We start from the raw sequence: 573,075 nt of genomic DNA, 5'->3' as shown, positions 1-573,075 counted from the left end.
TGCTGCTGTAGTTATTATGAACTAAAATCTTTGCCTCCACAAATACCTTTCTTTGTTCTTTGAGAAGCCTAAATGAAAAGCTTTGCTTTTTTTGAAGCCTGAATTAGTTGGGAACCAGCCAGCCAGTACCAAGGCAGTGAAGTCCCATCATATCTGTTAAAGCTGATGCATCTACTCAATTGCTCAGTAAAACAATCTGGTAATTTTTGTCTGGTACTAGACATTCTTTCTGGACCCAACTTCTGCTACCTGCACAAAAGAGTCTCATTTTTTGAAGAGAACTGTCAGAAAGAAAAGAAAAAGCATATTTTCTGTGCCACTCACCATCTCATCTCTGAGCAGGAAAATAAAATAAAACCTCACTAAAATCCCATTAATTACTTCTTCTTTCAAATTGTGAAAGTTTTTGGTTTTCCATCTGTCAGTGACAAGGACTCAGTTTTGCAAAACTCTTGGGGAAAAAAAAAACAAAACACAAACACCAAACAACTAGAATTGGGAGATTTTTGCCAATCTGAACATGGAAAGCGTTAGTGAGTCTGCAAACTTGGATGAAATTCAGTTACATTTTGCACTGTGAACTTGAAAACCTCAGTTTGTCTGAGAAAATATGTTAGAAAAAGCAGATTCTGCTTTCCAGGTCTGTCATTCACTTCTTACATGTATTGCTCAATAACCACTGAACTGCAGCTTTCTCAGGTGTTAGAACATCAGGGATTTGACATGTCTCTTAACTCAGATCACTGGGAATTCTGAATTGATTTGCCAGGTTTCACAGAACAGGTAACTGGGCTGAATTTAATCCTCTTAGCTGAATGTTCATGTTTCACCAGCTTTAACTTGTAGATGTGAACTGGCAGGAAGCATCTCTTCTGTGTGCACAGGGAAAGACCATGTTTTGCAGGAACATACCACAGAACAGACTGAAGAGCCAAGATGTGTTTGCACATTTGTCTGTGGTAATGCAGGGGGGGGACTTGGTGGGCAATTAAAGAACTGGCACTCACCAGTGGTTGCCTGTCCCAGCTCTGCTTGTGAGCCAAACAAAAGCTCTGTCTAAGTTTGACCCACAGGAATGTGTCTCTTACACACATGGTGTGGTCTAACACTAGGAATGAGGTTTCTTCAAAGCTCATTTTACTGCAGTTGTTCACAGAATCACACAATGTTTGGGATTGGAAGGGACGTCTGGAGATCATCTAGTCCAATCCCCCTCCTAGAGCAGGATCCCCTAGAGCAGATCATACAGGAACACATCCAGATGGATTTGAATGTCTCCAGGGATGGAGACTGCACAGCCTCCCTGGGCAGCCTGTCCCAGGGCTGTTTCCCTCAGAGTAAAGAAGGATTTTCTTATCTTTAGGATAAATCTCCTGTGTACCAGTTTGTGACCATTGCCCCTTGTCCTGTCACTGGACACCACTAGAAGAGTCTGGCCCCATCTTCCTGACACCCCCTGTAGATATTGATCAGCACCGATGAGATCCCTCTCAACCTCCTTCTCTCTCAGCTGAACAGCCCCAGCTCTCCCAGCCTTTCCTCCTATGGTCGATGCTCCAGCCCCTAATCATCTCAGCAGCCTGTGCTGGATTCCCTCCAGTAGTTCCTTGTTCTTCCTGAGCTAGGGAGCCCAGAACTGCACACAGGTCTCCAGGTGAGGCCTCCCCAGTGCAGAGTAGAGAAGGAGCAGAACCTCCCTCAACCTGCTGGCCACACTCTTCTCAATGCACCCCAGAATGATATTGGCCCTCTTGGCTGCAAAGGGTACATTGTTGGCTCATGGTCACACTGTTGACCACTGTGATCCTCAGGCCTTTTTCCCCAGAGCTGCTTTCCAGGTTACTTGTCACAGAACTTCAGGGCTATTGCAGCAAACACTAGCCTGGAATGTAGAAAGATTTTGGTCACCTCTCCCTTCTCCTCCTCACTTTTCACCTCAAAATATTCCCAACACTGTCACAGCTCCCTCAAAGGTAGGCAGGAATGTTGTGCAAAATCAGGGTTAGGCTTTAAAAACAAGTAATTCACTGGTCACTGATTGTGTCTTAATTAGTATCATTTGGTCCCCACTTTAAGAAAAATAGTCCCAGATGGCTTCAGTCTGAGAAAAAAATGCAGTTTTTGTTCTGGCAATCCTGTTTGTTTTCTGCCACCACCCCTCCAGCTACCCTCTAATTGAACAAAGTGGACTTAATTTGAATTAAACTGTCAAAAATCTTCCACTTAAATTGATTTATCAGCCTTCCCAGCTGAAATGGATTCATTTCTGCACAATATATATGAAGTGTGTGTTGATGGATTGCATTTCATGGAATGGTAACATTTTTTATGCATCTTCATTAGATTCAGCTCAGGTATGCAAAGGAAAGGAGGGGGGAAGAAGGGAGGAGAGAGGAAGAGGGAAGAGTAAGTGTGCAAGAGCACATGAGGGAGGAAAAATGAGACAGAAAACTCCAGTTTGAGAGTAAGAAAAATCATCTTTCATTGACTTTGTGTGTTCAGAGCAATGTTTGTGTTACCTCCAGACACCCAAAGGGGTCCCTGGTGACACTTCCAACAGACAGCAAGCAGAATCCTTCTGCAAAGCCCAGGTCCCTTCATCAGAGAGGGTCCTTTCTCTATACACTACTAGATCTCCTTCCCAGCACCTCTCTGCTTTCATGTGTATATGACTAGAAATCTCTCTCGACCCATATGTGATTCCATCCAAACACACTGACGTGGCTTTTAGAGCTGCAGCTGTGCCATGGGATGGGTTATTGCTTTATAGCAGCTACTGTCCACCCAAGGGGACACACTGGACCCTGCAGCTGAGGTGACTTAATTAAAGAGTTAAAGAGAAGATTCCTGCTCAACTGAAAAGCTATAGAGACACTCCCATGGAGCTGTCTGGTCTGAAGCACCTCCCACAGGGTCCATGGCCAGCAACGTAGGGTAGGTTGGAAAGTAATTGTCTGTTTGGCATGGTTCTGTTTGGAGAATCATGTACTTCTACCCTTGGAAAGAGAGTGCCTCTGGCCAGGCCTGTCAGGATTGTGCTGGGCTGGGTGTGATGCAGTGGGCCAGGAGAACGTTGTGGCTGGAAGTCTGAGTGCCACCTGGGACAATGAATTCAAACCATTCTTCAGTGAGACGACTTTCAATGGAGGCTTCTATGGAAGGGATATTAAGAGAGAGAAAAGTCAAAAGCTCCAGCCAGCTCCACTATAAGCCTTTCAGTTATAAAAAAAATTGTTATTGTCTTTATTTCTGCTCTTTTCCTGACCACGAGTGTGTTTAATGCAGTGGGAACCATTTGACAAACTCAATTAATTTCCACTTTGAATAAGGTATTTAATGTGAAGAGCTTTAGATGAACTGGGGCAGGTGCAGCTTGACTCTCTGATTGATTGAATTAAACTTCTATTCATTTCCAGCCATGCCAGAGCCAGAAATTGTTCAACAGTTTCTATCTTCTGTTCCTTCTACCTGGCCTGGTTTTTTTCCCTCCTTCTGGACATAAGAGTGGTGGGTGGGATTCCAAGGGGGCATTGGTTTCTGGAAATGGGGGAAGTAAATGTTCCAGGCAGGGAATACCAGAGGGAAGATGCTCAATGTGGATAAGGCAAAGGAATTGCACAACTTATGGGCAAGGAAGGCAGGGAGAGGGAGGCTGTTTCTTGAAGGCTGTCTGAACAGACTTGGTGATCAGGGAGGTGAGGAACACCCAGCCAGCTCATTGAAGCTGGAAGGGATGGATTTTCCTGAATGATTTAGCATGTGGAGAGCTGAGCACCTGATCCTGTTGTAGGTAGCAAACCCCCTGAAAACAAAACAGGTAGTTTCACTGAAAATCCTTCTCCACTGGCCTCATGCAAAGCTGATAGAAGTAATCAGGAATGTTTCAGTGGGCTTTGGAAAGGTCCTGAGTCAGCAAGTGTACAATTTCTTGTTGTGAAACCTGCCTGCAGAAAAGCAGAGATCTCTGCCACCAATGACTGCAGCAGTGACATTCAGTCCCACATCCAGAACCTGCATCTTTCTCACCAAGGTTGCTACAAGGAGATGCCAAAAGTCTTCTCCCTTTACACCCCCTCTCTCATGCTCTTTCACCAGGAAGAATATGAATCAAGTCCTGAAGAGAGCTGTCAGTGAGGGATGATTTTCCTGTGATTATTGCCTGGGTGAGAGATGATGCCTTGTTTTTTTGCAAACTGCCTTATTTGCAGAGCAGAACGCATTGGGCTCATGTCCAATTGATGCATTCCTCTCCAAACAGCAGATCCAACTACAGAGTGAGATGCAAATTTAATTATTCCACATGTAGGAAACAGAAACAGAATCTCATTGTTAAATTTGTTCTCCTACATTGGAGAAATAAAAAAACAAAAAACCAAAAAAAGATGCTGAACTAGCCTGTGTGAGCTGAATACATTTCACTCCCCAGAGTTGGAGAGAAATGAACTCTGTTCCTGCTGCAGAAGCTTCCCTGGATAGAGTTATTTTTCATTTTTTTTCTTTTCCACACTCAGCATTACCAGGAGCTGCTGAAACTTCTTCCTCATACACACACAGCTGTGCAATTCCCACCCCATTTCCAGGGAGGGCTTTGGGACTTCACTTCCCTCTGAAAGCAGCCTCCTGGGATGAGAACCAAGCTAGTTGGACCTTAGGTAGTGGGATGTCTAGATCAGAGTTGAGACAAATGGTTTACCTTAAGGGATTTGTTCCACTTGACTTAGCTGAGTTAAAGCTGCTTAGGGGATCACTGTGTAGACTGTTTCCTGATGTTATTTAAAATGGGGTGGGAGACCTCTCCCATGGTCCCATTTCTCTAGTGGTGTCTACAGGTTCTGAGAGGGAAAGGGACCTATCTGGATGCTGCTCTAGCAGGGGAGTTGGACTAGATGATCTTCAGAGGTCCCTTCCAACCCTGATGACTCAGAATCTTTGTTTCTTTCCCTCTCTATCCACTCATTGCTGCAGCTTTCTTCATGCCCTGGTTAGATGGTTCTTGTTGCACTGGAGCACAGACTATGGGCGTTACAAATGAGAGGAGGTTTATGATAGGGAGCACTGTCCTCCTTGGAAATGAGTGACTTGTTCATCTTGAGTTCCTGGGTTAATTTGTGTAGAAGTGACTCCAAGGACAAGTTGATCTTTCATCCACTCATCTCAATAGGATATGGCTCCAGGAACTGGTGCTCCATAAAGAGGAGAACCCAGAAAGTTCCTGGAATCATCTGCTGCAATAACCAACATGATTCAAAGGCAGCCCGAGCACAGAGCTTGGAAGGGCAGTCATGTGCAAGTCTGTGCTTCAGGTCTGTCCCCTTCAGCTTCCAATTCAGGGACTGCAGCTTTTGTCTCTAGAACAATTTGCCTTATCTTCTTTGAGTGATATTGAGAACCCCATTCATAAGCTGAACGTAACTGATGAGGTCTGTCCTACCAGGCAGTTACTGACCCCAGAGCCACTCCAGCCCACCTGCAGGAGCCTGACTGCTGCCCAGAGCCAGTGGCACACCCCATCCACTGATGAATCAGCCATGCTAGACCTATCCATCATAGCTCCTACCTTACAATAGCAGGAATGGATCCTGTACAATGTCGACCAGAGGAAAGCTCCATCTTTTATCTCCCGATGCATCCTTCAGAGCCATGAGCTACTGAGTAACATCACTCCCTATTCAGATGGGGAAAATACCCACAAAAGCCTGTGTAGCAGATAGCAGATCACCCCACAGAGCAGAGGCACTCCTGGGGCCCTCCTCTCCTGCTGTTCATTTGGAGACACCTGCAAGATCCCATTTTTCCATGAGCTGCCTGTAACTTCCTTCTGGAGTTGTGCTCCTTTTCTGCAAACAAACACATGCAGAAGATGTGAGCAAATTTCCCCATCAGGAGCAGAACCAGGGGTGAGCAGAACTCTGGACAAGGGTAGAGTGTGGTGGTGTTTAGATCCCTGCTGTGTATTGGTAGTGTTCTTTTTAAATAGGATACCTTGCCCCAGATGATGAAACAGGGTATGACTGACAGGCTCTGGGTGTTTTTTTTTTAAACCTGGGTCATTTCTGTGATGTGTTTTGCAGCATAACCCCCAGATAAATGCACAGATGAGGGGGTGAAGAGCTGAAACTCAAGGGCAGCCAGAAGCAAGGATTTTGTAATTAGTTTTTACATTGGAAAAAGTGTTTGTGTGGCCACACTTTTAGCTCAGGGGAGTCCTTAACCCAGCCTTGCATAGCCTGAGCCTGCTTACTGCAAAAAGGAGAAGGAGTTAGTCAAACAGGAGAAACAAATATTGAGGCATAGCTAAAAGAACATCATTTTCTACCAAACTCTTTCTGTGTTTACCATATTAAATGATCAACACATTTGCACTGTATCAAACTGTGTGGATATAGCATTAAAAGGTCAGCTGTTAACCTGCAGAAACAGAGACTCCACATCTCTCTCTTAAAGATGCTGCTCCATTCAGAATGGGTCCCCATGGCACTCCTGCCACAGCATTAATGCTCTGAGTGGCCATAGAGCAGCTTTCATTTGGAACCTTTTCATTAGGACCCACACTCCCACGGTGAAGATGGGAACTGGCTTTTTTTATGGCCCTTGAACAACCAGGGAAACTGAGACAAGAGGAGATGAAATCTTTTCAACAAACAAAACAATCTCTAATTTCTTGTTGTCAGCCTCTCCTTCCAATCGTCAGGCAGTTTTCCATATGGTAAAGCTTATGGGATCAAATACTCAAAAAAACATGGACTTGGGAAACTCTAAAGATTGTGGAACTCTTCCAGAGAAATCGTTCATCTGTGTGGTCAATAATTCTAAGACAAAATGAGAATGTCTTTTGATGCAGTGATGCTTGAAACTATAGGGAAATCAGAGGGACTGCAAAGGTGTTTCACATGTCTCTTATTCACCTAACACAGGCTGGCCTGCCTACCCTTGGGAGCAGAGTATAAAATAAGATCTGTATTAGTACTTAGTCCATTTGGGACAGATAAGAACTAATCTCCCTTGAACCTCTTGGTCAGACCTGATCCTTAGAACCAGGCAGGACCATGTATTTGTTTACATTCTAGTTCAGGAAAGGATTTAAGGCCCTGTTTATCTTTAAGGCTCCTAGTAGATGCACAAAATTCCAGGTATTTTTTTCACTGAAGAACTAGCTCTTCTGTGAATCAAAGCCTTGTTATGTCTCAGTAGCAGATGGGGGAGGTGAAAGCCTGGTCCCCCCTGCCCAGCTTGCTAATGGAGCAGCTGAGCTGGAATACAGATGTTGTCACACTTACCTCTGTGTCACAGAGGAAGGCCCGAGAAGAAGGAGATTTGAGATTTAGAGCACATCTGTACTCACAAGACTATGTAAATTACTTCTTCCTCTGGCTCCTAGCCTGTGCCTGGAGGTATAATATAGGTTAATTAATGACACAAGAGAGCATGGGGAAGGTGCACAGATTGGACAAAGCAATCCTGGTGTGGCAAAGGCAGAGGGAAGAATCCCAAGTCCATTCCTGGAGAGAAAATTGACACCACAAACTACCTTTGCTTTTTTCTTCAGAGAGGAAATGCATGGGATCAAAGCACCAAGCAGAGCTGGTCTGCAAGTGGAATGGTCACTGCTGGTGCTGGTTATCCCCACAATTTCAGTGATGTGGGGAAAATGGGAAAGATTTCATGTGTGTTTTCTCAAAACTCATGTCTATCTACCCAGCCATGTACAGTCTGTTAAGGAGTTCTACAGGGCAAAGAGTCTCATTCTCCACAAGTGATGTAGCAGTTTTCCAGTCTTTTGACATATTGGAATCATGAAGACATGGGGTGGGTTTCTGGAAGCCAAGCTTCAGTCCTCCACTTTCTCTTCCTAGGGTCAGGACAGTGACAATGACTGGAAGTTTGGGAATGTGTAGAAAGGAAGGAGTCAGGCCAATAAATGTCCATGTCTTGGATACATTAGTGGGTTTGTATGCCAGGACTATTTTACCTCTCTTATGCATCCGGCAGGGACACAGCAAAGAAATTGGTATGAGATTGTGTTCCTGCTATTCCTACAAGCACTAAATCTTGCTTTGTTTTTCCTATTTTCTTTTCATCATTTTTTTTTAATAGCCATCCAGGCTTCTTTACTGAAGCCATAAAAAATACAAGTTATGAAAACCAAAAGAAAAAGGCTATTTCTAGGCAGAGGAACGTGCCTCCATGTATGTGTGTGGACTGAGCAGCACAAGAGGGGACCTGCTCCTCAATATGCTTGTAGGATGCATCACACAACAGAGACCTGAATTGAACCCTCCAGGCACAACTGTAATGTAAATATTAATTAACATTAATGGTCTGTGGCCTTGCCTATCAGCTGGAAGCCTGCAAGATTGTGCACGGCCAAGTGGTATTAATTTGTTGTTGGAGCCCTGCAAGCAGAGAGTCTGGTGGTTTGATGAGCACAGCAGCTTCCCTCCCACGTGCCCACCCTGCTCTGCTTCTGGATCATTCACAGGGAGGGAAATCACAGCTGGGAGGAGGCACTGGGGCTGTTTCAAAGGGCACTGGGGACACAGGTGGGAGACAGGCTCATTGCTGAGCCCTGGACCCTGCTGTGGGCTCCTCTTCTTGCAGACGCTAGGCATGGTGCCATGCATTTGGCATGCTGGGAACACTGCACATCGTAGGATGGTTTGAGTTGGAAGGGACCTTCCAAATCATCTAGTTCCAACCCCCCTTGAGTGGGCAAGGACATCTCCCGCTAGATTAGGTTTTTCAGACCCCCATCCTTGAACACTTCCAGGGATGGGTCTTCCACAGTTTCCCTCATCAATTACCAGCAGTGGAAATACATTTCAAAACACAGAGTGGGAGATCTTCAGCTCAGCTCCCAGGCAGTGGGATGGAGCTTCCACAACTTCCCTGGGCAACCTGTCCCAGTGTCTCACCACCCTCACACTAAAGAATTTCTTCCTAATATCTCACCTAAATCTCCTCTCTTCCAGTTTTAATCCATTCCCTGCCGGCGGCGAGGGAAGCAAGCAGTCCAGAATCAATGTGATTGATAAAGCAAGCTTCGATTTATTGAATACACAGTGTTACTTTTATACCCTTTTCCAAACCTACATGTAGTGAATTCATTGGATAGTAACCACGCATAGTGAATTCATTGGATAGTAACCACGCATAGTGAGTTCATTGGATAGTAACTACTTGTAGTGATTTCACTGGACAGCAACTACTTGCAGTGATTTTACTGGATAATAACACACATCTGAGTTCCAGGGTTCTTCCTTGTTTTCTATCATTCTACTTCTCTACCTTGTCCTTGAGTTAGTTTAAGCTAACAGAGATTGTTTATACTTGTGTTAGGCTAAAAAAAGATTGCTTGTACAGCTGCTGTTTGTGCCACACTCTCAAGGCCTCTCGAGGAGATAGCAGAGGCCCATGGCCCTGCTGCTCAAGCCATTCTGCAACAATTCCCCCTCACCCTCTCACTACAAGCCCTTGTGAAAGTCCCCCTCCAGCTTTCCTGTAGCTCCTTCAGATACTGGAAGGCTGTTATCAGGTCTTCCTGGGGCCTTCTCCCTAGGCTGAACAACCCCAATTCTCTCAGTCTAGCTTTATGGGAGAGGTGGTGGGTGACACTTCCAAAAGCTTCTCTCATTCTCCTGGGCAGGTCTCTGCTAGCTACACACTGTTCTTCTTGCAGCCAGGCACACAGCAATCATTTTGAAGGCTCCAACTAGAACATCTCAGGTTCCCACTTACTTCCATACTCTGGACCCAGTTCCCAGCAACAGCATATTGCCTGCATTCCCTCCCTCCTTCTCTCTGCAAACACCTCCAATTAATTGCAGCTCATCCAATTAAAGGGCTCCTGCTTATTAATAATTTATGGCTGCTGCTCAGAGCCGTTGGCTGGCAGGCCAGGCAGCACTAGGGTTGGGGCGTCAGTGATCTGAGAGGAGTGCAATAAAGAAAGGAAGAAATCAATAGTGTAGCACAGGCTGTACACATCCAGAAGACTCTTTATTATATCTGAAAATTGCTTTCTGTGATTGCCACCATCATTACTTCTGTATTTATTTTTTAACGACTCGTCCATCACGAGGCCCGTCTACCTAACGAAAAAGGCCAGTCACACTAAACCAGTTGAGTTCTTTTAACACCTGGCACTGGGTGAAAGTAGTAATGAGTTCATTTTGTCTCTGCTCCCTCTTATGGTGAAACTGTCCTCATCCAGAAGCCAGTTTCATTGCTATCCCTGTAAGTTAGAACAGATCTATTGCTTTTCCCTCTGAAAATGGACCCATCAATGATGTTCATGGGAGTAACTTGAAGCATAGCAGCTCTGACATTAGTATATAAAGGCAGTTCCCAGGACATGAGAATATCAGAATATTCAGAGGAAGCATGAGTGTGGGTGCTGTTGCAGAACCAACCTTTCATCGGGGCAAGGAAGAAAGGAAATAGGACTGGAAATGTCTCCCAAGGTTTGAGATGCGTTGGCATTAGGGAAAAGGTTGATATGATAGTTTGGGATGAGGGCCATGGAAGCTGTGCACATTAGAGGGGTTATGGTCTCCTACAGGGCAGATCTGAAATGTGAAGAAAGTAAAGCAACAGGAAAGATGGGGAAGGCATTTTTACAAGGGTTTGTAATGAGACCACAAGGGGGAATGGATTAAAACTGGAAGAGGGGAGATTTAGGTTAGACTTTAGGAAGAAATTCTTTGCTATGAGGGTGGTGAGACACTGGAACAGGTTCCCCAGGGAATTTGAGGAGATTCCGTCCTTGGAAGTGTTCAAGGGTAGGCTGGATGGGGCTTGGAGCAACCTGGTCTAGTGGGAGGTGTCCCTGCCCATGCAAGGGAGTTGGACCTAGATCATCTTTAAAGTCTCTTTCAGCTCAAACCGTTCTATGATTCTACGAAGTTGTAGATTTTGGTATCGACATATACCAAATATACCATATACCATGGTGAAAGCATAGTCAGGGGCAGCAAATCCAGGCTTGGTAAATGGCCAACCTCCTTGTTGCCTTAGAAAAAGGTACACAAAGAATGAAGGGTTAGAAGAGAAAGTCGGGGAAAGTCAAAGTAGAAATCATAGAATCATCGGAGACCCTCTCCAGCTTTTCTGTAGCTGCTTCAGTCACTGCAAGGTTGCTATAAGGTCTCCTCAGAGCCTTCTCTTCACCAGGCTGAACAGCCCCAACTCTCCTAGCCTGTCTTTGTAGGAGAAGTGCTCCAGCCCTTTTATTATCTTTGTGGTCCTCCTCTGGACTTGCCCCAAGAGCTCTAGATCCTTCCTGTGTTGAGAGCTCCAGAACTGGACACAGTCCTCCAAGTGGGGTCTCACGAGTGCAGAGTAGAGGGGCAGAATCACCTCCCTTGACCATGTCTCTTTGAAGTAGTCCAAGACACAGTTGGCTTCCTGGGCTGCAAGTCCACGTTGCTGGTTTATGTTGAGCTTTTCACTGACCAACACCCCCAGGTCCTTCTCCTCAAGGCTGTTCTCAATCCATTCTCCACCCACTTTTTTGCCAGTGCTGGCAGCTCACTGAAAGAAAATACTCAATAAGGCTTTCAACAAGGGTATGAGTAGGTGGAAATCACACCAGGAATGAAAACCTCATGAAAGGTTAGTCTCCAACCCTGGGGGATGGTTTACTGCCAATAAATAAGCCAGTAAAATGGTGTGGACTGTGCTGAGCAGGAAGTCAGCTTAAATCAAACAGCCATGTCCTCAGAAGGCTTTTGTCTCTGGAATGGTCTCTCTTTAATAGGGGTCATACCCTCCTTTTACAAGCCTGGGGACTATGAAGAGGAGGTCAAACACGTGCTGGGAGCTGGGAATCTCTTTTTGTAGCTTTGCACGTTGTGGACATTTTGCTTTAAACCACGTTAGAGGGAAACCATAACAAAACCCATTGCTAGTGTGCTGTACAGCTGGTAGTGCACATGGGCTGGGAGCTGATTGGGAAAGAAATCATGGCTTTGTACAACATCTACTTCAGTGAGACTTCTCACCACCCTGCAAATGCATAACATTGATGAAACACTGCTCCTGCATGGGAGTGTGATGTGACTGAATCACAGGTTTTAAAATATGTAAGACCTTGGGGAGAACAGCTATTCTCTTTTTTAATGCAAGTGGTTTTAGTACTGATTTGAGAACCCTAAGGAGAACGTGGAGTTCAGTCTTCATGGCCCATTCATTCTTGGGTCTCTCAGCTGTAATTTCCAATTAGTGCTAATTTGCTTGTGATTTCTGTGGTGTGGATCATCATGACCTTCTATACTCAGCTGATCTGGCACTGCAATTTAGTGGATCTTTCCCAATGGATAGTAGATAATTTTGAGACTCTGCCACCACCACATTGCCCCTATTTAAACCTTTTGCTCAGAGCCAGCTCCTGGTTAGCCTGAAGTTCTGAAGGTGTTCACTTAACATCCATTCCCTCAACATTTCTGTTTCCAGACCCCAAAGCCAAATCTTAATTCCTGGCTTTGTATAATAAATGTGCACTATATGTGTCTGGTGCCACAGAATTAATACCACAAAAGGAAGCAGGAGAGTGAGCAGAAAGGTCAAACCTCTTGAAATAGTAAGGAGAGCTGTGACTTGGGAATGGCATGGCACAGCACGTGGCTGAGGACTTACCCACTGGTCCAACTCATTGCATCAATGGCTCACAAAGGAGCTGCTGAACACGCTTAAGGGAAACAACAATCACTGGGACATTATTTTAAGATCTTAGAAGGCTTCTTGGTGATCGTGTAAGCATCTCACCACCCATGCATGAGCAGACAAGGTGGAGAGATGAGGCTTCAGCCATGACCTCCCAGCCTCCTGACATGGCTGTTGCAGGAGCTGTCCCACCTTGCACGGAATCCAGCTCTGGAGTGGAGGCTCAGGGATGGGTGAGACAAGGACATTGTCACCCTGGCAGATGTCACACAACTTTCCTAAGCCACAGCCTAGGGGAATTGTGGAGGGAACTACAGACACTTTTTCCAGGTTTTTCCAAGATCTCAATTTGTCTGCTGTGTAGGCACAGATCAATTCTTGAGAATGAAACCAACATGAACTTGTAACATTGCTGGGCTTTTAAACAACAAGTACGAAATCAACAAAAAGTCTTTCCAGAAACCCAGATTTATGAGGGATTTTTATTATTATTATTATTATTATTTTAATTGACATTTTCATGAGGGAAGCATTTATAGTACCCTAGCTCTGGCAGTCAGCTCTTTGAAAAACCTCCCTTTTAGCTTCAAATAAAAAGTGAAGAGATGGGCACAGGTGATGCCCCCACTCCCAAACACCTCTCTGGAAGCAAATCCAGTTCTCTTCCAGCATAGCTTCCTACAATATGATTTTCCACTTGATTCTCACTCTGCTCTTTGCTTTATGTGTTTGTTAATACATAAGCTTGTTCTTTTTTTTAATCTTGCTTGTATTTTCAGCTTTATTTCCCCCCCCTTCCCCTGCTTAGTACTAAACTGCAGCACAGACATTGTGCTTTCAGCTGCCTGTGATCTGTCAGTGGGCCCAGGAGCTTAGCCTTAACAGGCTAGGTAAATATTGTCTCAAAATTACAAATATTCAGAGTGGCAGTAATATATGGGGCTGTTGTTAAAGCATCTTGTTTTATGGGTTTAACTACAGGCTGGGAAGCATGGAGATGTTGAAGCATTATTTGTACAAGGGACACACACTGCTGTGTAAACAGTGCTGTACAAATAGCAGTTCAGGCCATAAATATCATGGCAAAATTGCTCCCACATCAAAACAACCCCCAAAAGAGATATGATCAAAATGAAGCCAGACTGCATTACTTTTGGGGCACACACCTTTCTTTTTTCTGTTATCCTCTGAAAGTGGGTGGAAAAGAGAACTCCCGTGCTGAGAAACCTGTTCTGGATCAACACATTTAGAAACAAAATGTACCTCTGTATCTAAAAATCTGAGTGCCATGAATATTTAACATGGGGAGGAAAGAATGATTTTGTCAGTGTGTAAAGCAGTCCCAGAGAGGCTTGAATTCTGTCTGGTTTCTATTAGCTTTCCTTCTCTGTAAACAGACTGAGTCATTTGCTGTAGGAGAGGTGTGTGAGCACGGGAAGGGAAAGACACACTGGTGAAAAGAAAAAAAACCCACTGCCACGCAAAGGGGTGGAAATGGATTTGCTCTGTAAAGTGCTGCCTCTCTCCTCCTTTCTCATGATGTGTTGCTGGGTCTGTACAGCCCAGTTTAGCTGCAGCTTTCAGCCCAACAATGTCATGAATTCGAAAGGTCTCCTCTACTGGTACAAAAGCATATGAAGGGTGCCTGCATGTCCTGACTAACCTCCTGTACAGCAAAACAGAGACTCAGAGCCAGCCCGAGGGACATCACATATTGGTGAAACTGTGAATGGAAAAAGCTTTCCTATTAGCTCATCCCTAGTTGGTTGAAACCAAACCAGTTCCCTGCTGCAAGACTTTGTGGTTATTGGGGAGCGATGGGCTCCCGCTGGACCTCATGAGCTACATGTGAACCATGAAGTCTCCAAGCTACAAACTTAACGAGAGGGAGGAGAATGACTCTGATCCAGCATAGCAGGGGTAGTTCAAGGGATTCAATTTTGTGATCCTGGTACAGGGAAGCCTCTGCACTCAGGCAATCATCAGCATGTGTTCAGGTCAAAGGTAGCGAGCTTTTAAGTTAAGCACATCTCAGGAGCTTGTCTGTGTACCAGGGCACCAGCAGCTGCTGCTCTCCACTGCATTTCCCTCTCTAGTGGCTGAGATCCCTCTACATTTCATATACTTTAGTCCAGGCTCTGGGCTGCAGTAGGGCTGACGGAGGTGCAAAATTAAAGTTGTCTGTGCCTCCTGAGCTGTGAGAGGGATAACTTCTGGAGGTACCTGGAAAGGGAGATTAAACTGGGGAGAGCAGGGGCTGCAGCCTTCCCTTCTCCACTCTGCAGGAGCTCATCCCCGTGCTGGGCAGGGGACAGCATGGGGTTTGCAGACAGTCTGTTTAAAAACATTTTGCCCCTTCCATCTTTCAGTTTCTCCCATTTTCATATGAGAAGTGGTATAGTGCTCATACAGTCTAGCTGGACCAGTCCTGCTGTTCTGAAAATGGAACTAGTTTGGAATTAGCAAGCAGTTGAGATTTTTATCTTTTCCTTCCTATGTTGCTTTTTTCCCTCCTGCCTTTACCAGGCAGGTGCTTGGTGCAGCCATGAGTCAGAGCCTTTGAGATGGGCTGCTGGTACCAGGCTGCCATCCAGAGGGGAAAGATAGGGTGCTGGGAGTACCAGAGACCTACAGGATAAGGAAAACATACAAAAGAAATAGCTCTGGTTAGGAAATAAGAGCGGGGTTTCACACCTAGGGCAGGTTTTGAAAGGGGTCAGATTTTTAAAGTCATTTTCAAGAAGATCCTGACAGCTTGAACCAAACCCTTGCTCCAGAATTCTTTCTGATGAAATCCCAGATCATAAGGAGCAGCAAAATTTGCAAATGAAAAGAAATGAGAATAATTTCTGTACATGACACTTGTCACTGGAAGATTTAAAACACCTCACCCTCTCCATTTTACAGCTCTGCTTTCCCTGCTTCTGGGCTAATAACTCAGTTCCTGGCCACAAACTTGAGCCTTTCCATGTGTAGGACTCCAGACCTCACCCCAAGTTGTGTCACTCAAGCCTTTCTGGGGCAGAGATGGCCAAGGCTACAAACTGGCCAATAAAGCAGCTGCTACCTGTAGTCTGAGGCAGGGCCTGTCTGGTGTCAGCAGGTACACTTGATCCCCAAACTCTCAGGCCATGTCACTCCATTGCCAACAGTGAATAAGACAAATACACTCTGACAGGACAGACACACTTATATAATCAATACCTATTGGCTTTTCCCACCCGTGGGTTGTGTGTGTGTATGTATGCATAGATAGAGCTAGACACACCCGTGCACACATTCAGGACCTTTTCAGTGACTACATATAAATAAATTAGAGTTTATCTCTTCTATACAAACATAGAGGCAGTGTGCTGCTCTCTGTGTACATTTTTGCTAGGTCTTCATTTTGCACTGTGATCAATAACAGTTCTAGTGCAGGAGGTGAGCAAAGTGCCTTGTGAAACTAATAATTGCACAGGAACCAAATCCTTTCTAATGAAATCTTTTAAAACCTTTATAAAATTTCCACTCCAAGGCCAGTTTTCCTGGGAGACCTATAATTATTGAGAGTGGAAAGAAAGGAGCATAACTGGCCTCTGTTACCAGCTGCCCAATAGACACTAAAATGGGGCTGCACCAAGAAGGTAGACCCTGTGGAGTCTTTTGATTGAGACACAAACCTGTAGGCTTGCAGTGTCCATCTCCTGGCAGGGTTTATAATTGAAGCTGTATAGCTGTTTATATTCCAGCAGCACCTGTAAGACCCACTGCACAAGGTGCTGTGTAAACAGAGAGCCAGCAGACTTGCTGCAAAGGATTTAAAACTTTAATAGATAAATTGTGCTGGGGGGTGGTTGTAGAGGAGGTGATATGGTGGAAGGACAGCTTTTCAAGGTTGTGTGTTAACAGAAAGCAGAGGCCAGGGGCCTGACTGCCAAGCAGCTGCCACTCTCCCAGGCTCTACAGCCTCTCAAATTTAGCCTCCAAGAAACACTCATACTGCTTGATCTTGGCACATCCATGTTGTATTTGTGCATGTTGTCACAATATGGGGCAGATGTGATGTCTCTTAGCATTACATGAGGTTTTTTGGAATCCTATCAGGTCCCATCTGACTGCAGGAATCCCCTAGGTGATGCCTGGGGACAGACCCTGCTTCAGAAAACCCGGGCACCCCAAGTGCAGCTGCACAGCAGGTCTGCTTGTGGAGTGCTGGGGCTGGGACAAGCTCCTGCTCTGCAGGGCCACTGTGGGCCACCGAGGGCTTGCTCCTGGCCAGCAAGCCTCAAGCAGATCTGGGGGATCTGCCTCTGCAGCTCTTGCAAGTGAAGGACAGCACCAGGGGATGCTGAAGCAGACTGGGAGCTCTGGAGAGGAGGAACCCAGTGACTGCACCTTGTACTGCAAATCCCAGGGCAGCTGGTGCAGGGAGGATCCCTCCCAGCCAGAGCAGCCAGGAAAGCTGTGTCAGTGCCTGGTTCCCTGGAGCTTCCTGCCTGCACTTTGTGGGAAAAGGGACAAGGTCTTCTCTGGAGAAGCCATTGCTTCTTTTCATTAAGTTCAGTGCCATCCATCCTAGGTATTAGTGACATGGGGAAGAAAGGCAGGAAACAAGAAAGTTATTAAGTCGTGGGCTGTGTTTGGTTAAACAGTGTCTTCAGGCTTCAAAACTAATGCATATGGAAGGGGGTGTTATGTAGGGACACTCAGTTTCCTTCCTCCAAGTTAATTAACCTCCTTCACCTCCATGCTGCTATAGACACAAGCAGTTCTACTGCATATGTCAAGGGCATAATTAGCACAGACTGAGCAAACCACACACACACAGAGGATAGAAGCATGTCTGCAGGATGGCCAAAAGTGAAAGCCAAACATTGGCAGGGACAGTGAGCCATGGCACAGGTGACCAAGGATGGCAGGAGCAAATCTGAGCTGCTGGAGGGAAAGATAAGGGCTGCCCCTTCCCAAGGACGGGAGGATGCACCCACCAAAGGAGAGCAGAGTCACTCTCTGGGCAGATGACAAGGGGTAGGAGCGGCTTGGTCTGGGAGGAGAGTCCTTTTATTCCTTGCACCCAGCGGACTCAGACCTTCTGCACTTCCAGCTTTTTGGTGCTCAGAAGACACAACTTTCCTCTCTCATTCAGTTAGCATGAGGACAGCTCCTTGGGTCACCCTTCTCCATCCTATAGGGTAAAGTCTCTACCTTCCCTGCTAACTCTGCAGCTCTGCCCAGCCCTGCTCTCCCAACATCTCTGCAACCAACAGTCCACACCATATCCTCCCAGTAACCCAGGATCCCTATTCCCATCTCTAAGCATGGTGACATTTCTGGTGTCTTGAAAATTAACCCCTTGACAGGGTAGACTGAGGTGGAGCCCAGCAGTGTTTCACTGCCAGAGGGAACTGAGTTGCCTGAGAGCAGGTCTGCAGGGATCCAAGGCATCCACTATTGTTTGCACAGCTCATCTCACGGGACTGTGGTCCTTCACTCAGTCTCCATGGATCCTTCCATGCCTGTTGATCAACTCCATCCACACCAGCTCTTCTTTTTCCTTTCCACTTCATCTGTTAGGTTCTCCTGTTCCATCTCACCTGTCCTAGATACTACAAGCAGCCTGGGCAGCCCTACTCCTACAGATCCCCAGGGCTACTGTCACCTTGGTCTCTGAGAACAGAGGGTCTGAGATGAGCAAACCAGAGAAGGCTGATGATTCCCTGTGGGGCCTCACCTCTGCTGCAGCTCCCAGCTTCAGACATTGACTCCTCCTTTCTCCCCAGAATCCCAAAACACACATGCAAAACATTCCCAGGTTTTAAATGCTGCTGTTTTAGAGAAACATGGTGCTTGTTCCAGCTGCAGACACTAAATCATCCCTCTCCCCTGGAGGTGTGCTGAGGAAGGGAGGCTGGTGATGAATGGGGCTGTCCATATTTACATTGGGAGCAGAACAGCTGGGTGAATCTCGCTGTGCAATGAGCACTCTCTGCAAACTCGGCATCCCCCTTCCTTCCTCCCACACTGCCTGGTGACAGTGACTGATTGTCCACTTTTCAGAGCACTGCCCAGCCACGTTCCTGACTCCCAGCACATCTTGGAAGTGAGGAGGGGGGTACCCAACCTAAGGCACGAGAGTTGCTGCAGTTCTTTGGCAAGTCTCGTTTCCTGTGGTGACTTTGCAAACAAGTAGGACGTAGAAATAAAATAAAAGCTCTGGTGAATTGGAAGTGAGGGGGGAGGAGAAAAGGTTGCTGTTTCTTGCAAAGAACTGTTTCCAAGATGTTGAGTTTCTGTAGCATTTCTCATCCTGCAGGCAAATGATGGAGGTAAATATTGATGCTCTGTGTAACCAGACTGCAGTTCTCTGCATAGACCTCTTGGACCACGGGGTTTAAGAAGAGCTTAAAATATTGACACATTTCAGCAATATATGGACAACCAATACAGGCTTCCTACCCTTTCCCCCACTGTTTGATCCCTGCCTTGACCTGTTGGTTGCTACCTTTGCTTGGTGGTCCAATCTTCACCTGAGGCAGAAGGAAATGGGCTCTCCATTATTCTCCTTAGCAAGGTACAAGCAACAGTATTATGGAGAAAGGAATAAGGATTGTCTACATCCCACATACCTGGAGGTGAAGCAAGAGCTTAAAGAAGGAAAGATGCTTAGATATGACCCTCATAGTTTCATCCAGGACTTTACATGAAGAAAAACAAACAACAAACAAAAAGCTTAAATTGTAACACTAGGGTGGGTGGCTCCACTGCACAGAGAAGAGGGGTCCTGAGAAAGTGTCTGAAGAAAGGCACTTGTCACTGTGGTTTGGAGAGATGACACTGTGTGAGGCTCTTACCTGCTATAAGCAGACCCAGGCAAAGAGAAGAAAAATAATTGCTTGCTCCATTTGTGTCACCTGCTCCTGTAGCAGAGCAGAGTAAGGGTCACCTTGAGATCCCAAACTTGGCTTGGGTTCCCTTGAGGCAGGATTCAGCCCACAGCTACCACCCACACCTGGAGCCAGGCTGGTCTGTCCCAACACAAGCTGGAGATGCACTAAGGCTCAGGGTTCTGCCTTCTGAAGCACATCTCCCACCATCACAGCCTGGGTTAACCATTGAAGGGGGAAAAGAACTACAAATGGCAAATGGCATTTTCAATCTGCTGGAATGTCTGGGGAGGGAGAACAAAACTAGACTCAAGGAAGGGCAGTGAGAAGAATGGCAGGGAGCTGGGAACAGCTCCTTGCCTTATTCCTATGCTGCTCCACTCCACACTCAGATAAAGTGGTCCCTTCTCTCCAGCCTTCTCCTTTCTAGTCACACACTCAGTTGGTTAATTCTCTCCTCGTCGAGATCAGAGATTAGATAGAGCCTGGATTTATAGCTAGTGAAAATAAAAAGAGCTGCTCCTATCAAGGATTCAAATGATTAAATATCCCACCATAGAAATACTTTTAACTTCACTTACAGTACAATTTCACTTACACGCTGACGCAGTTGACAGGGCTAACAAAAGCTGCTTGAGTAATATGGGGCCTGAAGAGAGAGAGAAGGAAGCTGGAGGAGAGAATAGGAACAAGGGATAGAGACAGGAATGGAGAGAGAAAGAGAGAAATGGGATTAGATAGTGAGATGCAAAGAGAGGAAAGGGAAGGCAGGGAAAGGGAAGGGGAGGAGGGGGTTGGCTCTGCCTGCAGCATTAAAAGTACAAGAGCTAAACCAATTAAACAATGAAAGGAAAGCAAAGGATTAAATGAAGGGCTATGTAGAACAGCTCCTCTAATCCAGCTCATTTACTGCTCTTTATTCTCCATTTCCCTCTCATGTTGATCCTCAGATTCAACAAGGCCAGAGCCGTAGTGCCTCATGCCTTTCACATGCAGGGTTCTGCTGGCAGTGCCCCATTCCCATCCAAAAGGCCAAGAGGACTCTTCAGGGCAGTTTCTGCTCCTGCCTGCTCTGTGGCTCCTTTTCCCCCTCATTACCATCCTCTTCACAGCTGTACAGATACAGGAGCCCTGAGGTGTGGGGTGAGCACAGTCCCAGTGTGCACAGGGGGCTGCATCTCCCATTGCTATCCAACAGGGGATGGGAAGGAGCAGTTCCCAGCTCTATGTCCCACCTCCTCCATGGCCTGCCAGTGCTGGGATGCACCACAGCTCCCCAAACCTCTGGGAGGCTGGGCAGTCCTGCAGAAGCTGTGGCACTTGCAGGGAACATCAAGAAACGCACAGGAGATGCCTGGGGACAGACATCATTTACCCACCTTCTCCTTTCCCCCTCTTTCTCCATTCGCCTGCTGTCCAAAAAAATTGATTGTTTCTTTCCTGGTTACTTCTTATAGTTTTGATCTCAGCCTGAGGGAAGAGCAGAGGGATGGCAGAACAAGGCAAGGGCTTGAGCACTGGGGGGAAGTGAGGTTCCCTGAAGGAGGTTATCTGTGCCTGGACACTGTCTGCAGGGATGTTCTGCTCTTTGGAAATGACTTTTTTTTTTGCCTTTAGCACTCCAGAGCTACAGATCATTTGAATTCACCCTCTCCTTCCCTTTCAGGAGACAGAAAGGCCCCAGCCGTACTTGAAATGAGACAGATGCTTATGGAATTGTGGTTTTAAAAGCATTTTTCAGTTGAGTTCTTTCCTTTTCTACACAGAGCAGTCCAATGTGAGTTGACTAATAAATGCATTATCTTTTTTTTCCCCTCTCCTAGGAGGGTTTGATATGGCAGCTCCATAGATCAGCCTGGTCTCCAGGGATATTTCTGCCCTAAACAAAATGGAAATTGTCTGCCCCCTCACAAGCCTTCAGTGACTCATAGGATAAAGAGAACCCATAAATATTTGGGTAATTACAGGCCATTCACCTAAATTCTATAAGAGGCAGAGCACTTTCTCACTTCTTGTCCTTAAACAGCTGGTTTTTGCTGCTTGTGCCTTGGCAAAAGCACCTGATCCATCCTTAGTGGTCAGCTCCCAGGTAGGGCCCACACAACTCTTCCTGAGTACAGGGGCCTTCAGGAAAGCTGGGGAGGGACTTTTTACAAGGGCTTGTAGTGAGAGGACAAGGAGTAATGGATGAAAACTGAAGGAGGTGAGATTTAGGTGAGACATTAGGAAGAAATTCTTTAGTGTGAGGGTGATGAGACCCTGGCCCAGGTTGCCCAGGGAAGCTGTGGCTGCCCCATCCCTGGCAGTGTTGAAGGGCAGGTTAGATGGGGCTTGGAGCAGCCTGGGCTGGTGGGAGGTGTCCCTGCCCATGCAGAGGGGTTGGAACTAGATAATTTTTAAGGTCCCTTCCTCCCCAGACCATTCCATGATAAGCAGTTAGCAATACTCAGGATTGATTCACAACAAAACCATGAAAAGTAGTGCAATGAATAGTAAAGCAGCTGCTTATTGACTTATAGAGGCTGAGCCTTTTGCCTGATGTCCCGAGGGTCACCAAGACCACCCTGAAGCCACCTCCTGGACCCCTGCATCTGGAGCAGGCATTTGCTGGGCTCTGCTGTAGTCAGGCTCTCCAGCACAGTGACAGTCCTGGAGCTCAATGTATTTTATAATCTTATTATTACTGTGTTATTATTAATATTTTACTGCTTGTTGTCACCGCTGGGTGAGACTGATCCAGTTATGCCTATATCTGATCTGGGTGGTCTGTGCTCCTTTGGACATTCCCTGGGGTGGTTACACCAGGCTCATATTACAGCTGTTTGATGCTGCATAAAACTAGCTGAAAGACAAAAGTGGAGAACACATATTTTTAAAAGATCGAACCCGTGACGGTTTGGGCTGTTACTTCCTCCCCTCCCTCCCTGCCTCACCAGCTCAGGGTGAATCACAGGGTGGACAAGAACACATTTTTTAAACCCTCCTTGAAGTGTGCATGTCTGGAGCAGCATGGCTGCACACTCCAGCAGTCAGCCTTTCCTCCCTGGCTCAGCTCTGCTCTTTGACAACCTCTTGCAGTGCAGCTGATGGCCACAGTGACAGGAGGGCCACAGGTTTCCTTTTTCCCAACCCCAGGCAGTCAAATAGACATGGAGTGGATTTGCATAACGTGTCTTTCTTGACTTTCCAACAGTCCTCCAAGGAGCACGGTCCTGTGAGAAAGCAGGGCACCCCAGCTAGCTCGGGCCACAGGAGGCAGAGAAACTGCACTGCTCCTGCCAGAGGGAGGGGTGGACAAGTCTACAGAAATCTGTTTGGTCTGGTCTACAGAGGGGAGGTCTCCAGGGAGGGACTGGCACCTGCAGCATGGAAATGAGAAGTTGTAGAGCTAGAGGAACCCACCAAGGACAGCCTCCTGCCTTCAGAGCTAACCAGACTCAGCTACCTCCAGAGAAGGCTTCAGCAGCCCTAGAGCCTGATATCCACCCTTGTCAGTCACTACATTTTTTATTACAACATGCTGCTTTATCGAATTTTATCTGTTTCATCATTTTATCTATTTTTCATCCCTCCCTCCCTTTTCCTCCTGTTTCTTCCCTTGCTATGGGTGACGGGGCTTCTAATCAGCACTTTCCTTGTCTAATTGCCTCATTGCAAGCTTCTCCCTGAACCTGTCAGACACAAACTCACACTTCTTCTCTTAGTTGTCAGAAGAAAAATTGTTCTCTTAAACGTGTCTGGGAGAGGCACAAGGACACTGAACACTCCAGGGAGGGAGAAGGATGGAGGACTAACTGACTGCAGTTACTCATTACATGGTGTTTCTAAAAGGTGTCTCCAACTTACCTGGATATTGAAACTCAGGAAAAAGAAAAATCTTGGTCTCAGAGACAGCACAGTGCAAAATACCTTGACACTTTGAAAGTCCCTGCTGTGATTATAGCAGAGGATGAGTGGATTACTCAGTGAAACAAACCATCCGTGGCAGGAGGGATTATTTTGCATGTTAGAGGAAGATTTAGGGACTTTAAATACTAATACTCCATTGATGATTCGTGTATCTACTGCATAGGAACTTCTTTGCTGACCTGTTTGCTCCCTGTCTCCATCACATCAGATCTGCTAGTAAAGAGCAAGTTTGCCTGTTTTTGCTGTACCAGGGCTGCCTTTGGATGAGAAATTTCAGTCCTGTTTGTAACTGAGCAGAGCTCTGAGCTTTACCTCCCACATCCAAGTCCTCTGTTATCCACCTAAATTAGATTATTTGTGAAGCACATCGATGTTCACCCTTGGTGATAGCAGAGGAGTCTTTCAAGCCAAGGTATTTGTGGTTGTCATCTTATCTCCTGATAAGAAGATAACAGTGTTCTTCCACTGACACATCAACTTTAGTGCTGCTGGATTTGCCTATCAAAGGCTGGCAGGAAGGTAGAGCAGGGTTAGATGTTTGTGCAGCTCAGCTTAGATATTTCTTGGTAAGATAAATTATGACCTTGGTCTTCCCTCCACCTGCTTTGTGTTGGACAACTCGATGTCACAGCTCCAGGTCTTGCCTGAAGTCATTTGGAGGGCTCTGACTTCGTGGCATTTTTATTAGTCACATCTTGGTCTTATCCTTCCTATTTTGCCCACAAGAGCAGATTTGCTCTGTGGTGCAGGACAAGCCCCTTCAGAGCAGGGTCCCTCTTACCTCCTCAATTTTCAGCCAGGCAGCAAAGTTTTATTCACAGGAAATAATATCTTTGCCCTTCTGTGCCTTGCCCACAAGTGAACAGATCACAACTCCTTTGCCTTAGTGTTTTGGAGGTTTCTTTGGGGATGGGGCTCAGAGAGGACCCTGTGGCAGTGGTATTTGCAGAGACCATTGAGATCATTAGCAGGAGAAAGTGTCCAGGAGTTGGCAGTGGCTTTTGCCTGCCATTGTTCTGTCTGTGCTGCCTCTCTCGTGGGTCACCTTTGAAGAAGTTTCCCCATGACCTTCTCTTCCTACCCAGGTAGTTTCATTACTTGGGATGGGCTGCAGGGCTGGCAGTGCTGGATTCTGCAGGTGAGGAGCAGCTATGGCCTCCTGGTGAGCAGAAAGCACACAGGTATTAACAGGGTAGGGGGAAGGGGAGCAGGGATTGACTGTGGGCCACAGTTCAGTATTTTAGCTGTCAAAAAATGACTTTAACTTCCACATTTAAACTGTAAAAATGTTTCCTCAATCAAGGAAAGATCTGCTATTCACAAGGACAAAGCTAAGGCAGAGTCGTCTCCTTGCCTGAAAAAAATTAATTTAAAATAAAAAACGTGGAGAATTCAATAGCAGGAGAGAAGGAGAGAAGGAAAGAAAGAGAGAGAAAATTGTCTGTGTATGGTCTTTAGCCCCTGCTTCTCTTTCCCCTGCACTGCAACAGGGATATGGGATACTTCTTTTTTTCATGGAGCCCAATTAAAAGCTTCCAAAGCTGATGGCATTCTCAAAAGAGATTTTACCTTTAAATCACCCTCTGTATTGATCCACTGCCCCCTCCCCAGGAAGGTACCCAAGGGTGTCCATCTCCCTGTGCCTGAGAAGCCCCATCCTCAACCTCAGGCACCCCCTGAGAACCCAACTTCACCCTGGGGACTGGACTCAACCCTCATCCCTCCAGGCCACCTCGGAGGCTGAGATCTTTGCCCAGCTCCTGCAGCTCCCCCAGATTTATGCAAAGTAAAACAGAACTGATTTTGGCCCTTTGTCTTATTAGGCCAATAATTCTTTTCCTATACTTTTCAAATCCTTTGTCTTCAGAACATAGGATACAAATGACTCAACCTATGAGTTTCATGTCATTTGTGAATCATTAGACCTCACTTAAGAGGGTTTGCATCACTCCATGCTCATCTTTACAATCCTACCCTAATTCTGGGCTTTGGCCAAATAGCTTTCAGGCTTCACTTCTTTTCCTTTGCTTTCAGTTCTTTATGTGTTTTTGAGTTGTTTAGGCACTTTCCACGGGGATGAATTGGAAACACACAATGGAAAACACAGTTTCTCAAAGGAAATATTTACATTTGACAAAGTTTGTTTGTTTATTTTAAAATTCAATATGCAATATATACTTTTGGCCAGCATAAGCCTGATTAGAAATAGAAACATGGCTCTAATGTTTCCATTTTCTACATGTTTTGCTTGAAAACAATGGGAAAAAAATACTAAACATATTTTACTTATGACACACTAAGACTACCTCAAAAAATTGTAAGCTGGACACCTATTCTCCTTTAACAGCTGAGCTCTCTGGAGAAAAATTCCTCTTACACTTCTCATTACAGGACTCAAGGATATTTTTGGAAATGTTCTCTGGAATTCTGTTATCCCTATTTTTTGCAGCAAGCTGGCACTACTACAACTCCAGCAAAAAACATCTCACTAAAGACAAGTAGGTGTTTAATACTTAACTGATCTGACAAAAAGAAGGGAAATTCAGTAAATCCAGCCAAAATATTTGGATTCATTGGAGTTGTTTGGTTGTTTGTTTTTGGTTTTTTTTTTTCCCAAATTGGCATTAATTGCAATGGAAGTATCCAAAATAAAATATTCTTTCACTTGGAGCTTTTTCTGGGGGGAGTTTGCTCATTCATAGTAAGTGTCTAAAATTTTCCTTATAAGCTGGGATAAAAACCTGGAGCAGAAAACTGGAATTTAACTTTGTGCTAGCTCTTAGAAAATGAAGAGCCAGCAAGAATGGGAATTAGGTTGAGACTTTCTTCCTCTCTTCCCAGGCATTGACCACAGTAGGCTCACACTAGCCATGTTTAGAGCAATTTTGAGGAGGTACAAATTAGGAATCATCACCACTTAGTCTGAGAATGAAAGAAGCTTGAAGCCATTTCTGACCAGTGAAAACCAGCATGAAACTGTGCCCAGGTTCTACCTCTGTCTTTGCAGAGCTTTTAGCATCTCCATCAGAACTCCCTGCTGGTAGGAGGAAAAGGCTGACTCCCTTTGGTGATCCCAATGAGCTACAGGGCAGCTGTATTTTGGAGACATGCCTACCAAGATTCTCATCTTCTTCACAACACTTGGTGACTCCAAGAAAACCCTGGACCCATCTTCATAGATCTTGTCACCTGGTTTCTTATGTGTCACCCCAGGCACATACCCATCTACCCACCCTGGGTACTGTGATAAAGACAAAAAAGCTTCCCTATTCAGTGCTTTTCTGGGCATTTCTCTCTCCATATGTAGGATACGTATTGATTTTGGACCAGTCATGTTGTCTGAACTCTGGCACGGTCTGTGGACAACACTTCAATCTTTCCAGCACTCCAAGAGTGTCCTCTTTTTTATTTTTAAGGCATGTAATAAAGCACAAAATTAATTCCATGCCTGATTTATGACCAAAGCCACCATTCTGTGTTTTTCCAGCTGAGATTTGATTGAATTTCATTAGATTCTTTCCCACAGAGGCACGTAATTTTCTTTAGGTTTAAGTTTGAGTGTTTCTGAGTTTGTCTGGGGTTTGGGGTTGTTGTTTTGTTATTGTTGTTAAAGAGTTGAAAAAAATGCATTCTTATATATGTCTGTTTGGAGCTACACAAACAGAAATGAAGAAAATGTGGTTTTAAAGACAAAAGAACAAGTTTTGCAAAGATTAAGGGATTCTGTAGTGCTTTTCCTTTTTCTGTCTATTTACTGACTATCCTGCCATTAAAAGGCATCGCCATGAGATGTTTTGGCATCATTGTAGCAGTATTAGCAAATTATTTACCTATCTAGATTTTTCCAGGCCTGCATTTAGTAACAATTCCAGTTCAGCAGCTATCATTTTATTAAAAAACATAAACTAGACATGCCTAGATGGGCTGGCAAATACCTCCCCTACCTGACGCTTCCAGCAGGAAATAGAATATCCCCCCCCTGCTCTGTTGATCCTCCCTTTGAGAACAGAAGGACTGAAGGATATGACTGGGAGTTAGCAAGCCCAGGTTGTACAAAGCCAGATAATAAGTGCTGGAGTAACATGACGTTGTCAAAGCAAGAGCCTGTATTAAACATGCCTGGTCTGACTCTTACTGCCTCAGTCTTGGAGTAAGTTCTCACTGCTCCTGGTCATTTACCCCAGCTTAAAAGGAGTCTGAGTGTGGCCCTGCTGAGGTGTAACACAAGAAAAGGGAGGCCAAAGGAAAAAGAAAAAAAAAACCCAACACACACACAGGAAAAAAAACCAACACACCACATGAGGACAAGCTGGGGAAACAACCAGAGGAGAAATAAGGTGGTGGGGAAAAGCAGCACAAGGTGATAACGGGGCTGAATTTAACTCAGGCTTGAATGCTTTCCTGCATAACTAGACTAAACTGTCCTTGATGTTCATATGGGCTCCAGCATCTAGACAGAAGTGCCTGAAACATTTTTTAACATGCTGCAGTTCTTTAAGGAGCCAAAAGTAGATTGTGCCCCAGCTGGGTCCGTCCTAAGCAGCAAGTTGCTGCAGCCCAGCCTGTGTGGTGAGCTCTTCCACCCTGCCCCACGTGAGAAGGAAGTTCCCAGGAATCCACAATTTCTTTAAGGTCTGAGATCACAGCTTGCAGCTAATTATAGAAATAAATAACTAGTGACTGGAGCCATCTGTTCTTTATTTGGCAATGCCTTCCTTCCTCATGGAAGGAGCACACCTGCAACCTCCGTGTCTTCCCCAGGATGGGTCACTCTGCCCTCCAAACTGCAGATGAATCACTGGAGAACAGGCAAACCTCTGGAGATGCTGCTGCTTATCCTCCTTTTCCTCACCCCCAGGGGAAAATAATTAATATGCTTAATTGAGTTTCATTAGTTATTCAGGCTGAGAAAAAGAGGCAACTAGGAGGTACAGTAGTGAAGAGTTATTTATCACCAGGGTTTGAAGCTCGTTACGGGTGTGTAGGGTGAAGGGGTTGACTCCGTGGTGCTGCCTTCTTGCTGGTGGATCTGGAGCTTCTCCAGGGCTTTGCATGAGGGACATGGGACACACATGCAACCAGGAGCAGCCTCTGTGATGGGGACCCAAGGGGGAAGCAGGGTGGCAGGGGGTTACCCCGATATTCCCCCTTGCTGCTGCAGCTTCCTGCAGTGCTCCTCCCTCCCCACCAGGGTTTCTCCTCTCCCATCAGAAGGGTGTGGGATGGACCTGACCCAAATCCAGGTAATTAAATGAGCATTTTCCCATGTCCTCAGTGGGGTTAAAATCTGGGTTTAATATGAGAAAATCCATTTTTCTCCCTCTTTTTCTTCCCCGCTCGCACATTTCCCTTGCTTTAATCTTTCACATTGAGGTGTTCTGTACAACAATGATCATGGGAATGAATTTTAAAAGGATTATTAATTTTACTCTTTTTTTTTTTTTTTTTTTTGAGTTTGACTTTTAGCTTAAGTCAAAAATATTTCAGGTCTTTAGAGCCATAATTAGATATATTGTCCTTAACCAAATGCCAGATAATTTGCCCACACTTGAGGTAAATCTTTTGCTGGAAAGGTAGGCAAATATTGAAATATGGGATGAAAATGAAAGGAGGCATGAATTAAAAAAATAACCCACACAACTATTTTAAATCTTTTAAATTACTTTCTCCTTTCTTTCTCATTAGTAAATATTTTAGTTATTCTTGCATGGAACAAATCCTCTTTTCAGGGCCTCTGTGTGTCTTTCTCTCTCATTAACCTTCTCTCTATTTTTTTATTTTAGCAAGTCATAAAGACTTAGTTATATTTACAATTCACATCTATACAAGATCCAGATACAGGGACCTGAGAGAGTGAGAACTAGCAGTGTGCTAATTCATTCTGGGCAGGGAGGTGGTTGTTGGGTTTTTTTTTTTCTTCCTACCTTTAGATGAGACAGAGTTTTCTTTTTGGCTGAAAACATTCCAAGTAAGTGCAGCACTTGGGGAAATAGCACATAAAGGGACTTTTGCAGGAGGGAGAAATGAAAAAGGATGGAAAAGTTGAGCAGTGACAGAGGCAATCAGAGAATACAGAAATTATTTTTTTTCTGACAATGTAGACAGCTTTAGGAGGCTGCCTTCTCTTTTAAGATGAAGTCACTTGTCATTCTGTTAGAAAAAGACAAGGGATGTGTCAGGAGTTATTTGAAATGTAAAGTATTGTTTTTAGCTTCTTTTTCTCCCATTATTGTAGTAGCAAAGTACTCTGTGCTGATGGAGAGGCTGCAATTGCAGCAGGTCGGGAGGGATGCAGGAACAAGGGGGCTCAGAAATTCCTCGGGCTAGGAGAGAGCACTGAGAAAAGAGGAATTTGGGGACCCACAGTATTGCAGATCTGAGGGAAAGCAGTAGATTTATACCAGGAATGAGGGGAAAGGGGAACAATCAATAGACTTCTAATGCTGATTAACTCATCAGGGTTGCCCTCAAGATATGGGGGCTGCACAGATAAGGGACCGTCAGGAGATGCTCAAATAGAAGGGTATCAGTGCATCAAGTATTTGCCTATCACAAGACCCCAGATACTTCCCTTCTGCCTGACTCCCCCTTCCTCCTCCAGGCCTCCAAGGCTGGGTTTCTTTAGTGCTCTTCCTGCTGTTCTTCCAGAAAACTCCTGGGTGAAGTTTCTGCTCTCCTCACCAGTGTTGCCTGGAAGTATCACACGGCTGCAAACTGCAGCACAGCCACAGAACCCCAGCATTGCTCCTCAGAGCTGGGTTTTCTTTCCATGTGCCCTAATCATTGCAGAGTAAACCTACTATCTGAACAAAAATCCCCAAATTCTTTCTCAGGGCACCTCAGCTTCTCCACTTGTCTTCTCTGTCCCAGCCTGGTCCTCCCTGCTCTCAGTGCAAAGTAAGTCTGAAACCAGGATCCTGCTGGGTGGTGAGATACTGGAACAGGCTGCCCAGGGAGGTTGTGGAAGCCCCATCCCTGGAAGTGCTTAAGACCAGGTTGGATGGGGCTCTGAGCAACTAGATCTAGTGGGAGGTGTTCCTGCCCATGCAAGGGGGTTGTAACTAGATGATTCCTTCCAACCCAAACCATTCTATGATACCATGACACCCAGTGAAACCAAGTCCAGGGAGTGCCCTGTTTGATGGAGCAGCCAAACACTGGGAAAGGCTGACCACATGTTGAGATGCCCACGAGGACCAGAGGCTGGCACAGTGGGGCAAACTTTTCAATGATTCCATGCAGATGAAGTCCAGCTGCTGCAGGGACCTGCTGCTGACAGACTTTGAAGCCCAAAGACACGAGAAACTTCAGGCCCTGGAAAAGCTGGTTTCCAGCCTCCCCTGGGAAACACACTCCCTGCTATTCTGTGGATGGCAACAAAGGTTATCCAGGCAGGCAGTGCTTTGATGTTCACAGCTATCCCAGCTTTCCTTTAGCCTCTCCCTGTAATGGCTGCAGTTAGCAAAATAACAGCGGTGGCAGATAAGCATCTGGTAACCCATGGCAACCAAGTTCCTTTAGAAAATGGTCTTCCGGTAATTTCCTAAATGAACAGGCTTGGGGGGTTGATTTTTTGTATTTGTGTGGGTTTGGATTTTGTTTTCTTTTTTTCTTTTTCTTTTTGGTTGGAAATGGAGAAATTGAGGACAAGGGAACAGAGAAAGGCAGCAGGTGTGTGTCCATGTGTTTGTGGCACCAGCTGAGTGGCCTTCAGCCTCAGCTCAGACAACATGGCTTTGAGTACCTGTGACTGCTTCTCTCTTTCCACCCCATCACTCCACCCAGGCTCCAGGGGCTTGGATACCTGACCAGCAACTTCTTCCAAATCTCACCAGAGCAAGAGCTGGCAACTGCTAACAACCCAGTTACAAGATCAGGCCGACAGATGAGATCAGATAGATGTGCAGACAGGCAGGCAGACAATGAGACAGATATTTGTGCAAGTTGCTGTTACAAGATGAGGCTGATTATATTCCATTCTGGATTTGATTAGACTGCATAAGCAGACAGACCAGCAGAAATGAGCTGCCTGGTAGAGCAGGACATTTAACTAAAGGTCAGACAAAATTGCCCTGGAAACTGGTAGATACAGCAAAGTGTAGAGGTGGAGCTCTGAGGGCTGGTTTCTGTTAGAGAGACAGGAGGAGAGTTTAATTGCTGGAAGTTTTGAAAGCTGTGTACATGCCTTGCCTCAGAAGTGCCCTACACAAGCACACCCATACGTGTCTATGGCAGTGCTCACCTTCCAGCACCCCAAATCCTCCCTGCACTGCCCCAAACACCCCAAACGCTCCCTGCATGGCCACGAGAAGTCCCTGCTGACCATCTCTTGCTGTGTCCAGCTGACCTGAGCCACGGAGCAGGGAAAACACCAACTTCCACTCCTGCCCTCCACTGTGGGGATGGCAAATCCAGCCAACCACCTGGGAACAGTGAAATGCTCTCCCTGGTGGTAAATGAAAGCAATCAACAAAGGCAGAACTGCAGGGGAGCTGACACTCATGGGCTGTGTTGACAGCATCTGTATTATTTTTCACATATACCTTTTCCTCCTCTAAATTAACTTTTCCGTTTAATACATTTTTTCCAGCAGGCCAAATAATTGGATTTTTTTTTTTTTGTTAAAAGAAGGGAACATAAATTACTCCTGTTGGGTGCAGATTAGGTTACGGGATTTCTTTTCTTCTGTCACCATCAATGCCCCAGTGTCAGAGAGCTTTAATATTTAATGCATTCCTAATTAGTCTCCATTGGCCCAGGGCACTTAACAAAACCTGACACCAACCATCAAGTCAAGTTCATTTAAAGAGCACAATTACCCAACCATCATTTCCATACAGCAGCTGGATTACCCATGAAATTCCCTTTCCAACCCCCATCCTTGCTCCCACCTTCCCACAGTCGCAAGTTAATTACCAAAAAAAAATAAAAAAATAAAGGAGAGGATTTGATTCCAGTGACAGAAGATACAAATTATCTCATTTGGTCAGGGCAGTGACATTTCCAAGACTCCTTTAATCGCTGGGAGGCTTTGCTGCTTTGAGCGGCATTTACTGAAGGATATTGCTGCTTGTGTCACTCTGCTGCCTTGATGCCTTGTTGCTTTGCATGCTCCAAAGATCTGAAGTTCACACTTCCCCAAAGCACAGGCTGATCATCTTGGAAAGGAAGAAGGAGAAGAAGAAGGGGAGAAAAAAAACCAAACCCAACAACAACAAACAAAACCTCCGGAAAGGAAAATAAAATCTAACTTTAAATAGCAATTATTTGCCCAGGAGACTTAGTCTTCCAGCAACAGGCATGATAGGGCAGGTGCAGGGATTAGCTGGTGGTGATGGATGGTGAAGACAGAGACAGCAGTAATGATCAGGAGAACTAATTTTGCAAAGAAACCAGGGGATAAATGGAGAGCTCAGCTTCATGGCACTGGAAGCTGAGCCAAAGCAGAGGGTACCCCCAGTCTTCAGATTTTGGGACCTAACCCTGGTGTTACCTGGGTGATAAATCCAAGAGAAACAAGCTCTGAAGCACTGTCTGGAAGCTCCAGCTCTTCACTGTCAACTCTAGGGACACCAGCAATGCAAAGCTCAACTTCATGAAATCCCAGCAAGAGAAAGACTTTGGCTCTTTGCCTCAAAGACTCCGGGTATAACTAAGCCAGGCAAAAAAAAAAAAAAAATCAACAAAAGAAAGAAGAAATACCCTGGGACTTCAGTGTTCTGGAGTGCAACCACTCAAACTCCACCAACCAAACACTAACCTACTCTGATTGCCACCACAAATGTCTGTGAGAGGCAGATTGGGGTTAAAAATCATCATTTAAGTACCAAAAATGCTATAAACTGAACCTTTTTTGGATGTTAATAACACTGAAACCAAACTGCTTTGTGGGGATGCATTGACTTGACCTTCATTTTCAAAGAATAACCACAGGAGCCTTTTCACAGATAATATCAACAATTGAAGAAAAGATAATATCTGCAAAATCTGTCACACCAGGACTAATTTCAAGGACAACAACAAATGCAAAATGTACATTGCATGCTGAAAAATAATATAATTTGAAGCCTTAAAAAATTGGTCAGTCAAAAAAAAAAATTAATGATGTGAATTAATTAAAAATGGACACCAGTTTCTTCCTCATGCTTTCCACACTGCTCATTGATGAAAACTAACTTTGCTAAATAAGCAGTTACAGCTTTTGTGATGCCCAATTTCAAATGGCACAGTCAATTGCAACATTTGCCACTGAACCTGTACTGAAAAATCACACAGTGTTGCTGCTCTTCCCATCTGGGTTGCCTGAAATTGCAGTTGGTGCAATTTGAAATGTTGGATCCAAGCTCCTTGACTTCAATGGAAATTTCTTCTCACCGGGGTCATGCAAATGTTTTTCTTTTCTTTTACCCAAGATGAATCACCCAGCCCTGCTCTCTATCCATGTCTGTTCAATATTCAGGAAGTAAATCTCTCCACAGCTTCTAAAACTTCTTCAAGTGAGCACTAAGAAAAGCCCAATCCTTGAAATACTGACATCTCTCTTCCCTGAGTGAGAAATAACCACTTGTTGATCCTGTACCTACATCTTCACCCTCCTCATGCAAAGAGGCAGCAACTGAAGGGTTAACCTGGAATATTAACTTGTTAGACTGTTGATCTGCCCTGGGGCCATGAGGAGCTTAAATAGCCAACAGTTAATTAAAAATAAACTGACACTTTACTTTAAGGATAGTTTTAATAACCATTTATAAATGTTACATTAAAAATTCATGCACTGTTATCAACTCCTGCTAAGGATTTACAGCACAATGGAGGTGTTATGAATGTTTTATAGCTTCTGTGGAAAACCTCTTCCTGAACAGATATTTTCAGAGGTCTATGCATCTTTCCAAGCTGCATCATACTTATCCAAGACAACAGCAACACAGCAAACACAAGCAGCTTTCCAGGATGTTAGAGCTTAAGTTTAGATTTGCTCTGCAATGTATGTGACCAACATCTCAGAGACCTCACATAGCTCAAGGAAGTGTTTTAAAAAAATACAAACAACACCCACCTGATTTCCACTTGGGAGCAGCCCCTTCAGCCAGGGCTGTAGGAACAGATACACCTGCCGTGCTCAGGTCAGATCAGGGATTCCAGTGGGTACATCATAATCCCCAGGAGGGTCAGGATAAACAGTTGGGGACCTCCAAAAGAGCAGCAAATGTGATTACAATCTAGAGCAGAGAAAACAACCTAATGCTGCAGAGTAACCCTCATCAGCCTCTCCAAATGCTTGCACACAGAACCAAACATGCTCACAAACACATCCACCCCAGCACAAACACGGACTCACTCTGCATGTATAAAAGCTTATCACAGGTAAATTTGTTACTCCTGTTTGCAGCTCAGGAGAGGCAGTAAAACTGTTGTGTTTTGAATAAGCAGGCTTTGACTTGGAAAGCATTGGGAAGCTCTAAGCCATGCTGTTGAGTCAGGACTCCCGGGTGTTCTCTTCCTGCCTGGCTGTGGTGGCAACGTCTGATCTTACCTTCCCTCCCCACCTGCCAGCAGGGATGATAATCCTTCCCATTTACACTGGGCTTGTATGGATAAGCCCACTAATGTGTGGGAGGTGGCAAGATACTGCAATGAGAACTGCTACCAAGAAGATGATAGATAAATTGAAATTCTCATTGTCATGATTAGCCCTTTTGAAATGAGCTTCCTTTGACAATGTTGCTGCCCCTTTTGTTTTTACTCTCTCCAAACACTGGTGTGATTGAAGCTGGCTGTCTACAGGCTTTTGGAAAACAAATCTAAGCTTATGTTCACTTGCCTCTCTGTGCTACTCCTGGCTCGTGCTGCATATCACACTGAAAGCAGCATGAAGGGGGTGAGGAAGGAGGGGACTCGGGCTGCCAAGGCCCTGCATGGCACCCCGGCACAGAAGTGATTAAATCCACAAGCTGAAGGCCTGACCACATCCTTTGTACTTAATATTGTCCACACAAGCACAGCTCCTCACTGTGCATGCACTGATGGAGAACAACCTTCAGACTGCCACCAGCCACCTATCAAACTGGCATTAACCTTGCTTGCTTTTTCCTTTTTTTTTTTCCCCTTCTGCTTTGCTGGGGTTTAGAAGGAAGATTCTGTGACCGTTGGCTGTAAGGTTTGGCAAGAAAATGGTTAAAAAGGAATGAAAAATACTTGGTGTCAGGCAAGTGCCAACCTCTAATTAGGGTAATTGATAATACAATGTTCTCAGGTAGCAGAAGCCCTCAGGCTGCCATGCAAACACCCCTGAAGAGGAGATGAAGATGAAATAGGCATTTGCCCAGCTTCCTTTCATCGAATTTGCACCCTTAAGAACAGCCAAACCAGTGCTGGATTTTCTCCTCCCATGTACAGCTGAAGTATATTCCTGGCAAGTTCTCCCAAGCATCCCCTTCTCCACTCACTCCCTTTCCAGCAAGGGCAAGGTGGAAGGCAACATCCTCAGAAGTCAAAGCTACAGAAATGGAAAACGCCTCTGAGCTGCAGGAAAAGCTTGGCCCTAGGATGTGTCACTTGGAGAGGTACAGGACAGGGTTAGGGCATGGCTTCTTAGTCCAGCCCAGCCTGCACCCAGCTCCTTCAGCCCCCAGGGACACACAGGCTTTGGGGGGACTCTCCCAGATCCAACACCTCCAAGGAGACGAGAAAACTTGGGCTTATCTTGATGGGTGTGGTAACAGGCACAGAGATCCCTTCAAGCATTGTCCTCTCCGTCCTCCATTCCCACTTGCTCTCTCTCTGTGCTGCTCTCTGAATTATTTTCATTCAGGGCAACTTTTCTTTTCCCTCCAGTGACAACAGTTTTGTTCTGATGAAGTCGTGAGGTTCAATAAATTTAGTGAAGGGCTGTTTCTGCAAGGACTTCAAAAGCTCATTTCATTTGCTTGGTTCCTTTCATCCTTTGTTGTCCCTGGTTGTGTTGGACTCCCAACTGCTACCCAGCCTTATCTGCTCAAATTTCTGCTGAGGACTTAGAGGCAACACAGTCAAAATCCACATGTCATAACCAAACTGAAAGCTGCTACTCCCCAGCTCACACAAATGAACAGAAGCTCAAAGGAACTTCACATGGACATGTAAATATCAGAAAAAAAAACTTCTTTCCTGTGAGAGTGACAGAGCCCTGGGCCAGGCTGCCCAGAGAGGCTGTGGAGTCTCCTTCTCTGGAAACGTTCAAACCCACCTGGACACATTCCTGTGTGATGTGCTCTGGGTGATCCTGCCTGGCAGGGGGGTTGGACTGGATGATCTTTTGAGGTCCCTTCCAACCCCTAAGATTCTGTGATATACACACACGCACACATGCAGCTGCCTGTGGATGCCACTGTCACACACCCTCAAAGAGTGTCATCTGAAGATCCAGGAGGACAAGGGTGTGCACAGACGTGCAGAGGGCTCACATCCCACATGCCTGCCCTCAGGGGCTTCCAGCTGCTTGTGGCCACAACATTCAGAGAAGGCTCTTTCGGGCACTAACAACCATCCCTGCCCCCCACAAATGGAGAGAGCACTTGGACATGCTGCAAAGCACCTTCTCTCTGCAGGTCCGGGTTCCAGGCTGCTCTTAGCACAGCCCGTCGGCCCTTGCAGCACAACCACTCACTGCCACGTGGCACAGTGCCAAGCTGTACAGCACCCCTGAACCCAATGCTGTGCCAGTCTCTCCCACACACAACCTTCCACTGCTTTAGGAGCTCAGGATACATTAAAAAAAAGCAACAACCAACAAAAACCGACAACAACCTTACATAGCTTTGGACTGAGCCAGGACATCCCATCCCTCCCCAGGATTATTCCCACACTTGTTATATCTCTTGACAGTTTTATTGCAGGAATGTGCCCCTTCACAGCACCTTGTTCTTGCTCCAACTATGCTAGAGCTGCTGCAAACCAGGAAAAAACGGATGTTTTACAGATCCAATTTGTAGTTTTACACTAGACCCTGAGAAACCTGGTGCCTTGCGCCCACCATCAAACCCAGGCTTGTGGTGAGCCTGTGTACATGCAAGTGATGATGAAGAGGCTTTTTCCTACAGGAAAACACACGTTCCCCAGCATTCACAGCCCCTACCTGGGCCAATTTCTCCTTGTATTATTGTCACAGGAGGATTGTTGCCATGTGTTCACTCATCCAGATCTCCCTGCAGCATTTTTAATCTAATCTTCTCTGTAACTGCAAGGTGAGGGTCATTTATAGCTATTTTTCATAAAAAACAATATTTCAACCCAAATAATAATGATGCAGAAGAGGAGGGGGGAGGAAAAAAAAAGAAAAAAAGAAAAAAGAACAAAAAAAAGAACCTGAGAACTTGTTGGAGAGGAGAAAACACGCATGGATGAAGCTCAGAGTCTTGTCTCCCTCTACTGGCCCCTACACAAGGCAGACAAGAGACAAACTCCTTTGTAAGGAGCAAAAGAGAGCACCAAACCCAGCTGCCTTCCCTTCTGGCTTTTGCACTGTCTCTCTGGTCATTCACACAGCTCGGAGAGAAGCAGGGACAATCCGAAGCGTTTTTTAGAACAAGCTCCCCCTGTTCACAAAGGACTGATTATTGCACATGAACCAGCACCAGAGCATACCCAGCTCCTTTTTGCCATTTCTTTTTTTTTTCCCAAGGTAAGATTGTTCACTCCTGCATATTTCTTAGTGATGCTCCTGATTTAATTTTCAAAGTCCCCTCTGCAGTTTTCCCTCTAAGCTAATTAATCTGGAACTTGCCCCATAACTTTCCTGCAGACTGACTTCCAACCCAGCTTGCAGCATCACAGCTCAGTTCCCTTCCAAAGCCCTAATCTAGTTTCCAGGCTCCCAGGAAGAGGCATTTCAGCTGACCAGGAGCAGCAGGGAAGGCTCTGCTGAGCTTTCATGGAGGTGGTTTTGGCATGAGGCAGAGGAAAAAAGAGGCAAAGAGCAGTCACATATGTGGATCTGATTTCAGGATGAAGCCTTAGAAGCACAGACACCACCTCCTTCTGTAATAGCTCATTCCCAAAGGAATCCTATACCTTGTACCTTAAACATCTGTGCGTGGGGTGAGGGAAGAGTTGGAATTTATTAACTAAAAAACGTTCATGAGAGCATTTTAAATCTCTAGATTTACCACAGTCTGCATCAGGCTCTGAGACAATCTGCAGTTATTATTGCCTGTCCTCACAATTTCTGAGAAATTAAGGTTGCATTATCCTGTTAATATTTATATCTATAGAGCCACCATGGGCTTGGGGTTTTTTGGTACTAATCTTGGCTGAACTGCTTAGATCTTCAATGGTTTCTAAGTATCTGTGATGGTTTCTTTCTGCTTGATAATCTGCCTCTTGAAATCGGTCAGAAGGGGCATCTATAATGAAATGAAATCTGTAAGAATGTTCCCTAAGTCCTGTGATCATCTGTATTGCAAACAATTAGGGTCTTTCAGTGACTTGGCTCTCCAGAAATTACTCTTCCTTTTTTTGGTTGAAATGTTAAAGGAAATCAATGCTGTTAAGAAAAAGACATCATAATTTGCAGGGGGAAGGGCAAACACGGTCATTTTTAGCTGTCATAAAACCAAAAATTGCTATCCCCAGCTTAAGTATTATTGTGATGAAGTTGTTTTTCCAATCACAGCCCCATTTGTGCTGGATACTTTTCAAGTACACTGGTTTATCCACAGAAAAGATCTCAGTGGTATTTCTACTAATATGCCTGGTGGGAAAGCAGTATAAAGTCCTTATATTATCTCTAATTCTGCAGGGGAAAAAAAAAGCAGCTAAGAAATTTGCCATTTATGCCACTTTTGCTTTTTGTACGCTGTCCCATTCATATGCTATCCACAAGGAGCAGAAACCACCCCACAAAGTGTTCAGCCATGACATGGAAATGTGGCCACCTCTGGAAAGAGCCAGAGGACCTTGTGGGCAGCTCTGTTACCTGGTCCTACAGCACAGAGCAGGGGAAAGGAAAGCCAAAGCCCTCTGGAATTGGGAAGGAGAGACTAGGGAGAAGACAGTAAGCTGTTAAAATGGAAAATAAAGGAACAACACCTAATTTCTTAATAAGGAGGTGGCTGAGAATGGATGACCATGTCTCGATAGCCAGTGAACGTTACATTTTAGATTAGAATTTTTCAGCCAGGATCAGAGAAGCTGGGACATCCATAGGCTGCTTCTGAGAGGTCTGAGCAAGACAAGAGAGGAAAGCAAGCCAACTGCAAGGGTTTATTTTAGACTTCCACCTCCAACAGGCAAAGCATTAGGGGGCTTCAAGTCAAAACTGGATGGAAACCAAGTTTTGTTCCCAAACAGGTCGGCCAGACCCTATCAACACCACAAGGTGGGGTTAGTCCAGCATAGATCGGCTGCCAACAAACACCAGGTAGTGAATAATAATTGCAGCCCCACTTCCTGCAGCAGTTTCTCTGTAGAGGTTTCTCAATGACCCAGTGCAGTTTAGCTTGTGAGATGTGATGAAATCATAGCCAGAGGGTTTATGGCAGTGGCTGCAGGCTATGAAAGCTCAGATGCTATCCTTAACTTGTGCTGTGGGGCTCTTCTTTATTCCTGACCTGACAGGCAGAGGATGAGGTGTCAGGCATAACACTAACATTTTTTGGCACCCGTTGGTTTGCATTGCTCACAAAACTTTGCCTTATTTAGCAGACGATTTGTGTATTTATAATTAATATGGATTAGATATTATTATCTATGCAATATGGCAGGCAAGCAGTTTAGAGAGGCTAACAGCTGTTCAATAATGCAAATGATGCACACATAAATTACAGTTTAGTAATGGGATATTATTACCAACACACACAAAAGTTCAGAGCCCAGGGGTGGCAAATATAAATAACCATGGCATGGAAACTTTCCCAGGCTTTCCCTAGACATGCAGCTGAGGTGCAGGGAAGGGACCCAGGCACTGGTTCCTCCTACATCCAACAGCTCTAACTGTGCCCAGCAGTGATGTGTGAATGGAAAAATGGCACAGCTGGCCTCAAAACAATCAGCCAAGCTTCCTGTGCTTGCTCCCAGCCAAAAAAACTCCCAATGCTTTTGTTGGCACCTGGAGTTTTTGAAGAAAGGCATCAGATTTGACAAACATGTAGTTGGGAAGGTTGTTTCATTCTGAAAATAATCCCCAGGGAAGGATGTGGCTGTATGGCCTGGTCTCCAATTATTTGCTCAATGGAGGAGATGCTGTAGTCCCAATGGAGATGGGGGTCAGTTGGAAACCACTGAGTTCACCAGACCCTCCCAGAGATCTGGATTGAAGTGCTCACCCCTCTGCAGGTGCAGTAAATCCGAGACACTCCAGACAGGCTGCACTGCCTCTCTATGAACTGCACAGAGCACAGCACATATTTCTTTCTAGGAAATCCTGGATTAAATTTCTGGCTCTATCTTTCACTCCAGTCACAAAGACTTCTGCTTTTAGACCCTGAGTTCTGACAACAAGATGCCCTAGAGTAAGGTTTCTCCCCAGATTTGAGGCTCAGCGATGCCTTCAAAGCCCATTGCATCTATGTCAAGCCTTGCTCAGTGACTCCTCATTAGAAGTCCCAAAAGCTTCAACTGGAGTTTCTGCCTTATTAGACAAAAGACAAACAGTCTCCAAGAACCAGGACTCAGTGGTTCTTGTGTTTTCAGTACTCCTTATCCTACAGACACTGGGACCCTGTTCAGGAAAATGTGCCCCTCTTCTGCAAGAGCTCTGCAGGGGAGTGTGTCCTAATCCACCAGCACCCACCCAAGCTGCATCTCTGCAGGGATGAAAGCAGCAGGGAACCACCTTCCTGAAGCCCAGCTCAACAGAAGCAGAGAACATGGAGGACTTGCTCACCTGCTAATGACAGCAACACATTCACCTCCTCTCTAGCATCCTGCAAGAGATGAGGAAAAGATGATTGTCAGCCCTGAAACTGGGAAGTCTTAAGAGAAGTAAAAGTGAGACAGAGGAAGCACCACATCTCTGGCATAGTCTTCACCATATGGGTGATGAACGTAGTAGGGTTTGGCACCAGCACTCACACAGCTCTTCTTATGCTTGTTAAGCCTGCCTAACTATATAAGATACACTGACAGGAGCCCTGTTAACAGAGCAAATCCAAATCAGCTCCTCTGCCAATATCCCAGTAAAGGAGTGAGAGAGAAGTGGGACACCACAGAAAGGTTCTGATTTTGCACTTCCCAGTCAGCTCTCACCCAGAAAGGGTTAACTGGAGACATTTCAATGGAGTGACAGAAAAGAGGGAACAAGAGAGATGCAAAAGCAGAGAAAAGTGAACTGTGTTTGTCTGCAACTCTAAATCTGCACAGGACACATATAGATCTCCAGCCCTTGCCCAACCCTTCACTGACCCCTACTGCAAGGTGAGTTGTCTGAGCTGTGGTGTCCAGTAACTCCTATTCTGGACAACAGCCAAAATCCACAGGTCTCTTTTCCATCCCAATGTGTAATTCAGTCTGCACTGACAAAGCACAGCAGAGGGAAGAGCACAGCATCTCCTCAGTGTCGTAAATAAGGCTGAGATTACTGACAGCACAGAGCAGGACTGACTACTGCAATATTTAATTTGCTGGGTGGACAATTCATTAAAACAGATATCTAGGGCTTTAATCACTCTGCCAGGCTTCCATCTGCTTCCCTCATGCTCTCTTCTGGCTCAGGCCAGGTCTCGATGTAGGAGGGGACAGCTTGAGAGGCACTTTGGGGTCTGTGTCAGAATTCATTGTGTGTGCCCAACAGAGCTCACTGTTTGGTGCTAGCAGTCCTACCACACACATGCAACCACAATGATCCTGCTTATGCACTCAGAAGGGGGCTAGAAGAACATGGGAGGTTCCAAGGTTTGGTTTGGCCTCTGGACTTAGGATGGGAATAGCCGTGATCTGGGGAGTTGGATCCCCTAACCTCACTGCCACAGCAGCAAGGTTTAGGGAAAGCATCTGGCAGTATTTCCAGATATGTTATTCAGAGCTATGAGATCAATTAATCTCATCAGCTTTCTTGCTGTGATTCTCAGTGGCCAGAGTGTTCTCCAAAACCTGACTCGTTCTGTTCTGTGTACAACCTTAGAAACAGCATTCCCGCCTTCCAGGTGGCTTCTGCCAACAGCTGAAAAGCAGGACTTCAGAATGCTCCTAACAGGGGTCTACACTCAGTCTGATAGTGACCTTGTCTTTTTCACATCACCCATCTGGACCTCTGTGCCCTGCCTGGTAGGACCAAGATGTGGCTTGACTATGAGGCCTCCTGTTAGTGCAAACCCTTCTCGCCCTCAGGGCACACCCAGCCAGCAAGCCAAAAAGGGAAGGTCCACTATGGGCTTCTTGCTCACCTGGCAAGGTACTCAGCAGGAGAGTACTGTGCTAGTGGGAGGAGAAGGTCCCTCTGACTCAGAGATCTGAATTCAGAGGTTAGCAAATTTTCCACACTCAAATAAGTTACATCACTGGCTGTGGTCCAGTCTGTGAAGATTCTTTCTCATACACCAGAAGTGCCCCTATCCTTGAAGGTGTAGATTAACTGGAAGAGTTGCTTCAAAGCAGCTTGCAGTAATGCTGCCTGTTTTGGCCATTCTTGTAGCCCAGTGACATCCATTCCCCAAAGTGTGGACCTTAAGAACCATTGAGTAGTTGTGGCAGCTGTTCATCATGATCACCATCTGCCTTGATCTCCCTTCTTGTTTCACCCAGATCCACAAAAAGGTACACAGGTCCTGCAGAACACCACAGGGACTTAGAGAGGACTGGGAGGTTATATTGAGGATGTGGATTTCATCCCTCAGTCCCTTCTCCTGCAAGATGCCACCATGAACCTGTCTTATCTACTTACTAACACACCCAGGGTCTGGGCTCTCCTTGTTATGAAGTGACCCACTACCACCTGAGCAGGAAATGTTTGTAAATATAAAAGAAGATTAGTAACTCCACCTTTTCATCCCCTAAACACATATTAACAGAAACAACAACCAAAATGAAGCAGTACTCACTGAACCCTTTTTTCCCAAATCCAACACGAGGGTTTCAGATCCCTCCAAAACAAAGGAGTTGGAGGAAATAATGAACATGATAAAAAGCTATTTTTAAAAGAATCTTCAAAATATTTGAGTGTGGGATTTTTTCATTCTTTGTGTAATACCTTACACAGCAGGATCCTGATCTAATACAAGGAGTCTTAGTTGTGATCATGACCTTATGTCACTGCCACCATCTGTGTCAAATCCAGGGAGGACAGAGGACTCAGGAGTCTCACAGCTTGCAGTCCCTTCAGCCAGGCAATACAAAGGCTGCTTAACCATCCTGGAGTGAGCCAGAAGGTCATGATCTGAACAGCCACTCTCCAGCTCTGCTAGCTTGCAGGTGCTCCCAGCTTTGTGGAGTTCACTAAAATGAAGCCAAGAAGTCGGTTTTTCTAACATATTTGATGCAATACAAGGGTTTGCACTATAGTTTGGGTGAGGTTCCTTCACCTCTCAACCACAAACTGAGAGTTACATCTCTGCACAGCCACAGAGCATCTCCTGGATATAGCAGTGCTGTGCTGTTTTATCAAAGTGGTGGGAATTAAAGACAAGTAATATCTCAAACATCCACACTGAGGAAAATCTTTCCTCTTTTTTTAATCTTTCAACCTTCATCTCCTCTTGACACATGTCCTTCCCATATCCCCCTCCTAGTATATGACTATGCTAGGCTACCTTTACCAAAACTAAATGCTCACTTATTTCTCCAGCAGACATGGGGCTGTCCAGCCACCATTTCACTGGTAGGCAAGGGGAAGGTTGAGCTGCACTAAATGGTTTAATGTCTTCACTGCTTCTCCCCACTGGTACTGTCCTAGGTGAATGCTGAGTCCCCAAGAGCTGGGAGAGGTGTCCCAGAAGACAGGCAGTACCTCCTAGACTTAACACTGGAACTCAGACACAGACCACAATAAGAAGTGTCCAATAAATTCAGATTTCCCTTGAAAGACTCAAGAAGGCTCACAGAACCATATGGCAGCAGGATGGAAAACATAAATATTTCATCATGAGATAGGCACTTGAGTCTCAGGAAGATTAAGAGAGAAATGCTGACAAAAGAATGATGGTGGTGGGGCAGAGGAAGCATTTCTCTGTTGTTTATGCAAGAAGGACTAAAAGATCCCATGGGTGACGAATTAAACATGTTATTATTCCTGGGCAGAATGCTGTCGTTTTTGTTTGCTAAGGCTGCCACTTCTCCACCCACATTTTCCAATAGCTGGCCTACATGGGGAGCAATTAATGGCTGGGTTGAACTCTGAGAGGAAAGGAACCTTGGGTGGCTTTATGGCACCCAAGAGAATTTGGGCAGGGAAATTTGGCAGGGAATTTGAGTAGACTTGACTGAAAATAGGCAGATGGTTTTGGAGTCCTGTGCAGCCAAGTAGAGGAATGAATTAGAGCCCTCTTCTTCCCTCAAAGAATGAGACAAAGCTGTTTTTATGAAGATGAGCAGAAATCATGGGAAGAGATGGGGGGCACATCTCTTGAAGCATCACTGGATGGAGGTCTCATCTCGTGGTGAAAAAAGGTAGTGCAATAATGGGCTCAAGCACAGGATTCTGCCTTTACTTGAAGAAATTGGTTAATACTAGTTAAAAATACTGATATGGCTTTTAGTTACATGACAGCTGGTACCCACCTGGTGCCAGAGAGCAGGGGCAGCTGGGGAGCAGCCCATGGTGTGTTGCCCTCCTGCTCCCAGGTCCCTTCCTTGCAGCCAACTCATCTACCCAACCTCCCTGAAAAAACTCCACAGACACAAAGTTGAAGGAAACACTTAGGCAGGCAGGCAGGAGCCCTGTCCCAGTGAGAAGTCTATCTTAACCAGTAGGGGTTCAAAACTAATTTGTCCATTTGATTTCCAAGAAGTTGTTGCCTTCAGTGCAGTAAATGAGTCTCGTAAGTGGAGGTCACAGCAGGGCCTGTTGTTTGCTTTTGCTCCAGTCAGGAGTCAAGCATAAAGGCTTTTGCATGCCACTCTGCATTCAAACCAGTAATAGCAGCCTGGGAGCCTTTAAGTAGGCCCTAATTAGCACTGATAGATTTCAGGGTGCTCTGAGGCCAGGTTGAGCAGCTTTTGCAGAGCTGGGAGGCAGTCTCCTTCATTGCTTGAATGACAAAAAGGTTCACTGGGACTTGGTTTTGAAACAGTTCAATAAAAGTGGTTATGACATGGCCACAGGCCTGGAATTAACAACTGATCCAACAAAGAGAAGAGGTGAAGCAGCAACCAATTAATGTTTCTTCTTGTGCCACCTCCAAAAGACGACCTTCCAGAGAGCTGCAGGCCTGGATTTAAGCTGCTTACCTGCATTTTCTCCAGTCCTTTGGTTCTGCAAAGTTGGGGGCAATTCATATTTAAAAATGTGCCAAGTCATAAATTCCTGGTACTTTTTAACTCCTCTGAGTTCCTTTGATGTTTATGAACTGTTACAGAATTATTATGAATAGGACAAGACTCAGTAGCTTCTGCTTGCACTGAAGTGCCTTAACTTGGCAGGGCTCCAGTTGTGACTAGTATGTGTGGGTCAGAAGGATGTGACCTTTTACTCCTAGGACTATAACTCAGCATGACTTCTATTCCAGTGGGAAGAAAAAAAATCCCAAGAAAGTCAAAAGAAGAGACTAATTGTTCCATAAGAACCAATAAATCCCAGTTTCCATGTAGTTGAGTCACTGTTTCACTCGAGTATTTTCCCCATAGAGACACCTTGCCAGAGGCATTTATGATCCTAATCACTCACTCTGCATTACCTCTGGCATTGCCCCACCCACACCAACTCTTTTCTTGGAGCTAGATGCTTTTACTGGAAGCTGGGATGTGTTCTGTTGCAGCTGCAGCTGCCAGGACTGGCTGGCCTGTGCATGCATGCCTGATGACCACTCAAAGGGTTCCTCACTAGAATTCCACTAGGGTGGATCAGATTGGGTCTTGCTCAGAGGATTACACTCCTCTTACTCTGTGCTGTGTGCAGAGAGGAGTGTATCCTTGACCTTAGTGCAGCAGAGGGGCAGGCTATGGGGTAGCAAATGGAAGCACACTGGAAGTACCTTAGCTTTTCTCTGTCCCCTTCATATACCCTCTAGATGCAACCACTGCAGCTCAGGAAACATGGGAAAACCCATCTGAAAACATTTGGGTGGAGCCATGAGTTGTCTGTCATTCGTGAGTCTGGGTGCAAAACTGCTCTTGCACTTGGAGAAATCCCTCCTGCAGAGGAACAAGGCTATGCTAGTTTTGTTTGCTTCCTTGCAGACTGTGCACTCTGTGTCTGTAGGTCACCCAAAGCCATGAGACCCAGACTCATCTGTTGACCAATGCTGGTCTGATGCTGACTCAGCAACAGCCCAGTCTCCAGCTGGAGAACCTCTGTTGCACACAGCGAATGTACTGGTGTCTGAGCAAGTTCAAAGAGAATGCACTGACTTGCAGGTGGGAAATCACCTGGGATCCTGTGTTCCTGTCTCATCACTGCAGTGGTATTAAACAAAACCAACAACAGCAAAAACAAAGTGTTGTGTTTGGGAAGTTAATGCAGAAGGGCAAAGGGCTTTATCTACAAATGAAAGTATGCAGGAATGGAGGAGAGGAAAAGCCCAAAACCTTACACAGCTTAGGGGGAAAAAAAGGGCAGTCAAGAAGGGATTTAATTGATAATGGTTTAGATAATGTCAAGTGAAGTTTCTATTCTCAGCCCAAGTGCAGATGATGAGGCAAAAGGACTAAATGTAGAAATTAAAGAAATACCCATTCAAAGCTAAACTGAGAAACCTTTTGTCACATAGAGAATCATAAGCATGTGAGAAGTCCCAGCAGGAGAGGTTCTCAAGGCAAAATAACACTGGGGGCATTCAGGAAATAATTAGCTGGCTTCCTGAAGGGAGCAAGTAGATGTCTGTGAGGAAAGGAGGAGTGTGTGAGAGGAGGGGGAGGACTGGAACGAGATAAGATTCTAATAGAAATAATGAAAGACTGGAAGAAGAATGAGGGGCCTTTAACTCATTCCACACGGGGGGAAAAAAAGTAGGCAAGTAAGTAAAGGAAGATCTGTTCTGTTCAATTTAATGAGCTCCTCTGGAGTGGCAGTCTAGATCAGATGTGGGAAATGAGGCTCCTGGCTCAGTCGGAGATGAACTGTCCCCAACTCACAGCATCATCTCTGCGGGTGGCTGCTTGTTGCAGAACAAAGTGACCAATGGGCTGCTCCTGATGCCTGCAGATGGTGCACATCTGTTGGTGGGTGTGCCTTTCCCACTTCATGGTTCTGTCTTTCAAACTGTCTCCAGCTAAAGCCCTTGGTTTGGCTTTGCAACATTTGTTAAGTAGGACCCACATTACCCTTGCATTGATCCCCGGGCAAATCAGAGGTAGCCCCATTTGGGGAAAGTATTCTCACTACCACTAGAGATGTGTCATGAATCAAAGCATTTCTGTAGGAACAGCCCTTCCAGCTCTCATGGCAGGAACTACCCATCCCATCTATCTCAGACACCACATGCTGATATGGAGAGTTGCCCTCTCAACATACCTGTCTCTCTCAGTTTACTCCAACTGGAGGTCAAACAACCATCATCCTCTCAATGCCTGACTTTTAGGGGCTTCAAACTGTGAGAGGCAAATCACACACCAAACTAAAAACTCTAGTTTTTACAGTAGGGTCCTGGCTTTTTTTAATTTATTTTTTTATTGCCTGGAATTTCTTTGAGCACTTTGATGTCATTACCCTTTTGCAAGTGCCTTCTGATAATTCTTGTGCAGGAAGTTTCTGCCACAATTGCTCTAATCTCAGTAGTTTCTCATTTTTTACTATAAAAGTGATAAATGATGATGCTTTTAAAATTAATTTCCGTTCTAGCAGCTCGTGACAGCCCCTTTGTCTGTGTTACTTGGGATAAAGTAAAAATATTAAGAAAAGGATTTCATGTGTTTTATCCTCAGTGTTAACTCAAGAAAACCTAAAACAGTGAGGAAAAACTAAGCACAGCCAAAAGGTGCAAGAGCCACAGAAAGACACATTAAAGACACTCCTCTGTATCAAATGTGTCCTCTGATTTTCTCCCTGCACTATCATACCCAAACCATAGGATGCTTCTTTTTAAGAGAACATGTGGAAGTTTTCTGGGCTCTAACCTTTAAATTCCTACACATCCTCCAAGCAGGTAGCAAACATCTTACTCCAGCTGCCTGCCGACCCTTAATTGGAGCACTCACCTTTAAGGAAATGAGTTCAATCTTTGGGCCTGTTCAACCGCTAACGAGGACACCAATTAGCACAAAATGTACTAGTGGCTTTTGCTATAGAAGTGGAGGTCCACTAGGAACCAAGCTGAGACTGTCTCAGGATCTGATCCCACCATTTAGCTCAGGCCACTGAGCAGCTGCCAGAGGCTAATCACTGCATCCTGTTCCAGCTTCTGCTGGATCTCAGCTGTTGGCTGCCACTTCTAGGTTCAGTCCTGCCCCCATGACAGGCTTGCCCCCTGTCATTAGCTGTTTCTCCTTCCACAGTCTCCCTCCAATCTTTATCTGAAAGGGACAATCTGTGCCATTTTCTGCCCTTGGTTTGATGCAATGTCCTGTTAAGGACATATCCCTAGAAAAGTGGTTTGTAGGCTGCAAGTAACAGCTTGCCTTGAGTGTTTCAGATCTGCCAGCTACCGGGTATGGATGGGATGGAGTCCAAACACATGGGTCAAGCCACTGAGAAGGGTCCGGAAGAGCCTTATCTAACAACAAAACAGGATATTATTCAAGGACAGAGCTCAGATACCACTACTAGAAACCTCCCTCCAGTCTGCCTCTGAACAGCAAATGGTCCAGCTCAACATACATACAATCCTCTTGGGTATTTTCTAGCAGAGCCTAAATCATCAGCTGACAACAACATCAGGCTCAGGTCTGACTCCAGGCAGTGGTGCTCCCCAGTATTGAGAGGTGGAGAAATCTCAAGGACATTTCACAAAAAGCAATCCCTTCTCCCCCACATGGCTGTGGGTATCTGCTGGAGGACTTGAGGCAGTCTTTTCCCTACACACTTCCCTCAAAGTAGGAGCCCTCCCAAATCATTCCATCAGGAAATCACTGTGACCAATTAGAGAACCAGTTTCCTCCTTTGCTGCTCCTCTGCAGCCTGTTTCTACTCCTTTCCACCAGTACAAACAGAAAAAGCATCATCCAGCACCAGTCACAGCTAGGAAAAGATCACCGAAACCTAAATGACACTCTCAGAATATCTCCAAGGAGGTGAAGGGGAACAGGGCACTGTGGCTGCAGGCTACAGTTCAAATGGGAAAGAAAGACAGGAGAAAAGCTTGCATCTTCCCTTGAGGCCCCTGACAAGGGGTAAATTAATGAGGAGATACAAAGCCTGGAGATTAGCATTTGGGCTTTTTGAAGGAGAAGAGATTGTAGGAGGTCTGGAAGGGGACAACAGAGAGTGTATAAACCCTTTAATCTGGCAGATAGCTGCTGTCGGGGATACATGTTCCAACCTCCTCCATGACACTGTAGATCATGTTAGCCTTTATGCTGGTTTAATTGGAGCTTTGCAGTTGCCCTTGGTCACTGCTAATTGCCTTAATTGAAATGGCGGCATCTGCGCAAGTGGGAGTACGCGCCTGTGTGGGCTGCAGAGGAAAACACATCCTCAGCCTTCCCAGCCCTTGTCTGATGAGTTGGGCCTGAGTTATGTGATTGCATCAGCTGCCTGCTGTGCTTTAGAAAAGTGGGTTAGATTCATTGCAAGGTTGTAAAGCCCCAGCTTTAGGCTGCATTGGTCGGACTTGGTTACTTAAGGAAAGGGGCAAATGGACAGAGAAAGGAGCAGTTGTCTGGTTTTGTAAGGTTCTGTCTGCTGGGGTGGGATCTGTATCTGCATCCCCTCTCCCTTCTCTAACTAAGGTTTGTACATCCAGCAAACTGGATTAGACCAGGAAGCCTCATTTTATGCATGGATTTTCTCCAGGCTGAAGGCAATGAAACAGGGTAGTACTGGGAGCCTCAGAAATATCACAAGATACATTTGAGTGGAGGAGGAGACGGAAACTCATCTGTCTTCCCTACCTCTAAGCACACGTGATCTCATCAAGAAATTGAACACATAACTCAGTGCACCTCTGTATCCAAACTGTAATTGCAAAATATGGTAATAGGCCTTAGCATAGTGACAGATGTCTCTAATGGTGTGAATCGCCCCAGAAAGCAGAGCCCATCACTGCACCACTTTGCTGGAGGCTTTCACCTCTAAGCAGTCACATGGAAGTTGTGACTGGAGTCAAGAGAGTCCCATACTTTGCAGTGGGAACCCCAAGCAAGGGGCAAGACTTCAGAATCATCTCTGTACATGTCGTTCCCATACTGGCAGCTGACTGCTTAGGGTTTTGTAAGGTCTTTTGTTCTTCTGCATTTCACTGGGAGAAATGAACTCAGGTGCTGAACTCAGGGCCATGGACTTTGTTTGTGCCAGTAACCTAGGAGCTGGGCTGCTGCAACACCTGGGCAAAATCCTTTACTTATATCTGGGCCTCAGACTCTCCATCACTACAAGGAACTAGAAGCTTGCATGAATTTTGGCATGAGGGTGTTTTGGCATCCCACAAAGATGCATGACTTCGAGTTAATTTATAAGATCTTGGACAAGGAGAGAGTTCATTTAATTGAAAGATGTAATTATCAGGTGTTGGAGGCAAAGGGGCTCATTAATTTCTGAGACATGCTGTTGACTGACCTGTTCTCATTTTCATTTTTCACTCTATATCAAAGCTGAACCCATGTGGTGGGAAGAGTAGAAGACACCAGATCACTGTGAGTCTTCTGCTTGTTTTATTTCCTACAGGGCAGAGGTTTTTCTTTAGCCCAACAGTAACCATAGAGTGTGTGGTCCTGTCCTTCATAGTATGATAAGAGCTCCCATGGGGATCTTGGTGTGATTTCATTATGGTCTGGACCCAAAGGACTCAGAAACATTCTGGTAACAGGGTAGACTGGGCTGAGGTGGAAGGTGAGGGATCACACAGCCACGCCCAGTGATGGAAGGGAAGCTATGAACACCCTTCACACATCTCCTCACTTCCTTCAGCTTTCAAACTTATATTCAGCCCTGAAACAAAGAGGACCATGGTGTTTGGAGGATACAAGGGCTCCTACAGGAAGGAATCCCATGGGGGACCACCGAGAGCAGTGACTGTAGCCCAGCTGTATCCTTGGCAATAAAAGAATCCAGCTCACAGACCTCTCCATCTGGATTTTTACACCCATCCCACTATTATTCTCTCCTCACCTCTGCCCCTAACAGAAACTGAAGCTACCCTCCTGTCACCCTCTTCCCATTGGTATTCCCTCCAGCTTGCCAGTCTGCACTTAGATTTATGATTTATTTAGAACTGGATTACCCTGAGGCTCAAGGCCAGCACTGCCTAATCTGTCACCGTCCCCACCACGGTCATACACAAACATTTGTTTTAGCTGCATCAGCATCTCTGGCTCCTGAAGAAGGACCCCCATTGTTAATTGCTATAGCAACTACAATTCAGGGTTTGGGTGTTTTTTCTTTTTTTCTGGTATTTATTTCTTTTTCTTAATACTCCTTTCCCTGTCTAAAAGCACTGGCGTTGTCAAGTGATAGGTATTAATGACTTCATCTAACAGTGGCATGTCTAAGTTATGCTGTTGAAATGTACCACAGCCAGAGTTGTTCTGTTGTTTGGTTTCGTGCTGAATAGCAGCAAGAGTTTTAAGTTATTGTCCTTGCACACCCACAAAAAGGGAAAAGAAGGGATGTATAATTGTTGCTCATATTTATAGCAAGTAGATGCAGAGTGGTAGGGTGCAAGCAAGCCTGCTTTCAGCAATGTCACCCAAAATGACACCAGGGACCATGTTCCCTTCAAATATGCTGATCATGAATGTCTATTTGAATTGGAAAATGAAAGTTTTGGGTTTGGATGAAAGAACTGATTATGGCAGGGATATTTTTAGCCTTAGCTGGCTAAAGTTGGATGAGCTAAGATGAGAGCACGCTCAAAAAATGTGGAAACAACAAAAAAATAATGAGTAAGCCCTTTAAAATTACCCAGCACAAGTGCAAACCAGGAAACAATCCATCTTTAATGCACCATGACACACATGCAAAGAGTTTTCACTCAGCCTTTCCTTCCTATTTTCTAGGCAAGGCTTCTCCAAAAACCTTCTGGGGAGGAACCATGCCCTGATCACACACCTACTGAGGAACCTGGTCTAGTGGGAGGTGTCCCTGGCCATGCAGGGGAATTGGAACTAGATGATCTTTAAGGCCCCTTCCAACCCAAACCATTCTATGATTCTATGGCCTGTTGAGACAACTCAGAGAGGACAGGGCAGGAAATCACCAGGCTGTGGTTTCTCCTCACAGACTCTGCAGCTGATAAAAGTTTACACCAAATCTGTAAGTGTGTACATGTAACATGAATATCAGGTAATCTGCTGGGAAAAATACTTGTGCTGGGATGAGGCCTCTTTGTTTCTCTCTCAACACTGCCTGAAGCATGAGGCCTCTCACTGCACATCCTTAGGGGTAACCTCAGGAAGACTATGCTCACCTCCTCCTCCAGGGTGCAACTTTCCTCGTGCTTATAGACCACTTTTTACTGCCCAGCTTCCTTAATGTAGTCTTCCCCAGTCTGTTGTGGTTTGGGATAGTTTTTGGCAGATCAAGTCACCATCCTGACACTGAAGGGGAAAGCTCCTCAGCCCAGATGTTCTCACGTGAGGCACCTCACGCTGCTTCCCTACATCTGCTGGGTGGACAAGGGACTGTGTAAGAAACAGCTCATGGAGCTGGGGTGGAACGAGATGGGGAGAGGCAGGGCACTTTCTTAAACAGCTTTAAAGCTCATCAGTGATTTGATTTGCTTTCTGAGACTGGTTTAGTTCAACAAACAATTGCAAGCTACACAGTCACAAGGTAAAATGAAAAGCCCATGGGCATTAATTATATATATAGATATTAAAAAAGAAGCTACTGCTTAATTATTGTTTGCAAATCTTGGTATTTAAATTGACTTATTTGCAAATGTCTGTTTAGAAATTGACTTTGTAATTATAAAGTCAGTGCAGGCATATCACAGGCCCTGGAGGGGTCTCTAACGAGGAATGATAATGTACCAAGCAAAGTGAACTATCCTGAGCTGCATTCTAATAACCAAAAGGTGTTGGAAGAGGGAGCAGGGGGGTCTGCAAGAAATCCCAAAGCCAACAAAAGAAGAAGCAAGAGACAGAGGATAGAGAGAACTGGCTCCACAAAGCAAAGGGCTAACATCTTTGAGGAGGGGCTTCAGGGGAACCAGCAGTGCTTCCTGCAGCCCTGCAGTCGGAGGGAGTTGGCAGCAAACCTGGTTCAGCTCTGGAATGAGAATGAGCCAGGCTGCTGGCAGCAAAGTGCTGGCTGCTGCAGAGCTGTATCTCCTGACCAGGGGGAAAGACATTGCCCAGCACAGACCCAGCCCTCCCTCCTCAGCCAGCAGTCCCTGCAGCAGGCAGTACCCACTTGTGTTGGCTACTCAGGAGCCCCTCCATAGGCACATTTACACAGAGAGCTGAGGGCCCCTTCCCCAAGATATTAGCAAGGTGGTTCCCAAACCTAACACACCTTTCCTACACTTGAACCTGTGTTAACCAAACTCAGGTTGAGGATGGTCTACCAGAGGGAGTGGAGATTGCCTCTGTGTGCCCATGGTTGTGCTGTCATAGGTGACCTCTAAAGAGATACAAGATTTTCTGGGTGAAGAGTGGTATATTTTACCAGGCCACAAATTCTTCTTAGTCCCACAGCACGTGCAGTAACTCTTAAGATTTAACTTCAGCACGTGTCCAAGAGGGATAAGTACACCCAGGATAGAACAAAACTGTTCTATCACCCTTTTCTCTCCATCATCTCTGACAACAGCATTGCTAGGTCTCCAGATCTATTGGTCTAGGGTATTTCTTCTTTATGGACCATCACAGTTAGCTTTAAAACCAACCACTGGCCGGTGATTTCTTGCATAGTTCATTAACCAAGAGGGAACAAAGCTTGGCTGCTAAGTGGCACATTAGCAAGATCAACAGCTGGCAGGGTGCAAAAATAATAACAAAAAAAATAATTATCATAAGCAAAAGCTCTGGGTTTTTGCCTCATCTGCTATGCATAGTCATGTTGTCCCTTATTCGTGAGCATTCAGATGGTGCCAGTATATTCATGAAAATGTGGCAGCTTAAGACAAGGTCTGAAAGTTAAATAGGATCCAGCATCCTACTAGAGCAGAATAATATTACTCTTTCAAGTGAAATTATGAGTGAAAGTGTGGTGCCTGTGAAATCAAAGGCCAACAGCCAAACACATTTTTTTTACACCACTGTGAAGGCGAAGGAACTATGTGAATTAAAAACCAGCTGTCTCCCTGACCAACATAGCTGTGCCAGTGTAAAAGCACAGCCCTGATGGACTCAACACCCTCCCTATCTGTCTCTCTAAATGTTAAGCTCTGCTCAGTGTTTGCTGTCTGTTCCACTGTGCAGCTTGTGCCTATTAAGTACAGAACAAATTCTGCTTGGAACAGCAGGATATGCCTTGTTTGAGAGAGATAAGAAACCCCACCCGTTAAAACCAGTGACATGGAAGACCCAAACTTCTTTATGTCTGCTTGAGCTGGCCAGAAATAAGATATCTCCCATCTGGAGGTGTATTAGGACAGGGCAGTAAATATGAAATTGTCAGGGAGAGATCTGTTCAGAGACATGTGGCCTTGGACAGTTTATCCAGCCTGGACAGTCAAATCAGTCTGGTCAATGAGACTTAGATTTTCTGCATGACCTGCTAACTAGTCTGATGCATTCGGGTTTTAATTATGTCAGTGAAGCACAGGAAGAAGGGAGGAAGGAAAAGAGAGAGGGGAGGGGAGAGGAAAAGGGAAAGAGAGAGAGAGGAAAAGGGAAAGAGAGAGAGAGGAAAAGGGAAAGAGAGAGAGAGGAAAAGGGAAAGAGAGAGAGAAGAAAAGGGAAAGAGAGAGAGAAGAAAAGGGAAAGAGAGAGAGAAGAAAAGGGAAAGAGAGAGAGAAGAAAAGGGAAAGAGAGAGAGAAGAAAAGGGAAAGAGAGAGAGAAGAAAAGGGAAAGAGAGAGAGAAGAAAAGGGAGAGAAGAGAAAGAGAGAAAGGAGAAGAAACAAAAAAAAAGCAGCAGTTTGCATTGAATTAAAAATGGAAAAAAACCCCTCCAAGCATCTCAATTAGATTTGAAATGGAAGTGTAAGCTACTTGTCTCATTATTTTGAGAAATGTGTCCTGCATCTTAGCATCAACTTGTCCGACAGAGAAACCACCCGTTGTCCTGGTAGGAGAGCAGGGGTTCCTGGGCAGGCCGTGCTGCTCCCCAGGGGTGTGTGCAATCCCAGTCCTGCTCAGGGCTCTGGAGCACCCCATTCACTTTTATTTTTCCCCACAGTCCTTTAGTTCAATGGTTGTGCTAGGACAATAATTGCTCAAACAAGAAGCGTATCACATCTCATATTCATCCATTAATTAAAACCACGAAAATCTCACAAAGTTTGTCACTGATTCAGAGGGAATGGGACCTGCAGATAATTAATGACTCCCAGTGACAGTTCTTGAAAAATTGCTTTCTGGCAGCAATCAGCATATGCTGGATAGGTTTCTATTCTATAAGCCTGGTCTGTTCTTAAAGACACAAGAAGTAGGGAAAGCAGGCTGTTCTTTTCAATATTAATTAGACCATTATTTACTTGGAAAAGAGAGATTTTTGGTTTAGATATTTACATGTCAGCTGCTGAGAATTCCACCCTAAGTCACTTAATAGCCCATTAAGAAATTGTTGTGATGACTAATTATTTATTACAAATGCAGAATCTGTTTACTAGATAGCTTTAGTTCTGTTAATGAAGAAGATTACCTCTCCAGTCCCAAGCCCATGGTGTCTATTCTGGCATTGTTTTGAAATACAACACACATGAATTATGTTGTGCATTCTCCTATTAAGGAGTTTTAAGTTCTTCCAAAGGAATATGACTGTTCTGTGCTTCGCTGTGGACATCTCATTAAGCCTGATTACAACTAACAGCTACTAATAACAAACAGTAATGAAAGGCTTGATTTTACCTTTAGGAGCAATGGAGCTGCAGATCCTCTGCTTTTGCACATCTCTGGGCTACCAGCCAAAACAAATGGTGACAAGTCATGATTCAGTGTGGCTAACCTGAGCTGGCCAACTGCTGACACGAAGGCAACCAGGGTCTTAGCTCAGGTGATCTCCTGGAGTTAAGCTTTATCAAGAGAAGTGTGGCCAGCAGGTTAAGGGAGGTGATTCTCCCCCTTTACTCGGCTCTTGTGAGACCCAACCTGGAGTAGTATGTTCAGTTGTGGAGCCCCCAACATAAGAAGGACATGGAGCTCCTGGAGAGAGTCCAGAGGAGGCCACAAAGATGATCCAAGGGCTGGAGCAGCTCTGCTCTGCAGACAGGCTGAGAGTTGGGGGTGTTCAGCCTGGAGAAGAGCAGGCTCTGTGGAGATTTTAGAGCACCTTCCAGTGCCTGAAGGGGCTCCAGGAAAGCTGGGGAGGGACTTTTGACAAGGGCTTGTAGTGAGAGGACAAGGGTGAATGGATTAAAACTGGAAGAGGGAAGATCTAGATTAGACATTAGGAGGAAATTCTTTAGTGTGAAGGTGGTGAGACATTGGAACGGGTTGTCCAGGGAAGTTGTGGTTTTCCCATCCCTGGAAGTGTTCAAGACCAGGTTGGATGGGGCTTGAAGCAACCTGATCTAGTGGGAGGTGTCCCTGCCCATGCAGGGGAGTTGGACCTAGATCATCTTTAAGGTCCCTTCCAACCCAAACCATTCTGTGAGTCTATGATAATAGACCTGAATTAAAGTTGAACCAGGGGCTCTATTCCTCTTTTCCTGATTAAAAGACGACTTTCTTTTTCCTTGAAATTTGATCACAAGTTCAGATCCCAATCCTTCTTCCTCCACACAGTCATTTCCAACTCATTCAAAGGCTCATCTGAACTGTCATACCTACAGCAGGTCCTACAGTGCCATGCCCAGATGCCCAAGCTCCACTGGAACCTGCCACTGCAGCACTGAGACCAGCAAGATCTCTGCCCAAAGAAACCCACAGTCTACCCAGTGCTCACCAACGTCAGTGGGCTGACCTTGAGGAGAGCACCTTGGACTCTCCCCATGTGGAAACAGCACCACGTCTAATGAAAATCTATACCAAGAGGGTAGGCAAAGATCAGACTCAATTAATTCTTTCCAGAGGTGCCTCCACAATGTCAACATTGATCTGCCTCCTCGTCGCATGGTTTTCTCTCAGCTGACAACCATATGCCAGTCAGAGCTCTGCTGTATTGTACATTTTAACAGATATGGAAATAGGATCATTAAAATACCCTGAGAATACACAGCAAGTCATTGTTTTGCTGCTTTTGCTGAGAAAAATCTCACAGTAGCACTGAAGAAATAAACACTACAGGCCAATGTCATAGCAAAGAAGTTAATCCTACAATGAAATGGGATGAAATGCCTGAGGACAGGGATCAGTCTGTGGGTGTCTCGTGCCATTTATGCTAAAAAGTTGCTGCTTTTTAAAGCAGGCTTATAGGACAATTGCAGAAATACACATCTCTTTTATTTCTAGCCATATCCATGGGAAAACACAAACAGTGGTCACAGAGCTCCTCCACTTCAGACTGCCCTCGGGTATTTTTCACTAGAGACAGTTTAGGAATAAATCATTTCATCTTACCAGAAGGAGGAGAGCTCAACCACCATCTGACTTCCACACACGCAACAGGACCTTTTGGATTCAGGCTGCATTTCTACAGCTCTGGAATCATGTAGACACAGGCTTCTGATGCAGACCTGTAACATGGGACAGAGCAGCCGTGCAGACTGACTGCTGATGGGCTAAGCTCCAACCTGGGGTAGGGGTTTAGTCCCATCTCCAGTCAGCTGCTAATTGCTTAATTGAGTTTTGCTGCAGCCAATCTTTGCTAACGGGCAGGGCATCATCTCATTATAAATACAGACCTGGGAAGACTGTGCTCTAAGCATTTCTAGATAGCATCTCCAAGGAATGATGATCTGTTTTAACACTGATTGTTGTTATTAATAAAATCCACAACTCAAGACTATGTAATTTTTATGTCCTTTTTCAGGCCAGTTTCACCATTACTCAGAGATCTACCTTTTCTTTGTTGTTGATCTTTTTGTTTTGTTGAAATTTAAGTCAAATTAAACTACAAAATGAAAAAGAAAAGAAAAGAAAAAAAAGTAGAAGCTTCCTAATACAAAAACCAAATAAATAGAGAGGAAATAGAAAAATTCTTTTTCCTGGGACCTGAACTTTGGAATTGAAGCTATTTTATCCTTGCAAATAATCACCACCTGACAAAGACAACACATGCACTGAAGATCAAGGGCCCTGCTGTCCTAAAGGTCACAAGTATACATGAAAGATCTCCTTGCCAAGGTAAGTGGTGCCCAAGAGAAATGCATTGAGGATTGCTCACCTTTCAAAGAAGTTGTAGACAAATGAGTACGGCCTTTCAAAGGGGTGGCACAACTGCAACCTGATGCCTTCCTTAAAATGCCTCTAAAGGTAACAGGAACAAGAAATCAAATTAAACCATCAATTCAGCAGCATCTTTGCTGCTCATCACATAGGAATTTCTAGAGAAACAAAGGTTGAAAACAACCCTGAAAGACACATGGGTGCAGAACTCAGAGTCCTTTCCATACACTATTTAATCTATTCCAGCCACTTCTCGTGGGTCCCCTGCATGGTGCCACTGCCCAGTTCCCAACTGGGAACAACATGTGCAAGAAGCTGAACCTTCTGCTCCCACACCAACTGTTCTGACTGCCACAAACACCCCAGCCAAGAAGACATCACAAAAGTATCTAACCTCATCTTGAGAGTGGGAGAGGAGGAATTACGAGAACAAGTTTAAAGGAAGAGAGAGAGAGACAAAGAGATTTTATTGCTGGAGGGGAAAAAAAAGGGATTATAATTGAACTGCAGAAAATTCTTCACATCATGGGTAATGGTGCCTGGGTTACCTCTCTTTATCTGTGCAATAGAGATTAGCAAACGGGGTCATAAAGGGAAATTAAAGTCAAATAAATTCTGGGCCAGCACTTGGTAAGTACTGATTTCCTACCGTTTAGAAAAAGGAACATCAGGGCAAATGAAGTGGCACAGCATAAGGCAGCAGCCACTGGAAAGAGCCACCCTGCTGTAAAGATGGGAGTGGGGACAGACCTCTCCCTTGCCACACACTGAAGGTTTGGAGGCTGTTACTCTAAGAGTTCCCAACCTGAGACACTTCAAAAACATAATTTGCCGAAAGTGCTGGGAAAAAAAAAATATCTCTGGAAATTAAATTTCTGAAGGTATCTCAGACACAGAATAAACAGACACATGGGGAAAAAAAACCAAAACAACCCAGGCCCAAAGCAGGCATTACTACAGATCACTTTGGATCTGTTGAAAACTCCTTTCTGCTCTTTTTAGACATGACTGTTGCTTGTTACAAATGTTTTTCCTTGGCTTTCTTAAGTAACTTTTACTGACCTTCACAAAAATATTACAGCATTGCTGGCCAGTAAAATATTCAGGACACTTTCTGAAGGAAAGAGGATGTCTGTGTCTAGGTATATTTATTCTTTTCCTTGAGTGTCAAATTAAATCAGCGTTCACCTTCCTCCCCCTGCCTGGATGGGCAGTACAGGATGAAGAGGAAGAGGGTTTGGCTGTCAGAAGCTGTCAGCAGGCAAGAGAGCTGGACAGTTCACCACAACCTGTCCACTGACCACGACTTTGATGGTGAACTGGACCTTATATCTCCCTGGCAAGTCCTGTGCTTAAATGCTTGGTGGGCATTTAAGCACAAAAGTGGCTCGGCAGCTGATAGCAACATAAAGCTTTACAGCTTCATCCTTATTCCTTCAGAATTAAGGCAGTCAAACATCAATGCTATTAGACTGCCTTTGCAGTGCAAAAAGTCTTGTTAGGTTCAAGAGGGGCAAGGAAATTGGTCTTGCAAGAAAGAACTGGAACAACTGGAGGCATAAAGCTGGCGTGTGGATAGCAAAGATGGACAGACACTGGAGATGGAAATAAGCTTGTCTGTACTCTTCTCAACTCACCCCTTTCAAGGGAGTATGTTCCCAGCTATTCCTTCCTTCTCTCCTTCCCTCTTCCCCTGCCACATATTCTCTCTTGACTTATTTGATGCTGTTTGAAATCAAGCACTTGGTTTACCCTTCTCAAGTGGAGCTGATCTCTCCCAGCATGACTCTGACTGCAGCGGGAGGCACAGCGGGATGCTGGATATGGAAACCTGGCATTAGTATCACTTTCAGATGACAGGAGATCAGAGAGCTGGACCTGAGAGTGAATTAATATAGGGCTAGGATTCACTCGGAGGGTTTGCTGCTGTCATACTCCTCTCAAGATGTGAGAGAGAATTAATGCGAGGGGCTGGGATTCGCTCTGAGGGCTGTGACAGTTGCTTGTCATCCACAGGGAGCAGCAGGAACCTGGGAACACATGAACACAGGGGATGGGTTCATTTCTGCAGGTATCCCAGGGACCAGAGGTGATGGTCACAGCTCCTGGTGGCCTCCAAGGCTATGGGTTAACTGTCTGGTCTAAAAGCCCCCAGTGGAGATGATTGAGGGTTGGTGATAGGACGAGAGGGAATGGTTTTAAACTGAAAGAGGGGAGATTTAGGTTAGACGTTAGGAAGAAATTCTTCACTGTGAGTGTGGTGAGACACTTGCCTAGATTACCTACAGAAGCTGTGGAAGGCTCATCCCTGGAAGTGTTCAAGGCGAGGTTGGATGGGGCTTGGACCAACCCGATCTAGTGGTAGATGTCTCTGTCTGTGCAGTGGGGTTGGAACTAGATGATCTTTAGGGTTCTTTCTAACCCAAACCGTTCTATGATTCTGTGAAATAGACAACCACTCAGTGTCTTCTTGCTTCAGTGTGATCCTGAGGGATTCACACTTTTCACTGAAGACTGAACCCAATAGGCCCCTCATCAGTGACTCTCTAAGGTCAGGGACAGAGCATGTTTCTTTAGGGAAGGAGAACAGCAGCAGATTTACCTACAGCTGGGTAACAGAAACTGGCTGCTGGTTATCCAATAGCAGGGCCTTTTCTGCATCCTCTCATTCCTGAAAAAAACAAACAAGCAACCAGCCCTAGATGTCCTTAAACAATTTCTCTTACCTTTTGAATCACACAGTCCCAATGAACAGCTTTTTGCCAACACATGATCTGCCAGGAGAAGCTATAGACCTCCATCCTCTCCCACTCCAGTGCAGCTCACAAGGACTTTGAGAGCAACCTGAAGATTTTCTGATGGCCACAAGGGGCCTGGTGTTGTTTTCTGTGGTCCCCAAAGCACCTCCACCCTGATGGTGAACTTGTTTGTCCAACAGCAGTGTGCATTCACAAGGACTTGTGTACGGGAGAGTTTGTAACAAGCACCAACATAGAAAAAAGTGCAGAAAAAAACCAAAGAGACAGATCAAATCCTGCAATAAAAAGTGACCCACATTTTTGGGAGGTTAATGGTTCTATAGAAGAACACATCCTTGGGCCAGTGGTTGTGCAGGGCAGGAGGCACAGGGAGGATTTGCTCCCTCTTTACAAAGGGAGAGAGAGTTTTGGAGCCTGGAGCATAAACACAGCTGAGGATTCTGAAAATAAACAATATCCTTCAAATGCAGCCCAGGGATGCGATCCGAACTGTTGTACACACACAATTCCTTGAGAAGAGAAAACAAAACAAAGCAGAAAAGGGAGGAAGTAGGCCCTGGGAAGCAAAATAAAGACAGAAGAATGGCAAACGGAGCACTGGAGGAGACAGCTTCAAATAATTACCTTGTGCAAGAACCCTTCTGGGAAGCAGCAGATGCTGGAGGAGCTCTCACCAGGGACACAAGATCAGCAGGAGGGAGAGAGGCCAGGCAAACCCTCAGCTTCAAAGCAGCACACACCAGGCCAGGCTCAGAGCAGCTCCAGCTCCAGTGAGCCCAGGATAACGATGCCAGAGATGAAAATATCCCTGTGCTTAAAACAAAATCCCTTCCTTCCATTGCCAATAGCACCTGGTAATAAGCAGCAGGCAAGGAATCAATATTATAACAGATATTTGGTCACGGGCTGTCATTTAGTATGGGCAAGACAGGTGTACATCACTTGGGGTCCCTGCTAAGACTAGGGAGGTGGATCTGCTCTGTGAAGACACTTGGGGAGCTGAGAAATGGCATTTAATAGTTTATCCGAGCTCAGGGGCCTGGTCTTGGTACATGCTGAGCAGAGGAAGGTCTGCTGCTGGGTTTCGAGGGATCAACATCACTGTATATAAGTTGCAATTTCCCAACAGAGGAAATTTCTCAAATAGATGAAAAGTTAGAATCCAATGCCTTGTAAGAGAGTTGAAAAGAGTTTGAGTCAGAAAATTTGTGTTGCTGGGGCTGTGCTGGCAGGGCATTTGGTTTGGAAAGCAAGGCTGAACCAAGCTGATGTTCTAGTTGTGGCCAGGTTTGTGTTGCTGTTTGGAAAAGCCTGACAAATGTTTCTGACAGCCCTGTACAGATCATATTTAAATGTTTGCTTTTAAAAATGTTTTCAATGTTTTGGGTCTTTAATTTGAACATCTTGGTCTTGTTCTCTAAAGATAAGAGTGTTTTTAGAGAAAAAGAAATTCCAGCTTCTGTCCTGAAAATATTCCACTTGCATTTCTGGGCCTTTGTTGGGGGGAAGCAGTTTATAGGAAGCAACTTTGGGCTCTGTAGCTGGGGGATCATCACTATAAAGCCCACCTGGACATGCTTTTGAGAGGCAAGATCCTGAGAGGTTTAGGAGCTGCTCAAGAAATCCCTCCTTTTCACCTCTCCATGAAGAGCCTGCCACAGGAAAGTGATGTGCCCATAAATCTGTAGTGCAGTGGTTTTCAGTTGTGAGTTTGTGACTCCTTGGAGGCCATCCATTATTTTCCTAACAGATCCAGGAGTGGTAACTACAGAGATCAAGTCTGTTGTGACAGAGCTGACATCTGCCAGGCAGGGTCTATGCCTCCCTTGGGGGAAAATGTAGGGAGTCAACAAATCACAAGATGTGAAAACCATCTCTGCAGATGGGCATGGTGTCTTCACTCTTCTTGTAATAAAAACACAATGAATCTACATGTGCACAGATGCACCTTAAATATCCATGTTTACTAACCAAACACAAACAAGTCCAACCTATAAGTTTATCTGCTCTGGCTGCCTGTGGCAGCTTTCAAACTCAGAGAAAAGAGCAAACCCCACCAAAAGCCTTGCAGACTGCTCAGAGAAATGCTCCAGCAGCAGCAAAAATGTCCACCCCAGCACCTTAGTGATACATGGGGTAGCTTGTTAAGTTTGGATGATTTTTAAAGTTCTCTGAGATGCCAAATGTCTTAGCAGGGATCTCTTCCCAGCCTCCATCTCTCCCTGCCTCCCCACACCCCAGCTCATCCTTCCTGTCCATGAAATGAGAAAAATGTCATTTATAGGGAACGTTCTTCAGTGCTTCTGCCATCGATCCCTGGCAGTTTCATTTCAATATCGACCAGCTCTGTGATGATAATTGATGAGAGATGCAAGTGATGGAAGAGTGAAGAGAGCAGTGCTGAGCAGATCTTCCAGCTCAGATGGTAGGAAGTCCCTTGCTGTGCATCATCCCCATCCCATTTGATATTTTAAAAGGGGAAAAGAAAAAAAAAGTTTTGGTGGTTTGTTTTTTTCTTTCTTAATATTTTTTTAGTAAAAGGACCCAGCAATTTTCAAGATTCCAGTTTGTATGAATGGCCTGAGCCAATCAGCATATTTGAGTGTTTGAGTTGAAAAAGCCTTTCCCTGGGAGAGAAGAAAGAAAAACAATGAAGGAGGGAACAAGGGGGCTGAACGTGCCATGAAAGATAAAAAACCTGAGCAGCTGATCTTAATGCTTGGAGGGATTTTGTCCATTTTTTAACTATAAATCTCTCCCCTAGCCATCCTACTGGTGAGGGTAGTCTGGAAAGAGAGAGAAGGTTAAGAGTTAAACTCCCCAGCTCAGAAAGTAACAGGGTAGAGAAGCAGAGGTTGCACTGAGACTAGCAGGGGGACTGAGTGTCCCTGAAAAGCCATCTTCATTGAGTGCTTTGTCAAACAGGGATTGCTGCAACATAGTCACCACTTGTGCCCATCCAGGCTTCCAAACCCAAGTTACTCTCACTTTTAATGCCCCAGCCAGCAATGGGCATGTTGTTTTATATCCCTAATGCTGCTCCTCTCTAGCTGCTCCGTGATGGACTTTTAATCTCATTGTTCTATGACAGCATAAGAGCTACAGCTCCCCCGGTGCAGCAGGCACAGGACCAAGGTGGGAGCTACCAGCAACCACAACAGAGCAAAACACATGCATACTAATGCAGGCCATGACATGAAGGTCACTGGATGTACCAGGTTTCTCATGCCTGCCTCTGCTGTGCAATTAAGCTCAGAAACAAGGGAGAAAATCCATATATAAAAGAAGGTGAAGGAGGGAGAAAAGAAATCAAAGAAAACCTAATTATCTTGTCAGGGACAACAGTGAGCTGCTCTACATCTCTTGGTTGTATAAATGGTCCATGGGTAGAGAGCTGTCAGGTTCTACCCCAGAAGTGGCTCTTTTGCAATGAGTTGATGTGTCTGTGCCTCCTCTTTGGGGAAGGCTTCATAAAGTTGAACTGCACTAACAACACACTGATGTCAAAAGCAATGGTTTAAAACCTCTTCTCATGTTGTCCAGGAACTCCTGCCTCTGTCCTGACTGTGCACATCCCTTTGCTAAGCTCTGGAGCTAACTAGGTGATTAAATGAGCCAGTTCAGCCTTCTAACCCAGCTAAAGACTAATCCATCCCCTCAAAAATGTGTTAATCTCATGGAATCATAAAATCACAGACTGGTCTGGGTTGGAAAGAACCCTAAAGATCACCTAGTTCTAACCCCCCTGCATGGGCAGGGACACCTCCCACCAGCCCAGGTTGCTCCAAGCCCCATCCAACCTGCCCTTCAACACTGCCAGGGATGGGGCTTCCACAACTTCTCTGGGCAACCTGTGCCAGTGTCTCCCCCCCCTCAGACTAAAGAATTTCTTCCTAATTTACCTCTTTTAATATGATATCACTCACAATTTTTATAATTTAAAAGGTTTCTCATGCAACAACCTCCTCCTTACTTCTCTTGCTCCCTTATAGACCGCGTGTCCCATTTCACCTTGACTTTTTTTGTGTTGTCACCCACACTGTGGAAAACAGCTAAGCCACTGGATAGCATTTCACAGTTGGTTGGCAGCAGCAAGAATGACATTCACGGGAGTCCCCAGATAGTGCTGCTGCAGAGTGTTACAAGCTCTTTTCCTTAGGCCTGAAGGATCTCAGAACCCAACCTCTGATGTGGACTCCCTTCAAAGTTAAAAATCCCTCTGGGAGTTGGGTAACAAGCAAATTGTGAGATTTTATCTAGTTAGCTTTACACACACACATACACCTTGAGCTCCTAGTGGCTGCTCTCACAAATTGCTCTGAAATGTCCCAGAAATAGCAGCAAAGTGACTACAATGTATATTCTAATAACTGCAGCTATAATAACACTCCCTCCTCCCCATTTTCCTCTTTAGGGGTGATCTGCCAAAATGAGAAACAAAATTACTGTGTTTGTTCTGCAAATTCTTACTGACAAAATCTTCAGGAGTTGACAAGAGTAATATACTGAAAATAAGTTTAGAAGTGTTTCAAGTTTAAAAAAATCAATCAAAATCAAATTAAGTTCTGAAGATGCTGTCTGTAGAGTTTAAAGAAAATAGAGATCAGCTGCAGCAGCATGGGATCATGGGCTCAGCTTCTGAGCAGGAGGGTTATGTCTGCTCTGCCACCTCTTCTGGCTTAGGGTAGAGAGCTACATCTGATCAAGAGGGTTTGCTGATACTCTGGGTCATGTGGTGATCTGGGGCACCACTAAGAAGAAACCCAGTCTAAGGAATCCACAAAAGGGTCCTCAACGTGGTGATTCCACCATCCTGAGGCTATGGCTTAACCAGTGGTTCATAGCTGGGGGGTTAGAGAGAAAAAAAGGTTTCCTCTGCTGCTTTCTGATAATTTCTCTCAAGATTTGTTCATTCCAATGCCAGATAGAATAAAATATAAATTTGAAGCTTCTAAAGATCCTCATCAAGGAGGAAAATCAATTTTTAAACTAGTTCTATTACATGTTATAAACCAAAGCAGGAACAGAGGCAAAGTCCATTCAGTATTGCTCGTGGACTCTATTTCCTTCTTGTTTGTGTCATCTTAGATAATCCAAGCTTATACTGGCCCAAGTGCCTCTGAAGAAGCCTGGGTCTTGTTGAGGATATGCAGAAAATTGCATGAGAGTTTGTCATGTTTCTGAGTGATCTGAGCCATTCCGGGCAGGCAGAGCACACAACTTGCTCGGATTCGCTGTCTTCTTTGCCCTTCATCCATATGGTCCCCTGACCCCATCTTGGCCCAGCAGATCCAAGAGCTACTGACCTACAAATCCTCAGCCATCTGCTTTGCAATTCAACCTCAGCCCATCTATTCTGGCTTGCTGTTTCAGCTCTGAGTGGACGGGGTTTCTTGTGGTTTCAAATTATGTCTTTCTTAATTATATTCCTCCTTCGGGTCCTAGAGGCCCTGGAAATTTTCCCCCTCTCTGTCTTTTCCCAAAACTGTGAGTCAACAGTTCTATTATAGTCTCTTTATATAGGCATGGGAATTTGTTTCTTGGGCAAAGTTCCTTGATAAGATGATATGCTACATAAATGTCTCTAACAAAACACATTTCACAGTGAATTTATCTCTGCACAACTTCTCCGCCTTATAGCACCTTATCATTCCAAGACGTCTCAAGGCACTTTCCAAAAGGTGTGCAATAATAATACTTCACAGTTATACACAGCCTTTCATGGGAATATCTCAGAGTGCTGTACGGAGAGAAGCACTCAGCTCCATCAAACAGCTGGGAGTGCTGAGGCAAGGGATGTGCAAGAGCCTTGCCCAAAATGAATTAGGAAAATGCTGGGCTTGTGATGGAGTTCAGGACCCCACAGAAGCCCCCTCCTTCTGTGCTTCTTCTTCAAGGCTTTCAGTACAGTTGCTCACAGCCTCCTCCTGGAGACACTGAGTCGTTATGGCCTTGACAAGTGGTCTGTGTGGTGGGTGGGGAACTGGCTGACAGACCGTACCCAGAGGGTGATAGTAGATTCTCCTCAAACTGGCAACCGATCACAAGTGGAGTCCCCCAGGGATTGATACTGGGCCCGATGCTGTTTAACATCTTCACAAGTGACCTGGGTGTTGGGATCAAGAGCACTCTGATTAAGTTTGCTGATGATACTGAGATGTGTGAGATCCCTTCCAAACTGACATTCTATGATTCCGTGACTCTCACAAGTTCATTGTCCACCACACAAGTCTTGGGAGTTGGTTCCATGTCTATCCTGTTTACCCTACACCAAACACCTGAGTATTATGCCAGGACTAAACCGTTCCAAACCAGCAAGTGGTGAAAGGCTTGTAACATGCCTTGTGTTTGCTCCTGAAATGTAGATGTCTGTGCTCAGCTGAGCGTCTTGGCCTGGAGCAGAGCTGAGTAAAGACCCTGTTTCCTACGTGGGACAGAGATCTGAATGCTGCTCTGGTCTCTGTAGGAATGGGACTTTCCAGGGCAACTAGCCAGAAGTGCATAGCAGTTAAGTCCCTTTGTCTCTTCAGACACACTTTCATATATACTTTTAATTCTTTAGCAATTGCCCTAGATCTTGGACCACAAATGTTCTTTAAACTTTATTTGTTCCTGCCTTAGCTCTTGCACTTCACTGGGGAACCATTCCACCTTCTTCCTTCTCCCTGCTATAAGTGTTTCCTTCCTCTGGTGCTTATCCTTGTTTATTTGAAATTGAGCTAAAATTAGAAACCAGCTACATGTAAGAAATCCATCTTCTGAGGGACATTATGGATCTGGATTTCTGATGGACTGCTGGATCTCATGTGGAGCCACAATGTCTAAAGCTGCTGCCTTTCACCACTCAGCCTGCCATGGTCGTAGACACAGATGCTGCCACACATATTCAGGCACCCTCAAAAGCATCTTCTGTTCCCAAAGTCTGGGGTTGAAGTGATGTTAGAGCTGTCCCTTCTCTTCAAAGGAGCACCTACTCCAGTCTCCAATAGGATATGAACACTACTGCTGCCCTCCTTCACTCCTTTGAGCAAGTGCCCATAGACCAAGTGTTTTGGTTCACCCCTGGCTGGATGACAAGTGCCTGAAAAGCAGGAGAGCCATGAATAACAATGATCATTTCCCTCCTCAGGGGTGAACTTGCAGCCAATAATCAGTCCTCTTCCAATATATGACGGGAAACAGGCCAACAGCAACACACCTGGGTCTGGGATATTTTGAAGGGTGTCTGATGATTACTCAGCAAGGTCCAAAATCACTAACCTTTCAGAGGCTCAGCAGCTTGGGTGCCTATCTCCTATTTAAGTGGATCTGCCTATCCAGATCCACTTCCTGGCATTGATCATTCCCTTCCCAGACACACATCTCTCCCAACACCCACCTTGGACTGAGCTGCCATGTCTCCCATCAGCCAGTGTCCTTGGCTCCAGCCCTGCCTGTCACCTTCCTCTGCATTTTATCATGTTCAGCAACCTCTCCTCTCCCTCCTCCCTCCCAGCCCAGCTTATATCATCAAAAAATCACTTTGGCACATTCACTGTCAGCAAGCAGCTGTTTATCTGCTATATCATTGGAAAGATCTCTAAAGCCAGGCTTGGAAAACAGCCCTCCTTTTTATTTGATGCAGGATCATCTGAAAGGAGGATGAGAAGCGGCAAGAATATGTTTTCCTTGTACAGATCAATATCACTTTAACCTTCCTCCACAGCAGGGCCTGCCTGCTCACCTCCTTGGTTCACATATTTCTTCTTTCCTCCCTCTTTGTTTACCCTTCCTGTGTGTTGATGTTTGCAGCACTTTGGACTTGAGAACCTCTGGGTCCTGCGTGCACCAGGGCAGAATTTCTGCTTTGCTGGAATGGATCCATTTGGTACAGGGTAAGGTTTTTGGATCAGTCAACTCACAGACACAGTCACCCCACAGATTTCAAATCCTTTTTATCTCCTCCTCACTCCACTCTCTTTTACCACTCCCGTGTTTGGTACAGAACCCTGCTTCCAGCTGTTGGGAGTCACGGATTAAATTTTCCATGTCTTCCTTTTCTTCTCCCCTCCTGGGGCAGAAACAATTGTGTCCTTCTCTCATGCACCCTTCACCTCCACCAGTGGCAGATTTACTCCTGCTTGGCTTCCTGGCAGCTGCTGCAGCTGCAACCCTGAATGGGGGCTCCAGGATCTTTCGGATCCGCTCTCACTGTGCTGCTTCCCAGTGGGATCAGAAACAGAGCAGCTGCTCGGGTCCTACAGTGCAGCTCTGAAGACCCAAGGTCAGTTTAAGAACAGCAAGCTTCACTTCTGAGCAACCTGGATAATAGACCAATATTATCATTTTATACACAGGGAAACTGAGGAATCAGTTGGTGGAAGGGCCCAAACATCTTGGCATGAGAAGTGAGCAGGAGGTCCCTTCATCCTGTCTCATACATTGAAAATATCTTTGCCAAAGAGGGTGAAAGGCTGGGACAGGGTGAGCAGGCAGTTCACAAGGACAGTCACACTTAACAGGTACCTATGGAGAGCAACCACCACTCCCCAGAGTTTAGCCTGCCATTGGCAACCAGTGCCAAAAACATTTTTAAAGAAAAAGGGGAAAGACTGAGTCTTTCCTCAGGTCACAATCCAGCAGCAAATGCCATCCTGTTATTCAAACCCAGAGACCGAGAAGCACTTCTTTCTTCTCAGATGGAGACAGGAAGGGGGAGACAGGTTGTTACTATAATAGCAGTAAAGATGCCCACCACCGTGCTTAATGATATATGTATGTTTGTAATGGGAGACTGTTCTTGTTCCCAGAGCACTGACAGCCTGAAGGGGAAACACAAGCACCTTCTCCAAGGTCACTGAGCAGCAGGGATGGGCATCCTGTTTTCAGGCAGTGCAGGGGAAGGATTCTCCCTCTGTCCCTTTCCACCTCCTTCCTTCAGATGTGATGTGCTTAGCTGGCCTCCCGAGCCCCTCAGTTAGCTCATTCAGACTCAGAGGGCTGACATTTATTCAGACAGACAGACAGGGATTGTGACCACTGCATATGCAATCTGGGCCTTCCATGCATGGTCCTCTTCCCATTAGGAAGGAGCTGCAAGGACATTGCTGCAAAGTTAAAAATGGAGTAAGAGGGATCCCAAGAGCTGAAAGGCAGTTCAAAATCTCACATTAAAAAAAGCAATTAAAGATACAAAAAATAGAGCTGATGTGTTCTGTCCACGTCCAGCCAAACATCAGGTGCTGCCAGAGATTAGACGCTTTTGCAGATAAAAGCAGGTAATAGGGCCTTACTAGATAAGGAAATAAGAGGAGAATAAAAGGAGGGGGGGAAAAAGCCAGAGGTGAAAAAGAGGTGAAAGGACAGACAACAAAAGGGATAGCAGCAGATCAAACTGACAGATCCATCACTGGGTTTGTGGGGAACCAGGCTTTGGAGGCACTTGGTGCCCTGCCGGGACATGCCCTGGCCTCCAGAGCTGCTGGCACTGGGTGCTTGGGCATCTGTGCTCCCTCACATCTCTGCTCCAGTGTGGGATGCACAAGGCAACCCCAGCAAACTCAGGATTGTTGCTGTCCTGTTAAGTAATGTGAGCAAGTATCTCTGTTCCTGGGTGGTCATCCTTTCCAGACAGTCCAGTATGATGGCTGCCCTGGGACTGCTGTAAGCAAAGGATGCTGAAAGCAGCCAGAGGGAGAGAAGTGCCTGGGCTGCAGCTGTCTGGCTGGGGGATATTCATCTCCACCCCTGGGAAACAGCTATCACTCAAGGGTGTCACTCTGCCCTGTCTGCAGCAGAGTTTCATCAGAGATGACTCTGGCCTTACAAGAGCCATCTGAAGAGTTCCCCACTCTCCTCCAACTCCCCTTCTGCTCCCGCCTGTTTCCTTCCTCTCAGCAGCCCCAGCTCACTCTGCACACTGAGCACAGCTCGCGTGTGCTGTCAGGCTTCACACGGCAGAGCAGCTTTGGGCCTCAGGAGCTGCGATCAGTGCCTCAGGGCAGCTGGAATGCCTGAGGGAATCTGCTGTGTGGCGGGAACACGGGCAGTGGGATGCCTCAGGATTGCTGCCCCTCACAGAAGCTTGCATCCCCTCAGAGGGGCCTGCATCTGCCATGTGTGAGATGCTCCCTCTAAAGCCCTAACAGCATTTTTGACACATCTCCTGCTGTTCCCTGGGCTGTCTGTGGTGATGTACCACCCCCTCTGCCCCCTTCTACACCAGCTGGGCCTCTGCAGGAACAGCATGATCTTTTGTTTTCCCCTGTAGAGGGGATTCCAATACACTTACTTTTTTAAAACCCCACAACTATGACTAAGGCTTGGAAAAGAGGTGTCAACCTGTCACTGGTTTGCAAGACCTGCCTTTACATGTGACGAAAGGACAAGGACACTCAGGTGCCCCCAGGGAGCACCACGATCTTGGCAGCATCCAAGTGTGCTGGATTCCAATCACTCGCCTGCCCAAGGGCCAGGACCCCCCTGAGAACTTCTCTGAATAAAAATGGGCAAGCAGGAAAGAAAGTAAAAGCAAACCTGCAACATCATCCTCTCTCTCCTTGCCTCCCACCTCCAAAGTTTCCCTCATGTGCCAACACCACGGAGCAATTGGGACCTGCGGACACCCACATTAGGGGGGGCCCCGACCTGTAACAAATGGGCTTTCAGCCTCCTCGCTGCGTGTGATGCATCAGCACAGTGGCTTGTTTAACTGCCATTAATTATACTTTGGGAGAGAAAGGGGCATGTGCAGGTTGGCTGTTTTTCTCTCTATTTTAAATGCCTGTCATGGGATACAGAAACTTGGCTGGATTCTGCAAGCTGGGTAACAAACCCCAGGCTTTAGGCACAGCAAAGGAATGGTGCCACGGGGAAGGCAAGGGTTACTCCTTGATTACCCCAACTGCTGCTTCCTCTTCCTTGGCATATATCAATTAATTCACCTCATTTTTCATAGAATCACAGGCTGGCTTGAGTTGGAAGGGACCTCAAAGATCATCTAGTTTCAGCCAGCCTGCTATGGGCAGGGACAACTCCCACTAGACCAGGTTGATCCAAGCCCCATCCAACCTGTTGAACGCTTCCAGGGAGGGAGCAACAACACTTCCAGGGAGGGAGTAACAACACTTCCTTCTACAACAGGCTCCTTTGAGCTCCCGTTGAAGGTTTCAACAGGGAGATTCAACTATTTGTGACTAGCCTGAAAAATTTCACAGTGATGCAGAGAGAGACCTTTTATCCCATGCACCTGGTGGGAGCTGAGACAACCCTGCTCCTGGTGCTGCTCCCCCCACAAGAAGCAGGATCAGGCTGCAAGTCCTGACACAGCATTAAACCCCTCATCCCCCCCTGGATGCAGCCACTGCTGCTGTGTAGTGTGGTCTGTCCCTAATAGAGAAATATCCACCTCTTTCTATGAGTTATCTTCTGTTTGAGTAGCCTGATAATTCCCAAATCTAGTATTTCTCCTCATAAATGTGAAGTCCTCCTCACTTACCAGGCTCCTTGTTGACAACTTAATATGAGGGACTCTGAAGAAGATATTGAAAACCTGGAAAGATCTTGAAAACCTGGAGTCTGGCAGCAAGCTGAACACTGTGCCAGCAGCCACAGTGAAAACTGCTTTCAGAGGAGGTTTAAAACCCAGATTTGCAGATTCATGGCTATTAAATACCCCCTTGCAATTTTTTTAAGAAGCTGTTGCTTATGTCGGTGCCTCTGGTAAGTTTCTACCTTTCTTTACTGCCTTTGTGGTGGCAAGAAGGGCCAAGAAATTTGAATTTGAAGGGTGCTTTGCACAAAATGTCCTTTGCTTGATGCTTAGCTCCCACCATGATCTACAAGTGGCCACTCTAGTACTTAACTGTTATCCCTCTCATGAGCTAGTGCATAATACAGAATGGATAAATATCCCTGTATGTGTCCCAGAGGACTTAGGGATTTTTCCTTTACTGGGGAAGGAGATGGGGAAGGAGAAGGGGTGTCACTGGCCAATGGGGGAGTAAAGGAGAAAAACTATAGGTCTACAAACCCAGCGAATGCTATAGCTACAAATGTGACATGTTAATGGACTCCTTGGCACAGCCCAAGCCCTGCAGTGAGAGGGGGAGAGTAGGGATATTGGTAGCAAGTGTGGCCCCAAACCAAATCCTGAGCAAACCTGCTTTTGTCACTCCCTCAAGCAATCACACCTCAGCACTCTGGAGCTGGCTTGGTACAGAGGCAAAGTCTCCTCTTTTCTCCCCACCATCTGTCATGCACAGGAAAAACCCAAACCTCAGGGTTTCATAGCTGGAGTCATAAGCAAATTGAGAGGGAGAGAAAAAAAGACTTTCAGGATTTTCATAAACCATCCCAAATCTACTGAGAGTTAACACCATCCCAATTCCATCTGGGCCACATCCACAGCTGGGTCCAGATGTTAAAAGATTTCCCCTTTTCTGTGTTCACATCCGGGCTTCTCTCTAGCTGGGAGAGACCATCAGCACGTGCAGCATTTGACAGGAGACCCAGGTTATTGATTCACAACTCTACTTCCCTGAACTTTTCTGGAGGAAAACGGGGCTGCTTTGCATAAGGCAGGCATATGTTGCAGCTTTGGCACAAGGAGAGCTGGTTGGCATTTCCTTGCCAGACTTTTCCCACCCTCCTCTGATACCATCTGCCTCCGTGAAATGCTGAAACTCCCATCTGTCAATTTTGCTGTAAACACACAATTATCCAGGTTGCTGGGGAAAAAAAAAGCAGTGTGGCCAAACCTCGGCCATTCTTGGAAAGGACTAAGTTGGGATGTGTGGCCCTCTCTCTCTCCCACCAGGTAGCTTGGTGGAGGAAGCCATGCCTTCTCACTGCCAGCACTGCATCTGCAGTGGTGGATCTCTCCTCCCAGTGAGGGATGAGCTGTTGATGCCACCAACCCATGCCCTGGGCCTCCAAGAGCAGGATGTAAACCTGAAGATCAACTGGAGGCTGGTGGGGAGCTCCAGCCATTTGCACCACGCAAGTCATCGCAAGCCAAGTCATGATGTTTCCACTTTTCTCCTTTCCTACCATGTGACAGCAGGGAGGACAGCGCAGGCACAAGCCACCTGTGATCCCTGCCCAGATCTGTGCCATACACAGTATCAGCCATGTCACATCCCAGTGACAACATCCACCCTGAAACCAAGGTCAACACTGAAAAAAAATCCTTCTCATGCCAGTTTATGCCAGCTGAATATTTACAAACAACTCTGCTTGTCCCTCACCTCTGGGTTCCATCACAGAAATGCTCAGATGCTGCCAGCTCAGATGCCAGTGTGTTTGCTGCTTTGTCCCTGGAAATCTTTCTCTTTCTGGCCTGAGGCAGATTTCTCTGACCACAGCAGAGAGCAAAGAGGTGACAGCAGCTTGTGGCATGAGCTAAGCCCTGCCAGCCCAGCCATCAGCAGTCAAAAGATCTCCTCACTGGTGTTCTGGGTTACCCTCAACCTTTCCAGGGGGAGTGAAGCCAAAAGGTCTGAGCTGAGCTGGTCTGTGGGATGAGTGGGTGAAGAGTGGAGAGCGAGAGGGAGAGAGGAGGCTGTGGATAACCATGGGCTGGGAACTGATCAGGGGGAGTGGGAGGCAGCTATGTTTTGTTTTATTAAATATTGGTCCCTGGGTGGTGTCTCCAGCACAGAAAACAGCTCCACCACCTGTTTGGTTTAGCTGGGAAGAGGGAGAGGGCCATTGGGTGATGGGGGAGCTGGCAGATGGCATGTGTTCCCAGAGATAACATGGTGCTAGTTCAGAGGTTACTAATTGGGTTTCTGCTTGCCTTTCATATTCAATGAGAATTAAAATGAGAACATGTGGTTCAACAGAGAGATACATGTCATCCTCCTTCCCTGAGGATGCTCCCCTCCACCTTGTTCCCCCACCTGCTCCCCCCATGTCCTCAACCAAAGGGCCTGTATCACGGAGGTGTTCACCATTCCTTCACAAGCCAAAGCAAACAGGAGAGAGGGGGAAATAGCAAGGAGGTTAGTGAAGAATCAATTAGCACATTTCTTACTGAGGGTGAAACCTCAGGCCTGCAACCAGCCCTTCTGCACACAAGGCTTTAGGAAACTGCTGCTTCAGGCAATCAGCATGGGAACACCACACCATGGGCAACTGGGGTGGCCACCTTGCAGTAAAGAGTACCTCGTATGCAGAAAGCCAAACTGGTGGGTGCTGCATTCAGACAGCCCCTATAGGTTCCTCTCAGTGCCCCACACCAGGTGCCACACATCTCCCTTTGGTGGGTGCCCCAAGGTGTTCATCTTCTTGGGTCCTCTTCCCATCATGGCCTGAAGGACATGATGGCAGATCTGCAAAAGGGACGTGTTTGGCCAAAGCACATACACCTGTCATCACCAGTGTCCATCCTCAACCTACAGAGTCACCCTTGTTGAATTGGTTTGGGGAAAATAATCTCAAAACCTTTAAAGGTAACATGCTTCAACATGTCTCAACCCTGAGCTAGGGAGAAAGGCTCACAGCCAGTTGAGGTCAGCTGTTCCCCTCATAGGGTTATGAGCAACACATCTCCTTTGGGGAAATTCCCTTTTCCTGCAGCCCCCTCAGTCCATGGGGTCTCTCATGTAAGTTTTGTGCTGAGATGAAAGCTCACAGGCAAAGGCAGAGAGAGAGAATTAGGAATAGAAAGCAGGATGTACACACAGATTCTTGGAAGGGGGAGGAGTATGGAAGTTAACAGATTAAAACCAGAACACTGTTCAGAAAGGAAAAGGGAAAAAAACCAAACCCACAACTCTTTTTCAAAGCTTTTTGCAAATATTGCTTTTTCTCCTCTCCCTCATTTTCTGACAAGCTGCAATCAGCACTCAATATTGTCACTCAGTGCCCAATTTCACAGGGGATAGGTATCCACAGAGCTCTTTAAATGAAATAAATAAATACATCTGGCCACGTACAGCAGGGGTTTAGCTGGGAGCTGAGCTCTTCTGCAAATCTGGTCAATCACGGTGACATTGATTTCAGGACAATTACTCCTGATTTACACTGGTGTAAATGAATGGCATGGCATTAAACTGCTGACTGGGGAGTCCATGTGCAGGCAGAGCTCATCAGAAAGCCAAGTTCCCGTTCCATGAAAGATTGAGATCAGCTTCCCCATCCAAATCAGGACAAAAATTGTCTATTTTTCTTCAAATGGAACAGAAAGAGGGTGAAAAAAGCCACGTGGGTTCAACAAAAACTTTGGTTTTGAATGCCTGGCATTTATCATTTTGACTCTTCAAAATGCTATTTGTATATATAATAAAAGTAGGGAAGCCAACTTTTCCTAGTGTTATAATGAAACTATTGGTTTTGAGTGGGTTATTTTTTGCCCAACTAAAGTCTAATTTGGGCTAGGGAGGACATTGATTTTTACCAAATTGTCATACCTGCCACCACCTCTTTTTTCATCCTGCATTTTCTACCATCAAGCTGTGTCAGTGAAGTTTCTGAGCCCATTTGTACACCAGCTGGGCTTTGGAAGCCCTTTGCAAGCCCTTTGCAAGCACAGTCCTGCACCATCACCCTGGCACGGGCAGGTGGCTTTGAAAGATGCACCTTTAGCAGCACAAGGTCGAGTGTGAGGGTGACAGAGCACTGAACAGGCTGCCCAGAGAGGTTGTGGAGTCTGCTTCTCTGGAGACATTCAAAACCTGTCTGGATGCATTCCTAGGTGACCCTGTTCTGGCAGGGGGGTTGGACTGGATGATCTTTTGAGGTCCCTTCCAACCCCTAAGATTCTGTGATTCTGGGTGGAGAGATGGAGATGCAGGCTGAGGGGAAAATAAATGGCAGGAACCTTTAAAAGCCATGTTTTAAGGGATAAAGGTTGTTCTCAGATGAAGAAACTGCCTGTTACAGCATTGGGGTGGTGAGGAGAGCCACAAAGAGGAGGGAAGGCCCACGCTGTGTCAACCCTGCATAGTTTTAACCGTGCTTAGTTTATGGGGAAGGAGAGGAGGGGAAGAGGCTAAAGCTCTTTGAGAGCCTCTCGCCTAGTTTTTAAAATACTTTTTTACCTGGATGTATGCCCCGGAGATAAATCACTGTTGCTCAGGATAAATGGAAGCCCGTAAGTGCCACGAGCACTAATGACAACATTCATCAAACACTGAGCCACTCCATATTGCACCAGTCTCCAGGATGCCTGTGGACATATGGACCCAGCTCGCTCCAGCAGCCCCCACTCCCCCCCTGTGCCCCTTGGCTCCCAGCAGCGAGTCTCAGCTGCACAGGCTGCCAGGAACCTCCCCCCCTCAAAAAACAGATCCCTGCTGCTCACCATCCTATTGCCCCTGAGCCACTTGTGCTCCAGATTCTCCAAATACAGGTCTCCACCACATCAAAATAAAGTCAGCCCTCCATCAAAAGTCAGCACCGTGGGGCATATTGTCTGAAGCAATGGAGTTACAGAGCCTCCATCAGATGCTGGTGATCCTCCTCTCTTGCAAAGTAAAATGCATTAGATTAATTGCCAAGGAAAGCTGGGCAAAGCCTTGGGAAGGTGGTCTGAGCAAACAAGAGCTGCTCTAGACTGGGTTACTGCAGCTCAGGTGGTGCTGGGAATTGAGCCCTGTATTTATCCCTCTCAGCATTGAAGTGCCTCCCATGGGACAGGCCAGTTTAGGAAAATAAAGTTTTCATAATTCTATATCAGCACTGGGGCTCTGAGGGGGCATTTAGAGTCCTACAGAGGCAATTCAGGACACAAACCCAATCCCAGCAGTCACCATTTTACAAAAAGAAAGGGAAACGAGAGACTGTCTCTGAAGGCAGAGCTGAGGGAGATTCTTGCATGTGAAACACATTTGCTGGTGCTTGCAGAGCAGGTCTGAAGGGAAAAGCCAAGATCACAGGTCCAACATTTCACAGCACAGCCTGACTCATCAAATAGGTCAGTCTTTAATTACTTATATTTATTGAGAAATGTATGAAACTGGGATTTTTCTGCAGATGTGTTTCAGGTTCAAGAGTAAATGTTCTCAAGTGGGAATTACTGCTCAAAATTCAGAAGAAGGCCCAGGAACTTTAAGGAATAAGGGAAGCTAGGTAATATCCACTGCGTGATTCACAGCAGGAATCTAAAACTGGGTCTCTCTCACACTCCCAACTGAGCTGATTTCTTGCTAGACCAAACTCTTTTCCTCTGAAAAATCTGAAATAACAACTTATTGCAGCTCTGGATATATAAATAAATACATAAATAAATAAATAAATAAGCAGTGTAGCTTTCTCATTTCCTGGCTTTGAGCTTTAAGAACAAGGTGTGCGAGTGTTTTCCTTCATTTCCTAATTTAGTTAAGTAAATTGCAAAACTTGGGTTCAATTTAAAGACAGAAGGTACAGCACATCCACAAATGACATGGTTTCCACTAGAAAAGAGGGGAGAAAGCACAGCTCAAATAATGTCCTAAAGAAAGAGCTAAGGATTTTACTTGCTTGTTAACTTGTTGGTTTTTTTTAAACCTAACAGAAAGTTAATTTTGTGTTTGAGCTAAAGCAATTGTATCTGAAGATGCTTATTATAGTCATCTTGCTGCTTTCCCATGGGCACAGAGGGAGGGATGTAAGTGTAGGCTGAGAGAGAATGTGGCTTTACCCTAGTGAAAATAAGCATTAGTTTCGGACAGTGCTCTGAATCTCTCAAAACGTTCATGAACAGGAACATTCACTCAACTGGAAATAAATTAAAGTTTATTGAAATATGAAACTGCAAATAGAAATGGCTGTTTTAGGCCCTTTGCAGCAATTATGGAGGAGACATTCATTTCCTAGCTTTTATATGCAACTAAAAAGATGCTTTAATGTAATTTTATAATTTATTTACTCAGGGAAATCCCAGCTTAGATGCAGCATCTGTTTTCTTTTCCCTCCTCTCTGCAAACCCCAGTGCAGAAGACTCTTCTTGGTTTTTTTTACCCAGTATTTAGTGATGAGCTAGGAGAAAGGCAGGCAATGCTCCTAAGATGAGGGTGGCAGCCAAAATCACCAATCAACCTACAAGACCCCATTGCCATGGTCACTTCAATGTCATCTCTTCATATTCTACTGCCTTTAGAGATGTCAGAGCCAGGAAGGGATAAGGACAGGGATGGTGTGTGGTGACCAGAGGCCACATTTAAGGAAGGCAGGACAGGGTGGTGTATCCCACCAGGAGCCAGTGGGGTCAGGATCTTTTGGAGATGCAGGAAGGAGGAAAAAAAGGTGGCCTGCATGGACAAGATTAGGGGTTAAGAACCACATTTTGCCAAGTGTTGTGCAGGGATCACATCTGCCCAGGGGAGATTACAGTTTAAACAGGCAGCAAGAGGAAGCAAAGGCATGAGGAAATGCTAAAGGCTGGTCCAGGATGATGCACATCACTAGTAAAGCTTGAAAAGTGGCCCAGAAATCCTAATGCAGCAGCAACTACAGCTTCTTCTGGATACCTCCAGGGGAGGAGCTGTACCAGCCATGTATTGCCTGGAGACCAGACACCAAAAATCAATCTTCAGAGAACAGTCAGTGGGGAACTCTGAGTCCTGCTCTCAGGCACTTATGTCTGGGCCATGCTGCTTTTCCAGGCCAGATATTCGGGTTTATAAAAAAGAAGTTACTGTGATACATGTCCCCTTTCATCAGAGTGGCTGCTTGGGGAGGACTTAGAGAAGTGAGAGATGCAACATAAGGGTTCTCCAGGTTTGAGCCCAGCTGCACAGCCCAGATAATTTTAAAATACATATATATATAGGTACCTCCTGTGAACCTTCATCTTACTAGACTGAGCCAAGTCAAGCTGAGTTCTCAAGAGAGTTAATTTCATAATTCCCTCATTTCATGGATGAATTTCATGCGCAGAAAAGCAAAGAATTAGTGGTATGAGTGTGCTTTGCAGGTATAAGACCAAATGAGATCTGGATGGAAGACATCTTCTTCCATGAAAATGTCAAGTTATTTTTATATTTTTAAGGGGGGAAAAAAACCCACCTTCATTCCTTCATCTTGGAAGGTTAAATATTTTATTAAAAAGTCATGAAAATAAGTTCTTAGAAGACTAATGCATTAATGTTTCGATTTCAGGAAAAATTTAATAACTTTTTAGCCACACTGAGTCATCTCTTCAGTGTCCCCAGGCCACTGTCTGCAGAGGGGCCATCCCTCCAAAGGGCTCTGGGCTTGCTACTTGCTTAGTGACCCTGTCCCACCACACATACCTAAGGTGACTTTGCAGGTGTTTAGGAGGAGTGAACATTGCAAAGGTTAAGGTACAGATGCTTGCAAGCTCTTGTCCTCAGTGTAGGAATCCTGCCCCCATGTCACTCAGCTCCTTCTGCACCCTTTTTTATCTGTTTGTGGCAATCGACGTGTGAAATGGCTTATGGGCTGCAAAAGAACCCCCAGCTATCTATGTTGAGTGCAAAATTTCAAGAAGCAGCCTCTCAAGCCCGATAATATTTTAGGGGCCATTAATCACACACAGCTCACTGCTACAGCAGGTGACTACAGGTTAATAAAAAGGGGTTTGAAATCAAACCCCAAAGTGAAGGGTGAGGAGAAGCAAACCCTCCTTCTCCTCACCAGGCAGCAGGAATTGAGCAGTTTTGTCTGGGCAGAACAAGAGAGCTTTATCCTTGAAGCACGTGATCTTCTGACCACCAAAGTATCTGACCTTCCAACCCCTCCTGCCAAGCTGGATGGGACTTTCACTGTGTCCTGAGCACCCTGCACTCCTCTCTCTGTTCTCCATCCTCTCTGCATCAGAAGGAGGTATCTTCCCAGCACTGAGGCTTCCTCTGCTAGTTTTGTAGGTGTTCCACATGACCATGTTTTATGTTTTATTGCCTTACCAGGGTCATATCTCTCCATCCAGAAGATCTATTTCCAGTGCTCACAGTCCTCAAGCCCCACAGACTACATCTGGCTGACCAGGGCTGCCCACTTCTCCCTGCCTCTTCCTCCAGCCACAAACCCAGCTCCATGTATTTGCCTATTTATTCCATTTCAAGGAGCAATTTGTCTTATTTTCCATTTATACAGAAAGAATACACCAGGGGACAGTCCAAAATTGTCCAAGGGGAGCATGACCCAAGCAGGAGCTGTCCCTGTCCCCTGACCAGCGCTTTCTGGCTGGGCAGCTTGGAGAGCAAGCAGGGGCAAGACAACACACGAGGACAGGGGAGATGACACCACATGTGTGTGTCAGCTCACATTTGTTTCATTGAGAACTGAGGAAGAGAGGAATTGAGAGGAAGGGAAAAAACACATCAGTAGGAGAGAAAATAACCCTGATAATAGAAAAATAAGTGCAAGTGACTGAGGGAGCACACCCAGGAGAGACGGCACTTCTGAGCAGCGTGGACTCTAATCTCATTGCTGACTTCAGTTCAGGAGGCTGATATACCCTTGAGGACAGGTTGACATTTTGTTGCTCCTAGTTAGGGAAAACATGAACTGGGGGAAGCTGCATTAACAAGGAAAGAAATGTATGGTCGGCTGGCACCAAAATTAATCTCTCTGTTTGGTGGTGGTGTTTCTTCAGTGATACATCTTGGTGACGTATCAACAGGGTGATGATCCAACCCTTCTCCACCTTGGAGCCAGTGCTTGGTGGCAAGGGAGAGGGAAGGTCATGGGATTTCCAGTGTTGCAACCATGCCAGAGGATGGGACTGAAGAAAACCATCTGAAGGTGAAAATTCAAGCCAGAGACAGGGTGTTCTGCAAAGTGGATGGCTGCTGACCCAGCACCCAGGCCAGCCTGAGCTGGGTGTCATGTACCCAGCCAGGGAAGTGTCATCATCCCTGAAACAAGTAATCTCTGATTTACAATAAAAGTCAAAGTGCCTGTGGTTTCACCAGACTTGCCTCACTCACAGAGGAATAAAAATTAAATTATCCCAGCATCTAAGCAAGACTGATGCTTAGAGGAGCATCCCAGGAGGCACGTGCCAGGGGTTCCTGGTAGAGCTTGGGGAAGTCACTCGGGCTCAACTTGCTGTCAGTTTTCAGTCTCAGGAACCCCACAGAGGGCTGAGAGGGTCTTGGGTGCTTTGAGATCCCTCAGGGGAGAGGCATCTCCAGGGTAAGAGCATCTTTCTGAGAGGGGAAGCAGTGGTCGGGAGGGAGCACAGCACTGATTTGTAAATTCCTGTTTTATCTGCTGAGGTGAGGCGGCTCCCACCCGAAAATACAAGTTCAGAGAGTGTCATATCTGCACATATTGGGTAGGGGAAAAAAACCAACCCAAAACAACCCAAAACAAACCAACCCAAAACCAAAAAGCTGTGAAACCTGGACTTTCTCCACTCCCCCTCCAGCAAAAGAAACCTTTTGCTCTAAAAGCTTCCTCCAAGGCACCTTGTGCAGAACAAGGGTGTCAATCACAGGGTTTTATCTTGCTCTTTTAGGATCCAGATCAAAACTCACGAAAGACAAAATTCTTTTCACAGACATTTGTGCCTTTTTAAAATTTTTGTTGTTGTTGTTGCACTTTTATTTTCCATTTAGGAATATGATTGAATTACACTTTCCAACCTCTCCACAAGGGAGACAGAGAGGGACAGAACTGTCTCCTGCATGCGTCAGGGAGAGAGACCAGCAGCAATTTAGCACTATCCATTAGTAGAGAGAAAAGGGACTCTGGGGTCTGATCCTCTTCCCACTTGCATTGATGCCAATCGGGTGTAATTCCACAGATGTGCCTGCAGCCCCATGGGCTCAGGGGAGAGTCAGGCCACTCTAGCTTTTCTACCTTCATAGGCATTGCTAAATACCCTCTGTTTTCCAACCAAACTGAAGTAGGAATTCATAGAAATAATAATAATGATTAATCATGATTTGTGAACCTCGAGAATTTTTCTTCTTGGGCACTCAAAGCTCTTTTGAAATTGAAATTAATTATGATTCATAACCCCCTCTTGAGGTAGGTCAAGGACAGCTAGGGGCCATTTCCACCTCCCACCAATGCAAAGACAATGTGTGAGCAGCTCAGAGCTGCCCATCCCTCCAGGGGCTGAGATGAGGGATGTAGCACCAAGCAGAGACCACGAGAGCTTCTGGGGAACAGCAAAGCATCATAAGCTGAGGCTGGGATGACCCTGAACTTCCCAATCTTATTCCAGCCAAAGGAGCCTTGGACTATAGTTGGAAGTGAGTAAGTTATCTTGTGGGAGATGCATAAAGTAATATTATTAATAATAATATTTATTTATTTCCAGTGTGGAATATGATGAGACCTTTTTAATTTTCTTGTAACAATTAAGGGTGAGTTATCTATACTACTGATCCAGTGATAAAGAGGCCGAGTTGTGTAAGATTCAGATTCATTTCCCCTCCTTTTCTAACCAAGACCAAGGATTTGAAGCCTCTTACATACTAGGTGAACATCTCCCTCCAGAGCTTCCCAGCATTCTGTTCCCTCTCCTTCGCTTGTCCTTCAACAGAAATTTGTCCCCAGATACGAGAAACCTTTCCCAATAAAAAGTCTTGGAATCAGGCAATCCCCAACAAGCTTTGGACCTTTTAGCCTGTGTTCACACCAGCACGGAAACCCTAAGCCTTCCTCAGCCATTCCTTCTAATCAGGCACCAAGTTACTTAACCCGGAGCAGCTGAAAATACAGTACAAGACAGTAGCTTATTTCACAAGGGCTCAATTAATTCCCAGGCAGCCTAAAACCAGCAGAAACCTCCAATTTCACCAGTTCTATTGGCTGTGAAGGAGCTTAAGAAAAAGCACAGTGATGTGAAACCAAGGCACACAAGCAAAAAAGTTATCAGTAGCTGAGTCACTGCAGGAAGTCTTCTTTGTGCCACAGGAGCTCAGCAAACCCCAACCTCTCTTCTCAGCCCACATTGTATCTCCTCCCTCCTCATCCTGACTTCTTGTTTGCAGCTTGCAACAAATGAATCCTTGGCAGTTTTATTCAATTTGAGTTCGTTTTCTCCACTCTCTGGAAACTCAGAGAATGGGCAAGGTGCTGAATTCCCTGTTTCTCAATATCAAAGCCCTGGTGAGTTCAGCTGGGTCACAGTCTTTTTGAGCATGAGAAGTACAGGAGAGAGAGCAGAGAAATGAGGAGAGAGAAGGGAGTTGCAGTCCCAGAGAAGTCCCTGTGCAGTTGGTGGCATTGCTGCTGGTGGTGGCACTGAGGCTCCATGAACCTTCCCTGGGGAATCAGCCAGAAGCAACAGCCTCCCTATGAGTTACTGTAAGAATTTAAAAACTGAGATGTAAAATGGGTAAATAAAGCAAGATGCATCTGAGCCTGCACAAACTCAGTTCAACTAAGGATGCACCAAACCTACAGCACAGGGAAAGCTGCTTTCCCACTGGGGTAGCATGGACATGCAGAACCAAATCCCAAAATTGCTGCACAAGTAGGAGCATGCTGGTACACATGTGAGCAGCAGAAACAAATCCCCCTTTGCACATGCACATGTGCATGCAGGTCCTCGATTGATCTCTCCACAAGCACATGATGATAGTGAGAGCTGAGATTACACTGGGTGTCCATCCACCAAGATGGCTTGACAGAGCCTGGGCTGAAGATGAGTCCACCCAGGGCAGCTGCTTTACCCCATGCATTTGCATCCTGCAGGGAGTGCTTATTACTGTCCTCAGGCACAAGAAACTTCCTCTATAAAATTAGGCTTCTGAGTATTAGAGGACAGGCCTTCATTTGGTTAATTTTCAAGGTTCTTCGTATCTCTTGTTGGCAGCTCCAGTGTCTCAAAACTCCTTCAAAGAGCTGCTCCTTGGGCAGGCTCAGGCAGCCCCTGTCCAGCCTTATCTGCACGGCTCAGACCAACTTATTTGCCTAATGGCATTGCTGTCTGCCACGAGACACACCGTGTACCTGGGGGCAGCAACCAGTGCTGAGGGAGGGCTCCCACTTTACACAGCAAACCCTCAAAGTGTCCCTGCAGACTCCTGGTGCCCCTCAGAGCACTCTTTCAGTCCCCGGGCGCCCCTCCGAGCACCCTTGCAGTCCCCTGGTGCCCCTCAGAGCACCCTTGCAGTCCCCTAGTGCCCCTCCGAGCACCCTTGCAGTCCCCTGGTGCCCCTCAGAGCACCCTTGCAGTCCCCTAGTGCCCCTCCGAGCACCCTTGCAGTCCCCTGGTGCCCCTCAGAGCACCCTTGCAGACCCCTGGTGCCCCTCAGAGCACCCTTGCAGTCCCCTAGTGCCCCTCCGAGCACCCTTGCAGTCCCCTGGTGCCCCTCAGAGCACCCTTGCAGACCCCTGGTGCCCCTCCAAGCACCCTTGCAGTCCCCTGATGCCCCTCAGAGCACCCTTGCAGTCCTCTAGCACCCCTTTCTGTCTCCCACTTCTCCACTTCATCCAGCATAGCCATCTTCCAGGGAGAAGGGCTGAACTGAATGACCCCAAGGAGGAGCTGACCAGCAGAATATCCCACAGACTCCAGGGCTGTTAAATTGTCATCAAGCAACCAAAAAAGTTAACATATAAATTAACCTATAAATACATGCATGTCTACATGCAAGTATTTATATAGAAATATGCCACAGTTTATTAGTAATTTTATAAATTACAAATCATCCTGACCTGAAAATTACATATGCCTGCTGCTCTTTCCATCAGAAATGACAATCTGAGCACAGCAGGGTCAAAAAGTGACTCCACAGAGGATTTTTCAGGTACTGGATGCTGTTCAGTGAATGCAAAGTGACTTGGGGAAATACGGCAACTGCACCTACACTTTATTGTTTCGATACAGTTCTACTTTGCCATTTATTTTGGCTTTCTTTTCTGGACTCTTACCACATTATCACTCGTAAAAGACTTCAAAAGTCAAGATGGAAGTGTCAGAGTGAGCTTATCAACAACCAGAGCCACAGCAGCTCAGTGCTGATGATAATAACTCTAAATGCAAATATTTCTCTCCAGATTATTCTGTTTTCATAGAGAGAGGGGAGGAATAAAAAAAAAAAATAAAAGTTTTATCCTACTTTGGAGTTAAATAAGCCCTGGGAATTTCACAGGACATAAAATCTGAGCTCAGCTCTATTCTACTTGCTAACTCCCTGCACGTTGATGAAAACTTCCCCTAGACATTTCCAAACACCAGCCCCAAGTGCCATCCTCATCTATTCCTGGGAATATTCTGCTCCTCACAGAGCCAGTGCTGTGAGCAAAGCACTGAGGCTTCTGCCAAAAATGCACCCAAGCCTGTATTTCATCCAAAATTTCATTTCTATGTTTAGCTGTAGTGCAATTCCTACTGCAGTGGTTCTGGCAAAGTCCCTGCAGCTTTTCTGAAGCTGAGAATTGAACAGGGTTTGAAAGGAATAGAAAAACAACCAAAAAGGAAAAAAAATAACAAACCAAAAAGGAGATGAAGGTGCTGCATGAGGCCCACCCAGTAAGGGGGTGAAACGGGGTGCCTGCCAACTTCATCATCACTTCAGGCGTTTAGTGGTTAGTTTTGTTTTGGGGTTTTTTTGTGTGTGTTTTGTTTTGTTGTTTTGGGTTTTTGTTTGGTTTGGGGTTTTTTTTTATTTGTTTGTTTGTTCGGGGTTTTTTGTTGTTTGTTGTCTTTTTTGGAGGGTGGTTATTTGGTGTTTTTTGGTTGATTAGTTTGGTTGGTTTGTTTTGGTAGGGGTTTTTTTTGTTGTTTTTTTTGTTTGTTTGGTTGGTTTTTTGTGCGGTTTTTTGTTTGTTTGGGTTTTTTTTTTGTGTTTGTTTGCTTGTTTGTTTGTTGTTGGGTTTTTTTTTTTGTGTGTGTTGTTGTTTTGGGTTTTTTTTATGGTTTAGAAGTAGGATGCCTTCCCAATCGAGCAGTGGAGATTCCCCAGAACACAGATGTGGCTGCAATAACCCCCAGCAGCTCCCCCTGCCCGAAGGGCTCAGACAATCCCGCACCCGCAGCTGCACAAACCCCGCGGGGCCGCGCTCCTCACCCAGCCCAGCCTTTCCAGAAGGGCAAACCGGGGGCAGAACAAGAACCCCCCGGGGCTGCAGGGAAGCGATGCAGGCCCCGCTCCCGCGGAGAGCAGCCCCGCGCTGCGCGCCCCCGAGCCGCGCGGCCCCGCGTCCCCCCGCACCTCCCGCCTCGGGCTCCCGTGGAGCTGCGACGCCACCTGCCGCGTGCGGGAAACCGGCCGGAGGCCCCTGCCGGCACAGCCCCAATCGCCACCTACAGCCCCAAGCCCTGAGCAGCAGCCCCAGACCCCTTCCAGCAGCTCTCAAACCCCTTCCAGCAGCTCTCAAACCCCTTCCAGCTGCCCCCAGACCCCTTCCAGCAGCCCCCAGACCCCTTCCAGCAGCTCTCAAACTCCTTCCAGCATCGCCCAGACCCCTTCCAGCAGCTCCAAACCCCTTCCAGCAGCTCCAAACCCCTTTCAGCAGCCCCAGACCCCTTCCAGCAGCTCCAAACCCCTTCCAGCAGCCCCCAAACCCCTTCCAGAAGCCCCCAGAGCCTTTCCAGCAGCCCCCAAGCCCTGAGCAGCAGCCCCCAAACCCCTTCCAGCAGCTCCCAAACCCCTTCCAGCAGCCCCCAAACCCCTTCCAGCAGCTCCAGCCCCCTTCCACCAGTCCCCAAACCGCTTCCAGCAGCTCCCAAACCCCTTCCAGCAGCCCCAGACCCCTTCCACCAGCCCCCAGACCCCTTCCAGCAGCTCCAAACCCCTTCCAGCAGCCCCCAAACCCCTTCCAGCAGCCCCCAGACCCCTTCCAACAGCCTCCAACCCCTTCCAGCAGCCCCCAAGCCCTGAGCAGCAGCCCCCAAACCCCTTCCAGCAGCCCCCAGACCCCTTCCAACAGCCCCCAACCCCTTCCAGCAGCTCCCAGACCCCTTCCACAAGTCCTCAAACCCCTTCCAGCAGCTCCCAAACCCCTTCCAGCAGCTCCAGACCCCTTCCACCAGCCCCCAGACCCTTTCCAGCAGCTCTCAAACCCCTTCCAGCAGCTCCTAACCCCTTCCAGCAGCTCCAAACTCTTTCCACCTGCCCCCAGACCCCTTCCAGCAGCTCCCAGACCTCTTCCAGCAGCCCCCAAGCCCTGACCAGCAGCCCCAGGCCCCTTCCAACAGCCCCTAAACCCCAGCCTGCAGCCTCCAAACCCCTTCCAGCAGCCCCCAAATGCCAGCCTGCAGCCTCCTAACCCCTTCTAGCAACCCCTAAACACCAGCCTGCAGGTCCCAGACCCCTTCCCGCAGCCCCCAAGCCCTGACCAGTGGCCCCTTGGGCCCCCTCCCCAGCTCCTCTTCCATGGTGTTGTGAAGCTGCAGAGGTGAGGATTCTCCTGCCTGCTGCTTGGGCAATCAGAAATCATCACAGACTTCAATTTAGTAATTACATACCTGCCTATAGACTTTTTTTTTTTTTTTTTTTTTTAGTGGATCCAAAGGATTGCCTCAAAATCCTCAAGGAAATCTGCCGTGGGAAGAGCATACGGAGACAGGAGAAGCTGGTCTCTAACACAACGGGCAATGTTGAGTCTTCACTGAAGTGTGGGAAAACTCATTTTGATCAGTTCTTTCTCACTCTGCCAAGCACGGTAAAGGCAACCAGGGGCTCCCACTGGGGCAGCCCGAGTTCCCTTCATCCCCCCACACACTAGACCTGGGCAGCAGGGCTGCAGGACAGTGGAGGGAAGAGCTTTTGTAGCAAGGTCCCAGGAACAGCCAGGGATGGAGGCAGGAGCCCGGCAGGCAGGGAGCAGGGAGCTGCTGAGCCCAGTGAGCTCTGTGTGCAGGGTCAGGCTGCAGCAGCCAGAGTTAAAAATACAGAGAGGGCAAGTTTTAAACAAGCTTTTCTGAGCTTTAGCCACAAAGAACAAGGGCCTCTTTGAAAGGCCCTGATTGAAATGGTTTGAGGTCAGGCTGTTTGAGTGGCACTGCAGCTCAGGGAAGACTTGCTGTTCTGTGGTGCCTCTCACTGCAGAGAGGGCTGGCAGGGAGCAGCAAAACCCAGAAAGTTTGCATTTGGCCAGGGCTGGTGGTAGGCAATATGGTCCTGGTCATAGATACCAGGAAATTACATGGTGGTGGTTGAAGAAGAGGGAATCTTCATCACACTTCGCAGGATCAGGCTCACACACAGTTCCTAGGCACACTGGCAATACTGGAGAAGCACGACACAAAGCTGGGACATATGGACTATCTGGGCAACAGGGATCTGTTCACTGCATGGGTTTTTTTTTTTTTTTAAGGTTGTTTAGTTCTTATTCTTGCCACAGAATTGATTTGGTCTGTGAGAGGCCTCTGCGTGCAGAGAACCTCTTCTCTTGGGATACTGCTGCTTTCAAGAGAGTTAGAAGAGTTGGCTTAATTTGCATGGAAAATTTCTGCAGAGATTCATTCTACAGAGGCAGAAGATTCATTTCAATCCCAAAGTTTGTTTGCAATTTCTTTAGGAAACCAAAGGGAAAAAAAGCCACCCGTGTTCCAAGAAAAAACTCTCAGAAAATATTTCTTGTCTTAAGAGAGGCCATTTTGTGCTTCGTTATTAGTTTTGAAGAGGAAAACAACCCTAACCCAACCCACACAACAACCTGCCCTGCTTTCTGCACAACCTCTGTAAAACGGGATAATAAACACTCCTTGATCCAGCAGGCAGGTTAGTGAGGCTTCATTAACTCCAAGGCTCAATTAAAGCCTCTAAAAGGCTTTGAGCTGCTTGACCGAAAAGCTCTATGAAAATTAATTTAGTGCTTTTGTATCTGCTCAGCACCAGGACCTCGGTGAGATGCTGTGTCCCCTCGAGTGGGTAGGAGGAGGTTGATGGCAGGGCAGGGGATGCAACAGGTGGCTTATCTGAGGGCATAGGGTGGCCGGCAGGCAGGGGCTGACAGTAGCCAGGAGGGGAGAGTTCTGGTTTTTAAACACTGCTTTTCCTCGGGTAGCTGGCTTGCAGCTGCAGGCTGAAACCAGCATGCTCATCTCTCCACAGATGGAACGTCTGCCCAGCTTGGGAGCTTGATGAGACAGTTTGAAGTAGGAAGGGGGGGTTAATTGCACATTTTATGGTTGCTAAGAGTCCCCCTGAGCCAAACCGACTGCCTGCTGCACGGACAGAGAGTCACGTCCAGGCTGAGCAAAGCACAGAGAATCCCCAGCCACACAGAGGGACACTCAGATAAATGCTACCCCAGTGCTTTGGTGGCAGATTTACCAGGCTGTTTAGATCTCCTGTGTAAATCCAGTGACTTAGAGATAAACTCAGTCCATCGCAAGGAATTGTTTCAACAAAGCAGGGCCTGGCAGGAGCAGGGTTATGTTGACAGAGTGGCAGTCCCTGCTGTGCCAGCTCTTGGCATCCCCCAGCTGAAGCCCTTATTTACACAGCTCTCTGCACAGCTCTCCGTTCATCCCAGCTTGTGTTGCTCCTACCCAGAGGTGAGGAGACAGCAGGAGATGTGGGGAGAAGCAGCAGCATCCTCTCAGACTGCTCCAGATAGCCAGGAGGAGCAGAAACATGCTTGGAGCTGGGAAAATCCAAGTCCTCAGAGTGTATTCATTTCCTCAGTTTCCCCATCTACAGTTAACCCTCAAGGTCCATCCAGAAAGAAGAGAGTCTGGTATCTCTGTGTGCAAGCAGAGAGTTTACAAGGAACAAATGAAAAGTGGAGGGAAATGAGGGAAAGGGAAAGCATAGCTGGAAATAAAAAGATGGGCACTGGTGAGACACTCCACTCTGAATTTAAATAAAGCTCCATCTCTTTTCTCCTGCTCCCTGACAGTTCTGTCTGGAGGTTTGCGTTCAGCATAGTCTCCTCAGTAAACAAATGCAAGAGTTTTATGCAACAGAATAATTGTTTAGTATTAAATAATTCTCTCCATTTGTACACTTCAAGCCTCAGACACCTAGCAGAGCCGACACTCTCCGCTCAGTCAAGAAAGGAAAAACAACATTCAGATTTGAGGAGAGCTGAGCTAAATCCCTGCAGATCTCACAGCAGGGTCCAGGCTTTTGCTTTCTCTCCAATCCCCATATAATCAAGTCAAGTAACCATCGAGACTGGCAGGCACTTCTGCACCATCACCCCATCCAGCTGATTCTAGAGCATGGCCAGGCTGCCCCAGGTTCTCCATCCAGACATTTCTCACCAGGCCTGGGCAGAGTGGCAGGACTTCCTCCCTTGGCCTGCTGGCCACGCTCTGCCCAGTGTTGCCAGGTGCCTGTGGCTTTTGCCATGTTGGTGGCTCATGGTCAACCTGGTGCCCAGCAGGACTGCCATGTCCTTCTCTGCAAAACTGCTCTCCAGCATGTGCTGGTGCCTGAGGTCGTTCCTCCTCCCCTATTTAACTTTATGGAATTCCTGCTGGCTCTTTTCTCCAGCTCATCAAGGTACCTCCAAATGGTGCCACAATCATCTTATCTGTCAACCATTCCTCACAGCTTTGTGCCCTCTGATCCTGGCTGAGGTGCTCCCTCTGCTATCATCCTGGTCTTTAATGAAGATGTGAAACAAAGCCAGCCCCAGTATGGACCTTAGAGGTGCACCCCCAATGACTGGGTGGGTTCATAGTGCCCACCCCTGGGCATCTCACACAGTTGGGTTAATGGTTGAACTCAATGATCTTACAGGTCTTTTCCAAGCAGAATGATTCTGTGATTCTATCCCCATGCATCACCTGCTCCAATTGTTGGAGACCCTCCAGAGGCAGGTGGGTTTTATCCCCATGATAAAGATGGGAGAGACTGAAACAAAAACTTTCCAAAGCAGTCGCTCCTAGCAAATAAGCAGGGAAGTTCCCAGTGATTTTGGAGTTACTGTCTCACAGAACCAGGAATGGACAGTGCTCGACACTAAACAACCCTCCTGGAAGAAATTTCTCATGCATTTTCCCAAAGGCCAGCAGAGTATTAGTTGCAGAGCCAAGAAGTCTCTGCTTGTAGCTCACAGCTCAAAGCAGCAGACAGACCCAGCAGCTCTAGAGACTTCAGCACTGCCTAAATAGAAGACACTGCAGTAAGGGAAATATTATATTAAATCTCTATATTTATATGTGTAACAAAAGTGGTATCAGCAAAAGCCTACAGCATCAAAGCAAATCACTTACCTATTTATAGCTGTGTGATTTAGTCACACACTGAGGAAATAAGGTCAGGTTCTTTGCAATGTATCCCTCTCTCCCTGTCTCTCGCTCTTTTTTCCTGTCCTTATTAAAATTCCCCACCCTGCAGCAGAGCTTTATGACACAGAGACGTTCTGAGATCCTCACCATCTGCAGGGTCAAGCTGTAGCACTGTCCCAGCAGGAGACTGTCCTGCTGCCAAGGTGTCTGGATCAGAGGTAACAAAGGCAGAGCCAGAATTAGCATCCCAGGGTCTCCACCAGCCAATGCTGCTAGAGGGTCTCCAGGCCTGTCTCTGGTCCCGTGGTGGTAAAAGGGATTCACTGGCAAATGCCACCACTGATGCCACCAGGGCTGGCCCAGGAGTGCCCAGCTGTGACAGTGCTGCCCTCCTTCAGCCTGCAGCTAGTAAGAAATCACTCCGTGCCTCAGTTTCCCCAGTTTCTGTGTCATGCTTTTGGTCTCTCATTCAGTAACAAAATGGGGAGTTACAAGGCTTAATGAGAGAAGATTAAGTTTCGGCTCCTTTTGAGTGTCATTGGAACAGCAAGTCCAGAAAAAGAGCAGGGAAATTTACCTATTTCTTTGCATATTTAGTTTCCCAAGACCTTTTTCTATAAATTTTTTTCTGGCAGACAGTTTTCTAATTTATAAATAAATAAATAAATAAATGAAATCCCTTTTCTATTTAAAAGATGAACTAACTGGCAAAAGTCCCATAAAGAAAGCACAGTATTTTCTACCCATCTGTACAGCACCTCAGTGTTATTAGCAGGGACAAACTAGGAACAAACCAGTAAGGGAAGTGAATTTAAGACATCAAAATTACTCTTGTTACCTTTTCAGTGAGACTTTGTTCTGTTTTCACTTTAGCTGCTACAAAAAAGCCTAGTCTGGGAAGCAACAACACTTTCATCTCATGATGCTGCTGAACCTTGAACTTCTTGGTCCAGCACACAATAACCTTATTACTGCTTCTTTTTGCAGATTGATAATCCCCTATTATTTATAACTGGAACATTAACTGCTGTCTAATGTATTTTGATGTTTTACCTGTTGAGCAGTGCCCATGATTTATAGCCTTACTATCCTATGACTACAGCTCCTGACCCCTGACAATTCCTTTTTGCTTTGCAAGTTGCAGCAATACTCATGGAAAAGCTAAAATTGGCTCAAACTTGATTTCTGGACCATTTTCTAATAAAGAGGCCGACAAAAAACCCTCAATAAGATTAGTTTTTTAGTCAGTCTGAAGTCGATATTTTCTTTGTTTGAATAATCTAAAATTCAGAATAATCAAAAATAACTTTGAATTGAGAAATGTTTTCAAACATAAACCTTTTTTTTTTTTAATTCTGAGAATCTCAAATAGAGGACCTTGACCCTACAAGACAATTTATTTCATTTCCTCTAAACAAAATTGTGCCAAGGTTGCAAAGATAATAGCATCAATTAAAGAAATAATAATAAATAAAATACATCCACTGGAAATCTGAATTTTATCAACAGTCTCTGGGGAAAATAAATGCCTCAAATATTGTTTCCAATTTTATATGTGGGATATAGTCTTTAGCCCTTGAAACAAGCTCTTTTACAGCTATGTATTGATATTTGCTCAAAACTGTGGATGCTGTTTGCTGTGCTCATTACTTACCACTTGGAGAATGTATTTTGTTTGCATAAATTATGTTGTTTTGGGTGCTGGGGCAGAGTTAAGGTTATTGTGGAAATTTGAATCAATACCTTTGATGCTTTTTGGCCCCTGTGTTTTTTGACCTGCTGATTCTATATTTGTTCTAAATCTTGCCATTGAATAACAACAAAAGAAATCCTACTATTTTCATGAATAACTGCAAGGTACTAATTATATTCCTGTAAATTAATGGTCTATTTACTGCCTTAACCTATCTTAAAGATTTTGTTTGGGGATATATTACTAATGAAAAAGCCTTGACATCTTAACACTCCTCTGGGTAAATTGTTAGAATAGATTTCAAATGCAATTAAAGAAAGCTTTTTTTTTTCTTTTTTTTTTCTCCTTAACCACTGTATTAGGAGATAAATGGGCACATTCTCCCCTCTGAATGGTTGTTTGTAAATTCACAGAATTTCCATTAACTCCAGGCTCCTTGCCTTCTGCTGCAGGTAGACTAGGAGAAATAGTTGGGACAGGAGGAGGTTTTTGGTTTGCTTTTATTTTTTGCACGTGAAGTGAAAAAATGAAATTACTGCAATCCTCAAAGGTGGCAGCAGAGGAGGAAACACTGGGGGAAACTGGAAGCAGAAATACTGAGCTGAGTGGGAGATGTTCCAAGGAGGAGCCTCTTTGCACAGACATCAGCAGGGCTTTCTCCAAGCATCAGGTGTCCACAGGTCTGAAACTTTTCCCCACTCAAATTACCAAAACATCTTTTCCAAGACTATTTTGGATACTCTTGTGATTAGTGGGGGAAAGGGGGATTTCCTGGCAGTTTCTAACCACTCACACCGTGCCATTTGGAATCTGCAAGAGCAGTGTTAGAACGCCAACCCTAATACTACAACAGTTTGAGAGAAGCCATTGTTTATTATTTAATCAATCTTAAACATTTTCTGACAGAGACATGGCCTCACAAGCACCTGACCCTTGAATTTGCAATGAAGGGAAATAGTTGTTTTTTTCTTTTGAGGTGTCCAGATCCTTTCTTGACAGTTTTCATATCTGCAGCTCTCGAACATTTGACTTTTCCTTTCATTGCATTTATGGAGATTGGAACTATTTTGAGTGTGGAGGGGGAAAAAGTGAGGGGAACGGATGGATATATTCCATAACCCTGCTGAGGTACACAAGAGCTGTTACACATGTCCACACAGATAGGGGAGAGGATCCTGCACAGAGAAGCTCCTGCACATCCCCACAGCCTGAACCACCAAGAAGCTTCTTAGCCTGCAGGGGAAGGCCCTGGGCTGTCAGGGCCAAGCAGGCCAGCTCTCCCCTTCTCAGGGCAAACACACTGAAGCTGCTTCTTCTCTTGCTCTTTGTGCCCCTGTGGGAAACGGGGTTTCTTTTGTTAGCAGGAGCCATGGCCAATGCTTGGCCAAAGAAAGAACATCCAAAACCTTTCAAGCAGGGGCAGGGAGAAGGCAGTTGCTGCCTCTCTGCTGCAGACTGGCATTTGGGCAGCTGAATTAACCCATAGTTTCATGCCTGCTGGTCCCTCTGATTGGGCTTTTATAATTAGAACAATCTTGTCCCCAAGTGTTTATGAAAGGACTCCAGGGCAAGTTCCCACCTTTTTGTTACAGCTGAATTTAAGGGCATTTATTTAGCTTATTGCTACCACTCCCCCATCCTTATTTGTTATCAGGGGCTTTGTTCCATGCTGGGGATTTAAGAGGGACACAGGATTACTGCAGCCCTGCTACCCCTCCTCCCTCCGTGTCCCAGATCTGTCTCTCTGGTGCGTGCTGGCTCCACTGGATTACAGCACTGTGCCATGCTGCAGCTCTCTTTTTATAAAGTGGATTGATTTACCCCTCTCAGCCCGCTCGCTTTTCTCCCCACCTTCCTCCCAAAGAACAAACAGCATCGGATATGCCAGAGCTGCTCATGTCACCGTTAAGATTTACTGCGCTTCACAAAACAAAAGCACGTAACTTGTGGCCGGAAAGGAAGAGTGACAGGCAGGAGGTTAAAACTCTGAGGAAGAAAGAAGGGAAAAGGAGCTACAAGGGGAAGGCTTTGTGCCAGAGCTTTGAAACAAAGCAGGGCAACCCTCAGCACACCCTGTTGTCACTTACAGGACTGGGAAAGATGGGACACTTTCTCCTGCAAGTGTGTTTGAAGGGTTGATGCCCACTCTCCATGCCCACAGGACCATCTCCTAGTTGTTTAGTCTCCTCAGGTCTCCTGAGCTGTAGCTTTCCTGTGTTAGTGGTCCTTAAACCACACAAAGCTACTGCCAAATCCTGCACCAGACACAGACTGCCTAACTATGTTTTTGTGCTAATACCTGCAGTTTCAACCCTCTGTGGGATTTGGGTGGGAAAGGAAGGTTGTTTTTTCTTTAAAAGGTGAGTTTCAGCCTTGAAGAAGGCATTAGAAATCGCCATGTTCAGTTGCTCACTTTCTTCTCAGTTTGGTTTTGTTTTTGTAGATTTATTCCCCCCCTGGTGATTTTCCTGCAATTTAAATACCTGCCAGCAGTTTACAAGCCTTTCTCAGTGCTGCCGTAGGCAGTATTGTATGTTTTCACCTTCTCTGCCTTCAAGATTTAGCTCAAGGGTCCAGTCCCCGTGATAAAATACTTGGCCCTAAAAATTCCAGCCTGCTGCCATCGATTGCGACAAATCGTCTTGGGCTTACCAGTCAAACTGAACAAAACCGAGTCTTTCAGACACGAAATGCCAAGCCCGTAAATAGAGGGGCTCAGAGGACTGAGGGACAGGGAAGGAGGGAAGGAGGGGGGTAAGAAGTGGAGGGCAGAGCCGTGGCCCCACGCAGGGCTCCGTGGAGGGGCCGCGGGCTGGGGCAGGCTGGCACCAGCCCCCCCAGCCTTGCACACTGTGCTCACCCCACACAATAGATGCAGTGAGCTACTGCCAGCAGGTAGGTCATAAATCCCCCATTTATTGCCTTTTATTATGTTGTTTCAACAGCTCTTAAAGCTGGAACAGCGACCGATTGATAGCTGCTTTAAATCTCTTTCATTTTCTGCCCATATTTCTTTATTTTTCAGGGAGGGGGGCATGTGCCTTTTTTTTTTTTTTTCAGCTCTCCACCATCTCTTTCTCTTCATGAGTCAAATCCCATCTCCTTCCCTTTACGAGTCAAGCTTTATAGATCCCCCTCCACAGTGGAAGGTGGCAGAGGCACAGAAATGTGGCTGGTGTTTGGGAAAGAGCAGCCAGGGAGCACATGGAAGGGACACGGGGTTTGTACTTGGCGGGGAAAGGCACAGAGATTGAATTCAGACCAGGAGGGACAAAGCACGGAGAGGAGAAGAGGCAGTCAGCTCAATGAGGAGTGACTGATTGCAGTGGAATTGGGAAGGAGAGACCCACAATTAAAATACTATAAGATTATTATAGACTGGATCAATTTTCATGTGTTCGTTTGCAGTTGTTTTCCCTCCCCTTGAAGGGAGAGGACAGCAAACGCATCTTTAAGGACACTGTCTAAGGACACCAGCAGATCTTTACAGAGGTGCCAGAGGAAAGTTTTGGATTAAATCTCAGTATCTCAAGCAGCCCCTGTGCAGCCCCTGGCATGAACTTCAAGCTTAAGAGTCACCTCAGAGTCACACCAACAGCAGCAGTGGTGCAGGGGCTTCCTCAGGCAGTGAGCCTGGAGGCAGGGAGGTGACTGGTGGCAGGGCAAGGGAAACTCAAACATCATAAAATCTCAGCATGGTTTGGGTTGGAAGAAACCTCAAAGATCACCCAGTTCCAATCCCCCTGCATGGCAGGGACATCTCCTACTAGACCAGGTTTCTCTGAGCCCCATCCAACCTGCCCTTCAACACTTCCAGGGATGGGGAAGCCACGACTCCCCTGGGCAACCTGGGCCAGTGTCTCACCACCGTCACAGGGAAGAATTTCCTCCTAATATGCAATCTACATCTCCCCTCTTTCAGCTTAAAACCATCCCCTCTCATCCTATCACTGTGCCCTTACAAAAAGTTCCTCCCCAGCTTTCCTGTAACCCCTTCAGGTACTTGAAGGTTGTTACAAAACTCCTGAACAGCCCCAGCTCTCTCAGCCTGTCACCAGGCCTCTGAGCATCTTTGAGGCAGTCCTCTGGACCCACTCCAACAGGTCCTTCTTATGTTCACCCTTCCAAAGCCTGTATTTTTCCAAGAGCTGAACAAAACCTTATCATTTTGGTCAGGGTAGCTATCTACTAGCAAAATAGAGTTTTCCCCTTAAAACACTCCATAAGAATATATCCACAGCACTGAAATTCATGTGTGTGGGGGGGGAGAGAAACCAAGTGAATTATTTCAACAGTGTTTGCTCCAGTTCTCATTTTGATTACCTTCATTTTGACACGTATTTTAATATATTCATATTTTCATGCTTTGACCTTATCAGAACGAAACGCTTCATTCCATCTAAATGAAGGGATTACAAATGGGCTGGATGAAACTCTTGGCTGTTCTGAATCTGAAAATGCGACAACTTCTGTTCTGGAGAAAAGTTCCAAATTTCAGCATCTCATGCACATTCAAAGCAAACTCCCCAAAGAGTGAAAAGGTCTTGAATGAATACCAATTAAAAGTCCAGGACCACTCACCAAATAGTAGCCTTTTTAGACAGGTTTCCAGCCTTCATTAAGGTTTCTAAACTAACAGCTAATTTTCCTGCTGGATTCAGATGGTCACTTCTGAGAACTTGCTTTAATGGTGGTTTTTAAACACCTGGAAAACCGGTCCCAGTTTCTCCAAGCACATCTGATCCCATAGCCCTCAGCACATCTTTCAAAACTCCTTTTCTGGCTGGAGGTGAGGCTTTTAGCAGACCATTAGCTGTAAGCAGCTTCTTTGTAGGGGGTTAAGAAAAACCCTGCATACAAAAAAAAACCCGGTACTTAAAAAACAAAATAATAAAGTCCCAGCAATTAGCATCCTTTCCAGCAAGAGTCTCTTAGGGCTGTGACTAGATGCCGTGGAAGAAGCCAGGCAGCCAGCGGGGTAACTCACACCACCTGGGAGGCCAGAAAAACATACCTTCAGGCTTCAAGGGTTATGTATTTCCACACCGTGCTAAGGGATTTATACCAGTAATTCCCAAAGGCCAAGTATGAAATAACTGAATCGTGCTCATGCCAAATACAGGCAGGCAGGGGAATCTCCAGTCTCTTCAATCCACTGAACAGATTTCTTCTCATCCAAAATGAGAACTAACTGCCTTGTTTTCTTTGTAAATTAACTGGAGGGGCCAGAAACCAGACAGTTTCAGCATGTAACTCCTAGTTTTACACTAACTGCAGCCAGATCCCCTGTCTTCACTGGCTCCACCTTTTCTGATTTATGTGACAATTTGTTCTACTGGGAACTGTGACAAAACCTTGGCATCTCTGATGGATGGGATGTCAGCAGTGAGAAAATTCTTACCCGGGAATTTTTGAAGCAAGGAGCACACCTATTGTCTAATACCTTCATTTCAACATTCCATTATTGCATTTTGAAAGCACTCCCAGATAAAGGCCAAGTGTACACTTAAAAGTTTGGCCAGCATGAGCTACATCAGTTAAAAGGGTGGATGACTTTTTTAATTTATTTTTTTTTATTATTACTTAGATGTGCCAATAAAACTCTTGGCCACTTCTCCACAATTTGCTTGCTGAGCTGAGAGCAAATTAAACTGGGAAAGCATTTTTTTTTTTTTTTTTCCCAGGGGCAGAAGTTGGTAGAGGAGCTGCTTTCTAGGACAGCTGTCCAGGCAAGCCTTTGAATTTCATCCAGAGGTAGAGCTGGGATTTATAATACTGCTTATCTTGCCTTCAGAGAGACATCAACTAAGTTTCTTTCTTTCACACAACATAAAGAAAAAGATATCCCTTTCTGAAAAGTCTTATTCGGAGGAATTTAACAGATGATCTAAACTAATAAGCACAGAAATTTAAACACAGAAATTTAAACACAGAAATTTAAGCACAGAAATAAGCACAATTAAGGAAAGGTGGGAGCTAGTCTGAGATGAATCTGCATGTAAAGAAGAAGAAGGGTGGCACAGGAGAAGCAGGAAGTTCAGGGCTAAAACTGCCCAGCAGGATATAGGTGAAAATTCAGCACAAAAGGCAGATTCCACCCTGCCTTCCCATCAGACCCAGTTATTATAAAATTATTGCACTCAGCTCTGGAAACCTCACTGGGCACTGCTTTTGCTGAGCTGTACAAGGATGCCTCTAATCATGGTTAGCTCAGCATGATTTTTTTTGTTTAAGGAGCACGAAATCAAGTCCTCCCCATCTAATTCCTGCTTGCACTCTCATTTACGCTGAACAACAAAGGTTGCACCGACCAGAGGGTGTGCAAGGTCAGAGCTGGCACTGCCAGCCCGTGTGCCCAGGCAGCCAACCCCTTGCTGGGGGCACCTACACCACAAACTCCCCAGACCTCCTCTCCAGCATAGCATATCCCAGCCAGGGCACTCACAAATAAGCAATCCTAAGCTTTTGGGGCTATTTTTTTTCTTGCTTTTTTCTTGCCTTTTTTTTTTTGCCCCCCCTTTTTTTCTTTTTTTCTCTTTTTTCTTTTTTTTTTTTCTTTTTTCTTTTTTTTCTTTTTTTCTTTTTTCTTTTCAGGACCAGCAGGAATAAGACACTGGAAAGCCATTTTTTAAATTGTCCAAGGTAAAAAAGAGAAATAAAATGAGACTCTTTCCGGTATGAAACCCATCTCAGGCAAGGGACAATCTCACCAGTGCACCCACAGTTCGACTTGCCGGAGGTGATGCTGACACCACCGACTGCCTGAGCAACCTTCCACCGACCAGTCTGAAGCCCAGTGCTTTTGTTTCCTCCCTTGCAGGTGGGAGGCGGCAACATTCCTGTTTTGCACAAACCTCTCTGCCTTTGGGAGGTGACACAGAGGCAGCAGTTACTGAAAACCCTGCAAAACTCAGCCCGTCAGATCCAGGAATCCTGCTCTGTCCCATTAGCAGAGGATTTATTAATAACCACTGTCAAGGCAATCAAATATTGTCCACAGCAGCTTCTGCGGTTCTCCACAATGACAATCCCTCACAAAACCTCACTCTCAACCCAAGTGCCAGACTGCCTGCACTGGTGACTCCATTTCTTACTGTTTCTGCCTTTAATAGCTGCACACTGATTAGATTGCTTGGAGTAGCCCATGTTCAGAGGTTTAATGGGTACCAGCCCAGACAGACTAATGGATCTGGAGACCAGGAAAGAGCAGGAAGGTGAGGAGAGTGGAGAATATTGAGGCTTTTAAGGCAGAAAAGTAGCAGCTAGACATGGAGTAGCTGACTCACAGAGCCTCGGTGGAGACAGATATCCTCACTGCTAGTCCTCAGCCATTCATCACCCTGCGCCATGCCCATGAAAACTGCTCATTTCTAGAAACACTTCTCAAAATGCAAAGGACAGCTGGAAAGGCTCCTGAGGCTCAGAGCCAGACGTGCAGCCAGGTGAGCTATTGGAGAGTCTGAGCTTACAGGATTTCCCCTCTCCTAAAGCAGGACATTTCCACTCCTGACGCCTCCTATCCCCACCTAAGAGATGTCAGCACCTCAGATAAACCAAATGTCCTTGTTTCATCCAACATCTTTCTGACTCTGAGAGGTTCAGAGAAGAGATGCCTGCTCCTCCTTCTCCTGACTACCAGACCCTAATGAACAAGATCTGCTGGGGAGAGAGGTCTTGGATTCAACCCGTGGAGGGACACGCCCACAGTTTACTTCTTCTGGCTTGTTATGACTGGTCAGTCCAGTAATGTCTGGGCTCTGGGAAAGAACCAAAAGAAAAAATACATACACTTAAAAAACAACTTTTTGAGGCATCTGCCATAGAAGAAAGAGAGTAAATAAGGATTTGCTAAGAACTGTTCTCATGCTCTTTCAGTGTAACCCTTAGGGTCTCTCCTTTGCTTTTTAGTAATAAAATCCTTAATATATAGGAGGGGAAGAAGATAAAAATCAGAAGCATGGCGTGTCTTTTTTGCAAAAATATTAATAGAATATTATTTTTCCATTTGGCCTCTCAGGTGTTAAATACGCTGAACAATGAAGAAGGGTTTGCACCAGCAGGAGCACAAGCAGAGAACATTTAGAAACTGTTTGAGTAAAACATCAGTAGCTCCTGGACTTTTCACTGATAGGATGCAAGGGGAGGACAGGAGGGGCAAGAGACTGGAGAGAACATGAGTGATCCCATAATTAAACAAAAGGCTTTCCCTAAAATCTCCCGTGATGGATGTCCTCCTGCAGGCTAGGGATCAGCTTGTGTCATTTGGTTTTGTTCCACCAGCCATAAATAACAGTTCTCCTGGGATTCGTGAGGAGGGTAAAAATGGCATTTGGTAGAAAAATTGCAACAAGGACAAGGATGCAATGGAGACCTGGAGTAAAGGATGCAGAAGGCAAGGCAGAGACAAATTGCCAATTTATCCTGACCTTCCCTTGGGACATCCCTCCCTCTTTTCCAAATCTACAAAATGAGCAAGGCAGAAATCAATAGCTCTGCACAGGGGCAGAAATGATGGGGGAAGCAGATGGACAGGAGGGTAGATCAGGAGACAAAACTGTGGAGGGAAACAAGCTTCCAGGGGAGAGAAGAAAGTGACATCAGATGTCACATGGGATCTTTGTGATGATGCCTGGACAGTTTTAAACCAGAAGATTTCTGTGCACATTGTGGGGGGTGGCAAATCGTCCTCTTGCTGCAGAAAACAAAGAGGTGGGGAAGGGGAGACTTGTCTGAGTCAGAAAGAAAAGTCTTGGGAGGACTTAGTAATACTTAACTTCCTCTCTAATGCTGCTGGCTGTGCCAATTTTAGGAGCCCTGCATCAGTCTTGGCCCTGCAGGGCACAGGGCAAGGGATTTAATTAGTCCTTAGAGCCCTGGAAATCCCCTGGCCTCACTGGCAGGGATGGAGATTTGCTGCTCCCCAAGGTTGGAGGAGGACAGACCAGGTCTGTGGGGACATTTGTGAGGCCTGAGCTGCCCAACATCACAGGTTGCTGGGAAGATGTTGGCCAGGGTCCTCAGAGTCTAAATATTAGGTTCATGACTGCAAATGTGGCTTGCTGATTGGATCAGTCTGCATTTCTGGGTGGTGTTTTTGGGACAGAGAAGTGCCCCTTCTCCCACGGACCTGAACCTCAGCAGCTAATCCTCTACAATAATGTTGTGCACCTTTTCACTCTAGTTACTTAAACTAAATTGCATCACATGCCTGGCAAATTTAAAAGGTACTCGGCAAACACTCCGAGGAAGAGCCATGATAGAATTCAATTTGTGTTGACTGCAACCTGGCAAGGATTTACAGCCCTGCTCTATCTGACACAAAGCACTTTATACTTTTTATAGTGCAGCCTGAATGCAATAGTGTAACAGTCACATTTGAGGGAGCCAAGCAGAAGCTAAAGAATAGGAGGGGATTTTATAGGTACAATAAGATTTATGGAGAGAGACGTTTCTCTGGAGCGGGGAGAGAGGGAATTTCCAAAAGCAGCAAAATCCTTTTGCTCTTCCCCTGATGCCTTTAACAGTGAGAGGAGTCTATTATATCCTAGAGGTTTTTTTATAAAATAGAAAGGAGCACAAAGTGGCATTGTGTTCCAGTGGCTCAATGCACTGGAGGTGTCCAGGGGTCCAGGAACCTTCATGCACCCTAATTCTCCCCACTACACACTGCTTTCATGTGATTGAACTGCCTGATAACTTCAGGGGTGATGAGCAGAAGGACTTTAGGTCTAGGAAAATATGGTGGGAAACCATCTTCATGGCTGAATTTAGGAGACCATGCAATGCAAAAGATGCTGCTCCAGTTAATGGTCCCATCAGAAGATAGTGCCTGGAGGCTGTGGGAAGACGAGCTACCAGTGAGTGGTCACAGAGCCTGTTTGTCATCTTGGCTAGTAAAATGAGGTAGCAGAAGAGGAAAATGTCAGCTGAGCATGCCCTGTCTTGCAGGGCATCACAACCCAGCAAAGAATGATTTCAGTTGTCAGCACATAAACCACTGTTTTGACTAACTGCAGTTCCATCTTGGCTGGACTGCAGACAAAGCCTGTGCAAAGTCTGGGATGTCAGGACACTTCTTGTATGTCACTCACCTTCCTCTAAAGTCAAGATGCTGGTATTTTCCTGTGAAATCCATGAAGTGTTTGGAGACTCTCAGATGCAAAGACACGTGGGGTAACGGATCTCTGCCAACAGCTGTATGGGAGAGCTGCTCTCCCCCTCCAAAAGGCAGAGCAGCCTTGTAAGACCCCATCATGGTGGGTCAGCAGGGTATCCACAAAGCTACATTCCAAGCCCTTTTCTGAAAGCATAGGGAACTCCTGGGTAACAACACATCTTCCCAGGTTCCTTAAATACTTTTGAGGGCCCCAGCCTCATCATGTGCCCATCTGAGCCGGCACAGACCCCTCGGGGTGTCTCAGTGGCAGAAGACATTACACTCCTGTTAATTCCTTGCTGCCATCCTCCTTCCCCAGCCTCCTGTGCTGCAGCTCCACCAGCTCCAGCCGCGATTAATTGGAAGATCTCCCACTGATTCCTGATTAGCTGCTTTTGATTAGGGTTTAATGACTTCACTCGGTCCCTAATTCACAGGGATGAGCTTCAAAATGTCTGTGAACTGCTCAAACAGAATTACATTTTCTCCCACCCCGGAGCCACCACTTAAGCTCTGTCAACACAAACCCTGTTCCTGCAGATCCTGCACAACTTCCCACCCCAGCCCTGCTCTCTGCAGCGTCCAGCCAGCTGGCAGCCAGGGATGCCAAACTGGGAGTCCTGGTGGCTGGGGAAGGGGCTGGAGTGAAGCACAAACACAGGGATGGGTATTTCAAAACTGCCTTGGGACACACATCATCTGTAAAATTCAGTCTTTTGCATGTAGCCTGGCCACAGAGCTAAAGCATGCTTGGAAAACAGCCTGGAGTCAAGATCACAGACCCTTCCTTGGATGACTGTCTTAGTGCATAATGGGATGGTCAGGGATGGCCAAGACAGACCTATATCTGACTTCAGATCTTCAAGGAGTTCAAGAACTGGTGTGATCTGCCCTTCAGTGGAGAACAGCAGGGGCACTGCACACTGGGAGCTGGGCATCTTTTAGCTGGTCTGTCCAGATCTGGGATTTAGGGCTGAGAAAAAGTCTCAGTATCTTCTCAATATCTCAATATCTTCTCAATATCTGAATCCTGGAAAGTTTTGGCTTGCTGTCTTCCCCCTACTCTATCTTCTGTCTTTTTTTCCTTCTCCATCCCCAAATGCCTAAAGAAAGAGAGTGGGCAGAGGTGAAGGGATTTGCCCTGGCAGAGAAGAGAGCTAACCCCAAACACCAAAAGGCTGACTGGTCCAGCCATGCTGCTGGGAGCCCCACTCTGCTCCTGAGGACCAGGATTTGCATCTCAGCTTGACCTTGGAGGCTGAGCCGAAGGTCATGTCACACTGCCTGCCTGCCTTGTCACCAGCCAAAGAGGTTGTAAACACTACTTTCAGAGGCTGCTTTGCCTTTTGAAGATCTGAAAGTGCATTTATCTACCCAAGACACATTAATCTATCAACTACTGGTGAAGATAAGGAGATGAAAAGAGGCTTGGGGGGGAGGGCAAAATAAGTAAAATAAAATGAAATAATAAAAATCGAACCAAATGAAAATGAACCAATATAGAAAAAAATAAAGGAGCCACTTTCATCAGTAAGAAGAGGTTCATGGGCTCTTTCACTGTCAGTGCCTTAGGCACAAAGTCCCATCACACAGCTGCCTTATCACAGCTCTCCTCTGCACCAGCCTCACCCCTACAGTGTGAGGTGACAGCTCACAAAGTGTCTGGGTCTCCTTGCTGTGTCCCAGGTCCCACATTTGATCTCTTTAATCACCACATCTTGGTGACAAGGCAAAAAAACTCAATAAACAACCCAACTCCCAGCAAGACAAATCCAAAGCAAGTTGTTTATTTTCTCTGCAGGCAGTTTTGACTCTGTGCCTGGGAAGAACTGGGCAGAGCCAGAGGCTGGAGCTTTGCAGAAAGTGGTGCTCTGTAGCTGGACCTCAGGTCCTGCTGTGGGAGGCAAAGGTATTTAATAGAAACCACACCTGGGTCATAAAACACTAAGCAGATCACCTCCTTGCTCCAAGCCTCAGTTTCCCCAGCTGGGAGAGAAGAGGATGGAGATCATCCTTCCACATAATGAAGGTTGGAAATGAAGGACCTCTGTGGTTTGGTTTTGAATTATTCTCTGCAGTTATTCTCTGCAATTCTCCTCTGCTGGCCTCCCTCCCCTGTTGGGTTGCCTGCCCTCATGGCAGAAGCCTTGTGGGTCAGGCTCTGAAGGGTTGCTAACAAAGAGGAAAAAAAGGTCACAAAAGTGACAAATGATAGCAGGGGTTAGGGACCCCTCTGTCCTTGGGGGAGACAGCCCCCCAAACCATGTGAAGGGAGGAGACAGGAGAGCTCCTCCACCATGGATAGTAGTGGTGATTTCATCAGGAACACGACCTGGGCAGAGCAGGGTTTGAGCCACCTTTTCCCCTGGCTATATCACACCGGGCTCAGGGTGGTGCCACCACTACTGAGGACACTGCAGCAGCATGGCCAGGCATCTCCAGCCAAACCTGGCCCTGAGCTGCTGTGTTCCTTGTCTCTGCCACAGCTGAAGATGAAGGAAAAATTAGGGAAAGGGAGGGTGGGAGGAAAACGCCACAGAACTAATAAACAGCTTTGAAGGAAACGGGGAATGGAGTCAGGTCCACATTAAAGGGCAAGTAAATTAATGCTGAGATGAAGGTGCTTGAATTTTGAATGTATCAAGCTGATAACTAAATAAAGTTAAAAGAATTACGTACAATTACATTTAAAAGAGAAAAATGGGGAGAGCTGGGGGGGAAACAAACCCAGACTCACCTGAGCATTGCACTTGCCCTGCAGGGCCATCTTCTTGCCCACCAGGCTGAGCTCAGATCAGGCAACAGCAATGGCAGGGCTGAGGGTCCCAGGAAGATCAAATGAACATGGTTTTAATGCCTCAGTTAAGGTTCATTCTGCTCAGCTTTAAAAAAAGTTAAAAAAAAAAAGAAAAAGTGATGTGACAGGCCAGAGGCAGGGATAGATGGCAAGTCTCATCTGAAAGCCAAACACTTATGTTCCCATCATTAACAGTCCCTTCCCATTAATAAGAGTAATAGTGTGGGCTTATAATGTTTCTCTCATTTAACAACTGGAGAAAAATGAAAAGCTTTCCTCCAAATTTGGTCTGGTGCCAGGAGCCGCCTGTAAAATCCAGATAAGACTTCTCAGCACAAACTTCTGATAAGGGAATTAACAGGTAAAGTTTAAACTTTGGTGGAGGAGGCGTGGGGAAGCATTTGTGATCTCTTCTCTGGAGTCAGCTTGTCAGGCTGAATCTCAGCAGCCCCAGCTGCCATGTTCCCTGGATCCTCATCCCTATTAACTGGGAAATTACCTTTTTCTGTAGCTTAGGCTAAGGCCTTATCTCCTTAAGAATCCTCTTTTTTCCTCTCCTTTCTATTTTCTTCCCCCCTAAGAGACCACCCTCTGTACCATTCCTAGCATAGCTCCTCTGTTAACCAAAGCCCAATGTCCCATCAAATCTTTTGGGGTTCTTTCCTCCCATTTTTTAAAAATCACTTCACCTACATCATCCACAAATTCAACCAGGGCTGAAAATGAATGTCTTGACTACAGATACAGCTCCCACCTGCAGGTGCTATGAAGAAGAGCACCCTGTCATGCTCAGGATGAAACATTTGGATGAAGCTCCCTCGGGGGAAAGTCTTTCACCCTGCATGTCCACTTTACCAGGGCTCAAGTTCATGAAAAGCTAAAGCTGATCCACCAGATTGAGGAAATTCTGGGACTTGTGAAACTTGGAAGCAGAGGATAACAAAGAAATGAGTCAGTTCCTATTAGCAGTTCAGGCTACCCAGCCAGAGAATACTTGATTTAGGAGTGATAACTTTCACTCATCTTTAGCCACCATTTGGCTGGACAAGTTATCTTTAGGGATTTTTATTCCAACTCTCTTCTACAAATAAATACTCATTCCACTCCTGGAGAACCTATGCCCAAGGGAGATTACATGAACAGCTCATGATCACAGAGCAAATTAAGGTCAGAAGAGCAGAGATTAGAGCATCAAGACATCTCTCTCTCTAGCACTGAGTCCTTGGCATGGCTCCCAGTCAAGTCACCCTGTGCTTAAGACTTTTAAAAATAAAGTGGTGATACAATCAGCTGGTAGGGAAGAAAATCTCCATGATCCTTCTAACACTAAACATATGATTGTGTCTATACATTCTCATTACCCTCTGCTGTTGGGAAGATAAGTGAGGTGCAGAAGCAGAATGACTCCTCACAGAAGCACCAAGGTTCAGCAAACTGCTCCTTCTTCCTTTCTAACACTGACATTTCCCTTCAGGAGCTGGTGCCTGAGCCAAGCAAATCACCTTTCGGAAAGCAAAGGTGAAATCCAGGCTGCTCAAACAGAAGTACCTGAGTTTTTCAGAGACTAAAAGGAATTGTATTAGTTTGCCCAACCTTGCTGTTTCTGGTGTTTTCTGGCTTGAGAGGGAACACTACAAGAACTTGGCCATTTGCAACAAATTCCCTCCTTGTACCACAACAGGCAAGCTGGGAATCCCACAGCTGTATGGCCAGCAGCACTCACATGCTGATTTCTCCATTTTCAGACTAACTGAGACCTCCAAGTCCTTAAAATTTAGGAAAAGCTGAAATCCTCACCCTTGGATATGGCTCCTTAAGGCTTAAATTCTTCTTTTTGAACCTCAGCCTAATACTGCCCCACAGCTTCTGTCCTCTGCACTGCCTGTCACCATCCATGCCTGTCCCAAGAAACTCTCTGTTTCTGGAACAGCAAGAGCTGGGCAGGAATATCCTGTTAAAACATCTATTTCAGTTGGGAAAAGGCTGATGCATTTCAATTGAAATGCTTCACAGAAGGAGTCAGTTTGATGAATTTCTTCTGTTGGGAAAAAAATAAAATACGGAGACTAAGACAACCTATTTTAACTTTGTATTCAAAGTCACTTTGTTTTGAAATTTAAGCTGATTATAATAAAAAACATTTTTTCTAGAATGAAAAAGAGGTCGCACATGAAACACTTTGATATCATCAAAATGAGGTATCAGAGGCTGCTTTCTTCTTTTTTTTCCAGCTCACTAAATTTTTAGTGATTTTGACTTTTCACCCAGGACAAGGAATTTTAAGCCTCTGTGCTTCTTTTTGGGATGAGAAATCATTTATTGCTCATTTCTGATAGAAAAACAGAACCAGCCTTTCAGTTCCCAGCTCTGCTTTGAACTGAGACTGAGTTAAATTGAGTGACCCAAAGTTGTTAAAAGAATAAAGTAAAATAAAATAAAATAAAATCTTTCATATTTTACATTTTAATCATTCTCTTCTCCCAGTGGCCAAAGAAAATGCCATGAGCCTTGAAGGTACTTTCTGTAAATAGAGAGAAGGGGAAAAAAAGAAGAAGAAGAAAGGAGAGCTGAGAGAACAGGCTTTATCCTTTATTTTTCTCATGTCTATAAACTCTTTTCTCAAAGGAGTGAAAGTCTCTCACTTCAGCCCGCAGAGTCAAGGGAGCCTGAGCTTACCAGTTGCATTTCGAAAGGCACTGGTGGCTCCAAAGCCCCTCCCAGCCCCAGTTTGGTAACTCGGGGGGCCGTGGGGCTGGTGTCACGGCGGGGCTCCCTGCTGAGGTCCCCCCAGAGCTCCTCAGGCTCGCGTGAGAGGCTGAGGGCAAAGAGCCCAACTCTGCGTGGCGGCAAATCTCAGACACCATGTGCACATCGATACCCGGAAGGAGGGGACATATCCTTGCTTATCAGACCTCCCGGGCTTTCAGTTTCTTTCTACCTAACCATTTATTTGAAAGAATTGCGGAGGGGGAGTTGTTCCAGGGAGGTGGGTAGATCCCAGGGCCACCACTGCTGTCCTTCACCGAGGGGATCAGGGATGTGAAGGAGCTCAGAGGTGACTTTTGCTTTTAAAAAAAAGGAAGCTGCTGCTGCTATTTTTACTTCTAGCTTTGCTGTCAGAGCACAGTGACAGAACTGGGAGCTCCACAGAAGCTGCTGTCGTGTGGAGGCTTCTTTGGAAAGAGGCAATTTTGAGAGGTGGTTCTTCAAATCGAAGTCATGTGAGGAGTTCTCACTTGGGTCTCAATTTCTGGTGCACGGATGATTGAGTGCATCTAGAAAAAGCCACCCTTTCACTTGGCACTTTCCTACCTCTCTGCCCTGAGGTGGCTCCAGTTATGGTTTCTTTCTTTAAGACTGTTCCTTGTTGCACTGGGGCTCCCTTTGCCTCCACACTGTACCTGCCAAACCCAGAGGACATAAACAACAAAAAAAAAAAACCCAAACCAGCAATAAAATTGGTTGAGCCAGCAGCCAGGCCAGACTGCTAGCAAGTGCCTCTTATTTCAAGGTATGTTCCTCCCCAGAGGAGCAGTCTCAGAGCAGCGTGGCAGGGCTGGGACTCCAGGTGCCCCAAAGGTGCCACTTCCAACACCACGACTCCCACCCCACCTCCCTGCTGCTCCCTTTGAGAAAACTCTCAAACTCCAACCTGCTCCACGAGGCTGCTTGGACACTTGGAGTGACCATGTCTGAGATTTCTTCAGGACTGAGATCCTGATGAATTTCTGACAGCAACACATACGTTTAAAATCAGTTTTAAATTTCTGCCAATCATGCTACCCATTTGAATGTCCATCTGGGAAGTGTCTTCCCCTTGGGGGAGTGTATCCTCCATGGATGTTCTCCTAAACCATCTGCTGCCTGATGTCTGCCTTGATATGTAGTGAAATGCAATTCCAGGAGGGATGGGAGCACATTTGGGACCTAAGGCATCCTCAGTCTGGGGAGGACATTGCTGACAAGTGACACAGAAATGGTTGCACCTTGAAGATTTCTGACAAAGCTTTTGCATTGTTCCCTTGGAAAGACTCCTGTCTGCACAAACCAGACTATGTGCCTCCATGCTGAGCACACTGGGCTGCAGACAGAAAAAGAACAAGAAAAGAAGGGAAGAAAAGAAAAGAAAAGAAAAGAAAAGAAAAGAAAAGAAAAGAAAAGAAAAGAAAAGAAAAGAAAAGAAAAGAAAGAAAGAAAGAAAGAAAGAAAGAAAGAAAGAAAGAAAAGAAAGAAAGAAAGAAGAAAGAAAGAAAGAAAGAAAGAAAGAAGAAAGAAAGAAAGAAAGAAAGAAAGAAAGAAAGAAAGAAAGAAAGAAAGAAAGAAAGAAAGAAAGAAAGAAAGAAAGAAAGAAAGAAAGAAAGAAAGAAAGAAAGAAAGAAAGAAAGAAAGAAAGAAAGAAAAGGAAGGGAAGGGAAGGGAAGGAGAGGGAAAAGGTGGAATATAAAATAAAAAATATAAATAAAATAAAATAACGGGAGAAAGGAACAGAAAATAAAAAAACAGAAAATAAAATAACAGAAAGTAAAAACAGAAAAAAGAAAACAATAAGGAAAAAAAAAAGGAAAAAATAAATAAAAGAAATAAAGGAAAATAAAAGGAAAAAAAAAAAAAGAAAAAAAGAAAATAAAATCTTCTGGTAAGGTTTTCTTCAAATAAGATTTGTTTCCCAGGCTGCAAGACAAAAAGCAAGGCCTCTGATTCTTACTGTTTTCCTCTGTTGACTCTAATTAAATGCTCCACAGTTTATTAAGAGGATCCTGTACCAAGTGCCTCTGAAGGTCCTGGCAGACAAGTCTGTCCCATGTCACACCTCTGGTACAGCTCTGCCTGGGGCCCCTCTCCTTTAAAGTGCCCTCAGGTAGCAGGAATTTGGGAACAAGCGGGTGCTCCGCGGGGATGTGAGGGCTGTGTGAGACCTGCAGGAGGGATGCTGAGCTGCCAGCCCTGGAGGAGCCCTGCTCTGCCTGTTAGGAGAAGGTCACAGCCACCCCAGCCTGCCAAGATGCTCAGGGGGCAAGGGAGGGTGCAGGGATCTGCCCGCTGTGTTGGAGGAGTTCTGTGGAACAGCAAGAGAAACATAACAAGATCGTTTGAATGCTCCAAAGAAATGGCTCCCAGAGAGAGGCATCTGCTGCTGGCTCTCCCTGCTGAGCTCCTGAAAATGCTGGCGACACACTATGCGGATTTGAAACCACTGGAAGTTTTGCAACCAAGTGGAGTGCAGTCTGGGGTTTGACCCTTTCTCAGAAACAATCTGCAATCGCTGCTGCAGCAGTGAGGAGAGCACAGGAGGAGGGGACCACAGCAGACACTTGCCCAGTGGGGAGGGCAGCTGGTTAATGGCCCTGCCTGGGGGCCATTCAGTGAGCTGGAAACCCTGCACTGGCACTGCCACCAGAATCCATCTGGGGTGGAAGATGCTACACAACTGTGCTTGCTTAGAGGTCTTTTCCAACCTTAACGATTCTAAGATTCTGTAATTCCCCTTCAAAAGGAAATATGCAGAATAAACATCTCAGGAAGGGTACAGCGATACTGTATTTATTGGCAGAAAAGAGACAATTATAAGCTTATTATTATTGCCATTATGGCAAAAGTGTCCACTGACAATTAGGCTAGACTCAGTGGTGGATGCTCTTCACATCACACACAAGACATTCTAGACTTCCAAAGACTGATCTGCAAGCCTTGATACTAGAGCTGCTGCAAAGCACTGATGAGGGGCCCTGGGGGACCTGCCAAGCCCCCCTGATCAATTCAGAGAGCTGCTCAGGAGCCAGGCAGCTCAGGGGGCAGCTCCCACACTGCAGTGCTGGGGGCACATTTCTCCAGATATTTACAGTTGCACTCCAATGGGAGCCTAATAGTCCCATCTGGAAACATCAGAGCTGAGAGGGGGCTAGAAGTGCTTGTGGCAATTGCAAGCAGCAGGAGATGGATGCGTAGGGCTTCATAAAAGCCATGGCAAGGATGTGGCTCAGGCAGCCCTCCCCTCCCCTTGCATCAGAGGGTGGGAGAGGACACTGGGTCCTGAGAGGGCACCCAAGCACTGGGGGCAGAGAGCTCCCCTGCACACGTGTCTGTGTTCACGAGTGTGTGCAGAACACCCTGGCAGTGCAGCTCAACCCAGTCCTCCCAAGTCCCTCCAAGGCTCCTAGATGGAAATGGCCTGGGGGGGGGGGGTCTGCTTTCTGCAGGGTGTGTGCAGCTTTAGGGAAGGGGCTGACAAATCCCTAGGGAGGCAGTGGACTAGAGGCATGGAGGGCTTGCCTGCCTGCTGCTGCTGCCAGGGAAGGTAGAGGGGGGGGTGCTCTGGGCTCCCCGAGGGCTTTGGGCTGTGCTGCTAGCCTTTGGGAGGGACACAGGAATGGGATGGCAATACCCCAACCACTCCTGCTCTCCTTTCTAAGGTCACATTGCTCCCAGCATTGCTTAGGCTCAGGGTGACACATCCCAGCCAAGCAAAAAGTTCTCTGTCAGCAGCCTCCCTCATGATCTCCTAGAGGACTTGCATAAACATGCAGCTTTCCAGCACAAGGGGATATCTCTAGGCACATTTAAAGGATCATCTGGACTGTTTAACTCCACCAGCTCCCTTTCACCGAGAGCCACAGCCCAATCCTTCACCACATCATCACCCCACATCTGGAGCTCATCATGGTCACGGGAAAGCCCCTGTGCAGCCCAGAGCACAGAAATGGCTCTGTCCACATAACCAGCCAGATCTCCCTTTGCAGGTGACGTGCCAGACCAGGTCAAGCTTCCAGTCATCCCCTGAGGTATCAGGATGAATTTCATGCACTGTTTGCAAGGTTTTGCTGGGTTGGGTGGAAAAAAGGGAAAGCAAAGACCTTGCATAATGGCAGGTATCTTAAGACGAAGGTTTTATCATCTCTACTGGAGGGTGTCTAGTCCTCACCATTGTGCAGAAAACGGTCAAAGTTGTGACTGTAGTGGCTTTGTTAGTGCTCTCTTGCTCAAAGGAACACAGCCACTTGTAAAGTGGAACTGTTCCCCTGGGCTGGTCATGGTCATTCACAGCTCCCAGGCTCAGGTTTTCCATGTTTTAGGAGTGCCACAAGACAGGTTTGTGCTGAAAATTTCTACCACCCTTTTATGGTTTTATTTTGTTTTACAGTCAGTCAGATCGAGAGACAAATTATGACTAGTAAAAGGAAAGGAGATGAAGGTGGTCTTTGTTTTTCAGCAAAGTATGTGATAGGGAGCACCCTGGTGTGCCTGCTTAGGGGAAAGAAGCAGCTGTGCTTCCCAGGGAGAAAATTCCAAGTGTTCATTCAGGATAAGACAGCCAAGCAAAGCACTGCCTAAAGAGACTCCAAGTGGTCTTTCCTCCACCACATTCCCCCAGAAGCCTGCTCTTTCTGCTTTCAGGAGGCACAGGAGCTAGGACCACAGACAGGCTAGAGGAACCGGGCTCTGTCCTCCATCCCTTCTGTGGTGCCTCAGTTTCCCCATCCTGTTGTTACCGGCCAAGGATATTGTGAAGATGAGAACAACTTCTGGAGCCCTCAGCACAGGAAGGACATGGAGCTCTTGGAGAGAGTCCAGAGAAGGCCACAAAAAGATGATCTGAGGGCTGGAGCAGCTCTGCTCTGGAGCCAGGCTGGGAGAGTCGGGGTGTTCAGCCTGGAGAAGAGAAGGCTCCAGGGAGACCTTAGAGCACCTTCCAGTGCCTGAAGGGGCTCCAGGAAAGCTGGGGAGGGGCTTCTTATAGGGGCGTGGAGTGACAACAAGAGGAGGAATGGCTTTAAGCTGAAAGAGGGGAGATTTAGGTTAGACATTAGGAAGAAATTCTTCACAGTGAGGGTGGTGGGACACTGACCCAGGTTGCCCAGGGAAGTTGTGGCTTCCCCATCCCTGGAAGGGTCCAAGGGCAGGTTAGATGGGAGCAACCTGGTCTGGTGGGAGGTGTTCCCTGCCTGTGCAGAGGTTTGCAATGGGATAATCTTTAAGGTCCCTTCCCACCCAAACCATTCTATGGTTCCGTAGTTCTATGAAATGCAGGACACATCACCTCTTTTCTGTGGCTTGCACTGTTGCAAGCAGTAAAAGTCTTTCCTCCCAGCTGCCAGTGCCTTCCACTTCTTGCCTTCCCCTGTTCCCAAAGTCCACCCGCTCCAGTCTCCTCCAGAGCTGCCAGAACACCCAGTCCTTGCCCTTCTTGCAGAGCACCTACCCTGCTATGAAGCAGCTCAGCTTTTGTGTTTGGACAGTGAACTTGAAACACTTGGAACCTGATTCCTCTTTCTGTCATCTCAAAGAAAGGGGTGTGGAGTTGGTGACAGCTAAGAACACACTGTGAGGAGCCAAGTGGCTGTTATCAGGACATAGTTTGCTCCCTTCCCACACCAGCTTTCTTCACCAGGCTTTCCCAGAAGCAAACAGGAGCAATCCCACAAGGAAACCCACAGCCCCACAATCCTGTCTGTTAGGCTGAAAAACCCTTGGAACTTGTGGATTGTGCTGCTTCTGGATGCAAAATAAAATGGGAAATAAATAAATAAATAGATAGAAAAGCAAAAGCATCAGCAAATTGGAGGGGCTCCAGGAAAGGGAGATAAAGATGATTAAGGGTTTAGAAGGATTGACCTATGAGGAAAGATTAAAGCAACTAATTATGTACAGCTCAGATAAAGGATGAGTAAAGTGGTGATTTAATAAGAGCCTGCAAATACTCAGGAAGATGTCAACAGTCAGAAAGGGGGAGGAATTATTTAGAGTCCTTCACTGAGGAACAACACGTATGATGGAATGAAAGGGAAAGGTGACCAGGGACATTGGCACAGTGTGGACAAACCCAGAGACCTCTTTAGAGAGCAGTGAGCTGGGAGCACCAACCCTCTGAAAACACTCTGGCCTTCCATTCCTAAGTGGCTGAAGAATGAATTTGCAGAGGTGTTCAGGTGCTTAGAGGTGCAGGAAAGTACTTTAATAGGATTTTCAGATGCAACTAAGGAGGTTAGGCAACGGATTTAATTGGAAGTTGGGCACTTAAATAGTTTCATCTGTTCTGTCAGTTGGTTACTTACATCTTTGAACAAAACAACTTTAAGGTCTGGCTCTAGGACTCATCAGAAATCCCCCAGTAGAAGAAGATTAGAACTGAATGCTGAGCTTCTGGAGCAGTGTAAAAGTGGTCTGGCTGATGTGCAGGAGGACATTTTGTAGGAAACCATCTTGCCTTGTCAGGGCATTATGCATTGATCTGCACAGTCAATTTGAAAGTCAATGAGATTTAAACTCCCAGGCCCATTAAAATAAAAATTTAAAAATGCCTTTGGCACTTAAGCACCTTGGTCAGTTAGGTAGGTCTCTGCTGCAGAGCTGCTGTGGGTGTTCATTGCCCAAGGTGAACCCAAGTCACTGTGACAAAGCCCACCAAAAGCAGCATGTTCTCCCTTGTGCTTCACCTGAGTGTGGCACCAGGTCTCCAGGGACATGTGACCCATATTTCTCTGTGCTGCAATTAAGTCACCCACTGTTTTCCTGGGGACAGGGGACACCCATCCCCAGTAAGTGGTAGGAGTAATCAACTGGATGGAGGAGGGGTGGGAAGACACTGAAGGAGAAGCAGCATTCACAATGTCAATTGAAAGTCAAGTCAGTTGGCTGCCAGGATGAGAGCCCCACCAGTGTTCCCAGCTAAAAGCACTATGAAACTATAGGGAAGAAATGGCAAGTGTGGACTTGAAGGGGATTACTGATTTGAAAGCTTCTTCCCACTGCCCCATGCAGATGTTACCCAAGGCTTCAAGACCAACACAGTCTTCAAGGATCTCAGCCAACAATGCCTATGTGGTGGGGCATTTGTGGAGATCCACCATTGTGCCACCCTCCTGGCTTCCTGCACTACTGACTTACTTGCTCTCCTGAACAGCAAGGTGTCAGAGGAGGTCAGAGGAGTCCTACCAAACACTCTCCAGCTTGTTAGTGGGAACTGTAACCACGCACTGCAGATCACAGAACCATAGAATCATAGAATACCAGGTTGGAAGGAACCTCAAGGTTCATCTGGTTCAGCCTTTCTAAGATAAACTCATATCTCTGCCCCAAACCCAGAAGCATGAAAGGTTGTGAAGTGCATCAGCTTTCTCACTGTTCCTGAATCACATGCAAATATTTAAAAAGAAAGAAAAAAGAAAGAAAAAGAAGAAAAAGAAGGCCAGAATGGCCAAAGTGTGAGCTTACCCAGAGCCCACCCATTTGCCTGTCCCAGCTATCTCAGCTGCAAGTTTAGATTCTGTGTGAGCATGTTGAACACAGTAATAATAGAAAGCAAGGTGAGAAAAAGAGGTTGTGACTCTTCCTTGTTATCACCCTGAAGGCTTTTTCAGGGCAAATATTCTAGAGACAGTTTTCATTAAACCACAAACTTGTCAATTTAGCTTAAATATATATATATATGTATTTCCAAGTAGTTGCTTAAAAACAGGGATATTTGACAGACTGGTTTAACCCTTTCACAGCACTTGAGTCCACTTGAAATGATGTGAAAGAGGAAAGTTAAGTACAAAGATAAATGCATAAATGGCTGGAGTTGCTATGGAAATGTAAGAGGATGGAAACTGAAAGTTATCAATAGAGGACTAACTTGCTGTTCAGTTTTAAAAATAGTCTTTCTCTACAGAAATGGAACATCTTTCAAATCTCTGTTGGTCTGTATGATACAAAATGGGAAGTGGTTTTGTGGCTGGGTACATCTATTTAATGCTGCATGCTGGATCTGCAAACTAGGTGGTCAATGGCAAATACTAAGCAGGACCTTTTTCTCAGGTTAATGCTAATCTCCATCACAACCACAGAGCCCTGGTGATAAATGCCAGCCATGAAAAACACAGGGATGTGGGTCAAACTCTGTGGGATATAATCACAAATAATTTGTATGGATTTCAAGTCAGGTCTGTTGATTTTTTTTAACACGGTTTGCCAAGGAAACAAGGCTTATCTGGTTGGGCTGGTTCAGAGGCACTGCTCCACAGCTTTCTAAACCTGCTGGCCTGCAGTCAGATTTGATGGAAGAAGAATAATTAAGTTCTAACAAACTTCATAAGGGAAGATATACTCAAATTAGCACTTCTTCCAATAGCCCTTCCACTTTCCATCCCACTCCCAGGACATGAGACAAGCTCAGCCACTCTATCAGACACCAGAGAACCCACATGGGAGGCAACTGAAGGAAACCAGGCTTCCCACATTCCACTGCTCACAAAGCACCATGTTTTATGAAGATAAATGTAACACACTCCTCTGGTTCCATTCAGGGAGGGAGAACAAGTGATGTTTGAAGAGCGTAGCTCTCCCGCCATGAGCAGCATATCAAGTGGGACGTGGGACTTGTCTCCAAACCACCCACCCTGCTGCTCCCTGCCCTTCTTCCCAGATGCTGCTGGGGCTTGTTGGTAGAGTTACTCATCTACAAAACGGCCAGTGGCATTTTTGGCACTGGCAGCTCAAAATTCACAGCTGGTTGTGCCCCCCCATCCCAAAGGCACAACTTAACCCATTTGCTGTGGCTTTCCCCACCCCACTGCCCCAGGCAACCCACCCAACACACAGCCCTGACTGGGAGAGCAGAGCATCACTGGGACACACTCCTGCCGATGTTTCCCATGAGATGGACCCCTGAGTCCCTCTCATGGACATGTATTCAGAGCACTTGAGTCTCACACAGCAAGTTGCCCCCAGCTGGAGGCATCTTGTTGACTTAAGTACAGCAAACTCCCCCAAAAATGCACAGATGCAGATGATGCTGAAATCTGGCTTTGCCATGAGAAGAGCTGGCACAGGCTTCGGACTTGGCAAAATAATTCTGCCACTTCCTTATTTCTGAGCCACATTCCCCAAGCCAAGCTCCACCCCCTTCAGTGAGGGCTTTGAAAGAAACCCATGGCACCAGCAGGATTCTCACCAGCCCCAACTCCCAGCCTGTTAGAAAAAGGCCTTTAAAAATAGTTCTGTGCTGCTAGGTGGGATTTTCTTCTGCAAGTGCTGTGCAATATAGAGGGAGATGAGATGCTAATCATAGCTCCTTCACAGAGGGAAGGGTTCAGGGTTTAGCTGTGTGGCAGCAGCCTCGTTTTCTCAGCCGTATCATTATATTCTTTGGGTGCCAGGGGGACTGATATTGTTGTCATTTCCCTGTGCTGTGTTTGGGAGCAGATGCAAAGAGCAGCAGTGAAGCACACAGCTGTCACCACGCCGTTGCTCCAAGGCAGGGGACAGCAGCCCCCGTGGGGGTTCCTGGGCCTGGTGGGTGCTGTCCCCTCCAGTTAGAGGGATGAGAGAGAGGGTTCCCCATCTGAAGTGTGGGAGCTGTCTTTGCCCATGCTGAGGGGTTGGAACTAGATGATCTTAAAGGTCCCTTCCAACCCAAACCAGTCTGGGATTCTGGGATAAGAGAGACTGAGCAGAGAAACAGGAGCTCGGGGCTGCACTTGCCCAAAACACACACACCCCCACTCTCTGACATGGCTTTGCCTTCACCACTGAAGGTTCACTTCCCCACCACAGTGCCATGCTGGCTCATGAAAAATTCTCCACACCATAAGACAAATAGTTTTCCCCCAAATGAGTCAAACCCACTGAATTTATCTTAACAGCAAGTTGCCACCACCCTGCTCAAGGTGTACAACCTGCTTGGCATGTGAGTGCTCATTTTCTCTCGCTGGCTCTCACCAGGGTGCCAGCAGACACTCCTGCTGAATGGGCTGTGCACCTCCTGCCAGGTTCCTTCACAAAAGAGCTGTCAGTCCGCAGGAGAAGGTCCCCACCAGAGTCTCAGCATCTGGATCTCTTCAATGGAGCAGCTTGGAAGTCTCAGAACATGGGGGGATTTCTGACAGGTTCTCCCAGCCCAGTCCAGCAAACATGTCTACCATCTGCTAAGGTTCCCATGACTGAAATGCAGGTGGGAATTGCATCACCACCACTCATAGCACCTTCTTTTATTTGCCTCTTTGTTTGGCCCCATCTCTGCTGAGCTATGCCCACTGCCTTCTGCCAGCTCACACAACTGGGGCTCTGGTACCTCTTCAGCAGTTCTGTCTTCCCCATTTCTCTAGTGTTATGTGTTTAGAAGTTTGAGTCCAGCCACTTACAGTGTCCTGGAGTGGGACAAGTCATCACCAGGTTATCCACAGTTAAAGAATCTTTTCTAACTGGAGGTTCAAGCCAAAAGGTTGCTTCAGGGGCTCTCACCATCATGAACAAATCCTGGGAAAGCTTGAGAAGGGATGCACTTTGGCCCAGCGTTCATGTCCATTGGTTGTTCTGTTGTTCCTTCCTCTCCAACGTGCAGCTCCTTCCTAAGCCCCAGATTTTATGAAGATGTTTCATTTTTACCCTTTGCTGCAATATTAAAGCAATTAGTTTATGTTTTGCTTTAGGGACACAGAACCAGCCTGGGTGCACTCAATCCAACAACTTGGCATGGCTTAGGGAAAGATGTGATCTTTTTACAATGCCTGGACCCATTCCAGCTCCACCCTAAGCTGGTTAGTTGGGTACCCAACCTGGAGCATCTCTCCAGCCAGTACCTGACCTGGGGGCCTGGCAAATCATGGAATAGTTTGAGTTGGAAGGCACCTTAAAAATCACCTAGTTCCAAACCCCTGCATGGGCAGGGACACCTCCCACTGGATCAGGTTGCTCCAAGCTCCATCCAACCTGCCCTTCAACACTTTCAGGGATGGGGCTTCCACAGCTTCCCTGGGCAACCTGTTCCAGTGTCTCACCATCCTCACACTAAAGAATTTATTCCTAATATCTAACCTGTATCTCCTATCCTCCAGTTTTAATCCATTCCCCCTTGTCCTCTCACTACAAGCCCTGCAGGGTCCTGCAGAAGAAAGTCTGATGCAATCATGGTGAGAGAAGTGACATTTGTCACCTGGATTTGAGCAGCCACGACCTCATTCTTGAGAGGATGTTCTCAGAAACAGAGATTACAGCTACATAACTCTGCCTTTTTGTCACCCACACCATGCACACAGGCAGAGATGACTGCAAAGTCACCCCATCATGACCCCTCAGCTTCCCAATGTCACATACCCAGCGGTTTCATCATATGGGCAGCCAAACCCTGTCTCAGAGCTCTTGTGTGGCTACCAGCAGCACAACTATGAAGCCCCCTTTGCAGCCCCACATGACTTCACTTCATGCATTTAATCCTGACAGCCCCAGTACGTTCTTTCTGAAAAGAACACCTTTGTTTCCCCTCCCCTGAGCTACCACTTCTTGCTAAATGTCATTAAAAGCAGAACCCACAACAACAGCAGTGCTTGATGAAGGTTGAAACCACCTTGGCTGTAATCCTGGTGTGGCACTGGATGGGGAAAATAAATAAATAAATAAATAAATAAATAAATAAAACCACGAGATACTTCCTTCCACTTCTCTGTCAGCTCCACTTTGCATCAAGATCTCCTCTGTATGCCACACAGTTATTAAAGTTGTGGATTGTGGCCCAGAGGGTGTGTGTGAAGGTGTGTGTGTTTGAACGTGTGTGTGTGTCTGGGAAATTGGGTGGCCCAGAGAGTGCTCCCTGAAAACTGCCCTGGCAAATCCAGGCTGGCAAGACTCAAAGATACCCCTAATAATGGTTTTCTGCTTCCCATCATGCTTTGAAAGGAGCAAATAATACTACTTTCTGCTGTGTTTTGTATCTTTTATTCAGCAGCTTCCTGAGGTAAATAACCTCCAGCAGGCAAACCTAAGGGGATGCTCCTATCTTGCTGTCTGCTCACACTGAAGTCATGATACACTTTGCTTTCAGGAAGCTTTTATAAAACAGTCCTTTCCCCCCCCAAAAAAAAAAGGCACAGCTATCAAGCAGGATAAGCAACTCCCCCAATTTGTCTCAGGTTCCACTCTCAGCATCTTGTTGTTCTTCTGTCACCCTCACAGGCCCAGGGATGCTGGAGGGCACCTCCCCAGCATGCAGGAGCCCTCCATGGGCAGCACCCTGCTCAGAGCAGAGGGCTGGGCACCTTTCAGCAGGCAGGCAGCCTTGGATTGTTATCAGTACTCTGAATAAAACAGCTCAGGAAGTTTCTGTCTGAGGCTGAGGGGCAAATCTTGCCACCCACCTGCCCTCAACAGGGAGGAACCAGCAGAGCAGAGCACGGGGCTGGCCCAGCTCAGCACAAAGCCAGGACAGGGCAGCTGCTGGAGGCAGTGAGGGGCAGGGAACTGAAACTTGCTGACTGTGCACATCTGAAAGTCGTGGGCCACAGCCTCAGCAGGAGCAGAGAGGGGGAAGACCGTGGGTTTTCTTATCAGCAGCTTATTTTAATACTTACAGCATCAGTGAAAGGATGGCAGAAGCACCTCAGCAGAGAGGGCTTTACTGCTAAGGTAGAATTGCAAAGAGGGTCCTGGGGCCAAATGCTGCTTTTTATTGTGCTTCTGTCAGTACATTTATTTCTCTTAAAGAAAGAAGGACTTGGCTGCAAGCAGGACTGGTGACAGGGAAGGATCTGGCTTCAGATGCACTTTTGCTGGTGTGGGGGACAGTTGAAAAGGATTTCAAGACTCCAAGATGTGGGAATTGGAGCTAAGGAATAGAAAGTGCAGCTTTCCCAGGTTCTGATCCAGACTCCACATACCTCTTAGTGCTTCACTCCAGTAAATCCCAGTGTGCAGGTTGTCAGCCCCATCTTACCAACTGAGAAAGCAAGGCAGGGCAAAGACAACAAGCAGCATTTCTCCTCCAAGGGGGCTCAGCAGCTTCCAAAGCCAGGCAGGGATGGTAGTGTGCCCTTCCCAGCAGACTACAGTGCTTGGAAAAGCAAACAGAGGGATTGCAGTCTGGGAGCAGGAGAGGAGGCACAGGCTCCCACCAGATCCATGAGAGAGGGAAGGAGCAACTTTCAGGCATCTACTTGGGAATTTCACAGCGTGGGATTTAAACCACCCAAGAGATCCCACCACATTGGCCAAGTTTGGAGTTGTTTGGGGATACTAAAGAGAAGAGCTCATCCAGGGGCCTCTGGTGGCCACGTTCAGCTGGAGCAGGGACACAGGATAACAGTGTCCTCAAGCCAGCTCCGTGTCCTCTGGCTAATGTATTCAGCAGTGAGTTTAGGGGATCTCAGGAGAATGAACTGTCAGTGCATCAGCAGCAAGGGATGGCAGGGGAATTACTGCTAATCCTTCTTGTGGGACACAACACTCCAAAGGATTTAAAGACTGTTTAAAAAATGTTAAAAAAAAAGAAAAAAAGGACACCTCTCCATTCTTTAATACATTTTGGGCTGGTCACAGGCTGCTGGCTGGGAGCTGAAAGAGAAATTTAAGGAGAGGGAAAGGATGAGAGAGGGAGAGAAGGAAAAGGAAAGACTGGAGATGAGACCTGGAGCAAAGCCTAGTTACCCTCTCTGGGCGTGTAGGCTGCAATTACATCTCTTTTGCCTAACAATACTCCTTTGTTTTTGCCTAGTACTCAAGATGTGGCAATAAGAGAGGACTGAGCTGCAGGCAGGGGAGGCTGCAATTGCTCTCTTACCTCTGGGATGCCCATTTCCATCCCTGCTGCACAGACCCAGGTCTCAAACTAATACCAACCTTGGGGCTTGGGCCACGGAGCTACTTCAGGGACAGAAGAGACACTAAAAACATTGCTAAAGCAATCCAGATATGTAATCTGGGCAGCTGGTAGATGCAGACATGCTTTCAGGTGCAGATATTTCCTTTGCTAAAGGGGGAGGCTGCAGGGGAAGGCAATGCAAGGGAATGTTCAGGGAAGTGCTGTTGTGCTTCTCTGATAGCACAACCAGTGACAGTCACAGCTAAAATCAAACTTGCTGCAGCCTGAGGGCATAGAGAGCACTGCAGTGGGTTTAAGGCTGCCCTAATGAACACATGAACGCACGTACATAAGAGACTTCAAGGCCAGAGTTTAATCTGTATTTAAATATATTTAAATTGTGACTCAATCCCTCTACTCCAAATGAGTAGGAACAGGATTAATGCAGGTAGGGAATGCCAGCCCAGCCTGAGCAGCTTCTGGGGAACTGCCTCTGCTGGGAAGACATAGACAAGAGCAGGCAAAGCACCATTTTCTTTCAGGATGCCTCAGGATGATGTTTCAAAAGGGTGAACAAGGTTCTCCCAGATAGGAAACACCAAGGTGAGAACCTCACAGGTGCCAAATCTGGGCTTTCCCCAGCAGGGTATGCTGAACAGAGAAGAATCTCCTCCCTCTTCTCAGGAGTGATGGAAAACACACCACTGCTGCCTTTGTTTGAGTAGGCACCAGTATGCAAAAACCTGATGCAAAAGCAGCTTCTCAGAGGCACTGATTGCAAAATATTTTCTTACCACCATTATGCAAAAAAAGGCATCACTGACAGACTCATCACAAAACTTCTACCTTCTCAGTGCTTTGAGTTGTTAGTGCAGGACACCCTGGGACCAAGCCACCTCCAGCAGCTGAGATGTCCCCAGCTGCTAAATCGTGGCCACTTGCCCTGAGATCCTTTCCTATTCCCTTTTCTTGATTTTCAAGGCTTTTGACCATTCTCTCTCTTTGATGGTTGGACTCAGTGATCCCAAGGGTCTTCTCCAACCTGAATGGTTGTATGGTTCTATGATTCAATTACACAATGTTCCTCTCTCCGTGCACAGAGCAGGTCAGGGCTGTCCAGGCTGGGGGAGTATTGACTTTGCCCTCTCCATGACCTTGGGGCTGAGGAAGGCTGGTACTCCTGGCAGATGGGCTCCTCTTCTGCAGATCAGGCTTTGTTGTCATTTGTCTCAATTCTGAGCCGGAGCTGCGATGGCAAAGAACAGCTTGTTAAGGAATTGTTTCTTTCCTTCCATGTTCAATTGCTCTCAGTCTCACTCAGTTCATATCGATTGACTGCACCTACTCGAGCTGTTTTGCAAAAGACAGTCAGTGAAATTCATTCTGGGGATTCAACAGTGGCTTTTTTACTGCTCAAACCACATGTGTGATACAGGCAGGTGAAGGTTTAACAGTCAGAGGGTGGGGTAAGGGCTGGCATGGAAGGGGAATTCCCATTTTGTCAGAAGTTCTGCCTGTCAGCCTGGTACAAAAATTAAACATTTTGAGTGTTTTCCACAAAACAAAATTTGCATTTTTAAAATTTGGGTAGGTGGAAACATTTTTACAGTTTGGTTTGGGAGGCCAGTCAGGTTATGTAAATGGCAAGAAATTAAAAATCAAAAGGTACTCTGAGAAACAACAGCATAAGCCTAAACAGACATTTTTTTTTTAAATGATGTTGTGAAGCAATTTAACTTTTATTTGAAATGCCTTTTTCCAGCCACACCAAAACATTGTAAAAACCAGTGTCCTGGTTTGAGCCAGGATTAAGCCAATTTTTCTTTTCCAAGCTTACAACCCCATGTAATCCCAAACCAGAAACCCTGGCCTGACAATCTCTGTTCCACAGATTCACTACCTCAATTAATTACATGAACCACCTACAAAATAGCCTTTCCCAAAGGACAGACCCTGTTCCAGAAAAGTTTTGACCTGTTGATGTCAAGTATCAGTTGATGCAGAGAAACCAGCTGTTTTTTCTTGATTTGTTGGTCTTTTAACTGCCACTGGAAGTCCACGCTAATACGGGGGGAGCTCAGGCTGTTCCTGCAGCCAGGCAGATCCAGGCAGGCAGTAATTGCTCTGGAATTTTATGAAATGTCTCTGCTCCAGTGTGGAGATCACAAATGCAATCACACTACTGAGGGATTTCTTCTTTCAGAGCCCTCACTGCAAACCACATCTTGGTGATGATGCTGGCACATCCTGATGGCCTCTGAGACATCACCCTTTGCAAAGCAAGGAAGACAGGAGCTTCATCCATACTGGCACTTTGCATGGCTCAAATTAAGCACATGGTGAAATCAGGACACATCCTCATCATAAATGAAATTAAATAGTTTGGATGCAACAGCCCTTGGAGCTGCATCTCCATCTGTTTTTATGATCTGGGAAAAATAAATGCTTTAATAACTGGAACATGTTCAGCTATTTACAGAAGATGAATGGAGACCTGCATGGATGTTTGTTTGGCTGCTCATTGATTCACCCAAATGAGTAAATAATATGAGAGCTACCTGCTGCACAGAGAACATTTCCAAACAACAATGCATGCCAACACATTTGGAGACATGAGAACTTTCAGATTTTTGCTTTGGAAGTTTGCTTCCAATAACAAAGGCAAATAGGTGTGTGCATTTCTGTTTGAACCACAATATTTTCCCCATGTTTAGTATGTAGGAAAGTTGTTTTGAGTCTTCCAAAAACAAATTTACTTTTTCTCTGCTGGGCAAGGGATGAAAATATAACTGTTGACACAATCTTTTAGCTCCAGACTCGTAAATGACAAAGTATGGAAGACAGACCCTGCCAGGACAGGTTGATGACCCCTCAGGGAGGGTTGGGACCTGCTCACCCAGCAGAGCCCATGGCTGCATGGATGGGACATTTACAGCACCTGGCTGTGCCTGGCCCCCAGGTCCCACCACGTGGTGTTCAAGTCACCAGCCAGCCTGACGCAGCAAAAAAGCCCCAAAAATCCTAGTTGTGTTGCTGAAGGTCTCAGGAATAAAAGGAATCAACTTCTGTCTTCAAAGCACCAACTATTGCTGAGACCAAGTGAGATCTCTAAACGCAAGGAGGGAAGTGGAGTGATGGTGACTGTGGGGCCTTCAGAGGATGAACCTCTTCTAAAAACCTTGTCTTCTGAGTGCCCCAGCCTTCAGTCTCACTGCACCATACAGGCTGTGGCAACTCCTGTATCCGTCTCTGCTGCAGAGACTCAAAGCAAAAAACAGCAAAAGAAGAACAAGTGACTGTTTTCTTTTTTAATTGTACAGGTAGGAGCCTCCTCTCAGCATCAGCACAGCTCTCTTCCTAAAGTTGCTTTGATATTCAACAAACACTCACTTTTTTTAAAGAATACTGTCCTAAATCATTCTTATAATCCTCTTGCAGGCTTTCTGAAACTCATTGTTACAATTACAATCAAGAATCATAGGACTCTTCTTTGAGTGAGAAACACAGATACACTGAATTGTTTGTAGAGGAGCCACAGAGAGACAGAGTGAAGGAGAAATGCTGCTCAAGTGCTGCTCAATTCAGGATCAGAAACTCCCACTCCATTTATTTTTCTTCTTTTGTTTCCCAGTTTAACTTGTAGCTGCTGAAATCCAGGCTAATATTTGCTTTGTCCTCTGTGCTCTTGCTTAGCCTCAATCCAGGGAACCTCGAGCTGTGTCCTGGTTCCCTGCCCCTCCACCTCTGCCCCCAGGTGAGGAGGAAGGTCTGCTGGAGAGGTGCTGGGGCCCCACCACAACACTGGTAGGGAGATCCACACTTTGGAAACTGCTGCAAGATTCCTTAGCAGCTGCAAAACAAACTCACTCAGCAAGCGAACACAGTATTGAGCTTAATTTTGTTAAAGCTTCATCCCACGGGTCACAAAAGATGTTAGAGAGGGCTGTGGATTTTTCGGAAGTGTTATCCTGATATCTTAGTGACACAGCACATCGAGAGGGAACCGTGTTTCAGTGTTGCCAGCAGAAGCCCTGGAAGCAGCTCTCCCTCTAGTGCAAATAGTGCCTGGTGTCGATCTCACTTCACGCTGCCGTCCACGGCGATGTCGCTGCCTGGTGCTTAGAACAGTGAGATGGATCAGGCCCTTTCTTCTGAATAAATATCAGATCTGATTCACCACTCCATCGCTTCTGTGTTCTCTCTGTAGAATGTCATTGATTATAGAAGGATTTGCAAGTTTAAAACTAGACTAATTCAGTGATTAATCCCAACCAAAGCCTTCTGTAAGCAGAGAGCAATGCTCCAGCTGCGCTCGGTGCTCCTCACGTCCATGGAGGGCTCTGTGATATGATTTGATGGCATTTAGACTTCCCTGCCCTTATTCAGGGCAGCACTGGGACACATTCAGTTTAGTTAACCCAGACTTTTCTCCTTTTCTCCCTGCAAAATGTCAGGCATGTGATTCTCTCCCTTTACTTGGCTCTCATGAGACCCCACCTGCAGTACTGTGTCCAGTTCTGGAGCCCCCAGCATAAGAAGGACATGGAGCTCTTGGAGAGAGTGCAGAGGAGGCCACAAAGATGATCTGAGGGTTGGAGCATCTCTGCTATGAGGACAGGCTGGAGAAGAGAAGGCTCCGGGGAGACCTTAGAGCACCTTCCAGTGCCTGAAGGGGCTCCAGGAAAGCTGGGGAAGGGCTTCTGACCTTACAGCACTTGTAGTGAGAGGACAAGGGATACTGGATTAAAACTGGAAGAGGGAAGATTTAGGTGACACATTAGGAAGAAATGTGTCACCTAGGGGGAGACCCTGGCCCAGGTTGCCCAGGGAAGCTGTGGCTACCCCATCCCTGGCAGTGTTCAAGGCCAGGTTGGATGGGGCTTGGAGCAGCCTGGGCTGGTGGGAGGTGTCCCTGCCCATGCAGAGGGATTAGAAGTAGATTATCTTTAAGGTCCCTTCCAACCCAAACCATTCTATTATTCTTTGATAGTCAATGAAACCATGTACAGGGACTACTCTGTTCAATGGAGCAACCAAACCATGGGAAAGTCTGACCATGTGTTGAGATGCCCACCAGGACCAGAGGCTGCCACAGTGGGATGGGGGGAAGGAAGAGGGACTCAACCTCATTGCTATGGCCAAATGGCCTTAAGATGTCCAGACCTAGCAATGAAGCTGAAGGCACCTACAACACCTTCCAACAACAAACTAAGGCTGGTCCAGAGAATGGAGAAGCTTGTTCTCTGTCTGACTGTAAACATTAAAACACTGTGCTCAGGCACAATCTTGCTCATCTAGGACAATCCCACACAGTACATCCAGAAACATTCATTGAGGAAGAGTTGGAGCAAAGAAATATCTTGATTTTAAAGCTATCAAGCATTTCTGCAGTTTCTTCTGCTCCTACGGATCTTTTGATACCACAGAAAATCTTCACACCACTCTCCTAAAAGCTGTATGATCTGGATATAAAAAAGAGTTTCATGTGATTTAAATATTTGGGGGTTTCAAGATTGTGTCTTGGGTCCAAAGAAAACTGAAATACACATGTTGGGGAAATTTCCCACCAACAACAACCTCCCCCCACACTGATGACAGAACTGCTCAGCTTCACTGAGCAGCTGCCAGGTGCTCTGGGGCTGCAGGGCACCCCATTTCCTACTGTAGGGTTTCCCCACTGAGTCATGGTGCCTAAGGAGGAAGACCTTCAGGATCCAATTCTTCTCTTTCTCACAATTTTTGGAGCCAAGGATCCTGTACTTTTGCTCTCCCTTGGAGATCCTGTGGTCTTCTAAAAGCAAAAGACCCTGAAGTTCCACTGGGTAAATGGCCCCAGGACTCAAATCTCAGAGGCAGGCAAACGATGGTAAGAGCAGCTCATCTATTCACCAACCCACCAGAGCTGTGTAAACTGCTGAACCAGCTTTGGTTGACAGCTACAAACGTGGAGTTCAGACATGTGCAGCTCTTCTACCTGTTGTCACTCCTTAGCTCACAAGTTCCCTTGAGAAAGGGTGACCAGCAAGGCAGGTATTTCTGTAGTGCTTTTACAGTGCCTTCATCCCCTTCCTCCAACTCTGAACAGCCACAGAAGAACCCACCTCTGAGCACCAGCCAACAGCCAAAGCCAGGATAGGAGACAGGCCAGAAGAGACCTCTCTCTCTCTCACATGAACTTTACATTCTCGTGATTCCATTTTTTGCCTTCCAGTAAGACTCCTGTCAGCTGCCTCAAGAAGATGTGCCTGCTTATTTCCTTGTTTTTCCACTCCAGATAGGTGTTCCTCCTCAGGTATCGGGACAGCCCCAGCCTCTGCCTCAGCAAGGCCTTATTCACTTCTTCTAGTACAATCATGATGATTCCAGCCTTGCCTTCAACCAACTGCCAGGACTGGGCAATGTCAAACTCAAAGCTACACCACTTGCTCTCCAGAAAGTCAGTAGAGATGACTGCAATGACGTTTCTGCTACTCAGAAAACCTTCTTGGATGATATTGGTGACAATGGGTATCCCTGGTAGGAAATCCCTGTAGTAAAGACAAAGCTGGAAGGGAGGTGTTCCTCCTTCTAAGGGTTCCACCAGCTCTTTCATCACCCATTCTTGGTCTTTGCTGGAGTGGATAACAAATGCATCATAGGTGTCACCCCTTTCTGCAGAGTGTTTACACCCACTGAGCAGCACCAATGAATAGTATAGCTGGAAGTAGTACTTGTAGATCAGGAAGAAGAACACTGCTGCAGCCAGCAACATGGTCACTGAGAATGCCACTGTGGTGGCACTGAGTTGGCAGGAGGACAGATCAAAGCTTGCCAGGCTCACGTTTTTCAGGTATGTAGGTGTGTGGCATATCATCAACTCCTTGTTCTGCAGCAGCTCCTGCTTTTCCTTGACCCATTTCAGAAAGTTCAGGTGCACACAAGAGCACTCAAACAGGTTTTGAGAGATGTCTAACAGGACCAGACTATGAGGCAGGATTTCCAGGGTTGAATCCAACAGAACACTCAGCTGGTTGCTGCTGAAATCCAGACTTGTGAGGGCTTGGAGAGGTTTGTAGACTAGAGGATCAAAGCTCAGTAGCTTATTGTTGCTGATGTTTAGCTCTTTTAGTTCCGAGAGGGCATCAAATGTACTTTGATCCACCTGTACTAATTTGCAATTTGAAATATCCAAGGTGTGGAGGTGAGTTAGGTTTTTGAAGTTGTTGGCCAGTTTATTGTCTTCAAAGGAGTTGCCTGCCATCTTGAGCACTCGCAAAGAGTTCAAGCCACAAAACGTACACTGGGATTTCACATGAGTACTGGTATAGGAAATATCGAGGTAAATGAGTTTCTGAAGGGATAGGAAGACAGGGTAGGAGCCAGGACCAAATAACTTTGTGTGCTGAAGGTCCAAATACAGCAAATTCTTCACATTAGTGAATTCTCCAGTCAGCCTGATGTTAACATTGAAGCTTAGGTTCAAGTGTTTCAAATTTGGACACTGGTGAAACTGAGGGGAACAGCAGCTGCTGAAGGAGAGGCGATTCTCACTCAAATCCATGACCTCCAGGTTACTCAGACTCTCAAATCTCTGCTGGAAGCCAGTGAGGTGTTTGCTCTTGGTGATACGAAGCACTCTCAGCTCCTTGAAAAGAGAGAGCTTCATGGCAGGCACCTTCTCAAACTGGCACCTCTTGCATTCCAGCTGTTTCACTTGAGAGAACATAGGAACCTCTGACACCTCTTCAAGATGGAGGTCCACCAACCGAATACTGGAGACATTGCCTATGCAGTTAAAAAGAGTGTCTGTGTCATTCTTAAAGTCCCTGAAACAGATTAAGACAAACTCTTGCATTTGTACCTGACACAGTCCACTCAAGAGTCCATTCTGGAAGTCTTCCAGTCTCTGACTGTTGCTGAATTCTCCGACTATTAGTCTGTTGACCTGTAAACCAGCCAGGCCTTGAAGAGAAGTGTGCATTGCATTGAAGTTCTCAAAAGAGGACCTTAGAACCAGCTCACCAAGGTGAATCTTTGCAAAGGACCCTGGCTCTATGTGTTTTATATCATTCAAGGAAAGCACCAGTGTGAGGTTGAGTCTGTTCACTTCCCTCAGGGGATCAAGGTCTCCTTTGGAGATATATGTGATCTTATTGGAGAAAAAGCTCAGGTGCCTGAGAGAGGTCAGGTTGGTGAAAAACTTGGGAAGCTTCAATGAAGCAATGTTGTTGTGGCCCAAATTCAGTTCCTGCAGGGCATGCAAGTGTCCGATGGGTAGGTCAGTCAGAGAGGTTATGCTGGTTTCCACCAAGACCAGTTTTTTCAGAGATGTTAGGCCATAGAAGGCTGCTGGTCCCAGGAACCCGAGGGAATTTGCAGTTAAAATTAAGGTGGAAAGTTTATTAAGATCCTTAAAAGAGTTATCTTCTATTGTATGGAGGTGACACCTGTAGGGCAGGTAAAGAGAAAAAATGTGCATGAAACAGTGTCCCTTTCATGACATGTTCACTAACCCTACTGCACTCTGTGCTGGTGCAACACCCTCAGGCTCAACCTCACGCTGGGGCCTGGTTTGGCTTTGCTGTGCTGGGCAGAGCCAGCACTCCTGAATGTGCCAAGGGAACCCTCCCCCAGAGGAGACCATGTCTCAGCTTCTCCTTCGTCTCTAAATCTGAGCTTCAATTGCAAAGCCAGAGACCTTGAGCCACAGCAAATGAAAAAAAATCAGGCAGGCAGCAGGAAAGAAGCATTTTAGCTTCCTGTTTAGGCCAAAGTAACATGGTAATGACCATCATTGGTGGCAAAGCCCAGCAGACACTGCACTCCCTCACACCTTGCGCCCTCAAAGACTTCAGAACTTTGCTTCAGCCACATCTGGGCCATGCCCCTGGCACCTGCATGTTGCAGCAGTGGCAAAGCTCACAACTCTGTCAGCAGGTTTGCTGTTGATAACTGAGAGGGAACAGACTCCAGGCCATGATGGCTCTAAAGGAGAAAAGGGAGAGGGAAAGAGGGTGGCCACCTAGAGTACTGAGTGCAGTTCTGGGCTCTGCAGTTCAAGAAGAAGTAGGAACTACTGGAGATAGTCCAGCAAAGGTCACTGAGATAATTAGGGGACTGGAGCATCTACCATAGGAGGAACGGCTGGGAGATCTGGGGCTGTTCAGCTTGAGAAAAGGAGGCTGAGAGGGGATCTCATCAGTGCTGAGCAATATCTACAGGGGGTGTCAGAAAGATGGGGCCAGACTCTTCTCAGTGGTGTCCAGTGACAGGACAAGGGACAAACTGCTACACAGGAGGTTTAACTTAAATATAAGAATATACTTCTTTATTCTGAGGGTAACAGCACTGGAACAACGGCCCAAGGAGGTTGTGGAGTCTCCATTCCAAACCCACCTGGATGTGTTCTGCTCTGTGGGATCTGCTCTGGGGATCCTGCTCTAGGAAGGGGGTTGGACTAGGTGATCTCCAGAGGTCCCTTCCAACCCCAACCATTCTGTAATTTTGTGATTCTATAAAGATGATTTCACATGGCAAGATCCAAAATTTGAGACCCAAATCCATTCTTCAATGAATTCAAGCCAAATTAGCTTTATAATCCAGCCAGTGTCTTACATCAACCCTGCTCTGCCACCAGCCACTTTGGGGTTGTAATTGTGATGGGATGAGTGACATTTTTTAGTGAAACAATTTACCCAGAGAAACTGCTGTCTCAAGTCAATGGAAATTATACATCAATTCAAATTTGCTAATAAGCCTCCCCCATCTCCTCCCCCAGATATATGAGGAGAAGGGAAAAGAGAGTGTGTTGGTATTTTAAAACAGCCTTTTAGAAAATGAATGTCTTTTCGTTTTCTTTCTTTTCTTTTCTTTTCTTTTTTAACTCTGATTAGAAAAACAGCTCACCCAAGATGTTCCACTTCAGAGTTTTTGTAATGGTGAAAAATCTGACATTTTTCTTGCTCAGAGAGAAGTAAAACATCTTCCTCCTCCTTTTCACATCCCAGCCTACAAGCTCAGAGTGACAGACCCAGCCTGGTGCAGAGGGTGTGCACTCAGTAACTGGACTAAAAGCTGCTCATCACTTGACCATGGGGATGTGCAGAGAGACAGACATGGGAACAAAGTCAGTAGCAAAAGAAACTCAAGAGAGCCAAAAATGAGCAACCATGGAGGCCCAGCTGGTGAAGCAAGATTAACCACTCTCCACATAGCAGAGCTCATTACCTTGTAAGATCCAGAAGTTGCAGTTCAGGGACTGATGAAAAATAATTTGACCCCAGTGATTTCAGGTTACTGAAACTGAGATCCAGGTGCTGGGTGGTGTTTGGGATTTCAGCAGGAACTCCAGAGATGTTCAGTCCCGTGCATGAGAAAGTTTTGTTAGGGATGACCTGGAACAGTGGCAGATCCAGTTAGGGTCAACATCTGCTCTTCATGCAATGCCATAAAATTACACTATCAGGGAAGCAGGAGCAGAATGACTAACCTTGTGGTTAAGTTCTAAATGAGATGCCCTGAGTTTTAGGAAATAATCTTACATATCCTAAACGTCCTTCCCACTTCTAATAGAACCAGTCCTACTCCCTACATTTCTTGCTGATTGAAGCAAGTGCAAAATTAAAGGACAGTAACAGGACAGTTCCTTGAGGCTGTGGATGAACATGCAGCAGCTTTTGAGAGACCCAGCAAAACAAACTGACCCAACAGGGATGCATTGTGAGTCCAGGAGCAGCTCCCAGCTTTGTTCCTCTGCAGACAAGCAGGCTGTTCTAACCACAGTTCTTCTGTAAGTCATAATTGTCAGAAAAAGTTTGCACAAGGCAGTTGATGAGTGCCAGGCACTTGGGGTACTGGTGAAATCACTCTACAGTACAAATTAGGTGAAAATACTCTATTTTGCAGAAAACACAGACAAGGCTTGGATCTCTTCCTGAAGGGAAACATAATCTATTAGATTAATTGTACTGCAGTAACCTCAGAGGTGCAGAAAGACAACAAGAAACGGATCATGCTGCTGGTTCTGGTTCCCCCATGTTTTTGGAGACCAGCATTTACTTCAAATACTTCAATTGCCTTGGTAACAGCCTTGGAAGGATGATGGGCTTTCATAAGACAACTAACCCACAGCAGACTTGATGCACAGACCTCCCGAACAAAGGGAAAAGCTGCACCAGAGAAACAGAAGGATTTTATGCTCGTGTAGAGATCACGTACCTCCAAACAGGGATTGAGGAGGCAGCCTGCCAGCTGCAATGGAACAAGTGCCAGCTGCAGCAGCACCCCGAGTGTCCACAGAAGAAGATCTCCTCTCCTGGGCATCTTCAGGAGGCCGAGTGTGCAGGAGAAAGCAGCATGGGTATCACCCAAGGACCTGGAGTGAGAAACCTCCTGAAATGCTAAGTGTTGTGTTTCACCACTCCTGCTTCTCACTGCATGTCACTGGGTGTTGCACATAACCAAGAGGGAAGTGAAACTGGTTTCTAGACATGCTCTGAGTGAAGTGCTCTTCTTGCAATTGTGTTTTTAAAAATAAATAAATAAATAAAAGCATGAAAAAAGGAAGCAATGATGGGTGTAGTTTGGACTAGAAATTAAAGATGATTATGAGTTGCATCAGTGTGTCACTGGCTTGATTGCCTCAGATTTGCTCAGGTCCAACTGGAAAAAAAAAATAAAAAAAATAAAAATAAAAATAAATTTAAAAAAAAAGGGAAACTTTTGTGAAATTCTGAGTCCAATTTCTGGAAGTTCACAGCCTGTAATTCAAATGCACTGGATAGAGTGAATGACCCTCTGCCTTTGCACCCCTGCCATGCACCCAGCTCCACCACACTGGCAAGCAGTGAGGAGTGCTCTGCTGTGGCAGATGTTTTGCTGAGCCAGGTAACAACAGGTTATGGCCAAGCTCTTCTGAACATGCATCCAGGTTTTATCCATCTGGCTGGACCTCACTATTGCAATTATCACAGGAACAAGCTGCACATGTCCAAGCACCAGGAGTAAATACTGGAGATTTATAGATCTGTCAGAGCCCAGGACCTGACACCCCTCCTCACCCTTTCCTTGGGTAGGGGGGTGGTACTGGGGGCAGCAAAGTGAGAGAGGCACAAACACCCCAGCTGGGCTTAGAGCTGCTATCTGCCCTGGTCACGTCTGAATCTGTGTTTGATTCCTTGCTACAAAAGTGAGTACATCTCAATTCCATCCTTAATTTAGAGTGCAGGCACAGCTATTGTTTCTGAAAGAAGCTTTGTAAAACCTCACAGTTGGCTATATTAATTTAAATCAACTGTGAGCCTTCTAATACAGCTCCTTGCCTTCATTTACTCTGATAAATGGTAGTGCATTCATGTATCTATTCCTGGCTTTCTGTAGATAAGTTAGAAGTGTTACTGGGGATCCAGTCACAGAGCTGCTGGGTGTTATTAACACCATATAGACAGAGAAGCTACAAAAATGTGAGACAAGGATGGGATACTAGCCTAGAAGTGGATGGAATAGGGAATGACTGCTCATGAAAGTCTTTGAAAATTAATACTAAATATAAGCTGCAACTTACTCCAATGAGTAACCCACTTATAAAGAAAAGTTTAAAATACATCACGGGCAATTGGAGTCCTTTGGCAGGTCGGTAGAGAACCATTCAGAGATGGTGAAATCCTAAAATAACAGATGATCTCTGCGATGAAAAACACAGGCAGCACAATGGGAGCTAAACCCAACACCCTGATGTGCAGTCAGATAGTGCCCATTAAGCCAGCAGACAAAAAGTTTGTTGAAATTGGGCAAGTTCTACAAAATCCCTGTTCTGAAAAGCCTCTGGTGATTGCAGGTATTTCCTTTTACAGCTGGAATGACAAGTGAATGGAAACAATTGCTGACTGCTTCTGTGCCTGGATTAAGGAAATTGGCAGAGCATCATGTGTCTGCAGAGAGGACAAACCAGTGCATCTTTCAGTATTCAATATGCAGAATGAAGCAATCCACATTTAACTTTTATCTAAAGCTGAGATGAGCCTGAAGTGTGCTCTAGAAATTACCATTTCAATGGAAGCTCACTGAAGATATTGGAGAGTTTGGGAGCATCACAAAATCCCATCCAACAGCCATGCTCAGAGGTCAAGTGGAAAGTACAGCTTGAAGGATGTTCAAAGAATGTGCTGCTTCTATCACAAGGGATAGTTCCACAACACACATTGTCATTTGTTCAAGGACAAATGATATAGAAAATGCAAGGGATGGGGCACAAGCAGAAAACATGTGAGTTAGCAAATCAAACCCAGCCACCAGTTTATAAAGTCAATGCTGGTTAACTTTATATTCTCCAGTTTGCATCCAACAATGTGCAATGAGTGTACAAAGCCACAATGTCTGCCTAATTGTCTCTTTTGGTTCACAAGAAACAAAAGTATTCTTTGGAATCCTTTAAAGTGACAAGAATAATATCTCAACTGAAACAAGATTCACTGTGCTGGCAATTTACTGGTGGGATCATCAAAGATCTCTTAGAAAGGAGGCATTACAGAAAATCTGTGTTTCTAAAAACACAAGCCCAAAGAATCTTTGTTCTCCTGAACATTATTATAATATAAGTAACTCAAAAGCAGACAGTGGATACTCAGTCTCTGTGATCTCAGACAAGCTATTACAGAGTATGAGACGGCCACAATGTAGCTGGGCTGACAAAACATCTTGTACTTCTTTATAGTGAAAGAAAATATTTTGTCAACTTCAGACAGAAAGAAAAGTTAGCTAAACTCCTGGACAAGACCACTGGTGGTAGCCATGAAAACAGATAGGACTGTCTGTGGCTACGGTGATGTCAAGGTCACAGCTAACCCAGTATCACATGTAGATCAACAGCTATTACCCAGAAGAGACAGTATCTTTACCTCACTAGTGATCCTAAGCAGTTCCCCAAGTCTATCTGCAAATGGAGGCTGTGGAACATGGCAAGACCTATTTCAAGATTAAACAAACCAGATTTTATATTAAGTGAAAGGACCACCTATAACAACTATTTGTTTGTGAGTTGAAGATCAGATGGGAGAGAGCATTCCTGAGATGCTGGTACCTCCACAATGCAGTATGTGTGGAGCTAGAGATGGGGAGTACAAGAAGAACTTCTAGAAGTATTTAGAAGGTCAGGCACATAATCAGGCTACACCAGCTGATCCAGCTGGTTGCAGCACTGGGCATATGTGTCTTCCTAACTAGCAGAGTATCAGATCATACAACTTATCTTAGCAGTCATCTATGGTGAATTAAACTTCAATCAAGTTACATTGTAGCTGGGTCTAGGCTCAGGGTGTGGAGACAGTTTCCAGGTCCTTGAGGCTCAGCTGACACATGGCCAGTTCTTACCCTCAGAGAGTCAGTCACCTGTCCAAGTCTGAATGGTTGTTGGAGTAGATAAGCAAAAGGAAATATCTCCAGAATTTAACAGTATGTTGAATTTTTCCAGGCATTCTACTGGGGAAAAAAAAAAAAAAAGTAAATTATAAATAGCAAGGAAAAATGGGGAGAAAAAAACCAAAATAAATCAGAAAATGGCTTTAAGAATCTTTTGCTGCAAAGTCCATGAATACATTGTTTTCTGGAACTGGTGAATCACCACCCCAGACAGCAACCCCTGGGTGACCTGGCAAACACTGGGTGCTGAACCACATGTACCCTGCACTGAGGCTGCTGAAGAGCTGAGAAACTGCTGTCGTCAGACCCTTGCTAGGGTGCCTTGCTCCCTGTAACTCTCACTTGTGATGCTTCTCCTTGTGAAGTGGGTGTAATAATCTCAGATCAGCCTGGGAGACCTATTGCCTTTGGTTCTGGATCTTGTAGCTTTGAAGACGAGAACAAGGTTCAGACTGAGAGAGAAGCTACGTTTAGTTTGGGGTGTTAGCTTTGCTGCTTCTGTCTGAGCAATGATTGACTCCAGTTTCAGATCATTTAACTGCTAGTTTCAAAGCAAGGAGCATCAGTAATGCAGATGGCTTGTCATGCCTGTGACTATGACAGGTAAGGACACAGGGGTGGAAACACAGTCAGTCTCACAGTCAGTCTCTACATGTTGTATAGCACAGACCAAACCCCAGCCCATTGTGGATGGTGCCACCTAAGCCAAAGAGAATCCAGCACAGCTAAGGTGTTCCCACTGCAGAAAAGACTGGTGCATACAGGGGAAAAAAAAAAAAAAAGAAAAAAAACCCCAAAAGCTAGTGTCCAGCTTAGTTTGATGAAAAGCAGCCAAGCCTACATTGAAGTAAGTAATGTGTGCCACCAGATGGGATATTCCCCAAAGCCAAGGTCATACAAATACCCCAGAACTACTCAAAAGCTATTAGGGAAGAACTGTGTCAAGTAACCAGGGACAAATACACAACTAGAAGAAAAGATTAATCAGTGTCAGGATAGTCACTATCTGTGGCAGCTACTCCATATGGACTATGTCAGGTCAGTTAGGAGCCCCACGTTTTCCTGAAGTCAATGTGAAATCTAAATGGCTGGAAGGATTTCACACAGATGGTGGAGGCAGCCAGACTGGCTTGCCAAGAATTCATGGACAGGCAGTGAGTGACAGTGGGGCTCCCTTGACCCCTGGAGAGAGGCAGGCTGGCACCAAACGGCCCAGCAGCTCCCCTCTCCCTCTGCTTTGGATAAACCATGGTCACCCTTCAGCTGGCCATGGAGCCAAGGATTCAGTGTTGCCATCGATGTGAGGAGGTTTGCAGGGCCTTGGCATGAAACCTGCTGTGCTTTGGACTCTAATTGCCTTTCTGCAGCCCTGACAAAGGCGGATCTGCCACCTCAGACTGCTGCAGCTTTTGCTACTGAAGCAACAATAGGACTAATTTTCTTTTTCTTTCCCCCTTCATTACATCCTTATTATGGTATCTCGTAGCCTAATTTACATCTGTTTTATATTGCTGTGGCTTTGCCTTATCCTACTTATTCCACCTCCTTTCCCCCAGTTCTCTTGATAATAATGAGTCTGCTGTAGGGCAAGGATTTGTTCAGACTATCAAACACGGAAGGTGTGGAGGACATGGAGGACTGCAGAGATCAGATTTTTAAAACTGGACAGAAGAAAGGTTGATTTGGGGATTCACTGCCACCACCAAAGCATGGGAAAGTGCTAAGCTCTTACCACATTGTTCTGACACTCTGGAAACATTTGAAATAAGAGGTAGCTCTGGTGAATCACGGTTGTCTGGAGAGATTACAGAACCCTGTTTTGAGGGAAAATCAGCCAGCTTTTAAACATAAAAGCAAAAAGCTGCATAGCAGACCTGCTTGCTGCAAGCACTGAGGGCTCTGCCACAGGCAGCGACCAATGCTAAGACTCCTGAGCTTCATGTTTAGAGTTTCACTACCAAGACTTGACAGCAGGCAACAGGAAAATGTTGCAACAACTGTGGCAGAAAGTGCCGACACAGCTCCTGCAAGCTGTGGCAAAGCACTTGTATACACATTACGTAGAGAAAAAATGTAAACCACCTCCTGGGGTTAGCTCACAGCATGCTTTATACAGCAGCTTTGAGACATGAAGATTCTTATGCCATTTTACTCTACAAGGAGAAGAACCCAGAATATTAATTGCCCACAGAGCTGAGAGCACACTTCCATTACTTACACAGCAACAAATCCCAAAGAGTGGTTGAGCCAGAACACTGCGTTTTTGGAATCTGCAGAACCTGCATGGATACTCTGTTACTGAGAGATGTCCTGGTCTTCAGGTGACTTTTCCCCAGCTGAGCTGAACCAGAGGCTCCAGTTTTTCCACCAGTCTCCCAGGGCAAGGCAGCTTTGGGGGAGTTTTTCAGCATTTCTTAGGCCACAAATTGCACGACATCAACAAGGAATAAAACCTTTCAGCTGTGATGGTGGAGGAGCCGGGCTGGGCAAAGGGAACAGCAATGGCAGCAAGATCAAGACTATTAATACTTTGGAGATCATGAGAGAGAGGGCGTTATAGAAAGCTTTTAGAAGGCAGGGCTGAGATACCAGAAGAGAAGTGACCCAGGAAGAGGGGTGACATGAATAGCACAGGATGTGCCCTGGCAGCCTGACCACAGCAACGGGGAGGGCAGAAGGAAACGGGAGGAAAGCAGAAGTTTAAACTCCTGTGGAAATAGTTGGCAGTTATATAGGTTATACTAATGCACGCCCTGATTGCTGCTGCTGTGAGACACGTGCAGCCTGATGTAAGTTAAAGCCAAACTCTTAGAGTTTGTCCTCAAATAGTTGTGCAGGAAAACCTTCTTCCCAGTGAGCACCTGGCTGAAGAGGCTTCAGCAAAGTGATCGTACCAACATAACCATCAGCTTGTAGGTTCATCACTGCAGGTACCTTCTGCTGGTAGAGGCAACATTTTGATGAGGCAGCAACTGAAGTGAACCTATAATAGTAACAGGCCAGGAAGAAAGTATCAACAGGAGAAGTTAAAAGGGGAAATACTGGATCTTGGAATGAAGCAGTAGAGGATGAGAAGAGGTGGATATGATCCAGACACAGAGAAGTGGGGATATGAGAGTTCTCAAGGGGAGGTTCTTCAGCACACAAAATAGACTTGGCAGAGTAGCTCCATGCTTGGAATGAGCTGGAAGAGACATGGAATCCTCTGGATAGGATGGTGGGGGGAGGGGGGACCAGTGTGTGGGAAAAAGAGGGGGTTGTATGTGGTCATAAAGCCATGAGAAGAGGAGGAACTAAGGTAATTTTCACCTGTCCTGATCAGAAATCCCTCCCACAAGCCAGTGACAACTCCTTGAAACTAGAGGGTATCTATTTTCAAACAGAACAATAAAATAAACATTTCTTGTTTCCTGCAGACATCAATGTTTCCTAACAACTAGCAAGACACTGAAATATCTGAGTGTTCAATCTGACCTTTTTCCAAAGTGATGGGTATGATTCTCTCTCATTCCAATCTGCTTAGGAAGGGGTCTGAGATCCCATGGCACGTATTGCACCTTCAACCTCTCCCTTTCTCAGGGGCTGAGGACCAGCTCAGCACCTCAGATTAGTGCTTTTCACAAATAACTGATAAGCACAGGATGGCTGCTTACAAATGAGGAGAGGAGGACCCAAGGCAGATGGGTTGTCACCCTCCACCACAGCAGGCAGCCATGGAAACCAGAGGCCAGCAGGGGAAAGGGCAAGTTCTCTGAATCTCAGGGATTCATCTCTGATCCCACATGCAACAGGACATACTGTGATATGCTCAAATAAGCTGGAACAAGTGCAAAGCCCAGCTGGGATCACCACTGGTATCTGCAGAAGACAGAAAGCAGCACAGCCTCTTTCAATAGTTCTGGGCCTTGAAGGAGGGGCTGGCTATGTCACCAGTCATGCACCCCTCAATAATTTTCAGCTACCAGCTCCTCTCTGTGCTGGCAAAGTTATAGATTATTCCTTAGACTGCCCAAAATGCACTGGATTCTGCTCTATTCCTCTTCACCTGCAGCCCCTTGCAGGACTTCACTGCACAGGACCCTTGTCAGGAAGTGAGGACAGATGATGGGCACCCTGTGAAGGTGCCAGCATCTCTCTGAGAACAAAGCATGACCCAACACATTCCCATGGCATATCCCAGCAGGAATTTCCATGGGTAACATCAGCAATAGCTAGCAGACGTCTAAGCTTCTTGGCCCCCAGCTTTGTCTGGCAGGTTCTCCTATGGAGGACATCTTAGTTTGTAGGGGAGGCATTTTCTACCTTTTTTTTGTGTATGAGTGACCGTATTGTAAGAATGTCTTGGCACAGTATTGTCATGGTTGCCAGGGTAACCAGAGCCTGCAATATTGACCTCTTGGCACAGATGAAGGGCTAAGTTCAAAGCAATGATTCCCGTAGTGGCATATCTCTGGGAAAGGAAAAGAGAGAACATCTATTTAGGATTTCAAACTCATAATTTTTCAATACTGACACCAGCAACACCTTTGCAGCTGGGACCAGTAGCTTCTTCCACACTCAATATAGCAAAAAAATACATAAATAAACCAGGACAGATGCCTGGACAGCACTCCCAGAAATCAAACAAGGAACATCTTATGAAACGGTGCAGCAGAAGACAAGGGCTCAGGCACATGCAGCCTCTGGGGTGATAAAACATAAAGCTCCATGGAAATCAAAAAGCTTCAAATAGATGGAATTAGCACACTTTTTAACAAATTCTCATCCATGAAGGAGCCTATACAGGGTCTCTGCATCTCCGTTTTTTCAATGTGTCTCTTTGTGTGTATCCCCTGTTGGCAGCCCTCGTGTGATACCTCACTTTTAATCCATGCATTAAATTCCTGTCCCTGGCCTGTGTGCTACAAGAGTGCCTTCTGCTCCCACAGAGCTAACGTGGCCATGTGCAAAATCAAACACTGCCTTAAAAGCCTCGTGGCTTCTGAGCAGCTGAACACGCTTCTCTGGTCCCCCAAGCCTAACCAAGCACTTTGCACTCCTCACCTGGGTTGTCCCACTTTGCACTTTCCAAACATTTTAGCAGGGAAATACACTTTTTTTTACAGCAGTGCTTCAGCAATCAGGGACTTGGCATCTAATCTTTGCCTTAGCCAAGAGTCAGTGCATGACCTTGAATAAGGTTATTTTACCACACCAGGCCTTCAAGCTTCTGCTGCATTTGCTGGATATTATAAACAGCCTAGTAGTGCCTGGCAGGCTTAAAGTTAATTAAAGATTGCACAGCAGCATCACGAAGATAGTCAGGACCAAAGACGAGGTATCATTAGTTTCATTAATGAAATAATTCTCCATCATGCAGTGAAGGGAAAATCTGGGCTCCAGAAGCAGTGGGCATAACAGCCTGCCTCAGGCCAGAGATCTGTGAGAACAGAGTTTCAAGGAATGCCAAGAATAATTCCTCCCATTTTACACTAGCTAATTATCAGTAATGGTCTTCAGACAGGGAAAGCACAGGAACATGTATGAAAGGGCTTGTACAACACAGCTGCTCATCACTAGAGAACCAGGTTTTCTCAACTCTAGAACTATGGACAGAAACACAACTCTAAGAAGGGATTTAAAAGCAAAATGGCAAAGGGTGACAGGGCAGAGTGGGATGAGAACAGCACTGCAGTGCTGGGACAGGTGGGGAAAAGGCTTCCTTTCCTGGGTACATCTAGGTACAAGTGGTACAAATTCTGGCTCCTGCAGTGCCTGTGCTTGGCCATGAACTGCAGGAAAGTTACTTGATTACCTGAGCTGATGGATCCTAGATATTATGTCTGCCAGGCAAGAAAGTCACATGCTAATTATCACTCTTCAGTCTCTACTTAATCAAAGGCTTTAGTGAGGATTCAGTACCTTACGATAATGTGGTGAGAGTCAATACTTTTCCCAAAGCACTGGCCATGGTTGGAGCAGCCATTGCCAACCACAATGCTCCTTTGGCACTATAAGCTGGTGAAAGAATAGATTGCAAGAGATCAACTCCTCTGACAAGTATCTTCAGCAGGTTAAATCATCTTTCCCTGAGGGTCTTTTTGATGTTCCCAGGTAACTCCAGGCATGGCATCAGAGGAGCCAAGCTCTGACTAGTAGGACTCTGGCTGTATCCTGGACAGATGGGTCTTATCTTAGTGGCCAGAGGGCATTACAGTGCCACCAACATACCAGGAAAACTGTGAGGGATTTCTAGTCAACCAGAGGACAACAGACACCAAAGAAATGGAGAGAACTTCAAGTGTGGATACCTAGAAGCCCAATAGGAGAATGAACCTCTACTTGAGGTATGCAATGTATCAGGGAGAGGAAGACTGATGGGCCATAGAATAATTCCTCTAATGAATTAAGGGGGAAAAAGAAGGATATAAATGAAGGTGTTTGCTGACAGTTGCCACAGTCTACTTTTCTTTCTGCCCTCCCTGAATGCTGGCAAGCAGAACTGAGGGAGGCACCCAACTTTCCAAGCCCTGGACTGTAGCACTTAGAATGGAGTTAGAGCAAGAGAAAAGAGATGGAAAGGAGCAACACCGAGAACAAAGAACAGAGTATGACAGAAGTTAAAGGGAGGGAGCTGGGATCTAGAAGCTTAAGTTCATCAGTACAAGAGCTGCTTGAAAGGGCATGCTTAAAAGTCAGAGAAAGAGAAACCTACTGAGAGAAGAGATGAACAGTGACAGGAGTGAGAGGCAGAAAGGGCTGTGAAGTTGAGCACTAAGAGGGAGAACTTCGAGTAGCTGCAGAAACCAGGCCTCTCAACCCAACCTTCACTTCCCTCACATGCCTGCTTCCCCTGCCCCCATCTCCAGCCCAGCCTTCGTACCAGGCAAAAGATTCAGGGAGCTCCTGCTGTGGAAGAAGCTGCAATGTGGTAAATACAGAGAGAACTGGAAAGCAAGAAGTTTGAGAGTCATCTTCAGGGAATAAGCATGTCCCCACCACTGACAATAGGCCAGCTCTCCTTTTTCTTCTGCTCTAAGGAGCTTCATCATTTCTCTAAAGGTTTCATTCTTTCGTAACATGCCAGGACTCTTTACATGGGAGAGCCTGTTCAAACACCACTCTTGCCACATTCATCTCCTCAACCCACCCAAAACTGATGTATTTTTCCTACATAAAATGTATGCACCTTATGACCAGCACTACCAGCAACTGGTAGTAGTAGACTCTGTAGTACCTCAGACTGAAAAAGGCAAAAAGCACTGACCCACACTGTATCTTTTCTCTTTGACATTTGGGAACTTCCACAATGGCTCCTGTTTCATCCACAAGAGCATTGCTCTCAGCTTTCCCCCTTCTACCCCTTTTGGCATAGCTGGAGTCTGGAGGTAAAGCACTTCCTCCTTCCTCCATCATCACCATCATGAACCTGTTCTCCAAAGCATTCAGTCAGCCCAGATGTCCAGCTGTATTTCCATCTCCCCTGCAGCACCCAGGGCTGCCCCATAAGGGGGAGGCTCTCCAGCTCTACCGTGTCCACCCAAGACAAGACAATGCTGAGGGAACAGCATCACAACACCCGAGCTCTGCAGCCCAAAAAGCAGTTTGCAGAACCACAGAACTTTTTCAGGCTTTCTTCTAAAAGATTTGTCCATGAGCAAGGACAAGAATTTGTGGTCAGGAAAGTGGGATTCAAACTTACCAAGAGAGATCCAGCAAGGCAGTTGTTTAGGGAGGAGTGGAGCAGTCACAGCAGTACCAAAAACAAGGACCAGGGCAGCTGAAGCAGACTGCATAATGAAGAACTTTGGAAAGCTACTGAGCTATCCTGAAGTACTTCCCAGAAATGACCCACATCTTTTATATACAGTCCTTAGTGCTTTTTCTAATTCACCTTCTCAGCAGCAAAATTTCATTTTTCTCCAGTTCTGGCCCTAGAGTCCCTCTCCCTTTTCAGTCATTCCACTTTCTGTATGTATTTGGGAAACACTCATTCATCCTTTCATTGTTTATCCACAAGAGCAGAGGGGGGCAGAATTTCAGTTACATTTCCAATTTAATTTATTCATTCACTTCATTATAAAGCTCATGACACCCATGACAAAGCCTCTGATCAGTTCAGCAGCACATCTTTTCCTCTCTGATTGTCCTTCAGAGGACATTGTACGTGCACATCTCTATTGCATCATTCTGCTGGCCTGCTGACTCCCTTGTAATGGTGTCAAAATGTCATTGTGCAACAGTTAGCTGATCTTACCTCTGTTTCCCTTCCTGTCTATCTGCACATAAACCCCAGGCTGCCAGTTTCCACCCATCAGCAGCCATGAAACACTGATTCATCTCTCAGCAAAACTCCCCCCAAAATGAGACACAGCTAACTAACATTCCAGGAAAAGGCTTTCTCCACACAAAGGGTCTCTGGTAAGCACCCACATGCTTCCTGTGAAAGAAGCAAGGTTCATTTCCTAGTAGCCCTTCCTAAAGACTCCCAGTCTGTGGCTTGATAACTCATGATAGCTCAGGAGATCTCTTGAAGAGATGTACAAAAGTAAAGTTTTCAGTTTCTGACCATGTCCTGTTTCCCAGCTCCTGACCACTTCTGTCCCGTGAACAGCACCCCCATTCCCCAGGAGCACATACATGGCTCCTTAACACAAAGGAACTTAGCTGGAAACAGATTTCTGGAGATCTAATGCCAAAGTTAGGTCAAGCTGTTCAGGACCTTGAACACATTGAGTTTTAGAAAATCACTGGCCTCAGGTAAGCCTCATTTGTTCCTCCTGATAGAGACAGAAGCACTGTGGGATGTCCACAAGGCACTCTGGGAGTGACCATCAGCACCAGGGGATGCCTGCTGCACTCCAGCTAAGGCATCTCCAGGCTCATCAATGCTGCTTCATCCTGTCACTTTTCTATCTGCCCTGTCCTGAAGTCGCTGCCAGGCAGATCACAGTCCTCCAAGTCCCCAAGGATTCACATTATTGGCTGAGCTGTTTCTCACCCAGGCTTTACCCTGGGAGGATGCTTGTCTCTTCTTTCCACAATAATTAACTGTCCCCCACCACCAGCCCAGACCACAGCAGTGCTGCGGTCAGAAAAGGGAAGAAGAAAAGGTAACTTTACTCAATGTGACTTTCATGTGAGCACGTCACAGGACAGCACAGGCTCCGCATCACAGACCTGCACTGGGGAGGCTGGCATGGCCAGCAGCCACACGGCCCAGCACTACAGAGAGGAGCACCCTACGGCACAGCCCTCGGGACCTCTCCCCCCTGACAGCCTCTCCCGGGCTCCTGCAGCCCTCAGACCTGCAGCCGAGCAGACCCTGTCTCTGAGTTTGGAGCCTCCAAGTGGCTGAATTTGAGTGAGCCCCTTGCTAGACAAAATCAAACGAGGCCTTCTGGTGATGAGCCTTAGTAAATGCAGCATCCTTTTCCCCAGCTGCTAAGAACCCTCCCTGGCTAGCTCAAACTTCCCAGTGCTGCAGAAATCACTCCCATCGATCTGTAAAGTTACAGGGCCCCACCGCAGCGAGGGGAAGGGACTGACCACAACGCTCCCTGAGCCAGTGAAGCCCTTGGCATGCTCCCCATGGGGCTGGCCTGGCCCCCAAGCCAGGCTTCCCTTCCCTGCACCCACAGCCCTCCTGGCTGTGCCCACTGCTGGGGTGAGCTATGGGTTCCCACACCCACAGCATGGCCTCATTCACTCCCTTCTCCCCTCAGCTGTCAGCTGGCTGCTCCTTGGGATGTGACAGGGGACTATGCAGGCCTTCAAACAGCTCCTGTTGCACAAAGTGATCCGTTACCCTACAGACAGGCACAGGATGCAGCTAAAACTCACACCATGGTGCTTGGGTACTTGCCTAGAGGAAAAAAGCCTTTGCTGAGGACAGCAAAGGCTGGCAGCAGTAAAAATGCACATGCAGGAGAAATCCTCCAGTCCTGACCAGGGCCACTTCCCAGGCTGAAGTGTAGAAGTTCATGCCAGAGAAAAGATTAGCCAAAAGTAATTCAGTAACACAGAAAATAGCTTGCCTGAGCAGCTCTTCACCTTGAGCAAGGCACTCTGCTGGTTCAGAGCATGAGCTCAGCTGATCCTGGGTGCCCTGTTCCACATGGGTGGATTTGGGACTGTGGATGCAGAAGGGAAAAAGTCCTCCATCATTTGCAACCGTCAAATGAAAATGACAATGGCCACATCTTGGTCATTCAGCAGCAATGATTTTTTTCTGTGACAAACAACCAGCCTTTCAGTAATGGTTTGAAATCAGAATTAGTTTTCTTGGTCTTGGAGTGAGATCACAAGCAGTTACAGACACTTTTACAGCCACTGTGTCAGTGGGTGTCTCCAGGACCTCCTACACACACAGCAGAGAAGGTTTCATCAGCTGATTACTTCTGGGCTGCTACACACATACACACAACACAGGTAAACACCCACCTCTCGACCTTAATCCTGCAAAAGATCACAGCAGCATTTATCAGAAGGTGACTGGCAGACCTCCCACACACCCAGAGGAATTTAATTTGTGTATCATAGAAGCACATTAACCCTGCTGCAACCTCCCCCAGCCCTGTGCACACATATCACTCAGGCTTCAGGCCTTGCACAGCTGTTGGCAAATATTAACACTTTTGAAAGAAGTTACTTCTCCTTTGCCCTTGCTGCAGAGGCAGCATAATGGGCAGGCATAGGGGAGAATTCACTTTACAATTGTGCAAAACAACAAAAAGTTTTTTACACTTAGGGAAAAAAGTCATCTTTTAGATGCTTTTCTATTCTCTACACCCCCAAAGACAGCCAAGATGACTTGATCTACTAAAAATACACCCAAAACAGGCAACTTAAAGCCTCTCTGGAGAAGTGCAGCTTTGATAGTGACAAACATGGGTGCAAAGCCTGTGCACAGAAGAGCTGCATATGTCAAGGGTGTTTTCAGGAGGAGGGAGGGTGTCAGTATTTGGGAAATACAACTGCTGGGGCAATCACTGTGACTAAGGCCTGTGCTCCCAGTGCTGATGCCCATGTGTTGGAAGGACATGGAATCACTCCCATCTCAGTCTGTAGGGACACATAAGGCTCCATGTATCTGATTTATGGAAACTCATCTCCTTCCTCCACTCTTGTCACTTCCCATTTTAGGGGTCTCTCCAGTGAAGACTTCAGCAGCCAGGAGGGCCCCCTCCTTCTGTAAAGCCCCAGTCATACCCTGAACCAGAAATGGTGACCAGGATCGAGTAGGTCTTTCCATCACCTGCACAGGGTCCATGGTCACATACCTAGCAAGCACTGGAGGCAAATAACTCCTTTCCCAGGGGTGCTTCCTTCTCACAGCACCACAATTTGTTCCTCCAAAAGGGGAAAGAGAGTCTGCAAAGTGCTGCTTTGACTGCCGAGCAGTAAAGTCCTGTGATCAGTCCTCATAAGCCATGGAGTTTGTAGTGTTCAGGTGTCTGGGTTTGACTGACAGCTTTAATTACATAGAGAGAGTGTCACAACTCAAAGAGACGATTGCTGGTTCAGGCTGGTGAAAAACAGGAATAATATTCTCTTCTCTTAGAGGAATGGTGCAGAAAGTGAAAGCTCAGTTTACCCATCTGATGGTGATCATCTAATTATCCTCAATGAGCTAGATAGAAATCCCAGCTCAGAGGGGGAAAGTTCTTTTTGGTGCTCTCAATTCATCTCCTTTGCCCTGTACCCTGGCCTGGAAAATGACCTTTGCAGGGCTGATTAACCCACCCAAGCAGATCTTCCTGCTCACTGCCACCAAGTAGGAGCATCAGTGCCCTCTGAAACCCAAAGCTGGCAGCTGCTGCTGCCCCTGGCTGTGCCAAGGGGTTCCAGTCATCCCCCAGCTGTGGGTAGCACCTGTAGTGTAGCAAGGATGACCTGAAATGAGAAGTCCTGGTAGCCTGGGTTGTTTTGGGGAAGGCAGGGTGTTTTCCTGGGTGGATGGATGTAATTTAGAGGAAAGGTATTTGGAGTTTTTCCCAGAAAGATCTTAAGACAGGGGTGTAGAAAGTTCTAGCTCCTCTCTTCTGCCTTCAGACCATACTGTGGGCTTGGAAGTGGGTTGAGTGGGTGCCCTTCACAGGCTGCTTCCTTTGCTTAAAAACACAAGGAAGGAACGAGTTCTCTTGCCACTTTTCCTGCAGGCAAACCTTGCAGGCTCCCTCTGCACTCTCCCTCATAAATGGGGTCTCCCTTTCTCCTGCTCTGTCAAACTTTGTAGTCAAAAGTAAATACAATGCTTCCAGTCTCTAACTAGACTTAGGGAAAAAATGTTCAGGTCTGAGCAGCAATTGTATACTTGCAACTTCCCATCCCTCTCATCTGTCCCTTGAGTTAAGATCAACCTGACACATGTAGGAGTTTCTTGCTTTTTTCTGCTGCTATACTTTCTCGAGGGGGAAGCTAAAGCCAAGGGAGGGAAGGCAGGTAGAAGGAGTCCCATAATCAAATACAGCAACCACAAAGTTGGTTAATTTAACATCTTGCTCTTAAGTAAAGAGGCAAGGTCAAGGCAGGTAGAAGATCCAATTTCCTTCTTATTCTCAAGACATGATCATCTGAAATCAAGCTATTTCACCTGTCCTGCACACAGATGGAGCAGGAGGACAACTTTTGAGGAAAAGGTCTCTTGTTGCTTGGCAGAAATGTAACTGGGTTTCTTCATGCAGCTGGGGCTTTCACTGGCACCTTCCTCCTTGCATTAAACAAAATAGCCCCAAAAGCCTGCATGCATATATGTACTCATTCGTGCAAAATGCATCCTGGCTGCCAACGGGGTTCATTTGCCCATTTTTACTTCTCTCAAGCCTTTCAGGCTCCTTTTCTCAGAGGCTTTTTCTTTTTCCGAGTATTTTGTTGTTGTTGTTGTTTTTTCCCTTCAATTTTAATTAAAGTATTTTTCTCCACAGCAGAAAATGTAAACTGTGCAGCAGACAATCTTGATATATATTTGAGAAGAGGAAAAATTATTGAGCAAAGCTGTTATTTTCAGATATGCACAGAAGCAATCACTAACCCTGTTTGCAGAAGCCAGGAAAATCAAAGAGAAAAGATTAAAGAAGGATGTTACTCCTTAAAAACCAGAAAAAAAAGTCATGAACAAGTTTTTAATTCTGTGCCTAGAAAGGAAGGGTCAGATTTCTGGCAAAAAGAATCCCAAACAACAAACCACCCCTCTGTGTTCCTTACCAAAAGCAGGAGCTTTTCTCATGGAAACTGATTACTACCTGATCTCTTCTGAAAATCTGCTGTTCAGTGCTAGCACTGAGGAAGGGCTGGCTGCTCAGCATGAGTGAAAACCTCATTTTGTCTTAGTTTAATTAGGAGCTGAGAGCTGCTGAAGATGTGATCTGGGCTGTGTGTGGCTGTAGCCTGGGTTTGGAAATCAGCCCTTAGTGCTCCTGGCTGCACATGTGATCTGAAGCAGAAGGAGCCAATTTACTATCCCATGCCTCAGTTTCCCCACTTGCAGAATGAAGATTATAACAGCTCAGGCTGCAAACCTAAAATTATTGGCATAGAGCAGCTACAGTGAGAGTCACTGCAGTAGACCAAGAATAACACAAAAATACCTAAAGAGATGAAGCACTCTCCATTCTTCAGAGAGCAATTGATTAGTTGAGCTATACTGTGATTTTTTGTCTGTCAGAGATTGCAAAGTTAAAAAAAAAAAAAAAGGCTTAGAAAATGAGAGTGCATTCTTGCTGATTGTCTTTCCCTCTTCCCACACTACTCCCAGCCTCTGTTTCTCCTTCTCCAGGAAAAAAAAAATAATAATAAAAAAACCCTATTAAATTAAATTAAAAATATTATTTAAATATTGTTTCTCTCACATTAACCCAGCAGGAGAGGCAGAAATCAGATTATAAAGACTGAAATAACCATCAGTGCTTATTGCTGGGAGTGTGGGTGGAGACAATGGAACATTTTGCTTTATGTTTAAAAAAAAAATATAAAAAAATCCATCTTTCTTAAAATAAACAAGTGCAAAAGAAGAAACAGAAAGAAAATCAATCAGCTGCATTTACAACTGGGAGATATCAAGCAAAGAGTGCTCCATCCAGAGAGACAGATGAGAGCTGCAGGACCCAGACCCTCTCTCTCCTCCTCTCCTGGAAGAGATTTTTTTTCCCCTCTTCTCCAGTTTCTGTGCTTTCTCTCCTGGACATGTCTTCTTGCTTACGGAAAAATCCTAGAAGAACCTTTTTCTACAGGGATCACAGGAGGAAAAGCAGAGCCATCCACCTTGTGTCCACCAGATAATTCAAGACAACCTCTATGAAGGGGATCACGCTGTTTTTGATACCTACAGGAACTGGCAACTTGCTGAGTTTATACCTCTTCAATTCTTTATACATAAGGACATATAAAGACCAAGATTGTCACCTCCAGATATCTTTACAGAGTTTATCTCCTGCAGGGATTATTTCAGGAAAAAGCATGTGCTGTATGAAATGCTGTTGCAGCCTTTTTGTTTCTACAGCTCTTCCTGTTTTTTGGCTAGAGGATCAGTAACTTCAGGAACCAGCAAGTTAACAGATTTGCTTGCTCTCTCCCAAAAGCCAGCTGTCAATCAGCAAGATATTATCATGCAAGACCTGCATCAGGGCTTGATTCTGACCAGTGTGTTTTTGAAGACCACCTCTCTGCTTATGTTAGCTCAGGAGGTGAAGCCAGACAACCTGACAGCAGCGGGGTCTGAATGAGCCTAAGGCATGGGCAGGTTTCCTCAGTGCACCAAGGCAGATGCATTTGGGTCACATTGGCTTGCAGGTGCTCGTGCCCAAATTAGCCCTAGACCTACCTGTCTTGCTGCCTGGCCAAGCACAGCTTTGGAGAAGGTTTGTTTGGGCCTATGCAGAGAGTGGAACAGTCTCAGGCATGCCAAGACCAGGGAACTCACCACGTACAGCTGTGAGGAACCACTGCACAAAGCCTCCACCGTGCACTTTGGAAGATGCCAGCTCACAAACACATGCTCAGGCCCACGTTGCAGCACTACATGTGCTTTTGTCTCCTCTGGTTCTAAGAAGGAGCCATCCCGCAGTGGCAGTCAGCAGCTCGGATTCAAGGCTTTGCTCTAGTAGGGACAGCAGAGCACTGGGCATCGACATCCCCTAAACCTCTGTTCACACTTTGTCCCTTAAAAGCCACGGTACCTGCAGCAGCTTCACCTCCACTGAGGGGTTAAAAATCCAATTTTGTTGCAGAGGAGACTGAGGCGGTTTTGTGCTCCTGCAGTGCCATCATGTGCTTTAGGTACGCACTGCAGAGACACTCCAGGCTGACAAAACTTGCAGGGGCCAAGGAGGCAGAAGAACTGTTGTGCAAAACCTCAGTGTCTCTGGGTGTTTCTGGAGGTGACATGTCCCTGCTCCCGGCACTGACCACCCAGCAGTGGGGGGTCCTGCAGCCACCACCACATGCTCAGCGAGAGGTGGTCGCAGGGCAGCCCTGCACCATGATGCTCTCTGGGAAACCCAGTGCTTCAGCAATCTTCACATCCTTCAGCACAGAACTGAAATCAGCCCCATATCCTGCAGGGCTGTGAAAGGCTAAGCAGATCTCAGAGGGAAGCAGAAGAAGATCCCCCAGCAAAGGAGTCATGGAGTGGAAAATGAGGATTTTGCCCTCTTTTTCTCCTAAAATCCTGGAGATTTCCCAGCAGGTCCTTCTTGCTGCTTACTAAACCCTGCTCCAGCTGTGGCTAGTCCTCAGCTCCTGGCAGTAGGTGCTGTGCCACATTGTTAAGTGAATCCATGGGAGAAAGCACTCATTAACAACACTGGCAAATGACATTGCTGTGTCTTGACAGCACCTATGGTGACAGATGCAAAATGCCCTGATCAGTGATGGCAGCAGCCACTGGCACGTGCAACATGGTCTCCTGCCACCTCCGGGGACCTGGGAAGGGGACATCCAGCAGCAGAGCTGGGGACAGAGGAGCCCTGCACTGTGCACAATGGGGAGAGGGCAAGGCAGGTGGCTGGCAGCACTCAGGGCCTGCTGGTGTCACTGCATTCCCTCTGGGAATGGGAAATGGCACCTTGGGATGCTGCAGCCAGGCCGCTCAGGAGCCAGACCTGTTTGCTTCTCCTCTGTGGTCAGCGTGGATCCTGCCTCTCCACAGAGCTAGCACTGTTGTTGCACAGCACTAAGCCCCTGGGAGAACAGACCAGGAGGAAAACAATGGAGAGCAACGAGGGGAAAAGCCTTTCGGAGCTCATTCTGCTGCAGTCAGGCCCAGCCTTGCACGCTCAGGGCGGAAAAGCAGACACTGTGACCAGCGCTGCTGAGGGGACAGACTCGGTGGCAGCACGGGGCACTTCTGCATTCATAGCGGTTTCTGGCTCTCGCACTCACAAAAAAAACCACAAACAAAACGACACCACAAACCCAAAAAAACTCACAACGAAAGTAAAAAGTTTAAAAAAAGCACCAGAGGGGAGGAAAGTGCGGCGTTCTGATGGCAGCCGAGGGGCTCAATGCGGGGCACGCTGCCAGCTTGCTGTGCCAGGGCTCTGGGTTGTCAACCAACAGCTAAAATAGCCATGGCCTGAAATAGCTTTTCAGGGGTGAAAAGGAGTAAAATAAGGCTTGGTGTCAGGCGAGGGCTGCTCGCAGTGTGCAGAGCTCTTGCTTCAGGGCCTCGTTTTTTCCTCCCAGGCAGGCTGGTGGAAGGGCAGCGCTGCCAAAGCCCACACGGCAGAGGCCTCTCCTGGCCTGCCGGCTCCGCTCTCTGTCTCTCTGCCTTCACCTTCCATGCTCAGCAGCCTCTGTGGCTGCTCCCAGGGAAGGGTTTGCATCCGATTTCCCCCCGGCAGCAGCTACAACAATTCAGGCGTAGATCCAGGTGGCCTTAGTCACGGTGGCTTTTGGTGACGGACTCCCCAAGCCTGTCACAGTTATGAGGCACCAAGCAGCCATTTTTAGCCCCATGCCGTGCAGGCTCATCCCCATCTCCCTGCCCTCATCAGGCATTGAAGACCCTGGGAAGGCACGTTCTGGGCTGGGGGATGAAATCCTTGGAGCTGATGGAACTGGATGGTGTTTTTCTGAGAAGCTGCTTTTTCTGGCTGTGTAGCTGGCACAGCCTCAGCCTCCTGGAAAAGGGAGGGTGAAGGGGTGAATCCCTCCCTGCCACAACACCCAGTGGAGAAACAGAGAGGTGAGGTGGCAGGAGGTGGTTTTCCTGTGGAGAAACTCAGCCAAAACCCTTCCTCTGTCAAAGCTTTTTTTCACAGAAATTTTGACTTGTAGATCAAATTAACAAGGAACTGAACTATTAAGGCTGAAAGGGTCATAATTAGCTATGGTGATGCTCCCACCTTAGCACCTCATGGATTCGTGGTTCCCTCTCTCCAGCTCTCTAGCTGGGCTGCCTTCACTGCAATACATGGCTTTGTCTGGCCATGCTCAGTTATTGCTTTTTAATGAAAAAGAAAAAGATAGTTGGGAGAAAGAAGGTCCTTTGCAATCATATGCTAAAATAAAGGATCTACTCCGACTAGATTCTGACAAAAAATTCTACTCAGAGGAAATTTATGCCAGTGTAAATGGATAAAAAAGTTATTAGAGTGGAATAATAACATTTTACATGCATTTTATAGCAGTCTAAATGACAGCAAAAAACATAAGCAAAATTAGGGGCATTCATATGTTTTCATTTTTTTCCTCTTGGCATTTCCTTACCTTTCCTAGCCTCCTCCATCTGGAGGAAGGTTTCCAGCCAGGCACGCCTGGCAAGAAGTCAAGGGCAGAGGGATGCCCTCAGACCAGTGTCCTGCCCTGATTTTGGGTAACAAGAGAGAAAGAAAAGCAAGATCCAGTTAACCTCATGCTCATTGTTAAAGCTTTACAGACAAGCAGTGTGGCAGAGAGGACTCTGATACTGTCCATCCCACAGACACCCTCAACATGTGCCTTCTACCACAGCAAGCCAAAAACTTCCTACATCCAGCTATTTGCTCAGTCTCTTTCCTACTTCAGCATGTGTTTACTTTGAAATCACGTTGACAACAGCCGGATGCAAGCAGTTTTGCTTAGATGCTCTCCTGATGTGGGTGTCAGCCCTGTCCCTTTGCCTTCCCCCACTTTGAGTCACACTTCCAATTTTATTTTTTGTTTGCTGGTGGTGGTGTCTATTTTAATGGATGGGGAAGAGATGCATTTTCAGACTTACTGTGCTACAATCTGTAACCACCTAGCTAGGAGCAGCTGGATTGCTGCTTTCTAATTACCCCTTGAATACCCAAAAAACCTGCAGCCTGTGGCACAGTGGGAACAGGGTGGTTTTCAGGTTCTCCCTGTGCCTGGAAAGGCAGCAGGCAGCTTTGTGTCTGCTCAGCATCTACTACTCCAGCAAGGGGCAACCCTGTTGCAGTGTTTTGGCCCAGAGGCAGAGAAAATCCTGCTTTGATTAGAGATAAACAAGGTGGTTTTAATTCAAAATTTCCAAAGAAGTACTGGACAGGATTAATGGAGCAAACTTCTCTTTAAATACAATTGTCAGAAGACAGAGATCCAGAGTTAACAGGAAAACAAGCTTTCTGATATGGAAGTACTGTCCTTTGATTTCATCTTATCCCTGTGCCAAAGCGACCAGCTCTTAGGAGCCCAATCCCCTCTTGAAAGCAGGTTAAGCCCTCCCTGTACAAGTGGGAGCTTTTGTTTACACATATTTACACAGGATGTCTACAGGAAGGCTAAAACAAATCACCACAGCAGACAGAGCTTGAGGACTCTGCCAGATATCTCCTAGTAAATTGAGCTAAGATGACCCTCACTGTCTGCTGGGCACTGCCATCCCACTACAACCTTGGAATCCCACCAGGGATGTCTGCTGGATCCTTTGCTCCCCACACTCTGCCAGGAGAGGCAGAGGAGGAAGCACGAAGGCACCGCATACGAGCTGCCAGCCACCCACTTGCATCTGCCAACCTTCCCAGCACGCTCCCCCAGCCCAGATGAAGAGTGTAGGTTTGGTCATGTCACCGAGGAGCGTCACCGCTTCGAATCATGAGACCGACTTAAAAATAATACGTGATGGTAAGTGAAAAATGCTCTCTTCCTCTTCGTTTGCCTAGGGCTTAGGAGGGTTTTGCAAGCCGTTTGAGCTCCAGTTTTTGGGTTTGTCATGTGATGGCTAAAAGTTTGTGTTTGCTTTAGTGAAACGTTAGGACTGTCTTCTAATTAAAAGGTCCCAAGAACAGGATTTAGAAGTTAGTCAAACAGGCACCAGAAGAGGCTGCCCAGGAAGGTGGTAGAGTCACCATCCCTGGAGGTATTCAAGAGACGTGTAGATGTGGCACTTCAGGACATGCTCTAGTGGGCATGGTGGGGTTTTTGGGGTTGTGTTGTTGGTTTTATGGGGTCTGTGGTTGTGGTTTTGCAGGTTTCCTTTCTCCCCATTTCCCTTCCCTAGGTGGACAATTGGGCTTGGAGATCTTAGAGGTCTTTCCTACAGTGATGATTGTGTGATTCTGTGTAAAACCCAAGTGTCACTGTATTTGCAACAAAGCCCACCAGAACAGACTACAGTAAAAGGAGGTCTTTGGTCAGGCAGTTTGCTTGCTTGTGTATTTACAAGGTTTGCCAAGGTGCAAGAGGAAAGGCTCTAACTTGTTATGGGGACAGGGATGTGTTTTTTAAATTCTGTAAATAATTCATGCAACTTCAGCAGAGGGTTCTGCTTTCTGTGCCACCCCTTTTCAACTGCAGCTGCATCAGCTGCATTGGTGACTGCCACCAGCATCACCTCATGCATTTGCAAACAGACTGTAATACAGGTGAGGGCTCTGGCTCCCCTCCAAGCTCACAGCTGTAGGTACCAGAGGCAGAAGGTATCTGTGGGCACACACAAGCTGACATGCCCTGTAAAATCAAACTGTCCACTGCAGATTTACCAATTCTGCTCTCCATTAGCCCAGGCATCTCTATTCTGCTCCCTGTTTTGTGAGCCAAACATGTCCAAGGAATGGGAGGTGAAGAGAGAATGATTTTTCACTGTCTTTTTAATGCAAAAGCTGGGAACATTGAGTTAAATTAGTAGGTGATATGCTGAAAATAAAATCAGTTAAACAGCTTCACATAGGAGAACCATGGGACTGTTTGACTGAAGATTTTGGGGATGCTCAAAGTTTGCATAACTTTAAAAAATGACTAGGCAAGCTTGTGGAAGAAAATTCCAGTCGGAGCTAGGAACTACAAAAATCTCCCTGGGCTGCAGATTGCTGGAGGCTGCTGGAGAAATAGCACTGTATGATTAACCTTTTCCTATACATTCCCCAAAGCACACACTGTTGGTCACTGCTGGAGACAGATTACCTGGCTGGATGCACTTGTGCTCTGGCCTAGCCTGGTCATGCTTTTATCCTGTTTATACCAGTGTATCAGCACTTGAGGGAGGGAAGATCTGTGCCAGAGAAAATGTTTTCCTGTTTACTGAAAAAAATTCCTCTTCTGAAGGCTGGGTCTCATCAGGAATCAGTGGTGGGACCCTAAGATGTCAAGTCAAGGGTCTGATCAATGTCTGAGCAGAAACATTCCCAAAACAACTAGCAGGGATTTAATAATAGACAGCACAGTCAGGTAGCTTGGACAGAAAAACATATTCCTGCTATCAGCTCCAAAGGCTCAGCCTGGCAAAGAGTGGGACTGCAGATTGTGAGTGTCTGTTTCCTTTTCTTTGTTTCCTTGTTGTCTTTTTAAAACAATCTGCCAATTCATCATTAAGAAATTAAATATTTTATAGCTGCTGTGATGCTGATGACAGGTGCCAGATTGATTGGTTCTGGCAGAGGAAATTTGCTGCTCATTTCTTCCCTTTGCAGCTAGAAGTTATGTGTACAGGGGTAGAAAGAGGGAAGAGCTGAAGTCTCCAAGCTGTCCAGATCTGACCCAGTAAAGAGATTAAAAATAGGTACAATCTGGAAACATTTTGGTGCCAACAACAACAAAAGCCCAGCTAGAGTGACTGCATTTGCTAGTCCTTTATACAGTGGGTGGAAGGGGTGAGTCCTTGGCACAGCTAGCCGAGATGTCAAGGTTGCCCTGACTTACAGGACTGCCAGGACAGTTCTATTTCAAACCAGCCACAGTGCTCCAGAAGGAATAATCATGTAATTAAGCCACTAGCCCTAAAGCCAAAGGGCTTCATCTCTGTTCTGGCCTCTGCCACTGACTTCTCATATGGCCCTGAGTGACTCACTTCATCTCTGTCCTGGTGAAGTTCGTACATCTCTTGTTTTGAACCTGGCTTATTTCAGACAGTGTCTGCCTAGGAATGAGCTGATCTGTACAGCATCTGGCACAGCAGGGAGGCATCAACAGGTGTGGCCCAGCAGACCTTCCCTTCCCAGGTGCAGCCTTCCCTTAGCCCCATCCTGAATGAACCCCATCTCATGTCCTGGGAGCAAGGGGAGTGGCTAAATCTGTGCCCATCTTTGATCGCCTCTGCCTCCTGCTGCTCCACTGCCTTTCTCATAAGCCAAGTTCCCCTGGGGCATCCTGGTTTATGCAGCACTCGGCTGAGGAGACAGACGAGACACGTTCCCAGAGATGACACTAACAAGATTTACTACGTGACTAAGGCTTGCAATCGGTGGTGATAACTAGAGAATTACCCTGATAAATATTTGATATGATTTGGAGAGTAATAATAGATTTTTCTTGCCCACGATTTCCATCAGGAAGAAGCAAAGGAAAAGAGCTGCTGAAAAGGGGAATGTAATTGTGGCATCCGTCTTTCTGGCTGAGGTTACCTGTCTGTTGCAATAGATTAGTGGGGAGTAGGACAGGGGGGACATGGAGGGGCAGAAGGTGACAGGGCATCTCTCAGCCCCACTGCACTCAAAGTCTCCTGGCAGGTCTGTGGCTCTGGGAGGACTGAGTGTGTGAATCCATGTGTGTTTGTGTGTATGTGACAAGTAAAAGGGAAAGATGGAAGGGAAAAAGAAAGGGAGGCCAGAGGAAGTAAAGAATGGAAAGATTCAGGGCAGCAATGGAAAAAGGGCTGGGCTGGTGATGGGGAGAGAGGGCTGGGCTGCAAAGGGAGATTTCTCAGTGCTGTTGGATGTGTAAGGACACAAGGGCTGGCTGCTGCTGCAAAGGCAGAACATCCTTCTGTAAACCATCTCAGGGCACATGTCCACAGGCAGGTGTAAGCAGTCTGCCTGTACCTCCCCTATATCCCTGACCAGCCCTGTACCAGCCACGGCCAGGATGGAGGAAGGATTTGTTCCTGTGTCAGTCAGTCCTGTTCCCAGGCTGCAGAGGAGCCTCACCTCCTGTAAGCTCTATCTTTTCTGTAATGGGAGGACCCCAATACCACCAAATCCCAGAGGATTCAGTTCATCAAAGCTAAGGTGTTTTGTTAACACAAAGCTCAGAGCTGCAAACATCTCCATCAGAGAAGGTCAGAGCACCTAGTGACACACAACACAGCCTGCCTTGAAGAGTCTGAAAGCAAATGTTCCCCTTCTCCTACTGGCATGGGACAGTCCCAGGGATCCCACAGTTCTTCCTGTGGTTTGGTATGAGGAACAGCAGGACTGCAGTGCCATCCCAGTGTCTCAGGTTTCCCAGCACACCTTAGCAAAAGCCAATAACTGGCACGTCAGGGTTCACACGGTTCTGACACAACATGCACAGAACAGGACTGCCTGAGTTAACTGTCCCGTTTGAGCCAGAGGTTTGACAGTGCTTAGCACAGTGATGCCTGGATCTTCAGTTTCCAACTGGTTATAACTCACTTGTTGGGATTTCCAGAGAAGCTGCCACTGGTAGAAGCAGCAGAAGCTTTCTGCCTATGAAACAGTGGGCCTCCTTTCACTTTGATGCCCAATTTGAGGCCTCTGACAGTAAGTGTTCACCTCATTCTTTATTCCTGTCCTTATTTTGCACTCAAGTCATTACTCAGGCTACATTTAGTGACATCGGCTAAAGGAGGTTTTAAGCTAATGCAGAGAAAGCAAGTGAGAACAAAGATCACAGCAAGGAAAGTGGTACTTTGGCATGTTCACATAACAGCTACTCCATCAGGTGGAACATGACAGTTATTGTAGGAATGTCTTCATAAACCCTAATACACACTCAATTATATACTCTTAAGATTCCCTTTTTGTTCCGTGTCATTCATCTAAAGAAGTGTCAGATGGAGAAAGGCAATAATCCACAGAGACCCCAATTCATTTTATCCACATACTCAGGGATAGATATTAATAGCAGAGCTGCTGGTTAATTGCACGTGTCCTGTTACAGAAGATCAATCACATATGGAAGAGCTTGAAAACAACTCGGTGTCATTTTACACAGAATTGTTTAGTCAGGGCTACACTCGTGTCCTTGCTGGACTCGTACAACCTTTTGTGAGGGTTAAGATTTGCCATGGTTGAACTGTCCTAGAAACATTACTTCCCTCCCTGAGTTTACAGCTTGTCTGCACAAGCTGCTGTTACACTTTTGGGTTGTAGTATAGGCACAATCTGAGGGGCCAGGGCTTGCAATATATACACAATATATACAATATATACACAGCCCTGATGTCTTCCCTATTAAAAAATAACAGGAGGAAAAAGCCAAAGGGCTTTTCCTCTGCAAAGGGCTGTAGACAACATGGTTGTGTCTTCTGCAAGCCATCAGCAGGAGGAGGAAGGGAAATATGCAGCACATAACAAACAAAATGAACCACCCTGCTATTTCTAAATCACCCATCTTTTATTTAGGCTCACATAAAGTTCCTAGGCAGGAACAGGGATCTTGTTTCATGAGATGCTGCACACACATACAAATAAGACCTCAGGCTTGCCTAAATATATTTTTTATAATAATAACCCCACAATAAAATCAGATGTGAAAAAGTGGATGAGAGGAACTTCATCAAAGACAAATTCCATTTCCACCTCTCATCTATGTCAAGAAATCCTAGTCCAGTTTGCATCATTTCCAGCTCCCAAAAATCTTTACAGGCTCTTGAAAGGAACAACAACAACTTCCATCATCACATCGTAAAAGTTAATCTCCTCTTCAAGCAATCATTTTCATAAGAATGATGAGTTTAATTTTAAGGGATAGGACCTAGACAATAAAGCTACAACTTTCACTTCTAGGCTGAACAGATTCAGACAAAAAAGGCTCTGTCTCTAATGATGGATTAATTCAAATCCAGAGAGCTGTAGTCGGAAGAAAAATTCGATAAAGCCTTCTTGATTTTTCCTCTTCTGCCCATTAAGTTGTCACCAGATGCCTTAATTAGATATTGTTATTAACAAGAACGTAACACACAAATTAAACCTACTCCATGCTTCATCTCATTTGGCCAATAGGGTAATTTTAGCCAACTGTGTTCTCTAGAGGCCATGAGATCTGCCTTATCTATTCTCATCTCTGAAACAGCTCCAGATCTGGGCCCCAATTGTGCTGTGCATTTGAGCGTGAACCTTGCTCTAAATAGGAGGGGTGGTGAGACTGGTGTTTCACAGAGTTCAGTCAGTTAGCAAAGACTTTTGTGTCTCATCCTGAAACCAAGACATCCAAAATCACATGGAAAATGTGACTGCTAGGACCCTGGACTAAATAATTTTCTTTTTTCTAAGCCATACATCTGCAACCTGTATTTGTGATACTAATACAAGGGGAAGGTCATTCTTATCCTGACACAGACTGAGATGTATAAAGGCCCTGAAATGCAAATACAGTTTAGCTTCTGTCTTTATTTCATAGAAATATGTTAGCAAATCATCTTTCTGAGGGGGGCAGCACTGTGCATCAGCTGCCAATTCAGTTCTGACCTCCCTTCCTACTCCCCAGCAGTGGTCCCAGCCATAGCACTGAGCAACAGGCAAACAGGAGCTCATCCCTTCTGCTTTGCAGCCCTCTGGCTGGGTTGTATTGTGTGCAGGGTGGCTAATAAGACTGGATGGCCCAGGTGAAGCAGTCAGACAAGGTTTTATTTCCTGCTCCTTATGTGTAAATGTAAACGGCTCTCTAAGCACCAGAAAGAGGAACACCAGACACTTGGAGTGTGATGAGAAAATGGGTCGAGTGGTCTTGCAGTCTGCAGAGGAACTAGAGGAGCACTGTGCAGATGGGAGGAGAGGATTGGCTGGATGCTGGTTCAAGCACTCTAGCACACTGAAGTCACTGGCTGTAAAGCAGTTCAGAGCAACTGAGGAGCTCGCCATAAATGTCCATATGTTTGGGAGACTTGTATTTTCTGCCACTAAAACACAGCCCTAGAAAGGCTGCCAGCTGCCCTCCTGCCCTGGCCTTTCTCCACAGAGCCACTTCCATCTGTCTGTACTTTGAAAAGGTCATGGTGCCACGATCCTGAAGTGCTGGGCATTGACCTTTTCTGGAGGGAACAAACACTGACACTCAGAGATTTGCCATCAACCTGCCAACATGGTGATGCTGCAGGAAGGGGAGGAGGGTTTCCTAATCTGGTAGCTCAACACAGACAGGGACATAAAACCTGACGCTCTAAAGATGTGTCTGAGAGAGAACTCAGGCCTTAGCAGAACTGTCTTTCCCATATAGTCCTGCTCTAGAGAGAGCTTCCGAGCTGCCAGGGCAAGGAGAAGGGCAGGGCAGGAGTGAGTGACACAAAAGCCACTGGGGACATACCTGTGATCTGGGCTGAGACACTTCTGATGGAGTGGGGGAAGGATGCTCCTGTCATTCAAACACAGAGGTCAGATAACCCAAATCTCATGTCATGTTGGATGAAGCACCAAATGCTAAAAACTCCTGAATACTTTGTAAGCTTACAGTCAAGCTGTAAACCTTGACTTTGAACCACTTTCACTCCCTGTGCCTCAGTTTCCTGCTCTGACAAATACATATTATGGCATCTTTAGGAGGTAGGGCAAGAGTGGATCCAGGAGAGTGTGTGAGCCACTCTGTGGACACAGAACATCACCATCTGAGGCAACTGGCCAGGCATGAGAACATAGTGCAGGAGCGAAGGTGCCACTTGCTGCCCTAACTGCTTGTCTCCATCCCCTCTGAAGACAAATCTTGCCCACCAGCATCTCTCCTGTGTTGTCTATGAGAAGAATTTGGATTAAAAAGAGCCAGGAGCTGCAGACAGGAAAAATAACAGGGACAATTATGATGTAGCAGAGCTCCTAGCACATAGGGGAGCATGTACATCACAAGGACAAGCTGCCCTGTGTGTGTGTTACAGAGATGGGGCAGACAGACAGAGAGAGCCCATGTCCAAGGCATGCTGTAGTCCTCCACCCCCCTGCATAGAGAAGGGTTAGCATTTTTTAAGATGCAATGAGTCACTAACAATCCCTAACCTACAGCTTCTTCCTTCCTCGTGGCCTGACAGGTTCCTGAATGCCTGGTACCTGCTAATGTGCTCATCACAGCAGGGGAAAAAAACATTGTAAAAATTTCCTTAGAACAACTTTCTCCCCACCATGCCAGCATCTGCATGTAATTATAACATGTGTGCTGCTGGTCCAAAGCTGAGAAGAAAACCTGCAGTCTCACCAAAGCCTCCCCCTCTCTCCCTCACAGCCCCTTCCAGGGACATATCACCTTGATTGCTCAAATCTGACTGTTTCCCAATCTTCCTTCATCTCACATTGACCTCCCAGCATGGCAGGCAGCAATAATCAAAGCTGTGATACATGTGATAGCTCTGTGCCAGACAAGGCATTAACAGTTCCTTTAGATTTAAGCTCAATTCATAACCACCCAGTAAATAGTCTTCCCAGTGAGCTCCTCAAATCCGCAGTTGGTTCATCAGAAAGCACTTGTCCCAGTTTCACAAAAGGCCTGAAAATGAGGCAAATATAAAGCAAAAGCAAAAAAAAAAAAAAAAGCATATGCTCGTTAAAATGACTCTAATGCAGGAGCAACAAACAGGAGGGAAAACATCCACTGCACAAATTGTATCAGCACGACTGATTGCAAATGCCAGCTTAACCTCTTTGGGCATCTTTAGTCAGCAAAATGCAGAGTTGATTGTCTCACATCTTGATGTAAGGTAGGAAGAAAGTGGCAAGAAATGCTAACCCAAAGCAGTAAAAGTGCAATAGCACGGGATAGCAAGCAGATCAGGGGGACCCTGGACAGAGAGCTTGCTTTCTCACACCATGCTAACTCTTCTGCTGATCTGTTTTCCCTGATTTTTCTTCCTGTTTTGGCTACATTAGACTTGAGATTTTCCTGGGTGTGCTGCAATCATCACTTCAGTTTCCTACACAGATGTAGGCAGGAGCCCGAAGGGATTCTCAGGAGAATCAGGAATGAGAGTACTGTCCAAAATACTAGGAAAGACTCCAGGGATAAGTGCCCTGCCTGGAAGCACGTGAATGTCAGGGACCTCCTTGGTTAGCAAAGCCAGTCCTTGTTTTTGCAGCTGTAAAAGGAAAAGCTCAGACCTCAAAACCTCCTGTTTTGCCCCTGTATCTTCTGCCAGCAGGCAGGGAGCCTTTTTTCTGAACTCTGGTCTGGCCATGTTCATGCCCTAGCTGCTTCAGGAGCTGTATCCTGTCAGCTTTGGGAGTTGTTCTACTCCTCTGGAACTTCTCTGAGATCAGGCTGTGTTTTACCAAATTAAACATGCCATTCCTGCCTCTTCTGCTTTCCTCTCTGTGATCTGTTTTCCATCTTCTACATCATCTTCCAGCCTTCCTCTGCATTCATGCAAAATTATGCTTATCCATCTTGACCTTAAGAAACCAGATACAGTCAATGACACCATTTTTGGTCTATATTTGCTGAAATATCCCTCTGGATACATCCAAGAATAGCATTTGCCTTCTTTGCTTGACATCTCAGTCAGTCTGTAGTCACTTATACCACACAGTCCTTGATAATTTCCAGTTCATAATTTCCGATATTATATCTGATGAAGGGCCACAAGTCCTCAGACTATTTACCTGTCATCTCAAACATTTTGTTTTCCATCTAATTTCAATTATTCTTATTCTCAAGGTCACTTAGTTCTGTCAGATTTATACTCTCATTCCCCTCTGCATTGCCAAAACTTCCAGTTCTGTGTCGCTGGGTGATGTTAGCCTCAGGATCCTACTTTCTCTGCCAAGATCATCCACAAGAAGAAAAGATCAGTTCCAAAACTGTTCTGTGAGAAACTCTTTCGGTAAGCTCCCTCCAGAGAGTTGCACCTCACCTTACAGTTCACTAATCCTTTTTTCCTGCAGCTTCACTTATAATTTCCCACATGGCACCTATCAGATACCTCACTGAAGTCCAGATAAAGGAGATCAACAGCATTACCTTCCTCTAGACGATCAGGTATCTTATCAAAACAAAGCTATCATGTTTGTCTGACACAATCTACATTTTGTAAACCCATGTTGCATCTTATCTCATTTCCCCTTTATCTCTGGGTATTTAATTGTTCTTTCTTTCAAAATTCACTTTGAAATCTCAAGTCAAGGTTAGACTAAGAGGCTTGCAGTTAACTGGCTAACATTTTCTCCACGCCTTACTACTTCCACTGTTCACTGCTCATATGACATGACCCCTACAAGACATCATAAATCACCTTTTCTGCAGTGCCTACACTTCAATGTGCTGATTCTTTCTGACCTCCAGCTCCATGGAGCTCAGTTGACTTAGGTGCAGTCCAGTGTTAAAGCCTGGTTGGGGCTATATTGCAGAAAGGAGTTGCCTAGGGAAACCCAGGGGCATGGTGGGGTATGATGGACAGAAACAGATCTGTAGGAGAAGTATTTTAGGACCTGGACTCTTCTGAGATTCGTCATAAGAGTGAGTAGTAAGGAGGCTGGATCTGCTGCTCTTGTAAACTGGGTATTAACGAGGTGTGACTGGACTGGTTTGTTTGTGAGCAGCTTTAAAAATGTTAGACTTATTAGCGATGGTTGTCAAAGTGCTGCTTGCAAGGTTCCCCACTGGTGCAAACACTGCCAGAGCTTTAATGTTAATTGGACAGATTGTCTCTGGTTTTGAAGAGAAATTTGAAGATTAATGAAACAACTGTTAACGAGGCTTGAGGAAATCAGACCCTTCACCTTCCTTTTTTTAAGAGGAGGTAAACAACAACTGGCTTTGTCTGCCTTTAAGCAGTAGCTGATTGAGGGCCCTTCTTATGAGCAAAGCCAAAACCAAGCTGTAGAGATGAATTCAAGGAACTGAGAGGCATGAAGGTAGAGGCAGGACATTCACAGTCTCTTCTGTAATTTAATTTCTGGACAAATCTTCCTAGGTTTATCTGAGATTCAGAACTAAACAGAAAACACAATCCTGGACCTTAGGTATCTTTGGGCCTAGGCAGGTTCTCAACAGTCTTTTGCACTCCATGACTTTGAGCTGGTCTAACATGGACACAGTTTGCTCTCCTAATTCAGAAGTGGCTTTTTTGCTTTTACAGGCTGTTGAGTTCCCTATTTACACTGACACCACTGGCCAGAGGAATATGCATAGTTCCTCTGTGGATATAAAAGCTAAAGGGGATGAATGTTTTTCTTAATCTTTCTTTACCACTGACTTTGCCTATCCATGGACCCTTGATCTCTGCCTGCCACCCTCCCTGAATTTCAGATCTGCTTCCTACAGATTTCTGAAGATGTCCATCACAGCACACAGAGCTTAAAAGAGACAGAACCTTCATGCTCCATTATACACCCTTCCCTCTCATCTAGGAACTCAGTCCCTTAACACACACAGGCTAAAACATTTCCCATTCGTTTCAGAGGGAAAGCACATGATTGTGCACAGGAGTATCCAGCTGTCTTTAGACTTTTGTTTCCAACTTAGCCTCTGTTGAAGGAGAAGATTGAAGCATTTGGTGCCTGAGCCCTCGCAGAGTCTTCATGGGAGCATCTCTATGGAGCCATCCAGACCCATTATCAGCACTTAGGTCTTAATCTTCCTCTCCCTGTAGTCAGCAACAAAACTCCAGGCTGACTTCAAGAGGACAAAGATGAGGCCTCAAATGTCTGCTTCGAGCAGTGAACTAAGAGTTCTCCCTCCTTTCTCATGATGTGTTCGCACTCTGAGGTCTCCGGTCATTACTCTCCTTGCTGCCTCATTACCAGAATGTGCCATTAAAGTTTCGCTCACTTGAAAATGATCTCTTATTATCTCTCCATGGAAATTGCCCCGGCAACAAGCTTCCTTCAATATCTATCAAGCCAAAGAAAGCCATTAGAGAAATTAGAGTGAGCTGCATGGGTGCTCACGCCCCTTCCCTGGCAGGTAGTGTCCCCCGGCACATGATGACACATCCACATGCTGCTCGGGCTCCATCATGAGGCCAGTGGAAAAGCAGCCAAGTGTCTCTCTCAAGGTCCCTGTGAGGATGAGCTGGAGGAGACCTGGAGCCGAAGCCAAAAATGATACCATTTGAGGCAAGACTGCTCCCCACAGAAAAGGTGATATGCTGCCAGCCTAGTCCTCTGTGCCCAGCAGCACAAGTGTTGTTTAATAGCTGAAGAAGAGGGGAATGGCCCAGACCATCTGTACAAAGATGGTGAGAAGTTCCCAAATAATCCTTTTGTGTTGCTTTCATTTTGGAGAGTCTCCTCTCTTCGTTCTGGATGTCCATAGTGCTGTTTGTCTGCCATCATTGCAGTAGGCTGCCTTTCCAGTCCATGGATGCAGAAGACATGTCAAAGGCATGATTCATTTCACCTACTTGAGACATCAGCACAAGATGAATTGCACCCCAGAGGTATCTGTTTCTCTCCCCTGTCTACAAAAGAAGACGAAATAGCTCACTACTGTAGATATCCGTGTTGCCAGATGAAGCAAATTCTCAGTGTATTTCCAGAGGTTCAAAAGCATTTGGATTAGGGACCTTGAACAAATCAGCAACACCAAGTGATTACCCATTTCTGAAATATTGCCCAAATCTGTGCAAAGGAAAAACTTTTTCTCATGATAGCTGTGTGTCTGACAGGGCAAGTATAAGGCTTCATCAGGTTTGAGGCTGTATTTAATATTTAAAATGCTACAAAGTCCTCTGATTTCTCCTGGGGTGGCAGCAGACCACGTCCCAGGTCCTTCTTTATTCTATATGCCCTCTCGTGACTCCAAATCACAGTGAAGGCACATGGTTATTATTTTTATTTGTATTTGTCTCCCTCAACAGAGTAATAGCACTGGCTTGTCTGCCACCTTTGACAGCAGTGTACATATAAAACACTCAAGGCATTTTCAATGAAACAAACTAGAAACAAACTGTGGGAGCAGGGCCCTGCTCTGCCCTTTCTATCACCAAACTCTGCAGGTTGCATTTCCACACTTCAGAAAAGGTTTGATTTGCTGCTTGCAGCCCTGAAAGTGGTGAAAGGAAAAAGAATAGTCTTCATTGCCAGTCAGAAGTCTGTCTGCAGTAGGATTCTGTATTAGGAGCTACATTATAGCAGGTCCTTGCCAAGCTCTGGATGGCAAAGTGCAGTGTGTCTCCACTGCCAGGATTGCATCTTGCCTTTAGTTAAGACATACTAGAAGGGAGGATGACAAGGGGCTATCTTCCCTGCTAGTGACAGGAGCACTGAGTTTGAGTGATCACTGTACTAGAAGCATAAACTGATCTCCAAGGGGTATCTGCTTTCCTTTGGTCCGTCCTGTATTTCCTCCCTGTGCTACACAGCCCTTGGCCGAGCGTGTGTTCTCCTACATCTCTGCACGTCTGCCATGAAGGCTTGTGCTTCTCCTGAAATTACTAGACCTTCTTTGTCCCTTTTGCCACCACTTTTTGCAAAGATAGGCAGCTGGGCTCCGCACGAAGCAAGGGCTGACACATATTTGTGGGAGCTGCTGGCTTCAGGGAGCTCTTCTGTGTCCTGCTGTTTTTCTGGATCTTATCCTGACTTTATTGTCACCGTGTTGGACATTCACTCTGGTATCCACAGCCTCTCCCTGAACTGGAGCAGCTGCTCTGCTCAGTGATGGATCCCAGCATTCAACCCAGGTCCCCAAGAGCTGTAATTATGCCACTAAATACAGCTTAAATTCCATGACCTCACCTTGTTCCATTTGTAGAGCTCCAGTTGCCAAATGGCCAGGACAAAGGGGAGTTGGGGCTTAGCCCAGGAGAGGGAGAAAAAGGGAGATTGAAAGAACAACAAAAAATTAATGAAATCATGGTGATGCTGACACTGAAGAACAATTGGGAAATACGGGCAAAGAGAAGCAAACCATGGGCATATGTTATATTCTTGGTCATGTCTGTTAGGAGACAGTGGGTTTGTTGGTAGAGCTTTTAGAACCTGCCTGGTCTGTAGGTCTCAGGGAGCCTAACTTCTGGTGCTGGAGCTGATTGTACTGAAGTAGAAGGTGTATGCAGGGGGACTGCTGAGAAAACATGCTTGCACTTACCCTCACAGACTTGCAGCCCAAACAAACCTCATCTTGGTGGTTTCCTTTGTCAGTGACACTGAGATGAGTTCATAGGGAAAAAGAAAAAGAAAAAGAAAAAAAAAAAAAAAAAAAAAAAAAAAAGCAAATCTCCTGCAAGAAGGGACAGGTTTTGCTAAGCACAAACCAGAGTGTCTCTGGAGGCTCAAAGAGTGTTTATAGGACTTAGCTTGGACCTCACTGCCTGCTCAGCTGCAGGAAAGTGATGTGGCCTGAGATTTTTGTGGGCTTACTTGATCATAAAACAGTCAATTAAGTCTGAAACTCCCATGAGAGGATTTCATTTCTTTCAGCTGGCCCCCATATGTGCTCTCTTTTTCCAGCTGGCCAGCAGCCAGGTCTGCTAGAGCAGCCTTGGTGTTTCCTGTACCTGCAGAGGCTTGTGAACACTCAGTTGGTTTCCACTTAAACACTCTGTGATGGAACTGGGAGTCAGGACTCCTGGGTTCCTTTCCTGCCTCTATCTCAGCCTTGACATATGACTTCAAATAACTCATTTCCCTTTGCTGTGCTTGCCATCTGTGAAACATAGCTAATGATACTCTCCTACCTTTCAAGATTGCTCTGAGATTCTCTATAATTGCAGGGTAGTATTATTGTCCTGGTTGTTCTGGACTTTCCTAGTTCAAAAATGGTTTTCTGGGATCCAATTTTGTTGAAGGCTGGTGTTTGCTGGTCTGAGTCACAGCAGTGGTCAGAGGGTAAAAGATCAAGAGATAGGAGGTGAGAGGTCTGGGATCTGGAAAGATTATGGCACCCAAGGAAAGGCATGATGAACAAAAGGAAAGATCCAATTCAGTTAATATCATGTGACAAACAGTCCTTCCAATGTGTTGTTCATCACCAAGGGGATGGGGGAATTTTCTCATTCTTGAAGCCAGTTGGGAGTTCTGGTTTGGATACTCCAAAGTGGTCTTGATTTGTAAATAGTCTGGCCATATATTCAACTCAAAGTAAATTCAAATCAAAGTAAATCACATTAGATCACCAAAATTATGATAGCAAAGGGCCTTTCAAATGTTTCTCTAGGCATGAGTATACTGAGTAGACAGTCACAGTACAGCTCTACTGCTTCAGGGAACAGAAAGAAATCTGATCTTTGGGAATTGGAATTTTCTGTGTTAGGTAAAGAGCCACTGCCCATGTCTCCCAGCTGCTGAAGAAAAGATTTGGCCAAATTTAGCCTGGATATACTTAGATTCTAGCACAGTATGTTCTGGGTCATTTCACACTGGGGAAAATGTCAATGTTTAATTGAGATTGAAAAACTGAAGGGAAACAAAGGCAACTGAAAGCCTAAATGGGGCTTGTCTATGACTACCTCATGTGGCCAGAATTCTCAGAAAGTATTTAGCCTGGGGAGGAATGTTAATGGCAGGAGTATTTTAGAATTATAGGAGTTATAGAGAAAAGGGATTTATTGCTCTTCTTGTCTTATCTCATAATATGAAAAGTATGGTCTTATTCCATTAGATTAATGGTTAGGCCAATTTAACACAGGTTAAAAGAAAAAAAAAAAACACCAACCCACCACACCTGATGTACTGTGTAGTCAGTTCATGTAATTCCCTACTGCAGGAGGTCAGAGAGTGATCTGCTGTAGCTGGAGTTAAAAAAGAGCTCTGTAATTTTACAGCCATTAAGAGCATGTCATTATACCTGTGAGTGGGGGAGTGGAAATCTCCAACTTCAGAATGCAGAGAAAGAATAGCCTTGGGAAAGAAATTTCTCCATCTTCTCCCATCACCTTTCACACTACTGGGGAGTTGTATTAGATTGTGTTATTGCCATTACCCTCAGAATTGCCTGCTGCCAGCCCCATAATGTATGCAGGTGTTCACCAGAGCAGTGAGGCACATCAATGAACATGGTCTCATTCAGTTTACTGAACAGGACAGTGTTTCCTTGCTTCCTCTGAGAGCCCACTTGCTTATTGGTTTAAGGAAATACTACTGGCTGCACCCTGAAATGCAACAGCCACACCATTTCACTAGCTCCAGTGGGTTTGGCCAGCAGCAGGCAAGAAGAAAGGCAGCACAATTTTGGTGACACTTGATGCCTTTCAACTGATAGTCTCACTTCCTGTACAAGCTCTTTTGTAGTTGACATCTCAAATACTGGCCTCAGGGTTTGAGAGGAAAATGGTGGGTATTAAGTATGGCACTTTCCCCATGGGGACTCAGCTCTACAAAAGGCAGAAAGGTCAAGAAAAATGTCATGGATGGGATGTGGGAAACACACTTTGAGAAAATGGGCCACTTTTTTGAGTGATGTATCTCCATCTCCCTAAGTTCACGGTTCATCTGCACCTTCAGGTTCCAAGCTGCACCTCCCTCCCCAGCACCTCCATGGAGATAGTTTGGTTTGTCACATTCCTAAGAATTAGCCACACGTGAGAACTCACTGCCTTCTCCACCTGCCTTTACCTCCAAAAATGGAATTAATCTGGATTTAAATTGGCATTGCTTTCTGTGTTGTGTGAGGAGCTGGGGAATAAATTAATGTTTTAGTCAGGTTCTAATGTGATGAAGAATTAAAGCCTCATAAATAAAACACAGTGTTTATTCAGCATGTTTGATGAAGATATCCTTCCCATATCTCCAATACAATCCCCCAATCCTTTTTCTTTTTACAAGCAGAACACAGTGAAATGCAGAGTATTTTGTATACCATCAGCACACAAAACTCATGGCCCAAGTGCTTGGCTGGTGCAAACCAGTGCAATGCAAATGCATCCACAGATACTGCACGAGGGAGCGTCAGAGCTGACCTTGCTTTGCTCTCACACGTTTCTCTACGTTGTTCCCAACTTGTGCAATCACACTTGTATCTCCCTACAGCTTCCCTGTCTCCACATGGAAGCTTTTGCCTGCATGCTGGATGTGGGGAAAGGGGTTACAGCACTGCAGTGGTACAGTGTGAGTTATTTTGTCCGCTTTGTGTCTGTAACGTTGCTGTGCCACCCTACTGCCTCTCTTCATGGGAAGAACAGTTGGATGCTAAGTAATGGAAATATGCTGGAGCTTATGTGAAAGATCAGCCTTCAAGCCACCAAAAAGGCTTTAGGCAGGAGCAGCCAGCTCATGACCTGAAGTAAATTGTGCTTTATCCAGCCCCATGGCTCGAACTTTCCATTTTTACTTCCCTGACATGCCAAGAGGGACACACACACACCTCTGCTCCATTCACCCCTGCTGCCAGCTCTTGGACTCTTCCGCCAGCCTCGCCAGCATCCCAGGGTCCAAATGGCCTTTCTCCAGCTCAACTAATCTGTCACTGCTGAATCTGTCAGCTGGCAGATAATGTATGTGCATGGGCTCTGAGGTGGGCAGGGAGGAATGGCATGGGCCCAGGATTTACAGTGCACATGGCCAGGGAAGGGAGGGTAAAAGCTGCAAATGTGGTGCTTTTCTCTACCCATTTATAGCAGGCTCCCCAGCCCAGCACAGGGGAGTAGCCCACAGGAGGCTGGTGGTTTTGTAGAAGCTTTTACTGATACTGAATTAATCCCAAATTCTTGCTGTCTCCCTGCAAAGTTTCCCTGCCCCCTGAGCACCCTGCAAGGCCAACACCTGCCAGAAAATTAAAAGCAAGGAGTTTGGGGCAAAGCCAGCTTTTCAGGAGTGTACCTTGTGCTCTCCCAGGTTGGTTTGGATAACGCTCCCTCCCCGCTCTCAGCGCCTGCCACAGTGGATGAGCAGCTCTGCAGTCACGGGGTCCCTTGTCACGTTGATCCGGTGTTGTAAATCCACAAGCTGTGTGTGTGCACCCTGGAGTCCCAGCTAAACCTCATCTGAACAGCGCAGAGGAGCTGCAAGACTGAACCCTGTATGGCAGGAGCCCAAGCTGGCACTGCTTCAACTGGAAACCAAGCACCAGCGACAGGCTGGGCTAAGGCTGTGTTTCACAGCTTGTGAATCCCTGGCAGTGCCTGGGTGTCTCTGGACTCTATGTGGCAAACAACACCCCACTCAGACCTCCAGGCCCCCTGTGAAATGAAGCTCCTTGTAATTTACCATCTCCAGAAGTCCTGCCCCTTCACCTGCAGGCCACCATCCCCTCCCTGCAGAGCAAGTTGTCCGTGTCAAAAGACATGGGTCAAACACTAGGCAGAAATGCTTCAAAGAAACATATTCAAAACATGCTATGGCAAGTAATTATTATGCCCTGAGCCTCAGAGATCAGTGACCAGACTCATAAAGCCCTACGGCTAGTCTCATTGTATCAGTGGTAGGATGAATCTGAACTCTTGCATCCATGTCCAGTTACCTGGGCCATGTTCTATACCAAGATGCATGGACCCACACATGCTCCTAGAAAGCCCAGAAGCTTTGCTGGCTGTGTGCTGGGGCAAGCACTGCCTGGTGCACAGGACAGGAGAGCTGCAAGGCTTGACATTGAGCTTATGAACCAAACAACATGCAGCATCACTGCAAGCACCATGTCACCCAGGAAGGCAGAACATGCCTTTGTAAGGCACACTCTAATTTCATGGAGCTATGACAGCTCTTGTGGAACCATTTGAATTACTATGTCAGCTGGACACCTATCACCAAGAAAACAATAAGCACTTAGGAACAGTGTACATCAATGCTGTGGATGTCCTTCAAAACGTTCTCAGTTCTCCCACCAAAGGAGCAGGTGTTTCTGCTTGATGCTCTTCATGTGAAGCCAGAGGGGCAGAATCCCACTGCATGTTTCTGGTGACACAGAAAGCAAACAGTAATTTACCACCCACTCTGCTCTCAAGTCATTGCTAAAGCATTGGAACCCGACATTACCTCTCTGAGACTGATAGAAATCAAGAATGATTTGATGGCAGTTTGGTTGCTGTAAAGCTGGCCTGAGGACTTCTTGTCTTCTGTGGTGGCCCCAAAAGCTGTCAGCCATTGCGTCTGCATTGGAGGCAAAGGGTTTTTGCTAATCTACACCCACATATTTATTAAGGATTTAAGATAGTAATTACAGACAAACAATTTTTTCCTGTCCTTTACCCTGAGCTTTCCCAAGTACCTGCTCTCTCCCTCCAGCTCCCACTCTTTGGAGCAGGTTGTCTGTGCATCTTCTGCAGGATTACCTCTATCCAGAGTCAGATCCTCAGTCTGTGTAGGAGGAACTGACTCATCTGCTTCGCATGGTGATGCTCCCTCACAGGAGACTCAGTGGGATCCCTGTCCCCTAACTTCAACTGGCCAGAAATCAAACAGTTAGTATAAACCACTTGTCTGGTCTTCTTCTATAGTGACTGGAGAAAGATTGGTATGTCCCAGGACAAATTATTGCCATCATACAGTGCCTGTCTAGGGAAGGAAAGGTTGAATTACCACCTAATTGGGGCTATGCTAAACAGCAAGAACATGAAATTCACTTGATTTGGCTAAAAAACCTGATCTGCCCCTGGGGTAAGTTAGCAAAGCTCTGCTAAACCATGCCAACAGCACATTTGGATTGATCAATAGCCCTGGCTCAGCTACCCTTGATACACAGCAATGCTCATCTACAGCAATTACCTAAAAGCCTGGGAAGGGGAGGAGATCAAGTAATTTAGCAAGGGGACAGGGCCTTTGCATTGATTAAAAAATGTAGTGGGATCTTTCAGATGGCTTCAAATTTGCCCCTGAGGTGCTTCATCATCTTGAGACGAAAGTCACAGCACTGTTGGGGCTTTGTTCTGTTCTCCAGCCCAGCAAACCAAATGTAGTGAGGGGACCTCTTCTAGGTGAAGCCAGTGCTTCTCTGTGAGGGGTTGTCTGGACAGCCCAGTTACAGCAGCAGTGGATCAGAGACTGGAAGAGAGAGATGTACCAGAGATTAGAGAGCATCAGGACAGAAAGAGGGGCAGGGTCAGCATGTTTAAATCAATGGAACAATCAGCTGGAGACTAAAGCAATTTGGAGATTAGGCCTCCTTTATGGAAAGCAGTGATCTCTTTTTGATGAAAAAGCCATCCCAGACTATTGTAATCTTACCTCTGCTCATCCAGTTTCCCTGTCTCGTGGCTGACTCACTTCCTTCAGCTCCTTTGCTTGTTTCCTTCAAGTGCAGTTTTAGCTCCAAACCACATAAACACCTTGTTTAAATTGCTTTAATCTCCAAGTGCTCTTTCTATTGATTTGAAACAGTTAAGCTGTCAATCAGCACTTTCTCTACACACTGTGGACACCAGGGAGGAAGATTAAAATAACAAACAAACAAGAGGTGGATGGGCAGGGATGTTAGTCTGAATATCACAGTGGATGCTAGCTCTTACAAGCCTGGAAACAGGTGGCAATGAGGTCTTAGGAGCTTGGAAACAGGTGACAATGAGGTCTTAGGAGCTTGGAAACAAGTGACAATGAGGTCCTTCCTTATGCTGAACTCTGTAGAAAGGCCAAATCCATTCTGGATACACACACACATCAGTGTGTGATGCCCTGCAGTGCCCTGTGCTTTCAGCTAATGCAGACAGTCACCCCGCTGATGTACGACCTGGATATCTCTTCATGCTAAGTGATGTGCAAATACTTCTAAGAGACAACCTCAGTCTTACAAAGTTTGCAGTTCACAATGATAAGACACACATCCTCATAAGACAGGTAAACAGATGCAGAGAGAGACAGAGTCGTTTTTCCAAAGGCAATGCATGAATCCGAAGAAAGATTGTCTCCTGATGAGGATCTAGCACCTCATTAAAAAAAACCTCAATAAACACATTCAGGGTGACTTTTTTGTGCAGTATTGTGGAAGGGAATGGACCTGCACTCCTATACATGGACTCTGAAAGCCAGCCTGCCTGCAGCCCTGCCACCAAAGGCAGTGCAGAGATACCACTGAGGAAGGACATTTGAGCTGGACCACTGAAACTGTCGATACATCCCCTGGCACTTTCCCTCACTTGGATAGCTTACCAGGCCATCTGCACTCAGGACAATCCTGATGGCAAGCTTGGAGCAGCAAGCTGTTATTTCATCATTACAGCAAGGATAATGACAGGGACAGAGAGGCTGATTGCTGCTGGAGAGGTCAGTGGTCAAGGAACTGAGAAGGAGAATAAAGATGAGGCATGGCACATGTGGCTCTGCAAGAGGTGTGCAGCTGGCTTAGCTTTGCTCTAGTCAGAGTATTGATCACCAAGGTGAGGCTGAGAGTCTCTAGTTAGAGTCTTCAAAGCGGAAATGCACTGAAGTCCAGTCCAATGCTAGTCACACACACTGAAAATCCATCAATTAATCACATTATGCAAAGCCAATATTGGACACAGCAGCACTCAGATGCTGTAAGGGCTTACTCTGCTCTGCATGGGCTGAGGAGAAGCCTATCTGGTGGCACATTTGTTTCTGCCCCTCCCCATAAATGTTTTTTTTGGCAGCCCCATGAGTTTGATAAAGACTCACTCTCTACTCAGCTCATGAGCGAGAAGCCCAATTTCCCAGGACTCTTCCCTTTGCACCCAGTGCAGAGGGCTTTTTAGGGAAACACTTCTCCTACACTGGGTGCTGAAACCCTCTGAACATTGTGGCCTGGGAAGGACAGTGGATCAAAGAGATGACAAACCCAGAGGGGCTGGACAGATCCAAGGGTGAGAAGCAGGGTTTGGTGCTCTGCTTTCTCCAGAGCAGAGCTGCCAGTCCCATGGTTGGAGCGCACAGGGATTCCTGGGAAGGGTTCCCAGAACAGAGAGGCCTGAAATTGATTGGGTCATTCATTTGAATGCTTAAAATAATAAGAATAAAAAAAAAAACCTCTTTGAATAGGTTTCTTTTCCTTCAAGCAATTCAAGCAGCTGCTCAATTTCCATTTGGCCTTCAGATCCTTTTATTGATATACTATAAAAATTTGCATGTGGTGGAAAGGTTGCTGAAGAGCTTGTGGTCAGAGGGTTGCACCTCTCCAGCCTCAGGGGCTGAGGGAATTTCACTTTCTTCTTCTGACTTTTGGGAGCAGAATTGGGAATAAAATTGGGGCTAAGGGGTCACAGAGGAACCAACACAGCTAAAAAGATAAAAGATCACTGTCTGCACAAAATAAAGTGAATGTCTTACAGACAACAGCCTCCTACGTTGCATCTCACTAGTCCACCCTCAAAAGGGGCCAGTGTTAGATAAAGAATAAGGCAAAGGTCTTGGGGGAAAATAGCAGGGGATGATAAGAATAAAGATGGCATAAAGAATTTAAAGAAAGGGTAGATTTAAGGTTAGGTGAACAACTGGCCTTTCATTTCTGGCTATACAAATGCTTTCTTTTAAAACCCTTTGGGCAAATGGGAGAAGAAGGGGAAGGAAAGCATCAAAGGGATGAATGTAAGTATTGGTGTGGTAGGCAAGGCTGGGGTGGGGGGAACTGCTTCTGCACAGGGGAGCTTCAGAAAATCCTGATACCTCAGAGAAAACCTTCTGGAGGCTGGTAAAAGACTACACAAAGGAGCAGTGTAATAGGAAGGAAGAATATATGGCAGTATTGCCTTTCTGATAGAACAAAGGGGCATTCCAGGAAAACAAACACATTTCAAGGAGAGAAAAGCAGCTATAAAACAAACAGGGTGGGTTTTAATTTATTGATGTTGTTTTGGTTTTTGGCTGGTTTGTTTTGTTTTTTAGTTGTTTGTTGGTTTGTTTTAATACACAAAACACAGAGCCTAGGTTGATTTCATGCTTTTAGAGGACTTCAATCATATGAATAAAGATGGCTTTGCCCAGCTCCCCTCTCCCAGTTTTCCACAGCTGGCTGACAGTTGTTGGACATAGCAGCAAGGGCCAGAGCAGATAATAGAGCAGCCAGCACTGATGTTGGTGGATGAAGACTATGAGAACAGGACAGAAAGAGGGCTGGGGAGAGTTCTCAACTAAAATAGAAAGGGACAGCATCAGGGCCACAGCACAATGACTTAATTTATGAGTCTGTTCTGCTCTGTAGGAGTGGCTGATGTGGCACCCACGCACTAAGCAACAGCTGGCAACATCTGCCACAGCTCCTCCTCTTCTTCTTTAGCTTTCAAACACTTGCTGTCCTCATCAGTTCTTCTTGCTTCTCCTCCCCTTGCACTTCCTGACTGCTGCAGTTTGCTTTTTTTTAATGAAGTCCCATATTGGGGCTTCAAAGGGGAGTTGCACAGAAGTCAGGAAGAGGAGGGAGTGGTACCTTCCCATCTTTCAGGTTAAAATTGCAAACACACACATATGCATACACATTGGAAAAGCAATGCAAGGAGGGAAATCAATAGCCCTGGTCAACACTAGTTTTCAAATCTGCATGAAGCTTGTAATTAGCAGAGCCTCACAGAAGCCACCATTTCCAGTCTTGGTCTGATCCTTAAATGTTTGCCTTTGCAGAATCATAGAAAATTAAGGGTTAGCAGGACTTCCCGATGTCACCTAACCCATTCCCTTATCACACAGCCCCACATGAATGAGATTCACCCAGCAATGGGAAATTCCAGCTCCTTTTTATGGTTTGGTGCTGTGCTTGGACCCGAAAATTGCAGTTAGCAGAATCTGCTTTCTCTACTGGATTGACCTCACCCCTGAAGGCCAGTGTGTCCCATGCTCTCCAGCATGACCACACACTCAGACCCTACTCATCTCCAGGTTTGCCAATGGGCTTTATCATCGCCCCCACTGGACTCAAAAGGACTGGGAAGAGTCAGGAGGGATGTTCGTGTACGAGGAGGAGTAAATTCACTCAAGTCCAATCTTCTCTCCAAAATTGCAGTGATTTTTAAATTTTTTTTTTAACTTATATTTCATCAAATGACACCTTACCCCCACAGTAAGGGCTAATGGGGTGGGAGGGTGGAGGACCAGCCATGGGGAGATGGGAGATGAGAATGTGAGGGAGAGGGAATAAGGAAAATAAGTTCTGACCACCTGAGTTCATTTCTGAAGGTGGACAGAACTGGTGATTAGCAAAGTCCTACTTAACTGTGATTATCTCCTCCCTAGCTTGCAATGTAAATGTCAGCTTCCTGCAACAGGGAGAGGACCACTGGCTGCAGCAAAGCAAGGAAATGCAAGGAACTTCCAAATGAGCTTGACATTTTCTTAACCTGAAACAAACAGAGGCTGTGAAAGACCAAGGAAGGAACCCATTGGAGTGACTTAGAGGGCTGTAGATGAAGAGCAAGACCTTGCTTAAACTCAGCCATTTGTAATGGGCTGTCGAGCTGTGACAGAGGGTGAGTTGTGGGAGTTTGCACTGGGAGAGGGTGCCAAGAGGGTGGGTGGAGGAGCAGATGTGTTCACACTCCCTCTTGGCAAGGAGGATAATAACATTTGCCTTCTTTAAAGAGAATACTGATGAATAGTTAGTAAGCCTGGGTTGGGCTGCTTTCCATAGGCTCACTATCTTCTCTGAGGGCTTTTCATATGGGAGAATTTGAGAAGTAGGACCTCTAAGCTAAATTTAAGAATGCTACACAGCAGGAATTATTCTCTTTCTTTCAAAACTCATAATTCAAAGAAATTTTTCATGCTCCTCAGAGCAAAAATGATCTCAAAATGTTATGGGCTGAACTGAAAGGGGAAGTACAATGAACAGGTTCCCTCAGATGAGGCAATATATTGATGATCAGCACAGTCACCTAGGACATGGCAAATGCAGATTCACGTTTTTCCCTCAGCCTGTGTCAGAGAAAGCTAATGTAAATCATAGCTCGATCACTCTTTGGGTGACAGTCCTGGGGACTTCACCACCATGACTCAGTTCTTCATCTCTCTGCCCATTAGACTTGTCCCAGTTAGGAATTCCTGTAGCCTGGTTCATTTCCCTGAGAAAGAACCGATGTCAACCCATCAGCATTTTCCAATTGAAATATATTTCAGGGAACTAAGGACATAATAAAGGATCTGTGATGCTGTACCAGACCAAAGGTTCCTCAATCCGTGCCTCAAAGAGTAGACTGCAAAGCTTCGGAGAGGTTCTAAGATCAGGACCCATAAAGAATGACCCTTTTCATTGGCCAGTTACCAGAAGTTAAGTCTCTCATTGAATGTGGTTTGTGCCACTGGAAGGATACTTGAGTTTGAGGTGCACCTCAACCTACTAAGTCTCCTGGAACACCAAAGTACTAGAACTTTCCTTGAACCAACACACAGTCATGACATTCGTTTTGCTGCACATAGGTACATTCATAGTTTTGAAAAAAGCTGCTTGTTACAGTTCCATGGAGAACAATAGACAATATTTCATCACAGATCTGCTTGTAAGGTTCATTATTGATTTTAATGTTCCTGTGCCAAGAGGCAGAGATGGGCACAGTTTTTTAAAGAGAAGGAAGGAAGATTAAATATACACAATCCTTGTCACCTTAGCAAACATTTCTCCATCCCATTGTGTGTGATGAGAAGTCTCTATTCCAAAGAAGGAATTAAATTTTAATAGGACAGAAACATGTTTGTAAGGCTGTCACAGCCCAGGATTGGAACAGACTGCAGCACTGCAGGGAAACCCCAGAGGCTGCTGACAGAAAAAATCCAGAAAGTGATGACTTATGCCTGAATGACTGATAAGGGGAGAAGTAGGTGATGCAGGGCAGGACTGACGTGGAGTGTCCTACCCACTGATGGTAGAGAAATTCCCTTCTCAGAAGGAGGCAGAGCAACCCCCTGCATTGCCCTGGCTGTAGCTACTGCTCACAAACGTGATGGTCAAGTTACAATGAAAGCCAGAAAATCTCAGTACAGACTTAGGATGTTCCTCAGTGGTGTGTACTCACTGCCACAGCCTCCTCCAGCAGCACGAATCAGACTGCAGGGCTATATTTACAAGTAAGCTTCTTTGCAGATGGCCTTTACTCCAGTTGGAGAATGTTTAATCCTTCCAGATACTGCCAGCCAAGCTCAGTGCTAATGAGAAGGTTAATAACCTCCTTGCTTGGATGGAGAAAGGCCAGCATGGCAGGAGAAACCTCCACTGGGCTCTTCAGATTACAGCCCAGGATCTTCAAGACCAGAGTGAAGTGGATGATATGATGTGCCCAAATGAACTGGACCAGTGGAGGTGGGAAAATGGTTTGGGCATCTCACACCTACTCTACCATGATGGGCACCACAGAGTGGGCACAGCAGAGCTGCTGCTCCCCCACTGTCCCAGTGTACCCCGAGGTTCACTCCATGCTCCAACAAAGAACTTACTTTACCTCCTGCCCTTCAGTGGCCTCCACAGCTTCTTACTTCCAGTCATTACCAGCCATGATCTGGATTTAATGAGGCCAGAGTTCACTGGATGAAATAAATGCAGGTCCCCAAACCATCTGAAGCAAAGCTAATGAAAAATATATGCTCCCTCACTCCTGCTCTCATTTTCACATCCTGCAAATTATCTGTGCTAATGCACGCAACTCTCTGCTCCTCTGTGGCTTCAGATGCTGAACTCTGAGTCTTTGTCACATCAGCCAGCACCAAGTAATTCCGTACAGAAGTCTGACATTTTCAGTTGAAAAAAATAAATTGATTAAAATTCAACAGGCATGTAGTGTTCAGCTTTTAAAGGTCGACAAATCTAAGGAACTATCAACTGGAACATAATTCAGCGTTTAGCAGAGGAGGGTTGCTGGGGGTGTCCTGGGAAGAGGAAAGGAGCGTGGAATGTTAGGATCATTTACTGCCTGTGTTTCACTGTCAAGAACATAATTACAGGTAATTTAATTATTGTATAATCAAAAGAGCTGATCTTCCTGAACAACACAGGCAGATCTGGCTTTGCCTCCCTGGGCCCTGCGCAGTGCAAACGTGGGGAGGGGACTCTGATAGAGACCAGGTATTCCTATGGGTGATTGTCTGCAGAAGGACCTTGAGGATGAAGATGGGGAATGTTGCTTCTGCTGCTTTTCATATTGTAGACTGGATCAGGCTCATCTGAAGGAGGCTTCCAGTGGTTCAGTAGAAGGAAGAAGGATCTGGCTGTTTAATGCAATAGTGGCACAAAATCCCTACTGAGAACTGTTTTGATGGGCGGAGCATGAATTTACTCAGGCATAGGTCCTCTTTCTGGCACTCTGCTGTCTATATGATCCTGTGTGTCTCCTGTGACTTCTCTGTTACTAGGAGGCTCCACTGAATCTGGAAGCTAAGGTGGACAAGCACAGCCCCATAAGTGAGCTGCAGAATTGAGTCCTAATCCCAAAGGAATCCTAGTCAGGATTTCCAGAGCAACATCCTGTATGTTTAAGTTCCTTCACTTCTGCCATCTGGATTTTGCTTTTCAAGGTCTGCACTGCACAGTTTTGAGCAAGATCAAGTTAAACAAACAGGAGGCAGATCCCCATTGCACCAGCCTCGATGGACCAAACACATTTACATGAACAAGAAACCTGGACACAGAAGCCTTCAGCCTGAGCCTTCTTTGACAGGTAGCAAGTTACTGATTAGGACACTCTCTCTCCCCTTCATTGCACTGTGCATGTATGAATCAGATTATCTAAAGTATGGCTTCTCTTCTTTCTCCCTTAACCCATGCTTCTGGCAAAATCTTTGTTCTTCACACACTTGTGTATGAACTTGAGACCAGCTCAGCAATATGTTTGGTTTCACTGTTCTGAAATACCTCCCATGGAAAACGTCTCCTAGAGTTTAGTGGCAGAGAGAGCAGATGAGGGGTTGGAGCCCACCTGAGAGGTGTCTGAGGCAGTGGGCACTTGGCCTCCCGCTGGCTTTTAGCAGGAGGTGGACAGTGCTGCTCCTGTTGCCTTTCCCAAGAATGGATCATTGCCTGTTGTGCAACCCAACTGTGACCCCTACAGGTCTCTGAAAGGAGAATACTGTTCTCAGGCAGGCACAGGGAGAGAAAGAGAGGATGAGCAAGGGAGCTCCTCCATCTTTATCACTCAGTACTCCTGAATATCAGGGCACACTTGATAAGCATGTGATTCATTACTCCCTGTGATATCAAATTCTCCCCTCACTCACACAGATGCCATGCCATGAGTTTAGTGGGGACAGGATCACTGTGACTGAAGGGGAAAATACAGTCCATGAAGTTGTTGGTGAATCATGCTCTCCAGGCCAGAGATCAGCCCAGACGGAGTCAGCCCCAGGAAGCAGAAATACATATCAAAAGAGAGCAGGACGACTTCTAACACAAGGTTGCTATAGGAAGCTTCTCCAGGGGAAATCATGACTCAGCAATAGACCAAACCAATCCTGGAAAACTGAAAAAAGGGGAAAAGAAAGAGAAAGGCCAGCAGGCACATTGCTGCTGCTCCATCCATTGCCCAAATGCTTCTGTATGTCAGTACAAAGGAGAGACAAAGGAAAGGAAACACTCTGTCTTCTTCATTTAGCATGTTCCCAGCCTAATCTGTGCTAGCTCAGCTGCATCCCTGGACCTCTGTCTTGCTTTATCTCAACAGGAATCCACTACAGTGCACCACCACAAGTTCCTGCTAGGCTTCTGACCTCTCTGGTACTCACATAGCTGGAAAAGTCTCCTTGCCGTTGCCCCTGCCTAGGGAGTCCCTTTTGCAAGCAGTGGGACAGCCACATCCCCACACTATCTCCACCCAGTCTTCCACGAGGCCTGGGCCTCCCTTCTCCAAGACCACAAACAGCCAGCCATGGTGTTCAACACACTATCTACTTGCTCTGGATCATCAAGCCCATCACAAGTATCATCACACCACCAGGCTGCGTGGGCATCTTCCCACATGGTCAAGACTCTCCAGATCCTTCCCGTTCTGGCAGGAAACACTATGGCCTGAAACCTGTGTTGGGGAAAGAGGAGAAACCCCTTCAGCTTCTCATCCCATCACTGAGGAGCTTGCAAAGCCTGGAGCTGGGGAAGGTGGGCATCACACTTCCCTGCTCAACAGGGCTTGCTGATGGCAATACCCAGGGCTCACTTGTGCATCGACAGCAACCAGGCTAAGCTGCTCTGCCTCCTTCCCCCTCCCACTGCTACACAGCAGCCAAAAAGCACCATGTTGATTATTCAAGAGTGGACTCTTAACAGCTCTAATCAGTTGATAATCCAATAACACACTCAGCTGAGCTGCACTCTCAGCTCCCGGGTCCTCGCTGCTGAAAGAACATTTACAGCTGCCTGGAGTTGATAATAACCACCCAGCAGGCAGGAGGCACAGCCATGGCTCCCTGCTCTCTGCAGCCTTGGGCCTCTCAGCCAGGTGGGAGGCAGGCAGACCTGTCTTCCCCTTCTCATTCTGCCTTCCCTGGCCCCTCTGTCCTGAGCAGGCTGCTGCAGGTGGCTGCTGAGGTTCCTGTCTCTTCCCTTGCATGCAGATGTATGACAGCCCAGCTCTGGGATCCTTGGGAAAAGAAGTTGCCTGTTCTCTTGAGCTACCCCCCTGGCAAAACTGCTTTAAATGTAATAAATAAAAGGGGAAGCATCATATCCATCATTTTAAGGGCATTTGAAATGCAAGATGCCAGGGACCAGCCAGCACAGCCTCAAGCCCTTTCCATTCTCCAACACTTCAACACAAACTGTGAGTGCTCAGCCTGGGTGGCCTGGAGCCAGCACACAGGGAGAGACATTAAATGCAGAAATATCTTTCCTTCTTCACCACCTCAGCTTTCCATCCCCAACCCCATCCTGAGGCAGGCAGAAAACCATTCACACCTGTTTCTCACTGTTATCACAGCCCAGTTGCTCAGATAGAGAGGCTGGCTGAGTCTCCTGGCAAAATCCTTTCTCTTTGCCTCACCTTCCAGTCATCCATTTTGTGTCACTCCTCTTGTCCATCCAGGCTTCTCTCTGGGATGTTGCCACTACCAGAGTCTTTGATCAGTCCCCTTCTGCCCCACTAAAGGTGCCCTGCCTAATTCATCAATACTCATTAGCCATGTTTACAGATGACTGCTTATTCCCTCTAGGTTTATCATAAAGGCTGCACTAGCAAAAACACGTGGAAAGCCACTCCTGGACCTAAATACAGATTTTCCATTAAGAGATTAAAACAGTTTTCCCATTCATTGAAATGAGTAATTGCATCCGTGTATGCATGTGTTTGTGCTTGCATGTGTGCAGGAGTTTGTTTGGCCAGAGCATTTTAGTTAGATTTACTAGACAGACAAAAGGACGTGAAGAAAGCTGTAGTGCTACTGTAACCCTTTATTGGGTACCTGAAAACAAAAAATAAAATTAAATAACTCAAAGCAGAGTCTTTCTTCATCACCAGCTCTGAAGGTGCCTGAACACCTCCAAATAGTTATTTTTCATGGGCAGCCCCATGTAGCAGGGAAATGCATTGCTCCTGGGAACATTAAGATGTTTGGATCTAACAAAAACTAAAATAAGGTTGTTGTTCACTGGGGTGTGTGACTGGGACACGCACATCCAGATGGAATAAAAATGCAGGGACCAAAAGAAAAGCCCATTAAAATCCAGAGCCCAAACCTCCTTGCCTGCACAGGATGTGCAGCGAAGTTAGTTCAGTGTTTTTCCTTGTGCTGCTTATTTTGGGCAGAGCGCCGATCCCAGTAGACTGCCAGAGCTGTGCTGAGCCTCCTCTGCTCTATTGTGTGTGTAATCCCCGCTCTAAAACACAGTCTTGCCTGATTATATGCTTAGGCAAGAGGCTAGAAAAACCCCAGGGATGCTGAGATTCGGTACAGAAGAATCCAGGAAGACCTGGAGGTTTGGAACTGAAAACAAAGCGAAGAAGTGCCGCTGGCTTCGCTTCTTCTCCACTTTGCAGCAATCCTCACAGCAATAACGATGCATGCAGGGGGGCTGGGGTGGCTGCAGGTCTGTCTGGGAGACATCCTGGCTGGTGGAGTGAGGGGTCAGCAGGGGTGAGGAGAGGAACTTGTATAGCACATCTCCAGAGGAGGACTTTCCTGGTGGAGGTTTCTCAGGGCTGCAAAACACAGCTGGCAGCAGCGCAGCACCAAGTCTGCATGAGTGAGCTCAGGCCAGATGTGATCACCCCACCGATGGTTTCGAAGTCCTGCCTGTTCACTCCTCTCCAGTCCCTTCCAATTTCTCATTAACTGGGACAATGCATAGCAATTTAGCATGATCCCACTGGGTATGGAAGGTCCACATAGGTCCTGACCAGCCTTTTTTCATGATCCAGGCACAGGAAAAACCCACAGGGATACAAACTACCTTCACCTCCTCTCTCCCAGGGCAAACCTTTCTGATACTTCTGGGGTCCATAGGACCAGGACCTGAGGGAGGGGAAGAGACCCATCCATGCATCAAGATCAGCTCCTTCCCAGGTGCTTCACTGTACCAGAGCCCTTGAGCCCCTTTTCTGGGGCTTAGGAGGTTTTTTAGGCAGAATATAAGGGGTGAGGGTGGGCAGAGAGATTGACAGCATGAGAGCTGAGTATGTAGACTGATGGGCTGGAAGAAACCATGCATAATGGCACTTAAGCACTTCCAGGGCTTCCTCTGCCCCTTCTTCACATTTGGTCCTAGATCTTTTTGGTACATTCACTCTGCAGCCTTGACAAAGAGGGGCCCAATTAGCAGAAACAGCTTGACAGTGGAAACCACCGGGCTGAGACTCCCAGCTCATTTCACATATCGCTGGGCCCTGCAAAGCCATCAGTTGGTAATGGCTTTCTCACAGCACTTGGACAGGAACTGGGAGCCCTGAGCCAAAGGCTGTGGGGTCTGTTATGGTCCTCTGTACTGTCTGCCCCATTCCAAATACCAGCCCTCTGTGCCCTGGGCATTCCTGATGGGACATGGTGACAGTGCACAGCATGTTCACTTGGGGCTTTGTAGTGATCCTCCTGGCTCAGAGCTCCCAGCAAGGAGTCACTGACTCATTTTCCAGCACTCTGAGGAATACAGCCCATCTCATCATGGTGGTCATTTTGGCTGAGCATTCTGTGAGATGTATTTGATTTGAGCCATGATAATCAGGTGTACCCCCCGTCCTTGGCAGGCAGCAACATTTCATCAGGAGAGCTTCTGTTAAGAATAGTAGAAGGTGTGTGGGCATCTCCCCTGAGATGCCTCCAGCCACTGTGCATTGCTTGGCAGAGCAGGGACTGGGAAGGGCAGCACTGGCATGGGACTGCTGGCCAGTTTGGGGCAGGAAGCATGGAAAAGCAGAGCAGCAGCAGGCAGAGATCAGGCAGCAGTGTGGAGATTTTGGGATAGTACCTCAAACATTTGGGCAGTACCTGACACAGTGGGGACCTGACCATCCTCTGGGAGCCTTAAGTCCTGTGACAACCATGTCCCTGCTGCCACCTCCCTCACTGGCTGCAACAAGGAGCCCTGCAAGGACTCCCTGGCTGTCACCTGCCAGGATCAAGCCCTGGTCTGGGCTGGGGTTTGGCATGACCTGACCTGCTGGCACGTCTGTGGTTGCTCCATCACCACACATCCAGGGCTCCCAAACTGAGCTCGGCATCACAACCCCTCTCTGCTGCTCTGCCCCCTCCTTCCTGTCATTCGGTGACATAATGGAATCAAATTAAAGCCCCATTTACTAGTTTTATTGCCTATTATTTATTATACTCCAGCTCCAAAGTGCTGTTTTATAGAGTGCTTAAGCTGCCATTGCTGGATAGAGTTTGCCATAAATGTCTCCACATGCACAGAACATAATGTCCTCGCGACGTGCAGGAAAAAGGAAGAGATTATTCTCAATTATTTCATATAGTCTGTTTTATTGTCTTATTGTAATAAACTGTCATACCCTACAACACTTTAAAATCAATAGTTTGCATTAAAAGTAATGAAAAGTAGTTATTAATCCCGCTTAGTGCTTCCGCTCTTCCGCTCACCGCGAGGCCCTGGAACAGGGAGCGCGTGATAATTACTCATTTCCGATCAATAAGAACATTTCCCAGTGCTCCTGTGTGTATCACTGGCTCTGGGAGTTAATGATCATGGAGGGCAGGGCTGGGGGCTGGGGCTTGGCCCTGCCTCAGTCTCCCCCCATCACCTTAAGGCAGAAGGGTTTTGCTTGAGCAGCAGGCCTGGGTTTAAATGCAAACAGGCAGGGGGTTTATTCAGTTTTGGTTTGTCTCCCTGAGAGCTGCCAGGTTTATGGCACGTGAAGGAGTGTTTTAAACACAGAAATCAGATGTATGGTATTGGCTTGTGCCAGATTTTTGCTTATCAATGGACTAACCCAGCTGACATCAGGCTCTTCTCCTTTCCCAAGCTGTGTGTCCGGGACACTCAACCAGCAGTGACTGAGTCGTTGCTGGGCATTGCTGAACTGCCCATCAGTGCTGTCCCACAGGCCCCACTTTGAAGGGATATACACAGTTCCCTGGAGCCCCCAAATGGACCCCAGTGACCCAGGCTGTGCCATGATGTCTGCTCATTTACTGCACATAGTATAACATCTGGGTGTGTTGGGACGTGAAAAGAACCAGTGATTAGGGCTCTGCATGCAGCACCTTCACATATGATGGCAAAGATCTTGGAAAGATTTAGGAGACTGGACCGTGGATGTGTAGGAAGCACCAGCCTGAAGCAGACTCATCTTCCCTCCAGCCTAGAGAAGCATCCAAACAGCCACCACCAGCTGTTTCCAAGCTTATGCTTTAGGTGTCCCCTGCACTTCAGCCCCCAGTAATCCCCAAAATCTTTGGTTTATGCACAGCTCTGAGGCATAGGCCTCATCTTCTGCAGGAACAATTCCCATCCTTCAGCCATGGTGCATGCTTCCACCTCCATGATCCTAAAACAACATGCCTCTTGCATTTCTCTAGGAGATGTAGCAGCCAGGGAAGGCAGAGCTGAGCAGACACATGATTTTGCTGGTACTCACGGGCAGAGCATGATGAATGTAAAGAAAAAATTGAGCTGGATTCTAGGTTTCTTTGGGATCCTGCAGTGTTATATGCAAATCTCATACTATCTGGGCAAGATGAACCAAATTTGACCTTATCCACATCACTCTTGTTTGTTTCATGACTCTTCATACTATTTGGGACATGTATATTCTGATTCAATGTGGCTGTAATGAAAAGAGTCTACTAGCACATTAATTGTCATGATTAACATAAAAGTCCCCCACCCACATACACACAGCTCCAAGGCAGGCCCATTGTGTCAGGATCAGAGCAGTGACTGTCTGCAATAACTGAGAAAGAAAGCAAAAAACTAGTAAAACCCAAAAGGGGTAATCAGTGCCTGATCAGATCTCAAGAGATTTGTTTGATTTTTAATCAAGTCCATCTTCCCCCTTGTTTGTCAGAAACACTTTGCTTTAAATGTTGTATGAGCAGAAGCAGGAATCACCTGTGTCTGCATTCACTTGGAGAAGAAGACATAACCAGACACTTCAGTCCTTCCATACAAAGATGTCAAAGCAGTTAAGAGCATCCTTACTCCAGCCAAATGGCTCCATTTTTGCAGGCCCCAAAGCATGGATCTGCAAAGTTAAGGAGCCACAGTCAGCAGGAGCACAAGTCAGAGCAGGCTCCTGGAGCTCAGCAGAGCTGACTGACCCCTTATGTGCAAGGGAGAGGCCAAGAATAACATTAAACCATCACAGCAGTGACTTCCAAGGAAGGTACATCATCTTCTGTGCACTCTGCTTCTCATTGGCTGTCAAGCACTGATACAGGTACCTAATTTAAGGGTCTTTTTTTGTTTGATCATAGAATCATAGAGTCATAGAATATCTTGGGTTGGAAGTGACCTCTAAAGGTCATCCAGTCCAACCCTCCTATAATAAGCAGGGACATGTCACACTAGAACAGATTGCTCAGAGCCCCATAAAGCCTGTCCTTGAGTGTCTCCAGGGATGGGCCCCCCATCACCTCTCTAGGCAACCTGTTCCAGAGATCTTTTTCCTAATGTCCAACCTAAATCTACCTTTCTATAGCTAGAAACCATTACCCCTTGTCCTATCTTTACATACCCTAGTGAACAGGTCTTCCCCAGCCTTTCCCCAGGCTCCTTTGAGGAGTGTTCCTAATTTCTCTGTGTCTCTGGCAGAGCCAAGAATAAACCCCCAAAGTCAATAACCCTTTCTGACTCTGTAGGCACCCCTGGACTGGGAGACAGCCAGGCACAACAGGGAGCTCTACCAGTGCTGTTTCCACCTTGTTCCTTAATGGCTGATCCAGTCATCCACACCTCTCCCTGCTTCTCTCACACTGTCCTGCACAGGCAGCTCATTTCCCAAGTGTCCATGAATGTCAGTACATCTGTGCCTCCCAGGTCCCTTTCTTTGTCCCTGGATAAGCACCCTGGCACCATTTAAGCATCCTGGTGTCACGCATGGAGGATTGGGGGGCTCTGTTGCCCAGGGACAAAATCTGGGAAGAAGATGGGGAAGGGGAACAAACCTTCCACACAGGAGCCTTAGTAGCATGCCAAGACCCCGGTGTGTTTGAAGGAAGAGGAGGAGGGATGTCAGTCACCATCCTGGCAGCTCACTCAGGTGGGTGGGAAAGATGGACCTTTTTTCCTACATAGATGATAGGGCTTTAATCTGCCTTTGACATTATCTGAAATTAAAATCAAACCTGACACACGGACAGTGGCAGAAATGAATTACACCTCTCCTGACAGTAGATAATCCCCTTCTAATTCCCCCAGTTTATTCAGATGGGAGATGGCTTAAGGAAAGGGGAGGCAAGAAATATTTTCCTTCTTCCCCTTGGCAAATGGTAGCTCTTCCAAAGTCTCTTCCTGACACACAGCCCTCCTGGGGTGCATCTGCCAGGGCCACACCATGTCCCATCACCCAGAAAACTTCTCCTTGTCACCACTGTGCACTGACACAGCCAATCTCCAGGTCAAAGCAGAGGGAACTGAGAGTGCCCTGTGGACAGGGGAAATGCCTCCCTGCAAAAGGGAACAAAGGAACAAAAACCTGGATACCTGAACAAAGAATCATGGGATGAGGACACACAACAGCTTTACGTCTTACCTACCTTTCCACATCCCTCAGCTGTAGATCTCTCTTGCACAGCAGCACCTCATAATTTTTTCATCTTCTAAATTGCTGTGGCTGTGCTGCAGAGGTCTGTTTGTCTGCCTCATCCTTCCCTTCCCCATAACTTCTGAACCCTTCTGCCCATTTCAGCCAATTTCAGCCAATGTTCTTCCTCATTAGAAACTATTCCTACAATCCCTTCTCCATGTCTCTGTGAAGCTGTTGCCTTGGAGAGAGTACATAGAGGTTGGTGTTAGCCCTCTTCTCTTCCCATTTCCTCCGTGCCCTTGTTCTCCCTCACCAGAATCCCCTGAGTCACTCATGCCCAGGTGTCCCCATATCCTACAGCCACTCTCCTTCCCACCACTACCCATCCTCCAAGCAGCCTCAGGCAGAAGCTGTAAAAGCCTCATGTCCCAAAAGAGCAAAGCTGAAAGTCCTGGGAGTGTAGTCAGAGGGAAGCACAATGTCGACGGGGATGCTCTTACCTTTTGGCCCATCACTACAGCTCCAGAAGGACATCGGGGCATGGAATTGAGGAGAGATGAGACTGATGAGCTGTTTGCTCCTTGGTCACAGGTTCAAACCTATCTCAAAGCAGTATTGACTGAAAGTAGGGAAAAGTTAGTGCTTCTAATGGCTGTACAGCATCTCTCCCTTCCTCGGCAAGTCTGTGGTGGACAAATCCACACTGAACTCCTTCACCACAAATGACCATTTCAGCAGAGGAGATATGATTAAGGGCAGCAAGATGTCCTCACTGTCCCCACAGCTGAATAGATGCTAGTGGTGAATGCATCAAGTCAGTTTGGCTCAATGAGATGAAGAGCAATTTCTCATGTGGGTTCTTTGTCTGCCTAATGAAAGCTTCTGAGCAGGAAGAAATTATTTCCAGAGCCCCTCCTCCCCAGCTGGACCCCCTCCTCCAGCCACATTTCCCTCTTCCACAGGTCTAATGCAATCCCTGACCGTGAGTGAGTGTGGGGAAAATCAGCTGGGAATCTGCAGCACAATTCAATTTCAGAGCTATTCCAGCCAATAATGGCTCTAAACAAAATATAATATGTAATTCACACAGTAATATCACCTTAATTACATTTTTTGTAACAGTCTCTTCTCTCTTGGTCTCTCCACCCTCCAGCCTTAATAAGAATATCTAAAACTAGAGCAAGAAAGTCATCCATCTCTTAAACATCATAAGGGATGGGAGGGAAATTGCAGGAGGAATAAATTAAAATTGCAGGGAATTTCACCCTTTCTGTGGAGCAGTGTCCTCAGCATCACCTTTGCATGCTGGATAATTGATTTTCCATGGAACTCTAAGAGGCTTTTTTTTTAATTTTTTCTTTCCAATTTAGTTGTTTAACTTTAAATGAATTTCACGCCAGTCAGCTGGACCTGCAGGTTGAAATCTCTTGTGTTGTCCTCAGAATAAGCATAGAAAAGAGACAGCAGGGCTGAGTCCTAACCCACCTACAGCCTGAATTCCACACTGTGCAGAGTAACTGTTGATGCTTATTCATGATCCAGTCTGCAATGCTTAGGCCATGCTGCCCTACCAAGCTCTTTGATATGTTCTTCTCATGGAAACATAGATCCCGAGGCCAAAAGGGACAAGGGATTTTTCTACATCCATACATCTTTGCAGTGGAAGCTTGGGAAAAAAAATAATCCAGCCTCGAAAATCAAGGACAAGGGTTGGGAAAATCAAGGACAAGGGTTGGGAAAATCAAGGACTGGAGAGCATTAAGTCTCCTGCAGCATGGAATGGAGTAAAACTTTGCAACAGGTATCTAGTGTGGCTTTGCAATGCCATCTCTCTCAGCAGCACTCGGGGAGTGTGGGCAGAGTCCCGTTCAGCCCTTCACAGCAGTCTGCTGGGTATTTCATCCCCTCTAGCAGGGTAGGAAATCCGAAGACAAAGCTGCGGCCCTGGTGGGACTCTAGGGTATTGCCAGACCTCTGCATTGGGAGTCTGAAACATCTGAGCTCGGAGATGCAGCTCCCTCAGAAAAGCTGTCAGGGGCTCAGCAGCAGTTCCGTGTGACCCAGCCGGCACAGCGAGGGGATAGGAATTACAAGTGCACCTTCTGTTGGAACAGCTGATCCCATCCATGGTGGCAGGAAAACGGCTCCTAACACCTGTTGAGCGAGTGCTGGAAGGAGCAGGATTTGGCAGCAGCTGCTACACATGGGCTATTTTCATAACATGACACAAGTCAGAATCTTGAGTGAGATTCCCAGCAAGAGGCTAACTGGGAGGCTGTAGCTAACAATGCACACAGCTGTGCCTTACCAAGTAAGAGCTGAGCCAAGAGCAAGAAGCCATTAGAAGGTAATAGTGTGAAAACACTAATGGCCTTGAGCCAGATTTGAATTAACAGTCCAGGAGAGAAAAAGCCTATCAACACTTCTTAGCTCCCCCTTTGCAGTCCTACGACTGCAGTGCTGTCAGAAAGCTGGGAGGAAAAGGTGACTTATACTGTCAAAGATCCTGCCCCAACACTGCAGTGCATTAGCCTCTGCTTGGAGGATCCTCTGCTTGCTGGTCTTCCAGGCTGGGAGGCTGATGAAGAGAGGCTCTGGACAGTGGACCTGAAAATTAAAGACCGTTAGAGCTTCCCATATGAATTTACAGACAAATTTAAAGTGTCTCCTTTTTCCCTTCCACCTCCTACACACCTTTCATCAAACTTTACCCTCTTCTCCTAGACCCCAAAGCCTTCTCCTCCTGCTTTCCACAGTGGCAGCCCATTCCATGTAGCAGCAGGAGAGGCAGGGTGTTGGAGACCCCAGATCAAGAGCCCTCAAGGTGTAGTTGTAGAAGCAGAACACAGGCAGCACACCTCGTCCTTTCCAAATCCTGACACCAACAACCTGTCCGTGCTGTCCCTTCCCAGCCTGAGCCATGGGCTTTCCACAGCTGCTCTCAGCATCCTTGTCACAGTCCCACAGGTGCCAGATATATGCCAGGTGTTTTCTAGCTCAGCCCCCTCTGGATGGGTCTCTCCAAGGCCACGTTCTGGCCTGGTTCCCCTCCACAGATGGTTTCTCCCCATCCTCTCCTTCCCTCCCCACAATATATACAAGGCTTCTCTGTCATTCTGCATTCTGGTGTGACCAACAGCACTGGGGTGAGACCACTTAGCACAGATGGCAAATTATCCTTCCCAGCTGCTCCTGTGTGACATAGACCTTTTCTAGCTTCATCACTCTTCAGCCCTGGGCTCCTCTTCCTCTGTGCTGCCAGTGGACTTCAGTGCCTGGATGAAACTGGGTTCCAGTTCTCCTGAGTCTCAGTAACTCCCAGTGATGTCAGTAGGGGTGTACATTCAGGCTGAAAGGACAGGTCCCACCACAAGCTCTCTTTTGGCAGGAGGAGAGGGAGTTTCCTTTCTCTAGTCTATGCTTTCATCTTTTAGTTTCTCTTTCTTTTCAGAAGTTCTTTCTTCAGTTGAGGGAGTTCATAGAGGTTGTCAGGAAGGACAGCAATCTTGTAAATACTCATGTGACATTTTATAGCTCTTCTTCAAAAAATCTTATTTTTTCCATGAAAACTAGTCAGTAAATCACAGAAACCATCTTCTAGAGATGTCCCCAGGGCCCCCTTATTCTTTGTACTCTGAGTGTTTCATCTCTTGCTGATGCTTTGTCTGTCTTTCTCTGGTCTCCATCTACAGTCAGTAGTTCCACAGCTACCATCCCACCAGAACAGCAGTTTCTGAGAAGATACAAGATGGCCTCAAATGGTTTTACTTATAATGAAAACAGCCCTTCTCTTTCCACTCCAGCAATGGTCCTCCTACCATCATTCTGGTTGGAAAGGCTAATTAGATCTCAAACTGGAGAACTGATAAGAGGACAGATACTGTCCTTCATAAAGAGATCCATGTGCTGCCTCTGCTATAGTTAGGCAAGAAAGCCCAACATTTCAAAGTCCTCCAGGAAGAAGAACTCCTGGTAAAGGTGCAGAGCATAGAGGTAGACCAAAAGTGAGGTTCATTCACATCAGCTGAGGAGCTGGCCCTGAGACCCTACCCTGGAGATGCAACCTGGTGACTGGCCCGTATCTATGAAGTGATGCTCTGAGTCACTGCTTTCTTCTCTGTGATTCCCAGGGCCCAGGGGCAGGGTGTCAACATGCCAAAGACTGTCATCCACATTCAGCTTTTATCTGTCTTTCCTTTCCCAGTGCTGGATGCATGCTAGAGCCCAGGTTTGTGCTGACCATTTGCTCCTCCTCATGAACCCACATCTAACCCTCTGCAGCACACAGGACTGATGGCTCCCTGGTGCATGTTTGTGCCAAGCATGAAACAGGGCCCCCTTTGCCCTCCTTTCCAGCTTCCCAGGTAATCCCTTAAGAGCTCAAATAACCTTGCAAGACACAAAGTATGTGCCTTTCCTCCAGAGAGACTCCACCTCCTATCCCCTATGTATTGTGGGTCAACACCCAGTCTACATTTGCTCAGATAAATGCAAACCTTGGGAAAACAATCAAGAAATGCCATTCATTATTGAGGGGAAACTGGGGAATAGGTGGAAATTACTGGCTAAATGACTTGAAAGCCCTCCCGTTTTCTGAACATTTCTCTGGTTTCTTGCAGATTTAAAAGGTCGCTGGGAGCTAATGAACCTCAGATAGCAAAGCTGTCTCTTGTTTGTTTGTCATTTTGAGTTTTTCTGCTTGATTAAGATCCATGCTGGCAGTAAGATATAAAATAACAAGTTTCTGTGTGTATAGTGGGGTCATGTTTCCTTCCCTGAAAAACTGCTGAATTTACTGGGAAAACCCATTAGTCCCAAGAACGAACAAGCCAGCTCTCAGCAGAGGACACTTCTGTGTGGTTCTGTTACCCATATTTGCTCTCTTAGTTCCTGGTTCCATAGGGTTTCAACAGCATCCACCAATACAGTGGGATGCCAGATCATCTGCCCCCCAGGATGGGCTTATTCTAGGGCTGCCGTGCGTTTGGGAATGGTAACTTGTGTTTTCTTTCTCCACCCAAGAACTTGATCTGGGGTGAATTTGAGGACTTTCTTTGGTTTTCTGTCTGGTCACTCATTTGGAGTAGTGACAACAGAAGTCCAGATGCACTGATCATCTCCACAGCACAGGTGCAGTGAGTCCTGCCCATCTGGACACGTCACCCCTTTCACATCTGTGCTGTCTAGCTGTCTGCCACAGTGCAGTGTGTCCACTGCTTCCACATATTGATATCTCTGCTGGAAGTGCCTGTTCACACCAAGCCAAGAAATGATGGAACCTGCAAAGATGCCCATTGTTCATGAAACAATTAGATCTGCAAACCAGTCCTGCCTTGTGAACCCAGTGTATACAGGATCCACTGATCTGCACATACTCTGCAGATGAACAAGAAATATGCCTCAGCAGAGCTACTGAGTTCTATGAACTAGTAATGCACTGGAGCACAGGAGGCTTGAGGACTCCTGCACTTGTCAGATTCATTCTAGTTTACATTCATGCTTGCAAATCCTACCCAAAAATATGTTAGCATTCCTATTCACTACCATGACTCATGTTAGACCTGGCCCACTGGAGAGTCCTGGAAGGATGATTATCTTGCTTTTGTCAGTAGTATCGTGTCTTTCCTCTTACAGCTCCAGATCTGGACCTAAGTGACTATGGTAAAAATAACAAGCCATCTCCCCCCAGAAAAAAACACAACCAAACACCATATTAAAAAAAAAACACCACAAATTCCATTTTCCTACTCCCAATGTATTTAGAGCTAAAGAACAAACACATTGTTGTTCTCCTTCCTTTCTCCTCTGTGCTTAGGAGATCTCAGAGTTCACAGCACAGCACTGAGCAACACTGTGTTTTTGCTGCAAGTGCTGAAGCTGAAGGTGCTTCAGCATTTGCTGAACATCAGACCCCTCTCAAGAGCTGTTGACTGAAGTGGGAACTTGCTGTTTCCACTCACACCAGAAGAGAAATAACCCTGGGGAAATAAATATTTCTTGATGGAAGCTTTTCTCTCTGTTTTTGTACCAACTGCACCAGTTTTGCAGGCACTTCAGCCAAACCTTCAGACATACCAGAGCGTTCTCATTGCTTTGTCCCTGTGCTCTCTGCAGAGCTAAGAGAAGCCTAAAGCAAGTAAAAAGTGACCTTACAGATCCGGCTGAAAATGTTTTAAGGGTTAAGAGAATCATAGAATCATAGAATCATAGAATCATAGAATCATAGGGGTTGAAAGGGACCTCGAAAGATCATCTAGTCCAACCAAGAGCCCTGTTTCCACCAAACAACTCAGCCTACTCAGCCTTAGATCTAGACATGGTCCACACCTACCTCCTTCTTTTTGGTGGGGAATAGTTTTGGACCCCTATCACACCTATCTGTGGTCTTTTCTCACCAGTGTCACCCTGAATGGAGAGCACACCTTTGAGTGCACCTACAATACAGGTGTCCAATTGCAATCCACCCACAGTGTTCCAGAGCTCACCACTGAAGCACAGGAAAGGCTTGGATCAGAGCACAGCCAACATCTGGGCCAGCAAACCATGACCAGCTTGGATAGATCTACATGACACTGCAAAGTACTGACTTTCATGAGCAGGGATGGGTATTTTGAAGAGAAACAAGGAGGAGCCAAATGTTGGGCACACAAAACCTGGTGCTTCATTTGAAACTCTTGCCTAGCCCAACACAAAACTGGCTTGAACTTCCAAAGCACTGAGTGCCATGGAAAAGCAAATCCTTCTCCACCTACTCCATTGACTATGGCCTCAGGACTCTTGTCTTTCCCTGCTGTGAGCAGGCCTCTGTCAAGTGGCATTACCTCACCCACTCTGACCATTCCATTGAAATGCATCCCTGGTTCCTCAGGGAACAGGGAGCAGATGTTTAGTCACACATCACAGCACCACAAAGTGGTGCAGACCAGAATGGAGGCAGATTCCACACTCCAGTGAAGCTGCAGGATGGATTTTCGTAGACAGAATGCAATTATCCAAATCATAATTGACTCAAGACATCAATCTTTTGAAATAATATCAACATTTAGCACATATAAAGGATGATACATGTTCAAAGCACAAATGGTAATGTTTATGCCAAAAATGCTTGAACTTCCAATAATTAATAACAAGCAAGGAAATAGCATAGCTGCAAGGATGAGGTTTTTTTTCAAGCTTTAATTCACAGGAGCAACATTATTTTTTTTCCAGCACAACTTTTCTCAGACTTCTCCTTGTTTTCTGCAAATCCCAGCTTTCCTCCCAATGGTATGCCAAGAAACAATCATAAAAATAATAATAATAATACAATAAAATAGTCCCCATCCCATTAAAAAAGGCTGCTGAATCTTAGAAAAACAAAGAAATTGAACTGAAGATCTTTGTCTCTAAGTGGATCACTTCTTAAAAACTAAGTGCATATAAACATAACAGACTTATATACCCACTTATCCATACATTTTACATATGTATGAAAACATATATATGTCTAAAACTCACAAAAGCTCAGACTTTGGATAAGAACCTTTGGCCTAATGCAGCTCCATCCAGCTCAGAGAATGGTCCCCAGCTCATGGTGATGTTTCCTATTTCCCCAGATCTAAAAAGGAGCAGGCTGCATCTCAATGTAACTTAAAAAACACATGGAGATAGGTATAATATTTATGAGTTGGTAAGCTTCCCCTTCTGCTTCCTGCCACCACCTCTGCTTTCAGAAAAGCCTCAGTGTCATTTGAGAAACAAATACAGGATCAAACCTTGTACTTGTGGGGAGTGGAAGAGCCCCAGCCTCTGTCAGCTGGTCAAAATGGACACACTCCTTGGGATACCTCGAGATTTAACCTGCCTGTGCACAGCTTGTCTGCAAATCCACACCCTTCAGATGCAAACTTTAGTAAAGGGAATTTGCTTACAAAAGCATCTGCTCCATGGCCAAATGCACGCAATGAGTCTTAGTTTTCTGAGCCTGACTGGGATCAGGCTGAGCAGCCAGCTCTTGCTGGAGCAGCTGGGGGACCCTAGGATGTTTTTTCATGAGAACAGTAGGCATTGTGTCGAAAAAAAAACTAATGCAGCCATGTCTCTGCACAACTCTTGGAGCCAAAATTTGTTTCTCTCACTCTGTTCTCCTGGAGCATCAACAATGGCCAACATTTTGAGCACTAGTGGCAGGTTGGCGAACTCACTCAAGCTCCAGGGCCTGTTTCTCATTTCTAGATTTACATAAATATCCATATGGCATGGAAAAACCATAAATAGAGGTGGGAACATAATTTTGTGATTTTCCATCTATTTGATTTTTTTCCCCTGCAAGCGGCCAAATAATCTGCTGGATTCAGTGCAAGGGCCCCAGCCTCAGCTTTAATTTAAGCACGTGCTTAAGTGTCAGGGTTGAGTGCTGAGCACTCTGTGCTCTCTGGGAGGCAACTCAGGATGACAGCAAGAGCACAGGTTGGATACATCATCTTATGGGTGCTACAGGGATAAGAAGCTTGGAAACAGGCTGGGGAAGAGAGGAACTGCTAGAGGAACAGACCATGGTGCAGAAGCAGGTAGATGTCTCATTGAAATGCAGCCCGTGCCTGGGTGCTGGATGTGCATAGCAAGAAGGCTGCAGCCCTGCCTTGCTCTGGCAAAGTGTCTGCACAAACCCCACCTACACCCACAGGCTGGTTCCCTGGGTTGTTCTTGTCCCTCATCCTCTTTTTTATTGGCAGAGGAGCTTGATGGAAAACTTGCAGTATCTCAAACCCACCTTTGGGAAATGGATTGGTCCTCAACCTGCCCCAGGTGGGGATGCAGAAGAAGGAAAGTCAACAGGTGACCTTCTGGATGTGAGGAGAAAAGACACAGGAAGAGCCCTGAAATCTATTATTGAAATAAATAAATCAATAAATAATCCAGAGAAACAAACAGAAATGCCACCCAACCTAGGCACTGCTATCAAAGCAGCATTTTCAGTTTAAATACCTTTTCTAAGCACAATTAAACTGAGCAGGCTGCTTGAACTTTCCCTGCAGCAGGATCCCAGTGGGGTTAAGGCCTTCTGAACTCACCCAACTTTCCCCCCTCTCCTGCTCAGAGCTGGAGGGGAGACTGACTCATTTGGTTAAAAATAAAAACACTGCTATCTAAACTTTAATGGCTTTGTTTCTCATTGCTGCAGGCAGTGGTTCATATGCATTCCAAACAGCACTTTGACTGCAAATGTACCATTTTGGAAGCTATTCCACCTGAAAAACAATATCTTTCATCTCTCTGCCTTGCACTGCTGGGGGCTGGGAGCACACCCGTGGAGGGCACCAAGAAGGTGTGGGGTGGAAAAGCTGGCTCTGCTGCAAGGATGGCCCTGGAAGGCTGGGTCTGACCTGGCTGGAGAGCCAGGAGGCAGCCTGCAGACAGGCTGGGGGTCGAGAGCTCTGTGCTGATGTGGTGGAAGTGCTGCAAGTTGGGCTTCAACCTGTGCTCCAAGAGAAAGTATTTGAAATGTTGGACTGATGCCAAATTCTGCTGCAACCAGGACTTACTGAGGGCCCAGCCCAGCTCTATCAGAAACACTGTGCCCTGGGCACATCTCCCACCCATGGTCTTGCACTGCTCAGAGGCTCCTGCCCAAATGCTACAGCTTCCTGGTGCTGCAGAGATGGAGCAGGCTTAAAAACACACACCTGAGCCAACCCTCCAGGCTCAGAGGTCTCCTCAAATACGTATCTATTCCCCTTGCCCACACAAATCCCACACAGACCATGGGTTTGTCTGAGTTTATGCAAGGAGAAGGCTAGAGTAAGGTTTGGGATAGGCAGCTTGTACAATGTCCTCACTCCAGCCCCATGCTCTGAAGAGCAGTGTGGTTCTGCTGGTGGCCCCACTTCTGAGGTTGAGTTGCTCAATTTGTTAGAGTCTTTTTGTCTGTGAATAGCAGCTCTCTGGTCTCTGCTCCCACAGAAATTAGTGACCATCCTCTCACCATTTTTTACATTGTGGGGATCTGGTTTAGAAGGAACAGAGAAAGGAAGCTGAGTTGGGGGTCACAAAGGGCTGGTCAAATAACCAGTCCTCCAAGGGGCTTATGTCTTCATCTCATGCATATAATGACTCTGTGGTGTTACCCTAGCAACTAAAGCTCAGAAATGATGCAATCAAATTTGGGAACGATGTGATTAGAAATGACAGGCAAGGGGAAACAAAGGGAAGCAAAGTTGCTGTGGCAGCTGGGACGCAGCGCTCAGCGCCTCATACGCGTGTCGGGGCTGCGAGACACTCTTCTGAGCAATGACACTAAATATGATATTCTATTTGCCAGCTAATTACAGAATATCATTCAATGCCTGCCGTCCAGCCCGTCCCTGCTCTCCCCACTTTGGGGAAGCCGGGGGATGGGACTCGTATTAACCTGGCTCTGTTTGATCTGCTCATGCATTTTCACTTGGCACCTGCCCAGTACAAACCGCTCTTTGCTTTTTGCTTTTCCCCTCCTCTCTGCATATTCCTTTCCCCACATCACAGCCCCTCCTCCCCACCTCATCCAGGGACCTGCTGCTCTCCCTTGGCAGTTAATATCCCTGTCTGTATCTTCCCAAGAAACCCTCCAAGGCAGAAGCGATCCTGATGAGCATCTTAAAGGGGAGTGCTTTGCTTTGGGCTGTATGTGCTGGCTGAAAGTGCTCAGCCAGTCTCTAGCCCCCTGTGCAACAGCCTCACTTATTGTCTGTGCCACCTGAGCTCTAATAACACCGACACAAAAAGCTTAAGTATCATTTAAGCCTGCAGTGCTTGAGCACAGCTGCCCAGATGTTCTGCTGGCTTCACACCCCCACCTGATTTCACACAGAGTGCATTGCTAAGCCAGGAGCATGCAGCTCCACTGCACAGTGTGGGCGACACCCTGCCCACCCCCAAGAAATACCCTGTTTGCTGTCACCCCCCTTGTTTGGATGGGGAGCCTGGGGTGCAAGATGCCCATGAACTCTCTCAGACCCACACTTCGGGCTTGGCTTGTTTATCTGCTGCAAGGATGCACTCAGGGCTCTGCCCCTCTGCTCCTGGAAATAACTGCCCTGGAAAAGAGAGAAAAACAAGTGGAACTATAGGGAAAAGGGACTGGCACTGTAAATATTACTGATGATTCATAATCTCTTTTTTCTCAGAATTTCAGGTTTCTTAACTATTATCCCTCTCACTGGAAGCCCCAGCTGCTCTTTTGACAGGTTTATGTGGCCCAGCAGGCACTTTTCATTCATTTTCACTGTAAAAACAACAGGCTCAATTCTCTATTGCTCGGTACCTGGTGGTGCCATTAGCCTAGTGCTGAGGATGAGGAGGGGGAATGGGAAAAAAGAAGCATTGCTGCTGCTCTGCTGTGACACCTCCTCACCACCATCCATGCTGTCCCCAGCCATCATATATGACAGCAACCAAGAGTCACCTCAAGGATGTAGAAACCAAATGTCTCCAGAGCAGCACTAAGGACACAAAACTGATGTAATTTCTCTCACAGGCCCTCCAGCCTGGTCTCCACTGTCAGAAAAATAAAAGGGGAATTGAAATATGCGTTGCCTGACAGGTTTTAAGGTCCTTGTTATGAAAGGATACCTTTGTAGATGGCCAGGATGAACCCTGATGTTGTCCCTTAGGAGCAAATGTGTGCAGAATAGATCAGGCTGTTCCTAAACTGGGATTTTAACATGTGAGTTAGTCACTTGTTAAAAGCATTTTCCCATCCTCTTCATAGCCATTGTCTCTCTGTTGTTGGCATTCCAAAAAGATCCCTTCCTCTCTTCCCTATTAATTTTCCTCCAGGCAGAAGCTGAAGACAGAGAGAAGGGAGGGAGGTTCTGACTCACCTTATTTCTCATATTTGTAGTATCTCTAGAAAGCTAAAGAAAAGGCTCCACCTCCCATCACCCTGAAGGCACCAGGACCCCATGCTGGCCAGGAGAATGGCTAGACCTTGCCACAGCCCACCGTGTTCCCAAAAACCTCCAGCTTCCCTTTCCTTCTGTCTTAATCCAGGTGATAAGGGAGGCTTAGACTGGATATTAGGAAAAATGTCTTCACCAAAAGGGTTGTCAGCCTGCCCAGGGAGGTGCTTGTGTCACCATCCCTGGAGGAATTTAAGCCATTCAGATGTGGTGCTGAGGGACATGGTTTAGTGGTGGCCTTGGCAGAGCTGGGTTAACGTTGGGATACAATCATCTTAAAGGTCTTTTCCAACCAAAACAATTCTATGATTCTATGATAACATCAATGAGATGTCAGAGCGTACAGTGAGGGTGGGGTAGAAGGTCTGGGCTTCAGCTCCTGTCTCAGGGACACTTCTCCAGTCCACCACCCACAGTCTCTTTGCTATGCCCAAGCAGGCGCCCAGCCCGGCTCTCTTGGGCTGATGCTGCAGGTACCACTTCCACACCACACACTGGCAGGGAACTGCAGCACCACAGCTGTGGGCTGCAAAGCAGTGTTTTAATACCAAGCTCCTTCCCCTGCGAGTCCCCATCTTGCATCCAAGAGGAGATTGTTTGAAATGACTGGGGCTGGATGTGATGAGCCCTGGCTGGAGTCCATGGAGCACCATGGACCTGCAAAATTCAGACAGATCAAACCACTGTAGGATGCCAGAGAGGGAGAACAGCTGAGAAGGCAGCAAACAGAAACTGGGGAGCTGCTATTGCCAGATGGGGCACGGGAAGCAGAACTTCATTTGAATTGCTTGCAGGCTTAGCAGCCAGGCAGAAAGAAATCATCCCAAATCCATCTAATGCAAACTAATGCTGGTCATTAGAAAGCAGGTGAGAACAGCACTGCCTGCATCGGGGGCAAGACATTAAGAAGAAAGTTTCTGAGCAGGTTTCTGAGCCAAAAGAGATCATCTCTGAACAATTTACTCTTCATTTACTCTTGTTCTCTAACCTGGGGAAGGGAGAGTTGGTATTTATTTTTTTTTTCCCTACAAAGCACCCCAGGATGATCTTGCTTGTACCATGGCCAGCTTTTTAGCAGTGTTGAGCAGAAGACAAATCTTGTGGCTGTCAGCAAAAGACCCAGTCACTCCACATCACTTAAAAGCAGAGTAGCTCTTCCCACCATGCGTGCATCAAGGGTAATGTCTGTAATTTGGTTCATGCAGTTCTGGAATGGAAAGCAGAACAGCTCTGTCCAAGACTGGTACTGACCACAGCCCCCTTCCCCACAAACACACCTGCCACAGTGGGGATTTAACAAGAACAAAATGCTTTTTGATGACCATTTGTAAAAAATAAACAAATCAATAATTCCCTCTCAGCTGCAGACCTTGGATGAATTCTCCTAACCCTCCTGGCTGCTAATGGAAGGCAGCAGCACAGCTGAAAGGACACCATGCCATTAAAAAGTTATCTTTCAGAAATAACCTGTCTGCCCCCAAAAAACAGCCCCTTTGATTATTCAAAATGTCTTCACCATTAAGGCTGTTTCCAAACATTTTTCCACATTTGCTGTCTCTTACTTCCTTTCACTACACTGGACAATTTCCTAGCACTTAGTATTGGGCAGCAGTCACCATATAACTTGTCTTGCCAAAGACTGACAAGGAAAAGAAACTGAGCCATAGGACATGCCAGCTCCCACCCTAACCCCTAGTCATGGTGGGGTCAGGAATGGCTGGGAAGGCTGGACACCCACCCTGCAGTCTGGTATCACAAGGTGGCTGGGAACCTTGAGGGAACAAACATTAAAATCACTGGAAAATGCTGATGGAATTTTGTAAAACTTGTGCCAAAACAGAGATCATCCTTTGATGGAAACTGCCAGATTCCTTCAGCACTCACCTCCGGGACCTCCAGCCTCCAGAGACAACTTCACAGGGGTAGGCATCCTCAATTCAGATAATTGAAATCCTCCTGTGGGTCCCAGGGGACAGGAGCCCCAGCTCAAGGGCACTCCAGTCAACTTAGACATTGTACTAGTTTTTTGAGAAAGAAAAACAAAAATAGCAACTCTTTCCTGGCTGAAATTACTCAGTGTGTATTTTTTGCTTTCATGAATCAGAATGAAAACTTCCTGTAAGTCTCAAGTATCAGCCCATTGTAGGAGCCTGCAAGTGACGTGTGAAGAGCTTCTCTTCCCTCCTCATGCTTCAGCTGTGCACATCTAATGAGCCAGCCAATGTTTCCTTCCAGAAGCTGAACTGAAATGGCTTTTGGGGAAATGAACTCTTGTTTTGAGGTCTCTTCCAGGGGAGGAAGGCTCAGGGAAAAGAGGCTACAGGATGGGAGGTCAAGAGCCCTTGGGAAGAGGCTGCAATTCCCTTTGGGACTGTGAGAAAATCGCCCCCTGCTGTTGCTGTTTGTGGGCTTTGGAATGAGATTTCAATAAACTTAATTTTCCACAAAGCCCCATCAACTGCATTCACATTAAATACTGCAGCTCCAGGGAGTGATGCCCTGGACTGTTGCCAAAAAAAAGAAACTCAGCAAGTGAGACTTTCCACTACAGCTGGTTCATAAACCACCAGGTTGGACAAGACCTTCTCTTCCCCTGCCCAGCCCCTCCTATACTCCGAGCCTAAGATACCCTGCTCTTTTCTGTGCCAGGGCTGACCTGACATCCCACCAGGTTTGCACAGCTCTATCTGACCGGTACCAGAAGGTCCTTCTTTAAACTGGGTGAGTATTTCTTCACTAGTGACTCAGCAGAAGAGGCACTCTTGCCAACCCACCTCCCAAGGAAAAAAGAATCTGTGTGATGCTGATAGACCTTCCTTTTCTACGTTAAATCCCAATATCTTCATGAAGCAACAGGCACACAGCAATTGGTGCCTGCCTGGCATTCTGCATCCAGAGCCAAGAGCAGCCAGCTAGCTACAGACTGACCATGGAGAAGCCCTCTCAGAGTCATCAGCCCAGCACTGGTCTGCACAGCAGGCCATGAGGAGGACACAGATGTTCCCAACCATATGAGCTGCTTCTATACCATCCAGTTTGGGCATTGGTGCAGCTGTAGCAGAAGGAGTTTCAGCAGGGGCTGTGGAAGCCAGTCAGGAAGACGATGAGGAACATGAAGCCAGGACAAGAGAAGACTGTGGGAAAACTTCATAGTGGCCTTCCAGTATCTGAAGGGGGCCTACAGGAAATCTGGGGAGGGACTTTTGACAAGGGCTTGTAGTGAGAAGACAAGGAGGAATGGATTAAAACTGGAAGAGGGAAGATTTATGTGAGACATTAACATTAAGAAGAAATTCTTCACTATGAGGGTGGTGAGACCTGGAACAAGTTGCCCAGGGCAGTTGTAGAAGCCCCATGCTGGAAGTGTTCAAGGCCAGGTCGGGTGGGGCTTGGAGCAGCCTGGTCTAGTGGGATGTGTCCCTGCCCACGTAGGGGAACTGGATTTATATGATCTTTGAGGTCCCTTCCAACTCAAACCATTCTATGGTTCTATGACTCTATGACTTAACATTGCTGAGGGCTGGAGTGCCCTAAGGCCCTGCTTACACTGCCCATGTTAAGAAATATAAAGTCTTTGTGACATTGGGGTATAAAAAGAGTGTCTGCCCAGAATGGGTGAGACCCCAAAGTTGTCACCTTGCCATGGCTCCAGGATTCTGTACCCTATGTACGTGTGGCTAATAGTTAAGCTGCATTTTCAGATTAAGCCTTTGCTGTATTTTAAAGGCAACCAATTTTCCCTGTGTTCTGTTTTTTCTTCCATTTGCACTTCTAGTTCTTCCTGTCTTCTCTCTAACTATCTATAGCCTGTCTCATGATAATTTAGAAATTACAGGAGCTGGAGAGGGCAGAAGCATCACCTTTTGCTGCTTTTCAGTACAAAATATCAGGAGTCCACCTAAGCTGCTGCAGCACCAGCCACACGCATAGTAGTAAATCTTGACCTGCACACCAGGACAACCTGTCCAGGTTCTGTGTGGAAAAGGAGTTAATATGTTTCTTTTGCACAAGGGAGATTGAATCCAGACTGGGCTCAGCTGGAGTGAACCACTTTATCAGGAGAGGTTATGAGAAAAAGAAACTCCTAAAAGACTGTCTGGCAGAACATAGAGCTGGTGGGGAGTTGTGTTGTTTGCACCTGGGAGCAGGTGCTTGTGACAGGTTCCAGTGCTTGGTGGTCACTGTTAAAGAGAGGTTTTTGAAGGCAGGGACAGTGACAGGGAACTTTGCAGCCATGCAAATCTTTTGATGTCTTGTGACAGGGAACAGATGAAAATCTCAGTGTTCTTCACACAACAATATTTTTTTTTTAAAGTGAATTAATGTAAAGATTTTTTCAAGGAGTGAATTAAATGCTTGTGTTTTGGGTCAATCTGCAGGTTTAGTTTCAAATCAACAGGGAAAAATAAAAGGAAACATCTGGGATCATCTAAATACTGTTTGACTTTCGTTTCTTTAACTTTTCCTTTATTTCTGGTCTCACATGAGTGGGCAGTTTTTTTCTTGTGTGATTTAGAAAAATTCAAAGTTCATATCTAGGTGATAAAAATAACTTCCTTGAGTTAAGAAAAAGAGTCAGACTGAGTGAGCCCAAGGCTGAGGGCAGAGTGCAGCCCAGGTTACCATCCCATTCTGTACCTCCAGATGAAAAACCCCATTTCTTCATGGAGGACCCCAAGACAGGCTGGCATTGCCCAGGGCAAGAACTGCTCCATGAACTTTCTGCTGGGAAACCCACAATCCCACTTGCAGCCCAGGGTCTCTGAGAGTCTCCTTGCCCACAGCCTCTCCTTGCAGCTTCTTTTTAGTCCCCCCAGAACGATCCTATCTTAACTCTTGACACCTACCATGGTGGTCCCAGCACTTGGAGGCTGTCACCAATCACCATCTTCCAACCTCACCCTTTACTGTGTAGGTTCAGGCTCCTACACACCAGCCTTTTGGCTCTTTTATGATTGAATTTCATTAACCTGTTCCACGCCCATTTTGCCACAACTTCTCCCCTCCCCTCCTCCTTTTTCCCTGACACACCAAAAAAAGAACCGACCGAACACAACAAAAAAAATAAAAGAGGAGCTTAAACATATTTTGTGGTTAAACCACTTTTTTTTTTTTTTTCTTTCCATGTCGGCTGGTTCCCACTGGGCTGAAAAGCAATAAAAAGTCAGGAAGAAGTATGGGCTCCCCTCTCAGCTTTGTCATCTGGATGAATAGCACAGTAAAAAGCGCTGAATGCTATCGGTTAAAACGAACTCGCTGCTCTTGCAAGTACATTCTGCAGAGCTCTGATGCAAAAGGGTGGGGGATCGGAGGGTGAAAAAGCTCTCCCAGAGATGGATCTTTTGTCGGGCTAAAGATTTTTGCATTAAAAAGAAATTCTGGTTATAATCACTCTCCCCGCAGCAACATTTCCAGTCCTTCCCTCCCTCTGCCCTCACCACCCCCCCCGCCTCACTTTTCTGTGGCACTGAAATAAATCTGAAGGTAATGTAACTTGCAGCAAGGCTATCTTTGAGCATCTTGGAGGCTCTGTCAATAAGAGGCCAGGCAAGTAGTAGTGGAGTGCAAAGATCTTCTTATTATCTCACTTTGCAGCCCTTCCTGGGCATTTCTCTCCCTTGTGTTCCTCAGCAGGTCCCTGATCATACTGATAAGGAGGGGGGGGAGAAGAAAACAGGGCCAGAGTTGCAGGGGGGAATAGTAAAACTTGATGACAAGACCTTGTACTATTTCCCATTTTCCTCTGGAAAATACTCTGGTTTGAAATGTTAATATCTAATTGCAGATAAGACTAGATGAGCAATTGCTGGAGAATTTCCCATTAAGATACTCAGATACTTAGAAATCACTTCTTACTTGGGTTTTGATCTCCTATTGTCAAGCAAGCTGAAAGCAGTTCAAGTCAGAAGAAAGCAGGCTCCTTTGTGTAAGAACCCTTTCCAGCAGCCACAGACTGGAGCTTTCAATAACATGGGGTTTTGTTTCTCTCTCACTTTCTTCCCCTTCCTCTCCCTTTTTATTAATTTATTTATCTACCTTTATTTATTTATTTATTTATTTATTTATTTATTTAATTATTATTAAAGTCAACTTCTTAAAAAACAAACCTTCCTGGAGAACATCTCCACCCTGATAAGGTGGTTTAGCCTGGCCAAGAGGGATATGTGGTTAAGCCCTCTTACAAGGGGAAGGAGGTCTCAGAAGAGCAGCAGATTATCCAGGACTATCAGCATCTGGTGCTCAAACCACCCTGATAACATGGATGATGTGAAGGCCCAGTTGCTCTCAGGTTGATCAAGAGCAGGGGTTTTAATCTTGGTCCCCCACAAACTCTCAAAGACCTCAACAACCAAGTGCTCCAGAGAGTGTGAGCTTATCTGTGATCTCAGGTTTAAACTATAAAAATTGAATTTTTAACCAGCTTTAGAGATTGGAGAAGCCATTTTCTGCCTAAACCAACCCAGATATTCCCCCTTCTTTTATCCTTCATTTCCTAGAGACAAAGCCTACATGACCACCTGTTTCTAAGACAAAAAGTGTCTCAGACAAGGGTAAAAGCAGTTGCTTCATAGACAGACCACCAGAGCTGTGAAAAGGGTCAGGATACAGACATAATCCTGTCTGCACAAAGGCTTTGACAGCTATGGCCAACCTCAACCTACAGTAGGAGAGAGCAGTGTGTCCTTTGGAGACAACAGGTGGGCCTCAGTGAAGAATCTGGCACTTCTCCTTCCAAGTTTTTCTCTCTTATCTAAACAGATTTTCACTGGTGAGAGATTAAGTGTTAAGTCTGGCTGGTTTTCTTTATTGTATTCCATCCTGGTTGCATGCAGTTACGCTTCTCTGGGGAAATGTTGAGGAAAACATAAGAATTAAAATTTATCCCTTGGTATCCCCATGGGATATTTCTGTGCCTATCCCATTTAATTTATCGTTACAATGGACAGCCAGAAAGAGGGGGTTCCTGGGAGGACTGGGGGCTTCTGAACATCACTGTGCCCTGGCAGTGGATGCCATGGATGACAGCCAGTATAGGAGGAGGTGAAAGGAGCTGACCCTCCTCTTGGCAGCCCTAGAAGAGGAGGCACCAAAGAGGAAGGGAGGTAGTGGGGACCACTTCTGAAGGAACTGCTGCATTGCAAAACCACAGGCTGAAGGAACCTTTGAAAGGTCCAGGTCCTGCTCAGAGCAGGTCTGACTTTGATCAGTCTGCTCAGGGCTGATCCAATTGAGCTGTGAGCACTTCCAGGCTTGGAGCTTCTCCCAAGCTCTATCAAACCACTCTTGTTATTAAAGTTTTTCCTCATATCGAGTTGAAATTTCCCTTGATGCTTTTTGTGATGGTGCCACTCGTCCTTTGGTGTGAGATGGGTCTGGCTCTGACTATGCTGAAATTTGGGCAGGAGGAAGTGTCTGACTGAGGAACTCAGTGCTACAAAACAACCACAGAGGGCAAGGGCTCCAGAGGATTCAGAGAGAGATAGACAGATAATGGACATCCATAGATAAGCAGATAAAATGCTTCCAAGGGATATAATCCCTTCTGTTCCTGGTGATAAGCCAGCTGCTGACTGGCAGAGGCAAGGAAGAAAACCCTCTGGGAAGATTATTCCAAACCTGGGGAATTTAAGCCATGGATACTTGTGGAACCGGTTGTGGTAATCTCGGAGTTAGTAGTAGTTATCTCTGGAAGCACCAGAAGATTAGAAAGGGACAAAAATATTCTGATTTTTAAAAGTACTGGGAACTTGGGCAGAAGTGGGGAACTATAAACCCACCAGTTTAACTTCAGTCCATGAAAAAGCCTGATAGAAATATATGAATACACTCTGTACAGGTATCTGGGAAGAGTCTCAGTGACCATGGATTTGTCAAGGACACCCTTCTTCAAACACCTTTGTGACAAGCAGGAGAAATGGGCTGGGAAAAAAAAAAAAAAAAAAAAAAAAAAAAAAAAAAAAAAAAAAAAAAAAAAAAGAAGAAAGAAGAGCTTGAGATTCAGCTGGGGCAGCCAGAAAGTGATATGCCCAGGGATGATGGACTGCACAGGTGAGCTGGGCTTCAGTTCAGCAGAAAAAGATCCAGGGTTTACTTTGTTCCACTAAATGAACATGAGTCAGTGATATCAAGCTGGTACAAAAATGGCAAACACCATCCCAGGTTGTGTAAGAAGGCAGATGCTGCAGGAGAGGTGTGTTAATCCTAGAGACTGGTGACACCACAGCAGAGAGGGGTGGTGTCCCACTGACATGGGAAAAAAAGAGGGGGGAGAATGGGACAGAGATCAAGGGGAAGCAACAGGAATGATGAGAGCTGGATGAAATTATTCCCAAGGAAATAATAAAGAAAAGAAGGGAAGTGGAACAACTTAGGTTCCATTAGGTGATGGAAGGCTTGCCTGGAGAGCCAGTTTTGGAGGGAGAAATTACTGGCAATTTCTTTTATGTCTGGGTCTTGGATTGGAGTGGAAGCTTTAGTCAAAGTCAATGCCTGGGAAGAGCAGCTCAGAGGAGACCTGAGAGAAGGTATTTCCAGACTTCTCTGAGGATTGGTGGGTGGGTGTAAATAAAGCTTAGGATATACCCAGGCTCTGCATCACTGGGAACTGCCCTGTGTGGCCCCCAGCATCTGCTGCTGTGCTGCAACAGGATAGCAAGCAGGCCAGGAAAATGTTTAATTTAACAGTTTTCCTTTTGTTAATTGGCTCCTGCTGCCTGTGCAGGCCTGATAGAGGAAGGTGGGGAGTGCCAGAGCCATGGCCACCTGGGAGGTGACACAGTGGCAGTCTGCTGGGGTGGCATAACTGAGTCCTCCCCCTTGTCAGCATCCCAGCTGCTTCTGGCTTCTCAGCAGCACTGGACAAGGAGGCTTGAGCACAGAAAAATGAACCCTTGCCCTTAGGTTCCTTTGCTGCTTCTTGGAGTCTTGTTTGTTATTTTTAAGGAAAGAGAACCTCCAGCACCACTCATGACTGCTGAATTTCCCTGGGTTTCTGGCCCGGGAGCTGAAGAGGCACAAAAGAAGGCATTCAACAGTCTGGCAGCAAGCCCAAAAGCAGCATCTCCACCAGAGAGTGGCAGATAGCAGGGAAAAGTCCTGTTGGACGATCCCAAACGAACCCCCAAAATCTGAAGAGAGAAGCCTTTGGCTGCAAGCAGTCTGTGTAGAGCTGATCCAGCCTGGAGACCCTCTTTGATGAGTGTCTGAGATAGAGAGGTAGAGACTGATAGAGAAATAGGAGCATACAGTGGCTGCTGGGAGATGGGTAGAAGCCTGGGAGAAGAGCAGAGAGGGCCCCAGCTCCTGAGTCCCCTGGCAGGACCAATGCCAGACAGCCCCATGCTGCTTCCAAGAGCCAAGCAGCAGAAAATGATTCATGTCAAGCGAGCACAAAATGGTGTGTGGCCAGTCAGCTCCTGTTGTCTGTGTCCCTGGATGGCTGCCAAGCCCTGGTGCCTTGGCAAAGGCAAGGGGAGGGAGCCCAGGTTGGTTGACATCTGCTCTACTCAAGCTATGGCAGAGAAGGCTACAGGGCAACGTGTTGTTCTCCTTCCTTCCCATCCGTCATTGTGACGGGGATGTCAGCAAGCTCCTCTGTTCATTCTGAGAAGCTCTGGCCTCCTGGTGGCAATCATCTCTGGGCAACTGGCAGATTGCACAATGTTCAAGTCTTGACCCCAGCAGCGTGAAATGCAGAAAGGAAAGGCTTTATGACTTGTAGGGACCTTCTCCTCTCATGTCCCTAGGCTAGCAGGTTTGATCTCACCTGGCAGTACAGTGGGAACCAGGAGAAACCTCTGGCAAGACTCAGAGCCCCTGTAGGAGAGAGACAAGCGTGGGGGTTTCTACGTTAATTAAGGAGAAAATATCCATACTGACAAAAAAAAATTGTCTTACAGCCCTGTTAATGTGCTATGCTAACATATGCTAAGTCATCAAAAACATGCCAGTTTAAAAATATCCAGCATTCTTGCAGTGATCACCAGCACATGTGATATACACGCTTCACCAAAGGAGACTTTCAGTCGCATTTAAGGAAATCCAGGAAAGATTCTGCTTTCTGTCACCCAAGGGCAAGCCTCAGTATCAAAAGAGATAACATCCGTGGCTAGAAAACTCTGAGGATATTTAACCAGACTCTAAAGGCTATTTTTATAACTTGAGTCTTGGTTTACTTTTCAATACTCTTTTTTTTTTTTGCCATGTTTTCGAAAATATGTAAGGATTGGTTATTGGAACATGCAGCTTTGTGCAAAATATTTAATTGAAGCCCTTAATTGCAAGCTGGAAGTGTAGTACTGGCGACAGATTGTAAAGCCAGAAACCATTTGGTCAACACACAACAGCTAAAAGAGTGTTTCAGAAAAGAGGAGGGGGGAGTAAGTCTATAGGACAGCACTTTAACACAGACAAGAGTTTTATTGCAAGAAAATAAACCTTTCAGAAAATTAAGGAAAAAGAAGAATGTAGGAATGTGTTATCAGATCCATAAGGCATATGATAAAAATCAGGCTTCTTTTAATGTAGGAAAAAAAGATCTACTTGAAATCAGCCAAAAGAAGTGATATATTATTCTTACTGAAAGTAATTTTCTCTTTTAAACACTTTCAAGACTTCAATCAAAAACAAACCCAAGACTGGAAAACAGGCTCTGAAAGATGTTAGTCACTCCTGTTCAACTCGTGTTTCCTCTTGTTGCTGCAAAGCTTGGTTGATTCCTTAAATGTCTCAACTGACAAGCTTCTCCTGAGAGGTGCAGTTGCAAGTATTGTGCATCTGTGTGCAGACATTCACAAAAGAACTTCCCTGCTGCATTTGCTACATGACTGGTGAGATGCTTTATGTACAACACGGCAAGGTCAGACGATGCTGCAGTTGGTTACTGCTACAACAGCAGCTGAAGCATGGAGTATTTATATTAATTGAGGAATTAGTTACCTGTCCAGAGGCATCTCAGTAAATGTTGCTAAGAAAAAAGGTCAGTAACTTCTTTAATGACTGCTCAATTTTACAATCGGTCTGTAAGAATTAAGAAGACTGTTTTGAGAGCTGCAAGACTTTTATACATAAAAGTAACCTTATTCAGACTTATCTGAAGCAGAATTTCAGTTACTATTAAACCCTGACAAAACTAGAGATGTGACATGACACATAAAATTGACCAAATAAAATAAAAACTCTTAAGATGTTCTGAGAGCTTCTCACAGCAAGAACAAAGGCAATTAGAAGTGCACTGCACAGGCATTCAGCAGGTTACATATTCATGAGCTGAAGACATCACCAGGTCCTTCCCCCAGTGCCAGGGAGGGGATGACAGCAGCCAATTTTATATCCAATGTCATGTTATCCTTTCCACAAAAAAACCTCTGAACTGAGCTGAAAGCCACATATTTCTCCTGTCCTTTGCTCTGGTGATGAAGCCCATGAAGGAGCAGCCACAGAGGGTTCTCTACCCAGCCATATTTTCACAAAGGAGACAAAGCCATAAAATGCCACCACAAATTTTTATTTGCATTTTTGAGCTGATTTAAAGGGATATCAAAGTACTCTTATAATTCACAATACCAAGAGGTTTCCCAGAAAACACCAAATCGTTTAGAAGTGTTTTCTTGCAATTGAGAGACCTGATAAATTTGTGTCATGGGGCAGGATAGTGTGATTTTATTCAGCTGTAAGAATGTTGATATTCTTTGATATGCCTTTCTTAAGGCAGATCTTGCTATGGTTTCTTTTGAATAAGTGACTTTAATATTAGCACTGGCTTCACAGGGTTTACTTAAGATTGTTCATGTTTCTTATTACTAGCTTTTTAGATTATCCCTGATATACCAAAATAGGATTTACAAGACTATCCCTATATATATAGACAAGCCATGTCTATGCCTTGTTTTTTATCTACCATTAAAACAAGATTAGAACTCATTTTAGGAAAAAGGCACTTAGATCCTCTCTAAGGGTAAATCCACCCTTGCCATATATAATCTCTGTTACAAAGTCTCCTTAGAGAAAAGTACAGAGGAGACTGTAACTGGAGTAATCATCATTTATTGCTTATGATTGCCTTTAGTTCAGAGTTTGCTTTTGCTTTATTTGGCAATAAAAAATCCACAAGTCATTGACGGAAATTGTTGTATGTGTTCTTTATTGAGACAACTTTTGGGGTGAAGAATGGTATCTCATCTTTAAACTGCCATGAAAGGCAATTTTAAAGATGGGGCCCTCCTTCTGCATCTTGCTTTTTGCTTTCAGCAGCTCCTGAGGCAAAGCCCAGCAACTGGAGATACCATCTCTAGTCTGGACCAGTCTATAAAGACCCCTTCCTCCTGCACCTGGGAGAAGGGGATATTGAGCACCTTCTTCACCTTAAAAACCTTCCCTGGTTGTTGAGGTGAATGCCAAGGAGTGACATCGCTTGTCATGTTGGTGGGAAGCCTGGGTTCAGAGGACAATGCTACCTAGAGCCCGGGCCCTGTGCAGATCCACAGTGAGCACTTCCAAAGCCTGGTTGTGCCCCATTAGGGATGAGATCAATCCCTGGGAACAATCAGTCTCCCTCTTTACTACAGACTGAATTGTGGACATCACCTGAGAAGCAGCTGCACGTGGTGCCAGGGCCGCTGAGCTAACGAGCCTTAACGGCCTGACCAGCCCCACCTGCCCTGGCACCACAGGCTCTATTTAACCCCAGGCCCAGGAACTGGGCCTCTCTTGGGCTGTGTGTGGGATTGTCTCTGGATCTCCTCTGTCCTTGCTGCTGCTCTGTGTCTTGACACACTGCCTGACCTCCTGGATGGATGCTGGACCTGCTTTGTCCCTGCAAAGCTCCTGCAGTAGCTGGCCCCACTGCCCTGCTCAGGTATGGTGAGATGGGCCAGGAACCACAGGGCTGAGGGGATAGCAGCCCTCACGGCTCCTGGATGTGAGGTCAGAAGTGCCACCTGCCTTGCTGATCATTAACCAGACCATCTCAGAGGGCTGGGGTGAGCAGGGAGGCAGCAGGCAAGGGAAGCCCAGCAGTTCTGCAGGCCATGAGATAGGGCTGGGGCAGGGCAGGGATCCCCAGGTGTGTCGTTGTTTGCAGGCCATTGCTGTGTGGTAGAGCTTAGCCCATCAGAATACCTCTTCAAGCACAGGTTTTCACCATAGAGGAATGTGTTGCTGTGACCTCCAGAAGCATGGGAAGGCTTATTCCAGTGTCATGAATATTCTCTGTAAATTGAGGGCCTGACCCTTTAGCTGTGCTCGTTCTCCTTAGGCCATGAGGTCTACCAGGAGGCATCAGCTCACCTTGCCTGCTGAGGTGCATGGAGCAGGAGAGCAGCTTTGCAACCTGTTGGCCTGTGACAGCAGCTGGGAAAGGTGATTGCTGTACCTTTTGGGGTTTTTTTACATATGTGGTTGAAGGGGTTTGGAGGAGAAAAACATTGTCTACAAACACCGTGCTTACACTTGCTGCAAGACCCTGCTTGCACTTCACTGCCTTCTTCTTCCTTCATGCTCCCTTTGCTTGTCTGTGACTCAGGTGCCCCTCCTGGAGCTGCTGACAGAGCTGATCCCTTCAGAAAGCTGCTGCTCTAGCACCACAGGGCCTCTGCCCTTGTGTCCACTGAGGAGGATCATATGTACCTGGCAAAGTGAGCCATGAGCATCTCCTGCCAGCTCCCAGCCAGGACAGAACAAGGTAGGAAGCCTCTGCAGCTTCTCACTCTGTGCTGTTTCCATCACTGTGCTGCAAAGGGTGTGCAAATAATTCCTTTGGTGTGGTGGGCATTTCTGGTGACTGGGCAAAAGTGGGTGCTCTGGGACAGGGGCTGCTGTTTACTTCATGTTTGTGGATTGGAGCTGACATTACAGGCTGTTCCACACGGGGCAGAATAAACAGTGGGTGAAATGCATAGATCTGAGCTACCAGCCTGTACATCTAATATTTCTAAGAGATGCCAACAGAGGGCATCCACTGCCAGACACAGCCTGCAAATTCCCTGCTGCAGCCCCTGGGCCTGGCTCTAGATGAAGAGCATCGCAGGTTTTTTTAACCCTCTCCCACTTTATTCTCAGGTTAAGCTTTACCAGAGGTTTTAAGCAGATGAGCTTCTTCAGTGAGTGTTTTTGCTTCCCTTTGGAGAAAGGACAAGGAGGGGGGGAATGAATAATCCACAGCTGCAATCTTGTGGTTGAATCAGGACTTTCATAATTAGTGTCTAAGGGCTTTGCAGAGCCTGGCAGAGCAACAGCCAGGTTCAAAGTGAAGGTGGATGCTCTATTGTCCTGTGCAACTGTTTACAGAATGAGAAGCACTGCTGTGTTGGGATTCACAGAGCAGTGAGATTCACTCACAGGCAGAGCAGGAGATTTCATGACAAATGTCCTGGCTTTGGTGCATTTAAATAGTCAGTTTTATTTATAGGTATTTATTCCTGGTGTTTAATCTCCTTGTTTTATGTCTCTTGTGGACATTCAAAAAGAAATTGAACTTCTAAAGCCTGCTGCTCCCTCTGGTAAATATATATTGATGTTTGGCCTGTGGAGTAGGCTCACTCTGAGCACATTGTCATTCTTCCTTTGTTAAGACCTCACACCAAAACCTCCAAGATATCCAAAGGCCAGTCAGCTTGTCTGATGGCAAGCTTGTTAATCCAGTTTTGGCTGGGGCAGCAAAGGTCCTGAGGCAAGGGCTGGTGTTAGGCAGGGCTTGTGTAAGGGTCAGGGATGGAAGAAGTCTTATCAGAGGCTTCCTCCCTGCACATAAAACCAGAAGAAGGTTAACAGGGGCAGGAGCTGAGGAACTGTGCCTGTAAACAGGCTAGGAACAAGAGACAGTCTGAGCTGGGTTAGGGCTTAAGTGTAAAAGAATGATTTCAAGTGATAGTTTGGATTTTTTATTCCAAGAGATAGATTGTACTCAGTGATTTTTAAGGTCTTTTCCAACTAAAGTAATTCTGTGATCTTTAATGGAAATAAAGAAAGGGCACAAAACAGGTATTCTCCCCTTAGTCATGTATTTCTTTTGTATCAGCCTGGATGGAGTGTGACTTCTTTGAAATCCAGCTGAACCTCAGCAGTGATGGGTCTGGTGATTGCTGGGCTCCCAGAAGTATCTTTTGGTTTAGGGTTTCGAGCTGCTTTGCACACAAAATGGGGCAAACACCTAAAAAATCAGGGTGACTGGTGGACCTGGCTGGGACAGTCATCTCTTCTTAGGAAAGAGCTGTATCTGCCTCATGAAGCTAAAGCTGATCCAAGCTGTGCCATGTCTAGCCTGTTCCAGAAGTATCTGCTCTGTGTCTGGTTTAACTCTTGGTGCAGGAACAAACACCTTTTATCTTCCAGAAAGTGTGTACATTTTCAGTGGTGTGTCTTGAAATGTGTGTTTTCTTATTAAAGGTGTTTGCCTTTTTTATTTAACCAAGGCTTTAACCAACTGGCCAACAAAAAACAAAAAATCTGCTCTGTACATATAGGTCATCTGTTCTTCATATTATGCTTTGGATAAGTGCCAGAAACATACAACCAATTTTGATTTATGGGCTGCCATGGAGATTTAAGAAATGTATGATTTGATTAATCCACCCCATATATCTTTTTCTTTATTGCTGGTAATTCATGCTATATATCATCACCTTCTGAGCAGTAATTTGGCTGCCTGATACATGCCAATGCTTCCTAAGGGTTAAATTCTATGGTGCAAAACTAGACAATAAACTGTTGTGATCTGCTGGTTAAATATGTATTCAACAGTACTAGAGTCTGACTTACCCAGTAGATTTGTTTTCTGTTTACCAAGTGAGTATGTATTTAGGACACACAGGATGTGCAGAGGAATGTTACTGATGGGGTGGCTGGGAAAAATCTTTGCAAAACACTGTGTCAGGATGACCAGAAATGTGTACTGAGCTTATGGGCAGGATGACTAGCTGTTCTTATGCAAGAGGACTGGCTGGTGACAGTCCTTACTAGCAGGGTGAGGAGCCTTGTTTGCAGGCAGCCTTTGTTTTTGCTCAGAGGGAGGTGGGAGTTTGGCATAGAGTATGAAAAACAAATCAACTAATTAACTCAATGAGGGAATAAAAAAATACCATACCTCAGACTGAATGAGGATGTGACTTGAAACTGTAGATGCTTCTATTGCTGGTAAAGATGTTTCTAATTTTTTGTGTAACACTATTGACATTTTAAAATTATCAGAATATTTCAGAGAGCATTTAATGAGACAGAATTACTGGATTTCAATACTGTCAGCTCCACAAAGCAGAAGGCAGGTCCTAAATTACTTTCAAAATTGTAACTGTTTAAAGAGTTGAATACTTTTCCTTGCCTTCTGTTTTTCCAGCTCCTCTAGGTCACCCAGCTTGTCTCCTCCCCTGGGAGCAGGGCTTTGAAAAGGAGGAGGGAAGGGGTGATTCTTGTTGTGCTGGGGGAAGCAGCGAGCACACACCTGAGAGCCCTGGAGCACATTCCCTTGCAGGATCCAGGTGTGTGAGCTGCTCCTGCCTGGCCCTGCTGAGGCTGCCTGGGGGCTGGGGCACCCCTCTCCCAGCCCCTGCAGTCCTGGCTCTCTGCTGGTGGAGAGGGGAATGCCAATAAGCTGGAGCCCCTGCTTCATATTGCAATGAGGGCTCCTGACTGTCAGGGACGGGTGAGAATTGAGCTTGGTTTCACCCAGCAGCCCTTAATGCCTCAGCTCTGTTTAGCTGCCCAAATTTTCAGCCAGCCACCTCTTTCTGAAAAGCCCTGCATCTTCATTACTTTCCCCTCAAGCCATCTGGTCCCCCAACCTGACCTTTTGAAAAAAAGATTGGTTAAAAAAACTGGAGCAGTCCCTGAACAGAAGACCTTGTGTCTCGTGTTTGAGCCCAGAGCAAATTTTTATGTCCAAGCTGTAAAACCTGGAAAATAAAGATTTATAATTGAGATTCTGTCTGAAGCAGAGTGAACAGAGATGGACTAATTAAGTGTTGTGGTGGGTATAATTAACCCATTTATTCATTTACTAGCCTTTATACAGCTAATGCAGGCTACACTATCACCACCATTTGTTTATGCAGAACCTGTTACCTGGCTGCTTGGCTGGGGCTGCACAGCAGCCAGGTCTGTCGTGATACTCTGGAGGGGCTGGTGATTCTGTGCAAGCAGCTCTGAGCTGTTGGGTGCTTTTTCAGCAGCCAGCCCAGCTCTTGAGTGAATCTGCTCAAGAGGAGCAGGGTGGAAAGGAAAGGCTCTGGGTTCTGCTTTGGACTCCTGGGCAGAGCTGATGGATGCCTTTGGTGCAGTGTGGTGGCTGGGGAGAAAAGGGTTTTGAGGGTTTTCTAGAGCAGGGTGGCTCTCTGGCGTTGTACACAGCTGGTACCATGGTACTGAATTCTCACTTTGCACTGTCAAGGGCTGCTGTAATATCCACAGTGACATATGTGGATTTCTGCTTTCTCTGCCTCATAGTTCAGTGAGGAAATGGCACTTGCAAACCCGTAACATTGATAACTACTCACACATCCTTTGGGAAAGTCTCATCTGACTAAAAGCCTGGCTGGCTTTTCCAGAACAGAGCTGTTCCTCTTCACCAAAGACTCATTTTGCTTCTTTCTTGCAGCCATCACAAGATAAAAAAACAATGAATCAACCAGAGATTATTTTTCATGAAAGTTTAATCAGGCGCTGTCCCCTTCCTGTGCCTGTGTGAGCAAGCCCTGGTAAACATGTAGGGCTTGAACATGGAGTTAAAAACCATCTGCTTAAGAGGCAAGAAGTGCAGGAAAATCCTTGGCTTACTGGCATCTCTCTGTCTGGGCAGACTGTCCTGCTGCAGATGCACAGTCTGCAGTGCAGCCTCTGGGTCTCTTAGCCCATCCATCTCTTCACTCAGCAGTGAAAGCCAATACCTCTCCTCCCCACTCTCCCCTCTCTTTCCCCTCCCTTCACTGCTCCTTAATATTTCATGCATCAAAGAAGTTTCACTTGTAATGCAAAAACTGATTAATTAAGTAGAGTGCAAGAGTTACATGCATTTAAAGTTTCTTTCATCTTGGGAAAGAGAGGAGCCACGCTGGAGGCTGTTATTGCTTAGGAAAGGGTGTTGAAGGGCAGACTGGAATGGAGTGGCTACGTGGTACTGGCAAAAGGACAGCCTCATTCTTGGATTTTGGCTTAAGAAATGGGCTGCTTTCCAGTTTTTCCTGGGTTCTCCCCTCCTTCCTAAGCCTACTTGCTGCCCAGGCTGTCCCATGCCTCCCTTCAGGCAATGGGTCGTTTGGGGAGGGGACTTGCCTCAAGGCACCTGCCTGGCTCCAGGTGCTTAGGGAAGGGCTTCCCTGAGGATGTGCAAGGTCCTTTTGCAGTGTGACTTGGGTTCTGAGCATGCCCAATGCCCTGCTGATCCCAGACACAAGTAACATCTGGATAAACCCTGGGTGTGCTCCAGGATCAGCTAGTGCAGGATGATAACATTCTGGGGAAGAAAACTAGAAAATGCCCTGATGTGACAGTGATGGGCACCTGACCCCACCCTTCCTACCAGGGTAAGTCAGGGCTCTTATTTGTAATGTAACCATTTGGTCTGTACCTCAAAATGTTTCACAGCCTTTCCTAGCTGTACAAATTATGCAGCCCTGTCACCGCTCCAGGCCCTTCTGACCTGAGCCAGGGGCTGTTTCCCAGCGCACAGCAGCGTGCCATGGCTGCCCGGTGAAAGGTAGGAATCAAGTACTTGCATTTGAGAAGGGAGGAAGAAATTCAGTCCATCTGGGCTGCTAGCTTTAGCTTCTCTGCTTGTGCAGAGTGTCCCCTCAGGGTGCTTCTTTGGAAGCGGTCTGGAAGCTCCTAGTTTGATGCCATGTCAGAGAGACAACATCTCCTGCAGCTCCGTGCGCGGCGGGGGGGCTGTTGGCTCGCTATCAACCTAGAAGCAAGAACGTCACCTCCTGAATTGCAAAGGGCACTTTCTGCATCCCCCTTGCTCACTCTCCCAGGAGGCATTCTCTGAATTGCTGACCCAGCCTCTCTCTTGCTTTGCCTGTGAGAGCTGACAAAAGCACAGCTTGAGCAATGTGGCCATGGACCACAGTCAGATACCATATGGCTGCAGACCAGCCTTTGAACACCACAGCTTAGAAACAAAATTAATTTGGTGGTGTTTCTTTCAGAAATACAATAATAAAAAAACCCTTCTCACTTCTTTAGTGGAGCTATTGATGCTGATGTGACTCTTGCAGGGTGAAATATAAGCCTCTGATTACATCATAGCTGTATGACTTACTTTTTCCTCCACTTGCTAGCAGTAGGATTTGCAATATGAGTTACAGACAGAAATTGTTCTCTATACTGTAAATACACAGTGCATTTTAATGATTGCTGCTGTAGGTACCTATCTTTGGTAATAGGGCCAATTGAAAACCACTTCAGAAAGCTGCTATTGATATCTTTGCAAGAACCTTCTCTTCTGTGCCAGCCAATAAAAGATGCATTAGTTCTGGGTGTCCAGAAATCCAGCTCACAGGATTGAAAGTCGAAGAATGCTTCATCTGTGACCCTTTAAATGAGAATGACTTTTCCCTCCCCCCATCCTTTTTAAACTTAGTATAGATATTTCAAGCATTTTCCAGCAAGACTTCTCACAAAGTTCTCCAGAGCCAAAAAATCATGAGTTTGCCTAAGTCCCATCTGGGGTATTGTCATGACCCTGGGGCTGAGCTGCTCTGCTAGGGAATAAGAAATAAATTGAGGACTGTCTCAAAGTTCCTGCTAAAAACCAATTCCACACAGGTGAAAATTGGGAATGAATATAGGCAGATACAGACATAAAGTAGGGCATAGTTCAGTGTAGCCAAGGTTCCCAGTTCACCTGACATACAACATATGCTCTGCCTACTTATAGAGGCTGCTGCATCTGATCCCAGCCCACTACTGCTACTCAATACTGGAGAAACTCCCAGCTCATGCTGGGAAAGTCCGTGCTTTTTGTACTGAAAACCACACACTTGGGACTCTTACTGATAAGATTTCTACAGCCCTCAGTAGCTCTTTTTATCTATTATGGTAGCAACTAATTATTTTCTAGGGTTTTCTGTATGTAGGAGAGGATCCAAACCCCAAGGGTGGGAAATAAAAGGGATTTGCCCTCAAACTGTACAGTCAGCAGCCGAGGGGAAAATGTAGCTGGTGTCTCCTGACAACCCATCAGATCCCCCCATCACACTCTACCCAGCTGGATCTTGTCACTGTGATGTGTCTTCACTTGTAAGATGATTTCTGTTTCCATCCCAGATGCTAGTAATGGCAGTTTCTGCTGGTGTTTTGGCCCCAGTGCTATTGAAATTGATGGTCAAGCAGTCACCAGCTTCCCTGAGGAAAGGCTGGATCTGTGATGCATAAGGGCATAATTTAGAAATCTGGCTTATGGACTATACAACTGGCTTGAAAACCCACAGGTATTGTATGGACTTAAAAGATCCCAAAATTAACAATTCAGGCAAAATTCTGTAAGTGCTCCTAGAATATTTTATTAGGAAGTGAAACTGTCTCAGCACAGTTTTTCACCTTGTCTGTACTGTTTAGTTTGCTGTTGAATGTTGCTCAGGGGGTAACAGGAACCCATCACCCCAGCTGTAAACAGGGACTAACAGATTTCCACTGTTATTGGTGTTTTTCAAACAGTGAAGTTTTATGTTCAGCTCAATTCTTAAGAACTAAAAGAAGCTGGTGGAATCCTTTTCTCCTCAAAACGAGAACAGATATTTGCATTCACACTGGAGTGTCTAGACTAAGTTGAAGATGGATGTGCCCATTTCAAGGCAGTGGTCTACAGAATGTTTTGTACAGGAGGACTTGCAGAAATCTCAGCGTGCTTCCCAGAAGACAGTTGTTAGCAGTACTGCATTAATACAGGCAGTGAGGCAAAGTAGGATTAAATCCTTGGTTTGAGTTGGAAGAAACCTTAAAAATCATCTAAATCCAGCTCTCCTGCATGGTCAGGGACACCTCCCACTAGACCAGGTTTCTCAGAGGCCCATGCAACCTGCCCTTGAACATTTCCAGGGGTGGGGAAGCCACAGCTTCCCTGGGCAAGCTGTTCCACTGTCTCTCCACTCTCACAGCAAATAATTTCCTCTTCATGTCTAACCTAAATCTCCCCTTTCTCAGTTTTAGTCCATTACCCCTTGTCCTCTCTCTACAAGCCCTTGTCAAAAGTCCCTCTCCAGCTTTCCAGTACCACTTCAGGTACTAGAAGGCTGCCATGAGATCCCCCTGGTGCCTTCTCTTCTTCAGGCTGAACGACCTCAGATCTCCCAGCCTGTCTTCATAGAAAAGGTACTCCAGCCCTCAAATCATCTCTCCAAGAGGTCCAGGTCCTTCTTATGTTAAGGGCTCCAGAACTGGACACAATTCTCCAGGTGGGGTCTCACAAGAGCAGAGTAAAGGGGGAGAATCACCTCCCTTGACCTGCTGGCCACACATTTTTTCATGCAGTCCGGGACATGGTTGGTTTCTGGGCTCCAGCACACTGTGCAAGCTCATGTTGAGCTTCTCATCACCATTACTCCCAAGTCCTCCTCTGGACTTTTTTCGATCAATTCTGCACTCAGCCTGTATTTGTGCTTGGGATTGCCTTGACCCAGGTACATGAACTTGCACTTCACTTTGTTGAGCTTCATGCGGTTTGCACGAGCCCACCTCTCAAGCTTATCAAGGTCCCTCTGGAGGGCATCCCTTCACTCCAGCATGTCAAACCACACCACACTTTGGTGTCATTGGCAAACTCAATGCCACTGTCCATGTTGTCAATGAAGATGTTAAATAGCACTGGTCCAAGTATCAACCCTTGGGGAACGCTACTTGTCGCAGGTCTCCATCTGCACATTGAACTGTTGATCACCACTCTTGGAGTGCAACCATCCAGCCAGTTCCTTACCCAATGAGTGGTCCATCCATTGAATCCATATTGTTCCAGTTCCAGTACCCACTGTCATGTGAGACAGTGTTGAAGGCTTTTCACAGGTTCCTCTTCCTTTGTCTGCCGATGCCATGACCCCATTGTAGAAGGCTACCATGTTTTCCACATGTCTGAGCAGAGCCTTCAGAAGGATCTGCTCAATGATCTTGCCAGGCACAGAGGTGAGACTGACTTGGCCTGTAGTTTCCTGGATCTTCCTTCTTTCCCTTCTTGAAAATGGGAGTTATGTTTCCCCTTTTCCAGCCAGTGAGGATTTCTTTAGGCTGTCAAGACTTTTTGTGTATGATGGACAGAGACTTTGCCAGTTCCTTCAGGAGCAGGGGCTGCAGCTTGTTCTGGCTGTGAGCTGGAGCTGCAGCCACTCCTGGTGCAGGGACTGGCCCCCGGGAGTGGGGCTTGACCTGTTTGTTTGCTGGATTTCACGTTCTCTGCCATTCTGCCCTTGTTGTGGTTTTAACGTTTGATGACCTGGAATCTCAGAAAGCTGTTTTGCCTCAGTAGGCATGTGATGAATTGATCTTAATTAGCTTGTGGAAATAATATAAGCCTGAGCATTAAAAGTGCTTTGTTAGGGTTTTGACATCTTCTTTTATATGTACATCTACAAATAAAATCAGGTAGATTAGCAATCACTAGGAAATTGTTGTTGTGAGTCACTGCCTTCTAATTCCTGGAGGCTTTATCTCCTTGTCTTGTTAGTCATAGCTGACCGTGGGCAGGAATCCGTGCAGCTCTGGGGTTAACTGTGTCCATTTGTCCCTGGGGACGGGGTTTGCCTCCAGGCTAAACCCCAGCGTTCCATCTTCCCAGCTGGAAGAGCCAGTTGGCTTCGTCGCAGCTCAAGGCAGAGCATGAGCCAGAACCACGGCAGTGGAGCTCACCTGGTTTGTCTTCAAGCACAAACTCCAGCCCTCAGCTGGCACCGGGACATCCGAGCGATGGATGAACACCGGAGTCTGTGACCAGACCTCAGCATCGTGATTCCCCCGGCTCTGCCGGCTGTGATAAACCGGGTCGAAAGCCTTCGCTAGGAGCCGGCAGTTTGACTCTTCCAGGCTTGTCACTGCAAGCCAGCTCCGTGTGCCCTGGGCGCTGGAGGTGCCTGTTCACTTCTGGGAGGGCGGTAATTAGTAAAAGCTCCCGGGAACCAGGTTTCTGAGGTCTTGCATCCCGGCGCTTGTCTGCGAAGAGGGGGGGTAGGTGTGAGGGGCAAGGAGCTGTCCAGGGCGAAGAGGCGGCAGCGGAGGCTGATTTGGAGCACGAGGTGATGTGCGCGGGGCAGGAGCGGTGCGACAGCAGAGGGAGGGAGGGGGCCGGGGGACCCGAGGCAGGGGCAGAGGGCGAAGGGGCCGGCAGGGCCGGTGGGCCGGGGCCGAGCCCACCCGGGGCGGAGAGCAGCGGATGCGGCGGCACGGGGAGCTCATGCCGTTCAAGTGCCGGGGCAAGAGCCGTGCCCGCGCAGACCGGGCACTGCCCGGCCCCTCTGTCCCCCTCCCCGAGCAGCGGGCAGGGCCCGTGGCCGCCGGGGAGCGGCAGAGGGTCCCCGGCGCGGCGGCTGCGAGGGGGGGCGGTGCGGGGCGGGCCGGGAGGCGGGGCCGGGCGGCGGCGGCGGCGGCGGGGCTGGGGCGGCTCAGTGCGCCCGGCTCCGCTCGGCTCTCCGCGGCTCTCCCGCGCCTGGCTCCGGCCCGGCATGGCCGCTCCGCCGCGCCGCCGCCTCCCCGCGCCGCCCCCGCCGCTGCTGCTGCTGCTGCCGGTGCTGCTGGGCGGCGGGCCCGGCGCGGCGGTGGCGGCGGCGGCGGCGGCAGCGTCGTCGCGGGAGCCCCCCGGTCCTTGCCGCGTGAAGACGGTGACGGTGTCCACGCTGCCGGTGCTCCGGGAGAACGATATCAGCTGGAGCGGAGCCCCGCCGCCCGCCGCCGCCGCCGCTGCTGCCGCCGCTGCCGCCGACTCCCGCTTGCTGCTTTTCGTCCGCAGCGAGCTGCCCGGCCGCGTCGCCGTGCAGGACGACCTGGACAACACCGAGCTGCCCTTCTTTACCCTCGGTAAGCGCCTGCACCGCTCCCTTCTCCTCGGCCCGTCCCGTCCTGCCGCTCTCCCCGTCCCCCACCTCCTTTGGTCGCGGAGCATCCCGGTGCGGGCAGCCGGCTCCGGGCTGTCACCCCGCTGCGCCGGGCTTTTCGTGGCGTTCCCCCCTTCCCGTATCATGGACAGCCTGCTTGTATTTTGGAGCTCCTGAGCGCTGCCCTTGCTGCACCCTGCTTTTTTGTTGTTGTTGTTGTTTTCCTGCTGGGGAGGGATTTTTTAGCAGGCCCTGAGGGCTGCTGCCTTTTAAAAGCCCTGGGAGTAAAGCGTCTCTGCTCACGCTATAAAGTGATGGGTGCTGCCTCTTGTGCTCCAACTTGAACGCTCAGCCCTGAAGGAGGTACCAGCGAGCCTGGAGAACGGAAGAGACTGTTTTTCTAGCCAGAACCTAATTTTATAAATGCTTCATCTTAATTGCCGAAGCTCGCTCTTGCTTCACGCACAACTCCAGCGCCTGGGTCTGTGGCAAACGCCTGCAGACTTTCCTTCTATCTCAGCTTTCTTGGGAAGGGGGATGGGAGTGGAAATAATTCTGTTGTCGTACTTTCATCTTGATGCTGTCTCAGCTGGGATGCCCGAGCTGCCTCTTGTCACTTTTATCCTTTTCGGTGCCTTAATCAGCCTGGGGATCCTCCAAGGGAACTGTTGAGAATGCCGTGAGGGTAGTGCTGTGTTTACTCTGCCAGGTCACCCAAGGTTTTTTGTTGATCTCTTTTTTATGCATTGGTTTTCTTGCTTTTTGTTGTCTGAAGCTGGGATAATTCAAATACCTGCTTAACTCTGGGTCTGAGATACTGCTTGACAGTGCAGGGTTGTGACTTCCAGTAGGTTGCCCTGTGTGCATCAGGCGTGTCAAGGTGCTCCTGGGTGCAGGCTGACTTGGTGGGCACCTCCCCAAAATTCCCTTCCCATACCTTGTTGAAGTGGCTGCTTTTCTCTGGATGCAATATGCCAGGGTGGGAAAAAGTCTGTCTGTGTCTCCTGGCTCCTGTCATTTCACTGTCTGTGAAGCTTCCTTGTAGCCTGCAATAAATAAGTTGATGATAGTTCTTGAGCCTCTTGGGTTCTGCAGTGTGACTTCCTTAGACATGGTTGGTCAACTGCAAAAATGCCAAACAAACAAGATACTCTTATTTCAGGTAATAAAAGTGAAAAAAAATCAAAGGTTTGGTGCAGTAGGAATGACATTTACCTTACAGTGATTAAAAGTAACAAGAAGTTTCATGGTTCACTGAGTTGAATTTTCAGATTATAGTACAGTTTCTTCAGGGACTGGGTGCGAATTGTGCACTAATCTGAATATATCAGAAGGCAAAGAAAGCCCTCTGTGTGTAGCTTAGGTAATAGCTCAAGTTGGAGGAGAGAAATTTGGCTTTATAGATCACAGACATGATCTTGTACAGCAAATTCCATTTCTGTGAGTGAGTGCCAGACCGTGTCTTGGGTCTAAAAAATTTTCTTTTGCTTGCTTGGGATATTGATTTTGCATGTACTCTTGGATATGGGACATGCCTCGTGCAAAACTGTGTTATTTTTGCTGCCCCTCCATGGACAAGAGACCCCAAAACATTCCCTTCTGTCCTCCTGTTCCCCTGAAACCACAGGCGCCAGGTGGATCAGAAGATAAATGGAAGCTTTGCCCATGTTGGGATGGCTTCATCACCGTCCTGAAATTAATCAGCATGTTGCCTCCAGAGAAGGTAAAACACTTGTCCTTCCCCAAGGTCTAGCTCATGAATTGCTGTGGATGCTCTGATATTTCAAATTTGTTGCATTTCTTTCTGTCTCCTGGTGTGGCAACTGAGTCTCCCTTGCAGTTAACCCTTTTCTGGGTGAGTGCTTTAGAGGATTTCTGCTGGCTTGTATTTCTAGTTCAGGAAGTAAATCTGGAGGGTTTTTTATAGTGTTTTTCTTCCCCGCTGCATCATCTTTGAAGTTCATTGGTGGTTGGGAATTGGAGAGCTACTGCTGCCTGGTAATGGGCTCTTGAGGTGAAAATGACAGTACAAGTGGGAGGTCAGCAGAATGGCTTTGGGGTGACTTGGGGTCAGAGATTGCTTTAAACAGTGGCTTCTCTTTGCCAAAATCTAAAAAAAATCCCTTATTGTTAGCTGATTTCTGATGCTTATGTGTATTGATGCATGTTGCTGGACGTGTTTAGTGGCTATCTGGGCCTGAGCTCAGGAAGACACACAAGAGCTGGCATTCTGCTGATTGCAAATGTGTTGAAGGCTCCTAAATGTCTCTGAGTCTTGGTTGTTGTTGCTGGCAGACAGCTTTCTGGCCTCATCAGGATAAGGATGTGATAGGAAGCACAGAGCTTCGGACAACCACCCTGACTGGCATCCTGGAAAGATTCTGGGGAGAGAATAAAAACAAACAACAAAACCAAACCAAACAAAAAACCAACACAAACTCCAAACCATGAAGCAGGCAGAGCTGAGATCTGGTGCTGGTACTACAGACTCTGAAGTAAGATGAGAATACATTGAATCAACCCGGTTCTGCAGGACTCAGAAACCTTCCCAGGCCAGGAAGCACCAAATAAAACATGGCCTTGCTTGTTGGGAAAGGATTTGTGTTCACACGGGCAGTCTGTAGTCCTGAGCCTGCTCAGCATCTTCACACAGGCAGTTTGTAAGTCCTGAGCCTGCTCAGCGTCTCCCAGTTCACAAAATCTCCTGATGCTGGAGTGGTTCCTGTACCTCTCATCACTTCTTTGCACTGAAGGAGGGTGGGGGATCTGTAGCTGAAGGCTGGCAGGTGCCAGAGCTTTGGCTGCAGCAGTGTAAAACTTAGAGCCATAGAGTCATTTTAAATTAGAAAAGACCCTTTAGGATAGTTGAGCCTAACCATAAACCTAACACTGCTGAGTCCAGCTGTAAACCTAACGTTGCCAAGTCTGCAACTAAACCATGTCCCTAAGTGCTACATCTTCTGCTGGTTCTTTTTAAGGGCAGACCAAGTTAAAATAGGCTGAGGAGATCGATGCTCTGAGTTGGTGGCTGGTACAAAACACATGCAGTGTTCTGTGTCCCTTTTCCTTAAAGGATTTTGCCTTCTGGTGAGGAAGCAACCTTTTCTGTTTCCTGACAAGGGGAGATTTTATTCCCTTAAGGGCATAAAGTGACAGCTTCCAGAGCTGTTTCCCTGCCTGCCGGGAAGCCGGGTCTACAGGAATCTGCTGGGTGACTGAGAGGAAAAGAGAGAGCAGGGTGAGGAAACCCTCACACAGCCGACCCTCGGCAGCAGGAGCGGCAGCAGGAGCAGCAGCAGGAGCAGCAGCAGGAGCAGCCTCTTGCTCGCCCGGGTGAGCCGTGGCTCGCGGGAAACGCGCCGGAGCCCGCTAGAGGGTGGTGGGTGCCTGGAGATGCGGGTGCAGCAGCACCTGCTCTGCCCAAGCCCCCTCTGCCAGCGGTACAACCTGCACACAGCCTCCTGCCAGCCGTGGGAAGGCCGGGAGGGAAAGGTTCTGTCCTCTCCCAAGAGGTGCTGGAAACTTTGTTCCCTTGTTGCATCCTTCTCGGGGGGTATGTTGTCTCCCTCCTCGGCGGGGGAGCTGCTGCCAAAACGCGGCTTTAGTTTGCTCCGTGTCCCTTCTCCAGCAGAGTGTCTGGTTCTGTATTTCCTGTGCCTCGGTTTGTTTTTTTTCTCTCTTGCTTTAGAGATGAGAAGGATGTTTCTCCCCCTACCCCTCACTTGCATGGCTTTAAAATTACCCCTTAAAGCACAATGGTGGCAGGAAGTGACAAATGCAACTTTGCCACCAGTGCATTATGAAGTGCTGTGCAGCCCCTTTCTTGAAAAAGCATCCTGCCCTTCCTTAACCTTGGATACAACTGGTGCTCTGCGGTATTTCAAACCCCCCCCCCCCCAGTTCTTCTAGTGTTACTGGCAAGTGGTGCAGCCTATCATCATTGACTTTATTCTTGTACAATGAGGTCTCTCTAAGGTATGTATCTTGATTTAGTCAGCAGCCATGTGTTCTGTACAATAGCTGCTCCACAAGCAGCATAGGCTGCTCTAAGTGCAATTCAGGGAATGAAGCAGTTAGCTTCTGAGCTAATTTAGATGAGCTCTATGTGTGAGCAGATATGTAGAGAGGAGAGAGAAGGAAAGAGGCAGACAAATTTTCACCACTAATCTTACTGAGTAGTGACTTACATAAGAACAGTTTACTACACACTTCTCGTAAGTGGCTTTAATGGATGCTGTTTGATGTGTGCCTGCAGGGCTACAAGGTGCTTTGTTTTGGTGGTTGTCAGAAAAGGTTCTCGTGCATCTACATTAGTGGTGTCCCACCGTGGTCCCCGTGTGTGACTGGTGATTATCCCCCACTCTGTGCAGCTCCTCCGCCTCCCTTGCAGTTCAGTGCCACTTCTTTTGTCTTCTTTCTTAACTTTTCCTGAAACCATCTTGTAACTCGCACTTCTCCTCTTCAGGGTAAGAATGTATCAAAATGAGGGAAAGCAGTTAGTTCCCTGAGGATTGTTTGAATTTACTGCTTTTTCTGAAAATACCTGAGCAGGGTTTTGCCACCCTTGCATTTACCAATGCTCTCATATTTGCAGAGTGGGGTAGAGAGGCTGGGGGCTTGCCTGGGAAGTGTGTGTGCCACTGGAGCTTCTTTATGACACTGTTCAGAAGTGCTGTTATCTGCTTTGAGTTGGCCAGTGGGACCTAGAGCATCATTGTGTGCCTGGCCTGACATCACACTCATCAGGGTATGGCATCTAAAAACAGGTGGTCTCTGCAGAGAGAAGCTGTTGAGCAAAGTTTTGTTTCAACACCTCCATTTTCTGATAACTGCCTTCTGCTAGACTTGATAAGCTGTACTGCATCTGGCCAGAGGTTTGGTTAATCAAGCATTGCATTGTTTTTCTGGCTGTTCTCAGGGTGGCCCATGGAGTAAAGAGTCAGATCTTCCACCAGGAAAGTGGAGGCAGCCAAAATGCCTCAGTTAGGTGGTGCAGTGGAGATGAAACATGTCTGTGGGTTCCCTGGGACAAGAACTGGGGGGATGCAGAGCTGAGAGCAGGGGCTCCTTCCCTCCCTCTTCATGCCTATCCACAGCTCCGTGTGTGGCTATGGGGTGTCGGCCAGGTCCTGGTGGTGGGAGCTGCCTGGAGATGTTGTAGGAAAGAACAAAAACTTTCTGGCAACAATTTCTCCCCCCCCCCCCCCCCTTGTATGAAACCATGTGATTACTTAAGTTTTCCAGGCCATTGGGTTCTTGTAGTTAGAAAGGGATGGAAAGGGAAGGATGGAGAGCCTGGCTTGGGTGGGATTGTACTGGTGATGTGAGTCCTGAGCTGGAGATCTGCCTGCTGTGGTTGCAGAAGCAAGCTCTATAACACCCAGAAAGCAGACATAAAATGCCCATGAAAGTGGGTCAAGTCCTGAGATGACCACTTCCCTCCCTAAAAGAAAGGCTAAATGTGGCTCACCTGGCATAGTGGGGTGTGGACTTGCAAGGATTTTGCTCCATCTCGGGTATTTTCTAGGGTGAAAAGCCCAGTTAAACTGGGAATCTGTAACAGAGTGGCAGGCTGTGCTCGGGGAGTTGCTGCTTTCCAAGAGTACCCTCATTGACCAGCTAGTGGCAACAGAAGATTAACTATAGAGAGAGGAGCCGGTTTTCTGCAGCTGAACCGTCAGGCTGGAGTAGCAGGAGGAGGCTGATGCTGGGGATCTCCTCTGCTCCCCCTTTCCTCCCCTGTGATGGCAGCAGGTTTTCCATGATGTCACTGTGCCAAAGGACTTTGTGCTTTTCTTCAGAATGAGGTGGGAAGCTTGCATTTCTCTCTGGGGACTGGGTAGGCACACTCCTTGTGCCACCATGCAGATAGACCCCCAAAATGTGCCACCTTTTCCTTTCTAAGCCCTAAAAGTGTGAACCTCAACTGTGTGATGGACAAGCCTTTGTGCTGCCTTAGTGATACAGTGTTGGCTGGCTGTGAAACCAGGTTGAGCCCTTGGGCTTTCCTGGTGTAACAGGAGTTGAGGATGGGACAGGAGGAGAATAGATTGATGCCACTTGTGGGAACAATCTTGTGCTACCTCAACATAAAAGTTAGCAGTTGCAGGTGGCTTGAGAAACACCTACCATCGCACCAAAGCGCCTTGTCGAGTGTGGGAGCAGACTGGGGATGGAGACTGAAAGGAGAAGTGAAGAAAATAGAAATGTCGTGATTGAAGGCTTTCATCATCTGCAATGCCCACAGCACAGCTCGTGTCGTGAGTGTCCTCCTCCAGTTGCAACCATCTGAAGTGGGGAATGATGAGCCTCGGCCAGTCTTTCCTTGCTGCTCCTCAGTCCTGCTCCTGTCAGTCAGTACCTGTGAGGTCAGTGACAGCATCGAGCAGAGATGATTCTTGTGCATAACCAGCTTAAGAAATGGTGCCACTTAAAAGAATTGAATGCTTGTGCTGCTGCTCGGGTCTCAGCTAATGCAGTTAAGGTTTCCAGTGTCCAGACAGTATGGAGACACTTAATGGTATTGAAGAAACAGAATGGCATGCAGAGGGGACGAGCAGTGATCTTGGCTGCCTGCATCTGCACTGGCTTTCTGGTTGTCTCCTGGGAAGGAGACAGGCAGGTGGAGAAAAATAACACAGAGTAAATGATTTTGGCCCTTTGGGTGTCTTCCCTTTATGCTGTGCAAGAAGCACTGCTCTTGAATGCATTCAGCATGCTTGTTTGGCCGTGGTCCTGGAAGGAAGGAGAGGTTTCTTGAGGGAGGATGTTGGGTTGCAACTGCTTGCGAGAAGATGGGGCAGATAAGATTTGGAGCCAGGGCTCTGCCTGTGGGCAGAGGTGGTTGGTGGGCAGGAAGACAGAGTTGCCCTCTGTTTCTCATTATCTGTTCCTCACCAGTCTTGCACCCCTCCCTCTGTGCTTCCACCTCTCCTGTCTCAGTGCAACACAAAGTCTGTCTGAAACCACAACTGGCTTTGAAAGCAGCAGTGAAAGGGGAGAAATTTTCTGTTAGCAGCATCAGCAGTAAAAGAGAATTTTTTTTTCCTAGTCACCTGGTAACTGCTGTATTTAGGAAGATTACTGAGCTGGTGGTGTTGCTCGGAGGCATATGCATGGGACTGATTCTGTTATGAGGGGGAGCAAGGGCCAGTGTGCATGGTTGCACGCTCAGAGGTGACCTGGAGAAGGTTGGCTGTGCCTCTCTGCAGAGAGAGGAGAGCTGCTGGGCCCAGCACCTTGCCTGCACAGTCATCTGCTCCTCAGCGCTCAAGAATGACACAGAAATTGCATCGGCAGCTGCATGGAGGAGCTGCAGTGGAGGGGAGTGGAGTCCTCAGGGCTGGGCTCCTGCCTGTCTCCAGTGGCAGAAGGAACGTCAGGATCCAGCCTGCTTTTGGGGACACGCTGGGTATTTTGGTACCTGATGCCTTTCTTTCTCTGAGTCTGACAAGATACAACTACAGAGGGGTGCTGCCCTGGCTGCGAGGACCCTGTGGACTATCTGGGGATGTGAACCCGCTCTCCCAAAAGCCCCCACCCCCAGGACCACACAACTGGGATGCTGGGTCTGGAGACCTGAGCCCTGCTCTGTCTGTGGGCACACTCACAAGAGCTCTGCTGTGCTGATACCTTTGAGTCTTTAGTTCTTTTTGGTCTTTTCTCTCCCTTATCTCCTTCTGTGGGGCAGCAGGGTGACCTGACCTATGTCTTGAGCCCTGTCTGGGCTTTGTGGGAGCCTCAGGGGCTGCTGCATGCCAGGGCACTCTCCTAACAGGAGCTGGCATGTCAGCTTGTGCCTGTGGCTGCTGCAGTGGCTGTATCTGTCCCACGGCTGTTCGCAGCCCGTATCCTTCTCTTCCTGCTCCTTCTGGTTCTCCAGGGAGTGCAGTGCATCCCTAAAATATGGGATCAAGTGACAGACAACAGGAGCTCACAACAGCACAGGATATATATATGTTTTGTTTTGTTTTGTTTTCCTTTTCTTTTTTTTGCCTCCAGCAAACTGCTCAGTAACATCAGCTTCTGGAGGCACCGCTCTGGTATCAGCAGCGTGCTGGGATGGCAAAGGTGGGGCAATTCCTGGGCAAGAGGAGGGCCTGAGTGCAGCAGGTTTGCTGCAGCCCAGGACCAGGAGCTGGGCACCTCAGAGTGTCCCAGGGGTTGCCAGCACTGGGTACCACTTGATGAAGGTAGACTCAAACCATGGGAGTGTTCTGGGCCTTCTGGGTGATGGCAATTGGGACAAGAGGCTGTGCAGTAGGTCCAGCTGAAGAGGAGGGATGCTGTAGAGGAGCCAATCACAGCACCGGCATTTTGGGCACCTGATAGGTATGTTTGGGAAGCACCTCCAGCAGCAATGATGTTGACCATATCTCTGCAGGTAGGTCCTTGCCTGCTGTTGCTGGAAGGGCACTGGCTGCTCCAACTGCCATGTTCATATCGGGGGCTTCAGCAGTTTCCATCCCCATGGAGCAGAGGGAGGGCTGGGGGATGCATCTGTCACCTGGGAGAGCCCCTGGGCTTCAGCTGACCTTTGTGTTCTAGCAATAAAACTGTGCTAGCAAACGTGCGTTGTAACAAAGCCCATGGATATAATACATCCGTATCATACTGTACCTTTCATCTTGAAGGATTCCCAAGGAGCTTTACAAACTCCGTGTGCTGCAGCCTGCCAGGGTGAGTGAATGCCATCAGTGAAGGCTGCAGTCTCATCTCTGCGGTAGCGCATCCCCCTCTGCTCCCCCTCGCAGGGGAGACTTCACAAAGTCTGATCTCGGACTAGCACCACGCCAGGTGCTTTCCTCTAAGCCTGAGTTTCTCAGGAGAAAAAGGAAAACCATGTAGCTGTTTGTTATGCAAAACCAGTGAAGAAATATACTTCCTGGGGCAGTAGGAGTGGGTGGGAATTACTTTCATGCAGCTTCAACAGCTTTGGATCTTGGCAGAAAACGCCTTTGCAGGGGGAGGTGCCCTCTGTGCAGCCCTGAGGAAGGGGATGATAAAGTTTGAGCACTGGAGAAATCACTGCTGGGTGTAAGCAGGGTGGCAGAGTTCAGCTAGGGGGCACAGAAGCTGCTGCTGAAGCAGCTCTTGGAAGGGAGACTGTAAATACCTGCTTGAAATACTTGATGTGCAAGTCTTCTGTCACCCAGTGTCCCCTTCTCTCCCCACAGAGACAGTCCCTGAGCCAGCTGCTTGCTGATGTCCACATCCTGCAGCCTCTGGCAACATCTGGGCTGCTGCTGGCTCTGAATGCACCCAGGGTGGGAGCAGGGAAGGGCCATGCAGCTGATCTCTGGCTCCGGTTGGTTTTATACTCATTTCCTCTTGGCTTACCTGAAGCTGTGGGAGGCATCGGAAGCTGCTGTCCATGGTGGCAGAGAGAAAAATCAAAACTGGAAGTGGGTTAAGGGGCACTAAATGAAGCTGTTGTCAGAGCCATATGCTCGAGAAGAGGAGTTTAGCTAGCTTCTATTTTTGTTTGGAGTGGTGCACACTTAGCCTGTTCTGTTTAGCAGTTTGTTTATGGGATGTATTTTCCCATCCTGTGTAGCTCCCCGAATGTGTGCTGTAAACAAAATAAAACGAGAAGCTGCCGTTACGTGTTCCCATTAAACACATCCTGGTGCACAGAAGGTGCTGACAGGGCAGAGGTGCCTGCCAGCCTGACACTCTCCATCAAGGAGGAGATAACACATCGGTGAGGGAGGTTATTTTGCTATGTTTGAGTATGGGACCTGTTTTGGGCAGCCTGGGATGGAGCAGGGACACCTCAAAAACATGCCAGCCTTTTTGTCCATTTGCTCTTGCATCTCCAAGCCTTCTGATCATTCCTGAGGAGTGCAGGTATTGTCACCTGCAGCTCCTTTAGCGTTGCCTCCTTCCCTAGACCCCTCATTGAGATGGTTCCTCAGGCCACCAGAAGTAGTGGTGATGCCAGTGTAGTTCATGGATCCTGACTGTTGAAGACTTTGGGTATGGGTTGAATTTCAAAAAGGAAGTAGAGGTTTGTGATAATTCTTACTGTAGTCCTTGTAGTTGCAGGCCTTGGACTGGATCAACAGCCTTGTGTTGATTTTTCTGAGCACAATCAAAGGAGCTACAAGTGTATTTAATGACACAGCAACAGCCTTGCCTTTTGACACAATTCAAGAAACCAGAGCTGCTTGAAGACACAAACTCCATTACATTCATTGTTTTGTATTTTATCACATCCCAGCACTTGCTGTTTCCTCATCTTCTGTTCTTTGCTCTCCCCAGACAAGAGGCACAGTTGTCCTTACTGAGTTCCTGGCTTCTGCTGTGTGGGAGTTGGAAATCCATTACCCAGTGGTGTGGCAGCTGGGAGGGAGGTCGGGGACGCTGCCTGTAGGGGCTGCTCAGAGCCAGCTTGGGGTCTTGCCGGAGCACAACAAACATGCTGCTCCTCCTTGTACTCAATTTTATTCTGCTTTTGTAGCAGCTGCCTTTGTTGCTTAGCTGACAAGCTGTGCCGTGGCCCAGTGGTGTGCAGGAATGGGGACAAGAGCTGGGATTTGGGCAGGATGGAGGTGGGGGGGGTTTCTGCTGGCCTCTGGGTGTGTGTGCACTGCCTAAAATCATATGTGCTGCCCAAGACTCTGTGTGTGCCCGGGGGAGTTTTTCTCTGTTGCCTGGGCTCTCTTTAAAGACTGTTATAAAACCTTTTGCCTCCTTGCCCATGAAAGGTTTTACAGCATGTTGCAACCAGCCACTTAAAAGCAGAACAGGAGGAAAAAAAACACAACTATTTGCAGCCCTCCTCCCAGCTGAGCCTGTGTGGCAGCCCAGGACCTGCACTGGGGTGAGATATGGGGTGTTTGTAGGAGATGCTGAAGAGAAGTTGAGCCTTGTCATAGCCTTCTCTTTGCAGAGCAACCCATTGGTGTTTCTTCTGTGGCATCTCCCGTCTGCATTGCTGCCCCAAAACCATGCTCCCCATTGCTCAGCAGGCTTCTCTGCCCATTTGGCATGTGCCCCAAGCCATGTCAACCCAATATTTTAGAAGACCTTGGTCTCCAAAGCCTCTCCTCATCAGGAACGGTGCAAATTTGTCCATGGATACCTGGCCAAAAGGTGAAGCATGCAGAAAGGGTGTCCCAAATTGTCTCACAGCATCTCTCTGCAGGGAGCTGGTGTTGGACAGGAGCTCCCTGTCCATGCTAGCAAAGGGAGTTTGGGCTGGAAAAGAAGGTGATGATTTTGGTGTGGCTGAAAAGAAGGGTTATTATATTGAGGTGGGGCTGTGTTTTTTAAACAGGGCTTGTTTGGATCCTCTCTCTACAAAACTGCTCTGAAGGCACCTAAGGGCTCACCAGCAGGTGTTAATATTCTCCTTCTTTTGCTGCTCCTGAGTGGGGGAAGAATTAAGATTGAAGAAAAGCTGTTGTTTGTAATGGTGCTTCTGGCCTTGGCTGTGGCAGCTGGAGGGTAGGTGAGACCTGGGCAGGAGGAGAGGGGCTCAGGACCTGGCTGGGGAACAAGCTGCAGCTTTAATTTGGCTAGTAATTGCTGTGCAGTGTTTCCCCAGTCTTCTCCATGCTCTCGTTCTTCCAACTCTATGCAAATATTTGCAGCAGTTAGGGAGCTGCTCAGGGAGATTTTTATTCCTGGCATGAACTGAATTAGAGAGAAAGTTTGGGCCAGGAAAACAGTCATACAAGGCACCAAGATCCACCCTATCATGCAGCCTCTGCTGTGGTGGCCAGCAGAAGGTGAGGAACAGGCCACAGATATCTGGAGCATCCTGTGGAGGCTTGCTCCTCTGCTCCCATGGGATGCTTGGTTGCAATTAGCAGCGATAATCATCTGTGCAATTCTGACCGAGCTGAAAGGGTCCCACAGCAGCTCCCAAGGGGCTCCTACATCTCCATAGTGTTGGCCTCTCTGGGAAGTCCCTCTGATGCTGGGGATGCTGCTTTGTGCCCTGCACAGATGGGCTGTGCTGAGGGAAGGGGAAGGTTTTTCTTTGAGGTCTCCCGGACACACCAAGTGCTGACCAGGGGCCAGTGCAGAGGGAGGGATCCTTCTGTTAATTATCTCTAGATGAAAGGAAAACTTGTCTTTATTCAAAGAGCAGCTTGTTCCAGTTTTATCATAGCCCCTCAGTTCTGAGCTTTTAAAGTTCGATGTACGTGTGAACAGTAAGTTTGGAAAGATGTTTTGAAGTTGAACTCGCAGCATTGTTATGAAAATGCTGAAGGGGAGTTGTGACACTGTTTTGAAGATGAAAGTATTTTTGCAATCTTAAACTGACACATTTAAAATAAAAAAAGAAAAAAAAAAAGAAAAAGAAAGTTTGCATGAAAGACAGCCTTTTGCATGAAAGACAAGACTTTCCCTGGCCAGAATTAAGTGTGACCATCCCTGAAGATTGGTAAAGGAACTTTGAGGTACTACTGACTTTGACTGCCAAGTAGGTGACTCTGTGTCCAGTGTGGCAAAGTGAATGGTTCCTGTTGGTGTTACTGGTATGTGCTGGGCAGGTCAAGCTCCTGCAGTGGGTGTCTCTGGCCTTGCTGGCTGCCTGCTTTCTTCCAGGCAGATGATGGGGCAGCAGAAGAAGGGCATGAGATGAGATGCTGATGGAGCAGGGACACATGTCCATCCCATCCTTGCTGCCGGAGAGATGCCCTCGACACTTCTGAGCCCAGCAGCGCTCGCTGCAGTTGGTGTTGGTCTGTGGAAATGAATTGTTCACAGCTGTTTAGCAAGGATCTGTGTCACAGATTAACCAAGCAGCACAATCTCCATGAGAAGTGGAGGGGGAGGCTGGGGCTGCCCACTCCTGGTGTCAACAAAGTCATCTCCGGGCTGCTCATAAGTTCAGGCTGTTTCAGCTCACCCGTGGGCACCAGGGAGTCTGGACCAAAGGTCAGAGTTTGTCTGTGAAGCACGAGTATTGGGAGTGTGAGTGGCCTGGTGGATCTGGGCACTTCCAGTGCCTTGGGCTCTGTCACAGTCTCTTCTGGTGATCTACTCTCTCATCTCAACGTTGCATCTCACTGGGTTAAGCTGCCATCCCTTGGCCCAGCCCAGCTGCCAGTCCTGCCCAGAGCAGCCTCTTGCACCCCACCAACACGTAGCATGCAAGAAGGTGTCTGGGTGCCTAACAGGGTTGTGCTAAGTGACCTCCCCTTTGCTGACTGCCTGCAGCTCCTCTTGGCCAGGTTGGCAAACAGTGTTGTTGGTCACTCACTGACCAACTTTTCTTGGGGTTTCCTTTTCCATGACCACCTAGATGCACCAGCTTGTGGTGATGAGTTTTTTAATTCCCATTAAGCTCTAGTTTCCATTACACTGTCTCAGATACTCAGAGGCCTCTGAGCGGGTGCCCTGTAATTAAAAGCAATCTATTGCCATGTCTGAGGGGGCTGTGTGAGTTACAGGGCCACGAGCCTTGGCCTGCTGCAGAGGAGCTGTCAGGCAGTTCCTTTGTTAGAAAATAGACACCAAAAATTCCTCTTCCACCCCCAACTTTGTCTTCCTGCCAGCCCTGGATTCCAAATTTATTTAAGGGTCTTTTCTTTTGGGCTCGAGTAGGTGTGGAGCATGTATTTTTTGCCATGTGAGTCTGACAAGCCCTTGGGAAGGATGAGTGGGTGTCTTGAAGTGTTAGGGAGAAACTTGGCAAGTGCTTCAACTCCAGGAATCTCTCTGCATTTTTTGGTTGCATCTGCTTTTTTATCGCTCTGCTGCTTTTAAATTTTTCTGAACCAGCAAAGTCACACCCCAGTAGTGTTGCCATCCAGGAATAACACTGCTCCTGTTGCTTGAAGGCCTGGCTGCAGAGACTAAGTGGTTTTTGTGCTTTCTCCCAAGGGTATCAGCTGATGGATGGAGCTAGATGGGTCAGTCCTGGGGTCCCTCTGGCCCTCACTCCTGAATCTGGGTCTTAATTATAGACAGAGATGCTCTTGCCTTCTCTGCATTATGGAGGAGGGTCCTCTGCTCTTGGAGCTGGGAGGACATGGGCTGGATGGTGTTCAGAGCTGGCTGCATGAAGGAGCAATCCTATGTGTGACGTGCATGCTGTGCTTGGGTGTTGCCCAAAAGAAGGAGAGGCTCTCCTGAGCCTCTTCAAGGTGGTGTGTTTCTTCTTATGTCTTCTGTGCTTACAGCTTGGTTCCTAGCCTCTTATATGGGGTTTGGGATTCAGTTGCAGGAGGTGAAAACAATCTCACAGCCGTGTTGGAGGTTAGGGGGAAGAGCTTCCCTCCATGATCTTTAAAGATCTTTACCTGCAGTACAGTAAAGGAAGCCCACGTGAGTTTGTGGTTTCATCTGGTGGAAAGTACTGGACTTTTTGAGTCATTCTGGGATTCTTCTCTTTGTTGATGACCCTTGAAGTGACCTTAACCAAGTGAGCTCATCTCTTTAAACCTCTTCCTTACCTACATTTTGCAAGGGCCTGGGGGGGGGGTGGTGGTGGTGTTCCTGTTTGCATTACTGATGGGGTGTAAAATTCCTGTGTTGGAGGAAGGAGGGACCCTCTTGGCTCCTTACCAGCTACCCTGCCTGCAGGCTGGTGGTGAAGAGAGGACTGAGGAAAGGAAGCAAGTAGAAGAAATGGGTGGGTGGAGGAGTGGTAGGAGACCAGATCCACGGCTTCTCCGAGCTGGGGTAGCTGCTGCCCCATGCACGTCTCTAGCCAAGAGCAATCCCCAGGGCTCACCAAGTGGCTTAGCAGTGGGACAGCAGGATGCTGCTACCCCGTCTGGTGCCTGTAACACTCTGTCCCTTTAGGAGCTGGGGTTTTCTCTCTGCTTTAGTGTGCTAAAAATGATCTGCATGGATGAAAGTTCCCATCTTGTCCCCCATGTGCACACACGTCTCTGATCTCTGCAAGAGAGTGACAGCTTTTCTAATTAGGCAGCTGAGGAGGTAACCTTAGCAACTCCACGCTGGTGCTGGGGACCATCTCCAGCTACCCTTGGAGATGGCGTGTCTGGTGTTCAAATGGCCTCTCATGAGGACAGGAGAGCTTGGGCTGCCTGCATGCCTGTCCTCCCTTGTGGACACTGTTTCACGTGGCTGGTGGTGTGTGCTTGCAAAGCAAGAGCTGGTGGGAGGAGGTACCTACAGCCCAAGACTACTTGCTCTGCTCTTGCTGTTACCAGCTACAGCTCTGAGGAAAAGTGCTCAGAGAAACTGGAAAGGAACTGTGCAGAAGGAGGTGCTGAGTCTGCTGCTGCATCAGTGGTGCCTGCTTTGCTGTGAGGCAGGCTTGATACTGCATCAGGGGAAGATCTGGAGACCCAGGAGAGCAGGAACCTCTCCTCCAGGAGCATGTTGTGAAGCTTGATCTTGGCTTGTCCCCTCTCCTTAGCTTGGAGGTGATGGGAGCTGATAGCCTTGCAGGAGAGCAGCCCTAGCTAGGGCTTGGAGGGTGCTTGTGAGTGCAATAGAGCCCATGTTTCCTGCAGAAGGACCACTGGGGTTGTGTGCCCTGGGAGCTGAGAGCCTGCCTGTGCCACAACATCCTCTCCATCCTCCTCATCCCTCCGTCTTCCCTGCCTGGCTGACACAGCAGCTGCACTGAGACTCCCTTAAATCTGAGTGTGTCTCCTGCCCCGTGGGCTGGAAGGGGCCTTGGCTACTCAAAACAGTGCTAGGAAATACTTTTTTTATAGCAGCTGGGAGCAAGCCAGGGCGAAAATGAGCTGAGGCCGCTGAAGGGAGATAAGCTGAGACGTAAACTGTGATTTTCTGCCCTGTGAGCCCTATGCATGGATTTCATCTTTTAATGGAAGTGCAGTAAATAAAAGCCATTTCCACAATAAGCTGAGCAACAGGTCATAAGCGTCTGAGCCACTGAAATTGATAGAAGTGAGCTAAGCGTAACAAATCTCCCAAAATTGCACCAGACTCCACTTGTATCTAGTCCCTTCCTGCATCTCACCAATTATGGCAAGCGGCAATTATTTCTGAGCCAGAGCTTCCTCTGAATAAAACCTCAGTCAAACTGCAGATGCTTTATCTTCTTTTCAAATAGATTTGTACCAGATGAAAAACCCCCAGTGGGGAGAAATCCCATTCGGAGGGGCTTTCCCTAGCAATGTTTGCAGAGAGAGAAGGTACTGGACGTGCATGGAAGAGTGAATTTGACCAATTCAGAGTTTGCTGGCACTGGCTGAGAGGGGGATTCAGGAAGATGTCAAGCATGTTCCCTTTGCAATGTCACTTTTGTCTTTGTTAGGATGGAGCATGGGCTTGGGATGTTCTGGTGCCAGCCATTCCAGTGTGACCAACTTGCTGCTGGGATGCTCCTGTTGTTGGGGTCTTTGTGGACCATTAACTTTTTCTCCCTCTTCCAGTTAGATCCAGTAAGTGACTGTCTCTTCATAATCCTCATTGTAGAGCTCTGTGCTGGTACCCAGTGATGCTTCTGGGGTTTAAAGCAGACTCTCAAGTCCACACTCAGATAAATGTTAGTGCTTTTGTCCCATGTAACCTCTATGCTTTTTTTTCAAAAACCATGTCTGCTGCAGAGCTGTGAGGATGAACCTGCTGCAAGGATAGTGTGTGTGAGGTGAGATTGCCTCATCTCTGCCCCAGTTTGCCCAGTTTGAGAGAGTTACCTGGGAATTTATTTGAATTTATTTGCAAGAGCTTCTAAAGAGGCATTAATTTTAAATGTGGAGATGTGACACTCCTGGTTTCACCTGGTTGGTTTCCAAAGTCAAACAGCCTGGTCTTCACTGTTGCTTCTGGTGTTTGAGGAAGATGTCCCCAGGGCTGTACAGCCCACAGGGCTCATGAAGAAGGGTTGGTTGTGCAGGTGGCAGGTGGGGTGGGGATGGTCTCTCCTTGGCTGAATGGCTCTGCCAAGACACGAGGCGTCTCAGCCCTGATGTTTTTCCTGTATGTAGGAACGACTGCTTGGGAGCTGCTGGAAGTATGCTCCTGCTGTTGGATGCTGCTAGGTTGCTGAGAAGGAAGTGCCACAAGATAGCGGGTGTATGAAGCTCAAGTGGCTTTCTGATTGATGTCATTAGTGCTCCCTACTGAAAAATCCCTGGGAAGCTGGACATTTTGTGTCTCTGGGTTTCTCCAGAAGTTTCAGCTGAACAGCTTCTCATTAGGTGCGTCAAGGCTGTTAATGTGGCACCCTCCTGGGCCCCTGAAAAAAATGTCCAGGCCTCCAATTGCCCAAGGACCTATTTGTCTCTTGTGTTGTTAGTGAAGTGCATCACTCTGAGTATTTTGCAATGCTGGGAATCTCATGGGGTGGGATGGGGAGGCTGCAACACCTGCCACAGCCCTGGGGCCACCACTCAGGAAGACTTTTCTAGCACGGGTGAGATGAGAAATCGCCAGTGAGGAGCAATGAGTGTTGCTCAATGATGCGTCCTCCCCTGTCAGGGGGGAGCAGAGTTTGATGGATTTACTCTGTAGCTTCTCACGAAGAACACTGTTGGTTGTTTTTTTGTATCTTTTTACTCTAGACTTGGAAATTAGTTTTTTTTTGGAGGGCTGTTAATGAAAAGCACTGAACCAGCTTCTCTTCAATTTAATTTATGTGCATGAGCTGGCAGCAACCCTCCTCCCCACCCCCCCCCCCCCAAACACCTCCCCAAAATATATGTCAAATATTTGTTGAGAGACTTCCAGGACTGCCTCCAAATAGGCTGCATACACGATTTTGCCTGCAGATGTTCTCCAAAAAGTTTGCAACTTGGTGCTTGCAGGCAAATACGTGTGTGTGGCTGGCATGTGTGTCCACCTGGCAAAAGGAGCATGTGTGATGTCCTCATGGGCATGTCCCAGGGTAGGTTTCTGTGGAAAGCAGCCCTGGGAATAGGTGTGAGCCCTATCTCGCTGCTGAGTCTCCTCTACCAGCAATATTGAAAGCAAATCAACTAAAATGTAGGATCAGCATGGCTATTCAGCTCATCCACCTTCCTCTGGTGAGTGGTTCTGTCTGCAGAACCCGCTCATTTACTCATCTAAACAGAATCTCATTGTCCACCTCCCGTGGTGTGTAATGGATCCAGCTGGGGATGTTTGACCCCTGCAGCCACAGCAAACTGAAGCTCCTCAAGATCCTCCACAACCCTGTGCCTCTCTCACCGTTTGACAGGACAGCCTTGCTCGCTGCTTCTTGCAGTGTTTCATAACACATTTACCCCCCACGAATCTCTTTTCAATTTGGGAAGCACTGCCTTTGTTTCCTTTTACCTAGCCAGCTGTAATCCCTGCCTGGCTGTGCCCCTTACTGGGCAGCCATTTATTTTCCTTAATCTTTTATGAAACACTTTTATCATAAGCTGTCTGAAAATCCGCTGAAATTAGACCCTCTAAATCACCTTCATCTATTTTAAAGGCTTTTTTTTTTTTTTCTTTTTCTTTTTTCCCCAGATAATACTGCCAGGTTGCTTAGCATGCCTCTTTTCCACCATCCCTTAAGGAAGTTTCATTGCCTTGACCTGTTCAGATTATACTTTGCTGATTTCTATATTGGCTTACTCTTAATTAGACTCTGAGTGAAGTTCCTGCTCTCCTGCAGTTTGGTATTGAGCTCTGCAGTCTTGGAGCTGTGGTCTTCTGCTTTTTTTTAAAATAAAATAAAAATAAAAAATAGCACAACTGTTTTACTGTTTGCACAGATTTTTAGGAGAAGCACACAGGGCTTGGTAAATATTGTGGGAGCTATATTAGTGTTTGGTACAACTCTGTCCCTGAGCTAAGGTCCTTTTGAGATCTGAAAGACTGAAAAGATCTTGGCAGCCAGGATGCACAAGTTTCATTAAGTAGAGAAACCTCACCCAGCACCTCTGATGAAGCTTTGCTGGTAGTTCACAACTTGTCTGACTTGTGTGTGTGTTTTTCTGGAGATGTTGACCTCTGTAAGATGGGGAGAGCCGTGGATGAGCCAGCTGCCCACAGACAGTGATCATAGGTCTGTGCACAGGGAGGAGGGAGGCTGGTGCACAGCCCAGTGCTGCACTTAGCAATTATTATTTCCTTTCTGTATGGCAAAAGAAGCCCGTTCACGGGGCGTGTGGCTGTGGCCTTCACCTGGTGAGAAAGCTTGGGGGGAAAATAGCATTGGTTGGTCAGCTCTCTGTATTTGGGAAAATAAGGCTATTCAGAGCAAAGCCTCCCACCTTGCAGGCCCAGGCATAACTGTATCCAGCAGCTGGAAGCTGCAATTAAATACATTCAGGCTGAAAATGAAGCACAAATCCCCAGATGAAGTTAGCTGGCCACTGTCAGGCAGGAGATCACGCTGTGTGATTGCTGTGGCCTCTCCTACCTGCCTGTGTTTTTGGAAGCAGCCAGTTTTGGGAAGAGCTGCTCCCCTGGCAGCTCTCTCCTATACTCCAACTGCCTGAAGGCTACAACAGACCATAATATTGCTCTTTTTTTCTTCTTCCTACAAATAAAGCAAGCTTCTTCCCAGACTTCTCAGGGAGGGTAGGACACAGGAGGGATGTCTTTGAATAGAAACATCCATCCTCCCCTGTATCCCTCCTCCCTCTTCCCCATCCTCTCACTCCTTTCCACAAGGTTAAATGCTGCAGCAGAGAAGGAAATTGAGTTTTGGTGTCTCTACTCCCAAAGGCTGCTCTCAGCTGGGGAAATGCATCATCCCACCAGCCTCCTGTGCTAATCCCTTCTGGGATTGCTTGCTGGTTGGGAAGCAGTGACACAGATTAAAGGGTTAGAGCCCATGCTCCTGGTGTCCTCGGGTCAATGGGATGCTGGTCACATCATGCACTTACAATGGAGAGGATATCTCTAAAAGCAAGGATTTATTCACTATGTCTGGCCTGGCAGGGGTAATTTGGGACTGCAAGGAGTAAGTAACCAGATCTCCATTTTCTGAAAGCAGTGCCAAGTGAAAATGTATCAGTTTCTTTCTTTTTTTTGTTTCTTTTTTTTTTTTTTTTAATTATGGTTATTGTTTAGCAGAAGAGAATCCTTGCACCTGCACAACAGGCTGGGCTAAATATTCAAAGCTGAAGTTAAAGCCCAGGAGCAGAGCTACAGAACCCTCGTGAGAAAGAGTTCAGGACATTTTCCTCAGTGATCTTTGGGTGGAAGAGCTGTTGACCCCAGCTTGTAGAGAAGGGAAAACTGTGTTGTCCCTCATCCTCTCATCCACAGACTCCTTTCCTGTGGGACTCAGTGAATTCCCCTCTGGTGGTGCAGGTTGCCATCAGCTAATGGGAGACTTCATCTTCTGCATCCTCTTGGTGGGGAGTGGATCAGGCTGTCCAGGAGTTAACCTGCTGCTGAAGTGTTACAGCTCCTTCTGTGCTAATGAATAAAATTCATCAAAAGTCTCAGATTTTTTAGAGAGGGGAAATTGAGCCCATGTTGCCCATCAACACATATATATATACACGTGTATGTGTATAGAAAAAAACCTATTTAGACACGTTGGCTGATACGTTAAAAATAAGTTTGTTATTGGTTCCACAAATTACTAACAATATTGCTGTGGCTGCATCACAGCCTGAATTTTCATTTGATTGCTACCACATAATTTTTAGCAAATAACCAAAGCATTCTAACTTAAATATTGTCACAGTATCCTTTTAATAGGCAAATGAGGTAATTATAATCTCCTTAGATAACAGGATAGCTTCTGCCTACTGATGTGCACATAATGTATTTTGCTGATTTCAAGCAGGCTTCAGAGATCTAAATTTTGTTTATTCATAGCTCTGCAAAGCTTGAAAAAACCTTCAGTTAGGTCAACAGGGAGGTCTGCAAGTGGGCAGGAGAACATGTGTGTCCTGGTGCCATCCTTCCTGCTGAAGGGTTGCTTTTGTTTGAGAAGAATCTGTCCATGGGCAGGGGATAACTCTGAAATAATGTGCAGACTTCAGTCCTGCTCTGAGCATGCTGGAGGTTTGGCTTTGGGATTAGGAGCTGACTGGAGCTTGTGGCAAAGCAAATGTTTCTGCCATGGTGCCAGCTTTTAAAAATCAACTCTGATCTCTCTCAGCCCCCAAAACTGAGATCTTCTCGGGGTTACTTTCCAGCTCTGCAAGTTCTTGTGCGTGAGTGGCAGCCAACAGCTCCAAGCTGCTGGTGCTGCAGGGTCCTGCAGGCTGCAGGCAGCTGCTGCTGGGCACGGGAAGGGTTGGCATTACAGTTGTCTTTGGTGTCCACAGCTCTGCAGTATCTGCTTCATCTCCTTCCCCTCCAAATGCCCACCATGAGTATTCTTGCTCCCCATGAACAGTGGGATGTGTAGGGAAAGGCAGGAACTGGAGGTGGTTTTGTTCCTAGTTTGTTTGCATTGAAGTTGTCTTGGCCTGGTCTGAGGTTTGCAGTGAGGTGCTTGAGGTGACTGTCAGTGGTTTGAATCTTGAGTTGGTGGGGGGAAAGCTGGCAGCTCTGCCTTGGGTCTCGTTTCAGGATAAAGGGATGGGTGCTGGGCTTGGCTGCGGGAGCTGTTGCTGTTGGGCTGCACATGGGAAGGGGAGGCTGGGCTAAAATTTTGCCTGAATTAACTGCAGCCAAGAAAGGGAGTTGAGATGTGGAAGGTGCCTGGGTTGGAGGCACTGCCTCTGTGTGGGACATATGGCTACCTTCTTGCTGACATTGGATGGTCACAGCCCCAGGGGACATGGCACATGTGGGTGAGCTTAGGGTTACAAAATGTGCATCAGAAATTCAACCCTGCAGGACCTTTTACTCCTTCAGTCTTGGAGGCCCATGCCTTGGTGGGTCTCAGGGTTGTTCTACATTCACCAGAGCAGTGTTTCACAAGCCAGGGGTTCCTCTGTCCCCCCTGTGCTCTCCCCCTCCAGCAACAGATGCTGATGGGTGAGCAAATCACAGCTGCAGGGTCGTGCTGCTGTACCTTGCCATCACCTAAGCTGTACTTTCTTTCTGCTCCCTCACACCCTGCAGCCGCTGATTGTAGTGGGAAAAGTGCCTTGATTGCTGACAGCTTCTCAGGAGTTGTGGCACAATTGAATCAGTTCCCTTTCAGTGCATAGAAGCCCTTCAAATTGTAATCACAGGCCTTTCTCCATCTCTGCATTGTGTTCAGCTGGCAGCTGCGAGCCAGTGCTGTCCTCCTCTTCCTCCTCCTCCATCCTCAAGCCCCATGGGCCGTGCTGGAACTGATCCCCTTGCTCTCCCGCTCCAGCCCTGCCCCTCAGGGGGTATTTGCATGTTCCTGCAAATAAGACTTGTGCTCAAGTGGGTGGCAAAGCCAGCAGGAGCAGGTGAAGTGGCTTCTGGGGACAGCCAGCACCAGCTGGGTCGCAGGCTCCCTGTGAAGGATGCTGGGGTATCTGTATCCCTGTCCCAGGGGGAGGAGTAGAAAGTCTCAGGTTGAAGGCAGAATGAAGGTGCTGCCAGACTCCTGTCCCGCCTGCCTTGCAGCTCAAGGCAGACAGACGCAGTGCTTGGAGCTGTAATGCTGGCTTCAGGGTGGGTCTTCTGGGATCAATTGACTTCCTAAAACTCCTCTTTTTTGGGAGGGGAAACCCCAATAATGTGCTGGAGGTAACCACCTTCCTCTGTGCAACCTCTCTGGCTGAGTATAAATGAGAACAGAAAGCAGAAATGTGCCTCTGCAGTCACGGGAACAAAACCATCCACATTTTCCCCTGCATCTTTTGTGGGTGCCCTGGGGAGTGTGGAAGTGTGACCAGGAGCCAGGCAGGGTTGGACTGGTGATATCTGGAGCTGGGCGAGCTTCCTTGGGCCAAGGAAATGACAGCCCTGCAGGTGCCTCATGCTGGTGCCATGTGGCTGTTTTATCACCATGTGTCAGAGTCACGTTTCCTACCCCATCAGCCACATTCCTGCTGCTTTGAATCTCTCTCTTCCCCTGATCCTTCCCTTTCTTTGTGCTGCATCTTTTTTTTTTTCCCTTCTTTTTTTTTTCCACTTCCCTTGCCTTTCCTTTTGTTCACCATCCCCCTCTCTGTGTCTTTCTGCTCCCTTCATAAACTTCCTACCTTCCTTCTGCTGCAGGGCCATGTCCATGCAGGTGCTGGCAGAACAAGGAGGATGCTTCTCCTGCCCCTCAAGTCCTGTTTCATGCTGCCAGCCCACAGCCAGCAAATGCAGCAGGGGGTCAAAGTATCAAGGGAAAATTGAGTGTGGAGAGAATTAGGGCAGCAAGGCATAATAATAAAACCTATTGCTGTTGAAACCAAGCCAGGGGAAGCTATAGAAGAAGGGCTGGGTGCCAACTCTAGGGGGAAAAGTGTGATTCAACCTGGCCCATAGCTCGCTTATCTGATGGGTAGGACAGGGCTGGGATGAGGTTTTGGGCACAGGGACAGCAGGAAGCTGATGCTGGCCATGGCAGAGCCCTGTAACTGCTTCCCTCTGAGCTCAGTCTGGCTGCCGTAGGACTCATTGTGTTCCTTCCCTTTGGATCTGGGGAGGTAAGTTCAAAAATAAAATAAGTATTCAATGGGAAATAAGAACTTGAAAATGGTTCTGTGCTTTGGGGAGGGGGCAATTTTTGTCATTGTGATTGTGCTCACATCATGCCTTTTGCAAGGGGAACACCTAGAACTTGTTATGCTTGAAAGGCCTGAAGTCCCCAGCGTGCAGCGTGGCCAGGGGTAACCACGGTCATGTCCTGTAAGCACAGGACAAGTATCCATGAGGATTTGTTCTGGCAGCATGGGTCCCAATTCAGCAACGCAGCTCAGACACGTGCTTTGCGTTGAGCACCTGCCTTGAGAAGGCTTCGAGCCAACGCTGTGCTGAAGAGGATCTGATAGGCTCAAGATGCTCTTGGCTTTTTGGTGATATTTTCTTTTTCCTTGTTAGGAAGAGGAGCTATCTGAAGGTGGCAGTCAATTAAAACACCACAACTCAAAACCTAGCTGCTGTGATCTGTTGTTCTCTCCCCTGCTAAGCCCTATTGGCTCCTTCTAAATGCAGGAGTGATGTTAACAATGCTGACAAGTTGTTATCACAGACGGTGTCTTTAAGGCAGCCTGGTCTGTCTCCAAGGCTTTCAAACTTTCTTTTGTCCCAAGAAGTCAAAGTAAATTGTAGGCAGCCAGCTAGAACATGCGTTCCTGAGGGATTTGCTTTCCTTGCCAGATAAGCAGGGTGTTTTGTTACGCATTGAGCCCTCTGACTGTACAAATGTCCCTATTATGTGCTGCATAGCAGCTCAATGGGGTGTACTGGGAAACCAGGTCAATGGCTGGGGAAGCACAGGCATCCCTGGAGCATCCTGGAGCATCCTTGCTTGGCATTGCATGGCATGTGGTGGGGCATCTCAAAACTTTGTTGCCTAATAGGAGTAGCTGAGCTGGAAACATAGGGAGAGGGAACCTTTGCCATAGAACAGCTTGACTTGTAGCTTCACACATGTCTTCATGCTGGCAGGAGCCTGGGTTTCCCTTGGAGGATGTTCAGGCCTCTTGGTTAGCCCAGTCCTGGAGCTGGGAAGAGGAAGGACCCAACCCTCTTACCATGCCAAAGCTGGGAAACATATGGCCCTGGTTTCAGCTTAAAGATTGCATCCTCCCATCGGCTGGGGCAGAGCAGCTCGTATATTCTTGTTTCCCTAAATGAAGGATGCACTCAAGCAATTGAAAACAACTTCTGGGACAATCTCGTTCCATTATGTCTAATGGCACCGGGTGTACGTGGCGCGTCGTGTGTGCTGATATCTTGGAGAAACAAAGAGGGATTTTCCCATTATTCAGAGAATGGATGAGACGTGAAATGAACTCCTCAGAGGCGTTTCAGCTTGTCACAATAGAGCATAGTGAGTCACGTTTGGAGGATTCGGGAACATTGTGTGTGTGATTTCTTGTAGTCCCCTGTTTGTGTGCTCCCTCCCTCTCCATCCCCCTGTTCCCTTTCCTGTTACAATTTGGCAGCAGAAATCCAAACTCAAGGTGCACTTGCTTATACTCTTGGAGTCATCAGTGGAGGTTAGACTGATGGAGTCATCAGTGGAGGTTAGAGGAGCCCCTGCTCCTCCCTGGATGGCGCTGCAGGAGAGGACATTGTTGGCTCAGACATCAGTGGATGCTTCTGAAATGGGGTTATGGCTGTGAGCCTGAAGGAGGTATTTGCTTATATCTTAAAAGCTGGCAATGACTGTGAGGAGTAGCTAACCCAGTAAGCCAAGGCAAGAGCATCTTGACTCTTTCAAATGAGGCAGCTGGAGCATTAAGAAATAACCAAATATCCTGTGAACTGGAATAATTAATCTCAAATTGATAAGTAAGCTAATGGATTCAATGGACTATGGGATGTTGTGTTTGCAGCCCTGGGGCTGCTTGATGCTTCCCAGCCAGAGAGGAGCATCCAAAACTTTTCTCACAGTTATCCCATCAGGAAATATAATTTCACTGAAGGCAGGGGAGAGGGAGCAAGGGGGCAACACTTAATTTACACCCTCCAGTTGGCTTAATTAGAATTAAAACTGCCTTTTGACTTTGAATTATTACTTTTCATGGCTGAATGGCAGGAGGTTTAGGATTCTGCTGGGCAGGAGTCCTGTTTCCAGCTCTGAACCATTACAAATGAGGGATGGGGGAGGATGGTTTGCCTTCTTTTTTGGCATAAACCCAGTGAAAGTGTGCAGCATTGGCTTAGCAGCCCTGCCTTTTCAAACACCTTTGCTTTGGTGGCACAAAATGGGGCCACCCAGAAGGTGTATCCCAGCTCAGGAGGGGTTAACTGCAACCTTAAACATGTGAGGAGCACCACAGAGCTGTGTCCTCCTGTAATGGAGACCTTGTGCTAACCCAAGCAGTGCTGCCAGAGGCAGTGACCAGCAATACCTGCATCAGCACTTGCTGGATACCACCCCCCCCCAGTTTTTGGTTCTTTATGGTTTTGAAGTGGAGGTTTATTTCCCAAGGCAAGGACCCGATGTAGGGAGGGTGATGCTGAGGGGAGTGTGGGCAGCAGCTTTCCTTGAATAAAGCATGCAGATTTTGGAAGGGGTGTAGAGTCTTTCTTTTGTGGCCAGCACGAAATACTGCAGTTTGTTTCTCCTTAAGCAGCATCATTTATTTTTCTTCTGCAAAAATGCCATTCAAAAATAAACCACAGGAGAAACTTAATTAGAAAGCCTTGGCTATAAATCTCCTGCAAGGCTCTTTGAGCCATCCAGATCCCATCCTGGCCATGGGGATCCCCCACTGGGTGAGGGGGAAGAACCCTGCTTTCAAAACCTTTCCTGGAGTGGTTCCTGCCTCTTGTTGAGCTCCTCTTTGCTGCACCTGGGTTGTTGATTAAGAATTGCCTTGAAAGGCATCTTCAAACTCTTAGAGGACTGTTTCCGTACTTAACAAATCAATACATTAAGATCTATAAATATTTAATCACAGTTTGCCCTCCAGAGAGGCTGGCCCTGTGCCTCTTCCCCTCTCTGCTCCTCACTGCCAGGAAGAGCCTTCCCTGCAATGCCCAGATAATCCCTTTGCCAATGACCACTGCACAACCATGCTTCTTCTGCTCTGATAGCACAAGGTTCATAGAAGAAACAGCCTCCAAAGAACTTGAGAAACTCTGGCTGGCTCTCCTGCTACAAGCAAGACAGCAAGTGCAATGGCAGGTTGAACTATACAGCTTGTAAGGATATGGCATTTGTATTTTAAAATGTTGTTCCATGTCAGTGAAGTGTCTGCCAATGATCTGTCTTGTGTGTGAGGGTTTGAAACTGCTCCATCACTGTACCCAGGGTGAGAGGAGGGGGGTGTGTGTGGCACTGGGAGGCGAGGGTCCAGCAGGACACTGAGAAGGTGAGATATTTGCCCCATGGCTGGTTGTGATGGCAGACACATCCCATGCTGTACTGTCAGGGTGCTCCTGGGCTGCCCGTTTCTGTGCACTCTGAGGCCCTGAATTGCAAAATACAAGCCAACCCTCAAGCAAACTCTGAAATCCTCTAGATGAGACACAAATAATGTGGCTTATGAAAAGGGTTCTTCATCACTGTGAACATTTTTTAATTTCTTTTTTTTCCCCCCACTGCAATTAAATTCAAGGTCTTGTATCATCTGCTGTCATCATTCCCAGGGAGAAGCCATGGATGTGACAGCAGGAACGTGTTTGTGGGAGGGAGCCAGGCAGCACTCTGAGCTGAGGAGAGGTGGGGGGCAGCTGGCCCTGAGTGCTGTGCTCAGACCCCTCTGGGGAAGGCTGCTGGGAGGGCCTCTGGAATGAACTGGTACATCCTGGGCTACGTACAGGAGTCTGTGGTGCTGTCTTGGTGCTCTGTGGGTGTGGGGAGCCCTGTTTCCCAGCAGGACTGGTGAGACCAACACTTCCAGTGTCCACACTAGCTGTGATTTTGCTGCGTGAAACTCTTTGTGGGAGAGTTAACAGGGCAAATTTAATGGGGAAAAAAGCATTTAGGCAAAAGCTGATGGCAAGTTTTGCAGGAGAGAAGGAGCAAAACCTCCTGACCTGAGCTGCAGGCTGTTGCTTGCAAGAACTTCCCTTCTCCTCTCCCCTGCTCACAAGCTCGATGGCTTCTTGCTGCTCTGTTGTGTGCCTGCTGCGTTTGTGTTTTCCCTCATACTTGTTTGGAAGATTTCTGGGGCTGTTGGCTGGAGTTGTGGAAACAGGCAGGTGTTGGAGCAACTGTGTTGGTGGTGATACCAGGGCTTGGCCAAGCCAGGCACAGGCTGCTGCTTTCCTCTGCTTGCTGGTTCTGCTTCCTCGGGGATCTCATTCTCCTGTCTCTCAGCAATCCAGTAGCCTTTGCCCAGTCTCACAGCTTGGCTGTCTTTGCCTGCTTTCCTGAAAAAGTGACATTTGAGGGGCTTGAAGGTGTCAAAATGAACCCTTAAACTGAGCGGGAATGGGGAGATGGGTGCTGGTCCTTCTCCAGGCTGCCCTCAAAAGATGGTTCACCAGACCAGCAGCCCTGTGCACAGGGGTTTGGGCAGGGAGGGCTCAGCCCTACCTCACGGTACCAGAACTGGATGTTGCTGGCTCTCTCCTTGTGTACTGGAATTTTGAGAAGTCCCAGCAATGTGGATGGGCTTTCCTCTGTTTTTGTGGGGAGATGCAGGCCCTGAGATGCCGTGCTGGATGGCTGTTAGTGCTGGTCCTCACTGGTGGGTGCAGGAAGAGGCTGGATGATGGTTTCACCTGTAGGAACCTCAATGCTGCTTTATTTTTATTTCTGAAAATGAAAATGGAAGAGAACCAAATGTGTGGGGCTAGATGGGTCCATTTTGGGGGCTTTTGCAGAGTCCTCCTGCTGGGAACCTATGGGGAACCCAGGGAAGCTGGAGGCAGCAGTAAGAGCCATTCAATTTTGAAAACAATGAAATGCAAAATCTCTTGATTTCCTCATGTAATGGGAAGGAATTCCAAAAAATCTCATCTTGACAACTCTGACATTTCTGTTCCCATTTGCTCCAAATTTACCTTTCAAATACAGTTCAGTTTTCTCCAGCAGAACATCTGTCAGAGAGAGACTCTTCCAGGACAGCTGAGGAAGAAAGAAAATCTTGAATCTGTCCCCACTACCTGTAAGGGAACTAAACATGGCACATTTCAGCTCTGGGTGCCTGTGCTTGTGCTCTCTTCCCCTGCAGCTTGGATCCCAAAGGGAGGCAATGTTCTGAGTGTTATAATTTGATGATAATAATTCAGCATTTACAGAATCTTCTATCTCTGAATAACAAAGCATGTCAGGAAAAAATGTTATCCCCAGTGACAGGTGGGGGGGATGAAAGGTGAAGTCAAGTGAGTTGAGCTGAAAAATCTGGGTGTGAAACTTGGGGTTTCTGACTTCTGAGTTGGAGGGTTTTATTTTCCTGGTGCTCTCTCTGTACCCTGGATGCCTTACAGGGGGTATCACCCAGAGGATGCTGATGGGATGGGATGGATGTGGAGGTATTGGTGAGTTTGCAGCCCTGTGTGCAGTTTGCTGCTATGTCATCTCTGCAGTGGGCTCTGCTGGAAGGTGAGATGCCAGCAGTGAGGGGGGTGTCCCAGAACTTTGGAAACAATGCACAGAAAATTATTTGTTTTAAAAAAATAAACAAACAAAGCTTCCAAAAAGTATCCTGATGCTGTTCCTGATGACATAAGAAATGGCAAAGCTTCGGAGAGGAGGCTGGATTTGCAGTCCTGCCCTTGAAGCACTGTCCAGACATCTGTATGAAAGTGATGTCCGTATTATCGTTATACTTAATTGTTCAAGCTCCTTCTTATCTGCATGACTTCACTCCTGAAATGACCGAGTGAGAGGACGGGGGAGCAAAGGGAGGGGGGCCTGCTGTAGTGAGTCAAAACCAGGGATTCAAACAGAAATTGTCTTATAATTAAAGTTATGGAGCTGCTGCTGCAGGAGTGTAATTAGGGACGGGGATCAGTGAAGTGCAGATGAGGAAACCTAAAGATACCTGCTTCTGGTGAGCATCTGAGCAGGGGTGAGGGGCAAAATGATGCTGTCTGAGAGGGCATTTAGGATGAATTCAGGAGATAAGCACCATGAAAGGAGGAGGATAAGGGAGTGACTCTGTGCTGCCACAGCCCCCAGGGGTATTTGAAGCTGGATGTGTGGTATGATGATGCTCTTTGACCAGGTCTGCACGCACACTATCAGTATAGGGGAGCACCTTGCTGTCCCTCCTGCCTGAGGGGCCGTGGGCATGTGCATGTGTTTCACTCCAAAGCAGCCAACCTGTTGTTTGTGTGAAGGGAACCTTTGATTTGGTGAGTGTCAGCCTCTGCTGCTTCATTTCATCTTGGTCCTCAGAGCTCAAGGGCTGTTTCTTTCCAAGACCGTTCCCAAATGCTCTGGAGTTAATGGAGCTGGGTCAGTAGCGTTGGGAAGGAGACAGAGAGGAGGTGGTTCCAGGTCCAATACTTGTGTCTGTTTTCTTGCATTCCTCTGCCCCTTCCATTTACATGCTGCTTGGGTTTTATTTATTAATTTTGGCAAAGTGTTGGTTATTGGGAGGGTTCTCAGGGCTGACATAATTAGAGCTGTGCATCCATGAGCACTCAGAAATGAGCAGTTATCAGTGTCTGCTCCTGGCAGAGGCTGTGAAGCCACTGACCAGTGGAATGAGCTTCAGTGACCCCATCTTGGCTCTCAGGCTCATAAGGAGTTGTTTATATTTTCTCCCCCTGTACAACCAATATCATCTCTTCTCAGCTGGATGCTCTTCCCACTGGTCTCTCTGCCCAGTTGCTGCCTGGAGGATGGAGCACAGTTGGGTGTGGTGATGGTACCAAAAGGTATCGAAAGCCTCAGCATCCTCCACTCAAAGCAGAAGCATGGGATCTGCTTCTCCACTAGCAGAAGTGAAACTGCTGAGAGCAATGACTGTTCCTGGGTTGTACTGGGAGGGTTAAGGTGGAGAAGTTGTTCCTGCTGGTGTGTCCTCTGCACCCAGTGGGGACCAAATCAGGCTGGGACAAGGGAAGTGCCAGGCTGTGGCACCTTGTGCTAACACACTTCCCTGCAATATGCAAAATGCTTGCAGGAGCGATGGGAATTTCTGCCTGACCTCAGCTGGTGTGATCAACTGATGCCCTGAAGCATGAAAATAAATAGCTCTGACTCATAAGAACAAGTGGTGCAATTACTTTAGCTAGGATAAAATATTTGTAAGTATCTAATCCTTCTCTGCACTGTGTGCAGCAGCTAGTACTTATCTCTCTGCTGCTCCCTCTTCCCTGCAGCAGCAGAACTCCATGCAAACAAGGAGCCTCTTAAGCCTCTCGTGTCTGGGTACATCTGGTACCACAGCCTTTGCTCCAAGTGGGGGCAGTGGGAGGGAGGAACAGCCAGGGGGCTGCTGCGAGTGGAAGTCATATCTCTTAGTTTGGGGCTATTTTGTAGCTTTGCCTTAATAAAAAAGCAGGGAAGGAGAGAGTGCCTGGAGGTCTGCTAGCAAAAGGCGAGCTCAGAAGCAGCAGGAGGCAGTGAGGTGAAGCCTGAGGAGGGTCCTCTGGCTCTTGGCTGGCTCTACAGGCTGGTGAACATAGCCACCAGCAGCTTTGGGGTTTCTCCTGCAGTCACTGGTGTGAAGAGAAGGGGAGAAGGGGCTCATTGTGGCTCAACATGGGGAGCTTGTCCCACCTGAGGAGCTGGCTGAAGTGGTAAGGGCTGCCTGCTGAGCCAGCTTGCCTTGCCTCTGCACCCCACGAGCAGTGAAGAGGAGATGGGGCTTCCCTGACAGTGCAAGGTTGTAGAAGTGGAAGCAGTGAACCCTGCTAAATGATACATAGGAGGTGGATTCAGGTGTAAACTGAACATTTTATTTTTTCCATCTGATGTTGTCTGCCAGCTGTGTCTCTTCCCTGGATTTGCCCAGCACAAATTTGCTGTTTTGTGCTTTAATTTCACTTGCAAATCACTGCAGCTGATCTCCTACTTAGCAGAGGGACCCCCTGAACTGGCATGGACCTCCTCCTGACCCACAGGGGACTGGAGCCTTGTACTCATGTTAAATAATCAAGTCCTTGGATGCATTGACTCAGAAAATAGCTTCATAGGCAGGATGCTGGAGTCACGACCAGGATGCTGTGGGTGGTGGATGCTGGTCATTAACATCTGGCTTTGCCCAGATGTTGATGTGCAGATGGGGCCTGATCGCTGCTGACACACAGCAGAGCAAGGTGGGAGTTGTGCTCTGGAAGGAGCGAGGGAAGCACCTTCCATCCACCAGCCAAGCTGAGTGGGTTTCCCTCTTTCTCTCCTTTTTGGTGCACAGGGACATTCCCAGGGACAAGGCTGATTCTGATGCAGAACCAGCATTTTTCTGACTCAGGCATATTTTTCTATTTTTAAATAGGTTTGTCCCAACAGTGATTTAATGATCCTTTCAAAAAAATTAGGGTTTTTTTGCTTTGTTTAAAGCATTTACTATTTCAGAACTAATTGTCAAATGAAACATTATGTTCACAGCAAAACATGTTGAGGATTTTTTCCTTAATGCTTTCAGCAAACAGAAAAATGACTTACTCTCATAGCTGTGCCCTGCTGTCCAATCTGCTTCTGGTAGTGCTACATCTGGACAAATGTACCTGGCAATACATTGCTGCTTTTTCTTCTTCTCCACTGATTTCACTGTCAGCAGGAAAACAGCCCTGACTTCAGCTGTATTCTGACAGGATTAGCATCTTGCAAGGACCTGACCCAAGCAGCTGGAGGTGTGCAGGTCACTGCTGCAGCCTGCCCAGGTACTGACTAGTGGCTGCATCTAAGTGTGTTTCATGGTTTTCATGGTTTTCAAGGTTTCCTGCATGACCAGGGAAAGGAACTTGCTGTTGAATGAAGGATCTGTAGCACTGGATGGCTGTGTCCAAACCATGCCAAGGCAGTCTGAGGCTGGCTTGGAGTGGAGCTCCAACTGTGCTTAAGGATGCTGTGGTCCAGCACTCCCCTCAGTGGTGCCCCAGACCCTCTGAGCCCTGGTGCTGTTGAGGGGCTGAAGGTTTCCCTTCTTCTCCATGTCTCCAGGCTATTGTGAGCCTTAAGAGATGGTGGTGATACCTTAGTCCAGGTGAGCTCTGTCTGTGGGGGACATCTCCTGGGACTGGGAAAAGTGGGATGAAGCACTCTCAGAATTACAGGATCTGCTGTGTTTTCAGGAGACTAAAATAAGCTGGTTCTCATGGCTGCTTCTCTCTGTTAGGTGCTCGCCCATGGGGCAAAAACCCAAAACAAACCACTCCAGGGAACAGTGATTCTTAGATAGCAGATAATTGGTGAGACAAGGCCAGTTCTTTGGTAGCTTGAGGCCAGTTTCAGCACCCACCATCAGGTCTGGAGCTCTGCATAGCTTTTGCTGCCCAGCAGCTTGAGTATTTCTGCCAGGTTCCCTGAGCAGGGCTTGAAACCAAAACTGCCTCCAATGCGCACAAACTAATTACTGTTGCCTGCCCCTGGAGAGCACATGTGATTTGAGCTGCAAGTCCTGTATCTTGATCATTCCCTGGGAAAGAAACAAAAACAGGCTTGTAACCATGGCCCCAGGGGACCTGGGAAGATGTGTGACTCAGGTTTGATTGTGTTACTCTGTCTGCCACCGTGATATTAAAAACAATTAATAAATACATTTGGAGCAGATTGACATGCCTGCATTAGGCTTGCCTTGGGAGCTGAGGGCTGAAGTTCACCAGGAATGTTGTTTCTCACTGTGGTCCCAGCATCACTGGTCCTGATCCTGAGCTGGGCTAACACTGAGAGCCACTAGTTTCCTAGAATCATGTGGTTTGGGTTTGAAGAGACCTTAAAGATCATCTCTGCATGGGCAGGGACACCTCCCACTTGATCAGGTTGTTCATAGCCCCATCTAACCTGTCCTTGAACACTTCCAGTTATGGGGCTTCCACAACCTCCCTGGTTTGTTGTTTGTTTGTTTGTTTGTTTTTGTTTTTTACTTTTTTTCACAAGGGAATAATTTCCTGGACCTTAATGCTGAAGGTGGCCAAGGGCAGGGTGGGCTGTCCCATACCAAAAATCCAGGCTTCAAATCTTCCGAGCCCTTTGGACACATATGTATAAAATTGATATATATTTTTTCCACTTCAAAATGGGATGTGTTGACCTGCCTGCCTTGTGCACCACAAAGCTTGTGTTTTGCAGTGCAGTGGGTTTCTTTTTTCTATCTTTCTTGCTGATCAGAAGTGGCAAAAACCTCCCCATGACACCCAGCAACCTTCCCACTGACAGGCAAGAACTCTGGGAAGGTTCTGGCTTGAGCAAAGGATGCCCTTCTGATGAAAACCCATTAGCTGCTGCTTTTTGTTTTCTCCCTCCTCTTTTCCTTGTTAGAACAAAGTGGTTTGCATAATTTTCCCCCTTGTTTCAGCCAACAAACATGTTTGTTTCTCCTTAATTACCTGGGTGTCAGTGGGGTGCTTCATCACTGTCTCTCCTCAGCCGCTTCCTTTTAGTTTCAATAAATAGCAGATCATCAGAAGCCTCAATTGCAAATCCTGCAAAATCCTCCAGATTTGAAACTGGAAAATAAGGCAAAAATGACCTTGAGATGACTTTCCATGTTTGTGAAAATTAACATTAACTGGACTGATTTGACTGGCCTGAGGGGAAGGAGGTATTTAAAATATATATATATATATAATGTGACAAATGAGCCAGGAAAGTTTTGAGTGTCTCAGGTGAATGAGAACATTAAAATATGTATTAGTTATAAATGCTCTAGGACAGGGTGCCTGAAATTGTTATAGGGAAATGACCTGTGTGTATGGATGAGGGATGCACGTGGGATGTGCACGGCAGTGATGGGAACGTGACCCTGTGAGCTGGGATCCTGCAACTGGAAGAGAGAGGGATCTGAGCAGTCTGTGCTCACTTGCTGTGGAGCTCAGGTGACTTAGCTCACTCTTGTGGACTTCACTGTCTAGATGAAGATTTATTTTGGTGGTGGTGACAGCTCTGCCTGAACTTGACCTTCCTTTTTGCTGTGTATTTCATAGACTCCAGGAGGTTCAGGGTCTGCAGCCAGCAGAGCAGCAGGATGAGGCCTGTGGGTAACTGGGTGCTGGGGGTTGGGAAGCACAGAATGGCTCATGTGGGGTCAGCTGGGCTGGCCTTCATGGAGGTTGTGCTTCCATTCACATCCCCTGAGCTGCCACTGCTCTGTCTCACCTGTGAAGCCTCTTCCATATGGACAAACAAGTTGGCGGAACAGAATGGAAGGTGGCTGGAGATGTGCATGGTGTTGGTCATCTTGGGATTTCTCAGGCCCTGGTCTTTTCCTTCAAGCAATCATGTTCCCAGAGCAGTCACACTCTGCTGTGACACCATGAAATGTCACTGCTTTCCCTCATGTCAAGGGGACGCACGTCCCATGACAGCCTGTCTACTGCTGCTGTGTGCTCCTTGTCTTAGCTGATATCTGGGGAGGTAAGAAGAGACTAGATGAAGGCAAAGTGGCAAAAGCGTGGTGTCCAGAGGGGGGCAGATGTTAGGTGTGTTGACTTGAAGTATCATGTAACCTCAGTGAGGGAATGTGCATGGTGGTTATGCTGTAACCCCTTTTCCCTGACCACCTGCCTTGCTTGGCAGGGAGGAGTGAGAAGACTTGGGAACAAAGGACTGGGGGCGTTGCTTGGTGGGCGTGTGGCAGCCAGCCGAGGTTAACCCACCCCAGAGGGCAAATACAGTACGTGCAAGTGTGAACTGTCACCCAGCCCAGCTCAGGGGGCCTGTGTTGAGGTGCTTGGGGTTGCCTGTTGGAGGTTGGTCCCAGGCTGTAGCTTCTGGAGAAGGGATCCTCTTGTGCTGCAGCATGAGAGACCTGTGCTCTCTGATGGTCCAGCCTGTTGCTCGGTCTCCACAACTGCTGCGTGTTTGCCTGCGGACTCATCTGTGAGCTTGGGCAGCAGCATTATCTTGACAAGAGCGAGAGATTTAGAGCTCTGTAATCCATGCTTGTCCATCCTAATTACTTCCCTTATCAGCCTTCAGGAGAGTAACTTTACAGTGGTAATTAGTCGCCTCAATCCCACTCTATCTTAATAATTAACGCAGAGTTAGAACGGGAGGGGAGGAATTGCTGGTTTGGGCTGAAAAGGACCTTGGGGGGAGAGTGGCACAGATTTCTTGAGCAATCAAACGCAGCCCTGAGGGGAGAGCCTTGGGGGCTCAGAGAGAGGCTGTGTGCTGAGGGCCTGCAGGACCATGACAACAAGTAGCAAGCAATGAGAACCAAAATTGTGTTCCTGGAAGTGTGAGTTTGGATGTTTGATTAAAGGAAGAGCTCGGCAGGCTCTGGGGATGCAGCACCAGAGCCCTGAGCATCTGCGGTTTGCACGGGGCTTCACCTGGAGCTGTGAGCATCCCCCTCTGCTGGAAATGAGCCCATTCATCATCTCGAGTGTTTGAGACCCAGCACAAAAAGGGCAGTTTGACCTAATACTGCCCTATAGCAGCTGCAATTACTGGAGTATAATTCATTTCAAATGGATCCAGAGATTTCTTTCCATTAACATCCAGAGTGAAAAAATATATAAAAATAGGGAGTGGGCAGGATTCACAGGGCAGGCCCTGATCAGCTCGAGAGTCATCACAGGCAGGGGATAAGTTGCATTTTACCAAGGCACAGGGCAGGATTGGACCTACTGGGGGTCCTGTCTGCTTCTCTGCGAAGATACTGGTTTTCATTTTGGATTTTTAAATGAGGATTTTAACCCTGAGTGCAGGTGGCAACATAGCATGTGATGGGATGATCCAGGGCATCCACGGTGGCAAAACTCTTGCAGGAAAACATGATTCCCCACTTCTTCCAAGCAGAAGGGCTGTGGTTCATAAAATTTAGATCTCTCCAAGGTAGTGTGTTCCTTTTGTTATGTCTTTTTTTTCTTTCAAAAGGATGCCCACAAAAGAAACTTGCAGGAGAAGGAAAAGTAGGGTCCTGGAAACTGCTCCAACAGGCTGCCCAGGGAAGAGGTTGTTTCAGCATCCCAGGAGATATTTAAAAACTTGTAGGTGTGGTGCTTAGGGACATGGTTTACTGGTGGACTTGGCAGTGCTGGGTTAGTGGTTGAACTTGATGATCATAAAGGTCTTTTCCAACCAAAACCATTTGATGATTCTAAGGTTTAGGGATGTATTTCTGTGGCAGGATGCACAGAGACCATGGGGTTGGTTTGGACACTCAGTGGTGTCTCAACACAGAGATCTGGCTGTGTATGGAATTCAGTGCTTTTTGAAATCAGTTAAGTGTCAATTCAGTCCTAGTAGGTGCTTCTTGGAATTAAGCTGTTAATCAGCAAGGTGGATCTGAGGAGCAGAAACTGCTTTTGCATATTGTGCCAGTTCTGGGATGAATGCAGCTGGGGCAGTGCTGCTCCAGAGCTGACCTCTGTCTCCAAGGATCCTGCCAGTAAATGCATGTAAAAGGAGGGATGGAATGGAAACCTTTTTTTTTTTAAGGCTGCACCATTAGTTTTCAGGCTTCTGATGTCTAACCTGGGTCTGGAAAAAAAAATAATAAAAAATTAAATCTTGGTTTTTATTACAAGCCCCAAAGGCTCATACTGATGGGTTGGTTTAGAGCTCGCAGTAATAGCTTCTAGAAAGTGTCTGCAACACTGTCTGAAGGCAGGACTGCCACCAGCTTCTCAGTACCTCCATCCTCACTGGCTGTTTCCATCCCTACTCCCCATCTGTTCCCATCCCTACTCCCCATCTGTTCCCTTGTGCTGGAGCACTTAAGAAGACCTACTTCTGCCAGGTCAGCCTGTCTAGTTTAACCATTGGACATGGCCAACAGGGTCTCAGGCTGTGGTTCAGCCTAGCTTTTCAAGCAGGGGTGCAGGGGTATGGAAGGGGTCACCTGGCTGAAGAGCTTCCCTCCCTTCCCAGGTCATTGATGTGGAAGATATATTTCCTTCAGCTTCCTCTGAGATGAATTCAATCCCCACCGTGTGAGTGGTGCCAGGCAAGTGTCAGGCTCTGATGGATGGGCAGAGACACTAAGTGGTTGGGTAAGGATCCCACTTGGTCATGCCCCTTGGCTCCTTGCCCCGCTGCTGTGCTGGGGACATGGCCCCTCTGTGGTTCACATTTCCCTTCCATCATCATTGTGCTAAACTGAAGAGACAGCTCCATTCAATAATTCATAACCTCACATAGGCTTTGTAATATTTAAAGGAGGGGAAGAAAAATGCCTTTGGTTTGTCCTTTCTCCAGATTTGAGGTAGAGGAGCAAAAGTGATGGAGGCTGTCGGGTTCCTTGGGCCATGCTGTGTGTTTGACTGGATGCAGTGATGGATAGAAATGCCTCCTGGCAGGCAGATGCAGAAGACCTTCAGAGTGGTAAGGACATGGGGCTGGCAAAAGCCCTCTGAAGGTGTTGCTGGAAAAGGCAACCTGTGCAGGAGCCAGAGAGAAAGTGTCTGCTAAGATTTTACTTTTCTCTTTGGTTTTGAGTGTGTTTAAATGATTCTCATGCTCAAGTGTCAGGCTTTCAAATGGGATTTGACCATTCAGAAGCCAGGATTTTACTGAAAACCAGCAAAGCTGGATCTTAAGCAATTTTGTGATGAGTTTTGAACAGTTCACTTCTTGTCCATGTAACTCAGCCCCACATAAGGACTGTGTCAACTGTTCTGCTTTCTTGGCCATGAGGTGAGGTGCTGGATTTATCCCCCACACATCTGGTCTTATTTTCATTCTTGTACAGACTTTTCTGAAATCTGAGTAGAGGGTGCTGTGCAAGTCCAAAGTGTTTGATTGTTTAGAAGTCACTGGAGTATCTTGTGTTCATTATTTTAACAATTGGAGAGAGGGTTTTATTTTCTCCAGAATCATAAACACAATCTTCAGTATGTTTTATGAAAACAATAAAGCTAAACTCTAATAACCACACATTTTTCTTGCTTTATGTGCACACATCCTTGGGGAACAGGGCCTCAAGGACTCATCTGGCTCTGCTTTTAACAGACTTTTAATGGGCTCAAGTTGGTAAGTGGTGGAGAGCTGGATTGTGAATTTGCTTTGGTACCTAAAGGAATTTTCTTTACCTTTAAAAATGCTCAAGGTGAGCAAAAAAGGCACCTTTGGAAGAGCAAACCAGTGACACATTGTGAAGGTTTTAGCACTGAGATCCAAAAATCAGGCTTCATTTAAATGCTGTATGTTCAAAACTCCTCTGTACAAGGACTAATTAGCTTTCTTGCATCTCTTTCCTATCCTGTGAATAATACTGTTTTCTTTTAGAAGAGATCTGAGGCTCTCAGAGGCAATTTATAAAGGAGGATGTTCTGCTACAGATGGAGAACCAAAGCAGGGAGATGAAGGGATGCAGTTTCTGAAGTATTTAGTCACCTAATGGATTTTTTATTTTGGAATGTAAAAGTAGGTTAGGGCCACTCCGTCTGTGGTCGTGATTTCCTGATTGAGAACTCACTTAACAGGGTAGTTTTCATCCAGAAGTGATGAGAGATCCAAAATACCATGGGGGTGTTCCAGTTTTGAACATTTTTTGGGGTGTGAGGAGGAGAAAATCCCATCTTTTGCATTTCTTCAAAGAAGAGGATGTGACTGGGTGGGCAGGTGTCTATGTGTGCTGTAGTCACCCCTGGGCAGCAAATGGTCATGGACTTGGTCAGGCCATACCTGGTGCTTGTATTTCACCCTTTGGTTGTCACCTACCTTCACTGTTTCTGGAAGGGATAGATGGAGAGGTTATTTTCCTCTCTTCCTCATAGGAAAACTTCCAAATGATCTGTTTTTTTCCACGTCAGACCAGGATAAGATTAAAAACCTCAAAAAAGCCCTTTAGATCTTGGTGGAACCAGCTTCTCCATTTGTATATTTCAGTGCAGTGGGAATTGGACATGCAGGACACATTCTAAAAGCCCCAGCAGGGCCAAGCAGATTCATAGATATATTTATATCTTCTATATTTGTTATCTCGGGTGGGTGGCAGCATCAAGGGTTGAATGGAGGTCTCTGCATGTCCCAGGAGCAACACCCCACTGTGTGGAGCATAAGGAAAGATGATCTACATCTCTAGATCCCAAAACCTCAACCACAAAGGGCTGAAGCCCCAGAGGATGGTAGACCTGTGTGCCCTTCCCCCTAATGATACTGGGTGGGTGGAAAGTTGACAGGGAAGGAAGAAGAGATGAAAGGTCTTGTTGCTGCTGACATGCAGAAGATGGTGTGTAGGTGCAGGCAAGTGCCTCTCTTCTTTGGAGAGCAGAGCACTGAGCCAGCACCATGGATTGAGAGGCAATCTTAGAATCATGGAATGGCTTGGATTGGAAGGGACCTTAAAGATCATCTAGACCCAACCTCCCTGCATGGGCAGGGACACCTCCCACTAGATCAGGTTGCTCAGAACCCCATCCAACCTGGCCTTGAACACTTCCCAGGGAGGGGGCAATGGCCCTATACTAACAGTCCTGGGCAGTAGGAATTGATTTTCATGGGCTTTAGCTTGGGCTGCTTGGCACCATTGCTTTCTCTAGCTAAGGTGGTGCTCTCACTTCCTGAGTCCTTTGACACTTGGCTGAGAGTATCAGGGCTCCCTGGTTTCCAAAAGGAACTCTCCATAGAAGAGTGATAAATGTGTTTAATTTTTGCAGAGCTTGTAGCCTGGTTTTATCCCAGGATCTGTCTCTTGAGGTTTTATTAGCTGATGGTGTCTGTAGGAAAAAGTCAAAGTGACTAGACAGGAACAGCCATGGAACTGATGTAGGAAGCAAGAGTATGTATTGGAGATAATGTTTCTCATGCTCGCTGTTGCTATGTGCTGAGTTTAAGCAGTGAATTTCCAGTTCTGCTGTAGTTTTTTAGCTACTGCCTGCCAAAAAATCCTCCAGCTGGACTCCCACTTAGGCAGGGAGTGAGTTGCACGCTGTGGTCATGACGTGTCCCCTGCTCTGTTCTGTGGGACAGTCCCTGCTGGCTTGGAGCACAGGGACCAGAAACAAGATAGGTGATAATTGCTCTTCTCCCCTCTGTGAGGCTCTGGTAAACCTGGTGTGGAGAAAAGCTTGGCTTGGCTTGCTGAAAGCTCTGGGTGGCAGGAGGGACCCATTTGCCCCAGGTGTGGTAGCATGGGGAGGTGATCACCCCACCTTTAAATCTGGGAGAGAGACAATTTGCAAACATGTGTTGATGTGTTCCCGTAGGAAGCCAGCCACTAAATCATCACCTTGCAGTCTGCATGCAAATTCATCCAGGGAACCTATTTAATTAGGGGATAAATTTAGAAATCAATTATTATTTGCAGAAACAGTTTCTTTCCCTCTAATGAGGCAGCAAGGATTCATCCTCTTCTGCCTCTCTCCCATGACCTTTTTGTATGCAGATCAAGGGTGGAAATGCTCCTTGGCTCTTCTTTCTCAGTGTAGGTGTCTGATCTGGGGAAGCTGCTGTAGAGCTTTCCCTGAGACTCTGTTAGGACAGCAAGTATGGGTACCAGCATGAAATCATTCTGCTTCTGGATCTAATGGTGTGGCAAAGATGGGGACACCAGGTCCACTGTTAATGAAGACATGGATTAGCCTTTCCTAATGGGGTAGGGAGTGGGAAGTAATCTGAATTTGATGGGGAGAATAAGGATGAAGGGCTGGAATGTCCTAGTAGCACAGTTGTTATGAAGGGAGGGAAGGATGAAGGGCAGGAGGAGCCTCCTGAAGTATTTCCACTGGTGGAGAATGCCAGGCAACCTGGCCGGGGAAGGAGTGGCACCATGTGGGGTGGGGTGATGGTGAGTGGGCAAAGGTTCTGCAAAGCCAGGCTAGGTCTGAAGCGAAAGCAAAGTTGGCCCTGCTCTGTCTGGTTGGAAAGATGTGGCACAGGCAGGCTCCGGTCACCACTGAGCTGGAGGAACTTCCAGGCAGTGGCTGGAGACCTCCCGGTGCCTGGCACCACGTGGCATCCCACCCTGGCTCCATTGCAGGCACTTCCGGACTCACACAAGGGCTGACACACCCCACAAGGTAACGGGGGTGTTGTAAGGGCCTGGCCACACTGACAACGTGGCAGGATCTTCTAGAGACCCAGGGCTGGTCTCTTATTTCAGCAGGTGAAGCACTTGTCAAGGGGATGGCTCACACACCCGCGTCTCTGCTTGCACTGCTGGAGAAAGAGACCCTGCTCATGCCAAGTGGTGGGTGATGGTGTTATTGAGGACATTGCTGCTGCAGGCTTTGGTCTCCACCACTTCATCATGTCTGATCTGTGACAAACGGCTTCGTTTCTGTTTTGCCTTTACCCACTTTTAAATGGGAAAAAATTATTTTGCCCACAGGCTCTGAGAAGCTTTAATAAATGCAGTTGCTTTTATTATTTTGGATTTTAATGTCTCCTCATCTTCTGATGCCACTTTCTGAGCCCTCCAGCGACTTCTCTGTGCTTTTAGATCAGCTGCTTTGGGTCCACTTCATTTCAGAGCAAGTCAGTCCAGAGAGAGAGGGAAGGATTTTCGCAGCTACATCCTTGTAAACCCTTTTGCTTCTGGCAACCTGCAAGCTTGCAGCCTCTCTCCACAGCCCTTTGCTCCAGGGCTGAGGCTGCCCAGGTGGTCTGCCTGCTCAGGGGGGGGGTCTGGCACCCCAGAATGGCATCCTCAGGGAGCAACAGGCTGCTTTTGCAAAGCTCTTGCTCTGCTTTCCTTTCTTGCAGGAACCAGGTGGTTCTTGGCCAATGGGAGACTGTTTATGAGTCCTGGGCTGTTGCCAGCCCTTTGGGTGCTAGAGTAGATAAAAGTGCCAGGTCTTTTCTAGGTTAGGGTGTAATACTCTTAGAGAGAAGGGAATTCTCTGAGAGGCTGCAAGAACTTGTGTCTGTAAGTCAGAGCTGAGTTTGGGATTTATGTGTAACAAAACCAGAATCTGGGTACTTGGGTACCTGGCAGGCTTTGGGGAACTGGAGGCTTTCAAGGGAGCAAGCACCCAAGAGCCTCTCCCAGAGAAAAGACCATTAATCCATGGCAGCTGACTGTCTAGACAGCAAGGGAAGGGACCCTCATAACGTAGGAGCCCCAACATGATGGAGATGAAGGGGCTCCAGCAAATATTAATTCCTGGTAACTAATACTTTTGCCTTTTTGAGTGTGGGTACACCCAGAATTTCCAGGCTATTTGATGCACACAGGTGGTGCTCCAGGTGACACACAGGCTGAAGAGCCCAAGTTATCCACAACCTGTTTTTTCCTGGAAGTGTCCAGCCAGCAGCCAGCTCCTCTCCTTTGCATTCCTGGCTCCTTCTCCTTGGAAAAGGACATCCATCTCTCAGGAGAGGGAACCATCCCAGTGTTTGTCTTTGTAGAAGGCAGTGAGACCTTCTCTCTCCTTCCCTGCTTCCTTCTCCTCCTCTCCCCAGTCCACACTGGCATGTGGGGAGTTTCTGCTGGAACCCTCTAGTGCTCAAGACATTGGGAGAGAAGATCTGTGGAGGAATTGTGCTAGAAAAATAATTTTGCTTCACAGTTTGAGCAGTGCCCTGAGCTATCCAGCTACCTTACCATTTTGAGATGTATGTTTCCCAAAGAGAGACATTTAAAAATGCATGGATGTTATAAAGCACTTGGCTAGTTTTAATCAAGCTCTGAGTGATGCTCACCCCTCGAGGCCAGCACTGCTCACTTGCTCCCCAGCCTCTGCTGTGCAGAACAGCAGATGCTCTGAAAGGAAAGTGAGGCTCTGCTTTGTTGTGAAGCCTGCCTGGCTTCTCAGTGCTCTTTAAGACACTTGAATAGGTCACACTGTCCTTCTACTCCTGCTGCAGCTTGCAGGGAAGAGACGTGGTCCCTGCTTCCTGGCCTGTCCCTCAGCCTGTGTGACAGCCCCGCTCTGCCCCGTGGTGCCTGCCCTCCTGGGCTGTGCTGCTCTCTGCCCTTCTCCCAGCCCTCAAATCCTGCAGAAACTCAGAGCCAAAGAAAAATTGCACTTGCCCCAGTCACCTGCACAGGGAAGAGGCCATAAGGGTATTTTTCAAAAAACGGAATGTTTTCTCTTTGTACAAGACTTATCTAGTGCCATAATGACTCCTGGGGATGCTCCACTGCCACGGTGTCTGTGTTTGAGGTGCTGCTGGTTGTCCTGGAAAAGGCATCACCACCCCAGCCTCACTGGGTAACACCTGTGTCAAGGAAAAGGCAGCAGGAGGGATGCAGATGGGCTGAGCAGATGCTGACTGAGCATCTTCAGTCTTTTGCTGGGGGGCTTGGAATAAAATATTGACAGAACCCACTTGATCCCATCTCCATGTGCCAGTGTGTGCTGTCTGCTTGGGGAGCACAGGCTGCCCCTGCAGGTGATGCTCAGTGCTGTGCTCGTGCTGTGCCAGTGCCCTGCCCTCCCTCCCTCCTGCTCCCTCCACTGCTGTGAAACACCAAGCGAGCAGTTATCACATGTAGCAGCTCTGGCTCAGTAGCCTCTGGTTGTGTCATTAGACACTTCAGATCTGTTCAGGCTCCAAGCAAAGCTCTGGTGTCACCGTGCAGGCAGTGATCTGCTGCAGCAGGCAGTGGCACACCAAGCACTGACACCAGGACTTTTTTCTAGCCCAAGTCACTGGTGAAGGCTTTCAAAGGTGGTTCCTCTGGATGTGTGGTAGTAATAGGGCCTCTAATACCTGCAGTTGTCCTGCAGGAGCCAAGCTAGGGTTTTCAGATCCACTGGAATCATGACCAGGGCTGGAGCAGGGACTGAGAGGGTTCCCTGCAGCAGTGGGTGCAGGCTGACACCCAGAGCAGGGCAGGGCAGGTCCCTGCAGAGCTCAGTGTTGAGCAGAGTTCCCTGCCCTGATGGAGCAGATCTGCCAGTTCCCTGCACGTTGCTCAGTTTCCTAAGCCAGGACATCCCTACTCTCCTGATAAAAATCTGTCTCATTTAATCCATTCTTAGAACAGCACCAGGCCAGGGCTGGCAGTGTTGTGTGCCCATTTCCCACAGGAAAGCTTCATCATCAGGCATTGATTTCTCTAACAAGGATTAATAATTGGACCATCGAAAACTGGTGTTTGTGATTTTCAAATAGTCTTTTTCCCCATTTACCAGCTCTGTCTCCTGTTGGTTTTGAGGATCTGGAGTAGGTGGGGAACAGAAGACTTTGCAGCTTTCCTCGTGCATCTCTGCAGCAGCAACTTCCACAGGTCAGCAGCCATTTCTCCTGTGTCAAGAGGAAAGACTCAGCCCTTCCTTGCACCTTCAAGTACAATTTTGAAAGGAAACCCTGTGTTTCTCTTGCCTGTGCCAGGAGGCTCCAGAGAAGCAGCAAAGCTTGAGCTTTTCAGCAAAACCCCAAAGCACCTCTAAAGCAAACTCCTGTGCCTTAACTGGGGGACGGAGCAAGGGGAGAGGGCTGCTAAACAAATTTTGTGCACCCAGGCACCACATTCACACCCATGCCTCTTGCAAGCCTGCTCCACCATCTCTGAGGGATACACAGGAGGGCTCTGATGCTTAAAATCACTTTCCTTTGCCTTTTTTTTGGACAAAAGCTGCATCAGCCAAGTGGATGGCACTGTCGAGGGGCTGCAGCTGAGCCCCTGGTGCTGCTCCAAGCCTGGATGTCTCCTCTTTCCTAGGAAGCTACACCAGGGAGCGCTCTGCCAGCTGCTCTTCCAGACCCAAAGTGTCTCATTCAATCCCAGATCACCCCTCACTTTGAGCCGTGTGTGAGTAATTCCTGTAGGATTGGCTTAATATGCAGTAGCACGGGCTGCCTGCGCGGGGCTGGCGTCCACCCCTGGTCAGGGGGAGTCTCTGCTGACAAATAAAAATGGAATTGAATGGAAGGGAATTGAAAGTCAAAAGGGCCCTGTAATAATTTCAGAGTGCCTGAGGCACCACGCTGAAGCCCTGGCATTATAAATAAGGGTAATGTACTGGAGACTGAATTGCAATCAAAGCAGCTGTAAGAACGTGGAGCGGGTGCTGAGCTGCTTGAAGGTGCATGAAGGCAGATCATGATCTGTAGGCAGCACAGGCAAAGCAGGGTCCCCTCACTGATGTAGGTGGGGACCCTAAAGCCTGTGATTAGAAGGGCTGAAGGGATGTGTGGATGCTGCAGAGGGCTCCGGAGCCAGGAGTGGGAGCTGCATTGGAGCAGGCCAAACCTCTGGCTGTCTCAAAGTGTTTCTGGGGGCTGAATCGTGGCAGAGGTTGTCTTTAGCCTCCCTGCTCACCGTCTCCTGGTCCATCTGTGTGATGATGCAGTCTGCTGACCTCTTGCTGCATTGCACAATAGTTACATGTTTTCTTTAGAAAACAACAACAACAACCCCTCAAAAAAGCATGTTTATGAATAAGGTTGGTGGGAAGACAGGAAGAATCCAAATGTCCTGGCTGACCTCACTGTTCCTGAGATTAACTGGAGGAAATCCAGTACCATCACTGGTCCCACATGTGTGATACCAGCTCATGGCATATTGCATGGGCTGTCCCAGAAGGTTTTCAGTCTGAACTGAGGAGGTTTTTCCAATATTTGTGTTCCTTCTGAGTTTGCAATCAGCCCTCACCTCCAGCCATGTTGTTCTTATTGTCAGGGATCCTTTGGTGGCAGCACAGATCTTACCCCATTTATGTGGGAGGTGGCTGGCCACAGGAGCACACCTGAGACCTGGCTTCTCCTTCTCTTTCCAGGCATTTTGATCAAACCCTAAAACCAACCAAACCCACTTTACTGCAGGTCCCACCTTGCCCAGAGTACCCGAGGTTTTGCCTGTCCAGTCTCAGATGTGTGATGCTGCTGGCAGAGCAAATGAGATGCCTGCCCAGTGTTGGTGGGGTGCCCCATGGACCCTCCCAGGTCTCCCTGAATTCCTCATCCATCCAGACCAGCCTCAGACACATGCTGTGTCACAGCAGACGTGCACGACACTGAAGCCACCTTTGAAATGGCCTGCAGGTGCAGCCCTGTGCTCCTCACAGGCAGGGGCTTTGAAAAGAGATGATCAGAGGGAGCTTGTCATCTTTTTTCCCCTCTTTCTTAAACTTCTGAGCTTCTCTATTACTTTTTATGATCTGCAGCTGCGTTTGTGTGTTGCCCTAGGGAGTACTGCCAGGGGAGTAGATGTAGAAGGGAAGGAACATGTTAAAAAATAAGCAGAGGGGAAGGGGAAAAAATAATAATGAAGCAAGCTAATGATTTGGATGAAAAAAACCAGCAGCCACATTGCCACCAAAAGACCCAAACCCTTAGAACTGGTAGGGCTTGTTTGACTGCAGAATAGTCCCCCAGGGAGCAGGGGGGAAGCCCCATTACTAGAGTCGTTTTGGAGCTAGTCTGCACAGAGAGTGATAATCTGTTCTGCAGGGAGCAATCCTGTGCTGGCAAGGGCACTGGGGAGAGCTCTCTGTTTATGACTTTCTGCATAAATTTGGTTTATTAGCATAAGTGGTAGCTAGCACTGAAGAATCTATAAACTAACACTTCATCGGAGGTTGGAGCCTCGGGAGAACATTAACTCAGAAGAGCCCCTGGACTAATAGCAGGAGAAATGGGCTTGCAGGATTAAGGGTGACACACAAGGAAGAAAAGGATGACACAGTGGATGGTGGTGGCTTTTTGTGTGAGGTGGGATAGTGTATCTGAGCCTGCCCTAAAAGGAAATCTAATCAGTAACCAGACCTCCAGCTTTTCCCCTGCCCAACAGATTCAGATGCTGAGTTTTGCAGGTGAGCTGAAGAAGTCTGGCTGCAGGGTGCAGGTCCTGCTGGGATGAAGCAGGTGGTGAGGAAAAAGGAAGAAGGAGCCTGGATCTATACATGGATATTACTCACAAGCTTCCCACCCATCACACTGTGGATTTGGTCCTTATTGTGAAGGTGTCCAGCAGGTCCCAGGGCCCAAGCAGCACTGGGGAGCAGAAGGGAGGGAAAGTATAAGGAGGGTTTGGTTATCTGGGGGTGGGGAACTGTGTGGGGATAAACTGCCACAAGCAAAATGGCTTATTGTAATAATGACCTTAAAGAATTAAATAAAAACATAACAATCATGGTAGATTAGCAAGAACAAGCCAGTTAAATACAAAACCAGGCTTTGTAAAATGCCATGACAGATAAGACAGGGCTTCAGCCTCCCAAATAACTGATGAATGTTGAAACATTGCATAAAGTCGGGGGGGCTGGAGGGGGGAGTGAGTAAATATTTCAAGGCTGGCAGCCTTGGAGAAGGCAGAGGTGAAAAGGCTCTCCCTGCCTGCTCCCTGCTTTCTGTAACACAGAGCAGGAGAGGCAGGAGGTGGGTAAGGGTGGCCAGGAGCCCGAAGGCACAGAGTAACAATCCTCCAACTTCAATATCTGCTGTTTCATTTTATATTCATCATGTCAGCATAATCTGCTTTTATGGGAATCATCTTGGTTCCCAACCAAATGCATTTAGGCCCTTTTGCTTTTAAGTTTCATTGTAATACGAGTTGAAGACTTCAATGAAATGTTTATATGTAAGGGTTGTAGAAATGTGAAAGGAAAAATGGAACTAGAGAATCAGTTTGAAGAGATCTTGCTGTGGTTTCTGCTGTCCCCTGCCTCCTCAGACCTTGTCCTGGGCAGGTGACCTTCTGATGGGCATGAGCCCAGGTTGGGGGCTGAGCCCCAGGAAGGGTTGTGCTTGGGTTGCTGGTTTGATTTCCATGGAAGATGTGGAAATGGCAATTTTATGGCACCCAGAGCCTGAGGAAGGACAAAAAAGAAGGTGTTCTGTGTGCCCTTTTCTTGACCTCAGACCATGATTGGGTCAGGTGGAAGGGTGGTGATGCCTGGGGGAGGCAGTGCTGCCCTGGGCTCAGCTGAGCTGCATGATGGGGGATGAAGGGCAGGTGTGAGTAATTGGGAGCAGGTGGGGCTGGGGAGGAGACATTTCTGCTCCTGGAGCAAGAGGGACAGACTCAGTGGGTTTTCTGCTCTGCTCTGGCATGGAGAAATACAGCTGCTCGTGGACTTTGGATGGGGAAAACGGGTCTGGCTGGCTGCTGTGGAGAAGGAGGACTCTTACTATCCTTTTGCTGCTGTTCTCTCTTGGGTGCAGTGACCAGGTAGGAAGATGGCATAGCAGATGTTTCATTGTCTGTTTTACTCAGCGTTTTACCCACGAAATTGTGTTTGAACCCTGTTTGAGAGTCTGCTAGATGCTGAGATTTTCAATAACTATAGACTACAAGTGCTTTTGCATTGCTGCCCATTTAAAACCTCAACTGTATCTCATTCTGTTTTGGTGCAGAAGAGCTCTTAATTTGTTTCAAAAGCATTTCAAAGCTCTGATAACAGGCAATCATCCTGCAGAGTATTGCATCCTTTCTGATAGGGCTATCACTGCTTTAACTACTGTGCAGCTAGTGGAGTAACAAGGTGTGTCCAGTGAAACACAGGCAATAGAATATTCATGTCAAGTAGGTGAGGCTGAGAAACTTCCCTGTATTTGGATTTTGAAGGATTTGGCGGCTAACAGGGCTTGAAAAGGCTTTTCTTTTTCTTCTTTCCTTTTTTTCTTGTGAGCAGGAAATGTGATTGAAGGCTCCTGAATGTCCTGGCAGTGCTGGGATTAGTAATGCAGGTTTCCTGCAACATGAGCTGTAGGGGTGAAAAAACACACAGGTATTTTTAAATGTCTGGTAAATGGTACCCAGGCTTGGCAAGTCAACCTTCGTCAGAAATTGCCTCACTGCTAGGTTTGCTTAGAATTGTGAAATGAATGTTAAATTGAAGTTTCTACTTTGGGAAGAGACCTTTTGAAAATGAAACAGGCTTATCTTCAGTCTAGGCTAAAATCCAAAAAATTGCCTATATCTCAGAAATGTTCTCCGTGATCCTTTTAAACATCCCATGCAAAAATGTGTGTGCAAGGGAAAAAATGTGGAGATTTATTGACTCTAGAGGGTTTTTTTTCCTGTTTTCCTAATGTGATGTAGCCTTTGGGGCTGAGGTGCCCTAGCAATGGGGTCCTGGTGGCACCCACATTGGGTCTGTGGTGTGGTCTGGGTGATGATATAACCTCCTTTCCTGAGCTCTTCTGGAAAGTTTTGCTGCAGGGATGTGTGTGATGAGTGTGTAATGCTGTAAATCATTCTCTCCTATGGGTTGCTGTTCCTCTGAACAGAATTAAGATGGCTTTGCATACCCAGAGTCCTATCTCGATGCTTCTATGCTGTCCCATGGCCTCTTTGCCTCTCAAGAAGATTGTGTGATATTTGTCCCCAAGTTGAGTTACTGTTTTTCCTAAAAGTAACATTTGTTGCAATTTTAATTAGACCAGGAGCTGCTTTTCAGTACAGACCCTTGAAGTATTGTTAGGAAGAAGTCTGCAATTAAGCAGCTCTGACACTCCTCTGGTTCTGTTCTTACAGTTACTACTACAAGAAACATTCTGCTTTATCCTCTTTGGAGGCAAGACACACAAATTTCTCATTTAATTAGATTTCCTGGTCTTGGACGAGTCACTGTCCTGAAGTGTGAACCACAGGGCTGGCTGGATTTACAGGGTAAAGAGTGCAAGCAACACCTCTTGCTCCTGGTTTGCTGCAGCAAACAACTGTTTATACTAAAGGATAGAAGGGATTATGAGGAATGAACTCCTTGCAATAACAGGGACATGACAGGGAGTTCACGTGTCCCTTCTAAAATGCAAGTGTGGGTTCTTGATGGATTCCACTCATGGTCAGGAGTGGTTTAGTTTTTCTCCTTTGAGTGCTCAGATGTGTGTGGAGATGGGAATAAGGACTGGAATTGTAAGAATAAGGAGCACAGACATTCAGATAGATACAGGTGAGGGTGCAGCCACCTCAGGTGTGTGACTGGTGTAATTAGTGAGGTGCTGAATCAAGGAGCTGGTGTTAATGAGGTCACCTAGTCCCTGCCCTCAGCTGGGCAGTGCAGTGAGGAGAGATTCTGCAGGACTAGGGGTTTGGAACTTTTCTGGGAGCAGGGATTAGTTGTCTCAGTGTTTATCTGTGACAGGAAGCCAGGAGCTTGCTGCTGGGAAATGTATTGATTTCAGGGATTCAAAAAAAATCATAATTGTCCTGAAGTATCAAAGGGCTTTTTTGCTGGGCTGGATGTGGGTCTGTAGAAATGGAAGTGCCTGGTCTTGTAGCTTGCACAGCTGCTCATGAGCCAGCACCCAAATGCCTTGAGGCATCTTGTCCTGAAAGGTGTGGGTGACTCCTCAGGACAGCCTCAGGTGGGCTTATTCCTTCCTTTCTTCTTCACTGAGAGATAGAACTGGATATGCTTGTGCCCAGCTGGTTCAGGATGAAATGCAAAATGCCCCCACTGTTCCCTGAACCCTTTGCCTACAGGGGAACAAATCCTGTCCCCCCTGCAGGCCTCTTTGGCCAGGATATGGAGGAGGGCCTTGTCTCCATTCCCACCAGGATGCCAGGGGAACATGGACTCGTGCTGGCAGCCTTCCTGGAGCAGATACCCTGAGCAGACTGCAGGTCACTGTCCATTAGAGCCTGTTGCTGTTTCCAAACAGGAGGGAATTTAATTTGGGTCTCCCACAAAGTGGGTAACTGCTGAATTGTGGGCCTGGTGACTAAGAGGACCTGAATTGCTTCCCATTGCTTATATAGCAAATGGAAAAACAAACACCAAAAAAGAGGTGGTGGAAGGAGAAATATTTTGGCTCATTTTATGCTCTTTTTTTTTTTCTTTTTTTTTTTTTCGGTTTGGATTCGGCTGCTGAAACTGCCAAATCAGTTCTTTGCAGAGATCTGTTTAGAACTTGATGGGCAGCTGTGGAGCTGTCAGCACTCCTGCCTGTGTCTGCTGCTGCTTGGCCAAGCTGGGAGCTGCAGCTGAGGCTTGAAGCTGCTGGCTCTGACTGCAGATCTGGAGCTGACGTTTGGCTGCACAGTGCCTGGATTGTCCACACCCCCAGTTAGATGTGATGGCCTCAGTCAGGGGAAGCTCCTGGAGTGGGTGTGTGTGCTGGGCTGCTGGAATCCTAGCTCCTAGGGTGCTTAATGCTGTAAATTAGGATTGCGTGGAATGTAAAACAGAAGTTTGCAGAAGAAGACTGACAGACATGCAGCCTGAAGGACTTGTCAAGCCTGGTAGTTATCCTTGCTGGTACTCATCAGTCTGTGCTGGGAATGTCCCTATTGAATACAGTTGTAGCATTACCTCACTACCTGGAAGAAGGTTTTGGTTGTAAATGCCAGCAGAGCATGTACTGGTGTCTGTGGTTTTGCTTGCTTGGCACCAAATGTCCTCCCTCTGCCCTGTGCCAAGCAGCAAACCTCCCCTGGGCTTGGCTGCAGACCTCCAGGAGCTTCTTCCAGCTTTTTGCTGGGAGAGCTATGCAAGATTAAAGGCACCTTGTGCGATGTGTTATTTACTGTTGTCACTTTTCTAGTCTAGAAATCCCAAAGCACTTTGTAGCCCCTTGCTTTTATTAAGGAAGACATCTGTTACTGTTCATGCCCAAGGGAAATGGCAGAGGCCAAAAAACAATGCTCAAGCTCGTCCTGTTGATCTGATGTCACACCAAGAAGGACTAAGACTCCAAAGTTCTGATTTCCAGGACTGCTAAGGATACTGCCTTTTGGTATCATGGAGAAAATTGATCTCCAGTTGCGTGTTTTGTCCCTGCAGAGATGTCGGGGACCGTGGCTGACATTTCGCTGGTGCACTGGAAGCAGCAGTGGCTGGAGAATGGCACCTTGTACTTCCATGTTTCCATGAGCAGTGCTGAGCAGCTCTCCCGGGCCACCCCCCCAAGCCTCCAGGAGCCTTCGGAGATAGTGGAGGAGCAGATGCATATTCTTCATATCTCGGTCATGGTGAGTCAAAACTGCCAATGGCATCTGAGGGGGCAGCAGCTGGCAGCCAGGTCATGGTGGAGAGGTGGTTGTAAAGAGCAGGGTGATGCTAAAGAGCTGGGTGGTGAGTCTTGTTTGCAAATGTCTGTGTCCCTTCTTGGTTGGGCTTTCAGAGAGGGAGAGCTGTGTGTGAATGGGCAGGGGAAAAAAGTGTGGTTCATCTTTTAAGAAAATAAAACAGACCACAGGGAAGAAGCTGTTGAGAGGGTGACAAGGAGGCTTGTGTTTCTTCCTGTCTCTGCTGGCAGCTGGTGAGGTATGAGGAGGTATTTCTCCTTGGTTACAGGCAAAGACAGGATTTGGGGCTTGATCATTTCTTCTTGAAGCTTTCTGTGACTGAATTTTGCCTATGGAGTGGATATGGGCTATAGTGTGATATCCTTCACTTGCACAGTCTGAGCCTGACCTGAAAGTAAAAAGATGACCCAGATACTTGAATATCTTCATCTCAGGTGTTTATGTGACTGTTTATTAACATGTTGTCTATGTGCCCTGGTGCCTTTAAAAATGCTTATTTTCAGTATCTTATGAAGTGGTTGCTAATATATTTGGATTTGGTCCCTCTATGCTTTAGAGCTCCATCTGTACAATAAGACTAACTGTATTGTCCCCTAACTCCCTGTGGGATAAAAAGTCTTGTTAATAAAAGGAAAAAAAGAAGGCAGGCTTGCAGATCTTGTGTATATGCATGTCACCTGTTTGCCCTAAGAGGTCTTGTACAGGGATGGGGATGCCATTGCAGCAGCTATCTGCAAAAGGTGCATCTGTTCATATCCCAGAACCTGTGCCTTGTCTTCACACCTTCTGTCCTTTGTTTTTGAAGGAGAAGCAGAGATGGTGGTTGCCTTTTACAACTTAAATCTGTTTTTTAAGAGTGTCTCAGCCCTTGTCAGTGGGGCTTTAGATTGGGCACTTAGTGCTTGTGAGCACAGAGAGAGACTCTGCATTAAGGCTGTTGGACAAGATAAGAGGCAGTAGAGAGGCAGAAAGGAGAGGAATTTAGGGACTGTGGCTTAAGGGGTTGATTAGGAAATGTTTCTTAGGTCCTGCTAAAAATGTCAGTGTAGTGGAATTTGGGGGGGGAGGGGTGAAGTTAAAAGTGGTATACTCAGAAAATGATCCTGAAAACTAAGGGGGGGAGAGAGAGATCAGGGAGTGAAGACAGCAAAACCCTAGTCTGGAAAAGCTCAATGCCTAATGTGAGTGTGGGATTGCTTGGCTGTTGTGAGCAAACATGTGCCATGGAGCAGAGGTCTGTGGTTGCAGGGGGGACAGGCCTCTGGCTCTGGAGCCTGGGGATTACTGCAGTTGCTTGAAATACAGATTTTCTTAAGCAAGGAGAGATTCACTCCTGGTCCTCAGACCTTGCTGACACTGATCTTTCTAAAAAGCAATGTGATGATTGTAGTAAATTAATGCTTTGGAATGAGAAGCAAATCTCTTTGAGGAATTCCAGCTCAGAGCCTTCATTTGCTGCACCTCGGAGCACAGGAGCAATGACATTGGTGGGCTGGAGCTGAAGGCATTGCTGTGCATATCACAGAATACATGTTTTGCACTCTAATCCTGGGTTAGCTGTTGAAGACATGCTTTGCCACATCTCGCTGAAGCTGATAGCACTGGAGCATCCCTGGCTTTGTTGTGAGAGTTAAACTCGTGCCCTGAGCCTCTCCTGCCCTTCTGCAAAAGCAAGGGGAAGACAGGAGAGTTTCTCCTGCACAGAATGAACTGTAGTTCCACCCTCATTTTAAATCCTCATACTTTTTGCAACAGGAGTTGAGGCCCCAGGCAGGGATGTGGATTTGGGATGGGATCTGGACTGCACACGTGTCCCTGGGGAAGCAGAAGCCCTGCGTGTTTCTTCCCTGGGTCAAAATTGCATCACAGACTTGAAACTTTGCCCAGTATGTTGTTTTTTTTTTTAAGATTCATTAACTTCTCGACTGAAGCCAAGCCAAGTTTGGAGTTTGTAGCAGAAGACAAATGTGTGTTTTGTTGGGTTTTCCCCCCTTAAGACCACATGGAGCTCTGTAGCTACAGTAAAATGGGGCGAATGTCTCTTGTTTCTTGGTTGAAATATTTCACCTGAGTCCCCAGGCTCTGCTCAGGCTGCTTTCCCATGCCTTTACTTTCCTCCCTGGCCCAAGCTAAATCACACCCTAGTGAGCCTCATCACTTGGGCCCTCCTGCCTTCCCTTCCCTGGCCATACTGGGCTTGGCAGCAGCCAGAGCCCGGTGCAGGGGGCTGTGTGGTACCTTCTCCCCCTCCCTCCCCAGTCCCTTCTTCTGCCTCAAGAATGCAGCTGGACAACTCTGTGCCTTCCTTTCCAGCTTCTCAAATACCTTTCCTCCTGTTTCCTGCCATAAAGCCCGATGTCTCCCATGTGCTTAAAAGCACACTGTGCAGGAGGAATTCCAGCCCACCCCAGTACTGCCTGTGTGTCCCACTCAGCAGCAGCCCAGTGTCTTGCTGCGGGGGACAGGAGAGGCATGGGAAAGAGATGCCTTCCATCTCCTGTAAGTGGCTGTAACACTTACTTTTACCTGTCTCCTCCTCCAGCTGAGCTGTGTTACAGAAAGCTGGGAAGATTTGCCTGGAGCATCTTGCTGAGCTGATGCACAGGGAGTTCTCTGGCAAAGCTTTTGTGGGCAGCGAGACATCTCTGAGATGCCCTGGACAGGAACGTTATTTTGGGCTTCCATAGATATTTACGACTTGGCTGGTTGCTCCTGTTCTGTCTTTAAAGCCAAAACCCTCTCTGGGCTGCATGAGGGCCCCAGGAGAGTGTAAATGTACTCCTCCTTCCAGTGATTTTGATGGTTGGTGTGTGGTTTTCTAGTTTGGGGTGGGTTTGCTTCCTGTGCATCAGGAAATCAGCCACCAGTGTCTGTGACCCCGTGTCCCTGGGGCCACCATCTGCCCCTGCAAAAGCCCTGGGCTTCACCTGATCATGACCTTCTTCACACCTCCCTTCCCGGGCTCAAGGGCATCTTTAACAGCAAAATAATACTTTTGTTTTTTTCTCCCTTTCTTCACTGTTTTTTTCTTAATCTCTCCCCAGTGAGACATAACATTAATTACTGCAGTTAAAGGGAATTCAGTCTCCATTACTGTCGGCCACCCCTTTCCTCTCTGCTTGAGCATCTGAAATTTGTCTCCCGAATGAAAAGAAGGGAGGAAGAGGCCAAAACAAATATGCAAACACTAGATTTTATTTATTTACCTTTTTTGTGTGTGTGTGCAGTGTCAAGTAGAAAAGAATCAATATTTTTGTCATTATGCCTGTTGTGTTTTTTTCCCCATAATCTTAGCTGTCATTTGGGTTTAATTGTGTTGTTTCCTCTTGTGTGGAAGTAAATCTTATCTGTTTTGGATTAAAATTCAATGAAGGTCACAGCAGCTCGAAAACTTACCAGGCTGCAGCAATTAATGTTCATTTGGCTTTGATAAATTGGAATGTTCCCCACAATAGGACTGGAGTGGATTTCAGAAGCAATAATTCTTCCATTAACTCAATGATTCCCTGTGTGACGGAGCATCTTGTCACTGCTCTGTTTGTCATCTGTCACTTCAAGGATGTGGGCATATGCCTGATATGATTTCTCATGATTATTGGGGCTGCTGGTGTCAAAACATTTTAAACCACTAATTATTCCAGCCTTGTAAATTGCTGAATTCAACAAAACATATGAGATTTAGTTGTTGTTGTTGATCCCCACCATATTGTGTCCCTGTTTAATTACTGCTCTGCCTTGGGATAAAATCAGACCTGGGGCCACATCCAGCAGTGTTTGCCATAGATGGGGGCTTCTTTCAGGGGCTCTGGGGGATTGGAGGAGTGAGCAGAGGTAGGACAGGCACGTTTGAATTTCTGCAAGGTGGGTCGAGACAGAGATCAGTGGGGCCATTGCACCCTGCAGCTCCTCTTGGTCCTGTGAGTGCCTGGGAGGCAGGTTTGGGAAGGGGATGCAAAGCTGCAACCTCATTAGGCTGCTCTTTTTTTGTGTATTTTTTATTTTTAATGCCTACTTTCTGCTGGCTGCTACTGGCAGCAAACAAGTTAGCTACTGGTTTTTAGGTCTCCCAGTGGATTTTTTCTTTTTTTTCAGGTCTTATTTATACAAGTTTCCTTTCTTTTCCTTGTTCTTATGCATCCTGATGTTTCCCTAATGATCAGCCATTGGTGCTGTGCTTCATTAGCCTCTGAGCTGGGTATCAAGTCTGCTCTGAAATCCTTTGCTCTGATTTAGCATCCTGCTCCAAAGTGGAGCTGGGTGGGTGGAGGGTGTTCCTGTGGGCCTGAAGCACCAGGCAGGAGGTCCTGGTGAGTGTGGTTTCCCACGGCTGCCTTGGGCTGGAGCAGGTCTCCAGTTTCTACAATAACATCAGATAGCAAGTGAGATTTTAGAAGCTGCTGCTGTCTCCTCTCTGAAGCTGCTGTCACCCAGCAAGGGCCAAGACAAGTGTACTCATTTGCTATTTTTTCCCTTTTTTGCCATTACCTGTGACCCATATCACAACTCTCCCTCCCTCTGTGCTCTGCTGCCCGTGTTTCCTGTGTCTCAGGCTCTGGGCGTTCAGCTTGACTGCACAACATATCCATGTGCTTGTCCTGCAGGATCACTGGGGTGTCATGGGAGCCCCTCAGAGCCTCAGCTGCCCTGAGCACAGCATCCACCCACCGTGTTGGGCAGGGTAGTGAGGTCCTCTCCAAACAGCTGCACAGGCCCAGTTGTCTTTCTACCTGCAGGTACTGACAGGGGTTACTCTCCTTCCCCTAACAGCTGTACTGTTACACCAGTGGAACTGGGCTTATCTCTGCGTGTATGGGAGGGGAGAGGAGGCTGAAACCCTTTGCAGAGCTGGGGCAATTCCCATCATCCCCAGGAAACAGCTCTACAACAGATCCCTCCAAATCCTGTGGGCTTTGGACATGTCCACATGCAGGGTCCTTCAGCTCAGCTGTTCCCCTCTGCTTGGCTGTAATTTGAGTGGTGCATAGTCTTCCTACCCAATGGTATTTTTCCTTTAGTGCAAAACCTCCCAATGGATTTACTTCCCTCCTGACTGTGTGCTTGCAGCTTGTCTGGTGGTATATCCTGTGGGACAACTGGCCAAGCCAGTGGAGCCAGATGATCTTGTGGATGCAAAATGTTGTTTGAGCCTTACTCTGGTTCCTTGCAGTGTGTCTTGCTGATGGCAGCATTGGAGCTCTTGTCAGCCAGCTCAATTGGGGAAAGAAAAAAAAAGTTGTAACATGAGTAATGAGGTAGTAAAGAAGGCACAGCATCTGTGTCATCATTTCTGCACCAGGAGGTCAACCAGATTCATAAAACATGCACTTTCAGCTTGTGATATGTTTAGGAATTAATTAAGATGGGAGAGTATTGCTGCTGCAGCAGATTTCCTTATCTGAAAGGTATTAAAAAAGCCCTAAAAGGATCTCCAATGAGCTGTTTATATTAAAAGCCAAAAAGGAAAACCTCAAAACCACAGGAGCTGGGCTCAGTGTGTCTTTGCACAAGAATCCCATCCCTGCTCCTTGTGTGTGTAGAGGAAGAAGGGATACCTGCTGGGACTGAGCATCCCCAGATCCCCAGGAGGTGGATGAGAGCTGCAGGCTTGGTACTGGGTGACAGACCAAACCATTAGCACCTTGCCCAGAGCAGTGTTCCATCAGCAGTCCTTTTTGGTCTGCTGAAGATGGCTTTAATCTCTTCTCTGATCTGCATTGGGGTAGCCAAAGAGGCTAGTAGGACCTTTTCTGGGCCTGTTGCCCCAAGGCTGTGGGGCTGAGTGCCTGCAGACCCTGCCAGTTTGGGGACTGGAACTCGGCACAGTTGAAATCTGAACTTCACCTTCATAACTTTCACTTGCCTTGTGCTGTTTGAAGACCCTGAAGATGGTACTGAAGTCATGCACTCATACTTAAACTGCTGGGGGGATGTGCTGGTGGATGAAGCTAGAAGCAGGCCTTTCCAGTCCTCTTACCCTGACCTGTCCCTTTTTCCTGGGATGAGGACATACTTCAAGTTTAACTTCCATAATATGCTATTAACCAACTTCTTTTAGACTGGGGGAAGCTGCCTCTTTCATTCACCCTCCCCCTCTTTTTCACTCTCCTCTTCCTTTGCAGAGATGATACAAAACAAGGACTAAATGTAGTTAATTATGTGCTCTTGTATATAAGGAATTTGTTTGGGGGGGGATTTGTCTTTAAAGTGCCACTTTTTTGACAATGACACCTGTTATGTTAATAATATTTCATTAATATGTTTTCTACCTTAGCTACTGTGAATACATTAGACACTTTATAGCTTTCTAAGTAGCAGATTTTTCCCCCCCCAACTGTGTTAAAATATGTAACTGGAGTGCTTGATTTGCATCTCTGATAAAATGAGGCTGAATAAATACTTTTAGTTCATCTGAACTGAGCAGCCACCTAACTTTCTGGTGTCATCCCCAGAGCAATTGAAGTTGGTACTGGGGAAAAAGCAGCCATAGGAAGCATTTGGGAGGGGTTTGCTTTTTTGCAGATGGCAACGAATGTGTGGGAGGGATCCAGAGCCACAGAAAATCCCCAACCTTGACGTGTTGAGAAAAGAGGATGGTGAGGGAAAAATAAGAGCTTGTGTTGAAAAGGTGGCTGGTGTAGTCGGGGGTGCTGGAGCTGGAAGGGAGATGCTGAAGTGGCAAGGAGGTGGAAAAAAACTGCAGAAGGAAGGTTTGGAAATGGGATGAGGAGCATGAGAACAGCACTAGCTTGAGCACCAAGAAATTGTGTGCATCTGCCTTCGCCCCTGGGATGGGTCCCTCCCTGCTGCTGGTGGCAGAGAGATGGTATTTTTATTGCACAGTGCACTGTGGGGGGTTGCAGATTTTGGGTTCTTCTCTTGAACTTGTTCCCTTCCTTCCCCCTTCTCACTCTTCCCCTTCCCACCATCTGTCTGGGAGAAATGCTTGTGCATCTCTAGCACTGCAGGGTGTAGCTTGACCTTTGCTCAGTTTTTTTTTTTTTCTCTCAATGTGGATGAAGCAGATGGGAACACCAGGCTTTGGGGTAGCTCTGCCTTGGTGTCTGGTTTGCAGAGTGCTTGGAGAAGAAGGAGCATCCCTGTCCCACACAGGTTGGGTAATCTGGTGCTGCAGGGCTCCTGGAGGGAGTAATTCCATGCAGGAACCCTGTGTTAATCCTGTGTGGGAAGTGTTTGATTGGTACCTCTGAAACACTGGCATAAACACAGAAATGCTTTGCAGCTACCGGCTTAGGCTAAATTGCTTTAAACTGCCAGGCTCAGAATTTTGTGTGGCATTAGAATTGTCACAAAGCTTTATTCCAGGAAAACTGTGGTGGATGATCAGTTCTCTGGGAGGTGGATTGGTGGCTGGGGGAACCAGCCCCTGACTCTGAGGTATTTGCTTATGATGGAGAGAGTTTCCTGGGGCTGCCTCTCAGTGCTCCTGTGCTGGGTGACAGGGATGCTGGCAGGGTGTAGGGTGCTGTTGCCTTGCCAGTGAGACTGGGGTGTGGTGGGGATGCCCAGCACACTCTTTGCATCCCTGAAAGAGCAGCAGCATCTCTGGCTTTTTGTTAGTACAACACAGGCTCTGACCCTGGGGACGCAGGGAGTTGGGTGATGCTCCTTGCCTGGCAGTTTGCTTTTTGTTTCAGCTGCAAGGAAGAGCCTGTGGGTTGTCCTTCAGACAAGGAGTGAAATATCCCTTTTATTTTTTTTTTTTCCTTCCAGCCTTGTGTTATCTTAGATCTTCTTTGTCTCAGTTGTTATTCTTGTTCAAATGCCAGTTGGAAATGTTTGCATCAGTTAAAATTTCGGTATCAGACACTGGCTTATGTAAAGGTGAACTGTGATGAACCTGATGCAGAACAGCTTAAAGCTGATTGTGAAAGATTTTTGCATTACAGCATTTTGGAAGGCTACATTTTCGTTTGGTTGGCAAATCCTGAAGATGAGACTAAGTGTTAATGACAGGATGAAATGCAGTATCATATTTATCCCCAGAAATGTGATGTTTGCTTTCACTTTGGGCTTTTTTCCTCCCCATTTAAAAATAAATTTGACTTTGTTTCACAAGGCAGTGTTGCACTGTGAAAAGGCAGAGCATCTTTTGTTCAGAGAAGTGTCAGAGTGAAACATTTCTACTCTTCCACACCTTCCATATCCTCCCCAAAACTGCTTACACTTCAGTTTCAGCTGATGTGAAATGGACTGAGTGAGTAAACCATTCCTTGAAAAAACTTGTAGAGCTCTTTGTGAAGTAACTCTGTCTAAACCAGAGGAGATGCAGGTCTATGGGGGACAGTGGTGAGGGTCTGATAACTGCCCACCAAGTTTCTCCAGTTTCTGTAGCACCTGGCCCTGGTGAACAGGATGCTCAAATACCCACTGGTGTGGAGTAGGGGGAAGCAGCTCATGTGTACGTGATATTTCTCTGATCATTAGAGGGCTGCTAATATAGCAGAGGACTTTTTTTTTTGTCTGTGTGTGACTGGAGCTTGCTGCTGCAGCAAGTTGGGCACAATTCCCACCAGCTTAATTGGGAGCAACATCAGGCCAAGCGTGGTTATTTTTACCTGTCACTGCTCTCACTCCACCTCCTCCCTCCCACCTCCATCCCCCTTGACAAAAAGGAGTGAGCTCAGTTTCAGCCTTCAAAAGGTGTCCACCAGCTCTGAGCAGCAGCCTTGTGCTCATGATGTGCAGCAATAGAAAAAGAAGTGTAATTGTGCTTATTTAAAAAATCCAATGATCTAAAACTGCAGAAAAATAATTATTTTTGAAGGGAGCTGTTTGGACTGGTTGTGCTCTGCCCTGGGTGGGAGCTCCCTGGGGCTGGGCTGGACTTGTTATAGCAGCGACTGGAGAGGGAGTGAGTAGGAGCATCAGCCCAGCTCTGCTCTGAAACGCTTGACTTTCAGGGGTTTAGCACTTTATTTGTTGTGTTGCTCCTTATCCAACAGGGAAAATGGTTGTTTTCCATTCTAACTGCCTTCTTTCTAGCTCCTCAGGGCAGAGGGAGCCCTGGATATTTTATTATTTTTTTCAGATGGGGAGGCAAGAAACCTGCCTGCAGGAAGGCAGCAAAAAGCTGACTGGTGCTTTAGCAATGTCAGGTACCTACATTCCCTTCCCAGGGTCACAGCTGGTTACAAACTCCTCCACATCCACCCCTTAGGCAAGCTTGAGCTCTCCTGCTGTCCTGGACATAGTTTTCCTCATTGCACCAAACTCATGAGGCTCGGAATGAAATCAAGGTGTTGATAGTAGCAATTGCAGGGGTGGCAGAGAGCATCCCTGGAGTTGAATTTGTCACTTACTTTGCAAACATTGGAGTGTTTTGGGAGCATCATTCTGCAGAGCTCTGCACTGGGAGGTGGGTTTGATAAGGCAGAAATAAAAGGATGGGCAGCCCCATGTGGGTGCTTGGAGCTGCAATGGTGTGAAATTGCAGTGGGGAGAAGGACTGGATGGAGGATGCTGCTCACTGCCCCAGAGGGAGTCTCTCACTACGATTAAGCTGCTGGTTTTTCTTGGCCTCTCCTTGAGACCTGTCGTTATTCACTCCAGCACTGGGCCTGTCAGGCTTTCTCTGCTGCAGAAATTAATGATTTGAACTTCCTGACCTGCTCACGTGCTGGGATGCAGCTCAGCTTGGCAGGTGAGGGGTCTGCAGGGTGTCAGGGAAGTGTGGTTCCAGAATTCTGATCCCACACTGCATCCTTGGGATGGCCAGGACCTTGGGGGTGGTGAGGGCAGGGCAGCTGCTTCTCCCATAACCCTTGCTTGTGGCAGGTGCTGGTGATGCATAGCTGTTTAGTCACTGTCCCCTGCACACTCTCAGGATCCTGCAGGTTCAGGCACATCTACAACCCCTTTGGAAAATGGTCCTTCAGCTGCGTGCAGCCTCATGTGGTAAGGAGATGACAGGGGATGAATACTGGGGTGCAGGTTTTGGAGAGTGGTGAGCTGCCAGCCATCTGGGGTGTGGGATTAGTTAAGGAAGAGGATCACTTACAAACTTCAAACTAAAGCAATGACTGCTGTGAGGCTCATAGAAACAGCAATGCAACAACAGCTCCAGGTGTCTTGACCTATCACTTGATTCAGAGCCGAGGATTCCTCCTGCCCTGCAGCATCCAGCTAATGAGCTGCAGGATGCCTCTTGACTGTGTGGCTGAGGATCCAGTTATCAAGTAAGGATTGTGCATCTAGGCAGAGGTTGTGAGGGAATGTGGCTGTGGGTGTGCCCTCCCTGCTTGGGAAGCCTGTAAGCTGTCAGTGAAAGCTTTTCTGCTCCCCTTCAATATCCTGTGAGGAAGGGCTGATGCTGTTACTTCCTGCAGCTCCTGGAGGATGGGGTGGCACAGCCACATGTCACTGGTCTTACTTCTCACCAAACATCTTGAGAAGTAGTTGCCTGGGGATGCTGGTTGGGCTGATAGATCTTAGCTTCCTCTTTGAGGGCTAGCTTGGCTTTGTTTTGAGGCATCCTTACTACCAATTTGGGCCACCCTCTCCCTGATTCCCCAGGAAGCTTGTGGCTTGGGCTGCAGCACGAGCTAGAGTGTGGAGCCATTTTTAGTTGTCCTCTTCTTGTGCTTGAACTTTCTCTGCCACACAGCCCAGCTCATCCTCCTTGCATCTGGGGCCAAGGGGAGGAGGAGTCAGCCAGGTTGTTTTAGTATCTGTTGCTTAATCCTGGGAAGTGGGGAATAACCTTGCCAAATCAGAGGAATGAAGTGACCTGATTATTCTCCCCCTCAACCCTGTGCTCCCTGGGAGGCAGTAATTAGCTGTGCTGTTTGCTGGCTTGTGTTTCCTCTGCATCCCCTATAACAGGAGGTGGGGTTTGCATGAGCATTTGAGCAGGCTAGTCTAGTCTACAGGGATGGCCGAGGCTGGGGTCAGGCACAGACAAATTTTTCTGCCTTAGTGTACTGACTGTTTTGGGTTTGGTTATCAAAGTCCCTGTGTGTCCCACCCTGGACTTCATACCCCTCCCCAGCTGCCAGCCCCAGCATTCCCCACCAGTGCCTTCTCTGAGGTCTGAGGACAAGTGGCAGTGCCCTTCCCTAGCTGAGATGGGTTGGGGTAAAACAGTGATTGTGGCAGCTGCAGACCCTTGAAGGGCACATGTCTCTGCCAGTGTGTGCCCCTGCTGGTCTTGGCTGCATGGCTCATGCCACGTGGCAGGAGACATCCTGGGGTAGAGATGACCCATGTTGGCTTTAAGCCACTTGTGCTCCACAGAGCAGTGTCACACTGGGATTGTGGCTTTGCCAACTGAGCAAATATTCATGGAGGGAACGTTGCATAAATGTGAGCAGGCTGCCCTGCTGCCAGGGCTGGCTCCAGCTTTCCAGGCAGCAGAGGGGGCAGAGGAACCCGTGGAGGTGCGTGGTGCTCAGCTTGCCGACGTGATGCATGATGATGGGAAGAGTGGTTTAATGATAAAGTCCTGTGCTGTGTATCTCTTTGACAACCACTGTTTTAAAGTGATCACACTTTATCTGGCTGTGCCTAGCCTGTCGTCAGAATGTCTGTGCTGACAGATGATCTCTGGCCACGCTCCCTTTCCAAGTCCGGGTGTTCTCCCATCACCTGCTGTGCTGCTGGGGCCGGCAGGGGGCTGGGCAGCCCCCCTCAGGAAACCCCCCTGTGCAATAGCAGGTGCTGCCCTGCAGCGGGGGACAGAGCTGTCACCTGGACAGGGTGTCCCTGTGCTGGTTTGTGCTGTGCCTGGACTGGATGACCGGGATTGTCCCTTTGTGCTCCCAGTCAGCCTCCTTCCTTTCTTCTGGAGGCTCCACAGAGCAGAGTGGGGTGCAGGGGCTGTGTGAAATGCAGCTGCTTTCTCTTGCGTGGGAAGGAGGCAGTGGGAGCCCTGTTCTCTCTGGGCTGGCTGGAGGATGTGTGGGAAGGTGATGGCTTTGCCCTGGCCACTCAGCAAAGTTATGGCCCCGGGTTGTGCCCACTCACCTCCTGCCATAGCCCCATCCCCTTGGCTCAGCCATGTTTCTCTTTGCAAAGCATGGTTTTTTCTTTGCTTTTTAAATGGCCCCTTTTCCCTTATTTTTCATGCTCTTCCTCCTTGGCATGCAGGTCAGCGGGGGAAGGGAGCCTTCAGCCAAGCTCTCCATCACATGTCCCTTGTTTTTTGTGTGTTATTTTTTCCCCACCACTGTCCTTGCCAAGGGAAGGACATTGTATAGCTGCTGAGACTGGCAGGGGCTGTAATGCTGCCTGCCAATAGCCTTGGTGTCTGAAAAGGCTTAGGAAATCCAAGCTCTAAATTAGCTCCCAAATCATCTTTTTTCCCTTTCTCTGGTTAAAGAGCCCTGCAGAGCAAGCCCCAGCTCCCCTTTTGTCCCTGGGCTCCCCAGCGAGCTGCTGGATCTGTGAAAGTGCTGGGAGTGCACAGTGTGATGGTTCCATGGGGATACCAGGAAGATCCTTGACATGGTGACGTTCAAGAAAAGCTGGAGCACCCAAGGGAGAGATGGGAGAACAAATTTCTGGCGTATTTTCTGTGAGCTGTTGCTGCCCCATCCCCTTGCCCAGCTCGCTCCTGGTATAACCACTTTGCAGTGCTGGCTTGGCAAGCATGTTTGGGTTCTCAGCTGCAGGGTTGGAGTGAGTGGGAGGGGAAGCATGGAGCTGATGGCTGCTGGAAGCCTCCCTGGGGAGGCGGGATGCCCAGCCCACGCTTGCCCCAGTGGTCCCGCTGAGAGTGGCCAAGGTGATGGCATCACCTGCAGTGCATGTGGCTGGGACATCTGGGGCCAGAAGAGTGGAGCAGGAGATGTGCTGGCTGTGGGCCTGCCAGAAGAAGGGACAACCTGTGCTGTGTCCAGCTGTTCCCTCCCAGCATCTCATTTCTGCCCTTTCCAGCTGCTTCTGCTGTGCTGTGGGATGGGAGCAGTTCTGCTTCCCTGCTCTCTGTAGTAGCGGTGGGGGGGTGCCTGCAAGGTACCTTGTCCCCAGTGCCCCTAGTGAGAAGTGGTGGAGCAGCTTCACTTGGCAGTGCTGCAGTGTTTTTGTGGCCAGGCTGTAGAGATTCATCTTTTGCTTTCTCCTCCCTTGAGGGAGAAACAGGGCTCAGCTTTGCTGTCTCTCCTGGAAATTTGAGCTTCAGCTCTGCAAATAGCTGGTGGATCAGCATCCCTGCTGGCACTTTTGCCTTCCTCACCAAACACAAATTGTTCTTTGAGTGTTCCCAACAATTCTCTGTAGACAGCTCTTGGTGCTCAGGTGTTAGGAGCAAAGTGCAAGCATTGAATCCAATATGCTCTCTGAACCCCAAACCATCCCAGAAAGGGCTCCTGCACCTTGTGCTTTGGGGTTTCCCACCTGGCTTTGCCTGTGGGTGAAGAAAGAGATCCTTCCTTGGAGGGTGAGCATCCTCAGGGCACGTTGCTGCAGCTCAGGGAGGGAGGCAGCCAGGCTGGGCTATGGTTGTGAACATCTCTCCCTCCCTGGCCTTTGGAGGTGGCACGGGCATGGGACAGAGCACAGGCTCTGCAGAGCAGCCTCGGGCTTTGAAGTCTGCCTGCTTCATCTTAGTGGTAGATACTTTGGGAAATAATAGAGGAAAATTCTACTCCCAGAGGCATGTAACTTGGTTTTTGTATTATTTTTTTTAAGGTCTCTCTCAAGCTCTCTCCCCCTCCCTGAGCAATGCAGCCAGCTCTGAAGCAGAAATGATATTTTCTGCCAATGCAATGATTAGCCTTTCTGCTAATGACCCAAGAACAGTGTCCAAAATAAATGAGCCCAACCTGCTCATCTTATTAGCCAAATGATTGTAAAGAAAGAGGGAATGTCTGCAAAAACTGCTAAGGCAGCTGGATTTTGGAAGCATGGTGGAGTGGTTGCTCGAAGTATGGAGAGGAGCCATATGTCTTCAAAAAGCTGATCCTTGCCTGGAGCAGGGAGAGCCTCTGCATTACAAAGGAGGGCTTCTCCTCACCTCCTTTCCCCTCCTTTTGAGGGAGGCTGGAGCTGTGGTTGTCCCTGGGCTCTGCTGGTTCCCAGCACTGAGGAGCTGAGGATGGGAAGATGTTTCTCCTCCACATTTGCTTGTTCCCATGTCCTCTAGACAGCAGCCCTGGGATGTTGGTCAGGGAGCAGCTGATGCAGTAACTGGTACTAAGTCATTCTTCATGAGCTGTTCTTATGTCCTTCAGGCTCTTCCCAGTGCACTTGGCAAGGTTGTGGAACATCTTTGTTTCACATGGGGAAGAGAGAGGAGGAAAAAAGGAAGATACCTAGGAGGCACGAGGTGGGGGGGTGGTTCTGAGAAGAAGGCAGGTGAACAGGGGTTTTTGTGTGCCATCCCTGTCATGAGTCATGGTGATGCTCAAGTAAAATGAGAGCTTACCTCAGGAAGGGATTTTTCAGCTCTGTGTGAATAGGGCTGGTACAGGGAGCAGGGGTACATTATGAGGAGGGTTGAATAAGTGGAGGAGCTGGAGAGCTGGGTGTGACAACTCCTGATTTTGGATGCAGCTTGACCTTTTCTGAGGGGCAAACTCATTTAGAAAGGTGAGTTGTCTCCCTGGTTGCTGCTCATGTGTCTTGGTAGGACTTTCACCAGCTCAAGGCTCTGGGGGGGGGTGGTAGTGGTGTGGTCAGTGTGGAGAAGCTGACACCAACCCTGAATCTATAACTCTGTAGCCTTGAAGCTGTGTCACATCAGAGGATGAGTGTGAGTCTCGTATCTTTCATTTGATAGCAGAGAAAAATGCCCTTGTTCCTCTTGTCCCTCAAGCAAGGGCAGCTGGAGACCTGGCTCGTGATGCATAAGGCCCTAAAAATTGCTGAGGAGGAGGAGGAGGTCATCCTCCTTCCAGTCCCAGCGTGCGTGCCATATGCTGCCTGACCTTCTTTTCAGCACAGCTGATGCAATCTCCTGCTCGTGTGTTCAGCATCACAGCTTGGGGGTCCCACCAGCCCCTCAGCATCACAGCTCTGGGTGTCCCACTGGGCTCTTCAGCAGGCAAATGCACAGAGCTGACATATGACCAAAAGCATTTCATGCATATTTTATATATATATATATATATATATGAAATATAAACTTCATATATAAGTGTATAAATATTATTTACTGAGCTGATATTTGGAATGTGTAAGGTACAGAAATAGGAACCATGACTACTTTATTTTTTAATTTAACTACATTCATATATAGCTAGTTTGTTGCTCTCTTCTGTTTTATACAGACTGAAATTGTGCCTTGAATTTCTTTTTCCCTTTCCTAACTGGTGGGGGAACTGCTAATTGTGTGTGTTTTGTTCTGAGAAGTTTCAGGTTAAAACTATTATCTGTGCTGGAAAACATCTTGACAGTGCAAATATTGAAAACTCAAGCATGAAGTGGGTGAGCAAATGACCTCTGCTATCTTTGTACCCATCAATGTCTTTCACTGCCCTGCATGTCTCTGGAAGGAGCTTTTGTTGCCTGGGGTTTGGAGGCTGCTGCCAAAGACAGTCCCACCTGCATGCCCCAGGCTGCACAGGCGTAGCTGGGCACTTTGTGAAGTGTTGGCTTGTGCTAATTTTTCACTGTCATTTTCTTAAACAAGTTTTTCAGGTTAAAGCTGAAGTGGTTTGGCTTTGGAAGGTGTGGTGTTTTGTGACTGCAGGATGAGTTGGTTTTGGCTTAGTTTTTGAGTGAAGGGGTTGTTGTTTTGTTTTTTTTCAGTACTCCAAACCTTCCATATGTGCTTACCCTGTCAATAGCTCTGGCATCAGTTGGGATGCTCCAGGGAGTGCTGCCTTTCTCAAGGGTTTTGCAGGATAAGGATTACTTTTTCTTAAGATCTCTGGAGTGGAAGGGATTTGGAGAGGTCTTTAAATCCATCTCTCTTCCTCAGGGCAGGATCAATAACCCTTTGTCACTGGTGATGGATGTTTCTCTCTCCTGTTCTGCAAGGCTCCCCCATTCCCAGCACTGTTGGACACAGGTTTGGGCTTGGACTGTGGCTGACCCAGGTAGGAGCAGCCTTGCAAACCCCACCAAAACAGACTTCCCTTCCAGCACTTTGCCTTCAGCCCAACTTTGCAACAGCCTAATATTTCAGATAACTTTTACAATGTTTGGACTGATTGAAATAAGCAGGTGGTTTGAAGTGATTGATGGAAATCCTTTCCTGTAAATGTTTCTCTCAGAGGATTTAGCTTCAAGTATCTTGCTCCCAGTGAGCAGGAATGCAGGCTGGGATCCTACCATTGCCCCAGCTTTGCCTTTTGCTCCTCTGCCAGAGGTTGCAGATGTCTGTGGAGGACAACTATCTGCTTTTACAGGAGAGCTGCAGTGACTGCTGAGGCCCTTGGGTTTGGACTTTTATTCCCTACGGCTCCTTTTTGGTACATGCAAGGCACGTTCAGCATCTGGTTTTAAAACAGACCTGTGTGATGGCACCTGGTCTTAGATAAGAAACTGAACTGCTCTTCTGTGATCCCCAGCTCTGATCTGTCCTTGGATTTATGGATTTATCCTTGTCCTGCTCCCATGAAACAGGCAGGGCTGTTACTGAGTTGCAGAAGGGACACTGGGTTGCAGGGATTTAATGGCTTTTAGAACAGATACAGCTGTGGCAGAAGCTGAGAACCACACACAGCATCTCCACGGCTGTGCAGCACCCTGACCCCCTTGGCTGTCCTCCCTGTGCCTGAGTGAGCAGAAAGCCCTGAGCTTTGGGCAGGGACTGGCTCTGGGCAGGCTCCTTGATATGTTACCTTTCTTCCCACAAAGTTTCTGGTGTATAGGAAGGTTCTGTGATGGATAACACCATATAGTGACACCTGGCATTCATAGCTAGGAATGAGGGCTCTGTAGGAATTGTGGTAGAAGCTGCTGTTCCTGTGCCCTGAAGTGGTACTCGTGGGTGGTGGCAGATCAGCATAAAGTGGAGAGAACTGCTGTGTGCAGGACAGAGAGATGGTGCAGAGAAGTGTTTGGCTTCCTGAGCTCTGCAGCGTCAATAGGCAGAGCTGGTGCTTGGTGTCATTCTGCTGATTCATGGGCCACCTCGGCTTGGGGGAAGCCCAGAAGGTGTTCACAGCATGGTGGGGTGGTCACCAAGGAGAAAAGTAGGAAGCTAAAGCCCAGTGCAGGTTCTTGACCCTCTTGTGGTGCTTTTGTTCTGGTTGTTATTATCCTTGCGTGTTTGTGGCTTGTCAGCATGGTGGGGTCCCTTGGGCCCTACTAGTGCCATGTGTCCCCTCTCTGGTGTAAGGGTGGAAACTGTTCCATGGCACAGAGCAAATACTTATGGCAAAAGTTAATGAGTTGTTGGCTGGAGGAGATCCTTTGAGTTCAGTTGCACTGTGGGAGACCATCACTGAGATATTTATGAGGACAAGAAAAGCAAGGGTGGAAATGAAGAGCTGTGGGCAGCTGTCTTCAGGTCCTCTAAACCTGGAGATCCTGCTCTGGCAAGACCCATCCATGGTGGACACTTGGTGCTGTGGCTCAGGGGCCTTCTGCAAATCTCCCTGGAGCTGTCCTGCCTTCTGCTGTTCCTCCAACATTCCTCTTTAGGGTTGCACCCTCTCTTTTTAAATACCCAAAGAGGATATTTAACCTCCCATTTGCAGACTTACCTTGTTCCACTGTGAGCATTTATGGGCCAGGCAGGGACACAGTTGCCAAGTGTGTAATTTTACTCACCTGTTGCTCCTGGGACAGTCTTTTCCCCACCTCTTGCTATCCAGGACTGTCATATTCAATTGCCTGCTGCAATTTCTTGGCCGTCACGTATTTTTATCTCGAGTGTCCTTTGGAAAGGAAGCCCTGAGCTGTCCCTGGGAAAGTTAAAATGATAAATGTGTTTTGCACCTGGTGGTGGGAAGGAGTAGCTTCAGGGTTCGTGGCAGTCTGCAGCCTCTGCTGCCTGCACCGGTGGTGCTGCCTCTTCCCCGGTGGGCTGAGCATCCCAGAGGGGTGGGAAGGGACGGGCATGACTGCTCTGGCATTGTCGAGCCCTACTGGTGGCCAGAGGTGGCTCATGTCCTCAGCTGTGCTCTGGGATGGATTAGGGAGGGTGGCTGTAGTGGAAGTAGGTCTTGGTAGGGTGGAGAGCAGGGTGTGCTGCTGCTTGAAACAGAGATACAGGTCAGAGAGTGGAGCCCTGGGCCTTGGTTTCTTAATTGTTCTCTTGCATGTAGTGACTCTGGCTCCATTTGGGCTCCTGAGGTTCTGTTTGTGTGCTGGAGCCTGTCCCAGCCCTGGTCTGAGGCTGTCAGGAGACAAAAACTTGTTTTGAAAACTCCTTGATGGAAAACATTTGCTTGCCTTGGAGGGATGGTTTCCTCCATGTGGCTGGGCAGTGCTGGCTGGCTCCTCCGTGGCGCCTCAGGTCCTGGGCTTGGCTGTGTGGACTAGCCCTGTCACCCCTGGAAAATCCCTGCCAGTGAGAAAAGCTTGGCTGTGAAACTCCAGGGAAGGCCAGGATGGAGCTGTGCAGCTGGAGGGGGTGGGGGAGGACCATGTCTCCCTGGTGTTGGGTACTGTTGCTCAGGGTGGTGAGCTAAGAGCTAAGCAACTTTCTTGTTCCTCTGGTACTGCTCTGCAGACACCTGGGGCACTGATTTCACTGGATCTCACATCCAGGTGCTCTCCAGCCATGGACTGGAAGGTTACCTTCACCTTGGTGATTTGCATATTGACTGGGTGTTCTGGGCTCTCTGAGCTGGCACTTGGATGAGGACCATGAAGGCATTGACCAGAAGTGCTGAACTAAGTTTCCAGCACTCTGTCTATACAATGTGCTAAGGATGTTGTTCTTTTCTTGGCTTCTTTTGTCCTGTGGGAAATTACTCTTTGGTGATGAAAGCCTGAAGGGAGGTCGGATGCTGAGGACATCAGCTGAGAGCCTGGGGACCAAGAGTTTCTCTTTGTTTGGAGCAAGGGGAGGATTAGATTGATGAAGGAGCCTGTGAAGACCAGCGCTACCTCTCAAATAAATGCTTCTCTCTACCCAGGGGCTCTCTCCTCACCACCTGCCTTCCCCATGCTCCCCAGGAGAGCTTCTCCAGGAATGTACAGCTCTATTTTCACCTCCCATTCATGCTTTCCCTTCAGGCAAAGCTATTTCTTCTGCAGGAGGCCAGACCTTCTCCAAGGCTGGGAGCATTACATGGGCTGAGCTTAATTTAGATTAGATGGATGCTTCTCAACTCAGCCAAACATCGGGGTGAGCTGGGATGGAGCTGAAGATGGGCAGGAGGTGGTTTTCCTACCTCCCAGAAGCTAAAACCAGACTCTTGGAGTTATGTTCATCAGGGTAGGGGGGGTGGGAAGCAAATCAAAGCTCAGTGCCCACTGCGTGCACCAGGAACAGCAAATAAATAGTGGAGAGGGACTCTGTGAGCCCAAAGGTGTGGGTAGAAGGGCTTTATTAGCTCAGTTTGAAATATTTCCTCTCAATTCCCATTTAGCTGTGGAATTTAACTTTATTTTAGCTTTAAATTTACATTTTCAAAACAGGCCTGTCAAATTAGTAAAAGGAAATTTGATTAGAAGATGGCAGTAGGATTGAGATCTTTGTTTTTCTCCACTTGTGTTTTGGCTCAGAGATGACTTTTAACCAAAAATACCCCACTGGAAAGTGTTTTTTAGCTTATCAACAATACACAACTGGGAAAAAAGAGAGTAGAGCTGGAAAATCCTTACCACTGGCTCCCTAGCCAGTGGCTGCTCTTTGGCAGGAACATGGAGGGTCAGGCTGTGGGGCCAGGGCTGTATTGGTGTTGGGGACAACTTGGGGACCAAAGGGAACAAGGAGTGCAGAAGAGGGTGGGAAGACTTTGTGCTTTCCCTTGTCCCCTTCTGCCCACTGCTGTCTCCACATCTGGGTTCAACCATTTGAAGTCCCTGAGGACACTGGTGGCTGAGCCTCAGCATGGCTCTGGGAGCTGCCCATCCCTTGTCTTGGTTAGTGGGGGATGTTTAAATCAAGGGGTGCTGTGAGGCCAGTCTGACATGGAGGTGTAGAGCTCTGCTCTGCCCTTAAACCTACCAAGATGCAGGGGGTTAGTTATCTGTCCCTGGACCAGGCTGGGTGGGAGTTCATCCCAAAAGGCAGGAGTTGATGGGGAGCAATGAGTGAGGTAAATTATGGAGTTAAACAAGAGCTAATAACAGCCATGGGGAAAGGAGAGGGCTGAAGAGCAGGGAGCTGCCAAGCCCAGAGCTGTCTCATGGAGCCTCCCTGGGGGGGATGAATGAGGTTTTGGGATGTGTCAAGGGCAGCTTTCCTTGCACAAAGCCCAGTTTAAAGCTTGTTTCCACTAATGAGTTACTCCTCATTAGCAGAACACCCAGCCCCTATGGCCATGGTTGGCCCTTTCAAGCTGGGACTGGTGTCACTGGGTGGGTGAGCAGACAGGGTGTCACAGGGAGGCCAAGAGCCATGGAGCGTGTGCCATGATTGATGCTGGGGGGTGTGGGCAGGGGGCTGGGAGGAGGTAACGAGGGGTCAGGCTGGCTCCAAAGCATCCCTCCTCACCCAGCTCCTGCCTGCTGCCAGGGACAGTGCCACCTGCCAGTGGTGGCTGAATTCACTCCGTGGTTACTCACAGATGCTGCAATTACACTGGCAGTGCCACGTCCAAAACCTGACAGCAGCACCAGTGTGCACGGGGACTGGAGGGTGTTATTAGCCTGTTATTATCCATTTACCCAGATATCCTAGCTAATCAGCTTTCAGATGGGGAGAATTAATTGGTTTCATTCGGAGCACCAGGCATGTTTAATTGAAAAGAATTCTTTCCCATTACCAAGCAGACACTTCCTCAGCTGCTGTTGGATGGGGAGGGGGCCTCAGTGTTTCCCATCGTGGACCCTCATGGCACAGGGCAGCTGGGCTGCAGTGAATGAGCTGTAATAGCAGTGCCCTTCAGTCCTCTCTCCATCTGGGAAGTTCTTGTTTCTCCCTGCACACAGCCATCCCAGGCATGCTCTAAACCTTCTACTCGTAGCAAGGCTGGGGAGTGCAAGTCCCAAATTTTCTCAGTCCCTCTAAGCATATAGAGTGGTGTGTGCTGGGGAGCTTGGCAGGTCATTTCAGTGGCACACAGGTGTCATCATTGTGATGCTGCTGCTTTCTGTGGGCAAGAGGTGCAGGATGGAGTTAGGAGATGAGGGTACTCCTCCTAGGGCTCGGTGGGCATGTTGTATCTGTGCAGGATGCTGAGAACTGTTGCTACCAGGGGCAACTTCACAGAATAAAACCACTTTCACACTTCCACTCGGCTGACCCTGCTCTAGGTCTTGCCCAGACTTTGCTACAGCACTAGGCAGGCTGCTGAGCTGGCCTTCCCCACAGTGCACCAGTAAATGTGCTTTTGGAACTGCCAGCATCTTCATACCTGTCCAGAGTGTGTTTCCTGTAGTGTCAGACAGGAAAGAGATGGAGGTAGGAGCCCTGGTTTCTGTCTCCTTTGCTCTGCTCCCATCATCTTTGTCCTGTGTCCATACAGGGAAAAATAAGAGGGACTTGAATTGCAGGTGCCTCAAGCTTCAAGTACTTTGGCATGGGGACTGTCCCCTGGGTATGCAAAACTCTCCAGAGCCAAAGCTGCTCCAGCTGCTCCCCAGGGGTGCAAAGGACCCCTTAGCAGATGCAAACTCTGCTTTTCCCAGCCCAGCAGTGGTGGTTCAGAAAACCAGGGAGTTAAATGAAGCTGGTGCCTTCCAGTTGTTTTGTATTCTTGGTTTTCAATCAATACAGCAAGAGGGCTGGGAGAACAAGGAGCAGGGTTTTGGTGAGATGGTTAGCATGATCCAACGTGCTGCAGAATAAAAAGATTTCTGTGGATCCATGTGTGTAAGCAATCAGTGTGGGAGTTGTGTGGCAGAAAATCTTCTGTCCCCATGGATTGGAGACCTGAGGTCATTTGGAAGCATCACTCCCAGGGCTGGATAATAGGAGCTCTGTGTTCTTGGCCAGGAAGATAAAAAAGCCCTGAAACACCTGATAAATTTTATGTGTGTGCAAAGTCCTGGTGAAGTTAATGGGAGTTAAGTGTGTGGTTAAGTGCTGCACTTAACCAGCTTCTTAATAACCCAGTGGGGATAGCTGTGATGGTTTTGGGAAAGAGAAGGTTTGTGGACTTGCTGAGCTCTTTGATCTTTTATTTAAATCAGTCTCGGCTCTGTCTGCTCTGTGGTGCACGGGGGGATCAGTGCATTTCTCAAATTGTGCATGTGCAAAGTGATACTTTTTTCTTCTCCTGGTGTGCAATGCCTCTGGGGGCTGTGGTGTGTGACTCCTCCAAGTGTGAGTTATGATGCCAGAACTGTAAAGTACTTTCAGATGCCAAACCCTACCTATACCCATGCGTGGAGCTTTTATCCCTTTTATTGTTTGATTACCCTCCCTCTCCCCCTGGAAAGCAGTGGTTTGTGCTGCTGCTTTTCATAAAGATGTTCATTATGCTGAAATATTTGCTCTTTAAATATGATAAGGCAGTTTTTCTTTTTTTCTTTTTGTACACAATGGCTTGGATCACTTCCAAAACAGCTGCCAGCTACGGGCTCAGTAATAAACCTTCAAAAATACCCACCACCAACAAAAAGGGAAATTTTCCTCCTTTCCTGTGTGCACAATGGCATTTCCCATCAGCTCCTTGCTCCATCAATTGTTTTGAGTTGTCCATAAATAAACTCTAAACCTCTTTTCCAGTCTCTTCTTCCTGTGTAGAGCAGCACCATGCAGCAATACCGTGGAGAGACCTGGTCCATCAGTGGAGCTTGGAGGCGTTGGGATATTTCAAGTTGTCCCTGCTCCTTAGTGCTGTGGTGAATTTTTTTTCCTTGCCACCTTTCCTGGACGAATGTCCAAGATCTGGCAGCCCCCAGAAGCTGGCTGGTTAATTGAGCAGAAAGGATGTTGTACTGTGTCAGTCACCAGTGCTTGGAAGCTGGAAGCACCGTGTGAATTGTGTTCGTGTTCCCTCATCCAAAGAGGTGCATCTCTTATTAGATTAATTTTTTTCTTAATATATGCAGAATATACAGTGGGAACAACATTAACTTGCACTAATGGCTATGAGATCCACTGAGAATTAACTGCATTTTTTTGGTAAATTAGTGAGGAAGTAGATAAACACAATTATTTAAAAAAAAAGGTACTTTTGCAGTAGCAGTACATGTTACTCACTTATCTGACAAGTGTTCTTTGCTTCTAATTATATTTCATCATTTACTAGGAAGTGCTCTGCTGGTAGACATTGTAATAGTGCCAGTAATTTGAGACCTTGGTTTGGCACTTGTCAAACCTTTATAAGGGGTATCCTGCAGTGGCTGTGGTTTCTGGGGGCTCTGTGGTAATTGTCCCTTGAGTCTGTGGTGGCTCCCGGAGGGCCGAGCTGATACCTTGGTGCCACAGAGATGAGCTGTGTGCACCAGCTCTGGGAGATGCTCTCCTGTACTCACTGGTCAAACAAAGCGGATAAATATGGGGCAGGAGTGAAGGCAGGATCTACATCATGTTTTGGAGGTGGCATTGAATGGTGGAGATGCTGAGGTTTGTGGGTGGTCACTCAGGAGGTCTGAAATCAGACGGAGGCAAAGGCTCCTAAAAGATGTGCAGCTTCTCTGAGTTCTATTCCTGTTTTAAATTGCATCCTTCATTAGGCTGCACGTTTTGCTGAGACTACTGCTATGCTGCTCTGTCCATCAGGGTCAACTGACCAGCAGGTTGTCTTCTCCATCAGATGCTAAATTGAATACTTTGCTCTTTTTCTTTTTTTTTTTTTTGGAGGAGAAGGCACCAGCTTGGGCAGAAGCTGTGGAGGCGTTTGTGGCCTCCACCAGGCAGTGGCTGATGCATGAATGTGACAAGAGTACCTCCAGAGAAACACAGTGGTCAGGCTCGATCAGCACAGCCAAGTGTGTCTTGCTGGATGCTCTGAGGCTGAATGGGGCACTTGCATGGGCAGGGCTTAGGCCACAGCTTGGGGCAGGAAAGTCTCCTTGAGATGTTTCTGTAGGCAGCACTGTCTGTCCCTGAAGCCTCCAGGAGGGGTGAAGTGCAGAGTGAGTCAGGTTTGGGCTCCTGTGGGAGAGTCTGTCCTTGCCCAGGGGTGTGTGATTGCAAGGTGCAAATCTGTGGGTCTGTTGGAGGGGTCTGATGAAGAGGATCCCCCAAGTGACTGTCTCAGCTGTATGACAGGAACTCTGGAGGGAGGAAAAGTGGGGCAGGACTGTGGTCCTTACTAGCATCAGGCAAGGTAAAGCTGCTGTTGCTGGTGATTTAATTGAAACCATGCTGAAACTGAGCCTTGGAGGATGCCACTGCTCTTCTCTTTCATGTGGGAAGGTATTAGGGCTACAGACAATCTCTTTGATATCAGATGGATTCCCATTTGCTCTTCCCCTGGCAGAGGCTGTCTTCCCCAGGATGTCACCCCAGGGCAGCTCTGCCAGCGGATGGGATGCTCCTTGCCCGAGTTGGATCTCCATGGGTGGTCAGGGTTGGTGCTCTGGCCTGAAGACAGCGCAGAGATTTTTCTGCGTGGTGGCTCTGCCCTTGCTGGTTTTGAGGGACTCACCTGTAGCCCTGTGTTTAACTCTAAGATGCTTTTTGTGTTGGCACAGCCCTGGGCACTCGCAACCTGTGAGCGTGTGGCTGCCCTTGCTCATGAGACCTCTTGTGCTGGGAGAGACTTACTGTAGATGTGGTGACTTGTTTTATTTGAAATCCAGGTGGCTGGTTCTTAACTCAGGTGGATTTTTTCCTCCCCTTTGGAATTAGCTAAAATGCAATTCAAGTATTGGGTGTAAATGAACAAAGGTGGAGGAGCATGTGGAGGTGTCTGGCAAGGCTCAGTGAGGAGGAGGGATGAGGCTTGGTAACTGAAACTCCTTGGGAAAGAAAAAGAACAGCTTTTGGTTTTTTTGTCTCAGCTTTGTGCTCAGCCAGCCTGCCTGTGTTAGGGAAACATGAGTGCAGAAGCATAAGACCTTATGCATTTTAATATCTTCCCTCTCTGGGGGCAAGCTCCAGGTTAGCAGGTCAGCTGATTTAGGTGAACTGTTTAGTGTGCATTAAAATCACAATTTATGCAATCTGCACTCTGGCTTGGAAAAAAAGCTGGCAATCAGGTGCTTCATAAAATCACCTCCAGGCCTCCCCTTTCAAGCTTGCTGCAAGTAAATGCCTTCTTTTTTACATCATAAAAATGGATTGGGAGTCATTTGGAATTGTTATCCTAGCAAGGTGTGCAGCTCAGGCTATGCAGGCACGTTTGGTGTGATTCAGGGTTGTGTGTTTTGGTGCCTGCACACACAGCTGGAGCCTGGGAGGCCATTCACACAAACATTCCCTGGAACATCACCTTGCATGTCTGAACGGTGCAGAAAAGCTGATTGGCAGGTTCATTCTGTCTTTTGTTGTTTCCCTTCTTGAATGAAACAGCAAAACAGAATTCAGCGTGGCTTAAAAAAAATGAAAATGATATGGAAATGTGACTTTTTGTCTGACTTGCTATTTGTTTTAATGTGGAAGAGTCAGAGTTTTTAAAGTTACGGTTCCCACAGCAACTGTAACTCTCATCTCCTCTGTGTGTGTTATACTGTGCAGGACTCTATATGCTCTTAAATTTATGCCCAATGCCTTGATGTATGGCATGGCAAGCAGAGGAGCTGTGTGTAGGGATCTACAGGGGCCTGATGGAGAGATCCTGTGGGGACTCTTCCTTTTAAACTCCTAGGCTAGATCCTGCACTCACACCAGCATAAGCCCTTTCAGAGAGGGGGGTTCATAGGTGCTGTCAGCTCTGGGCAGGGTTAGGTGATGGAATCATAGAATAGTCTGGGTTGGAAGGGACCATAAATATCATCTAGTCTCAACCTCCCTGCATTAGCAGGGACACCTCCCACCAGCCCAGGTTGCTCCAAGCCCCATCCAACCTGCCCTTCAACACTGCCAGGGATGGGGCAGCCACAGCTTCCCTGGGCAACCTGGGCCAGGCTCTCACCACCCTCACACTGAAGAATTTCTTCCTCATGTCTAACCTAACTCTCCTGTCCTCCAGTTTTAATCCATTCCCTCTTGTCCTCTCACTACATGGTTGTGGTAACACCAACAGAACTGTTGTAAGAACCATGGAAAAGGGGAGGAAGGCAGTACAGGTCTCTTGGGGCCAGGATTCAAGCAGCTATCCCTGCTCAGCAAAGCGTTGAGGCTTTAGTCTCATGGACTGTAATGGGAATTAAACACATACTTAGAGTGAAGCATGTGGTTAAGCACCTTGGTGGAGTGGTGCTCAAATGGGGATTTGAAGCGTACAGGAGAAATCACTGTAGTTTTTAGTAGATTTACCTTGTGTTATGTCAGTCTTTTGTGGAGAGGGGAGTTGTTTTCAGCTCAGCATCCTGAGTAGTTGTCCCTTCCTAGCCTTTGTGCTGGCTTACTCTTTGATATTGGTCTCATCTTCATGCTCTGCTTTGGTTTCCCTCCTTGACGCTCACCTGTCCATGTTGGTGGTGCAGTAAACAGCCCAAACTCCCTCATTTTGAGGATGGCAGTTGGAGGTTGGTGTTGTCCCCCCTCTGGGGACCAGCACACTCTAGAACATCCTTTCCCCTGCCCTGCTCTTTCCTCAAATCTAGAGGGATCATGTGCCATTTGTGGTTGTGTCCTGTTCCCTGCGAGGATGAGGACACAGCAGGGTGCAGAGGAAGTCATGAAGAACAGCAGTGCACAGGATGGGGAAGGCTCCAAGAGATGTCTGCAGAGATCAGCCTTATTTTTCATCCTTAATGATCTGAATGAAGGTGCAAACAGCATGTTAATTAAGATTTGCAGAAGAAATATTTTAAATTGAGAGATACAGCAAAGAAAAAACATTAAAGCAAAGGGGTCCTAGGGAGAAGGTGGTGTGGAGGTTTCATCTGGAAAGGGAAGAAGCAGATGCCAGTTAACACAACATGTTAAATGTGGTATTTTTCTTCCAAAGTTGTCCTATGTGTAGACCTCTTGGGATGTGGGTGCCAGGGTCCTGGTGCCAGGGTCTGGCTGGACCTGCTGATGGAGCCAGTGGGAAGAGGATGGGAAGACCTGGGGTTGCATCCTGCAGCCTGGGCTTGAATGGGTGTCTTCTCTGAGTTTGGTTGCAGCAAAGGATAAGGCCAAGAGGACTGACTGCCAGTTGACAGCCCCTTATAATGGCTACTGCAGATGATACCAGCTCTACTTTTGGTTGCTCTTTGCCCTGGGATGTGGCCTTGGAGGATCTGTGCCCAGGAGCAAGAATTTTTTTTCCTGGTGAAACAGCATTTATAGGGTCTCTGCACTGTTGGCTATCACTTTTAGTGAAATTAATTAGAAATCTGTTAGCTCATATAACAGCTTGGCTAAAACCTAATGCAAATATTTGTTACACCTGCTCATTGAGCACTGCTTTATTATAGCAGAGACCAGCCAGGAGAGTCTTGTGTGCTGATGTGCAGAGGTCTGAGGTTTGGTCCACCCTGGTGGCATCTCCCACTTTGGTCTGTGTTAGCTGGATATGGGCTTACCTGCCTGCCTGTGTCCAGGCTCTGGTGTTGCTTTCTGCATCTGGGTTGACCTGGGAGGGGATTAAATGCTTAAAAAAGAGTTCAGATGCTGTAGAGCTGAATGCTGTGACTCATGAAGGAAATGTAGGAAAAGCCAAATTGGGGGACTAGAAGAAACTGTGGGGATCATCTGCTCTGACTTCCAGTGCCACACACCCTGCAAGAGTTCCCTGAAACCTTTATTTCTCTTTTGAAATAAAGCATAACATTTCTAAAAGCATCCAGGCTTGATTATCCATCACTGTAACTTTTATTATTTTTTTTAATCTACTGCAAACTTGGTAAATTGTTTTAGTGTTTAATTGCCTTGATGGCCAAAAAGGAAGGAAAGGAGAAAGTGAACAGTGTGAAGAGCTCCAATGATTGTGTGGTTATCACTGATACATGTTCACATACTGTGACTTGTCCTCTGGGACAGTGCAGGGTGATATGATGCTCTGGCATCAGGGAAAGCTCAGAGCCTGTTGTAAAGAAGAGTTTGCTCAGACCCCAGAGGAGTGGCCAGATTCCCTCATCTTTTACTGCCTTGGTAGAGAAGGATGGTGGCTTGTGTTTGTAGAAGCACATACATCTTCATCCTGCTCAGAAATTGTTCAGCATTTCAGATGGCCAAACAAAGCTCACCCTCCAGGCTGGCAGCTTGGCAGCCTTCACAATTTATGTGAGACCTCAATCTCCTGGGCTTTGAGGTGGTTTCTTCCATCAGTTCAGCTGGATAGTTTGCTGGGCCATCATGTCTAGACCGTGCTTTTGCCAAGAAAAAGAATCTGATTAGACCAGATGATCTTGGAGGTCTCTTCCAAACCAGTATTCTGTGATTGATTTTCCTTTGGTGCTTCAAATAAACCCCAGCCTTGCTGCTTCCGGTTTCAGCTGTGATTTGCTCCTGTGTCACAAGTCCTGCAGTTCTGCACACACATACATGTTGTCCCCACCAGTCCTTTTCTCCTCCATCCTCCTCCTCCCATCCTCTCTCTTCTTCTGTGGGTCTTGGCAATGCTCTGGTGCCAGGTGGCTCCGGCTTGGCCAGCACAGGCCATGTGGGAGCACGGCAGGAAGGACATTACCAGGGAGAATATGCATGTTCACAGCTCAGAGGATTAAAGGCCTGTGTTCTTATCACTGCAGAACAGAGTATTATAAATCCAGCCTTAGAATACCAAATCCCTGCGCGGCTCGGCCATTGTTTGGGAATATTAAAAAGCTCAGAGACAGAAATAATCAGTTTCCGAATGACACATTGTCAAATAAAGCATTTCTCATATTACCCCTTCCTTCCTCTTTCTCTCTCTCACTCTCTCAGTTGGATAATTTAACATGAAGAATAGATTGAAATGAGGCTGGCTTGAATGCATCCTAAGTTTGACTTTTTTTTTTTCCTCCCCTTTCCCCCAGGAAGGTCTCCTGGTGTGTGTGTTGTAGTAAACAAAGAGCTGCTGGCGTGGGGTCAGGAATGAAAGGACCACATCAAAATTCAGCTGCCCGTGAGTGCTCCCCGAGGACCTGACCCAGGCACCCTCAGCCTTTCCTGGGCAGAGGAGGGGCTGTTGTCTTGGTATCTGGTGCAGCAGAAACCTCCAGCTCTTCCCCAATGGATGCAGGAGCTGTGGCTGGGCTGGGATCCCTTGACTTGCCTGAGCCAGCTCAGTCACTCCTGAGCCAGGAGGGGAAGAGCACACTAACAACCTCTGTGCTTTTACACCTTTTTTGTAATTTCTTCTAAGCAGAGAGATCCTGAATTTAATCTGCTGACAGGTTTATCTGCTCCAAGCCGTTTCCTGGGGGTGGATGTGAGGTGAGCCCAGCCAGGCAGCAACATGGCTCTTACACTGCTGTGGGTGCCAGGAGCCCTTCCCTGGGTCCAGCTGGCAAAGCTGCTCCTTGTGCAGGGTTTTCTTGGTCACCCTGACCAAGTGCCTGGGTTGTCCCTGGTTGTGCTTTTCCAGGGAGGAAAAGTGCCTGTGGGTGTGGAGCAGACACAAACAGCCCTGCTCTGCCCACTGGGTGCTTTGCCATTGCAGAGAGCACCCAGGCACAAGTGCCAAGTACCTTAGGGGCTTGGTGGTGAGACCTTGGAGAAGGCTTTTCCCAATAGTCATGTCTGTTGTTCTGAAATCCTTCTGTAATGTGAAAGCCCTCACTTTGCTAGGACACTGGCCCACAAGCCAGATCTGATTTTGCAATGTGGCCCTACTGTGGCCTTGTGGAGGGTCTGCTGTGCTGTGGTTTCTCTCCAGAAAACTGAACTGCTTTTCCTGATGGCGTGTCACCTAAATTGAGGGAGTCAAGCTGAACAATGTCTTCCTGAATCCCCCAGCCCCACTCCCATTAGTACCAATTAGGGGAAAGTAAAGCAGCTCCTTGTGGGACATGCTGGGCTAGGCTCCTCTCTACGGTGGGTCACAGTGCTGAGGTCGTGCAGGGAGGTATCTCTTCTCCATTCCTGCTTCCAAGGCCCCTCTCCCAGCTAGCTCCTCCTGTGAGCAGCAGTTTTCCGTGCCACCTCTTTATAGTTGATCCTGCTTACAAGTCAGAGCCTCCCTCCAGGTAGACATGGTGCTTAGTATGGAATGCAGATGAAATATTTGTAATGTCTCTACTTTGTTTGTGCACGCTCCATAAAGTTCTGGGCTGTGACATCCCCTGTGCCAAAGAAACGCCTGCCCTGCCCTGCCTGTTCCACGTCGTGCTGCAAAGCCCTGATTGCTCATGCTGCTCCTGATTTACATGCCCTTCTTTTCTTGTCTGCCACGGCATAAAATTGCTCTGGTGCTGTGGAGATTAAGAGGCTAGAAGCTGGCACACGTACAGCACTGCCTGCATGGGCTGAGTGAGGGTGGCTGAATTAACCTCCAGAGCAGCCAGAGGCAGAGCTGGCTCCCTTCAGTGCTGCCCAGTCTGGCTCCCTCAAAGGAGATGCCACTTCCATAGGTTTTATAGGTATTTAGGAAACCGTCGTTTGTGGTAATGTAGTTGGGAGTTGCTTCAAATAAAACTTGGAAGTGGGGAAGAGGAGAGCATTGTAGAGAGGTTCTGGCCCAGAAGATGTTGTGCTGTGCCCCAGGTCTGCAGCTGAAACCTCATTGAAATCGTAGGCAAATTGCAACCAGAAGTGATGGAGCTGAGGGGAGCTCCCCTGTGCCTTGGAGAGCAGCAGTTGTGTGGTGCCATTTGTTTCACAGTCATTTGTGGGAAGTGTTCTGTGTCTCAGCTGAGGTTTACTGCTCCTGTGTTGGTAGCTGGGTTGTTTTAATGAGCTTTTTTTCATTGAAATGGTGTGATTGTCTTTTCCCAGGTCCCTAGGCAGGGTGGGTGAAGAGTCATCATCTACCTCATGCCCCTGTGAGCAAAGGAGCTGGGGGGACCCAGGGGGCATGTGGTAAGAACAAAGTCCCTGGGACTTTGGGCAAAGCTGAGCCAAGGGTGTCACTGTGCTGTCTCCAGCTAAAGGTCTCCTCTGGCACCCTGCTCCACCTTCCTGTGATGTCCTGCCTCAGAGGTGGCTGGTCACGAACTCACCTGTGTGTGGTTCCTGGAGTGTTAATGAAAGGATGCTCTGGGGGTGGGAGAGGAGAGGGTCCATGGATGCTGGCTGCAGCATCTCCTGACCCTTTCCTGTGCCCTTTCCAACTCATCACCTGTCTCTGTACCCCATGCATCTCCTGACCCCTGCCCTTTGCTTTCCTCTGCAGGGTGGGCTGATCGCACTGCTCCTGCTCCTCTTGGTCTTCACGGTGGCTCTGTACGCCCAGCGGCGCTGGCACAAGCGGCGCCGCATCCCGCAGAAGAGCGCCAGCACGGAGGCCACCCACGAGATCCACTACATCCCCTCGGTGCTGCTGGGCCCCCAGGCCCGTGAGAGCTTCCGCAACTCGCGCCTCCAGGCCCACAACTCGGTCATCGGGGTGCCCATCCGTGAGACCCCCATCCTGGATGACTATGAGGACGAGGAGGAGGAGGAGACGCCACGGCGGGCAGAGCCCAGCACCAGGGAGGATGAGTTTGGCAGCCAGGTGACACGGACACTGGAGAGCCTGGGCCGGGCTGGGGAGGAGAAGCCTGACTATGAAAAGAAAGGTTTGTGGCTTTTTTATCTCCTCTTTCCCTGTCCCCTGCTGGGGTGTCTGTCCTGTGCAGTGCCATCTAGAGAGGGTGGGTCATCCATGCATAGCCTCTGTGGCTGGTGCTTGGACCTCCAGGCTTTGGTCCTCAGTTGTCATCTACAAGATAGTTTGCAGACATTGTCCTGAAGCTACCTTTCTTGAGAGGGGAATCACCTATGGATGGTGCTGGGGAAACTGAGACACAGTAACTGTGAGCTCTCAACGTTTATTGCGAGCTCCAAGGACCAGGTCTGGTCTTGCAGCACTCCCTGGCTCTGTTGCTGGTGGTTCAGGTGCTGTAGGAGTATGTGAGCTGTGTGCTTGGGAGCTCCACCTAGCTGTGGATTCACAGCACCTGACCTGTCTCATTTTACAGAATCACCGACTTGTTTGAGTTGGAAGGGACCCTGAAGATAATCTAGTTCTACCCCCCCTTTATTGGCAGGGACACCTCTTTCTAGACCAGGTTGCTTCAAGCCCCATCCAGACTGCCCTTGAACATTTCAGGGATGGGGCAGCCACAGCTCCTCTGAGCAACTTGTTCCAGTGTTTCCTTACCCCCACAGGAAAGAATTTCTCCATCTCATCCTCTTTCAAAACAAGTCTGTTTCCAGCATGAGCCTGTGTAATACGATGAGTTGTGAAGCTGGTGGCTCTGCTTTCAGGCTTGGTGGTGTGTCTGGTCCCAGTAATGGCAGAAAAGGGACAGTGAGAAGTTGCCTGGTGGGAGAAGCAGAGCTAGCCTTTCCCCAGGGAGGGCAGTTGCTCTTTTGCCATGAGCTTGTGCAGCACCGTGCATGGGGCAGTGTGTGGGAGTCATTCCTGCTGCTCCAGCAGTGCTAGAACTGCCATGTCAACAAGGTGGAAGTATTGGGATTCATCTCAACTTCTTGGTCTGAGTGCTGGCACATGGGTGTCCATCATGCTGGCTGTTTCTTTCTAGGTGGGAGGTATGTTCACTGCCTTGCTGTTGAGTAGGGCACCAGTTCTAGTGACAAACGTGTTGGTGGGTGTGGGTTCTGGCTGTTGCCTGTCCCTGTGGTGCTGACTGCTTGTAATATTGCATAACTCTGCTGTTGTAAGGTAAAAGTCCCCCTGTAGTAGCTCTGGGGAGCAGGGAAAGCTGGGCTAGGAAGGTGCTGCAGATGCTTTGTGCCTTCCCTGAAGGTGCTGGGCTGGAATCTGGAGGAGCTCTACTCCCTTTGTCATTCCACCCCCGCAAAGTTCTGCTCGGCTCAGAAAGAAAGTAATGGTGAGGTCCTTCTAGGTAAAGGGATCCAACATAGGTACAGCAAGTAGACAAAGGTTGGATATAATAGCACAGACAGACAGGGTCCTTTGCTGTCACAGTGTAGATGAAGCCTGTATGGCCAGAGCTTGGAAGGGCTCCTGCAGGCTGAGCAGCCAGGGAGGTATGTTACCTGCTGTCAGACTGCACAGCTTGTCCTGGGAGAGCAGGAAGAGAGACCAGACTATTGGTGACAGTGCACTGCTGAAAGGCACTGGGGAGCTGCAGGAGGAGGCCAGTGCCAGAGCCTACATAAAGCAGTCTAGGCTGGCTACTCTTTAGTTCTCTTGACTGCAGATAAAACTGGTGCTGCTGGACCATGTGGTTCTGCTCTCTGCACTTAGAGAAGTGCTGCCCAGAGGGCCAGGCAGGGTCTGAGTGCTGCTCTCTTGCCTGCGTTGGGGGATGGTGGGGCTGTGGGCTGCACAGGTACAACTGTGTGACTCGGGGGAAGATTTCCCTGCACAGAGAAGAGCAGCACTTTCCCCTGAGTGTTTTGGCTAATGCACACTTGATTGCCTGCAGTTCTAAAGTCTGCCTTTCAGAAGCTGCAACACCCACCTCTGCTTATTGAGATGTTATTAGAAGCCATTTAATATTGTTCACCTGCAATGCTCAATAAAATGCATTTGAATAATCAAAAGCCAAGTACATTAGTACTAATTGCTGAGTGACTCCAGTAAGAGTGAGGAAAGGATATGCTGGCTCCCTCTGTGCAGGGAAGGGGCACTTGGGGTGACACTGGACTGTCCTTGCCTTCTTCCCGTGAGTGTGTGGGGTTCCTATAAAGGCTGAGTGGTCCCTGGGGTACAGTGATGGGGACAGGGATTTTCTCAGCCTGTACAGCTCTGAGCATCCAAGCTAGGGAGAGCCCTGATGATGTATTGTGCCTGGAAAGCAGGTCCCTGCACCTGTGACTGTTGTAAGTCATGGCTGAGGTTGTTTCTCCCCCCCCCCCCCCCCCCCCCCACCTCCTTTCAGTGCTTTTTACTATTTTAATCAAGGTGGTTACAACAGTGATGGTTGTCATTGTTCAGACAAATGCAGAGGTGCCCAGGGGTCCATCTGCTGTCCTGGACTGTTGATCTGTGCATCCCTATTGGCATTCCCTGTTGTGTACAGCTGTAGGTTACTGGCTCATGGTGTTAAGAGATATTTCTCCAACTTTTTACCCAGTGGCAATGAACAAATGAAAGCCTTCACATTAATAACTGAGCTACCTTTTTTTTATTCTTTCATATTCTCTTCTTTGTTTTGCTTTTCTATAAATAATTTAGAGTTGTGTGAGTGGGAAAGACAGCAGTAACTGCATTTCAGTCCTCTTCAAACATAATAGTAAACAAGATCTAGGACAGAATATTAAATTATTTGAGATCTTCAGGAATTGGCAATAAAGAAATTCTTATACTGACTGAAAAATCCCCCTAAGCCAGGGCTGCAAGCTGCCTGCAGGATCAGGGCTACCCCAGGCTGTGAGATATGCTCACAAATGCTGCTACCAGTTCAGCTGGTGAAGCTACTGGGCTTTGCACCTCAGATGGAGGCAGGTTCCTGCTTTGCCTGTTCTGATCCTTCCAAACTGTGCCGGTTCGCTGTGAGTTTCCTCCCAGATAGGCATTGTTCCCTCTTGCATGAGGCTTTGCTGAAGGAGTCGAGCTACAATATGTGCTAGTTGCTCCTCTTTGCTGAAGCTGGTCAGAGCCTGGATCATCAAGGACGAGGTAGCTGTAGTTCAGACCTGGGATTTTTACACCAGAAATATCTATATAAAGTTCTGTGGGTTTTGCACTCTGACCCGGTTTCCACAGCGTGGGACACACAGTGATTCAGGAGGTACTGAGTGTTCTGTGCACACAGGCCCTTTGACCTGCCCGTGAGCAGCAGATGCAGCCAGGATTCCCATGGTAATGTGGCAGGTGTGGTGGAGAAACTCTACAGTTGGTGCCAGCAGACACCATGTACCTGGAGAATCCCCAGGGGCTGGATATCTGTTCAGTTCTGGCACAGTTTTACAGGTGGATTGAAGATGGATGTGTCAAGGGAAACCCAGCTGGAGCATGGCCCTAGCTCGAGGACAGGCTCAGCTTTTCCCCTGGTGCTGGGCTGCCAGGTTCTGGGACGATGACCGGGGCTGGGTGAGGAGTTGTGCCTGCATCCCAGCGTGTCCCTCAACACCCAAGGAAAAGCTCTCCTTGTTCCTCTCGCAGTGTAGCTCTGATAAGACACCAGCTGGGACTTGTCAGTGGGCTCCAAATGGTATTATCACTGGGGCTGTCACTAGAAGCTCTTTCAAGTGTCACTTCCTAGCATTAACTACCAGGGATGGCAAATCCAGTGAAGACAGAGCATTTTGGCTAACCCTCCACCTGCCTGCCCTGATTATTCCTGTGCCCCCCCCCTCATGCCAGACAGTGATTGATTTGCAGGTGCCAGGTCGTGCTGGCAGCAGGCACTTGCCCTCATTTGGGATTCCTGTGCTGTGCAGCTCGTGGGCTCAGTTGTCCTTTCCAGGAGGAAGAGTGTGGGTTTCTTATTCCTTATGTGGAGCTTCTGGATGTATCAGGTCAGACAGGGAATTGCACTGGATGACTCCTCTATGAACAGCCCTGCAAAATGGGAAAGAAGTCCCTACCAGGGATGTTGAGCAGCACAAATGTCTGTGTTGCAAATCACAGACCAGCAGAGCATGGATCAGTGAGCCAAACTTTCCTCCCAAGTCCCAGGCAGTGCTCTGCAGTGATGCGGATGGAAGAGCTGCTCCCACGTGGTGCTGGAGCATCTGAAGTGAACCCCAGCATAAACAAAACACATGAGCAATGTGATGAATAATGACATCTTGCAACAAGCGTGCCTGAGTGATAAAGTTAATGAAATTACAGGTTCTGACCTGATACCAGGCTCTGCTGTGGGTAGATAAACAGCAGGGCAAAGATGAGATGTTTGTTTCTCCCTGGCTGCAGCTGTAATCTGGGTACACTGTGCAGGGCCATTAACATTATTACTGTCATGCAAAATCATTTTTGACTTGGGGGGAAAAAAAAAAAGAAATCCCCCAACTCCCTAGAAAATGGAAAGCTGACAAAATTAGAATTGCAGCAGGAGCACAAACTGACCTAGTGACATTGCACAGAACCCAGATGAATATAGACAGAAGAAAAATCCAAGGCAGTTGAAGAAGAAAAGTAGTACTTCATTATTATTAATATAATAAAATGAAATGGAGCAAGGAAGGAGGCAAGAGCCAGGCAGTCCTAATTAGCCAAAAGGATCCCTATGTGCTGGTGTGGAAGGGGAGCTGAGCTGTTTCCTGATGGTCTTGGGTTATTGCTGGCAATTAGAAGGTCTTCAGGGGTTTTGTGCCCTGTGGGTGTGTGTAGTGCCAGGTGGGGTCTGCTGGTGTGGGGTGTGGTTCCTGGGGTCTTGGCTCTGTCTGAGGAGACTCCTGTGTCCAAACCCAGTCCCTGGGTGTACACAGTGCTCTGCCATTAATAGGATTTAGGTAAATTCATGCCAGGGATGTCAGTGTCCCCACTGCCTCTGGGACCCATGCCTTAGTTTTCTGGGTAGTTTCCAGTCCATGTTCCTGAGGAATTCTTCAATCCTGCCATTCCCAAGGAGATTGCCTCAAGCTCCAACACTTTGGGAATTCCTGACTTGCTTTTATCTTCTAATATACCTGGCCCTCTTCTTTACTGACATGGTTTCATCCCACAGTGACAGGAGCCCTTTGCTTCTGTCCATCAGGTGCCTTTTGAGGGCGTTGGCCCCAGGTCAGCGCAGGCACCACCACTATGTGTCCAGATGGGACATGTACAGAGATGGAGTTAGTAAAGGAAGGCAGATAGAAGCCCAGCAAGCCTAAAGGTGCGGTCACCCACAAGTTCCCCAACAAGAAGATTTTGCTAAGACAAATCTCCTAAAGATCAGTGAGAAGCAGAACTTCTGCCTCATGAAAACTAAGCAGAAATTACGTGTCAGACTTTAAAATCAAGTATTGGTAATTCCAGTTCTGCACCAAAGGACACATCTTTATTTTCCCTCTTTCTTTCATGTTCTAAAAAAGAGTTTTTCAAGCAGGCTTTTGTACTGGCTTCACAGACTCTGCAGTCTGGGTATGGCCTCCAAGTCTAGACAGGAGACAGGACTTATTACCGATGGTACTGATGATTAATACCGTAGGCATGTCACAGATGTGATTGTGCAGTCAGCTTGAATTCATAACTCCTGGAATTTCTTCTCACCTGCTGTGTTAACTTAGGTAAACCTCTGTGGTTTCTCTTACTTGATCCATGGATGCTTTTCTCTGTAGTTGTAGCAAGAGGTTTTGAGTGTGCCTGAAGATGGTCTGGCACTTAGAGCGAACCTGGAGATGTAGAGCCAGCTCATCTCTGCCACCAGCTGCCTTGGTAACCCTGGTCGTGTCACTTAAGAGTCTCACAGAGTCTGAGTTGGCGAGGGGAGCCAAGGCAAACAGCAGCCACAGAAGCCCAAGGAAGCATTGAGAACTGCTAATCTTTGGTGTTGTGGTCCTGACAGCCTCACAGCCTAACTGCTCTGGGTGATGTGGTTCAGGAGAAGGGTGTCTGGTAGGAGAGACACATGGCTTCATTTTGAGATAACACACAGCAGGTGGGGAAGGGGTCCTGGTGGTGAGGAGAAGGGGCTTCCTATGCCACCCACAGATGCTGGAGCAGCTGTTCTGGTGGCTGCATCTCAGCCATCATCTTCAGGTCACAGTGAAGACTCCTCTAAAAGAGAGGTAAGGTGGCACTCCAGCCTGAGGCTGTGGTGTCAGGGCTGGGGAAAGGGACATTTGGTGGCTGAGAGGTGGACGAAGAGCTCAGGTAGTTAAGCTGTGCTTTAGAGCTGTAATTTGTGCCAGATACAAGAGGTCTGCAGTATTTTGGAGGTGAGATTTAAAGCCAGGGTCGTGAGTCAGAGGTGATGCCCTCAGAATGGGCAGGGGGATGGCGTTCTCTGTGATTGAGGAGACTTCATGGGTGATGGGACCATCATTGTGTTGCTGTCCCTGAGCTGACAGCCCAGCATCCCTGAGGGCACATCAGCACCCGGCGGGGCTCACGATTGGCTGCTGGAAGGGACATCATGCCCAGTCTGTGCTGTCCCTGGTGCCGGGAGCTGCTGGCTGCTGCTGCCGGTCGCTCTGCTGGCCAGGTGCAGTGCCACCTTGAATCCAGGCAGTAACCAGAGGCTTTCTGAGCCTTTAATAAATGAAATGATGGCTTAAGGTTTGCTGGAAGCTAAAATGGGACAGGACATCAGGCTGGCATCTGACGTGTGTTGGGGCTCTCTCTTCTTTCCAGTGCCCTGATAGGATCATGACCCTCATTGTACGTGATCAGCTTTTTCCAGTTCTAATCCCCACCAACTCCTTCTGTAATTTACAGAGACCTTTGAAAATGTATCTGAATATATCCTGACAGTGGAAAGCGGGTTTTGCAGTCCTTTATTCCTGGCTGAAAACCCCAGCTGCTAGCTTCACTTTTAAAGAAATAATAAAAAAATCAAGGCCTAACAGGGTAGGAATCCGGTCCCAGTTCAGGAAAGCATTTAAGCACGTGCTTGGGTAGTGCCTCTAAGTTGTTAAAGAACATGTCCAACATGCTTAATTCCAGCTGATTTGAGTGCACTAATGAAGAGAATAGAGGCCCCAGTTGAAGAGGTTGCAATGGATGTGCTGCTGGGTCCTTCAGTTCCGTGGTGATGCCATCTCTGGCTAGAATGTTGATTTGAGGATGTCCATACCTGCCAGGGAAAGGCTTTGCTTTCCAGAGAGAGAAACACAGTCATAATTAATATATTAATTGTCTTTTGAGCTCTGAATGGTGAGCTGCCAGGCTGGAGTTTCTGGTTTACTTTGGTCATCTTATTTCACCAAATTGGTTGCCTTCATCCAGAATGTGGGATGTCCCCACCAACATGGAGGGAAACAACGATGCTCTCTTGGACTGGTGGTCCTGTGGGACACATTTTCACTCCTTTACACCCTCCAAAGAAAGTGGCCTAAGGCAGCTCCACAGATGCATGTGAGCATGCCCAGGATATCTCCACAATGAGACCCACCTCAGATGTGGCTCCTGCCTCCAACAACAGGTCAGAAAGGATGGTGAACTTTGCAGGGGCTGGTGGCCTGTGCTGATCTGACATCCCCCTGGCCAAGGGAGTTGCTGTGCTGGCACATGCTTAATAACTAAACATCTGTCAGACCAGCCAGGGCTCTTCCTGCTCCACAGTAAGTGTTGCAGTTGAGAAAAGGCTGGTAGGTTGGATTTCCTGATGCAGTTTTCATGTTTTTCTCCCCTCCCTTTTCCTTTGCTATATCCTATTTGTAATTTCATGAGAGAAAGGAGGGAGGAAGCAGATGGAAAAGCTGCTTCTGATAGTGCCATGGGGAATAGAAGAGAAAAGGGGTGTTTTAATATACCAGCATTTTGCTGAGCATCCTATAGGGATGGTGGTTTCATGGAGTCCCACTGGTTTATCACCTCTTTGCAAGGCTTGGGCTGCTCTTGCTCTGGCACTGCACAAGATCCCATGTGAGAAGAAATCCCTGGGCACAGCTGGGTGACTTGTGGCTCCTCAAATCAACAGCAGTTTTACTGTGGGTTTTTGTTGGGTTTGGTGGAGCTGATGCATGTGTGGTGTCAGAGGTGTCATGACAGTTTTGTGTGCCACAGCCCTAATTATCCAAGTGTCCAAAGTATTTTTCATCCAGGCAAAATCACAGGCTCACAGAAGATAAGCTGTGAAGTTCTGGCTGTCCAAGGAAAACAAGCCATCAGGAACTATATTTATATAAATGCCAGGCACACGTTGTTCATCACTTTGTGCATCACTATGAATGTTTGATAAAGTGCTACATTATTTAAGATGTAGCTGGGTTGTAGATCAGTTGTTGACCAGGATTAGATTCAAGATGATTTTTTTCTACCTGATGCAAAATTTAAATAAGCAATTTGGTAGCTGTCTGTTCCTTTTGGGACCTGGGGGGTCTCAAGTTTCCTCCCCTCTCCTGGGTTTCTGTGCTGGGCTGCATTGTGCAGCTGTCTGGTGCTGCAATGTGGAGGACCTGGGGGAGCTTCAGGGCCATCTTTCCATGGTGTCAGTGTGGAGTAAAAACCTGTCACAGGGTGCTAAATTCAGGCTGACCATGAGAAGAGGCTGTGGCATCTGGTATGGAGAGCAATCCCATGTTCTCCACTTATGCTGGAAATATACAGATGTTGGTGAGTGCTCAGGTAGTCCCTAGGATGTGTGACTCAGAGCTGAGGCTGCCTCAGCTCCTGTTACCTGTGTGGGATCAGTCCATGATGCTCAGCTCTTCACTTTGGCTTTTAGGAACATTGTGGCTTCACTGATCACTGTGTGAGGGATGTTCTCTTCATTGGTGCAACCCAGGCTTATGAGTTTTATGGGAGGGGAGCAGAGAGGGCAGCTGCAGCACCAGCTCTTCACTCTGTTTCTGTGTCCTCTTCCTACCAGTCATGCTCTACCTGCCTACAGTGCTGAGACAGTTAGTTTTGTCAGCTGGTTCCTAAGGAAGATGGATCAAGGCCAGGCACCTGTGCTGATATTAGCTCTGCAGGCACCTTCCAGCCCCATTTATCATTAGGCAGTGACCTACCCGAAGGACCAGTGGGAGAGGAAACTTGTTAATAAGTTGCCTCAAATCAATCCTTTCTGACAGCCCCACTGAGTTACAGCAGTTGCTGTGACTCACCATGGGGTCCTGTGGGGTCTGGCCATGCTTGGCCTCACTGCCTTACCTACCTGGCTTAGAAGTGGTTTGGTTTTCATAGCTTGGGCTTTCTTCTCATTCCCTCAGTTCCATGTCTTCTCCTGAGGCAACAAACCAGCTCTCAGCTCCTTCTTCCCCGCCTGCACCTGTGCCCTTCCTGGTGTAGGAGGTTGTTGGTCCCTGCCATTGCAGGTAGGTCCTTCAGTGGTGTTTATGCCATGCGTGCATGGCTGGACCCTCTTGACCCTATTCCAACATGGGCTTTTTGGAGGCTTGCCCTCTCCTCTGGGTTAACATTGCTCCCTTGTTTTCCCTGGCACGTGGTACAGGTTTGCTGGTACCAGGAAAGGGCATCACCTTGCCTGTTGGACAAAGGAGATGTTATTTCCAACTAGCAAACTCATTCTGCACCGTGCTCCTGAGCAGGGAGTTGGGCAGTGGTTGAGACTGAAGAGGGGTCACCATGCCATGATTCCCACCCGTGTTCACTAGCCACTGCTTTTCCCTGACCTTGCCCTTAGGGGTGCAGGGATTTACTGAGTCTCACCGGCCTTCTGCTTTGTAAGAGCCAAAGTCCTGCTGTCTCCATATTCATCCTCCAATGGAGGTTCCTCAGCCAGGTGGGGATGGGGCTTTCTCCTGCTCTCAGTGGTCTCTGGCCCAGCTGGTTTTCCAGGGCAGATTTTCCCCTGGTTTTGTGGAGTTCTGGGAGATGTGCAGAGGAGGTCAGTGCTGTGCTCCTGAGCTGACAGCTCTCCTCTTGCCACGCAACATTAGCCTGGGCTGCTTCATGTCCATTAGCACCAAATCAGGAAGTTTCCTCCAGAGTGTTCTTATTTAACTTCTCAATTATTTTATACCTTGAGGTGCATTAGCTGCTGCTAAGGGTCTGCCCATCTTTCCTGCTCTTCTCTGATGACTACATAAGTGAAAAATGTACTGAGTCTCATAAAAAAAAAAAAAGTTAAGGGTTTTATTGGAGTGGAGAAGGTGGGAAACAGTCTCTGGTAACCTGGACCTTCTGGGTGCAGGGAAAGATGAGGCAGCATCCCATGGCCAAAGATTTTTCCTTGCAGAAGGGGAGATAGGATAAAGAGGTAAGTGTCCTGTACGTGTCAGGGAAGGGTTGTGCTAGAAATGTCTTTTCCTTGTGGAAGAGCTGAGGGTTTCCTAGTCGAAAGGAGCTCCTGGAAAGGTCAAACCCAACTGGTAGCAACCCAAGGAGTGTGGAGACCCATCTGCTTCTGAAAGATGCTCATGATGCAGAGGTGGGAACTGTTGGACTGTGACTCATAGGTGTTTGATCTTTTGCAATGTGTTTATAATTATATCATATGATCTTAATTACCAACATGGGAGATCAGGAGTGGGGGGGGGGAGTGGGGAGGGGAGAAGGGAGAGAGGCAGGGAAGGTGCAGGGTGACGAATAACTTGCAGCCTCCGTCGATGGGGCCATGATTGTGGTTGAAGTTGGAAATGATGCCATTAATAAAATGCTTATTCATTTCCTATAATAAAGGAAAAAAAGAAAAGGAAGTGCTTTGCAATTACCCAATTCTGAATGAAATTAACATTCCGTGGCATTTTGCAGTAAATGGTTGGTTTGCACACATGAGTGGAGGCAATTAGCTGGGAAGCAATTGAGCACCGTGACTGGAGAGAGGATGAAGAAGGGTCAGGGCAGCTGGTGCTGGGAAGGCATTTCCAGAGGCTCCAGCTACCTCTCCCTGGCAGGCTGGGCATTCCTCTGGGTCCTGCTGGTTTGAGGAGCATCTCCCCCAGCTGCAACAAGAGCAGGAACTGCAGGAAATCTCTCCTGCTCACTGTAGATAGAGGGGACTGACAAAGCTTTGCAATGAAGAGGACAAGCAAAGGGCAGGTGGGTGGTCAGAGGGGTTGTGGGGTGCCCTCTGGTGCTCCCTGGGGTCCCCAACCCCATTGCAGGATGCTGAGCCAACACAGGTCTCCACCCCCTCCCATGCTGTGCACCAGCCTGTCCTGTCATCCCTCCTTCCCCATCACATGCTTCCAGCTTGATTAAAATCCAATGATGACTTTTTTTTTTTTTGAGATCTGTTAAACTACTGAAACTTTTGATCCTATCAGGATTTTTTTTTTCCCCCCTGCCTCATACCAGATAAGGACTGTGCTGGCTCTGGGCCCAGAGCTGAGGGTGGTGGAGAACAGGGTAGGGAAGCAGTCATCTCATGAATATATGAAGGAGGAAAGTACATTTGTTCAGCTTCCTTCAAAGGAGACATCTCAAGTAAAACTTTCTCTCTTCTTCTGCTACTCTCCCCCTCCAATTTGCAATTAAAATCAGACTATTACGTATAACATCTATTTTTATAGCAAGAGACTTATTAATGCATGTGATAATCTATTAATGTATTAATACCTATGTTAAAAAAAAGTACACATTTTCTATTTTAAAACTCAAAAAAAAAAAAAAAAAAGGGCCAGGAAAGAAAAGAAAGAGAAAGTTAAGATGGATTACAAGTCTCCCTGGTTCCCATATTCCTCTGTTGCTGCATCTGAAACTCCTTCTGTAAAAGAGCTCCTTAGGGAGAGATTGATCCTCCCTCGTGCTGCCCTGGCAGGCTGGGCTGGGAGCCAGCTCTGGCAATGAGCAGGGCCACGTTTATCACTTCCCCTGATGGGATCACCTAAGGATGGTTCAAGATGTATGGATTGCAGGAGGTGCTTGGTCGCCTGATGTATGGGCATGTGTGGTTTTTCAGAGTCACAGAATCTTAGGGGTTGGAAGGGTACCTCGATAGATCATCTAGTCCAACCCCCCTGCCAGAGCAGGATCACCTAGTGAACATCACACAGGAGCACATCCAGGTGAGTTTTGAATGTCTTCAGAGAAAGAGACTCCACAACCTCTCTGGGCAGCCTGTTCCAGTGCTCCATAACCCTTACAGTCAATAAGGTTTTCCTTATATAGAGGTGGAACTTCCTGTGTTGTAGTTTGATGCCATTTCCCCTCATCCTGTTGCAGGGCACTGCTGAAAATAGACTGGCCCATTCTTGGCATCCACCCTTTAGATATTTATAGACATTAATAAGGTCCCCTGTCAGTCTTCTCATGACTAAACAGCCTCAGGTCTTTTAGTATTTCCTTGTATGACAGATGTTTCAGTCCCTTAATCATCCTTGTAGCCCTCCATTGTCCTGGTGTCCATGGACACAGTGTACCTACACATAGCACATGATGAAAACTCATGGAGAACAGAGGAGTGGTGGGACAGAGAGCCTTGCTCAAGCACGGTAGAGGTGTTTGGTGACTGGGGAAAGAAACGGAGAGCTCAAGTTCCCTGTGTTCCTCATGTCTCTGCCATATCCTCCATGCTCTGTGGCAGGACGTTGCTCTCCACAAGTGTTTTCCTCCCAATATGTGTGAAGCTGTTGTACAAATCTCTCCCACCCTCATCGCGTAGGCATCAGTGTAATTGTCTAATTTTATGCTAGTAGAGCTCTCTGCTTTCTGGAGCTTAGTACCTTCAGGGTGGCACTGTTGAAAATCAGTCTACATCCCAGATTCACAACAAACACTGTTGCATATTTCATGCTTCAAGAGGCAACAAACAACCTTTATTTGAAGCTGGTGAGAAAATGGGGTTTCCTCCATGTGGAAAGCTTCCAGAATTATGAGATTTATGCTCATCCTAAGGAGAATTGGAAAGTTGATTTCTTGAAATATTTTGCAAAATAAAAATTCCCGGAATACTAATCCAGAAATATAAAAATGTGTTTGTCAGAATTCAGGGGTTTGATTTGGAGAAAACAATTATAACTTTATTAAAAGCATTATATGTAGCTGATGTTTATATGGTGGGTTGTGGATGTGGTGATGCATTAGACCTTTCAAGCTAGTGTCAGTGATTCCCAGGAGAGAACCCTCCCCTGTGCCTAGAAAAAAACAGATTATTTGAAAAATACTGGAAGCAGGACTTAGAGGGCAGGAGATGGGCATGGAGAGGAGCTGGTGTGTGAGATGAGGGGCTGTCCCACACGTGGCCACAGGTGCTGTTATGAACTCATGTCCAGGCCAGGAGGTAAAAATCCAACCAACCTTGGCTTCTGATTGTGCCCAGACTTTTCCGTTTAATCCTTGTTGAGTTTGACATGTTCTTGTGAAATGAGTTGATTCCAGCAAAGTGACGTGCTCAGTTGAGCAGTTCTTGTGACTTACTTCTCTCTCCAAAACTCGGGGAACATCTTAACCACTGTTTAAGTTGAGGCATCCATAACTTGCCTTCTGAGACTCAGAAATCAAAGAGAGGGCTCTGAAAATCAGGGGCTTAAAAGTGTATATATATTTTTAAAATTATTTTTTGCTCAATACCTAGTGTGGGAAGCTCTAACAGAAGCTGCTCTTGCCTTTCCAGTCTTCTCCCTGCAGCTGTAGGAGTAAAGATATTGTGTGAGGAGGAGAGGGATAGTCATGGCTCCAGGGACCAAAATTTGAGCACCAAAGACTGGGTGACTTGGAGAAGATGGCACCTTTGCAGACCTTGAGCCTCACCACTCTGTTTTAATTGACTGTAAACATCAAGCTATGGAGCTGTCCAGCTCTCCCAATGGCCCAGTGACACCACAAGGCCTCATGCCTGGTTAGAAAAAGACCTACTGCCCTTCCCCTGTGGTCCAGAACAGCATCAAGTGGGGCTGCCAGGTACTGGGTGGATATAAAGCCTCTGTGGGCTGCAGGAGCATTGGCTTAGGCTGAGGACAGCTCTCGAGTATGTGGTGCAGCTGCTCCATTGAGATTCTCTGAGGCCATGTCTGAAGACTCTAAAATGTCTCAGGGAAGACAAGGGTTTGTTTCCAAGGGTACTTCTATTACTTCCAGCTCCATCCCAGTTTCCCAGCTTCTGCTGTCAGGAAACAGGTTGCACAGTTTGTTTTGTTTTGCAGTTCCTTGTTGCTTGGGTGGGACCCTTGGGGATGTCCTGGGATGGTGAAGGCACCATCCAAGTGCAACCGGTGAAGATGGAGGCATGCAACTAGTGCATCTCTCAGGTATGGGTTGTAGGTGGTTGATCCAAGCCTGAGACTGTGTCTTGGAGAATGCCTCCTGGCCACTGAAGGAGATGAGATAATAGTTTTGTTATCTCCCCAAAACAGCCCCATACCCAGCCCCTGTGTCTGGACAAGGTAAAGCTCTCCTGGCTGCTCTGGGAGTCCTGCAAGAGCTGGAATGAGCGTTGCCACTTCCAATCTCTGTTGCAATGTATTTTTACCCAAACATTGCTCATATTGTGCAGTTTATGACTTTTTTTTTGTGGTGGTGTTGTAATTTTTAAGCCAAACAACATATTTTCCCACTGCAATTTATGCCAGCAGAAAGGAAGGAAGAAAGAAAGAAAAGCTATTGGTATGAATTGTTTTGTGGGAGATGTGCAAACACAGAGGGGAACCATAGGGAAAGCAAACTGCTTTCAAAATAGCACATGGGGGTGGACAGGAGGGTGGTGTATGAGGGGACCATGCAATGTGCTCTACAAAAGGGATGTTAACCTTCAACTGTGTCCTGAAATTGCTGCCAAAGGTGGAAACTGAGTTTGTGGAGGCTGAGAATCCTCGTGCTCCCTCTGCTTCAGCTTGCTCCTGGGGTTGTTCCGCTGCTGAAAGTCCTCACGATAGGATGGGGAGAGACGGAGATCATAGTGTCGTGCCCAACCTCTGTCAGGCTGGAGAAACTCTCAATGTGGTGATGAGGATGTGAACTCAATAGTCCTGATGGGTTTATCTCCTGGAAGCCAGGGATGAGAAGGAAGGTGGTTTGGCAAGCTTTGCTCAAGGAAAGGATGTGTTTGTCACCATCAAGAGGAGCTGGTGGTGGGCTGCTGGGGGGCAGCACCTACGGGCAGTGCAGCAGGGCCATCTTGGCTTGTGTGTGCCACCTGCAGCCCAGGAGGGTCCTGTAAGGAAGAACTGGGGTGTCAGTGCCCTGCAGTATCTTGTGTTCCTGTCCTTGTTTGAACTGTTAAAGCTTCAGTGGGAGTGGGAATGCCAAGTGTGTGTGTGTGAGACCTCATGTTTGCTGTGCTGTTGTGTGATGCCCATAGGGCTGGATGGTGGATCCCTACCCCTGGCTGTCCAAGCTCAGTTGGGTGACCATGGAAATCCACGTGGCAAAGCCCAGGTAACAGTTTGTGGTGGACTGTATCTCTTTTATGGATGTGATGATACCCCCACGGTCAGCAGGGTCACAGCAGCCTTGGTGAGTGCTGTGCCTCATGACCTTATGGTGCATTGATTTCTTCTCCTTCTCCTTTCTCGTGGTTGGCAGTGTGTGAAAGGTCCTTCCTTCATCCTTGACCCCTGGTGTTCATTCAGGTGAAGCTCAGCTACCTTTAATTTGTTGGCAAGCTTTTCCTCCATGCTGGCCATGTCAAACTCTGCTTGCTGAGATCATGTTGAAAAGGGTTTTTTTCTCTTTCCTTTTATTTTTTTTTTCCTGTTGCTCAGACCCCCTGAACTCATAGGCATGGGGAGGCAGCCATGTGCTGGTGCACGTGAGACGTTCAGAGTGGTGCAATGCACCAGCTTTTTGACCCCATTCCTGGAATAAGTATTTGTAACATCATCCCAAGTAGCTGGCGACTACAGGGACCTTCTTTCTGCCAAGGTAACGCTCCCCCCTTGCTTTTGGCATTCAATCCATGGCCGAGTACGTGGGCAGATGCCTCTGGCTGGACGTGCTGAGAGCAGTGGCCAGATGGGGTCCAACCACTATGGTGCTGATTGTTCCCATCAGCTGAGCAGGGAGCATGAGAGCTATGACCCCACCACTCCTGGTTAGCTGCAGGCATGGTCCTCTCCTCCCCCCCAGGCTTCCCTTCTGGCCTCTTTTCAGTACGTAACCCTCAGCCACGTGGTTCCGATCTCCCTGCCCTGCTCGCGCATGTCACACAAGGATCAGATAACTTGTCATCTGTTGGTGGGGAAGCCCTGCTACGTTTCCTCCCAGCAAAAGAGCTGCAGGGGTGGGCCTCCCCAACCCCTCCCATCAGCGGGGTGCTGAGCCACACCAGTGCTGCCACAGCATCCTTCCCAGCACCTTAGTGGAGACTGGAGCAGGGGGTCAGGTATGTGCTGCCAGGTGTGGGACTGGGCACTCTTTGGAGATCTTTCCCCACTCCTGATTAATATTTTTTCCCCCTGCAGTGCTGCTTGCTGAGGCACCCAACATTGTAGGATCTGCTCATGCCTGCTGGAAATGTCAGGGGCTTTGGGGAGCTGCCTTTGTTCTGTGGTGGTTGGGGGAGCCTGGCATTGAATAACTGTAAGACGTAACATAGTGGGTCCCTTAGGCCACCCTCTTTCTGGAGCTGTCCCTGTATGGTTCCCACCCTCAGTGCTCATGCAGGCAGTGGGTTTGATCCTCATTTCTCCATTGCCTGGTGAAGCAGTGCTGGGTGGATGGATCCTCTCCCAGGTCCTCCTGATGTGCCTGTGCCCATGGTCTGCTCTTCTCTGGTGCTTCTCTCCCAGTGGCTCTGGCAGATTTTGGTACCTTCTCTGTAGCCTGCTGGGGCAGAATAACACCCTGGGGTGGTTTAAAACCCTTGTCCCTGGGAAGGGTGGGGATATAACCTTTGGGATTCAGGGAGAAGAAAGGAGGAGCTGCTCTGTGGGCTGGTGTGGCACTGCCTGTGGCACATGGTGGTAAGGGCTGTCCCTCACTGTGTGTGGGTGGTGGGTAGAGCATTCTGCTGCAGGTTCCACATTTCAGTCAAATCCTTGTCTGGGATTGCAAATGCCTTGTCCTGCATGGCCAGCTTCTCATCTCATGCTGAAATGGCCCCTGTACCGTGCTGTGAAGGGCATTACAGCCCATGGTCTGGAGCAGTTAGGCACTGCAAGGAGCTCTGTGCAGATCTGGTGTGTCTCTGGGCCTGGGAGATACGGTGGGGTGGCCCATAACTCCAGGCAGGCTGGGAAGCTCCAAGGTGCTCACTTATACCTCACCTACATGTGATGCAGGGTGGCTGTGGGGCTGGTGATCCTGGCCACTCCATGTGGACAAGCTGTGTGCTGGGGGAGCTTCAGGAACTCATCAGAGGAGCTTTATGACTCTGGCAATGGAGATAGGACAGAGGTTATGTTCTGCTAATGAGTTTATTCAAGAAGCTGACAGAGGCTAAACCATTTGTTAAGTCTGGGAGACCTCTGTGGCTGGCAGGAGGACAAACTTTTTGATCCTGAATTTCATCTTTGCTTTTTGCAAGTGGTTCCATGATTTCCCATGACCTTCAGTTGTCTGGGTGGGTGCTGAGTTTCACAGGACAATTCTGGGTTTGGGTGTTTGTGTTTTTTTTTTTTTTTTTGCATTACTGGATAGAGGGGATATGAGAGCAAGGAGAGGAGCTGCTTAAATACCAGCAAGGGGTGATGTGCTTGGGTGCTGCTGGACAGCGTGGGAGTGCAGCCCCTGGAAGACCCCAGGGATTCCTGCTGCAGCTTGGAGTGTGGTCCCACTCCAGCCTTGCCCATCTCTCTGTAGTTCCAAACTTACTAGCTGGAGACTACCTGACCCCCAAAAAGGCTGCCAAGTGTAGGGTTTGACTCTGAGCTCCCAAGGCAGAGTTAAACCCAACCTGAAGCCAGCTGGGTGCCTGGGGAGGTTCTCTGTGTTTTGAACCCTTCTGGCTGTAACTTGGAAAAGGGCCCAGTGCTTCCAAGTGCCCCACGTGCATATGGGGGAGGAGGCAAGGAAAAATCCATAGTACTGGAAAGCACTGTGGAAGTGTAATTTCAGTAAACTAGCAGTTTTCCAGTTTCTGCGTTGTTAGCAAGAAGTGGAACCTGCTGGATGAGTCCCTGTGGTGCCTTTGAGGGTCTTGACGGAAGTTCCTGCAGCTCTGGCTCACGTTGCCTTCTGCAAGGAAGGGGTAGTACAGGTGGTGGGGTCACGATGGCCTGGTCCTCTTTTAACCACTCTCCCTTTGTCCGTGTTGCAGCTCCCGAGGTGACACAGGAGACAGTGGAGTCCCTGATGCAGAAGTTCAAGGAGAGCTTCCGCACCAACACGCCCATTGAGATTGGGCAGCTGCAGCCCGCGCTGCGCAGCACGTCCGTGGGGAGACGGAAACGCCGGAGCCGGCCCCGAGGTAGGATGCTGTGGTCACCCCCTGCCCCTCGAGTGCCCTGGGTTTGACCGTGTCCAGAGGAGTTTGGCTGGGGAGGAAGGCAGGAACTCCTCACCCTCGCTGCTGGATGTGGGGGACCCTAGAACTCCCTCATGACAGGATGAAGAGGGGCAAATCCCCCGCGGCATCTTCTGGGTGGTCTGTGGAGGTGCTCGGGACTGGTGTCACCTCACATCTCCCTAGGGATTTATCCAGTCCCTGCCAGCTCCCCGGCTAACGGAGGTGTGGTGGGAGTGAAACCATTCCTTGCTAAGTTTTTATTTCAGAGGAAGGTGTGAAGCTCATTTTGGCTGTAACTCACATCACTGGGACCTTTCTTTGTTGCACTTCCCAAGTTTTTTTTGGACTGTATTTTTGGGGGCCACACAGAAAGTGGGAGCAGCATTCATGGTTGCTGGATACAAAAGCGTGGTGGGGGCTGCTCAGTTTTATTTGTAGCTTTAATAGCCATTGCCAGCTACCTGGAGCAACAAGAGGAGGTTGGCTGAAACAGCCCAGCAAACTGGATTTGGTCCCTGTGTTGCCTCTGAGGGAAACTGCCTCCTTCTGTTGTTACCAGTTTTTCAAATGGTCCTGGCTGTGGGGTAAGTGGTGGGTGCTGAGGCTGTGGGGGGGCTTTGGGTCCAGATTTCCAGCTGGGAGGATGCCATTGGCCTTCTTGGCTACAAGGGCACACTGCTGGCTCATGGTCATCCTCCTGTCCACCAGGACCACCAGGTCCCTTTCTCCTACACTGCTCTCCAGCAGGTGAGCCCCCAACCTGTACTGGTACATCCAGAGATGATGGGCAGAGGAGTCCTTTGGCCGTGGTCTCCCCTACACACTGGGGGTCTCTGTGACAGCACTGGGAACTGGGAAGGAATTACTTTTCTTTTTGTTTACTGTTGGTTTTGTTTTCCATTTATTTATGAATCTTAAATGTGATCTTTTATTCTGGATATGTTTTCCTGCAATACAGGCCTGGAGAGGGCTTTTTTTTTTATTATAGCTCTGCCTATAAATTATTCACTTAGCATGAAGAAAATGTTCTGAGTCTTTAACCAGTTTAAATTATTTGGTTTGTTTTCTGCTATTTATTCAAACACGTATATCTGGATTTTAGCGTGTGTGTGTGAGTGCTTTGGGGTCTACAGTGACTCTCTGGTGAAGTTTCCCTGATTCCCTGCTCCATCCTCATTTTTTTTTTTTTTTGGTGTTTTTATTTCACTTTTAAGCTGCCTGAAGGCAAGAGGCTTTTTGGTCACTAATGGAGCAAGTCAATTAATCCCCTCAGCTGAGCTGAGGAGACACGATGCCTGGCTGCAGGCAGAGCTGCTGGCTGCATGGGAGTGCTGTGTGGCCCCGAGCCAGCCCGGCTTGTTCCCTATCCCTGGGGACATGCATCCTTTATCTCCCACCTCCTTGCACTGGAGCCTCCCCTGCCTTCCTCCAAATCCCCAACTGCACCATGCTAGAACACTCCTCAGGCCAGGGGAAGGGACTTCTCAACCCTCACTCCACCACCACTGCCCCCAGATCCCTCTGCCCAGCAGTAGCCACAGGAATAGTCAGTGGATACCAGGACAAGAGAGTCCTTGGTTGTTCTCCATTTTTGGTAAAAGTGAGGAGGTTGGCTGGAAGGGCCCAGGTTAGCTGGGAGCATAATACTGTGACTGCTCCTCATCTACACCAGGAGCAGGACATTTCCTTGGGTCTCTGTTCCTCCTGAGGGTCCCCCACAGATGGTTGTATGTTGTCTCTGAGATAGTGGGGAGCTGTGTATGGCTCCAACTGCCAAGGCCTAACCTATGCTGGGGATTCAGGAGCGGACTGTGGCTTTGAATGTTTCCACCTATGGAAGCCCTCACTGGCACACCCTAGAAAAAAGACTGTAAGGTGTCAATCATCAGAAGCCAGTGAGCAGCCCTGAAAAGCAAGCTAGTTTCAGCATCTCTGATGGAGATCTGATTCCCCAGGTGCTTTAATTTATATATATTATATATATAAATTAATTTTCACTTGCAAAAGTCATGGCTGGGCACTGCTGCTGAACCTGTATCCATGCATTTCCCTACTCCTCTCCAGTGCCGGAGGGTTTGTTTTTACAACCTGTGCTTAATTGTCCCCCCAGCAAGTGAGTGGTTGGAGAGCTATTGAACATTAAGGTTAAATGATGATATCACAACTCACAATGTTTGCTTTTTACATCCAATTGCAAATACAAACCCTCTGCCTCATTAATCCTTTGCAGTCCATGGGGTTGTTTTTTTTTCTTCCTCCCCCTAAAAGAAATTGTCCATTTGGGATGCATTTATTTCCCTCTAACAGCCGCGTGACAGTTCCACTGATGGAGTTTGTGTCCAACTTTGTTACTGGGTAGTGACAAGTCAGCCTGACGGATGCATGCATGTAATTATTTTCTCACCGATTTAATTAACGCTTAACCTCACCAGAGCCCTACAGCCTAGAGCACTCCCCCTGCAGGAGCTGCACCCACCAAAAACATTTCCTCCCTTACGGAAAGGCTCCGAAAGGGCTCCCAGTGCTTCTCCTGCAGAAAGATGGGATAAAACAAACAGCCCGGTGCCCCAGCCCAACAAAAACAAATCTGGGCTAAGCTTTGCCTTGCCTCGCTTCCCTGCACTAAGTGCGTTTAAACTGCTGCCTATTGCTTGTCATTAAATCTGATTCTGTGTTAAGTGTTTCTAACAGCTCTGGGAAGGGCTGTATTTTGCTGAGAAGATCGACTGAAAAAAAGCCCCAACACATCCACATCACCCTCTCCATTTGCAGTACTATATAGCTTTATTTCATGCAATGCCCTTTTCATACAAACTTTCTCCCCAAACACTTTTATCGAGTGAAGCGCATTTAGAGTTCATGAATAATAGAGGATGGTAAGAGCTGAGGTGCAGGAGAGGTGGGCTGGAAGGAGGATATCTCTGCTGGGAGTTGGCAGCATGGCAGGGAAGGATGCTGTGGTCAAGAGGCTTTGGCTTTACTGGGTCCCAAAATGCAGCCAGGCTGGTACCTGGAGCATCCCAACCAGGCTCCCCTGGAGAGGGGCTTAATATGGAAGCGATGTCCTGGGAAACGTGGGAGGGAGGCAGCAGCAGAGGGACCAGGGATGAGGGTTTGGCCGATGGAGCACCCTGCGTGCTCAACCCAGGGGTTGGGGGTGATGTCGGGGTGCAGGGCTAGAGGTGGCGTCGGGGTAGGCCGGTGTGCTCACAGAGGGGGTCTGGTGCCCTCTCCTGGGGCAGGCCTTTAAAGCACCCTGCCTTTGAGAAGGAATAAGCGATTAATGATCCTCCTCTCTGAGCCGGGCAGTTGTAAGGGCTTTTTGTGCTTTAGAGGTCTTGGCTGGCCCATGATGTACCCGAAGTTACCCCTGGGAGGAGAGCCATGGGTTCATCCATCATCTCCCCTCAGCCAGGGCACCTCCACTCCTCCCTCACCCTCTCAGTCTGTTCCACGGTGCTTACAGAGCATCACGTTTCACTGGCAAGTTTTTTGGGGGGCTTCAGCCAGGAGCTTTTTACCTCATTCAAGTTAAAGCATCGTGTCCAGCTCCATGAGTTGGTCCTTGCTGAAAACAGAACCCTTCACAGCTGCACAAAAGCTGTGGTCTGGGACCAGCGTGATCCCAGTTTCCCAGGGTGGAAGACATGAGGCTGTCACCTGGTTGTTGCACCTCCTGCCCCAGGTTGGGTTTTTTGGACAGAGGTAGAAAGAAAAGGGAAGATTAAGAAGCATCTTGTGTATTTTTTCCCCTTCCAAAAATCACATCTGATTTGCCTTTCTCTGACTGTTTTTGATTTTTCGTGTGACTGGTGAGCTTTTTGGGGATAAATGAATTAAACTGAAAATGACCAGTTAGCTAATTGTATGGCTCCCCATCCCCCTGCCAGCCCTGGGCCCACAGACCCTGCTGCAATGCTTAGGATGAAGGGAGGGGACTTTCCAACTGTTTTTTACTGGGAAGTGTGGGAGTAGAAGAGCTTGTTGAACACCCAGAAGACTGTGTTGCACAGGGCACACAAGTGTGGAGTTGGAGTGAAATCAGTGCAGTCAAGCAGGGAGGTTGAGGGTCTTGCATGCTGTGGTGTGTGCAGGGTTTGTCTCTTTCTGGAGGGGAAGAAAGGAAAAAACCATTTTACATTGACAGTGGGCTGTGGCAGAGGGTTGCATGGGCACAGGTGTCACCCAGGGTGACACCATTGGGAACAAATACAATCTCCCACTTGTATTATAATACCCAGCTTGGAGGGATTAAGTATCTGAGAACAACTTGGTCTCAGTTGGGAGTTATCAAAAAAGCTCCCATTACTCTTTTTTTTTTAAATTATTAACTCAGTTTTGATTTGTTTTGCATCTGTTTTGCTTTCCTGAGAAGCTCTGTAACCTCCTGGCTTTGGGGAAAGGATTTAAAATGTCAAGTTGGCTTTTCTTTTAATGACAGAAATTCACCTTTTAAAAATACACGTGGCTTTGGCTAACAAAAAGTCTCTGGGGATAACAGAGCCTCTAATTCCTGAGTTTTATTTCCTTAGTCCCTGTTTAGCATTAACTCTACCATCTTTAATTATGCCACGGTGAGAGCTGTTTGCCTTGGCACCCCGCCTTGCTCCCCACTAAGTTAATATCAGGCTCCAAACAAGCGCCCTGCCCCGGCGTGTGGCTGAGCTGCGATCTATTTGAATGGATTAACGAGCTTGTAAATCTGCAAACAGGATTAGAGGCAAGAGCATCTTCCTTGAGCTCCCCCTCCTCACCTGCCTCCTAGCCTGCCTCCCCAACTCCTGTCCCACTGCCTGGTTCCCAGGTGCTGGGACAGGAGGTGGGGAGGCAGGTGAGGAGGGGAAGCTTTTTTTCTTAAATCTAAATGGCAGGAATAAACTGGGTGTAAGGGCAGTGTAACTCCTTGGGAGAGCTGCTGCAGAAAGTTGCCAGTACATTACAGGTACCTGGCACTGCCAAGTTGCTGTTTCCCCAACCTCTGTTTTTTAAGTATCTTATTCAAGCATCCTTGGCCCCCTCATGAACATCTTTGGCCCTGTGCCCCAGCTAGCAGCCACTAAGGGCAGCCCATGTCCCAAGCATGAGCATCTCACGGAGATTCTGGGGCCAGTTAAACAAGAAATCAGGCTCTCGTGGCAGGATCAGTCATGGATGAGTGCTCCTGTGTCCTACAAGCTGCCTCAACTGGGCTCTGGGAGCCCCAAAACCACCACCAAGGTGTGTTCCTGCATCCCTGGTAGTGTGAAGGGTTGAAAGCACATCTCTTGCAGCTGTTTCTTTGCTGTGGACTCATGTTTCAGGCTGCCCTCTGCCACCACGCGTTGGGTCAGAGGAGACGTTTCCGCTGCGTGCTGGGGACCTGCACCAGGTCTCCTGGCTCCTGTATTTATACATCCTGCGCAGTGCTGGGTAATCAGAAAATGCAATATCGCTGTCACCAGCTCTCTGAAGACATCCAGGCTGAGTAATTTAACATGTCAGCACCATCCATCACCGAGACACAGCCAGCAAACAAACACGGAGCAGCCCGAGGGGGCTGGGCCGGGGGCTGGCAGAGCGCTAGCTGCCCGCTGCCTGCACTGGCTGCCTGCACACCTTGGCACAGGATGTGAGTGCAGAGTGAGCACCAGAGACTGCTGCTTCTGTCTGTTCCAGCCACCTGCCTACCCATAAGGGACTGGGTCTGGCTCATGGGAAGGGGACAGAGGGATGTGCCGTGTCCTGCCTGTGCTAGTAACGTCCAGGTCCCTCTCCTGGGCAGAGGAGATGGCTTTGCCAAGCTCCAGGGGCAAAACCTCCCATAGCTGGTGTCTGTCTCCCAGCATCAGACACCAGTGGCAGCAAAAGAGTCAGGGCAGCCCCTGCTCAGCAGGAGAAGGGACATGCAGCAGAGCTGCAGCCTTGGCTGGTTGCCCAAAGGCCTGTGTTGGAAATCCGGGTTAATTAAGATTTTTCTCACTGATGCGAATAAGCTTTATTGGTTTTACCACTCAGCCGTGCCCCTCAAAGCTCCTGTCCCTGGGTATGGGTGTTTTGTGATGCTGGATGTTCACTGTGATAGGGGGGGTCTGAAGAGGGTCGAACTGGTGGTGGGTTGTGGTGTGGTGTGAGCCTGTAAACCCCTCGTGTATGCAAGTCCTAAGCACTGCTGCATTGCAACCACCACACATTGCTGCTGCTTTCAGGAGAAAAAGGAGCTGGCAGAGCCTCTTTCTGCCCCTCCATTGAGACATCCCCCCTGAGGACACTGCACAGCCAGGTCAGGGTATGGATGGAGTGGGAGCCACGTGCTGGGCTCCTGGTGTCCCTTCAGCTCCTGCCAGCCACCTTTCATTGTGGTGATTAAGGATTTCAGAGGGCAGAAGGCACTGCTCATTTTCTCTTCTTCTGCCAAGAAGTGGGGAAATTGTGCTTCTGCCTAGAATAAAGGATTTTTTAAAAACAGTAAAATATTTTAATGGCAATTTAAAGGGCCACTGTCAACCCCCAGAGGCCTCTTTGCTTTAAACTCTGCAAGGATTGAGGGACTTCTGCCAGTTAGAGACTGTACTGCTATTTAAGCATCCATCAGTCCTTCGTGGGCGTGGAGGCTGAGGTGAGATGGGCTCCTCCAGCATCCTGTTCTGGGGAGAGATACTGGGTAAACCAGGGGCCAGCCCTGCTCCTTACTGTGGTGGTTGGTGCTGGCCACCACACAGACACAGGCTGCTGGCCATCATGAGAAGCGGATGGAACAGATGGGCCAAAGTGGGTGCTGAGGGAGGGAAGCCAGATCCTTGTCATGCAGTGTGGTCCTGAGTACCCCCCGAGTGCTGGATGCCCCCCATGCTTCTTGTCTCTGCTGGGTTGGCTTTGAAGCAAATACCTAAAGTTCACTGTACTTCACCAGGCAGGTGTCCTTGGGGAGAGCAGCTTCTACATGCAGAGGTTCCCTTTGTAAATACATTGTAATACATTTGTAAAATACATTCCTGGGGGTAAAAAGCATCTTCGTATGTTTAGATCATCGCCATGGGGTCTTGATTGTTGATGAGAAACCAGCAAAATCATGAGTGTTCAAAGTCCCCAGTTGCTTCTGTTGAGCACCTGGGCCAGGAGCAGTGGACACCAGCCAAATCCAGCAGCTCTGCCAAGGAGCTCCCAGCTCCCCCTGCTGCCGTGCATCCCAGCTGACAGGACTGATTTTTCTCCTCTCTGTTGCTTCCAGGTGGGATTGGGTTTGGACGTGCCAAAGGGAATTCTGGCTCGGAGGCAGATGATGAAACCCAGCTGACCTTCTACACTGAGCAGTATCGGAGCCGGAGACGAAGCAAAGGTACCCAATGCCATAGGCACTGGTGGGATGCACGTGGGTCTAAGAGGGGGAGAAAAAGATTGAGCATCTTGACTGTTTCTGTGGATAATGTTTTCTGATGCTGTATGAGTCTAGGTGAGGACCACAACGCTAGTTGGTGGGGTAAGGACATGCTAGGATGTGCTGTTCATGTGATTCAGCACTGTGCAGGAGCCATAAATAGTATTTCCCAGGGACACTGCTGAGATTCTGAGTTTCTTTGATGCTTTCTAGTACCTACGATGTTACACGGGCCCTGGCACTTCCCTAAGGCTGCACCAGAGTGTGGTGACTGTGTCTATCATCATCTTGACACCAGTGCAGCTTTCAGGGATGGTCACCTTGGTAATCCCTTGCTCCAGACTCCTGCTTTCTGCCTTTTGTTACTTATGCAAAGCATCCATCAGGTGGAAATTTCCCAGGCTTCCTCTCAGCACAAAATCAATTAAAAGGAACAAATTCAAAATTAGGGCTGGGGCAGGGATTTGTAGCCTGGACTCCCTTCAGGCTATTTTTGTGAGTTAAAGGAGCTGAGAAATGGACATAATCCACAGTCTGAAATCAATGTCCACCTTTCCTCTGGTCACATCACACCAGATCATTTTTGTTCAGGACCCTCTCACTAAGCTCTTTGGCAGAGGACAGGACGAGCTTTGCTGCTGCATTTGAAAAATCACTGTCAGGAAATAACTATGTTGGGAAGCAATTTCCAAATTTCTCATTAGGTCTGCTCCCTCCATTTGTTTTCCTATGAAGCCTCAGCAGAGCACAGCACACCAGATAGATGCCTTCACCCACCACAGCCCCGTTTGTCTCAAAGATTCAGCATTTTGATAAATGCTCACAATGTGTTTGTTTGAATGTGAAATTACCTCAACACCTTTGATCAGCTTGAGGATTGCACGTGGGAATAAACAAAGACATGCACAGGGATCTATTGCATTTGTTCCTGCTGAAAGGCTGGGCATTCAGGTTTTTGTTTCTTTTCCACATGTTTCAGAACCACAAGTAGTTCTTACTGGGTTTCTAATGAGCTTTTGATGAAAAGCAGGGAGAGAATGAATGAGTTAAAGTTACCCGTTGCAATACAAACATAGCTGTGTTAAGGGGAAAATGATTTGCAAGAGAAGGTAGAAATTAGTTGTATTGCAAAGAGGGATGAAAGAAATGGTCCCAAAAAGGTGCTGGTGCAGGGGGAATATTTCCTAAGTGCTGAAATAGTTTTTTCAATTGATTAATTTGAAATACTGGACTGGGTGTGAAAGTCATTTTGAAAAGTCATCGAAGTTTGGAATTTTTTTCAGCTACCACAAGAAAAGGGGAGATGGTGTGTGAACAAGGTGTGGAGATCTGTGTTTTAATGAGAAGCAGATAAATCTTTGCTTTTCTGCTGCCTTGATGCCATTTCCCATGAGGTCAAATGCTGTCAGTCTCTCAAAGCAAGCTCGTGCTGTATGCTGGCTACAAAGATATTGACGTATATGTTGGTTTTGGGTTGTTTGTTTAAGCTTTCTGGTAGAGCAAATATAAAGGAAGAGATACATGGGAAGAATTCCTTTCTTTCCTTTGAATAAGCTGTTGTTCACCTGGGTAGCTTTGATGTCTGTGTTTGAAGGGAATTCAAGAGGAAGAGCCTCCTCGTATGGTTGTTCAGAGTTGGCTGTTAGATTTATGTTAGTGTTTGAGTGATGCTGCAAGACCCTGGTGTGTTCATGTTCATGGTGAGTAGCTGAGGGAATTGTCTTGCATCAAGTCCCCATTGTACTTCCCCTCCTGTCTAGCTAAATTTTGCCGTTGCTTCATCCCTGAAAGGAAATTTCCATTATCTGTTCATTGACTCTTGTCTCCCCTGTGAAAGAAAAGCAATAGCTTAGTGGGAAGTCACAATACCAAACTCATAATTATGAGTTCAACAAAGATCCATAATTGGACGAGATCATAACTCTAATAGAGAGGGATACGTAGTCAGATACAGTTAATTCTTACAATGATGTGTCTGTATTGATTTCACCAGGATTGTGTGTCTTTGCAGGTGCTGTGAGATAGTTATCTGGTCCAAGGAGAGATTCCTCAGGGTTTCTCTCCTCGGATCAGGTTTTGTAGGATTGAATCTAATTACTGGATCTGTCAAGGCATTGATCCCAGCTGATGTGATAGGAAGTTTCCACTTAGGTGACATGTAGGTTTGGTTTTACTTCAAGTTTTGTAGAAGCTGGCTGGTTAAGTGGTTGTGGAATTTGTCTCCTGTAGAAGAAAGATTGCAGGTTTTTGTAGTGCCTTGGCAAGGTTTATTAGAGGGTTGTTCCCATAGGTAAATATTGAGCAAGAAAGAGGTTGTTCTTTTAGCTCAGGAGCAGCAGACATGTTGATAACTAGATTTCAGTGCTGAGAAGTAAATCTGATCAGTCTGAGCACAGAGGCAGGGATGGCTGAGGCATCACCTTCTGTGGTCCCAGGACACTCTACCACCATCTTCCTGACTTCTAGGTCTGTTGTATCCCCTTATGCTTATGTTCCCCTGTCTTTGGACACTCTCCAGAGAAGTGAGAGGAGGGAAGAGTGTGAGAAATAATGGAGAAGGGACTTTCCCATGGAGTCTTGGTCTTTGCCTGCTGTTGGGCTGAGTCTCATTGTTGGGATTTGATATGGGAGAGGTAATGTTGGTCCCCGGTGTCCTGGGAAGCTGGGTGATGCTGGGAAGTACTCAAGTGTTCGTACCCGTCTTAAGAGAGGCATCATCCCCTTTCTCCATCACAGCCTTGTGCCCACGCCAGCTCTCTGTCCTCTGCTTCTTTTGGGTGGATCAGTGTGACCTCTGCTCTGGACAGCAGCACTGACTGTAGGGTCAAAGTGCAGTCCCAAGGGAGTGGGGATTTGCATTTGATGTCCTGCTTTTCCAAGTGAAACAAGTCCTGAGAAAGTCTGTCAGGCTGCATGGAGCTCTACACTGAGTGGCTGGAGGGAACCTCAGCTGGGCCAGTGGTGGCTGGTTTGCTCCTTCCTGCTGACTCTACTGACTCCATGAGATTTTCCAGAAATTAGATTTTATTGCAACCTGTTTACAACACATTTGCATGTGCCAGGGCTCTGTTTGCCCAGGGGCATGGCTACCCCCTTTCCTGCTCCCTGGGTAAGCTGGGAAGCATGGGAAGCTCCTTACATGCCAGCTGTGGCATGTTGATGACTCTTGTCTCCAGGACTGTCAGTCATCACACCTTTCACCAGTGTTGAAGCCCCTGCCAGAGTGATCTGCCAGTGCTGTAGGGATGCTAAGCCACAGCCCCAGCTGCCCATCATGTGCAATGCCAAGCTTGGATTCTATACTCAGTTTCTCTCTTCTCCTGAGCAGCATGAGATGTGTTCAGTCAGGTCCCCCTCTGAGTTCAGGAGGAAAATATTTGTGGAAAAAAAATACCCCAAACAAACCAAGGAGGCAGAACCACTTGCACAGTGCTTGGCTGCTGCTCCATCCTCATTAGGTAGTGCTTGCCTCCTGCCCAGCAAAATGTATTCTACTCTGGGTCTGAATCTGCAACCTTAAGCTCCCCAGGTCACATGTGGTGTCTGCCTGGCAGCTGTTCAAACTGTGAGAAAGGTTGGTGGCAGGGAGGAGAAAAAAAGCAGCACTGCTAACTCCAAGGCCATCCCAGTCTCCCTGCAGCAGTGGGCTGGCCACTGTGCAGCTCACCAAGGACTTGGGGAGTTTAACAGGACCTGCCCTGGCTTGCTGGTGGGGAGGGAGGAGGCATGATGAGCATCCTGCACCTCTGTCTGCTTCCTCAGGCCTTGGAACTGCTGCTTTGTAACACAGAAATGTTCCTGCTCTTTTAATGGCCCTTCTAGGAGACGGTTTCTAAGGTTAAGTGAAGAATAAATCGGCATCACAGCTGGTCTGCAGCTGCTTGGGTGAGGGAAAACTGAGGTGGGGAAAGTGGTGGTGGTGCCTGTGAGGCACTGAGCATCTCAGACATCCAGAGAGCTTCTGCCCCCTTGTGCAGCCCAGCCATTGTCTAGGCCCCTGGGACCTGCTGGAGCCCCCATGGCTGCTGGCAAGCCCCTGGGGCTGGGACTGTTTTAGCTCTCCTGCCCAGCACAAGGGTCAGGTACAGGGAGTTGGTGGAAATCTGGACACAAAGTGAGGCACTGGATACAAGCACAAAGGGATGCTGTGGATACCGTGATGGTTGAGGTGTGCTGGAGGGGCCCAGCACAGTGATCCACCTGGGATCCCTCATCTAACATCCTCAGATGGTTGCTGCTCTTCAAGTAGGCTCTGGTGTCTGTGTTAGCCCAAGCCAGACCCCTCGAGCCTGCTCCTCCACGCTATGGTCTGATACCACTTCACCCCTCAGCATCATCTCTGTTGCAGCTTGTTAGAAGAGGAGGGGGCAGTATCCCACCCCCTTTTCATGAGTAGCTTCCATTCAGGTGGTACCTTCCCATCCCAGCAACCTGGTCCCATCCCAGGAGAGATCCCTGACACCCCAGGGAAGGGAGGACGTGGTTTTGGGGTACTCCTTAGCTGACATCTCCATGAATAAGGCACCTGGATGTTTCCATAGAATGCGGTGATGGTTTAGATGAATTAGCTGGGTCCAATTATGTACCTTGGATTGGTGTCAGCCACGCGTGTGTGCGCCTCGCTGGCTGGTGGAGTCTTCAGAGAGCTGTTAGAGAAATGAGAAGCTGAGCTTTGATCTGCCTCTGTATTTGGTGTTTAAAACAAGGCCTTTTATAAGGGAATATTAGGTATTCGGTGTCTGTTACATATGAGGAAGCTCCGCTTTGATCCTCTCCTGTCTCCGGAGGCAACAGACACTTATTATTTCATGGGGAACTAAACGAAATGCAGAATGAAATTTGGGTACAGCTCTCTGTGCCGTGCTGGTGCCCCTGGCCCTGCCGGAGGGAGCAAACACCACAGGCAGCACCTTGACCCGTCCTCTGGGAGTCTGCACTGGGTTTGGCTCATCATGCCAACAGCCTCCAGACTCGGGGAGATGCTGTCAGGAGTCAAATGGGAGACAAAAGGCAATAAAGCAAACATGGGTTTGGTTGCTTACTCTAGTGGAAAGCAGTAATGTGTCTGTCTGTAGCTCATGCTGTCTCTCTGTGCTCACAGGACCTTCACCAGGCAGGGTACACAGAGCCACTTGTTGCAGATGGGTCTGTGCTGATCTCTGGTGCACACCCAGCTAGTTCATGACACATGGAACTCTCTGCAAGGCCAGAAAAGAGCACCCTAGAGGGGACAACCAAGGTCCCATGTGGCCAGGACATCCCCAAACCTCTGGGGATGAGATAACTTTATGGTACAAGTCTCAGCTTTGCCTCCTGCAGCACAGGAGTCCATCTGTGCCCGAGGCTGCATCCCTGCAGCACAGCCAATGGCCATGCCCTGGAGTGGTGTTGCCAATGGGGGACATGAGTAATGTCCAGCCTTTCTTAGCTCTCAGAATCTCCATCTTGGATGCTGTTTCTCCAGCAAGCAAACAAATGTGGTGCTTTTGCATGATGGCTTATTTTGCTCGCAGAGTAAGTAGGCGCTGCATCAGCAAATGAAACCCACCCAGAGCCTCTCTCCATCCTCATCACACATTGTCTGGCTGGGGAAGCTGGACTGGAGCTGCTCCAGCAGCCTCTTTGCTCCTGTGAGTGACTGTAGGTGTGGGGTTGCACACACCCCCTGCCTGTGCCTGGGCACATGTGGAGGGTACTGAGGTTTTGGAGGAGAGGGGGAAGCTGGTTGCAAAGTGTGGTCCGGGGCACTGAGGGGTCTGCAAGTTAAAGCAGCGGTGGTGCCACAGCAGCCACAGGCTCTTTCACTTCCCCGGCCTGCGCCAGAGATAACAGCTTTTACATCTGTTCCTGGAGGCAATGTGGGTCTTTCTCTTTATTTATTTATTTTTTGATTGTATCTGATACAGCCTCAGCGAGTAATTGAGTGTTTGAGAGTGAAAAATTATCTCTCCAGCTTGGCCCTTATCTTGACAGCAAAGCAGCACTTTTAATTTAATTTTGTTCAGAGCATGTGGGTAACAAATTTCACTAATCGCTCTGCTGTCGCCCTCCGCATGGTAACGAGTCTCTTGTTTCCCAGGAAGCGGAACATAAACACGAGGCTGGATGCGGGCGGGAGGAGGGTGAGGGTTAGTGGTGGCTGGGAAATGAAGATGTGTTTTGGATCTGATGCTCAGCACGCTCGTGCTGCCATGGATTTGTCTCCTGACACGAGCAGGGGGAAGAGTGGGAGGAGGCAGAGGGTGGTAGATGTCAGGCTGCTCTGGTGAAGCTCGTCCTTGGGTATGAGGGAAACTGAGGCATGGAGGGGATGTGCCCCAACCTTGGGGAGTTAGTTTTACTCACACTCTGCTGGGCTATTTTGCATCTATTCCAAAAGGAACAGAGGGAGGGGGAAAGATGTTTTGTTTTTGTAATGCATCTGGCTTTGACAATCCCAGCCCAGATCCCAGGCAGCAGTGCAGCTCTGCATGTGGAGTGGCAATGGGAGAGCAGGCAGGGCCTGGCAGAGCTCCAAGGGCAATGGGCAGCTCTCTGGGTGCTGGGGCATCTCCTGCTGGGTCTGCAGCCCTCCCTGGCAGCCTGCCCTCCATCATCTCTCCCTCCCAGTCACCAAAATCAATTCAGCCATCTGAGCAGCCTTTTGGTTGCTGAGCACAATCCTCCCTGGGCTGTGACTCAACACAAGCTATTTCATAGATAATGATTACTTTTTTCCTTCTTATTTTTCCTGTAGGAATAATGTTTTGGTTACACTGTATTGAAAATTGCTTTCCCTCCTCCTTAAAATGAAGCCTTCCACTCAGATGTGCCTTTGTGTTTGTATATTGTAAAATTGGCACTCATTTGGAGCTTAAAACAAAAAAAAAAAAGGATCAGGACTTCATTCCAGAAGTGTTTCCATTGATTCACATGAAAGAAAATTCCAGTGCAGTCAATCTCTGCCTTTAAATATGTAACTCTTTCTTTAACATGATTTAATCTCAACCCATTCAGCACCCAGAACATGAAAACCAGACTGACTTCATTGATTTTGAATGTCCATGCCCAGAGAAATGCAAAAAATATAAGAAAGCCAGGAGAGCAAATTGGGTTTGTACAAATTCTTCCCTCTTTGCTGTGCTGGGGAGGTCTGAAACATGCAGGCAGGAGAACCTGCCTATGGTGACAGGGCTGCTGGTGATGGAGCTGGTGGGTCAGCCCACCATGTCCACCTGTGTCACTTTGGTCTTGTCTGTTTCCCCCCTCCCCTATACTGCCCCTTCCTTGCCTAACCTTCAGGACTTCTTTCCCTCTGTTTTCCCCCTTCCTCCTCCTCCCCTTCATGAAATTTGCTGGTGATGTCTCCCTGTGAGCTGCAGGTGTGGTGGTTTAAAGCTAAGGGGAACTCCATGGGCAACTGCTCGGATAGGATGTAAATACATTTATTCAGTACATGAGGCATTAAAACTCCAGGAACACATACAAAGCCAAGGATCAGGCTGCTGGAGGAGCATGAGAGCTCACCAGGGCAAGTGATGTGTGCCAGAGCTCAGCCACCAAATCCTTGACTTTCCCCGGGGTCTGGCAACCCACACCTGACACCCCAGAGACCCTAGGGCTGCCCACTCTGCACCCCCCCATGCTGTATGGGAGGACTCCTCGGCTAATTGCTAGTGGATAATTCATAAATGTTAATAGTATTAATCAGATTCAGGGTGTGCTTAGCAAGATCAAATCCTCTATAAATCCAGAAGGGTCTGATCTCACCCGGCTGCTGCACAATGCTGCTGTCTTTCCTCCTTGCTTTCCCCATCCTTTCTTCTGTGCACCCTCTCTGCCTCACCTCTGGGAGGTGAGAGGGGTCTCCCTTGGCATGGAGGGGAAGAAAACCACGACTTTAGGGCTGATCCCAATCCTGCCGGCATTCCTCTGGGAATGAGGCTGGAGACATCCCCCAGCCCTGGCCCACATGCAGACCATAGATGTGGGTTCCATCACTTGGGATTTGTCCAGGGCAGAGATGGAGAAGGTTCCTGCTGGAGGAGAAGCTGAGGCTGAGCGTTGTAGGGAGGGTTTGCAATGAAACGCCTGCTTCTGCTCTCATGCTTCCTGGGGGCTTCATTGCATCAGCACCCATCCCCTTCTGGGGTAAGTGGCTCTGGGGCAGAGTGGTCCACAAATGCTTGTTGGGGTCCATAGTATGGGAGAGCTGTGTCTGTCTAAAGGGAGGTTGTCTCATCACATCCCCTCCTGTGCTACCTTGTGTCTGGATTGCTGGAGAAAGAAGGACCATGCTGAAGTGGAAGGGGTGGAGGGGCAGATGGGCAGTGCTGCTCCCTGGTGCAGGGGTGCTCCATGGCAAAAGCCATCTGCCAGGGCTGCTGCTCATCTTAATTGGCATTTGATTTGGTTCTACATGATCTCCCACTTGTAAAACACCTTGTGATGTTTCTGTGTGTGAGGGTGCCCTGGAAACGCAGTTGTACCGTATTAATGAGCCTCTGCTGGAACATAAAGAAGGATCATTAGGGGCATCCAACTCCTCTGACATGCTGGCAGCAGTGTCGGGAGCAGTGCGGGGATGCGGGATGGGCTGCTCCCCGGGATGCGGGATGGGCTGCTCCCCGGGCTGCGGGATGGGCTGCTCCCCGGGCTGCGGGATGGGCTGCTCCCCGGGATGCGGGATGGGCTGCTCCCCGGGATGCGGGATGGGCTGCTCCCCGGGATGCGGGATGGGCTGCTCCCCGGGATGCGGGATGGGCTGCTCCCCGGGATGCGGGATGGGCTGCTCCCCGGGATGCGGGATGGGCTGCTCCCCGGGATGCGGGATGAGCCGCTCACCCCGTGCCGGGCTCTTCCGCATGCAGCGTGACACCGCGGCAGCTGCGCCCAGCGTTGCTAAGCACTTCAGGCACTCGCTGTTCTCCCTTTCCCCATCCCCGTCTTCCTCAGGCAGTATAAATACATTTTAATATCTGAGTAGCTATGAAACAGTTTGTATGATGCTATTATCTGCGGGGGGGGGGGGTGGGGAAATTGCAAAGCACTTGGTGTTTCACACCCACATATGGCTAACACCATGGGCTGTGTGCTGATAGAGATGGGGTAATTAAAGTTTATTTTTTTTTATAGACTAATCTCCCAAGCATGTATTTATGAGCCTGATTTAGAAACATCGTATTACCAAGAGCATGGGATATTTGTGTTGCTTGTAAATCCATGCGTGTTCTGAACAGATCTTTTTTCCCTCCCCCCGTCTTAAATTTAGGCAGCACTGCCAACGTTCAAGAGAAACGAGCACAGAGTTTTGTTGGGTCTTTTCTCCCTGTGTTCTTTAGGTGGGCAAAGCAGCAAGGGGTTAACAGCTCGAGAAAATGGTGTTTCAAAGGAGACACGGTGCATTTGGAGGGGCTGTTTGCAGACTGTTTATCCCAGTGGCTTTGAAGTTATTGTCATCTTGCAGCAGGTGCAAAATCTTCAGGGGAACGTGGTTCTTTGGAAGCTGTTTTGGAACTATCTGCAGAGGGACCTGCATGTTATTCAAGAGGCAGGAGCTGGACTAATTGACACTGGTGTTAAAGAGGAAAAAAATCCCGAGTGGGAGAGGTGGAGGAGGCCAGAGCCCATCTGACCACTGTCCTGGCTGCTCTTCTTGTCTTCTAGTCTAATTAAGCTGTTGTCAAGCAGATTGTTAACATGAAGCATCTCAAGTACCATTCTGCCCTACAATAGGTTTGTCTTTCTGCTTCTGTCTCCTTTGCTTTTGCAAGCAGGGTAAGAGGTTATTACTCCTCATTGTGGAAAGAATAATTTCCTCTTATTCTTCATCCTTATTGTGTGTCCTGTCTGCTGCTCTGCCTGCTCCTCAGGCCATCATTTTCCCCCTAAATAACCCAGCTGAGTTCTTGGGCACCCACGCCCTCTGTTGCCACCATCCGAAACACAATAGAAACAGGTTTAATTAAAAATATAGTGAGGTCATCTCAATATACAAAGGATTTATTAGGGCAGAGGAATCTGGAGAGAGAGTCTGATCTGAACCATGCCTGATCACCAACTTCCTCTTGGGTCTTTCGGGCCCCACAAGATCCAAACAAAGACTTACTGAGGCTCTTAGGGCTCCTGAGTTCCATCAGGCGTCCATGAAGGTCTTCCATTGCCCCTCAGACTTTCCCCTCTTGGTCAAGGAGGTTGAGAACAGCTTGTTCAGTAGACTTGGGTTTGCAGATCTTCACTCCCTAGAATCCTGGAGATGACAAGGAGAGAAGGGAAGGCACAGGCTTCACACAGGCTGAGCTCCCATGTCCAGTGTCTGGAGGTGTTTTTATTTATGTGGCTCTGCCTGAGTTATGGAGATGGGTTAGGATACCCCTGGGGCAAGAAAGGAATTGGTCATGTTCTCACCTCTTGAACAGGAGAAAGAAACCCCGGTAGGTTTATTGAGGTTGATTTGGTTAGCAGTGGCTTGCTAAAAATGGCTTGAAGGTTGTGGCCTGTCTTGAAGCTGTTTACCTCCAGGCAGATGTTCAAACACACAGCACAGGAGTGCTTCTGCTGGAGCACCAGTGGTCTGGAGAGCAGCTGATGGGGTGGAGAATAGGAACCATGTCCCTCTCTTTAAAGAGCAAGGGAAGGATCCGCTTTTCCAGCAGCCTCCTCTCAAACCTGGCAGCAAACTGGCCATGAGCAATAAAGAGCTGAGCTGGAAATCCAGTTTCTACTCAAGCAGAAGGCCTGCTGTTTTGGTTCGGTTGGTCAAAGCCAACATCAGGCAGTTCTAGAGGTCAATAATTAGCACTGTGATGGAAACAAGTGAGGAGCAGGAGGGAGAGGAGTGGGGAAGGCAATTATAGGAAACTTGTAGCACATTGTCCCTTTCCTTGGGCAGCCAAGCTCAAACTCATTGAGCTATATTGGGCTTTTTGCTGTTTCAAGCTCCGGTGCCCCTCTCCTCTCAGTCAGGGGAAAGAACAAACTGTGGAGTGATGGGAATGGAAGCTCTTGGATCCTAGTTCCTTCAGCTCCACAGTGGCTGCAAGATGGTGAAAGCTGCTGCCATACCTGGGATTCAGGCTCTTTGTGAACAGAGGATAATACTTATCTGACTCAGAAGGGATTTGTGATTTAATGTTTGCAAAGCACTTTAAGACCCTGGATTGAAAGGTGATTTATAATGGTAAAATCTAGTGTTCTCTGGTCTATTGTATACTTGGCTGTGTCCAATTATCCTGATGGAGCCTTTTTTCCTTCTTTCTTCCTTTTTCTTTTCCCTCTTTTTTTTCTTCTTGCATGAGTGTAGTAACTGCAAGCAGAGGCAGGGTTTGTGGCAGGCACAGCATGGCCAGCCAGAGGATGAATTTGCCTCCCAAGGAGGTGCTAAATTATGCTGATGATATGAATAAAGATTGGGAAGGAAAAAAAGGAGGTTACAAGGTGAGGAGCACAGGAGATTGGCACTAAAGCTGTGAAATAGGGGTGGGGAGGCTGGTTTAGGTGATGCATGTGTAAGGAAAGTAAAAATGCTTCATAAATAATCCATTTGCTTCCTCCTGTTGGTCAGGGTGGGGGGAGGTATTTTCCAGCAGATTTCCTTTTTCTTGTCCTGCAAATGCTGATTGGAGCATCCACGGTGCAAGCCCCATCCTGCTTTGGTGGGGCATGGATTTTCCTGCCTGGAAAATGTGTGTCAGGCCATGGGCTCAGCACAAGATCCCTGCCCTGGCACCAGCATCTCTAACAGCAGCTGTGGTCAGATTAGAGTGTGCAAGTACTAACTTGTTGGATGTATTTCCCGTTCAATTTTCAAACTGATGATTTTTAAATCTCATCTTTCTGATGAGATGATGAGGGCTGGGGAGTGAGGGCAGAGAGCCTGGACTGGCTTCCAAGAATAAATAAGTGTCCTCACCTGAATCCTGAGCAGGTTGGCTGTGCCCAAAGCTCAGTCATCCCAGCCACCCTGCAATACACTGTGCTGGTGCTGGGGTTAATTGCTTGGCAATGCCCATTCCTTGGCACTGCTGTACTAATCAGTTCTAATCAGAACCAGCTCCTCTGTGAAGTGCCTGTCATTAGGTTTGAACAAAGTGAACAACTGGTGTGAGGTGCTGGGGTTGGTGGCCACTGGAGACGTGTTGTAGTCAGAGCAGCAGTGGGTCTGGAGAGGCACCAGTGGTGCTCCAAGCTGTGGTCTCCAGAACTGCTCTCTTCTCAGGCACTGGGGACATCTTGAGATGGTACCATTGGGCAGAGGACAGTTCCTCCTGGTCATCTATGAAGGATGTCTCATCTGGACCCATGGGCACTCCTGGCCTGCACCCAGTCAGAGCATCTGAATCTCTTGGGGCAGTCAGGCCTCTCCCAGTGATTTTGTTGCTTAGCTTCACTCCCTTCCCAGCAGAGTTTGGGTGCTGCTCTGTCTCAGCCAACTCTAGTTGACAGTGAATCACCTTAACACCTCACAGCTCCATGAGGGTTTCCTGGTGGGCTTTTACTTGTCTCTAGACCTGTGGATGCTCAGGCTCCTTGTTGGCTTGTTGACTTCACCTAATGCTTAAAAAAAAGAAATCCAAATAAAACAGAACCAAGCCTGATTTGATAATAAATAATTAACACTCATTAGTGCTATAAAACATCTTCAGTGGTAGATTTCTCCTGGTGTTAAGGGAAAGCAAACTGCCACAGTGCAGGCAGCCCTCAGACTTGGCTTGATTATTTTTTTATTTGACAAGATTTGCCAAATAAACCAAAGCTGACCTGAAATGAAGGTGGTGGGGAAGCCTGGCAGGTGTGGTGAATAGCTCCAGGGATAAAAGGTTCCAGGGAGAGGGTCTGAACTGCTCTGAGCAGGTTTTCTGCCTCCTCTAGAAAAATATAGTCTCCAAGACAGATGTATCTCAGTGAAAGAAACAAAACAAATGTTATAAACTCAACCAAACAAGTTTTTTATGGGAATGACAGGGTTTGCAGACCTCAGGAGCTCATCCAGGGCTACTGATCTTTGTTTTCAGTGGCTGCCCTTCCCTGCGGTTGGGGCTCTCCTGCACCCACGGGGGAAGGGGAGCAGCTGAGCAAGGCCTGCTATAGCTGTGTCTTTTGGCCACCCACCCCTCTCTCTGTTTCCAGGTTCAATGAAGAGCCCAGTCAACAAGACAGCGTTGACCCTGATTGCAGTCAGCTCCTGTGTCCTGGCTGTGGTGTGTGGCTCCCAGCTCTCCTGCCCACTGACTGTCAAGGTGACACTTCATGTGCCCGAGCACTTCATCGCGGACGGTAAGACCCTCCAGGGACTCAGCCCCCACTGCCCCACTGGCTGTGTTAGGGACAGGGGGGTCCCACGGAGATTGCCCTGGCTGCATTCAGCTGCAGGGATCTTCCTTCTCAGAGGAGCAAAGCACATCTGTGAGCTCAAGGACAACATTTCTCAATCTTACCTAGTAGTAGTAGTAGTATAACTACTGCTACTACTAATCTTGTCTGATGGTCATTCCTGTTTTCCTCTGAGCTCTATGATGGGCCCTGGGAGCCTGCACAGACTGATGTCCTCCTGTCCAGAAGCAGCAAAGCTGCTCATCCCAGCCCCTTGCAGCAGTGTGGAGTGGAAAATGAGAGGGTTTAAGCAAAGGCAGAGATGCACTGAAAAATTAGACAAGGGATGCTACCATTATTTATTGCTTTCTCCAGCTGGGCTCTTTGTGCTTGTTGTGTTTCACTGACCTTTTCTTTGTAATGTGCAGTGAGTGTTGAGTGCAAGTTTTCAGTAACATGAAGGCAAATTTCATTTTCTTGCAGCAGACGGGACCCATTATTCAGTCAGTTCCAATCCCTCAGCTCTTGTGCTCGTCTCTCTGCTTGGGGCATGTAGAAGGGGCACCTTTTCTCTGCCATGAACTGCACAGAGTTGGAGGGTTGCTGGGGTGTCCTGGTGCAGCCAGCTCCTGTACACCCCCCCCACTTTTGGGGTCTGGAATGGAGGGCAGTTCTTGGGGGGATTAATATTTTGGGGAGAGATGGTTCAAGTGGTGCAGTGACATGGCAGCAGCAGAGAGTGATGGAGAGGGGCTTAAACCATCACCCCATGGCGGGGAGGGACTTGCCAGCACATTTGAAGAGGGATTTGGCCCTAAGAGTGGTTTCTTCTTGGCCTTAGTATGCATTTGTAGGATGCTACCTGTGCTGCAGCACTGACAGAACGTGTGCTCTCCTCAGCCCCACCACTGACCCTCAGTAGCCCCATTTCTATGGCAGCACCTGATGATGCTCGTGGGATGGGTGTTGGGTGCAGCCAGGGGGTTGATGCCCTGATGTTGGCATGTGAAGCTGCTTTTGTTCTGATCCCTGGGTCTGGAAATAGCAACCCAGTAACCCAGTTTCTGGGTACATAGGCTATCCCAGCACCCAAACCTTGGTTCTTAAAGGAAGGAGGAGGAGAAGGTCTACTTTTTGGTCTCAGGTTGGAGGCACTGAACATTAGTGGGGACGTGAAAATGGTGTAACTTGAAACAAGGGACTTGTCTACACCTTGATCTGTTTCTAAATGGCTTTAAGTATTGTCCAGGCTGGACATAAATATTCTGAAGACTTCACAGTTTGTTATTCTGAGTAGCTGGAGAACAACAATTCTTTTTGCACTTGGGAAATGAAGCTGCTGTGGTGTTACCTTCTGTCCCTTTGAGACAGGCACTGGCCAGCTCATCATTGAGTTCACAGCTGGTTTTGGCACTTGCTGAAGACCAGTCAAGAACTGGGTGATGGAGACAGGACCTCAGCATCCTGCTCCCAGGCTGTGGTTCTGGCCCAGAGAAAACAGCATCTCCTCAGAAAATAAAATAAAATACAATGTGATTGTAGAATTAAAGTGAAAAGCTGAGCCTGTGCTTGTCACCAGGGAAGAGGATGGCAAGAAAATTATGCAAATACAGAGAACACTCGAATGGAAATGACAATGAAATACCAATAAAACAGATTAATATCCTTGAAACTGGGGAAATGGGATGATCTCCAGTCTTGACTTAATGACTTTTCTAAAGAGAAAGTGGCAAAAGGACTGGTAAAAACGGTTTGGAGAAGAATTAAAATGAGCTTTGTAATGAAACTGTAAAATACAATTACAAACTGCAGAAACTTTAAAAGTATTTTTTATGAGAAACAGTTGAATTCTTCACAGAGAAGCAGCCCAGACATTTTGCAGTGACTATCACTTTTACTGAAACCTCCTTATTTTTTGTGATGGCAGCGTCCCTTGCCTGGGAACAGAAAAGCTCTTCAAATTGTCCCTTCTTTTTGAATAACAACAAATCCCAAGGCAGTACCCAACTGGCAGCAAAATATTATAAAACATTTAAAGACATCACAGAGCTGAGCCAGGTTGGGGAATTTTAATGACACCCAAGAAAACGTGGCTGGTTGTATTTGCAGAGGTTTGGTACCCAGAGTCTTGATGATGGGAAAATAGATTTTCTCCTCCCTGGTGATCTCCTGGGTGGATTGGAAACTGCTTTTTGCCTGGATGCAGAAAGAGGTTGGTGTAGACATTCCCACGTGAGCAAAGCTGATGGCTTTGGCCCAGCTGGGGCTGGGAGCTTTGATCAGGCTTAAACCAACCTCTCACGTGGCACCTGCACCGTGTCCCATGAATGTTGCCGTGTACTTCAACAGTCTGGTTCCTTAAGCTGTTCTCTTTTGTATTTTGCACTCTGATAAGGCAAGGATGGTGCATTCATAGGAGATGTTCCCATGTGTGATAAGATGTGCCCTCTCTTCCCTTTGTGAAAGCAGTATTTCAATAGATGCCAGTAGCCAAGGAAAATCTTAGAGCGGAGCAGCTACCAACACCTCTGCAGGAAAAGCCAAACAAAGACAGAGGCTGAAAGAAATCCCTTTCCTAGCAGATGAAAACTCGTCTTTGAAGGAAACTTTAAATAGATGCCAGCCAGCTCCAGCATGCCAGGAGCCAAAGCCAAGCTGGGAAAAGGAAGGGAGGGGAAAGCTCCACCAAATGTCTGTAGCCTCTCAGGAAAGCAGCTCTGCCCCTCTGCAGCCAGCAACGGCCTTAGAGAAAGAACCTCCCAAGCCCACTGGAGCTGCAGAATGGGAAAGGGGAAGGGAAGGACTGGGACCAGAAGCCAACTGGCAGCAAAGGCTGGGACAGCATACTCCAAGCAGCAATATTAATAACCAGCCTGTCTTTATTTCCCTTATTTCTCTCTCTCTGTTAATTTTCAACCTTTTGTTCATTTGATGTAGCTCCCCCCCTGGCTCCTCTCCCATCTGAGCAATTATTGCCTGGGTTATACAGCTGCTCTTCCTTCATTTCATGGGGTGGCCTCCTTCAGTTCAGGAGAGCCTGGCAGGAGCTCCCATGGCTTGTGGGGCAGGCTGGGGGCTCCTTCCTCCAGGCAATGGGTCAGTGCCTCTAAATCTGCTCTTAGGATGGGATGGTGGGAGCATCATCTCCCTTCTGCAACATGCTGAGCAGAAGGCCTGGTGCTGATTTCAGAGATGGCTCAGATTTATAGAAAGACTCATGTGGCTTTTATGAGGATATGAAAATGTGAAGCATTATTTAGAGCACCCTTTAGCAGTGTCAAAGGGGGGAAGAAAGGGAAGAGAGTCCTTCCATCTGAGCAATAAAAGCTTTTATGAATATGTGAGCCACTCAGCTCTACACATTCAATAGTTGGGTTGTTTGGTTGTTGTGTTTTTTTTCCTTCTTGTAAGTAATCATTCAAAAAGTAGAGATGCAGCAACAAGAGCAGCTTGCAGGGAAGGCAGGGCTGGAGAAAGATACCCTGGAGGACTCAGCCTGGAATATGTCCTTGCTGCACAACAGTTTGAAATATAGTATCAATTAAAGCTTCCCAGTTTTACAGCCTGCAAAGAGGTTATATACGGTGTGGGTGGATGTTTGTATCTGGATACTTTAGTGGGAGAGGTAGATGAGATCCTCAGGTGCACAGAAGGAAGCAAGAGGTACATTTAGCTTGGGACTTTGTAGGACTTTGTTTTATAAGTGGAAATAAAGCAAAGGGCATAAAGCAGGTTTCTATCACTTCAAAGACATTTTGGGGCATCCACAACCTCTATCCCTTCTCTTCTGAGCTGCGTGCCAGAGGAGATGTGGTAATTCTTCTGAAACCTGGCTGAGCTGCAGCTGGGCTGGGTGATGCAGGTGGGAGGAGAGGCACAGCGTGTGCTGCCCGGGCCCTGGGCTGTGCTCTGAGCCCCCACACTTCTGCTTCAGCCTCCTGCAAAGGTTGATGATTTCTCCCAAGGTGAACATTCACCTGCAGGTGACAGGAGGAGGAAAGCAAGCCCTGACCCTCCCAAGGCAAAGCCAGGAAAACATCAGAAGGTGGGATTGCCACACTTTGGGTTTGAGTGTCTGATGAGGTGGCAGTTGGAGGAAGTTTCTTTGTAGCTTCTTTTTTAAATTATTATTATTTTTTATTTATTTCTTCTCTTAAGCTTCATGCCTCTGCTTCTGCCCGTCTGATGTTCTGTGGTTTTCATACAGCTGATCAGGAATTGTTTCATCTGAAGATCATTTCTTACCTTCCCCCTATGACTGTTACCTCCAAGTCACTGGTGGAACTGGATGCTGCTATTTGCAGCTCGTGTTAATTTTCCCTGAAGGCTGCCAGAGCTCTGCAGATTGCAATTGTTGGACTCGCAACAACTTCTCATTTGGGTTTTAATTAAACGTGTTGCTTTAAACTGTTTACTTTTGACATCTCCTGCTCAATCTCCTTCAGCCCTCAGTGGTGACCAGGCATTAGTTTGTGTCCTCAGGTACTTGCCTGTGTGCTCAGCACGTGCTGCGCATGCGGCCGCAGAGAAATGAGCAGTGAGAGGTGGGGGAGAAGCTGCCTCCCTGTTCCTTTTTACAATGAGGAAAAGCTCATTTTTACATGTGAAGGTTCCCCAGGTTGATACCAGAAGGATGGAGAAAGGAATCTGATCTGAAAGGTATCAGCTTTCAGAGAGGTGCTGCCATTGGGGTGCCCCATCCTCCTCAGCTGGTCCCAGCCCCATCTGAAATCTGTAGAAGGAATTTGCTAGCTTGAAATCTCATTTTTCTTGTGCTGTTTTCTCCCCCTGGAGTCATTCTGCTGTGGTGGTGCCTATTTTGCTGTACAGAGACCAGGGTCATGTCTCCACAGAAGCAGCATTTCCCTATTGCAGACCTGGTGCCAGGTCTGGCTGACCCAGACCTCGTGTGTTTCTGCTAAGGTGGCCGAGTTTGGGGGCAGCTTTACAGATTGCATTTAATTCCATCAGCCCATAATTGCTGGGTCACCTCGTGTCTGCTCTGCAGCTCACCCCTGTTCCCTCGCCTGCTTAGCTGGCAGGAAAATGTGAGCAAATGGCTGCAGCGTTAGCAGACATGAACTCTAAATATTAACATCAATTTATAAACTGTATCAGTGTGGATCAAAGGGATTCCAAGACGACTTTATGGCGTGAACGTTCTTTGCATGGAGAACTAATAAGATTCTGGAGGCTGAAATACAGCATGTTTTTCTCGTGCCTTTGACAGGCTTGTGATCCTCTGCTCGACTCTTCCCAGCTCCCCAGCCCGCGTGGCTGCCACAGGGTGCCAGGCTGTGGGGCAGCTCAGTTTGCAAGGGAAGGCAAAGGCTTCCTCCTTTCTCCTTTGTGGGATTTACTGGAGCAAAGCATAGGGGATGGGTGTTACTATTGGATGGTTGGTTGGAGCTGGGAGTTGTTGCACCCTGAGAGAGGCAGGATGCACCCACCACTGGGGAGGTGGCATCTCCCAGTGCCTGCTGAGCTTCTACCAACATCATCTGCCTTCTAATTTGGGAAGGATGATGGGGGAAGACTGCAGTAAAGCACAGTGTCTTTGATGAACTAACCTGCTCCCTTCCACAGAAGGAGAGGTGCAAACATTGACTTCTGCACTTGCAGGATGAGACCCTGCCTGCTGGCAGTGTGGTGGTGGGTTGGTTCTGGGAAGCAGGCTTAGGCCACGCGTTTGATTTTAAACAAGAATTCATGGGGTTCTTACAGCAGCCATGATGTAACAATGCTGTGAGGAATTTTGGAGGTTGCATTGCCAGGAATGTGCTACTTCATAGAATCATGGAATAGTTTGGGTTGAAAGGGACCTTTACAGGTCATCTAGTCCAACCCCCCTGCCATAGGCAGGGACATCTTCAGCTAGATCAGGTTGCTCAGAGCCCTGTCCAACCAGAGCATGAATCTTTCTACCATCTCTCTAGGCACAAGTAGCATTGCTGATCTACAATCTCTCAGTGTGTGGGTGGTAGCTCGTTTCTGTCCTGTGGTGTATTAACTTTGCACGTGCTACATCTTGGTCGTGATTTCTGCCATCCACACACACTTTGTGTTTTTTTAAAGCTTATCATAACTCATCCAACATATACTGCATGATGTGATTAGATTTAGGCTGGATTTGCCTGAACCCTTGCCCACTATCTAGAGAGCATCACTGAGAAGGAGCCCCAGGCTGGAGTGTGGGAGTTGGGAGATACGGAGTGTTAAGGAGAAGCTTTTCTTTAGGAGTCTGTTTTCCAGCTCAGCCATTGCTGGCCCAGACACCTACTGAGAAATGAGATGTGTGTTACTAACACCTACACAATTATATTGTCTAATAATGCCGTGAGAGGTCTTGCTGCAGAGTGAGCTTGACCACAAGGTGGGGGTGGGAAGATGCCACCTCACTTGGGTTTGGGAAAAGTTTGCCAAGTCATCACCTGCTCTGTATAGTTACGTATGTGTGATGTATGTTGGAAGTTCAGCCCTGGTGAAATCAAGACTGACTGTCAAGAAAAGCCAAACAAAGAGGCTGTCAGAATCATCAAGAAAGTGCAATTTAACAATTAAAATGTAACCCTGCCCCTCCCCCAGGAAAGATGCTTCTAGTCTGAGCTGTAATTACATACAGATTTGTATCACTAATTTTCTTCTGCTTTGCCAGAGTGACAAAGCTCTGGTGGGATTGACAGTGTGTCTGAGGGATGGGGCTCTCTGGGGTTGATCAGCAGTGGCTGGGTTTGAGCAGCCCAAGGCCATGCAAGGAATTGATGTGCTGAAAAGACATCCAAGAGTCAAGCAGTACGTGCAGTATAAAGTGTGTGCACTTCAGCTATAGAAGAGCAAACAAAAAACTTGTCTAAAGGCTGTTGTTGCTTTAAAAACTTGCTACCGTAGCTTTCTGCTTAAGCGTTTCATTTTGTTCAAAGAGAAACCATCTGAGAAACAAGCTGAAGTGGATAGCTTGGATTTTCAACTGATGTAGTCATATCCCTGGATCCAAATTAGAGTGTAGAATGAAGATTTTTACTTTGATGAATTTAAATTCTTCCAAAATTACCTAGTTTTGCACTGGGCAGGATAGGGGTGGTAAAGCTGAGCACCTTGTCAGTCTCTGGGTGCAATCCTGCACCAAGCCTTCCTTGTTTTCTTAGGGCAGTGTGTGTGTGTGTGTCCTGGGCATCCAACTTCTGTCAGGTACTGCTGACTTTTCTGAACAAAATTTAAGATGTAGAAGCTTTCATTTCCTGGGATCAGGACAGGAGAGAGAGATGATCAGTGGAAAGAGCTGATAGGGAAGGAGTTGTCTCTTTGGGAAATGATCTTTTAAGTTAAACCAGGAAAAAAAAAAAAAAGAAAAAAAAAAAAAGGCTATGAAGAAATAAAATAGGGGTTTTCTTTGTACCTACAGAATGGAGCAAGAGGGATTATCCTTCTTCTAGTGTTTAAAAAAAGATCTGTAACAGGGTTATAATTGTATGATAGTACAGGGATGGATACATTAATAGAAACCTGTAGTATGACCTCCTGTGTCTTTCTAGCAGAAAATACTAATTTTAGATGAAAAGGAGTGTCATTGGCCAAGAAATAATGAATGGGCTAGAGAAGACAAAGATAGCTGAGAGCAAAAAATAGAAATTCTTAAAAAAAAAATTTTTTTATCTTTTCTGTTAAAAATAAAAAAAAAAAAAAAGAGAGAGAGAGAGAGAAAGGAAAAGCCAAACCCTTGTGGCTGCCTTTTGGGTGCTTTGTTCTTTTCCCTTGTTAGAAATCTCTTCTGAGCTGTTTTATCTTGTTGTGTTCAGGAAAATGATTTTTGAAATGTCAAAACTTCAAGCCTCTTTTGTCAAGGCTTAAGCAGTTCCACTGAACTTTGAAGGAGACCCCAGCATAAGAGACATGAACTTTTGCTGCTGCCTTCGCTGATCTGGCTTTGATCAGCACTGGAGAAGAAAGGGGGGAGAAAAACACATGCCTACAAAAAAAAAAACAAACAAATCGATGCCCAGAGTCCAGGTGGACTTCATGGAGGTGGGAGGTGGTTGTGTAGCTGCATCCTGGTGTTCTCCATGGCACTGTCATGCTGATCTACAGCATAGACTGGCTTGTAAAGCCAGTGGTGCTCCAGGAATGTGTCCTACAATGGGGGTTCCTGCAAGGAGGAGGTGGTGGTGGTTGGAGAGCTGCCATTCTGTTGTTGCATTCCCTTATTGGGTTGATGGTTGTTTACCCTGATGGCTGCTTTACCTTGGGACTTAAATGTCTACATTTAAGGGGAATTTTACCAAGCTTTTGAGTAGGAAGTTCAAAACATGTGTCTAGGAGGATACTTGGGAGGCAACAGGGTTCAAAGTAGGGGACAGCAGGGTGGGTGTCTTTGGAGAGTGTCTCTTCTGGGATCTTCCCACTGGTGTCCACAGGCAGGAACTGTAGGCTGGGGGTGGGTGTAGGGCAGTTCTGTGGGGTCTAGAGTTCTGGAGGCAGATTTTCAGAGGGTGATTGGAGAGAGGTCTATGCCCTGTAACAGAGGGGTTCCTGTTACACACACCCCCCCCCCCCTTCCATCCCCCTCCATTTCCTTCTGTTGAGAGACTCCTGGCTGGTAAAAACAACCCTGGCTGATATTCCTGGCAAGCTAAAGATGTTTGAAATGGCTCTTGCTTAGAGAATGTTTGTTCTGGGTGGTTGCTGAAAGGGTTTGATACTCAACCTGCCCTTGCCGAGCTTTTCAAGATGGCTTTGATAAGCACAGGCTGGTGATTTTTGAAAACTCTTTTCTCTGTGTGGATCCTTTGAAAAGAAAGAGAAAAATTGTGTGAAAAGGCTTTGAAATCTTCAGAATTTTAGCTTTCAAAATATTTGTAAGACACCTTTTTCCTGTTATTATTCTCTCAGACAAGCTATAAAGGGATCAAGGGTGGGATGTTTGTTTGTTTGTATTTTCAATGGGAGTGAAGGTGATAAGAGTGTCTGAGAACATCTCTCAAAATCTTACCCAGCTGAGCTGCAACACACTCAGCTTCAAAGATCTGAGACAATTCTGTGCTGGAAGTTGTCCACTCCTTCCTCCTAGTAAAAAAAGAAAGTGTTTACAATTAATTAAAGCCTTTCATTTCCCCAGGTTTTTTGAGTTTGTTGGGTTTTTTTTGTTTTTTTTTTTTGAACTGAAGTAGCAAAACCTCATTTTACACTGAACTTGAATTCAGGGATTTTTGGGTTCAAATATTTTCACATCTGTTTTTTTTAAAAACACTTGATGTTGAGGAGGATTTCTCAATCAGGCTTAGTAAACTCAAAATAAGGAGTTTATCTTGAAAATACCAGGACTTTTTAAATTTAAGTTACTATTGTGTTATAGTTAGAAAGGTCCTTCTATGTACAGAATGTGACAAAGCTTGATCCATTTGCACATGATTTCAAGCCTCCCAAATTTGTGATGTTACATGGACACCAAGCTTCTGCTGAAAAAGAAATTATAGGCCCCTGGCTGTGTATCAGCATTTTGATATTGATTTAGGAGGTACTTCCAAAAATAGAGCTTTGTTGGGGGTTTTGTACTCCAGCAGCAAGCAGGCCAGGTTTTCTGAAGGAAATGAAAATTTGGTAGCAGGGCCATGAAGGTGCTTCCTTCTCTTGAAGAGGTTATGAGGAGCTTCAGAGGTCACCTGTCCATCACCCACCTAACCATGAGGTCCCCTCTGCATAGCAGCTCCTGGGCCAGGATACTTTGCTAGATCGAGTCACCTTAGTCTTGATGGTTACTAATTCTATGACTATTTTATGTCTAATTTGCTTCAGTTACTTCCGGGCTGGCTGTATTTTAACTAGAAGTGGGGTTCATTAAGTAGGGATTTACTCAAGAGCTGGTGGTTTTCCTCTTCAGTCTTTGGGTGCAGAGGGATTTGACTGTAGCTGAGCCTCAAAACGTGCTTACATGCCTCCCAAGCCTCCTTCTTTAGCAGGGTACTACAAAAATAAGGAAAAAAGCAAGATTGACAGGTTACTACATAGACACCTACACACAAATAGTAAACACTTCCAGTGCCTTTACGAGGCATTTCTGTTTGGTAAAATAAACCAGCAATAGATATAATTGGCATTTAAAACTGTCTTTAAATATTAATTGAAAATAAGCAGAATTAAAAGAAAAATTATGTGGCTCTGAGGCACTGATTTGTGCTCCATGTTTCCACGTTTTCCACTGGTGTTGTGGAGTTTTCCTGGCAATTTACTGCTGCCCTGTGTCTGATTGAGATGTATCCTGCAGGCTCCCACCTTCCTGTGTCTCCAGAGCAGCTGGATCCTGGATTTCTGGTTTTCATTTGCTTCACCAGGCAGTAGCTTGGCAGCTTCCATTGCCTTGAGTGTAGGGATGTGTCTCTGAACGTACATGATGCTGAGATCTCAGGGTGCCTGGAAATGGGGTCGCTCAATGGGATGCTTGAATTTAAGCTTTGCTCTTTTTTTTCTTCCCCTCCTTCATGGATAATGTGGCACAGGATGAGGTCTAGAAGGGTTTCTCCTTGCTGTAGCATCAGTGATTCTCTCCAGAAGGAAATCAGGAGTTATTGTACATGCAGATTCCTTGGGGTGGTTGCTGCTATTTTTTTTTTTTTTTTGTCCTGCTTTTTTAATCTTCTTGGATTTCATTGAACTAAGATTTTATGCAGTGCTTAGAAAAATAATGTCCCTGTCCTTTACCAAGTGATACAAGCCCAAAAGTTTCATGAAGATACACCCTGGTTGTATTGACTTGCTATCCTTGGGTGATCACTAAGCAGGATTTGAATCTTCAGATTGAGGTTGCAAATTTTGCTTGTGTTTGCAAGTCCTGGCATCCAGTGGAAGGATGTCTGTTAGTTCCTGGGCTCCCTGGCATTTCCTCTTGCCTGCTCCTCTTTGAAGGTTTCTTCTCCCCTGTTTTTAGAAGCTTTTACCCTGGTAACTTTTGCAAAATGTACCACTTAATGGCAGAGGTTTTTTGGCTCCCCTCTGATCTGTGCAGCACTATTATGGAGGCAGTCTTATAATCAATGTAATTGAAGATCAGAGTTAATGAGGACCTCTGTGCCTGCAAAATCCCCCAAGCAATGCTGGGCCTCAGATGTTAGATAAGAAAATGATTGGGCTGAACTGAAAATCTATTTGGCTAATTAGATGATGCATATTCCCAGATGCCAGTGGGGAAAAATACATTTCACAAAATAAAGAAACATAAGATTTTGTAAGAAAAGGTTTTTAGGAAGAATTGACTTGTAACATTCTGGAGGGAGAGGGTGAGGGAGTGTCTCTGACACGAGAGTGCTCATTACGTGTTGGGCCAATTAACTCACCTTAAGCTAAAGAAATCAAGTGGGAACAGACCTTGCAGCCACTGCCCATCCATGCCCTGAGCTTGGCATCCTGACATCTCCCAGGCACTGCCTGCATGAGCTGGGGAAGTGCTGCTCTGATCTTATGGATTGGGATCATTACAATTGTCTGTATTTCTGCAGAGACCTGGGAATCAAATCCAGCATCTCGTGATGCTAAGCAGGGCATGGATTGGGGATTATTTGGGCAGAGGAGTGTCCCAGCTGGTGGACTATTTGTTGGTTCACATTCATATGGAGAGGAATGTTCAACTGAAGTTATTTGGGTCTGAGTGTTGGTGAGCTCAGTATTATTTTGCTGATTAGTATCACATTGGTTTCTGTAGAGTGTTCTGGTATTGGGACAAAATGCATGGTGGTGGTGGTGGGTTGGGGTTTGGTTTTTTGCTTTTTACACTCACCTACTGTATATGTTTTTTTTCCACCTTCTAGGCAGCAGCTTTGTTGTGAGCGAGGGAAGCTACTTGGATATCTCTGATTGGCTTAATCCAGCCAAGCTGTCCCTCTACTATCAGATCAATGCCACATCCCCCTGGGTGAGAGACCTCTGTGGACAGAGGACCACTGATGCCTGTGAACAGCTGTGTGACCAAGAGACAGGTAAGGGAGGCCAGGAAGACTGAAGAACTTGCAAAGCTTGGAGATGCAAGGGAGAAGCTTTGGTTTTGGGTACTTTGATGCCCACTTGGCTTACCTGTGTCAGCCAGGTGGTAGGCACAGAGGCCTGAGAGGTAGCAGCATGGTCAGAAAGTGGTGATCCTCATCAGCAAAGTGTAAATAATGTGGGCAGAAGGATGGGGATTTGAAATGGGGGACCTATCAGTTCTTTGGTGTGGCAGGTGCAGGCATGTGGAGTTTATCTGCCTCTAAGCTGTGCTATTTTGCTGTCCAGTCTGCAAAAACTTCTCACAAGCTTGCTTTGTCTCCATCCATTTCCTTTTTTATTATGTTCTCCTTGTATGCAAAGGCTGCCTCTGTGAAGCAGCAGCCAGCCCTGCTCAGCTCTCAGATATGGGGCTGGGCAAAGGAGAAGTGTGACTTTTCCTTCTGGTCTCTGTGTTCCTGGGTAACACAGAGGGATCTTGAAATCTGCAGTGAGCCATGAACACAGAAACCAGCAAAAGTGCAACTAGTGAATGAAGGCAGGGTGTCTGCCTGGGTGGGACATGGTCTCAGAAATGTGTTTTCCAATCAAGACAATGTTCTCTTAGTACTCATGTTCCAGCAGAAACCGCAGGGAGGCTGTAAAGAGTCAGACTGTGACTTCCTTGTTGAAAGAGCCCCGTGGCTCTGCTTGCCAGCCCAATGCTGCCCTTGAGAGGTCCAGACTTCACAAGAGCTGAGCAATCACACACTGAAAAGCAGACCTTTGGAAGTACCTATCTGACACCCTACCCAGATCATAGTTTCCATGCCAGGCTGGGAGCAGACCATAACTCCATGATGCACTGCATGTATTTTTAGATTTATTTTTATTAATGTCATTCTATTTTTAAGGGTGATTTATTTTTATCACCATAAGAGAGGCAGTTCTGTGGTTTTACTACAGGACATAAATCCTACCTAGATTTCAACCTTTTCAGATCAGGGATTTTATAATCTCTGTGAGCATCCCAAGAGATGGGTGCTGGGGGTTTCCTCTGTCCTCTTGGCCTGGGCAAAGTGTTGATGAGGAGGATGGACTGAGGTTTTTCCTCTCTGGAGGATGAAAGTCTTGAAGGTTTCCCTTGTGAAGTACAGCAGAGCCAGCTTTGAGGTCCTCCAGCACATTTATAGCTAATCTGACTTCAGCCGTCCCCTTGAAGCCACTTGACATGGCATTTATGGAGACAGCCTTGTCCCAAAGCTTCCTTGCCCTAACGTGTGGGCAAACCTCTGGGCAGGACTCGTCCTCAGCAGCAGTGCCACAGGCTCCTGGCACATTTGGGCAGAAGACCACAGGTCATGTAGGCTCTCTCTGGTGAGACTGGAGCTCTTACTCTTTCCCAGCACTCAAGACCTCTTGGGTTGGATCTGTCTGTACAAGTGTTCTGACTCATTACTTCAGCCACCAAGTACTACTTTAGGATGAGTAACAATCTACACTGAAAATGGAGGCTCTGAAACACTGTGAAATGCCAAAATACATTTTTGCTTGCCTGGCCTTAATTTACTTTCCCTCGTGTCTTTGACATGTGCACACTCTTTAATTAAATGATTGCTGCCCCCCTGACAAATTTCAAACCTCATTGCAAAGCACCAGCTCATCAGGGCTTTTCAGAGGGATCATCAACATCTGCACATGAGTAAAATATCATCTTTCTCCTTCCCCCCTGCCTTGGAAACAGCCTTGCCAGTTGGTCTGACATGACTGCAAATACATAACTAAGTGGATGCTTTTCCCCCTGCAGCCATGACCCAGTGGCTGTGCCACAGCCCCAACATCAGATGGGACAGGTACCTTGCTGGGGTCAGGATGTGTCCTCCGCTGAAGAGGTTCATCCAAAGTGCCCCATCCTCTTGGCAGGTGCTGATGGTGCTGTTTGAAATGAGAACAGGGAAGGTTTGTCATCTTCTGGGACTTGCAGTCACCTCTCCTCACTCTCCCTATTTTGGACAGATGTGAGTATGTTGCCAGCGCTGCCGCTGCCACCACGCACTGGGCTTCTCTGCGTAACATCCAGGAGTGCTGGATCTTTCACTAGCCTCACTTACCAGTGCCAGTAACATTTATGAGAGCATCCATTTTCGGCAGCATATGCAAATCCTGATTTGTGAGCACAATTACCTGCTTTGTATGCACAAAACTGATTCACTTGCACATTCTGTGGGCATCGCTTAAGAGACCTGCTGGAGAATTGGTCCCTTAGGGCCAAATGCTGGAAGAAACAGCCTCTGATTTTGTGCTGTCAGGCTTGCTGGAGCAGTGGCATAAATGAGATGGATAGCTACCTTGATTAGCAGGTGCAAATGCGTTGAATTTTTTTCTCCATCTATAAATCAGGCACTTCTCTATTGAAATTCTCTCTTCTGCATCCACAATCGACAGCACCCCCAGAGCAATAGACACTGGCTTGTAAGGATCCAGTGAGATGTGGTAGTGAAGGGTCTTTTCTGGAAATGGGCAGGAGGCAAAAGAATAAATAAAAGTTTCCATCATGTTCCAAATGGGCTAGTTTGTCAGCAGAGTTGCAGCTGGTGTTCCCGTCCAGGTAGGACAGCAGTCTTGTGGGCAGGAGATAGATGAAAGTCATTTTTAAACAGAGCCAGTTTTAAAAGGCAACCTGTTAAGGGGATTTGGAGGTTGCAGAGCTGAGCATGTAAATCAGGAGATGACCATCTTTGGAGAGGGTGTATTTGCATTTATGAATGCAGCCATTTCCTCCAGTAGTTCAATTTAATATCATGCCGCTTTTGGGCACCTCTAGTAATATTGGTTTGCTCCTGTGTACTGCTGCTGTTTTCACTGCTGGAGGATCCTGATGTCTTTATTGACTTAGACTTATGTAAGATGAGGTTCTGTCTCTCCTAAGGTAAGTGGTTTAATAACTTGGTCAAAACCCATGTAATATACGATTTCTTTTCATGTGGCAACACAGCTTGTGTCGTGCACCGAGCAGGGTAGGAGGCAGTTAACTCCCAAGCTAATTTAGCTTGAGGCTGAAGTGTTACAGGTAAATAGCAATCAAAATGCATGCCTTCAAGGAGGCTGAGTTAAGGTTATCTGTGCTGTCTTTACACTCTCATTTTCTGCCATTAGAGTGTTTAATCCTAATGTTCTTGTAATAGTATTTCTGTGCTTGTCTAAAGACCACAGAGAGTGAGAAAGAGGAATGAGTTTTACTGCTCTTGGGCCCATCTCCCTGACTTGACTCATCCCGCCACCTTCTCTGGTGTCTTCTCACCTCGCCATGGTCAGATCTGGTGCAGTGGTCACCCCAGAAGATAACAGTCATGGCACTGTGCACATTGGTCCACCCCCAGGACCTCTCGCTGCTTCTTTGCATCAGCTGCACACGTGTGCTCAGGAAGCTTCCTCAGTGGCTGAGCAGATAATAATGAGAATAAAATCCATGCAGAGCATAAACCCAGACACAATCCTTGGACACTGAGCTTGTACTTAGGTGCTGTGATGGATCTGGGTGAAGAGGGGGGGAGAGGAAGCATAACTGTCAAATTAACTGCAGATTTTCCCTTCGCACCCTGTGCCAGGCTGGAGCCACCTTCCCTGGCTTGTTCCTCCATAGCTAAACTGCTTTTACTGAAATTGCAACGCTCATCAGGATGAAGCAGAAACCCAGCTTCCTGGCACTGGGGGTGTTCTGGTGAAGCAGCTGTGTCCCCTGGGGTTTGTTCCCAGAGGGGAGGATCTGCCCTTGGGTACAGACCTAAAAAGCTGAGGCTGGGTTGTTCAGCACTTGGTGTGGGAGATGCAGTCCCAAAGCAGGTATGAGCACTTTCATGCAGTGCTGACACAGGTGAAAAGGTGTGTGTTTGTAACCCTGCAGCCTCTGGGAACAAGCTGCCACCTCAGCTGGAGCTGGGACTTGTTCCCAGGACCATGCTTTGACCGTGCTACGGCACAACAAGTCATACCTCTGGGATGAAGGCAAACACCAAGGGGTGAAGGTGCTGCTGTGGAGAAGGGAATTCTGGACACTGGCAGTCCCAGAAGAGGATTGATGAGCCACAGGTTTCCTTTGCTCCTGCCAAAGTACCTCTGGCTCCTTAAATAAAAATGCTAATGACAGCAAAGAGCAGCTTCCCTGGAAGCACAGGGACTCAGGGAGCCCTGCTTTTTACTGCCCCTGGGTGGGTGGATTAGGGGCATCTTGCAGCATTGTCACTGCAGATCACCTCTCCCTGATGAGGCTAACAAGTAAGTAACACTGTGGAAATAGAATCTGGAACATCCAGAGCTGAGCACCAGGACCTGCTCTCACTAAACCTGAGTAAACAACGATCCTTCCTTTTGCTATAGTAGCTCGAAATATGCTGTGTCTTGATTATCCAATGTGGTTTGTGGGTCATGAATTGGAAGGAAGAGGAAGGGCTGTGCACACCTGTGTGTTTGTCATGGGCAGGATGTGGGTTGGTGGCTGTGGAAATAGGATGCTTGTAGGTCCTGATTCATTTGCCCTCCTGCAGCAGCTGGATGCTGGGAGGAAGCATGTACAGAACCTGTAGAAATTGCATCCAGCTTCAGGTGTGGTTTTTTGTCAAAATTTGTTCTTTTGTTTGACTCTGGCTTTAAACTCAGGTTGAACCCTAACTTGGCCCAAGTGATGCTGAGCAGGTAACTTCACTTGTGTCAGAAGAACATTGGATTTAGTAGCTCTGAACAAGGGCGTTGGTTTTGGTTTTTTAATGACATGTTGAAATCTGCGCTGTAGAAAATACATTTAACCTGAAGAGGAATTAGAGATACAGGACCCTCCATTCCTATCACTCCAGATATTTTACCCCAGGGTTTCTCAGTCCATGGGGATTAGCACAGCTGGCTCAGCATCCGCCCTCTCTCAACATGGTGCCTGGGAAGGACAGACAGAAAATACCAGAGTAGCTCCAGGAGGCCAAAGGAGGAGGGTGGATGGTGATGGGGAGAGAGTGATGGGAAAGCTCATGGAAACCTGTAGTAGCATAGCAGGTTCTGCTGTTTGTTTGTTGTTGTTTTTTGGAAGCTTCACTAATTGCCTGTTTGTGGGTCTTGATACAGAAATAGATCCAGAACCATTTGTGCCACGGAGATGGAGCCCCTGCTCCTCCAGCAGACTGCAATGCTCAGCCCATCCCCTGCTGGAGGAATTCCCATCCCTTTTCTCAAACTCTACCAAAAGCTTGCAGATCTCCCTTGGAAAAAGCTGGTCCTGAGTTTCTGGTGAGGGGGCTGGTACCTGTGCTCTCTGTGCTCCAAGTGACTTTCCCTGGTGTCCCACCTCTCTGCCACCCTGGATCCCTTCCCAGCAGGTGCCACCGTTTGCCCTCTCACTTACTGAAATAAACCTCCCAATAAAGCCTCAAGCACCAGCTGTAGCTGTTGAAACTCTAGGATTGGAGTCAATAAAATCAATATTTCTGCAGGTTGATGGAGTTTCTCCTTCCAACGCCAAACTGCTGGAGCAGTAAACGAACCAGCAGACAAAATAAACCCTCCAGCCCGGCAGGAGAGGGATTCACCGCCCGGCACCTGCGGCCACGGCTAAGGAGGGAGGCATTTGGGCCGTTTGATGCCAACCTCTGTAGGTGGCTTTTCCCTACTTGCTCTAATTTCAGTGGCAGGAACTGAACATGAGCCGGTGCCCGAGACTCCCAGCTCTGCTTCGCAAGCACTTTGAGTTGTCTCTCATTTGCAGAGCATATATTTGTTATGCATTAAGCGCCAGGAATTAATGATCCGCGGCAAGGCTGGGGAAACTTGCGTACTAAGCACCCAAGGAAAAAAAATAACTCTTCTTTTAAAAAAACCAACCAAACAAAACACTGATGGAGCCATTAGGACCCGCGTGGTCTTGCAGGGAGAGCACCCCAGCCCTGGGGTGAGGCTGAGCCGGAGCAGGGCCCAGCGCCGCCGTCTCTCTCCCGACTCTTTCCCTTTGGAAAAACAACGTTCCTGCCGCTCCCGTTATGAATCATGAGGTTAGCAGCTTTTGACAGATCATAAATCAGTGCTTCGAAGGCGCTAGGACAAATCCCAGGACGTTTAATCTTTAATATTAGACGTGTTTAAGGCAGTGAATATTTCATGAAGGTGCTGTTGCCTTTTAGCACGTTATTAGCTGTCTCTTTCCCCCCCCCCCCCCTTCTTTTCTTGTTTTGCCACCTCCCCATTTCCAGGCTTCTCTTCCTCAAAAATCTCAGCAGTTGAACCCTCGTCTCGCCCCTTCCTGACAATAAAGCTCTTTACTGTAATCCCTGCGAGGCATTTTAAGAACTTGCTTGGGAACCCAATGAGGGCACAGGTACCTACCAGTCTGCATTACCACCATGGTGGGGGTACCCAACCCCCAGCATCCTCCCCAGGTTCCCCCCTCTGCTGGTATTTACAGCTCAGCCGAGCTGTCAGGAGATGGAGAAAGGAGGGGAGGAAAAAAATTACTGGCAGCAGCTTGGAACAGAAACTCCACGTGCAAATCCAATTAATCTTTTGATTTTTGCTGTTTCTTGCTCCAGGTTATGTATTTCTACCAAACACAGAATCAATTTGGGCCAAGCTCTGTTGGGTTTCTGGTGCAGGAAATGTCTTCTCCTGCTGTCAAAAAGGTGTAACAGGGTGAGGCAGCACCCAAAGAACAAAGGGGAGTGAGACCAAGAACCCCTTAGCCACGGGATGGGAGCACAGTGTGAGCACTGCTTGCAGAGGGTGGAGATTGGAGGCTTCTGTGTCCTCCTGCAGGAGTTTGGACTGCAGGAGACTCCGTCATCCCACTGCTGTGCAAGGAGGTGGGAAGGGGATGTGGCCAGGATGGGCCCGGGGCATTACCCCACCTGGGAGGTTCATGGAGGTGGGTGCTGGTTCTTCTCAAGCAAGCTCACAATCCCTGCTGTGGAATGAACCACTGGCCCCAGAGCACTCCCTCTGCCAGGTGTGCAGGCGGGGCTTGGCAGGGCCTGGGTCCATGCAAGGATGTCTCTGTGAGAAAGGCGAATTGTCTTTGGAGGCCATCAAACAGAGGTTGGGTGAGTTGAGGGAGCTGCAGGACTGCATAGGAGCATGGGTTAAGGACAGACCTTTTGCATCATGAGATCCCATCCCCAGCTGCAGTGGGACCTACATCATGTAACTCCCTCCAAAAGAGCTACAGGTTTCTTTCAGCTTCACACATCTCCCTGTCTCCTCCTCTGTGTTTCTCAGTGATTTCAGAAGAGTCCATGGTGCTCCAGATCCACAGCTGTGACCAGGAATGTCTGTGAATGAGTCGAGACAGGCAACAGGGAGAAAAGCCTGATTCTGTGGTCACCGACATGCCTCTGGGGCAGAGAGCTCTCATCCTCTCCTCTTCTCTTCTAGGAGAATGCAGCTGCCATGAAGGCTACGCCCCAGACCCCGTCCATCGCCACTTGTGTGTGCGCAGTGACTGGGGACACAGTGAAGGGTGAGTGGGGACTGATGGTGCATTTGTTCCCATGTTGGTGGGGGCTCTGGTCTCCTCCCCACCAGCTATCACTGGCACCAAAGACCCAGGGCTGGGCTGGGCCACTTTCCTGGCTGCATGACATGCCACAGCTGCTTTTTCTCTCTCTGCCTCCCAGGCCATGGCCCTACACGACACTTGAGCGAGGATACGACTTGGTCACAGGGGAGCAGGCACCAGAGAAGATACTCAGGTGAGGGGAGGAGTGTTTGGCTTGGACATTCAGGAGGGGAGTGCCAATGAGGTCATCTCAGTGGATGCTACAGGACATCCCGACAGATGATACCTCTGGTTACCTCCTGCTCTGTCTTGTTCTGCTGACTGAAGGACATGAGGCATTTGCCTTTGACAAACCTGGAAGTTTTGTCCATGTTGTGCAGAAGGGAAAAGGTTTCCATCTCATCCTGTCAGCTGGACCTGGCTCAACAAAAGAGAGGACAGTACACATCTCCCTGGACTAAAAAGGAGACCTTAAGCATCCCCATGTTCTTTCTGTCAGGTCTCTAGCTCTTCCTCTCTCATTTGGTTTTCAGAACAAGACTACATGACTAACTTATCCCATGGTGCCACTAGTGACCTGATTTCCAGTTGGTCAGGTGCAACAAAGGGCCACCATTCACTGTGGACACTGTTCCTATATGACACATTTGTCCTTATTCCAGGTCCACCTATAGTTTGGGGCAAGGCCTGTGGCTTCCTGTCAGTAAGAGCTTCGTGGTTCCCCCCGTGGAGCTTTCTATCAATCCACTTGCCAGCTGCAAGACAGATGTTCTGGTGACGGAAGATCCAGCAGATGTCAGGTAGGAAGCAGATTTCTCATTTTGTTCATGCTTGAGTGACTACACTGCTCTTTAAATTGTTATTGAGGATGCAGTAATTTCTATGATGATGAGTTTGATTAATTTTCTTTCAATAAGATATCTGGTGTGATAGCTCCCCAGGCTCTTTTGGTCCTGATGGGTCTAGGCTTGGCTTGTGTATATCACTCCAGGCAGGTGAAGTGGTGTGACCCTGTGGTGAGGAAATTTTTAAGTGGTTTTAGTCTAATGTTAGGTTGCACAGCTTACATTGATGCATTCACCAGCACAGAGGTGTCATCTTCAGAAACTTATGTGTGTGTTACGTCCACACAGCCCCTAGTAGTCTGCTATGGTGCTCATGAAGGGCCAAGGTCAGACCCTGGTAAAAGACCATGTTGCCTGTCCAATTATTATACAGTTAAAAGTTTTTTTTCCTTCCTTCAGTAAATGCCTGGAGGTTTCTCTGGCTCTCCCAGTTTGGCTTGCTTGTATTTTAACCAGAAGTCATTGGACTGGGGACAGTCTGGTTCAGAAGTGGGACCTAAGAGGATGTTGCAGGAGGAGAACTGGGGTGGTGGAAGGAGAGGCTGTTTGCTGGGAGAAGGGGCTGAGGGTGGGTAGAAGGGGTCCCTTGGAAAAGGAGCCAGGCAGAACAGATGTCTTCTGTGTCCCAGCTGGCAAGGGAGCAGCAGCCTCTGCCTTGGAGGAGAGCAGTGGGGGTGATTGTCTTCCTTCCCCTGGTGTAAAACCATTGCACTGTAAAGTATAAGGTTCCAATTGCTGAGATGTTTATTCCTCTATTCCCCCATTAAATTAAGATTGAGCACGTGACTGGTGGGTGCCAGGGAAACCCTGCCATCCATCCCTTCCTCTCCTTGCCTTGTCCTTTGATTCAAGACACAATTTCCTGACCTGCAAATTCTTGTCTGGGTTGAGACTCATCTTCCTGGGCTCTAGCAGGATCCTTTTGTCCCCTCAATCCCTTTTGTCTTTTCCTGGAGCAATGGGACGGTGGATTTCCACCTTTCTGTCCTGTCATCATGAGTCTTGGCAGGACTATGTTGAAACAAGTGCCTACAAAACCTATGGTGGAGCCAGGACTGGCATCCAAGAGGTCCTTACTTCCAAGTGTGTTTTTATTGCTAATTAGTGCTTGTTCCCTTTCCTTCAAAAAGAGACCAAGGGTATGTATCTGTAACAGTCTGGCTCTCTTAGGAGCTTTGTTTTTCTTGTCTGCAGAAGACAGAAAAACTTCTTTTTTTTTTTCTACTACTTTCTAGTACTAGTAGAAAAACGACTGCTTTTCATTTGAGAAAGTGAAGGGTTGCCTTGTTGTAAGTTCACATTTTCCAAGCCAAAAACGCCAGGAGAACATTATTTCATGCCTCCTCACATCTTTCTTAGAAGTACCTTAGCAAAACCAGAGGTTCTGAATCTTGCTTTCTGCTCCAGTGCAGTAATTGTTTCTGGGCACTCACCCTCATGGAAGAGTCTCATGATGGACAAATGCCAGGCAGGAGGAGGAGGGGTGTTCCTGGCACAGAAGCTGTTGCCTGCTCCTCCTGTAAATGGAGTCCAAAGTGAGAATTGTAGGTATAAATATTGGAGTGACCCAGGTGGAATAAGGGAGGCGAGTTCATGGTGCTTGTATCTTACATACAGGAGATACTAAATTATTGAAACTTTAATAAACGTAATAATAAATATTTGATGTTGAAGTATGGAAGGTTTCAGGGATACAGTGAACACCAAAAAGTGATCTATTATTTTTGCATTAGAGCTTAAACACTTCTCAAACAGGGATCAGGCTGCTAGCTCAGGGTCTTGAGCACCCTGGGGTAGGTGGAAACCAAGGTGATAGCACCTGAGTGGACTGTGGTGGTGTAGAGGAGCTAATGCTGGGGCTGGTCAGGTCCACTGCTGGTAGCTGGGGTGTTGGTGCTTGTGGGCATCATGTTGGCCTGTTTCTGAGAAAATCCTCTGAGGTTCTTGGGTGCTTTCACACAAGAAAGATACTTTTAGAACTGGTTGTCTATCAGCCTCTTTGCTGGGCTGTGGGACTGCAGTGGCACTCCTGTCCCTCCATGCTGGCAGCTCCTGCAGCACTTGAGCTCTAATACAGTCACATCCCCATGACAAGGGGCAGGACCTGGGCTGTATGACACCAGCTGCAGCATGACCATGTCTTGGCCCCTGGAATGCCCTGCTCACTGTCCTGGAGTGCTGTGATGGTAGCTCAGTCCTGTGTTTCTCCTCTGTCTTTAATAATGAGCCTTCTGCATTCTGCCAGACCTTTCATTAGTGTGACACCTTTTGGCTCCAGGGTCACTTGTCTTGAAAAGTTTAATGGAGGGAAATTGCAGAAAGCCTGGCTTGGAGAAAACAAGTGATGAAGTTTTCACAGCTCTGAAGGTTAAAGGTTAAAACATAGTCCTGTGTTTAGTGAAGATGTTTGTGGAAAGGACATGTGGGGCTCTGCCTTTCAGCAGCTCTATGGAGCAATGCTGGTTCCCTGCTGGTTCCCTGCAGGGGTGCTAGTTCCCTGCTGGTTCCCTGCTGGTTCCCTGAAGGGGTGCTGGTTCCCTGCTGGTTCCCTGAAGGGGTGCTGGTTCCCTGCTGGTTCCCTGAAGGGGTGCTGGTTCCCTGCTGGCTCTCAGAGGGGTGCTATTCTCCATGTGTGTCAGCATTGAGCAGTGCAGCAAGGTGTCCATGATGCTTTGGTGGGGGGGAATGATGAGCCCCAAAGCCTCCTCCTGCTGCTGCAGCCAAGCCAAGCCATTAGAGAAACTTCCTATAGACAGAATTCAAAGCTCTATGTGCAAATATCCCACTGGGATGTTCCCAAACTGGGGCTTGAGTGGGGACAGGACTTTGAATGCAGAACTTGGCGGCAGAGGCTTTAGGGCTGTGCATCATAAATTCAACATGAAGGTGCTTAGAGTTAATGAAACTTGTATGTATAATTTATCAGTAACCATACTGAGCATCCCCTGCTCAACCCCAGAGTCTGATCCTCTACACAATGATCATGTCAGTCACACATCTAAGATTGTGGCAACAACCTTAAGAGTGACATCTTTGTTAGTATGATGTTGGCCAGCAGCTCTGTGAGGCTCTCCCTGCCCTGGGAAGCCTCTGGCTTGGGCTGGAGGACAGGTTCCAGGCTGGGCAGGCTGCCCTGGTAACACATCCCCTGCCAGGGCGAGAAATACCTCCCAGTCCCACCTTGTCTCACTTGTCTTCAAGATCCCTCTGTGTCTTCCTCTCCCCATTGCTCCCATCCCTTTCTTTTATTTGTATTTCTACCATAACCTGGTGGTAAACACAGTGCTCCATGTTTGTTTGGTTTTTTTTAAATACATGACTATGAGGTGTTTAATCCTTCTGCTGGCCTTCCTTGTACACCTTGATGTCTCTTTTTGGCCCTTTAGCAAGTGTCACTTGTCCTGTGGGACCAGGAATTTCTGTAATTGCAGCAGCATATGATGCTTCACCCTGTTGGCAGCTCACGGGGACCACCCACACCCACAGCCCCTCAGTCCAGCACTGAGCATCCCTGTGGGGGGAAATAAAATCATCCTGTGGGGGGATAATGAAGGCATCCCTGTGAAGGGGTAGTAAAAGCATCCTTTGGGGGGTTGATAAAGGCATCCCTTGGGGTGCAGCCAGCTGTGGGGGACTGAGAGGGGAGATGCCCTGGGGGGCAGAGCACAGCACTGGCAAATGCCTGGTGGTCCCAGTTCTCTGTGCCACCTGCTCTATGAAAAAGTTGGTAATTTCTGGTGAGCAACTGTAAATCAGAGGCACGAGCCTCAGCTGCTGCCTGACATGACATATAGCTCTGTCATTATGGCAACCATAGAAACAAATAAAAGCCTTGCCTTCACTTGACAAGCCTTTGAGATATCCTGATGGAGAGACAAGTGTTCAGTGGCAGAATGAATTCTCTTGAACTCGCTGTCGATTCATCTTCGTTTTGCTCCCAAGTGAGCCCCTTTGCTCTGCGAATTCTTTGCCAAGGTACAATCGACTGGATTTGGTTTTGTTTTGTTTTCATTTTTATTATTTATTTGTTATTTCATTTCCAGTTTTCATGGCAGCAGAGAGCTCTACTCCCCAGCTCAGCAGCCGCATGTGTCCTGGCTCATGTCGAGGACAGGATCTGGGCTGTTTTCTCCTTGCTAGTTGCTTTCCCTGGCTCAGCCTTGCTGTGCCTTTTCCCCAGGGGTTTTGCAGGGATTTTTTGCAGGATTTTTGCAGTGATTTCAGCACTTGTGATTTTACAAGTCAATGCCAAAAGCTGCAGTGTGAGGCTCCTTCGGAGCAGAAGAGGATAAAAAGCAAAGTGGATGAGAAAGACAAAGAGAATCTGGGCCAGGAGAGGGGAAATATCTTTGCTGTTACCACAGGCAGGGTACAGGCAGGAGAAAGCAGAAGGCTCCCTGCCAGCTCTTCTTGCTACTTAGTGGAGGAGATGCCACGAAACTTGAACTTTTCCCCCCTCTTTTCTGTCTCCTGCCCTGCGGGAATTGAGTGGGCCGTGCTTTCTAGATGCTTGATGCTGGAGGGACCCTGTGCCAGGAGGTTGAGGAAGAAGAGAAGTCCCTTTTTCAGGCTGTTCCTCAGTGGGGACCAGGGGACCTGCCTGCAGAGCCTCTGGCTGTGTTGGTGCCAGTGAAGTGGCTGCGAGGGGCTGGCAGTGGGTGCCCGTGATGAATGGATGGCTTCACACGACGGAGCGAATCGATCATTGCATCAGCAGGCACAAGTGGCTCATTTCTGCAAGGAGGGCAAGTCATTGCCCTGCACATCACGGAGACACCGTCAGCCCTGCAGATAATGTCCCCGCCGCTCGTGCCTGGGCTTCTTATCACCCTAACATGCCATCATCTAGCAAAAAGTGGTGGAGAAGCAGCTTGTAGTGCTAACCACCGGGATACAGGCAGCCTCTGGCCTCATCCTTGGGAGGGAAAGGACAGGTGCTTTATGTAGAGGCAGCCACCAGCCCCTGCCCTGAGTCTGTCAACTCAGCATCATCCTGGCTGTTTACTGGGATTTTTCCTGCTCCCTGCCTCCCACTTTGATTTATGAGAGCAGCTTAGAAGAGTGAGGTACGTCTCACTTGGCTACGGGGTGACTAAATTAGACATAACCTTGCGGCAGCCGCTGGAGAGTGTGAGCAGCAAAATGAGAGAGGGATTATGGAAGTGGTGTGATGGGATTATAGGGGCAGAGAGGAAAGGGGAGGAAAAAAACCCAAAACCCCAAAAGCTGAAATGATCTAGGGAGAGCTGAGGGTAGGTCAGAATTTAAATGTGGGTAACCCAGCACCTCTGGGAGGGTGCAGGAACCTCACTGACCTTGACCTGTCTCTTCCTGGTCCATCACCAGGTGTTGAATCTTTCATGCCCAGAATTAGAGGGACATTCAGCTTTCCCTCTTTGGAGGCTTTAAATAATTACTACTACAGTATTGCTGAGTTTCACTCTCTCTGCTCTCATCCTTTGCATGATCCTGAGACATATTTTGAGGTCTTGGTGCTGGGCCATAAAACTGCACAGAAAACTATCAAACCTCTTAGGGGCAGTGGTTGTAAATTTGGACCTGGTTTGTAGGCAAATCCATTATAAGGAGCAGCAGCACCAGCTACAAATTTGGCAGCTGAGCATTTGCTGTTCCTCTCGTCCATGGAGCCACAGAGCCCAGGAGGGAAAAACAACCCAATGAGTGAACAGATTTTGTTTATATATTTACTGAGACAATTAAAAAAACTCTGGCACCGCCAAATACAGAAATGCTGTCTCACACCCAGAATTATTCCCTTTGATATATCTGGGATCTCCCATCACAGAGGAGGGTTTGGCATTGGGCTCTGTAGTTGTCCTGAACGCCAGATCTGCTGCTGTAGCTGTGTCCATCTATCTGGCCACCTGGATCTGTGGGGGAGCAGGATCCTGCCAGTGCTGAGACATGCAGGGAGTACTGAGGGTTTGGGGGGGAAGGCAGGGGCTTTAAACCAGCGTGTTGCTGTGCAAGCTTAGCAGAAGGGGTGATGCAAGACAGTGAAATCAGACCTGAGGTTTCTTCAGTGAAAGCAGTTCTCCCCTCTCTGTTTGATGGTGTTATTTGTCTTTATGTCTCTGCCTTTGCTTTCTGTTAAACACTGGCTGCAGTGTGCTTTGTAGCTGCCTGTTCCCAGAGCAGCCCCATGCCCTCACTGTTCACACTGCCTGTCTGTACTGTTTTCCCTGAAATATGAGGAATAGATGGAGACTAGATGGTTTTCAAGTGGGAGAGGGACCAGGCAGTCCATCCTCTGGTCCATACAGGGCTGGCTGTGTGGCAGGGTGGTGCTGGAATGGGTGGGGACTTGTGCCAGGCTTGGGACAGGGAGCCTCTGCTCTCCTCTTCCTTTGCTTTGGGAAAGGGTCAGGTTGCTGGGGATGGACACAGGTGTGCCGGGCCAGTTTGTAGTGTGGGTCCTTGAGCCTCAGCAAGTATCTGGTATCAGCTTTTCCCTCTTCTATTTTGGAGCAAACCCAGCCACTGCATCTTCCCCTGGAGCCAGCCAAGCATGCGACTGCATGGCCAGCAGGCTGGGAGCTGCATTCATGGCTCGCTGGGAGCAGGAGAGTGACAGCAAAGGAACAAGGATGGTTGCAGCAGGGGGACACAGGACAGCTGGGGAAGGATGCTCTGAGTCCAGTCCCTCTTGCCCAGGGCTGGCCTCAGCAATTGTCCTTGAGGCCCTGAGATGCTCCAGGGCAGGGTGGGATGATGGCCCTGGCCCTGTCTGGATGCAGGGCTCTCCTTCAGCTTAGCTGTGCCACCAGAGTTGTGGTCCTGGGCAGGGCAGTGACAATGGGAATGGGTTCATTCCTTCTCTTCTGCTAACTCTCAATGCAACATAGTGGCAAGGTCTGGCACCATCCATCAACCAATTCTGATGAAATTTCAGTTACTTTAAACTCGTCCAGCATGGACCGTATCTGCCCCTCCCTTCTCGTTTATATCTCCCATAACTACTGTTGGATCACTTCATCCAAAGGACAAAATTAATAAAATTCAGCTGAGCTGAAACCTTCCTGGGAGCACGCCAGGGACCTGCTGCAGGCTCCACAGCTGGAACAGGGAGGGGGAATCATCTCAGCAGAAACAACGAGAATAGAGATGGACACAACCAAGGGAGCTTTGTCCGCCTGCTTTTAGGACGCCAAGAGAAGACATTGTCCCTCTTGGAGAAGACAGACCCCTAGGTTTATTTTTATGGGGGCTTTTTACTTGGTGCATGGGCAGCTGGGGCTGGGCACGGGGTAACTGCAGTTGCAGCCAGTGAACCAGGATGGCCACACTCTCCGAAGACAAATGAAGTTAATTGGCTCCAATTCCTGCTCCTCAACAGCCAGGGTGATGTTTCCATCAGCTCTGGTGGACTGAGTACAGTGCCCCACTGCCATGGCTGCTCTCCCCAAGGGATTTGCTCCACCCCCAGATGTCACCCTGGCTCTTGGGGTGATTTATTAGGGTAAAATGTCCTATTTTCCTCTTGCTGGCCTCGGGGCAGCTGAGGGAAGCATCTGTGCAGCACTTTCCAGACTGCTCACAGTAACTTTGCTCATTCTGTACTGGTTCCTCTCATTCCATGCAGTCTCCAGATGATGGAGAGATGCTCTACAGGCTCTCCCTGACCTCCAGGCAAAGGAGAAAAAGCAGCTCAAAATGAGGTTAGAAGGATGGAAAAGCTCAGCACTTAGTTCAGAGACAGCATCAGCATTGCACAGAGCAGGGGGTGGGTGTCTTGTGTCTGGTGTTGCCTGTTGGCTCAGAAAACCTTTCTATGCTTTGCTGTAGCCAGACCAGACATCAGCAGCAAATCATCTGCCCTTTGCCTTTGCTTTACCCAAGTTTTGCATCATCACCCCTTTTTATCTGTTTATTTGCTGCTTACTCAGCTTCTCCATTTCCCTTTTAGATGTTTGTAAGTGCCTCTCAGGTCTTTCTCTGGTCTCCCCAAATCTGGCTGCTACCTACAGAGTGAAATGCAAAAGCTTTCTTGATTTTTTCCTGCTGCTCCATGTTTGAAGCCCAGAGGTCTGGTGGGCAGTGACACTTTCTGGATCATTATGCTGGGGTGTGTTAAGCAGAACATTGTTTTGAAGGACTAAATCAAAGAGCAGTGCAAAGCTGGAGAGGTTTGGAAGGGAGGCTGGGGAGCCAACAGGGGAAAAAAGATAATCAAGAAAATTAGGTGAAGCCTTGCAAAAAAATAATCCCATCTTGGGAATTGCCCTGCTTTCGCTGCCTGAAGAATTACTGTGCCATAATCAATTCAGCTCTAGACATTTCCTGCAGTGTTTTTGATATAATGAGGTGCTATTGGCTGCAGCCAAGTGCCTTTTATCATAACACAGATGGGTGCAGTTAGGGACCTGCTGCTGTGCTGTGCCACAGGCTGTGCTGTGCTCAGGACCAGGCTCTGGTGGTGGCTGGAGTGGAGTCAGGGAAGGCAGCACTGGGAGGGATGGGGATGAGGGTGTTGATGGACCAGAGGGTCTGTACATTAAGCAGGCTGGTATTAAGCAGGCATGCTTAATTAAGGGAGGCATGTAGGGGGGTGAAGAGCCCTCACTTGCATCCTAGAGCATGTTCAGGTGTGTTGGCACTGAGGCTGGATGGATTTGGAGGAAAACATTTTCATGTCTCCTGCAAACAGGTCTGGACATAGCACGCAGGGGTTTGTCCCAGGCATCACATAGCTGGGTCGTTCAGAGCTGGCTGATGTTGTTTCACCTCATGTACAAGGCAAAAGTGGCTCAGGCTGGGGCAGTGTCTGTGGTGAACCCAGCAGCACGCAATTAAACACCAGCTAACACTTCCCTGCTACTGCAGGGGACTTACAATGACATAAATGAAGAAGCTGAGAGTTAAGGCAGGATACTGTGCAAATATGCACTGAGCTTTTGCAGTAAGAAGTCTCTTTATTCACTTCAGTCCACATTTTTTTTTTTTTTCCCCCCAGTCAGTGCATATCAAACACAGACGGGCCAGAGCGGGAAGTGTTGGCTCTGAAATGTGGGTCTTCCAGAACTGGACACAGCTTGGAATTAATGATAAAGTTGTGGGTGGATCAATAAATGGCTTCTTGATCCTTAGAATCATAGAATCATAGAACTGTTCAGGTTGGAAAAGCCCCTTGGGATCACTGAGTCCAACCATTGTCCCTATTCTACAAAGTTCTCCCCTAAGCCACATCCACCAACACCACATCCAAATGACCCTCAAACACATCCAGGGGTGGTGACTCAACCCACTCCCTGGGCAGCCTGTTCCAGTGTCTGACCACTCTTTCTGTGATTTTTTTTCCCTAATGACCAGTCTAAATCTCCCCTGTTGCAGCTTGAAGCCATTCCCTCTAGTTCCATTGCTAACTACCTGTGAGAAGAGAATCCAAGGGTGAATACATTGCTTATAACCACCCATGCCAGACATGGTCTGTAAGCTCCTGATATATGTTAGGGCTCACCTGCCCAAGTAAAGGCTGTGGAGCAGATATTCTGCACTACCTCCCCCACAAATCTTGCTCTTACGGGCACTGGGAGCCTGGGTGGGGACAGTATTCCAGTCCTGTGTCTGACACTGGCAGGCTTTGCTGCCAAACTCCTTCATCCTCCAATGAGAGTCCTAGTGCCACTATCAGATGGGAGCAATCCCCAAAGGGCTTGAGAAATGTTACTGAAAACTCCTTGTCACATCTTCCAGCACAACTCAAAGGCTGCTTTCTGTTGGGTCTCTAAGCTACCTCCAGTTCCATGTCAATCCTTATCCATGGCTGCTTTGCTAGTCATGTCCCTGCATCAGTCTCTCAGTTATCTGTTGAAGTCCAGGGGGATCAGGTATTTCCCTTTCCTTGAAAAAAAAAGAAAAAAAGAAAGACATGTTCTCTTACCACAGATAGATAAGGGGTGAATCTGATACACCTCAGGTAGACACAGAGGGGACAGTGACCAGAGTGTCTGCCAGGAGCTGACAAACCCTCTGTCTGATCTGACTGGGTGCAGCTCTAGTGCATTGATGCCTGTAGATGGGGGTGATCCCCGTGAGAATGTGCCAGCTTCCCCCAGATCCATGAGCTGGGCAAGCTGCTGTTAGCACACCCAAGAGCTTCCTGAGTTTCAACCTGCTCCAAGCCCTCCTTGGCTCAGCCCATTCTAAAGGTCTCTGCTCCTCTCTGTGTCCCCTCCCAGCACAGATACCCCCAGCCTTCCCGAGAAGGAGGGGTTCCTGACTTCTCCTGGGGATGGAATCAATACCAAAGGCATCCATTAATATTCTAGGAATGGCAGAGAAGATTGACTGCCTCATTAGAAGGCATCGTGTGAAACTGACAATAATTAACAACTCAACGGTCTTATTTGCTGGCCTATCACAGAAGTATTCAATCAAAAATGTAATTTGCTCAACGCTCCCATTTACCATAAAGAGAATATTCCTTCAAAGTTTTAAATAGACTAATTAAGAGGGAAGAAATAAAGGAAAAAATTATTAACAGTATAGTTTTAATGGGAAATTACTGGAGTGTATTAATAATGCAATAACCATTTTTAACAGCTGTCTGTCAGTTTGTGGGCCAGGGTAATTAAATTAGTCACTAAAGGGTTAGTCAAATTAGATGTTGGAGAGCAAAACTGGGGCTAACGAAGGCATGTCAAGCTTAATGTTCTGGCAGATGAAGGAGGATGAGATCCTGCAGGGGGAAGAGCTGCTGACATTCATGGCAGGATCCCTCCAAGGTCCTCAGGGACGATGTGGGGTAAATCCTTGGTCACTCCAGGCTCCGACATCTTGTGTCTCCTCTCCTTGGTTTGGATGACCCTGTTGTGTTGGTTGGTGTGAAAAGAGACAAAGTGATACAAGAGCTATGTGTTGGCAAAGGCTGGGTCACCTCCAGGAAAATAAGGAAGAGTCTTTTCTGAGCATGAGCATGGCCCAGGGTGGCCTCTGTGACTTGTGCTTCAGCGTGGTGCTGCTCAGGTTTTTAATCTCTGTCTGAGATCCAGCAGGAAGCTGTGCAAGGGCTTTTTGGTAGTTGCTTTCAAGGCTTTTATAGTCTGTGGGTTTCAGGTTTGTGGTTTTGCCCCTTTTGAAGTGAATCACAGTTAATTTTGGATGTTGTCGAGCCTGAAAATGCATTTTTCTTGCCGCCAACCTGTTAAAAAATACATTTACAGCTCCATAAAGCAAAGCCAGCTGTCAAGGTAACATCCTGTTGGCTCCCATGTGTTTAGGGTGGAGAATAAGGATTTGGAGAGGCACTTGCTTGGGTGATCACAGTGAAGATTTTAAGCCCAGTGGAGAGGTTTATGGCTGGGAAAATAATTGTATTCAGCCTTGGGAGGTGCTGGTGAGAAGTATGGTGTCCAGGGAACTGGGGTGCTTGGATTCCTGGCCAGGAGATGCTGCTGTGATTCCCTTTCCTTCCCAGGTCCATAAATCAAGATGGGGATGTCAGTCTCTGGCTTTGAGTGAGAAAGGATTACACTCTTTCCAATGTGGATTTTTTGTGTGTTTTATTTTCTCCATTTTATACTGATAAAATAGGACCTTTTCTATAGTATGTTCATGTGGAAAAGCAAACTGACACAAAGTAGTAACAAAAACCTAGAGAAAAGCCCATCCAGAGGTACCAAACAGTAGCTGGTTGGTGTATTTGGAGGGTGTAGAGAAACCATGGCCTAAATCATGCAGAATAAGGACACACATTTTCATATATTGGCTAAATGTCTGGGCTGCTCTGGACAACTTTCTTGCTCTGATTTTGCAGAGAAGTGCTGTCAAGATTTGAAAGTGATAGAGGTGAGGGCAAAGCCTGTGCATTCCCATGAGATGTTTCAATTTTCATGAACCCCCAGGGTTTGTGTTGGTTTTTGTTTTTCATAATTCTTCCTCCCATCACCCCATTTAAAATCTGAGTTAACTACAGAGACAGCTCTATCTGCCTGAAGTGCTTGGGACTTTCTGCTCCTCTTTTTATATCACTCAACCAGATGTAAAGCTAGCAGTTGCTCTAACTGGGTGATTTGGTGAGAGAATGTGCCCCACATGGCACACCAGGAGCAAATAAATACCCAGTGGAAGCTGCTGTGGTTCAGCTGCTGACCCTTCAGATTGCTTCAGGAGGAGATTCCTGGAAGAAGGGGAATGGTAAAACCCAGCAAACCCACCAAAACACCTCAATATTCCAGCAACTGCCAAAAAGATATTTCCATCCATATTGTAGCAAGGTGAGTGGCCAGGCTGGGCACTCAGGTGAAGGCAGTCCCTCCTCTTTCTCACATGTTGGAGAATTACAAGCCATATAGAATGTTTTAGTGGCCGTATTCCTTCCAACTGTGCCTCCACCATCTGTTCCTCCCCAATTACAGATGCAAAAACCCAGCATGTTTCTCCATTCCAGCAGTAGAGAATGAAATATAAGCATTGTAAAAGGGTGTATATTCTCTCAACGACTTTGTTGACACCTGCAACGTTTTGCTGATGCTCCTGACCCGCTTTGCTTGGGATGCTCTGCCTGGTTCCTCTGCACTGCTCCCAGCAATGACCAGATCTATGGTGGCAAATGGAGCTGTTGATAAAAGGAAGGGGCTGGTGTGCTACATGATTTGTCCAAGCCGTGTGGGGCAGCTGAATTATTAACTCTGACCGTGTGTCTAAGTGCTACAAAACTTGACAAGAACCTCTTACCTCGGGCGCAGCGATAAACAAGATTGAGGCACGGTGGGAGGCAGGGAATTAAGACAGGACATCAAAGGCTGGATTCTGTTGAGTAAATCATGCCATTGCTTCAGTAAAAGAGGCCCTAAATGTTTTATTAGGGATTTTCAGCAACTACCAAAATTAAGATGGAAAGGATGAATTATTAAAAAATAGATTAACTAAACTGTTCTCTGAATTCAACGTGAAAGGTGCGTCAGGAGCGGCGTGGTCACGGTTTGTGCAGGCACCCACAGCTGGGCATGGAGAAGGGGGAGTGGTGGTGCCAGGGGGATGGAGAGCTGGGAGCTGCTCTGTCAGGGCATGGAGAGGCTGGGTGAAGGGTTGGGAAAGCAGAGTCCCAGGTGCTGGGTAGACATGGGAGGGCTTCTGCTTCCAGGGGTGCAGGCTGGGTACGCAAGGTGGAGCAGAGGAAGTAGCACTGACCCTCTGTTAAACAGTACAGGAAACGTAGCTACAAACAGGTACTTGCCCCAAGTAGTTGAGCCAGGAACTGAATGTTCTTTTGCTGTGTGCTAGTCTGGTGTTACCAAGTCAAAACCTTCTGTGGCAGGAGAGGGACTGTGTCTGTGTCCAGCTCAGGGCACAGGGTTGGCACTGGGGACACTGAACCTGCTCCACTGGGTTTGATGCTCACAGCTGGGTAAGGAGGGCTTGCAGGGGCCCACAGCCCCTCCCAGGAGGATAGGGACATAATTTGGGTAGGTGCCAACATCTGGGAACAGCTGGTGCTGTCCTTGCCAGAGCAGGGGATCTGTCCAGGCCTCTGCATAGCTCTGGCACATTGTTCTGTTCATCTTTCTGTGATTTCAGTGTCTTGTGCTACATTTCTTCCACTTGCCAAATTGAGACAATATTTTAATTACTCCCTAAAGTGTCTGTGTGATCCGAGTGTGGTCTTTATGTGCCTTTGCAGCACTCTTTGTCCTGACATTATGCATGCAGGGCTACAGCAGCCCCTGAAGGTAAAGCATAGGCAAGAATGGGGGATGAAGGCGTGTTGTTGTCTCTGGGTTTTGTTCCAGCCCCCAGGAGGGTGAAAGAATCATCTTCAGGTGCTAAACACAAAATGTGCAGAAGTTCTATTTGTTCTCTCTCTCTCCTTCCCCAACATGTTTCAAGCACTTACGTGCAAGTCTGCGCTCAAGCTCCTGCAAACACCAGCTGTAGTAGAGCTGCTGGGAGCAATTCACAGTGTCTAAAATAGCCCTGCTTTAAGGTACACTCTGATGGAACGAGTGGAGGCTTCATTCATAATAATAATAAAACACTATTTTGCAGTTCTGTGCTGCTTTTCATCTTCACAATTCAAAGGAACATTAATTAACTGTGTGGCACAGTGGGAGGTGGGTAGCTGCAGTTGTCCCCGTTTTACAGACAAGGAGTCTGGAGTGTTGGCACATCCTGTGAGTTGCCTGTGGTCGTGTGGTAATTCACCATCTCAGACTGCAGCCAATTCTGAAAAGCCAGCTCCTGCACGGGGCTTCATTCCTGGGAACACGCTCCACTCCTCTCCTGTGGTGGAGCAGCCCCTAAGGAGTTTTGAGGTCATCTCCATTTCTTTAAACCGAGTTTAGGTTTGGATAGATGGAAGTGGATATTGCTGGAGTCAAATCTGAGACTTCTGCTGTGAATTAGGCCAAATGCTAAAAGCAAGTGCATTGCCCTCAGGCCAGCAGCATCTCAGCTGTGCAATGCTCCTCCCACCAAGGGGAGAACTTGGAAGCACAAGTTCAGCTCAGTCTTTGTTATGATCCCTCCCTTGCCTCCTGCCTCCTCCAAGAACCTGCACCATGCTCACAGCTCTCCTTTCTTCTGGGAGGCACCAGCTGCCACAGGCACTGTTGGATGCTCATGGCACCCATCAGATCTTCACCCATTGCTCCCTGCCCTGACAGACGTGGTTGGTGGGGTTCATGGTGGCACCATGGAGGGACACATCTCTGCATCTTTGTCTCTAGTGCTTTTCAGAGGCAACAAAATGTATTCTGGGCATCCTCCTCAGCACCTCAGAGCAGACCTTGGACGAGCATAGAAGCCTTTCCATTTAGTCTTCTTAATTAAGATAGACATGAAAATAAAGGTGGTGAATAAAATGTGATGGACAGGAGACAGAGGGTGGTCCTACAGACTGCAAATGCTCATCTTGTATTTCTCCCCCCCCCCTTTTCTTCTGCCATCAATCTCCTGCTGCTAAATACATAGCTGAAGAGCAGATTCCCAGGCTAACTTCCCCCTGATGGGATTTGACAGCTCTAATCAGGCACTGGAGCATCCTGAGTGATGACCATATCCCCCACTCCTGTGAATTGCAATTCAAACTAAATATTCTTCGCTGGCACTTGAAATTAACCTACTGGCTGAGATCTGCCTGGCCCAAGGGGAGGGATGTTCTCATCCCATGTGCCTCTGCCTGCAGCTCCCATCATTGTCCATGGACTTGGGCCCCTGCTGCATCCCTTGCAACCTCTGCCATAGCTCAGCTCGTCTAGAGGCCTTTGATGTGGGACACTTAGTGCCAATAACTGAGCTCAGGGAAGAATGTGCTGGGAGGTGTAGTGTCTTTTGCCTTTCATAAATGTGTATGTTCTTTGTGTTCTGCTTAATCATATGATAATGCAAAGGATTACAGAGAAAGAGAGGATTTCTGTTCTGGGATGCTGGGTATTGGAGTGAAGCTTTGGAATCGGTGTGGGTGTGTGTGGTGCTGCCATTGCTTGAATTCATGGTCTGTTCTTTAGAGGTGCTTCAGGTTGTGGGTTATTGTTGAGAGAGGGTAGGCTTATGAATACAAAAATACCACAACAAAACAAGGAGGTAGTTCTTCCAAAATGATCCTTCCTTTGGAAACCTGAGTCTGGGACTAGGGAGCAACCCTGGGAGTCAACTCAGCCCTCTACATTTCCACCCACACCCCTTGCTCAGATCTAAATGAGGGCAGCTACAACGACAAGGGGTTCAAATGGCAGCACAGAAAGTACAGTGAATCCTATTGTGGGCATTGGAATTTTGGCATCTCACACTTTTGTGCCTCATGGTAGATCTGTGGTTTATAAGTGCAAAGTGCAAGGAGCTTTTTCTGTAGTTGAAGCTTTCTGTCTCTCTCCCAAATGGTGTGTTAGCTCTCTAATGCTATAGGTGAGCTCAAGACTTTCCTTTTCCCCAGGAAGGCCACTAACAGTCTCCTTCTCTCCCTGGCATTTACTGCAAGTAGTTTTGAGGGCTGTAGGCTGGAACTGATGGGACTGTGCTTAGGAGCCACTTAGATCATCCCTAGATCTCTCTCCAAGCTGAGGCTGCCTTTTCTAATCTCAGAGATCTTGTCTGTAGAGCTCAGGGCACTGAGGAGCTCTTGCTGCAATCCCTGACTGCCTTAGAGCAGGGGTATCATCCTCAGAATGAGCCCTTCTTCCCTGGTGAGTTTAGGGGAGCCCAAAGTGACCAGCCCTATGCTTATCTTGGGTTACCTTGGGATGGGGGAGCTGAATTCCATCCTCTGCATCTCTGAGACCTCAGGAAGGGTTGGTCTGGCCACTTCTGGACCAGCAGCTGTCAAGTCTTAGCCCTGTGGTGTCTCTAGCCTAAGCTAGAGCCAGACATGTGTCTTGCTTCAGCCTTTCTGCTTTTAACCCTCTCTCTTCCTCAGGTAAATGATGATGTTCCCTGTTCCACATTCAACTGTCCACTCACTTTATCTTGTTTATTGACCCAAGCAGAAAGTCAATGCTTTCTTCATCTGCCATTTGCTTCGATGGCAGCCGGTTCAGTTCAGCAGGAACAAAAATGGATGCAACAGAGTTCAGTGGCAGATTTTTCTTCCCCCTCCCTTTTGTTTTTTCTTTTATCCTTTTTTTCTGAACACACCTGGCCCTGGACAAAGCCCAGCAGCCTTCACTATACCATATGGCTGCAGGCAAGGCTAAAAGGGTACAGCAATTACCCTGGGAGCCGGGAGGAAGCCTGGGGGTCAGCTCATTACAGGCAGGCATTGCTGCAGCTGGGGCTGCCTGCTCCCTTCCAGTGGGTGCTGTTTGTTTGTGAAACATTGTCCTCTGGGCTTTTCATGTGCGTTTGAAGCTCTGTGTCTTCCTGAAAAGTCTGAAGGTGATGCTTTGCAGCTGTAGCCTGGATCACAGTTTTCAAGGCACCACACCAGGGGTTCCCCGGGGGCTGTAGTTTGTAACAGAGGTGTGGGAGGGGATGGGAAAGGCCTGCTTGCCCCTGCACTGGCATGTTTGTAAGACTGTGAATCAGGAAAGGTTCATAGAAGTGCACGGAAGAGAGCTGCCCCATGTACAAGTTTAAATACAGCTTTTGCCCCAATGAGTTTGCAAGTTGGGGACAGTTTGTGGCAGCTTTGAGGCAGTGAGTCCAGGCAGTGCTCACTGTTGTGGTGGCAGGAAGGGTAAGGGACATGTGGCATCTTTGCAGGGGAGATGCAAGACAAACCCTTCTGACAGTTTGAGTGCAGTTTTAGGACATAGCCAAGGTGATGTAATGGGATCTGGCCACTACACAGGGTAGTCTTGGTCCTCCCTCAGCCACTGATCTTCGTTGCTTCCCCTGTGCAAGTGGTGGCATCTCTCAGATCCTGCACTGAGCTTGTTCAGAGAGTTAAACAGGCAGAAAACTCCTTTCTTTCTCTGTGGTAGGGTATTATCTTCTCTGAAGTGCCCATATATCCAGGCAGGGGTGAGGTGGATCCCTACCAAAGGCAGCAGCAGATTGGGGTGCTACTCACCTCTGGAGACCAGCCCCATGGAGGTGGTGTCCTCAGAAGGGCTCAGTGGATCAGCACCAAAGAGTGTGCTGCCCTTGTGACAAGCCCACCTGTACCCCAACGAGTTGCTCATGGATGCTGGGCACCTTGGAGAGCACAGTCTGCACTGAGTGCCTAGATAAAAGCTGAGTCTTTTTGAAAAATCTGCCCATATGGATGGCAAATCCCTATGCAAATCTCTCCCCAGGTATAAAATTAATTGGATTCCAACTTCAAAGACGACTTCAGGAAACAAGCTGTAAATAATCTAGTTGTGCCTCAGTTCCTCTGTCTGCAGACATTCACCTGGCTCTCTCAAAGCCAGCAAGCATTGCTGATAGAAGGTGCTATATATAGCAGCAAAGCCATGTATAAATGCATCTCTAGTAACTGACCCACGTGAGTGGTGTTTGCTAAAACACAGATCCAGGGTTTGATTCTCCAAAAAAGCTTTAGTTTTGCTCCTCATGGGCTGTTACCCTGTTTCTGGAGCTATGTGTACCCCCCTGCCATGTGATGCTTGCTCACCTGGTGCTGTGGCTGGGAAGCAAAGTTCCTAGATCTGCGGGGAGCAGGTGGGTGCACAAGGTCTGGTGATCAGAGGGATGTGGAGGGGCTGGTGAAGTTGTGTGGCTTTTGGGAGGGTTCAGCTGGATGGAGCTTTATTGCAGAGCCTGGAGCTGCAGGGGCATGCTGAGCTGCTGCAGTGTTACGGGGCTCACCTCTCCACAGGCTGTCTCACCTGTGATAAGTGTCTCACCAGGACAGGGATCTCCAGTCCCAGCACTTATCCCTGCCTGTGTAGAGATGGCTAGTCCCTGGCACCAGGTTTCCCAGGTGGATCTGCTCCCATGGGATCGATAGGAGCATCTGTGAAAAATCAGGGCATGGATGTCTGATCCTGCAGCTCTGCTTGTTTCCTCTTTATCTAATCTAATTTTATCGGCATCTCTAAAGTGCTCATCACATCACATCTAAGCACGTCCTAAGTTTCTTGAGGAAAAAAAATCCCAGTGGCTATCCCCAGCCCCCTGGGGCACTGTTGAACATCTCAGCCTCTGTGGAGATGGGGGGAAAAGTTGTGGCACTGAGGGGGCTGTGCCACCCCCAGGGCCAGGGCACAGGAGCAGGGGATGGAGCCAGTGCATTGACTGGGGTCCTTCCAGTTCATTTCTGGCCCCTCTGTGTTCCCACCAACAATAAAATTACCAATTTCTAGGCAGGAAATGCAGGGTGGAGAGATGGAAACTGCTGCAGCCAAGTTCTCTTTTGGGCTAGAATATATGTCTGGTTTAAATGGGAAAACCCTTTAGCTCATCCCAGGCTCATCCCTTCGGGGTGACGAACAAGCAGTGACCTGAAATCTTCATTTGCTGGTGGCTGATTATTTTGAAGGATACAGATAAGGAGAGGGTGGCTGGATGCTCAGTTCCTTTCCAGTGTCTGATCAGGTCCATGTCAGGAGCAGATCCAGGTGAGGTAGCCAGGAGATGCCCAAAGTTCAACATGGCAGTGAGATTAATGAAATTTTTCACCATGCCACAGAGAGTCTGTGTGAATCTGTGTTTTATTTGAACGAGCCCAGGCAGGGCTGCAATAGCTGCCTGGTACTGGGGTGGTCTGACTCATCTCGTGATTTTTTCAGCCTTTAATAATTTAGGATGAGAGATCCCAGGCCTTCTTTCTAGGCTTTTGCTCAATTGCTTGTTTTTCTAAGATTTCTTATTCTCCCTCAGGCAAAACTGTTGCTGAGGATTGAGGCAGATGTTTTGTGGAGGGTCTCTCTTTAACAGGCAAAGAACTGCCTTAATTTGGCCAGCTTAAAAGCACTTTTGAAAAAACTTGAATCACTGCACATGGCGTGAAGTGGTGTTTGATTTTAGCAGCAAGAACAGCCAGCAATCCTCCAGCCAGGCATCCCTACTGTGCAACATTGGCCTGAGGAAGGGCAGCAGCAGCAGCTGGCCAAAAAAACCAAGTTTGGGTCTAGCAGGGAAGGGGAACGGAGTGGGTGGAGGAGACAAATGGGTTATAGTGGGACAAGAGGGGAAGAGGATGGTGAGTGGGCAGGTAGGAGCCTGCCAGAGTGGTTTGGCCTCAGGGAGGGCTCTGTCTGCCAAAGACTGAACCACGCTGTGTCCTGCAACTGCTCCTGAAAAATGATGTCCTCTTTTTCCATACTGAATTTCTTCCTCTTCCTCCCTGCCCAGAATAAAACCTCTCTTAGGCTCTTCTTTAACAAACATTATCAGGTCTGCAAAACCCCAAAGCCGGGAAGTGCCAGGGTCAGTTTGCTGTGCAGCCTTCAGGCAGCCCCTCTGTGCATATGCATTATGAAACTGTCTTTAATGACATGACCATATCCTGGTTTTTCACCTTTATCTCACTCAGCACAGCCAATGAACCTGCTCTGGGAATGATCTGCATTAATGTGGAGCTGTAAAAACTTCAACCAAAGTCGATGAGAGCTGTGCTTTGAGCAGGGGAAGTGTCATTTAATGCTAAGCACCCTGAAAAATCAAGTCTAAATGTCTCAAATTTGGTATATGTAATGTAGCAAATTTTTTTTTACATTACTCTTCTTGGACCTTAGCTCCCCATCTGTAAAACAGGGCTGGTAACAGGGAGATTGGGAACTTAATCACTTTATTGGTTGTGGGTTTCTGCTGCTTTCTGGTGTTGAGCAAAGAAGCAGCTCACAAGGAGCTGAGTAACTGCGTGCAGAACAGTGTCTGAATAAAGTGCAACAAAGTAGAAGCTGTGTGTCCTCTAGCAAAGAATGAACAAGATCCTGAGAAGCTGCAGATGAAGTTGTAGGATGCTGGGAAGCCTGTGGATGTTCATAGGTACCTGGGGATGGGTTTTCAAATGCCTAAATGATGAGCTCTGGACTGTTTCAGGCCCCTTGAGACACCTGGCTACAGCTCAGCTCCATGACCTTTGGCATTTGGGAAGAGGTAGATCCTTCAGATAACCCTCCTGTATGTGGTCTTGCAATCAACACCTTCATCAAAGTGCAGAACTCCCAGAGACTCAATTAAGGTTGCCTTGGCAGCCTTAGTTCTCACATTTTCTTAAGTTTTGAGTGTGTGACACTGCAACCTTTATAATTTCCTTTGTCACACTTTTTTCCACAAGCACAGACCTGTGCACGCCCACCTTGCATGGCAGTGGTTCTCTTTCATGGAATGGCTGATGGACCATGATGTCTCATCAGCTTTGCAGTGGTCATTGTATCTGCAGCCCTGCTAATGCGGGCTTTCCTTGAAGATTTGATCTGGGTCTGTGTTGCAGAGCAGATGCTCTGCAGTATCCCTTGGCCAGCAGACATCCCACCATCCAGACAGATGTAGCCTAGACATGACATCTCCCATGGAAGGCTTTGCTCTCTGTTAATTCAGGGAGGAAATAGAAGGATGGTGGGTCCCTTACTGACTTGTACCCAAGCAGCTGGTTGCAGGAGCAAGGAAGGAATGATAGCAGAGCCCTTGTTGCTTCCTGACTGAGCTCCTGCAGAATCAAGACCCCGTGGAGGATCTGACAGCAGGCTGGCCTCTCTTGTCCTCCTAGGTCCCTGCTCTTGGTCACAACATGTGGTTCTGGGGTCAGAACTGGAAGTTTAATGAACATCAAACTTGCTTTCTCTTCCTAACCACCACCCTTCTTTTCTCCTATAGTGTAATGTGTTTTGTTCCATCCTTCTGGATAAGCCCACAGGACTCCTGGCTGGCCACCTGCATGGTCAGTAGTTAATTGGGAGGAAATTAGGAAAAAAACATGTACTGAAAGGGTTTTCAGGCACTGGAACAGGCTGCCCAGGGCAGTGGTGGAATCACCATCCCTGGAGATACTTAAAAGCTGTGTAGGTGTGTTTCTTAGGGACATGCTTTGGCAGTGTTAAGTTAATGGCTGGACTTGATGATCTCTCAAAGTTCTTTTCGAACCAAAACAGTTCTATGGTAGTGATGTTAGAAGTATTTTTGGGTGCCTCCTTTTTGGCAGCCTGCAGGAGGTCCTTCCAGCAGCCTCAGTGAGGTCTGCTTGGCTCAGAGCAGCACAGCCATGGTGAGTCAGAAGCCCTCCCTGTGGTCTCTCATGTCTCCTTCTGCACAGATTTTTTTCCTTCCTTGTTATCACGTGTTACCTCTGAGTATCAAAAACACCCTCCAGTTGATTTTTTTTTATTTCTACATTGAAATGAGAAGCATATTTACAAGTTCACTATTCTGCAATGAATGCTTTGAGAGGCTTGGGGTGGAGGGAGTTGCTGGGCAAGCTGAGCCAGTAAAAATATTAATTAACATAGAGAAAGAATTTGGTAATTTTCATTTATGTATGTTTTAATTATGCATTGCTGGCTTTACTGATAACCCCCACTCCAATAGTATGATCCATTTTACCAGATAAACATATTACTGTGGGAGTTAATTAATGTTCAATTAGTATCAGTTACTATGTACTGCTACTACTGACTCTATGTTGAACAAGCAGATTCCACTACTATTAAGTATTGAAGTTATTAATATTTGGAGGTGCCTAGAACCCTTCAGCAAAAGGTGTTTATTGGTGTGAGAGGCCAGGTTGCTCCTCACTGAGCCTGGAGCTTTCTATTCCTGGTGGTCTAAATGTTGTATTTATTATTATAATTATAACAATACATTATCACAATCATATATTATTGTAAATTATAATTACAATGTACAGTGTATCTGTAAATTATTATTATTATTATTATTAATGTTTAATGTCTTAAGATGATGAAACTGTGCTTTTCTCATACTTCTGGTTTGCTACCATCTTTTTAACCTTTAAAATTTGTATCATGAAGTTTCTCTTCACAGCTGAAGTTTGGAGAAGCAGTGTAGGGAAAGTGATGTGTCAGACTCATCTCAGTTGACTTTGCTTGCTTCATAGGTGAACAATTTAATAATGGAAGTTAACAAAACTGAATTAGGTGTGTCTGGCTCTGGCTGGGGATGTAGTCAGCAGAGAGAAAGGGAATCCTTTGAAGCTGAAACCACCAGCTGGGATGTTAGGAGTGATTGTGGGAATAGCAGCAGGGAACCAGGGCTCTGCATTTGCATGGAAGGAATAAAGTATTTTGTCAGTAGTTTTGTCACTTTCAAATTGGGGAGAATCACATCCCCACCTTGAAGAGTGAACTCCTGATGAGGGTAATGAGGGGGCAGATGGAAAACATGGGAGCAGGGACATTTGGCCTGTGCAGGGGCTGAGCCCCTGGGACTTGCCAGGATGTGGCAGTTGGGGTTCCAAAAAGGTATAAAACAGAAGGATAAAGCCTGGAGCCTTGAAAATGTCTGGGAAAGATGTATCTTAAATAAATGCACAATGGAGTGGTGGGGGTATAGACAATGCTGATCACTTTTCCCACGCTGCACTAGTGCAGGACATGATGGTCAGCACTGTTGTTTCTCCTCCCAGCTGCCATTTCCAGGTGCTTAGTGTGGGGTTTCTGTCCCACCAAGGGCACTTGCTGTGCTCTAAAGCCCTGTATTGAATCATCCCAGCCCACCCTGCATTTTGCTGTCAAGGTGCCTGGCACACAGGAACATCCTGCCAGTGTGGCCACCACGTGGGAAATGGAACCCACTGAATTTGGGACTAATGAAAAGCCCTGGGGAAGTGGGCACTGACGTGTGGGATTTCCAGCACTCACTGACCCTGCTTTATCATCCCTATTAAGGCTCATGTGCCTTTTCCTAAACTTCCAGGAGCCAAGGCTGCCTGGGAGACTGAGCCAGCACCACCTGTCTTTGCCTTTGGCTCACACAGGGTTGAAGTGGCCACCACGATGCTTCCTGAAATGAAAAAAATGCTCAGAATTCAAACTCTTGTCTGTGGCTTCCTGGTCCTTTGTGCAACAGAGCCAGGCTGCCTTGGAGTGGGCTGCAGTGGGTGGGGGGTCCTGGTGAGCCCTGGCATCCCCTGGGATGTGCACTGTGTGACATGGGCTGTCTGAGCTCGCTTTGATTCTGGTGTGTTTGGTTTTGCTTTGCTGTAATTAAATTACTGGCCCTTCTGGCTGCCAAGGTGAGCTTCAAAAACACTCTGGCAGTGATGGTTTTATTGAAGCTCTAGCAAGTTATTGAGGTGTGGTAAGGAATTTTTTACACTTTCAACCTCAAGATTTTTGGGAGAGCATTTTGGCAAGTGTTTATTATAGTATTGCCACAAGAAGTGAAACTACCTGGAAAATTTGTACTGAGGAGCTCATCAGCTGTGGTATGTCAGCCAAGCTCTGTTGAAGTGCCTCCTCCAGGGTCTCTCAAGGTAAGGAAGATTCTTCCTGCTTTAGGACCTGGGTGATGGGTTGTTTTTTTAAAAACCTCCCAGCACTTTTGAAGTGGCTGAAAAGTGTCTGTGGGTATGCTAGACAGAAACCCAGTTTTTCTGTATAAAATAATAAATCCACTCTGCTCACACACATCTTCAGCTACCTTGCTAAGAAACTTCATTGAAGATGTGACCTTAAGTTCATTGAAATTTTAGACCATGGAATCCCTGTGTTAGAAGCTGCCACCAGCTCTTTGGTTCCTCCAGCACCCGTGGGGGTGTTTCTCCAGAGCATCCCAGGTTGGTCGGTACACAGATGGATTTGCTCAGGAGATAGCTCGTGGTTTGGTGGTGTGGGAGATGGTTCCTGCACTCACTACAGATGTGGTGAATGGTGTAGTGGGTGCAGGAAAACGTTGCAGAGAGAATGGTCCCTTGTTGCAGGCAGAATATAAAAATAATAAGGGTTGAAAACTGAAAAAAAACCCATACTCATAACTCAGAAATCATTTATCTGAGGTGACCAGAAATTTATCACAATTTGGGGGTTTAATTGCATGACCCTCTGTCCAGAACAGCTAAGTTGTAGTGTGATCAAACCTGGTTGGAGTTATACTGTGCAGGAGATGCTAAAAGTACTAAATATCATTTGGAAAGCTTCTCTTGTTGGACACCCAGTGGTGGAGAGCACCATTAACCCTGATCTCTGGTTGCTTTGGCTCCCTGTCTTAAGTGAGGAGAAAAACAAACCCAGTGTACAGAAGCTGTGAGAATTCACTTTTGTGAGAAGTTGAGGGTCCTGGCTGTTGAGTCCAGGAAGGGAAACCCTCAGGGGAAGGGATGACTGCCTCTGCAGAGCAGGAACAGCACATGCTGAGGGTAGGCGGTGGTACCTTGGGGTCCTGGGGGCTCTGCATGTAGCCACGGTCCCTGTGCTGCTCAAATCCCCACAATTAATTTCTGAATACTGGGCTTTGCAGGTGTGATTTGGGTTTTTATTGGTTAAAAATGATGCTTATATTAAATACTGTATTTATAAGTTTTGCAGTGCACCCTCTGCTGGGGAACTGTTTTGGTCAGACAGGCAGACCCCTTGTGCCTGCTTCTGTGACGAATTTTGCTGGGCATTATGTGAACACCCTGAGCTCCTCCCACCCATAACATGGCCAAGCACTGCAGGGCAGAAAGGCCTGAGTTAACTTTACTTCTGCTAGTGTCTGTAATTCCCCCTCCAATTTGGTATTTCAAGCTCAGAGCTGAGAACACCTACCCTTTCATGGCCCACTGTCTTCCCACCAGTGGCTGGTGAAGGAGTTTCCAGCCCACCTGGCTGCAGACAAGCAGAGGCAGAACCATTTGCACAGCAGAAAGGCTCATGCAGGTCCCACTTCCACCAGTCCCATTCATATCTTTAATTAGTGAACTCTGAAACTGGAGGAGGAGTTTGGCAACCTCACTAATGAATTCAGCGTTGGCCGGAGGAGCAGAGGGAAGGTGGGGGTTTAGTGGGAGAAGAAGAGGTGTGAAGGACTGGAGGAAGGCAGAAGTGGAATAGGTGAGAGCACAAGTGATGTTCAGACAGAACATTTGCTGGGGAGGACATAACCTACCCACCATGGATGGGGACTTCAGATGTTGCAAGTCTGGGACTCTTCAGAGGCATTTTCCCCCAGGGCAGGCATCCATCTCCTGTGGAAACTGCCCTAGAGGGATGGGTGCTGGGCTTGAGCTTTTGGGACTGAATGGGGCTGTAAAAAGGCAAAAGACTTCCAGGTTTAACCTCTGCCTGGACAAAATGGAAGAAGGGAGAAAAGTCTGCAGAGGAAAACAGCTCTCTGGTGGGTTCTTAGCTGCAAGGGGACCAGCCCTTTCTTGAGCCTTACAACACAGCAGATGTTTTGTGGCCAGAGCTGGTCACATTGCTCAGACAAGCAGCTGTTGGGCTGAAAAATGCAGAATTTTGGGTGTAAATTGCTCTGCCCTGGTTTGCAAGTGCATCAGCTCTTAAGTTCCCTGTTTAGGGGTCTTGCCAATGGAAGCATGAGGTGCTTGACATGAAGCGTCCTGGCCAGGCTGTGCCCAGTGGGTTTGGGTCTCTGCTCTGTACCAGTCCCACCTTTGGGATGAAGCTGCAGGTTATGCAGCATCATGCCTTTTGCTGCTAGTGGACCCTGTCTCTAGAAAACTCACGGACTCCAAATCTCCCCCCAGTCCTTCTCCAAACACAGCTCAGGGAGCAGATAGAGCAGCACCAGTTTAGTTTCCAGCTCAAATCCTTTTTTTTTTCTCTTTTTCTTTTTTTCCTCAGCAGTGGTTAACTTTTTAGACACAGGAGTCTTTAACCATTAGCAGGCAATAAAAAGGGGAAACTGAATTGGATAACATCCACTAATCCCCTTCCTGGATGAGCTGGAAAGGAGAGCCACTGCAAAGCTCAGGAGCTTATTTAGAGATGAGTGCTTTGGAGGCTTTGAGAATTGCACCGTGTTGGTATTTCATGAATAAATAACCCCCAGCAATATTTTTCACTGAATCTGCTTCATTAATGAGGGCCTGGAACAAAGGAGGAGAATGGAGAAAGGTATTTTTGAGGGAATCAAGGTGAGGGCAGGTGATGGAGGTGGCATGGGGCTGGATGAGGATGGGTGCTGTGGTTTGCACTGCTGGAGTTGTGCCTGGTCTGGTGGTGAACCCTGCTGTTGTGCATCACACTGTTTATGGCAATAGAAATTGTTAGAAAAGGGGCTTTTGCTGAGGCTGTGGGTCCTGGCAGAGAGGGGAAGGCATTTCATTTCTGAATGGATCCTTTGGGTGTTTACATGTGTCTTTGGGAGGCCTGGAGATTTAGAGGAAGAGTGTGTATGTTCATAGACACATGTGTGCTTGTGGAGAGAATCTAGCACCATAAATCAGGTTGCTTGCTGAAAAATGCCCTTTTTGATGGGACCTAGAACCTGCTTCAGGGCAGTGAGGAATTACTCCATCCTCCCATCATGCCAGGTGCTGAGCCCTGCCTAGTCCTTGTGGCTTTGGCACCTGGGTCCAGCCAGAACCACCGGCAGCTCCCCCTGGCTCTCTGGTGTGCTCTGGGCATGACGTGAGCTGCAGAGCCCATCATCTCCATCCTGCCTTGTCAGAACAGATCCAAGGGTCACTCGGTGAAATTCAATGCGGGTAGACGGAGCAAGAGAGAGAAGAGCTGTTCTTTTGCAGGCAGCTTGTTCCTAGAGGGAAAATGATTCATCCATCAGGGCTGGTCTAATCTGGTGTGTCCAGGCAGTGGGGAGGGACAGCTGTCCCCAGCGGGCACTGTGCAGGGGTGGCCGGACACTCCCATCACTCCTCAAGTGTCCCCTGCCCTGTGGGCACAGCCTGCTCTGCTGGACTGGTGTGGGGATTTGAGGGTTGCCGTCCCATCTAGCAGTCAGGGAGGGATAGGCAGGGGTCACCCATGGAGCTGCGTGAGTGGAAAATCATCTGCTTCGTGCCACGTGTTGCCTGTCTCATTGTCGCTGCTGGAGGCGGGTCATGAATTATTGCTCTTCCCCCCCTAAAATTCAAAGTTGCTGCTGAGGCTGGCAGTGCCAAGGGTTGGGCAGTGCCTGCCTGTGTTGAGCCTGGCTCTGCCAGCCCCTCCAGAGGAAGGTGAAAACAAACTTTGCTTCCAGTTCACCCTGAGCATCACATCAGCCCTCTTGTCTGCTGACACCCCCCTGGTCAGGGCACCTGTTGAAGTGCTGCTTCTCTGTTGCAATGGCAGGAGGTGCAGGAGCAGCCCGGCTGAGCTGCCTCCCTCTGTGTGCCAGCCACATTGTCACCCTGCTCCTCTCACAGGTGACATTTGAACACATCCCTCCACCTCTGCTTCCCCACCTTCCAGCAAGGTTAATACTTTAATATGTTTAATGGCTCATTCCAGCCTGGCAGCCCCTGCCTGTGTTTAGTCGAGGGTCATGCATTATGCCAGGCATGATTTTGGAGAGTGTGGTTCCTGCTCCTGTTCTTCACCCTCCTGAGGGTGGAAAGTCGGTTTGTGCTTCCAGATTTTAATTAAAAGTGTGACGAGCTGCCACTGCAGCCCCAGCCTGGGAGCCATGTGGGATGAACCACCTTCTTCTGGCAGCACTCTGACTCTATGGAGTTACCCCTGCTTAGGATCCAACCCCAGGGTCTCCTCTGAAGCACCCAGGGCATCTGTAGCTCCTCACCTTCTCCCTTCAAGGACAGGGGAGCTGGAGAAGGGTCTGGTGGTTTGGTGGCCAAATGGAAATGCCAGGAGGGAGGACAGGGTCACAGTTCTCCTTGCAGTCTACCTACGATGAGAAACCCCTTGGGAGGACCACATGGGGCTGAGTTGTCTGGGTGGGCGATGGAGGAGTTGTTATGAGTGATTGTGGGTTTTTTGATTTAAATAATTTTCTCTACGTTAATAAACAGCATTTTTGGTTAGTAAATAATATGCTCTTCCCCTTCCCTCATCTCTCCAGCAGAAATATGTGCCCTGATCTAATATAATCTGCCTTTCTCACTCCCTCACTTCGGAGAAGCTGCAAATTCTGGTGGGAACAGAGTGCTAATAGAAAAGAGCCTGTAAAGATATTTGAAACATGACCAAGAAAGGACAGAGGGAGATTCAGCTCCAAATATGCTGGAAAATCTAGGAGATAGGCCAAGAGGGGGTGGGGGAATATCAGAAGCATGTTTGCCAAGAGGGAAAAGTTAATTGGGAAGCATTAATTGGGGTATAAGTGGGCAGCACTGACATGGATCTGCTGCACAGGGCAATGGTGCAGCTGGAGGCACCATGGTGGGCACAGAGCTGCTCTGGTGCTGGGGTAACACGTCTCACAGTAGTGGAGAAGCTGCCCTCCACCTCCATCCCAGTGAGGTTGTGCCAGTTTACCAGTTCTTGCTGTTTTTTCTGGTGTTCTCCATGTTGAAAATCTCAGCTTCTGGAATCCTGTGATCGCCTGGGAATCTGGAATCTGCAACATCATTACCTCAGTCCTGTGTAGGGCTTTAGTTCTTTGGGTTTGGACTCTGGGTGGTTTCCAGCCCTCAGGTTTGCAAGTAAAATTTTGATTACACCCTAAATGCTCAGAGAAGGCAAATTTAAGGGAGAAAAAAAACAACCCACCCATGCAGTGACTGATTTATTTTTAAAATCTCATCATTTTTATGCCAATCTCAGTATATATATATATTTATGCCTGAGTCATGATTTTTTCAAGTGTTTGGTGTTGGCAGGACTGTGTGTGTGAGCATGCTGGGGTGGGGGGGTGTGCAGGGGCCCTCCTCTGACGGGTGATGCAGTGTGAATTTGAGGCAGCAGTGCTGTGGTCTTCAAGGGCTGCTGAATATTCCTTCATCCCTGTTTCTTTGCCAAGCACACAGCTTTGCAGTTAAAAAAAGCAAAAAAGGGGGAGACTAGCACTGGACATTGAGTCATGGTGTGGTTTTTTAGGTGGTGGTACAAGAACAAGGGAGATGCAAAAGGGGAATAAACTCCCCTGTGACTCCTGGCAATGCCTTAGAGGGTTTTTTTAAGGTCAGAACAGTCAGTGTTTATTTGCAGTTCTCTGTGTATAAAGATCTAATAAATAGCTGTGGAGGTCAAGTCCATCACCATCAGTGACTTGTTCTGTGACCTTGGGTAAAATGCTTTGTCTCTCTTCTGTCAGTAAGAGGGTGAGCAGATCTGCTGCCCAAGATTGGGTTCAGGTATCGGTTAATTTATAAAATGTGCTTTGAGGATGAAAAATCTCTTCGAGCTGCTTCAAGCTCTCAGCAAGCATCTGTGTTCCCTTTGCGGGAACCCAGCAGAAAGCAAAGTGCCTGAATATGTTGTCACAGACAAAATCTGCTGTGTGTGCAGCTCCAAGGAGCAGCTCTGGGAACTTCCCAAGGCTTTCCACGGCTGTTGAATTCCTACGCATTTCTGCTTCTTGCTTGCCTAGGACAGGACTGTGACAGCGTGGCAGTGCCGGGGGCTTTGCAGAGCCACCGCGGGCTGGAGCGGTGCAGCAGAGCTCTGCCTGGCCCCGTGGCCCCTGCTCCAGCTCCTCTGGAGCCCAGGGATGAGCCTCTGCATCCACTTCCCAGTAAACATGGCTTACCAGCTTTAGCATTGTCTCTGGGTGATGCTCAGAGAGACTTGGTCCAGCTGTGAAATGTTCATGAGTTTTTCTGTTGTGGATTTGCTGTTGTCTAGTATAGGGTTGGATTCATGCACAACTCCAAGCTACTAATAAAGCCTCTTAGTTACCTGTTTGCATGAAAATGATAGATAATATCTCTGAAACCCCATAACTGGTTGGTTTTATCAAGGGTGTCAGAGTTATGAAGCAAATTTATTATGTATAGCTTAATCACAAAGCCTTCATTTCCTTGGGAAGCCTCCTGTGACTCAGGTTCTCTAATCAAAATGCCGTGATTTCAGCAGAGCACCTTGCTTTCTGGATTGCCCTGCCCGTGCCATGAGCTGCCAGTTCCCTGCCTGCCCTAACGGTGCCTTTTCTCTCCAAGGGAAGAAGCAATGCTGTCCACCTACTTTGAAACCATCAATGACTTGCTGTCCTCCTTTGGGCCAGTCCGAGACTGCTCCCGCAACAACGGTGGCTGCACCCGCAACTTCAAGTGCGTTTCTGATCGCAAGGTGGACTCAACAGGCTGTGTGGTAGGTACCGTGGCTGCTGGTTCCACCAGCTGGTGTCTGCTTTATGGACAAGCCAGAGGGGGACATTGCCTGCTTCCACTCCAGGGGATGTGGTCAAGGGGATGTGTGTGCTGGTGGTGGGCTCCTCCCGACCCTGGCATCTTCACGGCAAATCACACATGCCTGAAGGACCTTAGGGAAGGAGTCTGGGGGCTCAGATGAGCCAAAGAGAAGTGCTGGAGGCTGATGGTCATTTTTCTGCTTGTCAAGAAAGCACAAGTTAAAAGCAGTCTTGCTTTTTCTCCTGCCTTGTTCTTCCCAGCGTGGGAGAAAGATGAAGCACCTCCCCATCCTCTGGCATCCTCAGAGTCTTAATTTGTTTCTGAACATACTCATGTCTTGCCAGACAATCTTCTGAGTCCCAGTAGCATTCCCCCTCCTCCTCCAGGAGACCTCTTAGACCCTAGACCATTAGTTTTGGGCCCAGGCTCGGAATCATTCCTAGCTATCAAAGCACGGAGGAGTTTCACTGTTCTTCCAGGTGGGATCAGCAGAGCTCAGCACCTCTCCCAGCTCTAACCTGTCTCCTGAACAGCAAAGTCACCCCTTCCCTGCATGTGGAGCTTGTGCGAGTCTGGTACAACATGCGGAGAGTTGGGGGCAGAGCTTTGGGAAAATGGGGAAAACCTAGACAACCTTTCTCAGCTGTGTGTTGTAGGAGCCATCTGCCTGCCAGGCAGCGGGTGGAGACCCCTGGGGGGGTTTGTTTGCCTGCCCTGCAAACCCACACCCACTGCTCTGAAGATTGCCAAGCCCCTCTGCTCCTTTGCTTCCCTGTTGCTGTGGGCAGAGCCCCGGTTGCACCATCCCTCCCATCTGGGCAGAGGTGGAATTAAGTGTCTCTTGGAGATGTTTAGACACAGCAGCAGGGAAAGGTCAGGCTGCAGTGGTGCTGTCCCAGGGGTGGTGGTTTCATTATCCCTTTCTCCCACTGCTTGTTAGTGCCATTTAGCACGACAGCCTGACGTGTCACCAGCAGCGCCCAGCATCATCCCCTGCTGACACTCCTCTCCCTTTCCACCTTCCTTTTCCCAGTGTCGCTTTCTTTTGTTCCCTTTTCCAAGGAACAGCTTGTTTTCAAGTCTTTCAGGAGGTTTTTCCCATTTTTTTTTAGAGAGGTGTTTGCTCTGAAGACCAACATGCCTCCCAGACACTGTCAGAAGCAATTGGGTTTCCAATTGTCCTGTGCTGCTGGGAAGAGATGCCCCTTTTTAATCGTCAGGATATATTAAGATAGAAATTGTCAATAAATTACAGGTCTAGCACTCACTGTGCTGGCACGGGGAGAGGTAGGAATTGAAATCTGTGTCACTAGGGGATGATAACCCCCTGCTTCTGTAATAGCTGACTGAAATTTTCTGCAGAGAAGGAACTGTGCACAGCAGGCAGTTGGGGAGAGAGGAGAAGCACTGGGGGCTGTTCTCCTGGAGGGCAACTCCTCCTTGAGAGCCATGGGTGAGCAGTGAAACACAGGGACCACAGGGCCCCCTGTCCCCCTGCATCACACCAGGTTGCCAGGGCTGTGCATCCCATAGGCACAGGAGATGGCCACAGAGATGCCCATCTCTCCTCTCTCTGCTCTTTTCTCCTTTTCCTCCCCATTGCAGGAGCATCGGGCTGCTCTGCTCCTCTGCACAGCCCCCAGTCATGGGGTGAAGTCCCCTAGATCCCTAGATCCCCAGTCCCAGCTGCAACCTGAAGACAGCAGAGCTGACCTCCTGGGGGAAGTGGGGATAGGGCTGCTGCATTCCCAGTCAGCTCCATGTCTCTCCCTGCTTCCCATTGGGGTGAAACCAAGGGCACACTGCTCCATCCCTCCCAGATCTCCCAACCCTGTACAGAGTTTTACCCTCATCACCTGCTTGTAGGTGGCCAGCAGCAACAGGGCTGGGAGCAGAGGTTTGCAGGACACTGTCCTGTGTTCCTCACCATGGTCTGGGGAATAGCCTAAGGGGTGGGCAGGCAGCACTGCCTCCAGCCTCATGCTCATGGCTCTGAGTGGGGCTGCACATGGTGAGAGCTGAATTTTGCATCTTGATACAGCCTCAGCATGTGACCTTGTGGCACCTTCTGCACTGGTCCCTGCGCTGGGCCATACATGCCCTCCTCATCCCACCCCTGCTCCTGGGGTCTCCTGGCTGTGAGCTGGGCTTCCCGTGCCAGCAGGGATGGGGTCACTTGCTTCACATTTGCAAGGATGTCAGTTAGTTTTAAAGCTGAACTGCCATGAACTCAGTTTGCCAATTTGGTAAGTGCTGTGGGCAATATCAGGCTGTAATTTAATTAAGCCATCCCCTTTTATAGAGTTCAGGGAGTATTTGCTTGCTAATTTTAGCACTAGGTTTGCTTCAGCTTTACTTGGGACACTGTTTCACAAATCCTGACATGTTGTTAATCTTTACCAGTCAACAGTTTATTAATTTGCTGAGGACTACAGAAGTATATAATCAGTGGTTCATCAATCAAGGCTAAATCCAACAAATGTTCCAGGCAGGTACTGAGCATAAAATATACATGGAGCCTTGTAAGCAATTAATACACAGCAGAGCTGGAGCCTTGCAGCTCAACCAGGGAACAGCACAAATCTCAAAGATTTCTTATTCTTTTTGTATATAATTATTATTTGTTACCAATTCCTTCATGACCTTAATACAGCTTCCAGTAATTCTGCTGGGACTGGGGATGTATTTACCTTCGAGTTCTTTAGCTGTGTGGGCTCTTCCATTACCTAATTGTTTGGCCTTAAAAGGCCTTGGTTCAAAAGTCAAGGACAGTTGCTTGCAGCTTGTGGAGGAGTCTTGAAGAAGAAGAGAGGACGTCTCTTTGCTTAGTTAAAATCCTGTATATGAGGTATCACCTTGAAGACCCCATGGCTCTGCAGTGGGATCTTCACCCAGAGGGGTAACAGCTCCCCAGCTTCCAGCCCACACTTCCCATGGAGCCCTTCATCCCCCTCATCTCATGGCTTTTCTGTTATTTTTAGGTGTACCCAGTAGATGGCATTGATGGGTAAAGTTTTCCCACAGTTCTTTACTTATCGGAGGCACTTTTTTGTTTGGGTGGTCCTAAGAAGTGTGAGCTGTGACCTTGCTAAGACTTTGGCATTGCTAACTGGAGCCTTGCCTTTGAGCCCTACCTTACAACACAGCAAAGCAATTCCCAACATCTAGAAAACCTGTTTCCATGCTGCTTTTCTTTGTTACATGCTAGGATTGGGTGGTGAAGCACTGGAACAGGTTGCCCAGAGGGGTGATGGAGACTCAGTCCCTGGAGATATCAGGAGGGGGTTTGGTAAGAGGTAGGAGAGCCCACCGGGCAGGTACTGCTGCTCTGCATAAACATGAGATCCTGCTGATCTTCACCATCTCCCTGCTTGCAGGCTGGGGTTCCTCTGGCACTGATTTATTTCTAATTTGAGTTTTTGCTCCAAGCATTTTGTTGACTGGGTCTCTTCCCAAGCAGGGGCTCAGCCTGTCAGGCAGGAGGGAGCTTGCCCAGCTCAGCAGAGTGCAGAAGGGTGAGCATCTCCCAGAGAGTCTCTTAATGAAGTTGTGGCCCATAGTGACACCAGAGCAGTGTTGATCCCAGCTTTTTTAGAGAAGGAAGGGAAATTTGGTGCAGTTTGTGTGGGCAAGTAAGCTTGGTTGGAGCTAATCTTCTCTTTTTCTCTCTTCCACCTCAAAAAGATGGGCTGTTCCTTAACTCTGCAGAACAAGCCAGAGAAAAGGCTGAATTTAAGAGTAACTCTTTTTGGGAGGAAATGGGGTGTTTCAGCCCAAACCAAAATGCTGTGCAGACATCTCCCACATATGTGAAAATTCCAGAATCATTTGGTTTGAAACACGTCCCATGAAGGAGGGGGAAATGTTTAATTCCAACATGATCATCTGGATCTTTATGTTACATATTGTGTTATCCCAGTGTACAGCCTGAAATAAAAACCAAATTAGGCAGCAGAAAACAAAACATTTCAACCTTGTCAAAATTAAACGCTCTCCTAATTTCCCGATGAGTTTTGCGATGTAATTGATGGAATCCCACAAAGCATTTTAAGCTTCATCAAATCTGCATGTTTCTGACAGACAATTGTTCACTGAAAAATAAAAACTCATCTGTCCCTGCCTTAGGAGGCACCTAGCTAATTATGCTAGAGATGCACAAGCAGGGGAAGGGCGATGGGGAGGAAACCATTCTTTTCTAATCCCTTTAAAGTTTAGTTGGCTCCTTGAAGCAGAAGATTATTCCTTTTGCATATTATGGTTGGAAGCAGCAGCTCCCTGAGCTCAACAGCAAACCCCCCTCCCAAGGAGCCTGCAGTTTCACATTGATCTCATTAAGGCAGGTAACTACCTGTGATGAAAATGGGATTTCAGGAAGAGGGGGAAGCAAAGGATGGCTTTGGATGACCCCAGAAGCCCCTGGGGTCGGTAGCTGGCCATGGCAGGGAGTGGAAAGTGGGAGGTCACCACCCACCTGCTTTTGCTTCAGGTGCTGCTAAAGGTTTTGCACCATGTTGGCAAGTGGTGGTTAAATTTAAAGCAAGTGGAATAGCTCAGGAGCACCGAGGTGAGCTGGACATCCCTGCCTGCTCTGGGAAGAAATATTTGGGGTGATAAAAGCCTTGTTTTTTCCAGCATTGGCTTTTTCAGCAGCATTCTTTGGAGGGCTTGGCTGGCACCACTCCTCATCCCTCTGCTCCCCAGCAGACTGGGATGCTTCACGTGTGGTGGTCACAGCTGGTTTGGGTTCATGGGATGGGTCCTAGGATATGAAGTGTAACGTAGTGGTTGGAATGTAACCTGGATGTCAAGTGGGGCAGGAGTTGAATTCCTGGTCTCCCAAAGGTTTTTGGAAGTGTCAGCCTCTGCTGTGGCTAGAAAAGGGAATGCCCCAATGGGCAGGAGGTTCCAGCACACCCCAAAATGGGCTGTTGGTGACTCCTGGAATGGAAGCAGCTGGAAAGTTTCTACTAGCTTAATTTCCTTGCTCTAGGAGCTCTGAACATTGATATCTGTGTACATAGCAACTCACCAGCTGCTTGAAACAAGTCCATCCCACTTTGAGATGTGAATATAGACATAGCGAGTTGACTGAGAGGGTCCACTCGAGAGTTGTGTGGTGGTTGGAGGTGGCGAGATGCTGCTTCAGTGCCTGGAGGTTTGGTCTCCTCCATGGAGCCCCCAGCCTGCTGTCACGGGAGCCTGCAGGGCAGATGGGTTTGGCTCTCTGAGGCTAAAATACTGATTTATGATCTTGAAAGGGAAAAGGAAGGAGAGGAAAAGAGGGGGAAGATAATTACTGTGTTGTGGGTTTTTTTTCAGAAAATAGTTGTGGTGTTTCCCTCAGGGAAGGGTGCTGCCCCATAGTCAGGGTGGTGCTGAAGACATTGCTGCACAAGGGGTGGTCCTGGAGGGAGACCACCTGGGGCAAATGGGCACTTTAGCTTTTTTGCCTGTTCTCCCAAAATATTAGTACAGGAGGGATAAATCTTACCTGTAGATACTGGGCTGTGTGCAGCCAGACTCTGGTCCTGCTATTGCTGAGGAGTGTTCCTCACCAAGGGCCTTCTGGGCTAAGAAAGCAAAGGCAGAATAAGCTGAAGTTGTCTGAATATATGTGGACACAGAGGAGTTTGCTGCATTTGTATCATTTCTGAGCTCCAAAAAGCAACTAAAATACATACCAGTGCAGAGCTGGAGCTCATTAAAATGTTGGCAGTTGCTTGTACCTCAGCAGTGCCTCAGATTAATGTTTTTGTCTCACACTGAAGAGGTTCCTCAGCAAGCAGTGAGGATGCCTCTGAGCAAAGGGGGTTTATTAGGGCCCTTGGACATGGCACATGATGCTTCAGCAGCACGGAGCCACCAGCCTTTTTTGCAGCCTCAGGTCAGTGGTGCTGGGGATGCTGCTTGGGGAAGCTGCCTGGGGCTGAGGTCCTGGTTATCACCTCCGGATGCATCCAGACATGGGTGTGTGGTACCTGGAGTGGCACTGGGAGCAGGGGGTGGGTGGCAGCATCCCTGTGAGGTTTTGAAGAGCTGGGGAGGAGCTGGGCTCATCTGTGCACAGAGCATCACCTCTGACACCCCAGCACCTGAGAAGGCTGACAAAAAGGCTGCTGTTGTAGAGAAAACAGCAATAAAAAAGCAGTTTATTTTTTACTGAAACACTTTATTAAATATTATTTCTTAAAAAAAAAAAAAAACACTTGATAACAGAAGAGAGGAGCAAAGCTGAGAAACCCTGACAGGCAGCTCAGATGGAGAGCTGGTGTCCTCTGGGGAATCCATGTCAGTAATGAGGCTTGGGTTTTATTTCCAGTGACCCCCTCACCTGTCTCACTGCTAATGAGCTTTGTAAATAAGAAAGCAAGAAAAAGGGGCCTTTGCTCACTCACCTGGGCAGGTGTCCAGATATTAATTGTCCTAAGACATAATCTTGTACAGGTTTTGGCAGATGTTTGGTTTTTTTCCCCTTGAAGATGATCCTCCTCCCGTTATGTTTGCTCTGAGGACAGTGGCAGTGGGTGGAGGAGCTGTGCCAAGTCCTGGTGGCAGGAGGTCATGGGGTGTCACACGATGTGCTGGGGTGACAGGAGTGGGTGTGGGCATCCTACTTTGTTCCAACCAACAGCCCTGTACTTCAGCCAGGCTGGCTCTGGTGGCCTCCCGAGGCGGGCAGCAGGCATGTGGCAGCAGGTCCTGCCAGCTCAGTCCCTCTGTGTCACCTTGGAGATGTCATTTAAAAGGGAAAAGCTCCCATTTCTAAAAAAAAAAAAAAAAGAAAAGGTAAAACCAACACTTTCTTATTCAGTGTATCCATTCCCTGTGGATTCTTGGAATCAGTTTGCTGAGTGCACTGACAGAAATAAAGACCTGGGTGCTCTGCCCAGTGCAGCTGGGAGGGGATGAGCTGGTGCCCGGCAGCACCAGCAGCCAAACCCTGCTGAGCTGCCTGCTCTGCCTTCACAAAGCCCTCACCACCAGCAGGGTCGAGGCTTTGTAGCTGTGGGTCACATTTAGCCTGCAGGGTCTGTGCTATCAGTGCTAATGCAGAAGAAGGTAAGAAAGTAAGCTTTCTTTTCCCATCCCAAGAGCAATTTTCAGGGTTGGCCATCATCACAGAGAAACCAGTTCACTCCTGCACAGACAGGGTGGATTTGCAAGGTGGTGGAATGACATTTGTATGGTCACAGCTTCTCCCTGGCTTTTTGGAGCAGACCATGAGCCAGAGTTTCATCCTACCTCCCTTTTCTTTTTTATAGCATGGGTTAAGTACCAAACCCTCTTCCCAAGCTGTGAGACATTTTTGCAAGTTGGATCCATGGGTGAAGGATGATCTGGGAGTTTGAAGTGAGTTCTCGAGCAGTGCAAGCCTAACGTGACAAACCATAAACAGATTTTTCTTTTGAATAACTGACAAACAGTTTTTTGGATCCCTTTGTCTCCCTGGATAAGTGGATCCATCCTGTATCTGTTTGAGGGCTGCACAGCGGTGGTTGGCCAGGGCACCATGTATCTCCAGCTTTCCTCCCATCAGGGAGGGACATGTCACCCATGGTCACCCAGACAGAGTTATTGGCTGAGTTGCTTATTGATTTTCTCATCATTTTCTGACACAGCCCCCCCATCCTGTGTCGCTGTCAAGGCAGATCACAAATTGAACTGCAGCTGAATTGATGGGGGATTGATTAAAACTCTCTGTAATTATTGGTTCTCTGCTGCCCGAGCCAGACAAATCAATGTCAGCAATAACAGATCTGGTCCTTTATAAAAGCCCAGTGAAGGAAGAGGGAGTGCTGGTTGGTGTAAACCCACCCAGGAGCCCAGGCCAACCCTTCAGCACAGCCCTGGCAATCAGGATTAGCACGAGCTGGCTTTTACCTGGGTCATTTCTGGCTGTGCTCAGCCTGCGAGCAAGAACATAGTTGCACCCAAATGGACTTTAGTTTTCTCCCTGCTCTGATCTATAGCTGGGACAGCCCAATGCCAAATCCTCTGCTCCAGGGGCAGCGAGATCTGTACAGGAAAGTTTTACTGTGCCCAGTAGTTGCTCCATCCACCTATTCATCCCTGAGCCCAGGGAGCTGGCGTTGCCTCTCCTGCCATCTGCCAGTTGGTGGCCTGATGGCAGAGCTCACCCGTGTCCCTGTCTTGCTGGCTCTGCATCTTCATCCTCCTCAGCCCCACCAAGCAGGGACCTCTCCCATCTTTGTGTGTTTGCTACCAAAGCTTTCTGTCCCCGAAGAGCTTCTTGCTGCCACACTCCAGCTGGCTGGAGAACCAGCCCTGTGCCCAGCCAGGGATGGGTGTGAAGGGAGGGGTGGGTGCTCTTGCAGATTTTGTGCGGAGACATTTGCCTGCCATAGTTGTGGTATATTAAGATGCATAATTGCAAACAGAAAGGAAACATATTTCATGGTGATTAACAGTCAAAACCAGAGGACTGTCCCAAAGGTGGCCTCAAGCAGAGTGGGGCTAAAGGAGAGAGGGCTTTGGTGACCTGCTAACCCAGTCCCAGGAAAAGAGCCATCATCTTCCTCTGCAGGCCAGGAAAGATACTGTGCTCAGCACATGGATCAGTGCCAGGGTGAGAGTCCCAAGTGACAGCTCAGAAAAGCCAAAGACTGATCCTCTGGCTGTGACCCTGTACCTTCTGCTGAGATAAAGTCCCATCTGGTTGCCTTCAGCACCCTGAAAAATCCCTTAGGAGCTCCAGAGAGGACTCAGGCAGAGCCCCAGACCTCCACATCCCTGTTGCCATAGGGAGAGCAGCAACGAGGTGGCTGCAGTGCTGTGGAGATGCTGTTTGCAGTCAGCCCTCCGTGTCCTCCAGGGTGATGTGTTGCTTCCAGTTTGCACAGCTCCTTCCGAAGTGGAGCTGGCAGAGGGGACAGCGGGACATGAGTGTTGTATCTGTGGATTCACAACCACGCTCACCCTGCTCCTGTTTTCCAAGTGGCTTGGCAGTGAAAAGCTCAGATTGTTCTAAGTGTTCTAAGATTGTCCTCCTCTGTATTTCTTCTGCCTATGCAGCTAGTGAATTTCCTGCTCTTGCCTTCTGCTGTTCTGTACCTCGATGGGGCTACTGTTTCTGGGGCCCTGCCTGCTCTGCAGAGACAACCATCCTATTCCAGAGTCTTTCACTGCCAACACCCTTTGGCTAGGAAAGCCTTGTGCCTTCCAGCCTTCCCTGGCCTCCCCTTTCCACCTTATCTGGTGCCTGCAGGGAGGTGCTGAGGTTTGCAAGGTCCAGATGAGCTGAGGGTGCAGGCACTGGCAAGATGGCTGAGGGAGGTCGAGCACGGGGATACCTGAGACCTGGTGGTGGAAAATGGCACAGGGTTTCTAGGAGGTGGAGAGAAACTTCTCATGACTCAAATGAGCTGGGCCAGGAGTCCTTAAAGTGTCTTTCTGATGTCCACTGCAGGCAGTTTGCTTCTGTGAGCAAGGCTGGGCAGCCCATCTTCTGTCAGGACCCCACCTGTGACAGCGAGCACAGAGTCCAGGGTCTCCTGGATGTTTATCACTATGTACATCATTTTGCTCACATGGAAAAATTGATTTTCTTTTTTAAGCACGAAGTATAGTGGTTTTATAACCTTTCTTCTGCTTGACAGAGGTCATTTATAACCTGCCTTCATCACTACCCGTACAAGCTCCAGTCTAACTCATCTTCAAGAAATTCCATAATGTATTTTTAATTGCAAGCTGCTTCTAGGCAAGATTTATTTATTTTTTCAAGGACTGGCCTTTTTGTTGTTGTTTGTGTGCGTGCATGTTTGGCAAAAAGGGGATAAATAATGCAAGTGGGATAGAAGACTGCTATAATCTGGGTGACAATTTATTGATGGCATTTGCCGCCAGCTGGCTTTTATCTTCTGGGACAAGGAAAGCCAGCTGGGGAACTGAAATTAAAACCCAGAGCCAGATCTCAAGCTTGTGTGAAGCAGCATGGTTCCTTGGGCTGTGGAAAGCTGTTCTGATGAGCCTGGGTTGCTATCTTGTCCTCCCCCAGTCCTGCCTCCACCACGGCCTGTCCTGCCTGCAGCTGCCTCCTCCCGTGGGAAGGAGGGAGGTGCATTTGGCGATGATGCCAAGGCCACATTTGCTGGTCTGTCTGGTGTAGGTTGAGGTGGTTTCCTGGGTTGAAATTATTTTCTGGGTCACTCTCAAGCACTGAGATAGTTTCCTGGGTTGGTCCCAGGTGTTGAGATGGTTTTTCTTCTGGGTCACGTGGACTTTTCTGCACCTCAAACACAGAGTGTTTCTCCAGCACGTAACAGAGCAGATCATCAGGCTTTGCCCCATGCTGGCTTGAGGCTTCACTGCTGTGTGACATTGCTGTCTGAAGGATTTCATTCTCCTCCAGAGGGAGGATAGGGAGTGTGGCTTTTTCAGCACACTGGGCCCTTGTTCCTTCCCCAAAGGCTGTTTGAGGTGATGCGGAGCCCTTGGGGCTGCCCCATCCGTCACTTGGGATGTATTCATCTCCTTCAGATGCAGACAGAATTCAGCAGCATTTGTGGATGGGCTCTGCCCTGGGAGGACCCACTCTAAGCTGTGGGTCCAGGGTAGGTGAGGACCCACAGATGACCTTACCATGCCCCCTCTCTCTGCAGTGCCCCGACGACCTCCGACCCATGAAGGATGGCACCGGTTGCTACGACTACTCCAAAGGGATTGACTGCTCAGATGGCTTCAACGGTGGCTGTGAGCAGCTCTGCCTGCAGCAGACCCTTCCTCTGCCCCACGACCCCTCATCCAGCACCATCTTCATGTTCTGTGGGTGAGTCCCCTCCAATACTCCTGCATCTCCTGCTGGTGACTAACTAACCTGTGTCCTTTGCCAGCCCTGCCAACCCTGCTCTGCCACCCACCCCTAACCCAGCACGCCCAGCGAGGGAGCTGGGTGCCCAAGAGAAAGGCTGCTCATGGAGCCAGCTTCCAGCAGGGAACAGAGGCACCTGGTTTGCCTGCAGGCAAAATCATAGGGGAGTGCAAGGAGCAATGTGAGCAGATGCACCTTCCTCCTCTCCCCCACCACATGACAGCACAGCTTGAGCTGTGACTCAGAGTGAAGGGACCCAAAAACCATACAGTGCTTGTTGGAGGGGGAAAGTGGAGGATTTGTTTAAAAAACACGACTTTTTAAATTATATTTTTTTCTCCCCTGTGCCTCTCTTAAAATAGAGTTTCATCCCTGATTTTGGCTGGGATCCTATAATCCTACACAATTTTGCATTTTCTCAGAGGAAAAGCTCCCTAGCTGCAGCACGTTCTAAAAGAAGCTCAATGATGATCTGGCTTTGTGCTGTGCAGCTGCAGCCACTGTCCCTCATCCACCCCAGCCTGTGCTCAGCCCCAAGCTGGGGTTCTCCACGTCCCATCCCTTGGCTGGGTCACTCTCTCAGGCACACGCAGGAACCTCCTTCACATCCCTCTGGGAAGGATTAGGGTGAAGGAGGGGAAAAAGAGCCATTTTGGGAAGGAAATGTCCACAAATTGCTAACAGTAACTGCAAGGAGCATCCATTAAGTCCCAATAATACAGGTGCAGCAGAGACATTGTGTAGCTCCAGCCACTGGCTGCTCCCTAGGGACAACCAGCCCAGGGAGCTCTGCCATCTTCTTTTTTCTAATCCCTTTTTGCTGGTTTGTTGTGCCCCACCCCTCCATCTCTTTTTTTTTTTAATTATTGTTTATCAGCACAGAGCAATTGAGTGACAAGAGAGAACACGTTGCCTCCACTGTGCCTGGAAAAGGGGTTGGAAATCCATAGGGGCACAAGGAATATTTCTGGGGACCATCTAGAAAATCTTGGTCTCCATCCACACCCATGCAGGGGATCTGCCATCCCTAAGGACAGAGACTCTTTTCCTTTATCTTTTTTTTTTTTAATAATCCCTTTCCAAGGCAGAGCTGCACTTTGGGAACAGGCAAGTGAAAGTGTGACAGACTGGTGGGAGTTTCACTTGCAGCAGTAAAATGCAGCAGAGGAATGGGGAAGGGGAATAAGCCCAGATGGAGGTGGGATTGATGTTAGCAGAGCACTGAGGCTGTGGGGAGGAAAGGACAGGCAGGGAATAAGGTGTCTTTATCAGCTGGGAGCCACAATGCTGAGAAAAAGTCTGGAGGAAGGAGAAGGAGGTGAGGAAGGATGAGCACATGGAAAAGGTGGCACTGATGTCTGCAGTGACTGTGGTTAAATCACATCCCTGCTGCCTGCCTCAGTTTCCCTCACTGCTCAAAATGAACGTGTGCATCCTACCCATGGTGTGATTGGAAGTGGGACTAAAGAGCAGAGGAGCAGCCACGCTGGAGCTGCCTCCTTGCAGGAGGGCACTGCTGGGTGGAAATAAAGGCAGGAGCTTGAATTTGCTTTGCTCTCGCCTGAGGAATGTTTATGCCCACACCACAACAGGGTCAGAGGACACTGGCCAGGCAGGAGTTGTTGGGGATGGTGGAGCAGCTCATGTGCAGTGGGGTCAGCTCTGCTTTCCAGGGCAGGGGCAGGTCCCAGGCAGGGAGTGTGACTGCAGAAAAGACGGGTGTTGGGAGCCAAGCCCTTGTTTCCTGGTCACCCAACTGAGCTGTGGCAGAGGATGAGGCTCTGCAACCTGTCTGCCTTCTCAGGAGCTTCCGCAGGTGTTCTTGATGCTGGGCTGGGCTCAGCAGACTTGTCTCACTGCGGGGCTTGAGGGGAACATGCTCCATGCCAGGACCATCTAATGTAGCCCATGGTGCTCCACAGGTGTGTGGAGGAGTACAAGCTGGCCCCAGATGGAAAGTCCTGCCTGATGCTGTCAGACATCTGTGAGGGCCCCAAGTGCCTGAAGTCAGATGCCAAGTTCAATGACACCCTCTTTGGGGAGATGCTTCATGGCTATAACAACAGGAGCCAGCATGTCAACCAAGGACAGGTCTTCCAGATGACTTTCAGGTATGTTTCATTTCTGCTCCTAGTTTGAGGAATATTGGGATGGGACCAAGGTGCATTGATGCAAGGTCAGCATCTCTGACACATTCACTAGAGAAAGAGAGCAAAAGGACAACAAGCATCCATGGTTTTCCTGCTTGCTCATCCTTCCTGCAGGCATCAGCACAGGACCCTCCTGGGTCGGTGTGTGTGTCTTGTGAGATGAGTGTTTCATTGCCTTTGATGGGCTCTTCTCCATGATGTTCCCTCATCTCTTTCTGAACACTGATGTCTTTTATTTCCATGATATCCTGCAAGTTCTGATGTTTAATTGTACGTAGTATGAAGAGCATTTCCTTTGGTGAGTTTTCAACCTGTGTGAGCTGTGCCCCAGTCAGAGTACTGGGAGAAGCTGTGGATAGAGCAGGATAGGAAATAACCTGAATAAGTTGCAGGTAAATACCTCCCTGAGAGCAAGTAGCAGATGGCTGGGGGTGTTTGCAGGCTACACCCCAGGTGTAACTGAAGTGCTGAGGGTGGAGAGCAGGGGCAGAGCTGCCCAGGTCTTTGCCTTTCCATGCTCAGGGAGGAGAGCTTGCTGATCATTGCTGAATTTAGGGCTGGAAAATCAGATGATTTATTTATTGTTCTTCAGTTCTGCATATTGCTTAGGCGTAAACTGAGGTGGGCCTGTGAGTTTCCAAGCAGCAGTGCTGATCAGTAGGAGAGGATCCAGCCCACATCCCACCCAAATACAACTTTCCTTTGCCCAGTGTTTGCCAGTGCACTGATGGTTGGGTTTATTTTTGTGTTAAGGCACCAAGACCAGTCATGTCTCCAATTTCAGCTGCAGTTGTGGGTGCTCAGCATTGCTGCTCACTGTGTTTTCCTGGACACTTTTTCCCCAGCTGAGTGCAAAGCCTTCCTAGCTATGAGTTACTGTTGAACTCCGGCCTTTGCTCTCTTGATGGCAGATGAATTATGAGCTCCACCACCACAAAGGAGCTCAGAACAGAGTGCTTGGAGCCAGCACAGCCACAGCCTTTGCTGGAAGTGAGAACTGACGGTACAGAAAGACAATTTTCCTAGCGGGCTCCTCTTTGCCTTCTCTCCCTTCTACACTACAAAGGGTCAGTGGGTCCATCAGAGCAGAGCCAAGGCTAGAGAGCTGGAATTTTCCATGAGCTGGTGGGTCAGAACAGTCTGGGGGCTTAAAAAAACCCTCTCCAAATGCACTGCTTGGAAATACCAGACCCATGTATTCTGCCCCCGAATGAAGTCCAACCCCAGCTTGTGCCATCAGTCTTTATGCACCAAACCTCTTTTTGCAGAGGCTTTAATTTCCGCTCCAGCTGGTCTGTAGCCTGCTCTTTGCTTGCACTGCAGAGCAGGAGGGTTGGGAAGCTATCCTTCTCCTGCCTTGGCCAGGGCTGAGGTCTAAGGGCTGCTTTGTCACTGCTGGGAAACAAACACCTCCACTTTCCTGAAGGCTGAATTCTGGCTGGAAAACACACAAGTCTGTGGGTCTAGGAGATGTGACTTGTGCAAGTCATGCTGTCCCAGAGCATCCTGGGGATGGTGGGTTTGGGAAGTCCCAGGCTGGACCAGGAGCAGTTCCTGCAGGGGCTCTTTGCTTGGCCTCTTTTCTCTCTGTATAAAACACCTTGAAGGGTTGGGATTGCATCTTCCAGGGGTCAGAGCCCAAAGCGCTCCCTGGGGCTCATGGCTGACAGGTTTTCAGGTTAAAAATAAGGGCTGTTCATGTTCTGCCTCCCTCCCATGGCAGGCACGTCTCCTAGCCCGGTGTGCTTGCAGTTTGGGAAAGCTTTTCCCAGTGAGGGTCTGTGCAGTGGGAGCCAGGTCCTCTGCACAACCTCACCACCACAAACAGGGTTTTCAGCACCCATCATAATCTGGGGGGGCTAGTTCTGGATCTAACAGCTGTGAGGGGCAGGACAAAGCAGGTCTGAAACAAAAGCAAAGCATGCCCACGTGTTGCAGGCGTAGCTTATGATGCTCTGGCTCAGCAGAGCTTGGAGCAAGCAGGAGGCAGAACATCTTGCCCCAGAAATGCTTTCAGCAGCCTTGGAAGGTCAGCACAGCTGCCCTTTCCCCTTTGAATGTCGGCTGGTGGCTCCAGAAGCTCCAGGCAGCCATGAGGAGGACTCACTTCCCTGCTCACAGCCTCTTTCCCTATGGCCGGGCTGCTCGCTGTGTCGGAGGGTTATGCTGAAGAAGCACCATTACATCATCTCCTAACAAGGGAAGAGAAGGAGGTTAATGGAGAAGAAATTATTAACTAAAAGATGTAATTTGCCTCTGATTTTCATAGATATTCAAAAACCTCTCTGAGCATTAAGACGCCAGCTGTTAGAGAAGTCCTTAATTTGGTGCATTTGAAACATAGCAGGAAGCTGCCTAATACCAGGGATTAAAAGCCTGTTTCTGCAAAGTAGGAGCAAGAACCTGCTATCAGAACAAGGGGATGAGTATTTTAGAGGGATTTATCACTGCTGGGATCCTTCAGCTATGCAGATGTGACAGTCCTGTGAATGGTGTCTGCTTCCCATGCCGCCGCATCTTCAGTATCTTTAATAAATAGGATATTCTCCATCTGCTGGGCATGGAGCATGGTGTTGGGAGGGAGCCTTTGTGCTGGGAGAAGTCATCTCACACACCCTGGTCTGGGCAGGACTTATCAGCTACAGTGGTATTTCAATCCTGTTGGGGTTGGTATGGTCTCTGCCACCTGGCAATCTGTAGGTGGTCCTGTAACCTGTGTGGTACCCCCAGACGTGGCTCAGCACGGCACTGGGTGGAGCTGATGTAGCATCTATGTCTTTATTGTGTCTGGCCAGCTTGAGAAGACAGGGATGGGCAGTGAATACCTTTAGGATGTAGAGTAAGGATGGTGTTTGACATGAGAGCAAAGCACAGTAGGCGGGTAATGAAAAAAGATCTGCCCAGCCTGCAGGTCCCAGAGATGAGACCTGCCTGCAGTGGCTCAGATTTTGATCTTCTCCTTTAACCCACATTTTATCCAAAGGAGTCAGGCAGCACCCAGACACTTTGGTGGCAGGACTGAGGAGATGGAAACACCCAAAGAAAGGATAGAGGGAGCAAATCCTGGCTGCTGTGACCAGGGGTGGGCAACAGCCAGAATGATTCATGCTGTGTATGTGTGTGCTCCATACCTGCTTCCTAGGTACTGTGCCAAGGACCCTTTCCCATCCCTCAGTGACATTGAAGCCACAGCCCAGCAGGACATGAGCACCACAGCATCCCTGCAGCTCAGCTCGAGCTGTCATGAGTTCGTAGCTGTGGACATCTTTTTCTGTACTAAGATGGCTTAATGACTGCTAATTATCACTGTAGTGTTTGGGGTGCTCAGTTGACCTGTTGGATAAGCCAGTGTGAATGTTCCTGCTTGGAGGAGTGCACAGTGTCATTGTTGCTGCTGTTTTATTGCAATGATTTAAATCAAAGTGACACAACTGCCACGTGGTCCCTCACTGGGCACTTTGATGAGAGGATGAGGAGGGGTCTTTGATCACACACCAGAAACCCTCCTTGCTCCTTCCATCATTGAGCCCAGAGCTGTTGCCTTCTGGGCAACCCTCTCTTTTGGAAAAAAAAAATAAGGTTCCTGTTTGGCAAAACACTGTGCAGTGTTAATACATGGTGGGATTGGAGCTCATCTATTCCAGTCACACCTCCCAGTCTAGCTGGGAGGCTCAGCAGTGGATCCAGCTTGCTAAAGACTGGATTAGAGCAGCTTTCCCCCTGTTGTCTCATGGTGGGACAGAGCCCAAACTCTACACCATCCCCAAATCACCAGGGGATTATTTTCCAAATGGATTGTTTGTTCATTCCTTATCTGGCTTGTGCTGTCTCATTGCCACAAGGGAATAGCAATTTTTGTTTCAGAGCTGTTTGCAGTTTCAAACTGTTGCTTTTATGCCATTAATATAGAAAAAAAAAAACCAAGAAACCAACCCAAATTACTACCCGTGGAGCCAACTTTACTAACTGGATTAGCACTGCACAGCAAACAGGCTGTCAGAGCCGTGCGTGGCAGAGCACTCCCCGTGGAGCAGCCGTCTGCCCCAGCCAAGGTCCCTTCCCACCCCTGCCTCCAGCTCTGCCTCTCATCCTGCTCTGGCTTGGCCCAGCCCCGAGTCAGGGGGAGCACCTCGTTCATCCCCACAGGCCCCCTTTGATCCCCCTTCCCAGTGAAGATGATAAGAGTCCAGGGAGTTTCTGAGTGATAGAGGCAGATAAGCAGCCACACTGGTCTGGTGGCTGGAGAGGGGAGAGGTTTTGTGTCAGCACTTTTTCACTGCACAAAACCTGCCAAACAATGAGTGTTCTCTCAGTGACCAGCTGGAGGAGGCAGGGCTGTCCTACCCAGCACCTTCCTGCAGGTTAGAAGCACCTTTCCCTTTGCAAATCCATCCTCAGAGGATGCAGTTCCTCACATCCCTACCCGTGAAACAGAGCTGGTACTTCTTCACAGCTTTGGGGAAGGGAAAGGTTGGATGGGAGGTGGTGCTGGGTCTGGGCCAGTTCTACTGAGCCCAACACTGAGGTGCCACGGGGAGATGAGCACCCACTGGCCCGGAGCACTGCCAGCCCAGCAGCCAGCTCTGCTGCCTTGCTGCTCCGTTCCTGCTGGCAGCCGGGCGCTGGGTCACTGAACCGATGCGTGGAATTGTCATAATATTGATGGGGAATTTGGCAAGTTAATTTCAAATCTGTCACTCCTTCTCCTCTTAACTTCTCAGCCCTTAATAAACCAGTGGGGTGTGCTGAGAGCTCAGCACCATCCCTGCTGGGGGCTGCTTTGGGGAAGGTCCCCACTCCATTTCTCCCCCTGCACCGGGGAGGCCTCCTGTGAGCTGCAGCCCGTGTCTCCCTGGCTGTGGGTGCTGTTGGGGGCTGGGATGGGTGTCAGCTGGGTGCAGCATCACATCTGAGTGCAGGACATGGGTGAGGTCTTGGTTGATGCCCCCAGCTCAGGGGGAGGGTTAGTCCTGGTGAGAACGGCTGGCTCCCCATGGCAGCACTAAAGTAAGAGCTGCAACTAGTTAAATTAACACTATTGATTTTTCTCATATTTTTTTTCCCCTCTTTTTGAAATCTCTGAACACAGAAGTTATAATTGTGCTATTTATAATTCCTGTGCTGGTGAGCTCAGCACCAGCCAGTACCCCAACACCTTGTTTACCTATTACCCTTCAGGCCAGGATAATGTATGGATCTCTTTTCCAGTGACTGCTTCCCATTTCATTCCTTTTTTTTATTATTTGTTGCTGCAATTCTATTACCTGTTCACAGCTCTGAAGCCTCAGACATGCTAGTTGGAAGTAATGATGTCTTTCCAAGCCAGGCTAATGCCTCGGGCCTTGGTCCTCAGTGGGTAAGAGGGCCTTTAGCAGTTTAGCAGCATTGTGGAGCTGTTCTGGGATGTGATGCTTCACTCACTTCCCCACTCCCTGTACACACGTGGGAGCACTGCCTGCTCCCAGCCAGGGCTGCTGTCTGAGCAGCAGAGAAGTGTCCTGATACCCACATGTGGCCACACCACACACAATGGCTTTGCAGTCCCCATCTGAGCTACCTTTCCTCAATCCCCCAAGTGGCCCTGAAATACTGAGTCATTTTTCCTCAACCCCGTTTTTTTCCACCTCTCAACTGAGAGGCAGGAACACCCTGGCTGCTTTCCTGAGTCCCTCCAGCCCTTTTTAGAGCCTGAAACATGTTGCATGTAGACAGACACAGCGTATATTGAGCACATCTTCACTAGCCAGAATGAGCATTGAGATTTTATCAATCCAGTCTATAAATGACTAATGCAATTAGTGCAGCACCCCGTCAGTGCCGTTACTGTTGCACACTGCGTGCGTTGGCCCTGCTCTGTTTCAAAGTTGGCATCCCACCAGGAAGGAGAACAGCTCGTGAGGCTTTGAGCTGGTATTTCTGACAGTCTGCAGCCACGTGTGTTTGCACTGGATTGGTAGCCTTTTTTCATCCTTTTAGCAAAACAAAAGCAAGTCTAGTGCTAGCAATATCCTAAAGGCGACGCAGGGGTCCAGGGTGGAAGAGATGTATTCTAAAATATACTGAGCTATTGGTAGTAGAGGTACTGTAAGTACTGGAGGTTTTCAGACTCATTCAGTGTCTGGTGTGGGTAGGATTTAAGGAGGGGACAAGCACATCCTCAGTGAGCATGGGCAAGGTTGTGGCAGCCATGTCCAGTTCCTGCTGCCCTGCCCTGCTCTGGATACACCCCTGAGCTGCTCCATTTCATTCTAGTCTGTGCAGGCAGTGGAATAACCTTGCACAGGGTCAGTCTCTGCTGCTTGGCCATTGCCCATGAGAACCCCATGGCTCCCAGTGCCTGAGCCCAGAGGAGCAGGAGGGACAGCAGTGTAGAAGGTGTCAACGCAGCCAGAGCCCAGAACCAATTGTACATCCATGACCTGAGGCTTGGACTCCTTCACCAGCCCCTCCATTGCGTAGGATGTGTTGCTATGGAGAAATAGGTTGGTGTTAAACACTGCAACCAAACACCCCCCTGTTATCATGAGGCTGAGGAAAAGCCCAGCAGCTTTGGCCTCATTCCATGCCCCAAAACCAGGCTTTGCAGCCCTGCAAATGGGTGAGCTGATGTTTCCAAGTGAAGCTCAAATTCTAGAAATGGGCAGCGAGGGGGCAGAGCTGATGTGGTGCCGTGGGGGAGGTGAGTACACACCTCAAACCTGTGCTCACAGGCACAGATGCTGTCCGGAGCAGAGGCACTGCTGATGGCACCAGCACCCACTGAAGCTGACGGAGCATCACCCACAGGCTTTTGCTGGGCTCAGGGACCAGCTGGTGGTGGCAGAACTTCCCTTTCCCCCAGCAGCAGAGCTGGTGCCCCCATGGGGAAGCTGCTCCCCCACCTTGCACCCCCGCTCCACCCTGGCCCTGGCAGCGTGGTTGTGTCTGCAGATGTTTGTATTCTCTGCAGCTGATGAAAATATTCATTATCTTGTTAGCTGCTGCGGCGGAGGAAGTGCAGATTTGCATTTCCACAGCTAATCACGCAGCGCAAACAGAGCCTGTCACCCCCAGCAGTGCTAATCGGGCAGAGCAGTGCTGTGCCCAGGCAGGGAGCCCTCCTGCCTGCCCTACCACTGCCAGTGCTACCAGGCCCATGGGAATGGCAGGGGAGAAGGGCCAGGGACACAAGGATGCACCACTGAAGCGAGGAAGATGCTGGGGTTCCTGGGAGCAGAAGGTTGAGGAAGGCAATAGGCATCAGGGCTTGGGCTGCGTGCATTGGCTGAGGTGGTTGGAGGAGTGCTGGTCCCTGGGCTGGAGGGGAGCAGGTAATAGGATTCCAGTCTGGGAATGATGCTGGCCAGGGTGCGTGTGCATATGGGAAGGTTGTGTCTCCTAGCTTTGGGGCTGGGAGCTTCTCGTGGGATGGAAGGCAGAGAGTCCCTTGGGAAGCTTGGGACATGGGCTTCTCCTGTGAGGAACCTGCCTTGCTGGCATCAGCCTGGGGCCCTCAGGGGACACCCTCATTCCCCTATGCAGCTGTCAGGGGCTCCCTGAGATCTTCAGGGTCTATGCTGTGAAGAGCTGATGGTGACACCTTTGTCTTGAGTCCTGAGCACAAGGAAAAAATAAAGATTTGAGAGAGGGGACACAGACCCACACAGGAGAGAAGGGACCACAGATCAGTGTTCGACACTTTCAGAGTGAGAGCAGAGCTCTGCTCCCTGCAGGGTTTGGCAGAGCTGAGATGATTCATGTGCTGTCCCCTCCTTTTCACTGCTTCCTTCCTGCTTCCTACGGTGCCCATAACTGCTAAACCTGCCTTTGCTTTCCTGAGTTCCCAGGGCAGCCGGGAGGTTTCCTGCTTCCCTGTGTTGTGGGGAGCAGCCCGTGGGATGGACTGGCTGACCTGCTAACCTTTCCCATCTCTGACTTTTATGATCCTAATTATAGCTGGTGTTATTGCATAGTTAATCTGCGTTATTAAGAGATGCGGTGGAGATTGGTTTTATTGCAATAACAGCCAAGATTTATTGAGTATCCTTCATCCCAGGGAGTCCTTATTGGCTTTACAGCCTTGCAGTGGTGTACAGGCCTGCAGAGAGGAATTGCTTCTCCTTTGCTCCTCTGACACAAGGTGCAGTCACTCCGGAGGCTCAGGGGCTCTGCACCCCCTCAGAACACATGAAAATAAAGGTTATGTTCAGCTGAAAAGAAACAAGAGAGTGAGGTGGGAGGGACTGAGGCAGTAAATTGTGATCACCCGACTTCAGCCTGTGACAGCAGGGGTTTTCCATCCTGCAGTGGGCACTTCTTTGGTGGTCATCATTAGCACGAGCTGTGGGTTTGTACTGGCTGCACCACCGACACCACTCCAGTGGCACCTCTAGGGACAAGAATGACACTTACCAGCTCATCACTGCTCCTCTCACTATTGCCAGCACTGGCCGATGGAGATTCCCCATCCAAGGACTAAATTGGCTTGACATTGACTTAGCACTCTGAATCCTTGCTCCAGGCAATGCAGGCACGAGCAGGCACCAGCACAGGGCTATCAGAGCACTCCACAGCTCTGCCAGCTGTTGAGCCATACCTGCTTCTGAGGTAGCAGCAGGGCTTGGATGCAATCCTCAGTGCAGCAGAAAATCTTGTCTTGTTCTTTCCCATCCCAAGTGATCTCTCCAGAGATGAACTTTTTGCCCTTCTTGTGTTGCATAGTAACTCATGAATGCAAAAATCTGAAGGCAAGTGTCAGGTTTGGGTTTGGGTCTCATCAGCTGAATCCACTGTCTACCAAAGCGGTGGACAAGCTGTGCTGGGAGCCTTCCCATCCCCTGCTGCATCCTGCCCTTAAGGGATGTGGGATAACCCAGGAGATCTGAATCTAAAACAGGTTTTTGGGCAGTGTGACCAGGTGTGGATGCTGGAGCATGTCCCATTGTGGAAGAAGGCAGGAGCAGGCAGTGGGGACTGACCCAGCATGGCTCACCCCCTCCCTGTCCCCCAGCCATGCTCCCTTGCTGTCGTGCTCTCCCTGCCCAGATTGCAGGCAGGCAAGTTGGAGTCACCCATGGGCCGTTGCCTTCAATAACTATTGTCTTGAGATGAAAGCTTGTGGCATTTGCACCAGCTCATTTCTCCCCTGCACAGGCCAAGGCATCCTGCTCAGGCAGAGCAACCCCTGGTTGTCTGGGGGATGTGCCACTCACCAGCTGTGCCCGCACCCACAGGCAGCAGGCAAACATCTGGAAGGTGTGATGGCACTGCCACTTGTCATCAGGCAACTGAGCAGCCTGGGAGCAGTGGCCAGCAGGGCTGGGAGGGAGGAAGCAAAGCAGAAGTTGCTCTGAGACACGTTATTGAGTCCCTGGAGTGGGGCTGGTTCCCAGCTCCTGCCCTTCCCTGGGAGGGTGGTGAGGGGTGAACTGGCTGCAGGGGCTGTCACCCCACCCCAGCTTGCTGCAGAGGCTGTCACCCTGCCTCAGCTCACTGTGCTCATCGTTTCGTGGCTTCTGTCATTAACTGCGCAGGCAGAAACACGACTTTGCAGATGCAGTCACAAATCCCAGCTCATTCACCGTATGCTCTGGCTGCCTGACAGGGCTGGGGAGCTGCTGCTTCTGGATGTGTCTCCGAGCCCTGCCCTGCACAGGGCTGCAGTCACCTGGTGCTGGCCCCTGGGGGACACCAGGCTCTGCAGAGCAGCTCGCTGCCATGGTCCATGCTAGTGGGTTTGCTGCTGGGCAGAGCCACAGGCTGGCTGAGCACCTTGAGTGGGCCAGCCTGGGTGCTGCATTCCTGGCTGGTGGGCACCGGGCACCACTGGCACTGCACGGGGATGCTGGTGCACAGAGGGAAAGCAGGAGCATTAATTGCATTGAAGTGGTTTTGTTGGAGTGCCAGCATGTGAAATGTGTGGTGATATTGCAGCCCTGCCACTGCTTGTGGCTGTTTTTCCTCTGCTTCTAATGACTAATAGAGAAAAGACAAAACAATTTCTATTAGTTTCTCCCACGCCACAGTGGGTTTCTTATTTTCCAAACCTCATTAGAGTTTGTAATACCATGGTGGTAGTCAAGAGCAGTCCGAACCACCCTGGGGGAAAGAAGAACTGAAGAGATATGATGTGCAGCCCAGTATTAACACTGTGCCTGGCTCCTTTCCAAGGTCTTTTCTGATTCCTTTCCAAACTCTTACGTGTTATCTCCATCTTAAAGGTTAACGATGAAGCTTAAGAGAGAGGAAAAAAAAAAAAAAGCTTAAGATCCCAATTTGTTAAAGAAGAATGGATGTGTGTGCTGAACAGAGAGCTGGGTCTGCATTTACATTGGAAAGGCAAATATTTAAATGGCAGATCCTTGTGCTCCCCAGGGCTTTGCAGCTGGGGAGTGGGTGTCCCAGAAAGAGTTGCTGGGAGTGGGAGAGGCCACCAGTTTCAGGTCACTGTGCCCAAATCCCACAGCAACTGGATGGAAGTCAGGCACCAGCCTCATGCCAGTTCCTTGGGAAGTCCCAGCATGTAGTCCTGGCTCTTCTGAAGCCAGTGGGAGTTTTATTTGTTGCCGTGTTACAAATAATGTTAATGAAAGCACCAGGCACGGAGCTGCTTGAACAACACGTAGGGAATGATTGCAAACAGCATCCAAACAACCTGCACGAGAGGACCTGCAGCCTTGGCACAGCTCACCAGTGAAATAACCATTCAGAGGAGTTGTCCAGTCTGGCTCAGGGTTGCTCAGGCATAGAAAAAATGTCCCCATAGAGAAACCATCCCCAGATGATCTCAGAGAAGCCACAGCCCAGTGGGCAGAAGCTTCATGAGCTGCTCCAGGAGGGCAGTCTCTCATCTTCTCCATCCAAATGGTTAAAAAGCTGAATGTTTCTGAGCTTATGGAAGCAGACAAGGTTAGACCCTTTGGCTGTCAACAATGGCAAAGCTAATGGAGGAAGACACCTTGGAGAGCAGATACATGGAGCAGGACATGGTAGACACTAAGCAGTGCCAGCCCTTTGCAAAGAGGCAGATTTTTCATCAGCCACATCAGCTGTTTTGTAATTTCTGGACCTTCCCATTGAGGAAGCGTGGCTTAAATGTGTCCTCCTGGCTCTGCCTCTGGATTGCAGGCTCAAGGCAAGGCAGCTGAGGCCAAAACCTGTCTGGCTGTGGGCAGTGGTGGAGCCACAGCCTATCTCACGGGTGAGATCAGCCAAATGCTCAACCCAGACCCCTGCAGGGAGAGATGTTTTGGCTACTTGGTCATTTGCTTTTCTTCTATGCAAGGGGAAGAGGAGCACAGAGGTGTGTGTGACAGGGCTTGTTCTGGGTGATGGTGCACCTGGGTGCAGTGACTCAAGCAGGGTAGTACTAAGGAGATACCAACTTAGAGATGAAAAGTGTTGGGTCACACACACAGTGGGTTGGATTTCATCAGCTGCCTTCCTGTTTATCCAAGCATCAAACAAGTAGGTCTCCAGCAGTAAATGCAAAGAGCTTGGGTTCTGCTCTGTCAGAGGGGAAGGACTGTTGGTGGACTCTGGTATTTTGGGCTCTAGTCCTGATGGGACTAGGAAATATAACCTGGGTTTTAGTGTTAATGATGGCAGCTTCTGCACCAAGTCATGGCTCCCAGCTCACAAGGGATTTGCTCTCTGCAGGTGTGGGCTTCTAGGAGCAAGTTGTGTCAGTGTAACAGGCAAACTGGAGACAGGTTGTCACTCTCTTCTCTTTCTCCAGCTGGGGATGTGTCAGCTTTTTTCCCTCACCTTCTCACTCAAAAATGGGGACTTTTTACTTTTCTTAAAACTTCTTGGAGAAAATCACCTTTAAGCTTAGGTTAAGCATGGAAAAATTCAATCCCAAAGGGAATAATCTGTATATTTGCAAAGTTGTGTAAGGAGCTGAAAGGTAGAGCTTTGCATGGGATTCCTCTTGCAGCCCTGACTCCATAATTAAGGCATAAATCCAGCTTTGCCTGCTCTGCCTGCTGCACTGGCTCCAGGCGTTGCTGTGGGAACTGTAACTTTCCAATTTTTTTTTTTTACTCAGCACTCCATTTCAGCCTGTTCCCAACAGGCTCTCCAGAGGAAGAAAGATCCACAGCCTACCGCAGGATTTCACCCCCAGGAGACACACTTTTCTGGAATAAATGAATAGCTGTATAAAGGGGAGCGGGGCAGGGAGAATAATAAAAGGTAATAAACAGGTGCTGGGCTGTGGGAACTTCACCTGAGCTTCATTGCTTCTGCTGGCCAGAGCCACATGGTGATGGTGGACCTCCTTCAGCAGCAGGCCCTCCTGCTCTGGGGTTCACTGGGGTGCAAGAGGGAGATCTTTGTTTCTATTGCTTGTGGCTTCTCCATCTCTTCATCTGAAAGAAGATTCCTGTGTCTTTACTTTAGAAATGGCTTCAGCAGAGGATGCAGTTTTTCTCCATGATGGTGAACATCACAGAGACAGTGAAAGTTGCATTCATCATCACTGCCATGGTGGTGGACACCACTGGCTGGGTTTCCCTGAGTGCTTGGTTGTGTCACCAGGGTGGTGTGGACTGGAGGAGGGCTTTAGCATTTGAGGGATGTTTGGAGGTGATTTGTAGGAAAAGCAGGTTGGAATGGTGCAGCATTGGTGGAACACGATGCTGATGGGCATGGGCAGGTGACTCCTGGGGGGCTGTGAGGAGTGTTCTGCTGCTGACCTGGGTACAAGCAGTGTGGAGAGGTGAGTTATTTGTTCAACAGCTGGACTAAACTGCCAGCAGAGGCATGCTTTGGACTACTGTGAAATGAGTTTGATGTTGTGGTGCATGGGGAAAAAGTCACAGTCTCCGTTAAGACTTGCCTTTAGCTTCTGGGGAGGGGCAGGACCCTCCCAGAAGGCCTAGTGACAGTGTGGTGGTGGCCACCATTCATCTTCCTCCATCTCTTTTGTACTTTAAAGCAGGAACAGCCAAAATAATCTCTGCTCAGGTTCTGCAACATGTTCAAGTGGAATTAACAAATAGCTTTGGATCAGCTGAATTCCTGGTTTACAGTGAATAAACTATTCACTGGGAATGAATCCCCTTCCCCATCTCTGTCAGCTTCAAGGGAGCAGTGCTGCTCCCACCCCCCATCCTTCTGTCCAGCTGTCACTGCTGTCCCAGGTTGTAAAGTCCCATGTTCAGATGTCATTGCTGGCTGTCACAATCACCGTGCCATGGCTGGCATCTCCTCGTGGCACCGCATGCCCGGTGGCAGAGGCACTGCCTGGGTTTGCAGCTCCTGCTCCCAGCCATGGTCCCCAGGGACAATCACCACCCTTTGCTCACTCCTTTCCCATTCTTTGGTGTTCCCAGGTTGGGGGCAATGAGGGAAGAGGGGCCCCAGCAGTGCCATCACCTCCATGCTGGCACAGCAGGTGATGAGCATTCTAGTGCCAGGATCAAAGAGCCTCTGAGACAGAGCCCATGGTGTTTTGCTGGTGTTGGCTGAGCCCCTTCCAACCCCTCCCCATGACCAAGCAGGTGACTTCACTGAGGGCTTTGGGGCAGGTTTGGGGGCTCAGTGTGAGGGCAGGTGGTGGGGATGGTGCTGAGCTCCATGTACACGGCGCTGGCCCAAGAAGCCCCACAAGCGCTGCAGCCCCAGCACCAGTGATTTACCTTCCTGAAAGACCTCAATTTAAATGCTAATCCTCCCTGAGCCCCGGGGTTAAGGCAGCTCTTGAATATTGTCGGGCTGTTTATTGCTGGCACTGAAGTGGGGCATGTTGGAGACATGGTGGGGAGGGATGAGCAGTGTGGGGACAGGCCTTAACCTCATCACCTGAGTCACTGGAGGGATGGGGACCTTGGCTGCAGCCACACTGGGGGATTCTGGGGACACTGGCACCTCCAGGTTGATGCTCTCCTCTCTCCCCACGACTCAATCCAGCCATGCATTGGTGCAAACTGTGGTTAGGGCTGCAAGCTGGGGAGCTGAGAGGTCTCCAGGACCTGGCAAAACCTGACCCGTCGCTCCTTCTTTAAATCCTGCCTCGTTATACTGGAGTGGGGCTTCGCTAAAATTAATGACCAGTAAATTTGGAGTAAGTAACTGCTGCTTCAGAGCATTTGCATTAAGCCTTTATAATTCACTGATGCCTGAGGTCATGGAGACACATTGGGGCGAGATTTACGGCCTGCTTACCTTCTCCAAAGTGGCTGCGGAAACAGGACACCCTCTTTTCTGTCTCCCAGTGACTCTAGATCAAATTTTTCTTGTAACAAGCTACAAATAAGCTATTTCTGAATGTCCCTGTGTCCGATGCAAGCTAGGCTCTTGTAAGGTTGCAGCCACCACAGCAGGAAAGCTCCTCTGAAGAAAAGTTGGGTCAAAAGCTGGCCCTAAATAACCTCAAATTCATCTTGTTCTCCCCAAGCGTTTGCAGGACAGAAAGAAGAAAGACTAATAAATTATTTTTGCCAGAGGAGGGTTCCTCTCAGAAGGCACAGTCCTTGCATAGTCACTTTGCTGAACACGAGCACGCTGGATGACAATGTGATTAACATTTGTAGCTGTGCCGGCTCAGATAAGGGTAATTAAATCTCACGCTTCAGGGCATCAGCTAATCATTTGCAGGGTCATTTTATATTTCACTTTTTTTTACCCCTTCATAAATATATTTGCCCAGTTGCTGTGATACAGGGCATAGATCCACTCATGGTGGCTGATGGAGGCAGGAATTCCCACACCAGCTGATGCTTGGATTTGCAATGGAAGTCACGAGAACAAGGAGGGTTTGTGAAACGGTCAACGGGAGAGTACAACACCGAGGCCGTGACCTTCGGGAGTGAAGTGGAAAGGGAGTTGACTGAGGCAAGGAGGAAAAGCTGCTCCTTCACCCTACAGTGTTGCTGACAGGATAATGAAATGAATGTAGGTCACCAGCTGATCGTTCCCTACCATGGGCCAAAATCCCACAGCCAGCTTGGTCCTGGCTTTCACCCCCTTGGCAAGGGGAAGCGGTGCCCCCCAGGGCTGAGCAGAATCATGCTGTGGACCAGGACCCAGCAGCATGGACCCATCCAGGAGGATGACAGCACTTCTTCTGCTCCCCAGCACCTGCGTCAGGCTCTCCTGCTCCCCTAAAACCCCCTTATGCTCAGGGATGCTGTGGGATGCTGATCTTTTTTGGACACTTCCATCAGCTGCAGGAGGTGACAGCAGCACTGCGGAGCACGGCAGCGCAGCCCATCGCCGCGCCGCGGATGTGTCGCATGACCTTGGGTGTTTTATTTAAGGTCAGATTCCCTGAAAACATCTCTAGTTTGTGTACCAAGTTTCAGAGGACAGGAGGACACTGGCACAGTGGGCTCTTGCTGCCTGAGCCCTCCTCCTGGTACCTGAGCAGCTGCTAATTGCCTTTACCCTCCCAACACCCCGGATGGAGGGAGCTGCTGTCTGTGTCTGTGTCACTCGAGGCAGTGAGTGGATTTTATGACCTGAACAAGGTTACATGACATGTCCATCAAAGCCAGAATTTTGAATTTGGTTTAATCCAGACACTTGCCTTCCTCAGCCCACCTCGCTAGTACAAGAGCTCAGTGAAGCCTTTGGCCATTTAACCTTTCCCTGCATCAGGACTCTGGAAATCAGCTCCTTCCCATGGCAGAGACATACTCCAGGTTGGATGCTACTGGGGACTGGGACTGCTGTGAAAGAAACTGAACATCCTTGTATAATGACTCAGTATCTGCAAAATGCCTCAAGAGACAAGGGCCTCCCTTCCAGGGGAGCGTTGCAAGGCAGCGAGTGGCTTCAGCGTGCGTCGTGCTGGAGACTGAGAGTACTGAACATCTGCTCCACCAACGCTGGGGAGATGCTGGGGGGCAGAGCAAGAGAGAGAGTAGAATGCTGCAGGACTAACAGGTGCTGAAAGCAGGCAGGTTTCCTGCACTTTCTCCTGATCCCATTGGAATAAACCTGGCTCAATGACTGGTAGGAACTGGGGTTATGAAGGTGTGCCTGTGGCCCTTGGGAACGGTAGGGACCCCGAGGTGTGAGCCCTGCGTGTGGTTCTACACCCGTGCAGAGGCACTGGTGGCTTGGCCGTGCACAGGGATGCTGTCACACCCCTCCCCTCGCCTGCATCCCTGCTTCTTGCACAGAGCCCGATGGTTTTGATCTGAGCTTCCAGCGAGCACAAAAGCCCGGCGGAAACTCCTGGTTTTGTGCCTCTCCGGTGAGCAGCGCTACGAGCCTCAGGGCTGTTATGAAGGCGCGGTGGACAAGGAGCTACAGCCCTCTGCCGGCTGCGGCTCCGCACGCTGCACTGCCCGCAGCCCTGCCCGCAGCCCTGCCCGGCACACGCGGCTTCGGGGAGTCCCCTCACCCGCCCTCCCAGTTTGCCTTCCTGTGCCCGCAGAGGCAGAGATTCTGCCCCATCCACCCACCCACCCCCAGCTCACCCCTGGTGTGGGGTGTCAGGGAGGAGGGGGCTGGAGGTGGGGAGGGAGGAGATGCCGGAAGGGTTTGCAAACAAAATCACATCATTGAAGTGCTCCTGAAGTCCTGCCTTGTAGTGCTGCTCCCTGCTATCACGGGAGCACGGTGTGAGCACGTGCCAATCCGTACACCCACGCCTTGACTTGCACTTGCCCCTTGTTTTTCCATGACCTTTCCACTGGCAGTTAGAACAAACTGCATTACAGCAAGTGGCACCCAGAGCATGGCTGCTCGGTAAATACCTTTTCCTAGAGATGTCAGCTTGGAGCAGCAGCCACTGCATGTGGATCCTCCTGCACTGGTCTGCATCTCCTCCAGCTTCTACCTCCATAGCTGCCCATGCCTGGACCACCAGCCCCCTGGGGGCTGTCCTGACACCTGGGTGAGCTGGGCTTATGCCTAAGGACAGCCGATCCCCAGACTCTTGGCATGGGGGGGTGTTGGTGCTATGGACCAGGTGGGCTTGCATGGCAGAAGCAGGAGGGGCTGCTGCATCTTCCCTGCCCTGTTCTCAAGTGCAGGGTTAATGCAGTCGTCTGCTGTCTGCTGAGCCACATGCTTTCGTCCCCCATGGCTGAGCTCTCCTGACACTGCCAGGGCTGTCCCCTCATGCGAGGAGATGGGAGAGTGCTTGGGCAGGTGCCACCAACCAGTGTCATTGTCCTCCTGGACATCCCCTCCTGACCTTCTCAGAGGTGGGTTGCAAGGCTGGGCAGGCTTCTGGCATGACACTCCTGGTCCTTGTGCTCACCCTTGTGTGCCAGGTGCAGGACTGATGCCTCGGGAAGGGGATGGTTCCTATGCTCCAGGGTGGCCGACTGGCTTAGTGCAGCTGCATCCCACTTTCCGGGTGTGGCATCATGCTTCTCCAGGGTTTTGGTATTTGGTAACGCTGACGCTTTTCTCCCTTTTCTGCTGAGGCAGAGACTCTGATATGCTCCTTCTCGTGTTCCCTGCCAACTTGCCTAATTTTGCAGCCCCTGCTTCCCCCCACCCACACAGCTCCCGGCCCGGGCAGTAATTGCAGTTCCTCATTTGTACCGCTAAACCAGCAAAGGGCTCCCAGCAACATCTCTGCCACGAGGACCCCTTGCCCGGCGTCACACCTATGAGATTTGTGAGCTTCTGTGCCAGCCAGAGGCTTTTCCCCTCAAATAAGCTAACTTATCTCTAGCATTGCCTAAAGTGAAGCTCCTGAGGTATGATTACGTGCCAGCAGCTTTGAGGCAGGGTGCGGTGCCAAGGCAGGCTGCTGCTGCCTGTGCAGCCATGCACGGCCCCACTCTGTGTCCCTTCCTGCAGTTGAGTTGCTCATTCCATTGCTTCTCACCCACCTCGTGGCCAGGAGCACCCCCAGCCTGGTTGCATGGGTCTACAGTGTCCTGCTTGACACTGACACAGGTTGCACTGGCCATATCCTGACCATGGAGCAGAGGGAGAGACCCAACGAAGGGTTCCACCAGCCTGGTACCTCACTGCAGGGGGACTCTTGGAGATAGCTAAGGTATCCCCACTTGCAAGATGCTCATGGGATGATCAAGCATTCTGCCAAGAGACAGGCTGGGGAAGCTAAACCAGGGAAGAAGGGTAAACCCAGCAGCTGTTTAAAGGAAAATCTATTCATAAAAATGTAGCTGGGGCAGGTGGTGCCAGCCTGAGCCTGCACCCAGCTCCTGGGGCTGACCTGATTTTGCAGGAACCTCCCTTTTTTCTCCTCAGCTGCCTTTTTGTCTTGGCACCCGGAGGACACAGAGCCTCCCAGCCTGCATTTCAGCTCTAAGATCAATATTTAAAATCCCCCTCTGTTATTTCCTTTGTGCAGGCATGAGGCATTTCACTTGCTGGGGGAGGCTTGTCTTCTGGAGACCTGTCTGTTCACCATTTCAAATAATTTCCTCTGTATCGTTGTTCTAGAAACAATTCATTAGGGGCCTATTATACAATGTTATACCTGCCAAGGTTAGAAAAGATCCTGTGTGTGTGGTAAAATTGTACCGTGAGCTGCACGTGCTGGCTTTTTTTTTTTTGGTGTCTGTCTATAAATGTACCTTTTCTTCCTTTTGGAGAGTCAGTCACCCAGGGGCAAAGCCGTGGGAGCAATGCTGCTGCTTAGGATGGGGGCCCCAGTGGGGCTTGGGCTGATGTTTGGTCACAGTCCTGTGCTGGAATATGCTGCAGGCAGTGGAAAGGGGCAGCTTTGGGGTGAAACAGTGCTTCCTCTCTCCTCCCCACTGCCTGTCCCCTCCCCAGAGGCACACTTGAAAATCTGGGCCAAAACCAGTGCCCAGGTCCCCAGGTTGAGGGTGATCCCACCCTGCTGGAGAGCTAATAAAGCTGTGGTCCCTGGGGAGCTCATTAAGCACTGTCTGGGAGGCCTGTGCAGCCAGAGGCAGCTGGTAGACAGGGCTGCAGATTCTGTCCCCTGTTAGGTCTCCTGCTTGCAGATGTTCCTCACCTCTCTGAGCCATCCGTCCCATTGCTGCCGGGGCAGCTCAGTGCCCCTGCCTGCCTGTGGCCTGCATCGTTGCTTTGCAGTTGTCTTTTTCTCTCTGCAGGGAGAATAACTTCATTAAGGACTTCCCACAGCTGGCTGATGGCCTCCTGGTGATCCCACTGCCTGTGGAGGAGCAGTGCCGTGGTGTCCTCTCAGAGCCCCTTCCTGACCTGCAGCTTCTCACAGGTATGAGCTGCCTCCCTGGGCTCAGCGCCAGCTGGGGACGAGCACAGGAGCAAATGCCCCTTCTCCCACCCTGGATCCCAGTGTGGACTCTGAGGGCCATCAGCACCCCTGGCATCTTGGGGTCCTTCACAGCATCCCTCCTGTGTACCTGGGGCAGAAATAGTAGATGGGCTCTGTGAGTGCACCCTGGCCCCACAAGGCAGCATCTCCAACCCCGCAGGCTCCCAGCAGCCACAGCCATCACCACGCTGGTCCTGCCAGCAGCCTGGGGACCCCACAGCATGGCCACTGGAGGAGGTTGCCATCCCTGCCACCATCCCATTTCTTGTCTCTGTGGCACATAGCAAAGCAAGCACTCGATGTGAGCGTCAGCATTCCCCAGAGGGGCTGAGCATTGGCTCTTCTTTTGCAGGAGACATCAAGTACGACGAGGCCATGGGTTACCCCATGGTGCAGCACTGGCGGGTCAGGAGCAACCTCTACAGGGTGAAGCTCAGCTCCATCACCCTTTCTGCAGGTGAGGGTTTCTGGCAGCGGGGAGACCTGTGTCTGTGTGGGTGGGAGGGTGGTGGTCCTCTGCCCCCAGACATAGTCATGCCGAGCAGCTCACCAGCATTTCCCACCTCTAGGCTCTGCTCAGGCAGTAACTCACACTCCCAGCACTGTGGCAGAGGCAGGAAGAGAGAGGCAGGGAAACTGAGGCAGAGAGTCTGTGGGGCTCGGTCATCCAAACCAAGATCTGGGGCAGAGCCAGGATCGAGCTAATAAGCAACAGTGTGGAGAGGATTTGGTGGGGATGGCTGTGAATACCTGTATGTATGAAAAACAGTAAGTTGTTGAAAAAAAATGTGGTTTCAAAAAGACCAAAAGCACTTGTAAATGCAGGTCATATAAAGCAGGGAGTTGCAAATGAAGAAGGGGTGGGTTGGAGGATCCTGCAAACGTCAAAACATTTCATTGCCACATGTTTAAAGCTACACATTTTATTTCTGAAATGCTGCAACATTTTCTTGCCACCTGAAATGTTTTACCTTTTCATTTCAAAACAGCATTTATTATTTAAAAATCAACCTGTTTTTAAATAGAGAAAGGAAAGAAAAAAAGAAACAAAGATGTAATGCAGACAGGCTGCACAATCCCTGAATGAAATGACCTGCTTGGAGCTGAACAAAATATTTGGGTTCAGCTCAAAATGAATTCTACCAGCATTTTCATTAAACCAACCTTCTTCTTCAATCAACCAACCAACCAGCCAGATAACCTCATTTTTGGTGACAGTTATGACGCATTTTCTTGCAGTATGTTTTCAGTTCCATCACTGAAGCAAAACAATGATATTAGCCAGCTCTAAAGGGTGCCAAGGCACCGTGCAGTCACCAATGGTTCCAAGATATTTCATCTCCATAGAGCAGAGAGGGTCTGTGTCCTTGTCCCATGCCAGCAGCCACCACTGTCTCCACAGGCCCTGCTCAAGAGGTGCCCCAAGCCCTGCACACCCACAGAGCTGCCATCAGTCCAGCCCTGTGTGTCACTCCAGGCTCTCTCTGGCTTTCTGGTCTGCAGGGCCATCTGTAATAAATTCATCCTTTCACCAGGAGAACATCTCTGGTGATGTGTGTTGCCAAAGAAAGGCCAAGCACCTTGTCTGGGATGAGGGGTGATGATGTACCAGCAGCCTGTACAATGGGCCAGAGCTGGTGACAGGGTGTTGGTGTGTGCACACATGTTCACGTGCACATTCCTTTAAAATTATTGGAGAAATCTCTTAGGGGGAGGAATTTTAGAAGGATGCCAGAGCCACAGCCCAGGGCACATGGCAGGTTGTGGATTCCAATGGATCTTGTAGACCATGCAGGCAAGAGAGAAGGAACTGTGCTTTGCATCCAAGTGGGACTTTTATGTCTTCAGCAGGGGATCATCTGGGGCTCCTTCCCTCAGGCTGTGGTTGGCAGCCCTGCCTGGCCATCCTGCCAATCCTCTGCCTCCCTTCCACAGGCTTTGCAAACATCCTGAAGATCCTGAACAAGGACAGCAGCAGGGAGGAGCTGCTGTCCTTCATCCAGCAGTTTGGCTCCCACTACATCGCAGAGGCACTGTATGGCTCTGAGTTCAGCTGCACCATCCACTTCCCCAGCAAGAAGGTCCAGCAGCAGCTCTGGCTCCAGTACCAAAAAGGTGAGCAGGGTAGCAGATCTGGGCAGTGGTATTACTCCATGCTGTTTTCCATCCACCACCCTCTTTTCCTCATGCATACACCATCACCTCACTGGTTAGTGGACCCAGATGTGAGACCCAGACCAGTACCAACCTGAGTGTCCGGCAGCAGGAAATGGTGGCATGTGTTCATGGGAAGCATCCCGGAGCCAGGTGGACCCATCCTGCCTGCTTCTGCCTACTCCTGCCTGTCAGTAGATGCACTCTAACTCCATCCTTCCCCGGGGAGACCCTCCTCACCACCTGCCCCCAGCTCCATTGTGGTGGTCCCCACATCCTGGTGGTGCTCTGGGTCAGGTGATGGAGATGTGACATAACTGAGCTGTTTCAGAATGGCTCCGTTTTATTGCTTGTGACAATGATGGTCTTTAAGGAAGTGTATTAAATCAATAGCAGACTCATTGTGCTACACCATAAATAACGAGACACATCATTAAACAGGGCAATAAACTTGAGGACTTTGAAGTAATACAATTAGGTTATGTTTATAAAATCTCCCTTATCGCTGTAGCCTTCCATTTGCCAATTCATCTCTCTCCTCCAGAGAGCTGGGAATATTCCTGAGGTCTAATATTTTTCTGTTGTAAAACGTCTGTGATGTTTCATAGGGCCTGTTGTAGGGCTGATTGTAATGGAGGTGGGTAAAGGCACTGGTGTCCTGCCCCTTGGGTGCTTCCAAGAGGAGCCTTGTTTTGTTGAGCCAGCAGACAGGTCTGCTCCCGCCCACTGCCTCTGTCGCTTTCTGATCTGTTCTTTTTTTGTGTCTTCCCAGCACAGCTCGTCTTGTAAGTGTATTTATAACCCCCTGTGCTCGTTTGTTTGGGTTTTAAATAGTGATAAATGAAGTTTGCCATGGCAGTGCCCCTGTTTAACAGGAGAAAGCGTGCTGGAGGTGTGTTGTTTACGGACTTGCAATGCTATTAATCATTAATCAGGCTTGCTCCCTGCAATCCTCAGGCACACGTGTCAGTGGGGAGCAGATCTGGAGTGGCTCCATGGCCCCAGATCCGTCACCTCAGACTCAGGTTTTCTCTGAAGGTCCTGGGTGGGAACAAGAGGTGGATGCTGGAGTCTGAGCCCAGCACAGCTATCACTGCTGTTTCATGGTGCTGTGGCCAGGGGGGAGATGAACGGTGACAACACTTGACCCAGCGGTGAAATCTCTTCTATTTCTGAGCCCCCACCTTCTCTGCAGCTGGGGCAGTGGTGGTTCCCAGGGCTCAACCACAAAGCCCCATGGTGGCACAGGGCCTGAAGGTGAGCAGTGCCTTGCTGACTAAATAATTTCCTTTTTAGTCCATGGTATGCAGCCAGTCAAGGCAGGCTCCTCGCTCCCCACCAGCTCCTGCCTGCACCCATGGAGCTGTGCTGGAGCTGTGCCTGCCATGTGCTCCTTGTAGGGCTGTCCCAGTGAATGGGGAGCATCCAGGGCATCCTTCCCCCTGCCTGCCAAGCACCAGAGCACTCATGGGACCCCAGGGTGCCCCTAGGGGTTTAGTGTTTAACACCTGGAGATAAGCACTGAACTTCTGATCAGGCAGCATTCATGCATAGGGTGCTGGCTCCGACCTTGTTCTCCGTGCATGGCTCCGTCTGTGGTAGCTAGTGGGGTGGGTGAGGTTGAACTTCAGGGCTATTGTTCCCACAGAGGGAACAAGTGTTGCACTTAGCTCTTTGATGGCCAGAAAATGTTCTTGGAAGGATATGGAGGATGTTCAGGGCTCTTGCTGATACAGGGAGAAATAGACTCTGTGGGTAGAGAAGGTGTTACAGGAAATGCAGGGCTCTCTCCTGGAGAAACCCCAGTGAGCCAAGAGTTTGCTCTTTATGGTAGACAGATTTTATTCCCAGCCCCTCTGCTAATTTACCATCATTTTGCCAGTGACATAAGGAGGATCAGAATAAATAGCTCCAGCTAGACAGTTCTGGATGCAGTCTCCACTTGGAAACAGCTCTGGCCCACCGGGCTCCCTGCTGCTAGTTTCTGAACTGCTCAGCAAGTGCATCATCCCTAATAAATACAAAAGTGAGGCCAGGATAATGGTAATTTGTTAGTGAACAAAGCAGGTCAGAAAAGGAGGGGGAGAGGCGAGTCTCGAGCTAATTGGAACGGCCCCAAATATGATACAAACGCACACGGCGGCGTCTGCAGCCTCGCACCAAATTATGGTAATATTTTAATCAACTTCATCAATCACTCGGCAGCCCTCAGGAGGAGGCGTCTGTTGGTAAAGCCCAGGATCTGAGCACCGAGCCCTAATTGAAAACATCATCTCGAGGAGGAGCCCGTGCCACCGGCAGCAGGAGCCGGAGCAAAGCTCCGGGCCAGGCCCTGGCTGAGTGCCGAGGCTGGAGCAGCCGGAATGCCGCCCTCGCTGCCGGCACACAGGCCCGTGACGTGGGTTGGTGTCTGCAGAGCCCTTCCTGCAGCCAGGGAGAAAGTGATCTGCCTCTCATCAGGGACAGAAGAAAGTTGGTGCTTTCTTGCTGCCTGGAGCCAGCACGCTGCTGGATGTTTGCAGGCTCTGCCTGTAGACGTGCAAAGTGTTCCCCTTGCCCCAGCAGGTAGATCAGGTGTGTGCTGGGTGGAGGTGAAGGAGCTGCCCATCCTTGTTCCTAAGGATTTGCAGGAGTTAATCCTGCAAATGAGAGAGCCAGAAAGGCACTGCTGCGTCACACCAAGCACCGTGCTCCTTCCAGGGCAGACATGGAAACATGCCCCGGGCTCCTCTCTAGGAACAGTGTTAGCCTGTGAGCAAACCAAACCAAACCTGAATTTTGTTTCATGCAGAGTGATTAAAAGCCCATGTTTTGGGCTGTTTGCTTCAGGTCTGTGCAGCCAAGCAATGCTTTAACTCATTGGAGTGACCTCTGAGCAGGGACCTTGAGATTGCCCAGGGCATTGATCTGTGCCACAGGAGCCCGCATCATTTTTCTCCCCCATCAAAACCAGCATTTAATGCTGATAGCACCTCATTAAGTTTGTACCTCTTGCGTGAGCATCTTCGTTTGGCAGCTGGGCAAACTTCAGACCCCCAGCCACCTCTTGTTGCATGTAAGAATGTGCTGGGTCTGGTCAGGGTGGAGTGAATGGGCTTCATGGTGCTGCACTTTGGATTTGTGGCTAAACCAGTGTGGCTGACACCCCAGTGTGATGGCTGCTGCTGAGTGGTGCTTGCCTAGCCTCTGGCATTCCTCTTCTTCCCACTCCATCCCCACAGTGAGTAGGCTGGGGTGGGCAAGATATTGGAAGGGGACAGCCAGGACTGCTGACCCAAACTGGGCTCTTCCACACCATATAATGTGATAAAATGTGAGGTAGGGGCTGGGGGTTAACCCACCACAAAGAGACTCACAAAATGTACAGGAGGAAAGAGTGATCCCTCCATCCCACAGATCCACCTGCCAGGGACATCATCTGTCCCTGCTAAAAGCCTTGTGGCTCCACAGTCTGGCTGGAGGAGGAGGAGAGCTTGGTTAGGAAAAGGGAAGAGCTGTTCTGATAGCGAAGTCTGACAGCTCCGGTGGGATTTCCCTCCTCCCTTTTCTAGCCTGCTCGCTCCCACTGCGATACACAACATGCAGAACAAATGTGTGTGAGTGCTCCAGCACTTAGAGAAAAGGTAGATGTTATCAGCAGCAATGCAGAGGGGCTCGTCTTGTCAAGCATTTGAGTGACAACTTTCTCCCTTCACACAGTGCAGACTGATCTGAGCATCAGTGTGGGAGACTTCTGTTCTCTGGCTAGGAAAAGCTGGAAAAAGACACGGTGTGTTGGTGGAGAGCTGCCACCAAGGAGCACATGGGCTTGTGGGAGCTCCTCTTCCTCACCACTGAAGACCTGAGGGAGTGGGAAGGGTCCTGACATCCAAGGGTGGAGGAGATGCAGAGGGTTTTACTACCCAGCTGTTAGGTTGCTGTAGTGCTTTATATCTACAGTGAGTGAAAAGCTTTTTTTTCTCATAACCTGTGGTCCCTAGATGGAGTTTCCTTGGCTGAGGTTACTGGTCACACTGGGCACTTGGCAAACTGAGCTTTGAAAGTGGCTGCTACAGATGTGGCAGATGTTCCTTCTCAGTTGTTCACGGAGAAGCTGCTGCCCGAGCATCCACACACCATTTGGGGGGTCACAAACACCACCCTAAACTGTAACTGCGAGGATCAGAGACCCTTACTCATGCTGAGTAACACTAAAGAGGATACTAAACTGCACCACGTTATGCTGAACCCCTGTGTCCTAATGCTAAATTATTTACTCTGGGTGGTTAATTCTACCTAAACCTTAGTTAGTTAAGCAAAATATCTAGTATTTCTTAACAAAGTAACAGATCATTTAGTAAAACAAGCCACAGAGGGACTGTGCCCTGACAGATCCTACCCCACTCCCTAAGGCTTTCTGACCACCAGCCCCTCCTGTACCTGCTTCTCTTCTCTTGCACTATATGTCACCTGTTATATTTACCTTTGAGAGGTTACAGTTTTCATGCTTTCTTGTTAACATGGCAGTTTAGACCAAGATCTTCATAAAACAGAAAGCACTTTGAGCATACAGCTCTGAGCTCTGCTAAAACATTAGTCCATATTCTTCTGAGCAGGGGCTGTGGATCCCTTCTGTCCTCTCAAGGTTTCATTCAGGTCTGGTGCTGCTGTAACACAATTATGATTGAACTAGTCCACAGGATCCTTTAGTTTTCATTTCATAGTCACAATCAAGTGCATTAATAAAGCTGTAAGGCAAGCTTTGCATCTCTTAAAGGAGATAATAGCTTTCCCTTATACCTGCTTGGTCAGAAATAAAATGTAGTGAATTTCCTTGTCCTTGAGATCTGTTCCTATAAACAGCCACTCCATTACTTTCATCACACTCTTACTGCTTGTTGTTTATGTCATTATATTTATTTAAAAACTTCAGATTTTGACATTTTGTTCGGAGGAGGAAAAAACAATCTAGCTGGTTGCCGTGAAATTTAGTTTAGGCTAAAATATGTGCTGTGACTCAGTCTGCTAAATGACCTTATGCACTGCTCATTGTAATCCAAAATTGCCAGGCAAGTTGAGTAATTAGTTGTGTAAAATGAAATAACTTTAAATCCTTGCATAGAGTAATGACCCAGAAAAATCACTTAAGCTATACAATAGAAGAGACTCGGAGCATCTGGCTGTATTTTCACTTTGGTAGCTCTGCCCCCCTTGATTAAGAAGTAGGTTTCCCCCCTCTCTTCCCCTTAGGAATTCCTTAGAAATCCTGGATATTGGGTGCTGCCCAGAACAAATAATCATGGCTTAGTTTCAGCCACCCTAAGAAATCATAAATTCTCATAAAATGACAAGTCTAACAGCACCAGCACGGCAGTTGTGCTGCAAGGATCATAACTGTTGGATAAACCAGAATCCTGGATCTGTTTAAGGAGCTACTTCCTATCATCTGAGATGGGCCCAAGTGATAAAAACCTTCACCTAGAACAGGAAACCCAACTGGGTAGCAGGACCAGGGAACAACCCACATGTGCTGCTCACCAACTGATGCCTTTGAATGCTGAGTGGCAAAGAGTTTGGCTCTCCTTTGGCTCCAACTAAATACAGTGTTTCTAATATGATCAAAATTACCCAGAATTATAGGTGAATCCTCACAGCAGCCCTGGGTATCCCAGCAAATGTGTTATCTCTGCAGTAGGGCAGAGCTGAGCCTGAAAGTCTCTCAATGAGCCAGGAACATGGATGATGAAGCCTTCAGCCAGGCTTCCACATGCTGATACTGAGCACTCAGTGCCAGTTAATTTGGATGAGACCTCTAAATCATCAGGTATCAGCTACAGAGAAAAGTAGGATATTGCTCCAGTGGGAGCATCGGCATGAATTGAGGTATGAAACTAGTATTTGTTTATGAGGTGGGTAGGGGAGTGTCAGATAAAGTTACATGAGACCTGCCAAGGAGATCAGATTTATCCTCTGCTACTTGACAGCATAAAAGGGGTCTTGTAGCCATTGTGTTCCCAAGTCTAATCCCCACTGGCAATAAAAAAACAATCTGCCATCAAAGGGAGGAGATGAAGCGTTTTTAATAAGAAAATGAGCCGTTTGCAATGTGCTTTTAATTGGATCAATTTTTCCTTTATTACACCATCTTTAAAAACCAAACACATACGTAAAACCAGACAAGCTCCTTCTCCAGGTAAAGAGCAGAAGCCAAACTATTTCTTCACAATCCTTAATTACTCCATTTCATCTTGTTTGGCAGACGATCACAACATTGTGTGGAGGCACCACAGCAAGAAAGATAGCTCTGCACAACCAGCTCAGTCACTGTCAAGTTTTGCCAGGGGACATGTGCACCCTGGGTGAGGGACAGCAGGTTTCCTTTTTTCCCTTTTCTGCGTGAAACCCAGGACTAGAGGAAGAGCTGCAGGCAACACACGCCCTCAGGCACCAATCACAGTGTCCTGGCCCACTACTACATGGCAGAGTAGTGTTACTTTTCTTGAATCTCTGAGTAGAAGCAGATGACAGATGCTTTGTTTGAACTGTGTGACCAGGAACAGTCTGGGGTAACCAACTGCTCAGTTTGCTGGACCAGCTTTTATGTCCCTTCAAGCACTCCAGGAAATGTTATTGCTAGTAGTGTGATGTTTATTGCAAAAAAAATATATAAAACAGAAAATCAATTGGAACAGAAAATGACAGAGGTACATATTATCACAGATAATATTCCTTCAATTATTCAGGTCCACGGTAGCTTCCTGCTTGGAGCAGTTCTTAGGAGAAATGTTTAAAAGAGATCAGTAGGAGAGAAACTGCCATTACCATAATAGTGGAAAAAATGCCTTGAGTTACAATGTAATTAACTGCAGAAAGGCCCAGTAATAGTTGTCATCTCCCAAAAACATACATGCAAGATGAGATGGGTTTCCCAAATTGCTGCTGCATATCTTAGGCAACTGCCCCCTCCCACCCAAAAAACAGAAGCAGAGAATGTAAATAATTATGTGCAAACACACAGAGTGGCTCAGGAGGGAAGGGGGGTTCAATCATTGCCCTTGGGCTCCCTCAGCACCATCTTCTGTGCTAGTGTCTTAGTTCCTAGTCCCTTCTCCACAAGCTGTTTCCAGCAAATTATGGCTAGAGAAATAGGAAGTTTCCCTGATGGAGAAGGGCACCTCCATCACCCAGCTGGGTGTTTGTTGTGCTGGCCCTCTTCAGCACTTTGGCTGAGCAGAACAGGGAGACGAGTTAAAAAAAAAAACAAAACAACCAACAAAACAAAACCTCACAAAAAATATCTGCTCCCAGCACTTCTGCAAACCCTGTAACTGCCAAACAACCGGCTGGAGCAGCAGCAGCTCTGAAGCCTGTTTTACCTCGCTGTTTCACTAGGGGAAAAGTAGGTGGGGGCTTAAAAGTATCACCTGTTGCATACATGTTGCAGCACAAGTAGCAAACAATTTGCTGTAGCATGGCAGCCACCATAAAATCAGCTTTTATGTTGCCTGTCGTGCCCCCAAATTTGCAACAACGTTGTTGGTAGCAACAAATAAATGCACTGCAGTGTAACTATTATCTGTGGCAGATTAACATGCTACCAATGTGCCCTATTTAAATGCATCTTTCCTTCAAATAAACTATTCTAGGCGAGCAGCACCACAGTGAGGTACACATTTATCAGCCAGGAGAGTAGCACTGTGGGGGCCTTGGTTCACACAGCTGCAGTTTTGTGCTTCATTTGGCCCAAAGCCATGATGAACATGAACTCTGGTGCCTGCTGGTACTGTAGGAAAAAAAAATAAATATAAAAAAAATCTGAGGAAGGAACGTACTGTTTTGCTGTGCAAGGGAAAAACAGGCAGTGCACCAAGAGACATGCTTCCAAATATTAAAAAAAATAAAAGCAAAACAGTCTCAGCCCTATCTCAGCAGCAAGTGCCTTAGGGAGTGCAGATGAGTGAAAATTGCTCAATGCAATGGTGTGGAATGCAGGAGAGTCAAGTGCAGGTGAACACACAATATTTAATCCCACGTACTACAATCTCCCAGTCTTAATCTCCCAGCCCTTCCCTCCTCCCCCATGAAGCTTTAGATACCAGACATACCTTTCAAAGACAGTTTCCAGAATACATTTAATAACAAAACAGTGAACATCAACTGTAAGTTTGATATTTTTTTTTTCCTCCACCCCCTCCCTTTTTTACCCCCTTCTACCTAGCAGAACTCCTAGTAGTAATAAAAACGCTGCTGCCATCAGAGGGCAGTTTTCTGGCTCAGGCTCAGTCTCCCATGATTGCACAGTACTTACTTCACATTGAACAGACACAGTTCACAAATGGCACGACAGGGGCTACCTCCTGAATACCAGAAAAACAGAGAGAGAAAACCCTCCCTCCTCAGTTTGAAAGTAAAGCTCCATCTCCCTGCAGTTTAAGAGGGCAATTTTGTTTTATGCAGTGCTGCAATCAGAAATTGCTCTCCCTAGTAGTTGCCCAGACAACTACTACCCAGTTCCTCGTGAGTACCAGAGCAAGAGGATTGCCTCTCTAGTCTTCTAAGGGAAGGTAATTTAGAGCAGTCAATCAGTGTTTATGGCACAAAGAAAGATACAGTGGTTGAAGCTGGAAATGTAAGAGATGTGGTGAAAGGAGGTGAGAAGGTTTATGGCATAACCAGTCATTTAGCAAGGAACTAGTACTCCAGAAGGATGGATCCTTTCCCTTGCACTTGTTCTTCTTTATTGTATGGAATTTATACAAGAAGAAAAAAGAGAAGAAAAAGCAGACCACCACCACGTAAGCTATTTTGTTTCCTAACACAAAACATGATGGCATCTATGCCAAACCCTCCTTGTTTATGGCACAATCGTCCTGAACGCCTGACACTGGTTCCCATCAAGATTGCAATGAGGCAGGAAGAATCTCTGCTGCCAAAAGAGGCTTTGCTTAGAGAGACATCCTTAAGGGGTGGAATATCTTCTCAGATGGTAACTGTAGATTTTAATGCAGTGATCCCAACAGTCCAGCACCAGCAGCTGCCCTTTGGGAGTAATAGCAATGCCAACTGGGCAGGTGAGTCCTTCCCGGATTAGGATATTATAGCCCCCTCCTTTAGGGAAGTGCAGGATTTCCTTACGGCTGCTGTCAGCAACAATGAGGTCTCCTCTAGGATCAACACACATCCCAGCAATGCACCTGAAATCCTCATTCTCAGAGAAGAAGTGGCTGATCTGGCGTCCCAGCTGCCCATCTGGGCCGACGGAGCCAATTGAAAACCCTCCTTCTAAATGGTGCTCGTACTGCCGGTTCTCCAGGCTGAGCCCCAGCCCTTGAGTGAAGTAGATGGTCCCTTCAGCGTCGCAGGTGACAAACTTGGGACGCACAGCGCTACATAAGCAACTGTACTTCACTACCCCCACACCACGGTCCACTGTGAAGCACCAGAGTTTCCCTCCTTCCACGTCAGTCACTACAAACTGCCCCGAAGGCAGGGCAGTGATGCCCCAGGGCTTGCTTAGCTGGCTGCGGTGACATGCCACACAGTGACCATCCATGGTGTAGACCTTGACAGAGTTATCGTAGCTGTCAGTCACACCGATCAGGCCATGGCAGTTCATGGTGACAGAAAGGGGAGTCAAATTGGGCAAGTCTGCTCCAAGGAAACTCAGTACAAAATTATCGATTCCGCTCGGGCTGCGGCGGATCTCCTTCAGAAAGCCCTTGCGGGTAAAAACCTGGATTCGGAAGTTGCCTCTGTCTGCCACAAGCACCTCTCCTTGCAGGGTGACGTGTAGGCTGATGGGGAGATTGAACATCCCTGGCAGGCTGCCCTTGGAGCCCATCTTCTTGATGAAGTAACACTGCTGGATGCTGGTGGCTGCTTCAGGCATCCTTGGCTTGGCTGGGGAGGAGTTGGGTGTGCAGCCGACCTCCTCCTGCACTACCTCAGGCTCCCGAAATGATGCCGACGAGGATGCTGCAGTTTCCATCAGCAGTTCCTCCAGATTAACAGTCCGAGGCTTCTTCACCACCTGCCCAATCTGCAGTGGTCCCACATGGCTCACCTTAAGGAGTTCAACTTCTTGAAGAGTCAGCTCCCTTGGGAGACTGTTTGTCAGTTCTGGTTCTTCCTCATCTGCTGCCTCCTCCAAGAGAGCAATATCTCCCTGCTTTATTTTGGCAAGGAAATAGTCACAGCGAGACATTATCTGCACCTCTGCTAAGTTCAGCAGATAAGCTTGCTCCTCCATTACCTGATTATTTACCTTTTCCACATCAGACAAAGAGGTGGTGAAGAATTTGCGTGACCTGGCCAGTTCTTCCTGGATCTTGCGCTCTTCTTTGCTGTAATCCTGCAGAACTGCTTTGTATCTGGACTGCAGGTCTCTCGAAACAGCCTCTAGAGATGCTTTTCTCTTCTGCAGATCACCCATGAGCTCCCGAAGTCTGGCAAGCCTTGTCCCAAATTCCCTCCTCCTCTCTTCAGCAGCCTCTTTGATGGCAATGACTCTGTGCCCTTGGGGCATGTGTGACGCCTCCTTGCAGGGCTCACATAAAACCAAGCTACAGCTCTTGCAAAAGTGTCTTGGCAACCTTCTCCCACAGACCTTGCACATGAGAAGACCCACCACGTCCCCTAGTCCAGCAGTGTCTATGATCTTCAGCACAGTAAGATTGTCAGTCAGCTGAGCTAAGCTTGTGATCCGTGTGATTTTGCTGCAAAAGGGGCACCGTATCCCATTGATGCTGTTGGCCAGAAGTTTCTCCAAGCACTGTTTGCAGATGGTGTGCCCACAGTGTAAGAGCTTGGGTCTCAGGTGCTCCTCAGTGAAGGACTCCATGCAAATGGGGCACTCCAGGACCTCACGGAGTGCGTCCGAGTTGAGATGAGGGGCAGCAGCCATGGCTTTCTTTCCAAGGCAGCTTTAGCTGGTGCCAAGTCTTGTACTTGCATCTATTCCAAGGTGCTCCAATTCTGTCCAGTAAGAAAAAAGGAAATGTGATTTATGTCATCACCAGCAGTTACGTATACATGCAATTTATTTCTCATTTATCACCCAACCCTGGAAAAAAGAAGCCCAGTTAACTCTTCCACATTTGGAAAGGATGGATTAGTTATAGCTAGAGTGGGCCAACTCCAAAACTAACTTGCAGCTCCCAGTGTGATGAATTACTCACTTGCAAAATTTCTAAGTAGAACTGAAAGAAGTGTAATGGCAGCAATAAGGAAGCCCAATAGATGCTGACGACTGAATCATCTCCTCATGGTGCCCATCTCCTGCTGCCAGGCCTCCAAGATTACATAATTTACTGAAACCCAGGGAGATTAAACCAAGCATTCAAAATGTTGTGCATCAAAAGAGGAACCAGATGGTGCAAGGCTTTAGGACATTAATATATCACCTCTGGAGACCTGCATTCAGATGTGACATCAGATATGAACAAAATAAACGTGGTTGCTTTACTCTGCTTTTCTAGATAGCCAAAATAAATGTTCAAGGTTTAATCCTTTTGCCAGAAAGTGAAACTAGAAGGAATGATTTGTCAGCTTCCACTCGTTCTGGGAATGACTGCACGTACTGAAAACACCCAGTGAGGATTTTAGGCCAGTGTATTTCATTAATATCTGCCATGCTGCATCATGCCTCAGCATGCAAATGAAACACAGCTCGACACAGCAGTGTGTTCTAGCAGGTATTAGCAATAATGGAGCTAACAGACAACTCCAAACATTCATTAATACATACTGAAAGTGTTTACAGTTAGGTCTTGAACTTAGCTTAACTGCATATAATTTCTCCTTATTTCACAATCTCGCAGCATTGACCTCGTTCTTGTGCTCTGGTTCAGACTGATACCACTCTGATTGCTGCTCAGCTTCCATCCAGGTCGCTCCATCCTTGCATCCCTCCCAGCAGGGAGCAGATCCCAGCAGCTCTCCTGCTGAAGCAGCCATCCGTTCAAAAGGAACAGAAGAGGGTTCACATCATTAAGTTATTTTTCAGCAGACTGGGTTTCAATACCTTTGCTATTGCATTGCTTAGCCATTAAAAGAAATGGGGGGGAAAACATTTCTTCTAGGGAGAGAGAAGGAAGTTGTTAGCCTTTAAAAGGAAGAGCTGGTCACTGAGGGATGTAAACAGCTTCTTCTGAATAATGGCTGCATGCACACAGTGCTCCTGCTTCCCTGCTGGCTTTGCCTGCTTCATCCTCAGGAGCATTTCAGAGAGAAACCTTCACTCCATTTAACTTCACCAATTGCTCAAGTGGATGATGACAACTTCAACGAAGAAAGTTCTTTTATGTTCATAGAGAGAAGACAAAAAAGCCATTTTTATCTATCAGCTGCAGTTCACAGGCCTTTAAAGCCCACCTTTCAGGAAGGGCTTCAGTGATGTTGCAGAATCTCCCAAGTTCCATTTGGCTTGATGGCGGCAGGATGAGGGTGACATCCCTGGTCCCTGGGGAGCAGGGGCATTCCAGGTGCCACTCCAGGTGGCTGCTGCTGGCACTGAATATGCTTCCCTTCTAATATTAGCATATATCCCAGCTGGGGAAGCAGAAGCCTGTGCACAGCCATGTAGATCAGAAACCTCCCTCTGAGGGATGGAAAATCTGTATTTAAAAATGACTTTTAAAAATTAACCACAGATCCATTACTCTTGTTTTCCTTGGAAATATGTCAAAAGACTTGCTTAGGGAAGGAGGAGGGGGCAGCACAGACACCACATGCCAAATCTTACATAAAAAAGCTACCTTTAAACAGGTATTTTCGTTTAACAGCAACAGCAGAGGTGGGTTTGTAAATTACTTCTGGTTTGCGGAAAGATGATCTGCACGCTGTTCTTTTAACATAGAACCCCTTTAATCGGCCTGCCAGCACGTGCCTTAGTAATGGACATTATTTTAACTGCTGCACTTTTTATCTTTATCTTGCACTCAGTCTTCATGGAAGTTTCCTTAACAGCCCTTGCATACCAGTCCCTCCCGAGGCAGTTCCCCTGACGCAGGGTGTTAAAGCCTCACCCGAGGATCAAGCTGTAAAACCCTGTACATGACGTGAGTTTGGCTTATTTCTATTAAGGAAACAATTCCTCTCCCCACTCTCCAGTCCTCAGCCAGCGTGCGCAGCGAGGCAACTCGTTTCACCGGTAATTCACAGCTTGTTGCCGTTAACAAGTGAAAATAAAGAGGGCAAAGCTGCGGCACCTGCCTCGTGGCTCCTCCCCGCAGCACTCCCGGGTGTTCGGGCGGCGCTGACAGACGCAGCCGGGCAGGATCCCGCCGGGGGTGCTTCCCTGCTCCCAGCCGGGCCGGCAGCCCCCCCGCCCCGCGCAACCGGCCTCGCCACTTCAGAACCAGCCCCTCCTGCCTCCCCGCGCCGCGGCCTCCGCCGCCTTCCACCGGGGCCCGGTGGGGGGGGGGCTCGGCGGGGCTGCCCCGGCCCAGGGGCTGTGAGCGGCGGGGAGCGGGTCCCGGCGGGACCCCCGGCCCGGCTGCCCCCTCCCCAGCCCGCCCCGCAGCCCGCCCCGCCTGCAGGTGGCGCCGCCGCCGCCGCGGGGCCCGCTCCCCTACCTGCCCGCCGCGCCCGCACCGCGCCGCTCCCCGGCCTGCCCCGCGCCGCGCGCCGTCACGTGCGCGCCGCGCCGCGGGGCCTGCCGGGAGATGGAGTCCGGGAGGTGAGGGGACCTGGGAGATAACGGGGTGTGGGAGGTGAGGGGACCCGGGAGATAACGGGGTGTGGGAGGTGAGGGGGTCCCGGGAGATGAGGGGACCCGAGAGATGAGGGGACCGGGGAGATAATGGAGTCCGGGAGGTGAGGGAGTCCTGGGAGATAACGGGGACCCGGGAGATGAGGGGACCCGGGAGATGAGGGAGTCCTGGGAGATGAGAGAGACCTGGGAGATGAGGGGACCGGGGAGATGAGGGAGACCCGGGAGATGAGGGAGACCCGGGAGATGAGGGGACCTGGGAGATGAGAGAGACCCGGGATATAATGGAGACCTGGGAGATGAGGGAGTCCGGGAGATGAGGGAGTCCGGGAGATGAGGGAGACCCGGGAGATGAGGGAGTCCGGGAGATGAGGGGACCTGGGAGATAATGGAGACCCGGAAGATGAGGGGACCCGGGAGATGAGGGAGACCCGGGAGATGAGGGGACCCAGGATCTGGGCTGGGTCCGGCCGTGGGGCTGTGGGTGCCTCGGGGAACCCCAGCGCCTGAGGGGTCCGGGGAGGAGGGGAGCCTTGATCCTTCGAGGCCCCTTCCAGCCCTAGGACTCTGTGGCTGGGGGGGGTCCCATCCAGCGCGCAGGGAGGTCGGCAAGGGTGGCTGGAACCCGCGGGCCCATCCCGGCTGGAGCTGGGAGCTCCCGGAGCGCCGAGCGCCTGCAGGCCTGTGCTGTGACTGTTCGTATCGAGCCAAGCCACAAGAAAAAGGAGGCAGAAACGTGGTTGTGTTGTTGTTTGTCTTGGGTGGTTTGGTTTCGTTTAGCTCCGCGCAGTTCTGGCACGCCCGGTTCCGTCCGTTCCTGCTCGAGCAGCGCGGCTGCCCCGGCCGCTGGGCTCCTGCCTCGGGCGGGTTCTGTGTCACCTGTGGGAAACTCGGTTTTCTTACTAGTTTTCATGAACTGCATTGGAGCAGCCAACGCTCTCCCTGGACAGAAGGGAACTATTTTTAGCTAGAGAATAGCAAATGTAATCAGTTGATTGGGTGACGTGCATAAACGCTGTCAGTGAACGTATAGGCGGCTGCAGTTGCTGATGCTTGTTCAGGGCACGTCCTGGTGAATGTTAATTGCTTTCCCACGGTGGCCCCAGTTCTGTCACTGGTGGCCAGTGCTGGAATCGAGCCGTCATGGGGTTTGTCCTCGACCACAGGAAAGCTGATGTTGCCTGGTCATTCAACTCATCTGCTCAACGCTGGGAGGTAGCAAAGGATGGCATCTCCATTGTAGCTGTGCAGGGCTCATGACCACAGTCATGAATCATAGATTCAGGCATTTTTCTCCTGTCTCTTCCCTCCTCGTTCCTCCAGCCTATTTCTGACCTCTCCACCTACTAGACAGACTGATGCTGCCTGTGGGCTGGCAGCAGTAGCCACAGGCAGGGGTTTCACCCCTGGGCTGCAGCTCTGCTCTGCCCTGGCGTTTCTTGGGGTTGTGCTGGTGCAAGACCCGTCAGTAACGCGGGTCTCCTTCCAGCTGGGCTTTTGCTCAGCCATCATGAGCTTTACTGTGACCCTGTGGGGCTGCACAGCAGATCAGGAAATGTTGGGTCTTGGGGCTTCCTCTGTGGGAGTGGGAAGAAGCCTGGGCAGGCAGGTCTGGGGGGACTGTGCCCTTCCCAACCAGCAGTACCGCAGCTCCTGAGCTGCCAGCAGCACTGCTGGTCCTTGGGACATCCAGGCCGTGTTCTGCAATCAGCCCTGCTGGAGGCTTGATGTGCAGGTGAAGGTCTGGAGGCTTGGAGGAGTTGGATGCCTCGGGAGGAGGTGAGCCCTTCGTTCAGCCTTTTCCTGTGTCCTTTCTACCTGGGCAGGAGTGCAGTGCCAGCAGCTGTGGGGCTGTGCCCAGACCTTTCAGTGGAAGCTGCAGCACGTTTCAAGTGCTGTTTGCTCACCTGCTCCAGCAGCTCCCAGCCAGCACGGAGGAAAGCACTAGCATAATGCAGCAATTCTTGCTACCTTCTGTTTTGGTATTTTTTCTACTTTTTTAATTTTTTTATTATTTACAATAGAATAGAATGCTTCAGCTGGAAGGGATCTACACCCAACCAGCAATCAGAAGCAGCAGGGATCTGCTACTTGGGCAGCGGGTGCTCTCAAAGGCAGAGAGAGCAGATGCAAAGCCTGACCAGGGTTGCAAAAGAAAATGTGTCAGATTTATGGTCTCAATTTCATGCTGTGCTTCAAGGCCTGAGCCGAAATCCTCAGCAGGACCCTTCTGGGCACCAGAAGTTCCCTGAGGGTGTTGCTGTGCCTGGGGAGGGAACATGGGGTTAATTCCCAGCTCCTGGTATCACCAGGGAAAGATTCTTCCAGACCCTGATGTATTTTTTAGTGAATAAGAAGTAGACTTTGTTAGTGAATCAGGGTAGTCTGGCAGATTTTGTGAGGACAGCCCCACCACAGTATGAGGGAAAAATAATGCTAGGAATAAGGGAAAAAAGCTTTAATGCATCCTGGGGAGAAAACAAAGGACTCTCTGGATTTGGTTAGAAGTGATAATGATGAGCTGATGATGTTACCCAGCATGTCAGAGTATGGGGACCCAGTGCTGTGTCAAGGAAGGATGGGGATGCTGTGAGCCCTGACTCCCAGGCAGGGTGACATGTCCCAAGAGACTGATGGCCATCCAGTTGGGAGGGCTTGGCAGATCTCAGACATCCCGTGGGATGTCTCATCTGAAGCTGAGGCTACTGCAGAGCCTGCCAGTCCAGCCTGCAGGCCGAGGAGGTGGTCAGCCTCCGGGCTGTCCCTGCCAGTGCCTCGGGCAGGGGGGCTCCTGTGGGCAGGGCCACACGTGCCACTGGGCCACTCCTTGAGCCTGGGTGTTGGGGCACCGAGAGTCCACAGAGTTCTGTGTTTAATTGAGTCAGGTTAATTGGCTGGGAGCAGCAGCAGCCAGAGCATCAGTGGGGAGAGGGGGGTTGCAGAGGGAGGCTGCTGGGGGGCAGAGGCAGCGTGGGGCTCCCCAGGGGAGAAAAGGGGTCACAAACAGGCACGTACCGGAGATACTTGGTGTTGGCACTCAGGGCTGTTACACTTTTGGGTTGGTTTCCGAGGCGTGGGGTTCCTGGTGGGATGAGGGTTCCGGCGGAGGGGTCATGGGGGGACGGCGGCAGGGCGGGCAGGGCGGGTCTGCAGCCCGAGAGCCATCCTGCCGGGGGCCACCAGAGGGCAGCAGGTCCTCACGGACCGCGGCGGCCACAACTGCCCCGGGGCCGAGCCGTGACCGAGCCGAGCCGTGACCGTGCCGAGCCGTGACAGAGCCCGGCGCTGTGACGGGGCCCAACGCGCCCCACCGGCTGCTCCGGGGGTCTCAGCAGAGCTGTCCCACCGGCTGCTCCGGGGTCTCAGCAGAGCTGTCCCACCGGCACACACCCACGCTTGGCTGCAGGCTCCAGCCTGCACACTCTGGGGTCCGCAGTGCTGTGCTGCATCCCCCCGGGACAGGCTGTGTTCCTGGCTGCACCCAGGCTTCCCTCAGAGGATGCCACACCGTGGGACAGCTGCGTTCCTCAAAGGACAGGCAGTGGTTCTTGCTTGAGCCCCCCCTTGCCCCAGCCCACATGTGAGCCCCAGGGATGCTGCAGGAGACTTTAGCACAGGCACAGCATTTCCCAGGCAGTGGCAGGGGCTGGCACCAATCTTCTTGCTCCCATGCATTCTTGTGACAGAGGAGCACTGCTGGCTCCCCTGGACATTGTCCCCATGCCATCCTGCCAGCCCTGAGCAGTGTTTGCCCATTGCTAGCAGTGGGCAGCATTAAATCTGGCTGGGCTCTTCATAGACCTGGTGGGTACCAGACTGGCCGTGTCTCACTGCAAGAGAAATTCCCAGGCAAACACATCTATTGATTTTCTTTCTAACTCCCTTTCGATGGATTTGCCAGCAAAGGGAGTATTATTCCACCAGGTAATAAAATGGGCAGCCTGTGCCAGTGGATGTGTGTGGGCCATAAATCCCTGCTGCCCTGTGGTGGCACCAGGTGTGAAATTAAAACCCAGGTCCAAAATCAGGCCTGTCAGTAGGGTTAACCTGTTGAACTTGGAGGAATCTCTACCTAGGTCTGTTCCTGATGTTCCCTCTATGCCTTTGATTGGAGAGCCTTCTCCTCTCCTTGTTCCAAGCTTTTCTGCTGTTGAAGAGCTACCACATCCTACCCCTGATGTGACTGCATTCTTGTGGTGAATGGAGTTATTCCCAGTTTTGGAATGACTTGGGATCTTTTGGAAGAGGCACTCTATAAAATGCTGGACCACTAGCAAACCGATCATCTCCTGGGAGCTCTCAAGACAAAACAGCACTCCAACACAAAAGAATTAAGTATGATGCTTTTGTTATTGTTATAGTAGTGGTGTTACCCTGCTTCTCTCTTGTCTAAGCACTAGGAGGTGCTGCTGGTAACGCTGGAAATGTTTTCCCACATCTGCAACTGCTGCATCCGAGCAGGGACCCCTGTGCAGCGTGCAGGGAGTCACCTCATGTTGTGAGGTTATTAAATCCTGGTGGAACACAGAGACAGTGCCCACATCCCAAGAGGAAAGCAGTACCTCTGTACACCCTGTGCTGCTCATCCTCCCTTTCTTACGCAAGGCCTGATGCTTGGTGGAAGGCTGTTAGTTTATTTGTTTTGCTGTGTTGTTGGTTTTTGGGTTTGTTTTTTTGTTTGTGCGTTGTTTGTTTTGTTTTTTAAATACATATTTCAGGCAAACAAACAAGCTAATAACTCCCACAAGTTGCCGGGATGCGTGTAACCACATCCGCGGGGCTGTGCTTCCAAACAGATGTTGCCAGGATTCAACTGAGTCCCCAGCAGTGTTAGTGAAAGCGTGTTCAGATGCAAGGGCTGATAAGAAATCCCTGTGTCCTGCTGCTGTCCTGCAGCCCCTGCAGCCAAGCTTCATTCTCCTGCCAGAGCAGGACCTTTGGAACACCCTAACAGGGCTCACCTGCAAAGCCCTTCCCTAGGAGTGAAGCAGAGGCTTTCAAAAACTGTTTGAGTCCCCTGGGATCTTCTCCACTTCTGCATGGGGCTCGTGCAATGTGGACCTGAATGCTAAAGCTGGGTTTACTTATTCTGAACTGGACACAGCTTGCAGTCAAGACGACTGGAGCATTTTTGTTGGCTTTGCTGGCAGCTGGAGATGGCACTGCAATGGTACATCACAGGGTCTGGTTCTGATTCTCTCCAATCCAACAGCAGAAACTTCCTTTGACTTCATCAGGAATAAGGTTGGGCTGCCTCTATTTTCATTCAATAGGAAGCCAGTCAGCTGGGCCTCAACACTGACTAATGCTGTACAGCAACTAGGTAATAAAAGCCAGACTGAGCCTCCAGAAGTACTTGGGGTTTCTCCAGTTTATTGTCAGGTTTGCCATGGGTAGAGCAGGTTGGCCCCCAAGCTCCCTCCTTGCATGCAGGTAGCTGAGCCAGCAACCAAAACTCATTGCAGAAGTAGGAGAAAGGGATACGGAGGGACCCGGATCCCTTCTCCCTCAGCTACAATTGCAAGGGCAGGTCCAGAAGTAAAGGAGTGTGTTTTAGGAGAAAATACCTCCTAGATCTGAATAACTCCTCTGTAAGGTGCTGGGAGTGGGGGTTAATGTGGGTGGGAAGAGAAGGAAGCACAGCCTCCATTAAGGAAATAGCCAGCTTTCTAGGGATGAGGCACCTGGGTCTGATGCTTTCCACCCCTTGAGCAAGCAGATGAGGAAGAGCAGTTCCTCCTCACTGCCACTCCCCAGCTCTGGAGGGTCTGGCTCACAAGCCACGTGTACAGCTCTTGCCCTCATGCAGGTTTTAATAGCATAAACTGGGTGGCACCCAAAGCTTGTTCCTCAAAAGCTACCAGGAATTGCTCTCCAGTTCTGATGACTTCCAAGTGCTCATCTGGATGAGAGATGGCAATTTGGCAGTGAAGCCTGTCTCTATCTGCTGAGCCACGTTCCTACTTAATTTTCCTCCTTTGGAATTGTACCCAGAGCCTTGGGAACACCAGGAATCCCTTGCCAGTATGCTGAACGAGTAAGTTCAACTACAATAACTCCTTACATTCCCTGGAAGCCAGTCTGCAAAGCAATCCTTTTCCCCAAAGTGACTGGGCCTTCAACTGTTATGAAGAGGATTAAATGCAAGCAGCTATTTCCACCTTAACTATGAAGTCTGCTCTGTTGACAAGTCTACCATGAGTCACCAGGCTCCATGTTCATCTTCTGTTGCTGACTGCATGGCTGCTATGGAAGGGCAGCTGCACTACTCACACTGTGTTCCACCTCACCTTATTTGCAGACCTCTACACTTTTCCCTGCACAGCTCTATTTGATGATTGCTGCTCCTGAAATGGCTTTGCTTCATCTCAGTTTCCTTCAGGACAAACCTTTGCTCTCATACCAGTCCTTTCAGAAAGGCTTGTAATTGTGGTCCACATCCCCAGAACAAACCTTAGCTAAGCTTAGACTAAGCCACAGCCTGTGTTAAGGACACATCCAGTCATTTAATGGTAGTGTCTATAATTCTTAGCTATAAAGCAAATAATTCAGAAAGGAAGGTTTGATAACCTATTACCAATAATGAGATAAGTTATTCAACTTTCTCTTCAGCTCTTTCTTAATGTTGTCCCTTAAAGAATGGCTCCAAAACTTCCTTCCCCATGGAGCACTGCTGAAATCTGCCTGAGCTGTGGTGAAGAAGCTTTGCAGCCCAAAAATGTCATTGTCATCTTCTTCCTCTTCTAAATGTAACTTAGTAGTGATGTTAAAAAAATGTTACTCTTACCCAGAAGTGAGCAGAGGCTCGTGGTATCTCCTTGTAGCTTTGCTCTTTCTGAGCCACTCAGTTTATCATGGCTTTATGGCTTTTCCTTGGGAGGCTTGAAGTTGCCTGGAGCTGCTCTTCCAGAAAATAATCTCTCTGAGAACCAGTTCCAACTCTCGTATTCCATGTCTGTGTACACTAGTGTCTCTCCAGACATTGAGACATCTCCTCACAGACATGTTTTAATTTATCCTAGCAACTGCCCCCCTTTTATCCTACTGAAAGACAAGTTGGTTGGAATTTACTCGTTCTCCCCATGACAGCTTTGATCCTGTGCACAGAAGTGTTCCCTGACAGCCAGACAGCAGGGAAAGGCTGTCCCTAGCCTGAAGGGCTTTGGGAGTGATGAATGATTACTGTGTTTACTTGTATTTCTAATTGACTAGTGCCTTGCCAGATCAGCTACATGTCACTGCAAGCTGAGGGCACTGAGACAATCCTTTCCTCCACAGTTCCTTCTTGGGCCTGGGAAGCTGCTGCTGGAGGCAGCAGCCTTCCAGCTTGTGGTGTTGGGAGCCTCATTTGGGCACAGGATGGAGAAAGGCTTTTCATCTGTAGGCCCATCCCAGGCTATGAAGGTTGGGCCTTCCTTCTTGGATCAGCCCAAGAGGAGTGTCTAGAGATAAAGAGTTTACCCAGACATGTAACAGGACAAAGATGAGTCCCATCTCCTTTGCTCAGGGTATCACTGGGTGTGGTGCTTTCCTTGTCCTTAGCCAGTGTTTGGACCAAGGCAGAACAAAGTAAGGCTCTCCTGGTTTATCTCCTTGTGGTTAAAACCACCAGGAAGTTTCACAATGGGATTCAAAGGCCTGCATATTTCCTGAAAGCAGAGTGTTGACAGTTTGGTTTAGTTATGCCTCCACCTGTTCCCTGTGTAGTGAGTTTGTTCCAATACCTGCTTACCCTCTCTGCCAGGGGGCTTCATCCCCCACAATGTTGTCTCTTTGAAGCCTCCTTTGGGTCTATCTCCTTGCCATGTGTCACCCAAAAGAGAGAGATAAGGACCTCAGGGACTGGAGAGGGCTGATGTTAGGGTAGGGGTGAGGACACTCAGCCCTTCAACCTAGTCCTTTTGGAGAGGCTTCTTTGTGGCAGGAAAGATACACTTGGGTGATTTTGTTTCATTTTGGATGTGCAGAAAGTGAATATGCAGGTTAGAAAAAAGGACACCACAGTGTGTTCTGTCACTATAGATATGCTTGGCTGGAAATGCTCATACTTTCTACCCATGCTCAAGCAGTGATCTGCAAGTCCTGTTTTTCTCCTCTCCTTGACCTTTCTGGTTTCCTGCTCCAACCTGACCTACACCTTCAGCAGCTGCATTTATCCTGGCTGCAGCAAAGTTTGCATTTGGGAAGATGACTGTGCTGAGATTTGCTTAATGTTGTTTGGTTTCTTCCCTCTCCCTAAACCAGAAACAACTGAGCTTGGGAACAAGAAGGAGTTGAAATCCATGCCCTTCATCACCTATCTCTCAGGCCTGCTGACAGCACAGATGCTGTCTGATGACCACCTCATCTCAGGTGTGGAGATTCACTGCGAGGAGAAGGGACGCTGCCCATCCACTTGTCATTTGTGCCGGCGCCCCGGCAAGGAGCAGCTCAGCCCTACACCAGTTCTGCTGGAGATCAACAGAGTGGTGCCCCTGTATGCTCTGATCCAGGACAACGATACCAGGGAGGTGAGTGAGCTGGTAACGGACCAGCTCCACCACTATGATTCTGCTTTGGTCTCCTTCCAGGCTTGCCTTTCTCAGTCTCTGCATAAATGGTGGGTTCCCTGGAGCAGGGCAGGGTCTTTGTGCGCACATTTGGTGGGAGATGCTTTAGGACGGTGTCAGTGATGGAGGTGGTAGGGTCCTGCTGCCCACCACCTTGAAGACCTGTGTCTCCCTGCCCTCAGTGCAGCAAAGGCTGCTATGAGGAGCCAGGGACACTCATTCCTGATGTCCACCCACAGCAGACACCAACATGCAGGGTGTGTCCTCAGAGGGGTCCCAGGAGCCAGGCAGCAGGTCAGTCTTTCAGTCCTGGCTTAGAGATCTCAGCAGTAGCTGTGTGAGGGGTGGCCAAAGTCCTGCAGGACTTCAGTGTGGCTTTGCAAGGCCCCAGGGCAGAGGGAGGAAGTAACCAGCCCCTCGGGACAGTCCCGCAGCCACAGGAGGTCACTGTTACTCCAGGAGGGACCAGCCAAGCTGGAGGTCACCCTTCCCTGGGGCCGGGATTCTCTGCCTCCTGCAAGAAGTTCAGTGTTAATCCCATGGAGACTGATTTCCCACTTTTCTGGTTCACTGCCCCCTTTGCAGCCCTCTAACCCCAATCTCAAGTCCAAACCCGACAGACCTGCTTAGAGTCACTGGTTAACACTGAGCCTGCACTTGATTAAGATGCCTGGAGTGAGTCAGCCTGCAGAGCTGTGGGTGGGATGCAGAGGGCTGCAGGTCAGGAAGCAATCCCAGCCCACAGAGGTGTGACCACCAGGAATAATGCTTCATCCCCTTCCTAGATTCATGGCCAAAAGAGCCCCTGTGGTTCTCCTGCCACCTGAGTCCCCTACAGGGACTGTCAGTCCTTGCCTACCTCTTGATTTTGTTCCTGCTTTCCTGTCTATCAACCCTCTTGGTTCTTCCATGCAGCTGTGCCTGACTTCCATATCTTGGTTCCTTTCTGTTCCAGCTTTTTTTCCTCAACTTCTTTTCTCCTACTAGTTTCTCATCCTCCATCCTTTTCCCATGCATTCCTGCTCTTCCCACTGGGCAATTCTTGTGTGGACACTGATCTGCCATTATCAGCATGTCCAAGGCAGTGCTGAGATGAGCCATTATGGGTACAGGGAGGGCAGTGGGAAAGCTGGTTTCCTTCAGGCAGAAAAGATGGCTTGCCAGCAGCAGTCTGCAAGAAGAGTTTCTTTTGGGGTATGAGAGGTAGGCTAGCCAGCAGGGAAGGGGTAACAGCAAAAGCAAGCAGAGTCCAGCAGGATCTGGGGTACCAGCATGGACCCTGCTCACCACCAGCTTCCCTTCCTAGCCCAGTGCCCAGGTGTCAGTGCCACCCTGCCTCTGTGGCTCTGGCTGCAAGGTCCTCTCCTCCTCAGCCTGGGCTGAGCCAAGTCCTAGAGTGTTCCCCTGCCTGTTTTCCCCTGTTCATGTGGATGATACTAAATCAATACAGCAAATGCTGTCCTTATGGGAACTGCAAACAGATCCCAGTTCTCCATAGTACTTAAAAAATAATAATTGTAAAAAATTAAGATCTTTCTCTTCGCATGTAAGTTCACATAGATACCTATAGACATGTATGGAGAGAAAACAAGGTCATCAATAAGGTGAATGTTAATATCTATGAAGTTTGCTGACAGTTTTCCTGTATGAGCCTAGCAGCAGAGATGAGTGAAGACACAGGTAAAGACATTTTGCCCACTTCAGTATGCCTAGTTGTTTGGTTTTTTTAGTAGGTTTGTCTTTTCATCTGCCTCTGCAGTGTGTTATGCACTTTTAAACATCTACAACTGTCACACAATACAAGGCCATGTTCTCAGTTGCTGATGACCTTGCCAGACTCTTAAGTGCTGGGGTTTCAGTTTCCATGCTGGGTGTCTGCCTTGGGCTGATTTGCAGTTTTTCTATGTGTGCATGTTTGATTTCAGCTAAAATTGACCATTTCCAAGAGGGAGATTAGGTGAAAATATATTGCTTTGCCCACGTGACGTAAGTTGGAAGATTTTATTTCCTTGTCATTGGGAACTGCCCTTTTCATCTTGCTTTGAAGCAAGGCCTTGAAATTAAGAAGGGCTCCAGGAATCAGGTTGTGCCTTTGGCTGCCCAGGGAGCATTTGTCTGGAGACATTTTTGCTGTGAGCTTAAGGGAACTCTTAGTTGTTTGTGATCAGCAAGGCTTGGTCTGTTTCTCCAGTCCTGCTTGAGCATCACTCCTGCTTTCAGCATCAGGGAAGAGCAGTGTTATCAGGGCACTGCTGGTTATTACTGGCACCTCTTTTCCTTCCCGCATGCAATGAAAACTATAGATTGAACCCCTGCTAGGAGGTGTTTCTGTTTCTCCCTCTGGTTTAACAGTGTTGGTCAGAGAACTTGCACGGTCGCTAATGGCCGCAGCCTGGCTGGAGGCTTTGGCAGTGCTGGGAAAGGAGCTTCCCAGGTCAAAGAAATGTGTTTGAAAGTCCAAGCATCTTTTGAAGGGCTTCTTTAATGGCTTTCCATAGCTGTCATGGTTGATGTGGTTGCTTGCTGGAATAGAGGCAGTACTGGAGTCCTCTCTTCACCAGGCCTGGTCAGCTGGTGAGATGAAACTAGTCCAGGTAGGTTAGTAGCACCATTGCTGTTGTAGCTCCATTGCTCTTCAGGCTAAATGATCACAACATGAGTTCAGAAGATACAGAGACAAAGAAGCCATGACCTTGGCAGTGACTTCTCTGAATGTCTCTGGAATCTGTATTGTATTTTGATCAATAGTGTCTGCCCACATCTCTTCTGCTTTGTTTCTGCTCTGCAGCAGTGCAAGCACCAGTGTGGTTCCTCTGTTGCCTGTGTCCAGATGAAGGTGGAGGAGATTCTCCACTGCAGGACTGTGGAAGAAATCTCCACCAGTGTCAGTGGCTGGCCAGGCCCAACAGCAAAGAGCTTCTACCTGCTGTGGGGCTTTCTGCTGGCAAAATGTCCCCAGAACCTCAAGAGCAGGATGCTGTTGAGTGCATGTGATGGGAGAGAAGAGAGACATGGTGACCCTGGCTGGTTTCCCTCTAGTGAACATCCTGGAACCAAAGAAGAGGGAAGCCAAAGGGGAGGAAAGGTGCAGGCATGTTCGGCAGTGTGGTCCCTCCTGTTTGTGGTCTGTTCCTTTTCCCAAAAAAAATCCCCAAACAAACACAGAGCTGCTCTCATGGAGCAGCTCAGCCAGCTGCAGAAGTGCTTAGAGGGTGGTGTGGTGAGGGGGGCTCTGGGAAGGGGGCAGGAGAGATCAATCTCACTCCTAATGGGAAAGGGACTCAAACGCCTGTTGTTTGTATTTAAGGAGACAAATGGACATGGAGCTTGGATTTTTAGAAGACCCCAAGGACTTTTATTTAATTTGAAAATTGAGTAACCTCAGCATTTGCCAGCAGCCACGGCACATGTGACCCAGCCCACAGTATGGAGGAGATGTGGGGCTTGCTAGGGGCACATCCCCATGTTACTGGCCCCATTGGCCTTGACAGGTGCCCAGCATGTGGCTGGGACCCTGGCAGGGCTCTCTGGGAGCTGCTTCATTGTGTGTTCATGGACCAGAGTGCTGGGGTCCTGCAGAGCCCCTGCTGGGTCACCCACTGGGATGGCAGCTCAAGGTCAGAGCAAAACACCCCATTGCTCCTTTCCACCCCTGGCCTGTGTGCACCCACTGGCCCCCAGGGGCCATCCCTTGCTGAGCAGAGCATGGTCACTGCTGACAAATTCAGTGTCCCCAGGCTGGCAGGGTGGCCTCAAACAGGAGCAAGGACCAGGGGAGATGAGGGCAGCAAGTGTCCCCAGCCCATGCTCATGTCCCAGGGGAGTGCTGTGCCAGCTCCAGTGACTTCCTGAGCCCGGCCAGGTGGGTGGCTGAGTTATCATGGAGCAGAAGGCAAGCAGGGACAAAGAGAGGGGAAAACTCCTCTTTCATCCATCCTATCCTTCATCCTTCAAACCACTTACTCTCAGCTCGCTCTGAGGATGCACTGATGATAGTAGAGCTCGTGTCTTCCATTCCCCCGAAGCAGAGTAGCTGCTTGCACAGATGATGGCAAAGAGGTGGCAGTTTCAGAGGGAGCTGCACAAACTGGTGATGCTTTTCCTCCTGTGTCCAGCTGATCTCCATGTCCTTGCTGCTCACTTGCTCTGACGCCTGTATTTCAGTCAGAAGTGCAAAATGTAGCTGGTTTTGGTGTCTTCTGTTGGTAGTTCTCCAGGTTGTCTTGTACTTGCTGTTTGTAAGGCACAGTGTGATGGAGCTGTGCCCTGGCTGTGTGCTGGGAGCCCTTCTATGCTTTTATGCCAACCCTGAATTACCAGGATGGATGATCTGAAGGTCCCACAAAGGAGTGAAATGTTTTCCATCATACCTCCATCACTGCCTGCTAGTCAGGGTGGTCGGGAGCCCACCCTCATTGGTGCAGACTGGGCTCACCATTCTGGCTTTTCAGCCCCTAGTCAGGAAACTGAAGTATCCAAGTATATCACTAGTGCTGGGACCTCTGCTCTGGTGTTGACATTGCCCTCAAAGTGCACAGTAGACGGAAAAGAACACACCTGAGAAATCCAAGATCCTGGTGCTGGTACCTAGAGACCCCGTGCTCCTGCAGCAGGAGATTGCCTTGTTGGGAAATGTCTGGGATCTGTGGCTGGCTTAAAAATCATGTCTGTGCCTGGGAGAGGAGCTCTTGGCTCCTTTGGGTAGACATTGTCCAGTCAGCCCTTAGGGAAGCAAACCTCCATAACTGGAGACAGGAAATGTGCCTGGAAGAGCTTGGTCCTAGGCTTGAGTAGGATTAGGAGAAATGTGAGCCTGAGAAGGGGCAGAAGAATTGAGGCAGAGGCTGGAGAAGTCAAACTGGGACTAATTTCTCAGGAGTTTGGCTGCACTGCTTGGTTCCCATCCCGCAGAGCAGGTACCTGGGTCCTTCCTGTTGCCTTGTATCTTTGGGACCAGTTCTCCTGGTGTCATCTGCTCATCTGGGCCTAGCAGGAGGAGGGTGAGGTTGTGCAGGATGCTGTAGGGATGGAGTGCAAGGCATCCCAGGGGCCATGGGCTCACTTTGGCCCCCATATATCACCAGGCAGAGATGCTGGAGGACAACGATCCTCCCTGTGCAAACACAACTTCCCCAGAGCAGCCCCTGAAGGCGTGGAGAGCCAGTCCCAGGGATTTCTTTTTCCACTGCCAAAGCTGAAAGGGAGCCAGGGTGAATGGGGACTGCGTTTGTATTGTTGAGCTGAGGATTTTTGTTTTGGTCTGGGATACGTTTGGGGTGTTGTTTGTTTTTTTTATTATTATTTGTTTTTGTTTTGTTTTAATATCTGTTAATTCGCCCTTGTCCTTCTCCTCGAGTGCTTGAGCATCCTGCTGCAGCTCTAGCCCACATCCGACTCGTGTTACCAGGGGAAGAATAGCTGCATTGTAACCGCCCCCACAGCTCTAAGGGGGAGCTTTGTTGCCGAGGCGTGAAAGCGGAGCCGTCTCCCCAGGACGGGACTCTCTGCAGTGCGAAGCCTTTTATTTCCCCTGCTGCCAGGTTTTACAGTGTCCTCTGCTGCTCCCTCGGATCCCATAAATAACACGAACCAGGATGCTGCCCACCCTGGGTCCCTTCCAGCACCCTGACCTTTCCAGCAAACCACTGATGTGCCTTCCCAGGATGAAGTGCTGGTGATCCTGCTCCCCGGGGAGAGGCAGCCGGAGGCAGGGAGGGTGTGAGCAGCACAAGATGAGATCACCTGCCAACAGCAGTAGGGAAACTTCATCCTCCTTTGCTGTGAACCTGGAGCAGACTTTCAGACGCGAACTGCATGATCCTGGAAAGAGTCTCTGGCTTGGGAAATCCTTAGTTTTCCTCCTCCTATGTTTCCCCCCCCTCTCTTCCCAGTGTTGTCTAGACTAAGGAGCAGTGTTTATCTCCTGTGAATAGCACTGAGTGTTACTGTAGGGCATGGAAACCTCCGGCCGCCCTCCCGTCATGGTGGCATCCCATTCAGGCTGTAAAATCCCTGCATGAGCCTGCATCCCATATTCTTTCCCTTGATGAACAGTCACTGTTGCTCTGGCTATCTACAGACTGCTCAGAGCTTGGCAGTGCCTGAGAGCTCTGGTCAGTAGCCCTGTTGTGTCAGGCACTGTGTGGGGTGGCATTGCTGGGTGACTGGATTTGCTGGAGAGCAGAGCAGGGCTGCAGCTCTCCAGGCAGCCCTTTGCCTCCTCAGCTGGCACCTGTCTGCACAGGGGGAAGGTGGTGCTGGTGTGCAGGCACCATCTCCATCCTGCAAACAGGAAGGGACAGAATGTCTCCATTGGCTGCTGTGTCCTTGGACATGGGGCTGAGCCTGTCCAGTACCATGACCCAGCCTGCTTCCACTCTTACTTTCCTTCTACACTGAATAAACAAGCAAAGACCAGCAAAAACAGTGGAAAACCAAAAATATACCAAATTCCTAGCTTCTAGATCATCTCTGCTATCTCCAGACCATCTCTGTTCAGCCTGTATGCTTATTTGTGTCTTCTTTTACTCTCCCCGTATTTCCTTTTTTAATTTTTTCCACAAACTGAGGTGTTCATGCCAACCATAGAGAAACCTAGACTCAAAAAAACCATTGACCTAGATTTTCATATCCCTGTCAGCCATGGAGAAGTCCAGATATTCACAGATTAGCACCCAGCACATGCCCTTTCCACTATCCCATCTGGTAACACCAGCCCCTGTGGCACATGCTGAGTCCTGCAAATGCCAATTTGAAAGGCTTCTTCATGTACTATAATTTTCCTCTCTGAGGATGTCAACAGAAAATAGTCAGAAATAACAATGTTTCTCCCTCCATCAGCCAGATCTAACAGAGGACAAAGGAAATGCTCTTCCATACTCCATTGCAGAGTGTCTAAGCTATAAAATGGGGCCAAATGGCCTCCCCCTGAGCACAAATAACAACAGGAGAAAGATCCATATGCAATCGAGTGTAGGATAAATGTGCTTAGCTGATCATTCGTTTCCTTAATATTTTTTTTATGTGTAGGCTTAACTTATGGTAAGATGGGACTTTATGGTCCTGTAAGTCTTGCTAGTGTCAAAACAAATGAACTAGCCATCCTGTGGGGGAACTATCAATCCAATATATGTGTGTGCATGGGTGTGGGGAGTCAGACCTATTATACCTTTAAGAGCAAATTAGATGCTGTTCCTATGATTCATAATGCTATATATCTAATGGCACGACTCGTCATCTAGAAAATCAACGTTTTGAGCCAGTTTCTCATCTCATAAATTTCCCCTCTGGCACTGAAGGACATACACTAAATGGGCTGACTCACAGGGAAACAATACAATTTGGATACTTATAAATGAAAGATAAAATTGCTTTAGGGTACAGAGGGGCATTGACATCCCAGGGAGGGGTTGGCAAGTGTAGGACAGCACCTCAGGGGCCTCTCTGCCATCCCTGGCAGGCATGGCTGTGCCTGGGAAGCCTTGCAGAGCCTGTTGGGTTCTCCCAGCTTGGTAGCCTGGCAGCTTGGCTTGACCACCCTGGTGAAGCACCTGATGTGGAGATGGTTGTGTTGGAGATGGTCTTCCTGTTGTACATGCTTGTGGGGAAGAGAGTGTTAACTGCACATTTCCAAGCACAGCAGCAGGGAAGGACAGGAGGGATGGAGATGCCCACTCCAAAGCAGCAGGGAAAGGTGGTCCTCAGCCACCACAGACCAGGGAGGCTCCTGTGCTTTCCTACCTGTGGCTGTCCCATGGGACACCTCAGCACCTTCACTGCATCCTTTGTCCATTGCTCTTGGCTTTCCTGTGCTGTTGAACTCCTGGTTTGGATGGTAGCTGCTGTTGCCCTGGGTTTGTGTGAGCAGTCCTGTGCCTCCTGGGCTATTCTGTCAGAAGGAGAAAGGAAAGGAGAGATTTTCCTGTGGTTGCCAGCTGTGGAGGAGCACGTGCCTACAGCCTGCCTTTGGGGCTGAGCTGATTAAATCTATCACCTTGGCAAAGGAAGGAAACTTTGACCCCTCTGCCAGAGCTTGAGAGCAGCCTCTGCCACTGCAGCCAGAGCCTGGAGCAGGCTGGGGGAGGTGGGGAAAAGGTGGGTGGGCTGAGTATGAACTACAACAGAAGCCCTATCTGGCTTCAGGGCTGGGAGGACTACAGAGTCCTGGAGTTGGTCCTGGAGTTCATGTGGAGGAATTGCATGCCCCCAGGGAGCAGGCTGGTGTCCTGTGGAGGGTGTAGAGCTTCCAAAAGTGATGGAGAACATCTTCATGCAGGGAGTTTCATCTTTCTGCACAATCTTACCCATTCCCCCCATCAGTTCACTCTTGCCACTTCCCCACCCTGTGACACACACTCCCCTGCACCTACAGGAAAATCCTGGAGCCCACTGGCTTGGAATCCTGCTGGAAAGTGAGTGGAGGCAATTCCTGGCCAGCCAGCCCTGCCCTCAGCTGGCTGCTGGCCACGGCAGGGAGGCAGCAGCCAGGACCAGGGGTTAGTCCTGCTCCCAGTAACCTGGTTAGTGTGCGTAGGTGTGCTTGCTTTAATGAGGGCAATTGAAGGGCACATTGATTAGCTAACCTCGTTTGGGTGAAGGTTGACACAAGGCAGATGACAGCCAGGTACCTGCAGGATCTAATTAAAACATGTGCAAGGCTGAGCAGGCAGAGCAGAGGGGATTGCTCATCCAGCATTGCACTTGCCATCGGAAGAAAATAGAAAGGAAAAATTGACTATTGGATTTGACTAAAGGGCATGGATAAGACAGGTGGGATCTCTTCCCTGGTTTGGGGATGTGCAGGAAAAAGCCAATTAATGGCCATGGTCAGGGCTGGAGATGGGGTGACCGTGGAGTGGTGCTGTCAGTGTAATGGTGCATCTCTCCCAGAGATCACCCAGTCTGTCTTCACTTGCAGTGAGTGTGCACAGATGTATCCACAATGTATGCATTCATCCTGCTTCCTAGGGAGAGCACACACTATCCCACCCACCCACACGCATCAGTTGCTGTTTCTATCCTATACAGACCCTCTGATATCTGCAGACTTGTATCTGTATCCATTTATCCATGTGTCAGATAAACTCCTCTCTGTCTTCCCTGCTCTCCAATCACTTTGCAATGCCCTTTCCAGCCCAGTGCTTCTATTACATTCTGCAGAACACAATAAAATAATGTCACATTTTCTCTCTTTCATATGCTTTTTCCTCCTTTTATTTTTATTTTTTTTCCTCCTTCTGCAACCATCCCATTTTGTAAGTGCCTGGAAGCAGAAAATGCTTCAGACATGAACTTCAAGGTGCCTAGTTAAAGGTACTCAGAGTGTTTGGGGAGAGCAACAAAACTCAGGACAATGGGAGCCCTGACGTCAGGATCTATTTATACCTCCTCTTTTCAGAAACCTCCCTGGGATGGTGTTTTTCCTAGAGTTTTCTGCTAAATGCTGCAGCCTCTGGAGCCATCCCCATCCTCCTCAAAGGGCACAGTTTATCTTTAAGGCGTAGCCAGGCAGTATCACTGGGGCCAGGCATCCGCAGGAGGCTCTGAATGGGTGGAATGGAGCTGCTGTGAGCTGGGCTGTGCCAAGGCTGGCAGAGAGGCTGCTGGATGGGGGTGAGGACCTGGGAAGGCATTTTGACCTTGAAATATGCCTTTGAAAAGGTCAAAAGCATTACAAAGAGGTTTTAAGTAGGTGAAGTTTTGGTGTTGTGATTATTCTAGCAGGACATTGTGGCTTCACAGGGCTGTATGTTGGCTGTGTGTGTGTGTGCAGGGAGAGATGCTTTCTTCTAAGCTGGAGGTTTAAGGTGGCACGACATGCAGAAGTAGAAGAAATCACCTTGAAGTCTGAACTACAGCAGGGTTCAGAGCAAGGGATGCTCTATCCTTCAGTGCTGGGACTAATACCAGTGTCCCCAAGCTTCAGGATGACTGCAGGGAAGATACTGTGGAGTTAAACCTGAAGGGCTTTGGGAATTCAGTCAAAGCGTTTCAGCCTCAGACCCCAGCAGACAGACAGCTGTTATTTTGAGGATCCACTGGCATGATCAGGAGCAGTCAGGAAGGTTCCTGGTCAGGCTGAAGACAGCCTACAGAGGGGAGACTGCCCAGGTGGCAACACCCTGCAAGGATTTTACAGGATTCTATTATTTTCATCCCGATATCGCTGTTTTGCTCATGAGTATTTCTCATGCAAGTGAATAAAGCAGCAATTTGCTTGCAAGAGGAAAACTTATATGAATATTAAACCTATGAGAAGGTTGGAAGTGGTCTGTGTTGTTGATATTGTAGTAGTTTATTCTTTGTGAGGACAGAGGCAGCTATGGTATGGGCATGTGGAAGAGTTTCACCGCACAGCAGCAGTGTAGGGGTACCCTATGTGTGATCTCCAATGTTACAAATGGGGTTATGTTTGTGTTTCTTTAGGCAGCTTGGTCCTCTATCACTGGGGATCCCCTCTGCACGAGGCATTGTGCAGACACACCCCATCCCCTCACCAAAAGCAGCACCCGGGGAGGAACCATCGTCACTCAGTTCTCAGGGAGGTGAAGGGACTTGCCCAGGGCCATGTAGAGAGTCAGTGGCAGAGCTGAGAGGCTCTACCCTCATTTCCCAATCGCCGGGCTCCTTGCACACACTCCCCTGATGCTCAGCACGACACGGCTGAGCTGCTGGCCAGATTTCTCTGAGTCCTTAGCACACGTGTTCACGCTTTCTGTTCTCATGTCAGGCTTTCAGGGGAGCCCTGATGAGCTCATACTGGTGCTCGGGGAAAGGAGATGTTATCGAAGACTGGTGCAGGTGTGACCTCAACGCCTTCGATGAGAATGGACTCCCAAACTGCAGCCCTCTCCCTCCGCCTGTGTACGTATGGGTGCAAGTCCCTCCCTCGGGTCATGGCCCCTCAGCACCAACCCCTTTCCCTCAGGCTCAGCCCACAGGCACCTCCTGCCTCTCTTCTCTGAGCCCCGGGGCCACAGTCCAGTGCTCCTCACTGTGTGACTGATGCTTTTAGGATATCCTGGCTCCGGCTGTGGCCCTGGAAGGTTTCCTTATAGATTTTCATCACCTGATTAGCAGGGCTTGTAGGATGGGATTTCGAATGCTGAAAGAAATGAAATTACAGTGCAATTCATTGCAGCTTGTCAGGGCAAGAGCAAATCAGGAGCAAACTGATGGGAAATTAGCTGAGAAAGCAGGAAGACTGGCTCCAGTGATCCACAAGGAGCAGAACACCTTCTCAGTGAGCCAATATCCTCGGAGGGGATTCATTTCCCATCCTGTGTTCAACAAACACGCTCGTATGTTTGGAGCCAGTCTCTCCATAGCCTTGTACTTTGTGTTGTCCTTTACCCTGGAGCACAGAGCAGTGGACACCTTTGTGCTAGCACAGCCAAAAGCATGAAGCTGCTCTGCTTTTAGCCCTGCCTATGAGGTCCCTGATCCGGGCAGGAGCTTCTGCACAGCTGCCCTGCTTTGGCTTATGCTCACACCCAGCAGAGGCTTACTCACTTGCAGCTGGGTAAATTCTCAGCCATGTCTGCCCCTTTTCTCCCTCCCACCCCTCTTGCCTTTGCTCACTGACAGAGCAGCCCAGACCTTCCTCTCCTGCAGGCTCAACCCTGCTGGGTTGCACAAAGGTTAAGTTGAATCCTTCCCTTCTCTTTTGCTCCTGGGCAGCTGGTCTTCAGTTTCCCACAGGGCTACTGAAGGCCAGTAGTTCTCCCAGGAGGTGAAGGTTCCTTTACATGGGATATTTGGGGTTGCGTGGTTGCAGCTGCATGATCTAGGCTCTTGCAGAAGCAGGGGGAGGGAGAGACACACATTGCATAGGCTGCACCCAAATGAACTTCAACTGGAAGTTTTTCTGTGCTCTTCCACTTGTGTCCCTGTCCTTGTGGGTCTGTGGATGAGCATGAGCCCTGCCAGGGTCTGTGCCATTTGTAAAAGTGGATTCCTCCCCAGAAAGGGAGCTGATGTCTTACTTGTTTTTTTTCCTCTCTCCTTGCCCAGCCTCAGGCTCTCCCCCAGCGTGGAGCCCTCCAGCACTGTGGTGTCTCTGGAGTGGCTGGATGTGCAGCCTGCCATTGGGACAAAGGTGTCTGACTACGTCCTGCAGCACAAGAAGGTGGATGAGTACACAGACACAGACCTCTACACAGGTGGGTGCAAGACCAACCTCCTCTTGGTGCAGAGGGTGTATGGCCATGTGTCCTGCATCCCAGCTGGCTGGGAACTGCTGCTTTTGTGGAGAAGGGTGCATAGAGACACAGTGTTAACATGAGGTATTAAACCCACTTGATTCAGGAGATGTTTCTGAAGTTGTCTGCAGACGCAAGTGTCTGAGGGAAAAAGGAAATACAAAATGCAGTGTGGCAGGAGGAAATTATTTGACCCTTTTTCAGTAGGAGAGCTGTGAGTTGGAGTTTCTGACTCAAGTGGCTGTTTGATCTGATCACTCTGAAATGATACAGGATGGTGGATGTGGGAAGAAGGTCAGTTCTCAACAACTTAAGGGTTTATTGTCCATTTCAGTTAATGTTGCATTGCATGCCAGCCTCTGAAAGGACTCTAAGTTGTCTTGCACTTTTATTTAAATCACTCAAAACCTACAATATTTAGAGTGATCATTTAAGCAGCACAAAACATCTCCAGGGGAATGTGAAACTTCCTTGGGTTGGAGTTTATTTCTGCTTGGAATGAGCACTCTGTGCCTTGCAAAGGCTTTGTCAGCAATTCAAGCTGTGCTCTAGGAGCTGCTGGGCAAGGAGGAGGGGTGTGAAGGATGGGTTTTGATTTGGGTCAATCAAGGATATATTTCAGAAAACAGTACTTGAGACCTTGGGTGATGCTATTGCTGCATAGAAAGCCAAGCAAAACCTCCTACTGCTTTTTACTTAGTAATTTTGGATGTACTTTGTTAAAGAAGCTCAGGTGACATGTCAGGGGCAGCCAGTGTTGTTGACCAAAGCAGAGATTTACCTTTATATGAAGGGTCCTTTCCCATTAGAGGAGCAAGGCTCAGCAACAGTGCTTTTGGGTGATTAAAAACTTCACTTGCTTTAAGGTGGAGCCTGATCAGCTTCTGTGAGGCATGCATGGCTGGGCTCCCTGCAAGGGCAAAGGACCAGACTGAAGGTGGGGACAGGGCTGACATTGGAGGGGGAACCTTCCTGTGCTCCTGCGAATTTGCAGACATCCTGGCAAGACATTTGTCTGTATTTCTCTGCTGGGGAGGTGATCTTGGGAAGATCATTCAGAGCCAGAATGGGAATTGGGAATTGCACATGGGCAGCCCCTAGGTCCTACTCAGAAGCTTTCTCAGCTTGTGGTGGTGGCTTTTTTCTTCTTACTAATTTTGTAAGAACCTCTGAGCCAAGTTCTCTGCTGCCATGAGCTGCCACAGAGAAAACTGCTCCAACTCAGACCCACAGGGATATTTTCACCCTCTGTTCATCTCAGACTCATCTATTCCACTTCTGCAGCCTCTCTTACTGCCATATCCATTTTTTTTTTTCTGCTAGAGGAGTTGGCCTTTTCCTTCTGGAGAGAGCCAGAGCCCCACATCCTGGGAGCCCCCAACTGTTTGTGGAGATCCCCGCAAGAAGGAACTCTGATTCCTGGCTCATACACCAGTCCTGTCCCACAGGACTTTTCTCCTACACCCTGCCAGCATCCATTTCCATAGCTGCCCGATGTGGCCATGGCCCCTGGGTTATGTTTCTAGCTTCCCAGCTTGTTCTTTATCTTGGAGGGGCACCCTCCAGTGACAGAGAAAGAAAAGCCACCAAAGGAGGGGCTTTGTTTTGGATGGGGATTCCAGATTGCTCTCACATCGGTCAGGTGAGGCCAGACCAGGGAAATGTGGGGTTTCTCTTTTGAAGTGGCTGGATCTTTGCCTGGCAGCCAGAGTAGGAAATACAGATTATTATTATTATTTTCCTTTTATGACTGCCATGTGTTTGACAGGCGATTGAATTCATTGTGGGGAACTGCCCTCCCCTCTCCCTGCTCAGAGGGACCACTTGGGACAGAATGACCCCATTACAATTAAAGAGAAAAGCCAATCCTAAATCTCTCCTTTTTCTTTTCCTTCATGTTGTTTATAACGAAACAACATTCCTGCTTTCATTCCTTTCTTACCTAACAGGCCCCAAATGCCAGATGGCTTGATTCTTGCAAATACCTTGCATAGGTTTGCAGAAATGCTGATTGCTACAGATCTTAAAGGCTTTGCTTAGTATTGTGCTTCACCCGACCAAAAATCCTACCATGAGTATCCCCTCACCACCATCACCCACCCGTCATGGTGCAGCACATCTCCATCACACCTGAGCAGCAGTCACACACAAAAGTAAACTCCAGAAGGATGAAGCCTTGGAAGGGGTGTGGGGGGTATTAAATTTGAATGGCTTTTGATGGATATTGGCAGGTCTTGGCCCACCAGTCTTGTGGCTGCTGGCAGAAAGGAGCAGGTCCTCCTGTTGCTGGGAGATGCACCACAGGTATCTGCAGAGCGTGGCAGTGCTGGGCTGGGAGGATCCTGCAAGTCTTGAGGGCTCTTGAGATTGCTGTCATTTGTCCTTTGGATCTCTTGAGTTCAAGTGTCTGGGTTATTTGTACTTGTGCAGGGTTTTTTGTTTGTTTATTTGCAGTTGTAGCCATATTTATTTTTTTTTAATTCCTGGCACCAGCTGTGGCAAGGGCTGTGCCAACATGTTCCTCAGCCCTGTGGCAAGCCAGGTGGCACCTGGCTGCTGCCTAACCTGCCTTCTGCCTCCCTCCTGCGCCTCAAAAGCCTTCAGTCTCTCTCTGCCTTGCAAAACTCCTCGGCCTCCCCCTTGCTTTGGAACTGGGAGGTGAAGCCTTTCCTTTGAGCCAGAAACTATTTATTCCTCTTCTTCTGGGAGCAGGATCAGGAGGGAATTTGAAGGCTGCTCTAATGTGTATCCCCTCTGCTCCCCACCGGGTTCTGTGCGGGGCAGCGATGCTGTGGGATGGGTGGAAGAAGCCAGAAACTCACGTGGGTCAGTCCCCCCCGGGCTGTACATGCTTTTTAAAGAAGGTTATTACTGGTGTTTGAAAAAATATAGCACTTGGACCATCCCAGGCTAATAGGAGGTGAACTTGTGTGCAAAACAAACCACACTTTCAACACCAGCGCACGGGGAGCGAGCGGCCCTTCGCTCGGGAGCCAGCTGAGAAGATGGGGAGCAATTACACCTCAAACTGTTTATTAAAACTTGTGGAAATTAGTCATAACTCCATGTGTGCAATGGCTTTGTAGTTGAGTGATGCTCTTTGTTTGAACACGGGGCTCTCGAAGAGGGCGTGAGCGTGTGTGTGTGTGTGTGCGCGGCCGAGCCCGCCAGCGCATTATGTCATGGACGAAGCAGGCGCTGCAGTTGAGAGAGGGAGAGGGAGAAATGTGTTTTACAGGGTGAGGTACAAACTGAAATGGCTGTGAACATCTGGAACTGATATTAGGCTTGGAAAATGTTTTCTGTCACTCCAACACTCCTCTGGAGGAAGGTTTCTGAAGTTAAGAAGCTCCAAAGGGAATGAGGGGGAGGGACAAGGGGATAACATGATCATGGTGTAAAGTGCTTTTTATGTCTCAGTTCTGGTTGCTGTAGCCAGGCCATGTCCCTGCCTCTGCCAGACAGGGGCCTGGGGTATTGCTGTGGCTAATTGTGGTGGCCCTGGCTCAGAAGGTCCCTTGGATGAGCTGAGCCCACCACCTGAGATGGTCCTGCATGGGGAGCACTGTATCTTCCAGCCTATGAAGGGTAGCAGAACAGAAGGATCCTTGCCCTGGTTTTATGACTGGGAGCTGAGGAGCTGAGGTAGGAGCTGAAAGACAAAGGGTAAAATCCCTGTGCTGGGGCAAGCAGCCCTGTGCCTGGCTTAAAACCACCTGGACCATCTTCGGTGCCCACGTGGCAGGTTGGAGTGACCTGGGCACCAGGACAGGTTGGGGTGGCTGATGTGAGTGTGCAAAATGTAAAGTTTAAAACTAAAAACATGCTTTGGATGTGCTTGTACCAGCACACGGCAGGCCTGGGAATGGCTGAAGGACAAGAGGCCTGGTTTTCAATGTGTGGTGGACTGGGGTCCTTGGGCTGACCACTGAATGGGGCTGCACCTCCTAGTCACTCCCCCCACCAAGGTGGTCAGGCAAAACACACATTAGTTGTGCTTCTTGAGCCTGGAGCCATTTCCTCCTGCTTGTGCTCCAGTATCAAAGTGGGTAGAACTGGGAAGCTGCAGAGAAATGAAGCATCACTTGCTGTCACCAGAGTTGAGGGTGACAGTGAGTGGGAATGTGACTGCTTCTTTCTCTGTGTTGCTGCTAGCAGATCACAAAAGGTGGATTATGAGTCTCTACTGTTCTCCCAGCCCATCATCTTCTGTCCTGTTCTGTGTAGGCTCTTATGCTCTGGTTTCTCTGTCTTTTCTGTGGCACCACTTCTGCAGCTGTACTAATGTACTTGGGGATATCGTGAGGTGTTAGTTGGAAAAAAATATACAACACAGAACACCACCCATTTCCTTTTATGCAGCAGTGCTGCTGTTGGCCACAAGGAACTGTGTCCCAGAAGGACCAGTGAGGTCTAAGAAGAGACTCCCAAGCTCTTTTACTTCTCACGGCATCCAGGGATCCTGGCAGCTCCTGTGTCTCTTTGGCTGGTCAGGGATCACGCTCATAAGAGGTAGCCCTCATCCAGAACAGCTTGTAATTCTCAAAGAAAGGAGAGCAGAAACACAGCCTGCTGAATCAGCTTGTTGGGATCACGTAGACCTCAGAGAATCAGATTCTGGCAGCTTGGTCAGAGTCCTCTGGTATACTAGGGTCCTCCATATACAGGGCTATGTGGAGAAGAGCTGGCAGGGAAGCTGAGGAGGGCATCTGGAGAATAGACTGGGCAGAACGATGTGCAGAAGTTGAGGGGCTGCTCGTATAAAACCTATGCACGTCGCTGTTCCAGGCTTCTCTGGAGAATGCTGTTCTGCAGGGGAGTCTCTGAATACACATCGTGTCTATAAAAGAAAGAGGTCAAACCAGAAGGCTTAACATTTTGTACACTTGCAAGTTGTGCTCCGAATTGAGGCTTGGAAGGATCTTATTTATAGCTTAATTCTGCTCTGTAGAGCATCGTTCTGACATGTCTGGGCGGCCAGGGCTACATGGATACAGCTATGGCAACTGTCACTCCCAGAACACCCTCTTGTGTGCAAGCTGTGCTGCTACTGTTGTGTGAAAGCCAGTGATAGGCTGGAAGAAGAGGAAAAATTGTCTGGCCAGAATAAATCCTGTGTCTGTCAGTAAGGAGTCAGTGCAGGCTCTGCACAGCCAGGTTGCACTCCGATCATCTTAATGTCATCTTTAGAGTCCTGACTTCCAAAGGCACTGGGCACCAGAGAGAGCAGCCCTTAAAGCTGTAGGAGCTTCAGGTCCAGCCAGGAGTTGGGTAAATATGTGAATGTCCAGAGTTTTAATTCATGCCAATGAAATGTGGAGGATTTTCAGGCATGAGTGTTGAAACCAGTTGTTGTTAAAGACGCTGATGAACCTGAGGTTGGGTGATGGCATTGCCTGCCTCTGCAAAGCCCTGTGGAAGCAAAGGCAAATATTCTTATAGGTGCCATTTTTGTAAATTATTTTTGATTTGTAAGTAGGCCCAGGGGACACAGGCTCTGCAGCTGATGAATCACAAGATGAGACTTGGAAGAGAGACCCCAGTCTCTCTGTTGGTTTCAGGAGAGCATTTGTTCTCTCTCCCTAAGCTACCAGACTGTTGCTCTCAGTGCAGTGATGCTGGTGGTCAGGGATGTCAGTGCTCAGCCCATGAGCATGAGGCAGCACTTTCTATGGGTCGTCTCTATGTGTTTGACTCATGTTCAAAAGAGGTCCTTCAGCATTACTGAAGTAGAGGAGGAGCTGATGGTGAGCAGGAGCTGGTGACCCACCATCACCAGTTTCATGCTCACTGCGTGGTGCCCCCTACCTGCTCCTTTCTCAGTGATCTGCCTGGTGGATCTCAGCTGGTTTTCTTGGTAGGCAGGTGTTTGGCTGATCACAACCACCACTTGGTGAGGGGTAGCTCAACTTATATGCTGGGATGGAAATGCAGCAGAGCTTCATCTGTGAAGGCCCAGGCAGGGCAGGGCTGCTTTGTGGCAGCTGCCATTGCTGCTGCTTCGCCTGTAACTAGTACATGGGTAAAGATATTTTCAATACCCAGAGTACCCTTTTTGAGTGCTAAATCCATTTCACTTGTTAGCAAAAAGAAACATGATTCAAAAACAAGCCTTGGAAGAGAAGGTCAAGTTTTTGGAAGCTGCTTCCTGGGATATGTTGTGTAATAGTACCAAGCAAGTGCTTAATTTTGGCCATTACGCTCACTCATTTCTCTCCCACTGGGACAGCTGTAGTTATTTCCACCTACCAGTGTCATTTTTGTATCCTGGAAAGCAGAAGGGAGGTGGAGGGTTCTCAGCTCTCAATTAGGATTGAGTCAGTTGCTGAAATATTTCATTAATTCACATTTCCATATGGTTGTTCCAAGCTTTTTTTATTTTTATCTGCCCAGACACCTTTTGGACAGAACTGGGCATTATCTTTGTTTTCTCCCAAATCACTTTGTAGGTGGAGAGCTGGGACTGTCTGCCCATTCCCTGCTGACTGCAGAGGATGGAGCAGCCTGGATGGTGCCACGAGTATGTCATGCACTTTAAAAGCAGAGTGTTTGCCAAGGGCTTTGTGCTGTCTATTCGGAGACACCTCTCCCTCAAGGCAAAGGACAGCTGTAGATGCTTCCTTCTAGCTCTGAACTTCTTAAATGACACTTAATGAGGCCAGTGATGGAGGTTTTTTTACTGGTCTGTAATTGTATCCTCTAGGATTAAGTTTCTCCTGATCTGGAAAAGTCAAGGCCACAAATCCATCTTGTCAGAAAGCATCAGAAGTGAAGGCTGCTAACGCAGTCAGACAGCTCATGGCATGTGAGTGCAGTGTGGTGGAACCTTTTTGTAGGAGCTTTTATTGACTAGACAGGCTTTTCTGATCAATAAATTGTGGCTGGAATTTGGAGGGAAGCTCAGTCTGCATTTCCAAAGCTGGCGCTTGGCAATGCAGCCCTGAACTACTTGGAAAATTTAGGCTGTGGGGCATCTGTGGATGCAACATGACCCTTCTCTGGAAGGAAACTTGGCCAGAATACATGGGTCTTCCCTTTGGATGGGCTCCAAATGACGCCCAGACTGGGATTCCCTGCCAGGCTAGGGTCTTTCTGGAGATTATGCATGTTCCTCTCATTGTAGCCAAAGCCTGAGATGAGATTCTGGATGGGCTGGGGAGTCTGCTTTCCACTCCTCTGGCTGCTGTAAAGGTTTCCCATGCATTCAGCTTTGTCAGGTGGCTGAAATACAGTCCAAAAAGTTAGACAATGTCCCTCCACACTTCTCTGGAAGGAAATACGGATAGGAAAGGGATCCAAGGAGGCACAAAGGCTGCCTTGGGGCAGCCTATTCTGTCCTGTTTGAAATCTCTCAGCCCCAGTGCAGGGGGTGCTCTGGGGATGTTGCAGTCGTCCTGGGCTGGGATCCTGCCTGTTGCCTGCTCTGCCCAGCCAACAACAAAGCTGCTCTAAACCACACCCTTCCCCAAGTGTGTTTGTGTTAAATGGCACATAGTGGTACCAGCCCTTCATTCCTGCATCTCCCAAGCTGGGCTGTGTACACTCTGTGTCCTGAGGACTGTTGTCCCCTGGCCCCCTGTTCACCAAGACAATGGAGGTTCCTCTCATTGGGTCAGCAGCTCGAGGTGATGCACATCATCTGCTCCCCACATTGCTTTGGTGTGAGGGAAGTTAAGCAAAAATGGAGAGGGATTAAATCTTGAGTCAGGGGATTTGCCAATTAAAATAGCTGCTCCTCCTACAGGTTTCGTATGATACAAGAGCAGGGAGAGACCCTCCCCATCTCCCCCATGACCCCTTCCCAGTTTGTTCAGCTTGCTAGGGATTGAGATCTGGCCCCTAGGAGGGAGGGGGCAGCTGGGGCTATGTTACATTTCATGCTGTTTAGATAGGATAAGCCTTTCCTCCCTGTAATTGGGTGATTGGACTTGTGAGCTTTCTCAGATATTCATCTGGAGACCCTAGAGGGGGTCAGATTAGGTTATGGAGACATAATAGGAAATGCTGCTGCGGCTAGTTTGGGTTATGGGGGATAGAGTGGATATTCTGCAGTGTTCCCTTGCTGGGTTTCCATTGATGAGGCCTGCATGGTGGGGTCAAGGACCAGTCTTATCTCGGCACCGAGTTGACTTGGTCTTTGCTGGGAGTGACTGAACTCTTCCCACCCCTCTAATCCTGCTCTCCCAGAGAGCAAGACCATGACCTTTCCTTTGCTAGAGGGTGGGTGATCTGCTGCTGGGGCTTGTTTGCAAAGGAGAGAATATATTTTTTTCATCTGACTTCTGGAACCCTGGGACCCAAAAAGCTTCATACTTTGAACTGGTGTCATTGGAACCAAGTAAGATCTTCCTTCTTGCTAGATCATGTCATGCCAATTGTGGGGAAGGGGTTGATATATCTCAGAGGGGATAATTCAGAGCAGTGAGTGTTTAATTGCAGGCATTCATCTGTCCCATGTGAGAGACGTATTTGAGGAAGAGTGTTGTGTTGGTCCTACCACAGCCAGTGAGATGAGCTTGTCCCTGTGACCAAATGACTGTGTCAAAGCTGTACTAATTAGCAATGCTGCACTGAAGCACCATCCTGAGGGGTACTGGAGAAAGGGAACCCACCACGTTTATGCTGGAGACTGTTTGGTGTGGGGGGGTTTGCCTCCTCCTGTTCCTGTGCAGGAGCAGCTCTGCAGAACTGCTGGACGTGAGTTCTGTTGATACCAGCCTGGCTCCAGGCACGGGTCTGCAGTGCTCCTTCCAGCCCTCGTTTCTTTTTATTATCTGTGAGATGACAGATAGAGGATGGCCATTAATTTAATAAAGGAAGTTTCTGATAATGACTAGTGAAGCAAAGTCGTGAGGTTTTTTGTGGTGGTCTGATGAGTCACCCTGATGAAACAGAGTGAGGCTGGGGTAGGAAATGCCCCACTGGAGCTCAGAGCCTGGCAGTGACTCTGCTCCTGCAGCCCAGCTCCTACAGTCATTCTGCCATCCTTGGCTGGGCTGTCCTTGGAACTGGCCTCACCAACATGAGTATTTGCCACACTGAGAAGACCTGAATTTAAACTCCAGAGAGACCCATGATCCTGGGTAAATCTACTGGCTTTAACAAGGCTCACATTTCATCTCCCTGTTGCTGGTCCTGAATGCCCAGCCAGGTGACAGTGGAGTCAGAAGCATTGAGGTAGTCCTGGGGGACTCCACTTTCCAACTCCCTCTCCGTGGCATGCTCATATGCGTGCACACTTGTGAGGACACTATGGGAAGGAGCACAGATGCTCAAAGCATGGCTGTGCTGACAGAGGAGAGCTTAAACACAACCCCAGATAATACTGTCCCTGCGCTGTCACCTGTGGAAATCAATACATGTCACCAACTTCTTCTCACCCAACTTCATTGGGCCTGGGAAACTGAGGCACGCAGCAGTCATGGCCAAAAAGTGGGTGTGAACTCTACATCTGGATGAGCCAGTTAAGGACAAGGATCCAAATTCATGTACTGTTAACATTTACTGTGCTTGCTGCCCTCAAGCCTCGAAAGTTCACAATTATTTTCAGATCTTAGTTTCCAGTTGCTCTAGAAACCTTGGCTTCATCTTGGTAGATGGAGATTGTCAAAGCCAGGTGAATGTGCCTGTCCTGCTAGGGACCAAGATGGGCAGGAGCAATAGCTAAAAGAAGCTACCAGCTCTGCTCCAGCATGGGGCACAGCTCAAGGGGATGGGAAATGCCATCCTATTAATGTCTATAAATATCTGAGGAGTGAATGTCAAGGGAAAGGGGCCAGTCTCTTTTTGATGGTGCCCAGTAATAGAACAAGGAACAATGGGTACAAGCTAGAACATAAGAAGTTCCATCTCAACAGCAGGAGAAGCTTCTTTACTGTAAGGGTGGCAGAGCAAAGAAACAGTCTGTGCAGAGAGGCTGTGGAGTCTCCTTCTCTGGAGACTTTCAAAACCCACCTGGATGTCTACAAGGAATAGCTCCTTCAAATTAGACACTGGGGCCCCTGGACCTAGAGAGAAGCTGCATGTTCCCCTCCCAGCGGGGCTGGGAGGACTTCTGGTGCCTTCTTTGCCTGTCCCCAGCTCCCATCCTCCCTTCTCACTCCTGTCATGAAAGCAGGCGGCTGTGCAGGGACATGCTGGGGCTTGTTGGGAACGGGGCTGGAGAAAGGAGCGTGTGAGCTGGAGGGACAGCCCATGCTGGGGAGGACGTGGGAAAGCTGCCCGGTTCCTCCGGGCAAGGCAGGAGGTGAGGAGCTGGCCAGGCACTCCCCGCCCTCCCCAGCTGTGCGCTGCGAGGGTCTGCTGCTCGGCATCTGCTGCCTCCTCCAGCTGCAAACAGCTGGTGCATCCCTTGGGAACACACTGAGCTGCACCAGGACCCACTCTGCTGCAGCATGGCGGAGTCAGACTGCTCCTTTAGGCTCCAGGCCATGGGCTGGTCCTGTGCCCTCGATGCTGCGGTGTCTGTGGGGAGGGTCCTCCCCCCTGGTACACCCTGCAAGCAGGGTGCTGGGGTGAGCATCTGCCCTCCCCTCTGCTTGCATGGTGGGGGGGCAAGTGGTGTAGTGGGCACAGAAGCCAGGCAGTGGGGTTAGGGATGGGAAATGCCTTCCTCCCTGCCACCCCATTCTCGTCAGCCAGCCTTCTCAGGCACGTGATAAATTCCCTTTATCTGCTAATATTGGTCATAAAACAATCCAGCTCTGTCCATAATCATGTTGGAGCCTTTGACTCTTGCTCCTGCTCCCAGCAGCTCTAATTACGGATACTCATGCTGGTGATTAATGACTTGATTCATCTTCAGTGGCACCAGTTTTACATGTGAAACCCGCTTTTCTCCCACAATGATTTGTGCAAAGGGGAAATAATCCCTGTTAAAAACCAACAGCACAGAAATGTGGCATTGGCATTTTGCCTTCATCTGATCCTTCTGCATCCTGTCCATCCTTTCACTCTTCTCCCCCTGGCCTTTCATCTCTGAGAGAACGACCCTAATTGCCACACACTCTAATTTTGCTGCACTGTAACCCATAAATCACTCTGATGCATGGGGCATTTTCATGCTCCTTCACAAAAGGAGCAAGATTTTCTCCTCTGCTGCATGTTTTACAAGTGACTAATTGCATCAAGGCACCTTTGGAGCAATGACTTCATCAATTGCTCATCCTGCAGATGCACTGCTGGTTATGTGTGCCTGATCAGAATTCTACATTTATTAGGATTAATTTATTCTCCAATCATTTTTCTTCCACCACAAGGACAGGGAAATTGAGTGATGTTACTTGCTCAGCTACGTAAGCACGATTTCTTGCCTCGTTACTGAGCCTGAGATATTTTTGTTACATGCTGAAAGTTCTCCAAATGAAAATGAGTAATGTTAATGTCTGGGACAGGAGTGCTCCTGGGACACTGGAGAAATCAAGTTGTTTCAGGGTGCCTACAAATTGGCTTTAGATCTTCATCATCTTCCTTTCTAACTTTGCCACCCTCATTTTTCATGGGACATGTGTCTGAGTGATGCTACATCCTGGGGCTTCATACAAAGGGGGCTGAGAGTGGCTAAGTGTATGTTTCTCCCAACTAGAGACCATCCAGAATGGGGGGTTTTTGTCTGGGTTAGCAAATCCTTCCAAGGCTGCTGGCAGACACACTGGGTGTGTGGCTGAGTGGAAGGGGTGGGGAAGGGCTGGCTCCATGAAAAAGGATGTAGTGAAGACAGGCTGAGCATCTCTGAGGAGGAGGCACTGTAACTGCTGAGGACAGAGAGCAGTAAACACGGGCAAATTCACACATTTTCTTAAAAGCTGTGGTCAAACTGTTTCATAGGAGTAGTGGCTGATAACTGCCAGAAGCTCTTGACTCAGCTGCTAACCTCCCACCCCAGAAAGACTCTGCTTTTGGGAAGGATGGAGCTTGTTTGCATCCAGGCAGGAGTTTCGCCTTGACTACTTCCAGTCTGGTGTTCATTTGCCATTAATTCACTGCTGGCCCCAGCAAGTGTCTCTCTGTGTGTGTATTTTTCATCATACCTCATGGCCGAAATGGGGTCATTTTGAACCAGAGCTGAGTTTAAGGCTGTGTTCTGGGGAGCTGTGGCAGTGCTGGGGAGTCTCACCTGGATGATGTGCAGGGCTGAGCTGAGGAGGTGCAGGAGAGAGGATGGAGGAGGAGCACCAGGAGTGGGTCCTTTCCTTCTCTCGTCCTGTGGACTGCACTGAAGCCCCCATAATGCAAGCTGGGAAAGCGCTCATGCAGCACTGGGAAGCTCAGGCTTGGCAAGAGACCAGGGAAAAGCAGGTGCCTGCATTGGAGAGGTTGGAGAGAAGGCAGCTCTGGACCCAGGAGATGTACCGAAGCCCAGAGCCGTAGAGAGGCTTGCTTGGTTTATTTTGCCAACAGCAAGCTGGCGAGACGTTGGCTGTTGTGCTGGCAAATCTGCTGTCCTGCTGCATGTCCAGCCTCGGCTCATGGCGTGTGGAACAGGCAGTGGAGCACGGACCGATCCCAAGCTGGCCCGGAGACCCGCAGTGCCTCTCACCCTCCAGCCCCATGGCTGACACTTGGGTTGTGATGAATGAAGAAAAACGTTGCCGAAAAAACAGGTCAAGGGGATGGTGGTAGATGTAGGTCTCTGCCTACAGAGGGGGCTCCTGCACTGCCCGAGGCCGTGCAGGCTGGAAAGGAGAAGGAGAAGGGCCGCGGCGGCTGCCAGCTGACCTTTCTCAAACAGTTCATGGGTTTCCAGAGCAGCCGAGGTGTCAGCGGTGTAGAGCAGTCACAGCTTCCCAGTCGCTGGAGGAGGAAGGCAGGGGGCACTCGAAAGGGGAGGAAAAGGCTCCGTCCTGGAAGGGTGGAAACCTTGCAACCTATTAACTGTTTCTCAGCAGAGAGAGGTGGAAAGCAAACGAGGGTCTGCTCTTCTCATGTGCTGGGCTCGCCCACTCCCATCGTTTCTGCCTTTCTCTCCTCTGCCCCTGCCTTTCCCTTCTGCATCCTGCAAAGGCAGAACCAAGAACATTGAGGTTTTAGGTGAAAAATCAGCTCTGCCCCACCAAGCTGAGCAGACCTAAGCAGAGCAGCAGGCTGGAAAGCAAAGTGTGCCTCTGCACCCAGAGCCCCAGCGCTCCCCAGGGTTGTGTCTCTGTGCAGAGCCCTCTGCTTTGATGAAGCCTCTGCAATCAGACTTAATTAGTAAGCAGGGACCCACAGAGAAAACTCTTCCAGCCCTTTGTTAACCAGCATGTAGCAGGGTACTCTGTGTTGTTAACAGATCTTTACTTGCTGAAAGTGTGTTTGTCTCAAGCAAGGAAAGGGGCTGGGATGTGCCATGACAGCCTGAAACTAAGACACTCTCACTCACAGATGAAAAAGTCTGGGAGTAAATTAACAGGCAGAGTCTGTGAAAGGAAATGTTTCCTTAAACCTTTCCATAAAAGCTAATTGGCCTGTCAGAACAATGTACCTGTGGGCACACTGCCTCTGGGGTTCAGGGCTTGGGGAATCTATTCCTGGCTTGGCTAATAATTTTCAGTGTGACTTTGAGCAGGTCATTTCAGTTCTTTGTACCTTGGTTTCTCTCTCTCTGAAATGAGAAGAATACTCCCTTCCAGAGCACTGATATAGTTTAAGTACTAAAATTTTATTACTCAGTTGAAGATCCTTGGCAGAGGGATATTATGCAGATAGAAGGTTAATGATGATGATAGGGAGAGAATAAAAAAAAGAAATTGCTGTTTTATTTTTATTTTGCTCTTTAAATGATGTTTAATAGCCAGTTTTCAATTCAGGAATAAAACCCAGTCCTCTGTGACCACCAAATTATCATGCAAAAACTGTTCTGTATGGTCTTAAAGCCTGTGGAGAAATCAAGGAGCATACCCCTTCTCCCTGCTCTTAGGAGCAATCAGCAAAATGCCTTGAGCAGCCGATTTCCAGCAAGAGTTCTTCTTGTCCCAATTAGGAAGCTTGTCTTGATTCATTAACAATTAAAAGAGCACTTCCTGAGAGTCCTCCACCCATTGTTGTGTGTCTGTTAGGGGCTGGTGGTCCCTGCTGGGGTGACAGCCCCATTGCACTAGGCATTGGGTGTGTTGGGGCCTCTCCTTGCCCATAATCTGAGCAGGAAGAGGGGGATGGAGGGACCAGCCTGAGGTTGGGTAAGAAGTCAGGCAGACTGGGGCAAGCAGGACTTTAGCACGGGTAGATGGAGTGCCTGCAGAGCTGGTGCCCACTCAGCCCCTCCCTGACCCTGCAACCCTGCCCACAGTGCCCTGCCCAGCTTTACCAGCAGCACCACTGGCCACCCCAGTTTGTCATCCTCACCACAGCCACCATAGGCTGCAGATGTCAACCACGGCGCAACCGAGCGCAGTCTGCGGCCGGGTCGCTGCTTCTTTCTTTCTTTCTTCATTTGTTTTTTTCACAAACATTAGCTACGTCAAGAATGCCATGTTTGTCACCCCCAAAGTATTACAAAAGTTAAGGTCAAATTCACAGAATTGTTTGGCTGAGGAAAAGAGCAATATAGTCCCTGGTGGGTGAAGTGCGGGGGCTGGAGGATGTTGTCTCCTCTCTTTCCGCCGGTTTGTGGATGAGGGTTTCCAGTCTGGGTGCCAGTGTCTGGCCGTGGGGTGGAGGCTGAATTTGTGAAGATGCACTCTTGTGCTAGTTCTCTTTTTCCTGCTCAGTTCCTTTTTGGAGAAATACTTAGGGAGATGTGGTTTGCTAGGGGTGTTAGTATCTCTTGTTAGGCTGACTGATGTACCTAGAGAAGGAAACTGGGGAAAAAAGGACCAGCTTTTGGACAAACAGTCCTCTTTTAATCACCAGATAATCCCAAACACTACCTCCTGACCCTCCTCGTGGTCCAATAGCTCATTTGAGAGCTGTCAGACCTCTGCCCATTTTATCTGTCTCCTCACACACTATCATACACCATCTTGCTGCCCACACAACCTTCCTCTGCTCTGTCCTTCTGCAGGTCCCTGTCACCTCTCACTGAGTTCATGGTCCTCTTCTCTTTCTGCACAGATTTCCACTTCTGAGATTCTTTTCCCCATTTGCATCTTTGTGTCCCACTCAGTGAGCTCCCCCCACCTCATCCCACATGCACAGTGACAGCCTGGCATCTTCTCTGGTGTCCCCCACTGTGCTGCCAAGCACAAATAGCTCTAGCCAGGAGCCTGCAAACCTTCCATGGGTGACAGTGCTAAGTGCACCTGGGGCATTGCTTTTTGGTTCTCTGTGTGGTTGCAGTTGAAGATTAAGGGACTGGAGCATCTACCATAGGAGGAAAGGCTGAGAGAGAGCTGGGGCTGTTTAGCTTAGAGAAAAGGAGGCTGAGAGGGGATCTCATCAGTGCTGATCAATATCTACGGGGGGTGTCAGGAAGATGGGGCCAGATTCTTCTCAGTGGTGTCCAGTGACAAGAAAAGGGGCAATGGTCACAAACTGGTACACAGAAGGTTTAACGTAAATATAAGAAAATGCTTCTTTACTCTGAGGGTAACAGAGCTCTTGAACAAGCTGCTCAGGGAGGTTGTGGAGTCTCCATCCCTGGAGACATTCAAAACCTGCCTTGACATGTTCCTGTGTGATCTGCTCTAGGGGATCCTGCTCTAGCACATGTTGGACTAGATGATCTCCAGAGGTCCCTTCCAAACCCAGCCATTCTGTGACTGCAGACAGTTTCTGTCCTGGTTTGCTTTTGCTGTCTCTCTGGTTGGGAGGCTGGGTGACAGAACTGCAGCATTTGTCTGGTTTTTGTGAGGCAGCTCATCCCTAGAGCAGATGACAACCTTTAGTTGTGGCTTTCTAGGAGAGTGTTTCTCCACTCTGGTTTTAGCACTGAGCATGAGCCCTGCAGGTCACTGGGTTGCAAAACATGGTGTTGCTTTCTGCTGCCAGACTCATGAGCTATGTCTGAAGACCTTTTTGGAAAATAATTTTAAATTATCAGAAAATAATCTTCTATGGCCCTTACTGGAAAATTAGCTTCAATGGATCTAAACACTTCCCCAGTGAGGAAGTTCAAGCTCTTTGCAAACCAACACCAAAACTGCCACAGCCACCAACTGCCAGACACTGGTGATTCATGGCCTCTTAATCTAACATGACAACCCAGCGTCAGCACAATGGGGAAAACCACTGCAGGAAAATGAGGGAGGAAACCAAATGGTATTTCTCCTTTTCAGCCCTGTGATGCAGGGCTATCCTCCATGTCTTCCCTGGAGGCTCTCACTGGCAGTTCGGGTGCCTTTTCTGTCTCTGCCCATGCCAGGAGCTGAGGACTTGGGAACAGAAAGGCTTGGGGCTTAGTACTGGCTCTTTTCTGGTGGAAGAATCTCACCCAAAGCCTGTACTTAACCCTAAAGTGTTGGTTCATCACTTTTTCCCTTTGCTGTTGAGCTCTTGAGTATCTCTGAGTTTCCTCCCAGCACTTTAAATTTTGTCACCTATACAACAGGCTTCTAAACAAGGATCCTTGCACTGTCCCCATCCCCTCATCATGTTTGCTCAAAGCTTTCCCCAAAAGCCTCCATGTGTCCATGTCTCGAGGTCCCAAGATGAAACTTTTACTCCAAGCTGAAATGATGGAATACCACAGCCCACCCAAAGGTCATGATACACCAGTAAAACTCTTGTTTGTAAAGAAGAGGAGTTTGGTCTGTTTTTTGGAGAGCCAGGCTGCAGGCTGTTGCCAGACAAGCTGTTTGGGTGCTTGGTTTGTGGAATGGGTGGTGGGGAAAGGCTGGGAGGGTGATATCCCACAAGGGGTGGGTTTGCCTCTGCAGCCTCCCTGCCCGTGCTCTGGGTCCTGCCACTCGCACGGTGCTTATTCATACCAGGAATAAACCCAGCCCTTTTTTGACCTTAAGTGATGTTTTAGGATTTATTTTATTTGTGGACCTTGGCTTGGCCTTCTGTCACTATTTGTCTCTCCGAAAAAAAGGATTCTGCTCTTTCAATTTCTGCCTCCAGTTTGGAGGGGGGAATATTACCAATCGGGGTCAGTAAATAGCTCATCTGGCTTCGTAATACTTAGCATTTAGATAGTGCTTTCCACTGTCAGAGCCCTTTGCAAACTCCCAGGAATCCTCCCAGCACCCCTCGAGTTAGGTAAGTAGAACTAATCCCAAACAAACAGCTTCAGTGTGGAACTAATGCAGAGAATGCCTAAGAGTAATTTAAGGTTTCAAAGAAAACTAGTGGGTAATCTCACAACAAAATTAGAAAAAAAGGGCATAGAGAAGGCAAAAAGCCTGAGTTCTTGTATGTGAAAGTTAAATCAGGCTTGAACACCTTGTTAATTTGCATTTCAAGTAGCCAGGGATAGGCTGTAGATATTACAGCTACTTAGTGTGGCTCCTGCCATTGCAGCTTTGAAATACATCACAGCTTTAATAATACATAAAATAATGAAATTAAAAATGCCCCCTAGCCTAGTGTTTTTGTGCCTGTTAGATCTTACCAGGTTTTCTTTTTATACATACATATATATATATATAAATTTTGCAAATGAAGCTGAATTCTGTCTTTTCTGTCTGTTTATATTCAGTAACTGTATTTATTTACTAGTTACCAAATTTCATCCCACTCGGGTCTCTCATCTGGTGACTGGCAACTCAAGATTTGCACAACCTTGTTAGTAGCTTCATCAGCATCTTGTAATTTGTGTGTCTTGATTCACTTTTTTTCCCAAGTCCTGTTGAACAGCTGCATTTCTTCACCATCAGAACTCAGTAATCCATGTTCCATTTGGGATAAATTTCTGAGAGAAAGGACTCAAAATCATATTCCCTTGGCAAACTGAGTACCAAGTCCCTGTTCTAGAATAGGACCTGCTGCCTTGTGCTTCCTGCACCATGTGCAAGGGCCATCTCTGAGGGACTTGTCCTCAAGTGAGGTGGAAAGTGGCAATGAAAGGCTTAGATCTCCAGTTCTGATGGGCCCACAGGCCACCTCCCAGCTGCTCTCCAGTGTCAGCCATAAGTGCTGGACCAGACCTAGGGCTCCAGCAGATCCTATGAAAAAAACATTTGCTTGTGCAAGTATTTAACCATTCAGGGCATCTTGCAGACTGAGAGACTCTGAGCTAGCAAGTTGCCCTGTGCATATCCTCTGAATGGGTCTTGTCAGGTGTGGACTTTAAAAGACAGCTCCTCTTTAGAGACATCTCTTTGGTTTTCCTGTGCCAAAGCATTGGGATTGAACCCAGTCCCTGTGCTGTGTAAGATGTTGTGTGATCCATCGGGGTTTCACAGAGCGGTTTAGGAGCAGATGCTGTTGCAAATCCCAAGTAGCCAGAGAATATTGTGAGGACTTTTTGCAGCCTTGTTATTGCTCCTGAGCATTGCCCACTGATCCATGCCACAGAGCCAGCACTTGCAGCAGTGGTGCACGCCAAAGCCCCACGTGACCCCACTGCTCTGGCTTGTGTTGGAGAGTGCTGGACCAGGTGTAACGATGCTGCTGTGTGACCCTGCATGGGTTCTGGCAAGGTCTTTGTCAGGACCTCTGAGACCTTCTGGCAAGGCTGCATCAGTGCAGGGCAGGACTGAGGTGGGCTGGGCGGGGTTCCTGGCATGCGGGAGAGGGCTTAGACCTGTGGGAGGGGCCTGGGGGTCCCAACTGTGGCATCTTAGGAGTGGAGACTGAGAGTGGTCCAGGCCATGATAAATTGTGTTAGTAGAACTACAGAGGATGCTCTCTGGGTGCTTTTCTGCCTTATACTCATGTAAATCCCAAATCCTCTGCCTCCCTCCCCATGTGGCTCTAAGTAGTTACCAATTTGCCTCAGATTTCTCAGCCCCATGGTTTGAAACGAGAGCAACTAAAACATGTCTGAAGAGCACCAAGCATGTCTGTTTACCACAGAGTTCAGGCTCGGAAGAGGCAGGAGGGAGCCTGCCCCTCCCTCATGCCCCACACCCTCCTCTCTGCCCACCATACCCCTCTGCTGAGAATTTCTCAAGAAAAAAGAATAATAAAGGTTTGGCAGGTCTATTCACACAGTGTAAATTGAATTACTGAAGGTATGTGAGGAGCATGGCTCAATTTCCATGGGCATGAGGAGATCTTTATCACACCCCCCCGCCACGATTATAGCATGAAGCACAAAGCCCCTTTTGGTGCTGGCAGGTGGGCATCCCCCCTTATTTTACCTGGTTGGGGTAAAATCAAGGTGATGTCTGAGTTGGACTGGGGGCTTAGCCAAGGTGGGGAGTTGACAGGGGAGAACTGAGATGAGGGATGATCGCAGAGATGAAGGTCTGTGAGGGTGCAGGCTGGAGGTCAGGCAGGCAATAGGAGCTGGGACCTCCCCATTGATTCCTGTCCCCTCTCCTTTGACAAGGTTCAGTACCTTTTGATGCCCTTTGACAAACCTGTGGGAGTTGAAGATGTCCTGATCCATGGCTGGGCCAGGAGGGACTGTGGCAGGGGCAGAGGCAGGCAAGTGGAAGAGCTTGCATCCTAATTCCCAAAATAACAGCACCACTTCTCTGTCTGCTGCTGTCTGCTTTAGCTCCCCTGCATTCAGTGGCAGCTGAGAAAATGTCCAAGGTATGACCTGTAGAGGTGTTAGTCCTGCTGCAAAGGGATTATCACCTGTCTGTCTCAGAAGGCTTCTTGCAGCCCATCCAAAGGCTCATCCAGCCCCGCGCAGCCCCGTCAAGGCTCAGGGAAGGGCTGAGGCTTCAGTCTGACTGTGGGTGGCAGTGGCACAGGACAGATGTGATGGTGCTAGATCCGGACGATCGATGGGAAAGCAATCCTGGCTTTCTGGGCTGGCAGGCTCTGCGTTTGCCACCCTGGACAACAAAATGCAAAATGGAAAGGAAAAGCGAGAGGGAAGAGCCGTGTTTGCACACACGCCCCTGCACAGGGCAGCCAAGCTCAGGGCCAGGCAGCCAGGAGTGAGCGGCCTCTTTGCTTCCTCCCTCTCCACCCTGGAGGGACGTGGCTGGGTGGAGATCTGGCCAAACCTCTGGTCCTCTTGCTTGCGAGCACAGCTGAGCTGGGGCAACTGGTATCCAGCACCGGCGTGGTTCTGGTGTCCAGAGCAGGGAGAAGCACTGTGCAGCCCCATAGTGAGATGGGAACCAGGGAGAAAACCCATGAATGGGATGGAGGAGTGGATGGGATGGGTGTGCTGTGGCTTTAGGGTGTGCAAGGCAGGGTTTAAAACAGTCCCACCATGTCAGGTGGGAAGTTTGTTCTCTGTGCACATGGGAAGTGGTACAGTGCCAAGGGAAAAGGGTTGCTTGGGGTAGAACAGTGCTTGGAAAGGGGAGAGAAGGGTCATGGGCATGCAGGGCAGCATCCCTGAGGATAGTGAGCCTGCTGATGGAGCAGGAAGGCTGGAGAAGCCAGCCAGCACTTTGGTCCTCCCTCCATCAACCAGATCTGCCACTCACAGTGTCTTTTTCCCACCTCAGAGCGATTTGTCCTTCGCTTCCTGTGGGAGGGCAACAGCCCAGTTCTCATGAACAATCCTGCCAGATCTGCTTGCTGAGACCTACTCATCCCAGGCTGGGAAAACAGGGTCCAAAATACCACGCGAGGAGCAGATGTTCCCTTTGGGTTACTGCCCATCTCAAATATCACAGGCCAGGCTCCATCAGCACTGACCCGTGCACTGCACACTGACAAGCCTCTTTTTTCATAATTCAGAAAAGCCTTTTTCCTTTAGGTGTGACCCTGCATCTTAGAAGTTGAATTTCATATTTTCCAGAGACTTGGGTACAACTTGTATCACTGGGACCTTCTTGATTGATCCTGGCTCTTTAGGACCTCTTTCACACTTCTGTTGTTCCCCAGAATGGCAGCCAAGGGCTCTAAACACTAATGTTTTCCTTTGCAATGAGGACCTGCTCCCTTCCCAACATGTATGGCTGCTGGTAACCATATGCTACTTCTGTACAGCATCTGACTGCAAGGATCATGTAAAACCTGACTTCTAAGTGTCCTCCAAAATGGGTGAAAGGTCTGCAAGGGGCATTTGGGGAGCTGCTGGGATCCCCCTGCTGTGTTGCTTCACCCGTGTCCTTCCCCTCCATCAAAACAGGGTTAGAGTAAACTGGTTTGGCACTGCACGTTTGGGGCAGGGGTGCTGGAGAAAGGCAGAGCAGCATTTCACCCCACTCACTGGTTTGTGTAGCACTGTGGGCTGCACCAGCAGCAGAACAAGAAACAAAACTTGCTGCTGCCTTTGAGTACTGCTAGTTGTCCTGCTCCCTGTCCAAGGCATCCTCCCCTGGATCCCACATCATCACAGGACACCTTCTTGATGCCCACACTGGCTCAGGTAGTGAAATGAGTTTGTTTCCAGACTAGCAAAGGGGTAAAAAACCACCCTGTGCCTGGGCATGAGGCTGCTGTCTGGGGACAGAGCGGTGCTGAGCCAGGCAGGATGGGGAGCACAGGGGCTGCCTGGCTGCAGGGCCAGCTCAAGCCCTTAGATTTTGCCCCACACACACCCTCTCTCACCCCTGGGATGCAGAGCCCACAGCCCTTTTGCTTGTTTGGTTTTGTCCTGTGACCAGCCTGTTTATTGTTCTGAAAAGGTTAAATCAGTCAGGAGAAAAAAAAAAAAAGGATAGATTTTTTTTTTTTTTCCTTCCCCTTTCTAATGAGAGTCTGGGGACCTTTTCCCTGCTGACGTCAGAGTCATATCCAATAGCCTTTGCAGTGAGGCCTGATTTGCAAAGGACACCCTGGGGAAAAGCAAAAATCTTGGTGAAACCTTTAAAAAGCAAAAGCACCCTTTGAGACAATTTTCTGCTTCTTTTATGTCCTGATTTCACCTTCTAATTGCTAACTCCTTATTGCTTTCCCCCCTCCTGCCTCCAGCCAGGAGAAGGTGGGAGGGGGAGGGCGTTTGCAGCCCCCGTGCATGCACAGGCTCCCTGTCTCTCCCAGTGCTTGGCTCTCCCCCACAGCTGCCATGCAAGGAGAAGCCAAGCCCGAGCAGCTGGGCTGCTCCGTCCTGCCTTGGCTGGGAAGCTGAGGAGGCCCCATCTGGGTCGCTCTAAACTGAGGCAGCCCCAGCCCTGCCATTCCCCCTGCCTTGCCCTGAGAGTAGGACACTGCAGTGCCTACTGGGCAGGGGCATCAGCCACCTCTGAGTATCTTGGCAGGTCCCAAGGGCACGGAGGACCATTGCCTCCTCCCAGGTAGGCAGGAACAGGCAGTGCTGAGGTGGAGTTAGGGCTCTGCCTGTGCTCCTGCCTGTCCAGGCTTTCAGATCAAGAGCAGCATCTCTTGCATTGTTTTCCAACCTCAGGCCAAGCAGAGCCCTGCAACCCCTCACCCTGCCCCTTGCTCTCTCCAGCTGTGCCCTGTCCCCACAGCAGAGCAGCAAGGGTGTAGGTGGCAGGGACAATTTTATCTTACCGAACACCACACTCAGGAAAGATGCCAGAACATCCCAGCTGGAACCCAATGTCTGGTGTTTATGGCAAGGCCGTGGGAGATGCCCACAGGCTGGCTGGGCACTGCTGGGGGGTCATGAGGAAGCCCTCAGCCATTTTTGAGATGCTGCTCACTGGGCTGCTGTGGGCACCGTGGCCTCCTCAGAGCTGCTGCCCACAGGCGGTTGTGGCCATGGTCAGGAATTTGGCTCAGTGCTCCCAATTACCCCTTAACTATTGATCCCACATGCCCAGACTGCCCTGAGACATGCTCCCTGGTGGCAAATGACTGAGTCGTTTGATACCCTCTGGGTGGAGGTTCTGGTTTAGCTGACAGTTTAAATTTACTGTGAGAAGTTCAGTTGCCTCTTCATCCCCTGCCTATGCTGCCCAGGGATGGAGGATCCCAGCAGCCTTGTGGCACCAGAGCTGCTTTTCAAACCTCTGCCCACCATGCCTACATGGTGGGGGCAAGCAGGACTTCACCAGCCCTTGGTACTGTGGGTGAGAGATGGCCTCAGGGTGCTCATCTCCCCTGCTTCCCCAGTGAGGGAGGCTGGGATGCACCCAGGTCTGTTACTTTGGTGGTTTTCTGGGTAGCTTATTTGCTGTTTCTGAGAACATTCAGAGGAAGATGTGTCTCATCCTTGCTGAGGTTTTGCAGGCTCAAAAGTTGCTTGTTTGGAGAATGCAGAGTACTTCTGGCCACAGGGTGAAGGCATTTGGTTACTCTCGCATCCTGGATGCAAAGTTCATGTGCTACCCCCATGTGTTGAGTGGCTGCATTTTGGGGGGGGCTGTGGTGTTTGTGTGGAGGACATAGCTGCCCTGGGGTCCCACCTGCCAGCAGTAACGGGTGTGTCCTCGGAGGACAGGGACAGCAGCATTTACAAGTCCAACAGAAAACCTGAGATTCAAACAGTACAAACTCAATGGAAATTTAGTTCTGGCTCCAAACTTTGTGGCCATTCTCTTCCTAAGGAGTTGAATCTTTTCCTAGTATGAATACATCCAGACCTTGATCGAGCTCAGCTTCTGCTCTGGCTCTTAAGCCAAGCTTTGCAGATTCAGTCTCTCTACTTCTTTCTCCTGCTTTGCTCTGGACACGTTTCAGTACTAAGTAGAAGATCTGGGTCCAACAGCCATGCTTTCCTCATCCTCCCCAAAGCTTTTCCTTCCCAGCAGTTGAACCACCTGCCCTGGTGTGCAGGGCTTCTGGTGAAACAGGTGCAGGGCGACGTGCCCAGGTGTCTGCACTGAGCCTGGTCTAGGGGACAATTGCACCTCACCTCAATGATGCAATTATCAGGGCTTGCTATGAAACTCTCAAATTAGTGTCTTACTGCCTATTAAGTGCAGGCTACAACTGTGCACTCAGCTATTCAAGAAACCTGCTTGTTCCTCTGCGGAGTCCTGGCAGTGGGGAAATCCTGCTGGGAAAAGGTATCTTCTGGGTAAAAAAAACATCCCTCTGTGTCCTGATATCAGGAGGGTCTATGCAAGGCTCTTCATGTGGCCTTCTGGTAGTGTACAGGATTCTCTCTGCACTGCAATAAATACCTCAGGTACCCTTGCAGGGTGGAGAAGAGGCTTCATAAGACAGAGAGAAGAGGGTTACATTATGGTGACAAAAAACTCAGGATCTCATCTATGTTAAGGCAAGATGTCTTTCATCTGTATTTGGATTGGTTGAAGTAAGTGGGGGTAGGTGTGTGATGATGAAGGACCCAGAAGTGTTTTCTGCATCTTTCATGCTGTGTGCAGCCCTGAGGATACTCCTCTGAGTGGAGGTCAGGTATCCACAACCCGAGAGTGGGAAAAGGGCCTGTGGGGCAAGGCAACACAGCCTTGCAGTGGCTTTGGTGCATGCTGTGCCATGCTTTGCCACACTGGCAGCTGGTGGTAGGTCTGGGGACAGCTCCATTGGCACGATGGAGCTGTTGTGAAGCAGGAGGGTGAAACAGCAGAGCCATGAGTCGAGACACCAGCCCCCCTGCCCCAAACTGCTCTTCGTGGCACCCCGGACGCCACAGCCTGGCCCAAAAAAACTGAAGCAGTCACCTTTCCCAAGGAAAACATCCCACGGCTGCAGTGGTTGAGTGAGAGGCTGGAGGGGTGAGCACAGGTGGTGGCACAAGCATGGCAAGGAGGTCCTGGTGACAGCTCACCCCAGGCTGCAGCCCCAGCTCTCCTCTCACTGTGCTCCTTGCTGGAAACCTGCTGTCCAGCCAGGTCTGTCTCCAAACAGCCACAATATGTTTGGAACACTGGGAATACCCTCCAGCTGCCCCTCCTCCCCGTTTTCCCTCATCTACCTTTTTTCCTCCCTCCTCCCCTACCCCATCATCACTTTCTGCTGCTGCTTCTCACTTTGGAGTTACCTTCAGCAAACATCACTGTGTCCTAGCTGAGCCAGGCAAAAAAGCAGCTCTGGCCCCCTGGCCAAATGTAGGCTTAGAGGCACAGCACAGACACAGCTTCATTAAGCCAGGCTGAGCCTTACGGGAATCATTCCTGGCCCAGGCTTGAAAAACAAATATAGCACGTTGGTTTGCTTTGGCTGCGCCAGGAGGGTCACACAGGGACACAGGTTTTCTGTTCTGATGGGAGGCAAGGTCCAAAGAGCAGCGTAATAGGCTGAAAGCTGTGGAAATGGTCTGTCATTATTTACATGTCAGGGACAGAGCCAGCAAAGGCTGAGGATGGACTCGTAGGAACCGACCAGGTTTGTGCTTGTGTTCATCACTTGTGGGAGAGTCGTGGGGCATCGTGGAGGTTGATGGGACTTCAGTGACCTGTTCCACCAGAGGAGATCCTGCAGATCAGGAGTGGATGACAGCCCAGCCCAAAGGGCAGTGGTGTCCCATCCATCCCAGCTCACACCACTCCTCTACGCCTGCCTGACTCCCTCCAAGCACGACAGCCCTGCACTGAGTCAAAGCACCTGAAGCTTTGCTGGGTTTTAGAAGAGGTTTGACCCTCCTGAGCCTGCCCTGGGCACTTCTCCTGCCTTGGGTCCAGCAAGGAGTGGGTGTGGAGGTGCTGGCAGCAGCCATTCTATCCAGGAACCTTTCTGAGCTGCACTGGGCATGGGATTTGTTCTGCACAACTTGGGCAATGAGACTTTTCTTCCAGTTTTGCTCCATCTAAACTGTTCAAATTGCCAGTTCTTTGGGATAGAAATTATTCATCCATAAAGCATCCAGCATGTGTTGGTTATTATTTGGATATGTTACTATGAGTCAAATAGGCAGCAATAATTTATTCTGGAGCTGGAACTGACCTTTGTCCACCAGGGAAACCAACCTGAAAAGGGAAAACAGTGATGACATCCACTGTGTTTACTGACATTCTGGCTTTTTACTGGCATGTTTTCAAACACCAAACAAGTCAGTAAGTGGATTTTCTATAAGTATACATAGCTATAGAGTATAAACATGATGTATAAGCACTGGGTTTAGTTCTATAGCTTTGCATGTGTATATATGTATTTATATACATATAACAATGCAGGCATCAGGTTTGCAAAATTAATATCTGAATGATTTTCTGTTTGCATGCTTTCTGTTTATGACCAAAGTATGACTTCCTTTTCTTTCATAACCCAGCATTTAACTGAAAAACAAAAACCCCATAAATCTAGATTATGTATAAAATCTGAAGCTTACACTAGACTAAGAGGAGAAAAAAAACAAAAAAAAACACACACAAAAAAAACAAGCCTTAAAGTTAATTTACCCTTTTTATTGCAGTGTTTGGGGTGGGAGAAATAGAGATTAGTGCCAAGATTTGGTCTTTGTTTTTATTTCTATTTTTTACACCTCCTTTTGATAATTTCAGTGCTGGTTGCTACCCCCATCCCAGAGGTGGGCACAGACGTGCCTGTGGGCACACACACGTGCACACACAATCTCTCTCCTCTCTTTCATTCTCCAGTCCAACCCAGCCCATGGAGCTCTTTGACTGTTCAGTCATCACCTTATAAATAGCTTTTCCTTCACGTTCTTGGCCAAGAACATAATGCAGTGAGCGATACCCAGAGCTCCTTGGATTCTGGTTGCAGGTTGGCTGCTGACCCATCGGGGGAATTTCAGCTGTTGCTTGGCCCCTTAGATCCTAATTCATCCTTTAGTTTGCTCTTTTGGGATTGGGAATTGTCCAGGACAGGAATTGTGTCTACATGCCCAACACAAACAGGTATTAATTAAACCCAGAGAGAGCTTGGCTATTGGGTCTGAAGGGAAAAGAGGTGTGTGTGCATATATACATGTATGGATATACACAATATGCATGTAATTATGACCAAAGGGAGCAGTTTCCCTTCTGTCCCTCCTAGAATCATTTGAAATATCCCATTAAATAAAATCTCCCCTTTACAGCCCTCTACCTCCCCTCCCTGCCCCCTCATAAATCCTGCTTAAAGTTAATATAGAGGTTTTGTTGTGCAAAAGTGAAATGTTGGGGTTTTTTTTCTCTTCCTGACCTTTTAAAAACTTAATCTTTTTAAACCATTTAGTGATTGTCTTAAAAAAAAAAAAAAATCACTTTGAAAACTAAGATTGCATCATTCCATTCCAAAAATGTTGTAATAGGGCAATTTCAACACTGTCAAAAGGATGGCCTCATTTTGTTTCCCTCAACCCCAAATCTCTTTGATCTGTATCACTGCTCCTAAATGTGTTATTTGTAACCAAAAATATATTTTTTTGCTGGTTTTGACCTTGTGTCCCTAACCAGTCCTGCTCCTAACTGTGCCTGGTTTTTAGGGAAATGCTGGCGTTCATTGAGGGTGACCCAAATCTTTCCTTTAGGGAGGCACCAGTTTTGGGACCCTTTATGTTTCCCGTGGAGGCAGTGGAGGTGAGGGCTGTTGGGCTTTGGCACATCCCCTGCCCAGGTACTACCACCCACAGCCCCACACACCTGAAGCTCCTCTGTGCTGAGCTCCACGAACCCAAGGCTGAGGTGGGTCAAACAACACCAAAGGGCTGGTGGCTCCTCATGCACAAGCCAGGAGCTCCCTGTGCTGTGCCGGGCCTGAGCACATGTGTGCAGGTGCACAAGGCTCCCTATGTGCACAAGTAGCCTCGACTTATTATTACATGTTTTTGCAAGCCTGTAGTTCCCCCAGGTCAGCCAAGAACGTGTCCTTCTCCTTCTGTACCACAGCTCCCCATTGGCTTGGCTCACTGGAGGGTTTTCATGTTTGCTCCTGTGGTCTCTCAAGACAAAAGGACTGAAATTTCTCCAAGCTCGGGATGGTTTTGTTTTGCTGTATGTTTTTATTTTATTTCCTCACATTGTCCTTGCAAGGTGAGCCGCTCCAGCTGACACTACGTGTCTTCAGACCTCTCCTCCTTCCCCCACCCATTCCTCCTGTGGAAGCCATCCCTCCCTGCAGCTTGCAGACACCCCTCTTGGCTGCCCTGAACCTTGTATGTTGGACGTGCTCGGAAATAGCTCCAGCAGCACCTTTCTTAAATCATGTGCATTACACGCAGCCTCGATGTTCACTGGGAGGCCACTGGAATGGCTGGGAGGGATTTACCAGGTCCAGATTCACTTGACAGAAAAACAAAATTCCAGTGTAATTTTAACCAGCTGTGGTGGGAGAGTGAAAGAGAGAGAGAGACAAGGAGAAGGAGAGCTCAGAGTCAGGGGGAGCGTGCAGGAGGGGAGGTAGGAGAGAGGGGCTGCCACCAACAGGCGGCTGCAGGCAGCGTTTGGGCAAAGGGAAGCCCTGCAAGTCCACCACATCATGGGCTGGGGACAATGGGGACATGGTGTCTGCCCTTCCTCATGGTGGCTGTTGCCTCCTTGCTGTCATAGGAGGTGATGCTGGTGCCAACCAGGCAGCACTGGGGCTGCTCCATGAAGTCAAACCTTGGTGGCATCAGTGGTGTCTGCTCAGCTGGGCGGGGAAGGGGTGATGTGCTTCACCCCCAGACAGGACAAGTCGTACCCTGTTCACATCAGCTTTAGTAACACAGCAGAGTGTGTGCATTATGTTAAAAACATGGCCTAAAAAATCAGCTGGTATCCAAAAACAGAGAAAAGAGCTACACGAGCTCAATACCTGGCTTTTATTTTCCTGCTCTTTGGTATGACAGGATGAATATTCCATGTCCTCCAAAGACATATGGCAAACAAATACACGTAGTTGTGGTATGATTTTAATTTTAAATTGAATTCAAATAATGTAAATGCATATTTTATAGCGTAGTTATGGATTTTATACATGTGTATGTTGTGTGTGTTTTGCAGGTTTAATTGAAACAATGCAATTTTAAATTAAATATGAGCTACTTTTTGGTCTAGCTGTGAGAATACATGTTCATGATTTCAGAATGTAGAGAACTTACAAAGAGAGGGTTTTTTTTTCAGTAACCTGAAATGTTTTAAGACATTTTTATTACATTTTATTATGTTCCCTGTCCCCTGTTTCCATTTCAGACTGCATGTACCAAGTGAGTCAAACATCCGATGAATCTGGGGACTCCTGGTTGAACCCTATTGCTGCGTAATCATTTTTTTCCACATACATAAGACATAAGTACAGCTTCAGCCTCTTCCACAAGCTGCCAGTGAATAGCTCAATGAAGCCAGGGAGATCTCAGACATACACAAAGCTCTGCTCATGTTGAGGTTTGCAGGACCAGGACTATGTGTCATGATGCATAAATGTTGTTAAAAATGAGTTCTTGTTGGATATGAATGGAGGAGAACATTCAAAGTATTTACAAGAAAATGCTGCAGTGTTCATGCTGGTAAAAGTACCCAATTGAATGCTGTGGGGAGGGACACCCTGCTTAATAGAGAAGAAATTCCTTGGAGACAAATGAGCTGAACATCCTGAGCTTCTTGGTGATAATATCCATGGAAATATAACAAGTATCTTTATTTTATTTTGGTTTACTTTTAAGAAAGAGTAGCACAGCATTGTAGCTCCATGGTTGGTTTTTTGAGGGCTTCTATCTGTGTCATACTCTATGCGGGCAAGAAGTATGATGTGGTGGGGTTGGGCTGGAGGAGACAGCCATGCAGTGAGGGCAGAAGGTTGGAGAAATCTGCTTCATCTCTGGTGCAAAAGTGGCTTTTGGGGACAGTTGTCCTAGATGTCCTACAACACGTGAAAGCAACTGAGAGTCCTGGTTTCTCCTGGTCTGCCCCTGTGGTAGTGGTCTTCTGCTCCCCTGGTGCTGTTAGGGAACATGGTCTGAGACAATTGTGTGTGCCCATCCACAAGTGTGGCAGTTGTCTCTGATTTTCTTGGAGCTCCTGAAAATCCTGCTTGTTTGTCTTGTTGACTGTGTCCCCATAGTTGCCGTGACTATGTCCCTGCCCTACTTTCTTAAATCCTTTCCCCCCAAACACTACGGTTTTGTGAAGGTATTTGCATGAGACTTGGTTTTGTGTCTTCTGGAGATGGACATCCCTTCCTACCTCGGTGCAGCTCCATCCAAGTCAAAACCCTGCTGCAGTGACAACTTGAGAAAGAAAAACCCTGCAAGGTGGAAAACAACTAGTTAGGGTATGGTTATTCAACCTTGAGTGCTGGTATTGCTCTTCATTTGTGTATTTTGATGTTGAGTGATTTTGAAGAGCCTGATTCAAAGAGGCAGCATTTAAAGGAGCTGTGGGACTGCTCCAGTGTCATCCAGATGGAAGTGGTACCTCCTCTTCCTGGGAACCTAAAGGCTGCTTGTTCAATGTGGCATAAGATCCCTGGGGGAAACAGTTCTTGATTAAAGATGCCAACATTGGTGGGTGGCATTTAGCACACAGCCCAAGAGGTGTACTCTGGGAACACTTCCCATAGCAGCTCAGCAGTGTCAACCCCAGCACTCTTGCTTCTCTCTGGAAAGCATTACATGTTTGTTGTCAGACCAAAAGGCCCAACCAGGCTTCATATGGTTACTTTTTACCTCAAGATGCATGACTGACTTTATTTCTACCTGCACCTTCGTGGCTTGGGAAGTCATGAGTGAACTTAGGGGGCTTGGGGAGGGCAGCCTGTCTTTTACCTACAGCATAATCTATTCAACTCAATCCTATTCGGTGTCCAACAGGCTAGGAGCAGGATGACCTAGAAGTGGCAGCAAATTACTTGGGATGTTGGTTTCCCATTGGTTTCTGGGGTGTCCCTTTCCTTCAGCTGTCCTCGGGACATTGACATCACCACTTCTGGAGATACTGCTGACTTAATTATGGTTTAGCATGAAACAACAGAGCTTAGATGTCACATGTCTAAAAGGATCTGTCTTCCCCTGGGAGTCCCAAGGTGCTGACTCTGATCACTCAGTCCTGGGCTCTCACCCACGGGTAGTTACGTTCTTCCATGAATGATCCTGAAGGCCAAGTTCTGCTGGAGCGGGAGGACTTGCAGGTGGGCAGTGGTCAGCTCTTCATGTCGTGCTTTTCACAGCTGTTGCTGAAGCCACGCTTCAGTTTTCTATCTAGGGAGGGTTGGAGACAGGGGAAAAAAAAGCCTTGACGTAACTGCCCCTCCCTTCCCCGTTCAGTAGCGGCAGTGAAATTCATGATCCATTCCTGCTGGCGCGGATCTACCCTTGATGCCTTCTCACAGGAGCACTCAGGACTTTGGCTCCGTCCAAGGGGTGATATTAAGCAAAACACTTAGTACCTCAGCCTGTAGTGATCCCTGGACTGGGAGCTGGGCTGCTATGGTGACAGTCTCCCTTGAGGTGCCTAAATCAATTAGACAGGGACACATCGTCTCTGGTCTCTCAACTTTTTCCCTGTTGCCCTCCCCCATCCCATGTAGCTGCATGTTCTGTGCAGGATACCTACCACTCCCAGCCGGTAATGACTTCCACATGGGGCTGGACCTTGTGGACAAATCCCCTGTAACAATAGGAAATGTTCCTTGGTCTCTCATTGTGTCTGTCTTTGGGAAGGAGGAGAAGGCGTTGACGACAAGCTGAAGAGCTCTAATATTCCTCCCGGACAGCTGATTAATTCCATCCTCTGCATCCGCTCTGGACCATCCAGCCCCGCCCCGCGCCTTCTGCTTTTTATTGTTCTCTCCACCTGGCTCCCTCTGGCAAGGAAACCAATGGGATTTCGTGCCACGTGGAACTCCAAATGGAAAACCCGGACAGCAAGAGCCTCTGCTCCCCCCCGTGGCCCAGGCCCAGTGGCTCCTTTGGAGAAGGAGAAGCTGCACCTTCCTCCCGGCCAAGACTGAGCACTGGAAGGGGATGTAGCATTCCTCCCCGGCACGTCTGCTCCCGCCTGGGAGAGACAAATCCCCGCCTTTTCCCACTCCTTCCCTCGCCATCGGGATAGCTCCTCTCTTTGCAGATAGCTGCAGCCTCGCTGTCCCACTTAGACCTTCTTCCTGCACTTAGGGGCACGTTCCTGCTTAGAAATGGTCCAGGCTCCTGCAGAGATGTACCCACCCTTGCGCTGAAAATTGCCTGCCCATTGCATGCGGCAAAGCCCCCCGTGCTCGTTCGGTCTCCTGCTCGTGTCTCTTGTTCCCTGGCAGATAGACACAGCGAGCACTGGAGAGGGCTCCAGGACTGGCTGTGGTCACAGGCCCAAGCCTGTAGGCCTCACCTCACTCACATGTGGCCCCTTGCCCTTGCAGTACAGCCTGGGTTTGTCTCCAGAACTTGCCATTCCCTCACTAGATGTGCTCTCCTGTGTCGTTGCTCAGCTGGGATCCACAGAAGAAGGGGAAGAAGAGAGACAAGAGCATTTTGATTATTATTATGGAGTTGATTTATTAGAATCATTTTAAAACACAAAGCCATCTGTGTGCCTCTTCCCCATCCAAGATTTATAAAAGACGAAACCATCCATCTGATCCCCAGCTCTCCCTCCCCTCCTCTTCCCCCGCCTCATCTTCGCCTTCCATTCTCCTCTGTGACTCTCTTGCCAAAACACTTGCCCATACTTCATTCTCCTCCCAGAGAGACAATGTTTTGCATTCTTGTATTTGAAGCCAAAAAATAGACAATTCTATTCTGTCTCTGCTTTGCAGCTTGGTCTGCTAAGTTGCTTTCCCAAGAGTCTGTGTTTAAAACAAGAAAAGATAAAGGAAAAGACAAGTTGGTGCTGAAAGGTGCTGGAACATCCTCACGGAGGGGTAACATTTTCATTCACTCCACATATCAAACAGCCCCTGGCAGAACGCCCCTGGCCTGAGTGAGTGGGGCTCAAGCCTCTTCCAAAGGGCTTGCCTTTAGGGTGGAAAGACACTTTTGGACTCCATCTCCCATCCTTCCTTTGCTCCCTTTTGAGGGACTTGGCTCAAACCCCAGTTTTCGAAGCTTGAGGTGTGCTGACAAATTCTCCAAGCAGGATGCGCTGGTGGCTGAAGTCCAGAGCAGGAGGAGAGCTGAGGTCTGAGTTCCCTGGAACCACGCTGTGACAAGCAGGAAGAAGCTCAGCCCTCCTCTTCCTCACTACTCCACCTGATGCAGGCCTAGCCTCTGTGAAGTGCTGACACCAGAAGAGCTGTCGTGATTTATGCCTCTTGAGGATCTGCCTTTCCCTACCTTGGCCAAGTCTTTTCACCTCTCCATGCCTCCACATTTTCCAGTTTTGTGGTGCTTTAGGCATTTCTGTGGTCATCAGAAAAATTAAACCTGCATCACCAGCTGGCAGCTAAGGATTTTGACCTTATAAAGGTGTCATCTTTCTTGTGAGGTGGGAAGGTAGGGAGCAGATCTGGAGCTCTAGAGCTCCTGTCTTAGATGGAAGAAGAGCTAGAGGGAGTACTAGCGTGTGATCTGTGTGAACTAAAAGTGGTCAAATGAAGTTTGGGATTACCTAATGATGTTTAACCTTTTCTTATTTACACAGCAGGAAAGCATTTTCCTCGGTTTCAGCAAATTAATTTGTAGCCAGTGTCCAGCATTCAAAATTGCAGGGACAGTGGGAGAAGGTCACAGGCAATGGTGATCTCAATCCTGAACAGCAATGTTTTGACTTTGATTTTATTTGTGTGTGCTTGGGTACAAACAAAATCTTTCTGGGTTTTGTAACTGTTCTTTAGAACTTAGTCTTTCCATATAAATCTTACTTTTATGTTGTTAGTGGTTCCCATATGAGATCTGACATTTGTTATTTGATACTGGCAGAGGAGAATGAAACCTATTAGTGAAGGCTCATGGGTTCAACAGGATCCTAGGGAATAGGAGTGGGGCTTGTGAAAAGACCTGAGGATTTAGTGTCACTGTCATCTGCTCGAGCTCTTGCATCTCTGTGCTGACCTCTTTCTATCCACAGAATTGCCTGTCTTCAGTTTCCTTGGTTCCAGGTGTATATTCATTGAAGTTGATGACTTAGGCACTTTGTTGTACACTAAATCACCCAAGTGCTGAGTGTCCTCCAGGACCTCTTCACAATTCCCTTATGTCTGCTTAGAAAAGATAGGCATAACCTCATGCATTCTTTTAGAAATAAGGAAAAAGGAGTTTTACTTAGAGCACAAAACTGCTGTGGTTTTTGTGGCACCTCTTTGCACCATGGTCCCCCTCACTCTTCTTCAGGAAAGACATCTTGTAGAGGGAGGACATTACTCAGATGGCCTAAAATCTATCAGGAATCCTAGGAAAGAGCTAGAAGTGATGGTCTTCCAGGCCTAGAGCTGGATAAACCTACTTAAAGCAGCCCTGATGAGGGTCCTTCCCAGGCCATCCACATCTGCACTGAAACCCACCCATGAGAAAACCTTAAAGATTATCCTTCAGTTTGTGCCCCCCAAAAGAGTGAGGACAGTGAGTGGCTGCATCTCACAGACTCTTCTCCTTGGATTGGAGTGCAAAGACCACAGATTCCTACCTAAAAAAGGGAATTTCCAGCCCGTATTCCCGACAATCTCTCCCTTTCCATTTCTCTTGACCACACCGTTTATCTCCACTTCCTGTCCAGCGCTGCTGTAGCATGGTTTAAACAGCTGCCACATCCCACCCTGGAGGCAGCTGCATCTTGGGGCTGCCTGGGGAGCACAGGATTCCTCCTCTCCTGCTGGCCCCACTGCCCCAGCATGGTGGGACCATGGGGGGCAGGACCACACCAGGCCATCACCCCGTGTTCCTTCACACTTAACAGTCTGGTGCAGAGATGCTTTTTCTCTTTCTTTCTTTCTTTCTTTCTTTCTTTCTTTCTTTCTTTCTTTCTTTCTTTCTTTCTTTCTTTCTTTCTTTCTTTCTTTCTTTCTTTCTTTCTTTCTTTCTTTCTTTCTTTCTTTCTTTCTTTCTTTCTTTCTTTCTTTCTTTCTTTCTTTCTTTCTTTCTTTCTTTCTTTCTTTCTTTCTTTCTTTCTTTCTTTCTTTCTTTCTTTCTTTCTTTCTTTCTTTCTTTCTTTTTTCTTTCTCTCTCTCTCTTTCTCTCTCTTTTCTTTCTTTTCTTTCTTTTCTTTCTCTTCTTTCTTTTCTTTCTTTTCTTTCTTTTCTTTCCATTGGTTGTTTGGATTAAGGGGCCTTAAAGGGGCCAGACATTTTTTGTGTTCTCTCATACCCTATAAATAACCAGCACCTCTCCAGTGCTCCAACTCCACCCTTCAGTTGCAGATTCCACTGTCTAGCTGCCACCACTCCGCATGGCCTTTCACACTCTTCCTTTCTATTTAATATGGAAATAGTAGTAAAAAAAAAAACACCCTTGCTGTCACCAATTCTTCAAAAGGAGGAGGGGGGGAAAGGGAGAGAGGTGGGAGGCGGGAGGGAAGGACACAACCAGCCAAAAAAAGTATCCAAAGGAATGTTCTTCTCTCTCCCAGGTTTACAGCTATGCCTTTCCATCCCGAGTCATCTGTTTTGTTTTCCTTCTCCCTCAGCCTCAAAGTGCTGCAGCATTATCATGTAATGTTGCTTAATGTGACCAAAGGCTTCGAGTCGCCTCGCGGACCGCAAGCATAGCCCAAATTCCAAGGCAGCGATGCCTGCGGCGTCTCGTTAGAGGAGAGGATTTGCAGCCTTCTGTGTGTCCCATGAATCGTTGTTTGGGGTTTTTTTGTTGTTTTTTTTTTTCTTTGTCTTTTTTATTTTTTCCCCTTTTCTTTTTTCTTTTTTTCCAGCTGCATGTTGCCACCCCAAGCGCCGGGCAGGGATTTTGTAACTGCGCCGGCATATCTGGGAGGTATGCGTGGAATCTTTCCAGTGCTTGGTCAGTCCTCTGTGGTTTCCTTTGAGCAACTGCCCACCCTGCCAGCACCCACCACCCCTTCCCAAGCCCCCTGACATGCAATGAGTTGCGCCATTTCTGCTGGAGTTTCACATGACAATCATCTCCTCAGGGTTTCTTTCTGTTCCTTCCTCTGGCCCCATTTCCTGATCCTGGTGAAGGATCAGAGCCCTAAAGACTGAAGCAGTCTTAAAGACCATGGAGCAGGCAGAGATAATGGACAAGCTCTTGCCTACCAACCGTCTTGATCCAGTTTAGGGAGTGAGATGTAAACCCCACTTGGTGCTGGATGGTGTTAAGAATTTGAGAGATGTCATTCCATCAGCATTTTATAATGTCCTGGGATTATTTTTTTTTTTACCAACCATTTTTGGGGCAGGGAACACTTGTTATTGTCATTTTCGGAAGGTAGAGTTGAAGCACTGGTAATAAGTTAGTTGCCTGGGCTTTCCAGCCTGGTTGGTGCCCAGAGGCAAGGGTTGATGGGCTTTTAGCCTGTGGGTGCAGTTTCCCATGTACCAATGTCCACATGGCTCTGTGAGAGAAGTGCTGGTGGGTTGTGTTGGCTGGGATTTTGATCAGAATAGCTGAGACTACATGGACAGATATGTGGACTTGCGGGATGGCATCTTGCAGTCCTTCCTGAAGCTCAGCCTGTGTCCACATTTCAGTTATGCTTCCTTGATGGTCTGTATGGTACAAGAGTCTGACTATGAGAGTGGTGGTTTTCATGATGGTTTAGCTGTATCCTTAGCCCTGGACATATCCTCATGAATGTCAGTCATCTGGCCACCCTGCATGGCCAGACCCCCACAGTGACCCCTGTATAGATTTCCTCTATGGGAAATCCCTCTCATATATCTTCATTAATGTTGCCAGGGTATGAGGAATTGCTGTCAGGAGATACCTCTACCTTTCTGTTGACTAAAGGAAGAACCTAACCAGAGGCCTTATTTGGAGAGAGCTAAAGGGAGGTAAATCCCAGCCACAGGGATTTATTTGGCAGCCTAAGAGCTGCCCTGCTGTCTGCTTGTGTGCCACACCAGCAGTCTGTCACCTGCCGAGCAGGAGGCAGCCTGTGGTTATTACCACTTGCAATTAAAAAAAAAAAATTAAAGAAGAGAAACCTCAGTGCCCTAAACCAAGCAAAGCAGCAAGGCCTGTTCACACAGAGTAGGTCATAATTTTCAAAACACTTCTATATCGCTTTGGCACTGGATTTTGTTTTCTTCTATTTGTCTTTCCATTGTAAGACCTGAATCCTGCCCCACAGAAATCACTGATATTCCCCAGTGAGTTTCAGCAGGAGGTGGGTGAAGCCCTTTCCTTCAGGCATTTCTCTGTGCAGTGAGATCTCTCTGTGCTTTCACCCGTGGTGGTCTTGCAGAGGCCCCTTCAACTCCCAGCACAGCAACATTTGCAGCCCCTGCCCTGCCTGCATTGCTGTTGCATTAGTGCTTACTGCATGTGCTGCCCCTCCCCTGGGCAGTGGCAGGCACTAGGCAGTTGGGAAGCATTAAGCACTGGTTTTCAGTCCCTCAATAAGTAGTTGTCCTGGTCCCAGGACAGTAGTGACAAAGCTATGGGATGCCTTTTGGCTGGGACATCCTCACCCATTCTTCAGTAGGGTTGTGTGTGTGGTGTGGTTCGGTGCAGGAGCTGCAAAGCAGCTGGAGCATCTCAGGAGAAGCCAAATGACCTCTCTTTGGAGTGTGTGCAAACTGCTGGCCTTGCAATGAGGCCATTTTGAATGACATTTCTAATGACAAAGCTGTGTCATTAATGCAGTGACCACCCCGTCTGCCAAATGCCAAGTCCCTGCTCTGAATATTGGGACGCCACAAGTTTTAGGTTGGTTTTGTTTTCCTGAATTTATGTGAAAATGAGAAAACCTATATTATTTCCCAAGCTGCCTGGCTGGAATTGGCTGGACTTGTTTTATCTGAACCTTTCCCCAAAAAAATTCAGTGTGAGGCAGATACCCAGTGTGGCAAATTTCAACCCAAACAGTTAGAGTTCAGCAGTGTTGAGGGAGCTGAACATTTTGACATGCTGGGCCCATGTGCTGAGGCTGTGCTACCTCTGCTGCTTGGGGAGTGTTATCATGGGTGTCCCCTTCTCAGGTAGCTGAGGACAGATTTGGCCTCATGCAGAGGTGCAATGAGGGATAGAAACAGCTCTATTGGGTTATGGAAGTCAGTGTGCTAACCATAACATCACTGTTGATGGTGAGACCCTGCTCGGTCACCTTCCTAGAGAAGATGCAGTGAGATGAGCTGGAGAGGCTGGATCACACCTCACTGCTGTCAGGGCAGGGGGGCTGTGGCTGCAGTCCTCTGTGGGAAGGATGGGTCACCTGAATGAGGAGAGGAATCCCCTCCTCTTAGCAAACTAAGGGTGACCCCAACTTCTGGCTGGTAGGATTAACCAGTGGCATTAACCCTTCAGAGCTTGCAACCAAGATGGGTGCTCATACCCTGGTTGTACCCATATATATCTGCTGTGGTGGTGAGAGCTTTCCAGTGTGGACACTAGTCCACTCAGAAGGTGAACAGTTGCATTATGTGCCACCATGGCATTAACATCAAACAGAGCCGTGGTGTTTGTCTGGTGTCCAAGCTGGGCAGAAGCAGGTGGTTGAGTTCTGGGGAACCCCACTTCTGTGCCAGCTGCTTCCCCAAAACTAGTTGCCCCAAGCAGCTCTTACTCTTCTCTTGCTGTTGGGCTCAGAAAGCAGTTTGTGACTTAGGGCTGATTTTTTTGTTCTTGTTGTGTTTCCAGTGAAGCCTGCAGACTTTTGGGGGAAGTGTTGAATCATGTAAGAGTCTGTTTGGATTGCCCAGCAGGGCCGTGGGTGATGGGCATTTATTTGTCTCCAGGTGACTCTTGGTGGGGCAGGGAGAGGGGCTCTGTGCCCCTCTCTGTCTCCTTTCTCAGCGCTCCTTTCTGAGCAAAACCCAGATGTCACCTGGAACCACATGCCAAGCCAAGCCTTCAACTTCCCCTGTCCCCTGCCCACCCACACGCTGGAGCAGATGCAGACTGTCCCTGTCACCTCCCTGGTGGCCACCAGCCATCCCATCACCCGCCCCATCAGCCAAGTGGGGATGGCCACACGCACGGGGCGATGTGTTACTGCCAGACAACCTGAGTGATGACTTTGCTTAATTAATCTGGTTTTCCTTCCCCCTCATTCTTTTTTTCTATTTCCATCCCCAAAGTGTGGCAGAGAACACCAGGCACTGTCAGATGTGTTGAGCAGGCTGGGTGACATCAGCTCCTGTCCTTTGGGATGGTGCTTTACAGTCCAGCTGAAATTTGTAGGGCCGGTTTTCATTAGAAGTGGCTTTTGAAAATGGGTAAGTAGTAATTTGTTAAACAGGCCCCAAACTGCTCGGTTCAACAAATTATTACATTTATTTTTCTTTTAAAAGAATATGTGAAAAAGGGAGGCCCAGTTTAATGAAAAATGGCCAGGTTGGATCAGGCTGGATGTTAATTCCAGTTTGGTGTCACCACCAGCTTCGTTGTCATGGTTTAGTCATGTCCTTCTTTACATGTTAATTAAACTGACGTGTCAGTAAGTGTTGGAAGTACAAACATGGGCAGTGTTTGGTTTTTTGCTTTTGCAACATTTGTTTAGTTTTCATTCAATGCATAAAATATGAAGGGAACAACAAACCCATGCACATTGTATCATGTAATGAGACGAGTAGCCAGATGTTAATTAATATATGAATATCGGGTTTATTTCCAATCGTCTGGCTGTGGTTTGAGCAAACCTATGTCCCCCAGCTGTTGCTACACGAGGCACAGAGCAAAAACAGAGCTAGAGTTCAGCTGCTCTGTTCCCAGAGCACAGACTATTATCCCAGCTGAAAGAAGAGATGCGCTGAGGATGTGCTGTCCCCAGCCGTGACATAGCAGTGTGACATTCTCCTTCTAGCCAGCGGAGGGCAACAGGGGACACGCTCACAGCCTCATGTACCTCCCGACCAGTTTGGGGAGCCAGCGGTGCTGGGGCTTGGAAGCCTTGAGGAAATGCATCCAGGTCTTTCCTCCTGGACACCACAGTCCAGTGGGATTTCTGCTGCCAAGCAGGGGTTATTTATATACCAGCTTATGTGGCTTTTGAAGGAATCTCTGGAGACTTTCACAACTCCGCTGGATGAAGCCCTGAGCAGCCATGCCCTGACTTTGATGTTTGCCCCACTTTGAAGAGGTTGGACCAGGGACTTTTTGTGATCCTCTGACAGTGAGGCAGGTAGTGGGCCACCACAGCCAGCCTTGTGCTGTCAGAGGATTTGATTCTTCTCTATTTCAACTGGAAGATCCTTTCTAAGCTGATCCAAAAAATTTCCTTTCCTTTTCTCCAGCTCTCATCCCGTGGCAACTTGTGGCTGTGCTTGTGACCAACATTCCACCTCCTCAATTTCTCAGCCAGTCATTTCTTCTCTTCCTCCTTTGTTTCTATTTTCAGAGGTTCCTGCTAGTAAAAGAACTATTTTAATCTCCATCTTTAACTTAAACTTGCATTTTTAAATATTTAAATGCGTTTCACTTGTATTACTGTAGCCCTCAAGATCTTTTAATTTCTTTTGACTGAATCTCTGGTCTTCTGTGCACTAATAATACTTTCAACTTCCTTGGTGCTAAAATCATTGCTGCATTTCCAGTGAGAAATAAGATTGATTACAAGCCTGATCACAGAGGAACTCTGTTGGTTATAACTCCATTCCCATCACTTTCTTCTCAGCACAGCTTGTTTTCATTTCTGTTTTACTCAGTTGCTTACCTGCTGTGTAACTCTTCTGCTAATTTCCCTCTTTTCAAGCTTACCTAATAATTACCCATGTCATGGCTAGTGCCTCTCAGTACCCAGATAAATTAGATTGTACCAGACTTCTTGTGTCTAGGGAATGAACTGTGACATTGAAGAAGTACATTGGGTTCACCTCACACTATTTACTAAACCTGAGGTTGCAGTTTATCCTCCTTGTCTCCATGTCATTAATGATTCCTTCTTTTAAAAGAAAAAATAAATAAAGAGGGGTCTGTAATGAGTTAATTTTCTCTCTCAAAGCTACACCTGTGCCTTGAATGTCAGCAAGAAAGGATGATTCAACCTCTTTGACCCATCACATGGTCCATAGATGCCTTGACTCTCTCAAGGCATCCCATTTTGCTAAGTCAAGATGAAAGCCCGTGACTTTCTCTGAGTTACTTGTGAACTCCCTGACAATCTCACTTTGTTTTTTCTTCTCTCCTCCCTCCCCACAAGAAGCTGGCATGAGGAGAATAACACTGGAATCTCCCACATGGCTCTGTTCTGAGCAGGTTTCCCTCACATTATGTCTAAATAAATATTAGTAAGAAAAATAGAATAAGAGCTCATTGACAAATTCAGCAAATATTTACCTCTACCTTCCCTTTCCAGCCACCTGGCTCCCAGAGGAAAGTTTTGCCCTTTCTCAGACCAGAGCATTCAGGAAATAAACACTCAGTTTATTTTCTTGGAGGAGAAGGAAAAAGAAAATAGCATGATGGGGCCTGAAGCCCACATCTCACATTTTGTGTGGCTAGAAGCAACTTCCAACTGCTGGCTTGAGCAATGGCTTTTGTCTGTGTCTTCAAGTGACAGGTTGTCCCAGACCTGGCCAGGATGGACTTGAATGATGCCCATGATTTCACCTTGGTGACCCAGAATGCTTTACCACAGCTTTGGAGGGGCTGTCTATCAAGAAAGACCCCAGGAAAAACAGACAGTCTTCAAGCCAATCTTTGCACTAGAAAAATTGAAACTCTGGTTTTAGCAGCAGCATCAGGCAGAAGGAATAAAGAGACAGAACAGCAGAGATGGGAATGGTGTGAGCTCCTCTGAGGATGTGGTTCAGGCAGCAGTGGCTGTGGTTGCTAGCAGAGACCCAGAGCATGGTCTTTGGAGACAAACTGTCACTTGGGAGGTGGCTTTTGTGCAAGGCTGCTCTAGGACTTAAAAGATGCAGGGGCACCCTAACTTAAAGAGTGGCTTCAAGGGTCACCTCGTTTTTACTTGCTGGGCTTTGGTTCCTGACAGCTCGAGCAGAGGCTGGGTTGGAGGGCAGGAAAGGAAAATTCAGGAGATTGAAACCAGGCAGTTGTGTTGTTGCAGTGCAGGTTTCCAGTTGACCCTGGCCTTCTGATGGGGATTGTGTTTGTTCCTGATTTTTCTTTGGTTTCCGGATAGAAGAGGGCCTGGGGCTGGGGTAAACAAGCAAGGATGAGGAAAAAGAAGGTGATGGGAGGTATGACAGTGAGTCAGGAAATGAAAATAAAGGAATTGTCACTCTGGTTTCTCTGGTGGTTAATTGGATGCCCTCTGAGAGACAAAAGCTTGTCAGGGGAATCCATGAGGTTCAAGGGCAGCAGATCTCATAAATCAAAAAAAGATGTTGTGAAAAGGCTTCTCTGGAGAACTACAAAATCTAGTGTCTGGGCTATTTTATGGGTGTTTCCATTGTCATCTTGTCTTCCTGCTCAGAGGAGCTGCCCTGCACCAAGCAGGATTTAGAGTCAGGCTCCTGGCTTGCACAGTTTGCTCCATTCCCACCCATGTCAGCAGAGCTACTGTGGCTTGTGGCAGCACAGGCTTCAGCGTGTCACTGACACAGCTCTCTCTGTGTCTCTGTTTCTCTTCCCTTTGAGGAGGTGATCTCTTGGTGTGGTCTTGCTGAGGTACAATACTAACAGTACTTGAATCACTTACAGTTATTCTCTGTGACAGAAGCAGGGGACTGTTTGAGATGCTCAATTTAATTTAACAGTCAGCTGCTGGGGGAGAGAGGCAGGAAAACCCAAAACAGAAGCTCAAGAGAAGCCATCTTCTTCAGAGCGATAGTATTGGCAATTCCTTAGTCAGTAGTCATAAAGATCTCCTATCTTTGGGTTATACCCAAGTTCAAAGCCACTGACAGACAGTTCAAAGTGTTTACAAGGTTCCCCCTGTGCAGAGTTTGGGAGTGGTTTTGCTGGGGTCCCTGCTCTGGTGTGCACAGCTCTTGACCCTGGGCATGCCTAGAAGTAACAGAGCTGCACAGGCCCCATCAGAAGTGGCAAGGCTGACCTCCTTGTGGACTGCTGGGGTTTACTGCTGTTCACAAGCTCTCTGTGTCAGGTAGTGTATTTTTCCTGGGTGGAATTAGCTGATTGTTAAGTACTGCTCAAGAGGACTCCATCTCCCCTCCTCACACTGGGTTAAAAGGCTGAAGAAGCAGAGGGACCTGAGCCAGAGCCCAGGTCTAACTGGGCCATTTAGTCAGCTCTGCCTCTGGGAAGGGAAAAGCAGGAGGTGGTGACTGGGTCTCAAACAACTGGAATGGGAGACTGAGGTTCAGGTTGCTCTTTGGCCTTAATGCCATCCTCAACCCATGGTGACTGGTCACCATGGTCCAAAGCAAAGGTGAAGGATGTGATTTTGATGTAGAGGAGGAATTACCTCTCCAGCAGCCAAGTGCAGAGGCTGGCACAGGGCAAGACACTTGCAATGCCCCATCAGGGCTGACCCTACATGGAGCAGTGAGATCTGAGGGCTACCTGTCTTCCTCCAGAGGCACAACTGGTAGTGGTCATGGCACAGGCCATCTTCTAACTGAGTGCCCACCTTCAGGTTTTCTCTAATCACTGCCAGCACAGAGCTGCCTTCCAGACAGACACATCCTTGCCTGGCATCCTGCTGAGCTTCCTGCAGCTCCTCCAGCTGAGCCTCAGCTGTCTCCCTGCCATGGGGCAGCACTCCAGTAACCAGACATGTGGTACCTGAGCTACCGCATGGTGGAGTTCCTTAGTCCTCCAAGGGTGGAGCAGTGGATCCCACCGTTCCCTTAATGAGACTGACTAATTATTTATTACAAAGGAGGTTACAGAAATCTGGAATGGAAACAACTCCCCAGGCCAGCTAACTCACACCTAAGCACTCTGGGCTGCTTCCATAGGAGAGCACATGCCGGAGCAATCAGACCTGCTGCTGGGAGGCTACCAGGAGTGGGACCAAGGCTATTCTATGCATATGTGTGTGAGTGTGTGTGTATAAATATATATATATGTATGTATAAAAAGTGTGTGTGTATATTTTACTATGTTAAGCTATAAACTGTATGGGTTAGGTATGAATTAGAACCTTATAAAATGTGTTTACTCATTCTGTGTAACTCAAAGCGGGGATTAAACAGTAGGAAAAACTGACCCAGAGAATTTTCCAAGCAGAAAAAGTTTTACAGCTCTTATTGTGAACTTGAGAGGGAGGAATTTATATATATATATTTTTAGGGTTTGGGTTTTTTTTAGAGTAAGATTTTTGTGTTTGAATTTTTATGGTTATTAAATAAAAGGGAGAAGGGATGGCTGAGGAGGAAGAACAAGTGGAGGAATAACAGAAGAGCATTCTGGCAGGCAGTGCTCTCACTAGGCACCTGAACTCCATTCTCCTCTCTATCTTTTGTGCCAGTGGCATCCAGGAGAACCTCTCCCCTGGCATGCCATGCTCCTAAGCAGGCCCTGGTCTTCTCACCTACTTGAAGGTATCTTTTATGGGGAAAAGAGAGTTCCATGATAAAGAGAGTGGGTGAAGGAAAGGAGCAGTGGAAGCAGAGGCAGCAAGGAGGTGAAGCTTTGCTGAGAATCTCAGGCAGGGGAAGAAAAGAGGGAAGAGCAGGGGATAGGGATGGATTGGGCCCTTATAGCCTGTTTGCCCTCATTCTCATAAAGAAAGACTGGACATAGCACCAGAGGAATAATCTCCCAACTGCCAAGTGAGCCATCCTGGGTCAGTTCCAGTTGAGTGGTGTTTGGTAAAGAGCAAGGTGTGTGCAACCCAGAACCATTTCATTTCTTTACTTCCTTCTCTTCTTGGATACAACTTTCTGCTCTCTCTCTTTGGTCTCTTCTACCTTCTTGCTGCCTTGGTGAATCATCTCTGCCTTCGGGATTGGCGACCCATGTGCAGTTTGCAGAGCCTGACTCATTCTTCTCCTCTACATGTTATTTCCACAGCCTTAGGAAGGTTGGGGTTTGGTTGTTGGGGTTTGAGTTGTTGGGTTTTTTTTTTTCCACTTCACTTTATGAACATTTTCCAGGGGACAGGGGAAGGGAGGGGAGAAAAGAGACCTGAGAGTGTTCATTGTTTGGGTAATTTTCCTTACTGCTAAATGTCAACATCTTACGCTTGATGCTTGGGATAGAAAATAATGGGGCTTCTATTTCAAGCTTCACAAGGGATGGGAGAGACTCATCTTATCTCTCTAACATGGCCTGAGCCATGTTAGGGTTCTATTTACGGATTTGAAGAAAAGAGGGAAGTGATAACCTCAGTATATGAGCTCCGGGTTGGCTACCTGGCACTGGCTTCCCATGTCTGCACAGATCCTGGAACAGCCCTGGAATCCATTTACCACTTGGCTTAATCCTGCTGTGCTCATTCTGGGAAGCTGGCTTTTGTCGTCTGAGTGGTAAGATGTTGCACAGTTGCTGGCGTTGACATGTCTCCAACTAACCATCCCAGAGCGATCAGTGATCCTGGGGATGGGAAGTATTCCCAGATACCTTGCTTTGCCAAGGACATCTAGGAGTCAAACAACTGTTCCCACCACAGAGGGCCTTTGGTGAGATGGGTTCCTGGGGGAAATCATCCAGCAGAGCCGTCCTGGCTACTAACAGCTCCCCTTCCCTGTGGATGCCAGGATTGATTTGTCTTGGTTTCTGGGAAATGTGACTCAAAATTGGGAACAAAAGTCATTCCTTCCATGCCAGCATCCTGCTGTGTGCTTGTGGCAGGTAGCCTCAGCGCCTGGAAGCTGCTCACTGCTAAAAAGGGGTTAATAGTCTTTCAGAGGTGAAAGCCAGCTATTAGTGGTTAGGGATCTGGACTGGGGCTCTGGGTTATAGCCTCAAATTTGCCTTTTGCCTGCTGTCTTGAAAAAGTAATTTCCTTTCTTTGCGTCCCTGCTCCCTTGCCTGCTGCCTCTCCCAGCGCCGCAGCCTCTTGCCACGCAGGTGTGTTTCAGCACGGGGCTCATGGCTTGGCCAAGGGACCTTAGTGCTGCCACACTGTTGGAGGTATTAATGGCCTTTGGGAAGTGCATTGGGTGTTGGGAGCCTTGTTGATGCGTGTTTTGTCCTCAAGGATACAAGATCAGTTTAATTTAAAGAATTAGAGATTGTGTCCTTTCCTTGTGAGCGGCTGGGCTGTGCAGTGGATTGGGAGATGCTGTTCTCACCTTGTAGTTGCAGTGGAAAAGTCAAGTGATTGCTGATACGATGATGGATGATGAAGTAGACTCCTCATAGCCAAGAGATCCGCAGCTCTTTCTCCTCCTTACTGACTTGTGTCTTCTAATGTATTCAAACTGTGAGGAAAAGTGTTAACTTAATCGTGGGGAAATCGATAAGTGAATGATTCATTAGCTGTGTCCTTAAGAAGCTTTTGTGAATATATTCTAGTAACCCAGGTAATTCCTTGTTCAAGAACTGATGTCGGCTCTTGCATACATTAGTCCTGATGTAGTGTGTATTTTCTGTCTCGAGTTTGGTCAGATAATTGCTTCTTTTCTCAGTTTTATCCTGATACTGTGTTTGGCTTCTCTTGTGGTACCTGCTTGGATAAATGGAGAGTTATGAAAAGAAGCACAGTCAAGTGACATGCTTTCTAGTCTGAATCCAAGGTAACTGAACATGTCTACAAAAATATTTATAATTTGCTGTGTTTGCACAAGTTTTAACCTTAGTCCTGCAAGCATGTACATTAGTTTATCTGGCACACGCATGTAATGGAATAATTCACATGAATAAACCTAAAAATGTGTAAATGTTTGCAAGATACGGTTCAGTAATTCTTTGGAAATCGTAGCAAACCATCTCTTTATTTTCTTATGCAGTGGTATTCTCCTATCTGTCTTAGACAAGTGATCTGAAATATCTGTCATAATCATTATGGTGTAGTTGTTCCAAATAGCTCACAGCCAAGATGCAGAAACTCAGCTAGTGTAAATTGTTATTGTTCCATTGACTTCAAGGGAGCTACAGGAGATTTTATGAACTGAGGATCTGCCCCTACATTCTCAAGTGTCCAAAACTGTGTATTAAGGCCAAATAAGAGGTCTGCTTCCATGCAGGTTCCTCCATCAGAATCAATTCTTTTAAGTGTTTGTTGGCTAGCAGGCTGCAGGTCTGGCTGCAGTTGTGTGGGCTGAGCCCTTTGGAAAATACTGGGCCAAAGTCTTATCACAAATTCATCAAGATCTACATGTATTAGCTCTGTTTAGAACAAAAGGGGCCAAACAAAGAATATTTTCTTTAAATTGCTTGCCACTACAGGTCCACTTTCCAGCACTGAGCTGTGAAGTGTAAGAAGGGACCAGGTGCAGGGTCAGGCAACAGTGACAATATGGAATAAATTGGCTAAGTCTAAAAAATTCACTTTTCCAATAAGTGCAAGGAGAAGTGAAGCACAGACTAGCTGGTGGCTGTTCAGCATAGGGTTACGTTAATTTGATTTGACAAATCACCTGAGATAATTATGGTTTTAGCAATTAATTGCACACTGAGTTTCTTTCTAGGAAATGTTCTCTCCCTCTCCTCATAGTCTGGTATTTGCATCTGTGCAGAAGGTTTGATTGCCAATGAGTGCAAGACAGCCAGTGGGGTCTGTGGGGCATTAAACTCCTGGAGTATTTGGTCATAAAGAACTGAAAATAAAGGTAAGAGACTTCTTAGTAGAGCTGGAAATGAAGGACCTGACCCTGCTCTTTGGCAAGTCTCCCCTGCTTTCTTCATAGACTATTGAATACTAGGCAGGCTGGAAAGTTTGTGTGTCAGATGCCTTGTAGGTTTATCACCAGGAGCCACTTGGAATCACCTTGTTATTGAGCTTTCTTTAGGAAGAAACCCAGGATCTGTCCTCTGACATCTCTCATGGTGAAAGCTGCTCTTTCCTCTCAAGTTTAGCAGAAGATGGAACCTCTCAGTGCCCTGGACTGGTGGAGGCCACATCCTTGATGTCATCTTTGCATCCAAAATTCGAGAGTTATTTTTGGACAGTAGCTCACTCCCCTGGGAACTGCAAAAGTGCAGTAGTTTTGTGTGCTTAAGAAGAAAGAAGTTGTGATACTGGTTTTGTTGCCATCTCTGAATTATCTGACATCTCAGTTTATCCTGTAGCAGAGTGGCTCTGGGCTGTAGCAAGGTTGGTGGGATTCCTGGTGAACATAGCACTCTGTACGGTCCCTGGATCTGCTACAGAGTGCTGACTATGGGCCTTGAGGGACCACTGAGTGTCTGGCCCACTGGTCCATTGTTTAGAAATCTCTAATTTAAAGAAGCTAAAAATGAAAGGAAGGCGCAAACAAGCATGGCAGCTGGATCTGTGGTGGTGAGAGTGAGAACTAGATCTGTGATGATGGACAAAATCTTCTGCCAGAGATGAAGTATCTGAGGACAAAGCTCATGTCTTTGCTTTGTGTCTGCACAATTCCCAGCACGAATTGCTTTCCACTTTGCCTTGAAATCAAGTAACTGTTTTAACATGCTGCAGAGCTCAAAACAAACTCCAAGGGAAGAGATAAATTCACTTGGACTCTCCACCATGCTAATGTGAATACATGGCTTTGAGATTGGAACTGGCTCATGCCTGGATGGCTCCAAGCATAGCAGAGTCAGCTTGTGTCTGGCTGTGGTTGACCCTTAGCAACCCAGTGAACCTTGAGAAATACTGGATGGCTCACAGCACCAAATGACATGCATTAATTCTCAGTCTCCTCCAGCAGCATACTGCTTGGGGGAGAAGGAGGAGGTAATGCATTTTTACATGATTTGAAGCAGTTTTTCTGAGGTCTTAAACACTGACTGAGAAAGAGCTGTGATAAGCAGTCTGTGGAGAGTTCGGGTGAAGGAGCAGCGAGTCCTACTGCTGACTGTTACAGAAGAGCACATGCATTATTAGCCTTGTGCATCACGTTTTTAGAACACTGCAGCTCACCCAAATTAACACCATTTCCATCTGCTTGACTGGCTGCTCTTGATAAGAGCAGTGCAACACAGCCCATCCTTCAGTTGCACGTGATGACTCCACATGCAGCAGATTCTAGCCCTGGAGAGCACTAGTGAAGCCCTTTGAGAGACTTTGGTAGCACTGGAATGCAACTTTTGCTCTTAGGTCAGCTAAAGCATTGCTCCTTAAATTTGACTATCTACAAATGCAGTTGTCCATGATCAGAGGAACTGGGAAGCCCAGAGGAGAGCTCTTCATAATTGTTGGTGTGTCAGGTAGCATGTAGCCATAAATGAAGTTGTTCAGAGGAATGTGCTTTGCACCTTTGTACCAGCTGGCAAGTGAGGCACAAGCAGTACCTGAAGTTGCACAATGTAATCACTGGCTTTTCTGTTTCAGCCTGGACAACGTGTGTCCAGCCAGAGGGATTCCCAATGGAGTGTCTTTGTGAGAAGTTGTGACAAAGAAATTCTTTCAGAGGCTGCAGGCTTTTTGGGTGTGGGGCTTAGGCTCCCACCTAACACGAGAGGCTGGCTTGTGTGGATGCTACCAGAATGTGAGCAGAAGATTTTTTAGTAATAACTAGGCCTTTTCATTTCTTTATAATCTGGCAAGTCATGTAGGGAAGGAGGTTATGACATCCTTCCACCAGGATCAGTAGGGATGGTCTGCTTTTAATGCTGTAGGCAGTGAGACAGACCATCTGCTGATGTAAATCAGAACAGCTCCATCGCCTAAAGTTATGTTGCACTAATTTAAATCAGCCCATCATCTCCAAGACAAACCACCTTTCACTGCCTTCCTCCACCAAGTGCCAGATCCAAAGCACATTAAACCCAGGTACCACCTTATTGTGGAGGAACCACCCTGCGAGCTCGTGCTCCATCTACCCATCCAAAAACCTGGTCCAAACCTTCTGCTCACGGCTCCCCTCTGAACCTGTCCTCCTCAGATGAAGAGCCCTGGAGGAAAAAAGGGGTGAGATGAGGACCCCCAAAAGGTGACAAACTTGGAGGGCTGAGCATGCCATTTGTTTCCTCATTTCAGGAACCAAAACCTGGCAAGAGCAAAGTGGATTAAGGTCTCTTTTTCCATCTGCTTCACTGGCATTGCTCGGGAGGTCACTGCTGGGGACTCAGGTCCTTGCTGGGCCCCATCTGCTTTCCCTGGGCTCCCTCACTTATGCCCATTTGGGCCTCTGACATTCTACTCTGTTTTTCTTTCCTTGAAAATGGATCAGGAATTGGGAGCTGCTGCGCAGGAACGCGCCTGTTCCCCATTACAGCTCCACCGGGGCTGTAACACGATCGTGCCTGCTCTGTACCCACACAGATATTTATGTATCCATACAGGCTTTCTCCTTGTTTTCATTAAGTTAGGCAGAAAAGGTTAATCTTTCTTCTGCTAAAGCTTCAAAACCAACCAAGCTAAATAAAATATTATTTCTTTCATTTCTTTTTTTAAAGGACACTCTCTTCCCCCCCCCCCCTTTAAGTACCAGAATGAGGTCACCGGCAGAGATGCCACAAGCGTAAATTGAAAACAGGTTGAAAAAATGCAAAAGGGAGAAAGACAGAGAGAGAAAACCACAATCAGAAGAAAGTGACTGGTAATGTTGCAGGCTTGGTTTCCTCCAGTCTAATAAAGAAGCTGTCACGACAGAGACATTGGTCCCTCCCTACTTTTCCCCTTCGCGATCTTTCAAGGAATCTCGAAGGTTAAACACAGCAGGGACATCTCCTCTCACCTTCTCTTCCACTTTGGTTTGCACTGCCTGGGTTCTGTCCATGCTGCTCTTGGTGAAGGGATGTGGACTGAAGGTGTGGGAACACCTGTGTGGGTCCCAGAGCTTCTTTTTTCCTCCTCTAACTTACTGGAGGCTCCTGGTCTCATTCTTTTGTTTCATCAGGTTGAATTCAATGCTGTAACTCTTGTCTTCAGTGGGATGGTTGGTAGGTGATTCATCCTGCCTACTGTTTGCAATTGCTGGGCACTGGCACAGGTCTTGCTGGAAGGACTGAGGCGAAGATTGTTGGATGCTCTGAGTGAGCAGTCTGAGCCTGCTCCCATCCATTCACATTCTTCACTCCCTTTTCCTGCCTCCTGCCATGAGAAATGTGTTTGCCCAAGAGCAGGTTGCCAGCCAAGTCTGTAGCTGTCCTTCTTCTCCAGAGCAGACATCAGGCTGGGTTCCCAGGTGGCTATCCCAGGGCCATACCTGCTGGCTTGACCTATGTGCTGCAGTGTGGCTGGAGCTGGTGTGACCAGAAGTTCGCAAAGCTTCATAAAATGGGGTCAACACCCTGCAAGTTCCAAGCGTGTTGTTCTTTTCCTCTTCTTTTAGGGAGAGCTCTGACCCACCACAGCACCAGCATCAGTATAAGATATTTACCAGCCCAAAAAGAGGAGGTTTGCCAAACTCCACAGCCATGTCTGTGGAAGAGGACGAGGCAGCAGTGAGGGGTTGCACTGGAGAAAGAAAGAAAATGCCAGCTGGAGAGAGCTGCATCTTCCCAGCAGTCATGAGCAGAGCAGAGATTGGTTTTCAATACCTGCCTGGGGACTTGGATGGTTTGGGACAGATCAGTCCTGAGAAGGCAGTGGAATGGAAATGAGGGGGAAGAGAGTACTGCAGGGATTTGGTGAACAGTTGGGAGTACCACCAGCCCTTTGCTGAGCACAATTGCTCTGTTATCTGTAAGTGGTGTGTAGCAGGCACCATCTTTTGCTCTGTGCACAGCACTTACCATAGTGATGTTGAGCTCTGGTCTGGATTTTTTGCTACTGAGAAGTGAACACAGGTGAGGCATCCTCACAGGAGCTGGTCATTTGTCCTTGATATCTGTAACAGCTTATTGCTTTATTTAGTGTGACATCAATTATTTATTACTATTAATGAAGGACACAGATGGCTGTCTGGTCAATAAAATATCTCCTCCTCCACAGAGATGATCTACTTAGCTATCATTTACTCTGCAGAGAACCTTTGGATTCTTTCTGAAATTTAATAACGTGAGCAAAGATACTACAGCAATCTAGAAGGTTTGTGCTTTAGGGCTGCTTTGGGAGGCTGAAATCCTTCTTTATATTTGCTGGCAGGGTGTGTGAGAACACAGGTCCAGATGGGAGAGAGAAGCCCCTTTACTTTCCATCATGAGCTACTTATCCATATAATCCCTTTTATAAAGTGATCAAACTCCTCCTTAAAAGATAGTTAGGTTATTTGCCCTTCTCAGGAGTAGACTGTTTATTCCTATCTAATTTACTTTCTCTTGCCATTACTGCCCATTAGCCTAAATATTTATTTTCCATCTGGGTGCCTGCCCTGTTGCTGCATTCACAGATTCGTGTATCTCTGCTTGGCCTTTTTATGTCTCTACTCAGATGGTAAACTTGTGCTTTTTGTTGTTATGAAGTCTGCTCTCCTGCTTTCCCTGTGCCTTCTTCATAAACACCAGTGTCTTGTGCATCTAAGTCAGTATTCTTCCATTGCTACAGTGTCCTGAGACCCTTGTTGCTTTGTAGGGCAACCTGAATGGTCCATCATTGTCTTGTGGTGCCAGCAAATGCACCTTTACCCTTCATTACGTTTGGCTGACAAGGTCCCAGCCTAACTCTGGTGAATAACCCTTCCTAGGGAAGGGTTTGGAAACGTCATTTCAGCTGCTCTCAGAGCACTGTGGACTTAACAAAGAGAGACATCTCTTGTCTGAGATGAAGAAATAAATTTGCCATGGGCTCTGCTTCACCCAGGAGGGAGCACAAAAAAGCCAGCTCCCTGCTTTGGTGGCAGATTGACAGCTCTGGGTAGTTGGTTCATCCCTGGAGTGTCCCTTACCTGACCCCGTGTTTGCTCCTGGTCCCTGCAGTCTGGCACCACCAGCCATCTCTCTGCTGCTTATACAGGTGCAGAAAGACTCCCAGCCTTGAGGCCAAGGTTTCAGCACCCTCTATTTTGCTATTTTCATAACAACCTTTTTGCTTTTGTTTGATTGTTGCAGAGCCAATGAGAGGGGAAAGTTCTTCAGAGGCTCAGGTTGAACACAAAGCACCCTCTTGCTGTAGGGATTTGATTGCAAGGGTTTTGGCTTAACCCAAGGTGACACTGTGTTGGCAGACCCTGAGAGATTAATTTCCCCTGGTGCAGGGAGGCAGCAACACACTCTGCAACCTAGGCAGGTCTGGTTGGACTCCATGGCAAGCCAGACCAGCCATGTGATACAGCTGCCACTGTGTCTAAGGGCACTGCACACAGCCAGTTTGCTCCTCTCTCCTCAAAGCTACCCAGAAAGGCCATGAAAGATGAGCACTAGGAACTGGTGGATGCCTGAAGGAGAGATATCTGTGCAATTTTAATACGCACTTTAATTCAGTGGTTGCACATGATGGTTTCCATCCCATTTCCAGTCTCCTGCACCCCCTTCCACCCTCTTCACTCCCCGTCTCAGCACTGTTTTCCTCTCCTGTCCCACCTCTTGTGCTCCCTGGCACAGATGTCCTGACGGATACTCCCTGTGCTTGTGCATTGCCAGGCCAGATGTCCCCTTGGTCTTGCCCAGTTGCTGATGGTGGTGTCTCTGCCCAGCTATGGTTTTTGCTACCCCTCATCTCCACCTCTCAGCCCTGAGTGCTCTGGAGGAGGGTGGGAGATCCCGGAGCAGAAACTCATGGGCTGATCAGTTCCCCCATGACGTTTCTGCTTGGTCAGAAGTTGGTTACTTGAGATCTGCAGAGACTTAAATGCTCTTGCTCTAGTTGAGCAATGCAGTCTGGTCCTGCTTCTTCATTCTGTGTTTGTTTCATCTGCTTGGTAAGTCAGGGCAGTGCCTGTGCTCAGTGACTGCTGGTGACAGGGAGTTCCCCAATCTAGCATGAAGTCGTATGAAAAGGGACAGAAATGAAAGCTGGAAATGAGCAATAGTGTTTTGTTTGTTTGTTGAAGCTGTAAACCCGGAGCTAAGGGCCTTACTCATGGACTTTCAGTGCTTGTGACTTCCAAGCAGGGACTTTAGCACTGCCAACCCAACCTGCCCCTTCAGTTGACGTGGGGTTTGGATTGGACCTGGGGCTGGGGACTGGGTTAAGCTGCAGAGACCGGTGACAGAGCTGCCTGAAAAAAGTTTGGAAAGAACAAGTCGTGCTGAGAGCATTAAAATGAATAATTAAGGCTTGGATTCCTTTAGGGAGGAAAAGAATTTATTGCTGCTCTTTTCTCTAGCCAAGGGGGACATTTGTTACTGAGTTGTGTGCTTTGAGACAAGAGGCAAATGCCTTTGGGGGGGCTGGGGTGGAGGGGATTTGTTCTTCTACCTGGTAATCCAGCCACACAGTGAGACGTTCTGGGCTGGTTATACCACTGGGTCTTTTCTAACTGTCTGTACCAAGAACTTCAACTTGTGCTTCATTTCATTTGTCCTCAGTCACTTTTTCTCTTAGAAAAACAAAGAAGGAAAAGTGCTGAGAAGGGAATTCTTCTCCTCCCTCTGCTGCAGTGTCTTGACATTTACCCATGCACAAAGCACCCAGGATTGCAATCTGGGTCCAGCTTTGCTTATACCAGCATAATCCATCAGCTGCAGTGGCCCTGTCTCTGATTCCCATAAGCAGGAATGGGGGAACAACCAGGGCAGCTGCTCTGGGTTTTTTACTGCTGAGTTCCTTGGCCTTCAGCTACACTGATGCAAAATGGGGATTGAATGCAATGAGCTCCAGCAGATAGAGAGCCTGGCCAGGGCAAAGAGACAGGTTGCATGGCAGTGGAGAGTTAGGCCCAAAATGCTTAATAAATGGAGCATTTTCAGTTTCAACTGGGTCATGATCTAAGTGTTTAATAAGCTTTATAAAACAGAAGACCAAAAAAAAAAAAAAAAAAAGTGTTTTCAGCATTTTCAATTAGTTTGGTTGGTTTGTTTGTTTCTTTGAATGCTTGTAAAGGGGTGAGTGTTTTTCAGCACAGCTGAAGGAGCTCCAGTCAGAGCCCCAGGAGCTGGCAGAGTGCACATGAAAGGGAATGCAAAGCTACTGATTTTCATGGAATGAAAAAATAACAACCTAGCACAACCCAGCTATTCCATCCATGCTCTAAAAATGTCTCCTTTCCTAAAAAATGTAACATTACAGAAACATATAGCACTGTGACAGGTAGATTTTGAAGAAAATATCAAACATGTCTCCTTTAAGAAAGGAATGTGCAGTTAGGACAGCCCTATTTCAACAGGCTTCCAGCTCTCCTGGGGACCTGGAGCCTGTCCTTGGATGGTGGTCCTGTCTGTGGGGTTGGCAGTGAGTCCACGTTGCCTCTGTGGGTGCACCCTCCCACTGCCCAACCCCTGACTTAACGCTTGTCCCCAATTCTGCAGTGGGTCCTTATGATGGTTGATGACCCGAGGATGTTTCCTACTTGATTTGTCCATAGATGATACTCTTCATATAGACTTGGGGCTATTCCCACCAGCCACAGCCAGTGAGACTCCATTGATTGTCTGTGCTGTGTGGGTGCATTTCTGCAGTGTTTTTGAAATGCTCAGGGAGAATTTTACTCCTGTATTGATGTTTTGCTCTGGCTCATCTCTTTGCTCTCCAGGAGAATCCTTGAGTTTTGCGGATGATTTGCTTTCTGGCCTTGCAACATCCTGTGTGGCAGCGGGTAGGAGCCATGGAGACATCCCTGAAACCAGCATCTATTCAGTCATTTTCAAGTGCCTGGAACCAGATGGTCTGTACAAGTAAGGAAACACATGTGGGAAGGGGCTGGGGGCAAGGGGAGGCATCTCCAGTGCTCTTATTCAATTATTAACCTTTTTGGTCAGCACTATGTTACACCAGACACTAGACAAGTGATGAGGTTCTCTTTGTTGCTGTGGGCATTAGGCTCGGGTACTGAAATGGAAAACCAGTGTCTGCCAGTAAAGCACTGGGGACACTGGGAGTTTGGGGAAGACTCCACTGGAATAACTCATTATTTCAGTGTGCTGGGCTTCCAGATCCATGCCTGGTGGGTTATGGTTGTTTCTCATGGATGAAATGAGCTAATGTGGTCAGACTGAAGCAAGTTGCCTACTCTGGCCAAATACGTGTCTGGTGGACCAAAATAGCCATGTGTGAAAAATGTGGTAGGTGTTGTTTATATATATAAGTTGCTGTTTATAGTCTATGTGCATGTGTAGGACACATATACTAGATCAGAGAGACACCAAATCCATCTGTTTCCTGCCCAGTCTCTTCTGCAGGGATGCTTGGCCATGGCAGTGCTGATGATGTTCTTCACCTGACTCTTCTGAGAAGTCTTTGAGAATAGGGGTTGGATTTCTGTTTGAATCCTATGGAGTAATTAGTATCCAAAGCAAAGGGATAATTTCAGGATGTGAATATTAATTCATTATTCAGTATTATTTGGGAGGACGTCTGGGCTTTTCAACCTGGCTTGTTATTCAGGATATCCTCTGTCTTGGGAGGGATGGCAGGAGAGTAAGAAAGAAAAAAAAGAGAGGAAAAAAAGGCCAGAAAACAGAGGAGAGACACAGTGAGCAAGAGAGAAACACTCAGGGCTTAATGTCAGAGCGACTGTAATAATTAAAACACATTTTGTAGTGAGTAATGAAACTTTTTATGGGACCACAAAAGCATTTAAAGCGAGAGCTGGCAAATGGTCTGTCAGACAGAACTTATAAAGATCTTGATTAATACTTTCCCTTTGCCTCCCCCTCCACAGCCCCCCCCCCCCCCCCCCCCCCCAGATAAGTATGTTGACAGCCTCTGAGGAAGGAGAAGCCTTTACATTATGCATCTCTTGAGAAGAGCTGTGTCCAGGAGTGGGCTCCAAGTGATACCTCTGGCCATTTAACAATTTAAAATGTTTTCTTGTTAAATAAATGTAACACATAAATATAATTATTAATATCTCTGGGAACTGGACTGTGCTGAAAAGGTGCCAGGGAGAGGCTGGAGCAATGACAGAGCTTGCTAATAACCCGCTGCCCATAAACTCCTCTGGTTGTGAGCTCTGAGCTATTTGGCTTAGGGCTGCCAGGGGCACTGGGAGAGGGAAGAGCTGCTGGGTTGGATGGGGTGACTGCTGCTGAGGTGGATGCATGGAGCTGGGAGCCAGAAGGTCTGACTCTTGAGCGGCCTGGGCTGCCAAATAATCTTTCCCATCTGCTGGGCAAGGATAATTGCACTCACTCGTGGCTTTAGGGGCTCTATGATCTAATTCCTGATGTCTGCAAAGGGTTGGGAGAGCCCTGGATGGAAGGCAGGTTTTATCCAGGGTTGTGTCATCTCTTTGGTCAGGCTTCTGCTTCATGGTCATGAGACACATTGCTATGGAGGGGGTAAGCAGAACTGGTGATGCCTCCTGTCCTGGGGATGGCTACAGGCAGCTCCTGCTCTCAGCAGGTGCTCCTGGAAGAGGCAGATGAGCTGTCTGTCAGCCAGCAGGCAGCAGTCCTCTGGCATCAAGAGACTTTGGACTTTGTCCTTCTGAGGGACAGGCCTTGGGGAGACACACGGTGCTGGCTCCATCCCATAGCTGATGCTCAGTGTGCTCTCACACTGTGCAGCACATCCTCCTTCACATCTGCTGTGTCTTAGCACACCAGCCTGGACCAGTGCACCCAGCGTACAACGTGTTTGCAGGAACATGTCCCATGTATATCAGGACACACATGTTTGCTCCAACCTGGGACCTAACCAGCACGTGTTCACTTAGCATCTGGGCATTCTCAACTTCATAGGCATATGCATGAAATATCCCTCTCTTTGGATGTCCATGCAGTTGCAACACAGCATGAAGAAAGCCAAAACAGTGAAATGTGAGGCTAACACTCTGTTCTGAGCCTGCACAGATGTAACAACAACAGAAACACAGGCACAAGATCATTTCTTAAACTGAATTTCTTCTGCTTGTTTCACTTGTTTCTGCAAAAGAAATAGCCACTTGGCAGGGACCTGCACTTCTCTCTAGGCTGTTAGGTGAGCACACAGGTTAGATATTAGGAAGAAATTCTTCATTATAAGGGTGGTGAGGAACTCGAATGGCCTGCCCAGGGAGGTTGTTGATGCTCCATCCCTGGAGGTTTTTAAGGCCAGGTTGGAGGAGGTTTTGTGCAACCTGGTCTAGTGGTAGGGTTCCCTGCTCATGGCAGGGGGGTTGGAACTAGATGATCTTTAAGGTCCCTTCCAACCTTTAGGATTCTGTGATTCACACAGAGGCTGCAGCATCAGAGTTACTCAAAAGCAAGTGCTTTTATGTGTTCAGTAGTCTGAGGGTATCATGTAAACCAAGAGAGGGGACTGTGAGATCGTGGGAGTCTCTTCTGCCTTGTAAATGTGTCAGACATCCTGTCCCTTTTCTTCTGTGGTACCTACAGCAATTTCACTCAGCTATTGACCATTTCATTGGAGTATTCCCAGCCTGACATGAAAGCTGGGCTTGAATATGAAAAACAAAACCAAAAAATGCTCTACAAGCAAACAAATCAACAAAGTCTGATTGATTCTGCTGCTTTTGATACTTCTATAATTTCAAAACATAAATGAACAAAAGGAGAACTAATTTCTTTGTCCTGTGCAATTTCAGTCTGGTGAAAATATGTTTCCTGTCAGCCCTTTTCCCTGCCCATAGTACCTTGGGGTTGAGGAGCTAGTCCCTGCAATGAGGGGTTTCAGAGGGAAAGTAGTTCATGTCAACAGAGATCTGTGTGCTCCATGTGTGGTCCTACATGGATGGATACTCCTGCTGGTCTGTCAGACAAGGGTGCCTCTGGCGGGGATGGGTGCTGCAGTCTTGTCAATGTGTTCATATGCAGTCATGCAAGGACACTGAGGATGGTCCTTGAAGACTGACAAGTTTGGTTTATGCTCTTAAAAAACCAAAAGTATTCTAATTCTTGCAAAATGCATCACAGGAGAGGGGATTATTCTCCCCCGAAGGTCAGCTAGATTAGAGCAGTCTGTCACGTTTCCTGCTGGCTGGATCTGGAAAAGGACGGGGTGAGGAAGGCAGAGGGAGAGATGTCTGTGTGTCTGTTAAGTGCTTGTCTTGCATGGACCAATGGTTAATGGCAGCCAGACTGATGGTTTGGGAGCTTGGGAGAATCCTGTCATGACAGGCAACTGGTGATGTGGCAAGCACCAAAAACCAGTCAAGACAAAGATCTCTGGCTTGTCTCAGAGGTCAAACACAGCCTGGAGGACTGAGCTTACATTGCTTATGACCCTCGTATAGCTCAGCACCTTCCAAACCACTCTTGTTGCCGCAGAGACAGGAGCTTCCCCTGTGGATCCTGCAGCCTCCCTGAGCCTTCAGCCCAGTTCAGCCATCTCACAAGCTCATCCATCTCAACTTCTTACCCCATCATTCCTTGAGTGCCTGGGGATGCCTCTTTGCTGAGCTGTACCTGACCGGCTGCCGGAAAGCAGCTTTGCCAACCCAGCACGTTCAGTTCAGAAACTTGGGAGACACCAAGTATCCCTCAGCCAAACAGGGAAATTTTGGAAAGGGAAATGAAAACCCCCTCCAGCTCCTCAATGGAGCTGCAGTCCAAACACACCAACTTCTTCCCTGCACCACAGATAGTATAATTATAGATTAGATTAAATCCCAATGTTTCACTTTATTTACATTCCTGACCTAGCCTATTCATTTCCGGTGTTTGTGCCAAGACTCAGCACAAAATTTACTGGAAATAATATGGAAGTCATCAGGATCCCTTCCAGAGCCTTTCCTTGGAGTGTGTTCATGTTCTGAGCAGAAGTCTCACATTTGCATTCCCTTTGCTGGCTCAGACAGGGTTTCCCCAGGGTGATCCTGAACCAACCCACAGGCTCTGGTGGAGTGTGTTTCAGGAGCGTTGGAGAGGTGGAAACCCCTTCCTAAGGAATGAAGATGAGAATAGAAGAGGACTCAGACAGACTTCAGAATAACAACACAAGGGTCCCATCTGCAGCAAATACTCACCAAGACCTCTCTGGCCAGCCTCATCTCCTGTAGGGTCTGGAGGCCATCTCCAGCTTGGCCAGGCTTAGTCTCTCTCATCCTACACTGGCTGACACTGAACATGCTTGATTTTGGTGAGCTGAAGGCCTGAGGCAAAGGTGCTGAGTAGGGGGAACCCGTGGTAGTGATTGTAGTTAAGCAAGCTCAGTGTGCTAAAGGAGCTGGCCCAGAACAAGGCTGATTAATGTTGACTGACCTCTGCCTTATGCAGAGCTGGGATGAAAAGTGGAATGGAAACCCTTGGTGCTCAAGAGTGTGCTAATGCTGGCAGCAGTCTGCTGCTCCTTATGTGATGCTAATTGTTATTGTTGGTCTTCTGTCAGGAAGACACGTGAAGGAGTGCTGGAGCAATCCGAGACAGATCCCAAATAGCTCAGTGGCATGGGTTAAAACACATCTGTTTCAGCCCTTGGCTGAGTCCCCTGTGTGCACAGGAGCTGTGCTGCTTCACTGAATCCACCTCTTCTATTCCACATGCTCTCCAGCTTCCTGAAGCCGAGTGGTGTGTGGCTGTAGTGTCTGCTCAGGCATTCCCGGCTTGCGGAAGCTCAAACAAGGCAAGTCAGGAGTTGAACAAGTGTTTGCTAAATCCCAGATCTGTGCTTGTCCTTCCTCAACAGTTTAGGATTGCTTCAGAACCAAGCTACCCAAATGCTGGCTTGGATACGTTTTTGCTGAAGTAAGTCCAGCACGAAGCTGTCTGGTCCCATCTAGGATATGTGCAGATCACTACAGTGAGGATGGGTTGACCCCTTGAAAGATAGTTTGTATAGGACAATCAGGAGCTCAGTAGAGGAAGGAGATATTCTCTCTTTCTGCTGATGTTAATGAAGTTGTGTGCATGGTGGAAGGTTGGGCTGCTGTTGAAGTTTCCAACATTAAGAGACCACACATCTAGAAGCCATGGAAAAACCATTCATGCTTTCTCGATGGCTAGTCAAGGTACTGGAGGCTCTTCACAACTTCTCTGTTTGCTATGCTGAGTGGTGTAAGCAAATCCCTTTGTCTCACTTTCATCTTCATCTATTTGTCTGTCTTCTTTATAAGCTCAGGCTACAAATTGTGTCTTGCTGACTTTGAGTACAGCTTAGCCTGAGTGACTGATCAGAGCCTTCAGCTGCTGCTGCAAGATTGCCATACCAGCCATTTGCCATTGCCCTTCTAAAACTTAGATTTGTGCCTGAATCCTCCAAGTCTGTCTCTGCCACCAATATTCAGCCACTAGGGACAGATCTGGAGTCAGGAGGTGCCTTTCCACTGACCTCAGAGAAACCTTCTTTCCTTAGTGCCTGCCAAGCATATGAGCATCTCCCTCCTTTTCTCTGGAAAGACTATGTTATCCTCCCTAAATCTCTGCTTCTATTCATACCTCACGCCACAAAGAGAAACAGAACAGCCTTTGTTGTGTCCCATGGCTGACTCCTCCCCATCCTTTCCTCAGGGTGTCCAGATTGAAATAGCATTCTGGGTGCTTTTGTTATAAACACTCCCCACATCCGAGCCCCAAACCTGGCTGGATCTAGTCCCACTTGCATTGCTCCTCTGGGGGTGGCTGGAAGAAGGTTGGCAGTGGAGGACAGAGGAGGAAGAGGCATGAACAGCTTGTTGTGTAGGGTATTGCAGATGAAGAAGTGTGTGGATATAGGATTCTTCCTAGAAATTGTAATGGGGTGGAGAGGAGGAGTTTGGCCTCCATCTGTTGGTAGACTAATGGACCTTTGCAATTCCATGTTTTCCCGTCACTAACTCCCTGTCACCAGTCTTTTCCAGTTACAGACTTGGAAAGTGTTCTTTCTGAGTGTATAGAAACCTAATGCCAGTACGTAGGTCCCTCCAAGTCTTATCTCATTGAGCAATGGGAGAGTGAGCTCAAGAGGTGTGACAGAAATATCCACACAGATGTTGCTGGCCTTGTGCTGCAGGGTGGGAGTCATTTGTTTTGCTTATCAGTTCTCCATGATGTAGAGCACCTTTTCCATAAAGACTGGACAACTGAGGGCCATGCTGATATGATTTTTACAATGGGGTATGAACCCTCACTGCTTCCAGGATGCAGGGAATTCACTGCTTGGAGTGGGTGTTTCTTTTATCTTGTAGGGGAGAAATGGGTCAGGAGAAGGACAAATGTTTTTGTTCTTTTTGGCCATGTCATAACTAGGAAAACAGAGGCAGTGAGAGGTGATGTCACATGCCAGAAGCTCTTCAGTGGGCTGGAGCTTAGCACAGTCAAGGGGTGCTCTTGCTCACACTTATAAGCTCCACTTCAGAAAAACACTTAAGAGAATTGGTTTTTTTGGGCAGAGGATTAAGCAAAGCCTTTGGCACAACAAACATGGTCTCTTCTTCCTAATGTCCTCATGCAGTCTGGGACCCGGGTACCTGAGAGGTCACATCAAGCAAGCCCTAGCACGCCCTTGAAAACACTGCTGGCTGGTTTTGTGTCTCACACTCTCCCCTCTTGTTCTCAGCATGCTGGTGTTTTGTTTTTTTTTTCCCCGGAAAAGCCAATCTGGCAGCAAAATTACTTTTTTTTGCACAGCACTAGAGACAGCAAACGATGCCACTGCCAGCTGGACCTTCCCAGAGCACTGATGAAGCTCCTACCACCACGTCTCTTTCCCAGGTGTGGAGCTGGAGCAATGCTGGCATGCTTTGCTGAGGACAGCACCAGGGCTTTGTCACCAAGAGGCAGTGTTACCTCATGTCTGTAGCTCCAGCTAAGATGCACACAGCCCAAAACAAAGCTCTGACCTTGTTGATCCTGGAATTTAGATCATGGGCAAGCATGAGGCAGAGTGGTCCAAGCAGGCTGGCTACAAGGCAGCCCAAGCCAGAGGCAGCCTGGCAGGGCTGGTCTGCAGTAGGATTGAAGCTGGTGCCTTATGTGCTATGGTGCTGGTGATGTTTCTCCTGTTCAGGTCTCCACTAGGATGATTTCTCCTTCACCATGCATTGTTTTGTAGCTGGGTGGCTCTTGTGCACCCCAGACTTTGTCTCTGTAAAATGATGGTCAGATTTGCCTTGTGTGGGTTCATACATTGCCAGTCAGTGCTTTGATGTTTGGATGGGAAGTTTTTGTCTCCCCCTTTGACTGCTTCCCTGCACCGAGCAGCAGCTCGACCTGATATTTGCAGACAATTCAAGTTTTAGCAGGCTAATTCTAACCTTATGGAGTAGCCAAAAGCAGCTCAGCTGTATCCCACACCCAGGAAGGATGTGACAAAGTGTTCAGACACTAGTGCACCCACAGGTCTTAGCTGAAGCTCAAGCCATACCCCCAGCCTGGGAAGTAAATCAGTTCAGATGGACTCTGGATGGAACCTCAGGGCCCAAAAGCTGGAGATACTGGGCCAAAAAGGTGATGCTGATCCTCCCAAAGAAAAGACAAGTCATGAGCTAATCCTACCTGCCCATCTTTTCCCCAACACTCTAGAGGCAATGTTTGGATGCTGGTACATACCAGATCTGTCCCAACTCAACCCAGCAATATGTGTGTATCTCTTTTATGGCCTGGAAGTCCATTCAAAATGTTAAACATTTATTTTGTATCATTTTTCCAAAGGACACCAGCAGCACACCCCCTCCCATCCTTGTCTTTTAACAACAGCACAGAGACTCTCTCACCCGCTTCGTCTCTCAGAGAACACTTTGTTATCTTAATTTTTAATTTTTTTTTTTGCTATTTGCTTAAAAAAATACATTTCTCCTTTAATCTTTGGCTTGTGCAGAACATTACATCTGTAAGCACCCACCTCCTGCTTGTGCCACAGTGGGTTTTATCAGCACACAGTGAGCTCTTGAGCTCTGCCACCCTTTCTCCCCCTCAAGGTCCCAGGACAAGGCTGTTTCCCAGCTGCAGGGGGTTTGTCCTGGGGGAGCTGCCTGGGTGACAGAGCCCCTGCACAGGCAGTTGCTGAACTCAGCTGCTTTCCTGTAGGACTTGAGCGACCTTTAACTTATTCTTTGGGTTTGGGGATTATTTCCCCACTGAAAAAGAAGTTTGCTTGTGTTTTCCTGGTTTGAGGCTACCGAGTGCACCTGGGCTTTTCTGTGCTGGTCCCATGTTCAGTGGTGTGGAAGGGAGGTGTTGCTCCCCTTGACCTCAGGCAGCTTTGGCTTTGGATGATGGAGCAGAAGTGTGGCAGGGCATGGCCTGCAATTTCTCTGCTGCAACTGCTGCTGCTTAGCTCTCTTGCTTAAAAGTGGGCTTGTTAGGAGTGCCCACATTTTGGGACCTTTTTTTCAGTTGTATGTCCTGAAATCCCTCAGCTTCACAGCCCTCATTGCCTGTCTCAAGTTATTTTAGTGCTTAGGTGGCCAAGCCCCTGCTGCACAACCTCTGTTTGCAAAAGTAACCAGTGAATTCAAGCAGCTCTATTTTGGGACCATCATCTTCAAGGCTTCACCAGCAGAGCTACAGCTCCCTTGGGCTTCAGATGAGTTTGCACCAGAGTAGGTCAGTGTAAAATGGAGACACTCAGGGTTAGCAGGGAATTTCAAAATAGCTGCTTCTTCCTGAGGAGACCAGCATAGTAAAATGGGAGAGAATGCAGAGAAGTAGCTGCTTGGTTGCAGAGGTGGCATCTATGTGGTGAGGTGGAACTTGCCATGGGTGGTGCTCCCAGCTGGACCTATGACCCACTTGGTCTCTGCTTGGTCTCCCCAGTCTGATGCCACCTTGTACTACCAAGGGTATTTGCTTGGAGTACTTTCAGAGTGATTGCTCCCAGCACACATGCCCTTGTTGCTCCTGGTCACGTCACACACACACACACTCACTTCCTTCATCAGGAGTGAGATAAATTTGATTATATGGCAATATGGTTTCTGTTATGAAAAGGGGAAAGAAAATACCCTGGCTTTCACTGAAAAACCTTGCAGCCAAAGCTTATGTCATAATTTAGGTGTTTCTAAAAAAAAAAAAAAAAAAAGTAGGGAGCAAGGGTTGGTTTTTGTTCAAGGGATGATGGATGAGGTGGTGGTAGGGCAGGGTCCTGGCTTCACAGCTGGTGGAGCTGGGTGTGGAGACCCACTGCCCTGGCATGAAGGGGTGTGAAGGGAGCCTGGATTGTGAGAGTTTGGTGCTGGATTGCTGGCAGGTGTTTGCCCAGACACCTGGGGCCACGAGCCCACGAGGTGGGCTTGCGTGCTCACCTTGACTCAGCTCTGGACTCTCATACCCCTGAATCAGACCTGATACTTTTATTCCATCTTTTCTGCTCTCGATTTCTGCTGGGCAAGCCACAAGGCAGTGCACAGAAGCAGCAACCTGAGCTATGTCTGGAGTGCTCCAGCCCCTGGCATTGCTTTCTCCTTCCTTCTGAGCATCTTCCACCATCCCACAGTTATGGAAATAGTCTCAGCTCTGAACCTCATTGCACAACCCCAAACAGAAGGGCCTGCTGCTGGACTGGGACACTTTTGTCTGGTTTGTGTCATTGCAACAGCTCAGTCTTCCAGTTTTTCTGTGGCAGGGTGTGTGGGAAGTATGTATCCTGTTTATTGGAAGCTCTACACGTGCCAGTGTCATTTCCTCATGTAGGGGGAGGGAGGATGCTGGAGTGTGCATCTTGGTCTCTGGGACACCCACTCCAGGCTGCTGGGGAACCTCTCAGAAGAAGTACCCTTAACCAAAGTGCTTCTTCAGTGCCCTTTGACATGTCATGGCAGAGATAAGGGAAAGGATTTCAAGCTATTTCATGCCCATAAGGTAGACCAAGACAGAAACAAAGACTCTTGTCTCATCCCCACCCTCTCTCCTACCTGCCCAACTGGCCTCATCCCTATCAGGGCAGTATGTAGGGTACTGATGGGGACCTGAAGCTGCCTGTGGTGATCCTATAAATCCAACCTTTGCAGCACTGCTGTGGTCTGTGATATCTTTACTCAAGTGACAGGCTGCCTCTGGGGAGCATCAGCACTGCCACTGTCACCCTCTCTGCCTCTTGTGCTTCTCCCCTCTGGGTCTGGGAGCTGTACTAGGGTTTGAGTACAGTTTGTGGTGCTTCATCCCTATGGGTGCTGCTGTTCATCAGGGCTGGACCTGAGTGCTTGGAGCTGCATGGATGAGGTCTGCTGTGCATGTTTGTCCATACTGTTCATTGGTTTGGTTCTCGGGGGTCGGGGACACCTTGTTTTGCTGGTTTCCCATACTAGCAGCAGGAATATGTACCTTAGTGCATCCAGTAGCTCCATAAATCCTCCATCCCATAACCCTTATCCCATAACGTGTCTGAGGTGAAATCATGGCAAGATCCTGCTCCAAATAACCTCTGTGTGGGCAGATGCATTTTGAGTTCTGGATGAGGATACGTCACGCATGGAGCTGTGTAGGATCATGTGGCTGGTTAGCCCCGTGCTCTGGCAGATGAGGCAAACTCTTTACATGGGGCTTTCCTCCAGGGCCACTACAGAGAACAGAATATCCTAAATACTGCTGCAGCCCAGGAAATGCTGCATCTCCTGTTCCCTTTGGCCCTGTACCCCATACCTTGCTGCCCAGCCAGCAGCTTTCAGTGATATCCCTGTGGCTCTCCCATCATCTGCACTAACCTGCCTGATCCCTGCTGCAGCAGCCCACCCCATGGCTTGAAGCCCACCTCATGGCATGGAGCCCACCTGTGTCACCCCACACAGCCCCTGAGCTCTTGCAGGCCACCTCCAGCTTTCGGCTCTGTCCCTGGCTCGTACCTGCTGCCACACGCTGAATTGTTTTCCAAGTGGAAACATGAGTTCAAGTTTTAACTCCACAAGGGCCTTTCTGTGCAACGCGCCGGGATTAAATATTTATGTTGGCAAAAAGCGTGTAATAGGCAGCTCAAGATCAGAGATAATGAAGTTGAGGTGTGTGGAGAAGAGGGGGAGAAGGCAGGGGGCTTGCAGGAGCAGGAGGGAGAGGGACCCCAGAGGGTTGCAGTGTGTGTGCATGGGCAATTACTTTCAGCTTTATTAATGCCCCACCTGTTTGTGGAGGGACCCCAGCCCCATCTGGGAGCTCTGCAGCACAAGGGAGTGCAGGGATCAACCACTGCTGTTCCTTGTGGGCAGAAGTAATTGTCACCCGAGTGGAGCTGTCTGGGGTGAGGTGTGACTGGGACTGTCCTGGGGAAGGAATAGCAAGGGATGAGACCCTCTCTGTGTCAACTGCAAGTTATATAGGATCTTGAATCAGTAATAGCAGTGATACAGGATCCCTTGCTCCTCCAGACCACTGCAGTGAAGGTCATTGCCCTGTGGCTGTGTCCTATCAGGCAGCAATGTGGTTTGGATCATACGGAGGGTTCCTGACTGGGTCAGGTGGATACTCATCACAGTGACCACAGCACCCTGAGCTGGGTAGGCCCATTCATGCCTCCACAGCAGGCCTGAACAAGGAGCCCCATGAGGGTGGGCAGCAGGGGAGTATGAGGGGAGCAGGCAGAGGTGAAGTGGGCAGGGGAAAGGTACTGGGCAATGCAGGAGGGAAGATGCTTTCTACTGCCAGTGTAGGACAACAAGGAGCACATGCAAACAGCAAAGGGCATTAGTCTTTCCCAATTCATTATCTTTATGAGACAACGATGTCTCTCTCTTTCCCTCAAAACAACCAGTATCAGGGAAGGCAGCACATGAGGGGTGCAATCCTGCTCTGTGCAGCGGGAGCACAGCCAGTCCTGGAGCCTCTGGGGAGGTATGAAACGAGGCATGAATGGAGTGCTAGGAGAGAATGGAAACTCTGCACTGGCTCCCAGGCCAGCTCTTGCAGGGGGTTCCTTGCTCACGATGACAGTGCTGCCTCTCATAAACACACATTTCCTCATCTCTGTTTGTCTCTCTCTCTTGTGCAATCTCTTGTACCAGACGGGAATGGGAGTGAGTCCCAATGGTACATGAATGTGTTACAAAAACCCTTCCCACCCTGCCACCAACGAAGTACTGAGAAATAACAACAGGGCTTAAAAGATTTTTTTAAAAAAAGTTAAAGAAAAGAGAGATGGGGGAGCTGGATGGATTTGCTACTGGCCATGAGTTATTATTCTGAGTGTAAACTCAAGGGCATGGCTATGCTGGTAGTTTGAAGCATCAACAAGCATGCAGAAGCTCCTGCTGCTCTCGGTGCTGTGCATCCCTCTGGGAGAAGGAAGTTCCTTCCGCAAATGACTTTCCTGGGTGAAAAACTTGGGACAAAAATAGGAGCAAAGTAACTTGGCTGAGATCACATTGTGCTCAAAACCAGGAGCTAGTCACAGCTCCAGCCTGCCTGCCCAACACTGTCCCCTGTGCTGGGTTGTTTTCACTTGGTGTGTGTCTGCATCAGCCAGGCTGCCCTTCTCAGTGGACACTGCCAGGGTAGACCATGACTGGGGTGAGGTGTATAGGAGCAAGTACAGGTCCCACCAGCAAACACGAGTCTGCTGGATTTGTAGAGTGGAGGTTAGAAGGTCTCCTGGAGCTGGGCTGGTGCAGTAGGGATGTAGGATCTGTGTGTTAGCACTAGCTGCAGAGGAGGAAAAACTGCTAGGAGTTGCAGTCCTTCCATGAAGAGGGAAAAGCAAGGGAATTAACCAGAGAGATGCCCCCAGAGCAGAATCTGTGGCTGGGCAGGGCTCTGGACGCTCAGAAGCATGGCCACCACAAAGCCAAGATGTTCTCTGGAAATGCAGGGCAGCAGGTCTCCATCCTGGCTGAGGCCTGCTGGGGTAGCAGGGCTCTCACTCCAGGCTGGTTGGCTGTATAGCCATCATTTCAATAGAGAAATGATTTAAAGGGGGTGGGGAGGGGGGGACAAAGAAAAACCCAAAACATCTGTTTTACTTCAAATCAGGGAAGATTCTTTTGCTTGCAAGGAATGTGTAAATCACGCCGGGCTGGGAGATGTACATAACCCTGCCTGAAAGCTCCTCTGCACTTCAAACGAATTCTAATGTGCTTACTGGGATTTTGTTTTTATTATTCATTTCGGGTTCCCCCCTTGTCCTACCCACCGGCCTCCCTGTCTGCCTGCCAGAGCTGGGAGAATCTCCTTCTCTCTGCCAGCCCCTCGCCCCGTCCCCCCTCCATTCGGGGGCCTCAGGGTGTAGTGTGAGTGGGTAGTGGGACCACAGACCTGGCTGGCATCCTTCTGCCAGGGCTTGCTTGCACACGCCATCCCTGCTGTGCCACCGTCCTCCCCCGCTGGCTGGTGCAGGGACCCATGGACATCCCTTGCCACAGCCCAGCGCAGGGTGTGGATTTCTGCCTCTCAGAGGCTGGCACACTTGGATCCTGCCCGGGACAGTGTGAGCGCAGCCAGCGGAGCCGTCCCCCTCCTCCCAGCCCTTCCCTTGTGTGCGGTTATTGTTGCTGCGCTTTGTTGCGCTTTGTTTCAGCGGAGGGTGAAGCTGGGGCTGGCCAAGGGGGCTGGGGACAAACCCAGCAGAGATATATAGATGGAGAGAGAGACAGACACCCTCTGCTCATAGAGTGGCATGCCCGTCTCCTCATGCTGCCCTACTAAGGTGACCTACCCTGCACCAGAGGGACCACCCTGGGGGCCAAGCAGAGGCCCAGCTCCTCGCAGTGGATGCAGCACTTCTCCTTTCTTTGGAGGCTGTCGAGCAGGAGGCCCTATTGTGCTGGCTTATATAAGAACAGTCAGCCATCCACTCATTTGACGTGGACCACCCACTAGTTCTCAGATGGGACTGTCTTTTGAAGTCGCTACCAGCCTGGGCTGGATTTCAACCAGCAGCCCAGATGGAAGCCAAGCCCCCAGGAGGATGAGAACAAGCCCTACCAAGGGGTTCTCCTGGGGTAGCAAACTGTGGTGTCTGGTTCTTGTTTAGAGTGACTATGAGGTTGGGAGGGGCGAACGTTTCCCAATTTGCCAAGGGTCACAACCTTCCTCTCCCCCCATCTCCCCAGGGCAGGCAATGGCCAAGCTTTGCAGAGGGTTGGTAGGTTGAACGGCTGGTATGGTTAGCTGTTAACATTTCCATTGTGGAGCTCACTGCAGGGGTCCAGAGCCTCGCTCCTCTCCTTTCTCCCTGGCACAACTGGAGGAAGAGTTTGATTTATTCCCTCTCTCCTTCTGAGCAGCCTTCTTGTTTCCTTCACTCACAGCCTTCCCCAGCCCTGCTGTCTCTTCATGGAGGAGGCGGTGGCAGCCATCCCAGGAGTAGCCCAAGGAAGGCACTAAAGCCATGTGTCTCTTGGGATGCCCACCCAGCATGCAGGGCTAATGCTTTCAGATGAGGCTGAAAGCCACCCACCCATAGATCTGTGTGAAGAAGAGAAGTAAAACCTCAGAGTAACTACTTATTCCTCAACACAGGGGCTGGAGGCTCTGGGGTGGCTGTGGCTGAGGGAAGAGGGGCAGGGTTGTCTCCCCAGACCTAAGGGGAGAGCAGAAAGTATTGCAGAGGGTGTGGGTGCTGCCTGAGTGTCTCCTGACCCTGGGAGTGATTGGGGGTGAGGGGGAAGACAGGACTGTGGAGAGCTGGAGGTAGTGATGGGTGTTGTGGTGCCTGTGTGAAGGCTGAAGCATGTCCCCCCTAAGGGACATGTGGGACACAGAGTCTGGGAAAAGCCCTCCCTAACTGTGGTGCTCCCAGACAGCTTGATCCATCACCAGCTCTTGCTGACACCCTACAGCTGGGGCAGGACAAGCCCCTGTGGTTTGCAGCCTCTGGCACCAGTCTGAGCCATGGCGTGGGGGGATTGTTCCAGCAGCATGGGGAGTGGGAGGCAACTCATTTGACCTTTGTCCAAGGGCTTTGTTTGGGATCTCCCGGTGAGCCCCAGCAGAGCAGGGACTCTGGTGCTTGATGGATTGATACAAGCTGCTTTTGCTTCTCTAGAGACAAAAGCACCACCTCCATCTGGTTCTTAACTGCACCAAAGCACTTTAGGATTCACATCCTGGGTGACCTGGGATCTTCTCTGGCCTTGCCAGGCAGAAGGGAACCCCCTTGCCCCAGGCCCTGAGACAGGCATTGGAGATTGCAAAGAGCTAGCCCAGTTCTTGCTGCTTTGCCTCTCTAAGCACATCTGTGACTCTTCAACATCACAGCCAGCAGGATGAAAGCAAGGACACAACTGCCAAGAAATATGGACCCTGAACACCCTCTATTCCTCCTCCCCAAAGCTGTTAATTCCACAGTGATCCTGCTTTTTCTGCTATCGTCCTGTTTCCAGAGTTCAGGAACTATCCCTGTGGGACACCCTGAGGGGCTGATGGACATCTTCAAGCTAATAAAAGACCAAGACTTCTTGGAGTAAGTCGAGGACATAAGCTTTGGGGTTGAAACACAGGCTGTGTTAATGTTATCTGATGTCAGGGCAGCTTTTTTGGGCATGTTGTCCTCCTGCCATGCCAAGGACCTGTTCTCTCTTCCACATCTCATCTCTGCAACTTTGTGCAGTGGCCTCTCCCTCCAGAGAAGCTTCATCAGGAAAACTGCTCCTGAAAGGACCTGCTCTGAGTCTGAGCCACACACCAGGGAAATAGAAACCTTGCCAAGGGTGAGGGATGAGGGCATAATTATCTGCTCTTTGCCAGTGGTTACAAGGAGTGGGGGTGATAAAGGAGGAAATTTGTAAGACAGAGAAAAGGGCAATGGGGCAGAGGGGTCACTGCTGTTGCCCTCAGCCCCAGGATGGTGAAGACATCCTCGGGATGAAAAGGCTGGTAGGGCTGCACAGACCCTCTGGGTGAAACCATGGCCCTGCTGAGACCAGCTGGCATTTTTCCCTCCTTTCCAGTGAAACACATTTTTGCTGAAGGCAATCTTGGCACTGCTGCTTGCAAGGTGTCCGGCTGGCAAAGGAGTTCCTTGTGGGATCTTGGCCCTCCAACACAGGTATCATTCAGGAGCGGGGCTCTAGGGAACAGAAGGTGGCCTGTGTATCAAGGCCCTCTTTCACAGCCATGGAGGTACTGGGAACCACTGTGCTGGTGGGGTTTCAAGGGAAATCTTGGGAAATTGAGAAGTTGCAGCTGAGGGTGGGAGGATGAATGTCCTACCAGGGATTGCTCTAGAAGTGATGCAATGGATCTAGGCAGTACAAGAAATGGTCAGGGTGTTTTATTAATTGATTTATTTCCTTTTTCATCTTTTTTCATCCTTTCTTTCGGTCTTGTTTGACAAGGCTCTGAAACACAAAGAGGTTGATGAAGTGTGTAAGGAGTGAGAGCTGAGTCAGTCTGCTTTGTAGCTTGGCTCAGACATGCAGTGTCTGCTGGGTGTGCAGGGGGGCAGTTGGGGGCACTAAGGCTCACACCTTGCCTGCTGCAAGTTTTGGCTTCATGGCCTTGTAGTTTAGAGAGAGAGGGCAAGCCTAGGAGGCCTGGAGCAGCACGGTGAGCTGACCCGGTGCCAAAGGTCATAGAATAACACTGTCCCATCAGCTGTCAAGCTGGTAGGAATCTAGCTGAGTTACCTTGTTTGTGATACCTGGGGATCAACCTAGTGTATAGACACACTCAGCAGTGTCCTACAAGCCTCTCTTCCATCTTGTCATCTCTCCAGTGCCACCCAGCTACCAGGGGACAGCAGACACTGCTTCAGATATATCGGAGTGCCAGGTAAGAAGGCATCTGATACTGCTTTAGTTTCTGTCTCTTGTTGTGCAGGGGTGTGTGGCAGCTGTGGTATTTACAGTATGTGCAGTGGGTGCTGCAAAACTCCTCTATGAGGTGGCCTTCCACAGTGAGGGAATGCTGTGACACTAAGGTGGCACTGTCACACACTGCACCCCTATAATGCCACCACGTTAAGTGGCTCTGTCCTCCTTCCCTGGCAGCTCCCATGAGAAATACACACTCTCAAGTCAATGGTTTTGAGCATGTACGTGGCACCAGCTGCACCTGAGGGTAACCTTGCAGTGTGGGTAACCCTGGGTGACTTTGCCAGGGTTGCCATAGAGCAGAGATTGCCCCATGGCTGTGCCAGCCTGCCCTCAGCCCCACAACTGCTTCACCTGCCCTCACTGTCTCAGAAATCAGGTCTCCCCAATAAGAGGTTTTTTACTCTGCAGAGCAACCTGTGCTCTTCCTCCAGCCTGGAGGATTCGATGGTCACTGCTTTGTACACTTCAGAAGGCATCAGACACCTGAAGCACCTTGTGGCAGGTACCTTTACTTAGCTGACAACTGTGGTCTGGCATTGTTGAGAGGCTTGTGTTGAAGGATGGTGATTAGTTTCACAGCATTTGCTGTGAATTGTAAGAACTGTTTACTGACAGGCTCATGGATGCATGAAGTGGCAAAGTTACATCTGGTGTGGCATCAGCCCTGCTGGTGTCCTGTTCCTCCATCACACTAAGGGGAGCTGGGTCAGCTGTCACAGAAGGTTTAAAGAAACCCAGTTATAAAAGGTAATTTCTTGAGTGGTGGATCTGTGAGGAGAGCTTTCCAAAAGGTGTGTTTTTCAAGATGGCACTATTCCTTATTGCAGTGTAGGCTGCAATCCACTGGCAGAGCAAAACAGGTGCTGATCCTTTTGTGTGTGATACATCAGCAGCAATTGGCTGGGCAGTGACAGAAGGTTGGTGTCACCTCCCCTGGTGCTCAGAAACTCCTCTTCCACAACTGTCCTCTCTGCACCAGCACAGCCAGAGGTCACAGCCCAGCTCCTTGTCCCCAGCCCTGCCCTTCATTCCTGCCAGTCTTTGAGTGTCCTGACAGTAGTTTTGTTGCTGCAATGCTTTTGACACTGCCAGCCCCAGGGACAGAGCACAAAGCTGTCCACTGCCCTGTGAAGCTTAGCCCAAACCTCAGGCAGGGCTCTGGCAGGGCTGCAGCCTGGTCAGCCCCACACCAGGGTTCTGGCCCACCTCACTGTATCACCATGGACATGGGCATGGCATGAGCAATCAGCCCCAAGTCAGGGCCCAACAAACAGACCAAGAAATCCTCTTCTTCTGAAAAAACACTCCCTGCTCATTGTCTGCTTGGTATTCGCCACAGGGACCGGGGGGTTATTCTCATTTACCTTTCTTAATTAGTTTCAATCACAGTCACTAATCAGCTAAGCTGCATTCCTGTGGCTTGTGTGGATCGGCTGCTTTTTATTGGATTTTGTTTTTTTGAAATTGTAATGGTTTCTGAATTGGGATTGCCTGCACTAAGCACACACACCCTTTTCTGTGCTTGCTCAGTCTGCTGCTGGCAAGCAAGCCCTGCTCCTGCTCCCTGGCCGTGAGTAGGAGGCTCAGCAGGAGATTTAAGAGCCCATGGTGGGTCACAGGGGTGGGTGCCCCATGGACCACCCCCCCACCCCCCCCCATGGCATGCTGCTGGGTGTAGGACACCCATAGTTCTGCTCCATCCCACAGCACCCCTGTTTTTCCCCCAGCTTGTAAGAACAGTCCTTCAGGGAACCTGTTCCTGCAGATTTGTTAACATTTTTAGGAGCCAGGAGATGCTGAGATGAAGGCCTGCTGCTCATCACCAGCCTGATGCTCTGCTGTGAGTATTTGCACCAAGAAACACACACACACACTCTCAGCTTCCCCTGACTGGGACAGTGTCTGGGAGCTAAAGGTCCTGAAAGACCAGGAGAGGACAGTGTTTGCTCCTGTGTCCCCCGAGCACAAGGGTGTGCACAGTGCTGGGTGTGAGGAGTGTGTTCACACCCACCTGTGTTGGTTGCACCATTCCTGGCTGCTCTGCTCTGCACGTGCCTAAGCCTGGGCACAGCTCAAGCCTGGCTGGCCCCAGGAGTAGGGAAGCAGGCATTGCCAAGGGCTGGTCCATTGAGAGCTTTTAAACGGAGGCCTCCAAATTTTTTTTTGGCTGGAACAGGCAGTGAGAAGGGCTTGTGAAGCAGGGTGTGCTCTGTGTGTGTGTGTCAGCATTCTGGGCCAGCCTCAGCAGCACTGGTTGCGTGTAAGCCCTGAGCCCCTGGGCTGTGTTGGAGGCATGGAGAAGCTGTGACCAGCCAGAAGGTGACAGCAGTTTGTGCACATAACATCCAGGTGATGTGACCTCAGCCAGGTCAGGATTTGTGTTGTCAGCACATGGGTGGTGGTACCCATGCTGCCAGGGGAGAGGGAATCCATTGCATGGCATGTGACACTGGCCAGGTCTGTCCTACCCTGAACTTCTGGAACTGGTGGCAAAATAGTCTCATAGCTGCAGAAACAAGGTGCCAAGCTCAGGCTTATCAGCCAAGCTCAAGCCAAGCCCTACTGGCAAGAGCATCTGCGATTGCACCACTTTGGAAAGCATGAGACGCTGGACTCTGGAGCAGCATCTCTGCCCTGTCACCATTGACATGGTGCAGGGCTCCCCTGGACACAGCCTGGGTTGACCACACAGCCCTTGCTATGGGATGCAACCTACTCATAGGCACCCAGTGACTTGGCAGCTGCAGGACTGCTTATGGGAGTCCTTATCAGACCCTTTTCTCTGCAGCCTGTTTGTGGTGCAGCATCTCACTGAGCAGCTGCACAAGCCCAAAGGCTTCAGCAGCACCCAAGACAGAACAGAAATGCCTGTGCTATCTCTGTAGGATAGAAAGAAATCAGCCACCCAGCTAAGGAAGGTCAGCACAGAAGTCCTTATCTCCCTTCCCGCAAATGGGGATCATGAGTAAAGCACTCAAACATCATGAACATCATGAGAGGGAGTTAAAAAACCATGAGCTGATGTTGTTTTCTGTACATAACATGCTCTAGGGTTTCCTTCTCAGCCTCACAGTTTCATGCCTTTAGAATTTCATATTTTAGGTTCTTTTTTCCCTGCATTGAGAAATGATAGAAACCTATTTTTATATTTTTTTAATGTTTTCTTAAACACAACTGACAGTCTTCCACAGCCATTGGATTCCAGGAACCAAAACCTTAAAACCTCCCTCTGCTTTCTCTTCCTTCCTCAAAAAGCATCTTGAGACTAGTGATAAAATTCAGGCTTCAGCCAGCCTTGGGTGGGGTATCTATGAAGAAGGTGTTGACATTTCATGAGGCCACATGTTAATTGTTTTCTGTCTCTCTCTCAAATTTCCTTTGGGTCCCAATAGTTTTGAATTTAGTAGTAAACATTTAAGCATCATTACTTTATAGGACTTCATACAGTGTGTTTTGCTGCAGCATTTCCAGACATGGACGGGCTGATCTCTACCAAGAACATATGTCCTTCCAGTGGTGAAATGCTCTTTGGAACCTCTTTGGGCAAAATATATCTCAGTATTTTTAGAGAAGCAAGTGTTCATGTATGATCTTGCTGAAGGCATGGGTGAAAAAGAGGATCAGCTGTGAGACAGTAGTGAGTAGCCCCCAGCTCCTTTGGAAGGCACAGGGAAAACATGAGAAAACATCATGGGGAAAGTTTATTGCTCAACAAAACACCTCCAGGTTATGAAGGAGGCTCTGCCAGATCGTAGCTACCATATGGCATTCCAGGTTGTCTGACATGGTTTCATGCTCTGAGTATGGGTCTGGGACCTTTTCATTTCTGGCTTTGACATTACCCCAGAGACTCTCTGCCTTGGGCAAAATGCTCAGAACCATTCTTTGGCCTCATTATTTTTAATTATTTTTTTTTAATAATGATCAGGGTCGGCATAATCATGTGCAGCTCCCTCATCATTGATGGGGATGCTGCCTGCTGTGGTCTTTGGTCCAAAATGCTGTATGTTAAATGTTAAAGATGGCAGGAAGATCTCCATGTAGCCTTTTAGAGCTGTGCCCTTGTGGCTAAGAAGGCCAGTGGCATCCTGGGGTGCATTAGAAAGGGTGTGGTTAGTAGGTCAAGAGAGGTTCTCCTCCCCCTCTATTCTGCATTGGTGAGGCCGCATCTGGAGTATTGTGTCCAGTTCTGGGCCCCTCAGTTCAGGAAGGACAGGGAACTGCTTGAAAGAGTCCAGCACAGAGCCACAGAGATGATTAAGGGAGTGGAACATCTTCCTTATGAGCAAAGGCTGAGAGAGCTGGGTCTCTTTAGCTTGGAGAAAAGAAGACTGAGAGGTGACCTCATCAATGTTTACAAACACATAAAGGGTGAGTGTCAAGAAGATGGAGTTAAGCTTTTTTCAGTGATGACCAGTGATAGGACAAGGAGTAATGGATACAAACTGGAGCACAGGAGGTTTAAGGGGAATATCAGAAAAAAAAATTTACTGTGAGAGTGACAGAGCACTGGAACAGGCTGCCCAGAGAGGTTGTAGAGTCTTCTTCACTGGAGACATTCAAAACCCACCTGGACGCCTTCCTGTGTGATGTACTCTGGGTGACCCTGCTCTGGCAGGGGGGGTTGGACTAGATGATCTTTCGAGGTCCCTTCCAACCCCTAGGATTCTATGATTCTATGCTGCCTGCTGTGGTCTTTGGTCCAAAATGCTGTATGTTAAATGTTAAAGATGGCAGGAAGATCTCCATATAGCCTTGCAGAGCTGGACTCCAGCCCTCCTTCTGTCATGCTTACTTTGTTTTTCCCCTTATTTACCATGCAGACATTCCCATCCCTCCCGTTCAGTGGTGGTCCCTCTGCTCCCACCCACAGCTCTCTTTGGGCCACATTGTGTTCCAGGCTGGTCCCATCCCTGCTGGCAGTTCCTCACCTACATCTGCTGGAGGTTGCTCAGAGATGTAGCAAGCAAGATCTGCCTGATATTGCTGGGTTTACACTGAGCTACAGGTCTTTGCACTCTTTTCTCTTAATTGTCTGTTTCCAGGAATCAAAGGAAAAAGGAAAGCCCAGCACTCTGCACGGGGCCATTAACTGACCATAAAAAGGTTTTGCCACAGAGAGGCTGGGTGGTCAGGTGGTCTGAGAACAAGATTGGAAACCATCACCTCCCAAGTTCCCAAACTGTTCATGTCACTGAGCATCTCTGAGGCGTGGTGCTTCACCCCATATGTCTCTGTTTACCATGGATAAAACAGAGCTATTAATACTGCTGTGCTTCAGGGTGATCTTTTGCACTGTAATTAATGTTAAAACCTCCTGAGATCACTCTCTGGAAGGAGCTGGAGGGGTGCTGAGGGCTGTGTACCGTGGGGCTGCCTGCTTCCACCAGAGCTGCATTTATTGGTGCTGATTCCAAAAGTGAATGGCAATGAAAACCTTTTCTCTAAGGTCCCTGAAAGAAGATTGCTTTCAGGTGAGGGAAAAAAAGTAAAAAGAAAAAAAAAAAAAGACAAAAAAAAAAAGACCAGATCAAAATCACTTAGATTCTGATATTTTTCCATTTATATTTTGATTTTTTTTAAATTTTTTTTTTTTTTTTTTTTTAATCATCTGAAAAAATGATGAAATGGAAGGCTGGCTTGTTGATACATGTTTTTTAACCCAGGTCTGATCAGTACAAATGCTCTTGACAGCTGAGTGACTTTGTTTCTGTGTGTGCTGGGCAGAGGGGAAAATTGCAAAGGGCTAACACGGGTCTTTAACATCACCCAAAGGGGTGGAGATGCTTTAACACCCCTGCCAAGCAGAGCTGCTCCCTCCTGACCCCACTGGTGATGCAGCAGGTGATGTGGGCATTAATTGCCAAATATTACAATTGTGTTTTCATGAAAGTCCATCGTTTTTCAAGGCAAGTGCTCTGGCACTAATTGCCTCAGAGCTAATGGAACTGACCTGCCTGAGCTGCTAAGGGCAGCAGAGGCTACACATTAGCTGTTCTCACACATTTAAAAAAGAAAATACAACCCCACAGGCACTGTGGCTAAGCACATGACCCCTGGGTGGAGATGGAGATCAGGTCGCAGCAATAACCTGCTCATCAACCCTCTTACTGTTTGTTGTGCCTGTGCTGATGAGCCAGAAGAGCCTTGCCCACTGCTGAGCACCTGGATGGGTAGCAGGATTCCTGGTGTCTCTGCCCAGATCTCCAGCTGTGGAGTCCCTGGTCTCACTGGGAGCAAGATCCCTCACCTGTCACTGGGTGCCCCTATTGTGGTTGCTTTCTGGACCCGAAGAGGAGGGATCCAAGCTGCAGAGACACAGCCTGACCTGCTCACAGCAGACTCCTTGCTCTCCTTGAACCCTGCTGAAGGCAGGAGGAGGGACAGTGGCACCTCCAGGATGGGCTGCAAAGCCCTGAAGTGAGAGACTGCCCTGAATTTGATATTACCCTATTGCTCTGTTGCTGTCCCTTAACTATAGTGGGAGAACAGCCTGTGTGTGGTTCTTGTGAAGCTGCAGTTGCGGATGCCCTTCCTGAGATGCTCCCACTCTGAGCAACATTCCTTGTAAATGAAGGAAAATGATGTAATGCCAAAGCATTAAATAGCATCTCCTTGGGTGAGCTCAGCGTGTGCGTCCCTGGCATGCCCCAGCTTTGTGAAAATGGGAGCTGGCCCCTACACACAAGTGAGTTCCTTGTCAGCCTGCTGGCATCCTTTCAGACAGCAAGTATTGTTAAGGAACTAATGCTAATTGCTCGAAGAGAATATGTCCTGTGCTGGGAATTGCTACTGTGCAAATGTCAGCTGTTATCAGCCACATGTGGGGTGCACGGGGGGCGTGAGGGGGGTGGGGGTGGTACTTATATGTACAGTGAGAAAAAGGAGGCATTGCTTCTGCCCCCATTGAGGATGTTGAGGAGTTAGGACCATTCCTTAAGTAAACATCCCTCATGGTCTGAATCCCATTTAAGCTTCAGCAGCTTTTATGGTGCTCTTTGCACTCACTTGCAGGAGCTGCTAGGCTTTACCTTAGGATAAGGAGGGGGGGTTGTGTTACTTCTCGGGAGCTGGATACCCCACGGCCAGGCATCCCAGACCTCTGAGGGCTTTGAGGCAGCTCCTGCACTTTATCAAAGCCAGCTCAAGTTTCTGTGCCTGGCTCAGGGTGAATAAATCTGAACAGATGCCTTGTGGGAGAGTGGATGGAAGATTGTCACCCCTGCTGCTAAGAAGCATTCTCATTTTGGAGCTTTGATACTCTGACCAGGACTCTGAGCTCGGCATCCTGGGACGTCCCATGCAGCCACAGCCTGTTTATTCAACGTTTCATCTGGCACAAAAGCTGTATTTTACTGTCAGATGCTCTCCATTAGCTTCAAGTGTGAAATTATCATTCCCACCCTTTTACAAACCCCACCCTGGTGGGGAAATGAGGGAGAAAACAACCTCGAGGGCTGCTCACAGGATGTGTACGAGCTGTCACTTGTCAGCACAGAACCCGCTTATGGCAGGAATTACTGCTTCTCTCTCAGGAAGGCCGGAGAGAAGCCCAGCCTGCAAACACCACAACTCTATAATGTTCACATGGGCACATGGTGAAGCAGCCCCAGAGATGTTTCCATCCTTTTGCAGTCTCCTGGCAGCAGGGTGCAACCCCATGAGGCTCAAGGGGATAAGAGGGGAGAGGAAGTGCAGCTCGGCAGGTGGGGACGTGCTGGCCTGTCCCCATCATGGCCCTGGCTCCTTTCCCTGGCTGCTCTCCTGTTCTAAGCCCCAGATCATCTCAAATCTCCTTGAGATGCCAAAATTGAGTGATATGAGCCTGGACCACATTTTCACTTTCTTTTGTGAAGGCAAGTTCCCGTAACAACGTGGTGGTGTGGGACTGAGGGATAAAGACTCTATTTTCCTTTTGCTTCCTGCCTTCCAGATTTACCCTGTATGCTGTGGATACACGAGGGAGACACTCAGAGCTGAGCACTGTCACCCTGAGGACAGCCTGCCCGCTGGTGGATGACAGCAAGGCAGAAGGTCAGTGTTCAGGTGCCTCATTTTCCACAACATAAGACATTTCCTGCTAATTTTGCTTTCCCTTTGTTCATTTTACTCCTACAAGCCCCTCCAGTCCTTCCTCTCACACTGTGAAACTTGTGTAAATCCACTCATGAGCACAGGGACATTTATCTGGGGGGGAGGGTGTGACATATTGCAAGAGTGCCCAATAGGTAAGTCCCCTGGGCTGGGCAGCTGGTGGCTCCCATGGGCCTGTGGCACAGCTTCCTTCCCCATACAGGGTGGTGGGAGCTGATAAGGTGTTTGCCACACATTCCCTGAAAAAGGAGCAATTTCTTCTTGTGAAAGCAAGAGAGGCAGCCCTTGCTGGGCCAGGGCAGGGACACGGGTGGCTTTGGGTGTTTCAAAGGAGGCAGGTGGCAGCTGGTTTCATTTGGAAACACCCTATAAAAGCCCAGCCACTTTTGCACATTTGCATTTTCCTATTTTGAAACACGATCCCATTTGTTTTTAGACCCAGAACACTTGGTTACTTTCAAGTTTCAAAAGATTCCTCTAAGTGAAAGGCAGGTTGCCTGCTTTCTTCCTTGTTTGCTTTCTATTTTGAAAAAGAGGAAGTTTTGATGAATGCTTTGTTCCATGTTATTAATAAGCATCCACAGGAAAAATAAGCAAATGGAAGAAAAGGAAGAAAATGAGGTTTTGTGCATTTTTCGTTTCTAAAAAGAGATCCTTCTCTACAGCAGAGAGTTCACCCTCCTGTTTAACACATCTGAGCTGCTCCAGTAGGTGCCCATGACACCAATGTGCTGTATTTCTGCCATCTTCTTACCAACGGTGTTCCATTCTTCCTACCCTTTAGCATCAGAGCTGTGCCATTGCTTTTGGTTTGGGGACTTAGGGAAGAGCTTGCCTGCCCTACCTGGGAGGATAAAGCTGCACCTGACCTGCTGGCAGTCCTCCTCCTCTTCTTCTCCCATTCCTTCATGGAATGTTGCTGGAATGTTTGAGGCTGCCCCGCTCATGCAGGGCACTGGCTGCAGGATTAGCTTGAGGAGTTGCTAAATGCTCCCCAGGTCATGAGACCCTGCTGCAGGCAGCCCCAAGGGCCTGGCAGCCATCCCTGGTGCCTGCCCCTCCTGCCAGCCCTGCCAAGGCCTTCGCTCCTCCTCCTTCTGTGTTGGCACCTTCTGGCTGCTCATTAATCCCGTTCCCCTGATGCTTTCCAGAGATAGCTGACAAAATCTACAACCTCTACAACGGCTACACCAGCGGGAAGGAGCAGCAGACGGCCTATAACACGCTGATGGAGGTCTCTGCTTCCATGCTCTTCCGAGTCCAGCACCACTACAACTCCCACTATGAGAAGTTTGGAGACTTCGTCTGGCGCAGTGAGGATGAGCTGGGGCCCAGGTATTTGTCCCTTCCCTGCATCCTACCCTGCCCCAGCCACTGTGGATGTGACCCTCATTACCTTCTCCTTGTAGCTGAGAGATGTTCCCTTTTGGTGCTCACCAAACTGTCCTGCCATCCCATAGGACCACCAGGTCCCACTTGGTCTTTGGATTAATGCTTGTGGGACATCTAGCAGCTGTGTGGTCTTTGGGTCAATGTGTGTGGAACATCTAGCCACCAGCCTGAACCAGGAGGGTGATGCTGCAGAGGAGCTGGATGTGTTGAAGAAGCTGGGGAATGGGGAAAAAGGGTGTAAATGGGGACCAGCTCAGATTGTGTGTAGTTGTAGAGCCATGGTAGATGGGACCATGGCTGCCCCAGGGCTCAGAGATGCCCTGATGAATGGCAGGGTGGATGTTGGAAAGAATGACTGAGGGCATGAAGCAAAAATGCAGCAGTTAGGTATGGGATGAGTGATGTGGACAGTGAGGAATGCTAGGATCAGGAGCTGCAGTGTGGAGGCACCTGTGCTCCTCAGGGGTATCTGAGGAATACAGGGCAAGGCCATTCCAATACTTTAGTGTTGGTGCCTGTCAAATACCCAGTAATGAGGAGCAGCAGAATCCCTCCTAGGCATTTTTTGCTGGAGAACACTAGTTTCAAGGAACATGATGTGACCTCCAGGACTGCCCCCTGCCCGCCCCCCCCCACCCCCCATAGGGGGATGGATTCTGTATCCAGGAGAGATTCATTCCTCCACACCTAGACAGTATTTTCTGTGGCGAGTTGAGGAGAGAACCGCTCACCCAGGTGGGGCTTTGGCACCTGCTACCTCCTGGTGTGGTTTGGGATGTGTGTGACAATGCAAACACCTTGCTGCAGGGGGGTGATTCGTGTGTGAAAATAGTTTTGAGCCCCAGGAAGGGCAGAGCTGAGGTGCTAGGGAGCAGACTATTACTTTTGTCTGTAGACTGACTATTTGATACCATCAGAGGGGTCAATGATTGAGCAATCTCTATGTATTAAATTGGCTCTTCTAAACAGTATATTTCATGGACATTTCCTTGTATTTTTTATATATATATATATTTGACATATATTTATTCTCACAGTAATATATGGTTGCCATACAAACTGTAAATATTTCAAAAATTCCCTTTTCCACCTTCCCAAAAGAATAATTCAGCTTGCTGATGTAGGCACTAGAAAGATCCTCCTAAATTTTAGCCTGGTGGTGCCCCTGACACTGTGCAAGTTTGCCAGCAAGCACACAGCACCTCATTTGTTACCTACATTCAGCTTTATGCTGGAAATATTTTCCCTTTGCTACGCATTTCATGCTCTGAGGAGGGCTGGGAGAGGATTGTTTCTGGGAGTATAAAGAGGGACCTTTCCAGTGAGGCTGCACCTGCAAATGTCCAGTGTGCAATGAAAGGGGTGGCAGGACTCAGAGATCACAGGTACGTGAACTACACTGTGCCCAGGCAGCTGGCAGTGTCCTGGCAGTGTCCCAGCAAAGGTCAGACTGCCACTGAGTCTCTTGGGAAGCACCCTGCAAGAAATGCTCAGAAGTAACCATATCTCTCTGGACATCTTGAGATCTCTTACAGGATTCTAATAGCCTTGACTTGCTTTGAAGCTTTTAGAGTCACAGTTCATCCAATGTCCTCATCTAACATGTTCTCTGAGAAGCTGGAGCAGAGGAAGATGGAGGAATGGGGTCCTGCCATCCATGAACAGCTGTAAAAGATTTTTTTTCTGTCCCCCCTGCTCCTCTCTGCTTGTTGGACATGGCTGAGGATCTGTGCATAATACCAGGATGACAGCTTCTCACAACAGTTTGCACTCCTCCTGGACATAAATCCAAGCTGGCCTGGGGCTTGCCCTCCTCAGAGTTCCTTTGGTAGTTCATTAGCCTCTGGCACAGAGCCATTCTCATTCTTCCCACTGCCATCCTCCTCTGTGATGACACTGTAGACTTGTTTGTCCTTTTCAATTCTTCTCTCTCTAAGTCCCTGAGAACCATCAGCCTCTTCTCACACATCCTTATTTTCTGTTACTTGAGATCCAGCATATTTCCTGAAGGATGTCTCTAACCTGATACCTGCATCAAGACATGGGATTTTCAAGGTGACATTTCAATTGCCTGACTCTGTATCAAGCTACATCTGGAGTCAGTGGTCGATGGGGCTGCTCTCTGCTCGCCTCACTGAGCCAGATGAGCTCCTCACAGCACTCATATGCCCCTGTTCTGTATTTGAGACCTATGGCACTTGCAGCCAAGGGAAAGCATCTATAAATGCCATGGCAGCTGGTGCTTGACAAGAGTAAAGCTCTGCCACCCAGCCTTGCTTCTCAGGGAGCTTGGACAGAAACAGAGGCACTGACGCAGCAGGAGGCGAGTGATGATTTGCCAAGGGAGGCCATCTCGTAACACGATTTTAATGGACAGACTCTTCTCCTTCCCAGGGGGACACTCATTTTCGTACCTTGAAATGTTTATCAGATGAGCCTCAGCTTCACAGCAAATGTCCGCTCATAAAACGGAGCGACAAGAGGGAAGCTGATTGCCTCTGTGTAATAAATACATCACTCTGGAGTCCTCGTGAGCCCAGTTTCCATGAAAGCCACAGGTTACTGCAAACAGCTGCTTGCAAGAAGACACGCTGACAGCCAGATGTCCCAACCAGACCGTTTACATTAAGGAGACATTAAAAACTTAGCTCATAGGTGGCCCTAACCCAGGACTTTCTGTGGTCAGCAGCATCTTGGCACCTGGCTTGCCTCATCCTGCTAGTCTCCTTTAGCAACAACAACCCCTTTCCTGCTCCTCCCCGTTCCTCTTACAGACACCAAGTGAATCTCACAGAGTTATTTTTTTTTCCAGCAAAACAGAGGAATCTGTCGAAAGCAGCAATGGTTTGATGCTCCTGTGCATTCAGGCCTTTGGATCTGAGCAGCCAGAGTGCTTCCTGACACAGTGATGGGGAGATGTCATTATTTTCTTCCTGTGCTTTCAGGACAATTCTTACTGTGAACAGAACCTGGCTTTTAGGAGGAGGCAGAACAAATAATTAAGTTAAAATCTTCCTTCCATGTCTTTACTTGTGGCTACCAGCAGCAACGAGGTCAGGATGTGGCATCAGCCCAGAGCTCACAGCCTCTGCTTTGCTTGAGCAAGTGGCTCAGGCAGGAGACCAAGTGCATCTCCAAAGCAGCTGCCTTCTGGTACCGAGGGGGAATGCAATGTACTGATGGGAGGCTGTGATAAGAGGCCATCGAGTCCTGGACTCATTGTCCTCCCACATGAGGGTCTGGCAGACCCAGGTCATTTCTCAGTAGAGTGGAACTGAATTTATGACAAAATTGCCCCATGTGGGAACAGAGCATCCAGGCAGCCACCCTCTCCCTGCAACAGTCCAGGGAATCTCATGCTTCCTTCCACCCCAGGTATCATTTCTTCTGTGTTTTGTCATGCTGGTTCCTTCTCTTTTTAGCACCTCCCTCCTAGGTGAGATAGGACAGGGTTTTGTTGGCTCCAGATATGTTTTGATACCCCATCGGCCATCAAGGTAAGTGATGGAAGTCCCCTGTGCAGCTGGGGGACAAATAGCACCCTTTGGGCTGGGTCGAGCAGAAGGTAACAAGTCTCCTGCTCTTGGACACATCCTTGCAGAGCTGGGACAGGCAACCATGGAGCTCGGGGCCCTGTCCCCTGGGCAGTCACTGCACTGACACCCTTGATGTGGGGCTGCTGGTTCATGCACAAATCCTCAGAAAGTGCCCTGGCAGCAGACACCCATCCCTTCCCCTTTCCTCCCCCCCACCATGGCACAAGGTATTGCACAGGGAAGCATCCACGTAGAACTGTCAGTACTTTTAAATCCCTCTCTTCATCATTTATGGCTGTGGCTGTGACCCCCTTAATCCTTCATGTAAGTGGAGACCAGAATCAGTCCCTGGCTGGTGCTGACTTAAAACAACGACCCCTGTGGTGGGCAAGTGGGGGGCTGGGAGGGCACTGCTGGCTCATGCCAACGTGTGGACACCCCCAATCTGGGCTGTGGAAGGGGTTCTCTTTCATCCCTTTGGGGATCTGAGAGCTTGGGGTTTGGCCACATGAGAGTGACTACCCCCTTGCTTGCTCCCCTGCCATCCTCTCCCAATTCCTGCCCTTTAATACGGCAATAAATTGCTGCTCCTGGCAGGGATGAGGTGGGTCAGCATTTAGGAAGGTTTCATTTCCAGTATTTGAAAAGGTGGTCGTTCTGACCCAACAGCCTTCCACAGGGAGCCCTCGGGTAATACCCAGGGCTTGATTTATGGTGTTAAATTGGCAGCCCAAGAACTGCTCCTGTAATTTATTACCCAGCCCTCCCCAGAAAGCCTCTCTCTCTCTTGCCCCTCCCCTTGCCCACTCTGTCTCTCTTTCTCTTTTTTATTTTTTTTGAAGAGGGAACAGCTGGCAGCCAAAAGCTAATTCTAACATTTATACATTGCTTCATTACTCCATTGAAAGAAATCACTCAAAGTGGTGAAACCCATCAAAATAGGGGTTTTGGCACTGGACACAGGAAGTAAGGGCCCTGATTCTCCCCCCCCCATCACCCTTTCTCCTCCTTGACCAGGATGCAGTGTGTTTTCAGCTTCCCCCTAAGGCCCACCCATCATGTGCTACATCCCACCCTTGAATGTTGGTTCTTTCCCAGGACCAATTGCACTGAGCACAACTGGAGATGCAGCAGGTGTATGGAGACCAGCTCCACGAGGAGCACAGCCTTTGGCACATAAGATATCAGCAGGTCTGGATGGTTTCACCCCTGCAATTCTTTCCAACCTTGAGTTCCTCCTCAAACATAAGAATGTTTGCCTGGGTAAGAGACCTGGGTATGTATCAGAAAGCAGGACTGACATGGTAATTTTTAGCTAAATCCAGAAGGTCCTGGAAGTATGGTGGAGCAAGGAATGAAAATGGTAGAGAATGAATGGTAGAGAATGGTAGAATGAAAAAGGTAGAGAAGGCCAAAGGAAATGGAGGTAAAGGCAGGTTGTGTGAAAGAGAAGTGAGAGGCGGGTGAAGAAAGCTATGGAGGGTAGCAGAAAGGTGGAGTGGTGAAAAGGGAGGAGAGGAAGAGAAGACCTTGGCCAATGTGTAGGTGCATGCTGAAGAGTCCACTCCTTGTGTTGTTAGGGCCAAGTCATGTTTACCCCTCACTGGGGCTTTCTTAAAGGGCTCATTAAAGAACACTCATTGTCACTCCCCTCTTGCTGTGGCTGGGAAGGGCCTTGTGGCAAACTGCAGTGAGAACCAACATGGGGGAAAATCCATTGATTGCTTGTTTGGTGTTTGGATGGACAACTGCCTCGTGTCAGCACAGTATTCAGGTCCACACACACCTGCACAAGCACAGGTGGGCTGGAGAAGGACCAACAGTGCTTTTTGGCAGGAGAGATTATTTACAATAATGAAGGGTGACCATGAACCTGTGGCCTTAGACAGATGATGGTTACTCTTTTTGAGGAGGAGGGTTTTCTGGCTAAGTGCTCTCCTCCTGAGCACTGTCAACTCACATAAAAGTCCATCCTATGAGCTGACCCTGGGATTTGCTCTCACTCAGCCTTCCCTAAAAAAAACCAAACAACAGAAAAACACCTGAATCAGTGCAGCTGGTAAGAAACAATTTTTCAGCATTAGGCTGGGTGAGTAGTGGAAGCTCACCAGCTCTTGGCTCTAAGAACAGGTTAGACACATAGTCATCAAGGCAGGTTGATCCCAGCAAGAAAATGGCAGAGATGATGCTTTTTGGTCCCTTCCAGCCCCAGTGATTATGCTGAAGTTTGTTAATTGTAGTGACAGTCACAGCAGACTTTGGTTTGTTGCTCAGCTGAGCTTTAATCAGTCAGGCTTTATTGAGACTATCTTATGCCATGGTAGAATTTTGTAACCTGTCCACAGCAGGCATCCAGCAGTGACAGACCTGTGCTTGACAGTGTGTCAGGTCTTGATGCACAGTGGGAGCACCAGATGCTGTAGATGGTCAGGTGGAAGCTATGGAGAGTAGAGGTTTGCTGTCAGCTGTGCTGTCACCCCATGACTTCACTGTGATATATTTGTGCGTATCACTAATGAGGCTCAGATTGCCTGGTCAGGCTTGTCTTTATCAATTACATTGATACATGGCAAGATGTAGTGTTGGGTCAGGATGAGCCAACCCTGCTCTTCCCTTCCCCTGGAAAACTGACTCTGAGCCTGTCAGCACTGGGTTGAAGTGGGTAAGTTTTCCATGTGCAGCAGTGGTTTCCTACAGCCTTTTATCCAGTCTTCCCTCTCCTGAGGGAGAGGCCTGTAAGTGGCTGGGTTTGCTGGGATGTCCTCTTGCCTCCTGCTGCTGTGTCTGCCCTCTGCTCTGGCACGGGGGTGACTCTGGCCTGTCCTTCCCAGCCACCCCTCCCTGGTGCCACCAGGCTCCTGAAGCTCCCCTCCTGGCTGGGAGCTCACAGCCCGGGCTGCAACACCCCTGTGCTTTCATAATCAAATAATCCCCGTGTTTATGCCTCTCTGACCGACAGCGCTGCCCGGACATGTCATTATCGGGAATTTACATTCCTGCAGGAATGGCAAAACCCCCTAGCCCCAAATCCAGAGCTTTCCTGTGGCACCAGAGGGAGAGGAAATAATCTGTGATCTTGAGACTTTCAGACCACTGAAGTAAACCCTCCTCCCCTCCCTTTGTTTGATTTAGCACTTTGCAGACTCCCACCAGGGGATTCTTGGTTTCTTATGGATTTATTTTGTTTTGTCTTAATGTGTTGTGCTTTTCTTCCTCGCCCTTCTAGTGTCAGTCCTTTTGGGCCATTTGCCTCCTGGAGACTTGGGAAAATAGGAAAGGGTGGGCTGGGCTCATCGGTCAGAAGCAGTAAGGTGCTGGGCATCTCACCAGGGTGCATGTGCTGGAGCCTGCCAGGGGCACACAGTGCTGGTGGTGACCATCTAGCCAGGGGCACACAGTGTCCCCAGGGCACTTAAGCTACTCTAGCGGGTCACACCTGGGATCCCACCTGCCCTGCTGACCTGGTGCTGTAAAACAGTAGATGTACCCAGAACTTTTGGGTAAAACAGAGCTTGTCTCCACATGAAACAGGAAAAACAATGTCTTAGGCAACGATCTCATCTGTTCTTGTCACAAGACCCATCTGGTTGTGGAACCCAGAAGTCCTGGTGCCCAGACTCCTCTTTGCATTGCTTGCTTTGCTCTGTCTCCATCTCTGTTTGTCCTCTCCAGGAAGGCACACCTGATCCTGAGGAGGCTGGAGAAGGTCAGCAGTCACTGCTCAACTCTGCTCCGCAGTGCCTACATCCAGAGCCGCACCGAGACCATGCCCTACTTGTTCTGCCGCAGCGAAGAAGTCCGGCCACCCGGCATGGTCTGGTACAGCATCCTAAAGGACACCAAAGTAACGTGTGAGGAGAAGATGGTCTCCATGCTGCGCAACACGTACGGGGAGTCCAAGGGGCGGTGAGAGAAGGTGTGGGCCTGGAGCTGTGGGAGGCCAAGGGACTCTGAGGACTCGAGGACTCATGATGTGCTGAGAGGCTGGTGGGGTTCTGGGTTGGGTGGTGTTTGGAGGGGGTGGAAGGGGACAGCGAGGCCAAACAGGACTTTCTCACACAGACAGCAGAGAAACAAGAAATCAGCAAGGTGGACTTTCATTCCTTTTCCTTTTTTCTTTTTTTTTTTTTTTAATTTTTGGGTTTTTTTCAAGAGGAAAAAGAAAAAAAAGAAATTACCTAATTTGACTCTGCATAAAAGCCTCTCCTTTTTAATCTTTTCTTACTGATTTTCCCGGACTACACACTCCAAAACCCTGGGAGGAGGAGATGCCCTCTCGAAGCCAGAGCCAGGTAGAGGGGAGCTGCTGGGCACAGGGTGACCCCCAGCCCTGCCTGCCCTGCCTGCCCTGCCACCGGGCAGGAGCTGTGGGGTGAGGGGCCTGGGTGCTGTGGTGGCCCAAGATGGCAGGAGGAGGTGAGGCAGGTGGCTGGTGACACCATCCTGCCAGTCAAGGTCCCAGCAGGGGATGCCAGGCAGGTGCCAGGACTCTGCAGGCAAGCTGGGCTTTTGTACCACTCTGAGTGGACGGAGCAGCTCTGTGCACAGCCTTCATTTGCAAGGCTCCTGGCAGCTTGTTCTGTGCATTAAAGGTTCATATTAAGTCCATCTTTGTTGCTCCTTGGTGTTTCTTCCTGACACCATGTCAATACCGCCTGGGCCTTCATGAGATTTCAGTAGAGGACATGACCAATGGCTGTCTCCAGGTGGGATGTGGCCGAGATGAGGGGCTGTATCAGGGCAGTGATGCTGACCCCCAGAGCTGGAGGAGAAAGTGCAGTGTCTGTGTGTAGGGTCTTCTCCCTCCCCAACACCCAGCTCGGCCACCAGCCCCGGTGGGAGCTGGAGGCATGTGGGAAAGCCCAAGAAGGAAGCCAGAGGCTAAAAAGCCTTGGAGAATCTGGTTTCTTTTACTGTCAGATGTGGGTTAGGCTGGCCCGGGATCTCTGTGGGTAATGGATTTCTCAGCCTGGTAGCCAAACCAAAAAGTGTGGGAGGGTGAGAGGGGGGAAAAAAACCAAATATCAGATCAGCTCAAAACTATTGCTTTTTCTTTTTAAAGCAAAACAATGAATCTGGAGGGGGCAAAGGGAACAGTGTGGGTTGGCTCAATCAGTTTAACCAGCCCAAAGCAAATAGTTTCGTGGACTTTTTCAGGTTATTTAACCCTTTAATGTAAAAGCAAACAAGCAGGAGGTAAGTTTCAAAATGAAAATATTTTGAAAGCGAAGGCGAGGGAGTTGATGTAGAGCAAGTTCAGCCAGAGACCTTTTCTTGAGCTAAGCTTATTTACCTGATTTGCACCCACTCAAAAAAATCTGTAATTTCTCCCAAACTGCTCTTTCCCCTACCCCCTTCCCTTTTGTTATGTCTCTGCACTTGTCTTGTGCCACATTGATGTTGCACATTGGGACGGTCTCCAGTACCTGGTCAAGGTCTTGCTGGAGTTAACAGAAAACTTGGCCTTGGTGTAGCAGCCTGTGGAGCAAGTGCCAAAGCACTGCAGGTAGCCCGAGGTCTTCATTTTTAAGCTCAACTTCTTTTTCTGTGGGAGGGAGAGGACAGTGACACTGCAGCATCTGGGCTATGGCCACTGTGTCACTGAAGCACAAGGGGCATGGAGGGACCATGAAGCTGTGTGTGTGTTAAAACCCCTCTCAGCCCCCAGCACTGCTGCTGCCTGTTCACCATCCCTTTGCCCTTCAGAGGTGGCTGGTGGCCATGGAGTTTTGTTGTGGGGATGAAGGAGATGACAGTGACTTGCATTTACTTGGCCAGAGCTGCTGAATACTGGCATGGGTCTCAGCACCCACCAGCATCAGCCAAGCCTGCAGCAGGTCTTTGAGCCACAGAGGTGCTGGAGCTCACAGGTCTTGCACTTCCTGAAATGGGGACACTGGTGCAGGAAGAAGAGAGACCAAGTTTGTTCAGCTTTGCTATAGTGTAAAACAAAATACAGCAAAACCCTCCAAGTGCAAATGTGCCAGCATCCCAGCCTGGACCTGGACTGGTGTTTCTGGCACCAGGTTGTCACACTGAGCTGCTTATTTCATGTGCTGCCATGTCATGGTATATGCACTGCTGAGCGGGAGGGAAACCCTAAATCCCTCTTTGGAGGCACTGATGCCAATCTTGGACTGATCCTTCCCTCCCAGCAGCTGCAGAGCAGGCAAGGGTCCATTGCCTCATGGGATGGGTCCCCCTGGAAGTGGTACATGTCAGGAATGCCAGGGCCAGCAGCACTCACAGAGCCTGGCTGGGCCCAGCCCCACAGCCAGCTGTTGCTGGGTGCACCTCCAGGTACTTTGAAGCTTCCTCATGGTCTCAAGGTTCAGGCCCTCAGCTATGCCTTTCTTTGTATTTTACAAACACGGCATTTCAGTTTGCTTGTGGTTTTTTTGTTTGTTTGTTTGTTTTTGTGTTTGTTTTTTTTTTTTCTTGGAGATGATTTATTTCTCTGCAAGGTTCATGCAGTGTGTGCTGTGGTGGGAGCAGCTCCATGGGTTCTCTGTCAGTGAGAGCCAGTGTCAACCAACCTGAGGAACAAACTGCTCATGTTTGCTGTAATGCCATCCACGGGACTGGAGGCAATTGTGCGTGTGACGGGGTTAATGCCAATCGTGGGACTCCTGATCATCACGAGTGTGGGGCTAGGTGTTAGGGATAGAAGATGGCAGCCAAAATACAGGGCAACTGGCTGAAGGCCCTTCAGCATGTTTTTCTGCTCTCTGATACAACAAGCTTCCCCACCGTGGTGTATTTTGCACCCAGGATGCTCATCAGAAGAGCTCAAAGGGAAGGGACACAATCCACAGCATTGGCCGTTTTGCTGCAGAAAACCATGGAAAGGAGACCTTCAGCTCTGGTAGCACTGACTTACTGCTGGGAACAACACCTGAGCAGCACAAGGACATGCTGGCTGTCCCCCAGGCTCCATGCTGCAGCCTGTGGCTGCTGCAGAGATCAGGGGCTTCATTCTTGCTGCTTACCTTGGAAGGCTGCTGAAGAGCTTCGCTTTGCATCCATGGTGAGACTGGCTGCTGTGCAGGGGTACGTGCACAGAGCGAGCTGTGTGTGAGCTGTGCTAATATGTACACAGCAGGTGGAAGAGTCTAGACTCCTGGGCAGGAAGACTGTGGAGTTTGATGGCTATTAACCTGTCAAGAAGCACACCTAGCTCTCAGATCAAAGCCAGAAGAGCCTCTGGCCAGTGATGCTGCCCAGCACAGTGTACCCAAGCCAAACAAAACCGAGGAATTTGTCAAGGTTACACATCCGCCAGCGCAGCTGAAAAGAAGGGTCTGTGTTTTCTGGAAACTTTAGAGAATGTAACCCTCCAGCTTTCAAGATAAACAGTTGTAGTCACAGCCTAGCAATGCTGGCAGTGGGACCGGTGCTCCATGGTGTGCGTGAGGATCCCCCACCCTTTCTTCTGCCTCCCTTTGGGAAAAGGGATCCTTGCTCCAAAGAAGGTTGCTGCTACCCCAGAAGCTGGTTCTTCTTGCTAATCCATACTCAACTTTGCTGTGCCACCAGCCATACTTTGGTAGAACTGAGTCCAACACTGACCTGGTGGAGGGGAAAGCACCCAGAGGTGAATGAAACAAGAACAGTGAGTGGGGAGAGTGGCACAAAGATGCCCTCACCCGGGTGTAATGGATAAACAATCCACTGTTTCCAAAAACTGAAATATTTTTCCTGCTGACGTGAAGCTGGGATGGGGGGCATCAATAGCTCCTGGATGGAGTCACCAGCTTTTGGATGATTTCAGGTCAAAAGGAGCAATCTCCTCCATGTGCCTTTGCAGTGAGTAACTGCACCAACAGGGCGGCCATGGGTGCTTGCAGGGCATCTGCTGCTCCTTGCACAGCCTGCCCCTGCTCCCACCATCCCTGGACACCCCAGCATCCCACAAATTCAGCCCCAGGAGATGGTTGCTCTGCAGAGGCTGCTCACTCTTCCTTTTAACAAACCCATTTACTGCCACTTTCAGCATCCCTTGAACATCTCATCAGCCACACACCCTTCTCAAGGGCACCCCAAATCTGCCACTTGTTTGGCAGCTGAGAGCTGGTGACAGCTGCAGGTCCTCCTCCCAGGACTGTATGGGGCTGCCCCCCTTTGGGAGCAGAGTGGCCTTGAACAATCCCCATTGTCCCCATGGCCATTGTTCCCCACCAGCCTGGTCCCAGCCGCGCTGCAGCTGGCGCAGGGCACAGAGGGGCCGATTGTTTGGGTGGTTTGCTGCTGGTGACACACCACTTTGGGACAGCTTCTTCCCATGACAAAGGCCTCTGGAGTCAAGTGCTGCATTTGCTTCTGTATTTATTTTGTTGGTTTCTGCTTTTCCTCTCTTTTTTTTTTTTTCTTTTTTTTAATTTATTCAATTGATTTTTTTTCTTGGTTGGGTGAGGAAGGCTCTGCTGAGGCTGAGGATGGAGCCAAGAGAGGCTGTGCAGCCTGGGCAGCCCAGGGCCTCCTTGTCGTGGGAAGGGGTGCTTGGGCTGGATAAAGTCAGGCAGTAACACTAATGCTTAGCTATGACAGTGGCCTGTGAGGTGATGGATGCCTTGGTGGCCTGCCAGCTCATACCTTGTTGCACTGGGAGAGTGGAAACTGCATGTTGTACCTTCTGGGCTGGAGGCAGGATTAGCTGTCCAGAAGTTGAGCATCACCAATGTAAAACATTTTGTGTACTGCAAGAAGCATAGGAAAAGATTTCTGGTTTTTTATTTTTATTTTTATTGTGGGTTGTGTTTGTTTGTTTGTTTGTTTGTTTGGGGTTATTGTGGTTTTTTTCCTAAGCACACTTAGCTTGTCTGTCTCCCCCACTGTTGGTGGCCATGATATTAAGCCAGGAGAGACCGTAGTCCTACCATGATGGGAGAGAGAGTCCCTGGGCTGCTCTAGCCCTTCAAGTGCTCTTCACAGGGCTGGGGCAGGCAGGACTGTGCCCAGGCACCAGGAGCTGCAAAAGCTTCGAGGAACAAGTTGAGTGCTTCAAGCTTTGGCATTTGCTATGGTGCTGCAGGGGTGAGGAGGCTTTCAGTACTTGGGTGGAAAGTTTGCACATTGCATTATTAAATAAGTGGACAATAAAAAGGATTCCCTTACCCTTCCCTGCTCCTGCCCACCCTCCCATCTCTCCAAGCCTGTTTAGCAGCTACTGACGCATGGAGCCTTCACACCTTATGGAAACCCAGTCGTGTCTGGGCTGGGGAAAGACTGTGCTGTTAGGGTGACGTTGAGAAGAACCTGCTTATTTGGATCATGTCTGTGCTACAAGGTGAGTGCCCAAAGACAGAGCTGGCCTTTGAACTTCACCCTGAACCATCCCTGTATTTCAGCTCTTCCATCAAAAGGCCTGAAACATAAATGGGTTCATCCCTGTGGGCTGGATGGTGATAAAGGGGAGAAGCAGTGAGCTTAGTTAAGGTGCTTTTCTGCTTCTCTAGAAATCTCTGTGAGTTAGGGAGTGATTTATATCTGGGCAAACTGTCAGGTAATGCAGCAAGACAAAGGGTTGCTGGAAGTGACCATGTTACTGTTTGGATTAGTTCTTCATTTGTCATAAGTAAAATGCTCAAAAAGTTGTGAATAACATTTTATCTGCAAAACCAAAAATATTAATTTTGTGAAAGCCGTTTTTAACCACTAATGATCCTCCCCAGGCCTGAGAGAAATCAGCCAAATGATTCTCAAGACCTTTAAAACTATTTTGACACAGTATTGCCTCACTTGTACTTAAAAAAGAATGTAAGACCCTGGCCCTTTTTACTGCATTTTATCAGAGAACTTAGGCCAGTTGTTGACTTGAATGATGTAGGCAGTGGTTATTCCAATTCAGGGCAGAGGGAACATTTGGAGCCATTGTAGAGTTGTGGTAGTTAATGAACAGCAAAAAAAAAGAATTCTGGCCTGGGAACTCCTCACTATTATTTACCTTCCAGGTGTGCACCTTGGAACCTGAAAAACTAGGGAAGTGGGATGGAAAAGCTCAGGAAAATATAATGCTGGACTTCAAAGTGTTTGGGGGGTGGAGTGTGTGTGTGTGTGTGTGTGTGTGTGTGTGTGTGTGTGTGTGTGTGTAAATGAGCACATGGGCACATCTGCCACCTAATGCACCTGAATGTTCATTTGATCTTACATGGAAATGTTTTCTCTTATACTTGCAAGTAGTTTCCTTTATATTCCAGTCTTTCCATGGAAGATTTTTAGGCCTCTGTGTCTTTATGTCTAAATTGTTCAAAGTTGCTAACAGCTTCATTTTCCCATTACCACAATTACCAATGCCATACTTGTTTGGGAAACTGTGGCTTTCAGCTGGGAGAAGACTTTGTTGTATGAATTCAGAGCAATTTCCCTGGCTTTCATATATAATTAATGCAGTCATCTCCTTTTGATTTAATGCAGCCAAGTGGAGCTGCATCTGGTGGCACAAGTGCCTTGCAGTCACTTCAGCACATGGGTCTCATGGAGAGGCTGGTGGTCCAGTCTGGGTGACTTTGACTGTGTCATGAAACTCCCTGGGCTGGTCACCACACAACGAGGTGACCAGCATTACTGCTACAGGGCAGAGAGGTCAAAGCTGCCTTCCTTGCTGGGCCTCCACCAAGGTTAACATCTGCTGTGGCCATGAGCCCTGTTGCCATCTCACAGGACAGGGGCTTCAGCCTTTGCTCAATGCATGTATTGATTATTTATTTGTTTATTTATTTTTGCCCTTCCTCTCCCTGTCTTTAGCAATTGATTGCCAGGCAGACATGTCATCTGGACACAGAACCTGTTGTTTTGCCTGCACACATCAGCTGATGGTGCTGGTGGGGTTGTGCCCACAAGAGAAGGGTGGAGCAGGGCAGAGCTCAGCCCAGAAGAGTGAGCTGCCTGCAGAGCTCTGCCTTGGTGGGATAATCCCATCTCTGGGTCCTTATTAATGCTTAATAGATAGTTCAGCACATGGCCAATTGATTTGTATATTGCTGTAGACACATTTACTACATTGTTTATGGGTCTTTTACATACAGTGTGTTCTATTGCCAGGGCTGTCTGGGATGTGCCTATATCCTATTAATAATTTATTGACCATAGACAAAGATGGTATAGAAAGCATTTTGTGCTCTCAGTCCTGCTCTATCATTCTCTCTCTCTCTCTCTCTCTCTCTCTCCCTGCTCAATATATATTGCAGTTGATTTTGACAGTTAAAATGCAGAACAATTTTTTACTGACTCACTCATGCCAGTGTAAAAAAAAATAATAATAATTTATTCTCATCCTTCAGTCTATTGTCCCCAAACATCCCATGGATTTTGTGGTGTGGAATTAATTTATTGCTCAATCCATGGGCCATTTATGGCTTATAGTATAATTGGCACAGCTTTCAGGGAGGCCAAGGTGGTTCCAACCAGTATGGCAAATGTAACTAGCTGGCATTATAGCCCAATGGTGACTAAGGCCACTGCAAAGGGAAATGTGTGACAGGGACAGCACAGCTAGTATTTCATATTCCTGCCATGCACCACTCCCCCCCTGCACCTCTTCCTTGTTCTCTACCCGTTCTCCCAGCCTCTGTGTCTTGTCAGGGCTTTCCTAGGGTGTCAAATCATTAACGCAGTTGGGAGTTAACTGGGCTAAGAGTGAGTCTTTTTAGTTCAATAGCTGTCAGGGCTAAATGGCCTCTGTCCCAACTGCTTGTGCACACGACACTTGGAGATATCGATGCTGAATCAATTCACATTTGGAAGCTGAATCCATACAGATTTCTGAGGACAACAGCATCAAGTCCTTTTCCTTGCCAGCCAGAGCAGGACTGAGCATCCAGCTGGCTGGATCCTGTCCTATGTGGGCTGGGGAGGTCCTACTGGAGCAACCATGGTGCCAGGGAAGCATTGGGCAGGCCCAATGTGGCTTGCACCACTGGCAGGAAAATCTGGGAAGGTCATGGGCCAGAATGGGGCCAAATAACTTTGCCATGAATGACCAGCAATGTAATTGTAGAGTCCATACCTTTGCTTTTGGACCTGTGTGTGCCTGTAGGCATGCGAGGGAGATGTGTCCATCACAGTGGCAAGGACAAGGAGGAGAAATACACAACTTCATTGTGGGTGATCCAGCTCTGACCATGGGTCTGGACCAGGACAGGCTTTACCATCAGCAGATGTGCTCACTGTACATACCTTACAAGCTCTTGGTCTAGTGTGAAGGGGCTGCAGGCCCAGCTAGCTCTTGACTACAGGAGATTGCCTTATTCTTAGCTGTGCATTGTTTTCTTGTATGTCAAAGGATTTGTGCTTTGTCATGTTCTGCTCCATGGCTGCACAGAGCTTTTAGCCTTCCTTCACACCTTGGTAGGTGGTTCAAGGCAAATTCCCATTGGGATTTGTTTTCTGCATGGCCATGTTCTGCATCTGATGGAGAAGGTGAACAGAGACCACAGACAACTTTAAAAGAAAATCTATTTTTAAAATTACATGTCATGCAATCGATCAATCATCCAATTGTTTTGGTTGGAAAAGCCCTTTAAGACATAGAGTAGAACAACTAACCCAGCATTGCCAACTCCACCACTAAACCATGTCCTTAAGCATCACATCTGTATGTTTTTTTCAACATCTCCAGGAAGGTGACTCAAAATATATGAAATATTGAGATCTCATCACCCAGCACACTGGTAGGTGAAGCTTTCAGATTTTCCAGGACTATTGCTGCAACTTCTTAATAGTTAAAGCACTGAAGCATCCAATCTTCGGTTTTTCAAGCATCACTCACACCAACACTTACAGTGGGCGCCAGCCTGACGAGAATGCAGCAGGACCTGAACTGCTGTGGCAGAACCCAACCTGGAAGTGAAATGGGCTCCTGGGCTGACACGTGGCTCCAGCTGGCGCTGCCGCCTCCACCCACTGCAACCCTCTCCCAACAGAGCTCCAACAAAACACCAACCCCCTCACCCCAAAACGAAGTGCTGGAGCACATCGAGAGCACATGGACACACAGGGTGGCCACTGCAGCTGTGCCACCAGATGTGGGACCCTGCAGCCCCTCTCACCCCCCCACCCGGGGGTTACCCTGATGTGCTCGACCGAAAGCAACAGAGACATGGCAAGAGCAGACAGTCCAGTTCAGAACTCTTTAATACAAGCTTATATTGTTTGTGTTTCTGATTCATTGTTCTCCCAACATCTGGGGACATTAACCCTCATATGTGTGTGAGCATGTGTATGAAGATATATACAAAATCACACAGTTAAATATTTAAGCATACAAGGTATTATATATTTATATAATATAGAACTTTAGGGTATAGGAATCAACAATGGCAAAATATTTCTGATGAATCTGAGATAACTTTTTTTTTTTTTGAGTGAAACATGACCTGTTTTTGAAAGACCAGAGGAAGTTGTTGTTTATTAAAAGAAAGAGAAGAACCTGTATAAAGAAATTCTGTGAAAATGATTCTCAAAAAAAAAACCAAAAACAAAACAAACCTCATGAACCAAGAAAAAAAAAAAAAAAGGACAACTGTTAAAAACTGCATTGAAAAAAAAAAATAAATTAGATGAACAATTGTGTAAATATAAATTAAAAAAGATGACAATCTTAATAAATAAGCTTTACTATTTACATCTTTATATATTGCTTGGAGACTTAAATTAGATCCGTTAAAAACAAACGAACGCAAAATAAAACCCAAAATTGGAGCAGCAAACGTACAGGCGTGAGGTACAGAATTAAGGGTTGAACTGTATTTTGCTTGTTTCTTTTTTTTGTTTGTTTTTTTCTCTTTTTTTTCTTTTTCTTTTCTCTTTTATACAGTAGACCAGTAGAATTCTTGTGAAAATAGATCCTCAGCACTTCATTGGAGTATTGGTTGACGTGGCTTCCAAAAGGTGCCAAGAAAGATTCCGTAATAATAATAACAATAATAACCATAATGATCATAATAATTATAACAATAATAAAAAGATACAATATGATACATAAATATGGAAGAGCAGTTGGTAATATGAATACATTTTTCTCTAGACGAGATCACAGTTTTATTTGTAAATATTACACTGATATATATATATATAATATTACACATATAATATTATATATATATCATATATATATTTATATATATATTTATATATCTAGCACGGCTCAATCCTGCTCCCAGTGAAGTCAACAACAACAACAAAAACCCCTGTTGACTTGATGGGAGCAAAATTCAGCCTCTCATCTGCAGACAGGCAAGTAATTACAGAGGCCATACAATGCAAACTCCGCAATGGTTCCAATTCCCTCCTTAGTTGCTGGTGAAATGTTTCGTTAAAGCCCTGGTTCTTTGCACTCAGAAGATGGAAACTGGTGGCTGAATTGTGGCCTCACCAAATGAATGAAAAACCAAAAGACCAAACTAGAATGGGAAGCAAAGACAACTTGGACTCATTAGCTCTGCATCTCGACCTAACAGGACTGACACCACCACCACCAAGTAGCACCAAGACTCCTTATCTGACACCTGAAGCCAACCCAAGCTCTTGTTTCTGGCCTCAGAGGAAGCAATTTTTACTCTTAGTGAATCTTGGATGTGTAGATCAGGTAAAAAGGGGAAAATTCAGTTTGCCAAACTAAGAAACAAAGCGTCACATCTGACTTTGCTCCTGCTAAAACGACCAGGGGGTTTGAACACTGGTTCCCCGGATGGCAGAAACAGCCCAACACCAAACCCCTGTTGCCCAAAAGGGACCATAGCTCCAAGGAAATACATCTTGGGCTACCTGAACCTGCTCCTGCTGGAAGCACAGCCCCAGCAGGGCCATGGCTTTCCCAGGAGGATGGAATGATGTGAAAGAAATGCAACGCAAATCGACTTAGTTGCACCGCTGAGACCAAAATCGGGCCACAGCCATGAAGATTTCAGGAGTGTATCTAAGCCAAGTGGATGGGCCTCTCCCAGTCATACCAACATGCCCATTGACTTGCACTGAGGCATCCAGGGATCAGGAAAGGGAGGGCAGGATGCTGCCAAAAGGCTGGGAGCTTCCAAAGCATCCAAAAACAAGTTCAAAGGACAAGTTACCATCTCTGAAACCCTTTGAGCATCCCAGCCTCGGCTGACTTAGCCCCAGCCCCTCCTGTCTTCTAGCTTGGCCTTGAATGGAAATGATGGTATTGGAGTGTGGGAAGGGGACAGTTGGCACCCCACTTCCCAGCCTTGGGAATCACCTGTCTCCTCACATAGCAGCTTTCTCCTTCCCCCCCCCACCCCCAACTCTCAGTCTCTCGCAGCTCTTCAGGATTCAGACTGTGCAGTGCTTCTGAGTGCAGTAATTAGAGCACAGTGAAATACTGGTTAAATGTGTATGTACAGTTGGATAACGTAAAAAAAAAAAAAAAAAAAAAAAAAAGCACAAATACACACTTAAAAAAATAATCTGAAAAAAAAAATAATAATAAACTCCATCCCCATCCCCCCAAATCAACAATATACTGGGAAAAAAAATACCTTAGCCTTAGTTCCTGGACTTATCACAAAGCACAAGGAAAACAAAACCAGACAATGTTATAAAACCTCACGGTACTTCTAGGGAAATCTACACTTTAGTATCTAGCTCTCTACTCAGCTGGCAGAATCAATGTTTTCCTTTCAAACACACAAAAATAGGCTTTGCTCTTCTTGGATTTGGATTATGTGGGTTTTCTTTCCTCCTTTTTTTCTTTTTGTGTGTGGTTTTCTTTTATTTTTATTTTCTTTCTCTCTGTAAAGCCTCACTTGTTATTTTTTTCCCCCACTCAAATCAGTTGCAGCAAGAAACTTTTGTTTGCTCTTGGACTTTCTTTTTTTCTTTTTTTTTGTTTCCTTTTTTTCTTCTCTTTTTTTTTTTTCCTTTTCTTTTTTTTTTTCTTTTTTTTTCTTTTCTTTTTTTGTTTTTCTCCTTAAACACAGGTAAAACCTAGAACAAACCGACAGTTACAACCAAGTGAAACCGAAACCAGAAGGGAGGTAGCTGGAACCCGACTCCAAGAGTCCTCTGGTGCCATCCTCCTTTCTCAGCCTGGGTGGGGTTGGGGGGGGACACAGTGGGAAGATGCAAGAAAAGCAGGAGGACACCAGCTCAGCCCATCTGCAAGAGTGTGGGGAGGGAGAGGGGTAGCAGCTGATAGGAGTTTCCCACCCCACCATGCACCGCTTTCTGCTCCAGCTTTCCCTCCCACTGGCCATGGACAGCACCCATGGCTGGCTGGTGGCCCCTGGTAGGGTTCAGCCTTGGCTCACTATCTGTGACAGAGAAGATCTTGGCACTAATATGACCTGGACTTCATGAGCAGCTAAATTTCCTCAGCATGAGCACCCTGTCCTGTTCCTCCAAGCTTCTTGCTTGATGTTTTTCTACACCACTGGTTTGGTGGGCACAGGTGGTGAATGATGTCCTTCTCATCTCTCACGCAACGTCCCACCAGTCATGGAAGGTCTTTTCCAGGTATTCCACTGGGCATTCAAGGCCATTACAGTGGTAGATGCTGCAAGGCCACACCCAGCTGGCCTTGCCACAGGATGGGAGGCACAGGAGACAGGAGCTGGGCAGGTGTCTATGCCCCACAGCTCCTGTCTCTGCACTGTACAGCACCTGAAATGCAGAGGGCAAATCTTTGCCCCGATGCAAACTTTTCCCAAAGGGAAAACAAAACCAAAATCAACCAAAAAAAAAAAGCTATTGGATTTAACATGACTCGAAACAGAACAACTTCTGCTCCTGGCTTTGTCAGGCCTGTTGGAGAAGACAGACAGTGCCAACACAGCAGTTGGAAAAAAATAAATATATCTAATAGCAGCACGGAAAGCCTGCCTGTAGGAATGGGAGTTGGGTCACCCCTGGACTGCAGGGGTGAAGCTGAGGTGTGAGGCTGTGCTGGCAAGAGGCCACCATCTCCCTTTAGCTGAGAAGGACTCCAACTCGGCAAGCAGAGGCTGGCCCAGGACTTCCAGAGGACCTCAACAGACCCTGAGCTGCTGGGAGCCCAGAGCAGCAAGTGGCAATAATGAGTATACAGACCTGTCTCTCCTGGGCAGTGTTCTAGGTGGGAAAAGCAG

General features: G+C 48.0%; 3 protein-coding genes across 4 annotated transcripts; 1 reads left to right on the top strand and 2 right to left on the bottom strand.

The window, feature by feature from the left end:
• Window positions 1–129,876: 129,876 nt before the first annotated feature.
• Window positions 129,877–135,380, bottom strand: TLR4 (toll like receptor 4). Its single transcript, XM_051636918.1, has 3 exons — window positions 135,195–135,380; window positions 134,205–134,371; window positions 129,877–132,424 (listed from the first exon to the last, which is right to left on the bottom strand). Exons 1-3 carry the CDS (start codon window positions 135,297–135,299, stop codon window positions 130,165–130,167), a joined length of 2,532 nt encoding a protein of 843 aa, XP_051492878.1. The 5' UTR covers window positions 135,300–135,380; the 3' UTR covers window positions 129,877–130,164.
• Window positions 135,381–228,091: 92,711 nt separating this feature from the next.
• Window positions 228,092–560,605, top strand: ASTN2 (astrotactin 2). Of its 2 annotated transcripts, XM_051636914.1 has the most exons (23): window positions 228,092–228,443; window positions 280,454–280,641; window positions 311,967–312,351; window positions 330,400–330,549; window positions 337,796–337,903; window positions 351,050–351,196; window positions 363,028–363,195; window positions 370,583–370,667; window positions 370,825–370,899; window positions 371,369–371,506; window positions 401,856–402,006; window positions 412,667–412,833; window positions 414,798–414,986; window positions 434,027–434,151; window positions 434,564–434,668; window positions 436,147–436,326; window positions 458,300–458,565; window positions 469,334–469,467; window positions 470,617–470,765; window positions 525,975–526,116; window positions 550,909–551,009; window positions 552,221–552,404; window positions 559,670–560,605. In XM_051636914.1, exons 1-23 carry the CDS (start codon window positions 228,092–228,094, stop codon window positions 559,905–559,907), a joined length of 3,927 nt encoding a protein of 1,308 aa, XP_051492874.1. In that variant the 3' UTR covers window positions 559,908–560,605. The 2 variants fall into 2 exon arrangements, with proteins under 2 accessions (XP_051492874.1, XP_051492875.1); XM_051636915.1 differs by lacking the exon at window positions 351,050–351,196 and having other exon boundaries at window positions 228,409–228,443.
• Window positions 442,406–449,834, bottom strand: TRIM32 (tripartite motif containing 32). Its single transcript, XM_051636917.1, is given in 3 exon segments — window positions 442,406–447,256; window positions 447,258–447,318; window positions 448,171–449,834. Coding segments are annotated over 3 exon segments (2,085 nt in total). The 5' UTR covers window positions 448,242–449,834; the 3' UTR covers window positions 442,406–445,303.
• Window positions 560,606–573,075: the final 12,470 nt, after the last annotated feature.

This window comes from Apus apus, chromosome 19 (assembly GCF_020740795.1).
Source record: "Apus apus isolate bApuApu2 chromosome 19, bApuApu2.pri.cur, whole genome shotgun sequence".
In the NCBI taxonomy this organism is placed as follows: Eukaryota; Metazoa; Chordata; class Aves; order Apodiformes; family Apodidae; genus Apus; species Apus apus.
The sequence above is the reverse complement of the archived record's forward strand: the minus strand, read 5'-3'. Positions and strand labels throughout refer to the sequence as shown.

Coding starts and splice junctions, on each gene's coding strand:
- TLR4 (XM_051636918.1), bottom strand. CDS start 135,299: ATGCCCAGGAGAGGAGATCTTCTTCTGTGGACACTCGGGGTGCTGCTG. Junction 134,372..135,194: donor TCCTCAATCCCTGTTTGGAG/GTACGTGATCTC, acceptor CCACTGTTCCAG/GTCATCCCTAACAAAACTTT. Junction 132,425..134,204: donor CAACTTCTGGATCTTACAAG/GTAATGAGCTCT, acceptor CCTGCCCTACAG/GTGTCACCTCCATACAATAG.
- ASTN2 (XM_051636914.1), top strand. CDS start 228,092: ATGGCCGCTCCGCCGCGCCGCCGCCTCCCCGCGCCGCCCCCGCCGCTG. Junction 434,669..436,146: donor CTCCATCACCCTTTCTGCAG/GTGAGGGTTTCT, acceptor TCCCTTCCACAG/GCTTTGCAAACATCCTGAAG. Junction 551,010..552,220: donor GGATGACAGCAAGGCAGAAG/GTCAGTGTTCAG, acceptor GATGCTTTCCAG/AGATAGCTGACAAAATCTAC.